This window comes from Rhinichthys klamathensis, unplaced genomic scaffold (genome assembly GCF_029890125.1).
Source record: "Rhinichthys klamathensis goyatoka isolate OS25496 unplaced genomic scaffold, OSU_Roscu_1.1 h1tg000281l_1, whole genome shotgun sequence".
NCBI lineage: Eukaryota > Metazoa > Chordata > Actinopteri > Cypriniformes > Leuciscidae > Rhinichthys > Rhinichthys klamathensis.
The window spans coordinates 2,999,927-3,566,702 of NW_026606800.1; the positions used below are offsets into that span (position 1 = coordinate 2,999,927).

The window sequence follows — 566,776 nt, forward strand, 5'->3', positions numbered from 1 at the left end:
TACAGTTTTGAAATGTATATTTAGTTAAAAAGCTAAATGAGATGTCACTTTGTGCTGTCAATGATTTAGTTCACCCAAAAATTGTTTATTCATTCTCATTCTCATTTTATTCCAAACCCATATGACTTTTTCTTCTGTGGAACACATGAGGAGAAATGATCAAGAATGCATTTCCAATCAAATTGAAGTGAGAGTCTCTCAAGCTCTCAAAAAACGTGGAAAACATTTTTTTTTTTTTAAGCTTCAACATTTCTCTTTTGTGTTCCACAGAAGAGATAAAGTCTGGTTTGGAGTAAATGATGATGGCATTTTCATTTTGAGTGAACTTTCCTTTTAAGCATCCAAAAGATCTGGGAGTTGCTGCTGTTTAGAGGACAATCCTTGTGAAAGATTACTGACAGGTCTTAATTTCTGTGAAATGCTCGATGGTTAATGTTTGATCTGGCCATGCTGGTGAGCTGAAGTGCTTTGCCACTGAGAATCTCAGTTCTGCGTTTGTGCTCGTCTAAACCCTGATTAAAAGCACCAGCATTTTAGTCTGTCCTGTGTTGGTCTTTTGCCTTAAAATATGTGATTGTCTTTTAAAAAATGGGAACAATCAGCACGATTATCTAAGTATTTGGTGAAAGCAGGATGTCTTACAAGAGGTGTCCCAGTGGGAGATTGATCAGGAATGTGACGGTGGGGTGTTAGTTATAGGGCAGCAGCTGATGGTGACCCTGCTGTTTAAATCTACCGTTCAGGCACACTGTATCACATTTCCCACCCAAAGTGTGTAACATTAGTGAATGGCTGGCCCGCCCTACTGGCACAGATGCACATGCAATCAAACAGGTAAAGAGAAGCACTTACCATAATTTTAATTGTTACAGGCTATAAAATGCTATTCATCTGCATGATTACTTGTTAGGCCTACCAAATATTAGAGCCATAAAGTAAAACGGCTTTGTGTTTTGTGTGTGTGTGTGAGGTCTTTGTGGGAAACCGAACTTTGTGTGGGCTGATAGTTCACGCCAGGGTGCGTGATCCGTTAACACCTGCGCGTAAAAAAACGAATCCTGCTAGGTTATGAATATGAATAAGGTCGATATCACGTTACTTTCATTACCTTGCCGAAGCGCCCTGTCATATGTTAATATTAATGAGCCGAGCCTTCGTTAAAAACATGAGCCATTGCGTTGAAAGTGAGAGTTGCGACAACCTTTGATCTCGTGGTCACGTGGTTTAATGGGTTTAAGCCATAGACTGTAAAAAAAAAAAAAAAAAATCATATGTAGGCCTATTTTTGTTGAGTATCATATTTGATACATCAGACTTTTATGGCTCATTTAGTAGCCTAGCCTATGATGTAGGAGAATATGGAGCTCAGCTCATTCTCGAGGAGGAAACTGCATAGGCCTATACATATAACAGTTGTCACTAAATTTTCCAATAATAGGGTAAAATTATAATTAAATGCTTAGTTTTATGAAAGCTCGGTAGTTTTTATTGCGGGCGGGCCTATGCAATGAAACAATGATTGAGAGATACTAATGACCATTCCTCAAAAGCCTGATGTATGATGAGCCTGATGTATGTTTGATGAAACGTGAAACTTTTTCATACATTTTAATATTATTTTCAAAAAAAAAAAATTAATAATCAAGTAAACCCAAGTTTGCAAAATATGATACAGTAGACTTTATGCTGTGAATTTGTTGTCAAGCCGTACTGCCCCCTCATGTTTAAATGAGGTACTGCAACTAATCTGTAATAATATAACGCCCTGTAATCAACACCTCAACAAAACAGTGCTCTGGGCAATTAATTTAAGTTTATTGAAACATTTCACGTAATATATTAACTACATGTGAAACATTTATTCCCAATCTCCTGTGTTTCCGAAACACATTTCCTATGACACTGGAAAAACAGTTAACAGAAAAATAAAAAATAAATCACAAACCAGAAAAAAAAAAGAAAAAAAAAGAATTGGCTAAAAAGAGGGAAAATGTTTCTTCAGGTCAGAGTTACATCTGTACTGTGCCATGCACTGGTAGTGTGGAAAGCATCATCTCCCAGATGAACTAATCAGTAACAAGAAAATGAAGGTAACATGAGTCCACTAAACCAGCCCACATACTGATAAGATTGTCCTGACTGCCCTCATCTGCATAACATCTAGAAACACCTGTGACCATTACAGTTGGGTGATTAATATCGGACTAAATGTGTGATATAAGCAAATACCTTATGAGTATTTCATATTTAACACTCAAGCTATCCTTTCTTGCTGAAAACCAGCCTTTAACCGTGTTAAAACATTTTCTCTTTCAGCAGAGTAAAACATGCGTTTAGGAATTGTTTTATTGCTATGTAGCCCATGTTTCAGTTAAATATATAGTAATCAGTGTGCAGACATTTAGACTGGAGCATTAGATGGCTGAAGCTGAGGATGCTATTGAGATGACAGTATAAGAGAAGAAAAGTGATATGTTAAATAACTCAATGATAGGAAAGCAACACTGATGATTATAGGCCCCTCTTCTAGTCATCTATACAGTAATGATTTGAGGCATTCTGAGACTGAATAGGGCTGAATAGTTGTTCTTGATTTCTGTACCCTTTTATGTTTTTGACAGGATATAAAGATTGCCTTGGATTAAATAACGCTATGCTACATTGCTGTGTAAAAATGCAAGTCCACTTCCCTAACCAGATAATATCAGTATCTTTTCTAAAGACACCGCCAATACAGTAGGTTCCAATGGCACTATCAGGACATTGTTCAGCAAAGACACTCAAAAATACTTCTGCAGATGTGTATATCTCATTAAAAAAAACAATCAAGAAAGGTCCAAGTCATATTTCACTCTAAAATAAAAAATAAAAATATAGGTCATTTTTTTAAATAAAGGAAAAGAGGTTTGATTTTAGGGCAATTCATTAATATTGTTATTATGAGAAATAAACACGTTCACCCTTTTCCCCCAATTGTCAGTAGTTCACAAATGTTTTCACATTACAAAAGTTACTCATATGCAAATATTTAAATATATATATATATATAAAAAATACTCAAGTATGTATATATTAGTGCTGTGAAAGGTATTAATTGTGATAAATCGCATGAAACAAAAGTTTGTAAATATCTGTATGCCTTTATACTGTATATATATATATATATTGAGAGAGAGAATTTAGGACCATTAATTATTATTGTTATTTTGCGTTGACATTATTTTTTAGCACATTATATATATATATGTGCTGTCAATATGCAGTGTATATATATATATAAAATGTATTACATCTATTTATATATATATATATATATAATACTTTATATAAACACATACTTTTATGTTAGATGTGATTAATCATGCTTAATCGATTTGATAGCACTAAATATATAAACAAATAATTTTATTTTTAATTGTAAAAACTGACCTTCTGAACTTAAACGTTGAGGGTAAAGTTTCCCTGAATTAAAAATTAGCATGTTACAGTGATGAGAATTTGGGGGAACTTTTCTATATATGGGGGATGGTAAAATATGAAAATATGACCTGGTTATCTCTTCTACGAAACTCATTCTAGATCAATTAAATGGCACATTTAAACTTGTCCACTGCTGTTCTTGAGCCGTTACGTGTGGAAAGCAAAGAAATGTAATCACACGTGGATGTGTACTGTCATTACGACATGCTGTGTTGTTTCTCTCCCATCCCCTACTGTCCACCCTGTGCGCAAAACAGGAAGTAACATCATCCTGTTCGCCTTTGATTTAGAGCAGGACCAGCTCACACTAGGTTAAAACAGAAAGGTTAAAAACAATGATGTTTTACATGAACGTACACTGAGCAAACAGTAACTCATTGCTATATCCACTACTTCAGTACGAGAGAAGAAACGTGAATCATTAAAGCAGAAGCTCTACATCTGAGCTCAGATTCAGCTCACCTATGCAGGGTCATTAAATGCACAGAGAGGTTGCACAAAAGAGGAAGTCAAGAATCGAAACTCTTATACCATATAATTCCATCCCATCGCTTTAGTCATCTACGTAGATCGTCATTTTGTCCCGTCAAGTGTTTCTTTGCAACTATAAACCAAGATGGTGACGTACATTTGCAAGCAATCCTTTGCGGCCACTGAGTAATATTATGTCCTCTTCTCTCAGTGTTTCTCAGTGGTTCATCCATCTCCAGTGGACGTTGAAGCAGTCTGTTCTCCATACGGCATAAAACAAGAAGAATCTCGTATGTTACATATTATACATGTGCAGTCTTAATCTCTTTCTGCTCTCCGTCCTCGCTCATCTCCAGGGTCCTTCTCGTAGGCTGGAGATCTAAGAGGAACTCTCTGCAGACTCTGCTGTCTTGGAGGTCTTGTCGTCTGAAGGGCTTTCACTGGACAAGCCGGTGTCTCCATTCTCTGTTCTGTTGTTCACTAAGTGCTTCCCTACAGCTGGAAGGATAAAAAAAAAGGACGGCCAGCTTAGATAAACTGCACGATTCTCTTTAAACCATTAACTGAACCTTTGGTTTTAATGATTAACTGCTGCATAGACTGTAACAACATGATTGCATACACTACTGTTCAAACGTTTTTTTTTGTTATTTATATAAAGAAATTCGTACTTTTATTTAGCAAGGACGTTTTCAATTGATCAAAAGTGACAGTACAGACATTTATAATGTTACAAAAGATTTTTATTTCAAATAAATGCTGTTCTTTTAAACTCATTTCATCAGAGAATCCTGGAAATGAATACGAAATCCGCATATTAGAATGATTTCTGAAGGATCATGTGACACTGAAGACTGGAGTAATGATGATGAAAATTCAGCTTTGACATCACAGGATTAAACTGTAACATTACAAAATAAAACAGTTATTTTAAAAATTGAAATAATATTTCACAATTTTTCACATTTATATATATAGCATAAGAGTAATGAAATTAGTTGATTTTACTAATGACTGATTTTACTGTATTTTTGATCAAATAAATAGCCTTGGTGGGCAGAAGACTTCTTTCAAAAACACTATTAAATCTTACCAACCTTAAACTTTTGAACAGTAGTGAATATTTTTATATAATAATTTGATATCATTTTCCCCCTTTCCAATAATAATTTTACAGTATTTATTAATCTATGTTAATATTAACATGAACTATACATTTTAATCTTTAAATTAACTTTATTATTATAGTATCATTTATTTATTCATTTATATAATAATTACTTCTTATTGCCTTATCAGCATCAAAGATAGAAAATATAATTATAAAAAAAAAAATAACAGTACAATATTAATATATTATGAACAAACATGAACTGACAATAAACAATAGTATAAGTTGAGATAGGACAATAGTATATTTATAAATTGACAGATTAAGATATGAATGTATTATAAACAAACATGAACATGGACTTGCCTTGTAGAGAGGCGGGGTCAGCAGTGCCATTGTTGTGATTGGCTCCTGATCCCTCTTCCAGCTCGTCCAGGTACAGACGGTAGCGGTGTCCACTGTCATCTTCATACTCCACGTTCTCGTCATCAGAGTCCACTTCTGGAGCCACGTAAACCACTTCAAACTCGATTTCCCCCCTCTGCAGAGAAAACCCCCCAAATGTGTTAGTGTCTGGAAGTGTGGGTGTCTGTATGCATGTTTCTTAAAGGGATAGTTCACCAAAAAATGTTGTCATCATTTACTCACCCTCAAGTTGTTCCAAACCTGTATGAGATTTTCTTCTGTTGAACACAAAAGAAGATATTTTGAAGAATGTTGGTAACCAAACAGTTGATGGACCCCATTGACTTTCATAGTATGGAGAAAAAAAATACTATAGCAGTCAATGGGGTCCATCAACTGTTTGGTTACCAACATTCTTCAAAATATCTTCCTTTGTGTTCAGCAGAAGAAAGAAATTCGGACCATTTGGAACAACTTGAGGGTGAATAAATGATGACAGAACTTACATTTTTGGGTGAACTATCCCTTTAAGTGAGTAAATATAACCATTGGTTGCTCACACAAAACTATGATTTGACTTCAGAAGACTTGAGTAATATAAATGGTGGATTTTGTCATCATTTTAGAGCTTTACAGACAAAGTCCTCATTCCCTTTCATTGAACTGAAAAGAGTGGCCACCTTTTGTGTTTAACAGAAAAAAGAAAGTCAAATGTGTTTGGAACAATATGATGGTGAGTAAATTATGACAGAATTTTCATTTTTGGGTTGAAATTTTTTAATTTTTCTCTTTAAAGCAGCGTGTTCTCTTCAAATCCTTCATAACACCTCACAAGCCCAATTAAAGAGCATCTTAACCTTTGGGAGGTTCTCTGCAGGTGTAGAGAATGGGATTGAAACATGGTTCTAATAATAAGTTATGCGTCACATAAGCCTGATCTGACAGCCCCCTCGTCGAGCTGCAAACTGAACAGAAAGAGAGTCTGTGTGTGTGTGTGTGTGTCTCACCTGCTGTGAGAGGATGGTGACGGCCTCTTTGTGCTTTGCATCTCTCAGGTTGATGTTGTTGACGGCTAAGATGGCATCTCCCACATGCAGTCCTCCGCAGCGCTCTGCAGGCTGGGTGGGGTGGATTTCGGAAATGAGTATGGGAACACCGTGCTCTTTCCCACCCTGTATAATTCCAGGAATGTAAACATTAAATCAGGACTTTGATTTTTGGAACAAACATGAAATAAAATCATGCCTAGTTCACAATAATAAAAAATGGATGAAGCAGCCTGCATATTAAATCAAAGGTTGAACTCACAGTAATGGAGATGCCAAGTCCTTCATGATCTTCTTTGCTCAGAACCACTTTGCGTATAGGGCCGACTCCTTGAGTCTTTTTCAGAGAATCTGTTTCCTGGAGAGGTAAATATATAGAGCACACACTAAGGGTGAATCACCTGAAAATGGTAATAGTTCATCTCAAAATTAATAAATAAATAATAATAAATACTGTGTATATATATATATATATATACAGTATATATATATAGGATTATTAGGAAAACCATACTAATACTGTGTTTGACCCCCTTTCGCCTTCAGAACTGCTTTAATTCTACGTGGCATTGATTCAACAAGGTGCTGAAAGCATTCTTTAGAAATGTTGGCCCATATTGATATGATAGCATCTTGCAGTTGATGGAGATTTGTGGGATGCACATCCAGGGCACGAAGCTCCCGTTCCACCACATCCCAAAGATGCTCTATTGGGTTGAGATCTTGTGACTGTGGAGGCCATTTTAGTACAGTGAACTCATTGTCATGTTCAAGAAACCAATTTGAAATGATTCGAGCTTTGTGACATGGTGCATTATCCTGCTGGAAGTAGCCATCAGAGGATGGGTACATGGTGGCCATAAAGGGATGGACATGGTCAAAAACAATGCTCAGGTAGGCCGTGGCATTTAAACGATGCCCAATTGGCACTAAGGGGCCTAAAGTGTGCCAAGAAAACATCCCCCACACCATTACACCACCACCACCAGCCTGCACAGTGGTAACAAGGCATGATGGATCCATGTTCTCATTCGGTTTACGCCAAATTCTGACTCTACCATCTGAATGTCTCAACAGAAATCGAGACTCATCAGACCAGGCAACATTTTTCCAGTCTTCAACTGTCCAATTTTGGTGAGCTCTTGCAAATTGTAGCCTCTTTTTCCTATTTGTAGTGAAGATGAGTGGTACCTGGTGGTGTCTTCTGCTGTTGTAGCCCATCCGCCTCAAGGTTGTGCGTGTTGTGGCTTCACAAATGCTTTGCTGCATACCTCGGTTGTAACGAGTGGTTATTTCAGTCAAAGTTGCTCTTCTATCAGCTTGAATCAGTCGGCCCATTCTCCTCTGACCTCTAGCATCAACAAGGCATTTTCGCCCACAGGACTGCCACATACTGGATGTTTTTCCCTTTTCACACCATTCTTTGTAAACCCTAGAAATGGTTGTGTGTGAAAATCCCAGTAACTGAGCAGATTGTGAAATACTCAGACCGGCCCGTCTGGCACCAACAACCATGCCACGCTCAAAATTGCTTAAATCACCTTTCTTTCCCATTCTGACATTCAGTTTGGAGTTCAGGAGATTGTCTTGACCTGGACCACACCCCTAAATGCATTGAAGCAACTGCCATGTGATTGGTTGATTAGATAATTGCATTAATGAGAAATTGAACAGGTGTTCCTAATAATCCTTTAGGTGAGTGTATATTGCATATGGGTAATTAAGCTTATTTCATTGACTTTTAATATTTAAAAATATTTATATATATATATATATATATATATAATACACATTTTATTTCGTATTTTAAAAGATAAAAATAAATACAAGAATAAATAAATAAATAAATAAGAATGTAATTACAATATAAGAAATTACATTATTAACTTCTGATTTTGATTTTAGGTATAAATACACTACAGGCAAATTATTCTCTTGAATATTCACTATTCAAAGTTTACTCTGATATAACTAGTTCGCCTTCTGTATGCAATATCACCAACTTGTAAATTAAATTAATGTACTGTCTTACATGGCCCACAGGTGATGGCAAGGGCTTCTTGGGATCATTGCGCCCCCTGCAGGCTCGGATCACTGTTTTGTGGCGGTGCAGGTGAATCTCCGCTTCAAGCTGGTTCCACAGTTTGTCATGAGCGGGTCCTTTCATGTCTCGCCCGAGCAACTGGATCTGCTGCACCCTAAATAATAAAAAAAGCATTCCTGTTACCAACCACTTCGGCTCTTTGTGTGCAAGATATCGCCACATGAAACCCACACAGTGGTCAGAAGAACAATGCTGTCCCTTACCGCCCAGCCAGCTCCTTGTCCAAGTACTTTGCCGCCAGTCTGGCTCCATACACCTCAGCCTGTAGGACCGCGATGTGCCTGCGGAGGGCCTCGTTCTCTTTCTTCAGCATCTTCACCTCTGCCTCCAACTTAGCCTCCTTCACTTTTTCTTTCTTACTGGCCTCCAGTTCCTTCTCCTGTGAAATGTAATCAAACAAAGACAAGAGGTGAGCAGTTGAGCGCCGAAACTCTGTGGTGTGCTGGCGGTCTGACCATGTGTGTATACTGAGGTAAGTCATCCCAGCAGAGTAACATCAAACCACTGTCATTAAACAGCTCTTCCAACGTGCTGCCCAAGAGGACAAGAAGCAGAAGACCTACGTCACCACAATGACCACAAAAATAATAACTTCACAACAGTACAAATAACACACAGGTGAAGTGAGATCACCAGACAAACACTCTAGTTAAAGGAATAGTTCACCCATAAATGAAAATGATCCCATGATTTACTCACCTTCAAGCCATCCTACGTGTATATGACTTTCTTCTTTCAGCCGAACACAATCAGATTTAAATTAAACAATATCCTGGCTCTTCCCAGATTTGCAATGCATTGAGTTTTTGAAGCTCCAAAAAGCGCATCCATCCATCATAAAAGTAATCCATACGAAACAAGGTTAAAAAATGCCTTGTTTTTGTAAGAAAAATATATTTTTGGGTGAACTATTCCTTTAAAACATACCACTTAATGTGTGCACATACTACAGACTCAGAATTGTAACAAATGTAGATTTAACATCATAGTTACTACAAGTTTGCCAATAGTGACATGAATCCAGCCAATCAGGAAAGCTAATAGAACATGACTTGCATTTGAATGGCACCTTTTCATTTGTTACAACCCATGGAGTAAAACAAAAACATCTAGCAGTAGCTATGCACCTATACTGAAGGTTATGGTTCATAATGATCAGCTTGTACCAATAACTAAAGGCGCGGTCACATTGTTGTCATTATCATGTGACCTTCCAGCGTCAGTTATGACAGCCATTCATAAATCCTCTCCTGTGGCCTCATGGGATAGTAAAGTGTTCACTTCATCGAATGCACACTTCAGAATCTCAGCGGAAGTAGTAGGTCATCCAGGTACTTTTCGCCTACTATTTTATGTATAATGTATTTATGAATACTATGTATTTGGACATACTACTCTGTTGGAGTAGTGTTTTTCGCATACTATCTAGTAGGGAAGTAATTACATTTCGGACGCAGCGCATCTTTGTATCTGCTCTGAGTTTGGGTTGCTTTAACGTGAATTTGGGAATGGCATATGCACCAACCATCTACCGAAACTTGGGAAGCGATTCTTTGGCCAAATCACAAAACTTTGGCCAAATTGTACAGCCCTACAAACAAGCACAGCAAACCTGGATTTTTTATTAGCACAATTTTTATCAGAAAATGTACATTTTAATTTCCCCCCCAAATTGAACAGCCCTAAACCCTAAACCAAACACAATGTAACATGGTGCATAGATGTAGAAATTTGCACAGAAAGACATTACATATTTATTTGGCTAAAATACTTTCTGGATAGGACTTATGTGCGCATTACAAAAAATGTCTTAAGAAAACACATTATCAAATTTTAGGCTGTGATTCTACTAGTTATCAGCGGATAATGTATCGGCCTCAAATATACTGTGCACCTCTAGAAGTTAATCTACTACACAAGGCCGCATTTGCATTACATGGTTCAAGTGACCCAATTCCAATTTTTTCCACCCATGTGGCACAGATATGACCCACGAGCGTGTAAGCAGGAAAGATTTTCATGGATTCTGATGATCTCAGATCAGTTTCAGGCCTCATTCAGGTGATCATTAAACAGATCGGATATTTCCCTTGCCAATTCATGTCATAGGCCTACGTCACTGAAAAAGCAAAGGTGGCGATCACATGACTCTTTTCAAAGCCCAGGCTGCAACAAGGGCTCTCCTCTTTTCTCTCCACCTTAAAGGGTTAGTTCACCCAAAAATGAAAATTCTGTCAGTAATTACTCTCCCTCATGTTGTTCCAACCCCGTAAGACTTTCGTTCATCTTCGGAACACAAATTAAGATATTTTTGATTAAATCTGAGAGCTGGATCACTCCTCCATAGGCTTCTTAAGGGATCGAAACTGACCGGCCCAAAAGTTATGAAAGACATCGTTAAAATAGTCCGAGTGACTACAGTGGCTCAATCTTAAGTTTATCAAGCGACGAAAATACTGACTTTATTCAACTATTCATTTCCTTCTCTGTACGGCCGTGAGATTTCACGTAGTGAAACTACGCAAAGCTTCTAAAAAGCTTCTAGTAATTACTGACAGAATTTTCATTTTTGGGTGAACTATCCCTTTAAGAGACCAATGTTTGCAGACCTTTAAAAATGGTGAAGAAGCTTGTACTATCATTTCGTCTGCATCCATTGCACCGTTTTCACTTCCTTTTCGGCCTAAGCTTTTCTGGGTCAGTATGTCTACCTTAGGTTGTTTCACCAAGTGTATAGTGTAGATGCAGATATCGGATATGGGTCACTTTTAAAAGAAAGACCGGGTTGATTGGGTCTTCAAAAAAAATCGGATATAGTCAACGAATCGGAATTGGGCATCGAGACCTGCAGGGTAAATGCGGCCAAAGAGAACATAGTTCTTCATTAGGGATGGTTGAAACAGACAGCAGAAGCATTAACAGGCAAAAAGAGTGGAGTTAGATGGGACACACAGAGTCAAAACAATGCAAAACTTACCTTGTCCTCCACTGAGGGAACAGGCTTAAGATTGAGAAGAAAAACAGAGGGTCAAAAGTTAGAGGGGTTAAACAGGAAAGCCGGTTGTGAAGCTTCATCATTCATCCTTACATCAGCAGGGTTAAGTCAGGAAGACACAGCAGAGTGCCCACCCAACCAGAGCCTGTTAGTGTTCATTACAGCTGATCATACAATTACACCATCAAATGTCACAGCTACGCTACATAGACAAAAGTATGTGGACATGTGCTAATTAGTGGAATGGGCTATTACAGTCACTACCGTTGTTGACGGCTGGATAAACTGAAGAACACAGCCATAATCTCAACAGACATTCAAGTCGTTTCGTTAGATTTCTGCCCTGGGCTGCTCATGCTGCTGTGAAGTGAAAAAGTCTAGGAACAATGACAGGTCAGTTACAGAACAGGACAGCCGAGTGCTGAAGGATGAAGTGCACAAACACTGTCTGCAGCTTTAATACTCACTGTTGACTGACTTATAAACTGCCGGCGAAAGCTTGAGTTAGAACGTTTATAAAGTAGTGATTTTTTTAATGTATTGGTATTAGTCGATATGCAGTATATTCAGCAAGGACGCATTGAATTGATCAAAAGTGACAGTAAAGACTTTAACAAACAATTCTATTTCAAATAAATCCTATTCTTTTGACCTTTTTTATTCATCATATATAGTACATCATATCATATTTATTTATGGATATTTAATTGTGCAGATTAACTTTCACCTAACACTCTTTTTAAAGTAATTGAATAACACTGTTAAGTGTAATCTTTAGAAAATCTCAATAAATACATGCATTTTTCATTCTGTAAGGCTTAGTTTTAGTGATTTATTTTTCATTTATTTAAATAAAATATTATCGAATATATTAACTGTTGGTTATAACATGTAAATAATCATTGGATCTGCTATTTGCATATTGGGTAACATGTAAAATATGCATATTCATCTAGGCACCATAGTTACAAATTGAATGGAAAACTAAACCTACAGCACAGAGCACACAGTGATAGTCTGTGGTTTGTTTGCCAAATGCTATGACAACATTTCTGTCTGCAAAACAGGCTCCTGGTTCGTCTAGTAATTCTCTTTTGAGATGGGCCTGGAAGAACTCGATTGGCCTGTTCTTAACCCCACTCAACTACTTAGTCTTAATCACCAAACATCACTGCTAGACTCCACTGTTACCCCGATGCAAGCAAATTACTCCATCAGTCAGTCACATCAATAAAACACCTTCCAAAAGAGTGGAGGCCATTATAATGGATTTAATTCCACATTAGGGGCTTTCGCACGAGAGGAACCTTTTCATAGTTCCTAGAACTAATGGCAGAAAGCAGAGTACCTGCTTTTTGGCGTGTTTGCCCCTCAGGAAATAGGAATGATTTTAGTTCGCCTTTTCTTGGGGAACTAAAATAGCTCCTACTTCAGAGTAGGGTCTAACCCAATAGGAACTACCAGTGATATAAATGTACGCTGATTGGCCGAGCACGCATGAAACATCAGCACCCACCATTTAAAAAAAAAAAAAGTTGTGTGCACACATAGTTTATAGCCTACATATATTTACTCCGAGAGCTAACTCTACGAACATGGAAACCAGTGATAGATGGACCGCTCAATCTTTACGCTAAGGAGAAAACCCAATGAGACTGAGGGGACAAAGCGAAGAACAAACATGATTATGTATTTCTGCTCAGCTAGCAACATTGGTCATCAACCACACGGCAAACACTAATACTTTTTCATATACTGTTTACTTTCTTTGTATAAATAACGTATTAGACCGGGCTGTTAAACAGATCATAAACGGATGAAAACGGAGAATGAGAGTGCTGCGTGCATAGGCTCTGGTATTCTCAGCGCCGCCAAATAAAAGTCACAACAACAAGCACGACTTACGTCACTTCAGATTTCCTACTGGCGGTGAGAATGCAACCAGGAAAACAGCCCTAGCCTAGGGGAACATTTAGTTCTCATCCTGGTGGCTAGTTCTTAAACTAAATTCCTATAACTACTTAGTGCGAAAGCTCCTATTAATGCCAATAGTTTTGGAATGAGATGTTCAGTGATCAGGTGTCCACATACTTTTGCAAACATTTTGATTTGAAGATCCAGTTGGCCTTAAAGGGATAGTTCACTCAAAAATGAAAATTCTGTCATCATTTACTCACCCTCTAGTTTTTCCAAACCTGTATGAATTTCTTTCTTCTGCTTAACACAAAATATGATATGTTGAAGAATGTCGGTAACCAAACAGTTGATGGGCCCCATAGACTTCCATAGTATGGGACAAAAAATACTATGAAAGTCAATGGGGCTCATCAACAGTTTGGTTACCCCATATTGTTCAAAATATCTTCTTTTGTGTTCAGCAGAAAAAAAGAAATTCATACAGGTTTGGAAAACCTTGAGGGTACAGTAAATGACAGAATTTAGATTTTTGGGTGAACTATCCTTTTAATGCTAACATATTATATCTATGTGTCTCATAGGGCATTTTTTAAATAAATCATCTATATATAAAACCCAGTCAGTTCTGCTACATTTGTAGTAATGTGAAGCTGTGCCCACCATCCTGTCCTTGATAGAGTCTGAGTCGACCGCCTGGCCGCCTTTGGCTTGGAGTTTGAGCTGCATGGCGTGGAGTTGCAGAAGCTGTTCGTGAACCTCCTGCTCCACCACGACCTTCTCCGCCTGGACATCCGTCAGCTCCGACCGCAAGTCCACCAGCTGAGCCTAAAGCACACACACATAGAGTATTATTAACTAGCCATCCAAGAATCATGAATCATGCTGAGACTTGTGCTGACTCAAATAGTGTCTGCATATGAAGTATTGCACGACCCTTCCCTGATCAGGAAAAGTAGACATACAGATCAACAAAACTGGAGGGAAAAACATGAAAACGAAGACAAATGTTTATCCTAAAAGACTCTAATTCAAAGGAAAACTGCAAATTTAAAACTGTGTGGCTTTTTGAGGGACTAGACAGTGGCCATAGCAATTAGTGCATGCCTTCCTGCATGTTGAGCCATGTTGAACGACTCTAGCATGTAGCTGTAGAGAAGATGGAAAAATTAATACTTTGCCTCTGCATATATCCATAATGATATTTCTTTAACTCATGAGGAATTACACATCACATTCATGCATATGCATTCACTACATAGTAAGTTAATTGAGGCTTTGTGTAAGATGTTACAGTCCTGAATGATAAAAAAAAAAAACTTGAAATCCAATCTGATTCCTCGGATTTCATTAGAAAAATTGGATTTCAAACGTGTATGAATGTTGTTTGGATTAGGTTTGTAAAAACTGTATTTTTTTCTTGTTCAAACCACAAAAATAACTAAATGCATTTGAGTCAGATATGCTAAACAATCTGTACAAAGAACACACGTGACATCATCCTAGGTTCATCCGAAACATAAACAAGCGTTTTTTTCAAAATGGTTAATTCACTCACTCATCCGACACACCCATTAACAACCACAGCCACAGTGAATTATGTGATCCCGTCCCCCATCCGAAGGCACGGCCATGTTTGGTTTTCCACTGTGTAAAAGTTGTACCTGTACCTGCTTTCGGGTACTTTTTTTCGTACCACCTCCGGCGAGGTTCTAAGCGAGCTGAGGCGAGCTAAGCCGATACTAAAATGTGACGTGAAAACAATGCCGACTGCTGATTGGTCACAGAGAATCTGCGTCATCATTGCACGCGCCAGATGGAGTATCCAGAATAACCCCGCCATTTCTAAATAGTTTGGCCAGAGATAGTTAATAAACTTACTACTATTATTATGGCAACTCGGAAGAATACGCCGTGGTCAAACGAGGAGGTGCAGACCAGGGGCGTTGCTAGACATTAAGCTCTACTGGGGCACAGCCCCCCCATTGTTTGTCTGAGACAGCAAGCGTAACTAAGGAGGGCGGGGCTTACCGATAGATAAATTAAATTTGTTTGTTTCAAAAACACCATGCTGGCTATAGAGTAACTTAGGGGGGTTCGGGGGCATGCTCCCCCGAGAAAATTTGGATTTCTCGGACCTACATATGTGCATTTTAAGGTGTTTGAATGCCAACAAATTGGATAACAATAGCTTTAAAATCATGTTACACGAATTTCTTTTTTTTTTGTGCCATAAAAGGCAACACTGTATGAAAATAGAAAACTTTAGAAAATAGAAAACGGAGAGAAAACGTTCTTGCACATTTGCATTCTTCTACATTGCACAATGTTAATAATGAATAATTAGCCTTTATATTTTTCAAGAATTTACAATTAGATCATTTCAATAAATCAATAAAGAGTTAATATATACTATATAAAATAAAGAGCATGTATATTCTAAAAGAAAACAAAGTTCCCCAGCCAAGTCCAAACTAAGTTGATTTATTTGTTGAGCATTAAACTGTAGGCTATACCGCCTATGCTTCATTTTGGCAAAACGGTCAATCACTTGACTCTGACTCAATTTTACTTTTAAGATTATTTGTATTATTTAGAAACTTTTGTTTCGTCATGTTTTCATAGCCTACCTCGCGTGCCAACACCGGACTTCGGTGTGCTCTGATGTGTGCGCGCTGCTGTTGCTAGGAAACACAGACGCGCGCGGATTTCTGTCGCGTGGGTCAGCTTCTGTTTCGGTTAAACTGCGTTGCTTTTACAAGCATTGATTGGTTTATTACTGCGTTGCAAATAGATCATTTCTATTACCCTATAATATAATTTATATTAAATACACTGACAAATAAAATAAATGGTTAAACTCAAACTTCAGATATACTGGGGCACAGCAGATTTATACTGGGGCACGTGCCCCAGTAAAATGGGTCTAGCAACGCCCCTGGTGCAGACATTCCTTTGTTTGGTTGCCGAAGAGAGGATCCGGCGAGAGCTTGATGGGGGAACGAAATGCGTCGCTATGACGACCGGGTACTATTTGTGGCGGTACTTTCTGCAATGGAAAACGGAGCGAAAAGCGAGCCGAGTCGAGGCGAGCCAAGGCGAGTCGAGTCGAGTCGAGCTGGTACTGGTAATGGAAAAGCGCCATTAGAAAGCAGCTCAATCCTCCTGCATTTCAGCCTCTTTAGTAGCGAAGCTGCATCAGGGACAGAAATAAAAGTCCTCTCGTAAAAAATCCACTCATTTATTTATGCGCCTGGTCTCCGCTGGATAGCCAATGTTAGCTGAGGGACTCTCATATTTAGCAGTAATGCATCAGAGAAGATTCATTTATCTGTCAGTACTGTTATACTCAAATCGAGAGCAGCGAGAGTGGTGAATCTGAACCTAATGGCCCTTCAGAATACTTCAGATTCCCACCGCTTCCCTTCCCAATCGATAAGTGAAGAGCAAGACAATATTCTCTGTAACAACATTTCAACTGGCAAAACTGAATATCTTTCCTTTGAATTAAAAATGTAACTGAATATGACTCGAAACGAAGGCACCAAAGTACCTCAAAAGAGTTTGGTGTTTGCGATGCAGCAACTAGAGAAAAATGCCTCATTGTTGTAGACCAAGACCTTTTATACAGTATCAGCCTTCAGAGAGGGTGTTCAGTAAAGATATTTGGGTGGGTCCCTTGGAAAATTACATCACAGGAGTAGTAGCATGAAATCAAAATGGACCCTATTTACTGAATACTGAAAAGTTCTAAATGCATGTTATTGATCTTATCGTAAAGGTCCGTGTACCTTCGGATAATTTGTCGTTTTTGACTTCTAAATCAAAAAACTTATTTATCACATATTCGATTCTTCTCATGAACATAAAAAAATAAATCTCACATCGTTTTTTTCAAATTTTCATTTTTACGGCACACGAGTTTATGTGTAGCCAGTAGCCTACACGGAAGCAAGTTCTGTCTAGGTTCTGTCCAGGTACGGTTTGTGTCGAGCCATTTATTAGTCTGGCTGTTTGATGAGAAAGAGATTAAATATAGTTGCAATAAACTCTGTAATAATCCATACAACTGTATCAGATGACTATTATTCTGTTGCGCGGAGCTGAACTGATGACAACACGGCTTGATCTTTGGTTGACCAATCAGCAGAAAGGGGCGTTTTATTCCCCACCCATGTCGAGATCGAATATTCAAACTGTACAGTCTATGGTTACCTCACACACAGACACACACACACACTGAAGCACGAGTGACGCTCGCGCTGTTTTCAGTCTCTGCTGCCTCACGATATGATGACATGATTCATGATTCCATTAATCTCCGAGAGTCACTTCATATCATGAGCATTTTACCATTTCATTTGAGAAAAACTATCGTCATATCATACACACACAGAAACTCAAAGGTCTTCACGGCAACCCGTCAAAATAAAAGTTTGGTTTAACTAAAAGAAATTGACAGAAATAATTATATTAGGCTACTGTACAATAGATGCAACTACGTCTGCATTAATTAAAAATACTACTACTAATAATAATAATGTGTGGTAGAAGGTTGCTTATTTTTCACTTGATTTTTTTATAAGCAATATTTCTCATTATCATCAATATTTTCGTTTAAACAGCATGTAGCCTTCAATGCTTTCATAAATTTACCATCATAAATAATAAAGTGATTGAATAGAATTTAATATATATATATATATATATATATATATTCAAATAGTTAAATAAAATAGTTCAAACTGATTTTGCTGTGGTACCGAAATTGGTACCGAGAACCGTGACATTTTAATGGTATCGGTACCGACTACTGGAATTTTGGTACCATGACATCCCTAATTGGAATCACTTTCAGAATGATTTCTTTTCCCAGCTGATGAATGTTAAAAACCTTGACAGCCAATCAGAAACCACCAGACTTTAAAGTGTTCGAGCAGCTCACGCTTACAATACACAGAACAATTCAGGGCATTGGTGTGAGGACGCTAATATAGTTATCGTTATCGTTCCAATGCTGAGGTTTTTGGATAAGTAGCATGTTAATACCATGGTATTCTTTGCAGTACTTTGAAGTAGGCTATCTTACCATTTAAATGAATACCATGGAATGGTATAGTCTCGCCTCAGTGCTTTTATAAGCACAGGAAGCTGTGATCTTCACTGTCACATCCAACTCTCCTCTTGTACAGCAGGGTTTTTATCAAGCTGTGTGTTAATCTGCTCTGCTCAGCTCCGCCGGTGAAGAGGTCATGTGCTAAACTACCTTCTCAGAAAGAAATTCAGCCTCCCACACAAATATACCTGAGAGTCACTACCATTAAGAACATGTTATTTTGAATTTTCTATCCTGGACTCAAGGGATGCAAAGACGATTCATTTCCCCTGTGGAAGGTAGCCTAATACTGCTTTTCAAATTGGACTGTGTGAGCTTTGATAAAAAGCCATTAACAGATTTGAAAAGTGGTGGGAAAAGCAGATTACACGATCTGGTCTCTTGAGAAGCCTGAAACCATCAAAATACAGAGAAGACACTAATTATCTAGAGACTGTGTAACAGAAAAATCACAGGACAGCAGAACTCAACAGCAAAAATACTTAATACAAACATGAGCTCGTACATAAATTCATATAATGCTGCAGTTAATGTTGATGGATCTTTTACATTATGTCAATTCAAACACAAGAATGACCAGTCTAGCACTGAGCTAAGCAGGTTTAACAGGTTTTTATATCCGGTCCTAGTTTTATGCAAAGCATTTTCCAGCCAAAATAATTGGCCAGATTTGACCTATTCAACTTTACAACGTTTACTACCCTAAATATGACCAAGATGTTTTGTATGTTTGCCTCTTTTCATTACCATCATGACATCTTGCTTCATGTCGGGTTTACTGTAATGATCAAAAGCCCTGCACTGTAAATTAATTCCATCTCAAATTTAGTGTAATCTTGTACAAAAGATTTCAGTATGCTACATGGAATGAAAAGCTTTTGTTAACACAAAAGGAAATATTGTGTTTACACAAAAGGAAGTATTGTTACACAAAAGGAAGTTTGCCATAATCTATACATCTAAACAGAAAGTACACACACACACACACATTATTGCCTAGTGAATATTTTTATGCCGTGGTATTTAGATGGTAGTAGTTTATAGTAGTAATAGTTTAAAATCCATCTGAAACATGAAGTTACAATTTTAGAGAACATTCAAAACCTATTTATATTCTAATTCAATTTTTTGTAAAATAAATACAAACCAGGTATTAAAGACTAACAGCCATAATTCCAAAATTAGTCACAATTAGTCACTCCCAAACACTCAGATTGAAACATTCAAAACAGAATACATAGCCCAGAGAGAGTTCTATGTCAGTAAATAAAAGAACATCAACTTTGCCTAAAGCCTTTAAAAGATAATATTCATCTCTTTTCCTCACCTCTAGTTTGTGGTTGAGCTGGAAGATGGTTTGGGCTTTATGACACAGCTGAGCAAAACATGAGCTGAGACTGGTCATCTTCTGACGGCCCTCATATGTGATATCAGCCTGGTCCGGGTCGATCTCTCCCAGTAACAGATCCACATCCACAAACGCCTTGTCAAACTCCTTCTCCAGCACCTCCAGCCATCGGAACATGGACATGCCGGGGCCGGGAGCCGCAGCCGAACCGGCGGAGAGGGCCGAGCCCGGGGATCCAGCACCGCCAGCGGACGCAGACATCTTCAACTCGGGTAACGTTACAGGAAGAACACACAGATTACTTCAATTTAGTCCTTTACTCGGCGCGATCACTTGGTCGTTCAAGTTATATTAATAAGAGGCTTCTGGTGTGATAGACAGAGAGAGTGATGCTTTGTTGAGGTGTTTTCCGTGCTCTCATCTGACCAGGAAATCGGAGATCGAACAAGTCAACAACGTGGATCGATTAGTTCGGTCTGCCACACGATGAGGTCCGTCAATGAGGAAGACAGTCGATAGACGAGCGAATCGATTGTCAGATCTGCTTGAAATATTTGCTTCATGGGAATTTACAGCAGATAGACCGTTTGTGCAACAAATACAGTTTTTTTAACTCTATGATATGTTTGCCAATGTTAATTATGCCTATACATGATTTTTTTTCTGTTATTGTTATTGTTTAATATTTGTTAACAAAGTAGCCTACATAACTATATAAGCCTGATCTAGAGAAAATTATGATGAAATAATGGAAAATTAATCATTATTCTGTCATTAAAAATCATTACGAAAAAGCAAAATTACCACTATTAATATAATTGATTGAGTATAATTTTTACACAAATTAACAGACATAAAACTTATAGATGGCATATCTCAAGAAATATGTGCAATAATTACGATTGTGTTGCACAAACCAACCTAAGTATTTATAATTAAATACATATATAAATATATTTTTCATTATTATTATTATTATTTGACTTTATATTTATTTTTTAGGTTATAAAGACACACATTATAGGCCTATATGCAGGGCATTAAGATGCTGAAGCTAAATTAAAGGTTTAAGTTTTACAATGTGTACTTAATAGTTTTGACCAATAGTCTAAAATATAAAAATGTTATGCATGTTTGGTTTTAAAGCTTTGTTTTGTCAAGTTAATATTACTGAATGCAACAATTTATATATAAAAAATGCATGTGTTCAACAGAATAGGATGTAAATAGTTTATCAGCAAGTTTCTTATTTGCAAACAGGCAGGACGATATATTGCTGATATGTCAGTTCCTTGCCGGTGTCAAATTTTGTTTTCTAAGCAAGATAATGATCTCAGCCATTGTTCTAAATAAAGCTTATTCTCACACGGCTCGGATATTTAACCCTTGGATGCTCAAAATGCAGCTTCAGCAGCACAGAGGTTTGTGAAGCTGTTTTCTCATAATGATGATATTCTGCATTATTCTATGTGTCTCCTACAATCAACAAGGAGCAAGCAAACTCAAACAAAGTGAAGAAAACAATACACATGCTGTTCAGAAATAAAATCATCCAACATATACAGTATATATATATATATATATATATATATATATATATATATATATATATATATATATATATATTATAGTTAACCATTTAGAATGCCTTTCGGTAACACTCTATTTTAAGGTGACATAGTTAGGTTACTATGTACTTACTATAATATAGTAATATATACATAATAATACATAATTACAAGTAACTAACCCTAAACCAAACCCTAACCGTAACCCTATAGTAAGTACATGTAGTTAATTAATATTTCCCAGTACTTATTTGAGTAAGTACAATGTAACATCACCCTAAAGGGGTGGTATAATGCCCTTCTCAAGATGTAAAATAAGTATTTGATGTCCCCAGAGTGTGTATGTGTAGTTTTAGCTCAAAATACCACACAGATATTTTTATATAGCATGTTAAAATTGTCACTTTTAGAGGGTGAGCAAAAACGCATCGTTTTTGTGTCTGTCCCTTTAAATGCAAATGAGCTGGTTTGCCAGGCCTTGAAGAAGTAGTTCCGTTGTCTGGTGGGGTCGAGCAGATTGACACCAATGTCTTCAGATCTCTTTAAGAACTGTCAAAAAAAACAAGTTAAGATAGTTTCCCCGTGGCCTGCCCTCTGGTCTGGAGATCCTCCATTTGGGCCACAACAGGATAAATAGCCAAGAGTCGTCCCAGGAGATTGTCCTGGGAAAGAAGCTACGGGTCCTGAAACTCCAGAATAACCAGTTTAGCTTGCACCTTGCAAACACCCTAACACTCCTTGAAAAGCTTGAGTGTCTTTACCTGGATGGAAATAAAATCGAGTCAATGGCATATTCTAAATGCTCCTCAATTTCATCAACATTCTTCTCATCACTGCAGCTCCTAAAAACATTAGATCCACACACTGACATGTCCCGGCCAGCAGCTGCACAACCTCATAAGCCTTTCTGTCCGCTCTAGCAGACTAGTATCAGTGGGGGGTCGCCTCCCAAATCTGTCTGTGCGAGTTTGATGGAAAGCTACGAATACTAACAGGTAGATTGGCCTCTCTTAACTTGAGAAGCTATAGATTGCAGTCACTTTTCAAAAGCTAGCAAAAAAAAAAAACTAAAACTAAAACAACCCTTTTTGGAAAACAACATAATGCCCTGAGAAACTGCATTCAACCAACCTGGCTTATGGACACAATCTGCTCGTAGATTGACCGGTAAATCGAGAGCTTCGGCCTTGCAGCTCAGCTCCTTCTTCGCCACAACTGACCGGTACATCGACCGCATTACTGCAGAAGCTGCACCAATCCGTCTGTCTGTCAATCTCCCGTTCCATCCTTCCCTCACTCCTAAACAAAACCAAGATTGAACTCCACTTGAGGCAGGAACTCTCCACCAACCTGAATGGAATGTAATGGAAATTATTTATTTGAAACAGGGACAATGCACAATAAACATTAAACTTGTTAAACAAGAGAATATGTCTTGGGCCAGGTTGTAGCAACATTTCCACCTGTAGTCCCTGGGCAGGTATAACACATTTAAAATTAAAATTAAAATTGCACATGATTCTGAAAAGAGTGATGTCCATCATAAATACAGGTATACAGGTTAGCAATACAGAAACAGGGAGACCATCAGACTATTTACTCTCGGTTTCACCCCTCCCCAACAAACACATAAACAATATAACAGCATCTTAAACACATTATAGCACAATCCAACTCTAGACACTCATTCATACACAACACACACACACACACAATCTTAACAATGTGTGCAAACTTGCTTACTTAGCAACCAACTCTTTGACAAGCCCGAAAAAGTGTGAAAATCTGTGCATAAAATATGTTCCGTGGGAAAGGTATTCCACTGTCTCATAGCGATACTTGAGAAAGAGGAGCTCCCAAGTTTAGTTTTACGGTGAGGGAGGTTACACTCCCCCTTGTGACACTTCTAGTTGTTCGCTCTGTTTTTTCAGAGCAAAGTGTTACAAACTTTTTCAGAGGGGGAGCAGCACTAGCCTATATATGATTTTATGTATCAAAGACACATTCGAGTGTTTTATTAAATTATCAAGACTAAGAGCTCATATTTGGCCAATATATTACAGTGATGATAATGACGAGTTTTTTGATCATGAATCTTGAGGCAGTCTTCTTTATACAGGGATTCTATGGGTTTAATGACTGTCTTACATGCTTGAGACCAGGATGTAATACAGTACAAGAGGTGGGAAATAATCATCGCATTTAAATATGTACTGGATGCAACAGTGGTGAGAGAATTTCTTATGTATCTATAATTTACTAAGTTAAATTTCAATTTATTGCACATATTTTTAACATGACCTTTAAAACTAAGTGTCGAGTCTAGAGTTACCCCCAGATATTTAAATGTATCTAGATGTTTTACACATTGGCCACTTACTAAAACTTCCGGATAAGTATTAAATTTAGACCGGTTTGTAAAAAACATAGTTACAGTTTTCTCAACATTTAATGTAAGGCATGAGTCATATAACCAGTCACTGACCTTGCTCATAACATTTGATAACTTTTTGGCTACTTCTGTTGCACTTCTCCCATGGGTATATAAAACTGTGTCATCACCATACATAACAATGTTTGTACCCTTACCGATCAAAGGCAGGTCATTAATATATAAGCAAAACAATAGAGGCCCTAAAATTGATCCTTGTGGTACTCCCACAGTGGAGTCAAGAGACGTTGACAAAGTTCCATTTATTTGCACACATTGTTTTCGATTTATCAAGTAAGATTTTATCCAATTTTGGACATTTATTGAAATATCGTATTTGCCCAGCTTGTGTATCGTGGTTCACTGTATCAAAGGCTTTGCGTAAATCTAAGAAGACTGCTCCCACCACTCCCCCTCGATCTAGGCTCATTTTAATTTCCTCAAGGAAGTAACAGCATGCAGTTTCAGTGGAATGTTTTTTCCTGAAACCAAATTGCATCGGATGTAAAAAGGACCTAAAGTTCAGATGTGCTATTAGTTGTTCTGCCACAACCTTTTCGATAACCTTTGACACAGCTGGGAGAATACTGATGGGTCGGTAGTTAGAGACCACTTGGGTATCCCCAGATTTGTGCACAGGGGTGACAATAGCATATTTAAGCACACTGGGAAAGATATTTTCATTAAAAGACTTATTTATAATCATCGCTAGAGGTATCATAATAGATGTCTTGTGCTGTTTTAAAAAAGCTGTATCACATCCATATATGTCTTTAGCTTTACTATTAGATAGAAGTGAGATTACATTTTCCACTTTCTCTGGGATGATTAAAGAGAACTTGAAAGCAGCATCACTACAGGTTAAAGCTTGTGTAAAAGCTTGTGAAGTGGGCAAGCCACCCTTTTCCGACTGAGAACCATATGGCCTCGGATTTGGAGGTGCTGATTCTCATCCCAGCCGCTTCACACTCGGCTGCAAACCGTCCCAGTGCATGCTGAAGGTCCTGGTTTGATGGGGCCAACACGACAACATCATCCGCAAAAAGCAGGGACCAAATCGTGTGGTCCCCAAACCTGACACCCTCCGGCCCCTGGCTACGCCTAGAAATTCTGTTATAGGCTAAATGAAGAGTAAAATTAATTCATCTATAATTAAAAGTTTAATAAAGAAACACAAAATGAACTGGTAAAATCTAATATTTTTAAGTAAAATATAAACACACTCAGAGTATAATATTATTGCCTAAAGATAAGTAAAGTTGATTGACAGATCTCTCTTTGAAAAGACAGGTTGCCAAAAGAGCAGGGGCTCGTCCAAGGTAGGGACTGACCCGTACAGAAAATTATTCTTCCTCTTACGTGGTTTCACACTGTGGAGGGGGGCCGTACACACATTGTCTTGTATACCCCAAATGTGTCAGAAAGTTGTTAATCTTTACACAATACACAAGACAGAACTGCTGCACAACATATCCCTTCTGCAAGATAGATTCGTTTACCACGTTATTCTGTGACATTCGAGCATTTGTGGTCTGTCTATCGGAAACTAATAGACTTTTGCCCTTATCTAAACAGCGAGTATAAATGTTCACAATCAGCTGTGAGGCATAAAGATTAATAAAAGAAAAGCATTAAACATAATTTTTTTCAAATGATAATAATGGTGATCAAATCAAAATGATAATAATGAGAAACACATCAACATGATACTAGCCTAATGATTTCTTAAAATATGATTGATTACATTTGATACAAATATATTTAAAATATAAATGATTAAATGATCAAACATAGCCTAAGCAAATGTTATATTTGTTTATTTTTCTGATTCATCACATTACAATAAAATTAACTGTATTTAGATGGGAAAATATGATTCTCATCTGTTTCATTTCATTAGCCTCCAGATTTGCTTGAAAAAACAGAACCATTAAAGCTTTTTTTGTGACCGTATATATAATATTATAATATTGAAAGTATTGATTTTAGAAATATATTCTTATTACGGATGCATTAACATATTGTGCTTTTTTATATTCATAAATCTAATGACTAGGCTACTTTTAATCCTATTAAAATAATAGGATTTACACATATTCCATTTGCTGGTCCAGCAACCAATCGCATTGCATCTCGCTTAAGGCAAAATCAGTGTTGATCTGAAACCAGACGTTAAGAGTTCTTTTCTTTCCTTAACACTTGTCAGGCAAACGTCATAACTGACCCCAGACCAGTGGTTAGAATGACGTCAGCCGTCCAATCAGAGAGCTCCATGTCACACAGCAGCAGGTTCAGAGTGGAAAGGTTAGCAGGAAGAAGAAATGGCAGCCGGCGCGCTGCGGCGTTGGCAGTGACCAAAATGGCTAATTTCTCGATAGACCATCGCTCACACGTACACATATTACTTTAATATGAGGAACATACTTTAAAATCTGATAGATTTTCAACTAGGAACGCGTTTAAAGACGCATGGCTTTACTGTATGAGATGGTGTGGCGGTTTTTGCACGCGCTGCTCTATGTTCAGCGCGCGCTGCTAGCCTGGTTCCGAGTCCACATCTGGAGATGGAAACGGGCTGTGGTCGGGTTATTACTGCCCCTTGCCCTCGGCTTTCATAATCAGAAAAAGGCTGGACCCATTGGCAAACGGTCTAGCCGCCGGGTTCGCTGGGGAGCCGAAGGCAGGACGTTAGAAAAGCTGCCCATTCATGTGGGGTTATTGATCACTGAGGAGGAGATCCACTATACTGACATTGCCAATCTAGTGGTCTGGTGCATGGCAGTGGGCATCTCATATGTCAGTGTGTATGATAATCAAGGTAAGACTCATCGAGGTTTGCATTGAATAAAGGGAAGTGAATTGCTGTCACATGCATCCAGTCACCTGCCGTTTCTTCAACACTCATGATGACTTGAGCAAAGACTTAAATTGACACATTTAAAGTCTTAGTGATGAACTTTGTGTTCAGATATGATTGCATTAATGCCTTATGTTGAAGTCAAATAGTATGGTTATTGTTGAATGGATTCGTTTATATTACATGCTTAAACTAAAAACTTTTATAATAATTTATAATAGACTTTATAATACCATTATTTGCATTATAATAAGTTTCTTTGAATCCTTTTAGGAGGTTTTGAAATGCATAAGGCCTATTACTCAACTTTTATTCTCATCTTTATAGAGTTACAATGTGTCTGGTCTATTTCAAAACATTCTCTTTCAGCTCAGTATTTCTCAATGAAGCTAGGGGAGTTGGCTATGTGATATGATTTATTTCTTATAAAAACCTTAGACATTTATTTTATGACTGCCAAAAGTGTGGTAAGGGTGAACCGAGATCTGAATCACTGTTAAAAATGACACTCAATTTAAAGGTCAAATTACCTTCTTTTTCATTTATGCCACCGTGGACCAAGAAACCAATTAGCCAGTGTTTCTCAACTAGTTTTGCTTCAAGATCTTTTCTCCCCCCTTTTAAAATGTGATAATCCTATTAATTTTTCTTTATTGATTTGAATGGTCTTTAATATTTTCTTTAATTGCAGTTTATTATTTAGCATGGATTATTCCCTGTCAGAACATACCTGCGTCCCTCCAGTTGAAAGCCACTGATCTATATTGTCAGTAGTGATCAATTTAAAAGACCAGCAAATTTAATTCACTCACGTAATGTCTGACAATATATTGTAAAAATTGTAAGTTGCTGACAATATATTTAGCGCGACTCCAGCATCTGTTATATCAGTGACTTCACAGCATGTTTTTTTATAGTAGTTTCTAATTCTCATGGATGAAGAACATGGAGAGTTTCTCTCTGAAATTGTAGTGTTTATGGGAGTGGGATATCTTAAGGTCATCATCTCTTTGTCACCCTTGTGTCATAGGTGTCTTCAAGAGAAATAACTCCAGACTCATGGAGGAGATCCTGAAAAAGCAGCAGGAGCTTTTGGGAATGGACAGCTCCAAATACTCAGTGGAGTTTTTGAAGAATGGTACAGATAAACAAGAGCATCAAGGTGAGGTTCAAAATATGAGAAAATGACTGTTGCTTTTATTTGAGACACCCACTGTGGGTGGACGCCTGTACAAACCAGTTGGATGACTGCCGGTTTTGTCCCTTTATGTTTCTCAAACACGTCATGTGAATCGTAATGATTACCGGTAGTTGTTTTATCTGTATTCATGACTGGGAATAGGAAACACAAGTTAATACACCACAGGCTTTGTGGAAAAATGCAAACACTTTTATGCTATTTTTATCCAGAAAGATTCATTGTTGCCAAACTCTGTAGGTCAGGAAATTTGTTTTACTTTTCCAAATGTGCCTTAAGCAAGTCATCTTTTGAAGACTATGGAACCTAATCCAGAGTGAGACAGGGATACATGGGAAAACCCACTTTGGTTATTGTTTTACACCTAGGCATAGGCAATATATTTTTTAGAGATCAACAATAAGGACTTTTTCCTGCAGATCCAGTAGGACTAGTAGTTCAGATTTTGCCCTGAAAACATTTATACCAATAAAAAGTTTGGGTCAGTAAGATTTTTTTTTTTTTTTTCAGGAAGAAATAAATACTTCTAATTCAGCAAGGATTAAATTGATCAAACATGACTTAAGTATTACAGCTAACCTTATTTTGTTACAAATACTGTTCTTTTGAACTTCTATCCATCAAAGAATCCTGAATATTAAGCAGCACAACTGTTTTCAACATTTATATAATAATAAATGTTTATTAGCGCTGCTGGAAGTTCAGCTTTGCCATCACACAAATAAATTACATTTTAAAATTATACTAAAATAAAATAATATATGTAATGATATTTCACAGTATTACTGTTTTTACTGTATTTTTGATGAAATAAATGCAACCTTGGTGAGCCTAAGAGACTTTCAAAAACAAACAAATTCTTACTGACCCCAAACTTTTAATTTATATTGTGTTTTATATTCTATTTATTTACTTTTTACCTTTTCTTTGAACCTCTGTCATCTGCATGATCACCAAGGCTTTATGTACATGTACATGTACTAAATACTGCTCTGACTCTAGTTAAAAATCTGTGACTGATCATTTTATCCCTCAGTTTTTCCATCTTGAAACGACATATTAAAATATCTTTGTAACTTTGTATGGGCTTGTTTGAAAGATGTGAAATAATCGCTGCTTTAAGCTCAGTCTCATCACACGTCTGTCTTAAACAGGTAGACTTTGACTTTTAGTCATTTTTTCAATTTCCAAATGAAATAGGGACCATGCCTCACCTGGGTCTTTTAGTGTTTTTACATGTTTTGTCCACACTTCACTTAATTTTGTTTTTTTCTGTCTTTCATTTATAGTTTTATCTTGTCAGTCAGTGGTAAAGGTCTTATCTCCAGACGATGGGCGGCTCAGTATCGTCCAGGCAGCCCAGCAGCTCTGTAGGGCCGTCGAGCAGAAGGAAAGGACATCCAAAGACATTGATGTCAATGTGCTGGACTCATTACTCAGAGGTGAGTAGTTATCAGTCAGCTGACCATCAGCGCAAACTAGCAGTTAAATGAGCATTTAGTCCTGTAATTTGATTCCAGTCAAAAAAACAAACAAACATTAAAGGGGTCATATAATGCCATTTTTGTACAAGCTAATATGATTCTTTAGGGTCTAAATTAAAAGTTTGTAATATACTTTAATTAAAAATTCTCATTAGTATTGTAAGAAAACACTTATTTTACCTGGTCAAAAACAGCTCTGTTTTCAGCACGCCGTTTCAGTGCATATGCCTTTAAATGATAATGAGCTTTGCTCACCCCGCCTCTCTGTTCTGTGCATACACCGTTTGTAACACAATAACCATAACGCGTTGTTCAGTATAAACGTGGAATTATGAATTATATTGAGAACGTCATACATAGAAAACATGCCGTAATGTACCCTGACTGAGTGTAAACCTTAGATGCATTCATTGTGAAGCGTGCAGCTAGCGATTTGCAAAGATTAATATATTAATATAAAGTTTAATAAAGCGTTTCACTCACTTCCGTTCAGCAGGAACACGAATATCTGGTACCGATCCTTTTTAGCAAAGCTTCTTAGCAAATCCAGCTTTATACTGACCCTCGTTTATAAAGCAGTCTGGTGTGTGAAATGATTCGCGCAAACATGAAAGCATTGACGTTGCTCGTGTGGAATATTCCCTTCGAAAACAAACTCAGCCACTGCGTCTTCAGCGGTTCGGATTCAGGAACATTAAAATGACTGTGTTCGTTATTACACCCAAGAACAGAACACCACAATCGCTTAGACGGCATTCTGCTCATAGACAGTGCTCCGGCACATCAACAATGACCGCGCCGGTCCGGTCCGCGCCGCGCAGACTATGATTGACAGCTACCTCATGTGCGAGGGCGGGTCTGTGTTGAAACGCTCCCGTCAATCAACAATCGTGGGAGGGGCGTCCGTTTTATTGACGTCACAAAAACGAACGGCTCGATTTGAGGCAGGGGAAAACATATAAGGAGATTAAAACAAAACCACTGGATGGATTTTTATCATTATATGATGTTTGTGTACAGGCACTGCCAACACACATTTCAGTACAATGAACTTGTAAAAGTGCATGTACCATTATATGACCCCTTTAAGACTACAGTTACAAGCAAATGGGCCGATTCCGATAACGGTTGCCAATTGTTTTCCTTTAAGCAAATGTATTTGTTGTTTATCTGCTTTGTTACAGGCCAAACTGGCCTTAAACAAACAAATAAAAAATCTGTAGCCATTTGAAATTAGAGGTAACCACATTTTCTACTGAGTGAGAGAGGAAATGCTGCAGTAGATTGACTTAGAATGCCCTATTTTACTGTCATGAGTGAATAATGTAGAAAAAATCCAGACTAGTATTAATACAGGTTTACAAGGCTGTTTTCAAATAGGAGCAAGCAGGAGGCGCTTTAGAAGCGGCAGAAATAGCGGTTTCCCCGGTAACGCCTGTACACAAAGCAGCGCAACGCATCAGGAAAGATAAAGAAAGATTCAATCGTAATAACAAAGGAAGTTTTCTAAAGACCGTTAGTTCACTTCAGATACATTCATATAAAAACACCCGTGCTGCGTTTTGACTTTGAAACGTGCAGTGCTCATGTTTATTCAACGATGTCAATGCCAACCACAAATAGATTTTTCCAAAAGGATGTGTTGACATTGTGAACCAATGTATGGGAAACACTGTAATATAATTTGACAGCTATCAATTATAGTTTAACCTATCCATCTTCACAGTCACGCTAAGTAACATGCATCACCACAGAGTGCAAGAGTGAAAAGGGACCCTCTCAAACAGTGTTGCGCCGCGTTCCGATCGTTATTAAAGCGTCATACACCGGTATTGGGGTATATTAAAAATTCATATCATAACAAAAATAAACACCGGTATTCGGTATGAACCGGTATACCGCCCAGCACTAGAGGTAACCACTGCATTTTATCATGATCCAAGCAAAGATGCTGATCACGTGCTGATCGCATGAGGGAAGTGCGCATACTTGTCTTTGCGCAGCTATAACAGACGGTCTTTTGACACAAAGCCTTATTGTGCTTTTGATTTTAGTTTGTTTGACAGCAGTGGCGCAAAACGTGACATTTAAAGACCTTTTGTGTTATTTTAAGAAGTTGAAATATATGTTCAGGCAGCCACAGTCTACTTAATGATTGGGAAGCACTGAAATCTATTTGTGGCGGTCAATGTTGATATTGTGGTGGGCTGCCACAAATAAATCAATGTATGGGAAACACTAAGTATATTTTTAACATTACGTCAGATTCACAATGAAACTGGCCATCAATTACTCTTAATTGTAACGTAGAAATATGCATATTCTGTAAATCTGCTTTGAAACGATGTGTATTGTGAAAAGCACTATACAAATAAATATAAATATTCGCCACCATTCAATTCAATTCATATCACAGATATCACTGCTCTGTTATTGCAGCTCGCTGCACTCATCCTTAGGGTTGAGAATAGTTGGGCACCTCACGATCCAATCCAATTCTGGGAGTCTCGATCGGATTCCAAAACGGCTCTTAATCTACAGTTTTTCTAGTAAATTATTTAGTTTACTGACATTTAAATAAAAAAAAATGTACAAATAAATGTAAGATTCAATTACTTGTGTAGTCATAAGTAGCTATGTTTTAACATAAGTAAAAATTAAATCAAAACAATTGTATAATCATATAGTTTCAAAACATACAAGCAAATACTAAAGAGGAACAACGAAACATATTATCACCAATAAACAGTGCCTTCAATAGCTGAGCAATGAGTGATTTTTCTCAGCTTTACTGCTGTTTACTGATTTACTAATGACATCATTGGCAGCGGGAGATCTAATAGGCTGCTTCATGCTGATGTACAGCTCTATTTTGACGCATCAGATCTTTGTCCTGTCTGTCTAATGACATTTTGTGTTATGACTGTCTAATGACATTACCAACTGTGTTTACAGTCATTTTGCATCATAAAAACATTTTGACATGCATGTGCATTTGACTGGTTACGCGGGGCGCATACAGCACAGCCACTTTTCGCGAGCAGAACCTTTTGTCTGCTGTTTCTATGGTCTCCAAGATCATCTCAGTTACCAAAAGAGCCTGTATTGTTCTCAGTATTCATCTTCAGGCTCACCCTCAAAGAGCTGTTTCTCGTTCCACTGATGCATGTTTTTTCCCATGCAGAGTCGGAAAACATACCTGACCCAGACCTGGTGCTGAAGTTTGGCCCTGTGGAAAGCACACTTGGTTTTCTTCCCTGGCACATCAGACTAACAGAGATTATGTGAGTATGTTTATGTATCAATGTATTTGAGCAAGCACAAACTGTAATTTAATTTAAACCTAGAAATAAACAGTCAATTTAGGATTTTGAAAAACGTACAACAAAGAGATATTAAACATTTTTGTGAGAGGGATATTGTGGGATCGGTAGCATAGTGTGTCCTTGGACATGATTGAGTTCACATGTTGGCGTTTTGCCTGGAGAGTTCACTTAAATCCTTTTGAGAGATTATCAGCACAGATTAACAGCTAAACCTGTCTACACTGGCACAGTTATCTCTGGAAGCTTTCCAAGCACGCGTGATGACGTGCACAGCTCTGTGAGATCACTGCACACATAGACTTGCACTGCATTGCATCATTACCACTGTCACTTTCCACTGTATCTGACATGCTTCATTTTAATCTAGTTTAAACAGCAGGTTTTGTCTAATTAATATGCATGGAGTTTTTGCCACATCAGATTGTCAATGTTGACTGCACTTTAATGTTTTCATTTTTGGATTTGTGAGTTAATTTCAGAAAATGTTGTAAAATAAGTGTTCCATTTAATTTCAGTAGGTCTGTGTACTTATAATGTATATGTTATTTACATTGACATAATACATGCAATAATGCATTATAATTTAATAAAAATAAATATTTTATTAAAAAAGATGCTTACGAAAAAAGTCTGAATCAAGCTAACAAAAATAATGGTGATTTTGCATTGTTCACCACTGTTATTTTTGTTTCACTAGAGGGCAGTGTTTCACTGCTGTTTTTTTGCGGCATTATTAGCAAACTCGATCTGTTTAGTTTCCTTTCCGTGTGTCATGACTGATTCAGTCTTGGACGGTGTTTGTTTGGTGCCTGATAACACTAACCTGACTCCGCCAGATGGATTTGCTCCGCATATCCATCTGGAAACCTTCCGTTGAAGTAGTTTTGGTAAGGAGCGAAAATACTGGTTAGCTGATTGGCCTATGTTGGTGATAGACGGGCCAAATCAACCAATCAGATCAACGAAGCATATGACGTACTAACAGAGCGTATCTTTTCCTCTGAGAAAAGCCTCCAGAGCAGTGTTTTGCTCTTCTTTCAGTGAAGAAATACTCTGTAATTCCGATAAAACTTGCTCGATAGCCACGCTGATGCTAGTTTCATCCGCTGAAGCCGACATGTTCTTTAGACTGAACTGACGCGCTTCTCGTTGCGTCACACCTCAACCCGCCTCAAAGCCAACGCTGATTGGACGTTCGTTTGGTGAACTGCTCCCAAATTTTCTTTAACGGAAAGTATCCAGACTGATCTGCGAGTGAAACCTTGAAAGCTCGCGAGATCAGGATGGTCTCACGAGGCTATGATAACACATCTGTAGACTGTTAATCTGTCAGCTGTTGCACACACAAAAAAATTAAGTGATTACAAGAAATTGATTTACAATTATGCATCTACATTTCAGGTTTATAATTAGCTAAATTTTGATTATCAGCTCCATTATTACCCTGAGGAAACGGATATAGTCCAACCACGTCTGATCATGTTCATTCCACTAAAATTAATTGTGTACATTTGGAAATAACTGAAATTGTGTAATTTACTTAAATGTACACTACCATATAAAGGTTTGGGTTTTAAATGTTTTTTTTTTTAAGAAATTTTTTACTTTTATTCATCGAGTATAGAAATGTGTTATAAATATGTTATAAATTGTTTTACATTTTTATTCAAAATAAATGCTTTTTGTTTTCAACATTGATCATAATAATAATAAATGTTTCTTGAGCAGCAAATCAGCGTATTATAATGATTTCTGAAGGATCATGTGACACTGAAGACTGGAGTAATGATGCTGAAAATTCAGCTTTGATATCACAGAAACAAATTACATTTTAAAACATATTAAAATAGAAAACATATTTGACTATTACTATAATTACTATTTTATTGTGTTTTTGATCAAATAAATTCATCCTTGGTGAGATTTCTTTCAAAAACATTTTAAAAAAATGTACAGAACCCAAACTTATGAATCGTAGTGTACATAAGATTCATATAAAAATATTTTTTTTCCAAACACAAAAAATATTAAACCTTTTTTATTGAAACTAAAATAAAAAAAGCAAAATTTGATTTGGGGCCATTTATTTATTTGACTGGTGTGTTGCTGAAGGATTTATTCTCTCTCCCTTTTTCTGTCCTCTCCACCTGTAGCTCAATGCCTTCCCACATAGACGCCTCTTACGACGACCTATTCGGCGCTCTGCAGTGCTATGCGGTGTGTGAGCAGCGGCTGGGCAAGTGAGGAACAGTCCGCAGAGAGCAGAACTGGGACTGGGTCCGCAGACAAGGAACTGAACGAGCGAGAGGAGGATGGAGGGGGTTCATCCATCCCTCTCTTCATGTTTACAGTACAAGCACTGGAGCCTCTGCGCCAGCAACACGCTCCAGCTGCTCTTCTCCGTCTGGATCATCTCTGCTCCTCTCCGCCAAGCCCTGCTGGGCGTCTCTGTGTATGTGTGTGTCATTATGCTTGTATGTTTGTGTATGTGTGAGTCTCCGTGAGTAACTTCACGCAGAAAAGTACACGAGCGCTGCCCTACGTTATACGTCCACCCGCAAGCCGGTCACAAAGAACATTAAAGAAACGTGGTTATATGGTGTAAATTTACTCTTTTCCTTGGCCGTATCTCTGGACCGTGTCAAATGATGACAGTCTGCGCCAGTGCACTGAACTCTACAGAAGTTGCATACAGTCATCCGTCTTTCATAGCGTGACTTTTGAGCTCTTGGAGAGGGAAGCAGAATAATGTACTGTTGGTGAACTATACGATTAAATGCACTTCTAGTTGCACAGCTGCTTTCAGACAGTGAAAACGTGCGAGGGTTTTCTATTCGACAAATCTTCTGCATGCTTAATCTGTCATATGGCAACTCCATGAAGGCTTTCCAAGCGCGCTGTAAATGGTTGTTTGTAATTGTGTTGTTTGAATGTGCGCGAGCATGCCACAAATGACACCAATTAGCATCAAACCCCGAAGTTTGTCATTTCAAGTGCGTAAATTGATTGCTTTACATTGTCAACCCCCGAAAGCTCTCGTTGTTTGTAATGGCTTGTGGCTCTAATTGTTTTTATTTGATTTTACTTTTTAAGCAGTAAATATTGTTTCATTCAAAAGTCTGTTGTTTTTTTCTCAGTCAAGATCTCTATGGATCAGAAATGTTTCGTATCAATATTTCGTGAGATCCGTAATTTTTCGTTCATAAAATGCTACAGGCTTTTCATCATGCAAGGCCCCTATGAAGAAGTCTTAAATGTGTAAGACTTCCAATGTGTTGCCATTGGAAGGGTTTGCTTGCTAGTGTCCAGCGTGAATGTACAATAAACGTTACTGATATCCTTTTACAGTAGTTGTACTGAGTGGCATTGATTCTTCTGCGGTGGAGTCGACGTCAAAAGAGGAATGATTTTCTGTTGCGGTTTCCTGCTTCTGAATGGTGTACATAATTTTTCTCTTAACTTGAATTTCATCTGACAGTTCTTCATCTGGCTGGCTTTTATCCACAGTGACTTGCATTCAGGCTATATATTTTATCACTGTGCTCCCTGGGAATTGAGCTCATGACATTGGCATTTCGAGCCACATGCTCTACCAGTCACAGGAACTCTGCTGTATTGGCTACTCTATACTAATTCAGCTTTTTGTTCACATACAGTCCTGTTCAAATGTTTGGGCTTGACAAATACAGTAAAAACAGTGATATTGCTAATAATGTTACAATTTAAAATAACTATTTTCTGTTTTAATGTTTTAAAATGTAATTGATTCCTGCGACGGAAAAGCTGAATTTTCAGCATCATTACTCCAGTCTTCAGTGTCACATGATCCTTCAGAAATCATTCTAATTTGGTGATCAAGAAACATTTCTTATCAATGAGGTGTGTGTGTGTATATAAATATGCATATGTATATGTGATAAAAAAAAATTGATACAGGATGCTTTAGAAAAGAACAGCATTTATTTGAAATGGTAATCTTAAACACCTCCATGTCCAAAAATGCAGCTTCTGAAGTAGTTCACACACTTAAGTCAGTGAGGACGGGAGGTGTTATGAACATCTGGGCCACCGATTACATCCCGAGACTTATTCATGGCTTCTGTCAGGTGTCATTTACTGCTTTTTTTTTTTTTTGAGGCAAAAGACTGTGAAAATGGCCATTTTGAGAAGGAAAATGCCAGAACTGCACTTCATTTGATGGTTCAATATCTATTATTTGAATCGACAGCCAACTACAGTTACTAAAATCTGCTTTATATGTTCTCATTGAAGTTTCATTATGCATTGTTGCTGGGATTGAAAATACCTCGTAAATGCATGTTCGCCTCAGGAGGACGGAATAACGCTGTAGATTAACATAAATTTGGCTCCAAGGCTTTAGATTTTCAATGCAGTTTGAAATTTAGTCTACATGTCCCTCATCGTCTTTAATGTATTACAAGCTTTTCCATATTTATTTATTGCTATTTTTCATATCACTTAGATTTCATTTCATATTTTTTTATATGTGGATTTACAACCAGTCAGTGTGTGTGGTTCACAAACCGCAATTGCAAGCAAGATGGGTTTATTACCTCAAGCCTCGTTGAATCTAGTTTTGTCTTTTGTGTCTCTAAAGAGTAGATGAAAGTGAGTGGCTGAACTTGAAAAATACATGACAACTTTTAATTAATGATAGCTGCACTGAGGGAATCTTCTGAGAATAAGTAGCCTATGTGAAGATGTTTGCGAGTATCTGAAGAACAAATTGGTGTGACCTACCTGCGAATGTTGGAAAACAAAAGAGTGTAGCTGGTATACAAGTCATTCTGATGGTTGTTTTGAATAAATTTGAGGTGTCTAATTAATAAATCCATATTACACCTTTGTTTTTAAATGATAATGGAAACTGAGTAGACAAGATGTTCACTGTTTTGCTTGCAGATGTCAGTGTCATAAATTTGAAACCCAGCAAGATGTTTGTGTGATGAAATGCGTTGTTTTTTTTAATCAAATATGTATAATTTTTTATGATGTGTAAATCTGAAATTGTACTGTAAATGTTATACAATTTGTTTGCTTGGAAATTGTATGTAGAGTTTGTATAAAGTTATAAGTTTTATATAGTCATATATTTTGTTTCTGCATGAATAATCATTTTAATGATCAGTATCATATTTTGACCTAAAAGCAGTTGGATGCACATCGTATGGATGGATGGATAGATAGATAGATAGATAGATAGATAGATAGATAGATAGATAGATAGATAGATAGATAGATAGATAGATAGATAGATAGATAGATAGATAGATAGATAGATAGATAGATAGATAGATAGATAGATAGATAGATAGATAGATAGATAGAGCAAAATAGGTAATTGCATCAAATATTGTGTAGGCCTATAATATGATGAAAATATGTCAGAAAGCGTGAATCGTCATGATGTGGTTGAACTTTTCTTTTTGGAAAAAAACTTCATAGACAGTGAAAAAAAGACCTTATACATTCAATAATAGAAAAATGTATTTTAATTAAATTGAATAATTAGTTTAAACAATGACTCTACAGTGTCTAATGAAATGTAAACAATTTGATGGCTTCGTTAAGAAATACAGTATCCATATGGATCTTAAGTCTTGTATCCTTGTGGTCCCATGGTCCCACTTTACTGAAATTGAAGGAGAAGAAAAACTAAATAAAGCAAATTAACTTAAGGCCTACATGACCATAGGCTACGGGCCTTTAATTGATAGTGGATTATGATAGTTTCTGTCAGAATGACCTTCATAGTGTGTTATATGGAGCTTTTTGTTAAATATCCTTCGTTGTTCTTATTGTACGTGTTTCCAATAAAGCAAAAGCCCGCGTGGACCTTCAGTCAGTCAGAGAAGCTCATCGACCGAGCTCCAGTGTTCCTCCCCCCGTGGCTAATAACACAAATATTGCAGCAGCACGCAACACCTTGAATAGAAACAAATCGATTGATCACCAGAGCACATTGAACTGAAGTGCTTAGAAAGAATAATTTAGACCTGTCTACAAAAATAACGTCTTGTGGTGGATTAGCCAAAGTCTAAATTATCATTAGGTTGTTTTAGGGAACACACAACAGTCAGGATGCATTAGCGGACGCATAAATCCACTCAAGGACCTGCTTTATGAGCTCTGCTGTTCCCTCGTTTTTATTGATTTGAATTTGTGCCTATTTATAGCAGACATTGTCAGGTCGTTGTCTTGTTATAGGGTGTTTGTCTTCTGCTGCTCGACAAAGCAGTCATGTTCCAGTCATGTGCCCTCAGCAAAAGGTAAAGATAACGGCTGTTTTATATCAGGATGCTGCAGGCTGCATGAAAGTTTAAATAGATTTGGAACCCAGTCTTTCAGTCAAGAAATTGATTATAAATGATGGCTGTGTTTGGAACAGCATACTAACATACTATTTCTGCAGTATATACTATGTGTAGCACACTGCACACATTTCTGTTTGCATTAACAACTTTTAGCAGTATGCATGCACTCAAGCTGACATTCCATTTCCATTGTGATGATGAATGAACCAAAAGAATTTACGGCCACACGCACGCACGCACGCACGCACACACACAAACTGAATAAAAAAGTATTTTCTTATGCCTAAAATGATAACAGGATGTCACTCCAAAGCAAACCAATGAGGTCATGTGACAAAATAGCATGCTTAAAATGTTTATCTAAATAAACACTGCAGTAGGCCTATACTTTTTAAAAAAGAGTTGGCACTTTCAAGATAAACATGAAGGTGTCCTATATTGTTGACATATGACTTCATCAAGCTTCATGTGTCCAGTTATCATCTTGAAAATAAAATAATGGTATATTTTTTATTTTAAATTGTCAAAATGAAAATGGAAGGTCAATTTGTGCACATTGCGTTGTGTATACGATCGATAGACAGACAGACAGACAGACATATAGATAGATAGATAGATAGATAGATAGATAGATAGATAGATAGATAGATAGATAGATAGATAGATAGATAGATAGATAGATAGATAGATAGATAGATGGATGGATGGATGGATGGATGGATGGATGGATGGATGGTGTAAAGGCTATGAATTCCCATGTGTAATGATCGCACCTGTTGTTAGTATTCTCTCAGTGACCTCTCTCTGTGGTTCAGGCACACAGAATATACTCTACACTGCGGTTTCTCACACAAGCATTATGAGAGTGAATCCTGTTCAGCATGCCGGCCACTGGTTTCCATGACAACAAAGGGGTGATGGATGGTCAAAGCCTGTATGAAAATAGTACTTTCTCAACCTAAACCGGCTGATATTGAACAGACTAATCTATCATTAGTGGATGCTGATTTAAAACTCAAAGCATTTTTAAAAGTGTCAAACCAAATAAAGACAGAGCTTCAAAACAGAGCTTAAACACAAAGATGTGTTGCAAGTAAAGGCAATCCATGTATTGATTTTGAACAAAAACATCCATAACTGTTGGTCTTTTGGCAACACTAACAAGCCTCTCAGCTTAGATGTGTATCCCCCTCAGGAGTGGCTAACTGACCGCGGGCTTCTGCTTTGACATCTTGGTGAACAGGGAATTGACCTTCACACACACACACACACACACACACACACACACACACACACACACACACACACACACACACACACACACACACACACACACACACACACACACACACACACACACACACACACACACACACACACACACACACACACACACACACACACACACACACACACACACACACACAAACTCATGTTGTGTTTTCGTGTTTTATGGGGACTTTCCATAGACATAATGATTTTTATACTGTACAAACTGTATATTCTATCCCCCTACACTAACCATACCCATAATACCCATCACAGAAAACTTTCTGCATTTGTACTTTAAAATAAAAACACCACTATGTGATTTATAGGCTGTTTTCCCCATTGGGACCAAAATGTCTCCACAAGGACAAGGATTTCGGATATTGCCATATGTGGAGACATTTGGTCCCCATAATGTAGGGTTTACCTGGACACACACAGTGCGAACCTTATAAAACATTTTGAATCATCATCTTGAATGCACACTGCGGAAACTGCCAGAGTGGATCAGCCATGTAAGAGGCTATCAGTCCTATTTTTGTTCTCTTTATAAGAGGAATGGAAAAATATATTTGTGCTGTCCCAGACCAGTCATTACTGACAGCCTTTGAACGTCAGCGAGATCTCTGTGCGGTGATTTTTGTTAAAATGAATAAATTAATAAGCCATCTTTGCACACATATGATCAAACAGTGTTGGTGCTTAAGTTTAATATGGTTTGTAGCTCAACAAAACATGAACATGATTTGGATGAAAGTATCTATCTATCTATCAATCTATCTATCTATCTATCTATCTATCTATCTATCTATCTATCTATCTATCTATCTATCTATCTATCTATCTATCTATCTATCTATCTATCTATCTATCTATCTATCTATCTATCTATCTATCTATCTATCTATCTTATATTTACTAAATATCCCTGCATGTATTTATTATAGTACTTATTTTTTTACATTTATTAAATCTACTTGTTATATTTATTTATTACAGCATTTATTAAATCTGCTTATATTTATTTATTACAGCATTTTATTTAATGATGGTCATAAAAAAAAAAAAATCCTTCCCATTGGTTGAAGCGTTCCGTTGGCAGCAGCGGCCTCTAGCGGCCAAACTGTCTGTTTCACTCAAAAACGCACCGCCTCCCAATAATCACGGCAGTCCTGCTCTGGCGTTCAGAAGATGCGCACCGAACCACCGGGAAACATCTGCTCAGAAATCAAACAGACAAACAGGTGCTTCATCTTGCATGAATCTGTAACATCCAACGACCTATAGGAGCCTCCAGCATCCCTCCTCCTCCTCCTCCACCTACTGGAGATACATACACCTGTTTATTCTCACCTGCAATATGGAGAGCTGGAGCTGGTCGGAATAACCAAAGCCTCAGGAATGATCACTGCTTACTGATTGAGCGCTTTAGTTTTCAGCTTTAGAGATGATGCCCGAGCACCAGAACCATGTTGTCACCACTATCGAGACCATTCCACCAGAGACAGTCACTGCATCACCATCGGTGTTTCAGAGGATGAAGAAAGTGTTGAACAGGTAAGAGAAACTACTGGAGATATGGCATCAGGATATGTTTGGGTTTGCCCTTACATCTCAGCAGAAATCAATTCAACTTTGCCATGCTAAGCACATTTATTGAGATGTTTAGGCTATTTTGCATTTGCACCTGGTTTGCTCATCCATGTTAACATCAGAATAAACCGAACCCATCTGTTCTAGTGGCCACATTAGAGTTTATAATAAAGCATCCATATGTAATATTGTTTGTGATAGCTGATCCAAATAATAAACCTGTTTTATATCTTTATTTTAGTGTGTCATCAGCTATAGGTAGGTGAAGCAAGTCCTGTTTTTACGTTCATGAGCAGGGCAGGTTTCTTTTGTCATGTACTGTTGGACAGTGATTTATGAAATATTCATGTTCTAATGGCAAATACTGTAATTGCTTATTGATTCCTACAAAACATCTTTCCAATGTCGTTCCTCTGTCTGCATGCTTGCAGTGAGGAGTACAGATTGTCTTTTTGTAAAAGTCAGGATTCACTTCATCACGGTGACGGAAAGGTCTCGAGGAGAAATGCACACTTTGCCTCTTTTGTCTTGTGATGTGCGCGTCCATCAATCACAAGTGCGCGCAGACGCCAGAGGAGTTCTCTCGACAACGCTTGTTCAGTTGTGGCCACAGAAAACCTGTTGTGTATTTAAACTGAACAAAAGAACAATTCGGCCAAATAAAACTGTTCTGAGCTACTATCTATGTTGAAATCTAAAATCGAATCTTGATGATCGAGTTCTGATGTTGCCAAATAGGCGGGAGCCAATGTCAGAAATTGCCTTTGTTTTTCCAATTGATTCCTTTTTATAGTGTTTTTAACATTTTCCATCCAAAAACCCATCATGCTAGCACACAATGATTCTAGAATATATATATAATCCATTCCAAACAGTGACTTTTTTTTATAAATATATACATAAATATATATTTATAAAAAATAGTCACTGTTTGGAATGGATTTAAATAGGCAAATGCTTACGAGTCTATGATTGGCTCATTATTGCTGTGATTATTGTGTTTCTAGCATGTTATTGGCTACATTTCTTCTAACTCTAATTGATGGAGTTTGTGGCTTTTCATTTCTTAAACAACCATGCAGGAAGACACATTATGCTCATATTCCAGGATGGAATTGCAAGTCTTTGAGATGTTTTTCAGCAGACTTTACATAGTGCTTGCCTCTTACATTGTCAATAGGCCTACAAGATCTTGCCCAAAAATGTATGCACCTCTTAATGGAGATAAATGATGTGATGTTATTTCCATCAAGAGGTGCATACATTTTCAATGAATTTAAGGTCTGGACTCAGAGGTGCCAATTCATGTGAGAAAATAATGTCTTCATGCTCCCTCCCAACCATTCTTTCACAATTTGAACCTGAAGAATCTTGGCATTATCATCCTGACCTTGAATATGGCCATGATGTGTCTTCCTGCATGGTTGTTTAAGAAATGAAAAGCTACACATATAACATTGCAAGAAACATAATAATCACAGCAATAATACACTCTAAAGGTGATGATACACAGGGCAACTTTTTGAGCAATGTTGCTGGGCAATGTCGCCGTCAACGGGCAACCAGATGAGACACAGGGCCCACGACCGATCTAAATTATCCAGATAGAAATTTATTGGCCATTTTCAATGAAAAAAGTACCCAAGGAACAATCGCTCAGCAAGATTGCCCAGCAACATTGCTCAAAAAGTTATGCATTTGCCTATTTAAATACAAACAGTGAGGTTTTTTTTTAACCAGGCTGTGTATAGGCCTATATATACCCCCCTTGAGGCACTTTTGGTGGCATTTCTGCCTCAAGCCATGGTTAATTTCAGATCGTAATTTAGACGTTCCACCTTCAAATGTGTCAAAGTGTTCCTCTGACTTGTTCGAGTTGTTGTGTTTGGTAATTTGCGTGTCTGTGTGTGTGAGGGTATCCGGACGGGAGGTTTCATTGGCTCCAGTTGTGTGTGTGGTTATGCAGAGAGGATGACAGCTGGTAGTCCTAGGTCAGATGAGTCAGGCGGCCCACTCTTTCTCTCTCTTTGCCATCTGCTGGTCCTTTTTATCCCCACAACTTGCCTTTATTTCCCAGAACAATATCCCAGGAGGTGGAATCTGTGCAGGGGCAGATCAGGTTGCACACTGGGTGCTTCTGTGCCCATTGTGAACCTGCCAAAAGTAGAAATTGCTCTTAGGGTGAAAGTAAGGCTGTTCTGACTGAGGAATCTTTTAACCAGTAGGATGCATCATTCCACTGTGTAGAAATTAACATCTTTAGTGCCACATCACTACTGTTATTGCTCATACCCCTAAACGTATGCACAAAAATGTACCATGAAACTTATCCGATACTATTTGTGATACAGATTAGAGTGATGCTTCTAATAAAATGGCTTGTTGAGATAGATTATAGTGTTATTTTGATCAAATCACACTTTATGTTCACTATCTCTATCTGTCTGTCTGTCTGTCTGTCTGTCTGTCTGTCTGTCTGTCTGTCTGTCTGTCTGTCTGTCTGTCTGTCTGTCTGTCTGTCTGTCTGTCTGTCTATCTATCTATCTATCTATCTATCTATCTATCTATCTATCTATCTATCTATCTATCTATCTGTATAGATATAGCTCATAATTTTTGTCAGTATGCAACCACATAGCACTCTGAACACCCTAGCAACCACCTAGCGACGCCTCATTAACCACCTCGAACACGTTAGCAACAACCTAGCAATGCCCTATTACTGTAACCAATAGTGCGATATAAAGCTTAATTGGCCCATGAATGGAGGAAAGATTCAGATTGCATTTATAACCCTCAAGGTTGTTTTACCCTGGTTGATTGTCTTCCATTTAGATTCAATAACCACATAAAGGAACAGTTCACTCAAAAATGTAAACCCTTTATGCTTTTTGGAGGTCTAGAGCGACTAGTAACTGTTGCATGGTAAGAGCAGCATAATGTTTCTTACATTTTTATAATTCCATGGCAAAAAATAACACCCTTTATTTTGTGTGAACTTGTATCAAGGGTAAAACCTGCCATGTTACTGCTTTTCACAGTGTGCAACGGGGTTGCAGAAACAATGTGACATAATAAGATATAAAATATGCAACGTCTATTAATTCCCCATGGCATGTTAGGAGCAGCATTACAGTAAAAAGGAGTTCATCCGCCATTACCTTCGGTAGAGCTGTTTTCCGTCCTCACCTCAAAATGTGTGTGCGTAATGTTCAGCTGAAAAACAGATCCTTTGTTACAGTGATTAATATTGTGCCAGTCCACAGTGATCTCAATCAAAATGTGTGTGTTTTTTGTGGGGGGGGGGGGGGGGGGGGGGTTCTTTTCTCTGACACATGGACAGTGAGGACAGCTAAGCTAAGTCTAATTACATTTAGTCTGTAGAAAAACCCATTTGGCTCACATGGCAAGCAAAGTAAGATTTGCTTAAGATATCTTTCTTGCATTACAGCTAATAATGTTTGCAAATGGATTGAAGTTGTTTAAGGGGGAAATTGATCATGTTTTACAATGGATCATATTCCTCTGAAATTGATCTACCCACGAGTCCCAGTGAGTTCTGTGACATCTGGAGGGGTTGGGCATCTTGGTAAAATGTTAAGTCAAATGTAGCAGTCGTGCTAAATTTTTAACGCTATTCTTAACGTCAGTAATACTGAAATAATAGCTTGTATTAATTTGTTTTCAATTGTAAATGTTAATTATCCCATAATTTACTCACCCCTCAAGCCATCCTAGGTGTAGGCTATATGACTTTCTTATTTTAGCCATAAACCAGTGAAAGGGTGACCTCTGACCCAACGAATGACGTAGCACCTCTTCTCTTATATCGAAATCTTTAAAAATTCTTGTTTTAGGGTGTGTTCATACTTGCCATGTTTGGTTCGATTAAAACGAACCCTGGTGCGATTGCTCTGTTAGTGCGATTCATTAGAATAAGTGTGAATGCTGCCAGTCGAAAAAATGAACAAAAACAAACTCTGGTGGGGTTCGAATAAAATATGAATGCAACACGGGCCAAATACACAAACCAAAAACGAGACAAGTCGTGTAGTGTGAGAAGAACAGCGATCCGACGACTTTTTAAAATCGTGTACTAGTGTGTGCTCAGCATTAGTTCTCCTGAAACAAAGATCCCAGACAGCAATGCTTTCTGCTAGTCTACAGCTTCCACATGGTAGGTTACTTGAAAAATAAATAATCAGAATCCTTGGTGCAGAATGTTTGTTTTTTTAATGAAACAGCCTCTTTGAACCCGACAGATTCTGCTAGTCATACTAGTTTTTCACGTTGTCAGAGTTGTTAAGACGCAATGTAATCCTCGAAGAAACTGTCTCCTTTTCTTAGCAACCGGGGAGATAATGCATGGAATGTGCACGGCTCATTGAGGAGGGGGAGGGATGATGTTATTGTTCTGGTGCAGCCAAGCTATTCACATGGCTTCGTGGACTTCCTGGGTCTAACAGCGCAACTTTGTTCCCATTTCCTGTGGCACCATTACTGCTCACCGAACAGCTGAAATCATGAGAAATGTTAAATGAAATGTGCCATTCATCCCTCCGAGGCGAAGATTTAGATGCTGAATCCTTGCTACAAATGATCTTTTCAATTTGGATCTTCATAAGAAATGATTCTAAATTACAGTTTAGAACAAATTAATCAGATAAGAAGGAATCAGATAAGCTCCAAAATTTCATCACAAACAAGACGTTCTATTTGCGAGCTTTGGAAGACAACCATTTCTTATAGGAATATCGTAATGTTGCTTAAGGCTTAGAACTCACTGATCCAGTATTTCTCCGACGTGAAGTACCCTCTCAGAAAAACTGTGGAGCAGATCTGATGATTTCTGCTCCCAGAATGGCTATTCCGGGGCCTTGTGGCGCGATGTAATTGGCTGTTTAATCATGTGGTGGTAATCAGGTCAGAGAAACTCACATGGCATGACTTGGCAGGAGCTGTTAAAATTGAGTTAACATTCAGTCTTCGTTATGAAATTGTCCCGATAATGAGCCTCATAGTTTTGTACGCAGCTCCTTCCTCCATGCACTTTAATGTCTTTATTTCACTTTTTGGCAAGGAGGATGAAGTGCTGCATTAAAATGTATTTAGTATGATTCTGTACTGATAATTTATGTTTTCATATACAGTATGTGATCATTTACTCACTCTCATTTCTGCCAGGACCACTACCGTCAAATACGATTGACAATTAGCAAACAGTTTGGATTGGCGGTGTGGTTCCGTTCTGGACGAGAAGTCCCTGCGCATCCATGCAGCCTAGCATGGATAAGAGCAGAGAGAGCAGCGATAACCCCCCTTAGGGTAAACAGAACAGAACCAACATGAATGTAGTGCAGATATCATTAATTCAAGATTTTAAAGTACAACATTATTCGAGAATTTATTCTGATTCAAGGGGAATCTGAATGCAATGCTGACTGAAGAGAGGAGGAGCTGGGGATGGAGGAGGGTAATTCGCTCCTGAGAAACACGATAGCTACTGATAATACTGAAGGAGCTTATATATGTATTCAGTGATATTCCTATAGGTGTCGTATTCCTATAGGTAGACTTGGATCAGCTGAGAGTCAGCTGATGCGAGCTTGACTAACATGACCTGCCAGAACTGACGCTACGCTTACTGTAATGTTACAAATCTTATTTTCCTTCTTCCATCGAACACAAATGGAGAAATTTTGAATGATGTAGGCTAGTTATTCTTTTCCATGCTATTATAATGAGGATTGAGGATGTTTAAGTTACAAAAAGGACACAAAAGCACCATAATAGCATCATAAAGGTACAGTATGTGCTGTATTTCAAGATTTGTGAAGCCAAATGTTAGGTTTGTGTGAACATACCTAATATTTTTTATGGATATTTCACAGCATAAATCAAAATGAATGAACACCAAAGCATGATCTACAGTACATCACTTCACTGTTTTTAATATATTGTAATACAATTAGAGCTTTTGATATATTTACAAATTTGAATATGTAATTTTATTTCTGTTAACGTTTCTTAAAATGGTTTTTTAAAAGTCTTACAATGTCTTTAATTACATCCCCTTAACATGTAGATACCGAAGAGGGGGGTCACTGTAATTTTGTAAAAAGTAATATACATGTTCCTGGATCAATATATTTTGTTGACCCTGGAACAACATTCCTGTCTGTAAATTTAGTCCTAACCATATCCCTACCCCTTAAACCTACCCCTACCCATAACTTTTCTCTAAAATCAGAGGGAAATGACAGCTGAATAACACTGATGTAGAAGCACCTAACCCTGGTTGTAAGCCTAAACTTGACAACTGTAAAAACTATAAACTTGCCCCTCAAATCTGATTGGTTGATTGGAATGTTGTTCCAGGATCAACAAAGATGTTGATCAAGGAACATGTTGTATTTGGTGAAATCAAGTTCACCTGAAGAGCATAGATATTTATGGTTTTGTGGGTGGTCTAAGAATAAAGAAATATCACACATGAGCTCAGGAGAGTGGAAAATGTCTGAAAATTGTGCCATTTCCAAACTCCGCAGTTGGTCTCTCCAATAAATCGTTTGGAGCGCTGAAGTTACATGTGAGTGTGTGTCAATGATGAGTGTTAGATACTTTGCCCAGACATGTGGATCATTCTTGGATCTATTCTGATTGTGCGTAGAGGTGTCAGGGAAACTGGCTTTTGACAAAATGGCCAAATTGAAGATAACAGGAAAAAAATAAAAATTAAATAAAAATCTTTTCCCTCAATTAATTGCCCCTCACAGCATTGCAGCAAAGTCAAATATCATCACTCACTTGACGTCTGATTCCCTCCAGTGAAACGTGATTAATCGAGGTGAATTCAGGAGTGACGCCCTGTGTGTCAGTCTACCGGTGAATGAAGGACGGCCAGGATTCAATTTGTCTCCGCATGGGCCACTGGGAAAGCGGGTGCTTTGATAGGGAGGATGGAGAATCTTAGTGTGCTTCATCTTGAAAATTCCACTCATATTCCCCAGCTCAAAAACAATGGCACCCTCAGGCACGCCTTCAAAAGGGATATGTACACTTTTCATAGCAGAACCTGAGTTTATAGTATTTCTTGCTCCTATAAACACAGATTTAGTTTTACATTTCTATTTTTCACCCTCTTTCTGACTGTTTTAGCCACTGTACACTATTTTAAAAGTTTAGGGTCAGTGAGTCAGTCTTTTTTTTATTATAAAGAAATTAATACTTTTATTTAATGATGCACGATATATCGGCCACCATATCGGTATCGGCTGATATATGTTCATTTCTTAATGTTATCAGACCGATAAGATAATTTGGCCGATATCCTAAAGCCGATAAATAATGGATTATTACCTTCAGCTGAGACACTTCAGATGCGCACTGTTCGCCATGATGGTTTTGGATTGCTTGAAATATGACTGAAATCACTTCAAAAAGGAAAATATGGTTAAGTGCAGTGCAAGTATCATATAAGCTACATACAATTATTATGATAACATTATAATTGTGTGCTTTGGTTATGGCTTTTAATGGAGAGACTTTTGTTTTTGTAATCTTAAAAATTATATAAAAATTTGGATTTAGATTTATCGGCCAATATATTGGTTATCGGCATTCAAATACAAAGAACTATTGGTTATCGGTATCGGAATTTTTTTTTTATATCGATATATCCCTCCCTACTTTTATTCACCAAGGATGCATTAAAATGATCAGAAGTGACTGAATTATAACATTACACAAATGTCTTTTTCAAATAAATGTTGTTCTTTTGAACTTTCTATGCATGAATGATTTCTGAAAAATGATGCATCACGTTTTCCACAAAAGTATAAAGCAGCACAACTGTTTTCAACATTGATAATGATAAAATGTTTCTTGAGCATCAAATCAGCGTATTAGAATGATTTCTGAAGGATCATGTGACACTGAAAACTGAAAATTCAGCTTTACATCACAGGAATACATTTTCACAATATATTCTTGCTGTATTTTTGATCAAATGAATGCAGCCTTGAGCATAAGAGACTTCTTTCAAAAACGATTAAAAAAAAATTAACCCAACCCAATTTTTAAAATGGTATCGTACCTTTAATAGTTCTATGAATATGGCCTTTGTTGTGAGTGACGGACCTCTTTGCCAGTTAAATTAATGAAGCACAGTCTCAAGGGCTCATGGATTTTGCTGGTTAAAAAGGCCCCGTTAGCTCTTTTAGCTCTCTGTGACATATCTACAAAAAAGGAAGGAAAAATGTGATTTTTTTTTTCACATGGCTATATTTTCATAAGGGGTCAGTGACAGAGCTGCCGCATCTGTACGCGTCCCGTCAGTTTTAAAAGCTGGTCATAATCTACACTGACAGCCACTTTTCATCACTGTGACTCGAGTGGTACAAAAAGCTTAAATGTTTGTCATGCAACACTTCCTTCTACTAGAAACCACTTGAACTGTCCTGTCTGGTGACTTGAGTTATTTCAGTCAGTGCACTGGAGCTGCATTTTTATGGTGGAGTCTGATACTTTGAGGGGAAATTCTTGGTAAAATTGGGCACCTAAAATTTAGGGATATTTGATTCCTCATATGTCCGCTTTAATCCAAATAAAACTCCAGTGTCCTAGAGCTTAAAGGGAGAGTTCACCCTAAAATTAACATTATTGATTAAGTCATCATTTACTCACTCTGGTGTTGTTGTAAGGCTTTATGGACCACAAAAGAAGAAGTTTTTGCGTTTTTGTTAATCATGATTTCTCACAACTTGTGTGTATTTTCTGGGCAAAACAGAGTGAACCGCGGCGTTAACACAGTCTCACGAACTCGCACGTCGCATAGCCGTGCACAGGTCAGGATTTTCATTAAATAATACATAAAATTTCATATTGTATACCCCCAGAACATAGATGGCATGTGTCACGTGGGATCTTATACTGTGATACTTTCGCTCCTTTTTAAAAAGCTATTCATTTTCTAAAGAATTCTTCTTTTGTGGCCCATAAAAGTAAGAAGGTCAATTTCCATTTTAGGTTGACCTATCCCTTTATCTTTCAGAACTGACAACTCCCCAAGACCACTTATTGAAATGGCATTAGCACATAATCGCCCACATGTCAGTGATAACTGTCTGGTCTGATTTTAGCAGTTTGTGTAGCACAATTTTAGCACAGATTGTTTTGTGAACCTGTCACAATGTACAGCAGGTTTCGCATAGAGGCGGGAAAAGAGTGTTTGCATAGACCTCTTAATGGTACATACACCTGTTATGGTTTTTGGAACAACAAAATTGGACTAACATTATAAACTGACTTAAGTGGAAAACTCAAGGAGTGCCTATTATATATTTTTTACATTTAGGCTACTGTTCGAGTATGAACGCCTTGATTATAGCCTTGTCGCAATATTCCTCATTTAATTCCCGTTAAGGGCACACAAAAAAAACGGGTGAGGCCTGGTTGAGTTGCATTAGTAGTGTGTTGAAACTCGCAGTTATGGTAAGGGGAATGACATTACCGAAAGTAGTGACCAATCACAACACACTGGTCCAACCGACCAATCAGAGCACATTGCACTCTGTGTCCAGAAAATGTTGTTTTTTTATCATAAAAAAAGTAGTTTTGTGGTAATTTCAAGCTTGAATAGCAGAGCCTCAGAAACTACACCTTTAAAAGATTAAAGAGAGAAGGAAAGACTCAGCGATTTATCATGTCTTAGGGGTTAATTAAAGGGCTGGACCATCCCTGTTTGTCTTGATACAAGGATTTCATGTTCATTTCCTACTGCTTAAATGGAACGCAGTCTCCATTTCCTCTCCCCTAGTGTCCAATAAACAGACATTATGACAAAGACATTTCAGTGCCATCAGTCAATATCCGCCACGGACAAAATCTAAGTGTCTATGGCACACTGTCAATGCAATAAGGCATCTGTAAAATATAATTCTGAGTGGTGTACTAATACTCTAATGTGTTAATGCCCAGCTATGAGGATGTTTCTTCAACTACAGGTACTTTTAAGTCCCAGGGTTGATATTTATTTCAGATTATAATTTTTTTTTTACCCTTGTTCTAGACACAGACTTTCAATCTTAATAAATGAAAGTAAGTCATATACAACATTTTGTACATTTTTAAAATATTTTATAAATACAAATTGTGATAAACTAAACAACATTTAAATAATTTATTTATATGATTTGTGTTTATTGTGTGGAAATGATTTGTAAAGGTAAATACCACTTGTGAACTGAATATATTGTGCGTCATTTCCAATCAGACAGTAATATTGTCATATTATGCTTTAAATTATTACTTTAAAAAGTATTATAATATGATTAAATTGTGTTTTAGCATACATACTGTATAATGCTAGCTATGAGCAAGGCAAAAGAGTTGGCCATTTTATTTCAAAAATATTTCAAAATGTAATTTCCACCACAATATGAATATGATACATTTGAGATGTATGTATGTCCACAGTTACACATTGTAAGTGGACAAATGACATAAATTAATGAGAGCTTTTTTTAATGAATGAGAAGATTTCTTTTCTAAAAGGCCAAAAGTGCCCATAGTTGAAGAAACACCCATGCATAGACTGATATATTGGATGAGAATAAAGATTTTTGTGCCAGAAACATTTGAGCATTTCTGTCAGCTTTAAAAACACCCCGTCACGTCCAGTCTGCCAGGAAATTCTGAGATCAGAGTCAAAGGTCATTACAGAGAGGATGTGTCGCTGAAGATGGCAGGAGTCCAGTTTTCCGGCCTTGTTCGTCCATTTAGCGGTGTCTTCATGACTGCCAAGGAGTGATGTAAGGCGAGGAGCATCCGCACATAATCAAGGCATTGATCGCACTGGGGCTGTTTGAACATTTTCTCCACACCTCCAGTGGTCATGCAGACTAGACGATCACACTGGAAGAACAGAAAATGCTTTTCCGCTCCATCTTTTCAATGTCAAATTGAAGCCAATGGAGTGTTTTATTCTGACAAATGACAGTATCTTTTGATAAAATCCTTAGGTCTATTTAATGTCCTTGATTTTTCCGTATATTTTTTAAAAATATACTGTATGCAACGCTGTATGTAATAAAGCATTAAGTATTTTTTTATTTTTAGACTGTATTTTTGCATGCTAGTGTATTAATCTTTCTATTTATACATGATATGCATATTGTTCACAGAATGTAAATGTTCTGTATGCATAGAGTGTCGTATGGCAAATCGTGCAGTATAACCCAGAACACTGCACATAATAATATATCCCACAATGCAATGTGCTTAAACTCCCATTCCCAGTGCAACAAATGAACCAGAAAATTAAAACGCCAACAGCTTTATTTTGACTCATTTGACTGCCAAAAAAAAAAGACATTTTAAATTGAATAAAAAATACTCTTTATTTGGGAAGTAATTTGGCATGTTGTCAATACATAGCGTAATATTATATTTAAATATATTTATTATTTCATATTTAAATTTGATTATAAATAGGAAACACTACAATAAGGTCTCATTTGTTAACATTAGATGTGTTAACTAACATGAACTAACAATGAGCAATACATTTTTTACAGTATTTATTAATTTTGTTAATGCTAGGTAATAAAAATAAAGTTGTACATTTTGTTCATGTTAGTTTACAGTGCAATAACTAATTAACAATACAACTTTTGATTTTCACAATGTATTAGTGAATGTTAACTACAGTAATTAACCTTATTGTAAAGTGTTACCTATATATTTTTGATGTTTTATTCAAAACTATGTTATTAAATATATTTATATTATAAATATATTTGAAATCTATTTTAGAAATCTATTTATATATATTGTCAAATTGCTTGTCGCTGGAAACTTACAGTACTTGTGTTAGTCTCAACAAGTGGCTTGTTTCTAGGGTTAACTAGTTCTCACATGCTTACATCGCTTATATCATGTCATGCACTGAAAGACCTGAGGAACTTTTCTATGCATACTGCTCTTTGTCATTTTTTGATTCTGTATTCTGATGTTTACTCTCAGCCCTGAGTGTTTTCCCAAGATGCACTTAGCATGCGCAGACACCTTTTAGCATGCACGGTGAGCGCTCCAGTCTCTGCTAGCCGCGTCCCAGCAGAGCAGCAAAGCTAAGCTAAGCAGAGCAGGGCCGTGAACGTGGCTTCACTGATGGCAGGAGCAGGGGGTCGGATCATTGACTTGTGGGAACTCATTAGCCCACCTGGCAAACCTTAAACTACATTATTATTCTTCTGTGGTTTTCTCCTTAGCGCTGATTCCTCTGATGGAATGGGTCCATATACTCCCATCACTGGTTAATGTGGTTTAGGCTTGACTAACTGGGTCAGGCTTTAGGAGCCACAACTAAAGACCTTTGTCTGCTCTCAGGAGTAAATGTGAAACAGTCCCTGAAGACACAGATTAGGAGAATAAGACTGAAAACTAGAAAGCATGGGGAAAAGAGAAGAAAAGGGCTGAAGAGAAAGTAAGAGGAAAGATTAAAGAAAACATGAAATGATGTTCGGAACAAAACCTTTTCTGCGGTTCGAGGTGAATTGTGCTTCACCTTGTGGACCAAGCTGTCTTCAAATTTGGCGTATTATACTATAAGTAAGTTTTGTTATTTTGTTAAGTGTCTTTTAAATGATTAAATATATATATATATATTACTATTCATTGGGATTTGAGTGGCTCAGAACAAGGTGAACAGGCTATAAAATGATTAATACTGCCCATGCATCCTTGAATATGTGAGCAGAAAGTTAGAGTTGGAGAAAATATATTTCAATGAAATATTATGACTGTATTATTGAATAATGTGCATCATTATTTTTCATGAATGCAGGTTAGAGACCAGAGACATTTATCAAGAAATGTAATGCGGCCCAAAAATATTTTTAAGCTGAAATATAACTTTTTCAATGTTAAAATACTTTTAACTCCAGCTGAATAGAGTAAAAACTTTCAACTAATAAATATTATACTTCCCTAGTTGATTAATCACAGTAAAACAATTGTTTTGTATTACAAGTTTTCTGAAATGTTATTTTAAGTTATATTTTAATGTTAACTTTTCAAATACAGCACTATCTAATTAAATATGCACTAATTTGCATACATTTCCAGAATAGAAATCTGAACATCGGATAAAACTTGTTTCATTTTCTTGACATAATGATTTCCATTACACGAGAGTAGATGTTAAAACTTCATGCTGATTTGTACTCGGCTTTCGCCAAGATAAGCAACACTAAGACGTAGCTTTACAGTAAACTATGCTTCACCCATTTACGCTTCTTTCCATATGGTGGTGTGACTCCCCTTCTGTCCGGCGTTAACGGCTGCAGTGTACTTGGCGCGTCAGCGCACACGACGGCTGCAACTACAGTGTGGTCTCCCTAGTGGACCAGCACGACAACCGTCTGGATTGAGCCAAGTAGGGGACATCTCTAGGGTCTTCAGTGTTTCGTCGACTAGCCCACGACACCTCAAGAGGGCTCGACAGTGACTCTGGCGTCCCAGAGTCACCCCCCTCCGTCCCCCACTCAACTCAGCCCAGCTTACTGACCTCTACATCCCTCCAGCTGCTGAGACCTAACCACAATCTCACAATCTCTCCGCAACCCAACCATACGCGCCAACCCGTTTGACTAAGGCTGTCGAGCCCCACTGGTGCGTTAATATGCAGTTTCAGTGGCAACGGTTCCGTATGGCATACCACCTACCGCAAAACTCAATATCTGCCCAACCACCCGTTGGGGAAACATAACTTGTTTCATTTTCTTGACATATTACAGTTCAAGGTTTTTACAGAGGGGATTTTGGATATCTCCATAAATCAGAAATGATTGTCAACAGCCAGACAAATGTTTTTAGGAATAAAATGTTATACAAATGTTATAAAATGATATATCATATTTTCATAATACATGTTTGAATATTCATTCGGTCAAAACCTTCAGAATAAAACTGTAAAGTAGAGATTTGTTGCTCAGTGCATGAGAAAAAACTCATTTTGAGGAAACAGCCATTCAAAATATGTATTGTGTTTGAAATATGCAGATGCAAATAGATAAAGTGTAATATAATAAACACTTAAATGTGTATTTTGTATGTTTTCTTTATACTAGTCTGAAAGAAGACATGTTATGGAAGCAAATTTTTTTATTTTTTTTACCTGTGCATGAAATAAACAAACAAAAAACAAACATCTGTTTTGTCTGTATAGTGTGAGTGTCTGGCATTAATATGTAGAGGCGACTATAACTATAAGCCATTCTTTGGTTGATTTGCCTAAACATTGGCTCAGTTCATTGAATTTGTGCTAAATTTCAATTTGACTAATAGTGGGAAACCTGTTTGAAAACAGTCATTATTTTGCAGTTCCATTTGGCAATGCTAAAAAGCACAGAATTTCACACTTGACCTTTAAAGAACGAAATTGTTAAATGAAGCGGAACAAGTGAGCGAGGCTTTCGCCCCTCACCCTCTCAGGCTTGTTCAGTAAGGGCTTGTTCCGTTTAGACATGCTGTGCACATGGTTCATGAATAGACGTGTTTGTGAGGAAGCGATCCTGTGAAATATCAGCCCACTCCTTGTGGGGTCATGAATGTGGGAACAAAGAGAGATTCTGTGTATGTGAGGAAGAGAATGTCATCGCACATAAGACCCATCAGTTATGCATATTTTTAGGCCGGAGAACATTCAGGGATCCCAAACTCACGCTATTGGTTGAATCTAATTGATAAATTAGTTGAAAATAATTGACTTTGCATATTAAGATGGGATAGGAAAAAATCTATGCATTATACCTTTAAAAATTGACGTTATTGATGCAGTTATGTGTATATGTATAAAAATATACAGTATATTAATTATATAAATTGCTATTATCTTAAAAACATTCATTTCATTGACATATAAATTGTGATGTAGTTTGATTATAAAATGCCATCATGATTTGCATAAATCAAAGCAGTGTCAGCTGCTACAGTATATTTCAGCAATATAAATGCAGTTTCCCTGATGTGCCGTTGTGGAATTGTGAGTGTTGTAGCCGCTGAAGGAAATGCTTGTGTTTGGATTAAATATGCAACTGTTGTAGCAGGTAGAGAGATGGAGGTTTCTTCCGGCATAGACGCCTTTTCATATCTGACAGCTCAGTGCCAGATATGGATTGATGGGATATTGAAAGACCGCAGGGTTTGTTTTAGGCTCAAAGCCGGTGTGTTTGGTCTGACAACTGTGTGTTTATCATGCATGGAGTCACTGATCATTGATGCATCCTTTGCCTTGGATTGTAACTTCCTGTTTGATGAAAGTGTTGCTGCTTGTAGGAAATGCTGGCAGATTTCTTTGCTGGAAGACAGTAAGATGAAATGGTTGTCTTTTTTGTTCCTACCTCATAAATTTGCTGCCTTCTTAGGGGGATGATATATGTGTTAACTCGCAGGTTTTCAAAGGTTCTGCTAACTTAGAGCAGGTAAAAAAACATCCTATCAGGAGTTTTTATTAGAGACATTTTCTTGTGTATAGTTGCAGATTCAGTTATTTTGACAAAATGCCAAGGGCTGTGCACCTCTCAGCATGCGTTCCCTCCTTTCTGCTTCATCTTCAATAGTACTCCCGCCAGACCGGAGAACTGCTGGTCGATTCTCCGGCCGTGGCTCCCGCTGGCTGATGCCCCTTTGGAGATGGTAAAGTGGCTGCACTCCAAAGGCTGCTACAGAGATTTTGAAGAATGATTATCCCTGGGCTGCTGGATGACCTGCGGCCGTATAATTCCCATCTGAGCTGACGCAACTCCAGCTTCACCGCCCCCTCTATGGCTTTTTCATTTGTTGGTGTTTTTGATAAATAATGCAACCTCACCTATCAGCATCAGACGTCTGCAAGGCTTTCTTAGAAGAATTGAGCTGCAAGGCTAAATAGGGTGGCTGTCCTGTGGCCTGCTTGATTATGCTGGGTGTTCAATACAGATAAAGTGTGTAATCTATTTTTAATGTTAAAAATCTTCTTCTATCCCAGTTTACCAGATGACTAGTGCTGGTAGTGGCACAAACATTACAAAAACCTATTGTAAAGCTACTGTAGGTTTCGACTGGAATACTTTTATTTGTAAATTTAGCTTTTTTAAATTAATCATTCTCTGTAAGTGATCAGCTAACTTAACTTAAAAAAGTGAGGAAACCCGTTGCCTTAAAATTAAGTAAATAAACTTCATGGGTAATTGAAAAAATTACGTTATGTGGAATAGTTCATGTAACTTAATTTTTTTTTCAATTACACATGAGGTTATTTACTTAAAGGGATAGTTCACCCAAAAATGAAAATTAAGTCATTAATTACTCACCCTCATGCTGTACCAACCCCGTAAGACCTTCGTTCATCTTTGGAACACAAATTAAGATATTTTTGATTAAATCTGAGAGGTGGATCACTCCTCCATAGGCTTCCTAAGGGAGTGAAACTTGACGGCCCAGAAAGTCATTGAAGAAAATGTTTAAATATTGCATGTGCCTACAGTGGCTCCACTGTAAGTTTATCAAGCGACGAGAATACTTTTTGTGCGGAAAAAAACAAAAATAACGACTTTATTCGACTATTCCATTACTTCCTTGTTGTTACGAACTGCTCCGAGACTTGGAGGTGAAGATCCAAATGCAGCTTTAATATAGAATAGTCGTACAGGCAGGGTCAAGAGTCAGCAGACAGGACAATGGAGAATGCACAGAGAGAATCCAAGAAACAGGCAGAGGTCAGGGCAGGCAGCAATAATCAGAGTCCACGAACAATCCAAAGTCTAAAACAGAAAAACAAACACGGGAAAACACTCGGAAATGCAGACACACAGTACAACAAGACTTTGCGGTGAGTGAATGAATGAACATGGTATAAATAGACTGAGACTAGCAGGATGACAAGACACAGGTGAATACAATCAGTGACAATGAGGTACAGGTGAATGTGATCAGTGATGATGAGTCCAGGCAGTGAGTATGGGAAATGTAGTTTGTGAGGAAGTGATCATAGTCTATTGTGGAGCGCCCTCTGGTGGCTCTCGAGGGCACTCCAGCTGGTGATCGTTACACTTGTGGGCCTGAAACGAGAGTTCAAGAGATTTCCAGGATGCATGCGCGAGAACTGACCTTCTTCTTCTACTACACAGCGCGCGTCTTGTCCATAGACAGTATAAGAAATGGACAGAGCCATCTCATTGGAACTCAGTTGAGACAGTTGAAGCCCATTTTTAGCGATTTTTGAGCACTTCCGTTCCTGACGCGCAGACTCAAACCGACTCAAACTAAGCTTGATGACGTGAGCAACCTGTCTGACAGATGTTAATCTTCTAGTAGCTGTGCGTGAAAATTGCCAACGTTAATCTTGCAGAGACGGGGAACTTGAGCAAAGAGTTCTTTGGTGTGAGTGAGCAGGAGTAAGTATTCCGTTGCTTTTATGGACTCATTATCTATGGGCTTCTCCCTTGACGGGACGTCCCCCCGATTGCCTGCGAGCTTCTCCTGCTGTCTGTACGGTAATTTCTGTACAGCGCGACAGAGAGTCGAGTGGTTATGACGCAATCGTTAGCCTATTTTTACTAAATCTGTTTCTACGGGGCCATAATGTAACATAGAAGGTAATGGAGCCCTTCATACATTGTCGTGTTTCTTTAGAAATAAATAATGGACAAATGGAGTCTTTAAACGCCTCAGATGTAAAGTTATTCGCTGTCAAAGTGACGCCAAAATTAATGGGAGTCAATGGAAATGCTAACGCAAGTGAAGTTCTGCTACAACATGGCGGCACCCGGCCGGCTTCAACTTCCGGTCGATGGATTACCCCCTTGGTCTTGTCTTACAAGCAGAGGAAGACGTGCGCTGTACATAGTAGTAGAAGAAGAAGGTCAGTTCTCGCGCATGCGTAACGAATAAAGTCGTTATTTTTGTTTGTTTTTCCGCACAAAAAGTATTCTCGTCGCTTGATAAACTTACAGTGGAGCCACTGTAGGCACATGAAATATTTAAACATTTTCTTCAATGACTTTCTGGGCCGTCAAGTTTCACTCCCTAAGGAAGCCTATGGGGGAGTGATCCACCTCTCAGATTTAATCAAAAATATCTTAATTTGTGTTCCGAAGATGAACGAAGGTCTTACGGGGTTGGTACAGCATGAGGGTGAGTAATTAATGACTTAATTTTCATTTTTGGGTGAACTATCCCTTTAATTTTAAGACAACGGGTTTCCTCACTTTTTTTTTTAAGTTAAGTCAACTGATCCCTTGTGTTTGATTGAATGGTTCATTCATTCATTCATTCATTCAAAAGTTTGGGGTAATTTCTGCTAGGCTACATTTATTCAATCGAAAATGCAGCAAAAACAGTAATAGTGTGCACAGTCATGAGTCCACATGGACTAATTGGTTTGTGTGTGTGCATTGAGACTGCAAAGCGTCGAGGCAGACTGAATGTGTAAGGAGTGTGTGGATCTCCTTATCTCATGACCCTCTCTGGGAAGACTGTTTCACAGAACCACTGAAGCAGGAAATGTGCTGTAACAGAGAACAGTGATTGCAGCCTGTATCCAGTCAGCAATTGTACCTGAATGCAACTTTCTGAAGGCATATCATGTCAGTGTAAGTCGACTTTGAGCCTAGAAAACCAACCCGATCACACTAAATGCGTCTCTATAGCACGCAGTGTGTTTATCGTGTAATTTATACGCGAAAATGAGTTTTTACGTGCATAGGATACGCATGGGTTGGTTAGGGTAGGTTAGTGGTGGGGGGTGCGTGTGTATTATACGTTTGGGTAGAATTAGTGGTGTGGGGTGCGTGTGTATTACACGCAAATGAACTGTGTATCAAATGCACGCGAAAACTGCGTATCATATGCACGTAAAAAGTCATTTTCGCGTATAAATTTCACGATAATACACAATGCGTGCCATAGAGACGCATTTACGTGAGAACAGGCTGAAAAAACAGTACAATCAGGCCACCCTTCTCTTAGATGAGAACTATACGTTTGATTTGAATAATTCATGAGAGCGGTATGCCTGAGTAACTCCTTATTACCTTGTAAGAGCAGATAAATGATTCATAAAATGGACATCTTGGATTATATTTCACAAAAAGATGAAATAAGGTTTGCGATTTAGTGTTCTGTGAAATAGATTTGAGATTAGGATGTACCCATCGTGCTCATCGATATTCTTGTCAGCTAGGAACAGCTACTTTCTCTTTGACGATAAGAAAATAAATGAAGCCGCAGAAATTCTGGAGCATCACTTTTGTTCATTCACGTACAGAGATTCTCAATCTTTCTTTTCAGAAGGGTTGTCTTTATAATAACCAGTGGCTTTTGGGGACTGAGGCGCTGAGGTAATTACTCGTCTTTTAGAGAGGGTTGGAAAGGATGCACCCTACAGAAAGATTGAATTGTATTGAATTCTTGGTTACACTTTATACAATTCTCACTCTCAGCATAACAATTAACTGCTACTTTTGCCCCAATAAACTCCTAATTACTGCTTAATAGTTAAGGTAGTTGTTTAGTTTAGGCATTGGTTAGGATTAAAGGGATGTAGAATATGGTCATGCAGAGTAAGGCATTAATATGTGCTTTATAAGTTCTAATAAACAGCCAATATCCTCATATGCATGTTAAGCAACTAGTTAATAGTGAGAATTGGACTCCAAACTAAAGTGTTACCGAATTCTTTAGTGCCTGACGCTTTGTGACAGCCGATTCGACCCAATTAAGTAATCAAGAAAAGAGTAAATTGTATCATTTTGTATCAATTTTTTTTGCACCACTGTTTTCATTGCTGGACCAAGGCCAATGAGATTTATGCAGTACTCCTCTTGATTTGGATGTGTAGCCTACATTTTATAATTTCTTTTAAATGGAATGTTTATTGGTTTTTAACAGACAATAACATACAAATGAAGACATATCTACATTATATATATAAAAAATAAGCAAACAGTGACATGTTAAACAGCCGCTCACATAGAAGAGAGAATGTGAGAACAAAACAGTGAGGAATTAACTATTTTATTTCATTATATTGTAATTAAAGGGATAGTTCACCCAAAAATTACAATTTTTGTCATAATTTACTCACCCTCATGTTGTTCCAAACCAGTATGACTTTCTTTCTTTCTATCTAAAGAAGATACTTTAAAAAATGTCTAAAAACCAAACAGTTGACTATAACCATTGACTTCCATAGTATTCTTTTCCGTTTTTTTATACTATGTAAGTCAATGGGGCTCATCAACTGTTTGGTTTCAGAAATTCTTCAAAATATCTTCTTTTGTGCTCAACAGAAGAAAGAAAGTCAAACAGGTTTGGAACAACTTGCGGGTGAGTACATTTTTGAAAGAATTTTCATTTTTGGGTGAACTATTCCTTTAATAATCACGGTTACATTATTAAAAGAAAAGAATGTGCAGCTCTTTTTGGCTGATTTTGATAGAACTGTACATTTAGTCAGTCACTGATTTGTCTTTGGATGTTTCTCATTAACCTTTCCATCAAGCCTTATGTGTTTTTAGGGGCATTTATCATTAAGTTTTATTTGCATGATGTTCATTAGTAGTACAGACCTCTACTTCACATGGAGAACCCCGCTGGAGTTTCTGCATTCGCTATGAAAGAATGATGTCACTCACTAATGAACATCTATTTGATTAGTAAATGATAGTATCTGTTGCAGATAGTGAATGTATAATTAATTAGGTCATGATGATGCTAATCTTGAACGTAATTGCTGGGATTTCCATGCTAATTTAGGTAGTAATCATATTCAAACCTAATCAGTATGAACAGACTGAAGAAACGATTCACATAAAAATGAACAATCTGTCATTATTTACACACGCTTATGTCATTCCAAACTCGTATGATTGGAAAAACATTTCACCTTAAAAATGAAAAATGTCATTATTTACTCACACTCATGTAATTCCAAACCGGTATGGTTTGGTTTCTTTGTTGGAGAAGTTTTGAAGAATGTACTTTTGTCACTTTTCACTATCCTGTCTCAAAATCATGAGCACTATGAAAGTTACTTCAGGAGTTTTGTTCCAGTAATGCATAAACTAAAAGTTGATGGAAGTGTCAGCTAATTTACAAGTTTGAATTTGATGATTCTGCATAATGCAACTACTAAACAATTCCTAGTTGTACGATGTCACTTGTATCCATTGGTATGCCATGTGATGGTACCAATTAAGTAGTCGTGCTGCTTGCTGAAGGTTTCTGATTGACAACGAAGCTGTGATCACTAGTCATTTTTTGTGCCATTTGACAGGCATCTCTGCGGGACTTACGTTAATGGTTGAATAAAAGTTTTATGTGCTTGTCTGCTGTCTTCTGCTCTTGGTCATGACACCTCATCTTGGTTCGCAGCCAAGTATTGCTGTCTTTTAGACCTCTAATTAAGTTTGATGAAGCACTGCGGCATCCCATTATACTTCAAGTCTCATGCTTTAACCATCTTTTTCCCATCAGGCTGATATGAACCTCATTATGATTTAACTTCTGTTTTAAGAGTGCCTGCCAATGTCCGTCTTCTTTGAAACAGTGACTGCATTCCAATTTGCAAACTATCTGTATGTTATAGTATGCAAGATAAGGATCATCGTGTCCCAAATCATAGTAAGTTAAAAATAGTATGTCAAAACTGACAAGGAATACTAATTACACTGAATTTTCGAAGCATGTATTCATGCATTATGTTTAGGGTAATATTAGCAGACGCTTTTGTCCTAAGCTCCTTACAATTAAAGAGGCAATAAACACGAGAAGTGCTAGTAATACAAAGTTTCAGGCATCACTCAGGATAATACAAGCTAGAGTAGGGAGAAATAGTGAGAGACAAAGAAATATTAAAGTTAATTCACCCAAAAAAAAAATTCTGTCATCATTTACTCGCCCTCAAGTCGTTCCAAACCGTAAAGACTTTTGTTCATCTTCGAAGCACAAATGAAGATATTTTAATGAAGTCTGAGAGATTTCTGTCACTACATAGACAGCTACACAATTACCACTTTGACGCTTCAAAGAGTTCATAAAGAGATCGTAAAACTAATCCATATGAATCGAGCGGTTTAGTCCAAATTTTCTGAAGAGACTCAATCGCTTTATATGATGAACAGATTTAATTAGGCTTTTATTCACATATAAACATTCATTCTGTTCTGGTCTTATTCAGATCTGGTAAACTGAAGCTTAAGCATGCTTGCTTGACGTTGGGGAACCAGTGAGGTTCATTCTCATGTGTTACGCAGCACGTTTGAACTTCTGCAAGAACAAATGAGGTTTGATCTTGTGGGTTAAGTACGGTTCAGCTATATGTTTGCTAAACACTGTTTGTTTATATGAGACTAAAAACCTAAATTCAATCAAGCCTCTTCAGACAATTTGGACTAAACCGCTCAATTCATATGGATTAGTTTTGCAATCTCTTTATAAACTATTTGATGCGAGAAAAAGTGGTCGTTCTATGGACTATCAATGGAGGGACAGAAATCTCTCAGATTTCATTTAAAATATCTTCATTTTTGTTTTGAAGATGAATGAAAGTCTCTTTTCCCTTCCCAAAAGAAAGGGTTTGGAACCACATGAGGGTGAGTAATTGATGAAAATGTTTTTTAAGTTCAGGTGGAAGAGAAGAGTTTTCAGCTGCTAATCCTTGAAAATTTGTCAGGGTTCGGCTGTCCAAATAGGATTGGGAAGATCATTCCACCAGCAAGGAACAGTAAACAAAAATGTTCTTGACAATGATTTTGTGCATCTCTGTGATGTTACCATGAGGCGCTGATCAGTTATCGACCGCAGGTTCCTGGAGGGCATGTAAACTCGTAAGAGAGAAAGGAGGTAAGAAGGGGGCAGAGCTCGGGGCCGTCCTGTAGGCAAGCCCCAATGTCTTGAACTTAATGTGAGCAGCAACCGGAAGCCCATGCAAAGAGATAAACTGCAGTGTGACATGGGCTCTTTTAGGTTCGTTGAAGACCAGTCAAGCCGCTGGGTTCTGAATCAATCGAGGAGGTTTGATTGCACATGTTGGAAATCCAGCCAGATGGACATTGGTCATTGAACCCCAAGATTCCTGGCCGAACTCGATGGGATCATTGTTGCTGAACTGCTGTGAAATTGTGCTGTACTGACGAAGTGACTGGAAAGACAAGAAGCTATGCCTTTGCTGAGTTGCAGGTGATGTTCTTTCATCCATGTACTGGTGTACAGGTGCTGTGGGGTACTGTGGGGTTGTCTCATAACGTTGAAATGGAAAGTAGAGTTGTGTGTCATCAGCATAATAATGGTTGGATAAACCATGTGCCTGTATAATGAGTCCCGGTCATGTAGTGTATATGGAGAAGAGGAGGGGCCCAATAACTGATCCCTAATATTACCTACAAATAGCGCTATGGAAGATGGTTAGGATTTTCTTTTGTCTTTCATTCACTTGTCACTTATAATAACTATTTAAAAATTTTAACTGTATGGAATAGTAAATCAGTTAACCAATTAACAGGTTTTTGGCAACCAAATTGGCAACCAGTGACTGTTTAAAACATGAGTACTAAACTCAACTTCTTCATTGTATGCAAATTGATTGGCACTTTTACTCTAGAAGAACTACAAAATGGTAGAGAGCAGCTTGTATATTTCAAGAAACATATTTGAAAGCATCCGGTCAGCTTGAGTTCTGACCCTGTGAGTGTGAATGGAGACAGTGGTTATTTGTGTGCTGCAGTATATGATGGATGATTTATTTCGTGACTACAGCTCTGTACTGTGTGAAGTGACCATTGAGTTGTTTTCTGGCTGCATGGTTGGATCTCACAATGGCCCTCTGCTACCCAGTATGCCAACTGAACACAGGCCATGTTGTTTTCTGCTTTCTGAAATGTGGGAGTGTGATTTTGGGAGGGAATGGTCAGGTTTCTTTTGTTGGAAGTGACATATGCCCTATTGTGTTTAAAGTCGGTACGAGGTGAAAATTGACCTATTTTTGTGGTATTGGATAATGCTATTTGGTCATTGTGTTAGCTATCTCTAATTCATTCTGACTCCTTTCTGGTAAGAGACGCACGCCCACTTGTGCCATTTTAACCAGTATCCAATAGATAAAAGTAAGTCCTGTCTTACGTAAAATAAGTCAAATTACAGTAAAATGAGACGCAAAGGTCAGTTTAAATATTTTCACTGTCTTTTAAAGGGTTAATGTTAAAACCTATTGGTGATTCTATTGGTTATTCCCGTATAATCTCAGTGTGAGGTGCTTATGAAAATGCATATTAAAGACTTCAAAAGAACATATTTGCATTTATGTTAAATGTTTTTGTCACTGAAGTTTTATAAATATTTTCGGCTTCACCGAGGTAGTCTATCTGAACCTTAACTAACTGAAATATTTCTAACAGTGTTATTTCTTCTGTATATGATTGGTATCTCACAATAAAGAGCCTCTTGACCTTCTCATGTCCTTGAAAGATATTAGCTGATTTAGAAAAGACAGCATCAGCACAAAAGTCAATCTATCTCAAGTTTGTTTACTTGTAATCAACGTGCTAGATGCAGGACATTCAATTGGAAAAACGTACAAATAATCTGTCAGGAATCGATTGGATCATGAAAAGTAGATATTACTTCCCAGAACATAGGAATGAAAAGTTCAAGTTTGATTTCATGTTGAAATGTTCCATACTCCCTACGGTGGCCGAGAGGTGCAAAACAAATTACAATTCAGAAAACAAAATAACAATTCAGAAAACAAAATAACATTTCAGAAAACACAACGACAATTCAGAAAACAAAATAACAATTCAGAAAAAACAACAACAATTCAGAAAACAAAATAACAATTCAGAAAACACAACGACAATTCAGAAAACACAACGACAATTCAGAAAACACAACGACAATTCAGAAAACAAAATAACAATTCAGAAAACAAAATAACAATTCAGAAAACACAACAACAATTCAGAAAACACAACGACAATTCAGAAAACACAACGACAATTCAGAAAACAAAATAACAATTCAGAAAACAAAATAACAATTCAGAAAAAACAACAACAATTCAGAAAACACAACGACAATTCAGAAAACACAACGACAATTCAGAAAACACAACGACAATTCAGAAAACACAACGACAATTCAGAAAACACAACGACAATTCAGAAAACACAACGACAATTCAGAAAACAAAATAACAATTCAGAAAACACAACGACAATTCATTCAAAACGGAAAAGGTAGGTATATTTTGAGAATGGCATACTTGTCGCTGATTGGACGAGACACTTGTCAATCAAGCCAGAACCGGAATCAAGCGATTACTGGAAGTACCGAGGGTAGAAAAGCGATTCGTTTTTACATTGAAATCTTCACGGTTACTTTTGTACATGGAGCTTTCTCTACCGTGAACGAGATTATAATGTTATTCCCCGATGCTGATGTACAGATCAAACGTTCAATCTGAAGTAGTAGACGTATATTTCTCTCTGTTGTTTTGTTTCCTTAACTTTATATCTCGGCGCTGTGCTGCAGAATTGGGGATTCCCTCAATACGTCATTGTCCAGGATTGATCACCCTGCGGTCAGGACACTTAAAGTAACTCAATGGACAAAACACAGTACAATAAAAGACCTTTACCTCACACCTTATTGGGCATTTAGGCTATATTAATAGGCTACATGTAAGCAGATGGACCAGAATATGAACGTAACGCACAGCGTGCCGTACCATGCAGTGGAAAAGCCCAAAAGTTTCACGCTAAGTGATTCTGTGAAGTAGGATTGGCTAACGTTACTGGCATAAGCTGGCCTAGATATTCGTACATTTAGGGACCGTGACCGTCTCTAAAGTTACATATGACATTGGTACACACGTTTCTAACTTCAATCAATTAGACATTCTCTGCTTCAATAGCATTTTAATGACTTACAGTCATAAAACCATCTGTAAATTGTTCATGATGTAGATGTCAGGCATGATGCACACTTTTTAGATAGTTGATATTAAAATTAATATGAGCTCATGCGGTACTGAAAAAATATGTACACATGATTTGACAGTTTATTTGAGAAAAATACCAAAAACGAATCGCTTTTCTACCCTCGGTACTTCCAGTAATCGCTTGATTCCGGTTCTGGCTTGATTGACAGGTGTTTCGTCCAATCAGCGACAAGTATGCCATTCTCAAAATATACCTACCTTTTCCGTTTTGAATGAATTGTCGTTGTGTTTTCTGAATTGTCGTTGTGTTTTCTGAATTGTTATTTTGTTTTCTGAATTGTCGTTGTGTTTTCTGAATTGTTATTTTGTTTTCTGAATTGTAATTTGTTTTGCACCTCTCGGCCACCGTAATACTCTGATATATTCGATTTGCAAACGATTTGTAGGTTTACATACCATTAACTGATGGAACCCTGAACAAAAAAAAAAAAAAAAAGCATGTAAAGTCAGGCAGCCATCTGTTAAGTGCTTTTGGCTCTGGACCTTTAACCTGCAACAAGTGAGGTGCGTCTTTTGCATTTGCATCCAATTTGAATATCTAAGTGTATCATCAGGTGGTAATAAAGAGTTTGACAGGTTAATTCACACAAAAATAAAGCCAAATCTGTAGTTCCAAAACTGTTTGAAAGTTTTTGATTTCCAGTGAAAATGTACACAGATATCTGGCTTGTCATCATTTAAAGCTATCTTGTAATGAAGACTTGTAATATAGTTCATGACTGGACTACTACTTTTATGACATGTTGGCAGTAAGTCACCATTGTTCAATAAAATATTGAGTTTATCAATAAAAATATTCACAATAAACTAATTTTCCCTTAGATTAATAGTTCATTATAATTGTTGATATTGTGGAACTTTTTAGCGTAGAATCTGTAATGTTGTGGAATCACAGGTACACTACCGTTCAAAAGTGAATTTGATCAAAAGTGACTGTAAAGACTTTGTTACAAAAGTAAATAAATTGTTGTGTTTTTTTACTTTCTTACTAAATACACATTTCTTGAGCATCAAATCAGCATATTAGAATGATTTCTGAAGGATCATGTGACACTGAAGACTGGAGTAATGATGCTGAAAATTCAGCTTTGCCATCACAGCAATAAATACCATTTTAAATATTTTCAAGTAGAAAAGAGTTATTTTAAATTGTAATAATATTTTACAATATTACTGTTTCTATTGTATTTTGCAGCCTTGGTTGAACATAAGAGACTTCTTTCAAAAGGATTTAAAATTCTTTCCGACCCAAACTTTTTATATGGTAGTGTCAGGAGCCAATCAGAACCCTCACAAACCACCACGCAACGATCACTTTCCCCAGAGTACTAATCACCTGCACCTGTTTCCATTCAGCACGCCCTTCACAACCAGCACAAAAGCACCCAATTCACAGTCACTCATTGTCAAGCCTCCAACAGGAAAGGACCACAACCAGTTTCACTTGTCTACCTCCAAGTTATCTCGAGTCTGGAACGTAAAGTATACTTACCTGTATTACTAACCTCTGTGCTCTTGCTCTGATGTTCCCAGGACCCGCTCCGTGGTTCCGTTCTCTGTGCCCTGGATCCTGTATTGAGTCTCGTTCCTTTCTGGATGATCTGAAAAGGAGAAAATAAGCAAGTATCACTGAACTGGTTAATTCGCCATTGCATGCACTGCAAGGAATCTACTCACATCGAGTTTCTCCTTGGATCTGGTCTGCCCACGAGCGATCTGGAAAAGGGAAAAAGGAAACGTCATTGACTTGCCCTTCTATTCACACTATGCTTTATGAAGAGGATTTACTCACCTGGAATTCCTGCCACGAATCCTCTGCACGAGCACCATAGAACACCTGCAAACCTAAGTTCTTCACTCACTTTTAAATAAATAAAAGTCAATGTTCATCACTTACCTTCTTGTCCGCGTCTGAATCCTGACAGAAGGCTTGACCAACAACAGTAAGAGGTGAAGATCATCATGGACTCAAATCAACCAGCGGTTGCTGTCAGTCCCTCACCAGCCCCCGCTCCTTCAGTACAGTCTGTGTTTTCCTCTGCGAGTTCTTCCGGGAACATCACTTCTTCGATCACCTGCTTTGCAAATCCACCGTCGCGTCCAGCGCCATTCTCTGGCCGGGCGGAGGATTGCAATGGGTTCCTGTTACAGTGTTCGCTCGCTCTGGAACAGCAGGCGCAGCTCTATCCCACTGAACGATCAAAGGTAGCATTTATCATCCAACAACTATCTGGAGCGGCTTTGAGGTGGGCTGAGTCTTTGTGGACAAAGGAATCACCTGTGGTTGCAAACAGTCAAGAGTTCGAGCAACATTTCAGAGAAGTTTTCGGTAAACCTGTGGAGGATTCCTCGTTTGGAGAACGACTGTTACAGTTACGGCAAGGGAAAAAGTCATTATCAGAATATTCTGTGGAATTCCGCACTCTAGCATCCAACAGTGGTTGGAATGAACGAGCTCTTATTTCTGTTTTTCGTCGGGGATTGAATCCAGCTCTACGTCTCCAATTGGCCATCTATGACGACACTTTAGGACTCGAGAAATTCTTGCAACAGGCCATGAGAGTGAGTCAAAGATCTCAGAGTTGCTACACCGATCAGTCTTACTATCCTCCTGTTCCTCATCAAAATGCTACGAGCTTCGCGGCCGAGAGTCAAGATGAAGAAATGCAAATCGATACCTTCAAAATCTCCCAGAGTGAACGTTTCCGGAGGAGGGAATTAAAATTATGTATGTACTGCGGTGGCAAGGGACACTTTCGACTTCGCTGCCCCGTCAGACCTGGGAATATGATGGTAAGCTCCGTTTTAGATCACCAGACAGTCTCAGCACCCCTCACGATCCCTGTGAATCTAAAAATTGAAGAAACCTGTATATCTGTCACAGCTATCATCGACTCGGGGTCCGCGGGAAACTTCATCTCGGGAAAACTCTGCAAGAGACTCAAACTGCGAGAAATCAGCACTCCCAAGGCCTACTCCATCTACGCAGTGACCGGTGAGCAGATTAACATGCACGATGTTACTACCCAGATTAATCCCATTAAACTATGTGTGGAAGACACGCACCAAGAATGGTTCGAACCGTTTGTACTCTCGAACAGTCAGGCAGATCTCATACTAGGTCGCCCGTGGCTGATCAATCATCAACCCACAATTGATTGGAAGTCTGGAAAAATCTTGAAATGGGGTTGTCGATGCTCATCTCACAAAATTCACTCACCTTGTCTAGCCAGCAAGTCAAGAAACCACAGTGTCACAGTAAATTCCACGTCCATTGAGAGTCCTGCTGAAAGGATGTCCACGAATATTCCTGCCTGTTACTCCACATTTTCTGATGTATTTGACCCTGTCACTGCATCCCAATTACCACCTCATCGACCATGGGATTGTGCCATAGATCTGGTTCCTGACGCACGACTCCCCAAAGGCCGAATTTACTCTCTCTCCATTCCTGAACAAGAGTCAATGAAGAAATATATCAAGGAGGCTCTAAATCATGGTTACATCCGGCCTTCTACATCTCCTGCAGCAGCCAGTTTCTTCTTTGTGGCAAAAAAGGATGGTGGTTTAAGACCCTGCATCGATTATAGAGCTCTAAATCAAGTCACAGTGAAGTTCAGTTACCCACTCCCTCTCATTCCAGCTGCTCTCGAACAGCTCAGAGAAGCAAAGATGTTCTCCAAGCTTGATTTGCGTAGTGCATACAATCTCATCCGAATTCGAGATGGAGATGAATGGAAGACGGCCTTCATAACACCTGCAGGGCACTACGAATACTTGGTAATGCCGTATGGTTTGGTAAACGCTCCCTCCGTGTTCCAGAGTTTCATGGATGAGATATTCAGAGACTTTCTAGGGAAGTTCGTCCTAGTATATATCGATGATATCTTGATCTACTCCAACGATCCAACGGAGCATCAGCGGCATGTGTCATTAGTCCTCCAAAGACTCAGAGAATACACCTTGTTCGTCAAAGCGGAAAAATGTACTTTTCATCAGACCACTGTCGACTTCCTGGGGTACATCCTTAGTGATCGAGGGGTAGAGATGGATCAACGAAAGACAGAAGCTATCATGTCATGGCCAACTCCAAAATCAGTAAAGGAGCTTCAGAGGTTCCTCGGCTTTGCAAATTTCTACAGGCGGTTTATCAACCAGTATAGTCAGCACACCTCACCGTTAACCTCCTTGCTGAAAGGAAAACCCAAGACCTTGAAATGGACCTCAGAAGCAGAGTGTGCCTTTAATTCCCTGAAGTCTGCTTTCACCAATGCACCGCTGCTTCACCATCCAGATCCTGAAAGACCATTTGTGGTTGAAGTGGATGCATCCACCACCGGGGTCGGAGGGATTCTATCCCAATGTGCTGAGTCCTCCTCTAAACCTTTACCCTGTGCATTCTTCTCAAAAAAGTTCTCTCCAGCTGAAGCCAACTACGACATTGGGAATCGTGAGCTTCTGGCAGTAAAACTTGCCTTAGAAGAATGGCGACATTGGCTAGAGGGAGCGAAACATCCGTTTCTAGTGCTCACCGACCACAAGAATCTTCAGTACTTGAGAGATGCGAAGCGTTTAAATCCTCGCCAAGCCCGATGGGCGTTATTCTTCACACGATTCCACTTCAAGATTGCCTATCGCCCAGGCTCAAAGAATACCCGAGCAGATGCACTGTCTCGTCTCCATGTCTCTGAAATCCCTGTTGAAGAACCCGAAACTATCCTGCCAGAGAGTCTCTTCGTGAACCCCATCCAATGGGAGATAAACGAACAACTCCAGGAACTGTCCCATCAGCAACCCAGAGTTCCTGGATGTCCCGCGGGGAAGATATACGTTCCTGAAGAATTCCGCACCTCCTTGATTTCATCAGCTCATTCCTCGGTAGCCACTGGGCATCCAGGAGTGAACAAGACTCTAGCTACGCTTCAGGTCAAATATTGGTGGTCCAGCATGAGAGCAGATATCACACAGTTCATTCAAGGCTGTATCCCGTGTGCCATCTCGAAGGTCCCCAGAAGTCTGCCTGTGGGTAAACTGGTACCCCTTCCTGTCCCGAATAGACCTTGGTCTCACATCGGTATAGACTTTGTCACTGATCTTCCAAGCTCAGAGGGGAATACCTGCATCTTAGTGGCCATCGATCGCTTCTCTAAGGCCTGCAAGCTAATTCCATTGAAAGGGCTCCCAACAGCTTTTAACACCGCTGAGTTACTCATGGAGCACGTCTTTCGGAATTTCGGTCTTCCTGAGGACATCGTTTCCGATAGGGGGCCCCAGTTCATATCTAGAGTCTGGCGATCATTCTTCACGTTAATGAATGTGACAGTAAGTCTGTCTTCAGGGTACCACCCACAAACCAACGGCCAGACGGAACGAAAGATCCAAGATATCGGGCGGTTCTTGCGGACATTCTGCCACTCCAATCAAAACATCTGGAGTAGATATCTCATTTGGGCCGAATACGCACAAAATTCTCTTAGACAAGCATCCACTCAGTTGACTCCATTCCAATGCATCCTGGGTTATCAGCCTCCGTTATTCCCATGGTCCGGTGAACCCTCAGAGGTCCCCGCAGTTAACAAATGGTTTGAAGAAAGCGAACAGGTCTGGGATCAGACACACCACCACATTCAGCAAGCTGTCAATCGGCAACAACAATTCGCTGATGAACACCGCCGACCCAACCCAGAGTTTCAGCCTGAACAGCTCGTTTGGCTTTCCACTCGAGATATCAGATTTCGCCGGTCATGTAAGAAACTAAACCCCAAGTATATTGGACCATTTCCAGTTGTCAGCCAAATAAATCCAGTTACTTACCAGCTCCGACTTCCTCCAGAATACCGTATCCATCCCACGTTTCACGTTTCCCTCCTGAAGCCTTACCATCCACCAGTATCCCAGTCAGTCACAGAGGTTGAACCAGAGGACAATCCTCCTATACCACCCATAGAACCAGAGCCCATCTATCTAATTAAAGAGATTTTGGACTCTCGACGTCGAGGGAATCAACTCGAGTACCTCATTGACTGGGAGGGATATGGGCCAGAGGAAAGAAGTTGGGTGCATCGGAATGATGTCCTTGATCCCAATATGCTCCTGGAATTCCATGCCCAACATCCCGAGAAACCTGCACCACGACCCAGAGGCAGACCCCCACGACGTCGAGGTCCAGGGTCCGCTGGCGCGGACTCTGGAGGGGGGGGTAATGTCAGGAGCCAATCAGAACCCTCACAAACCACCACGCAACGATCACTTTCCCCAGAGTACTAATCACCTGCACCTGTTTCCATTCAGCACGCCCTTCACAACCAGCACAAAAGCACCCAATTCACAGTCACTCATTGTCAAGCCTCCAACAGGAAAGGACCACAACCAGTTTCACTTGTCTACCTCCAAGTTATCTCGAGTCTGGAACGTAAAGTATACTTACCTGTATTACTAACCTCTGTGCTCTTGCTCTGATGTTCCCAGGACCCGCTCCGTGGTTCCGTTCTCTGTGCCCTGGATCCTGTATTGAGTCTCGTTCCTTTCTGGATGATCTGAAAAGGAGAAAATAAGCAAGTATCACTGAACTGGTTAATTCGCCATTGCATGCACTGCAAGGAATCTACTCACATCGAGTTTCTCCTTGGATCTGGTCTGCCCACGAGCGATCTGGAAAAGGGAAAAAGGAAACGTCATTGACTTGCCCTTCTATTCACACTATGCTTTATGAAGAGGATTTACTCACCTGGAATTCCTGCCACGAATCCTCTGCACGAGCACCATAGAACACCTGCAAACCTAAGTTCTTCACTCACTTTTAAATAAATAAAAGTCAATGTTCATCACTTACCTTCTTGTCCGCGTCTGAATCCTGACAGGTAGTGTATCATCTCATCAACTGCTCATTTATTAAGATTTCAGTGATTTTTCTGAATGAATTATCCGTTTCAAAGAGAATCAGATCATTATAATCTGTTCAGCAGCGGTGTGTGGCAGAATGTTCTGTTGAGAACCACTGATTTGATGTTCCAGGTTGAGAGAGTGTCTCATCCCAGATTTTTCAATGTGGTAATCAAAGTTGTGGTCGCTTTACCTCATGGTGACTAAACCCTTGAGTAAAACCCCTCTGTGAGACCAATCCCAAACCCCAAGCACAGCGAGAGTACTAGATGAAAGAACTTCCCTTCCTTTGAGAAAGAATTCACTTTTGTGCTCTCCCTAATCCCTCTGCGAATTAGTTAAATGAAGCATGGGCTCTCTGATACATATAGCAAAGCGGGGCCAGCCGCGGTTACGGAGACCCCACAGGGAGTCTGTTCTTGAAGGGTTGAAAAATAACATGTGAAACTCTCAAGAAATTGTGTGTAGGGCTGATTTCTAGAAGCAGAACTCGGCCATTCCTTAATTGCATGTTGATTACACTTACAGGTCTAGCATCTGCTTACGGACAGTGGGAATGAATGTAATAGAGTGGAACCTACAGAGCAGGAAAAAATGGCATTACGATGTGGTTTGTAGTTTGTGCTTATCTAAAGCCGATGCCGGTTATGAATGTAATTTGATACAACTGATCATGCCCCAGTCGTGTTTAAAATCTGCTGCAGTCGTTGTAAACGGTCTGTAAGTGTGTTCAGTTCAGTCTTACAATGTTTCAGCTAGTCGTTAAGTGTGTCCCCAGCGTAAAAGTGTGAGTATTCACAATGACTTTGTCTTTTTTGTTATGCAAAATAAATTGCATAAAAAGGCAAACATTTTATACAAATAATTTTACTTGCCCAAACTTTTGAATGGTGTTTCAAATATTCAACTATTTTCATAATGTCTGTCTGATTTGTAAATTCTTCATTTGATGTAATACTTTGTATAAATATAATACTACCATTCAAAAGTTTGAGGTAAGTTTTTTTATGAAAGAAATTAATACTTATATTCTGCAAGAATGCATTATATTGATCAAAAGTGACAGTAAAGAGTAAAGACTTTTACGAAAACATTCTATTTTTCAAAAAAAATCCTGAAAAAAGAATGATCCCACAAACATAGGAAGCAGCACAACTGTTCAACTGTTTTTCAACATTGATAATAATAAGATAATAATACTTTTTTCTTGAGCATCAAATCAGCATATTAGAATGATTTTTCAAGAAGTAATGATGCTGAAAATCCAGCTTTGAATCACAGAAATAAATTGTATTTTAAAATATATTAAATTAGAAAACAGTTATTTAAAATTGTAATAATCTTTTACTGTTTGTTTATTTATTTATTATGAAGAAAACTGTATTTATAATATTGGCCATATTTAATCATGTCCTCTGACCCATTTCTCAGAAAATATTGATATTAATTCCATTTAAATTTGATTACTTAATCAGCATATTACAATTTGATTAAAATCTTTAATTTATTTAATTTTAATCAATTGACATCCTCAATAAAAAAAACTGTGCTACTCTTCCTACTGTAGATATAAATACACTATAATAGCCTACCCAGATGTCCAGCTCAGTTTTGTTTCTATCAGGGCAACATTTATCTGTGCAAATGCGAATAGAGTGATCTCTTTTCTATGGGACATGACCTAGTTCTCATTAAACTATTGTTTATTTAACACCATTAGATCTCTCTTCTCTATTGTGTGTGGCTTCAGTCGAGCACCTGCGAGAAGTATGACAGGACATTAACAGAGACTTCTGATGATTCTCTGTCACATGTGTCAAACTCCGCACCTTGAGCGCCAGCTCCAAAACACCTGTCTAGAAGTTTCTAGGGCTGTGTCCGAAATCGCCCCCTATACCTTCAGGGCACTATTTGAGGGGGCAGCTTTTTGTAGTTGTGTCCGAAACCATAGTGGACGTTATCGAGTGCACACGTTCAATCCCACAATGCACCGCGTAACATTCCAAGCAGGCCCCTGCCCTAGTTGTGGTTTGATAAGCTATATAACTTGATGTTCATAAAAATGTCATTAAACCAAATAATTTCACGTTGGCTGTACAGCAGTCAGCTGGTGCTCAAACCTTTCCGATCAAATACCATGTTTGATCAAATAAGGAGCATCACCTTGAAGTCGACATATAACAGTGTTCGTCATTTCACTTCTGTAATCGGATGTATTTCTGCATTAAATAGGATGATATGCAAAAATATGCAGGGTGGGATATGATTTTATTCATCAGGAGTTCTTTGGTTTGTGAAAAGTGACAGGTGGTTGCACAGGAAGTGTCATTTTGTTGCAATACCAATTTAAAAATGTGTCGTATGAGAAATAGAAAGCAGATTTACTTGGACAGTTGGAGTTACAACCGGAAAAACATGACATTGAAACCAAAAGTGATTTAAATATATTTAAAATGTAGAAATATTTAAAACATTTTTATAGTTTTTAAAAATCTAAAATGGTGTAGCAACTTCAGGCACTCCATGTAATTTACCACTGCATATTTTTTTTGTTTGAGAGCCACTGCAATAGAGAATAAAAAATAGTGCCTCTTTTAAACTAGCAGGGGTCTTATTTCAAGAGGCGAGCTGATGCCTTGAATGGGAATGAAATGAGCTCTTGATGTATATTTACCCCTTGAGGAGAGTCTGTATAGGTCATCCCACTGATCTGTATTGATCTGGACTGAAGTAATTTGAGAGAAAATGATGTTTGATTGGGCTTTCAGAGTTAGTGTGGAGTGTAGATCCTGATGAGGAGATGCTTGAAGATGCAAGTGAGAAAAAGAAAATCAATCTTTAACAATTCTTTCTTTTCTACCAGAGCAGCTCAGTGTAGCTCAGTGAATATGGTGTGTAGTTTTACTTCACTCTTTCAAAGGGTCCGTCAGAAAAGATTACCAGACAGACACCACTTTTGTCGGATTGACTTTGAAGCTTTCTTCCTTCTGTTGTTTCGAGGGAGTTTGCTGATGAGTCTTTGTTGTAAAATGAAGTCTATTGATCTGACAAAGACATCCGTTTGAGTTAACCATCATTTGATCCAAGACATTTGGAAATTAGAGCTTAGAAAGAGGTTGAAGTGGGTCTGAAGAATTAGTTTGGTCATGCATGTAAATCTATCAATATATCAAACTTGTGTTGCTTTGCCTAATTATTTTTGTTTATTAAAATTATATAATAATTCTGTAATTTAATTAGTTACATTGACTAAAATAAGTTTGTATGACATACAAATGAATTTAAAATAATGTGTATAATTGAGGACTTGACAAAATTGTCATTTTGTCAGTTAAATTTAATTGAATATCAAATTTAATGACATTTTTGTTAAAATGGCTTTAACAGAACAAGTGTAAAAATTAACACTAGAAAATAAGTAACATTTACACACACATATGGAATTAAGTTAAGTAAAATTAACAAAGAAAATACGTGCTATAATACAAACTTGGCCAGTTAAAGTTTGTTGAGTAATTTCTACTTAGTTTACGTTACAATACTCTGTTTTAACATTTTACTCAAACAATGTAGCACTGAATTAGGCCATGGTTTTTAAGCATATGCTTTACATCTAAGTAAAAAAATATAGTATATATTGTGCAGACAACATATCAACATATAAGTAATGTGGTACTTACCCGAACACAGTGATCTAAACACTTGGTTCACAATACACAATAACAGTAACATTCGTCAGATGTCACAAAACAGCAAGATACTAAACAACAAAACAAATTAACAACAAAAGCAATGATAAAACCGTGTAAATACAGCTGGAAAACAGTGAAAAATGCAACCTTATTAATTATTCATGCCCCAGTGCATGATGGGAGCACTAGTATCAGAGAGTTGAGTAGGTTTTACTTAATTATATAGCGTTGATATTTACTCTTTTATTTATGTAAGCTTAAATTGAATACGAATTGACTTTGTTTTTTAAATTCTTCTTTTATAGAATTATTTAAATTCTATAACAAACTAACTTATTCAGGTAGAAATTACATTTGTTTTTGCTGTAGTATTTACTTCACCTCAGAATCATTTTTATGCGTGACGCTTGAACCTTTAAACAGATCTCATGTCTTCATTTGAAATTCTGTATCCTCCGATTATCCTCTTCTGATTTATCAGATGGTTAAAAATATTAGTGATGATCATGCATGGCTCTAAAATAAATTCTAGTCATATTTCAGATGAAAATCTAATTTTATTTCCTTTTTCTCAGCAACTGCCCAAGAATGCAGGATGATAGATCCATTTCTTCACATCCCAATTTGTTCCAAAGATTAATAAGCCCGCATGGAAACAGGTGTCAGAAAGCTTTTGATAAATTCCTCTCTTACCAGCCTCTATCTTCCTGCAGACTATCTTGTATTTTTGATCTGAAGTTGTTTATTCCTCCTCACACACCTTTGTCATCTTTTTTTTTTTTTTTATAACACACTTGAGTGCTACAATCCTTCCAATTACCCTGAATTCACAGGCACTCCAAAATATGAAGTTGTGAAGTTGGTAGAACAATTTTTTTTCTGACTCTGGAATAATTCAGTTTAGATCTTCAGTTAGAGATGCCTTGTTTCAGTGCTTGTAATGGTAGTATGGGCTCAAGAGAGGCAGGGCATCATGGGATAGTCTGTGTGAATGTTTAGTGAGTCAGTAATGTATAGTTTGCTTCACACTTGGCTACTGGACTGTGAAATACATTATAAAACATTAGCCTTTATATATAGGGCCCTATCTTGCACCCGGCGCAAATGACTTTGTACACTGACGCATGTATCATTCCTATTTTGCACCCGCGCAAAGCGGACTTTTCCCTCCACAGACGCACGTCGGTTAACTAAGAAATACACTTGCGCTCCCCGGGGTGGTTCAGCGCAAAGAGGAGGCGTGTTCCGGCGCAAACTTTCCCTCATGCTATTTTGCTGTTCTATAAAACAATTGCGCCACTGACCAGAAAAAAACCTAGTCTAAAGTCAGTGGCGCGTTGCGCGTTGTTCATTATGCTATTTTAAGGGCGCATGCTTGGCCATAATTAATGTAGCGTGCACAACGCGCATACACTTTGATTATCTCATCTAAGCAGAAGTTTTCATTTTTGCAAATCATACATTACATAGATAGATAGATAGATAGATAGATAGATAGATAGATAGATAGACAATTTATTATAAAAGCATACGTAGCTTACACATTTACCCAAATTATCATACGCCTGTTTAACAGAAGTTAATTTGGGTGGGTTTCTCCATACCCAAAGTCACTTCTCTGTGTTTTACGGCCCTGACGAGAACGTTGCTCTCTTCGGCTGTGAACCGCTCCTGGCGCGCGCCTGGCAAATCCCCCGATTTAATAGGAATCGGCTTTAGAACAAGCACGCCTGCTCTTAAAGGGAATGTGAGATGATGCTCTGATTGGTTTATTTCACGTTACGCCCAAACCACACCTATGAATAATGAAGCTACTTCAGACCAATCCCTTTTAGATTTGCGCCTGGCGCAAGAGGCATTTATCCCGCCGGGAAAATAGCAACAGCGCTGGGATCCGCCCAAAAAGTTACTTGCGCTTTGTGCTTTGACACTTGCGTTTCAGATTGTTAAAATAGGGCCCATAGTGTTTCTTGAGAGAAAACGCTGTACTTATTCAAAGAGCCAGTTCTTTATTTACCCTTGCATTGCAAACAAGCAGAAGGTGGGGTGGAGTTATGAGGTTTGACCGACAGTTTGAGGATCCAATGGAGTTACAACGTTTAGTCTGAAGATCTTTTGAATGCTTTTCATTGGTTAAATATATGCTAAACTCACAGACAGACGTAAAGGGTGACCAATAGTAATGATTTAAGGGAAAATAATTATGGAGGTACAATGTTTCTGCCAAATATTTCAAAGTTTGTTCATTTAGAAAGTAATTGTCTTACAGAGTTTTAGCATTGAGTAAAATAATAATAATAATGTCAATTATCGTGTTCATCCAAGTCTTCATCACCTATCATCAAGTCACCATCCTTTCACCATCGCCTGGTTCCCGCTGTTGTCCCATCACTCTGCTTTTACTTGAATAAACCATTTCACCTTACCATCTGTCTGTTCCCTTCTGTGAGTGTGACACTGAATCTATTTCCTTTTTCTCTCACACAAATGCTTCAGAAGACAATAGAATTACATTAGAAAATTCTATTATATTGTTGTAATATTTAATAATGTTTATATATACATATATACACTCACCTAAAGGATTATTAGGAACACCATACTAATACTGTGTTTGACCCCCTTTCACCTTCAGAACTGCCTTAATTCTATGTGGAATTGATTCAACAAGGTGCTGAAAGCATTCTTTAGAAATGTTGGCCCATATTGATATGATAGCATCTTGCAGTTGATGGAGATTTGTGGGATGCACATCCAGGGCACGAAGCTCCCGTTCCACCACATCCCAAAGATGCTCTATTGGGTTGAGATGTGGTGACTGTGGGGGCCATTTTAGTACAGTGAACTCATTGTCATGTTCAAGAAACCAATTTGAAATGATTCGAGCTTTGTGACAGGGTGCATTATCCTGCTGGAAGTAGCCATCAGAGGATGGGTACATGGTGGCCATAAAGGGATGGACATGGTCAGAAACAATGCTCAGGTAGGCCGTGGCATTTAAACGATGCCCAATTGGCACTAAGGGGCCTAAAGTGTGCCAAGAAAACATCCCCCACACCATTACACCACCACCACCAGCCTGCACAGTGGTAACAAGGCATGATGGATCCATGTTCTCATTCTGTTTACGCCAAATTCTGACTCTACCATCTGAATGTCTCAACAGAAATCGAGACTCATCAGACCAGGCAACATTTTTCCAGTCTTCAACTGTCCAATTTTGGTGAGCTCTTGCAAATTGTAGCCTCTTTTTCCTATTTGTAGTGGAGATGAGTGGTACCCGGTGGGGTCTTCTGCTGTTGTAGCCCATCCGCCTCAAGGTTGTGCGTGTTGTGGCTTCACAAATGCTTTGCTGCATACCTCGGTTGTAACGAGTGGTTATTTCAGTCAAAGTTGCTCTTCTATCAGCTTGAATCAGTCGGCCCATTCTCCTCTGACCTCTAGCATCAACAAGTTTTCTTTGTAAACCCTAGAAATGGTTTTGCGTGAAAATACCAGTAACTGAGCAGATTGTGAAATACTCAGACCGGCCCGTCTGGCACCAACAACCATGCCACGCTCAAAATTGCTTAAATCACCTTTCTTTCCCATTCTGACATTCAGTTTGGAGTTCAGGAGATTGTCTTGACCAGGACCACACCCCTAAATGCATTGAAGCAACTGCCATGTGATTGGTTGATTAGATAATTGCATTAATGAGAAATTGAACAGGTGTTCCTAATAATCCTTTAGGTGAGTGTATATATATAATATAAAAGAAATACATTTCTTTTTCTCTCTCACACAAACTCTTCAGAAGACAGTACACTTTTAGGACATTAATGCTGTTTTTTCCCCTTTAATTGTTTTAGAACATGACAGACTGAGGTCAGAGGCTATATGCTAATACTAAAATATAATTATTATAAAGATATAAAGATTATAAAGATATTATAAAAGTTTACTTTTTCAAATGACGTTCTTTTGAATTTTCTATTCATTAAAGAATGCTGAAAATAATGTATCACGGTTTCTACAACAATATTAACCTGCACAATTTTTTTTTTCAACATTGATAGTAAGACAAAATATTTCTTGAGCACCAGGGATCGACTATTGAAAGACTATTTAAAGACTTCAACCCCAAATGAGTTTATTTCATGACATTTCTGTTGTCCCTGAAAACTACAGGACACACATTTGTCACACTTTGTCTCAAACAATGTGTTTTATGGCCCAGGAGTGCAACAAAACAGGACACTTTTGTAGCAGAAGCCAGGGCCCATTGTGTCTTGACATCTTTTTTTCTGTTTGCATTAGTAGATAAATAGTTTACTTGTTGTTTTTCTCCCCTGTTTGTCCTCATCACGTCTCTGTCCTTGAGACGAACAGTAACAGAGTTCAACAAATACAATATGTATTCTTTCAATGGTTCAGTGAATGCTGAGAGTCTACAAACACAAAAGCTGCTTCATAGTCTGAACATATCGGCTTCCTAGAGGACTGGAGTGACCAATCATTACATTTCAAACATCATCCATCATTCTGAGCATTTATTGTACAGACGCTTTGCAGCAGACAGCCTGGTTACATTTATATGTTTTGAAGGCAAAGCAGGTACATGTGAAGGACAGTAAAGCATATATGAGCTTAATATCATTTTCTTTTTGTCCTTGTCACTCTTTCTCCTCCGTAATGAAAGAGAGCTCCTAACAGGAGCTATAAAGCAAATTCTATTCAACTCGCGGCCAGATAATTTGTCTTGGGGCAATGTTACATAGACCAAAAAGAGAGAAAAAAAAAATACATATTTCATCTTAAATACAATGGCCTTAGAGAAAAGCGAATTGGTAGGTTTCTATCTAAATGCAAATTTGTACTTCTGTGGAACTGTTGGGTAAAGTGAGCTCATGCATGTGGGTTTTGGACCTTTCTGAAACACACGCAAGGCCTCAATCATGTATGGCATTTCAATATTTAACCTTCAATGACTGACAGGTGAATTCTTAAAAAGTTTCACACGGCAGAGATTTTAAATGGTTCGTTGCTGCATGCATCACTTTGAATACCACAATTTTTTTGTATAAGGCTTCTTTAATATAAGCATGAAGTGATTTGATAATTCAATTTTTTGTAACCATTTTGCATTAATTTACTTTAAGCTCACTTATTGGTTCTTGGCTAGTTGTGAGTAGGACATAACTCAAAGAGACTATTTGTGGTTTGGTGAGTTGTTAAGCGGTTAACCTGTTTTTATTTTTAATTTTCTTGTATTTTATTATTTTGTCTTATTTTTATTTTTAAATCATGTTATTCTCTTATTTTATTTTTATATTATTTTAACAGATTTTTATATTTATTTATTTTTATTTATTTTTATTTAATTATTTTATTTTATTTTATTTTATTTTACTTATTTTATTTTATTTTATTTTTATTTTATTTTCAATCAGAAAAAAAAAATTTGAAGAAAAAAATTGTCACACACTTGATTGATCATTGCTGTCATTTCCGAGTGCTATTACATGGAGCTCAAAGCTTTTGCCTGCAGCCTGACGTTCCTAGCAAAAGCCTGTAGTCTTTGAGAAAATTACAAAATGGCCACAAAAGCCCTGGGGATAGAGATGTGGGATGTTTGATATCTGCTCCATCATTTAATACTGTTATCATGAAATTGGCCATTGCTCAATTATTGGCAGAGCCTGTGAAGTGCTGAAGAGCTAATCGGACATTCATTAGTCTCATTCTCATAACCGAGATCACAATGCTGCATTCCTTCCATTTCACGACAAAGACGTGGTAACACACATTGCTAGTAGACACTATTTAGAGGGACTTCAGCTGTCAGTCCCCCTAAAAAAAATCTGTGATTCTGTGATCTGTCTTCACGTTTGCTGAAGACAGCGGCTTCAGTAAGCTATGTGAGGTTATTGCACTATATAAAATACTTTAAAGTTTCTCATCCTTCTCATTTGAGCGATCTCCGTTCCAGTGAAATCACAAGAGAAATGCAACCAAACAGGCCATGATTACTGAAATACATCTACTGACAAACAGATGGCATTTTAATTTGTTTATTTATTTAACAAATGATCAGTTAAGCAAGATTTGAACTTGTGACCTCTCTCACTTAAAGCAAAACTATTCCTCTGAGCTCCATCAGCTCATGCTCAGATTAAAGGCTGAGCCTCCCTAAGACTGAAATCCTAGAATCGCCTGTGGTAAATGTTCTTGGGTTAACCTCAAGTATTTGATACTTTACTTTGACTGCTTGTTGTTCACTTGAATGCAAGAATTTCACCTGTTCATGGTCTTTGTCTTGGTGTAATTATTCTGCTATAGTTGAATATTCTTCCTTGTTAAATAGAGTTGTTTTTGTCTTTGTGGCTATGAAGGTAGATTTGTGTCTTTATTATTCAATCAAAATAAAGGTTGTTTCAATCAAAAAAAATATGTTCAATTAAAAAAACCTTCACTTCAATGAAAAAAAAACTTTTCAATCAAAGAAAAAAAGTATTTGAATCCAAAAATATATTTGAGACTCAAAAAAATACATTTGAACACTGCTTTTCTTTGATTGAAAATGTTTTCTTTGATAGAAGTCCGTTTTTTTTTTGTTTAAAGCAACCTTTTTAATTAAAGTAACATTGTTTTTTGATTGGACCATATAATGGGTAGGACATTTGTGTCTTTATCATTCAATCAAAAAAGAAGTTGCTTCAAACAAACAAATAACAGAATCAATAAAAAAGTCACTTCAATGAAAAGATAAACATTTTCAAATAAAGAAAATCGTTTTTGAATGCAAATAAAATATTTGAGACTCCAAAAATTGCATTTGAACATTTTTTTTTTTGATTGAAAACGTTCTCTTTGATTGAAGTAATCTTTTTTGTGTTTGGGCCATACATGGGTAGGACATTTGTGTCTTAATCATTCAATTCCAAAAAAGTTGTTTCAATCAAAAAAATATATTTTCAATCAAAGAAAAGACTGTTCAAATGCAAAAAAAAAAAAAAAAAAAAAAAAAAAAAATTACCCCGTGAATAAAAAGGGGAATTAAAGAAAATGTGTTTTTTCAATGTTTTGTTTTTGAATTTTAAGTGAAAAAAAATTTAGAAGTTCAAATTGTTTTGATTGAATCTTTTTTTTTTTTTTTTTTTTTTTTGAAGTGCAAAAAGTTTTGAAGTTCAATTTTTTTTGATTGAATCATTTTGAAACAAACGCTCCGCAGTGGGCGGGTGCTTCTCTATTGGTCAGACATGTTTGATTGACAAGTGTCTACACCAACGACATCTTTCTGACAATGAAGTCATGTTCGCGCGCCACTCGCCAGCAAGCAGCTTTTTGCCAGCAAGTGGAGGGAGCAGCCGTGAAGTTGTCGGTAAGTAGATAAAACAGGTTTAAAATAATGGGTGTCATGTTATTAGCCTAGTCTGTTGATATTTACATTAAATTGTAAGCTTACTAACTTAGTTCACGTTTTGTGATGGTGTTAGGTTAGATATCTAAATATATTCAGACAGGATAGCAAAGTGCGCGAACGGCTAGTTGATAACGTTCGCCGATGCGCTCGGTGAGTCCATCTCTATATGATTTCGCATCTACCACGGGGTTTTTTCTGTTTTTTAGTGTTACAATGTGTTCATTAACAGTGCAATCCATGCCGTTGTTTACATCCGAGTGCCTCCATAATGGCCGCTCATCCGGGTTACCACCGAGAATGTGACGTCGCTGCGTCCCCGTGTCGCTGAAGTGGCAAATATTGCGCGTGCATGTTGCTAACTCGCAACCATAAAAGCTCGCAACAGCTGCGCTTTCACTACAGGTTAACTACGGAAACTGTGGTAGCTCAAACAAGTCGATCTACTCTTGAGCTAGTGTGCAGTGTGCACTGACTGCACTCATTAGACAAACTGATATCAGTTTATGGATGGATGGATGGATAGAATTAATGCACACACATAGACAAAGAAATAAATAACAGATTGTTTAACTTGATGTATGATTGTGTATTTATTGTCATTTTCAGCAATAGACAGCTAAATACTAAACATGGAACAGATTATTCAATTACTGAAAATAATCATGACCACAACTGCGTACATCACATGGTTTTAGGGTGCTGGGTGCAAGATTGACTATAAACCAAAATTACAAATAATTGGAACACTCATTTGATCAAGGCTCACACATAGATCTGTAGCTTCAGGAAAATGCTTCTTTAGTTGAAAGTCCTTCTGACAACAACTAATCTTGTTTGTATTCATTTATTTAGTTTTCTAATATCATATAGCATTGTCCTGTGTCAACCAATCACAAGTCTTGCCTTATTCTGTGTTCTCTTCTTTCCTCTATAGCATAGTCTTTTTGTTTTCACGATTACCTTGGCTGACACACACGTCAAGTCATGTAAGTTAACTGATTTTCATTCTATCAGGATTCTTTTTGGCCACTCAGCCATATACATGAATTTTAAAAAAGCTGCGTTAAAATATTGCTTCTCTTGTTCTGCTAATTTTAATTTGCAGGCATCCAATGGCACAACAGCTGCTACTGAGGTTAAAAGATAGATTGATTTCTGTCATCAATAGAGTACCTATTGATTTTGAGTACCTCCTATTTGTCTCCACCCAAGAGTTGCAGTTTATTCAAGCTGGCACACAATACATGGATATTCCTGCAGAGTTGGTGGATGGTCTGCAAGAGTTGATTTCAGTGCTCAGGTCACATCTGTCACAGAATACAGTTCCTCCTCTATTTAGTGATGTAGCCACCGTTTGTTGGAGTGGGAATGTAGGACGGCCAGAACTTCAAATGAGTTGTGACACACTACAGACATTGCTGGATACCTCTTTACCCCTAGTTCATTTAGCAGAAATGCATGGCATTTCAAGGTCAACTCTTTACAGAAGAATGAAGGACCATAACATTTCAGTGAGGGCATGCTATTCTTTAATTTCTGATGACGAATTAGACCAGAAAGTCAGAGCCATTAAGGGAAGGATGCCGCATGCGGGCTACAGAATGGTCAAAGGAAATCTCCAAGCAATGGGCCTTCGTCTTCAATGGAAAAGAGTGAGGCTGTCTTTGCAACGTGTAGATGGTGCTGGTATCATTTCCAGGATGATTCAGCTTCGTTGCATTGCTCGACGACGGTACTCTGTTCCTGCTCCCCTGTCTCTCGTCCACATTGATACAAATCATAAATTGATAAGGTAAATGAACGTCTTATCTGGCAGAACTTATTTTACATTTGTATGATGTTGCTTGTTGACCAATGCACTGTGTTGTATGATGTGGGAGTTCTACATAAGCCTGTAATAAACAATGAATAATATATTTTTTTCAAATCCATTTTTTTAAAGGTATAACATTGTCGTCTTTGGAGGTGTAGATGGATTCTCCAGGAAGGTAAATGTTTTCTATTCATTCACAAGGTATTTACCCTCATTAATAAGTTCACAACATACATGGTACGCATCTACCTCTTTCATAGATTTTGTATCTGGACACAGCAGCAAACAACAAAGCATCAACTGCTTTTGGATTCTTCATGGAGAGTGTTCAGAGAAATGGATGGCCCTCAAGGTATATATTTAATTGCAGGAGAAATAAAAAAATGAGGTGCTGCTGATTATGAAGTTATGTCATATATGGGGGGAAAAGCATTTGCTTTTCTTGCAGAGTGAGAGCTGATCAAGGGGTGGAAAATGTCGACATTGCCAGGTGTATGTTTACTGTCCGAGGAACAGGCCGTGGAAGCTTTATAGCAGGCAAAAGGTTCCATAACCAGAGGTAACAAAATGAACTTGTCAACATCTACTGTTGGGTTTGCTGAGTAAAGCTTTGAATGTCATATTTGTGGGGAGTGTTGGCCTAGTGGTTAGAGCAGCGCGCTTGCACCCTGAGAAGGATGCAAGTACCCGGTTTGATCCAAACTGCCTGCACTCTGGCTCCCTAAGCAAGACCCTTAAACCCAGATTGCTCCCCAGGTGTCGCACAGTGGCAGCCCACTGCTCCCTGAGGGGATGGGTTAAGATGCAAAAGTGAATTTCTCCATTGTGAGATCAACATGTTCATTGTCTTTTATATATTCACACGTCTCTAAACACTAAAAAAAAAAAAAAAAAAAAACAGAATCAGAGGCATCAGCCCCTCATATACTGAAGAGAACTTACTCTTTAATTCAACATTATTTCACTGTTGGGGCAAAATACAGAATAATAATGACTTAACAGTAGAACCTGAATCGCCCGGCTGCCATATAGGAACATTTGAATATTCTAATCAATTAAGTTTGGGACCTGCTTGAGTGTAAAAACCCTGTATGAATACCAATGTTTAAAACAGATTTTCATATGACAATAAAATACATTATCATCATAGGATCAAATTCTAATAATAATAATAATTAACAATTATTATAGTAACAAACGACTATAACTTCAACACAATTTGTAACACCTCTGACACTTTCTGGAGCGGTCAACACTTAATAGCAAATGCCATACCCATCCTTATCTGGGAAACAAGCAGAAATGCCAAAAAAGGAAATGTTTTTCAATTTTGCTTTGTATAAATTTGAGACTAGTGTATAACACTCATGAGACAAAACAGCTTTTCTGCCTTTCTGTCTGGTCAGCTTTATTGAATTGTATGCTGACACTTATATAAAAACACACACATACGAGAATAATCATTTTTCCATCTGATTCAATGAGTAAGTGTCCACACTTTTGAGTGGTGCTGTGAATATGCTTCAATTTATATCTGATCTCATTAATCGACTACTCACCAGAATAACTGATGACTAGTCGATTATCAAAATAATCAGAAGTGGCAGCCGTAGTTCACACCAGGACATTTCAATCCGGAGTGGAGAGTATAGGAGACAGCAAACTACAATCAGTGCCAAGGTGTGTACACTGTCCAATATAAGCTGTGACTGCCAACTATAACCAGCATGCCATGGAGCATGTTGGAAAGAAGCCATCTTGACAGAGGATAAACCCACATCCGGTCAGACTGACATAATTGACCAACAAAACAACACAAACATAATGTCATTAATGCTTCTTGTCAGTCTTATTAATAAAATAATAGTTTACCTTCAGCTCTGTCAAAGCAGCTGCTATAAAAAAATGGTCTTTTGTTGCACAAAAGCAGAGTATTGCTTACTCCACCAGAATGAGTAGGATTATCAAAAAAGTAGATGTTGACAAGTTCATTTTGTTACCTCTGGTTATGGACACTTTTGCCTGCTATAAAGCTTCCACGGCCTGTTCCTCGGACAGTAAACATACACCTGGCAATGTCGACATTTTCCACCCCTTGATCAGCTCTCACTCTGCAAGAAAAGCAAATGCTTTTCCCCCCATATATGACATAACTTCATAATCAGCAGCACCTCATTTTTTTATTTCTCCTGCAATTAAATATATACCTTGAGGGCCATCCATTTCTCTGAACACTCTCCATGAAGAATCCAAAAGCAGTTGATGCTTTGTTGTTTGCTGCTGTGTCCAGATACAAAATCTATGAAAGAGGTAGATGCGTACCATGTATGTTGTGAACTTATTAATGAGGGTAAATACCTTGTGAATGAATAGAAAACATTTACCTTCCTGGAGAATCCATCTACACCTCCAAAGACGACAATGTTATACCTTTAAAAAAATGGATTTGAAAAAAATATATTATTCATTGTTTATTACAGGCTTATGTAGAACTCCCACATCATACAACACAGTGCATTGGTCAACAAGCAACATCATACAAATGTAAAATAAGTTCTGCCAGATAAGACGTTCATTTACCTTATCAATTTATGATTTGTATCAATGTGGACGAGAGACAGGGGAGCAGGAACAGAGTACCGTCGTCGAGCAATGCAACGAAGCTGAATCATCCATGAAATGATACCAGCACCATCTACACGTTGCAAAGACAGCCTCACTCTTTTCCATTGAAGACGAAGGCCCATTGCTTGGAGATTTCCTTTGACCATTCTGTAGCCCGCATGCGGCATCCTTCCCTTAATGGCTCTGACTTTCTGGTCTAATTCGTCATCAGAAATTAAAGAATAGCATGCCCTCACTGAAATGTTATGGTCCTTCATTCTTCTGTAAAGAGTTGACCTTGAAATGCCATGCATTTCTGCTAAATGAACTAGGGGTAAAGAGGTATCCAGCAATGTCTGTAGTGTGTCACAACTCATTTGAAGTTCTGGCCGTCCTACATTCCCACTCCAACAAACGGTGGCTACATCACTAAATAGAGGAGGAACTGTATTCTGTGACAGATGTGACCTGAGCACTGAAATCAACTCTTGCAGACCATCCACCAACTCTGCAGGAATATCCATGTATTGTGTGCCAGCTTGAATAAACTGCAACTCTTGGGTGGAGACAAATAGGAGGTACTCAAAATCAATAGGTACTCTATTGATGACAGAAATCAATCTATCTTTTAACCTCAGTAGCAGCTGTTGTGCCATTGGATGCCTGCAAATTAAAATTAGCAGAACAAGAGAAGCAATATTTTAACGCAGCTTTTTTAAAATTCATGTATATGGCTGAGTGGCCAAAAAGAATCCTGATAGAATGAAAATCAGTTAACTTACATGACTTGACGTGTGTGTCAGCCAAGGTAATCGTGAAAACAAAAAGACTATGCTATAGAGGAAAGAAGAGAACACAGAATAAGGCAAGACTTGTGATTGGTTGACACAGGACAATGCTATATGATATTAGAAAACTAAATAAATGAATACAAACAAGATTAGTTGTTGTCAGAAGGACTTTCAACTAAAGAAGCATTTTCCTGAAGCTACAGATCTATGTGTGAGCCTTGATCAAATGAGTGTTCCAATTATTTGTAATTTTGGTTTATAGTCAATCTTGCACCCAGCACCCTAAAACCATGTGATGTACGCAGTTGTGGTCATGATTATTTTCAGTAATTGAATAATCTGTTCCATGTTTAGTATTTAGCTGTCTATTGCTGAAAATGACAATAAATACACAATCATACATCAAGTTAAACAATCTGTTATTTATTTCTTTGTCTATGTGTGTGCATTAATTCTATCCATCCATCCATCCATAAACTGATATCAGTTTGTCTAATGAGTGCAGTCAGTGCACACTGCACACTAGCTCAAAAAGAGTAGATCGACTTGTTTGAGCTACCACAGTTTCCGTAGTTAACCTGTAGTGAAAGCGCAGCTGTTGCGAGCTTTTATGGTTGCGAGTTAGCAACATGCACGCGCAATATTTGCCACTTCAGCGACACGGGGACGCAGCGACGTCACATTCTCGGTGGTAACCCGGATGAGCGGCCATTATGGAGGCACTCGGATGTAAACAACGGCATGGATTGCACTGTTAATGAACACATTGTAACACTAAAAAACAGAAAAAACCCCGTGGTAGATGCGAAATCATATAGAGATGGACTCACCGAGCGCATCGGCGAACGTTATCAACTAGCCGTTCGCGCACTTTGCTATCCTGTCTGAATATATTTAGATATCTAACCTAACACCATCACAAAACGTGAACTAAGTTAGTAAGCTTACAATTTAATGTAAATATCAACAGACTAGGCTAATAACATGACACCCATTATTTTAAACCTGTTTTATCTACTTACCGACAACTTCACGGCTGCTCCCTCCACTTGCTGGCAAAAAGCTGCTTGCTGGCGAGTGGCGCGCGAACATGACTTCATTGTCAGAAAGATGTCGTTGGTGTAGACACTTGTCAATCAAACATGTCTGACCAACAGAGAAGCACCCGCCCACTGCGGAGCGTTTGTTTCAAAATGATTCAATCAAAAAAAATTGAACTTCAAAACTTTTTGCACTTCAAAAAAAAAATAAAAAAAAAAAAAGATTCAATCAAAACAATTTGAACTTCTAAATTTTTTTTCACTTAAAATTCAAAAACAAAACATTGAAAAAACACATTTTCTTTAATTCCCCTTTTTATTCACGGGGTAATTTTTTTTTTTTTTTTTTTTTTTTTTGCATTTGAACAGTCTTTTCTTTGATTGAAAATATATTTTTTTGATTGAAACAACTTTTTTGGAATTGAATGATTAAGACACAAATGTCCTACCCATGTATGGCCCAAACACAAAAAAGATTACTTCAATCAAAGAGAACGTTTTCAATCAAAAAAAAAAATGTTCAAATGCAATTTTTGGAGTCTCAAATATTTTATTTGCATTCAAAAACGATTTTCTTTATTTGAAAATGTTTATCTTTTCATTGAAGTGACTTTTTTATTGATTCTGTTATTTGTTTGTTTGAAGCAACTTCTTTTTTGATTGAATGATAAAGACACAAATGTCCTACCCATTATATGGTCCAATCAAAAAACAATGTTACTTTAATTAAAAAGGTTGCTTTAAACAAAAAAAAAACGGACTTCTATCAAAGAAAACATTTTCAATCAAAGAAAAGCAGTGTTCAAATGTATTTTTTTGAGTCTCAAATATATTTTTGGATTCAAATACTTTTTTTCTTTGATTGAAAAGTTTTTTTTTCATTGAAGTGAAGGTTTTTTTAATTGAACATATTTTTTTTGATTGAAACAACCTTTATTTTGATTGAATAATAAAGACACAAATCTACCTTCATATGTGGCAACCACAAATGTGGTACTTTCGTGAGCATCCATCTGAAATAAAATGACAAATAGGAAACTCTACGGTCTCATGCACAGATATTCATACTGAAAGCCACGAGAGTGCAAATCCTCATCAAATGTACCATTTTGGATAGGGTCTTAGGCTGCAGTTAATTGTGTAAAACATACAGTAAGCTTTTGTCTTGTAATGAGGACAGCTTTTTAATGTGACTGTGGATAAAAGTAACCTTTTCAAAGTCTCAAAGCTGTTTTATTGTCGGTAATTGCAGTGTTTGGCTCTGAAATTCTTAAGCACATCTAATTTACCTCTACCATTGTTTTTTGCACTTTTGCAGGCTTCTGAATCTACAGGACCACAGCACGGGAAATTATATTTTACCTGAGTAAATGAGCTTGCAGAGTTACATCTGATTAAGATGAAAAATACTGTGTATCGTAATTAATAATACAATATAAAATGGCATTCGGTTTTATCTTCGCTGGCTGCACACAAAAACAAACACAGCACAAACAGTGCAGTCTGACTCACGAACTAATGACTCTTATGATTTGATTAATATATTAAATTTGATTCATTTAATATACATAAATATATATATATATACAGAGATTTATATATATATATATATATGTACGTATATCTATGTATGTATACAGACAAACATTTTTGATTTCTTGTAATTATGCCGACTTTTATTTTCAGGTAGCCTCTAATCCACTTTTCCATTACCTAACAAAGAGCAACATTTATTTTATTATCTCTGTTGTACGACTAAGAGGATTTTTCTGAAAGGAAGGACAAAAACATTGTTTTTTTCCTGCCCTATTTTCTTTTCCGCCTTGTCGTTAACAGTGTAGGCCTACCAATGCAGCATGTTTTTTTTGATAATGCTCCGTCTCTTTCATCTTCCAGCATGTCGTCTCTGGAACTAACCTGTATGCGTGCTTCATTCGTTACTCGTGCATGTGCATGAGCACTGGCTCATTTAGTATGCACTGTGTTCACTGGGGAGCTGGATGGGGTTTTTGAAGTGAGGGCAAGTCCCCTACATTTAAGGCCAGTTGATTGACAGTTCATTCCCTCACCGGGATCCACACGCCTGCATTTCCTGCGTTCTCTTCGGGGCTCTGATCCCACCAATTGGACTGTCACACACTCAGGCACACAAGCACACACACATACTGCACTAACAATTAAACATGCCCTGTTGCACTGGCAGCTCTGAGGTGGATTTTACTGATCTGTTCACTAACCACCACCTGTAACTGACACCACCCGTAACTGACACCACCCAGAAAATGCCAAAGCTGATGAACTGTGTTGATGAATTACAGGAAGGTGGCAATGCCAATCTCTAGGTGTGGTGAAGGGTGTGTGATAATGTGGGGCTATTTTAATTCAAAAGGCCAAGGGAACTTTATCAGGATGCATAGTATCCTGGATCCACCAAATAACTGGCCTTTAAAAATAAAAATCTACCTGCCTCTATGGGAATTTAACATAGGGGTGTCCTGACTTATGCACCCTGTATTTTAAGGAAGAACATTTATTTATTTACGATACATTATTCATTCACAAAGAAAATTGGTGTCCTTAAAGGTTGGATTTTTCCTCATTTTTTTAATTAAGGCATTAAGATCAATTTCCAAAAGATGATTTTTTATTCCTCTTTTTAGTCAACTTTAGCATGGGTCTGTTCACTTACAGTATGCTAAGCACTGTATGTTTCAAATGATAAGCCGCATTTGATGTCAGTGAATGATAGACAACCATTTGGATTTCCTGCCCGACAAATTGCAATTACCACACGTGAGTCAGACTGCAGCTGCGTTAACGATCTGTCCGTCACGGACTGTGTATATATAAATATATATTTATATATATTATTATAACTACCCCATCATATCATTTTGAGCAGCAGAAGCTAAATATTTTGCTAAAAAATAACGTTATAAAAATATCATCAAATGTGACATATTTATTAAATGTATTTTTAACATTAGTTGCAAGTAATTTTTGTTTTACTTAAATTAGTTTTAGTTTTTTTAATTAATTTTAATATTTTTTAAAGTATTGCGAGTACTTTTTTACCGCAGACATTAAGAATGATTTTTAAAGTGTAGTTAAGGTTAGTGGCGTTGCTACTTATTTACTTTCCAACACTACAAAACTGAATTTTTTTCTGTAGCCTACATAAAATTAGATTGTTCTCTTTGAATATGCTTTCAAAAAGAAATGAAGTGTTTATTGACTGGAAACATTTTAAACATGTTGCGGTGGTATATGTATTGAGTGATTTTATGCTTACAGACTCTGTAAAAGTGTGTCCTCATCTGCACCTGAATATTTTACCTTTAAGAGTGTGGTATCCTCCTTATGGAGAGATACATATTGTGCCCTTAAAGTATTCATACCTTTCACTTTGTTCACATTTTACTGTATTTTTTTAATGGATGAATTGAATTGTCTGCACCTGCACACAATACATACATACGAAACAAAAGGGAATACAATTGTGTATAGTTGCAAAATAAATAAGCTTATCAACTTCTAAAGAAAGGATAACACACTTCTGTATCTTTTGTTCTTGACATTCAATCAAATTCTATGGCAGAAATGATTCTGTCACTTGGTGTAAAGTAGCCATGATTAGACCCTTTTTATGATGGGGTGAGAGGATAAGCAGGATCAGATGTGAGTCGGACTCAAACCCAGTCGCCTGATTAATCTGTCGCTAATTGGTGTCCTTAAAGGTTGGATTGGTGTAATTATGTAATCCACAACTCCGACGTGGATTGTTATGGATATCCATATGAATACCTTAAACCCATTATTCTCCGAGGTTGTTGAGATTTATGCTTGGATTCATTGAATCACTCAATACGCAGCACAGTTATATGTACACTAACCTTCACAATTTAGCTGGTTCTATAATTTGCACTGTTTACATGTGTCCATCTGTCAGAGTTAAAGTCAGCATGAAATGGAAGTTGCGATAGTCTTTTCTTCACTATTGTGACGTATATCTGAGTGGAACAGCTTCATGAACAAGAAAAGATTGTTGGGCAGGATGTGATTTTGTCCATAGGGAATTAATTAGTTGTCTCACCTTCGCACCAGATAACACCATCAGAGAAGAGAAGAGATGCCTCTGCAATAGAGCGATGCAGTACATACTTACAGTACAGTTTCTCTGGATCTGTGTGATATGGGACTGACTTCTGGGTTTCCGTTCACAGAGAACTTCTCCTCACGCTGGCCCTTGGCCAGGTCTTATCGCTGCTCATCTGTGGGATTGGCCTGACCAGCAAATACCTGGCGGATGATTACCACGCCAACACCCCTGTGTTTCAGAGCTTTCTCAACTACATCCTGCTGTTCCTGGTCTACACTACCACGCTTGCAGTCAGGCAAGGTAAGGGGCGGCTCCTCTCTGGTTTCTGTGAAGTTTAATAAAAATACGGTCAAATGGAAACAATAACGTGAGGTTATCTGTAAGAAAAGGCAATGATAAGACCATGGGAACATACATTTTTTATTAAAGACTGTCAGAAAAAGGTTTTTTTTTCCCATTAAATTTCTCTCTGACATCTTCTGGGACTCTGGCAGAAACTTTCAAAACTACTAGCCTGTTTCTATACAAAAATCAGTCAGTCAGGTCCTGGCTTTAATTCTTATATTTTATATTAGTTATATTTTTATATTATTTATTTGATGTTTTTGTTTTAGAATATTTCTCTTTCTAAATAATAAGTTATTTAAAATAATATAGTGATTTTGATTAAAAAGATAAATTCATTGAATTCCACTTTTGTAAAATGTTTCCCTGAAGTAAACATAGAATGTCAGCTTCTATTTATTTGTAAATAAATTGTAAATAAAATGATTTACATATAAATTGTTTGTAAAATGTCAAATTTGTATAGACTGAACTAAGTAAGGTGCCGTTTACACGATGGCGTTTCCAACAAAAAATGGAAAACTTTTTATCCGTTTTGGACATTCATTTACAGAACAATGGCGTTTCGGGGGCCTGAAATTCGCAAACTTTTGAAAACGGGTTTCAAAGCGCGAGGGCGCTATTTTAACGATCTAAGCGCATGGTCTAAAGCGCAGGGCACAAGTGCACAAGTCCGGAACCACTTATATTAACAACGGGAAAAATGGTTGGCACGCCCAGCGCATGGTCTAAAAGGGTTGTCCCTATTCTCTTAATAAGTAATGGGTGTGTTTTGGGCGTAACGTGCAAAAAAACAATCAGAGTGTAATTTCCCATTCCCTTTTCGAAGCCAGTTGCGCTTGCGCCTGCGCCATGGTGGATTCACTATATGTTTCATTAAACAAAGTTCGGGAGGAGCACGTTCAAATAATCAATCCAATCAACTTGTCATCAACAATCATCTTGTCTATCCTATCAGCATGAGAGGAAGCATATATATATATTCACTCAGTCGACTCGCCTACATTTCTCGACAGTTTTTCAGCATCCCTCCACCACCCCGACTCCTCACTCTTGGCTTGTTCCTTCCACAGCCAGGAATACGGGGGGAGTACTCTATGGGTTCGGGCTGAACACCGAGCCCGGAGCCCTCTCCTCAGATAGCACGCCAAATATGCACACCATTTATTCTATCCGACTTATTTGTGTGTGAACTCGTGAACTAGATGGCACAATTTGCAAACGGAAAGACTGAACACGGCGTCTCCAGAGTGCAAAAGGATCTGCTCGTGCGCGAGGTTAAAGCGTGCAAGCAGACCATCTACGGGGCAGGCCGGATTCCACCATATCTTTATGCACACAACATTAATCTTTTACATTGTAATCTTTTTATTTGTAATATTTGGCATGTTTGTGTGCTGCTGCTGCTGCACTGTGTGTGTAATAAGCAGAGTGTACGCGCATTGTGGACCAGCCTATAGGCGCACATTACTAAATAACAAAAAAATACTGCGCCATTGACTTTAGACCAGGTTTTAGTTGGTCTATTTCAGTTCCCTCAAAATAGCAATGTGCCAACAATGCGCCTGAACAATGCGCCCAGCACGCCCATGGGTGCACAAATAGGCGCAAATGCATTTGCTATTTAAACAATGTGGCGCAGGACGTGAAAATGATAACTGTGTCAAGCTGAAACTAGCAAAAAACACTTGCGTCACGGTCACGCTTGGTGCTGCATTGCGCCGGCCGGGTGTATGATAGGGCCCCAAGTTCTTGAAATCAATACCGTTATCGTCTCAGTGTAAACTACAAAAACACGAATTTGTGGAAACTGTGACGTCATGCTCATGCGTATTATGTGTTCAATCTATAAGCGTGTAGTGTTTCTTTACAAAGTGACATCGCCAACTACTGGCCTGGCAGCAGAATACAGCGTTTTTGTTCATTACCGTGAACGGGGATCGTTTTGACAACATTGACGTCTTGTGTAAATGTACCCTAATTGTGGGCAAACACTCTGTCTTTTGTTTATGTAATAGTACTAACCGAAACATGTAGGAGTGCATAATAAGCCTTGTCTTAATGCAGATGTGGTAATTATATGTTTCAAGTTTCTAAACATTTAATGTATAGAAATGTCTAGACAGCAAGTCAGGTTAAAGGTGTCAAGCTCAAGTTTTATTCCTTAATTGATTTCATGTTCAGCCTCTCGTCCACACAGAAAGCTTTGACACAATTGTTTTCTGGCATACTTTCAGCAGGCTAAGAATAGATATGGAAAAGAGTCGTGTTCTGAGCTGAGAAATATGCCAACTCACAGTCTATTTATAATATATCACATGTCTTTAATCTTTTTATACAGAAATGGGGTTGTTTTAATAAGCTCCTTTTCAGACCAATAACGGATAATTCATGTTTTTGAAGACTAAACAGGACCGTTAATGATTTTTGATAACTCTTGGAATCACCATGAGCTTTAATAATTTTATACCAGAATTAATAATAAATATTATTACAGAACTCTCAAATGTTTTTGTATAAACCTATACTGTATAGGTTTATACAAAAACATTTGAGAGTTCAGTATATTTGTCTATTGGAATAGAATATTTCAATGAAAGTGCAAGATTTTATGTCTATTTAACTGGTAAGTAATCATGCCATAAGTGGTATGTCTATGATCAATATTGCAATATAAACTTCAGGATGATTGTCCAAAGACTTTAGATATACAAAGACGTTGCACTCATTTTATTATAAATGGGAGAAAGTGCAACCTGCAATATGGCAGTATAAGTAACGCCTTCTAAAAAAAATAGCCAATCGCTAATTGGTAAAGTCATTGCTTCACTGCAGCTGCCTTTAGCCAGAGGCTGTCAGTGTTCTGAGACGCACGTTTAAGACTGCGCTTGTGCATTGGCTGGTCCAGCCTGAAAAATGCATGTTTTTTTTTGTCATGTTTTAGAAACAAAATTCGAGGCACTTGTTGGCAGATTTCATTGATGATTTCAAATATGAAAATGAATCATTAGTTTGGTGAACAGCTTTGGAGAATTTGATGTTTCTCCATTCAAAGAGATAGGAGCTGCACTTGTATGACTGAAATAGTTTCAAAGATGGCCGCCGAGTGAAATGACTTGCCTGAAAGGGACTTTGGATATCAGACTTTTACTAATTAAAAAGTAAGTAAACAACTCAGCCACTTAGATATCACCACTTTGTGTCACGTCAAAATCAAACTTGAAATGGCCTGAAAACATGATGACTGTGGGTTTATTTTAATGAGCAATCAGCTTGGGGAAATTAAAGGTACATCTTCGTGTCTGTGACAGACTGTGTTTACCAAGAATGATTGATGATACGAAAATAAGTTGACTATTAAAAAAAGAACAGCTGAACATCAATACACAAATAAAATATATTGTTTAAAGTGTTACTGCCTTTAGTTATTATTTTGGAATAAATGTAAAAATGCATAAAACACTAACTTGATGAGATTTCTACTTGGTTTTAATAAATAGTCAAGACAAGTCACCTTTATTTATATAGCGCTTTTTACAATACAGATTGTTTCAAAGCAGCTTTACAGAGATAACAGGAAAATAATGCAACAAAGTTTGTTTCTAGAAGAAAATAGCATCATAATTCAGTTTAAGTAAGTTCAGTGATGGTTCATTTTTGATGTAAAAAAGTTATTAATTTAGTTAATTTATATATATAGCTAGCCGCTCTGGAGAAAACCGTGATGTCATCGTCCAGCTCAGTTCAGTTCTCATGATGGTATCAATGCAGGCAGATCAATAATATTGTTGAATATTAAATGTCCTCAACTAAGCAAGCCAAAAGCCAAAGGTGGAAAAAGGCGACAATGGCAAGGAACTAAAACTCCATCAGGTAACAGAATGGAGAAAAAACCTTGGGAGAAACTAGGGTCAGCCGGGGCCAGTTCTCCTCTGGCCAAAGAACGAACAGTGTGATTATGAATCAGGCAGCACTATAGGTTAGAGATCAGATTGGATTGGAACATTCAGAATATTAGAACGAAAAAAATAGAATAAAAATAGAATTATACATCTTTTTTTCTTTTTTTCTTTTTTTGATGTAATGTAAAGTAATGTTTATTTAATCTGAAAAAATGTGACTATAACTGGGACATGAATTTACATTTGATTTGTTCATTTCAGAACACCACTGACATATGGGCCCCCCCCCCCCCCCCCCCATATAGATAGATATCCCGCCCCCCCCCCCCATTATGCATCATTTTAATTGACAAGCCTAGCGAATCTTTAATTTGAAGCATGCAAACATTGCACACAAAGACTGCGTACAAACTCATTATTTCAAGCTCGCTTCTCTGATTGAGCCGTCGGGTAGACACGTCAAAACTGCCCCTGCCAAATTGGCCCACTCTCTTTGTTCTACTCCAGTGACCAAGGAGTTGTGTCTGCAGCCTCGGTAAACATGGCCACACGCTTCTGAAAGTGGGCAGGGAATGTATGCTTTTAGACTAACGAGAGTGCAACAAAAGCAGCTGCCTGTCAGCCGTCCTGTGTCCACGAGCTCCGGCCAAACAATGACGCTCATCTTGTACAGTCCGACAACGTAGAAGCTGTCATCTTACAATAGCCTTGGTAAAAATGAAACTTGCTTTTCTCATTTCCTTCCTGACGGTCGTCTCTTCTCACCTCTTCTGTGTAGCTGTCATGACCCATGTGCTCCGTTCAAATTGGATTTAAGCCCTGAAACTGCAGAAGTGAAGAAGGACTATGGAGGGATATCAGTCTTCGCTCTCTCTCTTTCCAGTCACAACTACATCACTTTTTACCGGTGCATGCAGGCATAATCTGGTTTCCTGTACTAATGCGGCCAGGCAGATATTAATTACTCGAGGCTAATGCTGATGGCTTACAGAAATGTTTGAAGCGACAGCGTTTTGCTCTGCCGTGCTTTAAGCCTGATTCATATTATGGCAATTCCAGAACATTACTCTCTGCTGATGATCAGAGGACATATTAAATACACCTTCAACATTTAATATTTTAGAAAGCTTTCAGTTGCTGAGGAACCTTTGAAAATGGAACAACTCTATCAATATTTGATCCCGGTGGGTATGTCTTTTGTATTTGAAAAGAATCGTGTTTTTCTGATGCTTCTGTTTGTTTCAGATATAGTTTTCTGTTCAGACACCAATTTCGTTGTATAAATGGCCTTTTGATACTGTATCAAGTGAGCTGCATTAGTATCAAGTTCGCTGATATTGAAAGATAAAATTTAAAGAATAGCTTTTCAAAGCATGAGAGAAGCGGTGTATCAGAATAGCCCATTTACCTGGTGTGAGGATGCAAACCGAGCCAGAATAGCTCTTGTTCCAGTAGGACCGTGTCTGCCCAGCATATGGCTTTCTCTCTCCCATTGTTTCAGGAATAGAGAACAAATACAATTGCATGCCAGAATTCTTCTTACCAATCTGTCGGAGCTGTACCATGGCTGCCAAGTGGACGCTGGCAAAGAGAAACGAGTGCGTGGCAATAATGGTTATAATCACAAAAAGAAGCTGAAAACAGTTTGCTGCGAGGGAAGTGGTAGGAAAATAGAGGAAATTGTGTGTGTGCACTTGTATTTTAGCTGCTTTGCCTCAGATTTAGTGCTGTCCTAAATATCGCCCTAAAACCCATTTTAGTGATAAAATGCAGTATTGACTGATGGGCATTTGATTATTTATATACACTGAACAAAATTATAAATGCAACACTTTTGTTTTTCCCCCCATTTTTCATGAGCTGATCTCAAAGATCTAATACTTTTTCTATGTACACAAAAGGCCTATTTCTCTCAAATATTGTTCACAAATCTGTCTAAATCTGTGTTAGTGAGCACTTCTCCTTTGCCGAGATAATCCATCCACCTCACAGGTGTGGCATATGAAGATGCTGATTAGACAGCATGATTATTGCACAGGTGTGCCTTAGGCTGGCCACAATAAAAGGCTACTCTAAAATGTGCAGTTTTATCACACAGCACAATGCCACAGATGTTGCAAGTTTTGAGGGAGCGTGCAATTGCCATGCTAACTGCAGTAATGTCCACCAGAGCTGTTGCCCGTGAATTGAATGTTCATTTCTCTACCATAAGCCGTCTCCAAAGGCGTTTCAGAGAATTTGGCAGTACATCCAACCGGCCTCACAACCGCAGACCAAGTGTAACCACCCCAGCCCAGGACCTCCACATCCAGCATCTTCACCTCCAAGATCGTCTGAGACCAGCCACCCGGACAGCTGCTGCAACAATCGTTTTGCATAACCAAAGAATTTCTGCACAAACTGTCAGAAACCATCTCAGGGAAGCTCATGTGCACGCTCGTCATCCTCATCGGGGTCTCGACCTGACTGCAGTTCGTTGTCGTAACCGACTTGAGTGGACAAATGCTCACATTCGATGGCGTCTGGCACTTTGGAGAGGTGTTCTCTTCACGGATGAATCCTGGTTTTCTCTGTACAGGGCAGATGGCAGACAGCGTGTATGGCGTCGTGTGGGTGAGTGGTTTGCTGATGTCAACGTTGTGGATCGAGTGTCCCATGGTGGCGGTGGGGTTATGGTATGGGCAGGCGTATGTTATGGACAACCAACACAGGTGCATTTTATTGATGGAATTTTGAATGCACAGAGATACCGTGACGAGATCCTGAGGCCCATTGTTGTGCTATTCATCCACGACCATCACCTCATGTTGCAGCATGATAATGCACGGCCCCATGTTGCAAGGATCTGTACACAATTCCTGGAAGCTGAAAACATCCCAGTTCTTGCATGGCCAGCATAATCACCAGACATGTCACACATTGGGAATTTTTGGGATGCTCTGGATCGGCGTATATAAAACATATATAAAACATATATAGATATATACAGATTTGTGAACAATATTTGAGAGAAATAGGCCTTTTGTGTACATACATAGAAAAAGTTCTTTTGAGTTCAGCTCATGAAAAATGGGGGAAAAAACAAAAGTGTTGCGTTTATAATTTTGTTCTGTGTATATAAATAATCAAATGCCCATCAGTCAATACTGCATTTTATCACCAAAATGGGTTTTAGGGCAGCATTTAGGACAGCACTTGTCTGTACAATTGTTATTATAAATATGTTGTGGATATTTATTTAAATTTATTTGGCTATATACACAACAGAAACATAACCGTTTGCATTGCACATACAGTCACATTGTACATTGTAGTCAGAATGCATAACTCTTGTTGAGAAAACGTCTTTGCCGAAATTATTTACATTCACCCAGTCTAAAACATGAAGATATTTCTGTCATTGTCTGTACAAATGTAAATAGTTATGTTGTATATATGTTGTAGATAAATAAATAAATATTTTCTTGTTTAGTTACTGTCATTTTATTAATTTGATTAACCAGCTATATCCATAACATAACAAAAATTTACAATGTACAGTCACATTGTACTTGGCAGTCAGAATGCATAACTGAATATGCAGTTGCATCCAAAATTATTTACAGTCTCTAAAACATGAAAATGTAGTTAACTATGTGTATTCATTATATACTATTGTTTCAGCTCAGGTTTTTACAAGAGCATTGTTTATATGTTCAGTTGAGATTCTTTGGTTGCTATAATATGGAATATCCGCTATAGTCACTAGTATCTGATTTCACAGATAGTTTGTTTCTGAATATAAAAATGTCTCCAAATGTAAAGTATTTGCTCTGGCTCTTGTTTCAAATGATTGTTGTGTTTGTTATTGTCATCTGTTGCCATTGTACAAGCAGGATGTGGCGGTTGGTCGGTGTGTTAATTGTCCCGCCCCTCCTCCACTGTGATTTGACGGATGGGTAAAAAAAGTGACAGCGATGAGCACTGCGTTTAACCAAAATTCAACTCTAGCCATCCAGAAAAAAACCCAGCAGGTTTCAGCATGGATAGACACTCAGCGCCTTGTCACGCTCCTGGCGTTTTTAAATAAGCTGTGCTCCCATTGAAAACAAATTTTTAAGAATATGCTGACGTTAGGAAAAACCGCTTCGGTGGACACATGGCCTAAGACCACCAGTCTCTGGGATTTAGCACAGAGTCTACTGCAGGTGTAGAGTTTCACTTACTCTGAGCCTTTTGGCCTTGAGCTGTGAAGAGCCACGCCCCCTCACATTCATCACTGCCATAATCTGACATTAGAGGCTTGTACAACTTGTACAGCAATTGTAACTCTCCCCTAGAGCTTCATTCAATAAGCTAATTAATCATTTTGATGCGATACCCCTAGTATTGATTTTACGCTGCTGTGATTTGTTTTTACTCTGGCATCTACATGTCTAGAGATGTGGCATCAGGAACCATTTGAATCGCTGATATTAGGGTGCAATTATTTTTGAGATGTTTCAAAGCTTGATTTCCTGGTGGATTGCAACAGCAAAATCAGTCAATTTGATCTTTTCACAGCTTGTCTCGGAAAAACATCCATTTAAAAAAATAACTTCTGGGTTTATTAGCATTTTGCATCCCAACATGAATCAAGTTTTGCCGGTTATGATGCTTGATGGAATGAATGGTAATGATTTTTTTGGAGTGAGTTCACATTATTCAAACTGTTGGCATTTGCTCTGTGATGACTTTTTGTTTCATGTTTCCTGGTATAATTTAGGGCCCTATGAAATCCATCTTAATTCCCCCCAAATTCTGTTCATTTTTTTCACAAATTAATTTTTTTCTGTTTTAAATTTGGTGGGGTACTGTTTTTTTTGTTGTTGTCTGGATTTATTAAAATATTAATTTTTTTAAATTGAACGATTTATGAAAAGCTTAACAAAATTAGATTTTTAGGGTCCTAACTGTTTTATTTTTTCCCCAAATTCTGTTTAATTCCCCCCCCAAATTCTTTTTCAGAGACGCACATAAAATGCAGACTCATATTTAAATAGCAGTCTTTTTGTGCTTTAATATTCACAAGAACTAGTCCATATCATGATTTGATTAAATGTATATCCTTTTGATTAATTCATCCAAATTTTGTCAAACTCTGTGACATTCCACATTATAGTGAAAATTAATTTTTAATAACTGGATTTGTGATTCGATGCATGTTAAAGCACTACTTACACTGCTTTTAGATGCATTTCAATAGCATAAAATACCTTGTTAAAACTATAGGTTATACAAGTGCAATGCATATTATGCATTGTACGAGGAGAGGTGGCCTCCACTTTGTGTTTGCAGTCAGCCATCACACCGTCTTCATTATCTCCTGTAAAATCGAGTGCTAGGATTGCTGGGTAATGTGTGCGGTCAGTGCTTTCTCCTTTACATTGATGATTACCCCAGAAAGCTTCTTTATTGGTTGTTTAGAGGCCAGCTGAATCCACTCCTTCTCACTGACACAGACTAGAAGTGTTGAGCTGGCAGGAGTGAGGGAAGAGATATATTGTTTGCCTTGACTCTATTCTGTTCTCCCCATGGACAGATAATCAATAAACTGTGTCCACACGATGATGGGGCGTGCATGCATCCTCCTCGGCCAGTGTTGAGTGTGAATGAGCCCTTTATGACCACACACGCATATATCCAATCCAATGCAGCTTTTTGGAGGTTGTGTTGAAGTGATTCTACAATGGCACAGACTCAGTTTGGTGCTGTCTCAGTAATGCCAAGGTCATGGGTTTGATTCCTAGCAAACATCACACATATAGTAAATGTAAATGAATAGGCCTACATTTATATGTATAAATGTTCATGCATCTGGTTAAATTTGGTCTGTTTGACACGTTTGGGTGCAAGTGTCTAAATGTAAATATGCAGATGAAGTCTAAGCACGGTATACAAATTGTCTGTGCACGGATGATGACCTACCTTCTACATTTGCCGAATACAGTACCTCACAATGGATCGTGAGCATCCATTTACAATGTGATGGATAAATGGAAGCAATTTTTAAGAGGTAACATAATACTGCACATTTTGTATACACTGCCAACACATTTTTACAAATAGAATGTAAAACAGTATACAGTATGTTACACTGTTGTCAAAACCTCATTACTTTTTATATTTAATTCAGCAAGTGATATCCAGTTTCATCTGAAAAAAAAAAAGTTAGTTTGTCAATGTTCTTGTTCTTTATTTATTTATATAGCACCATTTAATACATCAGGTGTTGGCCAAAATGATTCACAATTTGCTATCTAAAACAATGAAAAAATAACTTTTTAAGTAAAAATCAAGGTTAAGTAGGATCTTAAGGTCACCATGAAATCAAAATGGACAATTCTTGGTTTTTTTATAGAATATTTATGCGTGCACATTTTTTTTATTCATGTGCCCTCATAATAATCAAAGATTGCAGCAATAGCAAACCACAACGCTCCAATGATTCAATCAATTCCCGATGGACAAAATCAAGTCCCGTCTTACATTTTCTCTTGTTCGAGAGGCCGTTTCACTCAGATATACATCACAATATAGGGAAGAAAAGCATTGCAACTTTTGTTTCATTCCGACTTTAAAATTCTGTCATCATTTGCTCACCCTTATGTCAGTCATGTGCATGTTTTTTTATGCAGAACACACAAGGTAATTATTGAACAACATGCTTTCCTGAAAAGTAGTTTATATATTATTTGTGCAGAATGTTAATTCATTCAATTCAAGTCAGTCTACAATATCTGATGTACATCAACTGACATTTGCAGTTATATTGTTTGTAATGGGAGAACAGATAATGATTCTCTGGAAGGGTCCTTTAGTCTCTGGAGTGATCATATTAGTTCTATAAGGCTTTTAGTAATTGCCAAGGTAAATGTAGCTGGACAGAGGATTTCTGCATTATTTATTAATTTAACGGCTGCTTTTATCATAAGTGCTTCATGTTCTCCTGAGTATAGCTGTTTTTTCTTGACTACTGTATTGCATGTATGCTTTTACCTCAGGGCTTCAGGCTTTTCTTTGAGGTTTACACTGCATCATGGATCACCACTGATTTACACCAAGTTCACACCAAGAATAATACCCATAAAGTTAACTCTAACGATAAATATATTAGTGTCCACATCAACGCACAATAGCATTCTGTTTATTCTAAGCACGTGCTGCAGGTTAGTCGTCCGTGGCTTTAAATGCTTGAGCTCTTAGAGCACGATAGATTCTGACAGGTTGTCTGTGTATTAATCATTCATCAGCTGAAAAATGAAACGTTCAGAAAGTGATTCCAACGATATCGTTCCTCTGTGACACATTGTTATAGTTGTGGTGTAGACTCTGCTATTCTTTTATAATTAGAATGATTTGTATTTATGATTTGCCTTCTCACTTTCCATATGCTCTTAAAAAAAAGGTTCCAAAAGGGGTTTTTTTGCAGAGAAGAACATTTTTTTGGGTTCCTTTTAGTGAACAGCTCAGTAAAAGAACCATTTTTTCTTAGTGTGAAGAACATTTTAATAATCTAAAGAATGGTTCCAATAAAATAACCTTTTGTGCAATGGAAAGATGGAAAATGTTCTTAATGTAATGATGGCTGTAAAGAACCTTTATTTTAAAGAGTGTATATCAGTGATGTATTGTGGTCTTCTGAAAAGGCCAATGTCCCATTTCTGAGTTTGGGTTATTTATTGCAATATAACATCATGTGATTAATTAATGTGTGCGTATCAACACCATTTATTACCACCTTACACTATCAACAAGCAGCCAATATTTTAACCAATATATTGAGTGTTTATATTGTACTTCACATCAATGTCTCCTTAAGTTTCCTCGTAATGTCTCCTTAAACATTTTGTTCATTGCATAAATAATAACTAAAATAGTACAGTCCGAAGCAAATTGTGAATGTTTTATTGCACACTACTTGCTTATTTGGACCATTAGTCACACACACACAAACTCTTTCTACAAATCTGAGACCTACCACAAGCCATTTGCAAATTTGAGGACATATGGGCCTTGCACTGCCAGTGTGAGGATGAGTGGTCTGTCGAGAGATCCATCTTTAGAAACTCTCTGGTAACAGTGGGATTTGTCAGTGCTCTCTGGGAACAGGATTATTATATGGTGTCTCAGAATGACCTGTCTTTAAGAGTAATTTTCTCTTCCTTGTTTGACCAGCACGCTCTCCCCAGTCAGTCCCTTTAACAAGCTCTACGATGACATCTCTATCACAGCTGCTGCCTGTGGTCATCCTGTTAAAGTCAATATAATGGCACACCATTAACATTCTCACGAATGGGAGGTGGGAATAGATAATATGATTTAAAAGAAAAACGATGGAGGCCTCAGAGAACAGTTCAGTGTCATATATCCTTATAAAGCTGAGAGGGACAGAATGTTTGCTCAAATTACTCAATTTTTAATGTCGTTCCAAACCTGTATGGGTTTTTTTCTCCTGTAGAACACAAAAGGTGACGCTTAGCATAGTGTTCAATTAGGACAAGCACAAATGAGATCTATGTCAGAGGGCATGAGTTTAATTTGATAGTAACTTAAATTTAGATCTGCAGCCAGTTGCACAACATTAAGAAAATCCTTTAGAATTATAACTAAGGGTTTTCTTATTTATAATCTTATATTCTTTTTTTTTTTTATATCATGATAAAAAAAGGTTTTAAGTAAGATTGGATTACTTGTGTAACTAAATAGAAAAATGATCTGATATACTAAATAATGTACATATTTTATTATAATAATGAATTGTATCTGCAACAATGTGTGAGCATACCACTCTCTCTTCTAACTGAGAGATTTTCTGCTGCTTCTATCATGTTTCCATTAGGCTACTTGTATGCTCTGTTGTTGTTTTTAGATAAAGCGGATTTAAAGAGATAGTTCACCCAAAAAGGACAATAAAGTCATAAATTACTCACCCTGGTGTTGTTCTAATGCCGTATGCCCTTCTCGCGTGTTCTGGGGGTATACAATATGAAATGTAATGTATTATTTAATGAAAATCCTGACCTTGGCCATTGGTCCTTGCACGGCTACAAGAGTTACATTATTAGGCTATTATATTATAAAAAAAGTGACATGTAATACAATCCATGTACCATGAATATATTGTGTTCATCATAACAAGAAGTGATGCCTTTTCTGGGCGAGACGGAGTGAATAATGCGTTTACACTTGGCATTAATACCAAGCAGATCGGATCATAAGCCAATCAGGACACGGTGCGTTTACACCTGTCCACATCAAGTGGCTTCTGTATCTGGATAACAAATCTGATCTATTCCCGCGAAGAAGAAAAAAAAGGATGGCTCCGGTGCAAAGTCGACCTGAAGTGGTGGGTTTTCTTTTAAAAACAGTTTTCAGCCGGGGGACATTTTACAAATCTTGCAAAATGAGGAGGATGAAGAGGCTGCAAGCACTTATATTGTGCATAGATACCGTAATGAAAACGGTACAGAGAAACATATCCGAGAACGTTGCCAGTTGTGGTGGGAAAAAATGCACGTTCTTTACAGAAAATGAATGGTTCTGCAACTTTAGGGTGCGAAAGCAAACATTTCGGTATATTTGCGATGTACTTTGCACTCGACTGTATCGCAAAACCACACAGCTACGTGCAGTAATTCCTGGGGAGAGGAGGTCGGGGGAACAATGACAGTGGGCGGGTTTTGTGTGACGTCCACCTGTGAATGCAGACACGATGGCTGGATTGCGTTTACATTACACTGAGATCCCGATCACAATGCGTCCTCGACTACCTCCAAACCTGGACACACTGATCGGATAACTTTCCGATCAGAAGCGCGTTTACACTTGTCTTTTCAATGTGTATGTGGACAACATCCGGATACAGGTCGCATGTTAATGCCAAGTGTAAACGCAGCACGAACTCGCATGTCGCGTAGCCATGCACACCAATGGCCAAGATAAGGATTTTCATTAAATAGTACATTAAAGTGCATATCTAATACTCCCAGAACACTTGGAATATAGGCTACGACACGTGTTGTATGGGATCATTCTGATACTTTTGCATCTTTTTAAAAAAGCTTGATGCTGGTCGCCAGATCCGTTAACAAGAGGAACCTGAATCATTCCCTTCCGAATCTTTCAGAGCCGGAGAGCGTGGGTAGGAGCTGTCCATGAGCTAGCAGCAGGATCAACTTTATGACTCTCTATGGGCTTCTCCCTTCACTTTATGCCTCCACGTCTCCCTGATTGCCTGCGAGCTTCTCCTCCTGTCTATACGGTAATTTCTCTACTGTGCAACAGAGAGTCCCGTGGTTATGACGCAATCGTTAGCCTATTTTTACAAAAACGGCTTCTACAGGGCCATAACGTAAGATACAAAGTAATGGAGCCGAGGGGGAGAAAAAAAACCTAAAAAATTGATTTTTTAAAAATATGAATCGATTTGACCTACCAACTCGATTTTTAAATCAAATCGATTTTTTTTCCAGCCCTAACCATCAAATATGTCTGCAAATGTAATTATATTCTCTGCTTAATGTAATATATAGTAAAATGTTTGATTATCTTTGGGGAGACAGGCCTTCTCCTTGTTTGATTGTCATTGATGTTGAATGTATCTGCCCTTGCCTCATTTTACACTTTCTTATGAGAATCTTTTTCGTTCGTTTTATTCTTTGAAACCATTTAACAGTCAGACTTAAAATCTTAATTGCCAGTTGTTAATTCCATTAATGCTGTTTTTTTAGAAACTGAATAGGAAAGAATGAATACAGATCGACAGCCGGTATTGAAACATACAGTATAATGAACATATGCATTATAATGCATTAAGATCTCAGGAAATGTCACCTAATAAATTAAAAGAATACTTAACCCAGAACTTTATTTATTTACTGATTTAGTGATTGATTGTTATTATTAATAATTGTGTGTAAATCAGAGTATTAATACAGAATTATTTCAGGTCACCTTGCAGCTTGTTTGAGATATACTGACTTATACTTCGGTTATCAATAATATTCATCACATATTTGTCACTGTGACACCTGTCTTGGACTTTGTTTTGCCTTCTGTGTTCATGCACCATGTGTTTTCTTGTTAATCAGTTTCACCTGTTACCTTTCATCATCCTCATTAGTCATCATCACTCACCGTGTGCACCTTTTGCCACTCATTTGTCTGTGTATATAGTCTCCCTAGTTTCAGTTCTCCCTGGTCAGGTCTACGTCTTTACTGCTTGCTATGTTTGGTACGTGTCTTGTTCATAAACAATAAATAGTTTGGTAGTTATCCGTCTTCCTGAACGTGCCTCACGCAGCCAAAGCGTGACAATATTTAGCTGTGATGTTCCAATCCAAAGCCCTGAATTTGTTTCTAAAAGTAGTTAATGTATGGTTTTGTGGTTTATCCAGGATGCAGTGATGCTTAATATAATCCATTCCTCCCTTTAATTGCACAATATTTCATGCGTGTGTGTGTGTGTGTGTTTGTGTGTCTGTCACACAATCTCAATGAAAAATGTATTTATCCCCATGCTTAAATTGTTCAATTCTTCAACCGCTTCTCCATTTTTTGTCTTAACGTACAGTCCTTTTAGTTCTCTTACGAGAGGTTCTCTCGTATTGCGTAAGTTTAGCTTACGCTACGGGAAAGATTCATCTTCTCGAGATATTGAAGCCAAAAAAATTATCCTTAATTTTGTATTCATTGTCAACGCAGTGCAGCAGCTAGCAGACCTAGAGCAGGCCATCTCGCGTGCTTATTGGCTGCCCTGCTGCAGCCTACCAGTGAGCCCCGCGTGACGTCACACCCAATGAAGGGCGCTCGCGCCTTCATAGCGTCATAGCCCGCCAGAATGGGCGTGGCTTAGCGTATATAAGAAGGGGCTCATAGGCTGAATTCCCTGATTTTTCGACTCTTCAGCGAGCTCTCCGCATCGCTGGATCTGAGAGAAGCCACCGCCGCCGTCGAACAGCGAACAGCCAGCTTAGGACAGCGCTGAGGAAGCCGGCCGTCTTCGCCACCTTCAGCCATCCGTGCGAGCTACGCTATCCGGCGACGTATCCTTTTACATTGCATTCTAAGGCTGCGTTCACATATCGCGCCTAAAAACGCGTAGAAAACGCTGGGCGCGCCGCATTCTTTTTTTTCAAAACGCTAGGGCGGTTGCGCTCCGGTTGGTTCTTGTCACGTGACCTACTGTGCGCTTATGGTGCGCTTGCGGCATTCTGAAAAGTTGAGATGTTTTTATCTCGATGCGGCGCGGACGCGCCTGGAAAAAACGAGCGCGTCGCACCGCGACCGCGTCGCTTCCATTATGAGCGCGCAAACCGCGCGCCTCCATTTGAAATAATGAACTTGAGCGCGCAAAAGACGCGATATGTGAACGGGCCCTAAAAGAGCTATTTCTAAAAGAGCGCGAGCGTCTTTTTAAAGATGCCTCGCACTTCCTGCGGCTCGTGCAGAGCCCCGCTCAGCGTTGGAGACCGCCACGTGATCTGCGCTCTCTGCCTGGGCCTGGAACATGCAGAGCTCGCCCTCGCGTCCGGGGGCTGCGAGTTCTGCGAAGCGCTTCCGCTGTCGACCCTACGGGCTCGACTCGAAGTCTTTAACCCGGATGCAGCCGCTCCGCCCTCCGGGGGACCGCGCAGGAAGAAGCGCCGTTCCCTGAGGCAGCCGGAGCCCGTGGCCACAGCGACGCGCTCGCCGGAGGATCTCCCTCGAGCCTCGCTTTCGCCCTCCCCGCCTCCCCTCCCCGACGCGCAGCTGCCGCTCACGAGCCTCACTGCCGTCGCGTCTGAGGAGGAGGCCGAGGAACATGCCACGAGAGACTGCTGCTCCATCCTGGCATCGGACAGCGAGGAATGGTCGCTTCACTCCGGCTCCTCGTCGATCCAGGAATCCAGCCGTTCCCGCGTTGGAGCTGACGCGGAGCTTATGCGCCTGCTGACGCAGGCCGTCGACCGCCTCGGGCTCGAGTGGTCGCTGCCGAAGGAACCCGCGCCGAACAAAGAGAGAGAAAAGGCGCGCGTGTCCCGCCGCGGCCGGACCGCCGTCGAAGCTTATTTCCCTGTCAGTCCCCTTCAGTCAGGCTACTGCAGTGGTTCATTTAGCAGCCAACGAGCCGGTTTGTCCACCCTCTCGCCTGCACACAAACGCCGTTTTCACGGCGACCCAGAGAAATCTCAAAAAGAGTATTATGTCTGGTCCGGCTCACGCCGTCAGTGTTCTAAGTGTAGTGAAAGTGCCCACCTCCCAGTGTTCACCCCTACACACAAGCACATCAAATATCGTGTCACCCACAGAGCACACTCTCATAAAGCGCAGAAAAGCCGCTCGAGTGTTGAATGTAAGAAATGTGTCCACAGTGTTGTGCCCACTATCTGCCCGCTCTGTTACACGGTCAAGACAGCAGGTTATGAATGTAAGTCCCGTGCCCGCCAGAGAGCGTTCACGCTTGCTAACACAAACCTCCCCCCGGGCGCCGCCCGCGCGTTTAAGTGTTATCATGAAACGCAGGGCGATAATAAAACGCTCCCCATCCATTTTGATCGGGGCGTCAAATACATGTGTAAGTCTCGTGCCCGCGCAAACGCGCTCACGCTTACAGAACGCTTTTCCGCCCAAAGCGCCGCTCGCGTGTCAAAAAGTGAGGAAAAAAGGTTCCCCATCCCTTATGATTGGGACATCTCACACAAAGCAGCCGGTTTCGGTTTTCAGCGAGCAGCCGTTGCCCAGAACAGAGAGCAGCTCCGGTTCAGTTTCACAAGCCCGCGAATGGCGGCGATCTGACCCTGGAGGCCATTCGCCCCCTAGCGGCTCACATAGTTGCGTGGGAATCTATCCCGGGGATTTCGGAATGGGTGCTGAGTACAATAAAGCAGGGCTATACACTTCAATTCATTCGCCGTCCCCCGCGCTTTCGAGCCCGGACCGCGACGATAGTGAATACGGAAGTAGCACACCTACTTCACGCAGAAATAGCAAAGCTGCTGTGCAAAGGGGCTATAGAAAAGGTGCCGCCTTCTCTGAGCGAGTCAGGCTTTTACAGCCGTTATTTTCTCGTACCCAAGAAGGACGGAACCTTCAGACCGATCCTAGATCTGAGACATTTGAACAGGGTGCTTGTGAAAAGACCGTTCAAAATGCTTACGACCAGGAAAATCCTCGCGCACGTTCGCCCGAGGGACTGGTTTATTTCTCTAGATCTGAAGGATGCCTATTTCCAGATTCAGATAATACCCCGTCACAGGCGATTTTTGAGATTCGCCTTCGACGGTCAGGTATATCAATACACCGTCCTGCCGTTCGGCCTGTCTCTGGCACCCCGTACATTTACGAAGTGCATGGACGCGGCGCTCGCCCCCCTGAGAAGTCAGGGGCTGCGGATAATGAACTATCTGGACGATTGGCTGATTTTGGCACAGTCAGAGACGGAGCTGCTGTCTCACAGAACAGTGCTTCTCAGTCACCTGGAAAGCTTGGGTCTCACGGTCAACTGGACCAAGAGCTCATTACTACCCAGCCAGTCAATTTCCTTTTTAGGAATGGAACTGGACTCGGTGACTATGTCGGCTCGTCTATCGGCACAGCGCGCGCTCCGTGTTCGCCACCTAGCCGCGTCTTTCCAAAGGGACAGCTTTCTCCCTTTGAAAACTTTTCAGAGGATGTTGGGCTGTATGGCGTCAGCTGCAGCGGTGCTTCAGCTGGGCCTACTGCGCATGCGCCCGCTCCAACGCTGGCTGAATGCTCGCGCGTCCCGCCGAGCTTGGGTTTCTGGCGGTCAGAAAATCAGAGTGACTTAGACCTGCATAGCGGCTCTGCAGCCCTGGTTAGTGGCCGACTGGTACCAGCTGGGAGTGACGATGGGAACCGTCTCTTATCGGAAAGTCATTTCGACAGACGCGTCCAACTGGGGTTGGGGCGCGCTGTTCGAGGGCAGACCGGTCTTCGGCCAGTGGTCAGACCAAGAGAGGTGTTTTCACATAAACTGTCTGGAAATGATAGCGGTCGAGAATGCGCTGAAGTGCTTCCTCCCGTTCATACAGGACCAACATGTTCTCGTCCGCTCGGACAACATGTCTGTGGTATCCTATGTAAACCGTCAGGGCGGTGTCAGATCCAGAAATCTCTGCAATCTGACGGAGCGCCTCCTTATTTGGTCCCAGTTGCACCTGCGCTCGCTGAGGGCGGCGCATGTGCCGGGCCATTTGAACGACGGCCCAGACAAACTGTCCAGGGACAACGTTCCCCCAGGGGAATGGTCCCTGCACCCCCAAACGGTCCAGAAACTGTGGCGCCTGTTCGGCAGGGCGGAAGTCGACCTATTTGCGTCAAAAGACAACGCTCAATGCCCAACGTTCTTCTCGAAGGACAAGGACGCGCTGGCCCAGGTTTGGCTCAGCCTCCGGCTATATGCTTTTCCCCCGGTCTCTCTGTTACCACAGGTAATCAAGAGAATCAGGGAAACGCGCCACTCGGTGCTCCTCATAGCCCCCGCGTTGGGAGAATCAGATTTGGTTCCCGGAGCTGGCACGGCTGTCACATACAGCTCCGTGGCCGATTCCGGTGAGGGCAGATCTCCTCTCTCAGGCTCGCGGCACGATCTGGCATCCCCATCCAGAGCGCTGGTCTCTGCACGCATGGTTGATCAACGGGTACTCGTTGCCCTGCCAGAAGGAGTAATGAACACGATCACGCAGTCTAGAGCCCCTTCTACAAGAAGGCTCTACGCGTCTAAATGGTCGGTGTTCTCGGAATGGTGCACCGACAGAGGTCTGGACCCGCGGACATGCGGGGTGGCGCAGCTGCTCTCCTTCCTACAAGAGCTGTTGGATAAGGGGAGGTCCCCATCCACGCTCAAAGTGTATGTGGCGGCCGTGGCAGCGTTCGCAGAATCGACGCACGGCCAGTCATTGGGAAGACATGAGTTGGTCATCCGCTTCCTAAGAGGAGCTAGGAGGATGAACCCGCCGCGCCCCCCGTCGGTTCCCATGTGGGATCTTTCACTGGTCCTGGAGGCCCTGAAAGCTTTTCCCTTCGAACCACTGGATTCTGTGGAGTTGAAATATCTATCACTAAAAACCGTCTTTCTGACTGCACTGTCGTCAGTAAAGCGTGTGGGGGACCTACATGCGCTGTCTGTCAGCGCGTCGTGTCTTGAGTTCGGGCCGAATGACTCTAAAGTCATCCTCAGACCTAGACATGGTTATGTTCCGAAAGTGATGGGCACTCCGTTCAGAGCGCAAGTCATCTCGTTGTCAGCGCTCCCAGCATCTGACAGCGAAAGTGATGTGAACCTCCTCTGCCCTGTCAGAGCGCTGAGGTTTTACATTACGCGCTCCGCCTCATTCAGGCGTTCGGAACAGCTGTTTGTTTCGTTCGGTGGGCGCACCAAAGGTCTCGCCTCCTCGAAACAGAGCCTGTCCAGATGGATAGTGGACGCTATAGCAGCCGCTTACGCGTCAAAAGGTCTGCAATGCCCTCTGGGCATCAGGGCTCATTCCACGAGAGGCGTGGCCTCTTCGTGGGCATGGTCCAGTGGAATTTCTATCCATGACATATGTGTGGCGGCGGGCTGGAGCTCCCCGTCTACCTTTGTCAGGTTTTATAACCTGGAAGTTCCTGCCTTGCAGGCTAAACTGTTGTCGGTTTAGAGGAGAGGTGTATTCTGCCCAGACCTCCTGCTCAGATCACTCTCACATGACCCAGCTCTCCTGGTTGAGCTGCACTAAGTGGGGTATGAGCCATGTGCCTATACAGACCGGCGCGCTGCTCTGTATTCCCTATGTGTGCTTATGTACAAGTGATGGCCCGCGTAGCTGGCCACCTTATTCTCCACCTCATAGGGGTTCCCTGAAAGTTCGGGGCCTCATGGTGGATGCTTGGCGCGCACGGCGTTGACAAAGTGTTCCCGTAGCGTAAGCTAAACTTACGCAATACGAGAGAACCTCTCGTAAGAGAACGATACTCGGTTACTAACGTAACCTCGGTTCTCTCTAGAGAGGGAACGAGTATTGCGTAACCGGCCGTGCTCGCGCCACGAGCGACTTCGCTTCAGTTGTCGAAAAACCAGGGAATTCAGCCTACGAGCCCCTTCTTATATACGCTAAGCCACGCCCATTCTGGCGGGCTATGACGCTATGAAGGCGCGAGCGCCCTTCATTGGGTGTGACGTCACGCGGGGCTCACTGGTAGGCTGCAGCAGATGCATGCAGGGCAGCCAATAAGCACGCGAGATGGCCTGCTCTAGGTCTGCTAGCTGCTGCACTGCGTTGACAATGAATACAAAATTAAGGATAATTTTTTTGGCTTCAATATCTCGAGAAGATGAATCTTTCCCGTAGCGTAAGCTAAACTTACGCAATACTCGTTCCCTCTCTAGAGAGAACCGAGGTTACGTTAGTAACCGAGTATCGTTTTATAGTCACATAATACAGTTGCAAGCGAACACGTGACAAACGCTTTGCTTTATATTCCCGCTGGTCTGCAGCTTTTTCAGAAATCTTTCTTTCTTGGTCTGCAGATTTTCTCTTGACTTTACCAGTTGCTCTTAACTTTCCTAATAACATTTCAGATTGTGGATGGTGCAAGAACAAAACAATTGTTTTATGTTCGATTAGATTAGAGCAATTATCCTTATTTTCTGAGGTTTTGTCTGCTGGAGCCACCCTGAGAGCTTTGAAATGTTGAAGGCCTAATGAATCAATTAACTTTTAAATTTTTGCAGTAAAACACTAGTGGTTTCAAAGGAAGTGCTCGAACTTTGGAAAAAAAAATTGGAACAGAAATAGATCCCCCCCAAACTATAGTCAGGCTGTCCATTAAAAGTTGCTGGAATATGCAGAGAAGTTTGTTCCCTGCAGAAATTGTCTTCACCTTTGTTCATTTATAAAATCAGAACGACTAAGATGGACAGTTCAGTAAAGTGTCGTGGCTAATGCCTCCAAGAGAAAGTGTGTGATCACCTTTCCACTCTACTTCAGCTGAAATAATAAGCATAATGGGGAAACTGAGTTAGAATGTCTGCAAAGACTTTTGTTCCTACAGTAAGTTTCCCTCGTCTTGCTTTATTACCTGCAGTGCTTCTGCTGTTATGATTCTATAGAAAACTCATATTTATTTCAAGAGCAGATTTGCTGTGTCAAGATATTACTGCGGTATTTTAACAAAACCTCTGTGCAGAAAGAGAACTGGTTGTATTTTATTCCTTCAGGGTTGGATCTGCAGGACCCCTTTGCGCCGATCTAAAAATATGTAGACCTGTTTTTGATTATTCTGTAGTTTCTTGAAAATTGACTGATTATATTTATTTTTACCTTTCTTTATTAATCTTGTTTTCGGCTTATTTTTTTGTACCATGTCATATTTCCTGTGGAAAGTGTATTATTATGATACATTTTAAATGTAAATAGATTTTACATTTGAAACAAACATGAGTAAACCCTATGGTTCAAAAGTTTAGGATTTTTCATTTTGAAAGAAGTCTCTTTAACTCAGCAACATTTATTTGATCAAAAATACAATAAAATTATGAAATATTATTAACATTTTAACTAAATGTTTTGTATTTTAATATATTTTAAAACATAATTTATTCATGTGATGGCAAAGCTGATTCTTCAGTGTCACATGATACTTCAGAAATCATTCTAATATGCTGATTTGCTGCTCAAGAAAAACTTCCTATCAATGTTGAAAACAGTTGTGCTGTTTAATATTTTTGAGGAAACTTATTGAGGATTCTTTGATAAATATTAAGGTCAAAAGGACATAATTTGTTTGATATAGAACATTATAAATGTCTTTACTGTTTACTTTATCAATTTAATGTTTTATAATGTAATATAATGTATTCCTTGTTGATTAAAAGTATTAATTTCACAAAAAACTAAAACAAAACAAAAAAACGGTAGTTTTGTATACAAATGATTGGTTTATTCTTTTTGGGGTCATTTTTGATTCATTATATGGTACCATCTACTCCATGCGACCTAATCCATGTATCCCTAATCTATCCTTAAAATCTGAGGTCAATGATTTATAGGAATGCTATTCCAGGACCAGCAGCAAAAGAAGGTTTATCCAGGATTATGTTCATTGTTCTGATCATATTAATATCAGCCTTCAACCTGCTTGACTTCAAACCAATTCAACTAATTGACCGTTTTTCCAAAGAGTTTGTTGTACGTATAAGTTAATATTGATTGTGTGAAATGATTTAAACCACAGCAGACTGTCTATAAGTGAATTCACTGTGTACCTTCATGTTTTCCCACAGGAGAGGAGAATCTACTGGCAATACTGAAAAGAAGATGGTGGAAGTACATGATTCTGGGATTGATTGATATAGAAGCCAATTACCTGGTCATTAAAGCCTACCAATACACCACACTGACCAGCGTTCAGGTAGGTTACACCCCAGCTAATGTTTATGAGTGTGTGTTTGTGCATTGTAAGGGAAAGAAAAGAAAGATTGTGAAACAACCAGTGTCCTAAGAAGCGAAAAAGCCTCTGTTATGCCTGTCCGATTGGCAGTTAAAGCTCGGCTGTTTGCCTCACATTGCGCTTGTCATTTAATCTTCATTAAGGCGCTGTTAGTGCTGAAAGAGCCTTATTCACGTCACTGCTAATGGTGTTTGATTAGTGGCCAGAGGAGGTCTCAATGATTATTAGAGATTCCAACAGAGAAAAGGATTGATTTTTTTCACTTCTCACTCTTCTATTGCCATCATTACAAGAGCCCTTGTGGATGCAAAGACTGTCATCAACTATTTGTTAGAGAATGTGCTGGGATCCAGGCATATATTAGCCTAGTCTAATCTACCATTAGACACTCAATGGGACATTCAGACAGGCTTTTATCAGGTGTGAAGGTGTAGCTGAGAGGATCCGCTCAATCAGGATCAGATCAATAAGGATTTTATAATGTGCACAAAAGAGGACACATCTTAAAACAAGAGTGTGTTGTTGTTATTGATTTCTTTGTGATAAGATCCCACAGCATTATGATAGCATGTGACTACGGGTGAATACAGATGCTGTTTGATATTTATACGCCCCAAAACACAAACAAACACCACAGAGGCATCATTCCCTCTCAAAATTTTGTTGGTATTGATTGCAACTTTTAAAAAAATGTGCAACCTCTAATTGCAGTATCTTTGATCATTTTTATGCTTATTGCTTGAAAAAGGAGTCATGACAGAAATCACACAAGTGGCTAAATTTGGTAACCAGTCCTACTCGACCCACTTTAAGTGGGATTCGACCTGGGGTCTCTGGCGTGGGAGGCGGGCAGGCTAACAAGGACGCTAGAGACCACAGCCTCTAGCGCACCTCTTGAGGCCAGGGGAGTGAGGTTTACACGCACAGCTCTTACTGGCCTACGTCCGTTACACTCACCCCCCTAAACCTAACTCCCATCTGGGTCACGCACCAAATGTAACGGTTCTACTCGACCCGCTCCGAGCGGGATTCACACCGGGGTGTCCTGCGTGGGAGGCGGGCGCGCTAACAAGGACGCTAAAGACCGCAGCCGCTAGCGTCAGTAGCTAGTGCTCTTGAGGCAAGGGGAGTGAGGTTTACACGCACAGCTCTTACTGGCCTACATAAAACAAAAATAAGTATAATGCAAATCTCAAAGCCTCTCTATACAATAAAACTGCATGATCACTGGCTGTCAAATTTAGTTGCTGCTTAGATTTGTTTATTAAACACAGTAATACTGTATATTAGCTCAGTATCTGAATATTCCACTTGTTTTGCACATATATATAATGAACTACTAAGTTGTTTGGGTCATGTCATATCTAGCCAAGGGCACCAGCCAGGACTACATCAAAATAATAGGTGTATGACGTCCCTGCAAACATGCACTTATTGGTTTTCAAGAGTCCTATTTTTTTAACGCGCCCACTGCGACCAATCAGCAGGTACCGCCAGTTCAGCACTTCTCTGGTGCCTGCGCAGCACAACCTGTGCTGCTGACTTTAAAGCGTTATCTGTCTCTGTGTTCTCTGCCCAGCACAAAAGAGAATTAGACGTTCAGTTCATTCTGCTCAGAGCCACTGGAGACTCCAGCGTCTCTGATCAGACAGTGGAACCAGACGCAGATGCTCCTGCTGGTCAATCAAGCGCTGAAACCCCGAAGCATGCCACCAGAGTTCTTAATTATTTCTACTGCACTGGTTTGCAACCAACTTTAGTATAAATACTTTAGATGGGCGATGCTTTGTTGTAAAAAAAACACAAAAAAAAAACAATGTTAGATGAGCAAGCTTGAAGTGCAACAGGGAATGTAGGAAAATGTCTTAATACAGAATTTTAAAACTGTTAGGGAATATGATTAAATGTGTTAATTTTTTATCATAATCACACCAAATTAATGTTAATTTTTTTTTTTTTTTATGATAATTTAAAATAATATCAATTAATTTAAGTGTTCAAATGAACTTGTGAGCTATATTGTATTTTACAATGACATTACATTTTGTCCTGTCTAAAATAGTTCAACTTGAGTGCAAGGTCTCCTGGATTCAAATTGTTTATTTCATTTATTAAACCAAAAATAGGCTGTATATCATTGGATGGAAATGGGCAACATTTGTTTGGAACGGAGTGCTACATGCAGATAAGTGAAACACTTATCAGATTTATAACAGGAACCGCACTGATGACAAACAGCAACACACTCATACACACTCTAATGAACTCTCTAATGAACTGAAACCTCCTGCTTGAAATTTCTTCTGTTAGATGTATTTATTAAATGAACAGATTATTTTATCTAAAGTGACTTACCAGCGAGGAACACTACAACGTTAGTTATTCATCAGGAGACAGGTGACATTAGGTGCTCAAAACAAAGTTTCAAAGTTTGCCAGAAAAGTACAAGCTAATGTTGAGATTACGTTACAAAAATGTACCATAGTACCCATAGTTTCCTCCAAAATACCATTGGCATTTGTGCAATTTAAGCTTAAATATTATTTCACAAATATGTTTCATATCATGTTTTTTTGTTGTCTATAATATGTTCTTTTCCAATTTTATTAAAGTGATATGGAATATATTTAATTTATATATATATATATATATATATATATATATATATATATATATATATATATATAAATTAAGACTTCAGATGCAAAAGCCTCTGTCTAAGTGCCATCTGAAATTTTCTTCTAAAAAGAGCATTTTTATCAGGCTTATATATTTAAGTGCAGTAATTTCACTTTAATGACAATTAATGGGTAATTTTCATTGCCATTAAAGTGAAATAACTGAACATAAACATACAAGCTTGATAAAAATGATAATTCTAGAAGAAAATTTCAGATGGCACTTAGAGGCTTTTGCATCTGAAGTCTTCATATATATATATATATATATATACACTCACCGGCCACTTTATTAGGTACCCCATGCTAGTAACGGGTTGGACCCCCTTTTGCCTTCAGAACTGCCTCAATTCTTCGTGGCATAGATTCAACAAGGTGCTGGAAGCATTCCTCAGGGAGTTTGGTCCATATTGACATGATGGCATCACACAGTTGCCGCAGATTTGTCGGCTGCACATCCATGATGCGAATCTCCCGTTCCACCACATCCCAAAGATGCTCTATTGGGTTGAGATCTGGTGACTGTGGAGGCCATTTTAGTACAGTGAACTCATTGTCATGTTCAAGAAACCAATTTGAAATGATTAGAGCTTTGTGACATGGTGGAAGTAGCCATCAGAGGATGGGTACATGGTGGCCATAAAGGGATGGACATGGTCAGAAACAATGCTCAGGTAGGCCGTGGCATTTAAACGATGCCCAATTGGCACTAAGGGGCCTAAAGTGTGCCAGGAAAACATCCCCCACACCATTACACCACCACCACCAGCCTGCACAGTGGTAACAAGGCATGATGGTTCCATGTTCTCATTCTGTTTACGCCAAATTCTGACTCTAACATCTGAATGTCTCAACAGAAATCGAGACTCATCAGACCAGGCAACATTTTTCCAGTCTTCAACTGTTCAATTTTGGTGAGCTCTTGCAAATTGTAGCCTCTTTTTCCTATTTGTAGTGGAGATGAGTGGTACCCGGTGGAGTCTTCTGCTGTTGTAGCCCATCCGCCTCAAGGTTGTGCGTGTTGTGGCTTCACAAATGCTTTGCTGCATACCTCGGTTGTAACGAGTGGTTATTTCAGTCACTGTTGCCCTTCTATCAGCTCGAACCAGTCTGGCCATTCTCCTCTGACCTCTGGCATCAACAAGGCATTTCCGCCCACAGAACTGCCGCTCACTGGATGTTTTTTCTCTTTCGGACCATTCTCTGTAAACCCTAGAGATGGTTGTGCGTGAAAATCCCAGTAGATTAGCAGTTTCTGAAATACTCAGACCAGCCCTTCTGGCACCAACAATCATGCCACGTTCAAAGTCACTCAAATCAACTTTCTTCCCCATACTGATGCTCGGTTTGAACTGCAGGAGATTGTCTTGACCATGTCTACATGCCTAAATGCACTGAGTTGCCGCCATGTGATTGGCTGCTTAGAAATTAAGTGTTAACGAGCAGTTGGACAGGTGTACCTAATAAAGTGGCCGGTGAGTGTATATATATATATACAGTATATATAAGGCTGGAATACACTACATGACTTTTGCTCAGATTTTTGCCAAGACAGCATCCAAATGTGGTTGGCTCGTTTTTTCTTTTGTGCTTCAAGAAACAGTTACTTTGTTTTTGCTTCACCAACAACAGTGTTTTTAAACACAATACCTAGTTGCTGAATGATTCCGTGTTGGAATGATTCAATTTGAGTCAATGATTCAGTTCCTTTTTGAATCAGCGTTTTTGTACTAATGATTTAATGAACGATTCAATGATTCACTCATTAGGTCACTTGTCGCCAACTACTGTGGCATATTGATGTAACAGTCTTTTCCATCTATCTAATAAAACTGGAAACTTGGTACATTAAAGAGAGATTAAAATGACTGATGTGATCTTAATTTATATAATAATTTAATATAATTTACAGTATTAACAATGGCTGTAGTAATCAGGGTTTTGCTGTTGTCAAAGTACAATATGCAAGTATAACAGACCAACAGTAAATTAGATTAAATGTCAATTTCATATGGTAAATCATATACACACGCAGCCCACCTTTCTCACACCTTACATTGTGTACAAGAGGAATCAAATGAAGTCACAAACAGAGACATAGTAAGTGACTGATAAACAAGCCAGAGGCTTGAGCGGAGCTAATGCATTTTCAGCTCTAAATTGGAAAAAATATTTTCACATTTTCAACATTTTCTATCATGATAGCTTGTTTGATGAGGTCAGTCGGGTTGCTGCTCATCCCACACTGGAGTTCATCACTCTGTGCTCTTCTCCGTGTGAGGAGATGCTTCCCGCCTCCCAAACTTTTGCATGCTGTTTCTCCCTGTGGATCACAACCAGTGTATTTTAACATTTTTATATAGACCGTAATGAGGTTACACAACGGCTCATCAATATTAATATGCAGTCATGCCGAACGATGGAGCCGCTCTTTAAAACATTTGCCTATTAAGAGTAGATGATTACTTGTTATAGATGGTCATGGTGTTGGCTGAGGTCCAGAATACAAATGTCCTTACTAATTCTGCTTATATATGCTCTTCTCCTTCTCCTGTTCTCCCTTTCGTGTTATCTAGAGTTTTAACAAATGTCTCTGATCTTAGTGCATAAATAGAGGCGTTGTATGAATTTTATGACCTCATTATATCTCTTGTGTGTCCTTCAGTCATTGAAAACTCATGAAAAATGTACTTGCACTAAACTTTTTAATACCTTACTAGAGGAATATTATCAGATTGGAGTTGAAAATTGGATCAGTTAACTCAAATAAGCTTTATCTATCTATCGATCTATCGTTCTATCGTTCTATCTATCGTTCTATCAGATTGCCCACACTTCCATAGGAAGCTGGATTGGAATGAAAGGAAGTGTTCTTAAATACTGTATAATGAACAATTCAAAAATTTAGATTAAATATATAAACAAGTCTTTGCGTTTCTAGTCGAAATTACGGTAACACTTTAGTTTAGGTTCCAATTCTCACTATAAACTAGTTGCTTATTAACATATTACTTGGATATTGGCTGTTTATTAGTACTTATAAAGCACATATTAATGCCTTATTCTGCATAACTATATTTTACATCCCTTAATCCTACCCAATACCTAAACTAAACAACTACCTTACTAACTATTATTAAGCAGTAATTAGGAGTTTATTGATGCAAAAGTCGTAGTTAATAGTGAGAATTGTACCCTAATCTAAAGAGTGACCGCAATTACATTTATATGAAGTTTCAATTATATTACATTCAAATTTTGTTCTGCATCCTGTATGTTTTCTCAATTCAAATCCAGGAATTGAATCAGAATTTAAAAGTCACTGTCAGTTGCATTTGTAAGCTATTTTAACATTTTGCATGAACATGTTTCCCTTTGAGGTTTATGTTTTAGATTTTTACTGAATTCTTCAATTCGTTCCCCAGCTGCTGGACTGCTTCGTGATCCCCGTGGTGTTGCTGCTGTCGTGGTTCTTCCTGTTAGTCAGGTATAAAGCGCTGCACTTTGTGGGTGTGGGCGTGTGTCTCCTGGGAATGGGCTGCATGGTGGGCGCAGACGTCCTGGTGGGCCGACAACAAGGCCTCGGTAAGTCCTCATCCCTACACCAGTGTCACGGCACACCCTGAATATTAACCCACACAATAACCCTCTCTCCTTTCCCCTGGGTGGTGTTTTGTTCCTCGAGCAGCCACAGTCCAGACGTTACATCAGTGTAAAGCACTGCCCAATCCTCTCGAGAACCCTGGATCATGCAGATTGATTCAGTTTCAGAGTCAGTTATTAAATATGAATGAACAGGGGCTTGTCGATATATACACACACAGCTTTCCCCAAGGAGCGGTCTAATGAAAAACATACTAATTTGCAGCAATTCTGCAGTTGTTAGAGTTGTCTGAGAATAATTTACCCACCACTGAGTAAGTGTTTACATTTATGCATTTGGCGGATTGCTTTTATCCAAAGCGACTTACAGTGAATTCAAGGTATACGTTTTATAGGTATGTGTGTTCCCTTAAAAATGTAACCCTTGTCTTTGGCTTTTAACACATGCATTGCTTTACCTATTGAGCTACAGAAACTAGAATATTATTTTCATTGTCATTTTTTTTTTTTTTTTGCCTGAAATGTTCTTTTCAGCAAAGAAAAAAGAGAAAAATTTTATGATTATAAAAAATTATTTTACATATACATATTATTAAAATAATGTTTTATTATTTATTTTACAGGAAAATTTGTATTTGAGCACGTTAACTATGGATCTATGATCTAAGAAAAAAATAGTTTCAGAATGAACAAATATTTGCATGCAGCATGTTTAGTTAGGGTTTTAGCATATATTACAAGTGCATGGATTATATGATCTAATATGCGACTCGTGTCTGTTCCATACAGGGGACCATAAGCTCTTAGGGGATCTATTGGTTCTTGCTGGGGCGACGCTCTATGGCATCTCCAATGTTTGTGAGGAGTTCATCGTGAAGAACCTGAGCCGGGTCGAATTCCTGGGAATGATGGGTCTCTTTGGCTCCTTCTTCAGTGGTATCCAACTGTGAGTCTCTTACTCTGAACAGTCCATATCTATAACATTGAAGACCAAATAATTGTTGTTTTGTGGCCTTTAAGACCAATTCGCCTTTGGCTAAGCCCCGCCCCCCTTAGTTACTGTTGCTACGTCCGACAAACAAACTTCATCTGGGCTCTGGTATCAACATGGCTTATGCTGTGACAGCTCTTCCTGCTGAAATTTTATCAAACTTTTATAAAGCAGCAAATAAAGTGTCCGATAGAAGTAGGCAGAAGGGGCTTCAATATACGTTCGAAGGCTATATTCACGACATACAGGCGAAACGCAAGGAACAACAAGGCATCAAAATAGAGGCAAAAGCATACCGGTCACAGTCAAAAAATGAACCACCGCATATCCTACTAATCGAGACGGAGGCTGGGTCTAACAATATCAAGGAGCAACACTGTTCATGCAAAGCTGGGTAGGTCTCTATTCACTTTTATAATCGTTATTACAAAGCAAATGGACTACGCGAGTATAACGTTGTATTTATTAGCAGCGTGTGCTAGACGACACTTGTCAGGATTTTACTTAAAATCGGACGAAAAAAATGGACACCCCCCTGCAACCTCTCTGGGAAACGCGTATCTGTGTTACAAATGCCCCAGGCACAACGTTTAACCATATTTTTGATAAAACTACGACGGTAATAGCCTACCGAGACCAAAAATATGAGACGCCTGTGTTAAAGTCAATGGAGCTGTGAAAAATGTCGGACCACTGTGGGAGCTCGTTCTTGGCTGCGCTGTGATTGGTCAATCTACATTCTAGGGTGTGGCTTAGCCAAAGGCGAATTCATACTGTACCATTCATACATGGTAAAATTGTCATACTGTGCAGACGGCAACAGACACTTCATTGGGTTTTGTCGGATCAGTGTGTTGGCATCTGTCGGAGCAAAGACTTAATCTGGATCGGATTCAGAACTATGATCAAAACATAGGAGTAGATCAAGCCCATTAACACTCAGAAAGCTTCACAGTTGTTTCCTCTTTATGGGTTCAACATTTCATTCAGTAACGTAGGGCAGTTTTGATTTATATGCTGTTTAATGTTGATGATCGCATTATTTTAACATATGAATCTGCGTACATATGCTATCGCTTGTTTCTGCGTCTTCTTCACATGTCTTTTGATCCAGAGATTCAGTACTCTTTCAGAAGATGTGTCATAGCCCTATCGTATAACAGTGAAAACATGGAAAGCTGGAAAATTCCATCAATGGCGGGGAAAGAGTTATATTAAATTGTATAATTTAAAATGACTGATTTTTGTCTATAGTTTTTTATTTAAAAAGCGATTTCTGTAAAAGGAAATATCTCCCTTTGCTTTGAACTTTGAGCATCTTAACTTTGCAGATGTTGGTTATTCTCAAACAGCAACATTACACATTAACTAAAGTTAGAAAAATGAAATCATAATCAACCACCCCTTTAATATTTAACTTTTTATTTATCATTTATTTAGACAAAGTATAGAATTTTAATATCTGCCATTTGACAGTTATTGAAAATAATTATAGTTCAACAGTTCCTAGAATAGTATAGACACAAAATAGCTGCCAAAACCCGAAGAGCGCTGGGCCGCTAGGTCTGGATGCGCCGCCATCTTTAATAGCTAAAGAGCTATTTTGCCACGTGTTGCTTTGTTCGATTCGTTGATTGGTGTAATTTTCTGTACAGCATCATGGGTAATGTAGTTTTTCACTAGGAATTCTGTTAAATACAATTATTTTAAAAATAAGCTGAAATAATGCGAATCAACAGAATTTAACAGTCAAATACCATACATTAACAACCTCGTAGCTCACAGTAGGCCTGTTGTTAAAGGTTTAAAAGTTATCGTTCAAAATCAATTTCCCTATGGAGAAAATGAATAGAGTTTTTACATCCGGAATCCGACTGTAGGCTTATTGGTATCAACCAAAATATCTCTGCATACTATAGTGTCAATGGAATAAAAGCATTTTGGGCCTATATGGGTGTAGTTATGACACTTACCAATGCTTACCAGCCCTTCATTGGTTTCTCCATGCTGCCATTGAATAAGACCCTTTACTCCAAGTTACTCCAGGTAACCTTCACATGGTTTTAACAGAAATGTAATGATTTTTCTAGTAATTGCGAGTTACCTGCTAACCAGCAATCGCCCGCTGGCAGCCGCAGATCCTCCTCACAGTTTGACGTTTACACAGCCTGCATGTCTAATTATCATTTCCACCAGAGCCGTTTGGATCTCCGACACCACATTTCCCAGCTACTTCCAAGCACGAGTCAGCTGGAAGGTTTTCGCCTCCGTTCTTTTTTTATCCATCTGCAAACGAGGCACATTTGGACCGCCTGCGTCCCCCAGCAAGCGTACGGCAGCTCCAGCTGGAGTCCAATTCACCAGCCCCTCTCTCTCATCTAACACCTTTATTTCCCCGGTGCCGAAGCTTCAGTGTGCTTTAACATCTATATTTGCTGCGTATTTACATAAACGCCAACGACACAGTTTATCCATGCCAGCTGGGTGTAATTATGCTGAAAGACATTCATATCTGACAGCAGGCAGGAATTGTGGACGAAGTCCTGCTTCCAGTTGAAGTCTCACTGCTTTATAAAGGGCTCTGGAGGAAGCAGCGTGACAAGCCCACTGGATCTAGAATATTCTCTTTCTTTCTGTGCCTGCATCAGATAGTTTCATCTGCAGGGTTCAGGAGCGTCTCCCATGATGCACCTCTAGACGCTGTCGGCAGATGAGACTGTATCCTTGGCAACAGAGCATCAGACCAGTCAGTGACGATGTCACATGGGGCCAGAGGATTGTTTCCCGCCCGGCTTTAATTGTGCGTGGGGGATGGGGGATGGGGGATGGGGGGTGGGATGACCTGTCATTGTGAGTACATCGGAAAAGCTCATACAGAACCAGGCGTGTGTCACTAGATTCCCTCGGACTGTTCAGGGGAGATTGACCGCTCTTTTCTCAGGCTGGGTGGATTTGTCACTCTTCCCGTTGTCGCTGGGTTCACCCACCTGTCAAAATGAAGCATGCTGTCGAGACTTCGGTGCTGCCGCTGTTTATCTTTTATTGATGTTTTCGTTTTTTTCCCCTAGCTCGGCCGTGTTCACCTGTGGCTGATAGGAATTGTGCTGTGTTTCTGTTTTTCAGGGCCATTATGGAGCACAAGGAACTTCTGAAAGTGCAGTGGGACTGGCAGATCGGTAAGCCTCTGATTTTGACGGTTTTCACACTTGGTTTGATTGCTTGAGCCCAAACCTGAGTTGAATTCAATCACCTTCTCCCTGCACAGTCTCTACCACTGACACTGAAAACTGTTTTACTGCCAAGTAATTTGTCAAATGAAATATCTAAAAAAAATCTTTGAAACAAGATAATTCCACTAAATTAAAAATATTAAGATTTTTTTTTCAGACAATGTCTTTAATATCAATGCATTTCGTTGTATTGGCTTTGGCTGATTGAATAATATTAATTTCTTACTGATCCCAAATTTTTGAGCGGTGGTAAATTAAAAAAAATGCTTCAACAATTAAAAACCCCTTAAGAAGTCGTTTTAGTAATAGACTAAGAAAAGTGGAAATGAAAAATAAAAGCGCAATTTGGATATTTTAAGTGTTTTTATCAGGACTGTTAATTGAATTCATTAATGTAATGCAATTAATTAGGAAAATTTAATAAATTAATGCAATTATTCATGCCTTCTGACCTGTAAAAAAATATTGTTTCCTACCATCAGAACAATCTAAGCTTTTTAATCGATTAACGTGTTGTCTGACTATTACAGGTTCTTTCTAACCTAAGAATTTAATTTACTTTTTCAACAAGTCAGCATTTTCAATTTATCTTGAGAATATTTTTGTGACAGATATAACAAAATATGCATCCTCAATAGCAGTGCATTTCCTGAAATTAGGCTGGATTGCTTTCATTGCAGGTATAAATCACAAAACTCTAATTACATAAACTCTTGTGTGCAACCAAGTTCAGAAAACGGCTTTCATGGCACTAAAGTCAAATGAACACTGGTCTAGCAGAGCGCTCCTCATACGCAACAGCAGACAGCTGTGAACGTTCGGGGATGGTTAAATATTGCTGTGCACATGCTGTTGAGCTCAGGGAGAGATGCTGAAAGGCAACATCACCAGAAGATGTGACTTTCCATTTGACTTGCTCACGAACGATAACAGGCATATTTAAACTGTTGACAAAAGGCAATTAGCAAAATTAATTGCTTATGCAGTCTGTGACATCTCTTACCCCGTCTATAAATAAACACGCCTGCTCATGTCTTCATGAAAGCACAAACACAAATACATTTTTATTAAAGCAATACACCACTTGAGGAGGTGATTTTACTATGGTCAATATTAAATGCATTTGATTAGAAATAATTACAAATATCTTTTGGTTTGTAATCCCATTTAGATGAGACTTGGCAAAACTAGCGTCCTCGAATTCAGTGTATTTTATGATCCAGGAAGTCACTTATGTTTAATCCAGATTGATGCTCCTGTCGCGGGCTGAAGTGTTGAGGGGCCGTGCCAAAGGCAGAATTTGGGTTGGATCCCAGAAGGGTGCTGGCTTGTCATAGGGACATCAGCAAGTTTCGAGTCGCTTGAGGGGCCACGTCATTAACTGTCAGGGCTGTTGCAAGTTACACACTTTATGCCAGAAGAAGGAATCACTCCCGCCAAAACTGTGATGCCCTTGATTAATAACGAGGGCATGTTGATCATAATGCATTAGTTATGTTGCCACTGTCCTTGAAAAAATTCATATTAGTTTGTGTACCATTGCATATTATTAATATACAGTGACTTTAAAAGTATTTGGGTGTTTAAATATGTCTGAATGTTATTGAAACTGGTTTCTACGGAAGCGCATTCACTTAAAGAAAAAAAATCTACTCTGTTTTTCTGAATTAACAAGTTAATTATCTCAGAATTACGAGATAATTTTTCATGGAAACATTTTTTTTGCTTTGTTTTTCTGAATTAACAGGTCAATTATCTCAGATTTACGAGAGAATTTTTCATGAAAAAAAGTTTTTGCTTTGTTTTTCTGAATTAACAAGTCAATTATCTCAGAATTACGAGATAATTTTTCATGGCAAAATTTTTTTGCTTTGTTTTTCTGAATTAACGAGTTAATTATCTCAGAATTACGAGATCATTTTTCATGGAAAAAAGTTTTTGCTCTGTTTTTCTGAATTAACGAGTTAATTATCTCAGAATTACGAGATAATTTTTCATGGAAAAAAGTTTTTGATCTGTTTTTCTGAATTAACAAGTCAATTATCTCAGAATTACGAGATAATTTTTCATGGAAAAAAGTTTTTGCTCTGTTTTTCTGAATTAACGAGTTAATTATCTCAGAATTACGAGATAATTTTTCATGGAAAAAAGTTTTTGCTCTGTTTTTCTGAATTAACGAGTTAATTATCTCAGAATTACGAGATCATTTTTCATGGAAACATTTTTTTGCTTTGTTTTTCTGAATTAACAAGTCAATTATCTCAGGATTACGAGAGAATTTTTCATGAAAAAAAGTTTTCGCTTTGTTTTTCTGAATTAACAAGTCAATTATCTCAGAATTACGAGATAATTTTTCATGGCAAAATTTTTTTGCTTTGTTTTTCTGAATTAACGAGTTAATTATCTCAGAATTACGAGATCATTTTTCATGGAAAAAAGTTTTTGCTCTGTTTTTCTGAATTAACGAGTTAATTATCTCAGAATTACGAGATAATTTTTCATGGAAAAAAAGTTTTTGCTCTGTTTTTCTGAATTAACAAGTCAATTATCTCAGAATTACGAGATAATTTTTCATGGAAAAAAGTTTTTGCTCTGTTTTTCTGAATTAACGAGTTAATTATCTCAGAATTACGAGATAATTTTTCATGGAAAAAAGTTTTTGCTCTGTTTTTCTGAATTAACGAGTTAATTATCTCAGAATTACGAGATAATTTTTCATGGAAACATTTTTTTGCTTTGTTTTTCTGAATTAACGAGTTAATTATCTCAGAATTACGAGATAATTTTTCATGGAAAAAAGTTTTTGCTCTGTTTTTCTGAATTAACGAGTTAATTATCTCAGAATTACGAGATAATTTTTCATGGAAAAAAAGTTTTTGCTCTGTTTTTCTGAATTAACAAGTCAATTATCTCAGAATTACGAGATAATTTTTCATGGAAAAAAGTTTTTGCTCTGTTTTTCTGAATTAACGAGTTAATTATCTCAGAATTACGAGATAATTTTTCATGGAAAAAAAGTTTTTGCTCTGTTTTTCTGAATTAACGAGTTAATTATCTCAGAACTATGAGATACATTTTTCTTGAAAAAATTTTTTTTTCACTCTGTTTTTATGAATTTACTCACAATTTTGAGATAATTAAGTCATTAATTTAGAAAAAACAGAGCAAAAACTTTTTTCCATGAAAAATGATCTCATAATTCTGAGATAATTAACTCGTTAATTCAATACGCTTCAGTAGTTCCCTTTCGAGGGAACTCTCGATGCGTCACTTGACGCTTTGGGAACGCCCCCAGCGTGCATGCGTCTGAGCATCAATGTCAACTAGTCCAATGGAAAGAATGAGCGTCACGGGCGGGTGACGTCATGACCAGGAAGGGATAAAGGCTCACCCGGTGAAACGCGGCATTAGCTTCTGTGTCTCAGCAAGCGATCTGTGTCATTTTGTCTCTGTCTATTTACTGTTGTCTGTTGCGGAAAAGGATGGAAACTAAACAAGTGTACAAACAGTGTGCTTCTCCCTGCCCGCGTTATTTAACGGGTGGGGACACACACGAGCTTTGTGTCGTTTGTTTGGGAGTGGAGCATGCGGTCTCAGCCTTCGAGGGGGCTGAGTGCCAGCATTGTGAGATGTTACCGCTTCGCATGCTCCGCTCTCGCCTGTCACTCTTTGATAAAGAGAGTGGGCAGGCTCGCGATCCGCAGGGATCAGGACCCGCGTCTGCTGAGGCAGCGCGGAGATTGCATTCCTGGGGATCGCAAAAGGAACTTTCGGAGGGGTTGGAGACGGGTCCGAGGGCTCTTTCTCCTTCCTTACCCGAGAGATCCAACGCTCTCCCCCCGGTGTCGGAAGCACGCTCTGCGGTTTCTTCCGCCCGGGGAGAGAGCCCTCCATTACTTTATTGCTCTTCCTCCGAGGAGGTTGATGCGATGAGTTTGGAGAGTGAAAGCACACACATGGGGGAAAGAGATTCACAATTTATTTCCCCAGCATATGATGAGCTGGTGGATGTTATGTCGCGGGCTGTAGAGAAATTAAATATTGAATGGCCATCTGAGAAGAAGGGCGCTCGTCCTAAAAGCAAATTAGATGAGCGCTTTTTATCTTCCACCACATTATCTCCACCACGAGGGCTTCCATTTTTTCCCGATTTGCACAATGAAATATCTAAATCGTGGAATAAACCTTACTCATCACGTCTTTTCAGCCCTCAAGTTAACACTTATTCGAGAATAAGAGGGCTGAAAGAGTATGGTTATGAGGCGATGCCCCAGGCGGAAGAGAATTTAGCCAGTTATCTTTCCCCTGGTCCCGCATCGTCTCTGAAAGCCTCGGCTTTGCCCACTAGACCGCTCAAAGCCACTTCGGTGTTAGTGGGCAAAGCTTATACGGCAGCAGGTCAAGCTGGAGCATGTCTGCATACTATGGCAGTGCTCCAGGCTTATCAAGCTGACCTGCTGGGGGATCTGGATAGTAGTGAGGGAGTCAGTCATGACGATATTCGTGAACTTCGTCGGGCTACCGATCTTTCTCTCAGGGCTACTAAGGAGACCGCCAGAGCAATTGGGCGGTCTATGGCAGCCTTGGTAGCTACGGAGAGACATTTATGGTTAAATCTGTCTGAAATTAAAGAAAAAGATCGAGCTTTTTTATTAGATGCTCCGCTTGAACCTTCTGGTCTCTTCGGCGACGCAGTCCACGCGGTCGTCGAGAGATTTCAGGAGTCAAAGAAACAAGCTGACGTTTTTAAAAAGTTTATCCCTCGCCGGGTCCAGCCCCCTGGGGCTGCTGGGCGTGAGCAGCCCCAGCCGTCGAGCTCATCATATCGTGTGCATCAGAAAGAGAGTGTTGCGTCTCGTGCACCTCCACGTAGAGACTGGAGACGGACGCAACCCTCTCAACCGAAGTCTTCTAAGTCGAAGCCGGATCTGAGGACCGTTCTTCAGGCGAAGAAGACTTCGGTTCAAAAAAAAAAAAAGGTCCTGATGTTCATGCATCAGGCCTGTGAGGACAGCCCCGACCGAAGTGGAGCGGTGTACACCTCATTATACGGTGCCCGTTCCATTTCGGGGTCCTCACGAGACCGTTCTGCCAACCCTGCCACCCTCGGTGCTTCAGGGCGCAGTGGTCTCCAGCGAGTCGCTGATGCTATGCTGCGGCACAGCATCGGTTTCGCGCCCTCTGAGGGGGGCCTTAGAGCGGCCAGTTCAGGTAGTTCCTGCCATTATGTTTCAGGCTCCGGAATTAGCCGTCTCGATAACACCAGAGACCAGCCTCGAGAGGCTGGTTCCCTTAGTAAATTTTCTGGCAGCGTGGAAGCTTCTGCCGAATATTTCTCGTTGGGTCCTGCAGATTGTAGAGAAAGGATACAGAATCCAGTTTGGTTCTCATCCTCCTCGTTACAACGGGGTGCTGCCCACAGTGGTGCATCCCGAGCAGGCTCTGGTAATGGAGCAAGAGGTAAAGGCCCTGTTAGCAAAGGAGGCTATAGAACAGGTGTACTCACCCGACAGAGAGTCGGGTTTTTACAGCCGTTATTTCATTGTTCCAAAAAAGGATGGAGGGTTGCGTCCCATTTTAGATCTTCGTCTGTTAAATCGTTCAGTACAGAAACTCAAGTTCAAGATGCTGACACTCAAGCAGATCGTGACTCAAATCAGATCCGAGGACTGGTTTGTCACGATAGATCTGAAGGACGCTTACTTCCATGTCTCCATCCTCCCTCAGCACAGGAAGTTCCTAAGGTTTTCTTTCGGGGGCAAAGAATACCAATATCGGGTTCTTCCTTTCGGTCTAGCTTTATCACCCCGCACGTTCACGAAATGTGTGGATGCAGCTCTAGCCCCTCTCAGGCTTCAGGGCATACGTATTCTGAACTACATCGACGACTGGCTGATTCTAGCGGAATCAGAGCAGTTGGCGGTTCGGCACCGAGGTGTCGTTCTCGCTCATATGCAGATGTTGGGGTTGAGGCTCAATGCCAAGAAAAGTGTGCTTTCTCCAGTACAGAGAACCACTTTCCTTGGTGTGGTATGGGATTCAGTGACGATGCGGGCCACTCTATCGCCCGTTCGTGTAGCTGCTATCCTGACAGCCACCAAAGAGCTAAAGCTAGGCCAGTCACGCACTGTAAAACAGTTCGAGAGACTGTTGGGTCTTTTGGCGGCAGCGTCCAACGTGATTCCTTTTGGCCTGCTGTACATGAGACCTTTGCAGTGGTGGCTCAGGACCAGAGGGTTCTCCCCGAGGGGAAACCCACTTCGTATGATCAAGATCACGTGGCGATGCCTTCGTGCCTTGGTTATATGGAGAAAACACTGGTTCTTAACCCAGGGTCCGGTGTTGGGAGCTCTCTGCCATCGAGTTACGATCTCGACAGATGCTTCCCTCACCGGCTGGGGAGCGGTAATGGAAGGCCGCCTGGTTCAGGGTCGGTGGAGGAGTCATCATCTTTCTTGGCACATAAATTGCCTGGAGATGATGGCCGTCTTCAATGCGTTGAAGCAATTCCTCCCAGACCTGAGGGGCCATCATGTGCTCGTCCGTACAGACAACACATCGGTGGTCTCTTATCTGAACCGTCAGGGGGTCTGCGGTCGCGTCCGCTTTGCAAGCTGGCGCACCAGATCCTCCTGTGGTCTCTGGGGAAGGTACTCTCCCTGAGGGCAGTGTATATTCCTGGGGACCAGAATATTGGGGCAGACATCCTGTCGAGGCAGGAGCTGAGGCCAGGGGACTGGAGACTCCACCCCGAGGCGGTGGAGAAAATTTGGGAGTTTTACGGCCAAGCAGAGGTGGATCTGTTTGCGTCTCAGCATACGACGCACTGTCCACTTTGATTCTCCCTTACTCACCCAGCCCCCCTGGGGCTGGATGCTATGGTGCAGACGTGGCCGAGGCTACGTCTGTACGCATTTCCCCCTGTTGCTCTGCTCCCAGGAGTTCTGGAACGAGTCCGCCAGTACGGAATAAGCCTACTGCTAGTAGCACCACGCTGGCCGAGTCGGATCTGGTTTGCGGACCTGATCCATCTCTTAGACGGTCCTCCCTTGGAGATCCCGATCAGGAGAGACCTTCTGTCTCAGGCCGGGGGCACAATATTTCACCCTCGACCAGAAATTTGGAACCTGTGGGTTTGGCCTCTGAGGGGGCCCAACTCTTAGAGAGTGGTCTCTCAGCTGAGGCTGCTGAGACCATTCTAAGCTCCAGAGCTCCAGCTACTAGGAAACTATATGCGCTTAAATGGAGAGTTTTTTCTGTATGGTGTCACCGACATCAGTGGGATCCAGTTAACTGTTCTGTGAACACAGTACTCGAGTTCCTGCAGGAGCGCTTTACGTCAGGTCTATGTCCTTCCACGCTCAAGGTCTACGTGGCAGCCATTGCGGCTTACCACGCCCTGGTGGGGGGTACATCGTTGGGTCGAGACCCCCTGATTACACGTTTCCTTCGTGGCACTTTGAGGCTCAGGCCTGCAACTCGCACTAGGGTGCCAGCTTGGGATCTTGCTTTAGTACTAGAAGGCCTGTCTAGGGCTCCATTCGAGCCCTTAGATTCGGTTTCAGAGAAGTTTCTTACCTTTAAGACTATCTTTCTGCTAGCTATTTCGTCCCTTAAGAGAGTTGGAGACCTTCAGGCCCTTTCGGTTTCCCCCACTTGCCTTGAGTTTGCACCGGGGATGGTCAAGGCATTCTTATATCCAAAACAGGGATACGTCCCTAAGGTGCCGACCTTGACTCCGAGGCCTATTGTGCTGCAGGCTTTCTGTCCTCCTCCTTTTACATCTGCGGACCAGGAAAGGCTGAACCTCTTGTGTCCAGTGCGAGCACTGGATACTTATGTTCATCGGACATCGTCAATGAGGAAGTCCGACCAGTTATTTATTTGCTTTGGATCACCTAAGAAGGGTCTTCCTGCTTCTAAACAGACGGTTAGTAAGTGGATAGTTGAGGCTATTTCACTTGCATACGAGTACTCTGACCTGCCGTGTCCTTTGGCGGTCAGAGCTCATTCTACGAGGGGTATGGCGGCCTCTAAAGCCTTACTATTTGGAGTTTCTCTTCAAGACGTTTGTGATGCGGCAGGCTGGTCCTCACCGCTCACATTCGTTAGGTTTTACAGCTTAGACCTGGATGCTGCCCCAGGTTCTCAGGTGCTTAGTGCTTAGTTTCAACAGACTGACACTCAGGTACTTGGAATTCTGGCGTTTTGGGTATTCTCGTTCCCAAAGCGTCAAGTGACGCATCGAGAGTTCCCTCGAAAGGGAACGTCTCAGGTTACGACTGTAACCGTAGTTCCCTGAGAAAGGGAACGAGACGATGCGTCACCCTGCCATACTTCCTGCTTCCCTGTGATCGGCTTGCTTCGACTTTTTGAAGCTAATGCCGCGTTTCACCGGGTGAGCCTTTATCCCTTCCTGGTCATGACGTCACCCGCCCGTGACGCTCATTCTTTCCATTGGACTAGTTGACATTGATGCTCAGACGCATGCACGCTGGGGGCGTTCCCAAAGCGTCAAGTGACGCATCGTCTCGTTCCCTTTCTCAGGGAACTACGGTTACAGTCGTAACCTGAGACGGTTTCCGCCATGGAATAAAAAATGTAAAAATGTAATTGCTGCTTTTTGTCACAATTCAGATTGCGAGGTACAGTATATACTTCACAGTTCTGAGAATTTTTTTTGTAAATTGTGAGAATTGTACACACATAATCTCATCATTCCCAATTGTGACATAAAAGTAGCCATTTTATATCTTACAATTTTTACCTTTATAAACTTGTGAGAAAAAAGACTGAATTGTGATATAAAGGCACAATTGCAATCGCAATAGTGAGGGAAAAAGTCAGAATTGTGTGATTAAAAAGTCACAATTAAAATCACAAGTCTAAATTTTTTTATTCCGTGGCGGAAACAATTGTTTCCATAGAATGTCGTTCCATTAGATTACAAAAATTCAAACAGTAGCTTTTATTTTAAGGAAAAATAGTTTACATTCAGTTTTTTTTAAGCAAAAGTTTTTTAATTATAAAACTGTGATTCAAAAAATTCAAAAAATATATTTTGTGGCATCATTAGTTAGATTTGTCAGATCTGCTCTGAAATGTTTCTAAAATGTTGTCACCTCCAACTAATTATAGTTTAACATTCAGGCTTTTTTTAACAGAGTGACATTAAATCCTTGCCTACAGATAGATATGAACTTCCCCCTGAATAGCAGGTGACAACTTATACTTCTCTGATGTGCTACATCGCCAAACAGTGTTAGCAAGGCATCTGAATAAGTTATGAAGCCTTCTGCTCGGCTCCGAAGCCTCATAGCCTGAGAACAAACTGCGTGTGAACAGCAGTGAGCTCCGAAATATATAGTGTGATATAATCCTGACATTGATTTGTTCTTGCTGGGTATGAGCTGATTATTTGTTTTTACCTCCAGGGTTTCAGACTTGATCCTGTCATTTTCTTTTATAGCTGTAATGTCGTCACTAACAACAACAAAAAATGATATATGTGTATATATATATATATAATACAAATAATTGTATCATGGTAGTACTATTACATTCACTTTGAGCAGGTAAATTACAGTATACTGTTTTATATTTATAATTTTGATGCATTCATTTTTTATTTATATCTGGTTCTGTTGTCCAAACTGAGATAGGAAGACATCTCATAAGATAATTTTTTTTACATAAAAATAAAAAATTGTGGACTTTACCTACAAAAGACTTGTTGGGATGCCAGACAGGAAGCAGATTTTGTTAGTATTGTCTGGTTTTTCATTTCAAAACAAATTATTATTATCCATCTCCATTTCTGCTGGAATAAAAGTTGTCCTTTACAAATGCATTTAGAAATGAATGGCCTGAGAAAACACAAGTGAATAATAATTTTTTTTTGCGCCATCCAAATCCATTATGATTGTGCTGGATGAATTATGACCTGGATTTCACAGCTGCTGTCTCTCTGTCCTCTATGACATAAAAAGCTGATTGCTGGTAACAGAAGAATATTGTGCTAAACTCCACACTGGCTTCATCTGTACGCTTTTCAATCACCTTTACAGCGCAATATGAAGCTGTAATATAATGTTGTACTGTAAAATAATAGAAGCTGTTTATATTTCATATGAATCCTATACATATAATGCATTATTAACAAAATTAACCACAGTTATTATTTGCTTTGTGTTATAATGCATTATATTTTAAGATAGCCATGTAAGCATTATAAATAAGAGATGATGTATTATAAACCAGATCAAGACCCAGATGCAATATAGATTACACGGCTACTTACCAAATGGATATGAAATATTGATTTAAGTTTTGTTATGTGAGCAATAGACTTCAGAGTGATATGAAAGACATGAACTAGCCTTTTAATTTAGCAGTCATTTAGTTGCAGAATTCTATAATTGACCAATCAGAATCAAGTATCCCTGAGAACTTTTTCATAATGTATCATTACCATCATAATTATTCATGAAGTGATCTAACAGTTTATCTTATATTATAGTATATATTTATATATAATATTTATCTTATATATATATAGGCTATATATATATATATATATATATATATATATATTTAAATTAGAGGTGGGCATAGATTAATTTTTTTAATCTAGATTAATCTAGATTAATATTGAAATTAATCTAGATTAATCTAGATTAAAATGGCTCATTTGAATTCTCCCGAAGGCATTCAGAATATGTGTGCTACCCAAATAATGACTAAAGTAAGTCTTTGAGAATAGTTTGCCTCGCGTAGGGATGTGCATTTCTGCCAAAAATGCCATTCGACAATCGAGGAGCAAAAGTCGAATATCGTTAAAAAAAACAAAAACAAAAACGCAATGACAGAAAGGGAGGCCAATTTCATCTTTAGCGATTTGTCATCAAACAAACTGTTTATTGAACAAGTAACATGTTTTCGTCCTTTTTTTTAACATAGTAGGCTAATTGGAAGAAGAAGAAAAACAATACGCACGACAGTCCGTTTTTGCATCGCCAATGCTCGTTAGATCAAAAAATAATGTCATCATATGTCATAAGAATTTTATGTGAAGCTGCCTTGTTACTGCAATAGCCTCATTTTTAAACAAATTAGTTTCAATCAATGTAAACTATTCGTGTGATTATGCCACTGCGCAATACACATGTAACCCAGTAGGTTATAACTGTGTTGTTAATAAGTTACTTCAATTTATTAGCTTGTATTTGTTTAATTAAGAGAGAAAATGTGAATTAACCATTCATCTTTGTTTGTGATCATACGTGTATTTGTGCCTTTAAGAGCGCGCGTGCATGAGATACAAGTTTGATAGAGGTGTACTTGTGGAAAACGTGGCTTTAACCATCAAGTTAGGTGTTTGATTAGTTATTGGTTTATGTGAATTAAGTCCCGCCCTCACTGGTGTTTTGTGTAATGTGAGTGGTTGTTCGGGACATGAGAGTTTTTTGTTGACAAGCGCGAGGGAGAGAGGGAGAGAGACGGAGATTGAGAGAGACGCATTTGCGGGTACAGAGTGATTTGATTGACGATTTTATAAGTTAAACAACCTTTAACTGTAATGTAGATCCAAGATGAATTGCTTGTGTGTGCGTCTTTGACTTTGTAGCCAGTGTTTTTATAGTTTTGTTTTGTGTGGCTAACCTGCCGTGTGGGAGCGAATCCGAGTGTTTTCGTTTAGTTATCACTGCGCATATCTGCGCATCTGAACTGATTACAGCGACAGTTAAACAACCGACTAAAGACTGTTTAACCTGGTTGTTGCCCTTCACAACGAGGGAGACCTTGAGGACCAGATAGCGCCCCAAATACCCGCGTTATTTGGGGTTCCTCTGGCGGCGTGGGAGGTGCATTTCGTCGGCTGACGAGGGAGAGAGAGGACGAGGAGCTGCGTGACGCCTGCTGCAGGATTCCGGAGTTGCGGTATCATTGCACGTGGAATTGAGGTATCTTTGTTTGAATTGTTTTGTGCTCAGGAGAGTGAAGGGGCCATTTGTCAGTTTCCCGGCCACCACGAACACGAGCCACGTTTCAGGCCTGCAACGGGGTGGGGTTGAGTCAATGACTGGTGTGTGTGTGTGTGTGGGCCCACCGCATTAAATATTGGTACATTCTAGTATTATTCAGTGCACTGAACATGTAATTGTTTATATTCAGAGTATATTTGGTATAATTTGTGAGTTATTGTATACATTTATCCCATTGAGGTCATTGGTTTAAGATATACTGATTCTATTGGACCTGTATACTAATTTCAGTAGGTCGGGCATCTGAGAAATTGTCCTTCGAGGATTAAATTGTGTCCCATTTAATGTGAATGTGATTGTGGGAACACTTCACATTCTGAAACTCATTGTTTGAGCCAGTTAACATTTGATCATTCTATTACAATTAAATCCTTTATTTGTTTTGTACTTTTACCAGTGTGTTATTCTTTCAGAAGCGTTTGTTGACTTCATCAGTTTGGGGGCGTAGAGATTTAATTCTGAGTAACTTCGTAAAAGGAAAGTATAGATTATTATTCTAATTTTCTAAAAGAGAATTAATTCATTTAGTGACACCAGAGGGGCCTAACTTCAACATCTGTAGGCATATAGTTAATGAATCTGGAGCGCTGTCCTACTTAATTACAAGAAAGACAGGTAGGGGGCGCTACACACGCGCAATACACACACAGTATTACCTTGAATGAAATGAAATCGAATGTATTGTCCTGTGGAATCATTCATTCACAGACAGCTTACGAAGATGTTCAACTAATAAAGATCTTCAATTCTTCATCGCTGGCAAAAATATGATGCATTTGCAGATTTGCATTCACTAGACTAGATCGGCCACTTCATCCAACGCTCTTGATGCTCTTAAATCTTCCTGTTTCGACTCCGAGTGTGAATTGAAAGCGCTTCAGACGATTCAGTCCGCGAGGAACTGAACAGATCAACTGATTCGCGAACCGATTTAGACAGATCATCTGACAATTAAGTCTTTGAACAGAATCGACTCAAAAGAGTGATTCATTTGTAAATGAGCATCGCTCATGCCCATACAAAGGACACAGCGCGCTTGGTAAAAACTCATTTAACAACGTATTGCATTAAAATAAAGTAACGAGAGGAACGTCGCCCAACGTAACGAAGTAAAAGTACACCTTGTGTCCCTGACAGGAAAATACCCTACTGCGCGATCTGTGACAGTAGGCGCGGCGTCATACTACACATTAGAATTGCGCGAAAATAACGATATTCGAAAAAGCTATTTATGATCCCAACCCAACTTTGATTAACGGCGATATTTTTTTTATCGCACGATAAGAGTCTCACGTTAACGCAGCACGTTAACGCCGATAACGGCCCAGCACTAATTTAAATATATACTTACATTTTTTTTTTATTATATTTCTTTTTTTTTTTTTTACAAATTTATTTATTTATTTATTTAACATGTGTGCATTAAAAGTACCATTTTGAGAACGATGCTGAGCCAAATGAAAATAAAGATGTGTTCTGGTGACTGGCGTGTTTATTGAACCAATCAGATAAGAGTAAATTGAGAGTCAGCGAGAAGCTCCATTGATTGGCTACATGAAGAAGGTGGACCCGCCCTCCTCTTCGCTTGCAAAACTCATTCAGTGAGAGAATCGTGCCAAAACTGTAAGCGCAGGTAAAAGAAAGACGCAACTGTACAAATGGGGGTATTTCGGAAACTTTTTTGCCCCATGCACACAAGTCATTTGCAACAGTTTTTTAACACAAAGGTTAATTTTACACGATCAGTCTGTTTTGCAGTTCCTGACTGTTGTTTTTCGCTTGCAAATTGCTGTTCACAGGCTTGCAGTGCTGTTGGCCTAAAAACGTGCCAAAAGTGTAAGCGCGGAGTCAAAAGAATACAGATTCTATTTATTTTGCATTAGCATGAAGCTGCAGCTTCACAATACATGAATTACACTTACGAATAACAGTAAAATGCTGCAAATATTTTTTTCTTACACTTAAAAAGCGATTTACACCTTTACTCTTCTCTTGCGCAAGCGAAATTTTATTTACGCTTGCAATCTTATGTACTCTTTCACAAATCTTACCCTGCGCATGCGATTCTTTATGGCATCATATTACCTTCATATGTATGAATCTCTCCTCAATGATCATTGACTTAAAAAAAGACAGAAATTGCTGTATGTATTGTTCAGATGTGTTCAGCATTGCAGGTTTGTCCTCTTTACTACTTTAATTGCTCAAACTCTTAAAGCAGGATGGAAACTGATTGGCTGTAAATGTTTTTATCAGATGGAAAAGGTCATTCTGAAAGCGATTCCAACGATACCCTTCTTCTGTGCCGTTATCGTTACAGTTGTGGTGTGGACTCTGCTATTCCTTTATATTTAGAATGATTTTTAGAACTGGCCTTAACTCTTTATGTCCTCTTAGGGCTGCTGTACATTGGATTCAGCGCGTGCATGTTTGGCCTGTACAGCTTCATGCCTGTGGTCATCAGAAGAACCAGCGCCACAGCGGTGAACCTCTCTCTGCTCACAGCCGACCTGTACAGCCTCTTCTGCGGCCTGTTCCTGTTCCAATACAAGGTTACAATACGATCTCTCTCTCTCTCTCTCTCTCTCTCTCTCTCTCTCTCTCTCTCTCTCTCTCTCTCTCTCTCTCTCTCTCTCTCTCTCTCTCTCTCTCTCTCTCTCTCTCTCTCTCTCTCTCTCTCTCTCTCTCTCTCTCTCTCTCTCTCTCTCTCTCTCTCTCTCTCTCTCACCTCCACCATTATACACGTCATTACACCGGCTGTAATTTTGCCCACTTGCCCTTGTCTCTTCCATTTTTATTTCTCATGAATGTCTCCTTCTCAGAGAGAATTCTGCACATCATTTATTCTTTCCCCTTGATTCTACTTATAATATTAGTCTAGACTTCTTTCACCATTTAGTTTTGCATGACCGTTTTCCTGTGGCAGATAGAGTAAGAAAATAAAAGGGTCTACAATGCACTGCAGTGGAGTCTTTGGTTGTGGCAATGCTTACTTGCTAGTATGCTGTTGGGTTCAGTATAGTTGCACTGCTTCAATAATGGACACTTTGAAAAGCTGCATTTATATTGAGACAGATTCACAATACAATCACACAATGCCTTTAAAAGATTGAGCAAGGACTTTTTCCTTTGCCTTTAGGGAAAGATCCAGACACAATGTGAGACTTTATCTTTAAACACCACCATTACAGCGAAAGCCATCAATGAACAAAGCCATTAGTCTTATTGTACAATGAGCACAGTGTTTTAAAATCCCTTTCCTTGTCTAGTAGTGATTACTCTGTCTGGAGGACAAAAAGAGATTCTGCTTCTTTTGAGTTGATTATTATGGAGAGTATCACACTGATTAGTTTGAATGGTTACGGTGCTATTACAGTTTTTTCTGAATTGCTTAAACACGTTTCTTGAAACCGTCACTCACTTTCTCAAAACCTTAAACACAAAACCAAATTTTCAAAGCACATTCACAGAACCTCTGACTCTTCTGGCAAAATCAAACAATTGCCTCAAAACCATCTGTGCTCAAAATCAAACAATGCTCTCAGATCATACACACAGCGAGTCAAAATTATAAACACTACAGATCATTCATTAGACACTACATCAAAAATTGGAGAACATGCATGCAGTTACAGTAAAAAAGTATATTGTGACAAAGCAAACAAATTTTGTAATTACGTGAAAAAGTATAGTAATGACAACTTACAGTAGTAAGGGGAATAAATTCTATACTGTATCCACTGCAAGTATAGTATTGTACTGAATATTGAATAGTAGGCCCATCGAATGTCTGTATATTCATACTGTGAAAATACAGTGACTCAACTGCAAAAGCCAAAAAGGTTACAGTAAAAAAACTCTAAATGAAAAGCATGTTACAGTAAGGTACACTCAGAAGAGTTGTGCATTTTCAAAATCAAAGTCAGTGAGAGAGTGATTCTGCTTCAGCATCATGTCTTCATGTCGGATCGGCCGGAGGAGTTTCTCCACTTCTCAGACACTGTCATCTCTGGAGGCAAAGGGAAAAACCCTAAAGCAGATCCAGCCTTGACAACATTCTCCACACCTGATCTTCCTCGTCCTCATTCTCCTCCTGCTTGTTCACCTCCTCTTACTCATCCTCTTCCTTCTCTCCCTCTTATATTGTTTCCATCCATTGTTGGTATCAACATTTAGTGCAACATTTTGAAGGACTCTGAACTGACTTGTATTATGTACAGTGGTTTGGTCACATCATTAGAAATAAGTGTGAACAATTTTTAGTCGTTGTGTGTAAACGATGACAACTGTGTTGCAGTTGTGTTTAACTTTCGCCTATGTTTAGCATTTTGAAACATAAGTGCATCACAGTGCAAAATGTGTTTTAGCGAGTGAGAATGTGTTTAGAGTTTTGAAAAAAAGAGTGCATGAGATTTTCAAACAGTGTTTTAACTACCTGAACTTGTTTAATGTTTTACAGAAAGAGTGATTTATTCGACAAATTTAGACTATTTAGAGTTTGGTTCAGAGAATGGGGTTTAGTGTTTTAGCAATTCAGAAAAACTGTAAAGTGAAGGGTTTCAAAAGGGAGTTTTTGCAGCGATGCCGTAGAAGAAAATTTTTTTGCTTCCCCAAAAAACCTTTTAGTAAACCGTTCTTAAAATAATGGATGTTTACATTTCTTCTTGGAACCATCAATGCCAATAAAGAACCTTATAAGAGAGAAGTGTGTGTGAAAGGGATGTTTTGCTGGTGGATTTTTTTTTTCCAAGTTGAATGTATTAGGACCATGTTTTTGAACTTCGGGATTCATGAAATACAATTAGAGTGATGGATATGAAACAAGCCTTCATCTCTGTGGCCAAAGGCAGAAAGCTCTGGGTTACTGGATGCTCTCTCTGCTTGTTGGGAAAAGGTAGAAGTGGCTCAACGAAATCAGATTTGGTCTCAGTGGAGCGGCGGTTTTTCTAGTGACAACAAAAGCAGTGATCACATCTAAAGCATCTCTGGCTTTGATTTCGATGTCCTTGTGTAAAGAGGCTCAGCACAGCTGTCATCTCTGACAGAAATCATCATGGATTTCAGCTATTTGATAGACATGTTGTTTTATATTATATATATTTTTTAAATTATGTTTTGTATTATATTATATTGTTTCGTTAATTTCAGCAGTTTATATATACTAGAAACTTATTTGAAAACCAAATGGACAACTTTTGATCAAACTTTAGATAAATTGTTTGTAGGAAAAAAGCCAGATGTTTATCGATATAAATCATTTTCACACAAATAATATATACAGTATATTTGTATGCATACATAAGCTTTTTACTGCAGCTTTGACAATAGCTTTATCAGATTTTAGAGCCTTTTTTTAGAGACTATCTTTTTTTGTATTTAGCATTTAAGCAAGGCTGTCAATTATTTTATTTTTTTTAAATTCAAATTAATTGCATGATATGCTGAATAATTCAATTAGTCATTAATCACAAATTGTATCAATATATGCTAAGAAAAGCCCCCAAATGAAGATATTTGAAGGTGGTTTAGGTTGCTTTTAACTGCGTTTTGCTGGGTCTCAACCCCGTTCCCCCCGCCAATGTTTTCAGTATTTTTTTAAAATGTTTTGCCAAGTTACAAATAGTTAAACTTGGAAATGCACATCCCAAGACCACAGTGTCCCATTTCATTTGATTCCGCTCTAGCGTTGTTTAACGCATTATTTTTTATATAATTACTAATTAAGTTAATGAATGCATTAAATTGACAGTCGTAGTATTTAGTAGTTTTTTTATATTGTCTTAACTATATGATGCTCATGTCTGGTATGATATAAAAAGCATCAGGCATCAGTGTTCCAAAATTTTTCATATTGTTGTTCTCTCTGGTCATTGTGCTGTACACACATAACAAAAGGCAAGGGGTTACACCAGCGTGAGAGAAGCGGCAGACAGGAAGCGCTTTCTAATGAATTCCAGTCCAGCCCTGAACTGAATGCCAGAGCCATTTGTATGGTCATATGTAGCCAGAGCTCTCTCGGATTCTCTGCACGCTGTTGTTATTGTGGGTCTGTAGTCTGCACCTGCAGTCTCATCTCAACCCTGTCCTTTATTTTTGTGTCTGGCTTTCTGTGTTCTGAAACCTGGTTTCTGCTCACGAGGCAAACTCAAGGTCCTTGTGAGTGTTCTGCGGAGCCTATAAGTCTGAGAAAACAAGGAAGATCTAATATCATTAAATGAACAAGAAAAGACATAAAAGATATGAGCAATATTTCAGATTCTGTCGAACTGTGTCATTACTGATAAGCAAATGTATGACATTCATGTGACTCCTATTTACAGACACAGTCATATGGTCTCATTGTTAATACGTAGGTATTAATACGTTCAAAGATAGAAAACGTACTTTTTTTGTATGTTTGGATAGATGCTGAAACGTATAATATGGACGTATCTGCAACATAATGGTTAAAGAAGGTATTTTTAAGGTTTTAAAGTGTATTCTTGTTTAACACCATGCAGGCTAATCCTCCGAAACGAGTTTGCAGCAGAAGGCACGAACAGAGCGAAATGTTAATATGTATGAGTATTATATTAATAAATGCGACTCAAAACTTAATTGATAAGACAGTTGAATGCAATAGAGTCAAAACATTAATGCCACGATTTTAATATACACTCACCTAAAGGATTATTAGGAACACCTGCTCAATTTCTCATTAATGCAAGTATCTAATCAACCAATCACATGGCAGTTGCTTCAATGCATTTAGGGGTGTGGTCCTGGTCAAGACAATCTCCTGAACTCCAAACTGAATGTCAGAATGGGAAAGAAAGGTGATTTAAGCAATTTTGAGCGTGGCATGGTTGTTGGTGCCAGACGGGCCGGTCTGAGTATTTCACAATCTGCTCAGTTACTGGGATTTTCACGCACAACCATTTCTAGGGTTTACAAAGAATGGTGTGAAAAGGGAAAAACATCCAGTATGCGGCAGTCCTGTGGGCGACAATGCCTTGTTGATGCTAGAGGTCAGAGGAGAATGGACCGACTGATTCAAGCTGATAGAAGAGCAACTTTGACTGAAATAACCACTCGTTACAACCGAGGTATGCAGCAAAGCATTTGTGAAGCCACAACACGTACAACCTTGAGGCGGATGGGCTACAACAGCAGAAGACCCCACCGGGTACCACTCATCTCCACTACAAATAGGAAAATGAGGCTACAATTTGCAAGAGCTCACCAAAATTGGACAGTTGAAGACTGGAAAAATGTTGCCTGGTCTGATGAGTCTCGATTTCTGTTGAGACATTCAGATGGTAGAGTCAGAATTTAGCGTAAACAGAATGAGAACATGGATCCATCATGCCTTGTTAACACTGTGCAGGCTGGTGGTGGTGGTGTAATGGTGTGGGGGATGTTTTCTTGGCACACTTTAGGCCCCTTAGTGCCAATTGGGCATCGTTTAAATGCCACGGTCTACCTGAGCATTGTTTCTGACCATGTCCATCCCTTTATGGCCACCATGTACCCATCCTCTGATGGCTACTTCCAGCAGGATAATGCACCATGTCACAAAGCTTGAATCATTTCAAATTGGTTTCTTGAACATGACAATGAGTTCACTGTACTAAAATGGCCCCCACAGTCACCACATCTCAACCCAATAGAGCATCTTTGGGATGTGGTGGAACGGGAGCTTCGTGCCCTGGATGTGCATCCCACAAATCTCCATCAACTGCAAGATGCTATCCTATCAATATGGGCCAACATTTCTAAAGAATGCTTTCAGCACCTTGTTGAATCAATGCCACGTAGAATTAAGGCAGTTCTGAAGGCGAAAGGGGGTCAAACACAGTATTAGTATGGTGTTCCTAATAATCCTTTAGGTGAGTGTACATAAATAGTACAAATTTGTATGTCGGTAGATTTGTTCATACGTAAATAAATTAAGTTTTTGTGCTGTCAATACGTAATGTTTTACGTTTTAGTGCTGTAAATATGTCAGTATTATACGTTTTTCTGCGTGTATAAAACGTAAATAAATGTACGTGTGATAGAACTACACTAAAAATACACACGTATTCTCATGAGATCACGTTGCTTTTTGCTTCCACTAAAGCACAATATGTTCTTTGGATCATCTAAAATCACTGTTATTATAGTTAACTAATACTAAAACCATAAAAATAACTTGAAATGAAGTAACAAAGACTTAGACTTTTGGACCCCACTGTACATGAATCCATATCTGCAGCGGACAGATATTGGCGTATGCCCACTCTTGGCTAAGACCATTTTGAACGTGCTTGCATGTTTTTCACAGTGATTTGCCGCTTGTCAGACAGAAGTAGATGAGAGTGTGTTTGAAATTTGAATCGAGCTGATTCCCACAATAGCCTTTGATGTTCCGTTCAGCCGGACCAATTCAGAAGAAAAATGAGCCGTCAAGATTGAGTTCTTATCTCGACAGGTTGCTCAATTTCCTGAAATCTTGGTTGCTGGTAGATGTGTGACAGAAGCATGTTAACTTCTCACTGCAATTAGTCTTTGATTTTCACTTTGTGGCTTGTTTGGTCCGTTCCATGAGGAAAAGTAGATGGAAGTATTTTCTTATTCGCAGCAGTTATGGGTTGTTTGTCCAGATCAAATAGTTAATGAGAATTTTTACTGGAAGCATTTTGTGGTTACAGAACAAATCATTTGTCTCCAAAATGTAGGGAATACCTGAACCACACACAAACACAAATATCATTGCATACTAGGAATGATTTGTATGGTAAAACAATGTACTGTACTTAATGCATACCACATTTAGCTTGATATCAATGTTGGTTCATTACAGTAATCCTAAACTTTAAGGCTCATGCCGATAATTAAGTCTAGTAGCCTATCTAATCAAACTATTGATTTATTCAAAGATATAGCGTGCTCCAGATGAAGGCTGTTAGCATTGATTTGAGTGTGGCTTGGTGCTTTTACTGTAAGTTCTCTTTTGTCTGCTTTAATGGCTGTGCTATTTCCTTTCACAACAACACGGAGAGCTGCAGTCTCAGCCATTACCTGCAGCACTTCAAGGCTAACGGGGATTTTAAATGCTCCTCTAAACATGCCTCCTTTATTGAGGACAGTTGTTAATAGCGGACTAATTTTATTCCTTGGAATCAATGAAAATTAAATTTGAATGTTGCCGCAAAAGCTTGAATGCTGAACACAGTCTGTTTTTCTGGCTATTTTAGGTCGTTCTAGGCAATTCTAGCAGAATTAGTGGGTCAAGACATGCTTTCCGCACAGCTCACTAGCACAGCCTCAAGTGGTGTGAAGTGAACCACTGATTTTAGATTTTCTGAATTTTTTACATTTACACATATGGAAGCTTGTTTAAAATAAAAAAAGGTAATTGTAACTTGTGATTGTAAGGTACCTTTTTATATCACAATTCTGACTTTTTTTCTTGTAATTATGAGAAATAAAGTAATAATTGGGAGTAATAAACTGAAGTATGCAAAATAGTCATAATTGCGAGATATAAACTTTTTTTCTCACAATTGTGAGTTTATATCTTGCAATTATGACTTCTTTCTCAGAATTGTGAGTTATAAACTCACAATTGTGAGTTATAAAGTCTGAATTATGAGAGAAAAATGTCATGATAAAAAATTTGCAATTACTTTTTTTTAATTATTCCATAGCGGGAACAAGCTTCCATAGAAACATTCAGAATGACAAAAGCAATTAAATATGAGGAAATTAATAGAGTGGCACGTGGGATGGCTTGAAATTGGGGTTCCACGATATCAAGTTAGCACTTTTTAAAATTAGCTATGCAAACGATCTATGAAGCCATATTTGTGTAAGAATAAGTCTTTGCAAACCCTTCTTTAACACATGGCTGTTTGTCTCTGGGACAGTAAAATCTATCTTTGGTTCATAACTTTCATTTTGAAATATGACACTCAGAACACCTTGCATATTACAGTATGATTTATTGCGAGTGGGAGCATCTTTTTTTTTTTTTTTTTTTTTTTTTTTTACAGGTTGTAATTACATCACTGTACCCTTATTGAAAACTCTTTTCTCCTCTAACGCTTGGGAAAAAGGGGGCACCATGTGTCTGGCTTGAAATAGCAGGTGCTTTATCATAGTTATGTTTTCATGTAGCACCACTTGATATATTTAAATGAGCAACCTGACACACCGGCAATTCAAGCAGAATATATTCCTTTCCAGCAGATATTACTCTTGTTGGCTCTAATAGCCTTCCAGTACTGGAAAATCACTCAGGCCGTGTTTGATTTTCCATACGTTTGCCAGAACCATCTGCCTAATTTCTATCCTGTGGTTTTGCACTGAACTCTCAGGTGTGTTAACTTTTAAAAAATCCGCAAAATTAACAAGACTTTGCCATATTTATTCTCCTATTGTTTTCATCTTAGTGTAAAAAAAAGTCTCATATTCTCATATTTGTTACTCACAATATGACTTTGTTTCTTACAATTGCAACATTATATCTCACAATAATAATTCCATTTCTCATAATTAACATGAAATCACGTTTCATTATTTTTTACAATTGCATCTTTATCCCACAATTGCAACTTCATTACTTGTAATTGGATATTTCCCACAAATTTGACTTTACTTCTCACAATGGTAACTTTATAGCTCACAATTATGATTTTATTTCTCACAATATGACGGTATATCGCAAAATTGCAACATTATTCCCCAATTATTATTTCTCCCAATTGCAAATTCATTACTCATAATTGTGATTACATTTCACTATTACAACTTTGTTATTCTTACAATTGTGACTATTTGCCACAATTGTCACTTTATTTTTCCCAATTTTGACGTTCTTTTCTTAATTAATTTCTTAATTTAAACATTCTCACATTTAGGTGGAAGCATGCTTTCATAGATCAGCCCTTCACTCAAAACCTCTGAAAATAAAGGTTCTTTAGCAAACAATATTGTCCTTATCAAGAACCATTTTTGCTGTATTCAGTTCTTGAGTATTTTGATGTTTTAGAAATAAAAGAGTTCTTGAAGTTCTAGATACCATCTGAGGAAGGAAGTAGATATATTCCGAGGCAAAGTAAAGCCCTTCTGGTTCTTTTAAATACTGCTACCTAAAAAGGTGCTCCTATGTCATCAGTCTTTTCTAAACATCTCATCTTTAGTTTATTTATTTTACCTGTGTATTCTCATGCACATGCAAAATATATGTTGGATTTACTTAACTTTTTTATTTCAACAGATTCCACGTAACTGGGTTATGTTGCATTTAATTAACATTGTTTATTTCAGTAAACTTAAGTTTATTACATGAGGTTAATTCAATGCCATTTAGTTGAATCAGGTTAACATTCTTAATTTTGTCCAAAACTATTAAACTCAATTATCCTAAAATTAATATCAAACAAAAATTAAAACAAATAATCCAGTGTAATTGATTTGTTTATTTAGTGAATGCGTTCAATACATTTGTACAACCTTTACAAATGTTATCTAACAAGAAAATCTTTTACAAAATCTTTACTCTGTAAAGACTCTTTTTTTTGCATTTGCTAGAAGACGATTTGTTACATCCAAGGCATGCCCAATGTAGTTGTATATTATTATTAAACCACTTTAATTGTTGTTAGCACATGCTCTACACTTCACCACAACCCCAAAAACACTAACATATCAGAAACTCTTTTAAATATAAACATAAAACAACATTAAACATTAACAAGTCACACATTTTTCATCTTTATGAAAAAACGCATAAAATAACATTTTTTTTTTCAAAATTTACTCTCCCTATCCAGCCCTGTGCAAAGCATGATGGGAAGGGGAAATCCTGTTCCTAGTTTCTATAATGCTATTTTAAAACAACTAAACTCATTTATGTACTCTCAACTCAAATGGATTTTACTTAAGTAAATTGAACAAGCATCAAATGTTATTTTTGGCCTATACTTAACTGAATCATGTCCTTTCAAACGCAACTGTTTCAAGTCAGTTTAGCGCAATGCAATTGTGTATGAATGAGAAAGCTAATACACGCTAATACAATGGGGTTAAATGAAAATGATTTTTTAAATAAACTGAACAGTATCGTATAATCATTTTTTTTTTAGTGCTGACTTATATACTTGATTTTATTAAAAGCAACTCTGGAGATGCACAAAAGCCACACCAGGACAGTGTCACTTATTGATTCATTGGAAATATTTATTCTGCTGTGATGCTTGAGGGGGGAAAGGCAGAAGAGGGCTGCAAACTGTGAGAAACTGTCAAACTCAAAGATTATTTAAAATTCTCTGTGGAGTTTCTCTAGACTTCAAAAGCCTAATGTCTATCACTGCAGGGCTTTGGAGTATGAGTGCTAGCAAATATTTATGAGTGTGTGCATGCATGTAAGTTTTTACACAAGTCGCATCAGCTCAGTCTGGCACACACATGGTCTCACGCTGGTCCTCTCTATAGAGCTTTTAGATGGAATGTGCTAATAACACTAAAAAGCAATTGCATATGAGGCTCATTGAGTCACATATATTTTGATGCTTTGATGCTTTCCTGATCAAACACTTTAATATTGTATTTAGACACTATAAGTGGTGAAGTGATGATATATGAAAATGTCATGTGAGTGTGACTATTGAAGAAATCTGTAATTGCCATTAATTTTATCGGCTGAACAAGAAAAGCTCTTGAGAAATTGTTAAGCATCAGATTTCATGGTATTGATTTATTTCTATATTTTTTCCACAGTGAAAAGACTGTATACTGCTGAATCCTGCTCTTATGTGCCAGAGCTGAAGGCCGTGTGTAATTGGAAGCACTTTGTTAGTCACAGCCTATGAAAAATGACTGATGTGATTTGGAGATTGAGTGACGGCAAATAGTGAAGCGTTAGCATTTCAGTTTTCCAAGTCGTGATTGTTGTTGCTATTTTCAAAGGGCTGACAAGGGTTTTGAGTCCCTACTCGACCATAATGCAGAGCAAAATATAATCATTAATGCAGTGTTCAAAAATGGTTCTTATTGTCAATGGTGTGAATTATTTTTTTACATTCCATTCCAGGGTAATTTAGTAGACACCTTTGGAAATACCAAAGCTATTTTAAGGTTTGGTCTTTAAAAAAAAAAAAGTATCAGCAGTTTAGAAGCTTTCTAAGATAAAAGAAAAAGAAAAAAAAAAAGAGGCAAAATTTAAGATTTTCGCTCCCTTTCATGAGTGTTCATTTCCATCTTCCATAAAAACTATGTAATTTGGCTTCATGCTGAAAACTTTGGGATCAATTTGAAAATTCTGGCAAATTTAAGTTTTCTTCCACCATGATCCATTAATATACACTCTTAAAAATAAAGGTTCCAAATGGATTTTTTAGCATCAATGCCATATCAATGCTATTTTTGGTTCCCTAAAGAACCTTTCAGTCAACAGTTCTTTTGTTGACTGAAACCTTTTTTTTCCCTTAATAGTGTGAAGAACATTCTTAAAATCTGAATTTTGTGAATTTGTGGAATAAAACGTTTACATGGATGTTGAAGGTTCTTCATGGAACCATCGATAAAAATAAAGAACCTTTATTTTTAAGAGTGTAGGCATTCCCGTGACATTAAATCACATGTAATGCATGTATCACAACATGGATTTTGAACCATGATTATTTTATTAATGCCATCCTATCTGTAATTTCAATCACAGACTTCTTGCCTTGAACAGTAGACTGACCCTGAGAGAGAATCATTTCTCCATCTCTAATATTATTCATTAGTTCATTCTCAGTGGAATCTCTCCTATTGGGCCTCCATGTCTGATTCCCTCATGTTTATTAAAGAAATATAACCCTAATGTGACCTTTTTTAAAACGTTGTCTGCAATGGCTGTCATTAGACCGTGGCATCAAGGGATAGTTCACACAAAATGCAAAGTTCTGTCATTATTTACTGTGTGTTGTTATTTTGTTGGGGAAACACAAAAGGAGCATTTTTGGAAGACTTTTTCATACAGACACTTGTGACTGTCAAGTTCTCTCTCTCACTCTCTCTTTAAACCCTCACCGCTTTCATGTTCCATATAACAGATTTGGATTGTTCTGATTTATTATTAATAAATTATGATTTGAAGTTTTAAATTAGCATTCTATTTTGAATTATTAAGTCATGATTTACGAAGTCATTGTTCTTTTATGATTTTACATTTTAAATCAGTGTTCTATTTAGAATTGATAAATCGTGATGTACAGTTTTAAATCAGTGTTCTTTTAACCCTTTAAGACCGACGGGAGCGTAGTAGATTATGATTCAAAGTTTCAAATCAGTGTTCTAGTTCGAAGTCAGTGTACTATTTACAAGTAATAAATGATGATTCAAAGTTTTAAATCAGTGTTCGATTTAGAATGATCATGATGTAGACTTTTTAAATCACTCGATATATGAAGCTGATTATATTGTTTATCTGTCTACAGTTTTCCGGGCTTTACCTGCTGTCCTTCTTCATCATCGTCCTGGGACTGGTCTTCTACTTCTCCTCCTCCACGTACGTGGCACAGGATCCTCGCGTTTATAAACAGTTCCGCAACACGGGAAACGCTCTCACAGACACGCCCACTGTGGGGCCGCTGGAGCCTTCAGTGACCTATACGAGCCTGGGTCAGGAAATAGAGGAGGAGCCTCGTATACGAGTAGCCTGAAGGGGGCGTGGTCTCTCAAAACCAATCATCCACGGCCCGGCCCAGCAGTCTGTAGAAAAGGGAATGGTAACGATCACTGAATGATGTAATCAACCACGTAGCAAATGAGTACACTGTGATCACGAACTGTTTATAGGTAGCAGTGACTTCTGTACATCTGAGTTATCAGATCCATCATGTATAGAGATGATTTCACCTCATTGCCTCTTTCCCCGCGGCAAATTAAGTGTTTAGAAGGATTCGTGCTGACTGTTTTGTCCAAATGCTCACTTGTGAATGTTTTGCTTTCTTATACAAGCACAAAGGGTTCATTGTATCTGAAAGTTTGACAAGGTTCGTCTCACTACAGTTTCATGAATATTTTATGTTTTAAATGATCTATCTGACGACGTCTCTGGAAAACTGCATTCTGAGTTTTAAAATGCTGATTTGAGCCAGTGCCTTGCCATGTAATATTATTGTGGGTTCCATTTAGCCAATGAGAAATCATGACTTCTAAAAACAGTGTCATCAGTATTGGGCATCATGTCATGATTGCATATTGTATTATCTGCTCTAAATGATAAATATTTCCATCTACAAAAAGGGTAAAAAAAAGAAAGTAAAAAAAAAGAGTGATTTTCCACCCTTCTTTAAATGTTATACGATATTCATTTTTTATATTTGTCATCATACTGTTTATTTTGTTTTAATTCTGCCAAGAGAGGGTACATGCATTTGTATTAAATATTAAAGTCTGTGTAATAGCAATTGATTGTAAACTTGTAAACTATTTTACTGCACTTGACTTTGTTTTATATGCAGTTCAGTCTTTAATTATCATCTTATTTGGATAAAATCCAATACATGTGTAAAGTTATTCTGAACTGATATCTACATTTTGTTTTGTTTAAAAAAAATTGTCATTTAAATATTGGAAATTCTTAATGTGTTTGACTTGCTTAAAATAAAGTATATTTGTCTTAAACTCAAAAAACGTGAATGTGCCATGACTGGGAAAATGTTTTTAAGATTGCAAAACAATGTCACATCATAATCAAACTTTTACTTAAAAGGGAAAGTTCACCCAAAAATGAACATTTTGTCATCATTTACTCACCCTCAAGTTGTTCCAAACCTCTCTAGTTTCTTTCTTTCTCCTGTTGAACACAAAAGGAGATGTTTTAAAGAATGTTTGTCACCAGAAAGTTGATGGTAGCCATTGACTTCCATAGTATTTTTTTTCTATGGAAGTCAATGGCTATGTCAATTGTTTGATTACCAACATTATTTAAAAAAATCTTCTTTTATGTTCAACGGAAGAAAGACATGTATACATGTTTGGAACAACTTGAAGGTGAGTAAATGATGACAAAATGTTTATTTTTGGGGGAACTATCCCTTAATGCATCTCAGATGGCATAATGGTACAAACTACAATTTCTCCTTTAATTAAATATATGTGAAGACCCTGAATATGTGATGAAATATTAACCGATTGAATCATGTTTACATATTTTACAAAATCATTCTGTTTACAAAAGACAAACTCTTAATGAAACTGGGTTGCACTATGTTCAATCAGTTCCCATTTTTATTTGATTAACTCTCAGCTCACCAACCAAATAAAAGATACTCAATATAAAGCTATGAAAAGCATAAATAATTCCTACAACTGGAAATATAGACAGACAAGAATACTTTACTGACCCCATGGGGAACCTTATGTGCAGGACAACAGCCACATCAGAAGTAAAATGCACAAAAATTCACCTCTAACACAGAAATAACAATTACAAGACAGACCGCAGAATAAATTAGCATTACAAAAACAACGCAAATAAGAAACGCGTTTTTTTGTCATTGCTGTTGGGAAATTAAGCGCTTATCTTGTGAATATTTATTACGAAACGTTTCCGATTGGCTTGGCGAATGAAAACGCTTGCTCTGTGAATGTTAATTAGATTAAGCACGAATGTTGGCGTGACCTCATTTATATTCATGAGCGACCTCGTCGAGATTCACCACCACCCCATGACCTCTCTCAGGTGGTTTCTTCCTAACCTTTAACACCTGAGAGGTGTCTGCAAGCGGGGCGGTGACACCGGCACAGGTATGGCAGACCTTAGCACGACCTGGGAGTGTGAGTTGCTGGAGCAATTCTCCTGTCTGACTGCCGCCACAGAGGAAGAGCTCCATCTGAATACCTCAGATATTAACGTTACCTCGGAAAGCAGCGACAACACAACGGGCTTATTGCATTTAAGTGATGAAGTTCTCCTGGTAATATTGAGGAACTTGGACCCAGTGTCGCTGCTGAGGCTCGGCAGCACGTGCAGTTTATTGTTCCGAGTTTGTTCGTGCAACTCTCTGTGGACCACACACTTCCAGGTACAATATGCATGGACTTTTATTTTTTATTTATCACAGTAAGTCGATTTCTTTATTAAATTAATCAATTCACCCTTTATGCATAGTACCAGTAGGTGGCGAATAGTCAGTGTGTTTATATAAGTGATAATTGAGTCATGCATCCAATATTCGAGTTTAAATAAATAGCACGTTCTAAATATTTTAAATGTGTGTCGTTTGAATGAAATTCGGACTTGCTACATTCGCCATGTTGTCATTATCATGTGACCTACCAGCAGTTCGTTGTGTCGATTCACTGTCATTCATAAATCCTCTCCTGTGGCCTCATGGGATAGTAAAGTGTCTGTCTTCTGCACACTTCGGAATCTCGCCGGAGGAAGTAGGTCATTCAGGTACGTCTTGCCTACATTTTTTTTTTTTTTTTATGAGTAGCCTACTGTGAATTTGGACATGCTGCTTTTGTTACATATTGTTTTTCGCCTACTATATTAGGGAAGTATGCGATTTCATTTGCATCCATTATGTCCGAATTCACAGTACTCATAAAAGAGTAGGTAAAAAGTACCCGGATGACGTACTACTTCTGGACACATTCTGAAGTGTGTGCATACAATGGATATTTTACTATCCCATGATTTATGAATGGCAGTAAAGCGATATGCAACTGACTCTGATAGGTCACTTGATAAGGAAAACGTGGCAAATGTAGTACGTCAAGACATTCATACTACACACACTCATACTTTATAGAACATACTTATTTTAGCAGCCGTGAAGTAAGTACTTTAAAATGAATACTGCGTATGCGATTTCGGACGCAGACTGTCACACACTGTTTCCGGAAGTATGCAATTTCGTGATTTAGCCCATGACTCTTACCAAGTTACAGAGAAAACAAGAAACTGTTATAATAGCCTAAACAATTTAAGAATTTTAACTGTATTCATGTTGTGAACGAAAATAACACGCATGCCTCTAGTTTGTCAAGTGATCCATCATGCAAGAGCAGGTTGTCTGATTCTTTCATTCACCTCACGAACAAACAAAGTGACTCATTCATGGTGCATTTGTTCAATCACTTCAACCAGCAAAATGCTTTCACACTTCACACTTAAATGATATTTGCTCTTCTATAGTACATATTCAAAGGCAGGGAAGTCTTGCGTAAGAGAACTAAAAATACAGTCGGTTAATGGATGTGATTTAGTCATTCGGTTAAAAGATTTGATCACTATTTAGAGTACTCAGTATTTCTATTAATAAACAATAAATATTCAAACAAAATGAAGGCTAATTTGAAGTGACGTGTAGACCAAGTACTGCAACCCATACTCAGAATTTGTCCTCTGCATTTAACCCATCCAAGTTAGTGCACACACATTAGGAGTAGTGAACACACACACACACACACACACACACACACACACACACACACACACACACACACACACACACACACACACACACACACACACACACACACACACACACACACACACACACACACAAAATCTGCAAGCTGTGGACATGCACACCCGAAGCAGTGGGAATAAATTCACTGCGGGGTCCGGGGAGCGATTGGGGGTTAGTTGCCTTGCTTCCTGCCGTGACCTTTGGGTTACAAGTCCGATTCTCTAACCATTAGGCCACAACTACCCCTTTGTGGTCTTCTTTGGTTTGATTTGAATGTTTTTTTCATTGTACAAATTGGGTCTAAACTATATAGATGCCTTTTAAATGGTAATCATTGTATCCAGTGCATCTTGTATTTATGAAATCTAATAATTTTATTTAAACAATTTTATAGTGTTTTGAAGTGTTTTACAACAACATTACTCCAATTTTCATTACTTCACGAAGTCTGTTTGCAAAGATGTCACCAATAGTTATTTGACCGTACACTAAAATCGAAATTCAGCTTAATAGCAATACAACATGTACTATTACAAGAACATATTATTTAAAATAATAAATCAGTTTTATTCCCATTACATTATGTACATTTTGGGGTTTTTCTTATTTATTTTTGTATGTCGATCCGCAGGCTTCGTAAGTGAATGCAGCAGGCACTCGTGTGCTAATCCTCTCCAAAATGTTTCCCCACAGGATTCGTTTGGGGTCAGTCTGTCATATACCCACGCCAGGTGTCCCGTAACGGCCAAAACCGCCTTCCGCTTGGTATTTATGTGGCGATCCCTCTTCAGAAACATCCACTGTAACCGTGCGTTTCAGGAGAAGCTCTTCGTGGAGATTCCACTCGCGCCACACAAGTACTGGGTCCAGTGGCTCGTGCTGGAGGAAATCGTCCCGTTGCCCTCAGTGAGGCTTCCCTGCAGTGATGTGGAGAAATTGTGGGGCATCACCACAGATTTGTTCCAGGACAAACTCCAAGGTGGTCATATTCTCAGCTGACACCTGAGGTTTCCATGCTTAATTCAAGTTTAACATGCTGATTTATTTTTCTCTTTACCAGAGAAAACTGAAGATTGTGACGCCCTCAAATTTGAATGGAGGGAGCTGTATCATCTTGCACTGAAGCATCATGGTAGTGTCTCACTGGTCTTCCAGCATGTTCTCAGCCAACACCAAAACAAGGGTGAGATATTTGCAAAAATGTTTATGTAACGAGTCAGAAAAGTAGCAGTTTGTAGACAAATCCTTGTCTAGGTTTTTATTTTTTTTAGTGGGGTCTGGGGCTCCCAGGAGTGCTAATGTGCCAGAGGAAATTTTCAGAGAAAGTGTAAAAAAAAAAAAAAGATCTATAAAATTAAACAAACAATCAATATTTGAAGTGGATCAAAGTTATACATGAATTTTGAACAATACCCCATTTTGTCTTAGGACAACTTTGAATAACTTTTTTGATCCACTTCAAATGTTGACTACTGTATATAGATGCCTTTTAAATGGTAATCATTTTACTCCGTGCATGAGTCTTGTATTTATGATTTATGAAATATATAAAATGATCAAACATACCTTAGATAAAATTATTATATTTATCTTCTATTTTAATCTAGTTTTTATTGAATCAGTGTGAACTAGTTTGTTGATATGGCCTGTCAAATAAACTGATTCAATTAAATTAATTTAAAGATTTAAATCAGAGATGCTCCCTTTTAGGTCTACTTGTATGGTCTTCAGGACACTTAATGGCCAAATAAAAGTGCAATAACCAACTAACCTTTGTTAGGCCATTAAACAGTCCATGTTCTCTCAGCCTAACAACCGTTTTATCCTGTGTGAGTGCAACAGTCCCTTGTTTGACAAATTAATTGCAGTCAGTGAAGTTATGATGGCAATTTGGGTCATTAGCATAAGTGAAAGTTCATTCAGTTTCTTTACTTGACTGAATAACTGATAACTGGGGGCTGAGAGTAGTAAATTGACATTGGTACCCAAGAATTCATATTTGGTGTCCATGTTTGTATGGTGTGTGTGGGTTAAAGTATTTTGTATTTTGGCATTAATATTGGTGAAGAAATATAGTATAATATGCAATATATCACCTTATCTTAATGCTCTGAGTGCTGGAGTGGATCCAGTCAACTAGAATTTCTGCAGTGCATTTAGCAAATTGATGGTTGGCTCATGATGGCACCTATACTGTATCGTCGTCTTACCCAAAATAACGTGGGTGTCTGGGTACTGTCGTTGACCTTTTGTCTTTGCTATATATGTTTCCTCTCTCCTACTTCGAATCGATCGAATCAAAAAATGGAATCGTCGATGCTGCCACGCCCCCATGTCACGTCGGGTCGGCGTGCCAAGCGGGAAAAAAAAACCGCGTGTTGAAAAGCTGCGAGTCTATGGTCAACCTCCTCTAACTTCGCTACAGCCATTCAAAAGATAGCATGGCAACTGCAGATGCAGGAGACCCATTGACAGAACTTGAACCCCCTTCTCTTTCATGGAAGTCGCAGGTGTGTAAGTTTTTTGGATTTCCAGTGAGTTATGTTGACAACGTTCGCGCTTCAAAAAAGCCACAGTTTACTTTGCAGACATCCCAAGTCTCACGGGAGTTCCTGGAGTCTCCCGCATATTGATAGCGGCTCCCTGATGCCCGCAAATTAGTTAAAATCTCCCGGAATCTAGAGTGAGCGAGCGAGCAAGAGGGCGCAATCACGCATGCGAGACAGAAAAAACTGTGCTCCAAACCGTATAGCGCGCGCACGGGAGAGAGTGAGAGATCTTGCGTATGTGCCTCATGAAGCGCATGTAAGACAGAGAGCATCCTGATTGGCCGGTTTCGGCTTTAAAAAAATAAATGTAAAAATCGAGAATCGAATCGAACCGTGACCTTAGAATCGAAAATTTAATCGAATCGAGGATTTGGAGAATCGTGACACCCCTAGTAGGTTTGGAGTTCCTTCTGTAAGGTTGCAGAAATGTGTAATTGTGCAGACTTTATAATAATATATAGATAAGCAGAAACACTACTTATGAATGCATAACTAGCTTTTTAATTGGCACTATTGTTGTCATTGACACCCATATCTTGTACTGGTTTTAGAGCATGCAGAGCTGGAGTCCATGTACCATCAATACGTCCAGTGTAGGTTCCAGTGGCTGTTCACATACTGGTTGTTTCGTCAGCCGACTCCGTACAACAAGCAGCTGCGCTCCATTTTCCTGCAGTGGAAGAAGCACAGCAAGAGAAAGGTGGCCACCTGGGGTGAAACACTGTGTGACGTGAGGTACCTGGCCTCCCTGCACCCCATCACCAAAGACTACTGGAGAGGCCGATTGGCCCGGGGAAATGAGAGCCTGGGTGAGTTACTTGGTTAATTAATATTTATATATATATATATATATATATATATATATATATATATTTACTACTACTGTTTATTTTACTGACATTTTATTTCTTTGATAGCATATATTTTGTGTATTTCATTTGTTCTTGTGTATAGATTTATTTAATAGCATGTATTCATTATATCTTTTGTATTCATAGTGTATTTTAATTTTATTGTTTTAGTTTAAAATGTAATAGCATGTTTATTTTTTGTATATAGATTTAACAATGCATGTTATAGCTTTATTTCCATCTAGTGGTGTTTATAGATTTAATAGCATGTATTTATTGTTTATAGATTTATTTATTAGCATGTATGTATTACTATTAATAGCTTCATTTAATAGAATGTATTTCATTTTATTTATAGCTTTATTTAATGGCATTATTATGTTTTATTTTTTTAATCCTCTGGTGTTCCTCACGTGGAGGTCAAATGGCCTTTTTTTCTCAATGAAATGTACTATGTTTTAGATCGATAATGTTTTTTTAAATTTAATATTTTGTATTTTAAGGGGATTTTATGATGACAAATTATATTTATGCAGTAGTTATATTCCATTTATTCACTTTCCGACTTAAACTAGCATAAATCTTGAATGCTTTTGAGCACAAACTTAAGTTTGGTCTCTTTTAAAAGACACATGGCAGATTATTGCTGAAGTGAGACATTTAAAAAAAGTAAACAAACATGCAATTCTATAATTATGAAAGGTGCACAAAAATATTATTACATTTTTATATGAAATGTATATTTTCCAGAACATGTTTTACTCTAAAACTGTGATAAGGTCATAAACCTCAAATTTGAAATAACTTGTTTAGATTTGTCTTTAGAGGAAATTAGCTTTTAGTAAGATTTTATTTTGACGCAGGACCGAACGCTTCCATAAGATGAAATTCATTCAATGCGGCCATTTTTGACCACAAGGAGCACAGGTGGGTTTTGTTTTTTTTAAGGACCATGTACCTTTTTGAATCATGTCTATAATGATTTTTTTAATGATTTTTCACATAGCAAGTTTTGTAGCATTTTAAAGTAAATTTTAAAAAAACAAAACGTAATTTTTTTTCTGTCAAAAAATGCCTGAAGAACACCACAGGGTTAAATAAATGAAACAGTCATTTGTAATATTGCCAGTCATTTGTAAAATTGTTTTCCTGCCTTAGTAATGGCATATTGGTCAAGCTCTGGTGGAGAATTGGCTAGATCTTTAAACCTTTGAGGAGTCAAGCGACCTGCTGTATTTGCTCATGTTTTCTGTTCTCTGTCGGTCTCATGTGGCGCTCTCTCTTGAGGAACTATACCTATACCAGTTCTTTGTCAGGAAAAGAGTCTGTAGATCAAATGTTACTGCTCCAGTCTCGTCGAATATCATCTCATGTTCTGACTGTACTTGTTTCTTTCCATCAGGGATTCAGACTGTTGGAAACTACTTCTCCATGTGTAAGTCTCTCATGGCCTGGATCTTGGGCCGCGACTGGGGCCGACTGAAGCGAAGAAAGGTACGTCTACAGAATACATGCAGGAAGCTCACACAATTTTTTTCTTTTTTCTATGACATGCACTCCTCTCTCCCTGGTGTGCATTGTGAGGTTTGAATAAATTTGACAAGCTGTCTTTCCAGGGACTAACTTTTCTTCACACATGATTGTCCCCGTTCTATTCCAACTGATCTCTCTCTTCCCCATCTTAAACATGGCAAATAAGATTCTCAGAGGAAGTGATCTTAAATATTCCAGCGGTGCTCCTCCTCTGCATTTCATTAGCCAGCGAGAATGATTTCACAGGTCACGGCGTGAGCAGACGCTCCTATCTAATGGCTGCCTAAATGGATTATAGACGAATCGGTGCATGTCTCAGTCAATTACATTGCACGTCTGACCATACAAATTCTCCCAGTATTATACACCGTTTCATAACACGTGACCATTCAAGGACACTGAAAGGATCACATTAAATGTGAATCTTATTTTTACCAACAGAGGTTAACTGCACATTATCATGGTACATGCAAAATCTCTATTCAAGTCTTATTTTAATTTACTCCTTTTTTTTGTTGTGCTTTATGAATATGCAAATGTAGGCCTGTTCCCTTACGCATGCACTTGTTCGGGAGCAAGGTCAGTTAGAATGTTGCACCTGTCATTGGCAGGTTTATGAAGACACCCTGGAGGGTGTATATCTTGTGCTGAGGCGGGACATGCAGGAGACGCTCATCGAGCACGAGCACTTCTGGCAGGTGGCCAAAGTCCAGATGACCCGTGTCTGTGCGCTGGAGGAGACGGCCGCAAATTATGTCAACTGGAAAATGATTGAGACACTCCCCTACTACAAGTCAGTCCTGCTTGAGTCTGCGCTTATGCCTGCTCACTCACCTTCTCTTGAGAATACAGAATTAGTATTGCAATGTTTATAGGAAAGGACTCATGGGCTTTTTTTTGCCTTATACTGACAGCAGGTGTTTCTTTGAATCCTATTTGTTTTGAAAAGTTAGCTTATTTTATTTTTTCATCTAAACATCAATGTATATCATTTGTAAGTATACAATTTTTCTTTTTAAAATATATTTATACATGAAAATTTGCTTTACCTAAAATACATGTCAGCTTATTTTTATTTAAACTTTGTATTTAGATTAAAAAATAAGCTAAAAATTGATCTAAAATGAAAGGCTAACATAAGTTTCTTATTCAGTTAAAAATAAGTTTTATAATTATTTCATAAGTTTATTTAAAATTAAATAAGCCAACTTAAGCCATTTACACAACACTGTTTTCAACTTCAAACCGAAAACTTTTTATTAGTTTTGGCCGTTCATTTACACGACATCTGCGTTTTGGGAGCCTGAAATTACAAACCTTTGAAAGGGTCTTTCAAAGTGCAAGTTTTTGAAAACCATACCAAAAAAAATGTGAATTTGTTGAAACTGTGTCATGCGTATTACGTGGTCAGTCTATAGGCGCGCTTTGTTTCTTTACAAAGTGACATCATTTTTAGTCGCTTTTGTGGATCCATGTGAACAGGGATTGTTTTAACATTGTCGTCTGTTAGCAAAACTTTTCATAGATGCAAAGGAAAAACATTTTTGTTCTTAGTACATCGTTCCCATTGATCACTCTAGGCTGTAAAGTGTTGCTGTCACTCAAATGGCTGTTTCCACTAAACACTAGTGGTGAAGGCATTGAGCTTTACCAGTGGTTGGCTTTCAGACTGGGCTTTGAAGCTTAGAGTGCGCTGGGAGGAGATGGCAGCTTCAAAAAAATACCCTGCAGTGACTTATGGGCAGTCAGTCGATGACATCTTTGAAGTGTATGGCTACTGATCTCAAAAGGCATGGACTGAACTGTCCGGTCCCACAGCGTCAGAGGAAACCAAGAACAGTGTTGTGAAGAGTTAAGTGGGATCATGTTCCTTGAGGGCGATCGTCTTGCGTAAGTAGATGTGAGTGATCGACGTGGTAAAGTGCTCACTTGAAGAAATGAGATGACTGAATGTTATGGTGCTGTTTAGCCATGCAGTGATACTGATACTGGCTGATTAAATATTTTCATGCCATGACACTTAACTCAAAATAAAAACTTTTTTTTTGAGTTTTGTGCAAATAAAATGTTCTAGTTTTGTAGTTGAGCACTTCTCGGCTATCTAATCTCTCCATCTAATTGGTCATTAGCATTCAAACCGTCAGTGCTGCTTGGCTGGTTTTAAATGTAACTAATAATCCACATTTGAAAAATGTTTGAATTTGTACAGCAAACTGAGTTTTCTTAAGCGCTTTTCATCCGGGGTGTTATGTTTGAAGCTGAGACAGTCTCTTGAGATTTCCTTCTGTATAATGACTGTGAAGATGAACGCCTTGTTGTTCAGAAGTGCTTGGAAAAATGACTTTCCCCGCAAAAGCTTTTATATTTGTTTTTGGTTTTTAATTCTCTTTGTGGCTTATTAATAAAGGTTGTCTTATTCCCCAAGCTAATGAAAAAACATAATTAGACTTGTCTATTGCCTTGTGTAGTCTTTCATAATGGTTTTCCAGTTCATGCGTGTAATGTGTGTTTTTTTTTTTTTTTTAAGGCTGTATCTGGTGTCTGGTAATTCCGTGTACCTGGATCATGTGCAAGGTTTCTTGCGTAGAAAGAGGATAATCCGGGATTGGATTTACCTGGAGGAGAACGTCTGGGCTAGACAGTTGCTTCCTGAATCGCTCTACACATTGCTGGAATTTGACACCAAGATATCTCAAGGTGGGTTCAACTGACCTAAAACGACCTTTCCGTTTAAATCATTGGCTCTCACTCAGAGGCTGGAGGCCTCAAACTTCCAAGGGGGCCCCAAGATGACTTAATCATTTAAAATAAGACCAATCAAGCATTAAAACGGCTATATATATAAAAACCAAATAATCTTTCTAGTTATGCAAAACTCAAATAGTTTATCAGGTATAAATTTAGTGTTGTGGTGGGGGGCCTTCAAATATTGTTGTAGAGATGACAATGGGGGTCTTGAAGTCTAAAAAGTTGAGATCCACTGATATGACTACAGGGCAGCTGGAGCTAGAGCTGCACGATTAATCTTTAAAACATCGCCATCTTGATTCTTATTCCTAAATCACAACGTTTCTCCCATGTCTATTAAACCTTTGACAAAAATACACCGGAACATTCAAATGAGTTTGCGCTGCTGGTGACCCAGAGAAAGCAGTTATGTCTAGGTATGAAACTGTCTTTTCAACCACACAGTACTTCTGTAAACATTTGAATATTTATAACACAAATAAAGGCCTGTTCACACCGGAACGAATTTCGCACGGGATATTAGCCGATGTTTAACGCCTCGTGACTAAACAAAGGGCGCCAGTGTGAGTGTGCACACCGACGCGAAAAACGGCACGCGTAAAAGCGTCATTTTTTTAAAAACGCCTCGGGTTCGTTTTTTTGGTACGTCAAAACTATCCGACCAATGAGATTGGCGCTTTTGCTCACGTGTCTGGAGCTTCTGAAGTTACAGTAAAACACAACTTGGGGGCGCTCAAACACAAAACGGTCTTGCTGAGCACACATACGTAACGGCGAAGATGATGCGCCAAGTAGCGTCTACACCATAGATATCCATAATAAAGGCTAGATGTCTGGCCAAATATGGCCTTTATTATGGATATCTATGGTCTACACTGCCGGGAAGAAATAAGACGAGGAAGATGCAAGGCAAGAGGAATGTATAGAGCTGCTGGTCTCGTTGGTGTCGGAACATAAAGAACTATATGACAAACGCGACAGTGACTACAAAATAGGACTATTTCTGTTTTACATTAAGCGCCATCTAATGTCAGGGAATGACTTTGCATGTTCACTCGGCTCATTGTTAGCGAAGATCGCTTGGGTGTGAACACAAAAAACGCGTTGAAAAACGCTGACGAATAACGCGCGCCGATATTTGTCCCGGTGTGTACGGGGCTTAACAATACTGAGATGAGTGTATAGTTCGGATATAAACACTGTCTACGGAAGTGATCAAAATGGAGTATATCACCTTTTGAAAGTAACTTTATACTTAAAGATTGTATCAATTACATCATTACACCTGTTGGTGGTGACGTGTGACTATTAAATGTTTTTGCCATTTGTTTTTGAAAGAATCTCTTGAATGATTCACTGATTCATCCAGGAGTGATTCACTGATTCATCCAGGAGTGATTCACTGATTCATCCAGGAGTGATTCACTGATTCATCCAGGAGTGATTCACTGATTCATCCAGGAGTGATTCACTGATTCATCCAGGAGTGATTCACTGATTCATCCAGGAGTGATTCACTGATTCATCCAGGAGTGATTCACTGATTCATCCAGGAGTGAAACAAGTGAAGTATTCGAGTCAGTGAATTGACATTTTGTTAGCCTAGAAATCTAGACGCACCCTAGCGGCAGCAAAAATCATTTCGCTGCCAGTGTGGTCTAGCAACTCTCCATAGACGTTTTAGCTGGAAAAACCAAAAACTGGTCAGGCCAATCACATCGTGTATAGAGTTGGTGGGCGGGCTTAACACAATGACGGCAGAGTTGCGACGGTCAGAGCAAGCTCGGACATATTCGGTTTGAAGTCATTCATCCTCGGATGCGGCGCCGCGCGCACTGTTACAAAAAAGCTGTGGCGAAACGATCAACTTGTCATTTTTGCCGCACTCGTGCGGACGCGTCGAGTATAAAGGCTTTATTTACTCCGTGTCAGCGCGCGCTCTGATCGGTAAAGGATCCCTTGTAAGCTGATATTAGTATTTAAACATTCTCTATGATATTATTATTTTAATGACAAAAAATGTTTTAATGACTCTTTCTCTCTCTCTCTCTCTCTCACACACACACACACACACACACACACACACACACACACACACACACACACACACACACACACACACACACACACACACACACACACACACACACACACACACACATACTGTCTCTTTCTCTCTCACACATAGGCTAGTTATAAACTCTTTAGACTTTTAATGATTAGTGTTTTATTTTTAAAGTTTGTGGGTCGTGTAAAAAACAAAAAAAATCCCTTATTTTGGGGATGGATTCCTGGAAATCTCCCTTATTTTCAATGTTCAATGTTGACAGCTATGGACTGGATACGGTAAAAGTTTAATATATCAACTTGCTCCGCTGACTACGTCCCCTTCTTCGTTGCTCTGATTGGTTGTAGCGCTATCCAATTGCGTGCTGAGAGAATTTGAAAGACAACCGTTTATCCCGCCCATCAGATTGAGCCCTGTCAATGATGAGTTCCCAGACCTAACATCTTGATGTAGGTCTGGCATGCCAGGCTAACATTTTGTCAGAGCCTCTAGTAAATTACATGTCATTTTATTTAGTTGTCTGTTCAGATCTGTTTGAAACAAAGTTGTGATTATCCAGAATTGTGCAGCTCTAACTGAAACCAGTTATTCATAGTACAGTAACAGATTTATCCCCCATTTTAAATGACTAAGCCTGGTCGATGCTTGTGGGTCTTCTGAGACCCTCGGTCTCATTTTTGCTGTCCTCCTCGTCTCTACTTAACATTAGCTGATGCAGCCTCTCTCAACGCTGCTCGCCAAGTTGGTTCAGCAGATTTGAAGTGTTGGTGTTAATCCTCATTCCTCTGTGTGGTCTCGACCGCTCACAAAGTTCATGACATTTTCATTAGCAGGATCTTTCGTTTCAAAGCATCTTATAGGAATGTGTCTTGTGTAAGTGCCTGTTTAGTGCTTCTCAAATATAAGGATAAGCTGCTCTGGATGATGATTAGTAAATATTGTAATCTTACAAGCCTTAAATGCAGTTATGAGGGTTGGATTAACAGTGCTTAAAGTCGCCATGAAATCTCTTTTTTTTTGGGAATGTGGTAGTATTATTCTTTTTTTCATGTGCCCTGTAATTTAATGATAATAACTTGCATCGACTTCTGACGCATTTATTGGCAGGACGGGGCAACCTGTCACTCACATGACATCACAGCAATAGCAAACCACAACCGTCCAATCAATTCCCAATAGACACTATCAAGTCCCGCCCTTTTTTTCATTTTTTTTTCTCGGAAGCTGTTTCACTCGGAAGTTGAGATGGATGTACATCACAATATGGAAGAAAAGACCATTTCATGCTGACTTTAAGTATGTTGCCTTGTTAAAGTAAAACTACAAAACATTTGTTAAATGAAATGGATTAAAAACAAATGAACAAACTCTTGTTCATTATTGTATAAACCTTAGAACAGACACCGCATTTGATTTGACAAGAATGCTACAATTGCAGACGTCACAAGTACTTTGTTCATTCAGGAAGTACATTGCAGATTTGCTGGTTGGTGTACTAGTGGAACCATAGTAAGGATTCAGTCTGCTTTAATTCACCTCTTCCTGTCTGAGAGAGATCCATCAGGGGTCTGAAGAAGGAATGCTGTAAAATTTGATTAGGATTTATGAGGGAGCCGTTCCATCTCTCCGTGACCCATAGGCATGAGTAATGATGCTCCGTTTATTTGCAGGCTCAGTCTCAAGGCAATTTATCTTGTTTACCATCTTAAAAATAGTTGATGCAGATTCTTCTTGGTCCATTCAAATCTATCGGACTAGAGATTTTTGCAGTCTAATCTTCAATGAGGTGTGAGATGCATTAAGGTTTGTTTGTAGAGCTCTAGATAAGTGGATGTCTACAATGGCCAAGGTTGATGCATATCGAACAGACAATTTATTGAACCCTACAATTTAATGAAAGGTAATGAGACTTGCACAATTTTAAATTGACTGAATTGTTAAAACGTAAACCAACAACTTTGTTATTATGCTTTAAAATAAAGTGCTACCAATGTTAGTATGTACATGGAAAAAATTACTAAATAATATGTACTTATAGTAATTACAATAACTGGGTAATAACCCTGAACCTAACCTTAACCCATGTAAACTTATTACCCAGTCCTTTCTAACATGTGTACACATACTGTAAAAGAAAGTGCAACCAAGTTTCTTTAAAAATACTGTGTATATAATACAAATAAATCTTTTACCCAATTCATTAAATAGAATTGTCATTTAATTTCTTTTTGCACATATTTCCCATCAAATAATATTGTGTACTTCAGCCTCCTTGCTGTCGTATCTGGATTGGCCACTAAAGTGTTTGGTTTGGTTGATGATGGCCATCAGCCTTTCCTAGCATTCATGTCTGTGGCTGTTGTGTTTGAACAGAGAGTTTGCACGGGGACTCTGTGGCGTCCCAGCTGAGTCGACTCATGTGGCTGTACCTGAACTCGGGTCAGGAGCTCTATCTGGAGGCGCTGAAGGGAATGGTGCTGCAGTGCGCTCAGCTCTGTCTCCATCACCTCGGCACGCTTCAAGCGTAGACCTGATACAGACCCAAACATTTTAACTTTTTTAACTGACTTTTTAAATTATTTTTATAACATGGCTACTCTAAGAAGATTGTATTTTTACTTTTTTTTTTTTTTTTTAAGCTTCATGCTTAAGTGCACAAACCCATTCATTCTCAATTTATGTCTGAGTAAATGTAGTGCACATGCACCGTTAGTTGTTTTTATTCTTGTATTGGTTTTAGCAATCCAAATGATCACTAGTCTCCTTTCGAGATGCTTTTTAATGTTACTATCATGTGAATTTTAACTTGTTAATCTTGTCATGATAGACTGCTGGTTAGTTTGCTGACCTTGACTCAAGGTTGCTGACTTATTAAAGCACCTTTACACCACACACTTCAAAGCTTGATGATTTTTTTTATATTAACAAAAGGAAGGGAAAAAAACAAAGTACAGTGCATATAGTTTTGAAAAATGTCTAGTTGAAAAACCGCCTTGCCATGTCAAATTAAGTGAACTGCAGTGACTTTTTTATACTTTAATTTTTTTTCTTTAATTTTCCATTAATTTACCTTAATCGAAAATGTTGATCACTATGCCATAATCTCACCCTTTTTGGTGGCCAGTCACAGCACCTGAAATATGCGCTTTAACTTATAACTTATAACCTTATGAGGTGTCCACTTCCCTTTAATAAAATGTTAATCTACATCAGTGGTTCCCAGTCCCAAAACTAGCACTAGTTTTTATTAATAGTTAAGTTGGTATGAGCCACTACAGTCGTTCAATAATAAATAACACCAAGTGAAAATAGTGGCATTTTGGGGTTACGGAAACAACCGTGACCATGTTGAATACACAATACTAACAGGAACTTACTAAAACACATGGACGCTGATCCTGATGATTAGAATAAACATCCTACATGCATGCGAAGCCTTCCCAGCTAACACACGACTTACCAGATATGTTTTTTATTTTATTTGGTTCTTCACTTTTATTTCATGACTTACTGATTTAAAATGTAACTCTGTTGCATGCTCGTAATTGATAGTTAAGTGATATACAGCATGCGCCTCAGAGTACAGTATAATGTCTGACAGGAAAGTTCACTTTTCTAAGATGAGAGACTTTTTATTATAAATATTAGAATGAGACTGGCATATAGCCTTATCTTATCTGACCAGATACTGAAGAGGGACGCGTTTTAAATTTGTTTTTTTTAGACACTTCAAACTGTCGGAGTCGACAGCGTTCATGCCCATCTTTCAAACTTTTCTTTGACTGCATGATCCACATTTTCTCTGTAGACTTATTGTTAGCAAAAACAAACCAACCAATGTAGAAAAATACTTTATTTAACATTTGTACAAATGAAAAGCATTTTACAAAATGGAAAAATAGTTAATACTTTTGAGGAAAAAATTACATAAATAGACCTTTGGCTTTTGTAAAATCTAGCTGGAAAATTAAAAGCTTAAGATTTAAAAGACTGATGTGAAGTTCAAACATACTGTTGAGCCAACCAGTGGCTTTTAGTGCACAGCGAGTCGGTCATGTCAATCAATGCACACATTGCTTTTATATTCTCATATATATATATATATATATATATATATACACACAATTCAGCATGCTATCAGATATCACACTGTCCTGTAATGCACGATGACGAGCACCACATACATTCTCCATCAGGTTAACATCTCTTTGCCTGAGAATAAATATGCATTGCTTGTGAATATGGCTTAGCTCGCCTGCACCTTTATGACAAAGTTCTCCGAAAAAACTGTCTCTGCCAGTTATGGAAAATACCCTTCGCTTACTGTCGTTCAGCTGCATAGATTCTAAAAGGCACAGAACAATATTAAATATCTGCAGAAATGTGTAATAAATGCTGGTTAATGTGAGGTTGCATAGCACAGTATACTTGTAATATTTAGCTAATCAATTCCTTTACATAAAAAGAAAACTAATTCTAACGCTATGCACATGCACAAGATATTATGAGCACATTATGACAAAACCTCCATTTGAAATTCTAAACATGCTTAATATACGTTTAAATACGATGAGATTAGTCACAATACATGAGCAGTAAATTGACATTTGTACTGTAAATATTTCAAACATTCATCACCTCGATGCAAATACGTGTGCAGAGGTTGACATGACCGCATCTCTGGACTTTACATTATCAACTATAAAAAATATTCAGCTTGGGGTCAAAATGAACTTAAAGAGTTAAATCTCAGAACAACAACGAATGAAAGAAAAGTCTAAAAATACCTGAGTGAACAAGTTTTTGCATTGATTTCATTCATATTCCTAATTGTAACAAGGACTATATGTATTATCTGGAGTATATAAACTGTCAGGAGGTCACAGGAAGTGTGTCATCTGCAGAAACATTCTGTTTCCTGTCTGACTTAGGAACTCAACATGTGCAACTTGTTCTGAACTGAACTGTGCCGCAGCGCTAAAAAAGCAGCTCATATTTTATGCTAATTAAAAAGTTAAACGGTGTCCTTAATAGATTAACCTGGATTCCTTTGCTGTCTTTTATTTTTAAACGAAACATTTCCGCTAGTTTTTATGGAAGCGCAAATGTACTTCAGATGAGATGCAGAGGATCCTGAATGTCGACCTGCGACCTGTAGCTGTAGGGGAGAGGATGGACCAGCTTCTTTGGGTAAAAATGACTGACTTCATGAAGTTTGGAGGTACAGAAACAGGAACACAAGGCACTTTAGGACACCACTTGCTCTACTTTCCCTCAAAGACGACTGACAGGACCAGCAAGGCCTCCAACAGTCTCAATAAATATATTAAAAACGCATTCATTCAAACTCCTTGTCCACAAGAATACAAAAAAATAATGATCGTCTTGTAAAGACATCCTTGTAAACTGGATTCACAGCTTGGTCCAACCTTTAGTAGTCAGAAAGACCTTGTTTGTTTCTATCAGGATGACTTTATTCTCCCTTTACAAGCACTCTGTAGAGATGGAAGCCTCTGGAGTCGGGTGTCATTGCGTCACACAGTTCTCACCCATGTCCTGTGCGTACCGGTCCGAGATGACCGTCCGTAGCTCGTCAATGTCTTTCCTCAGCTGGCACACCTCCACCAGCTTGGCCCGCAAACCGTCCTCCATCAGCGGCTTCTCGCTCTCCTCCGCCGAGCAGCCCATCGCTGGAAAAAACCAATCGGGTATATTCATTCTATTGGCTGAGACTCTTTTTATGTGGGTACTTTATTTTAAATTACATGTCATTTGAACACGTCACATCATGTTTCACATATTACAGAAGCTAAATGAGTCGAATGAAACATTTGATTGATTCCAAAAAAAAAAAAAAAAAAATCTTAATGTTTTTCAAAGAAGTCTCATGCTCACCAACGCTGCATTTAGTTGATGAAAAATACAGTAAAACCTATAATATTAAATAGCAGATTTCTGTTTTAATGTATTTTCAAATGTAATTTATTCCTGTGATATCACAGCTGAATTTCCAGCATCATTACTCCAGTCTTCAGTGTCACATGATCCTTCAGAAATCATTCGTATATGCTGATTTGCTGCTCAAGAAACATTTATGATTATTAATGTTGAAAACGCTTGTGCTGCTTCATATTTTTGCGGAAACCGTAATACTTTTTTTTTAGGGTTCTTTGATGAACAAAGTACATTTATTTGAAATACAAATCTTTTGTAACTAACATATGTCTTTACTGTCCCTTCTGATCAAGTTAATGCATTTTTGCTGAATAAAAGTACTTTCTTTAAAAAAAAACCCCAAAAAACTGACCCTAAACTTTAAAAACAATAGCATTTTTTCATACTGTGCAATATAATGTTGTGATGCACTTTTAGCATTCAAAACGATTTATTTGTGTTCTATTTTAAATATTGAATTTAAAAAAAAGCAAGAAAGAATATGAAATTAAAATTACAAATGCTAAAAGTGACGAGATGCACAGAACTTTAATACCTTAATGTCTAATTTAAAGTCAAACAGGCTTATGCTGGATTACTAATAATGCCAATAAATAGTACTGTAAGAGTTTTATATGTTCTGAATAAGTATTTACATTTGATGCCGAGCAGCAGGGCCAGATTGGGCTCTTTGCCTTGAGCTCTCTGTGTAAGGACACTGCATAGGCCCTTAAGATCCAACAGACACAGGGACATCTCCTTCAACAGGGGCCCGGCCTCCTTCAGACACGGCCCGGGGCTCTCCTCGTCTGCCCGCCTTCCATTCTGTGGAGATAAAAACACAAAAGCTTTACACACTCCTCCCTGTGTCACACAGCAGGGGGAATCAGGACAGAGCCTTTAAAGGGACTTTCATTTTAAATCATGGAAGTACAACGAAGCCCTGGCTCGTCACATTCGCCACTGGAGCTTTGAGAGAATCGCTATTTTCACCTTCAAATGCTATTACGGACACAAAGAAGTGTTATTTCAGCATTTTACGCTCGTCCTCTGTAGTGTGGGAAGAACTTTTCAGAGTTTTGGACCGTAACGTTGATGATTAGGCTTATCCGAAGCAGAGTCCTGATACAGATTACCAGCGGAACACGTTCTTATTTCTCAGAGCACAAGAACGAAATCACAAGCAACTGTTTGTGCAAACTAGCCAAATCATTGAACAGTGAGAGGTGGATTTACACAGCGGGACAAAAGCAAGAGTGGAGGAGAAATGATGCCGTGAGCTATTGGGACGGTGGGATAAAATCTGCTCATTAGGAGGGAACTCATCTAACCTGAAGAGAGATTTTCTGTGCATTGTACATTAGGAGGACCAGTGTTATTGTAGTACCACTGAGAGACTATTACAGTTTTTATTCATATTTTGAATTAGATTTTATGGTCATATTTTTCATTTTATTTTCATTTTAATCTTAGGTAAAGGTTTAGTAATTTTAGTGGTTTTGTTATTTGACTTTTTTTTTATTTTTTATGTTTAAATATGGCTATATAGTTAATTTTTATTTCCGTTTTTAGTTTTACTTTTTTTTTTTTAGCACATCAAGTTAAAATGAATAAAAATGGGAAACTACCTGAAATGTTTTTTTTTAAGTATCTTTTTTTTTAAGTATCTTTTTTTTATGCTTTTAGTTTGTTTCAGTTATAATAATGACCCTGATTAGGACTATTAAAAAAAGGAATATGGACTTCAGAGAGGATGCACTTTTACACGTGGGCTTTAATAATAATCAATCAGCTTTGCAAGTACTAGTAATTTCACATAGCTAATAGTTACTCGACGTTTGGTAGATGTTTGCAACTAATTAGTGTCAGAGCTTCTAGAATTTCCCAAAAAATAAATAAGAAAAAACTGAGTGCACAGTAAAGGTCTATTAATGAGTCACAACAAAATTGCACACACAAATCTAAGAAAGAAATTAGACAAAAGCTACATCTGAACTCACATACTGAGTACCTACACTACTGTTCAATTAGATTATTTTATAAAGAATTTTTTTTTTTTTACTTTTATTAATCAGGAGTTCGTTAAATTGATCAAAAGTGACAGTAAAGACATTTATAATGTTCCATTCTATTTCAAATAAAAAAAAATATTCATCAAAGAACCCTAAAAATGTTTCAGTTTCCACAAATATTTTCACATTTGATAATATTAAGAAATGTTTCTTGAATATATAAAAATACAATATATATTAAAACAGAAAACAGTAATGTTAAATTATAATATTTCACACAAAATGTTTGTATTTTTGAGCAAATAAGTGCAGCCTTGGTGAGAAATCTTACCGCCCGCACTTTTTAACAGTAGCAAAACACATCTGTTAATGCAGATTTGCTTTAATGCAAAATATAAATCTTTGCTAAAATGTAACAAATATGGTGTAAAGCTACTTTTACGTAACAGTTGCTTGGAAAGGACACACTTTTTGTTTAACTTTCCAGGATCTGTGATTTAAAAATGATAGGGAACTACATTTTGAGGGAACCACATTACTGTCCACTGTGTAAGAATATATGCAGTCATCCTTGACATGGGATCTGTTACTGTATGCTGGGTCTCGCACAAGAAACCAAGTCAGACAATCCATGCTAATAATCTGGTGTGTCCCTGTTGCAGCTCTGTATGATGTGCGGCCTCTGTGCTCGGCTCCACTGTTGTCTCTGTGGATCACACATGACTGCGGCTCAGTGAAACTTCCTGTTCTCCCTCACCTTGAGACGGCGCAGAGAAAAATGACGTCCTGAATTCTAATAGCGCGCTGAGGGCCAGTTGGGTTATTCATGACTCGACTGCCACGAAAAGCAGGGCGGAGAATTTAATGACACAAAAATGAGCCTTCAATCAAGCTTCTAACTTGCGCCACAAGGCTCATCTGTATCGTTTAGGATGAAAAAGTCTTAGCAGCACTTTAGAGTCCCTTTGTGGGTGTTTTAGAGTGCCGTACCTGCTGAAGAGTTGTGGAGAGCGTTTCAAGTTCCTCCTCGCGTTCCAAGAGCTGTTTGCGGAGTTCCTGCGTGATCCCCCTCTCCCTCTGCAACTTCTTTTCCAGGGCCTGAAAGACAGCGGTTATGATGTGCATCCTTAACAAGCCTGCTTTGATTACACTATTCAACATAAGCATCAACATGCAAGACACCGTCCCATCATCCTTCCAAGAATAAGAGATAACAATGCAAACCAGTATTATTATCCAAAAGCTTCCAGAACAAAAGGTAGAAAATGACATCTTACCGACATCTCCAGAGTGAGCTTGTCAATTTGCTCCTTATGATTGTCGATCAACTGAAACAAAACCAAGAAATGGCAAATTACACAACTGTGAAGTTTGTATAATTTGAATGCACAGAGAAGGGAAAGCAGCTAATGAGTATCCAACATACCGGTGGAGGCCTTCGATACTGTTTAAAAAGCATCCCAAGACAAAAAGTGACTACTTGCATGAAATAAAAAAATAAAATAAAACTTAACAATTTTTGGTCACTTCCAGGGCTTGACATTAACTTTTTTGCTAAGCAGCCACTGTGGCTAGTGGTTTTCCAAAGTTACTAGCCACTCTGCATTTTCACATCGATACCATGGGGAAACACTGCCATTTAGATATGTTTAATATTATCTCATAATTAGCAGCAGGTATATTAGGCTGCTGTCACTTTAAGACCTGACGCACGGATCCTTTATACTGTTATACATGACCAATGGTATTTTTACATTATTTTGTGTGTATTTGACTGTTTAAGTGCAATAAATTTATAATAATAATAATAATTCATCACATTTATATAGCGCTTTTTTGGACACTCAAAGCGCTTCACATAGAAGGGGGAATCCCCTCAACCACCACCAATGTGCAGCATCCACCTGGATGATGCGACGGCAGCCATATTGCGCCATAACGCTCACCACACACCAGCTTACTGGTGGAGAGGAGACAGAGTGATGAAGCCAATTGGTATATATATACATGGGGATGATATGGAGGCCATGATGGACAGAGGCCACTGGGCAAATTTGGCCAGGATGCCGGGGTTACACCCCTACTCTTTCGAAAGATCTGGGATTTTTTGTGACCACAGAGAGTCAGGACCTCGGCTTAACGTCTCATCCGAAGGACGGTGCTCTTTGACAGTATAGTGTCCCCGTCACTATACTGGGGCGTTAGGACCCACACAGACCACAGGGTGAGCGCCCCCTCCTGGCCTCACTAACACCTCTTCCAGCAGCAACCTGGTTTTCTCAGAAGGTCTCCCATCCAGGTACTAACCAGGCTCAGCCCTGCTTAGCTTCAGTGGGCAGCCAGTCTTGGGCTACAGGGTGATATGGCTGCTGGCCAATTTGTACTTTATGTGTGCGCACAAAATCTGCGGGAATGAGTAAAATTATGCGCAAATGCGCTCAATCCCACGCCGAAATTCAAGACAATATTCATCCGGAGCAAATGAAATGAGTGAGTGAGGGGAGGCAGGTTTGTGTGTCAACTCGCTGTCAGAAAGATGAGAAAGCGAAGCTGGTATTGTGTATCTATTCTGCGGGAAATGAGTATTGGAAGCGTTTCGGTTATTTTAGTATCGATATGTATCAAAAAAGCTATATTTTTGACAACACTACATTGCACTTATTTCCGATGCCTTTTTTTAAGTCTACAATTTAAAAATGTATATATTATATATAAAATGTATCTGCCAAATTGGCTAGTAGGAGTGACTTTGTTACTCGCATTTGGCGGGTTGGAGGGTGTTAACGTTCAAGCCCTGGTCATTTCCATTGGTTTGGTTATTTCATAGTATTTATAACTTGAAATAGGTAGCTTTGACTAGTATGTTTGAACGGTTGAATGTAATCTAGACAGAATTTTTGGGCATCATATGTGGGAATGCGCATATGATGCCAAGTGGTGTCTAGGTAGGCAGCTCACTAGGTTTTAAATAATAAGAGAACAGAAATTCTTATATATATACACTGTCTCTTTATACCTACATGTTTTGTCTTTGGTGTAAAATTTCAATATATCAGTGACTTAAAGATTTATAGTATAATGTATTCTAATGAAATCTGGGCATAAAAGGAATTATGGAAACTGGACTGGTAAGTGTCATTAGGTGCATCATGGGAGATCAGTACCAGGCTGTTCTGGCTCTGTTGTTCTAGTAGCCGAGTGTTTTCCTTCTCCAGCTGCTTCAGGTCCACCATGGGCAGCCGTACTCCATCCTCTAAACACTTCTCCACCTTCTCTTGTAGGCTACAAAAAGATGTTTTACAGTACTCTTATCATTCAGCGAGTAAAGGCAGAGAGAAATCTCGACAGCTCCTTCATATATATCAACGCTGCTGTGGCCTTTCCAAGTTGAGGATTGGCCTGATTTCATCCCCATGTTTACATGTTTTAATAAGAGTACACAGCACTTTGATCTTCAGCTCACTTAACAAGGATTGAGCACTCTATATATAAAAAGTGGCTTTCAGAAAGAAACCAAATCAAAAGCAATGCTTCTGGCTGTGAGGTCGTCTCAATAGAGCGAGCGAGTAAGTGCAGTACCTTTGAACAGCAGCCACAAGCTCTTTCTCCCGCTTGGATTGGGTCTCGATGAGGGCATCTTTCTCCGGCAGCAGGGCTCGGTTCTCCTCCAGGGTTTTCTCCAGATGGGCTACGGTGTCCTCCAACGCCTGCTTCTTCCCCTGCACTTCCTGCAACTGAGTAACGGACGGAGATGAATACAGTAATGCTACTTCACATCAATGCTTTAACACTCTACACACCTTTATAAAGATTGTTTTGTTATGTTTATTCTGCACATAGTTCGTGCAATTTTATTTTGGATGTAATCATTATTTTTGTCTTGCTTTCCAGCAAATTGATGTTTAAATATGTACCATTACTAAATCAAGGTAAATTTAATTGAGAACAAACATTTTGTAAGACACAAATGCATTATTTGAATATTAGTAATTTAATATTTATTAATGATTTTATTTTGTTTATGGGTTTATTTTTCTTATCCAAGAAGCTTTCTTTTTTTTTTTTTTGTATAAACCTTACAAATTTTGTGAGATTTATGCTCAAAACAAGACAAAACTATTTGTCAGTGGGGAAAGAAACATAAAATAAATTAATAAATAAATGTTTTTTAACCATTTTTGGTCACTACATAATTCTCATACTTTCAATTGTGTTAATTCTTCTTTGATATCTTCACTAAGTTAAATTTAATATTGGCCAGAACTTTTTTAAATAAAATAAAATATATTAATTCAAGAGTTTTGCCAAGAGTTTGTCTTATACAAATTTATCTTTTTTTTATTCTGATAATTTTTACTAAAAGATGGAAGACTATTGATTAATAAAATGATTTTTGCAGTTAACTGTAATGTATTTAATCCAATATCACAGAAAATGTCTGGCTCAAAATGACAAGAAGAAAGGTAAGAAAAATATGACTCCAAACAATTGTTGGACTGTCAGATAATATTAATCCTCTTACGGTTGTGCATACTAGTAAACTGCACAAAAATAATGATTTAATAACCCACAAGTAAGATTATTCCCAAACATAATGAAGAGTGCCTGCTGTCACATTAGCAGCTGTTTGCGCGGATCTATTAGCAGAACACCATGGGGAATGGCACTGCTATGTTGGTTTAGGAGACGTTAATTATGCCCTCATTAACTGAACCAAGAACACTTTTGATTTTTGAGGCTGACAATCAGATTTAAAGTTGGATAAGTTTGTGACCAACTTGGAAAAGGTGGCATCTGAGGTGTTGGAATTGTAATCAGAAAAAAAGAAGTAGTAGTAATAAGGCAGTAATTAAGTGTTAAAAATAAGGATTTGATTCTCATTTTGATGAACCATAACGATTCTTAAATCCCAAGAATGGATCTTTTAGTCTGATGTTTTCAGTTGATGAATGAACAAAACTGAACTGATCATCTATACTGCTTTACTACTAGTAACAGCACAAAATAAACATGAATTAACATCAGAAGGTTTGTAATCACTCAATCAATGTTTTAACTGGAGAAAGACATCAACTTGAAAAACAAGGTCATCTAATGTTACATTTAACCCATTAGTCAGCTAGAAAAATTAACTCTAGAGAGGATCATTTTGATAAATATATGCACTATATTGCATATCTATTGTATTTTTACTAACCTGTTCTTCAATATTTAATGTTTTTAAATAAATCCATCATGTTTTTATAACAGGCACCATTTAAATATTTATATTTAGAAGAAATGAGTAGAAACATGTCATTAAAAAGTCATTATAACATTATTATTATATAAACTTTCTTATGTGTAATTTAAAAGTTAGTAGCCTGTACAGATCAGTTAATTTTAACCTTTAATATTATAGTAATGTACCAACTGGGGTTTCCTGTATAGTTTACAGCATTAGCTGAGACAATTTTTTTTTCCATGTACTGTAGCCCAATTAATCGATATCGAATCAAATTGAATCGAAACTGGAATTGAATCGAATCGCAAGCTTGTGAATCGAAATCGAATCAAATGGTGAAATTTGGGTCAATACTAGGGTTGGGTACCGAAACTCGGTGCCAATAGGGAACCGGTTCCGACGTAAACGGTAGTAACCAGACCGAATAAGAACGACAATTTCGGTGCCTGATTTCGGTGCCTGACTTAATTAGGCACACACGCACACACACACGCACAGTCTCTTCTGTCTCGCATGCGCGCTCTTGCTCGCAAGGTTTGGCTGCATTTCACGTGTAAAATTATGCGTCAGAACGGGTGTGCCGATAGTCTGAATCCATATAGAATCAAGCCAATTCATTGGCTGATGGCGCGGGCGCCGCCTTGACGCACTTACGTCGTCATATTATGTTGGCGCGCGCGCGCCATCTGCTCCTCAGATTTCTTTGCCGAAAAAGGAAGCTGGTCGGCAGCGCAAGGAGCTTGGCAGCGTCTCGTTCTCTATTGAGAGAACATATGTTACACCAGTAACCAGAGATGTTCTCTTTCATAGGTTCACTCAACGCTGCGTAGCTAAGAAGCAGTGGATTTGTATTTGTAGGCTGCTGTATCACGTGCCGTTTGAACTGACGCGCTACAGCGATCTGTCACATTTCAAAGAGCCAAAACGTTATTTATTGTGTGAATCTCGTAAAAATATTGACAGAATCTGACAGCTGTGGATTTGTTTCATATCAAAAGTAACCTTCTCTGTCGGTGTCAGTGTCCTCTTTGTCCGCGATTTTTCTCTGCGTGAGAAAATGGATGTGTGGCGTGCGTGAGAGCGTGTGAAAAGGGTCAATTGCGTGAGTCTCACGGTCAATGCGTGAGAGTTGGCAGCTCTGCCTGCTAGTAATCTCTATTAATCTCCAGTATTATTACATTGTTTGATACAATATTGTTTTATTTGATATGTAAATGTGAATTTTTATTTTATATTGGTTTTATTATTATTTGTATTTATATTGTTTAAAGATTTAAGTTAATATTGTGTCCAGTTTGGCCCTGTAAATAAAAGGGTATTATTTTTTGATAAAGTGTGTGCGGTTTCGTTTTCTTAAGTACCGTTTCAAGAACCGTTTAGGCACCGGAACCGTTTAAAAAATACCGAGTAGGTACTGGTATCGGATAAAACCCAACCGATACCCAACCCTAGTCAATACCCAGCGCTAGTGGCAATGATTTTGGAGAATGTAAAACACAATCACTAGTTTTGCAGTTTAGGACTTTTGCACGTACCTGCTGAGCCTGTGTCTGGACCTCGTCCAGCGAGGGCAGGTCTGCCAGGTACTTCTCCAGCGTCTCGATGCGCTGCTGCTTCTCTTGATTCTGCTCCTGTTCACGCTGGCATTTCTTCTTCAGACTGCTGATGTAACGGTCACGTGTTTTCATCTGTTCGGAAGCACAGAGCATATTTGTTCAGCTTCAGTAGGGCATGTGAAACAATTGGTCTTATTTAGTAAGCGTGCGTACGCACTAATTTGAGCGTGAAATCTGTGTACGAACGTTTTCACGAACGAATCATGATTCACCTCATACTAAAATGTATTGTAAATACACAAAAATGTAGGAACAACCGAAACCAGACATACGCAAAAAATCACATATTCAAAATGGCCGTCCGAAAATTACATTTTATCTAGAGATATTTCCTCTTAAATTTATTTAAACAAAAACAGAGAGAAAGAAAAGCTGTGTTATAGCTCGAGCTGTGAGGTTCCTTAGCTTAAAGATGTAGATACGCATATGCACAGCTGGGTAATGACAGGGATGTAATCTGGTTTTAAAAAGCTGTGTTTTATGCAAAAGACCAACCTTGGACAAGCAGTCGCTCATTTAGAAAACAGAAAATTCATTAACATTAGAATAGATGTGCGAATGCACGTGTCGTGTTGTGAATTAGACATCGTTTTTTTCCTTCTGATTGTACAAATACTAAGTAATACATGCAATTATTAGTGAATGAGACCCCAAATTTTCAAACATTTTGGTACCACGGACCTGTAGGACCATTCACATGTCTTGAATTAGAAGTTCTAACCTTCTCCTCTAGTTTCTTGATGTCTTCGGTGTATTTCTGTGTATTTTGTTTGAGAAATTCGCTGAGGTGGATGACCTCCAGCTCTGCCGCAGCTAATTTACGCCCCAGCTCACTGTTCTCACAGCACAGTGGGCTCAGTCGCTCGGGCAGCTGAGACTTCGGACTCTGGCCGGACACTGGACTGTCATATGGAGAATCCTAAAATGGTGGAAAGAAGCACTTTTTTTAACTGCCATTGTAAAAGTATTTTCTCTTATTTAATTCATTTTAATGAGACATACCTTGGCCTTGAGCAGATACGAGTCATCATAGCGCCCCCTCTGGTTTTGGAGGACTTGTTGCGCCCTTATCTCGTTTTCCCTGATCCTGGCATGAAGCTGAAGGATTTGCTGCTTTTGCCTAGAATTCGCAAATCAGTAAGACACTCAGTATTCACTTAGATCATATTGGTGTTCACAGTCTGTTGCACAGCTCTGCTTTAGAGCACTTCTTTGGGGTACCATGCGAAGAATTTGTTTCAAAAACAAGTACGCTGAAAAATTCCTTTTGAGAGTGAAGGACATGCTTGCTGGAGGCAGTCGCTGTGATGTGGGAGGCACAACTGCTTTCATAAGAATGTTTTTACACTTGTAATGACATTTTAAAGTGTGCTTGGTTTGGACATTTTCTGCCTTAGAGCAAAATAATAGAGAGTGTGTGGTTAAACATTCCTAAATCAAGTTCAGCATACTAAATACCAGCAAAATCAGGGAACTGATCGCAACATCATCTTGTGGTACATCATTTTGTATCCATTAAAGGTGCTGTAAGTAAATTTTTTGAAAAATATCCTTTTAACATGATGGATATCACTGAATTCATGGTTCTGAAATAGGACAACTGTCTCTGTGATAAGCCTAGACCAGGGATAGGCAACGTCCATCCTGGAATGCCGCTGTCCTGCAGAGTTTAGCTCCAACCCTGATAAAACTCGCCTGCCTTTAGCATTTGTAATACTGAAGACATTGATTAGCTTGCTCAGGAGTGTTTGATTAGGGTTGGAGCTAAACTCTGCAGGACAGCGACACTCCAGGATCGACGTTGCCTATCCCTGGCCTAGACTATGTGGCCAAATTTTTCAATAATAAACACACACACACACACATTCCTTACAGCAAGTTTAATAAAGTAAACAAAATTGTAAATGAGCGAAATATAAATGGACAGCAAAACTGGATTTAGAAGCCTGACAAAAAGGAGACTGATGCCCAGCTAAAAGCGTGCTCGTTTCCTCATGTGTAATTCTTGGCAGGGATATGCAGGGTGTTTGTGTGTGAGCAGAAACAGCAGACTGAACAGTGGCCGTCTGCTCTGTGGCATGTGTGGCACTGCTCCGTCTGTCAGAGCTAACCTAAAAGCAAAGCAACACTATGGGTGACGGCATGATGCTATAATTACAACTGGCTCAAGGTCACAGCAGTCACTACAGGGTCACAGTCCTGAGCACAGCCGACGTTGTGTTAAATTAATGAAATGCTATTAATGAAACATCTGCCCCTTCCCCAGAAACATGAGCTGATGACAAAGCTACAGAAAAATGGATGAATCCATTACTTTGTTTACGTGGGAGGTCAGGAAAGGTCTTGTTTTGACAGCAGATGCATGACATTTCTTGGCAAGGTTGAGTCACTTTGTAGTTGCATCAGACGGACATCTTTTGCCGTTGCATCACGTATCGTGTTTGCAGCATCTTGCACCATAATCATTGCGTTGCTTTATCGAAGCAACTTTATAAGTGGATTATATTGACAAACAACCGGGAATAATTAGCTATTTTTTTAAAATTCTTCACTCGAAGATCTGGCCCAATTTAAACCCTGATTTCAATAATTTTATACTTTTTGTAATGTCTATTTGATACTTTTCACATTTAACACAATAACTACAATAATGAAATGACCCCTTTTGCCATTTATTAATCACCACATTGTGTAATTAATCTTTTTTTTTTTTTTATAGCTTGACAGCCCTAATAGTATTATATACACGCCCTGATAAATAGTTTATATTCATTGTGTACGATTTTACAGGCACTCAAAAAGTGTCTTTGTTTACTCACCGGTCAATCTCCAGTTCCCTCTGCCTCAGGAGTCCCTCCTTAATCTTTACCAAGGTATTGACAGGGAGAGAAGTTCCACTCAGCATCTGCACAAAACAATAATTATAGCATTAGAACTCCTCATTTGGTAAACACCCAGGGTCAGGCTAGCGTGTACTTATGGTAAGCACACAGTAATTAGCATACTCTGTCATCATAATCACATCGGCAACAAACTGCCACCGAAGCCATGCAGCATTACAGTGAAGAACTCCAGGGGGTTTGTAAAGGTCTCTTCTCGCCTGGAGGATGACAGCGAGTCTTTGCACTACTGAATCTAATTATGAATTTGGTTTTAACTTTACCTGGTTTTTCCAAGGAGGCGCATGACTCAATGGAAGTATGTGATTTGAATGGCAAATAAATGTAATAAAATATATCTATTTATTTAGAATTTATATTAGCTAGTGGAATACCCGTGCAAAATCTGTTTTTAGTAATTGTTGGTTTGGTATGTTGAGTTGGTGAGTTGCTGAATAGCCTATGCTACTATTACACCCAGGAGCATAAACTCTGAGAAAACGATAACGTTAAACGCACCAGAATAAAATATAATATTCCCAATTAAACAGTGTAGCTGACTTACAGATTCAGTTAACATCCACAAATGAATAAGCATGACGATTCAGGGGAGGTTCAGACCTTGGCTGGAGCGGCTACACAGTAAACTCAGAGAAAACGGTACACTTGAGCAAACAGTTGGTGAATAGGCTACTACAAATGATGGTAGTGAATAAAATATAATATTCAGATATTTTTAAACCACAACCCTCTAATGTCAGAATGTTTATTTTGGGGAGTGGCCACTCAGTGTGCAGTGTAGAGGGGGAGTGGCCACTCAGTGTGCAGTGTGAGAGGGGGAGTGGCCACTCAGTGTGCAGTGTGAGAGGGGGAGTGGCCACTCAGTGTGCAGTGTGAGAGGGGGAGTGGCCACTCAGTGTGCAGTGTGAGAGGGGGAGTGGCCACTCAGTGTGCAGTGTGAGAGGGGGAGTGGCCACTCAGTGTGCAGTGTGAGAGGGGGAGTGGCCACTCAGTGTGCAGTGTGAGAGGGGGAGTGGCCACTCAGTGTGCAGTGTGAGAGGGGAAGTGGCCACTCAGTGTGCAGTGTGGAGGGGGAGTGGCCACTCAGTGTGCAGTGTGAGAGGGGTAGTGGCCACTCAGTGTGCAGTGTGAGAGGGGTAGTGGCCACTCAGTGTGCAGTGTGAGAGGGGGAGTGGCCACTCAGTGTGCAGTGTGAGAGGGGGAGTGGCCACTCAGTGTGCAGTGTGAGAGGGGGAGTGGCCACTCAGTGTGCAGTGTGAGAGGGGGAGTGGCCACTCAGTGTGCAGTGTGAGAGGGGGAGTGGCCACACGGGATGAGAGGGGGAGTGGCCACTCAGTGTGCAGTATGAGAGGGGGAGTGGCCACACGGTATGAGAGGGGGAGTGGCCACTCAGTGTGCAGTGTGAGCTAGAGTGGCCAGCGGCTAGAGCGGCAAAAGTCAATGTGTGCTTCTTTTACAGATATATTTAACGATATCTTTTGCATTTCTAATCCAAACAATGTTTGGATTAGACAACTTACTCGTGTAAGTGCAGTGCATCTAGTGTACTCCCTATCTAGTGTACTCCCTATCTAGTGTACTTATTATCTAGTGCACTTTCTAGTGTACAGTGTATCTTTCTAGTGTATGTTTGAGTTGCTTAATAGCCTAGGCTACTATTACACAGGAGCCTAAACGATAACGTTAAGCGCACAAGAATAAAATATAGTATTCAGAATTAAACAGTGTAGCTGACTTACAGATTCAGTTAAATCGCTACTTTTTCAAAAGTAGTGAATCGCTACTTTTTCAAAAATGAATCGCTACTTTTTCGAAAAGAAAAACTACTTTTTAAAAAAGAATCGCTACTTTTTAAAAAAGAATAATGTAACAAAAGAATGTAACAAATGTATAATAATGTAACAAATGTATAATAACACTGTAATAAATTTATAATTACTTTGTAATAAACATATAATAACACAGTAATGTATAATTACATTGTAATAAATGTATAATTACAATGTAATAAATGTATAATAACGCTGTAATAAATGTCGTTACATTGTATTAAACGTATAATTATATTGTAAGAAATGTATAATAAGACTGTAACAAATGTATAATTCCATTTTTTCAAAATGAATCGCTACTTTTTAAAAAAGAATCGCTATTTTTTCAGAAAGAATCGCTACTTTTTAAAAAAGAATTGCTACTTTCTCAAAAAGAATCGCTACTTTAAAAAAAAGAATCGCTACTTTAAAAAAAAGAATCGCTACTTTTTCAACAAGAATAATGTAAAAGAATAATGTAACAAATGTATAATAACACTAAATGTATAATTACATTGTAATAAACTTATAATTACATTGTAATAAATGTATAACACTCTAATAAATATATAGTTACATTGTTTTAAACATATAATTATATTGTAATAAATGTATAATCAGACTAACAGATGTATAATAATAATAATAATAATAATAATGTAACAAATGTATAATAACACTAATAAACGTATAATTACTTTGTAATAAACGTATAATACCACTGTAATGTATAATTACATTGTAAAAACCGTATAATTACATTGTAATAATGTATAATAACACTGTCATAAGTGTATAATTACATTGCAAAAAACAGATAATAACATTGTAATGTATAATTACATTGCAATAAACAGATAATAACACTGTAATCTGTAATGTAATGTGTTAATAAATGTATAATTACATTGTAATTAATGTATAATAACACTGTAATGTATAATTACATTGTAATAAACGTATAATTATATTGTAATAAATGTAAAAGACTGTAACAAATGTATAATTACATTTTTTACAATACTTTTTCAAAAATACCTACTTTTTTCAAAAAGAATAGCTACCTATTCCAAAAAGAATCGCTACTTTTTTCAAAAGGAATCGCTACTTTTCCAAAAAGAATAGCAACTTTTTCAAAAAGAATCGCTACTTTTTCAAAAAGAATCGCTACTTTTTTCAACAAGAATAATGTGACAAAAGAATAATGAAACAAATGTATAATAATAATAATGTAACCAATGTATAATAACACTAATAAATGTATAATTACATTGTAATAAACGTATAATAACACTGTAATGTATAATTACATTGTAATAAACGTATAATTACATTGCAATAAATGTATAATTACACTTATGTACAATTATATTGTAATAAATGTATAAGACTGTAACATGTATAATTAAATTTTTTACACTACTTTTTTAAAAAATCGCTACTTTTTCCAAAAAGAATAGCTACTTTTTTCAAAAAGAATAATGTAACATATGTATAATAATAATGTAACAAATGTATAATGACACTGTAATAAATGTATAATTACTAGTGCTGGGCAAGTTAACGCGTTATTATCGCGTTAACGCATTTATTAATTAATGCCGACAATTTTTTTATCGCGCGTTAACGCAGTTTTTTTTATTATTATTATTTTCAAAGTCCGTTGCTCACTGGCTCTGAATACACATAGGCCTACAGTCAAACCATGATCACAGGAGGGGTGGGATGTTGGTCAGCCAGCAAATAACCCACCCAAACAAGCAGTGGAGAGGCTTTGGCAGGTTCTCTCAGGTGAACAGAAAGGGAGACAGAGCTCCGCGAGTGAATGACAGGCGCTCCATGGATAGTAACCATGCAACGGCTTCTGTGCGCTACGCAGCTGTAGCCTTTTTAACTTAAATTAAAATTATACATAACTTTACCTGATAGGCCTGCGTTTAGTTTAGCGGGGATGCTCTGCCATGTGAATAACTATTTAGATTCTGGAAACTCACAAACAGCGAGCCAAGGATCAGTCTCTCTTCCAATGATTTGTGCTGCGCGTCGTGTACAAAAAGTTAGACAATTCAACTTCGGCAACGCGCGGGCGCGTGCGTGAGGCGAGCATGACCGCAACAGTTTCACAGAAACGCACCCACTTGTCGCTGCACCTGTGCTCGACCACTTCACCTCACTCTAGGCTGATTTATAATTCTGCGTCGGACCTAAGCCGGAGCCTCTACGCTATAGACTACGCGTTGGTTTTCATTTATATATCTGCGTCGTTGTCCGCGTTGACGCGCAATTACACATGCAGAGGGAGAGTGTGAAACCCGGGGAGCGGTTCTAGCAATCACAGCGCTTGCAGTACGCGTAGAATTGACGTTACATTTCTGGAGAGATGCACGTCAGGGTACGCGCGCTACACAGCTGCGGCGTGAGTTCGACGCAGAAGTATAAATTGGGCTTTACCTCTGTTTAATGTAATCTTACGTGGGAAACCATGGCATGCCATGACCAAACCTAAGCTGCTATCAGAGAAGTAACGTTGGTCGACTTATATCTGTAGTAGTGATCATGACCCTTTGACTAGACTGTTTCTGCTGCTCCCTGATACAAGATACCTGTTCAGAAAAAAAAAAAGAAAAGAAAACTGGACTCTTTTTAACAAGCTAGATAAAAGGTAATGCGCTGGCAGTGGCAAATAGCTTTGTTTAAATATTTGATTTGATTACGTTAATGTTTAAGTTGAGATTTACAAGAAATATTGTATTGATACTGTGTATCAAGGGAATACTGCTGGTATAAAAGCACCTTATTTGTTTAAAGTTTTTGCAAACCACATGTTATTGCACTTTTGTAGCAGTACATTTAAATCAAAAGTGCGCAATACACTACTTTAGAATTCATTATTCAATATTGCGCGTAACAATGCGATTAATCGCAAGAAAATCATGCGATTAATCGCGATTCAATTTTTTAATCGTTGCCCAGCACTAATAATTACATTGTAATAAACGTATAATAACACTGTAGTGTATAATTACATTGTAATAAATGTATATTTACATTGTAATAAATGTATAATAACACTGTAATAAGTGTATAATTACATTGCAATAAACATAACACTGTAATGTATAATTACATCGTATTAAACGTATAATTACATTGTAATAAACGTATAATTACATTGTAATAAACGTATAATTACATTGTAATAAACGTATAATTACATTGTAATAAACGTATAATTACATTGTAATAAACGTATAACACTGTAATGTATAATTACATTGTAATAAACGTATAATTATATTGTAATAAATGTATGACTAACAAATGTATAATTCCATTTTTTTACACTACTTTTTCAAAAAGACTCGCTACTTTTTCAAAATTGATCGCTATTTTTTTTCAAAAAGAATAATGTAACAAAAAATAATGCAACAGGCATTGGGCCCCAGGCTCCGGTGCACATCGTCTTATCGCCTAGTGGCCCATTGTAGTGTGTCTTGGCCAAGGGGAGATCAGAGACAGTTAAATTAAATTAACAAATGTTTACAATTTTAGAAATATTTTCAAATGAATTAAATCATTTACAATGAATATTTTAAATTAAATGCATGGGTTTCGACATGCAATATAGGTAAATTGGACAAAGTAAATTGGCCGTAGTGAGTGCGTTTGTGTGTGTGTGTGTGTGTCCTAGCACTGGGATTGCAGAGTTAGTACACTCTCAGTGCTGGGAAAGGCATCCAGCGTAAAACGTGCCAAATCATCTGTGCGGATTATTCTGCTGTGACGACCCCTGACAAAAAGGGAGCAAGCCGAAAGAAAGAGAGAGAGAGAGAGAGATTTGTTTTCATTTATTAAATACAAAAATTATTTGAAAAAATATTTAGTTATTTACTTCATTACATTACATCATTTCATACTGTACACCTTTACTGAATCTTTGTAATCGGAACAGCTGTTAAGAATCAAAATAACTGTTAGGTGTCCTGCACTTGTGCACTGGATACTGGATGGGATATGGTACATTTTATCCATCAGACCAATGACCACCATCCACTGGACTCCTATTCAACTGACGTGGTTGCGCAGGAGCAACCGCAGACAACCAGCTATCAGATGTATTAACCTCATTTACATCAACTGTTTAAAATAGTCCATGTTGTTTCCCTGACCAAACTCTGCAGACTTGACCAGCTGCCAGGCTCACAAATGCCAACCCTATAAATGCGGCACATATCAGTGGCGCACTCGAGCCTGCAAACATGCCTTTATTTGCCTCTGGAGAGATTTTAGTCCCCGCAGCAAACCGAGTGGTGATAAGAAGCAGGTGCCACTTTCATTGCCAGGCCTCCCTCACCACTTCACATAGCTGGGGATATTTTTAACAGTCAGCGTGTGGTAAACAAAACAAACTGGCTCAAATCTCCACAGTATGTGAGCTCAGAGCACCAACCACTCGTAAATGGCGAACTGCGCAGTAGGAGTCCATAACCAGTCGGGTGGTTGGCAGCAGCAACAACAAACAGCCTGGGAAGCAGATGACAGGGAAGGGATAAGGGGAAGTTGAGTAGGCAGTTCCTTCTATTCGCTCTTAAAAGATTAGTTCACACAAAAATGTAAACAAGAACGACTTTTTGTCTCTTTCTACATGAAAAGGCTGCAAAAGCACCATAAAAAGTATAGTAAAAGAGTTTATACGACTTCTGCACTATGTTTATGTGAAAAACAAACAGAAATTTAAGTTGTTATTGACTGAAAATCCTTCGTTCCTTCGTGAATGAATCATTTAGAGTAGTAGTTCTCAACCAGGGGGCCTCAGTAAGTCTTAAAATAATTTAAATTTGGTTATATTGACAATCTTAATAAAAAAAAAAAAAACTTTTAATAAAAGACATTAAACACTAAAAATAAAGATTAAACTGATGTCATATTTTTTTATTTATTCACTTTTATGACACATGAAGTACCAGAGATACATAATAGTCTACATATGACGGCCCTTGAGTATTGTCTTAAGGGGGCCTTGGAGTCCAAAAGGTTGAGAACGTCTGATTTAGTGGTTTTGTGAATCCAATCAACAGATTCATTAAAAATATTAATCTAAAAAGAATGATTCTTTCAAAAATGCGAAAGTTACTTGCAATGTTCTTGAAAGGAGATCTAGGGCGAATTACATGATTTTCAGTCACTAAAGACTTTGATTTCAATATGTTTTTCATACATAATGACCATATAGTGCACAAGTTGTATAGACTGTTTTTATGATGCTTCAGCATACTTTATTTAAGCTTGAAAAATATAAGTCCAGCACACTACTCAAGTTTGCATCACAAAAATATTTTAATGGTAAACCAGGTCATTCGACCTTCCACAGGCTTTTTTTTCTAGTTTATATTAATTTCATCCAACAAACTTGATCGATTATGAAAACGAATATGAAAGCAATCTGACCAGTCTAACAGGGCAATATCTGATGGTTATAAAAACTCCTTAGACATTAATGATCTCATTATGTTTAATAGTATTAATTGGCTTCCTGTGACAGGTGGAAGTAGCTCAACTATTGAACCAAAGGAAAGCCAGCAGTCCTGTGCCGTCTCCAATCTCCATGCATCTGGCCACCCGGCTTTATGTTGAAGAGTGGAGAGCATGTAGGCCAGGCATAGCTGTCATTCCCCACCAGCTTGTCTCCTCGGGAGGTGTTGTTACCACATGCCAAAAGTACCATGCCATTCCTATCAAGACCAGGACTTTAGATACTATATTGACCCTAGGCCTGTAAATCTGTCATAAATGCAGACTGTTATAGGTCTGCTGCACTGATTTATGGCATCAAATCTGTCTCTGTTTTTATGGTAAATGTTCCTTAAAAAACATGCATCAGCCCAAAGAACGCCTGTCCTCTTGGCAAGTGGGCATCTAATGGGAACAAACGTCTGTGTTTACCCTAATTTTATGCCATTACATAAACTAAAAGCTTTATGAGTCAGGAGTTTGTTTAAACTTGTTCCTCCACCTGCTCCTCAAAGTTCCTGACAGCAGTGTTGTGTTTGTCTCTTTCCAGGACACGGCCGTTTAAACCGTCTGAGACAGGAACAGCTGCTTGAGGAAGGAACCTCATTCATTAAAGTAGATGGAGGCATGAAAACGCTAAATGCTGTATCTTTAATTAAACTCCCTTAGGCTCTTGTTCCCCTCGAGTCAGCAACTTTGAATAGGTCTTCATTTGACAATGGAGAAACGTCCGCTGCATATTCTATTATTAACTACTAAACATTAACTCTATGAAAAAGATCCATATTAAAATCACTTGACCAGTGCAGATGAATTCTAATAGTATAGAATTCTAAATACAATTGTATACTATTTTGTGTAAAAAACATATCAAATTATATTATTTATAATGAAAAATATTATATTATAAAAATAATATCAATCAAGCCATATGAAACATTATAAATGATGACTCAAGTAAGCACTAGATGGTAGCAAAGATAATCTGAATGTAAAACCAAGCAGAAATGAGCAATCAAATATCTAATATTGGCTGATAACCAATACCAATATATTGTGTATCCATAAATATAATCTTAAAATAAAATAAAAATAAATACATTTAAATGTTTTTAAGTTAATTGTCAATGTTTAGGAGTAGCATAGAGATGAACTCAAAGCAAACAGACATGGACAAAAAGCTAGAAAAAAGATTTAATAAGGCCTTTAAAATTGAAATATTTAAAGCACTCTTTAAAAATGAAGCATAGCCTGGTAGCCATTAGAAAGAGCGATTCTTTCGCAGAGGACTTATCCTCTTGGTGAACAGAATAAAAGTCAAATCCACTCTCTCAAACATACTAAAGGGCACAGGAAAGGTCTGATGGCTTTCGGCAACAGCACTTGAACAGTTTCACTCTGCCACATTGCACAGCTAATCTGGTGCCGATTCCCTGAACTCTATCACACCCTGCCACTGCGCTCTCTCGAAGGCCCTCCAGACAGCCGTCCATCAACCTCTTGGCATGCTGGGGCAACACAGGGGAGACACGCTGGCTCCTTTCTAGGTGACTGTACTCAGAATTGGCAATAAAGGCAGTGCTGTGGGCCATTTGCGATGCAGTGGAGAGTTTAGTAGTGTGTTATATGAGAATCACCTATCGGAGTTAAGCACATGTAGGTGATCTCTTAAATTGTTTGCTTTAAGCTATTCTAGATTCAAAATACTGCACAAAAACAAAGCAAAAAGATAAAACTGAATATACTGTGTCCCCAAAAAAAAAAAATGTGGACACTTAAGCGACATTTAAAAATGCCATTGCATTAGATTTGGCAACAAAATATCAAACCAAGTGATATTTTTTTCAAACAAGATTTTTCTTTAGGCGTTCAAAATTAAGACTAGAAAAGTATTTGGACACTTAGGCAAATCATTTTTTATATTTTATTAGTTTTATTGGTCCCATTGAGATATAATATCTCTTCTACCATGGAGTCCTGTTAAAATATTGTTCAAAATGAAAAAAACAAAAACAACTTTTGGACACTTTAACATCTGTGTGTGAACTTGAGGAGAAATGACTTCAAATCGCTGTTGCACCAGTTCATTAAAAGTATGTATAAAAGAAAGCTCTTGTTTACAGATGCCACTGGTTGCAATTGCAATGACATTCAGACATTTTAAGTGTCACTTGAGAGTCCAAATACCTTTTTGGGATCACTGTATACACACACACATTGTCATAGCCCAAAGGCACCTCTGTGTTGTGTGGCCTGGTGACAGCTGTTGGATCCAGGGAGCGGGTGTGCTAAGCTGAACAATGAGTTGAGACATGGATGTATTGCACCTAACAAGCTAACTTTCCAGCACTGGCCAGAGGGCATGGCACAGGCGAATGGACAATGTGTATGCATGCGCATGGCAACCAGGCATTAACACGCCATAAACACTCTGTAAACGAGGTACGGAGAGCAAGGTCAACACAGAGGACTGACCTCCGCATTTTAATGAGCTTGTCCATAAAGAACAGCATGTATACCGAACCAAGCAGCACACTCGATGTCCTATTGCATTGGGATTATGGTAGTGAGAACAACTAGTATGCTAACTAATGCACATTCAAAAAGAACTGAGATGCTTTAAACGGAGTTGTTGAGAAAAAAAAAAATCTGTGAAAAAGACTAGTACACGATAAAGCTTTAAATATAGATCATTAGAGTATGTTTTACAAGAAAATACTTTAAATGTAGGCTATAACTTGCCTATAACTGTGAAATTCACAAGCAATTTCTAAAAGAAAATGTTTCTATACCAATTTTTGTAGTGTATGAATTTACAAATGTATTGGTTTATGCTTGTTTAGTCCTGGTTTACAAGCATAGCCATGGTGTTCACCAGAATTTTTTTTTCAAAAAGTCTTTTTGATGAAGCTAGTTGTCCATGGGAGATTAAAGCCTGGTGGAAACACTTATCATTTTTAAACAACAAGACCTTCAAACTAGTGCACCTAGTGTGCATTTGTGCTTTTTAGACATTTTATGGTTTTGGTCAAGTGGTGTTCACCCAGACCTCGTTTTGCATTGGCCGGAGACTACACTGAAATTGGATGCCATCGTAATTACTTTTCCATTCCTCATGTCCTCTTCAATCTCCAAAAGCTTCTCTGTCTATAGCAAACAGAGCTCCTTATAAGGAAGAGAACTTTGGGATGTTTTTTATCTCAAAATAGAACTCAAACAATAATAAAAAAAAGCAAAAATATGCAAGAAAGTTCCCAGAGCCCCCTGAGGATGCTCTTAAACCATAGGTTGAAGATGTTTATAGTCTATTATGATCTCGCAGACAATCTTCTCAATAAAACCGGTCATTTAGAGCACATGCTGTTCTGGCAGCAACATCAAGAGAATATCTGTATTAATCCACCAACTGGAATCTCCGGTGAGACTGAGAGCTGCTGGATACGGTTACAGAGTAAATTCCACGAGGGCTGAACAGTTCAGAGAAGAGAACACATGCAAATGCAAAAAAAACGATATATTAGGCACAATTATGTGCAATTAAATGGCAGTTTATTTGCACACATGCTGTGAACCTAATATGCACATGCAGTAAGAGTAAGATATGTCGACACCTTAATCGAAGTGCACAATTTTTGTCATTTGATGATAAATTTAGGCACTGCCCATTATACACAGCTACCTGTGTTTGAGAGATGCGCATGAGAAAAGCAATAATAATTTTTAATACTAAAAACATATTTGCAGGTCAAAGTTAAAGGGCTAGTTCACCCAAAAATGAAAGAAAAATTCATTAATTACTCACCCTCATGTCATTCCATACCCATAGCCTTTTATTCTTCTTCAAAACTCAAATGAAGATATCTGAAATTAAATCTGAGATTTCTGTTCCTCCACTGACAGTCCACGCAACTATTGACAGCTCCGCAACTACCTCTTTGACGCTTCAAAAAGTTCATAAAGAGATTGTAAAATTAATCCATATGAATCGAGCGGTTTAGTCCAAATTTTCGGAGAAACTCAATCGCTTATGATGAACAGAACAGCAACGGAACATATGGAAGCAAACATGATTGAGCTTCCGTTTACCACAACTGATGTGTGGGTTGATGAATATCAATATATGTAATAATATATGTAATAATTCTTAGAATTCTATATGTAAATAAAAGCCTAAATTCAATCTGTTCATCATATAAAGCGATCGAGTTTCTGTTTCTTCAGAAAATTTGGACTAAACCGCTCGATTCATATGGATTAGTTTTACGATCTCTTTATGAACTTTTTGAAGAGTCAAAGTGATAGTTGCGTAGCTGTCTATGGAGGGACAGAAATCTCTCAGACTTCATTAAAATATCTTCATTTGTGTTTCAAAGATGAACAAAAGTCTTCGGGTTTGGAACAACATGAGGGTGAGTAAATGATGATCATTTTTGGGTGAACTAACCCTTCAACATTCTACATTATTTTGTCCATTCAAAGTTATCCAAGTATAATTAATTAAATAAAATATATCTCATTTATTTTAGACCTGAATGAATTTGCTTTACTTTAATTTTACCTGCAATGTAAAATTTCACCAGCAAAAAATAAGATAATACTCTAGTCTACTCTATCAACTAGTAAACACATACATTTTCTTTAAATAATATTGGCTGCAATGCAAAATCTGATCTGAAAAACAAAACAAAAAATACACCAGTAATAAAACAAATAATAAAATTGAATAAAAAATAAAGACAATAATACGAATACTCTTTCTTTCATCTAATAGTGACAGTGACTCTGCATCCAAATGCAGGACATATAAATACTATCCATTACAACCTAATTTTGGTACGCTGTTTTTATGTGAGGGTAAAAGCTTGTAAAAAGCTTCCCCCCAAAAAAATTGTGAGAAAGAATGAGATAGCTCAGACCCCTCCTACGCATCTCTTTACTTTCCTCTCTCCTCCTATACTCCACCCCTTCACTTTTTCTGCCATAAACTTTCGAACTCCACATTGCTGCCACAGACCCTCCTTTCCTCTAAAAGAAAACCAGAGCAACGGGATTGAACCCCAATACTGTTCATCTACAGATTTAGGTAGGTAACCTTTTCTTGTATACCTTGCATATCAGTTTAAGGATGGACCAGTCATCTAACAGTCCACGATCAGTTTATCTAGATTTTGTCTTTGACTATGATCACATTTGGCTATTGTGTCTATCACTGTTTCACCAAATGCATCCGAGTTCTTTTACATTGCAGAGAAAAATAGAAACACATCTGATTTGGGTCAAGCGAATCCAAAACCAGCCTAAATTCACAGTGCTTTCTTAAGATTGATTTGTTGACAAGGTTATCTTAAAAATTGAATTTTTCAAATCCCCATAGATAGGTCTTTTTCGAGATTGAACGGCGACATGCATAAGTAAGAATGTTATGATAAATAATCGGAGGGTTATTCATCAGTTTTATATTCTTACACAGCAGTGGCTGATGTTTCAGAGATTAATCAGAGTTGTGATGTTTGGGTCTGTCTGCTGGTCTTTGTAAGTACTGCTCTGTGCGCTCACGATAAACAGCGAGCCAGACACATCCTTCTCCGAACACAAATCGGGGAGACGTGACCTAGACTGACTCTGACCTACACACAACACCCCAGATCTGCACTCCACAGGGAGATCTGACAACCCTTCATTTCAGCACAAATGAGCTCGCTGCATTCACTGCGGCCCTGCAGAGTAGGAAAGGTTAACTGCATACAGAAGCCTGTTAAAGCAGGAATCACACCACAGGTTGCACACACACATTTGTGGTTTCTGCAAAGGCCTGAGACAAATATTGAAGCGATAAAGATATTTGTAGCATCTGGTTTATTACACCACAAACACCTTGATGATTATATATGATTACATTTTTTAAAAACATTTATTCTATAATTTCATTTAAATTAGATGAAATATAAAATACATTTTAATATATCTATATATAATTTTTTTTGGTAACACTTCACAATAAGGTTCGATTTAATGCAAGTCAATGTATTAACTAATAATAACTAACAATGAACAGTACATTTTCTACAGTATTTATTAATAAATTAATTAGTAAATGTTGAAATTAACATTAAATAATATTATTAAATGCTTTAGAAGTATTTTTCATCGTTAGTTCACGTTAACTAATGTAAACAAATGGAACCTTATTGACAAGTGTTACATATTTTTTATATAATTTATTTTATAACTGTATAAAATGTGTGTATATATATATATATATATATATATATATATATGCCACAACAGATTCTTAGTTATATATAATTTATATTATATATAAAACTGCTATCTTTTATAAATATATATATATATATATATATATATATATATATATATATATATATATATATATATATATATATATATATATGTTTTTGTGATTAGCAATTTCTGGAAAGATGTTGTGACTTAAACATTTGTGCATTGAACGCTATATATAATATAGTGCAGTACATACATGATAATTCAAACAAGTCGTCACATTTGTTGCATCACAATATCATAACTGTATTGCGATAAGTGAAAGAATCGGTGAGAGAATGAATCTGTGGTATCATTTGCTTTACTTTTGTCCTGTACTGCATTTATAAAAACACTAGTTTCAGATTTTTCATTTTTTTAAATACATTTTTTTTAATTAAACTGTATAAAATTATATCAATACTGTATCAGAAAGATCTAAAGTTTTAAAGAAATATAGTGGCAAAAAAACAATTAAACATCAATATACAACTGTATAGGCACAACCCATAGTGTGCATGGCCAAAAATGTCTGTCCTAATGCCAGTTCAACAGGCACTGTCCTACCTGTTAAGAGTCATGTCCTCAGAGGCATCACCAAGCCACAAAAAATCCCTCTGCATTGCTCTGCAATGCCATCATGGAAAGTTCAGCATTGAGGCCAACTGAGTGCACTCGCTTGGCCTTAAGTGGACTTATTTGTGCAAGGAAGTTGCCAGGAGAGAGTAAAAAAATATGCACATAAACATACTCAGGCTTGGGAAATCTCCGGGCCAGCTTTTCAGATGATTTCCTTTTTTGGTGCGATTCTATCTTATTTTTTGCTCCACTTGTTTTCTCTTTTTCACAACTTTCTTGGCAGTGTCTGTGCATTTTAATGCCGATGAGTTGGCGTTTTTTGCCAAAGGATGGCTTGAGAGAGTTGATACAAATCTGCTCTGAATAACCATTATGAGGAAGGGTAAGCATATGACCTGCTCGATACCCTCCCAAGGAGATTGTTAATGATCTTATCATTCCCAGTGGTGATGGGGGACATGACTCCTGACTAGCTAACTAGGGCGATGGAATGCTGGTGTCCTGTAGTGCTGACAAACATCTCTCGCAAGCCCGTCACCAGCAGCATGTTTATCTCCTCCGTGTCACGTGTTGGGCGCCTGAATGAACTGCTCAACTCCAGGCTTCACTTCAGTCACTCGTCTACTTAACCTCTTTCTACAGTGACACTGGCCAGCTGGATGCAAAGAACACTATGAAAACAATCGGTGAGGAATAGGTTTCGTTGGCTTAATAGGTGAAAATGAGATGAGACCCAACATACTTCTATCCCACTTGCATTTCATTTGCGTCACATTAGATTAGTGCAAGTAAAATACACAAACAAAACCCTCAAATTATCAACATTTCAAACTACTTTTTAAGTGTTTTCTTCAAGTACTCGACAAAAATGGCCAACTAAGTAGAGTTGTGCAAGATGACATTTTAAATATTGTCTTGTTGGTGGGTTGTGTGAACAAGTTGACTAGTCTTAAAGAAGCTCTGTATATAGGGTTCCTAAACTTTCTGACCAACAAATTGCCACAATTTATTATTTTCCATACATTTTTCAGCCATTTATTAAAATGAAGGATTTTTTAAAAAGATTATATAAATAACACTAAAAAGTTGCAAAGCAATTATTAGTCAAATAAATACTTTGATTAACTGTGATAAAAAAAAAAAATTAAAATAGGAATCGCCACAACTTTTTTCCATGACCTTTTAGGATTTTATCAATTCTAGCCATTTATTCCGATTTTAGAAATTCCCTTTATATTTCCAGGTACCGTTGGAAGTGTTTACTTAGGCTGTTTTTAGCTTCACTAGATGCATTCCTTAGGGGACACTTACATGAGATGGATTCTTGTGTTAAAATACAAGTTTTAATTTGACTTTAAACTTAAACGGCAATGCTCAAGGTGTGAGGTGTTCAGAACAGCACAAATTAACTAAATTAAACAGCTAAAGTACTGCAAAAAAGCATGCTAACTGAAGCAGCAGTTAAACATATTAAAAGAAAAAGAGTAAGAAAAGAAGTACATTGTTTTCCTGAAAGGAAGCCTCTGCTGAAGATTTCAAAACCATCTTAAACAACATAAATTGTGGAAATGGAGTTACATGTTGAACGTGCACGCTATATTCAAGGTCTGTTTCATGTCTTTACAAGTTGTTGCAAAGGAACTGGTTTCTGTCAAGTAAGACAAGGCTGCTCAGTGTGAAAACAAGCAAATCTTACACTTCCCAAAAACACTATCCTCCATATAACTGTTTGCCATTAGTCTAAAGTAGTCGCAGCCTACATATCCAACAACAACAACATCCCAGGCCTCCATTACCCTCTTGGTGATAAGTTAGAGTCAGGCTCCTGAGGGATGATTTCAGTGGAATATTGTGGCCACAAAAGGTCATTCCTAAGAATAACCTTATTGCAGCAGATAACGCAATGCAGCGGCCAATGAAAACACAGGCCACAGGTGCTTCCATGTCCATGATGTTACTCAGGATACGATGCTGCCGAATGCCTCTGTAAGACAGAACTCCCTACAGATTCGAGAAGACAGGAATGAGCAGCAGTCTGAAAGAGAGAGATAAGCTTGTCCAAGACGAGAGCTCCGCTAATACGCAAAGATTTATAATCAAGGCCACTTTATCTTTCGCCGAAAACAGGGTTTCATCTAATCTTTCCGGAGGCGAAGTGCTAAATCCCGATTTAGGCTGTTTTGTACACATGTAAAATAACCAATATAAAACATCTTTCTGAAGCCACCTCTTTTTATTCACCCAGAGCCAAGACGGGATAATGAAAAGAAATAAGCTCACTCCTACACAGTTATATAAAGACACACTATGTGCTGCTGAGGTCTCATATTTGGAAGTATTCAATAATAATAAAGTAAGTTAATGACATTGCACTTGATGTAAAATAGAACGAGCCTTTGTACAAGTACATCTTTTGGTGGAAATGCAAGAGTAAGACTGAAAAATCCAGTCTGAATGAAGAATCTAGAGGAACCGAGACCCCTGCGGTTTTAATTTTAGAAACCTGTCAAGCATCTTCCTTTTAGGTGACATATCTGAAAATGAAACTGGTCAGGGCATAGGAATGCGCTATTTGAGGCTAAAAGCAATTTCATTTGACTAACATCAGTTGCAAATTGATTGAACACTATGAAGAGTCAGCGACCTTTCACCTTCCACTGACATTTCAAAGCGCAGCCGATGAGTACTGGACAATTCACATGATAAATGCTTTTAATTTATGAATTTAATGCTTCATAATTTCTATTTTTCATTTTAGCACCTTAGTTCAATTAATTAAAATCATCCCAAGACTTAAAATTTCATGAACCCATGATCATCGAGTTCTCTCTTTCTTTCTGAAATGTATAAAAGCAATTAAGCAAACAACATTTTTCTGTTCCAAACACGGTATAAACTTGACACATTCTTGCTACCATACTACATTGTAAAATCACTCTTCCGTAACATTTGTTATGTGAAAGTCAAAGTGGCCCGTTACATTCTTATCTAAGCCCGAATGCAAATCATGTGAAAAAGGGATAGTTTATCCAAAAAAGAAAACCCACCCTTCTGCAGAACACAAAAGAAGATATTTTGTACATGTTTGTCTATACAATATAGGGTCCAATGTTATTTTTTGGACCCCAAAATTCTTCAAAATATCCTCATCTTGTGTTTTGCAGAATCATACAGGTTTAGAGGGTGAGTAAATGATAGCAGAACTTTGATTTTTGAATGAATACCGCTTTAAGAACATATTACAGTCTTCTAAGACATCTAGCAGGCCTGCATGTCACGTGTGAATATATAGCATGCACATTCACTCTTTCATCTGTCTGCTCCCTCCCCTCAGCCTTGTGTCCACTGGCAACCAGATCACCACAACAACCAGCGCTTCTCGTCCCCAGCTTGGGGTACTGCCGTTCTTCCTTCCTCTCTCTCCTCCGTCCGCACCTCTCCCCTCTCTCTGCACTAATCCATCCCACCCACCCCGCTTCGGCATGGACAAGGTGCAGCACATCACACGGGCGGCCATTCGCCGGGCGTCCACCATGGAGGTTCCCCAGCAGGCCAAGCAAAACATGCAGGAGCTCTTCGTCAACTTCTGCCTCATCCTCATCTGCCTGCTGCTCATCTACATCATTGTCTTGCTAATGTGAGCGGGAGTTTCCCCTGTAGCCAATGAGGGCGAAGGACTGTACATAGGGGGCCAATCGCGTTGAGGGGCGGAGGGTGTGGATGGGCGAAGCTATTTATTATTTTATAGCGGGTTTTGATTAGTTGGGTTGTACATTGCATGATCATCAATGTCATTATAAATAGCAAATTCAGAGTGACACGAGAACGACAATACTGATAGTGGTTGACCAATATGACTTTTTCAGTGGATGTTGCTGCCTGACATCAATAACGAGAGTCAGCTGGTAAAATTCCAATATATTTGAGATAACATCTAACACAATTTAATTTAATTCCATTGCGGGCCAAATACTAAGGCAGCATCACATGTATCCTTTCTATTTTCATAATGCATTGTGCCATTGTGAAAAAACAACAACTCCTAGACGGTGGACGAGGCAAAATTAATAAGACTTATATAAATATTAAGGATAATTGAACAATTTCATTTAATACCAAACAATACCAATAGAAAATAGTAACATTACCTTTCAAAAGTTTGGGGTCAGTATTTTTTTATTTATTAATAGTTTAATATAAATATAAACCCAGCAACAAATAAATAAATGCTGTTCTTCTGAACTTTCTATTCATCAAAAAAAAGCAAACCTTAGAAGTAGCACAACTTTTTTCAACATCGATAATAATAAGAAATGTGTTTTGAGGAGCAAATTTTTGATCAAACAAATGCGAGTATAAGCTAGCCTGGGAAAACCCAGACAACTTCCGGCAAATTTAGATTTGCTCTGAAAGTGAGTCTGGCAAAGAGCTCATTCAAGCCCATTTCCAATCCGCCGAAATCGAGGCACCAATCAGAAACGTTGGGGCGGGCTTTACACGATGACGACAGCGCTGGGATTTTGTAGCCTACATTACAAAGATGGATGCCGCCGTGGAACATCACTCGTTCGAATCAGCTATCGCGTCTGTTTTAAGCAATTTGAACGTTTCCTTTTTTTTTTTAAACCGAGCAAAGAACAACACTCGGAGACGTTTCTCCGCCGCTCTGCATACGTCATCTCCTTCATCGCTCTGATTGGGTTTAGGTCTATCCGCGACGTCCGTTGGTGACGCCCCTCTGGAAATGATTTGTCTATGACGCTTTGCCAGACCATAACTCAGTTACAACTGAGAATGGTCTGGTTTTAACCAGGCTAAGTATAAGCAACTTCTTTCAAAAAATCTTACAGACCCCAAACTTTTAGATGATAGTGTAAGTACTGTATATATAACAGCACAATTCATTAGGTAGCATCCAACTTAAACAGGATTGGAGCTCCATGCTGTGGTGGATTGAGGAACTGACCAGTCTTCACTATGAACTTATGAAGCATGCAACTGTCTTTGTCACTATCCCATCAGTGCATGTCACCTGCGGGCCTGAGAGATGTCATCTGAGTCACGTCTTCCGTTACACACTATGCCAAACTGAAAAACACTTGCTCAATAAAAAAATGACATGATCACGTGTGTGCAATAAAAATGATCACGTGTGTGCAATAAAAAGTGTGCTGCTTCTGTTTTTGACTGATACTCCCACTGTACTAATCACTATTTTAATGATCACGAAGTCACAGAAAGCTTGTTTGAATAATACATAAGAGAACCAGTTATTGTCTGTTTCTATGACTGTGTCTTGTCAGCAAAGCTCATGTCAGTCTGTCAATCATGTTTAGCTCTTTCTACGGCATATGAGAGACCAGCGGCGCGATGTAAGCTGCTCGTCCTCCTGTTCACTGGACAACAAGAAGATCTTCCACCTGGGGCTGAATACCCTTGGGCTACACGGCACCACGGCTGAACCCGAACAACCCTGGAAATCTCCATCCCATCAGTATGGATCTGACCAATAACCGAGGACTAAACCTGCTGCTCAACTTCCTGCTTATTGTAGTGGCTCTACTGCTCATGCTCATTCTGGTCAAGCTCATGTGACCCGAAAATGGCCCGAAACAAGAATAATCGGTATAAGAGACTCCCACTCACTCTACCTCCAAAACCATGTAAAAACGCTGCAAATGATTTCAGACATTAGGCTGACTTCTATCTTTTTCTAAGTTAGACAAACCTGTGCATGATTGATAGGCAGAAAATGTTTCTGATTGGCTAGTTTTCCAAAGTGGGCTTTTTTTGGCTTTAACACATTTTCAGGACACATATTCATATTTGAATTAGTCAATAGGGACACGAGTCTGGCGTTAATTTTCTTTGCTTTACAACACCTTTAACCTACAAAACACACTTTGCAAGAGCTTAATGGAGGGGTAGGTCTACAGTAAATTGATAAAAAACGGTTTACCAACGCATCACTCTCCAGAATCAAATAAAGAAGAAAAAAAAAATCAAAATGGATCAAAAATACTCCATTTTAGTTTAAATATCCTGAGGCTTTAAAACTGACAGGAAGTATGTACAGTAGGTGCATTGCTTCCAGTATCACTGCGCCCTCTAATGGTTGTTGCCTCTAACTGCTCACGAAAACAACAACATAACAAGGATTAAAAATGGGATTTACCTCAAAATGAGATTCTTTTTCTGTGAACAGCAGGTGTGGATTTAAGTACACGGCCAAATAAATTAAACTGAAAATATAGACAAGCTCTCAAATCACATGACACGCCATTGACACTATTCCTAAAAATACTACATGCATTTTTTTTCCTGCTATAAACGCTGTAGATACACACTCCTAATCAGATGTATTTCATAAATAGAAGGACATAGTCATGTTTTTAATAAGAAAACAGACTGGTTTGCCTATAATATAATCAAAGTTGTAACCTTTATACATTATTTATACAATCACAATCACTGTGTTCTTGTGTTCTCTGTGTGAATATATTTATGAAGTAATGATATACATTTTCATAATGCAAGTCTTTGGAGAAATAAGACTGAATGGAAGTAAATGCTGCAAATAAAACCGTTCCACTGATAACAAATGTTTTTGGTTTCTCTTTAGGTTGAATAAAACATTTTGAGCCTCAAGCTGAGAAATTCAAAGACTTTACTACTAAAAATAGACACCCGGCACAGGAGACCATAATCAACATAAAATCAAAAGTGACCTTATTTACTTTCTTAATGCACATTCCTGGTCATATTGTGTATATTCAACAGTGCACATGATTTCAATCATAGCCTTGTTCTGTTTCTGAAATGACTTTCCTTTTCGGCTGACGCCAGGAATCCGTCAAACGTTTCACCCCTTCACTCCACTACTATCTATATTCTGGTATGTAAGATGCAGTTTTCAGAAAAACGCCGGATTTAAAAATTTCACTATGATTCATTATCTGAAAGTTAATTTCAATTCAAGTGCAATACAATATAAACTCTACTGACAGCATCTGAGGCATGAATTACCACAATAATTCGAAATAATAAATTTGACTCATCCCATTATACTCATTTTAAATGTATATATTTTTTATTTTTTTAAATAGAATTTTATATATGTTTTTAATTATTTTTAAAATATCTATATCTATCGATTTATCTATTTTTCCAAATTTACCTTTTTTTTTATTAACAATGTTAGAAGGGCAAGTAGAAATTACTGCCCAAACTTTTTTTCATTAAATTGGAAATTTTGCCTTGGCAACTAACTAAAATAAAATGTCTAAGTTTAAATAAAATAAATTTTATATCAAAATTCCAAAATCGAAATAAAAATAAATTAAAGCAAAATTAGAAATAATTAAAATCCAAACTATAATTAAAAAACTGAATAATTATTAATAAAAACTATAATAGTATATAAATAAAAAAAAACTGAATAATTATGAATAAAAACTTTAATAGTATATAAATAATACTAAAATAACACAATGTAATCTGGAACATCCCTTAAACATGTATTTAAAAAAAAGAAAGAATGTCTGATAAATAAAGCATTTGTATGTCTTGTTCTGTAAAAAGGAGGATAATTCACCCTACCACTGTCTCCAGCAGAGGGCGCTATCAACCAACTTTTACAAGGCATTCTTCAATGGTATCATAAAAACAATTCAGCTTTACTATAGACACAACTAGAGCACCCAGCATATTTTTCTCATCTTCATATTCCCTGTCAAAAACATTGCAAACTGACCTGTGGGAGTTCTGCTTCCTGGCGTAGTCGCTCTCGCTGCTGCTGTTCCTGTTGCCACGAGCCGCCACATCCCTCTGGTCCCGGCCGGTACTCCATCTGCTCACTCAGCCACATCTGCGTCCGCACGGCCGGCTGGATGGGCGACCCCCCCACGGCCTGGTGCCTGAGCGTGGGACCTCTCTGCCCGGGCCCGGCCAGGCCGATCGTGGGGGTCTTGCTCTCCGGTAAGGCACTGTAGGAGAGGTCTAACGTGCTGGGCTTGAGCGGAGACGAGCAAGGCGAGTCTGTTTTACCTAGGGTGTTACTGCTGCCCAGGTCATACTTCGTAAAGTCAGAGTTGGTGGAAAGTTTGTGCAGGCTCTCGGAGAGGAAGCCGTCTGAATAAAGAGGGTCCTGTCGGTAGCCATAGAGCACACCTCGATCCAGGGATCCGTGAGGGTCCGTGCGGTACGACGGTCTCCCGGAAGGACTGGTCTTTTCCTGGCCGGTGAGACGGGTGAGGGAGGACCAGCGGCGCACTGGCCGCGGGTCTTTCATGTCCAGGGGGCTGTCGAGGGGAGAGGGGAGCTGGCAGCTGCTCCAGGGGCTTGTGGGGGCAGAGGGAGTGCTGAGTTTGGAGATGGACGGAGATGGCATGACGTGGGCCGTGGGGATGGGACCTTGCGAGCGCAGATGCTGGAAGGACAACGTGCCGCTGGAGCTGGAGTGGTCTGGAGACAGAGAGAAAGAGAGATTAAATGTAGACATTTTTTAAATGTGTTAATTCCACTGCTAGCATCAGGCGGTACCAGAAAACAGAACTTTCGTTTGAATGTAAACACATTCTGAGTGTCACTGCTATCTGTAGGATGACAGATAACTGGCTTGTTATGGATGAAAAAGAGTGACCTTTACTTACTAGTGTGAGACTTAAGTTATTAATTATGCAGACTTTATTTATTGACCCTTCAGCACAATCCACCTCCCTTGGTTACTGCTGCTCAAACAAGCTTTACAAAACATCCCATAAAAACTCACCACAGATTTCCCTGACCAATATAAAAAAATAAATTGGTGTTAATTATGACTGGATATTATACTTATTTACTATATTTTAAAGAAAACAATAGTGTTATTATTAAGTATTAAAAATTATGGGATATTATTCTTGCGTGGACTGGACTGATGAGTGAAAATAAAAAATAAATCAGTGTTTAAAATGATTCAACATTATTCTTATGGGGAATTAAGAAATAAAAATAAAAGTGTTATAAATAAGTGTTAAAAAAGAGTGATATATATTCTTCTGTGCACACTGGACTGAATGGAATGACTGACATTGCAAAGCATTTTTTATTTGCTATTGAAAATAATGATAAATTAATCAGTAAGGTGGCTTGTGTCACTCTGTGAATCAGAGACAAATGCAGTCCAATGGAGAGACAAATACTTCTCAGTCAACTGAAAAGTGATTAGAAGTGTTCACATTAGGGAAAGTGAACCGTTTTTAACGTCCTTGCCCGAAAGGTATTACAGAGAAAAGTTTAGAGTGACACGCGCCTCTGATGATGATCACAGGAAGTGAGACGTACTAAACATTCTTATTCTTCCTGAGAGACAGCAATGACTGAAAGCAACTGGGCGAAGATGACCTAATACTGACCCTGCCCAGAGTCCTCCAATATCCCATCATGCACTAGGGCTTTCCCCAGATCACATAGCCTCTCTTTCATACTTTAAAAACAGACCACAAACACTGCAAGGCAACACGTCATGATAAACAGTGACTGAACTCATCTGACTGTGAGTCACTGGAGGAGAACAACACACACACACTCTGCTCCAAGCTGAACGCATCCTTAAATCTACCCACAGAAGAGCACCAAACTTCAAACTTGGAAAGTAATATATATTGTTGTTTAAGCAAATTAGTAGAGTTCAATTTATAAGGGTTGCACAAATATGGCTGATGCAAATAGAAAATAATTACAATTTTATAAATCTTATTTTTATTATTTTATAGGTCCAACAATAGTCGCTGGAGGGATTTAATAAATAATGACATTTTTAAATATGTCATGGAATGTTGCAATAGATAAAAGTACATTGAAATGTAATAATAAATAAATAAGGTGTGAAATTGATATATTCGAAAAATATCAAATAAAAAGTAATGTGAAATACCCCTTAAAATGAAAGATGAAATACAAAATAAAATACCTTGAAGTAAAATGTAGTGGACAACATAAATGAAATCAATATCACGAAACGTTGCAATCAATAAATAAGCATAATGAAAAGCCAGTACAAATAAACAAACATGGCAATACATGTATTTATGCATTTATTAAATGTTTTATTTTATAGTACTTTTATTTATTTATTGCAACATCAAGTATTTAATAATTTCAACATATATTTATTTAATTGAGTTAGTCTTTTAAATCCCTCAATGATAGTCAACATGACAGCATATATTATAAATCTACACTGGTTTGTCAACTGGTTTAACTTTTTATTTTTATAATCAGAATTAGAGATGCACCGATTGATCGGCTGGTGACCGGAATCGGCCGATTTTCAAGTGATCGGCCATGATCGGCGACCGGCCGGTCAGTCTGACAATGCCGATTTTATGCCGGTCAAATCTGCACTCGGGCGCCGCATGATTAACATCGCGCAACATCAGCATCACACGTGCACACGGAACACACATCTAGGAAACCTCGTGAATTACGACCGTTACACCGCAAGCGTGAGCAGCGGGGTTTTTTTTCTTCGGCGTGCATGTTAATCAATGAGTGCATTCACACCGGGAGCAGCGCGTGAGCGTCAAGCAGGAGCGTCGCGTGAGCAACAGTGAAGCGCGGGTTTCAGCGCCGAGTCTATTCTGCTCGCGCTCAATTAAAGTGAAAGCATACTTTTGATGGACGAAATAAATAGGATTTCATCCCAAAAGTGCCCAAAATGCACAGAATTTGCACGTCTGGTGTGTTTTAACAAGAACTGAAGTAGCCAGGCTATGTCAGAAAAGAAAATGAAGACTCAAAAATATTTATAAAAAATAACTTGTTTTTATTCCCAATCGTTTCCCTGCGCATGCTCCACTTGTCCTGTTTAGCCTGGCTGGACGTGTCAGAGAGAAAAACTGTTTGAGAAATATAACTTGCCATTGATGTACAAGTGATTGCAATAGGCCTGTGTGTGTGTGTGTGTGTGTTGAGAAATATATACTGCAAGGGTAGGCTATATTTATTTTATTTTTATTTGTTATTTATATATTATTTTATTGCCATTACCTGTTTTCATACAAAAGTTTAGTTTGCTAAATATATCAATTTTTTTTAGTTGGATATTGGATGTGAAAAGGAAATGTTTCTTCCATAACACTGCACTTTAGATGTGTGTGGATGTCCCACACCAGGAGTAGTTTATATAGTCCTATTTTATAGCGATTATCTGTTAAAAAAATGTTCTATGCAAAATGTTCTATTAAAGAGAAGATAGAAAATAAATATTTGTGTGTGCTGTAAAGTGGTTTAAAAAAAGGGAATCGGAATCGGCTAAAATCGGTATCGGCAGGTCAAACTCAAGAAAAATCGGAAATCGGAATCGGCCTAGAAAATTGTAATCGGTGCATCTCTAATCAGAATATTATGTTCAACAGAAAAAAGGATAGCTAAAAAAATGTAATGCTTCAGAATTGGAAAAAAATAACTCCAGATTAGTTGGTGTGATAGTCATATTAAATAAATATTCCTGATTTTAATAAACCCAGTTCATTTAAGATGTTACAATATTAGGTTACCTGACAAACTTTCTTTTCTTTCTTTTTTTTTTACAATGTAAATAAACCAGGCAATAATGAAGCGAACTGCAACAGAAAATGACAGGAAATGTGAATGCTCACATTAGTCCAAACTGAAGTAAAAATACTTGCAAGATCTGGGAAAATTCTAATTCTTGTAATGAGAAATCGAAACCAAGCCACAGACAAAACAAACCAATGGAGGTCTTGCTTTGACATGTTCATGAGGCCAAGGAGAGCATGTGAAGTGTGTGTACTGCAGTATGAGCAGTCATGGCCAGGGTGAAGAGCTCTGACAATCACAGTGAGACGAGCTGACAGGCTTTATCACCGTGTCATGAGGACGGCCATTCAGATGAAGAAGCTCAGCTGTCTGTGATACTCTCATCACATCAGTGCTGTCATGTGTGACCTGACCACTGCCTCGGACACTTCGCCTACACTTCCAGATATAAGCATTCAAGCTTCTTCAAGGAATGTCCAGGAGGCTTATACGCTAATATAAAACAGGACGAGTCACATTGTCAATATTCATTCATTGAATTCTACATTAATGTGCTGTTGCTACATCGTTTGGCAATTGTAATCTGCCTACAACTGGGCTAAAAATATTTTATAGTGATTATTATTATCATTAATTATTAAAACTGTTGTTAATAATACATTTAATTTATAAAACAATAATACAAATATTATTAGGATAGTAGTAATAATAATAAAACTAAATTATAAAATAATACAAATTATTATGACAACACTTAACTTAAAGCAATTATGTACAATCATGCACTATAAAGGTATTCATAATGTATGTTATAATGCATTATATCTTTTCATAAATAAGTGCAACCAAAGTTAAAATGATTTGTACTATTTGCGGAGTCCTTGTTACATCTGAAATTGGTTGTTTATTATGTCTTTGTTTTAATACAATATACGTTCTAAAGGTGTAACAATGAATATATAAGTATTATAACTGGTTACAATTATTCATGAGACCATACAATGCATTATAAGGTGCATTAAAAGGCATAACTAATGCATAAAAAATACTTTAATAATGCATTATATATAAACATTATAAATCTACGCTTTAAGAAAAGTGTTATCATAATAATGATTCAAATTAAAACATAATTATTCATTAAACACTGGTGTATTTTCTCTTCTTTTTTTTAAAATCACCCTGTCTGCTATTTAGCTTTTTTTCCATCCACACCAACGACTCACTTTCTGTGTTAGTTACGAAAGCCACTTGAAAAATTGACCTGTAAATCACAAAGTTGTATTAGAGACACCTGAATGGTTTTCAGTGATCATATCAAAGAATACAGATATCAATATTAAGTTATAATCAGCCTTCTTGACTAACTTCTTAGGCTAAAGTAAACTGGTGCTCAGTTCTCCAGAGGTCTGAATAATGTGGCTCTTTGTTGGCACGAGTGTGTCTGCCAACACCAGACCAGCTGGACACAGAGAAGAACTGAGACGGCAAATTCCACGGAAGAGTCAGTGTATTGTACACACAATACAGTATTGAATACTGCCAAACAGCCAAAAAAAAAAAAAAAAAAAAAAATTACAGCCAGGGAATTACCTGGTTTTCCAGATAACGGCGAGACTACTCTCACTTTTACTTCTGGTGAAACAACCGTGTTGACTACTATGCAATGGGATCACGTGTGTTTCTGACAACCAGTTCACAAAATGTCACATGAGATTGATGTTAAAACCAGGTTTAAATGGGGATTTTGAGGCTTTCTGAACTCGAGCATAATCTTGGTCCTTGTTTAGTCTTCAAATTGTCATTTCAATTCAATGTTAAATGAAAAAGCGGAGACCATAAAAAAGAACACTTTTATGGCATAGTTTCATTACTTCTTCACCATCTCTTGGGAAAGGTAAAATGAAAAGAAAAGAAAAACAAGAAGTGAAAATACTCATGCAATGTATATTTACTCCAATATGAAACCATGACAAACTGCAAGATTACAGCAAAGAAAGGTTATAAAATCAGTTACATTAAGTTTAACACAGCCGCTAAGTTAAAACTGTCTTATAAGAAGTAGTCTGACCAACTAGCAAACAGTTTGAACTAATCAGTCTTTTTGGATTCAAATTAGGCCAATATACCTTTTTATGTAACCGATTTAATAAAATTATGACCAGTCTTGAAGACAAATAAAGAGATGACTAACTTGTAGCTGTAAGAAGTTTATGCAACAGGCTCCTGCTTTATATTAAATGCAAAAGAACAAATGCAGTTCCTTACATTGTTTGCTGATTTCTGAAGAAGCAAATGAGGTGGTGTAAAATACGACAGATTAATTGTTATTTTTTACGTCTTTAAGAGGTTTATGTGTAAAACACACACGCAGCTCTTCAAAACGGAAGAGAACAAGATAAGTCCAACATAATGAAGTGTATTCTATGCCATACCATGATTTCACACTGAAAACTTGTGTTTTCGATATGACTAAAGAATTTAAGAAGCCTCCTTGTATTTGGAGTGCCGTGCCATTCCAGAAAGGTTGGACTAATTCGCCCAGAATAACCTCATCTGGTTCTACTTTACACTGGGGTGGAGGAGAGCGAGGCAGAGGAAACCAGGACTGCTTAAGCCTTGAGCTACGGGTGCTCCATTCCCAGAATTCCCAGCAGAGGGGGGACAACCCACTGACAAGCGTCGGCTATCTATCAGTGCTGAATAAATGTGACAACTAAGTTTGAGATCAGTCTATACAAACCTTAAAGTCTTAAAAAGACTTCAAGTGAATTCAGAAGCAGAGCAATAGAAGCAGTTAAACTAACAATGGGACAACAATATGTAAGTGCTGTGACCCTTCCCAGTTTAATCTACCGCAGTTATTGTGATTTCATGATGGTGGAGGTGAGGAAACATTTGATTGGTCAACGTCTCCCAGGGGCTGAATCGATGCGTTTAGATTGATGAACATACATACTCTTTGCACTTTATGTGATTTGGGTTTCTTGGCGTGTTTCTGTCAGACGCTCTGTGATAAACGTGGTGCCGTGTGTGTTTGTATCTGTAGCAGGTTTTGAAATGTGGGTCACTGAAATCTACAAAGCTCTTGACTTCCTCCTACAGAGATCAAGCCATCTATAAATCAAAAACAATTTTTTTCTTGCAATACCGCCTGCACTTCCTGCATGTTTTCTTACCTGACTGACAGTGTTTGACAGATTTCTTGGATTGAGGAAAGGAAGAGGAAGAAAATGTGGCATGATGGATCAGATAGGGATAGATATGAGTCAAGGATTCCAGACTTTGCAGTGTGAAATGCCAAACACACAAACACAGCGTCCTAACACTCTTCTATCACATCACCACAATAACTGTCAGAAAACATCAGCAATCTGTGTCCAAAGTGTCTTCAAGCTAAACCATTTTCCTGTGCCAGAGTAAGCAGAGGCGTTTTGTTATTGCATCCGCCCTCTCAACCCCTTGCAGCTGGTCACAGCTGGAACACACGTTTATTTTTATTTAGCAATAAGAAAAAAAGTGCTGGCTAACAAGTGAAGGTTCTCAGAATGGTTATGTAACGGCATAAAAGCAACTTTGAGTGGTAAAGCTAAAAAAAGATGAAAAGCAGCACGACAGATCAATGAGAATGAGATCAATGCATTTTTCACAGGATTCCTCTACTGAACATGCTCTTCGTATTCTCCACTGGAGAATATTGTGACGAAATTATAATTGTGGTCATCAATGAATCATTGTTTTGAGGCATTGTTTTTTCAACAAATCGGTTCATTTGGTTCTCGAATAATTCATTTGATTCTGGCTGCAACTTAATGACTCAATTATTCAGTTGCAGAGATTCACAGCTCACTGAAAGGGAAAAATATCAATAGCAGGTTCAATTCTGGTCTGTACTTTTACTCAGTTCTATTTTATGACTTTAGAAGACTTGAAATATACCGTGCAGAAGTCAAATGGACCATTGTTTCATGATACAATAATAGTGCTGTTGCTCATTATGGTCATATATGCACAACATTAATGAGCAATTGTACATGGTTAAAGGGATACTTCACCTCTGGAAAGATGAATTTAAAATGGGTCATTTATGTAGAAGAAATGTGAAATTATTTTAGAATTTGGAGCTTTCTAGACTGAGAAAAGCCAGAAAATGTATTTTTGGCTTATGTGGATGAAAGACAACAACTCCCAGAATGCACTTGCTTTGCTGCCCTAGGAGGCCACGCCTACCGGTAACAGAGCACAGTAGTTAAACCATGGACAGTAAAAGAAATGGACACAGCGACCCCATAGACTTCAACAGAGAAAAGTGAAGTCAAATAGAAGCACTCACTTCCTGATTGCCAAGCGCACTGCGCATGCTCAAACTGAGCTTGAAGAGGTAGTTGTGACGTGGGCAACCTGACTGACAGTTGTACGTCTTCTAGTAGCGGTGCCAAGAGGAATCTGAATCATTCCCTTCTGAATCTTGCAGAGCCGGAGATCGTGAGTATTAGCTGTTCATGAGCTCGCAGCAGGAGCAACTTTATGACTCTCTATGGGCTTCTCCCTTGACTTTATGCCTCCACGTCCCCCCGATTGCCTGTGAGCTTCTACATCTGTCTTTACGGTCATTTCTCTTCTATGCGACAGAGAGTCGCGTGTTATGACGCAATCGCAGTGTTGTTTTTGGCAGCCCTTTTAGTTTTAGTCTTAGTCTTTTGGACGAAAATGCTTTTTAGTTTTAGTCACATTTTAGTCACTTAAAAACTTCATAGTTTTAGTCAAGTTTTAGTCGACGAAAACAAAAAAAGGTTTTAGTCAAGTTTTAGTCGCCGAAAACGCAAAAAGGTTTTAATCAAGTTTTAGTCAATTTTAGTAAAAAAATAAAAAATAAATAGTCTTTAAAAAATAGAGAAAATAAAATGCGGCTGTGTCAAAATTGGTATCAAGTTCAAAAATAGAAAAGAAATAAAAGTGCCACTTTGCAATCTGTTAAAAAAAGAAAAGAATAGAAATCCATTTGGCAAGACAGGTCTATTTATCCCTGCATTAGTGGCAGCAATGAGCCTGTTTTGAATTGCACAATTTCTCAAAAGTCATGCTCAATGTTCAGCTGAGATCTGTACTTTGTTTTCAGTGAAACTGAAACAGCTGAAAAGCCCATCTCACAGAGATATGATGTGGCAAAGGGAAGAAGAAAGCACACAGCTCTCTGCCTTTAGCCTACTTAAAAACGTGATATATATATTAGTGCTGTCAAACGATTAAAATATTTAATCGCGATTAATCGCATTAATGTCATAGTTAACTCGCGATTAATCGCATTTAATCGCACATTTTTATCTATTCTAAATGTCTCTTGATTTCTTTTTGTCCCATTATTTTTTTCTCATTTTAATGCTCTTATCAACATGGAAAAGTGGATCGGCTTGCTTTGTGCAAATGTTTTTTATTGAAAACAATATTTGCATATACTGTTCAATTTCACACTAAAACATTATCACTTGGAGCAAATAATCTCTCACACAATATAACACTGTCCATCAATAAAAGGGTGAAATAAATACTGACGAGGTCCTGATATTGACGAGGGGGCGGAGAATTCGCATCAGCTGTGTGTGTGTGTGTGTGTGTGTGCTGGCCATCATCAAGTGGTATTCAGACTGGACGTGCTGCGATGATGATAGCTCAGTTCACAACGACAAAACACACAGATCACTTTGGTCTTGTCAATGGAACCATTTGGCAACTTTTTAAAAGTAAACTTTCCATTCAGAATCTTATTGGCATCCATTTCGGCGTCTCACGCTCGTCATCCACTCAAAACTGGACGTTTTGAACGTTCCTATAACATTCAGAAATAACGTTTTTATAACTTAATGGGAACGTTATGAAAACATTCTTATAACCTAAAATTGTTAGCTGGGGAAGAGGAGAGATTCGCGATTGCACTGAACACGTTTTAAGTGCAGGCATATTCTCTGAGTGAGCCCAGAGAAAATTCTTAAAGAGCAGTGTGTATCTGAGAGCGCGCGCGACTCGAGCAGAGAGATTCGCGCTCGCGCATCCGGCTCGCAAGCCCAAACAAGTGTGTGCGGCGTGCCTGTTGTTTTGTTTCCGGTCTAGCTAGATCCGCTTGCGCTTTCAAAACGTCCTCGCGCGCCGCAAGCCATTGAAATGAACGGGTTTCATAGCGCAGCGGCCCGCATGCCGTCCTGTTGCAAAAGCATGTGAAAAAAAAACTACAAAGTTTGCTAGGCCAAAAAGACCGTTAATCGCGCGATAAAAAAATTAACGCCGTTAAAACGGGTTTGCGTTAACGCCGTTAATAACGCGTTTAACTGACAGCCCTAATATATATATATATATATATATATATATATAGCCTATATATATATATATTTTAATAGATAAAATAGACATAACATACTGTGTTTGATATGGGATTAAAATGATGGGTAGTGTATGGGCAGTGTATAAGATATGAACTAATGATTAATTACTTTAATATTCCTTTGTTCCGATCAGAGCATGTGAGCGGAGAGCGCATTTCTGAATATTCCGCCCCGCTCGCTCATTCAGCTCAGGCTCGCGCGCTCAACACAGAATGGCCTGCTGGTTCGAGAATATGTGGAATAAGAGCTGCCTCCGACTAAAGTTTGTATTCTAGTCGACTAGTAGTTCTTCATTTAAGCCATAAGTGGACAAATCGGCCCTTTATATTAATTTAATTACTTAAATAGGCTATACGGGATATTTAGCGTTATAGCCGCACTCAAGCGCACGACCGCACGCATAAAGCTTGCCACAAAGAACCGGCAAAAGTAGTGATTATGAATGTGTAAAAAAATAGCAAGGAGACATTTAATTGTTTATTAATAAACTGGTGTTTTCGGTGTCACTGCAAAGATGAATTTGACGATGCGGACTCGCCATGAACGAATAAAGATAAAAAGGCATAAAACGGAAAATTTCCTCCCGTTTTGGAGGAGACCTGTCACGGCAGTGGGGCGCGCCCCACACTTTGAGAACCGCTGGATTATACTGAAACTGAAAGTATGTCCATAAATCATCTCGTCGTTTCCGACCACCAAGCCCGTTTATTGGCTTCGCCGCCATGGTCATTCGAAGATGTGTGGTGAGTGACTAGCCGCAGCCGCAGAACTATTCGCTATGAAGCTGTGTTGTTGTGTGGAATCTGGTGCGCGCGCGGCATGGGTACCCAAAACAATGATAGGAAGCGGCAGCATTGCTGATACTTTTTTAGCTCAAGACAGATTTCACGCAAAATAGGCAGAAATGACATGCATTGTGAACGTCAGACTTATAGTCATTTTCGTTCCGTCTCGTCTTGTCAACGAAAACTCGAAAACGTCTCGTCATGTTTTAGTCACCTTAGAGCCATTTTTAGCTAGTCATCGTCGCGTTATCGTCATAAAAAATAAGTGCGTCAACGAAATCATTTCGTTATCGTCATCGTTGACGAAAACAACATTGCGCAATCGTTAGCCTATTTTTACTAAAACTGCTTCTACGTGGCCACAACGTAAGATACAAGGTAATGGAGCATTTTATACATTGTCGTGTTTCTTTAGAAATAAATAATGGACAAATGGAGTCTTTAAACGTCTCAGATGTAAAGTTATTCGCTGTCAAAGTGACGCAAAAATGAATGGGAGTCAATGGGATGCTAACAGCAGGTGAAGGCTTGTTAGCCAATGGCGGCGCCCGGGGAGACTTCAGTTTCCTGCTGGTGGATTACCCCCTTGAGTTAAACAACAAGTCTAGGCTACTGCTACTAGTGAGTCTCCGTGATGAGTCTCCCCGGGATTTCGAGATCGCCCAAAATGTCCGGGATTCGGCTTTTGCGTTCTACAGTCGCCATTCATTATGTTTACTGTGGACAAACAGGACGAGTGAGGGCCGCGGGAGGACGGCGCGAGGCCGGTGGCGTGATTACCAATGAGCGACACCTGTGAGACGCATCGGTCTCGTATCTCTCACGGAGGAGCGGGAATTTTCTTAGCAATGTTAAAAGGCACATCAACCGATCACTTCTTTAGCGTTCATCTAAACACTAGATTCAGATTCACCAATCGGAATGAATTCAGTAAGACTGAAACAAAAGGTGGGCATGTAAACAATGAATTGCCACTGCAGAAAGCAAAAGCTGAATCCCGGACATTTTGTACGATCTCGACGGCCGGACATGTCCAGGAAAAAGAGGATGAATGGTAACCCCTACTACTCAGCTTTCTCCTACTAAGTTACTCAGCTTTCTCCACAGAACAAGAGCCTGCTAGCTTAGCTTCCAAAAAAAAGATGGCTGACACTATGTGTACATTCTGTGAGTGAGATCCCACCCTATATGGGCGGGTTGAGAACATGCGGGACAGCCCCTACTACTGGCTGTAGTCTTTAGCCTCTGGCCAAAAAATCCTCCGATGACCCAAAATGACGATTTGTGCGTCATCGGAGGATTTTTAACAGACAAAAAATACAGAAATCTCTCGTCTCAGGGGGATATGAGGGTGGAAAGCACGGTAATTTGAAAATACTACAGGTTTTCTACTAATACAAAGCTTAATGCTAAATCCTGAAGTATCCCTTTAAGGGTAAGCGTACATGTGAGTGTGAGTACTCCATATCTAGTGTATCACAACACACTCTGACGTCACTTGTCAAGCGCGTGCCTTCTGCTTGTGGACTTTATAGTCTTAGCACATTAGCACATATTTAGCAACTGCTCTTAGGTTTCACTGCCACGTCCATAACCATTAGCCTGGCGCCAAAAAGACGGTTGCTGGGGACCAACATGGAACTCATGGGCCATTCTCGTAAGGGCCTCGGGCCAAGATAGGTCTAATAAAAGATTAGGCACATTAAAGAGTCAGAACATTACGTGATGGTTGCTTCTTGAAGTAGTGAGGGTTGCTGGTGACAGCAATATGAAGACAAAAAAGGCAAGTTTAAATCAGGCACAGTAAAAATTACTTGTTCACAACATATATGGGCACTGTACAAATCGTGACATCATCAATGTAGGTAAATTAGTCAATCACAATCACAGCTGATAGGCTCAAACACTTCACAGATTCCTCAGAGAGGGGTCACTTGCGCTTCAGCCTAGTTCGTGCTCACGGAGCAGGACACCGAAATCTAAGAAAAAAGACCCAAGGTCTAGCTAGGACCAAGGAACAGGACCGGAGCACAGAACGCTTTAAATTATCTTTGCTTCACAGATTCCTATTAGATGGAACGACTGAATGATAGAACGATATAGATAGACAGATTTTGGGTCACATCGTCCATATGACTGATGAAATATTGACTGACAGAAAGACAGACAGACAGGCAGATAGTTAGATATACAGACAGACAAAATGAACAAAACAACTGATTTAAAGATAGACAGAGAGAATGAATGATAAAATGGCAAATAAAACGAATGGCAGTCAGAAAGAACAAACGATGGATAGATAGATAGGACTAATGTCTGTTTGGAGACATCCTTACTCAGCCAAGGCTCTAGAAAACTCTTCCTGACGTGCCAGTTCTGTCAGCAGTCAGTATTTCCGGCTCGCTGTTGCATCACCAGCTGCTCAGAATTCCACAGTGACACAAGAGGAGTTGATGTAACGGCTCCGAGAGGAGGTCACAGTCAAGCCTCCAGAAACATGAGCGGCACACTGCAGCAATGGCGCTACATGTCATATGAGCCTAACTGCTCTAGACAGCCAATTACTGATATAAACCCCTCCAATTCTGGAATCTGTATTCGATTTAAAGTGCTAAATCATCCAAAAAGGAAAATTGTGTCATCATATACTCTCCCTCATGTTTATGTACGATTTTCTTTCTTTCACGGAACGCAAAAGGAGATGCTTAGCAAAACATTCACGCTGCAAATACATTCGCTCTTCTTTCATACACTAAAAGTAGATGGAGACCAAAGGCTGTATACTAGCTTGTTAACATTGCTGATGGTGACCAGACAGACAGATGGCAATGTGTAATCTCCTCCAGCCATTAGAATTAATGCAATACATAGTAAGGATGGTCACAATGAGTGGCAGCCGGGGTGGACCAGGAGCACTAAGCTGAAAAAAACACAAGCCTCAGCAGAGTTTAATGAGGGCCGAGATGACGCAAAGTGTGTTTTCAAACTGGTGAGGCTAATTATCAGCTAGGGGAATAGAAATGCTGAGCCATAACAAGGTGTCTGTGTGCATGCATTTGTGTGTACTCGAGGGAACCTGGAGTGCTAACATGCGACTTGATCTCGTTATGAAAAGAAATGGCGAATGTGCACAGACTACTGTAATACAGGGCTTGACGAATACCTTTTTCCCCACGGAGCACATGGGGTCCTGATTTGCAAAACTTTAGAACTTCAGGGGCACAATGAAAATTTATTCAAATTTTATTCAATTTATTTAAATACAAAAAGTAAACAAGACTTTTTTTTCAGCTTCAAACTTAATTTAATAATTATGGAATTATTTATATTTGCAGGGCTCGAATTTCGGCGCGGGATTGCGGGTATTGCGCATAATTCTAATCATTCCCGCAGGTCTCCCATTTATAATGCGGGATATTCCCGCAATCGTAATCCACACAGATTATAAAATCAAATCATTATTTTAACAACTCTCTGTCAGACGCAATTTCACAAACAGCGTGAGTGTTCAGCGGTGCCGCGTCTTCTATCTCTTCTCTCATAATGCGTTGCGCAAGGCAAGCATCAAGCGCTGCGACGATAATACACACTCGCGTTTAGGAGTCGGGACATGACGGAATATTCACTTGCACAATCGAGCCAGCAGTGCATCGTGACTGAAGTTTACCATTTGCACGTCTTTAAGTCTTACCAGTTTAAACATTCAAGCGATTTTAAACTAATCAGTGCTCGCGCGCTCTCTGAGAGATTATTTTCTATGCGCACATTCATAGAAAATCCGCCTCAAAAACAGCTGGCCAGTAACAAAAGTTATTTTTCGCGGATTATATTGCGGTCTTCGTGAGTATACTCTAAACATAGTCGCTTTTGTCTTTAATAAGCATAAAACGCATGCCAGTATAATGAACACACTTCACAGGATCCGTGCACTAGCTCTTAAAGTGACGGCAGCCATATGTGTGTGTCATTAATTTTGTTGTCAAAACAACAAAAGACAGCTTTAAGTTAAAGGAATCAGGATTAATAGCCTATGTATTTAATTTATTCAGGACTGAAATACTACCCAGTGTTATTTTCCAACAAAAATATTTCCATTTGAAAATATTATTGTTGGAAAAACAACAATAATAATAACCAGAAAAAAATATGTTCTGCAAAACAAGGGACTTTCAATAATAAACAAGCCCGAAATGCACAGGGACTCTTATTTTGAAATTACTTTTCTACTTCCAGCTGCTCATTCAAACATATGAGGGAGATGAACAGAAATGCACTCTTATAACCATCTAAAACATATTACAATACAGTGTTCCCCCTGGGATTTTTTTTTTTCAGGGGGGTGGCGGGGGGGGGGGGGGGGGGGGGACTGCTAGTGTTGCGGAGCGGGCATGTTACGGATACGTGGTGTAATTTTTTTTTTGCAATAAAAAAAAGCATGTCTAATTAATTGAAATAATGTATTATGAATCATTAAACTTATAAATGTTTTTTTACATATATGAAAAAAAAAAATCACACTAATTCTATGTTGTGTTTTTTCTGGTAATAAAATGAAGACATAAAACACAAATTGTATCATTTGTCATCAATTTTAATCATATGAAATTAAATAAACTTTTTGTCAAATTACTTGCTGCACAATGAGCTTTAGCCTACTGTTAAAGTTTTGATGATAATTTATTGGGATTAGTGTTAGTGTATTATTACATTGGGACATATTCTAATATACAACAGTTATTTGACAAATATATAATATATTTCTGTCAAGTTAAACCGAACTTTTATTTTGACGGGTTGCCGTGAAGACATTTTGAGTTTCTGTGTGTTTATGTCATGATGATAGTTTTTCTTAAATGAAGCGGTGAAATGATCACGAAGTGACTTTCAGAGTGGATCTAGAGCCTGGAGAGGAAGTTCATGCATTTGTGTCTTCATATAGGCCAAAAAACAGCGCAAGCGTCACACGTGCTTCAGTGTGTGTGTGTGGTAAATAAAAACTGCGCGTCGGCGGCACCATTCATTCAGAACATACAGGATTCGTATTTAAATAGTCTTTGTGTTTTAATATTCACACACACTAGTCTACATCGCGATTTGATTTCAAGGGTACTGAACTGCTTTCTATTTTTTCCTCAAATTTACAAATTCCGTGTTATACACTAAATTCCTTTTTTATGACTGGATTTCGTCAGCATTTTAGGGGGGGCGGGTGGTCTTTTGGGGGGGCGTGCCGCCCCCCCAAAACAATGGTAGGGGAAACACTGCAATATAAACACCATAAAGTAAACATTGTCATACTTCATCAACAGTTGTTGGTAACCAAACAGTTGATGGGCCCCATTGACTTCCGTAGTATTATTTCCCCCATGGTTTGGTTACCGATATTCTTCAAAATATCTTCTTTTGTGTTCAGCAGAAGAAAGAAATTCATACAGGTTTGGAACAACTTGAGGGTGAGGAAATGATGACAGCATGTTCATTTTTGGATGAACTATCGCTTTTAGTTTAATAATCATATAAAACCATATCGCAATTCCTATTTTCTGTCCCCAATTGTAATGATAATTAAGTCTTTTGATATACCATTTAAGCTATTTAAGACTTTTTATAACCTTAAATTCAATAATTAATAATAATAAGATTGGGCGTGGGGACCTACTTTTTATTTGCACACATTCTCCTAAATGCCTTTTCACAGCTTGCACACATCACTGTCGAGCCCTGTAATAGTGCATCATACTTAACTTCAAGTATTACCAGTAGAGGTTGAAGGACCACATGTCTTAACATATATCATAAAACAACATGAATGACTACAGCTCCTGTTCATCAAACACGCTCTGTATTATCTCTGGTCCTCCATTTACATGGTGAACCGATCAATCTCCTCCTCTCATCAATCGCATAAATTATACACTCCTTTCCTGTGTGGTTTTTCCACATCCTTCCATCAGCAGCTTGTTTTAAAGCAAAGGCAGCACTATGGCTGCATGCATATTGATCTATATCCATATCCAGTAGACATATGTCTAACTGGGCTGCCTCCTGCTCCTGTGTGATTAGTTTACCTCCTTCCTGTGAGATAAAGTATGTAATACAGTACTAGCACACGGCGGTTTCTCATTCATCATACATGTTCGTTCATACCCTCTCTCCTTGCACAGCGTGTCCCGTTTCATTCACGAGTTTGAGGCCATGCGACTGGGACAGCCCTTTTTATACAGGGTGAAGAAAATAAGACAAGTATGTCTTTTCATTGTGCCACCTCAAGTGAATACATTTAAATAAAAATACATTAAATTAAAAACTATATATATATATATATGTAATTTGTTAATTGTTATTTTTATGAAAAAAAAAAAAAAACATAATAATTTACTTTTAAATTAATAAAAATTCATATTATATATATATATTTTAAATAAATAATTTTTAATATAATGTCTGGATATAAATATGCCAACAGCAGGATAAAAGTGTACCTTTATAGTTTAGATAAACAATAGTAGCTTTGAAAAAGAAAACATGATGATATTTCTACAAATACCCTTAAATCAGTTCAACGGAACTATACAAAAAAATAAAATACAAAAATACTACACAAAATCACACTATAAGTGTTGACATTTAAGCTTATCCCCAACCGACAAACAACAAAACTTAAGATAAACTGATAAAAAGAGAAAATGTAAGGACCTTTCACAATGTCAGGGCTTCAACGGTACGTACCGCTCAACACAAGCATCATGCGCCGCTTTGACCTTCACATGAAAAACGTTGCAAATCACGGAAGAGCGATTTTTCAAAAATCCTGAAACTAACAAAAGCAAATGTGAATTTATTGTCTCTAAATGTCAAGATATGTCTTTGACGTTGGGTAGTGTACTTTTGTGCTGAAAATTGTCCGGGTTTTATTGGCTAGAGCTGAAATTAAAGAGAATTATCATACAGGTCTTTGTGACAGTTTTCACACAAACATCTCTCCAGACCTCATACTCAAACGCACTGCAGCTGGAGCATGATGACAGACGTCCCAGCCCTCAGGGGCCACAATAACAGAGACCTAATGCACAGGATCACATTTACCACAAAAGGGCCATCATCACAGCCATAATGGCTAACATGCGATTCCCAAACAGATGAAAGAAGGTCAATATAAAGGAAGTTCTATGTACAAGGTCCCTTTATGGCTCAGCTGTGCAAAAAAACATATGGAACAGTTTGGGATAAAATGCTAAAATAGCCCTTCCTGATGCTGATAGGATAAATAGAGAGAATAAACCAGTCTGGTGTTGAGATGAGAGAGCATTAGCCGGTGACCTCATTCATCACAAGAGAAGCCGCTCTCCTTTTCTACAGTTAAAGTCTTTCATGAATTAAATTAAAATCCATTGAATTTAAGAGCTACAAATTTTACAGACTAACCAAGCTTAAAACTATTATAGGTCTACTGTGTTTAGACAGATATTTTACAAATATACACTTACAACATTCAACAATTTGGGGTCAGTAAGATTTGTATTGTTTTTAGGAAACTTTATTCGCCAAGGGTGCAATTAATTGATCAAAAGTGACAGTAAAGACTTTTAATATGTTACAAAAGATTTTAATTTCAAATAAACGCTGTTCTTTTGAACTTTCCATTCGTTGATGAATCATAAAAAAATGGATCACAGCTTCCAAAACAAATATTAGCAGCACAACTGTTTTCAATATTGATAATAATAAGAAATATTTCTTGAGCTGCAAATCAGCGTATTAGAATGATTTCTGAATGTCATCATGTGACAGAAGACTGCAATGATGCTGAAAAAAAATTCAGCTTTGCCATCATAAGAATAAATTACATTTTCAAATATATTAAAATAGTTTTGAACGACAGTGTATTGAGCAGAAACGTAACATATTTTGTCATAATTCATTTCCAAGTCAAACTATGTTGACGACGCAACCAACTGTCTGCTGTATCTAGCACACTTGAGCTACAACAACTACAAACGCTGAGTTTAGTAGTGTGAAATGTGACTTAGAAAAGCCAAAATCAGCAAAACACACATTACATAAAATAACTGAGACCTGATCTTTCCCTTTTCAACAAATTCCATTATGGAAAAGTCAAGAGAAGCTTGGTTCCGGATTTGTGGAAACTGAAAGAGTCACTTAAGTCCAAATAGTTTCCTTCCTGTGGTGGAGCACCAGATATGGAGAATTTAACATGAATCGTTCTGCATGTGTGGCCTTTGAAAGCATAGGTGAAGCTGCATATGATTATGTGAATATGAGTGAAGTTAACCTGATAAAATGCACTGGTCATTCCATGTATCAAGTCAAAAACGGTATGTTCTTTAGTTATAAAACACTTTATTCAACAAGAGGTGCTAACCTACTTTTGTCAGCATGCCCCTTAGTTCATAATTAGAGAAATTACTCGGTCTCAGCGGGGAGGTTTTGCACAGGACTACATCTTGCAGTGTTTGAAGGACTGAAAGCTCTTATCTAGTTCCTCTAAGGCAAGAGGATTATCTCTTTTGCAAAGCAACACAGGATTTCATTCTATTTTCTATGGGTGGTGATATGACTCATGTTTCAATGCAGCACAAGTAAACAAAAGTCCTGCTTTCACATCCATGATTATGTGCAAAACTACATATCCTGAAAATCAATTAGTCTGCGTTCTCTCTGTACAATCAGTCAGCTTGTTGGTCAGAAAGAAGCCCCTGTAAAATTTCAAATACATTTTTTACAAAATCGCACAACACAAAGGCCCAGAACATTCATTTGAACAGACCAAAAATTAAAAATATTTGGACTGACAGTATATTTCTTAAAATATTAAAAATTGCTGAGTGAGGATGGTGAATTTGATACCAAAGCACTATGGTGGGCGCCCTGGAGGCTGACGAGGGCGTGGCCTGTAGGAGTCCAACGCCTCCAGGGCGGAGCAGGAAGTGCAGGCGGCCAGGGCGGAGCTGTCGGACCCTCGGGCGTCCAGGGTGGTGGTGACCCTTCGGGTGGCCATGGTGGTGAGGACCCTTCGGGCGGCCATGGTGGTGAGGACCCTTCGGGCGGCCATGGTGGTGAGGACCCTTCGGGCGGCCATGGCGGTGAGGACCCTTCGGGTGGCCATGGCGGAGGCCTATAGCCCCCCCCCCAAAAAATTCTTGGGGAGAGTGACAGGCTCTGGGACAGACGGGACATGAACAGTCTCTGGCTGGGCAGACGGAACGTGAACAGTCTCTGGCTGGGCAGACGGGGCGTGAACAGTCTCTGGCTGGGCCGGCGTGACGTGAAACTCTGGCTCGGCAGGCGTGACGTGAAGGTCTGGCTCGGCAGGCGTGACGTGAAGAGTGGGCTCTGGACTGGACAGAACCAGTGATGAAGGTGGTTCTGTACTGGACTGGACCAATGGCGAAGAAAGCTTTGAGCTGGGCAGGTCCAGCGGCGAAGAGGGTTCTGAGCTGGACAGGACCAGCGGCGAAGACGGCTCTGGGCTGGACAGGACCAGCGGCGAAGAGGGCTTTGAGCTGGACAGGACCAGCGGCGAAGAGGGCTCTGGACTGGACAGGACCAGCAGCGAAGAGGGCTCTGGACTGGACAGGACCAGCGGCGAAGAGGGCTTTGAGCTGGACAGGACCAGCGGCGAAGAGGGCTCTGAGCTGGGCAGGACCAGCGTTGAAGAGGGCTTTGAGCTGGGTAGGACCAGCGTTGAAGAGGGCTTTGAGCTGGGTGGAACCAGCGGTGAAGTGGGCTTTGAGCTGGGCGGAACCAGCGGTGAAGAGAGCTCTGAGCTGGGTAGGACCAGCGACGAAAAGGGCTCTGAGCTGGACAGGACCAGCGGCGAAGGCTTGATGCAGGACGGATCTGTCTCAGGCTGGGCAGGCATGACGTGAATCGTCTCTGGCTGGGCAGGCTGGATGTGAATAGTCTCTGGCTGGGCAGGCTTCCTGGGAACGAGGATGAGACGAGGCCGCCTACTCGGCTGGAGATTCCCCAGAAGTGTTGCGGGGTTCATGTTGTTTGGGTCGGTTCTTCTGTTACGGTTGGGTGTAGGCAGGAAGCACGAGGAGATCAGGATTTCCAAAAACAATATACTTTACTAATAAATCAAACTCAAACTGATACAGGCAGGCAAAGGATGCACAGGTAACATACACACACCTTTCACAAACGAGAACCGACAAGGAGTGAAGGAGAACACAGGGTTTACATACACAGAGAACAGATAGGGGAACAAGACACAGCTGGGGAAATGAACTAGACACAGGTGAATAAACTAAACACTAACGAGGAGCGGGAAACTGGAAACAGGACTGAACCAAATACACAAAGAACGGGGGAAACACAGGACATACATGTAACAATAACGTTAGTCAGATTTTTACATTAAAAATGGTCATAATCTAGACTTCAATGTAAAAGCCGAATGCTGTGATTGGTTAACATATTTGCATATGAAAAAAGTATTACACATGTAGCTCTCGAAATCTTTTACTACATTTTTACTATTACAGCTGTCGAGATGAACTAATCGTGAAAAGTGTTGATTATAGCATTATATTTAGGGCTGTAGTCAACCAAAGAAATCCTTAGTCGACCAAAGTCCTGTCCTGCGCAACAATCAGTCGACAAAAAAAAAAAGACGCGATGTTTTGCATTTTGATTGAACATTTATTAAACAATTGTCATAGTGCATTTATAAAACAACAACAAAAAAACATCAATAATACATAAAACTATAATACAATTCTTTGAAAATAAAGTGTTTTTTTTAACTGCAAAGTGAGGAGCTCTGTCCTAGGTCTATAGTGACAGTCACAATCGCGCACCTGACCACACCACACGCTACAAAATAAAACTGCCAAATAATGACAAATCCTAACAAAAGCTCTCGTTTATACTGGCTGTATGTTCTTCTTTACTTTCAAAGCTATGGGTTAACTTTTGTCCAGCCGATCTAAGCGTTTTAAAACAAACACACAAAAAACCCAAATAGCCTAAAAAACAATCCTAATAATAATAGGCTGTATAGTAGGAACGCATATAGGTTTATTTTCGTTTTGTTACATTATTTAGGCTATTTTCAAACGCGTCGAGTGTACAAATAAAAACAAAAACATAAGAAAACACAATCTATTGAGTCAGCATAATAAAGCCGTCAAAGGGCCTGCTCACATATCGCGTCTTTTGCGCGCTCAAGTTCGTTATTTCAAATGTAGCCGCGCGGTATGCGCCCTCATAATGGAAGCTCGTTTTTTCCAAGCGTGTCCGCGGCGCAGCAGCAGTGCAGCCAGCCACAGGTGCGGTTCCCGAGTGTTCTACGTGGTGTGCTAAACTGTGGCGCTGTTACAAAATAGCCTAAATTACAACATTTAAAGTTGGGGATAAAACATAGGCTAATTATATTTAGAATACAGTAATATATAACTGCGTATAAAGGAACAAATATCAAGGAGTAAATCAATGAAAATTTCTTTCTATTGGTAAAAAAAAAAAAAAAAAATGCAACTGGTCGACCAATGAGCATGTCAGTCGACCAAGACGTCATCGACCGATTAGTCGACTAAACGACTAAAGTTGACAGCCCTAATTATATTTAGATCTACTCCCATAGCATTATGAAAGGTTGCAGCGATAAGCATTAGCCGATGACAGGACTGTTTAAGCGCATGAATGCAGTGATCTTGTCATTGCAACTCGATTTCTGCACTCTCACAAATGCTTTCATCTTAAGTTACTAACAGTGCGAACATGATGTAAATAAGGGATTCATTGTGCAGTGTAGACAGCCAGAAAGTGAATGATGTGTCCATGTGATATCGTCATGCTCTTACATAGCTTCCTGTTTACCAGATAACTCCACAATGAACTGAAACCAATGGAACAGTCAATACTGGCTTATAACTATGGCAGAGAATGTAGGTCACCAACATGGGGAGCTTGGAGGCTTCAAAGCCGCATCATTTGTCTATTAAACAACATTATCAGCAAAATTTGGTCTCAGACATACAAAAATCCTCATTCAATATCCCAAATCACTTAGAAATACAACTATTTGAGTTGTGTAATAGATGTGATGGATGTGAATGTCGTTTCTTGTTTACTTTAATGATGTAGCATTTTTGCTAACTCATCCTTCAGGCATTTTCCAGCACCACGTAATTCCTAATACTGTTTTTTTTTTTGACTTAACTAGTCTTAACAAAACTAGTTAAACTTATTTTCAGCTGGAAATCCTTACCTTCCCCTGTCCTCCATAATACTATCAATATATGCTGGATACTAAACAGATCTGTTTTCAACACACAAAAAACGCGAGTTAGCCTGTCATGGTGTGCGGTTAAAACTCAGAGAGATTATTAATTAAAAAGGGCAGGGCAGAAGCTTCCAAGTGCGAGCATGGCTGCACTCCAACTGTAATTAGACAGCCTCACACAGACATACTTCCATCCTTTCACGCTGCCCTCATCCATAAAAAAAAACAAGGCGTCTTATTAACTGTCCACATACTACACAAACTGGTTATGGAGTTGTGATAGAAAATCCTATTTGGGTGAGATTTAATCAACGCTCAGCTTGACCCTTAATTCAGAATTGATTAAGTTGGTGTTCACATGCACAGAAAATCCTTACACCTCTGCCAAAGGGTGAAACGGTGCGATATTTCTGGACGACCCTGAACTGGCAGGCTTTTCAACACCATTGAGCTTTTAACACAACACAATATGTCAGATGAGTAAATGAACATGCCAGCTGTGTCAAAGAACTGTCCCAGAGAACAATTATACTGGAAATCAGGTAGCCCAATAATATGTCTCCTACAACAGGTTTACATTCATCCAAGGTAAAAAAACGATTTTCTCATAATATACATTGCACATCAAATAATCTCTCAAAGAGTTTGTTTGAAGATTCGATCTCTCTAAACCCCTTCTTTCTGAGAGCCTACTCTTCTCTGATTGGTCAGATGCCCCAGTCTGTTGTGATTGGTCAACCGCTTACAGAGCATGTTGGAAATGAAATGCCATATACCATATCTGAATTTCAGCTCCGGAGGCTTCCTAAAGCTCAGCGACTGTACACACTGCAAAGACAGTAACGAATAAAGATTGCCTCGATTTTATATATGATTGAAATAATTAATTGTAAATTACAATTGTAAGTATACATCATAATAGCATAGAATACATCATAAGGACCAAACCTTATATTTTGTATTTAGAGGTCTGACTATGCGAGGCCAAGTGATATCCAGCATGAAACTTCCAAAAAACAAAACATCTTACCATGACTACTCAAAGAAGTCCAAGCTATTCAAAGAATGGCTAGCCAAAGCTGAGAAGTACAATCCTTACAAAGCTTATTTATTTAAAGAGGGTGAGGACTCTTAGCGAAAGGCTGCCTTTAGTAGCAGTATTTGGCTGGACTGTTAATGATATAAAAAGTGATTGTTTTTGGCTTTGGGAGGATGTGCTATTAGGCTAACTGCCATGAAGCAAAGCACACCCATGTGCTGGGGACATATCTGCAAGGCAAAATTAACAAATTCGTCTTGCATGCATCAGCTGATATAAGCAATTAACAAATTTAATAAAGTCTACCATATACCTCATTAGATTTTCATGGTTGGAAATACCTCATACATTAACAAACGGCCATAAATCTAGCAGTTACTTGAGCAAAGTGGTTTTGGCTCTCATGTAAACTAAGAAGAACATGTTAACTCGGTGTTGTGTCAAACTCATTCCTCATTCAGGGTCTAAGCCATCATTAGAGCGATGAGTTCGGAGCAGCTGGCATATAAAAATGATTTGGGGTGGGGCTATGGGGTATAAGGCACAGAAGGCCATGAGCAAACAATACCCCCCTTAATTATACTAACTGCATTACCCAACTCTCAGTCAAACGCTAATCCCAACTGGCTAATCAGACAATGCCAGGAGCTAATCTAGCCCAAATCTAATAGAGAGTAACATTTTGACCTGGAATTCGCTTGGGACTAGGATGTTCGGAGAAGATCAGACAGATTTGAAGAAAGAGATTTGGTTAATACCACTGGATTGATAGTACCGTACTATTTTTTTTAAACAGAGTAGCAACTTAAAATGGCAAATGTAAGACTGTTTACCTGTTTATAAAACTGATAAAGATCATTAAAGCTCCAGTCCGTAACTTTTTTAAGTTAAAAATAATCCAAAATAATTATATTAAAAAAAACTTATTCTGCCAGTGGTCAAAACTATCTGCTTGCCATAGCTAGATTCAAAACGGTTAGCTTGTAATAATGATTTTAATTCCAGTGGTACTGGTGGGTTTCCGCGGGAAATTCGAGCATGTCTTTGCGTCATGACGTCACACCCGTACACATAAAGAAGGAGTTTCGGCTAGCCGGCTATACTGCGCGTGACGAGATGTTTAGATGTATAGGCTTTTCTCGCAGCACTTTACATGATTAAACTTATGGCATCCAGAAAGATCCAAACAACAATCATCAGTGTCAACTGGAGATTCAGCAGTTATAAAACCCAAAAGACTTCGTACTTCGGATTTAAGGTGGCTAGAGAAAGAGAAAGAAACCGTCTCATGCGAACACAAGGATTTAAACATCGGCGGGGCTTTTGAAAAGTGTGTGAACTCCGTGTTTTGAAGGGGTTCAAAACGGAAAAAGAGACGGCTTTTTTCTGCTGAACAAGTAAGACATTTCAATAGTTCAATCGTGTAACAGTACGTTTTCTTAATTCACACAGTTATGGAGTTTCCTTTGTTGTGCCTTTCTCATTTTGCTATTATGGAGAATATGAATTCTGAACTACACAGGTAACCATAAAACACATTAAATTTAACATTAGTCACGCTATGCTGATGTGATGTTGTTACCATGAATTTGAGAACAAAGTAGGCTATAATTTGCACGGTTGCTGTAAATCGCGTTGATTAAATCTAACGAAGCTTATCATGTCGAATGCTTTTTCCCCCTTAGTTGGTCAGAACAAAAATGGATGTTACTTACTTGTTCAGAAGACATTTTCTTATGAAAATTCTTATGTTGGTCAAACTTTCAAAAAGTGAATCTGTGATTCTGTATGACAGTATCCACACAGCGCGGTGACTGACAGCAGCACTCGCCTCAAAGCACTGTGTTCATCCGCGCCGTTTCATGCCGATTTACAACCCACGTAAAGATGATAATTCCGCGAATCACTGCAGTTACAGATTTCGAACAGACAGATGGCGACAAAGAGGAAAAGTTATGGACTGGAGCTTTAATTTGTCAAAAACACAACACATCTCCAACCAACCGAAGACAAACTGAGACCCATGTGAAAACCGACAATAAAGTAACCAATATTACTAGGGATGGTCCCAAAGCCGACAATGTTTCGAAAGAGGACACACTCCTTTGCAGGCTCCGCTTCACACACACATTTGATTTGGCACACATTTTACAAAGAATGCCTTACTAATAATAGTGAATAATAATATATCTATTTTTCCAACTTTATTTTACATAAAGATTGCAATAAAAAAGAATTAGGGGTGACCCCGAATAGTCGAAGATTCGATGCTTCGATAGGAGGAGCCTGATTCGACTACCAATCTCACGGTCGAATCTTCGCAGATGTGTTAATAAACAAGGATTAGGCCTATGTCATTTTGGCTATATGAGTGTGCTCAATGTCTGATTTCACATAGAACTACTGGTTTTCTGTCAATACGTTAATATACAGCCTATTATGATAATGCTGTCAATAAAAATGTGCAAAGAAAGAAGCTTTTAATAAATATTTTTTAACGTGATTGCAGCGTGAATAAATCCAAACACCCCGTGACAGATTTAAGTTTCACTTTCGATCCGTGACCGACAGAGGAGCGTCTTGTCGGCAGGGATTTAAATCTTTAAAAATGTCTGGGATAAGAAAATCTAAAGATGCACACCTAAAGGATATTCTCCAAGGCTGGATTTAGCATCAGGAAAGCCATGATCGCACTTCTGCCGGCCAACGTTAACAGGTTGGTTTTCCTCGGGACGTTCTAAAACGCTTAACGTGAAAAAAGCTTTTAAAACGCTTAAATGGCACTTTTACGTGCTTAATGTATGTACACAGTATAGGCTACACCTTAAGAAACCATTCTATGTGCAGATAAGCAGATGAACCCAGAATATGAACGCAACGGGTTTCTCCTATAGAAAGTCACATAAAGCTTTTTCTTTAACGGTTTTCTATGGGAGGAAAATGCTTAACGTATAGCCTATAATAAAACGCGTTGCGTTCATATTCTGGGCTCATCTGCTTTTCTGTAGGCTATATAGGCTATGCTTTATTAATAAGGTGTGTACAGAATAGATCTTTTAATATAACAGTTTTAGGACAAAGCCGTTATGCGTTTTAGAATGTATTTTATCCGCGCACACAATTTGAAAAGACTCAAACGGACACAGGTCGAGTGAAAGACTGGATTTTGTTTTTTCGATCAGGTATGGGTATGCCTACAACAAGTGATTTCAAAACATTTCAGCCGGTTCTAATTTGATTTTTGGATACTGTGAACACGTTTAGCTAAAAAGACTGCCGCTCCAGTTTAGCGTTTATTGTTGTTTCTGCAGTTAAAAAGGCAAAGTTGACAATCCTGGCCATACTTTCGTTATTTTAATAATTTCTTTATTTTTATTTTATTAATTGATCACTCAGGGTGATATAATTTAACTATTTGTGACTTGTGTTTTGAATATTTGTTCCCCTGCACTTTAGGCATTTTGCACACATTTGATCTGCTTCTTTGTGACTTGATTCTTAGGCCTACTTATTTCGTTTTGTAATTTTATTTATTATAAATGTATATTGTGTTCTTAATTGTTGATTATTTTTCAGAGCATCGATGTTGCGTTGTAGGCCTACTTAGAGCATGCTCGTACAGGCAATTCAGCCGATTTAATTTGATTTGCATGTGAAATGCAAATCCTTTCTGCAGTGTGGCCTTTCTGCAGTTATTTATGTTATTTCTTAGTTTTATTGATCCAAAATGTTTTTATACATTTTCTTCTATATCTTTGTGTGATGTTCTGTACATCGCAGCTTTAAAATGTTAAAGCCCCGCCCCCTCCCCAACACCACACACATGATTCGACTATTAGTCGACTATAGGCAGGACTTGACGAATCTGATTCGACTATGAAAATCCTTAGTCGGGGACACCCCTAAAAAGAATAAATCATTTTTATGAAACACATTATGCATCTTTGCTATGCTGAAACTATAAATGTAATAGAGCTACATCTAAAAACATGACGTTTATTGAGTTTTGACACAATTGTTCCCAGTGCTCACCACAGCATTTGCAATTTGCAATTTACAATGTGTTTTACAGCGTTGAGCAATGTAGCTAATCACAGACATATCGGTTGATTTCTTGAACGCAATGGCCAATCAGAGGCGTTTAAGTTAATCATAATCCAATCATCGCTCAAAGCGCAGTTTTTGTCCAGTGCTGAACAGGTTTGTAGTGATTATAAAGGGAGGGCTCTTTGCATATTTTTTAGGCTATATAATCCATTTAGAATTTGAATAAAAGTTTCGCTCTTCATGCTGCTGAGGACCAACGGCCACTTACACAGCAGCAAAGTGAGATAGATGGATAGATAGACAGACATTGTTAAAAACAATGCAAACTCACAGATATACTGGAATACACATCACTTTGTTGAGATTGCTCCTCCTTGTGTATTTCTGGATGCTTCATTGGCATCCAAGGCATCTTTTCCAGCTAGTCTTAGGGCACCTCTGTGTTTATTCTTGGCTGATAAGTCATGCGATTCGGGTTTCCTTTCGACACAGCTGATCCTCACACAGAAAGATGACACCTACCGTCCTAAACTACATTGCGTAAATGCTCCATGGAAATGCATGTGCCAGGAGTGCCTGGCAAACATTCAAGGACAAATATGTTAAGGACTCCGGACAGAAGACTTTCATCCGATTACTGACAAATAATCATTACTCAGACAGATCGGAAGTATGGCAAGTGGGCCAATAAATGTGATTCTGGTCTAAAAAAGTCCAGCTATGTCATTACCTTATCATTAATCCCATGCAAGAGTTGTTGAAACAAGAATGAAGCTTCCGATAGGAGCCATCAACCCCCCCAGGAGTAATTATGAAGCTGCTGCCCATAATAAGGTATAATTAGTGACTCAGGTCATGAGGCGTCCTGGTTCAAGACAAAAGGAATTTCCTGTGCCTTGTTTTAGGTCATCCACCGGCAGCTCATTTGGAGAGAGGGAATTCTGATTCTCAAGGTGGATGAAAGTAGGTAAATTAATCTTCAAGAGGACACATCTCTGGCACGATTCTCAAGGTTAAACATGTGTCACAGGAAAGCCTGACACTATAGACTAAAGAAGACGTCTTACAAGGAAAACTTACTCTGTCATGAGACCTTCAGAGGGCCAAAGGGCAAGATCACAACTGATAACCGTTGAGCAACCTCAAGACTTAACAACTTAATTCAGACCGGTTACAATTATTTTATTCGATCTACAAAATTACTTTCAATATTTTTGTATACAGATACACTAATCACTAACATTCACCAAATTAATTTATATGGTACCAATTTTTGCCAATTCACCAGTCAGGATAACCAAATTTCCTTCAATTGTATCTAATGCTTTGAATTTGAATCCATAAGTCTTATTAAGCGTGTTTAAGATGGCTTGAGGCATGGTGACTATGCATCTGTCTCTATGCATCTGAGGTCACATGTGCTCAAAAGTGACTGAGTACAATATGACAGGATGTCCTAAATGCAGGACATGTCCCCAGGGCCAGGCTCACAGATATGCAGCACCGTAATGAGGCCGTCTGCTAATTATGAAATCCACGTGAGGAGAGCAAACCCACACCATAAAAACACAGAAAAAGCACCTTTGACTAGCAATTAGCAATAGCATAAAAAAAGAGAAACTAGATCAGTGATTCCCAAACATTACCAGGGGAGACACTTGTGATTAACTGTATTTTTAATATTTAGGTAGGCTAATGCATATACTGTATTTATGTATGCATGCATGTATATATACACACACACAGTGCAAACGCACAGTGGCCACAGATACACTATGTATATATAAATAAAACAAAATAACAGATTCTAAACAGATTTCTAAAGCTTCAGAAAAGATTAGGAAACACTGAAACCACTTAAATCTTGAGACAGTAGCTATTAAATTATAGGGTGCTGCTTTCTTAATGAAGGAAAGATTTGGGAGAGAGGGATTTCAGGCCAGCATAAAACCATCCTTGAGCACAGCACAACATGGCGAGATTTAAACAAAGTGAATCCCAAACCCATCGCAGCTTAATATTTAGGATGATTCCCCAAAAAATTAGTAAACACATTGTTCTTTTTGTTTGAGTATCCTGACAAGACCAACACACCAACTTTAAGTCGACACCGTCAATAGCAGATGTTAGAGTGTTCAGAAAACCTATATGAGAACCATTATTTTTGCAATAGTATATCCATCCGCTAAATTATATCCATCTGCTAAATTATATCCATTATAATTATTGAAAACATCATTAAAGTAGCCAAAGTATTTAAAAAAGCCAAACACGCCACAGAAACTTCAATATTGACAATGACAAGCATTAATATTCAGCTTTGACATTGAAGTTCTCCATGCATGGATTTAGTCATCATGTCTAGCAGTGCAGGGGAGGTCATAGTTATTTTCTCTACCATGTGGTGATATCACGGCTCTCATCCTACACAGTGATTATTACAGATGTTTCCATGGCAGATCTGCCCTACTTCTGGAGCCAACTCATACTGGCTGCGTGCATCTAAATCGGCACAGAGACAAAGCCCTGAGATCATTCTTGACTGAAACAAGTGTGTTTGGACTCTTGCACCAGTACCACTTGGGGCATTTTGATTAAGTCACAAGTTTTCGCAAAAGCCAAAATTCACAACCCAACAGAACAGAACAGATTGTATGAACAGCCAGTGACTCTGTGCTTGACCTTGATTTGAGCCCTGAGCGGAGGCGTATTTACTGCACTAATGATAAAGAGATCAATTTAAGCAGGGAGTTGTGATCAATACGAGCATGACCACGGTCAGCCTGACGGCCCGTCTTCCTGGGGCACTGAGCCAGGCAACTGTCAGCTCCCTTTAGACAGCAGTGGGACAGGAAGTACCGTGAGATAATAACCAACATGGCCATTGCATGGAAATATAGGGCAGGATGGTACGCCTCCAGCTAGGAGCTCACACTGAAAAAGACATGATATACCATTGGATAAATAAATACATCATAGCCCTAGGCATCAATTATGATGACAAATCAGGGGAGAATAAAACCCATAGATTTACATTGAAGGAGGGAGCACAAAATGTATCCAGCGAGCGACCACAAAATCATAGAGACTTGGGGGTTGACCACCTACCAACCACCCAGAACGCCCTAAAGGCCTGTTCACACCAAGGAGATAGCAATAAAGATATAGTTCTCTAACAATTGTTCTCAATTTAAAGAACAGCAGAGTTCACACTTCACACAACACAGCTATAACGATAATGGCACAGAGAAACTATATCGTTGGAATCACTGATCAGAACGATTTTATCCAGCTGATGAACAATAACAACACTGACAGCCAATCAGAATTCAGCCGGCTGTAACGACCTCGAGCATTTAAAGTGACAGACAATCACACGCTTAGAATAAACAACGATATCGTCTGCTGGTGTGGATGCTAATATAGTTATCTTTATTGTTGCAACCATATAGAACACCCTACAACTGCATCTGAACTTGTAAAAAAGTAGTGCTCTTTTAGTATTATTTATATATAATTATTATTGTTTATAACATTATTTATACATTGTGTGTTGTAATTGAACCCATCACCTTGGCACTGCTAGCATTATGCTCTACCAGATGAGACACAGGAACTCTACTGACATTGAGAGTCTGGATAGTAAATAATGCTCATTAGTGCCACTAAATTTAAGTGCCATTCAATTTGTATTTGTAAATGTATTGCATGGGTTTCTTTTAAACTTAATTGTAAATGAACTGCCTTCCACTGAAATCCCCTGCATAATGCATGAAGAGTAAAGTGCTACTTTTTTGACTGAGCTGCCTTGTGGGTGATTATAGCTGCTAAGTTGTAGGTAGTTATTTACACTAAAATATGTATGACCATATCAGAAATCCCATGGAAGTGAAAAGACGAAGTGCATCTGCCGTGACTGTTTTGACAATCACTATTGTAACTAGTGGAAAAAAACAAACATTATATATATATTTCACCAAACAAATGCAGCCTTGTTGAGCATAAGAGACTTTTAAAAAATCGACTGACGGAGTATAATTGTTCTCAATTTTTTTTTTCTGCTTTTAAATTATTCCAATGCAGGCATTCTTAACAGGCACGAAACTCTAGGTCTAGATTCAAATCGTATGTTGTTGGCCTTATAATTACTATGTTGTCTAAAAAAAAAGTTTGGCTCAATGTGAAGGATCAGCTTGAGGCACCAATAAACATACATGTGATTTGGAGTGTTTGGATGCAAACAGTCATTTGGCAAAAGAGAAAACTCTACTATTTCACATTACTCATCTTATAATCTCTACCCATAAGCCACTGCACACATTGGCCTACATACATTTAAGAGACATTGAAGCGTGACCCATTTCTAGAGGCTTTTACAAAACGTTGCTCGCTCAGGATAACTTCCCAAAAATCAAAGTGGCAGACAAAAACCAGCCCTAGTTTGCCCTCGCTAAAGCATTAAAATCTCTGTATTTGTTGGTCACGGGGAAACTGGAGCTGATGTTCAAAGATCCTAAGTTTTTGTCTGACTAAAGCGATGCATAAGGACATGGGTCAAGACTTCGGGCTGATTTTGTAATGAGCTTGCTAGAAAAAGTCTGACTGCGAAAACCAGCCGTGAATTACAACAGCCGGTCAATAATACGTTTCACACCACACAAAACAGATTTAGGCTAGTCAACCAAGCCACCCATGATTTGTTCGAAAGTAAGCTGCGCCATATATATTTCGTACCTTCTACGCTGTCAGAACACGAGGTTCCAATGCCGGTATCGCCACTGTCCGAGGCAGCGCTGTGACGTCGCCCGCGGCTGCTAATGCCAGTGGCGGAAGAGGAAGCTTGCCATGCTGAGTCGCAGCCTGGGACCCATCCAGGAGAGGACGTGCTCGAACCTAGGAAACAAACAGAACAGGGTTACCATGGAAGAGGAGGAGACAAACAGAGGGATGTCATGTCCAACAAACACATGATTTCAAACTGTTCCACCATTTAACTGTCTATTCACAATGAAAGACTTTTAGTTAAGTCAAGTGAGCATTCAATAACGACAGGGAAGTGCAATTCTCAGGTACAGAAATTGAATAATCAAATGCAAAATAACACTGCATAATCTTCACTGTATAAATTAAATATAGCCTAATCAATCTTTGTTAAAGCTACTAGGGATAATTGCCGAGACAGGCGGTTTGACATAATTTTGGGTGTATGTGTCTGTTCAAGCAAAGGGAACGGAATTCAGCGTTCGCATGCTGACTGCGCGGCTCTGTGTGTGCGCACAGAAAACAGTGCAAGAGTTCAGAATTGGGTTCTCTTTCCTTAAAACCTTAAAACATGCGTCTACTTACATTAAAATGGTTTAAAACTACTTGAATGTTTAAACTGACTCTTCATCATGACTCTATGATGGTTAAACTTTGCAATTAATCCGAGAATCATGTGCGTTTCGTGTGCCTGGTCCGAACGGATCACGTATAAACTACGATCCCTATACTTGACATCACACATCCTGCGATTTGACTATCGTGGATGCGCACATCACGATATCAATACTAAAACGATTTATCGTGCAGCCCTAGTTAGGAATAAAGAAGCAGTGCTCATTTAGAATCAGTTCTATTTACTCAAAAATGTATCAAAAAGAATTGCTACGCTAAGACAACGACACACCATGGAAAAATTATGTTGTACTACATAAAGGTTTGTGAGACTTATACATATGACTCATATGACAAAGAACAGTTTTGTTGTCTTAAAATTAATTCTGTTAGAAATATTTATAGTTTTGTTTATTTGGTACACTATCACTCATACGTTTTTAAGTTTTTTTTAATAAATTAATACTTTTATTCAGCAAGGACACATTAAATTGATCAAAAGTGACAGTAAATACATTTATAATGTTACAAATGATTTATACTTTAAATCAGGTGTGCCCAACCCTGCTCCTGCCGATCGACTGTCCTGCACAGTTCATCTCCAACCCTAATTAAACACACCTGAAGCAACCAATTAAGGTCTTCAGGCTCACTTGAAAATTAAAGGCAGGTGTGTTTAATTAGGGTTGGAGATAAACTGTGCAGGACAGTCGATCGGCAGGAGCAGGGTTGGGCACCCCTGCTTTAAATAAATGCTGTTTTTTTAACTTTCTACTCATTTAAGAATCCTGAAAAAAAATTATAACAGTTACCACAAAAATATTAAGCTGTTTTCTTGACCAGCAAATCAGCATAATATTAGAATGATTTCTGAAGGATCATGTGACACTGAAGACTGCATGGAGTAATGAATATGATGCTGGAAATTCAGCTTTGCCGTCAAAGGAATGAGTTACATTTTAAAATATATTCAAACAGAAAACAGTTCTTTTAAATTTTAATAATATTTCACAATATTAGAGTTTTGGCACCTTTTTTACCAAATAAATGCAGCGATGGTGAGCATAAAATACTTCTAAAAAAAATGAAAAAACTTAAAATCTTACCGACCCCAAACTTTTGAACAGTTTTTATCTGGGCCAAAAGTACTAGCTAAACCACTAAAACAAGGTGAAGTTCAGTGAACCAAATGGTCAGTCTTGTGCTAGAGGGCTTGTCCCAAATATCTGCTGGCCTAATCTAGTCTGAGGTGTAATCCGTTTAGACACCACCATTTAGGCTGTCCTCCGTAACGCCTGCCAGGAAAAAAATGGAATATGAAATCTCTTTTGCTCGTTGATTTGCTTCCAAAGAGAACAAAAATGACTGATTCATAGTACAAAGTTTTGATGAAAAATTATTATGGAGTAGATTACAACATTATTAAAAAATGTAAAGAAAAAACAACACCATCCTTTTCATTACAGGTAGGCCTACTATAAGGAAATCTACAACTCCTGACGTATATGCAGTTTTATTGTGCCATACATCTTAGAAAAGTCACAAACTTGGAGCAATTTTCCTGATATAGCCTAGTAGCTAAGACAGAAAAACAAACAATACTTCAGATGCTTATATGAATCTTAAACCTACAAGAGTTTAAGACCAACAGGAGGCCAAGACCCAGCTGAAATAACCAGAACCAAAAATAGGTCTCCATAATTCCTGGGTGGAAAAACCTCAAGTTCATACCAGTTCATATTAAAGTGATCGACATTAGCCATCGTGACAGAGTATCAGATGAGTAAATTTCCCGGGTAAACATAGGGCTTGTTGTTGACGGGACACCAGCCGTTCTTCAAGACCACCAACAGTTACGCAACGTGATATGAATAATTAAGCATACTGGCAGAGAGACTAGTTAGAATCTGTTGCATCACTGTTCAATATTTAGACAACTTTAAACACACAAACTGTAAAAGCACAAACTACTAAATAACCTAACACTGAATGTGTATTTTACTTTCACCACTGAGCAATTTGCATGCAAGCGATTTCAATATTTGAGTGGGAAAAAATTTATTAAGTAAATTAATGCAATAATTTAAAACACTGACAGTTTCTAACAGTAAAAAATAAAAAAATCTGTTTTAAACATCTAACATTAATAGTAGCTACAAGCATAAAACTATGTAAAATGAAATACTTTACTTTAGAATAACACAAAAATTAATTATTAGATAGTGTTTTATATAAATTATTTCTATTTTAAGGAAAAACATGTCTTCACAAGATTTCACTATTAACTAACTATTAACTATGACATTTGCCTCAGAAAACTCCTAATTACTGCTTATTAGTAAGGAAGTTGTTTAGTTTAGGTATTGGGTAGGATTAAAGGGATGTAGAATATGGTCATACAGAATAAGGCATTAATATGTGCTTTATAAGTAGGCTACTAATAAACACCCAATATCCTAGTAATATGCATGCTAATACGCAACTAGTTAAAAGTGAGAATTGGACCCTAAACTAAAGTGTTACCATATTAATAACCTAATATATACACACAAGCTAAAAAAAATAGGACGTGTGCCACGGCATTGCATATATTAAAGAGACCCCACTGTTAGGGACCCTTGTGTGTCCATATCTGTCCCTTGACCCAAACAAAGACCGCCTGAAGGTGACACGAGTGATGGTCAACATCATAATGCTCATAACGGAACATCACGTATCTAATACATCACAGCCTGAGCGCGCGGAACAACAATACACGAGCCGTTACACGCGCCAGTCTGAAGATCAAACATGGCTGTTCTTATGAACATACTATCTGGCTTGCGGTGTCATTACACAAGCGGTAGGCTCTTACCTATCTTATAAGTGTCGAATCCGTCCTCAAAATCGTTCCTGGCCCACATTGCGTTCGGTTTCACACCGATAGATCCAACAACGAGCCGAGACAAAATGCACGAGCCCACCAAGAACAGGAGGGAGGGAGGAGGTATTTAAGTGAAACCGCATTCCATAGTCCCGAATGACTGGAAGAACCTGGCTGCGTATATAATCTAAAATCAACGCGTTTATATGTTGCTACAATAGTTCTGAAATGGTATGCGTATGTCGCAGATTTGAGCTAGTTCAGCTATAAACTAGAATTCTCTTTCTGACTCGCTGGCAGCTGCATCGCGAGGATGTGATCTCACTGGCTGCAGCTCCTCCAGAGACCCGCGCACAAGCGCAATCACAGTTCCAGCGACACTGGCTCCTCCCACCGAACACAGAAGTGCAGAAAGAGCCCGGGGCTAGTTGTCACACACAGGTCCTAACCCTTAAACGAGCATGAATGTCTCTCTGAAATAAGTCTGAAAATTAAATAATTGCTATTTTATCAACACGACACAACTCATAAAACATTTTTTTAATGGGCTATGAAATGTTTTTATTTTATTTTACACTAAATGGCCATCCTGGGAAAAACAGACTCTACAGTTGAAAATAAAAGCAATATTTTGAAATGAATAAAAGCAAAAGGAAAAGCATTTGTGTCAAAAATTATTTGGTGTCGGTGTTACACCTCAGGGTACAGTAAATTATACATTTAAGTGCTGAGTAATAATAATTAACTAGGCTTCATGTACATGAGTAAGTGTTGGTTTAGTTGCATAATTTATAGTTATTATGTAACATGTAACAAGGACACTGTAAACTAGAATTTTACCACATAAAAACTCTTTCTCCACAGGGAAATTAGTCACATTTAATTTATAAAATACAATTTGTAAGCCAAAATTGTTTAATTTTTTGTATGCCTTTTATGTATTTTTTTTTTTTTGTGCAGTTTCCTGAATTGTTTCAATTGTTATAGGCTTACTGTTTAAATTTTACTTAAAATTCTACAAAAGGCTTTTAGAGGTAGCTTTTTAAGACTTTAGGTATGTGCCTGACTGAATTAAAAATAAATATACTGGAGTAAACAGAGAGACGCAACAAGCCGCTCTCCCCTAGTATGGGAATTATATAAATGTAAGCAAATGTAAGTTAATGTTATTTCAAAAGTCCATTTTCATATATTAATACTTAAAACAGATTTCCATTCAGTATTTTTTGAATATAGTAAAGTGCTGCCTGTATACTGGTGTTTTGTTAGGTCTTTCTTGAGTGGATATTGTGCAGAATCAACAAATACACTCACCCTCATTTAGACTGCACATTCTTTCACAGGAAACACAACACTATTTATATTTAAGGGTGTTTGAGGCTGTTTCCACTCCACACCTGTTTGACAGACTAGGGTAATTGTCCAAGCTGCCCAAATGGGGCATTCCTTTCTTAACATTCCTTTGTAGCCTTCATGTCCATTTGCCCTGCTGTCTCATTACACTGAGAACTTCAGTTTACAAGAGTCTCTTGCACAATATACAAATGTACAAAACATAAGGACTGATGCTACCCTCATTTTTCACAACATCCGTATTGCATTACACATGGCATAACATTACGATTCCTGCGGAAACAACTGCAATGTATATTTACGTCCCCCCAATAGTGTTTTAGGCTATACGTTTTTATTGTATCAATACAATATATAATAAGCCTGTGATAATAGATAATATATAAAAGTTAAAACGATAAAGCTCAAATGATTTTCAGAAAGCTTTGTCCAAACATACAAGCACAATGGTTGCATAATCTCCTGTTCTCAGGGTCTATTCATCAGATTTATTATGCTGTTCCATGTCGCTAATTTGACAAAGCAGTTCTGTCAGCACAGAAAAGAGCTGGACCTGACCTGCACTTCATTTAAAATGTATGTAATGTTTCTCAAAGGAATAGTTCACCTCAAAAAGACAATGCATTTATTTATTTACCCACCCTTATGTTAGCTTTATGACACTCTTATTTTGTGGAAGACAAACTTCTGAAGAATTGTGCTGGTTCGTCCTTTCCATGCAATTACAATGAAGGGGCACTAAGAGACATTAAAATAAATAAAATAAAATAATCTTTGTGATTGAAAAAGCCAAATTCTGATAATCTTCCACTTCAGAGAGTCATCACCAAATCAGTCTGATTGATGAACAAACCATTCAGACTAGCTTTGTGAACTGAATCAACCAATTCATTGAAAAGGGCCAACTCAACTCACTTTTTTGAAGCTTGAAAGCTTTAGCCCTCATTCATTGCATCTGTATGGAAAACAACAACCAGTAGTATTCCTCCAAAGAAAGAAAGTAAAAAAGAAAAGCCTCTGCTACATGTTAAGTCTTGCTAGACCGCCACCTGTGTATATGGAAACCGTATTGAGGAAGTGAACAAAGACACCGAGCAGACATTCCTGCAGACTATACAGAGCCGTGGTACTGGATGACACTGAGGCCTGTCTCCAAAACAACTGAAGCTCTGAGCCACAGTTCTGGCCCACTCACTCCACACACACAGAGCAGCTACACTTCACAACACAAAGAGCGCTCACACTCCACTGTGAACAGCTGAGGTCTGTTATACTCCCAACATGCAGTGAACGTATCTCTGCTAAGGCAAGCATCGCTTTTACAAGTGCTCATTAAACTTCAGCGCATGAATGACAGTGCAACTTATTGAGAAGAGATGTGCTATTACTTACCCAAGTGATCTAACTCATGGTTTTTGCCTGGTGGATAATAAAATGGGAGAAAAATACTTGCATTGAAGACACGACCTGAGCATTCTAGAGACCAAATATCATCGAGATTTGAGGGTGGACTCTTTTTTACTTTGGCCAGTAAGTAACCTGGCAACCACATAACAACACACTAACATACTCAAAACACCACAGAACACTTCAGCAACACCCTGACAACAACCTAGAAAAACCTAGAATTGTGGGATCATTATGCAACCAGTGTACAACCACGCATAACACCTTAGCATCCGCATATCAACACCCTGACAACGCCAAGAAAACACTTGCATTGTGAGCTCTTTTAACCCTGGCCATTACTCAAACACCGTAGAAGAACTTAGCAAACACATATCAATGGCCTAGCATTAGAAAAATTAAGATCTTAACGTTACCAGAATGCAACCACCCAGAACATCCTAGCAACCACATAGCAACACATCAACATCAATGCATTCTCATCCCAAGGCGTCACTAAAATGACAATTTTGACCATGCGGATTAGATAGCGTCATCTAACTGACGTTAAAGGTAAAGCGTCAGTAAGATGACGCCCTAGGATCGCGTCATGTAACTGACGCTAAAGGGTGCCTAAAGTGTCGAATATTGAAGCATGGTCAAAATGATTCCCAAGGCATCAGTTTCATGACGCCTAGGGATGAGAATGGGCTGTCAACATACTCAGAACCAGTGTTGTGGGTAACGCATTACAAGTAACGTGAGTAATCAGATTACCTTTTTCAAGTAACTAAAGTAATGCATTACGTTTCAATTTACAATAAAACATCTCAGTAACTTTTTCAAATAAGTAACCCAAGTTACTTTGTTTGGCCATTTATTGACAGACAGCTCTCCTGTCCCTCGTGTTGAGAGAAATCGTGAGTAAGTGCAGAGGCGTTGTGTGAACATGATGCTTATTGTAGTTCTAGACTTTTATGGAAGGGCCCTTCGTGAAGGGGTCCATTTGTTCCCTTTAGTTTGGAACACCCCTACAAATGGAAGAAACCCCTTCCTGAAGTGCCCTTCAAGGGTGCAAAAATGCCGTCTGAAATTTGCCCAGTGTTGAACTTTCTTCACCCGTGTCCTATTCTTCTGAGATCCAGAATGGCAGCACATAAGAGGTTTATTAGAGCTGCACCCTCTACTGTACAGGCGTGGATTTGCATATCCTTCAGTCTGAGGCTTATTCATTTCACTTTTGTGTGAAAGAGCCTTTACATTTACCAAATAATAGAACTTTTGTGGGATTTTTTGTGTTTATTTTTTATCAAAAAACAAGCAAACAAGGCTAGCCCACATAAAAAAGTAGCCTAATGCAAAAGTAATGTAACGGATTTTAAAAGTAATGATTTCGGATCTTTACTTTATTAGGGAGTAAAGCAATATTGTAATGCATTACAAAACAACACATAGCAACACCTTAGCGATCACTCACAACAGTGACTTTTGCAAGGGAATAAACAACTTACATTTATTCAGAAATTTCCCCCCCAAAAATGTTTTTATTATTATTTTGTAGATAAGCGGTTTTATTTTAGAAGCATTTGTGGAAAATATTCTGCATGTGAAACAAAACAATATTACAGAATCATTTGGCACCGATTAAAATCAACACTGGCACAGAGTGAGATAACATTTCTACTATATTTTACATAAACACCAGCCTCATTTATCTAACCAGCGATCGTGTTTTTAAAGAAAAAAGGTCTTTGACCTTCTTGAAGATGAATGAACGCCGTTGCTACCCGACCAAAACAACACATTTCCTCTCAGAGGACTGATAGACCTGTACACCATGCCACCAATGTTCACAACTTCACTCCTGTATTTTGCCACCAGATCGGCTGGTTTGGGAAAGAACCACCAGATGAATAATTCCCTGAGGTTTGGAGCGTGTGGGACGTACAAACCAGGGCATCAAGAATCAGTGTTTTTGTGCATGTTATCGAACTAGTGCAGACTACACCCAACCCCCACTTCCTGTCTCGCTGCCAGGAAACCAGTGGCTGCATTATAACACAGTGGACCTGCACATGCATATACTATCCATAATAACATACCAGCCTGCAGCCAAGCCAAAGTAGGACTAGCCAATATTTAATATGAAATATATTATACTTAAAATATATAAAGTTGACTTCCTGCTTAAAATACCTGGATGAACACAATACACAAATTAACCATAATTCAATATAAAATAAGGATCACTCACATCCAGTATAACATGATTCTTGCATTCTCATTCTTATGACATGATCTTTATCTCCAAAAGCAAAGCATGAAAGGTCAACAGCGTTCATTACTAAGAGTCTCAAAGCCCATTTTCAAATTTAATTCAGTTCAAGTGTCGACATAAATAGCAATGCCCCATATTACTCGGCCTGGAAAGGAGAGAATTACAAGCAGTTCCAATAAAAAGAAAAATATAGTTGTACAAATGCAAAACTTACAGTTGTTGGTCGACATGGGAAATGCACATTATGCAGAAGTAGCGGGAGGAAGTGGTGTTTGCTAAGCATACGTTACCTCGTGGAGAACCACAGCCAATGAGAACACGTAAAACATCACAGACACTTTTGAATAGGTGTGACAAAAGGACTTGCTTTCAAGTGTCACTAAAATTCACAATTATTTGGATCTTGGGTTTTGATGCTTCCACACATTAATTGTGGTAAACCAAAAATAAAACATTGGCAAAAGAGTCTTTGTTGGATGCCCATTAGCTCCTGTTTGAACTGCAAAGGTCAGGACTTCTGACTTTGTAGCTTTCCAGAGACACAGTAGTGGGACTCTTGTTAAACACATCACAGCAGGAGACGTCCGGTCTCAGCAGTCATGCTAGAAACCATAGACAAAGATCAATACCAGTCTAGGTCAGAGGGACCTTTATGAAGTGTTTGTGGAACAACAGCAGACTTCGATTCGCTTGAATCGCCACTCGGCTCTTGGCAACCAACAGCAGTTTATAGTGACTACATATGACAAGCTCTAAAAAGTTTTTTTTATGGACTAATTTTATGAGCTTGACAATCCCTGGCTTTTGAAAGTTTGGGGGGGAAATAACTGCATACAGGTTTGGAACAACATGAGGTGAGTAACTAATAACAGAACTTTCATTTGTGAATATTTCCTTTTAACGTTGTTGAAACACCCAGAAGGATGTTGCACATTTCACCAACTTTCTAACGTGTGTGAGTCACTGTTTCTTGATCAGCAACTTTCTTTCCAGCAAACAGGCGATGGCTGACCATACAGAGGATGTGTTGCACAACTTTACACGCATTTAATGTGTCACATGCCTGCCTGTCATGTCAAAAACGTATTATTTATCAGAAAAATAGTACAAACTAGCTTTTTCTAAAGCAGAATAGAGCTTGCTCCATTACTCCCATAATCCTGCCATTCCCAGTAGTGATTGATGTTTTTTCCCCCTGCAGCGTTCCAGGTGAAGAGCTGCACAAACAACATTCATATTACACCTCTGGGTTTATGCAATCTAGCTACACCCCAACTGTCAGAGCAACACGTTTAGTTCTGTCCCGTTCATGTGATCATGTATGCAACTGAAGTAGATCAGAACGCCTTGCGCATAGGATTACCTGTACCAAATAACTTACCATAAAAGAAGAGTGTTCAGCACGGGCCTAAAAGTAAAATGCCGGGTCCTGCCAAACAAAACTCTTTGCTGAATGGAACAGAATATGGTTTAAAGAAAGGTGTTCAGTTGTTTACTTAAGACACCAAACCCATTCAGACATGTGTTTTTGACATGAGCCAACACATTCAAGGCTTTCAAAACGATCAAACCTGACGGGAAATTGAAAGCTTCAAGTCTTCTTACCCGAAGAGCAAAAGGCTCTTAGCCAATCTTTTCATTTACAATCTTACATTTTTTTGAAAATTTGTAAGGAGTAGCCTATGTAAACGAGTCCCGCTCAGGGGTGCGTTTCCCGAAAGCATCGTTAGCCAACTATGGTCGCAAGTTCCGTCGTTATAGAGTTCAATGGAAATTGCGATCATAGTTGGATAACGATGCTTTCGGGAAACGCACTCCATGGCGGTTAGGACCGGTAACATATATAAACTGACAAAATACCTTTTAAAAATACATAACAAAATACCTTTTAAAAATACATAAAAAATTTGTAGGTAGTATGTAAAGTCGCATGTAACTATTTAAACTGTATCCATCTGTCATTCTATCTATCTATTAAACAGGCCAGACTAAAATTACATATATTTTGCGCCAAAATGTATTCAAAAATGACAAAGTCCCAAAACGAAATCCTCTAAGACCGTGTAAGATGCCAGAGGAATGATGTAGCCTAATGGTGAGTTTGGGGGCTTTGGGTATCTTTGGTGGCACATTCAGAGACATTAAATCAATAATGCTTCATTATTGATAAGGCCAGTGATCCATCTGCAGGAAGTTAAGGATCCATTAACGTCTCATCTTACCTTCAGCCTCTCTGTACCGCAGCTCTGAAAGGAATACTGAAGCTGTACAGACCTTGACCCTCTCCAACAGAAGGTTAGACTTCACTAGTAGTAACTCAGCCAGTCAATGGAAATGATCTCACAACTGGTTCAAAAAACAAAACAGAAGCCTATTACAGTCACATATTAACAGTGTATCAATAAAAGCACATCCTTGTTTATACAGAAAATGGTCAAATATAGCAATATTACAAATACCAGGAAGGCGTTTAACATACGTACATTCTAATAAAGGGGATTAACCTTAAAAATTGCTTAAAAAGAAGAGTAATTTACTTTGTTTTGTACAAAACTGCAAAAAAACAAAAGGGGTGAACTTGATTTCTTGCTATTGAAGCGGTTTGAATGATAAGCAAGCAAAATGTAATTGAGACCTGTCCATGATTTTGACCTTGGGAATGGCAGATCCTGTATGATCCTATTATCACCTACTGCAGTACCTTCATCCCTAAGCTCCCGATGGAATGCAATCCATCTCCATGACGATAGACAACATCTCCTCACCAAGGTGTCATTCACTGTTCCCATGGGGTGAATTGTTCAAGCCTGACTGAAAACATCTCTTACAGAGTCCGCTAAGCATCCAAGAATCTGTTTTGATGGTTATTTGACTTTACATGAGCTGGAAGACACCATTAGTCTGGCTTTATTTTTGCTGGCCGCTATTGTTGAACAATAAATCACTGCACGTCAATGAGACATTCGCTGTTGTTAACTGTAGCTGGCCTGATTCTTGAATTGTTTTACTATAAATTTAGAATTGGTTATTCACTTAAGGGGGAAAAAATTATTATTCTTGCTTTTCTGAAATAAAACATTTAGGCCTCCTTAGTCCACCCAGACCCAAAAATGGATAATTCATAAACCATCATGATTATGATGTCAAAACCACCAGTTAACAGCCTATTTAGTATTCAGCAGGAACAGTGGCAATGCACTCAAAAAAGAAAAAAATATTGCTTATATTTTTATATTTATAAAAACCTTTGAAAATATAAACATAACTTAATGAAAACTTTTGCAAGGGGTAGGCAAACTTCAATGGAAAAAATAAAATAAAAATCTAAGTATTTAAAGCTGCTTTTTTTGTGTTCAACATTTACTACATTTATATACAATGAGCAAGTACATCATGAATCCATTTTCCAAACCGTGTTTTTGTCTTATCCTGAATCACTACGGTACACTTATAATAAGTGTTTATATTCTGACTATTTTAGACTGGTACGAGTCGTACCACTGGAGAGTAGCCCAGTACCTGAGTGACTCGTCATCATAGACATAAACAGAGAGAAGTAGTTCCGGCAACAATGTTCTTCCGCAAGACGCATGCAGTTCTGTTTAATAACCGCTAGAGTGCCAAAAACTACGGACTGCAGCTTTAACTATATTAACTGCACGTAACTGCATAAACTGAATTTTTGAGAAAACAATACCAGACAAAAATGTAATTGATATTTACTGAAACAAAAACAAAAATGCATTTACATTTAAACGCAAAAAAAAAAAGAAGTATATACGTATATATAAATGATATATACTTGTATTACACACAACAAACGTCTCTTGCTGGATCAGTTCCAGTCAGCGTCTAGATCTTCATCATCTATGACAGACGAGCTGAACAGTGAAAAACCTTTAAGGAGTCCTGCGGATCCTCCGGAGCTCAACTCAAAACATCTCCTCTTCTTTGAAGCATTCTCTCTGAATTCTTCCTGTCTGTCGGAGGGTTCTGTCCTCGTGTTGCCCGTCTGCAGTGCGCTGCTCTTCACACCTGTGGTTATACTTTTCCTGATCTGTGTGCTTGTGATATCCTGGTCTTCGAAAACTGTGCTTGTTGCCACTTTGTTTGTACTGCCATTTATGGCTTCTTGTGGCTCCGGTGGAGCTGGGATTGTTTCATCTCCAGTCTTTTCCTCAGCTAAGCCCGTAAAAGAGAATCTGGAAAGTTTGTCCAGAGTGGAGCTGGCCACCTTAGTCTTTGGGTGGTCTGTCTTTGGTAAGGATTGTGGGTGTTTATTAGTGTTACCATTATTCTCACCTGAAGAGAGACTGTTCAGTCTCGGCAGCAGCTGTTGTTGATGTTCAGTGTCCTCAAACGTCCCTTTCTGAGCTGTGAAAGTCATACTCTCATCATTCAAGACCTCTGAGGAAACGTCCTTGTTTTTATTGCGAGTTCCCAGTCGGAGCATGTTATTAGCTCTGCTGCCCTCTGCTGGAGGAAGTGAGCTCGACTGGTTCTCCCTCTCGGCCTGTTTATCTCGCATCTGAGGTGAGCTAGGCTTCGCCCCCTCTTGCACCGCCACTTTGGCACTTGTGTTAGAGTTCACAACCGACTGATCGGCATGACACATTCTCTCTCTCGGCTTGAATGTGAAGTTTGTGAGTCTCCTGCGTAAATCCTCTCCACTCTTGGCTCTGAAATCAGCCTCCTGGTCTATGTCAGGAAGACTGATGGTTGTGTTTTTCCTTTTTGAGGGTTTCTTCCCTGTCATGGGTGTACTGTGGGAGAACACATCATCATCAGTTCCTCCTAAAACTGTTTCTTCGTTCAGCAGGAGGGCCGCTTTCATCTCTTTCAGTCGTTTGCCTCTGAGCTTTTTGGAGCCCCTTTCCACTACAGCTTCAACCGTGGATTTATCCTCATCCTTCTCCCACGCAGAACCCTTGCGGCGTTTGGAACGGCTGTTGCTAGGCAACACTGAACGGCGGAGTGTGGTCGTAGTGTTCTGTGTGGAGGTGTGAATGATGGAGCCGGAACCAGTCGGGCTGGATAAGGAGTGGAACCAGTCCAGGTCAGCGTCCGAATTAGACGTCACATCACGGTTACCGTGATTCTCAACAGCTGCACGCTCAATGGTGAGGTCACTATGTGGTTCGGTACCTTTAGGGGAGTCCAGTCTTCTGCTCTGTAGACTATAAGAACATAAAAGCCTTTATTGCTTTGATTTAGTCTGAGCTATGAATAATAATAAAAAGAGAATTAATATTTTCTCTTTTTATTTGTCTTATCTTATCATTTTAGTGTAGAATGAGTAAAGCTGCTTGTTGTCAGGATGATACAAAGTTTCACAAGTGTTTGTTGTATGAAATTTTTAGGCTGTTCTGCCTCAGCGGTCTAACAGTATTTGTCAATATCAAAATGATCGAGATGGCCAATCAAATCAAAGGCGGCGGGTCTTACTGTCACTGTCACAACGCAACGAGGGTTCGCAGAAAGATGTAAGTAAATGTAAGTATTAGACAACTGTTTTACGATAGAAATGTTCAGTGACCGGCAGTAATAGCCTAGTGATGCAAACTACTCAACTTTTTATTCAATTTCGCCATTTTGATTTGAAAATATGCCCTTCTGCTGGTAGGACACATACTAAATGAATTTGAGGCCTACTATTAAACGTATAATTAAAGCTGCAGTCCGGCATTTTTCCTCTTTGTCGCCATCTCTGTTCGAAATCTGCAATTGCAGTCATTCGCGGAATTATCAACTTTACGTTAGTTGTAGTTCAACACCCTCGACACGGCACAGCGCGGATGAACACAGTGTTTGAGGAGAGTGTGCAGCTGTCAGTCACCGCGCCGATGTGGATATTGTCATTCAGAATCACAGATTATTCTTTTTGGAAGTATGACCAACATAAGAATTTTCACCGGGAAATGTCATCTGAACTAGTAAGAAACATTCACTTTTGTTCTGGTTCTGACATTGCAGTAAATCGCGCTGATTAAATCTAACAATTGCTTATAAGTTATCATTTCACGCAAAACCGTGCAAAGTAGCTATACTATGTTCTCAAATTGTTAATGTTAACAACGTCAGCAAGCATTGCGTGACTACATCATGTAATGTCCTTCCGATATTATCCCTGTTTTCGCATGGGTCCGGTTGCAGTCTCTTTTTTTCTGTAGCCACTCCGAAGACCGAACGAAGTCTTTCGCATTTTACAGCGGGTGAGTCTCTAGTTGTCACTGATGATGATCGTCGTTTGAACCTTTCTGGATCCGCCATCAAATTGATAAGTTTAATTATATCAAGTGCTGTGAGAAAAGGCTATAAATCTCTACCTCCAACATCCTCACACGCAATATAGCTTATACTAACCGAGACTCCTTCTTTATGTGTACAGATGTGACGTAATGACGCAAAGACATGCTCGAATCTCCCGCGGAAATCCACCAGTACCACTAAAATTAAAAACATTATTACAAGCTTACCGTTTTGCATCGAGCTAAGGCAAGCAGATAGTTTTGAACACTGGCTGGTTATGTATTTTATCAAATATGTATTTTGGATAATTTTGAACCCAAAAAAAGCTACGGACAGCAGCTTTAAACGCAAATAATTTATGTAATATAATACATTTACCATTTAACTGATTCATACTACTAATGAAATATTAAATAAAATAAATAAAAATAATGCTATGCTAACTGATTTACTACATAAGTAATATATGTATTATTGAATATTTTGATATAATCACATAAACATTTATGCAATGCTAATTTAAAATCACAATTTAATTTATTCATACTGCTAATTAAATTTCATCAATTTAATATTTGAAAAAAAACATAACCAGTAATGAAATTAAACTTGCAATTAAATATTATTTTGAAGGAAGTCTCTTATGCTCACAAAGGCTGCATTTATTTGATCAAAATACAGTAAAAACAGTAATATTGTGAACTATTATTACAATTAAAATGTACTGTTTTCTATTTGAATATAATTTAAAATGTAATTTATTCTTGACGTTTCAGCAGCATTTACTCCAGTCCCACATGATCCTTCAGAAATCTTAATATTAAATATTTTTTTAGTTCATATTTTTGTGAAAACAATGATGCATTTTAGGATTCTTTGCTCAAAGTTCAAATCAACAGCATTTTTTGTAACTCATTTTTTAAATCAAATTTAATTCATCCTCGCTTAAAAAAAGCAAAGATTAATTTATTTTTTAAAAACAACTTTTGAATGGTAGTGTGTGTATGTATGATTCACTTTACCTCGAGAGTCTTAGCAGTTCTTTGTGTAAGATCTCAGTCAATCCCAGCCTCTCGAGCACAACCTCACACTGTGTTTTATACTGTTCACAGGGGTTGTCAGGAAAAGAGGTGTGTAGAGCATTCACATTTCCAAGTAGAGCGCCTCCCTGAGGTAAAGAAAAAAAATGCTTTTCCACTACTCAAAAATGTAATATCGCTTCAGGAATATAGAGTAGCATCAGCATTGCTAATAAAACTACCTGCATGGAGCACTCCATAACAGACACCACAACAACAGCGTCCTCTACAGTCACCGTCTCTCTGAACATCAGCCTGGCATGAGCTGAAACACAGACACACAGTCAGATACGTTTATGAATATGGCTTCTAGCAAATAACAACTTATTGGGGAAAAGTAGAGTGAATAAGATCAGATAATATGCTAGATGTTAGCATCTGACCTTCTGCTAGGCGGCTGAGACTCTCCAACATGCGGATGGTTGTCCTCGCAGCATTTCGGCTGTCACTCTGTCTCTGCAGCTGATAGTAGCGGCTCAGGATGGCGTTTGCTTCCTGTGTTATGCAAGGTTTAAGAGTCTTGATCAGGCAGAAATAGGCCCTCATCTTCTCCATACTCCATAAACATGAAGACTCGCTTGGAGCTCCTGTGGGGAAATCACGAAGGAAGTTGAGATAAAGAGAGAGATGCTAAGATGAATATTTTATAAATACGCAACAAATGGCAAGGCTTCGCCATTAACTTCTAACTCAGTATCAAAGAAATTCTAAGCCAAATGAGGGGTGATCCAGCCCTCGAGGGAACAAGCTTTCCTATCAAAGTGGCATCACTTGAGAAAATAACGAAGACCGAACAAGCAACAAATCCCACAAGAGAGGCACGAACCAGCAATCGGGCTGGATAGAGGTGCGTTTGATCCAATAACACTTTAGATGATGCCTTACAAACTACATTTTCTTGTATGCCATGTAAACAAAAACATGTAAAATACCAAGTTAAACATGTAAAAGGTACCAAGTTAAAAATGTGTAAAAAAACATTTCATAAGAATGGTCTTGAAATGCAAAGGCATTTATATATAAAGACCCACTTTTACTGTGAAAAATTTAAATATTATAAATGTGTCAAATATTACATTTACAATTTGATTTATATTATTAATTAAATTAAATGTAGTATTTAAAATAAAATAAAATGTATATTTACTTCATAAATATATTATTATTATTAAAAATAATAATATCATATACCGGTATATATATATACTGTATATATATATATATATATATAAAGTTACCATTTATTAAAATATTATTAATTTATAAAATTTTATGTCAATCCAAATATATACTTAAGTCCAAAATAAATATACAAACCTGAATAAATAAAATATTAATTGTAAATATATATATGTGTAAATCTGAATATTCAGTTATAGGTCTGAATATATAAATGTACATCCTAATGTATAATTGTAACTATATATTTGGATTATTTAACTTTCTTTATTTTCAGGATATATAAATATATATTGAGATTTCATATAATTATTTCCAGTTTGTCCCTTCATATTATTATAACATAACATAACATTAATATTATATTAGTCTGATATTACAAAACAAAGCTCTTCTCTGGGACAAACCTTTGTTCTGTAGGATGAAAGAGGAGATTATTTTGTCCCATTCTGGATTTTTAGTGTCCAGCAGAACCAGCACAAGGTCAAAGCGGCTCAGGAGGGGGCTAGCGAGAGCCACGTTCACGGAAACAGACACATTAGGGTCATAATGCCCCTTTGGGTTAGTAGCTGCCAGGATGGTGGTCCTTGTGTCCAGTTTGCACACCATTCTACAAAAGAGGAAAGTGGGAGATTTAATGTGATGCTCACAAGCTTTTGGATAATAAAAATGCAAGAAATGCATCAGTGAAAATTGGTATTCCCCCTCTAGACTCGTGCGTGTGACCTTATCTCCTCACCCAACACTCACCCAGCTTTAGCCACACTGATGGTTTGTTGCTCCATGGCCTCATGGATGCTGGTGCGGTCGTGCTCTTTGATGCTGTTGAACTCATCGATGCAGCACAGACCTCCATCAGAGAGAACGAGTGCTCCCGCCTCCAGGTGCCACTCTCCTGAGTCCTTGACAGCCGCCACTGTCAGACCTGACCAGAATTTCACAATCATGCAAACGATGATGCAACGGCACTAATTTAACTGCTTACTGCACAATAGAAATTGAATATTGCCTAGTATTTTTCTAAATAAATAAATACAATGTATGTGTATACAGTAATGTAGCAAACTTTGTTGCAAACAAATGTGCAACAATATTTAACTTCATAGGAAGTGGGAGGGAAAATTTACCCATCAGACATTGCAAACCACTTCAGTACAATACAAAGTTTGGCTCTGGCATTTTTTGTTTGTTTAATTCATCTCAGGACTGTTACAAGTCAACTATGTAACAGTAACAGTAAAGAAACCAAATCATATTTTTCTTTATATTAAACACCTATTTATCACTTATTTTAATCACAAATTTTAGGGGTCCTGAGTATGAAGAATTGAACAATTCATATTAATTACATATACACTAAGTTTTTTAAAATGATTTTGATAGAAGTCTAAGTTATTGAAAATGTATACTTTTTTAAAATACATTTTACATAATTGTTTTCTTTCAAAATATAATTTAAAACATTTATTATTATCAATGTTTAAAACAGTTGTTCTGCTTAATATTTTTGTGGAAACTTACATTTTTTTAGGAATCTTTGATGAATAAAATGTGGAAATATACATATAATATAAATAGAATATATATATACATTTCTTCACAAAAGTATATTATGTCATTTAAAACCACTAATCTGTGCATATCAAGGTGTTGCAGGGAGAACTAATGAATTGTGTCAGGTAAAGTGAACTTCTGCTTCCTCAGTGATTATCCTGCACATTTTGAATATATATACAGAAATTCTGCATACTGTGCACAGTAGAAATACCACAAGCTTAAAAAAATAGTGAAGTACTTCAAAAAGCGAAGTATATATACAATTATTCTATTAACCCCCCCATGTGGAACCTGCGTTAGTAGATCCGATTCCTGCAGTGAGCACGGAGCGTGGTGTAATCTTAGCGGCGTACTTCAGAAACTGAGACTTCCCAGTGCCTGGATCGCCCACGAGCAACAGATGAGACTCTCCTACACAGAGCGCATAGTTTGAGTCAGAGCTATTCAGATTTATTCACAAGAGTAATACACTTTTCAAGCACACCTCTCAGATTTTTTCATGATAAGGCCAAATGTCAGACTATCCATTATGTGGAGTGTGAACACATACCTCTCACCTTAGTTCCAGACGCATCTATTCTCTGTACCCCACCTGCCAAAACCATAGCAACAGCCAGCTTGACGACGTACATGCCAAACACCTGAGGGCAAAGACTCATCAAGATCTCATTCCTGCCTTCAGAATGTCAAGAGAGAGAGAGAGAGAGAGAGAGAGAGAGAATGAGAAAGAGAGATTATGATTAATAAAACCACACTGAATCCCATGAGCTGTCCCACATTATGAGTGGTTGCTAGGGTTTTCTGGGAGGTTGCTAAGATGCTTTGAGCAGTTGCTTGAGTGTTCTAGGAGGTTGCTGAGGGGGTTGATGGGTATTCTAGTATGCTTAGGTGATTTAAGCAGTTTCTAATCCATCACCAGGTGGTTCCCTACTCACCCTCCCAACTTTTTGTAACATGCACCTTGTGAAAATCATTCATTTGTATGGAAGCTTGTTTCGCCACATAATAAAAAATTAAAAAGGTAATTGTGACTTTTTATCTCACAATTCTGACTTTTTTTTTTCTCAGAATTGCGTGAGTTTCAAAGTCCGAATTGTGAGATATAAACTTGCAATTCTGAGAAAAAAAATGTTTTCCCCCTCAGAATTAGACTTTATAACTCTCAATTGCGAGTTTATATCACAATTCAGAACTGCGAGATATAAACTTGCAAATTGTGAGAAAAAAGTTATATCTCGCAATTGTGAGCTAAAAAGTCGCAATTATCTTTTAAATTGTTTTATTCAATGGTGGAATCAAGCTTCCATACATTTGACTGTGTAGAAAAGTAATAAAACACTTTTCCTAAAAAAAAAATACATGGTTTGAAGTATCATTCATGTGCTCAGCAGCACAAACGACACAGTATGAGTTACATGCCAACATTTAATACTTACTTTCAGTCAGAGATTTGTTCAAATCCCTAATCCAATAACCCTATGAGCAATAGTAGCCTAATAGAGATGTTGTGCCTCAGCAAACACCACTGGAAACAGATTACAACACTGTTTCATGGTCCTCATCAACTCAACTTCCTCTACAAGGACTGTAATTGAGTTTGGATAGCAATAAGAAAAAGAAAGGAATCTTTTAAATGCCGAGGAGACATGGAATTGAAAATGCTGTACTGTTTATTTGTACTACTAGACTGGGTTTCCCAGATTCAATATTTAAAGAGACACCAACTGTGTACCGGCAATGGGGTCATGTTTGTGACTGTCCCAGAATTCTTCAAATTCCTTCTGAATGTCTTCCAGCACCAGTGCTGTGGTGAACTGCTCATTATTGACCTCGATATAGTTTGCTTTCAGCACAATCTCCACATCACAGCGGCAATCCTGAAACATCGGCTTCCAGCGCTGATACACAACCCCATACACTGTGATGTCATCGCCTGCGAGAAACACATGACAGCATCATGAGGGAAACAGACACATGATGTTGCCCTAAGGGATGTTACTATTATTATATCAGTAGAAAAAAGTAAATATAAACAGCAAGCAAACACAGTGTTTAAAAAATGAACCGCATGAACTGTCCAGTATAATATAATGTTATAAGCTGTATAGGAAAAATGTTCTCCATTCATTTTATTGTTATTGCACTAAAGCACATAATTGAAACCAACAGAAAGTTTAATTCTGAATTAATTCCTAAGGAAATCTAATAAAGCCAGTCATGTACACTGTATTACCGGTGAGCAGGACTGAGCAAAGATCTCATTCCTGCACTGTCAAGTTGTAAAAGCCAGTAAATACATGAAATAAACTGGACTCGATTTCCACCAATACTCTGCAGTTACCTGATTTGCATCTGTCCACAAGATCATCCTCCAGGATGATAAGCATGGATCGAGGGATACTGCCCACCGACAGTTTCTGTACCTGTAAGTGAAAATGCACTGAACAGGACATTTACTTTGACATGTAGAAATAAACACAAATTCTTTTTTCTTAGATGGGTAAATGAGTTTACCCCACATCTACATTTATGCATATTTTAATTATAATTTTTTTAAATTATAATTTTAATTTATTTTACTTATTCAACGTAAAAATAAAAATAAAATCCCTTGAGCTGCATATCAAGACCTTTTATTCTGTCATTTGGCAGCAAAAGACTTATAGTATATAGAGTGTACAAGTTGTATGGACTACATTTAAAATGTCATTTTAGAGCTCAGGTAATATGAAAAAGAGTGGTCAATAGATTTGTCATTTTTGTGTGAACTATTTCTTCAGCAGCAGGTTGCTCCAGGGTGCCTGTCCCTGAATAAAGAACACCCCTGGTGCCTCACCTGCTCTTGGATTTTGATCTCCTGGTAGTCCTTGCAGGCGGCCGGAGGGGCGTCACTCCCTGACAGGCAGGTGAGTTTGAAAGAATTACATCCATCCTCATTGGGGCAGCTGGTGGGTGGAGTGAAGGTGTAAAACTGCTCAAAAGAAGCCTGCACGGAGAACACGTGCCTGCATTTATTGCACATGTAGTCTCTCTCATACTCCAGGACTTTGGTCACACTGGTGCGGATGACTGTGCCTGTGACGGACAGGAAGTGGCCCACATCTCTAGCTTTAGGAATGTGATCTCTGGTCAGCTCGGGACACATAGGTAAACCTGCATATATGTAGTCCATCAGTTATTAGGAGAGAAAGATATATGTATATTCAGTTGATGACAGTTTACATTATTGGGCGGACTATTTCTCTTTAAGGAATAAGCAAGCATTATATTAAGCACTAGGTGTCAGTGTTATTCCACGACAGTCTTTTAGGGCTCCCGTTTCAGCAGTTATGGTCTCCAAATGCTAGAGGGCACTGCATATTCATTAATGAAAAGTTCAAAAGCGGAGTTACAGTCTCTTGCACTTTCTTGCATAATAAATCAACTCGGAGCACATTCAATATTTGAATATGGCCTGGCCCAGCATGGTTGCATCATAGAAAAACATAAAAGAAAGAAGAATCCAATGTCAAAGTTACTTAGGAAATAAACTTCCATTAATTTTTTTCCTCTCCCCTCTAACCACAGATACAGACTGTAGTAGCTGCAGAGAAAATGGGTTTGAGTTAAGTGTGTTTATTCGGAGTGTGAGTCACGTCTGCAGGGCTACAGATGAAGAGCGTGTAATTACAGGTGACGGCAATCATCTCTACAGGACGTGAGAGAAAAGCACTTGGCTTCGCCACAATGCAATGCAATCCATCCCACATACCTCAGGGATCAAACACAAACCTCCCTTCTCTGCCTACACGTCATCTAAAACAATCTTCATACTCTTCCTGTGCACGTCATTCTGCAGTTTTTAGATAAGCAGATTACGACCGCAGAAATACTGAATATTCATGATATATTCCTGATCATGGTTTTGATTCAAATACGCACCTTTGTGAATTTTTTTATTATTTTAATGATTTTGACCATTAGATTTCCTAAAAAGACTGTCATTAGACATTTACATGAATCAGTTCAAACAGTACAAACGTTTATTAATTGATTCAACGATTCAAAAATGTTCAAAGGCTCCCAGTTTTCATGTATTATAAATTTTCATTATTTGTAGGTAAAATAATATTTAACTACATATTAAAATATAAGTTAAATATATTATACATTACACACATTGTTCAAACGTTCAGGCTCAGTCAGATTTCTGAAAGGAAATAATACTTTTATTCAGCAAGGATGAATCATTTTTTCTCAAAAGTGACAGTAAATCATCTATGATGTTACAAAAGAAACAACTAAACAAAAAAATGAATAGCTTTTGAACTTTCTTTTTATCAAGGAATTCTAAAAAATCCCCCCCCCCCCAGGACTGCAGAGACACCACCTGGATACACTATTTTTCTCTCTAATGACCTTCACCAAAGCATGAAAGCATTCAGACACATGACGTGGTTGTTCATCGCGATATGGCCAACGGTCTATGTGCTTTTTATGGCTGCGTGTCCTATTTTCAGACCCCCTTTTATATTCACAGCACGCTGGATCTATGAGTGGAGTCTGCACTCAGGCTATTTATAACTCTCCCATTGTCCACAAAACAGGATAAAACATCCAGGGAACAGGAAAGGTCAGTCAGCTGATTATTGCTGACACACTCCCTACAGCAGTCTTCTTGGCTGAATCCATCTTCTAGACACAGATAACAATTACATGGGTTTAAATGAGTGCTGCTGGCCCATGACACAACGTTAGGGTGTTGCTATGTGTTTGCAATGTGTTTTAAATAGTTTTTAGTGAATTGCTACGTGGTTGCTTAGCTCAAGTCAAATAGCCCACCTAAAATCTCTATATGACTTGCGTGCCTCCATACTCAAAGCAAGAACATTTGCCTATGAAAAGTTTCTTCAAAAATGATCCTTTTACGTTCCACAGAAAATATAACAGCATATGATTCGGAACAACATACCAAGCAAAAACTGACAGAATTTCCCTGAACTATTCCTTTGAAGCCTCATTCAGCTGTTCTTTTCTCAGAAAGCATGTGCCTGTCCGACCTCTCACATGACACATCCTCCCTCTCCTCAGATCCGGATCTATACCCTTCCCGCAGAGCCGCTGCTCATCTTGTTGTTACATCATGCAGTGTTTGCGCTCACACCTGACCACCTTCTAAAAGCTTCATCTGATCTCTCTCCAGCTCCTGCACACCGCGAGCCAACATAACGAGACTGTTGTTACAGAGAAGAATACATCAGCATATCATGCAGGTTATATGACACTAGATCAGAGGAAGCAACCATGATAACAGATAACAGTTCACGGCAGGACAAATGAGCTGTCTGCCACGGTGTGCACGGTCTAATTGCCTGTAGTGGGAAACAGCCTCTGTGTTGCATTGACAAACTAATAGGCTGCAAGCCTTCAAGAGCAAATGAAGCAGACAGTTGGAGGCTTTATGGCAGCAGATCTACCAGTTACACAAAGAGAACAGTCAGCCATATACAAGCCACTTATGATCACTGGAGGTACTGTTTACTGTTGTGCACAAACAGGCCTAATAGCTGTAACATTTATAGCATATTCTCTGGAGTTTACAGTATATAGAGTACATTACTGTCGGGCCAAACACACTTTAGTACCTCCTATTATATGTGGATACACCTGAGAACAATTTTCATTAATGAATCAATGCCAACACTTTCATGCTTAACTGATCTCTCTTTCTCACTCTCTCCCTGAAATGAAGTATAAAATATGAATTTAAAACATTTTTCATTTAATATTTTAAAATGTGAATATGAATATGAATATACAACATTAATATTTATTGATATTATACAATAATAATATTTGGTGCAAGGAAATAGTTCATGTTATCATGTTTTGAAAATACTTAATGAAAAATAAGGACCAAGCTTTACAGGTACGAGATTAGTTGAAATTAAAAATGAATATACACAGAAACAAAATATTCACTTAAATTCTATGTATTAATCATTACATAAAAATATATAATATAATGTTTTATAAATAAATAAATGTAATATAAAAACTTTTTATATATTATATAATATTTAATAATGATCAAATAATAATGCACAATAATATTTTTATCTAAGGTAATAATTATATACAAATGTAATCAAGTTATGAAAATACTTAAAGATATGATTCAATCTTTACTGTACAGCTAAAACAAGATTAGTTAAGATTAGAAATAAATATACAGAGAAAAACATTATTTACTTAAATTCTAAATAACTAATGTTTTATAAAAATCACTAATAATTAAATAAAAAATATTTTAATATAAAAATATAACATTATGTATTCATTATTACATTATAATAATATGTTGCATAAGGTATTAATTATATATAAATGTAATAATATTTTGAAAATATTCAAGATAAGATTCGAGCTTTATTGTACAGGTAAAATGAGAATAGCTGAGATTAGAAATCACTTTACTTACAATTAAAACAAACAAATATAATACATTTATAAAATTGAATAATACAATTATTTGTTATAGTCAGTGTAAAGCGTTACTGATTATTGTCCTATTGTTATTTCATTCAATTTTTCCTCTTTATTGATTGATTTGGATTTTTTTTTTTACACATAATATTTTTTCTTATATTTTCCCCTGATAATAAAGGTGAATAAAGGTGGAATGTGCAATTACTGCATCACTAGCTTTACCAAACAAAAACACCATAATAAAGCTATTTTCCCAACAGTTTTCTAAAAACACTCCTCAAAACTCATGTTATTGGTGGTTGTGTCAGGCTGGTCAGGAAGTTGCACAAATATACAGAGCAAATGTATAAAATCCTCGTTGTCGAGCCCTGATACAGGTGTCAGTGTAAAAGAGTGGATGTTCTCACACTTGCTTACCTGATATACGAACATGTAGATTGTGTTTGAGGCTGAAAGTCCCCTGCAGTGAGGAAGAAGTTTGAGATATGGTCTGAGCCGCTCTGTGCAGGGCATTGTCAAATATAGGCAGGACCTGGCTGGGGAACGCATTGAAACACTCTCCAACCTCCATATTGTCCTCGAATAAGGTCATGGCATTCACTACAACAGGATAGTGAGTATCTTCACTGGCCTCCTGGAAGATCTGTAGGACATCATTCTTGTGGTGCTCCATCACATAAGTCTCAAACACCAGCCCTATCAAGGACACCTGATCCGGACTGAGCATCATGAGCCGGATCACTTAGACAAAGTATTCTGGAAGAGAGCAGCGGATGATGGGTATGTGTCTGTATATAACTTACTACAGTTCATCTTTACAAACCCTTTCACACTCTTGTCTCATGGTAGCTGATACATATACAAATTTATTAAGGAACATTTTTAAATTTGATAGAAATTCCTATGACAAAAATTATCCTTAATATTTCTAGGTTTTTAATGATGATGAATGGCCAATTTTAAATAATTATCAATTGATCTGTAGTTCATATTAATGCAAAAGTATGAATTAAATGTTGCACAATATTTCCCTAACCCCGCCCATGGTATATGGTGGGGTCCGGATAACAGGAAAGTACCCAAATTCCATATAAAACATGTATTATTTCGTTTCTTTTTATTTAATATTTAAAAAATGACAAATATGTATATATTTGAATACATATTCCTCTGTTAAATAGTATTTTTATAAAAAAATATAAAGGTTTCATGCTGTTTCTTAACTAATTTGAGGTCATAAAATTGCATTAATAAAAGTGTATAAACAATTATACAAAAGTGATGATTAAAAAGCTGTTACTGCCTGACATGTAGCTACTTTATTAGTTCAGAATACCATGCATTTAACAAACATTCAAACCATTTCCGTTGTCCTTATGCTCTCTTGAGCAAACTTCTACAAACAATAGAAACCTACAAGAATAATAAAGAGCACTGTTAATATTTAATTCCCTACAGTGCTGTATTTGACATACCTGGGTCAGGGTGGACGAGCAGCAGTTATGTACATTAATTAACAACATTCACACATGGGTGTTTCTTCCTGTCCGTGTTTTCAGATTTGGCGGTTTATTCTTCCTCTTTCTGGATTGTAGGGGAGCACGTGATAACAAACTATTACTTTTAGCACGAGATATTTCATTCTAATCCCGTTATAATACTGTAAAAGTAGTTTACCTTTCATATGCTTTGTTTTTTTATGTCTATATTGGCGCTGATAAATGATATGGTATGTAATAAATAATAACCCCCCCGTTTTTGGACTTGGTATAAACCAGTAAACGGATAACGGATGTCGACGACGTATCGCATCTCCCTCTGACCGCCAGTATAAAAGTCCCTTTAGTTTTATGGAAATTACACTGATAATGGACTTTTAATCGCGATTTTTGTGTATTTTATTTATTTAAATAATCATAAGGGAAAATGTATTCAATTATATTCTAAATAACTTTAGAATGTTATACATAATGTACACTATTTAAATTCATTAAATGGAATTATTAACATACTGCAAAATTAATAATTATATATTTAAATTATTACATTACATTTTAATGCAACAAACTCATTAAATAAAAAAAAATCTTATTATGCTTGTAAATGACAAGCACATTTAATTTTATTGAAAATTTACAGCTAGGGAATGTATCACTTTTGGTTTCTCTTATGTCCCATTCTGCAGGTCATAAACACTTTTTTATAATGAAAAATAAATTAAAGCTACACTTAAAGCTACACATAAACTTACCTCTCATCTCTGATTATGGATTCGCCGTTGCAAGGGTAATTGTTCTTATATCAAGAAAAAGCCAAATGACAATAAAAGTGTTTATTGTTTCTTCTTTCAGGGCAATATGTGTTGATGTATATGAAAATACAGGCATTTTAAATCATATGTTCTTTGCTTTTGGTTCCTTGAATGGTAAAAGTTCACTCACATAACAGACACACTTTATTAAATGTCACAATAATTATTTATTCTTACGCATACACCAGTAATATAAATATAAAATATGCATTTATTTTAAAATTAGTGAGACATCATTATATCTGTGTTGAGACATCCATACAAACAGTTTAATCCTACCAAAATTGATAATGCAGCTGTAACAAAGTCAGTACGGTGGCATTCTAAAATTAGATACAGAGGAGACAATACTGTTTTTTTCTCTCTTTTAACAAATAGTAATTAGCAGCGTATGCACCAATCTATAGAAACTGCGGTAAATGAAATGTCAAACATACCTATCATCACTGTAAAAACAAGAAATCCATTCACAGTGGGAAGAAAAAAAGAACAAATGAAAGGATGAGTCGTTAAATAATGTATTACTTTTTTGTCTTTTTTGTTTGGTTTGGTCGACATGCTCTTTAATTGCAAAAGTCAGAAGGAGAAGTACTGAGCGAACCACTCTTGTCTCTGGGGGTCTGGAGAGGTTACGGGTGATTCTTCTCCTTCAGGAGGGCTGAGGACAAAAACAGAGAGAGACAGAGATAAAGACAAAGAAACAGAAAGAAAGACAGTCAGAGACATGGAGAGAATCACAAAACCACTGTAAACTGCAGTCTGAGTTTCAGTACTGATAGCATAGCAACCACTGGATTGTTGTGTGTTCATGTGTTTTTAATGTACATACGTGTTTGTGTGTGTGTGTGTGTGTGTGTGTGTGTGTGTGTGTGTGTGTTTCCCAGGAACCGAGTGATATCAATAGGCCATTGCACTTGCAAAAAAGTACTGGATTTATATGATGTATCATGTAAATACCATGGTTATGAATATGGTTATCATTTAGTAACAAATTATGGCATCACTACTAAAAAAAGAACATATCTATTATTTGTTAAAGTGTTTATCCCGTCAGATAAAATAATAATACAAATTAAAAATTAATACTTTTATTCAGCAATTAAGCATTAAATTGATCAAAAGTGACAGTAAAGACATTAATAATGTAACAACATGTCTATTTAAAATATTTTTTTTATTCATGAAAGAATACTATAAAAACATGTATCACTATTTCCACAAAAATATTAAGCAACACAACTTTGTCCAACATTAATAATAATCAGAAATGTTTCTTGAACATGAAATCATCATAATTATTAGAATGATTTCAGAAGGATCATGTGACTAAAGACTGGAGTAATGATGATGAAAATTCAACTATGACAGGAATAAATTATATTTAAATATATATTAAAATAGAAGTAATTTTAAAATGTACAAATATTTCACAATTGTATTTTTGATACAAAAAATATATGATATATGCTTCTTTTTTTTTAGTAGATAAAACGTTTCTTTAACAAGTTCTCTGCAAAAAAAAAAAAAAAATCAATTTCTCTCAAGGTGAAGTCTGCTGTGTGCGTCACACTTCACCTTCCGGACCAGAACCCGCTTTCAATCCTGATTAATTTAGCCCTCATGTCAACGTTTATAGAGACTTTTTTATTTATTTCTCCCTCACAACTCTGCTCTTTTAAAGCATAAACACACCTCTAGAATATTACATTGTTTAGTCAGAAGAAAGAGTTCCTCTAAGCTGAACGGTTTCTTTCAGTGTGCTTGAAATGCTGACTGACTGATGTCTGGGCTTCTAACATTGACTCAGAAAGTACTCGAGTTTCACGTCTGGAAGTTTGGAGATTCAGAGGTCCTGTTTACACCTGGTATTTAAATTCGTCTCTTTTGTCCACTTCCAGAAAACAGAAAACATATGGAGAGCATCATCTTTCGTTTCTGCTCTGACAGCCACAAGACCGCGCCGAACGCTGTGAGTGCGTTAGAAATCAGGAATGGCGAGAAAATATTCTGCTTGGTACGTTTTTCGCCTTCAAACCAAACTTGGGTCACTACGAAAGGAATCCGGTCGAATGTGTTTTTTGAATACCTCTGGAAGTGTTTGAAAGTGGACAAGCTCAAAATGATTTAGACCCCGTTTACACAGCATTTAGCGTCATCCACTTGTGATCCGGTCGACCAAAACGCTTCTTAATACCAGGTGTAAACAGAGAGAAGAAGGCAAGAGAGATGGTTGGAGCTCTTCAAACTGAATTGTCTGTCTTTCTGTATCAATCCATGCATCCATCCATCCATCCATACATCCATCCATGCATCCATCTATACATCCATCCATGCATCCATCTATACATCCATCCATCCATCCATGCATCCATCCGTGCATTCATCCATCCATCCATGCATGCATCCATCCATCCATCCATCCATCCATCCATCCATCCATCCATCCATCCATCCATCCATCCATCCATCCATCCATCCATCCATGCATCCATGCATCCATCTATACATCCATCCATGCATCCATCCATCCGTGCATTCATCCATCCATCCATCCATCCATGCATCCATCCGTGCATTCATCCATCCATCCATCCATGCATCCATCCATCCATCCATGCATGCATCCATCCATCCATCCATGCATCCATCCATCCATCCATCCGTGCATTCATCTATCCGTGCATTCATCCATCCGTGCATTCATCCATCCATCCATGCATTCATCCATCCATCCATCCATCCGTGCATTCATCCATCCAACCGTGCATTCATCCATCCATCCATCCGTGCATTCATCCATCCATCCATCCGTGCATCCATCCATCCATCCATCCGTGCATTCATCCATCCATTCATCCATGCATCCATCCGTGCATTCATCCATCCATCCATCCATGCATGCATCCATCCATCCATCCATGCATGCATCCATCCGTGCATTCATCCATCCATCCATCCATCCATGCATCTATACATCCATCCATGCATCCATCCATCCATCCATCCATCCATCCATCCATCCATCCATCCATCCATCCATCCATCCATCCATCCGTGCATTCATCCATCCGTCCATCCATCCATCCATCCATGCATCCATCCATCCATCCATCCATCCATCCGTGCATTCATCCATCCGTCCATCCATCCATGCATCCATCCATCCATCCATCCATCCATCCATCCATCCATCCATCCATCCATCCATCCATCCATCCGTGCATTCATCCATCCATCCATCCATCCATCCATCCATGCATCCATCCGTGCATTCATCCATCCATCCATCCATCCATCCATCCATCCATCCATGCATCCATCCATCCATCCATGCATCCATCCATCCATCCATCCATCCATCCGTGCATTCATCCATCCGTGCATTCATCCATCCGTGCATTCATCCATCCATCCGTGCATTCATCCATCCATGCATCCGTACATTCATCCATCCATCCATGCATTCATCCATCCATCCATCCATCCATCCGTGTATTCATCCATCCAACCGTGCATTCATCCATCCATCCATCCGTGCATTCATCCATCTATCCATCCGTGCATCCATCCATCCATCCATCCATCCATCCATCCATCCATCCGTGCATTCATCCATCCATCCATCCGTGCATTCATCCATCCATCCATCCATCCGTGCATTCATCCATCCATCCGTGCATTCATCCATCCGTGCATTCATCCATCCATGCATTCATCCATCCATCCATCCATCCATCCGTGCATTCATCCATCCATCCATGCATCCATCCATCCATCCGTGCATTTATGCATCCATCCATCCGTGCATTCATGCATCCATCCATTCATCCATCTGTGCATTCATCCATCCATCCGTGCATTCATCCATCCATCCATCCTTCCGTGCATTCATCCATCCATCCGTGCATCCATCCATCCATCCATCCGTGCATTCATCCATCCATCCATCCAAACTTTTTTTATTGGAAATTACAGTAACATGGATTTCTTTGAACTTTCTTTGAACATTTATTTGAATCTCCTCACATTCAAATTAGAATTATTTTGCATCCTGTTCAAACTCAATTAAAATTCAGGAAGTGAATTGTAGACAAAAAGATCAAAACCTGTGCCAGTTGACTTCCGGAAATCTGTAAAAGTCAGCCAATCAGATTGAAGCTTGACATTTTGAGACATTGATGCATCTGATGTTTCATGACTGTGATCTAATGCAGAGACTATGGACGGATAAATACGGCATGTTTTACTCTAATGTGAAAGTAGTTTGCAAAGTTGAGTCAGCCTCCAGACTAAAAAAAAAAAAAAAAAAAAAAATCCACAGTATTTTCATACACATAAATTCAGAGTTTCGATCAGTGCTGATATCTTCAGTCAACCTGCTCTTGTGTATTCAAACTTCTGAATCTTTGGAATTGTTGGCTTGAAATCTAATCTCTATTCTTTCATATCTGCAATAAAATCAATGTGCTTTGGTCCCTTAAGCCTGATCTGCAGCAAACTCAATTTAACGCTCAATTGAGCATTTGCATCAGCCTGTTCAGCACTAATGTAACTTCTACCTGCACTGAGACACACGATCATGAGAGTTAAACACCTTCAAAGCAGCACTGCTGAAGCAGAGTCATTCGACTCATTTAGAAGGTGGTATGCATATTGGCATCTATGCAAAATTATTGTTATTTTAAATTATTATTATTATAATGCATTCTGATGGCTGGACACACAGCATTCTTGCACTATTTTTTTTTAACCAATTTTGGGGTTTTTTGCTACACAGACGTATTTGACCATTGTGATGCATCTAGCATTTTTTTCTTTTTTTCCTTCATGCCTTGAAAATGACATTTTTTTAAAACCCAAATGAAATTGCCGTTGACATATTTCCTATTAAACAGGAAGTAGACTTTACAATAAGGTTTCATTAGTTAACAATAGCTACAGTACTTTAGTTAACATGAATTACAAATGAACAATACTTCTACAGCACTTATTGATATAAGTTAATATTAATTGTAACATTTACTATGGAAGCTTGTTTCCACCACAGAATGAAAAAATAAAAAAGGTAATTGCGACTTTTATCTCACAATTCTGACTTTTTTTCTCACAATTGCGAGTTTACATCTCACAATTCTGACTTGATTTCTCAGAATTGCGAGATATAAAGTCAGAATTGCGTGACATAAAATCGCAATTGTGTGTTATAAAGTCAGAATTGCGAGATATAAAGTCAGAATTGCATGATATAAAGTCGAATTTGCGTGTTGTAAAATCAGAATTGTGAGATATAAACTATTCTGAGGGGAAAAAGGTTAGTCTTTTTTCCCCCTTAGAATTGGCCTGATAACTCGCAATTGCGAGTTTATATCTCACAATTCTGAGAAAAGATGTCAGAATTTCGAGATGTAAACTCGCAATTGTAAGAAAAAAAGTCAGAATTGTGAGATAAAAAGTCGCAATTCTGTCTTTTTTTCTCGCAATTGCGACTTTATTTCTCATAATTGCGACTTTATATCTCGTAATTGCTACTTTATTTCTCAGAATTGCGACTTTATATCTCGCAATTGCGACTTTATATCTCGCAATTGCGACTTTATTTCTCACAATTCTGACTTCAGAACTCGCAATTGTGAGATAAAAAGTCGCAATATTTTTTTTTATTTTTTTTATTCAGTGGCGTAAACAAGCTTCCACAATTTACTCATACATTATTACAATCAAAAGTTTTATTTGTTAACATTAGTTAATGCACAGTGAACATGAAGAAACAACGAACTATTTTTATTAACTAATAATAATAAAAATTGATTTGCCCATTATTAGTTCATGTAAGTTAATACATTAAAGGGTTAGTTCACCCAAAAATGAAAATTCTCTCATTTATTACTCACCCTCATGTCATTCCAAACCTGTAAGACCTTTGTTCATCTTCAGAACACAAATGAAGATATGTTTGATGAAATCCGAGAGCTTTTACGGCTCAGTATCGGCCGGCTCCAGTGTCAGCATCACACGCATGCCTCGTGGTGTTCACGTGAACAGCATCAGCCAATACTGAGCAGGCTGAGAAAAGCTCTGAGAAAGCTCTCGGATTTCATTAAACATATCTTCATTTGTGTTCTGAAAATGAACAAAAGTCTTACAGGTTTGGAACGACATGAGGGTGAGTAATTAATGACAGAATTTTCATTTTTGGGTGAACTATCCCTTTAACTAATGTTAACGCATGAGACCTTGGGCCGGTTTCACAAAGATAGACTTTGACTATGGCTTAGATAGTCAGACTTCAGATAAACATCTAAATCAGACCGTTACACAAAGCACTTAAGACTCTGACTATCTTAAGTAGGACTACACTGCAATGCATTGACACCACAAAAAACATGGCAGATCGAGTAAGCGCATTCAACCGCTCAGTGCAGTTTACCCCAGTGGAAAATATGTGTTTGTTGGAGGAGTATAACAGTTACAAGGACATTTTACTTGGGAAATTTAGCGGAGAATGTAGTAACAAGAAGAAATGTTTAATTTGGAAAAAGATTGCTACGACAGTGTGGCGAGCAGGATGAGGCCGAGGAACGTGAGAGCGGCGCGAGGCCGGTGGCGTGATTGATAATCAGCGAAACCTGCGAGACGCACCGGTCTCGTATCTTCACAGTTGTCGCTCCTCCTTTATGCTTCCGCTCCTCCGTGAGAGATACGAGACCGGTGCGTCTCGCAGGTGTCACTCATTATCAATCACGCCACCAGCCTCGCGCCGCTCTCACATCCCTCGGCCTCATCCTGCTCGCCACAGACAGTTAACACCGTTAATCCGACCGTTGAGCGGAGCGTTAAAGACGTACAGAAAAGATTAAAAAAAAAATATTTCCAGTAGGTTACTGCGGTCCCTAATAACCCTTTCCCTTCTCATATCTCTCTCCATAACGTCGTCAGCAAACCACAAATTATGAGCCATTTTCCCTTTTCTTTAGGCTGTTTGTAATTTAACTGATTGTTACTGCTAGTTGCCAAGGTAACAGAGTCTTAGACCTAAGTTAGCCTGGGGGTGTCTAATTTTTTTGGTCTAAATTAAGTCAGTCTTTATTTTTGTGAAACAGTCTAACTTGCATTAGACTAGTCTATGAGCTAATGTTAGACTTGTCTAACACTATAGACCGGTCTAAAATAGCTTTGTGAAACCGGCCCCTTATTGTAAAGTGTTACCGATTATCCCTAAAAAAATCATTTTTACTCTAGAGAGCAATTGACTGGGAAATGTGTAAAAAAATAATAACAGTCTTTCCCTCATTTTCTCAGACTTTTCATTTTATAATGTGCCTATCTGCTAAAATATAATTTTGCCAACAAAGTGATTTAGCATATAAATGGCCTCAAATTAAACAAATATTGACATCAAATAAAAAATATAGCACTTTTAAATCATTAGTTTATGTAAACATGTGTTGACCACTGTGATGCATCTAGTTATTTATTTCTTTGCATTTTTAAACCCCCCATTGAAATGGGCATTGATGTATTTCCTATTAGAACATGACTTTGGATAGGATTTATATATATATATATATATATATATATATATATATATATATAAAAAGGTCCATTTTTAAATAATAACCCAATTATCATTCTAGAGAGCATTCAACTGGACAAAAATCTAAAAAAATTCTTTATTTTCCCAGACGGTACAGTTTAAATGTGCATATCTACTAAAAGTGATTTTTGTCACCTTTTAGGAGTACATTAGCATATAAATGGCCTTAATGCGAACACATATCGACTAAAAGCCACAAAACCCAAGTGTCAAATTACAAATAGCACTTTAAAAAATTGATCTTGAGACCAAAGCTCAAGTGCAAGCATTCAGTGCGAATGGCCCCTAAATCATAATACTCATAAAAAGTCAACAAAGTTCTGATTATGAAAATTGGACCCCACTTGAATCTTAAAAATGACTCTAGTTCAGTTGCTAAGTGGACCAATGACATGAACTGAACCGGATAGACTGTGAGAGCCATATGAGTGTCACATGACAAAACAGGACAAGTCTACCTTGCTGCATCACTTGCACCTCATTTACATTCACACCAGCATGCAAGGAAGAACACCCAATGGTGCTTCAGATGAGACAGTGACTCAGCAAAACATGCATGACACAACCACCGCTTACAACATGCCAACTGCAAAAGCAGAGCCATAGGTTTATTGTAGAAAAAATAAAGAGCAGGAATATTATAATGAATGAGTATATAAAGCCCAAAACAGTGTTATTTACATGTTCACACAGATGCAAGAGTATATATCTCCCCCCCCCCCTCTCCCCTCTCCCCTCTCCCATGTAATGTGGTCTTTAAGGACAGTAAAAGACAGTTACATAACAGATGAGTATAACTTCCATCACAAACAGAAAACACAACACAGAGACAGACACCAACTTCCAGCATGCACTGCGACAGTGGGGACACATGCTCCCATTTGCATTCCAATGCCATTTCCAAAGCTCATGTATGGGACTTCAGAAAGTAACATTATGCATTCATGTACATCAATGTTAGGAAAAAGCTCAAGTATCCCTTTTATTTGGCTGACGTGAATGCACTGGCTGCGTTCGGAATGGAATACTAGCTTCTTGCATATCGCCTCCTGTTTTATACAGTATATAGTATGCTATATGCAGTGAGAATGTTTCAAAAAGTAGCATGCTATATTGTTAGCATGACTGCATTAGGCTGCACGTTTAATTCAGCAAGCGGCATGCAGTAAGCATCTAAGAAATGAATATGAAGAATAACAAATATATATATATATATATATATATATATAAAATATATATATATATATATATAAATCACATACTTTAGTGCAGTGTTATTATAATATATAAATATTAAACGAGAAAATTTAATTAAAAAATCAAAAAAGTAGAACTGCTGCTTTTGCAAATAACTGAAATAAATAACTTTAAGCTACAGTATTATAATTCCTAAAACTAAAATAAAAATAAATTAAAGCGAAAATATATAATAATGTGGCGAAAGCACATAACAAAAAATAAATTAAAAATAAAATAAAATAAAATAAAAGACCATTCAAAATATGAATAAATACTATACAAGTATACTAATAATATTAAAATAACATTGATTTTATGTAAAATGTCATAACCTTTAGCAGTCCGATCAATAATGAAATTAATAAGAAAACAATGTATAAAAAGATGTTTAGGTTCATTCATCACTGGATGAAATGAAAGGCCAAACAGAAAGCATTGCATTATGGGATACAGTACCCAACATACTCTGTTGTATACTGCAAAATATAGTAGGGTATTCCATGCATACAGTATATTTTAAGAAATGTGTACAGTATGGTAGTATTCCATTCCGAACAAGTGTACCGACTACAAAAGTACAATAAAAAAAATAAAATAATAATAATAAATGTGAATGTTTTTTGCTTGGCAACTTAAATCCTTCAATGTATTCCCCTCAAAAAGCAGCAATCCAAACTGGAATTCTAACACGACCCCAGTCCGAGACCAGGGCGGCGCACTCATTATTCAAGTTAATTAAGGAGATCGGAGCCGTAATTCTGGATTTCACGCTCTCTGTTAGGCAGAGAGGAGCCTGGGAGACGCAAACACAAAGCAAACCATCAGAAGTTTCCGTGTGCATTTGCGTGGCACATAAAAGGGATACCACAGCTGCCCGGGCGGTACATTTTCAGTGTGCTGATGTGTTTGTCCGCTGGCCCGTGGTGCAGAGAGAGAGGCGTCTGCCGGGATGAGGTGCGCCTCACCTCGTCAATTTCTTGGGTTCGGTGAGAGGGGTCGGTGGGGGCAGGGGTTTGCTCGTGTTAGGCTCCAGCTGGTGAATGGGGGAGTTGGGGATTGGTTCGAGGCGGTTGGGCTGGGGCTGTCCGCTCCCTGTCCCCGTAGCCTCCACATTGGCCCTAAGATTGGCCGAGCTGCTGAATCGGGTGGCTGACTTGTCGTTCTTTCGCTTTTGCTACATAGGACGACAAGAAAAGCAAACAAAAAAGGAAGTTGGGAGAGCTTGATGCTCCATTTCTAAGAAGTTCTCTTGATCTCCTAATGATTGCTTCCTAACAAACGTCCCACTGAAAGTCAAGCTCGCAACACTCAGCAGAGGAAGCATCAGTCGCTCTCAGCCAATCAAATCAAAATGAGTCGAAAGAGATGTGTCAGAGGAAGAGGCTGTTGAAAATTTTCAGACTGAAAAAAAGAATGGCTTGGAAAGCAAAGAAGAACTGGATGTCTAAACAGGAAGAGAACGCGGAGTAACGAGAGACACTGACACTCACACGTCAACACACACACACACATATATGCACATGTAATCACTGACACTTGGAAGTTATAGAACACAGATGAGGGCAACAGTGAAATATCTGGTGAAACAGAATGACATTGTTTAGACTGGGTCAGGAACTGCTGTGATGTATGGAACAAACATCATTTCCTCTTAAGCTCTGGAGAAACATGAAGTTATAAAGGGATGGTTCACTCAAAAATGAAAATTCAGTCATCATTTCCTCACCCTCATGTTGTTTCAAACCCTTGTATAATGTAGTGGTCTCTCTTTTTTATGCAATAGCAAGTTTTTAAGCTTCAAAATGTGCCCATAAAAGAATCATAAAAGAAGTCCATAGAACTCGTGTGAACTCATACGACAGATTTGAGTGAAGAACAGACGAACAGACAGATAATAATGTCATGAATCAGAACGATTCAAAAACAAAATATTCAGATTCAATGAAAATATCAGAAACTAAATCTAAAAGTATTCAAATATTTTTTTTGTTAATTGAAATAAAGCTGAAATAAAATAAACTAAATATTAGATGTAAAACTTAAATATAAACAAAAATGGAAAAAAAGAAATGTTGCCTTGGCTACTTAATCAAATACATAAAAGTTAAGTGTTAATTTAAGTACTAAAATTTCTACAACTGTAATTAAGGTAAATAAAAATATTTTTTTTAAATGAACACAAATGACAAAATTACATAACAAAATGACTAAGACTTAAACTAATTCAAAATATTAATAAGTATTACAACAGTATATAAATAATACTAAAATAAACACACAAATATTTTAGCATGGGTAGTACTGGTAGTATTCCAGTCTACTAAATCAAAGTAAAAAGAACATTTCATTCAAAAATAAGAATAAAATAGATATCATATGGCTTCAGAAGTATTTAAATATAGCGTACATGCCGAAAGGACTATTTTTATGATACTTTCTATGTGTGTTTTCAGTCCTTTTTAAAGCTTGAAAGCTTCAGTCCCCATTCATTGCAATTGCATGTAAGAAACCAACCAGTTTGGAATCACATGAGGGTGAGTAAATCATGTCAGAATATAAATTTTTGGGAGAACAAACCGTTTAATAAACAAGTGTGTGTGTGTGTGTGTGTGTGTGTGTGTGTGCGTGCGCTTGATAAGAGCTCCAGCATGCTCTTGGTGAACAGTGTTTCCAATGAACTCCAGTCTGGCATGTCAGTTGTATTGCCTTTGCACCACAGTAACACTGCATCCTAACCAGGTACAACACTTCTGCTTAAGTCATTTTCACAGTAATCAAAGTCTTTTTGATGTTTAATATACTTTGAACCAATGAGATTTCACTGTGGAAGCAATTAACCACTAGTTGGGAACTCAGATTTGCAATGTACACATGTAATTTATCGCTTTCTGTGTCATGCCTGGCTAGGTTACAGTGTAAAAAAAAAAAAGGACATTCAAGAAGAACTATCAAGCCCCACTGAGAAATGCATTGATCCTACAACACTCCTGTCATTTCCAAAACTTAGTGAGCTGCCTCAATGTCTACACTCTATACATTAGAAACCATGTAGAGAGAATGTATGCACCTATAAACATGCAATTTGTTTAATTTCTTTGTGCTCTGACAAGCTTTTTTTTTATCAAAAGTGTGTGTCCCATGCAAACAGCCAACATCCAAACTAAAATGGAGCCTAATCAGATCACTAGGTTTTGGAACAGCAACTATGTCTTACTCAAGCTAAATAGTTACCAGCTCCACACACAAGGGCATAGCAGAGTACGAAAAAGAAATCCTACCTTGACAAGAGGGTTAATGACACCAACATTGGGGTTTGTGTTGAAGATTTTGTTGAAGTTGGTCTCTCTGTTTACAAGCTCCAGCTGGTAGAACTTCTTGTCATCCTGTAAAGAAAAGTAGATGCTCTCACGATTTTCATGGAATACCATTTGTCTACAGAACATGAAGGGCACTAACACAACAAATGTTTTGCAAGCTTAAATACATTAATAAAAAAATATGATTAGCTTCTATTAAAAATACTAGTTCATGTGATGATACAAATGGTAAAATGCATGCATTTTATATGACAGTCAGTTATAGAAATGATATTTTAATTTTAAAAAATGGTTTAAACATCAAAACCTTGCCATGAAAAAATGTGAATTGGTTTTCACGTTTAACATTATAATATAAAATATAAATTCATAAATGTAAATATGAACAATATGGTGTATGTTCTCCCTATCACTTATGTTCCTCAAAATAATTATAAACTCTCATTACATTAATTACATAATGACGTGACATCATCATTTAACTCACATTTGACATTGATACTGTTTTTTTTCTTTCTTGACTTTCATCAAATATCACATTTCCACTCTGTCACATAAAACAAAGAAAAATATAACTATAAAAGTCATATATTCAATATCAAATCATATCCATGTTATTTTCATTTCAGCTTTGGTTCAGTTCAGCTAATTAATTAAAGCGCATTCAACTTTATTTGTGATAATGCATCAGTGAATTAAAACGTCTTTAATTTCAATGTATACGGTAAATTCTCTGTTGAAAAGACCAGCACAGCTGCTGTAATTATAGCAGGTGCTAGTGTGATTTTATTGCAGTCTAAATCGGAAAGATACAAGAAACAAGGATGTAAAACGTCTAACAACATTGTTTCATGAAAGCATTTAGAGAATGCGGTTGTCCCTGTGTATAGAGCAGGATTAAGCTGGTCTTTTCAGCAGGTTTGTATCCTGTAATAGATCCATCCCTCTAGTCTTGTGAGACTCTGCTAATCTCAGCAGGATGTAGCAGGACCATGCACCCGTGGGATACCTCGTCTTGTGTAACAAGATTCACAGCTGAGGAATTTCACAATAAGATACTGAGATACTGTGAATGAGCATGTCACACTTCTTAAAGTGCTCTTACCACCAGTTTCTTGACCAAAGATTCTCTCTCGGCCACCATGTCCTTCAGTTCGGCTATTGTCTGCAGATCTTCAGGCCTGCTTTCTCTGTTCCGGAATTTGTCTTCTGTCCCCTCCAACCTGAGGAGCAAAGACATGTCTTTAAGATGAGGATTTCTCTTCAACCTTGAAATGAGTGGTTAACAATGTCTAAATGCATAGTTGCAGTATATTATTAGCATTTAACCTTTATTTTCTCCAGTTCAAGATGGTGGACGGAGCGAGAGAAATGTAGATTATATCAACTCATAAAAAATATAAATAATCGACTATTTTACACAATTATTTGTGTGTTTTATGTGTTTTTATGCTTATTACAGTATTGCAGCATTAGCTTAGCAACAAGCTAAGCTGTTGCTTAGCTTAGCAACTGAAATAGCAGGCAGGGTGCTATTTGTGTGGCTGTGGAGTTGCTAACTATGTAGAGCACTTCAAATCGGTCACTTGGCAGCAAGACAACTCACGTTTAGGAACTGAGCTACCAACCCTCTCTGCAGTCTGTTTACAATCTGTCTGTCATCTGTTTGAGCTTGTGACTCATTACTGAGAGTGAAATTGGACTATTCTGACACTTTCAGCTCAGTTAGAAAGCAAAGCTGATGGCGTTGCGCTTTGAACACAGAATTAATTAAACACCATTGATCAGATCCTCATGATGATATGGGCATCTACACTTCATTTTCTCTACTTCTCATTGGATTAGTGTGATAGTTAAAATCATCAGAACTTTTGAATACCCGTCGCTCAATCATTCTTTCATCAGGAATTCTTTGATTATAAGTGTCGTTGAGAATCAATATCTCCGTGTTTCTGCATCTTTGGATGTTTCAAAATGTTTGCTGAATCTTCAATGAGCAAGCAATGTGACTCTTCCCAGAGGTATACGGTGTTAAGATATACGGCTGATTTCATATGAAACCTTCCCTGAGGACTTTACAACTACTTGTAATGATGACTTTACAACTTAACAAATCAGTCCATCAGTCTATCCATCCATCCATCCATCCATCCTATCTATCCATTTATATCATCCTTCCATCTATCTGTATATCATCCATCCATCAGTCTATCCATTCATCTGTCCATCAGTTCATTTGTCACTCAGTTCATCCATCCATCTATCCATCAGGTCGTCCATTCATCTGTCCATCAGTTTATCCATCTACCCTAGTGAAAAATAAATATATATATTGAAATATTTATTTTATGCTAAGTATACAGCAAATACATTTACATATTTATGTACTTAATATAAATACCCTGAGTGATATTACAACACATTTTAGGGTTAATATTAAGGAATGTGCATTGTGCAATAAAGTAGTATGCCAAATAAAGTTTATATCAGTAAGTCTCAATAAGCGATATAAATACAAATTGATATAGGTTTTTTTTTTCACTAGGGTATCTATCTGCTTATCAATACATAACAAAATAACTAAAACTTTATCAAATTAACACTATATATTTACTGTATACAGACTCATAATAGCAGTTCACTGAATGGGCCTTTCTGAGTAAAAAAAGTTATCATCAAGCCTATTTTTCCATTTAAAATGACAGCAGCAAAGCCTGCACTCGAGCGGTTAGAGTAGTAAAGCCCATGCGCCGCACATGAGGATGACTGCACACACTAAATATTCATGAGGCTTAAATAGGTTGAAATTTAAAACTAGTTGGAGGACTCTGTTTAGGGAAACTCAGCTGTCATAATAATTAATTGCACAGAGGACAGAACTGTCATTTCAATAGGTTATGTTTAATTAGCTGGCAGTGTATCTGCTCTTCAGGGACACCTGGAGATGGCAAGCTTAGGAAACGCTGAGGGATACAAGTTCTGACTGCTTCACACGAGACCCCATTCTGTTCAGTCACAGATTGACTGCTTCTCACACTAAAAATACTTGCACCAGGCAAATGTTCAAAACCTCATTTAAAGGAATAGTTCGCCTTGAAATCCTTCACTTAGTCATGTCATTAGAAAACCTGTATGAGTGATTTTCTTTTAAGGAACCCAAAAGGAGATCTTTTGTACACAATGCAAGTGAACAGAGCAGTCAAGCTCCAAAAATGACAAAAAGAGAGAGAGAGAGAGAGAGAGAGAGAGAGAGAGAGAGAGAGAGAGAGAGAGAGAGAGAGAGAGAGAGAGAGAGAGAGAGAGAGAGAGAGAGAGAGAGAGAGAGAGAGAGACAAAAATAAACCATTAAAATAGCATAAAAGTAGTCAAAATGATCTGTGCAAAATATATCCAAGTCTTCTAAAGTCATCTGATAGATATAAATATTCAGCCACCAGTCTAGTAAGACTTTTCATTCAAACATTTTTCTTCTGGTTTTAACCATAAATCTCACTATATCATATTCAACTATTTGCCAATTAAATGTTTTTTTTTTAAAGATGTTTAAAACAGTTTGGAGGAATAGTTTGAAAAAATATCTTTTGCTATGCAAGTAATTCCCTCAAAAAAATAAAGTTACTGTCTTTTATCCGATTTTCAAATATTTTTCCCCCTCAAAGGTTGTAATATTGCAGTTCATCTCAGAGCTGGTCGGTTTGATTCAAGGCTTAGAGCTCTTTATTAAAGAATTTCTTGAAATCTCTATGAACAAAATGAATAAGAAAAATGGAAGCAAGGCCACTGAAAAAGTATGCGGTCAGAGTTGTGATTTATTGGCACATCATGGATCACTTCTTTTGATTCCTCTGTTATATTAAACTTTCATCTAGCTCAGAGTTTATTTCTTTGCTCTAACACAAATGTTTAGTCTGTGAAAGCAGCAGCCATTTTCAAAAGACAACACATTTCCTGCTATGTACTACTGATTTTTATTTAGGACATGCTCATTTCTGAATAAATGACTCTAATGAATTGTTTTTTTTTAGTCAATCAAGCCAGCAAAAAAAAAAAAAAAAGATTTTAAAATGACTTATTCAAATTATCTGGCTGTGAAATTGAATTGTGTTTTCCCAAATATTTATTCTATTAATATTTTATTTATTTATTAAGTACCAAAAGAATCGCTAAGAGGATTCAATACCACTAGGAATGGGAATCATACAGATTTGAACAATTTTGATTCTGAAGATCAGAAATTTACTAATTTGTGCTTCAACATATTCTAACTTGGTACATCAGGATCAGAAACCAAATAGACAGATGCCAACTAATGACATTTGGCATTTAATAATGGCTTAAATCTGTTGAAATCTCACATATAATTTCAGAATATCTGGAATACGGCTCATCTGGACAACTTTTATGGTGTTATGGCGCGGCTTGACAGCATGTGTCTGCATTCAAATAGCAGCAAATAGGGAAAAATAATCAATGATAGAATCTTCCTTTTTGGTGAACTATTTCTTTAAGATCAGTATAGCCTTTGTCTCACAAACATGAATTATCAATAAAAAACACTAGGATTTAAATGAACCTCAGATATTTTGCATGAGGAATGTTGCCTTTGTTGAATTCAAATCTATGTGTTTCCCTTGTATTTTGTATGGTGTAGGGCCTTTCCATGTCATTAAACACATTTCCAGAATCGAAATTATTCATTATAATTCGTAATTGATAACACTGAGCGCATTCAGGGAGTCAGATGAACTATTTTTACCACAAGGCTAGCTGTTAATAGCTGGATTTGATGGTGTTCTTGTCTTGTTCAAGTACACCTAAATTAGGTCAACTCTGACAACAATATCTACAGTCAAAGAGTTCTCCTACAACCCTGACAACTTTCTATATTTATACACACACATAGGGGTGGGAATCTTTTACCATCTCACGATTAAATTCGATTCCGATTCTTGAGGCCACGATTCGATTCAAAATCGATTTTCGATTCAAAAAGATTTTCGATTTAAAACGATTCGATTTTATCCATAATGATTTCTAATCGGGTTTCTGATCATGATCTACTCTCATCTGCTTTGCTATACAGAATGACAAACGGAGACCAGTGTTTCCTCTAGGATTTTTTCCAGCTCTGGTGGCAGGCCCATTTCGCCAGGGGGAGGGGGCGTGGCCCATGAGTGATTGCCATTGGCCACGCCCCCTTACCCCAGGTGTTTAAACCTCCCCTAAGTATTATAACATTATAACATGAAAGGCTCGAATAAGAGCGGCAAAGCGATTATGCGCATCCCGTGTGCAGAATGATGCACTTGAAGCAACGCGAAGTCACAGCGCGCAGCGCTCCGGATTGAAAAGTTCAAAGCACAGAGCGAAGAGATTATATCTGTCTATCTATGCTTAATGTATTATTTGCAACAGTTTATTGAGCATTTAATTTCAGTTACAGTGCGGATGAAGAACAATTCATAGCGCTCTCCAGTGCTGTAATCTTCCCAACTCAACCATCACATGTTACAGCACAACCTCTACGAGCCTTTTCAATCTGGTTTCAGGACACATCATAGCACAGAAACTGCCCTCATCAAAATCACGAATGACCTTCTCATGGCAGCTGACTCTGGCCATGTCAGCATTCTAATACTTCTTGACCTCTCTGCAGCCTTCGATACAGTCTCCCATTCCATTCTTCTCACACGTCTCTCTGAACTCATCGGCCTTACTGATACAGTGTATTCCTGGTTTAAATCCTATCTCACCGACAGGCAACAATATGTCACCTTCAAGGGGACTTGCTCTAAATTGGCGCCAGTCCTGCATGGCGTGCCACAAGGATCTGTACTTGGCCCACTGCTATTTAATATTTACATGTTGCCACTTGGGATGATTGTCCGGAAGCATGGATTACACTTCCACTGCTATGCTGACGACACTCAGCTCTACATCAGTACCAAGCCTTCTACTTCTCTTCCACCAGTGCCACTTATCAACTGCCTGAAGGACATAAAGCACTGGTTGGACAGTAACCTTCTCAAACTGAACAAAGACAAAACAGAACTCATGGTGTTTGCCCCGCTGTCACTTCTTAAAAAAGTTGATGACATCATACTGGATGTGGATGGCTGCTCAATCTCTGCATCTCCTCAAGTACGCAACCTGGGCGTCATCATGGACTCCACTCTCTCCTTCCAACAACACATCAAAAACGTCACTAAAATTGCTTTCTATCATCTCAAGAACATCTCCAGACTCCGACAGTGCCTCTCCAACTCTGTAGCTGAGGCCCTCATCCACTCATTCATCACCTCCCGACTTGACTATTGCAATGGCATCCTGTTCGGTCTACCCAGCAAAGCCACTGACAGACTACAGTATGTGCAGAACTCTGCGGCTAGGATGCTCACACACACAAAACTTGGTCTTCACATTGCTCCCATCCTGATGAAGCTTCATTGGCTGCCAGTTAAGTCCCGCATCAAATATAAAATCCTCCTCCTGACGTACAAGTCCCTTCATGGACTTGCACCCCAGTACATTACTGATCTTCTCCATCCCTACACTCAGTCACGGTCCCTGCGTTCCTCTGACAAGGACCTGCTTGCTGTTCCTAAGTCCAGGCTTAAGACATTTGGTGATAGAGCTTTCTGTGTTGGTGCTCCTTCACTTTGGAACAAGCTTCCCCATGAGATCCGCTCTGCCTCCTCACTTTTAACCTTTAAATGCCAGCTCAAAACACACCTTTTCAATGAGGCCTATGGACTCTAGCTCCCCTGGCCTTTGCCCTTATCTTAATTCTACCCTTCCCTTTCTCATGTTGATTGTTAAGCGTCCTTGGGTACTTTGAAAGGCGCTATATAAATTGAAGTTATTATTATTATTATTATTAATCTAACAGACACCCGGGAGAAAGGATTATGATTTAGAAAACGCTATAACGCGACGCGCTGTGTGAGTGCCGAATGGAGAATGACTGAGGAGAGATGAGTTTCCATTAACTTTAACTAACGACTTAAATATTCATTTTTACCTCACATTATGCTATTATGACTTTAGAAGTCTTGGAATATAGTGCGAACACTTTATGGTGCTTTACAATGTTTTTTATGCCTTTAGCTTAACAATAACACAATATGCACATTAATATCGGACCTCACTGAGAAGCTGCAGCCGTGGCGGGATTATTTTAGGTGTGGCGGCCCGCCACGGCAGAATGAATGTAGAAGCATCATATTTAGAAGCATCAGAAGCTCTATAAAAGCATCCATATTTGCTTCCTCTGATTTGCCGCTCACGTTCAAAAACCGGCTGCGTGCATGACGTCCGGACGTCCCGTATAGGCTATAGTTACAAAAATGGAGGCGAACAGCCAGCTGATTTTATTTATTTATTAAATCGATTCTTGGACATTTCAGATCGATTCTGAATCGTTGCAAATGAGAATCTAGATTCTTCTGTGAATCGATTTTTTGGCACACCCCTACCACACACGCGCATATACACCTACTGTTCATATACGGCTGTCTTTGAGACTCAAATTCATAAAATCGTTTTTATCATTTAAACTTTGTATCCGATATCATTGTCATTCTTAGTGCAAACAATGGAATCAAAGTGGCAATAATTCATCAAATGATACACAGATATTGACAATTCAGGTGCCTGAACTAACATCTATGGATTCTTTCCACTGCACAAAGGGCTCTTTAGAAGTTCTTTAAAATGTTCTTCACACAAATAAAAAAATGGTTCTTTTAAAGGCAAATATGTAAGATTCTTTGATTAAAATATCCAAAAACCAAGAGAACAATGTATATTTTGATGACTTGTGTACTTACATTATCCTAAATGTGTCTAATATGAAAAATTAGCTATTTTAACCAGTGTGACAGCCTGTGTCATTGCGTCACCTGTAAATGAGGTCATATCCGCGTCACCCTCGATTTCCACTTTTACTTCCGTAGAAACCATGGAAACACCAAAAGATGCTTTAATATTATGTATTTTATTAGACAGGTGAGCAACTGTTTGGACACCTTTATCGGGTTAGTCTTATTGTTAGAATCTTTTGGTTTCTAGATTTACTGCGAGTAACGTTTTTTACTATGCTATTTTGTCAAGTGGCTAACATAGCTAAATCAGAAAGAGCTTTATTTGTAGTAACAGTAATACAGCATTTTCTCCACCATTCAATATATTTTAAAAGTAACTGCATGCCATTTAGCAACACAAGTCATACAGCTTTTATTATTATGATATTCTGATATCGATCTAGCGTACTGCGGTGTGCAACAAGTGAGCGATACTACCAGCGAGTGAAGCGAACACACAGAGTAACGTTAGTATGATTGTTTTGACCAAGTAAAACACTGCTGCTTTACCCCACATTTTTAATTCGTCAAATACAGTGACCAGTATGGGTAGTAATTCAGCACTTGCGGCTATTTCATTATAATGAAATAAAATAATGTGAATTTAAGTGATCAAACGAAACTGTAACAACCTTCAAGTTCAGACAAGAAGGAGGCAGACATTAAACGTAACTATAATCGTAAAATAAACATACGCATAATAAAAAGAGCAACGTAAAATATCCCAGGCTCTCTGCCCTGCCTGCTTCATACCACAGAAACGTTAATTAAACTTTAAAAATTAGCTCATAAATGAACATTATTTCTGCCAGTCAGATTGCTTTCCATTGGTTGTGGAGGTGAAGACAACAACTCCCATGATTCCATGCTCCTTCACAGTGTCATCAAACTACGTCTTTGTTATTATTTTGAACAAGCGACCTCTAGTGACGAAACTTATATACTGTTCATTTAAAGGAGCTGTTTGTAAGATTGTGGCCAAAACTGGTACTGCAATCACTTTCAAATTACTGTAGAGCGGTGTATCCCCTCCCCCTCCCCCCTGACTCGAGGTTGCCAGATAGGTAGCAGGATCCAGCAGGAACCTGACGAGCTGCAGCTGTGGTAACTAGAGCAGAGCTGACAACCCGGATGCCGCAACACTACTGACTTCGTGATTGGTAGATAGGTGGAGGGAGGAGCATCAGACCAAAACACAACATGACAACATCAACATCAGTTGAGGGCTGCAACTTCACTTTTTAAAGGACAATATCCTGGCCGGACTACTGTTGTCAGTGATATAAGTATTTGAAATGTACATGATTTCTTAATGTCTAGTGACATATTAGGGCCATTTTATGATTAATTGAAATAAATTTCTTACATACAGCTCCTTTAAGAACTGATCACTGAATGGTTCTTTGGGGAACCAAAAATTTTTCTTCTATGACATCGCTGCAAAAATGTCCATTGGAACCTTTATTTTTTAAGAGTGCGGACCGTTTCTCCATATGCACTGTGACCCCTCTCAGATCACAAGATAAAACTTGTTTTAAAAAGCATGTTTTGTAGCTAAAGGCATTAGCTTGTCTTATCTGAACTGTCTTGACAGGGTCATCTGTTCTGCTCTCCGTTCTCGCTAGATATATTTCGAGATATCTTGTCTTTCTCCCTTCTAGTATCTCTTCAGAAACACTGTCCTCGTCTTCTCTTTGAGTCCACATCATAGTCTGGTGTCCTTTAGTTAGCATTTTAGCTGTTTCATAGAATCTGTCACCAAACAACCAGTCAAAACAGAAGTTACAGAACTTCCATCCCCCAAAATACACATACTGTATATTACATACAAACATCCACTCACAGGATCTGCAGGGCTTGGATCTTGTCCTTCAGCAGTTCCTGGGCCTTGTTGAAGTCCGACAGCATGTTCTGTGTTTCTCTGTGGTGGAGAGCGTTCAGCTCGGCCATCTCCCGCTCATGTTTCTTACACAGGTCCTGCTCATGAGCTCTGAGAACACACACATATACACACATGACACTCTCAATGATCCTTCGAAACTCACTCTAACCCCACAGCGCTGCAGCTGCAGGCCTGAATTACAGAACTTTTATGCACAATAAAGCACAACAGGAAGGTTTGGAAGTAAAACACCTTTTTTTTTAAAACCTTTTAGACTGAGTCTTTGTCTGAAAGAGTCTCATTATGAAACTAGTAAAGACAACAATACATTATATTGTAAATTAAATACATTTGATTGTCACTGATAAGAAGTCTAAAACATAGTTTGAATTTGTACCATTGTTGCAGACTAGATTCAGATTCATAATAGTTTATTGTATGACTACATTATAAAAAAACAACAAACAAAACTTTTCTTAATCTATAATTCTATATTTGCATATCTAAACATCCATAAAACAAGACACATTTACTATTAAATATAAATTACATTTTTAAAAATGTATTTACATTACAGCTTCAAATTTTAAGGTTGCTCACCAAGACAAGATCAAAAATACAGTAAAACAGTTATATTGCAAATAATTATAATAAGCTGATTTGGTGCTTTAAGAAATATTTCTTATTATTATCAGTGTTGCCTATGATGTTTTTTGGGGAAACCGTGATACCGCAATTTTCTTTTTTAGAATTCTGATGCATTAATTAATCAATTAGAATTGATGTGTACAAAAACAACAGCATTTATTTGAAATAGAAATATTCTGTAACATTATAAAGGTCTTTACAGTCACTTTTTATCAATTTAATGCATCCTTGATGAATTCAAGTATTAATACTGTGCTGTATATTCAATTTATATAAAGATATTAAGACTTCTTTCAGTGAGAACATATCTTCAATTGCGGTTATTTTTCATAACCCATTCATATTTTTTCTTTTTTTAAACATAAATCTCACTTGCCAGTGGGAAGAAAAATAAACTTAATTCAATATATATTCTTGTCTTAAACTCTATTTAAAGGATGTTTAAAACTGTTTGGAGGACTTGTTTGAGAAAATATATTTTGCAGTGTAATGCATTCCCTCAAAAGATAAAGTATACTGTCTTTTATCCGATTTTCAAATATTTTTCCCCCTTTAAATCAAAGGTTGTAATATTGTCGTTCATCTCAGAGCTGGTCGGTTTGATTCAAGGCTTAGAGCTCTTTATTAAAGAAAAATGGAAGCAATGCCGCTGAAAACGTGCACAGTCACGGTTGTGATTTATTGCCATACGGATCACTTGCTTTGATTCCTCTGTTATATTAAACTTTCATCCAGCCCAGAGTTTATTTCTTTTCTCTGATACAAATGTTCAGTATGAGTAAATATAATTTACACAGCACTGTGAAAGCAGCAGCCATTTTCAAAAGACAACACACTTCCTGCTACGTACTATTGATTTTTATTTAGGACATGCTCATTTTCCATATTGCAATTTCTTTGCCATATAACTTTTTCCAAAACATTCTCTACATATACAGTCACACACTGTTAAGGCTTCACATGAAGAGCAATAAAGCAGGATCTCCTCTCGGTAAATGATACGCCCTTGGGAAACGGCGCTGCAATTTATTTGCCGCTTTTATCTCAGGACCTGGATATGTCAGTGTTACATAATTAAAAGTGTAATGAGATCGGCACCCCGTCTTGCATTATGTTGTGAGTTACTAAACAATCACATCATCTCAAAACAGCTGCTACTGTATGTATAATGAAATGCCCTTTTAACTTATTAACAAAAGAGTGAAATATTAGCATCACCCCTTGAATAAAATGGCTGTGATGAGTTCAGGTTTTCTAATCCACTTGATTTCTCTTTTTAAAAATCTGTGTTTTTTTCTTCTTTGAACAACAAAAGACTAAACACCATCAAAAAGAGCCTGACAACAACAAAAGAACTGTGAGTAAAATGACAGACAAATCCTGACTTTCTAGTCGAGAACCTGGTGTGCTTTTTTTCTTTCATTCTGGTTGAAAATAATTGAATTTCAATCTCTTTCATCATCACCAATGACTCTTGTCACATACAACCAAATGAGAATGTAATATTAGTTGTTTCAAGATTACAATGGTCTCCTCTCTTAAAAATAAAGGTTCCATAATTTTTTTTTTTTTTTGCAGCAATGCCATAGAAAAAGCATTTTTTGGTTCCCTAAAGAACCTTTCAGAGAACAGTTCTTAAAAGAACCATTTTAATAAATAATCTAAAGAAAATTTTTCCACTATAAAGAACCTTTAGTGGAATGGTAAGGCTCCATTAATATTAATGGTTCTTCATGGAACCAGATGCCAATAAAGAACCTTTATTTTTAAAGACCCTGTGGTGAAAATCAAGTTTTTAATGTTGTTTATATGTATATGTGGTGTTTTAATATGCTTTAAGACAAACCATGTGCAAGTTCAGAAGTCAACACCATTGCTGAGTATTTTCTCCTTAAAACTGCAGTGAACCAAAGACGGTCTCAAAAACACGGATTGAAATCGCTGGTGTTTCTGACGCCACAAACCAGAGATGGGCACTCGAGTCACATTTTAATAGACTTCAGACTTGACTCGGACTCGACCTGAAATGATTTCAGACTTGACTCGGACTCAAGTTTTAAAAACGACTCAAGTCTTTAATCCTTAACTACTGATATAATAATAAAAAAGAATTGGTGTTTTATTTGAATGGTTTTATAATATCTGCGTCACATATATTTCCCTACGTGTCGCGGTAGTTCGGACTTAAAAAATATATTTTTATTAATTTTATTGACAAATAATTCCAATTACAGAATTCAGCATACAACAAGAATGCTTCACATGACAAATATCACATGTCCTGAAACAAGTTAAACAAAACAAAACAAAAAGGAACCGGTAGTTCGGACTTCGGACCTTTGTCATAGAATTTGATTACGTATGTCCGTATATTGCGCGTAAACTCTAAAATGTCATAATGAAAGTCCAATGAAACATGATGGGAGAAATCGTGCCATATGTTCTTTCATTTGGGTTTATTAGCATGTCAAATCGGCTAGATGCAAAGAATGTGGGAAAACAATTAAAGAACCTTTAACGACAACATCACATTTTCCGAAAAATCACATCCACAAAGGTTAGTCTGTGGTGTCTCTGCATGGCTCCTTTGGATTGCAAGCCTGTTAAAACATTAACAAATAAAATCTAGCCTTTAAACCTATAGAACTATGTTTTAATTTGAATTGTTTCGAAGTATATGCAGCTTTTCTCTCTCTTAATGTATGTTTATGAGAGAGAGGAGAGAGGATGTTAATCCATTTATTACTTAAAGCGCATATCTTAACATATCGCAATCAGCATGCGTACAGTTTTCTATTGACGTAAACATTCCGAGGTTTGATATTTTCAGATAATGACTGTCGTCAAAAATAACGCAGCTGTATAACAAACTACTGTATTAACAAACCATGACTGGCACCATCTTGAGTCCACTTAGCGATTGTATTGAAAATAACTAGCCTACTTGTCTTGTTGCCAGGACGATTTTTTTATACATTGTAATGGATTATAAAGTAACAAGCTGGATTTACATTATCCCTTAAATCTTAGGACCTTTATGACAAACAAAACAGATAATGAAAAGATCATATATTTTGTCTATATAATACAAATAATAGGATTTTTGAGTTTGAGAATTTTTTTATTTGTAAGGCATGAAATGACTCGAGACTCGACTCGGACTCGTGACAAAAGACTCCAGACTTGACTCTGAGTCAAGTCTGAAGTCTTTATCAGTGGAGTCTGAGTCAAGTCTGAAGTCTTTATCAGTGGAGTCTGAGTCAAGTCTGAAGTCTTTATCACTGGAGTCTGAGTCATGTCTGAAGTCTTTATCACTGGAGTCTGAGTCATGTCTGAAGTCTTTATCACTGGAGTCTGAGTCAAGTCTGAAGTCTTTATCACTGGAGTCTGAGTCAAGTCTGAAGTCTTTATCACTGGAGTCTGAGTCATGTCTGAAGTCTTTATCACTGGAGTCTGAGTCATGTCTGAAGTCTTTATCACTGGAGTCTGAGTCAAGTCTGAAGTCTTTATCACTGGAGTCTGAGTCAAGTCTGAAGTCTTTATCACTGGAGTCTGAGTCAAGTCTGAAGTCTTTATCACTGTCTGAAGTCTTTATCACTGGAGTCTGAGTCAAGTCTGAAGTCTTTATCACTGGAGTCTGAGTCATGTCTGAAGTCTTTATCACTGGAGTCTGAGTCAAGTCTGAAGTCTTTATCACTGGAGTCTGAGTCAAGTCTGAAATCTTTATCACTGAAGTCTGACTCCAGCTTAAAGACTTCAGACTTGACTCGGACTCCAGAGAGTTGTGAACAACTCTGTCACAAACTACCTTGTAACCAATCAGGTCAACGTGTGATAGTCAACGAGTGGATCTCTGAGCTGGTGTGATTGAGTGGAGGCGGGGCTAATTTGCATATTCATAGAAACCCGTATACTAAATGAGGCAAGGGTGTAGAGTTACATTCATATCTTTTTTAAAATATGTCATTTTGGTGATCAAAGATGAGTTTCAAGGGATAAAATGATTGACTACAGGGGGACTTTAATATGCATGGGGTCGTCCTTCACTCTTAGAGACGTGAGGTGAAATGTACTCATCCCTAATCAAAGACTCACCTGATATTTTTAGATAATGACTGTCGTCAATAATAACGCAGCTGTATAACAAACTACTGTATTAACAAACCATGACTGGCACCATCTTGAGTCCACTTAGCGATTGTATTGAAAATAACTAGCCTACTTGTCTTGTTGCCAGGACGATTTTTTTATACATTGTAATGGATTATAAAGTAACAAGCTGGATTTACATTATCCCTTAAATCTTAGGACCTTTATTACAAACAAAACAGATAATGAAAAGATCATATATTTTGTCTATATAATACAAATAATACGATTTTTGAGTTTGAGAATTTTTTTAATTGTAAGGCATGAAATGACTCGAGACTCGACTCGGACTCGTGACAAAAGACTCCAGACTTGACTCTGAGTCAAGTCTGAAGTCTTTATCAGTGGAGTCTGAGTCAAGTCTGAAGTCTTTATCAGTGGAGTCTGAGTCAAGTCTGAAGTCTTTATCACTGGAGTCTGAGTCATGTCTGAAGTCTTTATCACTGGAGTCTGAGTCATGTCTGAAGTCTTTATCACTGGAGTCTGAGTCAAGTCTGAAGTCTTTATCACTGGAGTCTGAGTCATGTCTGAAGTCTTTATCACTGGAGTCTGAGTCAAGTCTGAAGTCTTTATCACTGGAGTCTGAGTCAAGTCTGAAGTCTTTATCACTGGAGTCTGAGTCATGTCTGAAGTCTTTATCACTGGAGTCTGAGTCATGTCTGAAGTCTTTATCACTGGAGTCTGAGTCAAGTCTGAAGTCTTTATCACTGGAGTCTGAGTCAAGTCTGAAGTCTTTATCACTGGAGTCTGAGTCATGTCTAAAGTCTTTATCACTGGAGTCTGAGTCAAGTCTGAAGTCTTTATCACTGGAGTCTGAGTCATGTCTGAAGTCTTTATCACTGTCTGAAGTCTTTATCACTGGAGTCTGAGTCATGTCTGAAGTCTTTATCACTGGAGTCTGAGTCAAGTCTGAAGTCTTTATCACTGGAGTCTGAGTCATGTCTGAAGTCTTTATCACTGGAGTCTGAGTCAAGTCTGAAGTCTTTATCACTGGAGTCTGAGTCAAGTCTGAAGTCTTTATCACTGGAGTATGAGTCATGTCTGAAGTCTTTATCACTGGAGTCTGAGTCAAGTCTGAAGTCTTTATCACTGGAGTCTGAGTCATGTCTGAAGTCTTTATCACTGGAGTCTGAGTCAAGTCTGAAGTCTTTATCACTGGAGTCTGAGTTATGTCTAAAGTCTTTATCACTGGAGTCTGAGTCAAGTCTGAAGTCTTTATCACTGGAGTCTGAGTCATATCTGAAGTCTTTATCACTGTCTGAAGTCTTTATCACTGGAGTCTGAGTCATGTCTGAAGTCTTTATCACTGGAGTCTGAGCCAAGTCTGAAGTCTTTATCACTGGAGTCTGAGTCATGTCTGAAGTCTTTATCACTGGAGTCTGAGTCAAGTCTGAAGTCTTTATCACTGGAGTCTGAGTAAAGTCTGAAGTCTTTATCACTGGAGTCTGAGTCATGTCTGAAGTCTTTATCACTGGAGTCTGAGTCAAGTCTGAAGTCTTTATCACTGGAGTCTGAGTCATGTCTGAAGTCTTTATCACTGTCTGAAGTCTTTATCACTGGAGTCTGAGTCATGTCTGAAGTCTTTATCACTGGAGTCTGAGTCAAGTCTGAAGTCTTTATCACTGGAGTCTGAGTCATGTCTGAAGTCTTTATCACTGTCTGAAGTCTTTATCACTGGAGTCTGAGTCATGTCTGAAGTCTTTATCACTGGAGTCTGAGTCATGTCTGAAGTCTTTATCACTGGAGTTTGAGTCAAGTCTGAAGTCTTTATCACTGTCTGAAGTCTTTATCACTGGAGTCTGAGTCATGTCTGAAGTCTTTATCACTGGAGTTTGAGTCAAGTCTGAAGTCTTTATCACTGGAGTCTGAGTCATGTCTGGAGTCTGAGTCAAGTCTGAAGTCTTTATCACTGGAGTCTGAATCAAGTCTGAAGTCTTTATCACTGGAGTCTGAGTCAAGTCTGAAGTCTTTATCACTGGAGTCTGAGTCATGTCTGAAGTCTGAGTCAAGTCTGAAGTCTTTATCACTGGAGTCTGAATCAAGTCTGAAGTCTTTATCACTGGAGTCTGAGTCAAGTCTGAAGTCTTTATCACTGGAGTCTGAGTCATGTCTGAAGTCTTTATCACTGGAGTCTGAGTCATGTCTGAAGTCTTTATCACTGGAGTCTGAGTCAAGTCTGAAGTCTTTATCACTGTCTGAAGTCTTTATCACTGGAGTCTGAGTCAAGTCTGAAGTCTTTATCACTGGAGTCTGAGTCATGTCTGAAGTCTTTATCACTGGAGTCTGAGTCAAGTATGAAGTCTTTATCACTGGAGTCTGAGTCATGTCTGAAGTCTTTATCACTGGAGTCTGAGTCAAGTCTGAAATCTTTATCACTGGAGTCTGAGTCAAGTCTGAAATCTTTATCACTGAAGTCTGACTCCAGCTTAAAGACTTCAGACTTGACTCGGACTCCAGATGAAAGAGTTGTGAACAACTCTGTCACAAACTACCTTGTAACCAATCAGGTCAACGTGTGATAGTCAACGAGTGGATCTCTGAGCTGGTGTGAGTGAGTGGAGGCGGGGCTAATTTGCATATTCATAGAAACCCGTATACTAAATGAGGCAAGGGTGTAGAGTTACATTCATATCTTTTTTTAAATATGTCATTTTGGTGATCAAAGATGAGTTTCAAGGGATAAAATGATTGACTACAGGGGGACTTTAATATGCATGGGGTCGTCCTTCACTCTTAGAGACGTGAGGTGAAATGTACTCATCCCTAAACAAAGACTCACCTGATCTGCTGATTGGCCTCGCTACGGATCTTCAAAACCTCTTTGCCCTTGAGTTCCAGCTCCTTGGTCAAAGTGCTGATGTTCTCGTTCAGGGTGTGGATCTCGTGGTCCAGATCCGCAATGTGCTTCTTCCTGCGACTGACCTCATCCTGCAGATCTGAGATGCGACTCAGTAGCTCACGTTCCTGAAAAACACGAGCATTCAAGGTCAACCGAGGCCACGATAAAAGCCAGACTGTCCTTACTTGAGAATGCCATGATGTGTTATGTTATGTAAGAGTGTGGATTGTGTGATGGGTTCATCTGTGGTGAAGGCTCTTCCAGAAACATCTGAATTCAGACACACATGGGGGGTTCCCGCGGATGCTATTTTCACTTCGCACTTGAGACTATGTGGGGATCTAATATTGATGGCACCTCTCTCGGTTTCTCCTTCCTTATCCAATACATGAATAGTTTTGTTATGAATAAATAAAAGGTGGGAGCCGCCAGTAGATCTACAGCATTACATGGAGGTTTTAGCAGTACAGTTTCATCTCTTGAGGGACGCCAGAAGCTAATGGGCCTTGAGTTCTGAAGTTACTGAAAAACAACTTTCGTCAACTTTAAGTATTTAGTTACTTTTTTTTTCTTTTGAAATGGCAAAAAAAATAATGTTTCTGGTGACATGCTCTGTAAGAATTGAGTAATCTGTTTTAAAATGAGTGAGGAAACTCTTGCAGAAATACATCTCAGAGCACTGAAAAGATTTATGACTTTGAATAAGACACTAAATATAACAAAATACCACTAGTCTTAGCACTCATCATTTCAAAGTAAGAAAACAAACAAACAAATAAATAAATAATTTTCAAATAAGTTTTTTTTCAAAGTTCATAGTTTAATTCCACATGACCATTTTTTGCCCTCTTTTTGACCTTTACAATTAAACACAGGGTGTTTTGTTACTTACTGTTAAGGTTTCTATATGCAAATGACATATGTCAGGATTGGCTAAACATTCTGTAGGCAAAATGACTAATATATTCAACCTGATTTTACCGAATACTAAAAAGGTGTTTTCCACGATATGGCATCCATTATAAGCAATTGTTTTTGATTGCACCAACAAACCAAGACACTAACCACATACATGCATGAACCTAACTTTATATACAGCACTTTCCAAAAATTTCCAAAGAGCTCGGAACTCTTTAAAATGAACAGTTTAAAACACAGATTTGTGCTATTATTTTCAAGAAATAAATTGTAAAATAAACACAAAAAAAGTAATAAAAAAGATGATATTAAATAAATACATAAAATAAAATTAATTATTAAATAATAATAATAATAAAAATAATAATAACAATTAAAAAAAAAAAAAAAAAAAAAAAAGTCAAGACCTCTGATATAGGACAGGTAAAAATCCATTTTAAAGACATAGTTCAGCAAAAAATAATAATTTTGTCATCATTTACTCACCCTCAAGTTGTTCCAAACATGTACGAGTTTCTTGATTCTGTTAAACACAAAATAAGATATTTTAAATAATTTTGGTAATCAAACAGTTGACGGTAGCCATTGACTTTCATAGAAAAATATACTGGAAGTCAATGGCTACCATCAACTGTCTGGTTTCCTGGTTTTCCATTCTTTAAAATTTCTTCTTTTGTGTTCAACAGAAGAAAAAAAAAACTCATACAGGTTTGGAACAACAGGTTTGGAACAACATTAAATAGGAGTAAATGATGACAAATTTTTATTTTTGGGTGAACTATCCCTTTAGGACAAAGACATTTGCATTTAAACCTAGCTATGCTAATGTTCTGTAACAAATTATCAAACTTATTTAATGGTCATCACTTCACAAAACATTACATTTGTGACTCTAATGCTTTAAGCAATTTTAAAAGCAGTTACAACGAAATGTACTGTATTCATAAAGATTGCAACATAGGCCGTCTCTACACTGTAGTGTTGATACACAGCCGTATACATCAGACTCCAGTACAACCCGGGTTAGATTAATTAGATGCCGCTTGTCTCAGGCAATTTTCCACTCCACTGACACTTTGACTTCTAAATGCCTTATTCACAGGAAGTAGAAGAAATCGTCCTGGATAATACAACTGAGCCAATTTCCGTTTTAATGTGGTTAATGGCTCTTGCTTAATCAAATTACAATCTGCTCATCCAACTTTGAATGTCTGTAAATATCATTTCACACAACAATTAGCTTACTAACGGTATCAGTGTGTGTGGCAAAAAAAACCTGTGGTCCAGAGGGGCTTCCTCCGGGTCATATTATATGATAAAGGATGCCAATGTCAGCAGAAAATGTAATAAATGGCAAAGATTTGTGTGTATCCCCGGCTTAAAAACTATGTCTAACGTATACTCACTTACATAATTACAAATATATCACAACCATTCCAGATGACTGTGAAATACCCTGAAAGAGCATGTTATCTCCAAACCACAACAGATGGTTCATCTTGAGAATGAAGCATAAAACAGCACGTACACTTCTAAGAAAATCTGTCCAAATAGTAAAACTCTTGAGTCTTTGCCAAGCTCTGTTTCTCTCACTCTGCCCATGTCTCCCTCATCAATGATATTGTGCTTCAGAGCAGTCCAATATCCATAAATTCACAGACAAGGAAAGTGCATTGTACATACTTGGCCTTCTCTGATCAGATTCACAAGGTAGTCTTACAATGAACATGTTAAGATCTGGACAATCTGGCCCCTAAAAGAAAGAAGATACTGAGCCCTGCTGTACACCAACAGCATGTCAACAAAACATCTCCTCTTCCTGCTGTCATTGTAGGCTATTAGCTCAGTAAGTCTCTATCAATCTCGGAACTATAACCAGGGGTGCACATAACTGGTGCGCAGATGCGCATGCGTGGTAAATAATAAACGATGCAAATGTGGAGGGAAGCGCTTTTGAGTACCAACATTTTTGGGGACAAGGACACGTTTACTTACTGGAGTAGGATATTTCTCCATGTCTGGTAAGATAGCTATCATGATGTGCGTTAATTAATTATTAGTTGTTAATAGGGGTGCAAAAGATCACAGTTGATCCGTGATCCGTATGGACCACGGATCAACCATCCATCATGGTTCGGCAGGCATGTTGTTTCGTGGATTAACTGCTAAGTTTAACCATCATAGAGTAAAAGTTTATCATTTGGACGTGTTTTGTCCTGCCAATTTACGCATTCAAACGATTTTAAACGCGAAAGAAGAGGCGAAAATCGTGACTTGCGCACTGTTATCTATCAGCCGCACGCAAAGAGAGAGAGAGAGAGAGATAGAGAGGTGTTTCAGACAGCGCTCAAACACCGAATTGATTCCTCTTTGGCGTTTACTTGCACTTGAACAGACACACACTCAAAATGATGTCAAAATACCCGTCTCGGCAAGTATTCTCTCGGTTATGTCATAAGTGAACAGTTGAGAAAGAAACCGGATGTGTGTCAGTATATAAAGTCCGTGCATTCGGTCTTAGACAACAGCAGGAATATTAGGCTGCTGTCACTGTGTCAATGTTAATAAATAAAAAAATACAGCCTAAAACAAAGATGAACCTATATTTAATTTCTACAGTGAATAAATAGTGTTATAGTGAGGAGAGCAGAGAGGAGGAAAGTGATGATGACAGCTTAGACTAAGAGGATAAGTGTGCCGCGTAAAGTGTGAGTACCGAGCAGCATCTCCAGGTGCTCCCTTGAGAACCAAACCAAAAAAGTTATGTGCAGTGCACCACTGACTATAACACTCATGTGCTGAGGCTCAGGTGTGTGTTGGGGAAAAACAAAGCCGTCTTTATTCCGTGACCGCTAACTGTATGGATGTGTGACGTTAATGTGCTGGAGCAGAGCTGTCAGGGGGTCTGCTCCTGACATTTCCATTTACACTAACTCAAGACTGGGACTCCAGCAGACCACAGGAGCAGCGCCTGGAGAACACAGCGGTCCGGTTCTCCTCGTGCTCATGCTCTCAGACCGACACTCTCTCACACTTGACTTGAGGGTAGAATCTTTTCAACTTTGGTCACCTAACAACCATCCAGACACCTTATCAATGCCCTGACAAGGAAATTTTCACAAAAACACAGTCTTAAGGACTCTTCACACCAAGAACAAAAACTTTAAAGATAACTATACTAGCATCCACACCAGAGGACGATACAGTTCTGTTTATTCTGAGCACAAGCTGCAGTTTTGTCGTCTGCTGCTTTAAATGCTCCAGCTCTTAGAGCAGAATGGATTCTGATTGGCTGTCAATGTTTTTATCGTTCATCAGCTGGAACAAATCATTTTGAAAGTGATTCCAATGATATAGTTTCTCTGTTCTCTATTCTGCTTTAATATAAGCAACAAAATCAAAATGCAAATTACATATATGCTTTGTCATTATGGTAACAACCTGCTTTTGTAATACAAAAATTTTGATTTTGATTGGCAAATTTGCCTGGACTGAGGGCGAAACACATGGATAAAGGCAGGGTATTGTTACATAATCTGACTTCATATGAAACCAGCTTTAGCTGAATAATTGATTGTCGATTTTGAACGCACATACTCACACAGTGTTTGAAGAGTGCAAGGAAGAACCCAAGCATCAGGTCAAAATTTAAGCTCTGGAAAGACCCTCAGAAAATGTCACACCTGTCATGACAGAGATAAACCTGGACAAACAGTCATTTGACATCAGCAGGTGTCCCTTTTCCTAAAGAGACGTGTGTTACGGGTGTGGTGCAGGTTGAAGGAGAGGCAGCAGTCAGCAGATCAAATTCAATACTCTTTACTAATATAACTCAAAACAGGAATCCAGGAAACATAACCATACCAAATACAAACGTACCATACACAAACGAGAACCGACAAGGAGTGAGGGAGAACACAGGGTTACATACACAGAGAACGGATAAAGGGAACAAGACACAGCTGGGGCAAATTAACTAGACACAGGTGAAGGAACTGAACACAAACGAGGAGCGGGAAAACTAACACAGGACTAAACCAAATCACAATGACGGGGGGAAAAACAGGACACACATGTAACATAACGCCCCCTCCAAAAAGGCGCGTCCTCGCGCCGTATAATTTCAAAAGGGGTGGGGGGGCGGGCGCCCTGGAGGCTGACGAGGGCGTGGCCTACCCTGAGCAGGAAGCCTCCAGGGCGGAGCAGGACGTGCAGGAGGCCAGGGCGGAGCAGGATGTGCAGGAGGCCAGGGCGGAGACTTTCCCTCGGGCGGCCAGGGTGGAGACTTTCCCTCGGGCGGCCAGGGTGGAGAGGCCACTTCAGGTGGCCAGGGTGGAGAGGCCACTTCAGGTGGCCAGGGTGGAGAGGCCACTTCAGGTGGCCAGGGTGGAGACTGTCCCTCGGGTGGCCATGGTGGAGAGGCCACTTCAGGTGGCCATGGTGGAGAGGCCACTTCAGGTGGCCATGGTGGAGACGCACCTTCGGGAGGCCATGGCGGAGACGCACCTTCAGGTGGCCTATATCCCCCCCCCAAAACTTTCTTGGGGGGAATCACAGGCTCTGGGACAGGCTCTGGGACGTGGACAGTCTCTGGGTGGGCAGACGGGACGTGGAAAGTCTCTGGCTGGGCTAGCAGTGAAGGCCCGGCTATGCTGGATGGAACCAGCGGTGAAGGCTCAGAAGGGCTGGACGGGACCAGCGGAGAAGGCTCTGAAGGGCTGGACGGGACCAGCGGAGAAGGCTCTGAAGGGCTGGACGGGACCAGCGGAGAAGGCTCTGAAGGGCTGGACGGGACCAGCGGAGAAGGCTCTGGCTCGGCCGGCGTGACGCGAAGCTCCAGCCCGGCAGGCGTGACGCGAAACTCCGGCTCGGCAGGCGTGCAGGAAAGCCCAGGCTCGGCAGGCGTGCAGGGAAGCCCAGGCTCGGCAGGCGTGCAGGGAAGCTCAGGCTCGGCAGGCGTGCAGGGAAGCTCAGGCTCGGCAGGCGTGCTGGGAAGCTCAGGCTCGGCAGGCGTGCTGGGAAGCTCAGGCTCGGCAGGCGTGCAGGGAAGCTCAGGCTCGGCAGGCGTGCAGGGAAGCTCAGGCTCGACAGGGCTGCAGGGAAGCTCAGGCTCGGCAGGGCTGCAGGAAAGCTCAGGCTCGGCAGGGCTGCAGGGAAGCTCAGGCTCGGCAGGGCTGCAGGGAAGCTCAGGCTCGGCAGGGCTGGACGTGACCAGCTGTGAAGGCTCGGCTGGGCTGGACGGGACTAGCTGTGAAGGCTCGGCTGGGCTGGACGGAACTAGCTGTGAAGGCTCGGCTGGGCTGGACGGAACCAGCGGTGAGGGCTTGGCTGGGCTGGACGGAACCAGCGGTGAGGGCTTGGCTGGGCTGGACGGAACCAGCGGTGAGGGCTTGGCTGGGCTGGACGGAACCAGCGGTGCGGGCTTGGCTGGGCTGGACGGACCCAGCGGTGAGGGCTTGGCTGGGCTGGACGGAACCAGCGGTGCGGGCTTGGGTGGGCTGGACGGAACCAGCGGTGAAGGCTCTGTGGGACAAGACCCAGGCATGATGGTCTTCTTGGCCCTCCGCGTCGACATGAGCGGTGGGTCCATCACACTGGACATTAGTCTTGGGCGCCCCGAGACCGATCCGGTGATAGGCCTGATGGCTGGCGTGACTTGAAGCTCTGGCTGGACGTGGCTGACCTGAAGCTCTGGCTGGACGTGGCTGACGTGAAGCTCTGGCTGGACGCGGCTGACGTGAAGCTCTGGCTGGACGGTCTCAGGCTGGACGGTCTCTGGCTCGGTGGGGCCCACTGTGAGCGGCGATCCACAAGCCACCAGCACCCACTCTATGTACGCCGCAAAGTTCCCTCGAGGCCCATCTCCGGGCAGGCATGCTTTGGTCTCAGCGTTTAGGCCTGCCCGGAAGAACACACAGAGGCTGGTGTCATCATAATGAACTAGAGGTACCAAGTCCAAATACCTCTGTGTGTGGGCCTCGAGGGACTGATCCTCCTGGGACAGGAGAAGGATTTGGACTGCTGCATCCATCGATGTTAAGGTCGGTTCTTCTGTTACGGGTGTGGTGCAGGTTGAAGGAGAGGCAGCAGTCAGCAGATCAAATTCAATACTCTTTACTAATATAACTCAAAACAGGAATCCAGGAAACATAACCATACCAAATACAAACGTACCATACACAAACGAGAACCGACAAGGAGTGAGGGAGAACACAGGGTTACATACACAGAGAACGGATAAAGGGAACAAGACACAGCTGGGGCAAATTAACTAGACACAGGTGAAGGAACTGAACACAAACGAGGAGCGGGAAAACTAACACAGGACTAAACCAAATCACAATGACGGGGGGAAAAACAGGACACACATGTAACAACGTGGCTTTAAAAGTCCAGTGCTCATTCTACCGTACAAAAAGAGCTCTTTCAGCTCTTATTCCTGAAGTTGAAAGGGTATAATTTGCGAGGGCTGAAGTTAACATCTATAACCTTTTCCATCAAAGACAGAGGCACCTATAAATGACTCCCTGGAGGAGTACTTCAACGCGTAGGATAATATAAGCATCATTAATGTTGGCCCAAGCCAAGAGGCATGCAGACAGTTGAGAGGAGGCTGATTAGCAGGTGTCTGGGAGGATGTGTGGAGTTGTGCTCTCCTGGGCATAGCACCCAAAAAAAAGCCCTGAGAGAGGCTGGATTTCAGTGTTATGCTGATCAAAAGCTTCTCGACCGAGGGGGAACAGCACAGGTCATATTAGAGAGACAGGTGGGGGAGGGGTTGGTTGATGAGAGCTCATGGGGGCACAAGGTAGTAGAGTTATTCAACCACTCACATGATTGAATTAGAGAAGAGTTATTTATGTTATGTAAGAGACACCTTTATATAGTAACCTGTTTCAATCTAAAACACATATTGTGAGATATTAAATCACTTCATGAAATAAAAATAACCACTATTACAAGAAAAATAGACAAAACTGTGAGACATTAAGTCACTCTGGGAGATAAAAAGTCATAATTATGAGAAAGTGATATATAATTGTGAAACAATATTAAGTTATATTGTGAAATATTAAATCACTTCATGAGATAAAAAGTCACTATTGTAAGACAAAACAGTGATATATTAAGTCACCCTGGAACATAAAAAGTCACAATTATGAGAAATATCATAATTAGATAATAGGTCACTTTTGGAGATAACGTTTCAATTATGAGAAATATTAAGTTAAATTCTGAGAGAAAAATATCATATTATTGTAAAAGATTATTATCACTTCATGAGATTAAAAACTATTATGAGAATAAGACACAAAACAGTGAGATAATAAGTCACTCTAGGTAAAAAAAAAAGTCATAATTATGAGAAATAATATCATAATTGTTTAATATTAAGTCACACTGGAGGATATAAAGTCATGCTGTGAGATATTAAATCAATTCATGCCATATAAATTTGAATTTACATAAAATAAAGTTGCAATTGTAAGACAATTATTGAAAATTATGCAACCTAACCTTTTTATTCTTTTTATTACTTTACTTTTTTAGGTGGAAACATACTTCTATTCAAAATGACTTGGTGCATTTTTAGTCAATGACAGTTCTAATAGAGTAAATGTTGTTAAGTGCCTTGTAATCTTAAAAAAAAATTTTTTTAGGACTGTCAATTGATTAAAAGTTGTAATCAAATGAATTACATGGAATTTGATTAAATAAATTGCAAAGAATAATAATTAAAAAAAAAAACTCAAATGAAGATAATTCAAATACATTCCATTATTGTGCCAGGCAAAAGCAATGTGTCTGCCTAGGTGCCTTGCCGGAGAGCGTTTGATTCCTCTTTCTCTCATTCCTCATACGCGCATGTTTATTACTGAGTGCAAATCAGCACTGTCAAAAAAGTGGCGACCTGTGTAAGAGAGCGTTAATGGTTATCCATCGGCCAAGAGATTCACGCTGTAGAAGCACTGAGCAGCACAGGCTTTAATAAATACTGTGTCTTGTGAACGCAGGCACTCGTTCAGAGGAACCAGACCCCTGGGAGCCGTTGCGCCACTTGCAGAGCTGCCAAACGACCATGCGGATGAAATGATTAGGTTTGTACTACTCACCTTTAATGCATATGAACAAAACTATTTATAATGCTGTCATAAAGCATGAGAGCTCCCACACCACGCACTAGGTATATATGACCTTGGTGCTCACTGTAAGATTCAGAATAGAGTTATGAAACTCGAATGTTAATGGCCAAGGGAAGGGTTAAAACTGATCTCAAGCCAGTAGCCGAACACACAAGAGTCTGCCAGGAGACAATGAGGTGTGAAGCAGCCGTGCCGATCGCTATCGTGGTAAAACTCAATTCTTTGTATTGTGGCTTTGGCCAGCTAATCCTACACAGCTCATTAAACCAGGCATGGAAGCTGGACTCTCACTGGGAAACAATTAACGATAAGACAAAAATGGAGAGTGTTTGGGAGAAGAGCATTTCTGTTATGCAGTATGAGCAAAGTGATTCTTGAAAACCCCCAGAGTCTCTGTTACCAACTTCAAACTTTTAACACCTATTTATCTATCTATCTATCTATCTATCTATCTATCTATCTATCTATCTATCTATCTATCTATCTATCTATCTATCTATCTATCTATCTATCTATCTATCTATCTATCTATCTATCTATCTATCTATCTATCTATCTATCTATCTATCTATATGCTATTCACTGGTGCATCAAAATAAAAAATAAAAAATATTTTTTAAAACTAAAATAAATGAAAATCCCTTTGTCTGACTGAAAGTCCATAAAATAAAATAACCAGTTTATTTAGATGCTATCACATCCAGTACATATTTTAAAAGAACTGACAAAGCAATGTTTACACCTTATGTTATAATGAATGATTTCAACTAGAAAACATAAACCCATGTTTCTCACGGCTCTTTCATGACACATCTGCCTCTGCTGTCATAACTAGTGGGATCGGCAGGAGTCTTGGGGGAAGGTTAAGCATTTTTTCCCCAGCCTTATGATGTCAGGGATGTTACTGAGTGTACGTGAGGGCATTACAGAAACATGAACACAACAAAGTCAATTGTGTCCATGAGACAGATGCACAGTTTGATTGTAGATGCACATGAAACTATTCTAATCTCACAAGACACAAATATTCACCGTTTGACCCTAGAAACGTGCATCTGTGTTTTCCATGTACGCTCATTTGTTATCCCTGGATGATGTATGAAGCACTGTGGCTAGAAACGCTTAGTGAATGCTTAGCAAAAATAGATTCCTTCCCGACGGCAGCAGTGCAGAGTTTGTTCAACTCATGAGAGAGCTCAACAGCACTGATGCTGTTTTCTCGGAGTTTGCAGCCTCTCTTTAGCAAAGATCACACTGAATTTGCCCTTTGACCTCTGTTATTGTCTGAGGGACATTAGGCAAGTTCTCACGATACAGATTTGAGCCCCAGGAGCAGGAGAATTAAACCTGTTGTAGTAGACCTCCAAAACAAAACTGGGAACCTTTAAAATCGCTTAATAGGGGTACTGAGTGATTTTAAAGGTTGCTAGTTTTGTTTTAGAGGTCTACTACAACAGGTTTACATGCATCCGAGGTCAAAAAACACTTTCATTTTATTATAATATACATTGCACATCACCTCATTTATCTGTTGTCTGTTGTGATTGGTCTACCGCTTACAGCGCGTGCCGGAAACGAAACTGCCAGTACCATATCTGAATTTCAGCTCTGAAGGTTTCCTCTGAAGGTAACAAGGCATCGGTTTTACTGTATCAATTCGAGCCGAGTCTTCATCCTTTGCAAAGTGGGCTTGTTTTCGCAGCGCAGAAATAGTTCAAATGTCGACAACACGAACCAAACTCTTCCAGGCCTCAGCTACAATTTCAGTGTTATATTCGAAAATATTCAAAAAAGTATAATAGGGGCAGTCTGTTTAATTAGTATTGATATGGTGCTACTAAAATAAAGGCCTGGGTCTGGGACATTAGTTATGTTTCCATCCAAAGTTGCGAATTTAATGTGCAAAATTGGAATATTGCATAAAACATTTGCAAATAAAGCACCATATCCATCCAATGTGTTCCAACAAAATCGACACTTCCTGTGAAATTGGCACAAAATATATGTCATAAGAATGGAAGTTGGTGCAATCGGGGATGCCACTGAGGCTAGTTTTTCTTCCATCATAAAGCAGACAAAGCGTAATAAACGCTGTTATATATCTTACATTTAGATGCCTGGTGTTTGGGAACGCAATCATGTGAGATGCTTCTGGGAGGTCAATATACTAAATCATTTTGATGACAGACTTTGGCCTAGGCATTTCAGAATGACCAAACCAACATCTAAGATGCTGTGCGATGTGATTGGTCCACTGGTTAGTCCAGTTATCCAATCAAATCCTCGGTTGAGGAAAAGTCAAGAGTTTTTTGTTGCACATTTTTTAGTACTTGTGCATCTTGGCGTTTCCATCGAGTGTTTTTTTTTATGCAATATCCCAAAATGTGCATAAAAACAGGTGGATGGAAACATAGCTACTGTCATGCTTACAAAATTCACCTGGGGACACATTGAATTAAACGTGAAATTATTATGTAGAAAGAACGAAATAGTACTTTTTTGGGGTAAAACTATTTTTTGTTGTCTTTGGCATTTACTCTAATCATGGGCCATCACAGAGATGCAAAAGCACATTGTAGTTTGATTCTGTGTGTATGTGCGTTTCATGGGACACTTTTTCCCATGAGGCTTGCATTTAAGACTCAAGCTGCACAACCTTTCAGTTGCTTGGCCAACAATTCTGTCAGCGTTTCTTTTGTTTAACTGTCCTCTTATACATGAGGCCAGATCACAAGAAGATTTATTAAGGCCTTTTCTTTCATAGCAGCCAACTGTTGGCAGAAAGATATTTATTTGTCCTTTCTTGGAAAGGCATTCACAAGCTGAACTCTCCATTAGGAAACAATAGGACTGTAGGAGACAGTAGGAAGTATACTAATACCAATGTACTAGAAGTATACTTGTAAGTGTAATGTTTCAATACTACTTGGGACAAAATTGGCCCACTTTTTAGTATACTTTCAGTGTAACAGTAGTAAACTGAGTATACAATTAAGTTTTTCATTTGTACTGCAACTATGCTACAAGTGAACTTATACATATACTGAGAGTTCCCTAGTCAAATACTTTTAGCACATTTTTTGGTAACGCTTCCTTTTACAGTAAGAAAGTACTGGCTAATATAAGTTAAGTACATGGGTTAGGGGTAGGTTCAGGGTTAGTACCTTAATACCCAGTAATTTTATAATAAGTACATAGTATGTACATGGGTAACAGGACTGTAAAAGGAAGCGTTACCCATTTTTTTGTTTATGAAACTTTGAAGTGTACTCTTAGTAAACTATTAGTAGTTTTATACTGCAAGTATAATTGTAAGTTTTCATTAAGTGAACATAACATCATACTTATTATAGTTAACTATTTATATATTATTATTGCACTTTACGTATACTATTATGTTCCTATTAAGGTATTATTTGTTTTTACTTGAAATATGCCTTTAACTGTACTGTAATAATTTCCATTTTAAAAACAATTATTCTAGCTTCATGCATCCTTTTTATCAAAGCTTGAAGGTGGTGAGTTTAATAAAAAAAAGCAACATTTTAAACAAAAAGCTGAGAAAATCTAATTTTTTGTCAAAGACTACTTCCGGATCGGGTTCAGAACGATGATCAAAACATAGATGGAGTAGATGGAGTTCATAAACACCCCCAAAGCTTCACAGTCATTAACCCTTCCTGGGTCGACATTTCATTCAGTAATGTTAGGCAGTTTTGATTTGTATGCTGTTTAATGTTTGATTTGAAGCAATGCTTCTTTTTCTGCTTCTTCCTCACCTGTGTTTTGATCCAGAGATTCTGTACTATTTCAGAAGATGCGTAATAGCGTCGCCTTACCGTATAACAGTGAAATCATGGATTGCCAGAACATTCTGTCATTGGCGGGGAAAGAGTAAAGTAGATTTCAAGCAAATTACATTACCAGTGGACTAGACTACACAAAAATTCAGATACTCAGAATAAGGGAAATATCGGTTCTCTTACGAGAGGTTCTCTCGTATTGCGTAAGCTAGCTTACGCTGCGGGAAAGATTCATCTTTGCTGAGATATTGAAGCCAAAAAATTATTTCATAATTTGTATCCATACACAACGCAGTTCCTCTGCGGCAGACCTAGACCAGGCTAGCTAGCAGCTCATTGGTTCGCTCAGAGAGAACTGCTTAAGCCTATGGGAGAGCGGGGCTGAACCCGCTTCCAATGAGAGGCGCCCGCGCGCTCATTGCGTCATAGCCCGCCAGAATGGGCGTGGCTATGGTGTATATAACAGTCTCTCCCAGGCTTATATGTTGAATCATTTCATCTTCAGCAAGCTGCACGCTTCTGCTGTCCTGAGAAAAGCTGTCGCCGTCGAGAAGGCATCACTCTAGCGAGCTCCCGGACCCTGAAGAAGCCGGCCGTCTTCGCCACCTTCAGCCGCCCTGCAAGCTAGCGCCATCCGACGACTGTATCCTTCTCTTTTCTCTATTTATATCTAAAAGAGCCGAGCGTCTTTTTAAAGATGTCTCGTTTTTCCTGCGGCTCTTGCCGCGCTCGTCTCGAGGACGGAGACCGCCATGTCATCTGCGCTCTCTGCCTGGGACTCGAGCACGCAGAACTCGCCCTCGCGGATGGAGGATGCGACTTCTGTGAGAGCCTGCCGTTGTCGTCCCTGCGGGCACGACTTCTGGCAGCAAAATCTGCTCCCGCGCCGCCTTCCTCTTCGCCGCGTAAGAAGAAACGCCGCTCCCAGAGGCCGCCGGAGCCCCCAGCGGAACCATGCGGGCCGCCGCCGCCGCTTCCCGCTTCCCGCTCTCCCTCCCCGCCCCTGCTGGACATACAGTTGCCGCCGAGTGGCCGCTCTGTCGCTTCCGATGACGCCGCGGAGGAGAAGTACTCCTGTTCACTGCTCGCATCAGACAGTGAAGATTGGTCATCTCTCGGATCCACGAGAGAGTCGGGGGGGATCCGCGCCGGGATAGAGGAGGAACTAATGTGCCTCCTCTCACAGGCCGTCGAACCGGATGGACGGCAGCTTTTTTCATCGGCGCTCGACCCCCGCGTGTAACCGGGCCGCCCCATTCCTGCCTGAACTTCACACAGAGCTGACGAAGTCCTGGAATGCCCCGCTCTCGGCTAGAAACCGCTCCGATATATCCGCCTCGCTGCGCTCGGTGGACGGAGCCGCCGAAAAAGGTTACTCAGCCATGCCGCCCGTCGAGGACTTGGTCGCCGCACACCTCTGCCCGCCCTCTGCTAGATGGCGCTCTTCCCCCACGCTTCCTTCGAAAGCTTGCAGAGCGACCTCGAGCTTTCATGCTCGCGCCTACGCCGCCGCCGGTCAGGCCGCCGCAGCGCTGCATTCTATGTCTGTCCTCCAAGTATTACAGAGCGATATTCTCCGTGAGTGGGCCGAAAGCGGTAGAAACCCCTCCCCCGCTGTCACGGATCTGAGAAGTGCTACGGACCTCGCCCTTCGCGCCACTAAAGCCGCCGCACAAGCTCTGGGGAGATGCATGGCCAGCCTTTGTGTTGCCGAGAGACACTTATGGCTCACGCTCTCCGACATGGGAGATTCTGAGCGCGCCGCGTTTCTTAACGCGCCCCTCTCCCCGACGGGCCTTTTTGGATCTGCTGTCACGGGAATCGTCGATCGCTTTTCTGAGGTCCAGAAAGCTACTCAGGCGATGAATTTGTTTCTGCCCCGCCGCGCTAGCTCTTCCGCGGGCCGCTCTCGCGAGCCTCCTGCCAGAGCTCCACCACAGCGCCCCCCTCCGCAGACTCAAACAGCCCAGCGCAGACAGGGCGGCCGCCCTCGCTCTCGCTCTGACAGCCGCCGCAGACCGCCGCCCCCTCGAGGCCCGCGACCTAAGATCACGCTGAAGCCTGATCATCAGAAGTCTGCCTAGCAAAGTCAAGAAAACGACGGTGCTCTCCCGCTGCGGCCGGACCGCCGTCAAAGCTTCGCCCTCTGCCAGTCCCCGTTATTTCGCCGACTGCTGTAGTGTTGACCGCCACAAACAAGCCGGTGTCCCAGCCCGCTTGCGAGCGACAAAAAGCCGTTTTTACGGCTACCCAGAGAATTCTCAAAAAGAGAAAATTTGCCAGTTGTGTAGAAAATGTGCCCACAATCATGTGCTCACCCATACACACAAGCATAACATATCCCGTGTCTCTATCAGAGCCCCATCACATGAAACGGGCACAGCCCGCTCTAATATCAGAGAACATAAACACGCCCACGAGCTCGTGCGCGTGTCCCCTCTCTGCTCGCTCTGTTTCACGGCCCATAGACTCCTCTCTGAGTGCAAATCCCGTTGCCACACACATTCAAAGCGCGCCCACACACTGTGTCCAGCCCGCTATGTGCAGCAATCAGGGCGATATAGCCATTCGGCCACTAGCCGCATGCTCCAAAGCGTGGGAAGCCATTCCAGGCATTTCCCCGTGGGTACTAAGCATTATAAAGAACGGCTATCTGCTACAGTTTCGCCGCCGCCCGCCTCGTGCGCGCGCGCGGCTCGAATCTACTGTCAGCCCGCTGGCCGCCGGCACGCTCCGCTCAGAAATTGCGACGCTGTTGCAAAAGGGCGCCATAGAGAGAGTCCCACCATCTATGACCGAGTCGGGGTTTTACGGCCGTTATTTTCTGGTTCCCAAGAAAGACGGCGGCCTCAGACCGATTTTAGATCTCAGGTCTTTGAACAAAGTGCTCATGAAGAGACCGTTCAAGATGCTCACTACCAGGAAACTCCTCGCGCAGGTGCGCCAGGGGGACTGGTTCATCTCTCTAGACCTGAAAGACGCCTATTTTCAGATCCAGATAAATCCCCGTCACAGGCCATTCTTACGTTTCGCCTTCGAGGGTCATGTTTATCAATACGCCGTTCTCCCGTTCGGCTTATCCCTGGCGCCCCGCACATTTACGAAGTGCATGGATACGGCGCTCGCCCCCCTGCGGAGCCAGGGGCTGCGCATATTGAATTATCTGGACGACTGGCTGATTTTGGCCCAATCACAGACGGAGCTTCTGTCGCACCGCGCAGTTCTCCTCGACCATCTGAAAACGCTGGGCCTCTCTGTCAACTGGACAAAGAGCTCCCTTCAACCCAGTCAATCAATTTCCTTTCTAGGAATAGATTTGAACTCGGTCACGATAACGGCTCGCCTGTCTACACAGCGCGCGCGCAGTGTACAGCGACTGGCCGCCTCGTTTCAGATGGGCACCCGCTCACCTCTGAAAAATTTTCAGAGGATGCTGGGTTACATGGCCTCAGCCTCCGCTGTGCTTCAGCTGGGCCTTCTGCACATGCGTCCGCTTCAGCTTTGGTTAAACAGCCGTGTACCCCACCGCGCGTGGAACACGGGCCGCCAGCTGATCAGAGTTACGCGGACATGTCTCACGGCGCTGCAGCCATGGACAGTAGCAGAATGGTTTCGACAGGGCGTCACGATGGGGACCTTTTCCCGCCGAAAAGTCATCTCGACAGATGCATCCAACACGGGTTGGGGTGCAGTCTGCGAGGGCTCACCGGCCTTCGGCCATTGGTCGACACAGGAAAGCCCCTTACACATAAACTGTCTGGAAATGCTTGCGGTCGAGAACGCGCTTTCGTGCTTCCTCCCGCTCATTCGGGGACACCACGTCCTGATCCGTTCGGACAACATGGCTGTGGTCTCCTATCTCAACCGTCAGGGCGGTGTCAGGTCCAGGAATCTCTTCCTACTGACACACCGCATTTTAGTTTGGTCTCAGAGCCGCCTGCTCTCGCTCAGAGCGACGCATGTGCCGGGCCATCTGAACGACGGTCCAGACATACTGTCCAGGAACCTCATCTCCTCAGGAGAATGGTCCCTGAACACACAAACGGTCCAAATACTGTGGCGGCTATTCGGCAGAGCAGAGGTGGACCTCTTCGCGTCAGAAGAGAACGCTCACTGCCCAATATTTTTCTCAAGGAGCGAGGACGCGCTAGCCCAGGAATGGCCTCGCCGCCCGCTCTATACATTCCCTCCGATCGCTCTGCTACCACAGGTAATTCAGAGGATCAGGGACACACGCCACTCGGTGCTCCTCATAGCCCCGCGTTGGGAGAGTCAGAATTGGGTTCCGGAGCTCACTCAGCTGTCGCAGACAGCCCCGTGGCCCATCCCAGTCAGAGCAGATCTCCTCTCTCAAGCTCGCGGCACGATCTGGCACCCCCATCCACGGCGCTGGGCGCTACATGCATGGGTGATCAACGACTATTCGTCGATTTGCCAGAAGGAGTAAGAAACACTATCATACAGGCTAGAGCACCTTCCACGAGAAGGCTCTATGCGTCTAAATGGTCTGTGTTCTCAAAATGGTGCACCGACAAACATCTGGACCCACGGTCATGCGAGGTGCCGTCTTTGCCGGTTTACCTTCAAGAGATGCTGGACAAGGGCAGGTCCCCCTCCACTCTCAAGGTTTACGTGGCAGCCGTCGCGGCGTTCTCTGAACCCCGACGCGCTCAGTCCCTGGGCAAAGACGAGTTAGTCATCCGCTTCCTCAGGGGAGCTAAGAGGTTGAACCCTCCGCGCCCCGCTTCGGTTCCTATCTGGGATCTTTCTATAGTTCTCGAAGCTATGAAAGCACCCCCGTTCGAACCGCTCGAGTCTGTGGACCTAAAATACCTCTCGCTCAAAACCGTTTTTCTGACGGCTCTGTCCTCAGTAAAACGTGTGGGGGATCTTCACGCGCTATCATCCAGCGCCGCGTGTCTCGAGTTTGGCCCGAATGATTCTGTTGTCATTCTCAAACCTAGACATGGCTATGTCCCGAAGGCGATTGGTACCCCGTTCAGGGCTCAGATTATTTCCCTATCGGCTCTGCCTTCATCCGATAGTGAGCGCGACGCCAATCTCCTCTGCCCGGTGCGGGCTCTGAGATTGTACACTACGCGCGCTGCCGCGTTCAGACGCGCTGAGCAGCTTTTCGTGTCGTTTGGGGGGCGCACCAAAGGTCTGGCCGCCTCTAAACAGACACTGTCTAGATGGATAGTAGACGCTATCGCCTCTGCTTATGCATCTAAATGCCTGCCCTGCCCTCTGGGCATCAGGGCGCACTCCACTAGAGGCATGGCCTCATCGTGGGCATGGTCCTGTGGAATTTCCATTCATGACATTTGTGTGGCCGCGGGATGGGCCTCCCCGTCCACTTTTGTCAGATTTTACAACTTGGAAGTTCCCGCCTTGCAGGCAAAATTACTAGCTGTCTAACGACCAGCTCCCTAAGAAGCTGCATTACTGGGAGTCCCTCACACAACCGGTTCGCCCCTTGTGCTCTCCTTAAATGCTTATACACTTCATGTGCCCGCTCTGCCGGCCTCATACATGCTTATGTATACACTTCATGTGCCCGCTCTGCCGGCCTCATATTACATTCACTCCACGTTAAAAATCCCCCGGTAACACCCTGGGATTCATGAGTGGATTCATAGCGCGCACGGCGTTGACCAGGTGTTCCCGCAGCGTAAGCTAGCTTACGCAATACAAGAGAACCTCTCGTAAGAGAACGAATCGGTTACTTAACGTAATCTCGGTTCTCTCTAGAAGAGGGAACGAGTATTGCGTTCCCGACCGACCGTGCTTGCGCTACTAGCGTTTCGCTTCACGCTGAAATAAATCAACATATAAGCCTGGGAGAGACTGTTATATACACCATAGCCACGCCCATTCTGGTGGGCTATGACGCAATGAGCGCGCGGGCGCCTCTCATTGGAAGCGGGTTCAGCCCCGCTCTCCCATAGGCTTAAGCAGTTCTCTCTGAGCGAACCAATGAGCTGCTAGCTAGCCTGCTCTAGGTCTGCCGCAGAGGAACTGCGTTGTGTATGGATACAAATTATGAAATAATTTTTTGGCTTCAATATCTCAGCAAAGACGAATCTTTCCCGCAGCGTAAGCTAGCTTACGCAATACTCGTTCCCTCTTCTAGAGAGAACCGAGGTTACGTTAGGTAACCGATTCGTTTTCTTTATAAATCACTATTTTCAAACAATGTGAGTTTATAAGACAGCATGTAAAACTATGTGAAAAAAGTTTTTAATAGGCATTGAACACAACTACAAGCCAAGTATACTTAGAATACTCAATAATCTTTTGATCGAGATAAGCTTAAAAGACAGTATAGAGTAAAAGTATAGGCCAAATATACTTTGCTGTCAGTGTAGGTCAAGTATTCTTGAGTGCAATTTTAAGTACATTTCTGAGAAGTACATAAAAAGTAGACTGAAAGTGCAGTTTCTTATTTTTAGTATAAAAGAAGTAGAGAGGGGCATTTGACCGACATGTAAAACAACCAAATGAAGCTTTTAGTATGTGACATTTATGGGCATGTAAATCTAAAATTGATGACACCGCAATAATAAACCGTGTGGAAAAAAAATATCAAAGTAAACTTATATGAAATATAATAACCCTGCTGTGGTGGAGGTTTACCTGTACTCTGCTCTGCTCCAAAGCTTTCTCCAGTTCCTGTTTGGCAACCGCTGTTTCCTGTTGATGGGTCTGACGCATGTGTTCAATGGCTGATGCGTGGAGATGGTTCAGCTCTGAACGCAGTGATGCTGAGAGGAGAACAAGAGAAAGAGAGAGAGGCACAGGGAATGAAAAACAAGACTATTCCAGGGAGATGAACTGCTGTCTGGAGCTGAATTAAACATCATTCATCTCCAACTTTCCCTAAAGCACAGGTGGAAATGGAAGTGACACTCATTCCCCCACCTGCAATTTCCTTTCTGCACTGTCTCATTACGCTGCTTTCCAGTTTCTTCCAATTATATCGTATTTCAATGAGATTGAGCTATAATTAGAGCTGTAGATCTCTTCAGAACTCAGATTTTATATTGGACATCTAGTTCCAACACTGCTTAGTGTACAAAGCAAATACAAATGTACTTTAAATAAAAAAATTATTAACATTATCAACAAAATGCTAAATTATGAACATACATGGCACAGGGTGAATAATTGTCTCTTGATTCTGCAGCCAAAAAGTCTTCTGACAAAATGATGCAAAATGATATTTACTAAACTATTTCTTATTTTAGTTTTCCCAGCTTCCAGAAACTCAATCATGACAGATATATGGCATATATGTGTGGCATATTTTTGTGAGTTTTTGAGCTGATTGCAAGATGAGCATAAATTGCAGCAACTTTAATGCAGTTTAATTTAATAAATTAAATTTTAATTTGAACTTTGGAAATCATGCAATGTTGGACCTCATCATATCTCCAATTTGCCATTTGAGTTGGTCACAGAAAACTTTGAACATATTTTTAATTTCCTAAAATTTTAGACAAACCAAGTCTCCCACAATGCATTTTCTTTTGGTCTATCTGACTCAAATCAGTTTAGTTATTTCTAGCTTGAACAGTGAAAAAATAAAATAAAAGAATAAAGTGAGAAAAAAACACCTTAAACCATCCAATGTTGTTGTTCTTTATAAACAGGTTTTTAAAATAATAGTTCTCTTGTGAAAATTTCTATAAGAATTGAATTATTAAGCAGTAGGAAAATATTCAGCTTTTTGCACTTTTGTTTTCATCGTGCGAGCTACTCTTTCTGACAGGCAAGTCATTACTATGGTATATTACAGATATTGACTCCACTGTCTCTGCAAATGGATCTGATTTCATCACTTGCAAAGTTACAGTACAGACATTGCTAAAGATTGCATTCGAACTAGAATAAATAATAAAACAGGTTCTGTAGAGTTTTTACAGCAGGTGTGTAAAAGAATGTGTGTGAATTAGTGGCTGTTCTACCCAGCATGGCCTTGCCCTCGTCCTCCAGTTCGAAGCGAAGGGTCTGCAGTTCTTGCTCTGACTGCTGTTTCAGAGTCTCAATGTTCTGCCTGTGAGCCTCCCGCAGAGTCTGAAGCTCCATGTGATGCTGCTGCCGGAGACGCTCCTCCAGCTCCTACACACACACACACACACACACACACACACATCAGTTCATCAGATCAGTTTATTTCTCCATGCACCATTTGGTTCATATCAACACAAGTTACAATAGGAAAAATAGTAGTGCTGTCAAATGGATTAATCGTGATTAATTGCATCTAACATAAATGTTTTTATACTGCAACTATATTATCTTATGTATATGTAAATTACATACAAACATACATGCGCACACGCACACACACACACACACACACACACACACACACACACACACTACTTTTAGTAGTATATATAAACTAATATATATATATATCAGAGTTTCCGCTAGAAAAAAATGGTGCCGGTCAAAGTGACCGACAGAGGTTTCGTTTAACGGACATTTTGATGAAATGCCGGTCAAATATCGCCTCTTAATTAGTCAAGTTGAGGAAAACTCGAGGCAGGCTATGTTACTTAAAAAAATGACATAATCAGGCCGTATAGAATGCAACATGTTATTATTAGCCTAACTTTCAAATAGACGGAAAAAACCATGAACGTCCGATTGGCGTCAATTAACACCAATTGTTTTTTACTATGGTTTCACACACATTCACTTTTTAAAACATTGAGGCACGGATGTACCTAATACAAATAAATAAAACATATCCAGTTAACTAGCAGATCATTCATTTAGTTCGCTATTAAATAAGAGATCTAGCGCTAAAATCAGTTGTTTTTTAAATCAAGCTTCTTGCGCAATCTTCACTCGGACGCGCGTTTCAATCTATCGCTGTTGCGGAGACTCTGCACAGGCGAAGCACTGTTATTGGGCGCAGAGATATCACGCAACACCTGAAATAAAGCTTGCCACAAATAACCGGCGAAAGTAATAATTATGCATGAAACATTTAAATTGTTGATAAATTGATAAAGTTGACGATGCAGACTCGCCATCTTCGCAGTAGTGAACGCGCCTAGAGAGAGAAATGCTCACTTCATATGAATAAATTCTTATTTATTAATCCAGGCAAATTTGTTGATGAAACATTCATTAAAATGAAGATACAATTTATACAAAACGAAATAAACTTTAAAGAAAGGCTTTCTACAAAACAAAACTAAATAAGTGGTCAAAATCATGTCTGACCAATTCAAAATGTTTTCCGATATATAGGCCTGTTGGTCATCTTATGATCCTATCTTACTCATCTCATGCGGTTCCCTTTTCATATAGCCTAATCAACATAGATGAAAAAAAAATAAATAACATTATATTATTTATAAATATGAAACGTATATTTAAGTTTTTTAACTTATAATAAGCGTCACACCGCTCCGCTTTGCTCATGCTCTGGTGTGTAGTCTAATGCATGTGTGCGTGCATGTGGTGGAGGGCTGCGATTTTCGAATAATAATCAACCCAGTGATCTTCGAATATTATTTTTGCTTGAAATTTCGTTTTGTATAAATTGTATATTAATTTTAATCAATGTTTCATCAACAAATTTGCCTGGATTAATAAATAAGAAGCAATAGTGGACAATATAGGCTAATCAGGACCCGGAGGCGCCGGCGCGTGCACACTTCTCTCTATAGGCGCGTTCACTACTGCGAAGATGGCGAGTCTGCATCGTCAACTTTATCAAATTATCAACTTTATCAATAATATCAATGGGCCTGGCCATATCTGAAACGTCTCACTCAATCATTCGTTGTTTAGGTCTATATTACAGCCGTTCTAGGCGTGCGCTTTATTTGAAATGCAGCATGCGATGTTGTTTTATAACTTTCAAACCCTAGAGCCTGTTCCTTTATAACATAGCCAAAGGTCGGTGTATTTTTGCTTTATACATTTTAGAATTATTGTCAAATTCATATTGTGTTAGGGGGGCGGGATTATTACGCAATTTTAATCGGACAATTTGACCGGAGAGATTTAATTTTGTCGGACATTTCATTTTTTTCCCGGCCAATGTCCGGTAATTACCGGACAACGGAAACCCTGATATATATATATCCATCTTAAACATAATATCTTATGCACTACTTTTAGTGTGTGTGTGTGTGTGTGTATGCATGTATGTATGTTTGTATATAGTTTATATATACATAAGATATTATGTTTAAGGTTGATATATATATATATACACTCACCGGCCACTTTATTAGGTACACCTGTCCAACTGCTCGTTAACACTTAATTTCTAAGCAGCCAATCACATGGCGGCAACTCAGTGCATTTAGGCATGTAGACATGGTCAAGACAATCTCCTGCAGTTCAAACCGAGCATCAGTATGGGGAAGAAAGTTGATTTGAGTGACTTTGAACGTGGCATGATTGTTGGTGCCAGAAGGGCTGGTCTGAGTATTTCAGAAACTGCTAATCTACTGGGATTTTCACGCACAACCATCTCTAGGGTTTACAGAGAATGGTCCGAAAAAGAAAAAACATCCAGTGAGCGGCAGTTCTGTGGGCGGAAATGCCTTGTTGATGCCAGAGGTCAGAGGAGAATGGCCAGACTGGTTCGAGCTGATAGAAGGGCAACAGTGACTGAAATAACCACTCGTTACAACCGAGGTATGCAGCAAAGCATTTGTGAAGCCACAACACGCACAACCTTGAGGCGGATGGGCTACAACAGCAGAAGACTCCACCAGGTACCACTCATCTCCACTACAAATAGGAAAAAGAGGCTACAATTTGCAAGAGCTCACCAAAATTGAACAGTTGAAGACTGGAAAAATGTTGCCTGGTCTGATGAGTCTCGATTTCTGTTGAGACATTCAGATGTTAGAGTCAGAATTTGGCGTAAACAGAATGAGAACATGGAACCATCATGCCTTGTTACCACTGTGCAGGCTGGTGGTGGTGGTGTAATGGTGTGGGGGATGTTTTCCTGGCACACTTTAGGCCCCTTAGTGCCAATTGGGCATCGTTTAAATGCCACGGCCTACCTGAGCATTGTTTCTGACCATGTCCATCCCTTTATGGCCACCATGTACCCATCCTCTGATGGCTACTTCCACCATGTCACAAAGCTCTAATCATTTCAAATTGGTTTCTTGAACATGACAATGAGTTCACTGTACTAAAATGGCCTCCACAGTCACCAGATCTCAACCCAATAGAGCATCTTTGGGATGTGGTGGAACGGGAGATTCGCATCATGGATGTGCAGCCGACAAATCTGCGGCAACTGTGTGATGCCATCATGTCAATATGGACCAAACTCCCTGAGGAATGCTTCCAGCACCTTGTTGAATCTATGCCACGAAGAATTGAGGCAGTTCTGAAGGCAAAAGGGGGTCCAACCCGTTACTAGCATGGGGTACCTAATAAAGTGGCCGGTGAGTGTATATATGCACCTAAAGGATTATTAGGAACACCATACTAATACTGTGTTTGCCCCCCTTTTCGCCTTCAGAACTGCCTTAATTCTACGTGGCATTGATTCAACAAGGTGCTGAAAGCATTCTTTAGAAATGTTGGCCCATATTGATAGGATAGCATCTTGCAGTTGATGGAGATTTTTGGGATGCACATCCAGGGCACGAAGCTCCCGTTCCACCACATCCCAAAGATGCTCTATTGGGTTGAGATCTGGTGACTGTGGGGGCCATTTTAGTACAGTGAACTCATTGTCATGTTCAAGAAACCAATTTGAAATGATTCAAGCTTTGTGACATGGTGCATTATCCTGCTGGAAGTAGCCATCAGAGGATGGGTACATGGTGGCCATAAAGGGATGGACATGGTCAGAAACAATGCTCAGGTAGGCCGTGGCATTTAAACGATGCCCAATTGGCACTAAGGGGCCTAAAGTGTGCCAAGAAAACATCCCCCACACCATTACACCACCACCACCAGCCTGCACAGTGGTAACAAGGCATGATGGATCCATGTTCTCATTCTGCTTACGCCAAATTCTGACTCTACCATCTGAATGTCTCAACAGAAATCGAGACTCATCAGACCAGGCAACATTTTTCCAGTCTTCAACTGTCCAATTTTGGTGAGCTCTTGCAAATTGTAGCATCTTTTTCCTATTTGTAGTGGAGATGAGTGGTACCCGGTGGGGTCTTCTGCTGTAGTAGCCCACCCGCCTCAAGGTTGTGGGTGTTGTGGCATCACAAATGCGTTGCTGCATACCTCGGTTGTAACGAGTAGTTATTTCAGTCAAAGTTGCTCTTCTATCAGCTTGAATCAGTCGGCCCATTCTCCTCTGACCTCTAGCATCAACAAGGCATTTTCGCCCACAGGACTGCCACATACTGGATGTTTTTCCCTTTTCACACCATTCTTTGTAAACCCTAGAAATGGTTGTGCGTAAAAATCCCAGTAACTGAGCAGATTGTGAATTACTCAGACTGGCCCGTCTGGCACCAACAACCATGCCACGCTCAAAATTGCTTAAATCACCTTTCTTTCCCATTCTGACATTCAATTTGGAGTTTAGGAGATTGTCTTGACCAGGACCACACCCCTAAATGCATTGAAGCAACTGCCATGTGATTGGTTGATTAGATAATTGCATTAATGAGAAATTGAACAGGTGTTCCTAATAATCCTTTAGGTGAGTGTATATATATATACACACACATACACACAAACAAATATATTATATTTACTAACTTTTATGTTAGATCCAATTAATTGATTTGACAGCACTAAAGAAAATCAATAAATTTTGTTTTTATCTGTTGCCCTTCCAGGACAGCTTGAGTATGCAGGGAAAAATGTACAAAGTAAATGAGAAATCATTAAATTACCACGCGACCTTGGTGTTTGTCAAAAAACAGTAGGTAATTCGGCCAGGAATTTTTAAGCTGGTGGTGGGAGAAAACCATGACATTCTGGATTCGGGCGGCAATAAAATCACAGACTAGCCCCTGTAAATGTTGAAAATACCTTATGTCCCCAAGAGAAACAATTACCTTCCGAATAGGGCTTAAGATGGTCTTTTTTAACAAGGTGAATGAAGAATTGTGACAGGTGCACCTGCAAAAATATGCATCACAAGAAAAGCAGCACTCAGCCAGAAACACGAGCATAAATCTAACGTGTTTTTCAAACAACTGCGAATCACAGGAATTATTACTCTATCAGAAGGCACTTATGCATCTCTGCAAACTTATTAAGGATCTTGGATGGCTGCCGTCTCGTGTCTAGCCAGAGCAATGCAAATTAAAGCACCCTGAATTAGATTAAGAGAATGAAGCTGTTTGAGTGCTGGAGATACACTGGCATAATGGCGGGTAATGCAGGGCACCTGCCTCCACTGAAACACACTTTGGAGTCAGTGATTTCCAGCAGAGTGGGTGCGGATGGGAGAGGAAGTGGGTTAGGGAATGACAGGGGAAGCAAATTAGACCAACTGCTTCAGTAAACACTGACTGCACCAAGTTGGCAGGACTGTTCTGGAAACTGAGCAGTTTTAATGCTGAGATCACAATAAAACAACTGATGGGAAAGATCAATGGAGCTGAACGGAGACATGTAAAAACATACCGACATGGTCTTTAACAGCTTTGTCAAAGATGGCTTTTTAAAATCAATACAGCCTTGAGAGGATTGAAAACAAATAATGGTACACTTAAAAAAAAACATTTAATCAATATTTTGTCTGGTTTTCAAGTAAAAATATCTAAACATCCATAAAAGAATATATATTTACTTGAGAAGAAAAATTGTGTTAGATATTTTGACATGTTTTTGTATATTTTTCTCACAATATTGTAAACTTATAATCATTAAATATATATATAATTTATTTCTACATCATTTTTTAAATTAATGACAAAGAAAATTGCCTAAATAAGATAAACAAAAAAGGCATTTCTGAAACTTTGAGATGTCATATTGCCAAAAGGTGAAGTGAAAAGCACTATTTAATGCTTATTTTTGTGGCATTTTCACAAGTACATATAAAGGAGATGAGAGACGACAAGAAAGTATGGTCGTGAAGGAGGAGGAATACAATAGGGGAATGTTGCGAGTGGGATTTGTCAAACTAAACGCTATGCTATTCAAGGTATTTTTTTTCCAACCTCTGTTCCTATAAACAAAGTGAGCTGCTTACTTCGGCAGCATTTTAAAAGGGGTCATATAATGCCATTTTTGTACAAGCTAATATAATTCTTTAGGGTCTAAATTAAAAGTTTGTAATATACTTTAATTAAAAATTCTCATTAGTATTGTAAGAAAACACTTATTTTACCTGGTCAAAAACAGCTCTGTTTTCAGCACGCCGTTTCAGTGCATATGACTTTAAATGATCATGAGCTTTGCTCACTCCGCCCCTCTGTTCTGTGCGTACACGTTTGTAACACAATACCATAACGTGTTGTTCATTATAAACGTGGGATTATGAATTATATGGAGAACGTCGTACATAGAAAACATGCAGTAATGTACCCTGAGTGTAAACCTTAGACTCATTCATCGTGAAGCGATATGCAAAGATATAAATATTAATATAAAGTTTAATAAAACGTTACACTCACTTCAGTTGTTCTAGAGGTTCAGCAGGAACACGAATATCTGGTACCGATTCTTTATTCAGGAGCAGCTGCTTAGCAAAACCAGCTTTATACTGATCCTCGTTTATAAAGCAGTCTGCTGAGAAATGATTTGCGCAAACATGAGAGCATTGACGTTGCTCGTGGGGAATATTCCCTTCGAAAACAAACTCAACCACTGCGTCTTCAGCGGTTCGGATTTAGGAACATTAAAATGACTGTGTTCGTTATTACACCCAAGAACAGAACACCACAATCGCTTAGACGCCATTCTGCTCATAGACAGTGCTCCAGCATATCAACAATGACCGCGCCGGTCCGCGCAGACTATGATTGACAGCTCTCACGAGCGAGGGCGGGTCTGTGTTGAAACGCGCCTATCAATCAACAATCGCGGGAGGGGCGTCCGACCGTGTGACGTCACACGGTCGAACGGCTCGATTTGAGGCAGGGGAAAACATATAAGGAGATTAAAACAAAACCACTGGATGGATTTTTATCATTATATGATGGTTGTGTACAGGCACTGCCAACACACATTTCAGTACAATCAACTTGAAAAAGTGCATGTACCATTATATGACCCCTTTAAGGCATTGATTTGACTCAAATATCTGTGTGTGCTAGTATCTCACTGTTAGCTTAGCTACATATGCTAACATCAGCTAACGTCATGCTAGGCAGCAGTCAGAAAGGTAGTTTCAGCTAGTCTTAGCTAATATTACCCAAAAATATTCAAAAACAATTTTGCTTATACTCATTAACTAATGAATCAGTCAGGCAGCATATTGTGTCAAGTGTGTTACCGACACATTTTTTGCTAGCAAAAAACATCATGCATCAAACTGCTAGTGTCAGTTTTCTCTAGAGTAAGCCGACTCGATGCATCCCGATGGCTCTGTAAATCTGAAAAGGTCAGGTCATTTCCGTCATTCAGACAACTGTCATGGACACGGCAGCCTGAGCAGAACAACAACACACTTATGAGAAAAAACATCTACAGAAGGATGCTTTTCATCTGAATGACTACGGCAGTCACACATAAACATGCAGAGTTGTGATGTTTTTCATATACATCTCTTCCCACTCTAATGTCATAGTGCCATTTTCACCTTCCCGAGTGCTACGAGAGTGATGCCACATTCCAAATGTGGAAATGAATCTAGAGTGGTAAAAATTACACTTCGCTTCTTTCCCTGCCAATAAATCTTGTGCATGAATTAGTGAGTTATTTTGGGATTCAACACACTTACAATGTTCCCAGATAAGTGAGAGAATCCCACTCAAACAGTGAAATACAGAAAACAACCCACTAAATGCAAACCTTTTATAGTGATAACTATATTAAAGCAAAAAGCCAATTGAGGCCATTTGAGCTAGTGCATTACAGCAGTGTTTATTTCCTAAACTAAATTTGAAACATTGCCTTGGCACCTAACTGAAATCAGTTTTTAAAGGTGAAGTATATAAGATTTTTATATGTTAAAATACATTCTCTCAACTCAGTTTACTGTTCACTGACTACTATTGGTATGCCATTCACGGGTTTATCTCCCCCAAACGTAAAAACATTGACCCACTCAGACACCATCTAAACATTGAGAGTGGTCTGCTCAGATCTGTCAATCTCTTTCCAGCTCAGCCAATAGCGTGAGTTTGGCTACTGTAGCAGGCGGAGCCAGAGGGTGTTTAGCTGGAATGGGACCATTACTGACGCGTTACATGGGAAAAATACATCCAGCTTGGGGTGCAGAAGTGCAAGCCAAATCTTGCTGCATTTAGACCTTCAAAGATTAAACAGGTCATGGACACGTCAAAGGGAACGTGGCATTGCAAATTATTATTGATATTACTATTAATAACAACAAAAACACAAACAAAATAAATTAACATATAAATAAATATTATTGTCGAAGAAGTAATCTAGTAAGTTCTCTAGAATTTCACTATTTTTACTATAGTATATATATTTTTTAAATCTCAAATACCTAAAGGATGAAAAACAAAAAAATGGTTTGAGAAACCCTATTGAAAGGTATAAACTAGGGCAACTAAACTAAACTAAACTAGGGAAACTGTGTGATCAATACGAGTGAAAGCTGGATATAACCCAATATAAGATCTTTGAAATGTCTCACCACTGGCCTTATGGCCAGGGGAGGCAGGATATAAAACGTCTCTCTGGTGTCTTCTGAAACTAGATTGATTTAGCTTTGGTATGCACTTAATGTAGTTTACACCCTCATAAAAGTTCTGGAGACTTGCTATTTGTTTTCATTTCACTGAAAGCAATTTTTATGATGCTTTAGGTCAGGACTACTGAAAGCTCAGGGGCCATAAAACAGGCGACTCAATAGGCCACACACCTAATTTTCACAGAGATTGTTATAGTAGTAGACTTCACCACTTTTGAAAAAGAAACAATATCAAGTCTATAAAAGTCGCCAAAACTCCGCGAATCACAACAAGCGTATCGGTGAGAACACTCGTTTAAACGGCACACACACACCCGAACTTGACTGCACATCTCGTTTGTGACATTACTGATACTGCTTTCAATTGTAATGCAACGGCTGTTTACAGTGTCATATACAATAAAAGAGCCTGCACACAGAAATAGAAATGAACACAAAAAACCTGCCTACGTGTCGTGCCTACCTTACACAACACTGACGGTGGACTTGCGGTCAGGAGTAGAGCGGCTGCGGACGATTTTTTTTTTTTTGAGCGGCTGCGGACGAATTCTTTCTACACACACACACACAATATGACGTCACACTCTGCGTGTATGTTTTAAAATACTTAATTTAACATATAAACAACACTTTTTAAATAGCCCACTTAAAGTGTTTATAACAAATAAATTACTAAATGCTACAAATGAATAAATGTAAATGAACTTCCTGCGCCCTTGCATGGATCCGCGCAAATGACTACATTTACATTTACATTTAGCAGAATATGCATAATACAGCATAATACAGTAGCCTACAGCAGAACATGCATAATACAGTGCACTAAATGCACTGTATTATGCATGCCATGCCAGTAGTTGCGATGTCACTTTGTAAAGAAACTGTGTGCCTATAGACTGAACACGTAATACACAGAGACGATAATGGTATCGTTTTTTTTTTTTTTTACTTGTACTTTGCAACCTGTTCTCAAAAGCTTGCATATTCAGGCCCCCAAAACGCATTGCCGTGTAAATGAACGGCCACAAAGCATAAAAAGTTTTCAGTTTTTAGTCATGTAAACGGCCCCTTAATATATTTATTTTAGTCTGTCAACAATCAACACAGTTTTTGAGGAGTACGCGTGTACATAAATAAAGAGAACCCCGGTGTATGACGTATAAGGGAACCTGCGATGAATCAATCATTACATAAAGCAAAAACGACAGGGAAACATAAAAAGTGAAGTAGTCCTCGTCCTTCGTTACAGCAGCATGTCAGAATAAATACATTGTGGAAAAAGCTGCTGACTTAATGAACCGCATACTTATGCATAAGAGTATGCAAAATACTGCATGTTAACGTGAATACAAATTTTAACAGATTTCTGTTATGCAAATGAACTATAATAATGTGAAATACATTAATTGCAATCTCGAATCGATTAATTGACAGAAGTTATTATTGCTCCAACACCTGCAGCACATGACATCATTAACGACAGTCCTATATTGTTGAACTAAAGGTGTTCAAACAACAAAGGTTTGACCGGTTTAGGGAAACAGTCGTGACTAGCTGGTTAGTTTCTACCACGATGCATCATACTATGGTGGTTAAGCAGCGAGTCACGTCATTGTATGGGAAAAGCACCCCAGGGTGTTACTGACAGACTGGGAAGAGAGGTGCTGCAACAATTTTTTTTTTTTTTTTACATTGAAGCATGAAACCTATTCTAGTAGACCCCAAATACAAAATCAAGACTTTGTAAAAGGGCATAATAGGTCCTCTTTAAATACAAAAGACTTACAAATAGTAATAGATTATAAATATGTTTGGATGAGCCATGTTTGAAGCTGTTTTAATATCTGAAAAAAGAAAAAGGAAGGCCGGAAAGGGCAGCTCTGAAATTCCCAGGTATCTTCACAGTGAGTCATCAGGTCCATATGCTCCCGGCCGGTGTGCTGTCGAGGATTGGCGCACACAGGCCTTTTACCTACTGTGGCAGCTACGGGATTTTCGCCTGTTCTTTCCGGCTGGGTAAAAAGCAGTGCTTGATATCAGCAAAAAGCTACAGGAGGGAGCTGAGGTGGATCTTTTTGCCTGTTGGAGCGAGATATCAGATGGAGGAATCGCACATTCATTTTAGTCTCTGAGGACGGAACGGCGAGTGCTAAGACTGACGCTGTCTTTCTCCTCCGCAGTGCTGTCGAGCCTATTAGCAGCAGAGAAGCGTTTGTCAGCCTGACTTCAAAAGAGCCCTGCTCAATATTGACATGCTGGTGAGCAGAGAGAGAGAGAGATGGTAATGCAGTTGGTGTGAGATTATCACAGGGTGCCGCATCACACTGAACCACTGATGATAATTAAACACAAGTCAATAAATCGGCTCCTGGAGTCTGCACGTCTACCTCGAACATGGTGCTCTGGAGCAGAAAGTTATTAAATGAGATTTCATAACCATTCTGTTGGATCTCCACTCATTACACGAATGAAACAAGGACAAGAGGGCTTATTTTAATGGCAGGGCAACTGGGTAAAACTCAGACTCTACAACAATTACAATTGCTCTTGAATCTTTTCAAGTTAGAAGTTAAGTTGTTAATGTGTCAAGTTAGTGATTTTTAATCAGTTAGCTTGCAGCTCCATTTAAATCAAACAAATTGATTTCATTTAAGCATTACTTTTGACACTTTTCATAGTGATACAATTAAGTTAAATCCCCTCTGTGGTGAAAATCAAGTTTTTAATGTTGTTTATATGTGTATGTGGTGTTTTTAATATGCTTTGAGACAAACCATGCGCAAATTCATGAGTCAACACCATTGCTGAGTATTTTTTTCTCTTTAAAACTGCAGCGAACCAAAGACGGTCTCAAAAACACGGTTTGAAATCGCTGGTGTTTCTGACATCACAAACTACCTTGTATCCAATCACGTATAGCATATCAGTAACTCCTGCGAAGCATGGCAGTCTCAAGAGAAGCCAGGTTATCCCGGTATATTTTTCTGTTGATATGAAAAATCATAAACCATGACTAATTATAATCAAAACATTAACAGGTCGTAATAATAATATATGTAACCATAATTAATATTCATGAGCTAAGCCTTTGCCATTTCTTGGCATCACAACAAGCCAGCCTGTGCCGCCCCAAACTGTTTCCACTAGTTCTTAAACAAGGGAAGTGAAGCCTGTCATTCTGACTGACGCTGCATTTGGCGAATCAATCTCGACCTATCACCAGTTATTCAAGCAGTATATCCCCGCTGTCCCCCGCTCGCAGCCTTCATCTTCAGGCCTGTGGTGTGGAGCCACTTCAGCCCAGCTCAAGGCAATCATTTCCAGTCAGACTGAGCGTTTCTCTCCCCTGGAGTCATCAGGGGTAAGGTACTGGATAAAGCAGACATTACAGCCTGTGACAGCAAGCGCTCAGCCATTACTAACCCACAGACAGGAGAGCTGAGAGTGAGCAGGTTATTGCAGGATCTGGGAAAGGAAGGACCTGAGAGATGTGCTGTGGGCAGCGCTGGATCTGTGGCAGATCTGCCTTACCACATCAAATCTATTGGGGGACAGAAAGAGGCTCTTGCATGAGGGCAAACGGGGGCTAAAGGACCATTTTACCAGTGGACAAATAGGCTGAAAGGATTAGAGTCAGAAATCGCTTGGTTGCCTCTGTATAAGAGCTTCATCAGCAACTGAAGGTTGGAGTCGATGTGGTCTCATAAAGTCTCATCCAAAATCCACAAAGACTGAAAACTGATACTCGCTAAACACCAGATGCACATAAAAATGAAATGGCGGGCAAATAAAACAAGTTACTCATCGGTGGCAAGTGATTTCACAAAGAAACTGCAACATGATACATGGTTTAAGTCAAACTGTAACAATATAGTCTAATGCTTGCTGATGTAAGAAACACAAACAATTAAATTCAAAGCCATACAAACAGTCTACTACAGTATAGACAACTTGTGATCGGACCAACAGAAACAGATTTTTATACCACAGGTGTAAAAGTTAATCCTTTTGTCATAATGACAAAAATACAAAGGTAAAACTGTAATGAGAAACAGTGTTGGGGAAAGTTACTTTTTAAAGTAATGCATTACAATATTGCCTTACTCCTTAAAAAAATAGCTAATTGGCTTACTTCTTAAAAAAATAACTAATTGGGTGGGGAAGAAATTTCAACACTCTTACTAATAAATAAATAAACAAATTTGATGTTTATCTGAAGTGCTTTTTGCTAATTAGAATGGATCATCAAAGGTCAGCAGCAAAGACATTGGCTAATAAAGTGAGATCTATCTATCTATCTATCTATCTATCTATCTATCTATCTATCTATCTATCTATCTATCTATCTATCTATCTATCTATCTATCTATCTATCTATCTATCTATCTATCTATCTATCTTAGATTTTTTTCCTTGTTCAAAAAGCTGTTAAACTCGTATGTCACAATAGACAATAGGGTAGAAAAAATTATTGCAACTTGCCACCTTTAAAGAAGTGTAAAATACAGTTTCTTGGTCAGTGAGAAATATTTATATTAAGTAATATTAAGTTACATCTGGCCCCTTGTGCACAATGCCATTTCAAAACATAAACTAAAAATATATCAATAAACAAAAAAAAGTGTAAAAAATAGCATAGATCAGACAGTCCGTGGGGAGAGTTGTCTGAAGCTGAGATAAGAGTGTATGTGGAACAGAGGGGAACGGAGCTATCAAAACTTAAATAACAGAGAGCCAAGAGGTGAAAGGAAAAGATAAGAGTGCACACATACAGGTCAGAGGGGGAGACAGGTGGCAGAATATGTTACCTTGAGGTCATGCTGGCGGGTCTCCTGCATGTCCTGTACAGCACAGCAGTGAGCCTCCCTCAGCCGCTGCTCCCTGCGCTGATGCTCCAGCTCCATCTCCTGCAGCTGCTGGCCCAGGTGCTCTCGCTCCTGACTGAACTGGGCCTGCAGCTGCTGCAGGGAATGCTGGGACTGGGAAAGCTGCATCTCCAGGCTCTGTTTCAGCAAGGAAATCTGCACATAGAGAAAAAAAAAAGAATCAAGACACTTTGCAGTTAAATGATATAGGCTATGACCCTGGACCACAAAACCAATCACATGGATCATTTTTTTTAAACTGAGATTTTTACATCACATGAATAAGCTTTCCATCCATTTATAAGGAAAGGACAATATTTGGCCGAGATACAACTATTTGAAAATCTGGAATCTGAGGGTGAAAATATTGAGAAAATGGCATTTAAATTTGTCCGTTTATGTTCGCGATTGTGCTGCATTCACTCACTAATATAAATGTTTTATATATTTACAATAGAAAATCTGCAAAATATCTTCATGAAACATGATCTTTACTTAATATCCTGATGATTTTTGGCATAAAAGAAAAATCGATAATTTTGCCCCATACTATGTATAGTTGGCTATTGCCTAAATATACCCGTGCTACTTGTGACTGGTTTTGTGATCCAGGGTCACATTTATAAAAAAATAATAAGAAAATGACAAACGCACATAAAAAAAAAAAAAAAAAAAAAAGGAAATTAAAGAAAATGGAAAATATAAAAACAAAAGCTAAATAAAAATATTATTTAAAAAATATAAATGATACTATAATGACACTGATGAAAACCAACTGACCCTAAACCATAAAAAATAATGATTTAAACAGTTTTACAGATAAAATAATATACATTGAAACAAAAAAATAATATTAGTGCTTGTATAAAATTGTAATCTTCTCATTTATGCTTTTTAAATTCTCCAAAAATTGGCCCCATTCACTTCCATTGTAAGTTTCTTCACCATACAGTAACCTTAAAATGAGGGATGAGTCTAAATTATTTTGGTGGTAATCAAAATAATGCCACAAATGCTGTTGATTAAGCTTAACGCATATTGAACCTGGAATATTCCTTCAAGTATAAGCAATAGTAACCGTGAAGCTTCACTTAGCAAGCACTAATAATTGGCTAAACTGCAAAACATGCTCCTTGTAAAGACTAAGAAGAGATAGCAGCATTAGGAATCTTCATTCATTTTTACAGTCACACCATTTCTATTTCCACACACTGTTAGCAGGCTTGTGTGTGCAAACACACATTAGCTGTAGTTTCCCTCAGCAGATAGAGCTGTGAGTGTGAACTTGTGTCTAGCAGCCATGTCTACAAGGACTGAATCAGGACTCAGTCTGGGACGAGTTGAGAAGTCAGACATCGGCACCAATAGATATGTTAGAGCTGGAGACTTCAGTCGCTCCGGCCCACTTGTTGACCTGCTAGCTAGTCGCTGCTTATGACAGGAAGAGTTTTACCTCGTCTTTCCCGCCAACACTTGTGGAAAGAATAAACCGATACTGCGCTTGTCGTCGCATCAGCTAATAATTTCATTTTCAAGCCGGCTGGAAGCGGTTCCAATATGACCGGGATATCACTGCTCATATCACAGCTGTTGTGCTGCTGACACTGACAAAAAGATGAATGTTGTTGTAATGTGAAAACTAACTTTTCACATTTGAGGAAATGAAAGGTGCTTGCAAGTGCAAAACAACTTTGCACAATTCTGCTGACAAAAAGCCCCCCACTATGTCTCAATTATTTTCTAGTGCTTAGACATGTTGATGGCCCCCAGGGGCCCCAACATGGAAACTTTCTACTGTACATTGATGAAAATTAAAAAAAGAGCTCTTAGAAGTTCAAGCTCAAGATACAATCCTTCTGGCCTCTTTACAATTCAAGCTGTTGGAATTTTTCAATCTCAGTTTTCGGTCCAACAGGTCCAAAAGTCAGAAAGAAATGAAAATTTCAAAAATTTCTATGATCTATTTTCTAAATGCATGTTATTGATCTTTTTGTAAATGATTCATCTGTGTGTATGTTTCATTGTTTAATATTTTTCCAGACCTCATACTGTAATTCCGTTGAAACGACAGACTTCTCTATGGTAACAAATGTTCGACTTCACTTCTCCAATCATATAGTCCGCATAAACCCCGCCTCTTTCTTTCAATACACCACAAAATGTTGCCTTGGCAACTAACTGAAATGGCTAAAATTACTAATTGGAAATAAACAAAAATAATAAAATGAAATAAAAATAAATTAATAATAAATAGTAATATTTGTAAAGTAAAAATTAAAATGACAAAATCACATTAAATTACTAAAAAATTAACAATTTAAAAAGAAGACTCGAAATAACAAAAGCTAATTTTAAATATGAATAAAAATTATACATAATACATATATATAATAATAACAAACTGCCATAAGAAATAAAACTACTGTAAAAATTATGATTTAAACAGCTCGAATAAAACACGTTTTAACAAAAAAAATTGTATGCAAATGCTTTTATAAAAATGTAAGCTTCATATTTATGCTTTTCAAATACTCCAAAAACTGGCTTCTATTATAACCTCCATTTCAAGTTGCCTCACCGTATAGTAACCTCTCTTTTTTTTTTTAAAGAAAATTAAGGAGTGAAAATGAGTCTAAACAGTTTTTGAGTTATTTAAATCGGATCTTCCGGTGAAACGTCAGACTTGTCTCTGGTGATGCATGTTAGATTTCTCCAATCATATAGTCTGCATAAACCCCGCCCCTTTCTTACAATCCACCACAAGCTCGCATTCAGATCTGCCTCCATCCAATCAACATCCGATGAACAGAACCCACACTTTCTTCTTTTAAGATAATCGGTTTCGCTTGGATGTTAGTAACAATATGGAAGAAAAGATTAGTTGCTACTTCCGTTTCATCACGACCTCAAGATAGGTAGAACAATATTAACACCCCACACCTCAATAAGCTGCACAATTTGAGGCATCATTCACATCTGTAGCATTCATTTTGGATGAGGTATGCCAAAATGTTGTCCAGATAACTAACACATATAATTGTATGTGATTGATTGTCCTCAGCAAGCACCACTAACAATAATGTGAACAGATAAGCGGTGCATGGAGGTCTGGTGCTTCACTTTGATGCATCTAGTGCACTAGAGAGAGCTGATGGGTGAGGCTGAGGACATGTCTGTAGTGGTGGTAATCGCTTCTCCAATAAGCTCTACAGATCTTGCCACTGCAGCAAGACTTGCTCTGACACATTTAGAGCTCTGAGAAAGAAAGAGGTCTCGGTTGCCAGCAAAACACTCTGCACACATGCACAAGTAAATAAAACAATGAAGTTCAGCATGATGAAAGGAGACAAATTATACAATGAAGCTGAAAATAAAAAAAGGGGCTTTAGAAAAGTAGTCGTCTCAAGGGTAACAACGTGTTGCGAGTAATGTTTTATTTTCAGCTGACCTGAGATGTGTTTTAAAAATGTCAAAATACAGCTGGTAAGCAAAACTAAATCTGAATGAATTATATCCGACTGTAGTAAATATTTGTAGTGGGCAAAAAAACAACTGAATATGAGAGCTGACTCTAAGTGTCATAAATCGCTCATCAGTGTCTCGCTCTGGTCATCGAAGAACTCCCTCTCCTGAATATTGAACTACATATCCCATCTGTCCCATTGTCTGTCTGAACCTCTCTCCTAATCATCTGCACAGGTGCAGCCACTTCTCCCCTCTATGTAAGCTGCTCTCTCTCTATGCTCGGTGCGAGGTCTTGCATCTGCCACGTCTAACTTCACTGTGTATTCTACGTTCCCTGGATTTCCCTGGTTTATCGATCCTAGCCTGCCCTCCTGGTCTCCGTGTATCTGCTGCCTGCCCCGACCCCAGCCTGGTATCGTTTCTGAGTTTGGATTGCCCCTTATACCTGTTATTCTCCGTGTTCTCTCTGTGTGCTTCTCAGTTTAATAAATTCACTGCAAATGGATCTGCGCGACTCAGCCTCTTCCTCACACTAAGTAGCAATGGGTTTTCTCTGTTGTTGAGCTCACATGTATGGCCGCCAGAAAAAATAAATGAAAAATAAAAAGATACTTTTTTGTAACATTTGGGTGCGTGAAAATCTTGCAAAAAGAGTGTTCACCCTAAGTTGGGACTAACTAACTACTAACTAACTAAACATGTATGTATAGTTAGGTAGTTAGTTAAAATGGTTGGCAAGCCAAGTATCACATTCCCAAAGAAGAGGGCCAGCTGATGTGTTCATTTACCTAAAAAAGTACTGAGAAACACAATATTGTAACATTGATATATTAAAATGAATTAATTAAAATAAAGATAAAAAAAAATGTGTGAACAGAGGCATGTTATCTCTCATAATAATGGGCTAACATGAAACAATCAAATCTACATCAAACTATATTTGTAAAAGAAACGGTGCTTGTCTATACAAAACTTGCTACATATTGCTAAGAAGATGTGGGTGGTTGTTACTGGCTCAAAAGAGCCCACCGCCAAGTCTCTGATATTCTCCTTTCTAGATGTCCTCGGGGTCTCTCCTTCAAGCGATGCAAAAACCGCAAGACTGAATGCTTAGAAACCTAACAGCACTCCTCTTCTCAATACACCTCACGATTTATGGCATCAATAACTTCCATAGCTTGAATGGTGGGGAAGACTTGTGCTCTATGCTCTAAAAAAACGATAACCGTGCTTGCCTGAGGATCCTGCGCTTTTAAGTGGATTCTGAAACTGAGGTCTCAAATGTTTTCATCGCCGTGCCATTTTTCAGCCCGTTTTCTTTTTCCCATAGACGAGGACAAATAGACCATGGAAAAATAATTAGCTATAAAACAAAGTGCAGACACCAGGAGGATCAGTGAACGGAGCTAATGAATATCTGCTGGATTCCATCATAATCTTGTGATTAAAGCTGAATATTATTAATTATTATAGGCATCTAGAGAATATCTGATCGGCGAGCACTGTATATCACATAACCCTGCAGTTTAATCGACTAATTTGCCAGTTATAATGTGTCCTTGATTATTGTGTAACCACCACAAACCTGAAATAAAGAATATAAGAGATACATTAAACGGTGTAATATCCATAGACGCAGTAGCAGAAGCAATATAATTCTAGACACAGTACTAGACTAGTCGTAGGAATGATTATGACAAGGGCTAAATCCCAGTTTGCATATTGCTTTCCATTAAAAGACCAATGACAATAGCCATAAATACCTGTTTGACATACTAATTCCATTGGATTTTCAAAGTAATGTTCAATAAATGCTCTGTGTATAACTAAAGAGCCCCTAAAGGGACATGGTGATGGAAATTTTTTTTAGATGGGATGAAAAAAAATATCTCAATGGTTTCGCGTTCTCTCGCAAATGTTTTGCATTCCCCCACAGAGAACACAGAGTGCTTAGCAAGCAAGCACAAATGTTTTGCATTCCCCCACAGAGAACACAGAGTGCTTAGCAAGCAAGCACAAATGTTTTGCATTCCCCCACAGAGAACACAGAGTGCTTAGCAAGCAAGCACAAATGTTTTGTGAGGGAATGCAATGCGGGGAAATGCAAAACTGTTGCGAGAGAACGCAAAAGCATTGAAATATATTTGTTTCCTCCCATCTCATATTTTGTCCATTTAGCAGCTCTGTACATACAGTAATGCATATAGCTCCTCTCAAAATAACAGCCAGCTTCAAGAATGAAAAACAGTTTGGTAAAACTACTTTCTTGGGCAATTTTTGGTTTCAGGGCCATTCTTTTATTTAGAATAAATCAAATCATACATTGTTGAAAACAGTTATCTCTCTTCAACAGCTGCATATGATTTTGGATCGTTTGGGGCCTGATTTGATTGCAAAAATAAAATGAACTCAGTGTACTTCCTGTCTGTACAGTATAAATGCAGTAGTGAGCCAGCAGAAATGAGTGTTCAGCATATGAAAACTGCACAGGGTAACCCAAGGATATATTATCTGCAATAACTCTTAATATTAAAGTGTGGATGAGGGGGAGATATTCAACTGCTGTTGTATTTCACTGATGCTTTTATCCATTTAAAAAGTGTCGTTGGGGTTTGCAGTTTATTAAAACATGTATTCCCCATATTGACTTGTTTGTCTGGCTTACAGTAGGTTTACATGTAGTCTTTTGTCACTATTAAGATGAACTGTGCAATTTCTCTGCCCCAGGCTTCAACAACAGAACTGCAAAAAACAATATGAAATATTTTCTGTACACTCCCTTCATCTGCCATTGGTCAAATAAACACATAGTGCCACACCAGATTTAAATAACTGGTTAAGCCAAAGTTGCTGTGTTAGTCTGGACAGGATGCTCAAACAAACAGAGGATTGTTGAATAATCTTGCTTAAAAGTACACTGAATATTTGATCAATATTACAATTTAAAATACCTGTTTTTCTTTTGAATATATTGTAAAATGTAATTTATTCCTGTGATGTCAACGTTGAATTTTCAACATCATTACTTTAATATAGTCTTCAATGTCACATGATCCATCATAAATCATTCAAGAAGCATTTATTATTATTATCAATGTTGAAAACAGTTGTGTCGTTTAATATTGTTGTGGAAACCATGACACAATATATTTGTTTCAAGATTATTTGATGAATATAAAGTTCAAAAGAACAGCATTGTCTTGAAATATAAATCTTTTGTAACATTATAAATGTCTTTACTGTCACTTTTGATCAATTAACTGAGTCCATTCTGAATAAAAGTATTAATTTCATTAAAATAAGTCTTACTGACCACACTTTTCTATACTTTGTAGAAGTATGCACATTGAGATTCTATGGGGTCCACTCAATATTAATTTGCAATATTGATAAATCAATTGAGAAAATCAACAATGAAATGCCTAAACTTGGTTAAATATATAAAATCAATGAACAATGATATAATTTAATCATGAGGATAAATTAACAAATTACAACACAATAAAAAAATAAAACAAATTCTAACTAAAATAAAAATGTAACGTAACACTGATGAAAAAATTTAACAAAACATGGATAATTAAATTGATAAATATATATAGAATAGAAAAAGTAGAAATAAACTGAAAATGCAATAATTAAGCACTTGATTATCACATATTTAAGATGTAAATTAGATTATTATTTCTAAAAATATATATTTTTTTCACTATCTTGACTTTTTGCAGGGTGTGTGTGTTTATGTATTTACATTAATATAAATTAGCTGCTCAATTGATTTAAATCAAATTAAAATGCATTTCTTGAGTAGCACAAAAGTGGTGGTACTGGCCTCAACGTCCATATATACCTAAACCTACCCATCTCCGCCCCCTGATCCCTAAACCCACCCCTAATCCTACCCATCTCCACCCCTTGGATCTTGATCCGACTCCTCCCCGTGGATCTCATGTACTGCATTGAGGTGCAACTGGAAATGTGTGCAGTGTTAGCAGTTGCACTGGTGAGTCTCTGACCTGCTCTAGAAGGTCCTCCACCTTCCTCTGCCAGCTCTCTCTGGCGGAGCACATCTCCTGATCTTTATTCTGTGCCAGCTGGGAGAGCGCTGACCTTTTATTCTCCTCATGCTCTTCACGCAGTTCCTCACGGAGTTTCTTACACTCTTGCCTGTGGACACACACACACACACACACACACACACACACACACACAAAGATACACACTAATGATGATCATACTGTTTAGTGCTTGCTTACATTACCAAAAATGTTTTGCTGAGATCTTTTGAAATAAATCGGATAAAAACAGGACAGATTTGGTTTCTGGTGGTGCATACTGTACATTTAAATATAAAAACACATAAATAAAGCTCTCTACTGGGTCAGTGGTCCGTTGATCATTAATGGCTGCTAAATGGGCCGGCCCCCGTTCGCACGCTCCGCAGACCTTTTTAAAGCACGTACATTTCTCTGAGGTCACAGAAGAGGTTAACCGCCACATTATGTGCTGTAATTGCAGGACGTCATGGGAGTGTGCTGGGCTTAAATCCATGATTATTAAGTCTGTGCTACAGACTGTTCTAAAAATGCCCAAATAACAGTCAACGCGGAGTACCTCACACACTCTGAGACACTGCGGAAACCTTTTAAAGGTGTGAAATTAGTCTTAATTGCTGCTTAAGAGGAAAGGGAAGCTGTAATGGGGGTTTGGGCACCTTGAAAGCCGCCCGAGACCACAGCAAGAAGCACTGAGACGTGAATGGATTTAACTCGTGCTGAATTATCTGATCATTTCTGGTGGCAAAAATCTCTAATTGATAATATACTGTAGAGAATATTTATTCACTGTAAAGCATCATTGGGTTTTGCAAGGTGCTATATAAATATAAAAATATGTATATTTACTATGTATTTAATCAGGGTGCAGTCAGCATGAACAATGTAAATCTAAATGACAAATTTCTACAATTGCGGAATTTGCATATTTTCAAAAACGCATAGCTTCTTTTACATTTTCATATTTTCCCCATAAAAAAAAAAAAATATATATATATATATAATTTAATATAATATAATGCATTCATGAATGATTGTGAAAAAGATTATGAAATTCAGTATGAACAAGTCAACCTGAACAATGAAACTATTAATGATACATTTATGTAAATGTAATGGTGATTATGCATATCTTTGAATATGCATAATTTCTTTTACATTTTTCAAAATTTTAAATCATATTTTTGCCTTCACTTCATTTAAAACAGTAAAAGTTCATTTTAAATTTTTACAAATACAAAAAGTCTCTCAAATATTATAATATATAGTATAATATACCATAATATTAATTACGAAAAACAATTAGCAAAATACAGCATGTAACACTGAAAAATTATTCTAAGTATGCATTAATAGACCAATTAGAGTATGGTAGCAAGAGGTTTTTCAGACATCTAAGGAATTTTTAATGCAGTTTTGCCTCCAAAATTATAGCCAAGAACACACACACACAGCAACTGACTCATCCAGTCATGTGGTGCATTACAAGAGGTGGTGGTGAATTAACCAGAACTTCTGCTCAGTAGACGTTGCTGTACGTGGCTTTATAACCTTTATGTACCTTTACGAAGAGTCCATTTGTCTTCATAAATGATCTCATGGCAAAGCTGTCAGTCCAGCAAATAAAAACGGCATAAACAGTTTTAATTTGTTGCACTTCGGCACACGCATGCTTGCGATATATCCAGACGGCGCTGCCTCGAAGGGGAGGATCCATCTGGAGTTTTTATGAACTTCATTGTGCGGTGCAGCTGTGAGCGTAATTGCAAAACGCAAACTCGAGTGTTGATGAAGAAGTCAGTGATTGTTTAAGAGTGTACAAACGCAAGTGCCGGTGTCTGACAGATTGGCCCGATGATGAACGAACCCTCTTGCAACTCTGGCAACACAAAGTCGGACAAACATTTGTCCTCTGACAGTGCTTGAATATCTTTTCCTGCATATCTCTCCATGCATCCTGCATGTTAAGGCGAACTTCATATTCTCTAAAACATTTCTTTCTTACATATTTTCCTTCCCTTCATATCTCAGTAAGAACATAGCTAGTTCTTACCTAACCTTTAACAGACAGTTTCCTCCCTAATTACAAGGTTTAATTCAGTGTAATTAACTAAAAGTAAAACTATTAAAACTAGTCTTCATACATTGAAATAATGCTGAAATAGATTAAAATATAACTATTAGAAAAGCTTAAAGTCCCCCTGTAGTCAATAATTTTATCCCTTAAAAAAAAATCTTTGATCACCAAAATTACATATATTTTTTAAAAAAATTGTTTAAGTACTAAAACTGAAATAAAAGTTAAATAGAAATATTAAAAAACATTAAAAACTAATAAAAATGAAGAAAGGCACATAAAATTAAATGAAAACATAAAAATAAAAGATAATTCAAAATATTATTAACATACTATATAAATAATTGCATTAAATTGCACTAAAATAATACTAAAATAACACTGGTTTAATTTGATTTAAAACCAAGGAAGTCTATAATTCCAGCAGAAATTAGTCTGTTAGCATCATTAGCAACCCGTTAGCATTTCATTCCTTGTCACATTTCTACTGTAAAATTCCTATTGTAAAGCCAATTAGGGTTTTCAGTATTAATAGGTCATCAGCGCCATAAACGCTATTAATTGAGATAATTTCCAAAGTCATGGAAGCTCCTAGAAATTCATAACAGGGGTCTCATGGAATATGAAGCTCTCGACCTGGATCCAACATATTTACCAGCACTTATTTTGAGCAATAATGAGCTCTACATTGTTCTGCATTCCCAAAATAACAAGTTTAAGTCCAAATATCATGCTCCAGGGCACCACAGCACCATCCTGAACAAATGTTGTGGAAAATGAGCTACCGAGGATGAAATCCAATAAAAGCCTTGTTGATTTGTCATTAAAGCATGTTGAATGCCTGCTTAGGGCCTATTCAACTTCAACCTTCCCTGTTAGCTCATTTTTATCACTTTCGGGGGATGTTATAGTGGTGAATTGGTAACTTTGCAAAACTATGAGCACACAAAGTAGCTCAAATGTTCTTAATGGCCTTTGTTTTAGAACAATTCAGACTTATATTCTAATGACCTATTTGTCTTTTTTGAAGGCACATGCTATTAAACACTGCTTGTAAGCATGGCTGATAATGAATCAGGCAGGCAGTGCTTTCGGAGGCAATGCCAAAACACTTTCAGCTGTTGGGAACTTTACAGGGTATATCAGTCATCTATTAGCTTGGCAAGGAAGGAGAGAACGTGAAAGAACGAGAAGTGCCTTGCTTGTTGACAAACCATTTATACGGATAGTTCAACCACAAATGAAACAAATCTGTCATCGTTTACCCTCCCTCATGTCATGGGAAAAAAATTGTCTGGATTGATTTCATGACTTGCATAACTATTCTTACTCTGAACATTGGTCTTGGAAATACCCGTTCACAACTTTTTTATTTCCAAAATACTAGTTTTAACACCGATAACACCAATGACAAATACATTATTACAAAAATACTTAATATAATGTGTGAATATTATTATTGTTATTAATTATTTATATTAATAATATTATTACTTTTGCGTAATTGTTGGACCATGAACTATTACTTAACCCATAAAACAAACGTGCATAACAATCAAACAAAAAAAGCAAACAAACAAATAAATAATGGATTTTTAATTATTATTATTTATCTTACGTTATAAATCATTTTATAAATTATTATTTAGAATACAACATATTTTTAATTACCATTTTATTAAATTTTTTGCACAATTGTTGGACCTTGCACTAATGCTTAAAACATACTGTAATTATTGAAAATAAACAAATAAGTCAAGCAAACAAACAATTGTTGGACCTTGCACTAATGTCAAATAAATGTTTAATTATTATTATCTATTTTACATTATAAATTATAATTAATTATTTAGATACAAAAACTAAATTATTTATATTATGCATTATTATTATTAATTTACTTTTTTATCTTTTTTTTTTTTTGCACAATTGTTGGACCTTGCACTAAGGTTAAGGTGTAATTTATTGTCCCAAAGGGAAATTTGTCAAATGGATGGATTTAATTAACTATTATGTTAGAGAAAGATGCCTTTTATATGGAGTTTTATAAGTCTTTTTAATGGGCAGGTTTGTCCCCATATTTTGACGAAGACATGGTAAGTAAATATTTCTGAAGGGACGCTTCCAAGAACTCCCACTCATGTAACATTGAAACATGTGCTCTTACCTGAGCGTCTCGGTCCACTTCAGCTCCAGCTCCAGGGCCATCTTATCCATTTTGAGCTTCTCTTCCTCTTTGGTGGAGATGAGTTTGGCATCATGCTGTTGTTTCTGAGTCTCCATCTCTCCCTGAGGAAAAGAACAAGAGCGAACATTAGCTCTGATGAGCCATTAAGCACATGACCTGTAATTGTGAGGTCTAACACGCGGCACTCAGGACAAGAGGGAGGGCTCTTCTTCACAGCTATCAATCATACTGGGGTCAGGAGATGGAAATCCATTTTCATTTCTCAACTCACTCAGTTCTTTTCTCACGTACACACAGGTACGATTCATTATGCATGGCCACTCAGGTAACCTGTGTTTCAGGTCAAGGACAGAGGAAGACGAACCATGAAGAGGCCTCTCTAATGAAGTGTCACACAGGGGCCAAAAACGCAGGTGGGTGTAATTCAACAGGAGCACCTATTACGCATCTCAAAATGATGAACTCACTGCAGGTGTTTTTAGAAGCTATTCATGGAAACTGAGAGCAAAAGCAGTAGAAAATTACCCACATCATCTTTAATAATAAAAAAAAGCCTGGAAAACTGGCCGCACTGGCAGAGTTACGTGACTTTGAAGTATGAAGTCTCATTCTCAGTTTTTTTTTTTTAGAGTAATAGCTTTTGGTAATAGACCTGAAGGGCCGTTAGGAGGTTGCTGGTCTCTCGGAGTCTGGCTCGCGTGGCATCCAGCTCTTCTAGAAGATTTTTCTGGGCGTCCTTCAGATTGGAGATGTGTCCCTCAGCAGAACCGAGTCCCGTCTCTCCCTGCTTCACCAGCTCCTGGAGTCGACTCACCTGAGGAACAGTAAAAGTTACTTGCTTTTGAGCAGATCCTTGTTCTCTGTGTTGACTTTAAGGACACTGTAAGAATGAGGCAAGGCAATGCAATGCAATAAAATTTTATATTTTTTTAGTCTTATTTCTCTATATTTTTAGTATTATCAATAATTATGGTAACACTTTACAATACGGTTCATTAGTTAACATTGGTTAAGTACGTTAGTTAACATGAACTAAGAATGAACAATACTTCTACAGCGTTAATTAATCTTAGTTAATATTAATTTCAACATTTACTAATACATTATTAAAATCAAAGGTTGTATTTGTTAACATTAGTTAATGCTCTGTGAAGTAACATGAACAAACAATGAACAGCTGGATTTGTATTATCTAACATTAACAAAGATTAATAAATACTGTAACTAATGTATTGCTCATTGTTAGTTCATGTTAGTTAATATATTAACTAATGTTAACTAATGAACCTTATTGTATAGTGTTACCATAATTATTAAATATTAAATAAATATATATAAAAAATTTGAATAACATTTAATTATTTATATAATTAATTCATAATTATATATGTACCTTGTTATACAGGTTTCACATATAAAAAAATCCCCTCTATAGTCTCTATAGCTGCCTTCCAATTATTAAAAAATATATAATGTAGAAATTATTTTAGTAGTATATAAATATACAGTGTGTTATATAGAATAAAAGTATTTAAATATTTATATTATTAATTACTTTTTGTTTGCTTTTTGCACATTTGTTAAACCTTGTACTAATGATAAACACATTAAACAAAATTATAATAAATAAATAACTGTAAATGTCATACCCTAATGAGCAACATAAGCAGTTACTCTGCTGAAAACAGCTTAAACCAGCTATTTAACAGGTCCCAGTGGGTCTGTTGACTGGGTTTAAGAGGGGTTTTACTTTTCACCCAGCTAAAACAGATGAAGACCATCATAGGTCAGCTGAGAAACCAGCAAGACCCAGAAAATCAGCAGGGTAACTTCTAAAGACGGCATTCTAACCGAAATGTAACCTCTTACGTGACTGGTTAAAGATGCTTTTCATTAACCATTAAAGGTCTCTCACATTCTTAAAGTTCAATCCAATACAGATGTAGATGTTAGCATGTTTCTAAATCAACACCTAAATCCTGAGCATAAACATAATGTACACAACACACAAATAGTCAATGATACAGTGCTTTTTAAGACTCACCTCAGCTATTTTGAAACAGCCTTCAAGTGGGAAGCATGGCTAAATACGTAGCCTAGGTGGATAATTGGTTTCTAGATGGTGGTCATTAGCTGGTCATCATCTTCGACCAGCAACAAACCAGCTACCAGCTGGTCATAACCAGCTAATGTGGTCAGGCTGGACTTTGAAACATACAGTCCTCGATGATTAATGAGCTAATGACCAGCTTAGATCAGCTAGAAACCACAGCTACCATTTTTTAAAACACAGATACCATCTTAAGATGAATCTTCCAGAAAGTTCAGAGTTTAATGTGCTCATCAAGCATGACTCAAAGTAAATGAAACATGGCTAAATTGAATGATCAGTGATGCTGCCTATTTGCAGCTATGGGACACAGCCAGATTGGTGTACCGGAAGCCCATTAAAACACATCGAGACTAATGAGATGGTAAACACATGACACTGAAATTAATCACCACCTCCCTCTGCTTCCGTGCCTTCCTTTCTACCTGCTAAATCACTTTCACAGAGACAGCACAGGGTTTTGAAAAGAATGGACAATACTAAGCAATGCAGAGTTCCTTACAATGACTACATGCATTTACATGCACCCTCATAATACGATTATAATGAGATTTAGGCAATATTGCGATTCTTTACTTCGATCAAATTGATGAACCGTAGTAGCCATAATTATAGTAAAATATGTGGCACATGCGGATTTGAATTGCTATGAACAGGCATGTAAACACTGTAACCACATCTATTCCAATCTGACAAACTGCACATGTCTTTGTGATGTTCACGGATGATGCTGTCATGTAGCGGTAAAGGCAACATCATATTTTTGGGCCGCTGAAGAAACTGAGGCTGTGTTTAACTCCACTTTATAAAACGGATAGTTCCGGTCCTTGATTCTGATTAGTTGAGCCGCGTTTGAAGCCGTTGTAAATTACTCAACAAACATACACCTGTGAACGCATTACAATAGTATTACTGCGCAACTGCCGTTTGTGATTCTTTTTTGCTGCATGTGTTGCTTGACAACCTCTTTGGAACTACATTGCTTGGCGGAGGAATACATGTGTTATAACGTTATTTTTTTGTTGCTGGTGTTTATTTTATTAATAAAATAAATATTTTATGCACTCCGGTCCGCGTCGTGCCTAACAACGCCCCTTAGCTGTTCTAAATGCACTGTAAAACAGGGCTTCAAGGGGCTTATCGCTTTATTTAGACATACACTCTCGAACTTCTAAGCACTTCCTCTCGGGGGAATCCCTGCCACCATTTTGAAGTGCGTTTAACTTCAAGTGGATGCGGGAAGTTTATTTGAAAAGACCCTCGACCTCTTGATTTTTGACAGAGGGAGCTAGTCTGCTCATATGTACACTTCAAGCAGATCCATATACCACAAAGCAACACGATTGTGACGTCACAAAACAACTGCTTACAGGGCGTTCCATTTAAACCCACATTGCAAGGGTTCCACCAGTAGTGGGCACTCGTGCAATGTAAGCAATAACGTACATCCGAGTGAACGAGATGGAGGGAAGTTAGCGAGGGACGGCATAAAAAGTGGAGTCTGACCAAGTTTCTTTTGCTGGGTAGTTCTTTTCCGCCAAATGTCAACCCGGGTGTCGAAATACTATTGGGTAAATTGGCAGTGGGTGGGAACACACAGTCCAAAACAAAAATTAGACATTCCGACATGGAACGCACATTTCAAAGAAGAACAACTGGCTGAAACAAGTATGTGAACTTAGCATTTTTTCCTAAATATCTGTAAACATATGGTATTTTTATGCTTTAGTGCAGTCAAAATAAATACATACAGCACCTTTAAATGCAGAGTTCATGTTGACAAGTATATTGATCGTCGAAAACACCGAAATGAAGACATGGAAAATGAATATTAGAAATATTCACTATTAGAAATCCATAGAAATGTTTTGCAATTTATATAAGTAGATTAAAACAGTGGCCAGTAACACATCTACTATGTGTGAGGTCATCCTTTGTGCTGTGTATTGAGGTATGTGAATAAACCACAATTCTTAGCGAATAATCAAAATAATGAAAACTGCATGCGAACAGGAGTGAACAGGTTTACTTGTGTCACGTAAACATCTTACTGTGATTAAGTCCTTACTCTGATTATTGGGGGAAAAAAAATCATATTATTGGTGTAGGTCTAAACGTAGTCAATGATCAGTGTTTTATTGATTATAAATGGCCTAAATGAAGGTTTCAGCACACACATTACCGTACCTCACTGTTGGCCATGTTGAGTTTGGCACTGAGCTCCTCTCGTATATTGTCCAGTTCCTCTCGCAAAAGGCTCTTCTGTTCCTCTAGAGAGTTACGTTCCTTCTCGAACTGATCCTCCATCTCCTATAAGTCCAACAGAACATGCTGATTAAAAATGACGACTGCTTACAAACGTGTGAAACAATTTATGTTACTGGAGATAAGACAGCCATGTGTTAGACCATTACTTCTCATTTTGAAGTTATAGTTCATCAAAAAGTGAACGTTCTGTCATTTACTCAACCTCATGTCGCTCCAAATTCATACGAGGAAAGAAACTCATACAGGATTGAAACAACACGAGGATGAGTAAATAACGCCAGAAGTTTCATTACTGGATGAACTATTCCTTTAATCATGATAAAATTCTTTTTTAGGCTGTGGCATTTTGAAGGCATAACCGTCTGAAAACTTAATTTCAAACATGTCAGGGTAGTGCCTTAGGAAATCCACTTAATATCTGTCTCAGGGAGTAGGAAGAAATAAGATGACAAGATTTGCAATGCAAAAACAAAGCATGAGAAGAAATGAATAACTATATATTATTCATAATAAGATTCTTCAGCTTTCTAGACCTCTCATCGAAAATAATAATACAGAAACTAATCATAGTCATCCTGTGACATTTACAGAATAAAATGCAATTTTTGATTGTTTCCTGCCCACCACAGTCAGAGCAGAGGAAACAATGGGTCTTATTATTGCGCTTTCAAGGTAGTACTGAATTAATATTCCTCAAATATTCTGGTTATACATCCTAACTCAAAGAATTAAAAATATGTAATTAATTAAGCCTGAGCAGCTTAATGTAGACACTTTATTAAACTTTGTTTTGCAGATATTTAAAATTGAAATTAGAATATCTCCTATTGACTTGTGAAAAAATTACTGTTTTATATTTTAATATTTTAATTCCTATGATGACAAAGCTGCATTTTCAGCATCATTACTTCAGAAATCATTCTAATATGCTGATTTGCTTCTCAAGAAACATTTCTTATCATGAAGCTGAAAGAAGTTGTAATGTTTAATTTCGTGAAACATAATTTTCAGGATACTTAGAAATATAGAAACATTTATTTCAAATAAAATTGTGCACAATTGTCAACAATGCTTTCTTGCTGAATATATGAAATATATATGGGTATATATTATATATAGGATACTTTGAAATATATATACAGTATTTGCAAGGCTATCGTCAAATTAAAGTCTAAAACTGTCAATCTTGTTTCCTTTCTGAACAATGCATAATTATATCCTAACATATATTAAAAGAAGCAAAAGAAGCAAGTGGATGATATGAAAGAGCAGAGCGATAGATGTTGACAAATGAAAGATGACAGAGACGAGATAATCTCTCCCGCTCATTATAAAGAGCAGCAGCGAGCTCCTTGCACATGTTGATTAAAGTCCACAACGAATCAAACCCACGTCACTTCATTTCTGTGCATATTCATATACACATCACCTAAAAGAACAAGCAGTGAAAATCCTGTGCGTGTGTGGGCGCGTGGGCCTTTGAGGAGAAAGAGGTCTTAAGTACGCCAATGTTTAAAAAATTGATGGTTAGCACAGACGAGCAAATGGGCTGAGCGCTCAGTATAGCCGGCAGGTGTGCATAATTCACTCCATCCCCAATTCAAGGCACACAAATATGCAAATGGCACCTCTTGAGGGTCCCGGTCGTGCCTCAGTGACATGCGTTAAGATGGTAAAAATGAATCCATGCTGTGATCCATGTCAAATTAAGTAGAATCCAGTTGTGATCTCCCTCCCAGAAAATATAAAATACATCGCACACATGGGGCTCTATTCTGTGGAGGTTTCCAAAATAAAGGTTCTTCTAATGCCACAAGGTCTGTCATCAGAGTAGTGAGTCACCAAACAAACACACTATGGACGCACACTAGAAACCGAATGCGCTCTGGAAAAGAAAGATAAAGAAGAGAAAGAGAGAGGGCCCTAGGCTTCTTCTAAAATAGGATGTCATGCTGCTCCTGTACAAGACTGTGAGTCAGCGGCACACTCTAACAGAGGCCACTCTCATTGATTATTCATCTGCGCCTCAATTTTTCAAACTACATTTCCATTTCTGAGAGTAGCGGGCGCTACGGCGTCGGTGAGATAAGCCCAAAGCAGTAATGTGATTAACCGGTTGCTGCTGCGGCATCACGGGCGATGTCCACCGGCACAAAGGTTCGCTGAAGGGTTGTACAGGTTTGACAGCAGGTGATAAAGGCGGAGCAGGCCGGCTTTGGGCAGGCGTAATCTCTGGAAGCGTGAAGGGAACTTTTCAGAAGTGAGAAAATTAGATCCATTACATTAGCATGCATGCTACATTCTAAAGGTACGGGAAATGTAAATACGACTGAGTATGTAGAAACTATATGCATTATTAGGATACCACACTAAATGGTAAATGGACTGCATTTATATAGCGCTTTCACAGACGCAATGGCCACCAAAGCGCTTTACAGTTTGCCTCACATTCACCCATTCATACACTCATTCATACACCGACGGCGGTGTATGAATGAGTGCTTGCATTTGGATGCTAGTGTAAGCATCTAGCCTGAAAGGTTCAATAGTAAGAAAGCTACCTGTTAGCATTTCTAACATTTGTTTGTTTTGGCATTAGACACCCTGATGAAGGCTTACTGGCCACAATGCGTAAGTGTGCCGTTGCTTGTCACCTGTTTTTAAAATGTATGCCATGAAATAATAAAGGTTTTTTTTATATCTTTCTAAAAACTAATATTCGAGTGCCTTGGATTGTTTTTTCTTATGAAACAAAAACACTAGTCAACATCCTCATTAGACTTCAGTGAGCTGAACATTTACGCACACTCTGGGACAATCTCTGAAAGAGAAATAACTCGCTGCTCTGCTAAGTTTAGCTAACAATCTGTTGTGTGTGATTTATAATTACAAAAAGATTAAGTAGTTGTGAACTGTATGGATATGGACGTGCCGGGCTGCTGGCAGCTGCCTATTTTGAGGGAGGGTGACAGATTGCGCTCTGACTGAGTCAATTCAGTGCCGCTTTCTAGGCTTTCATTTCATATGCTATCGGGCTAGAGAAATCAAAACAGACGGTTTAGTCATTACGTTTGATATTTACGAACCTGTCTCCGTTGATGAGTGAAATAACAGTTATGCCTTTCATTGTTAAAATCAATGAAGATCGAGTGCGTCTTGCCTGGGACACTTTGAGCAGGGTGGAGAGGGTGAGATGGAGGCAGGACGGAGGTGAGAGTGTGTGTGAGATGAATTTGCACTGTTGTGCCAAACGAGGCAAGGAAGCAGGGCTGGGTACTGCACTATTCCTCCTGGAGCTGAGGCACCTGCGCTTTCCCTTTCTGTTTCTCTATTGGATTAGTGTTGCTGCACTCACACACTAAAATCAGTAGAGAAAAGCTAGGGATTATGATTATTGGTCGATCTACATATCGCCAAGTCCGTTATATATAATGTATGTGTTAAGTGTTATATGTGAAGCACCATGACAGTTTAAACTAATTGATTAATAAAGGCCTAAAGTTAACTTTATAGCGGCTGATATTTGCCATTTTTTAAACATCCGTATCGGCCGATAAGTTTACTGATGTGTCGGATTCTCCATCTTCATTAGTTTACGGTCTCTGTTTAATAGTCCTATTTAGTTAGAACAGTTAAACTAAGAAAGCAAATGGTATATGAAAAAGTATTATAGCGTTTGCTTTTCTATTATTAATAGGCTACTAAAAAGGCAAACACTATGGCCTGGTTTCACAGACAAGGCTTAGATTAAATCAGGATAAGGCCTTAGTTTAATTAGGACATTTAAGTACATTTTATAAACGTGCCTTAGAAAAAACATTACTGGTGTGCATCTTGAGACCAAACAATGGCACTGACATATTTTGAGATATGTCAGTGCAAGTTGCTTTCAGTTAAAACAGCTCAAACTTGCATTTTAGTCTAGGACTATGTTTAAGCCTTGTCTGTGATTTAAATAAGAATTCAGATTTTTAAAAGGTTTAATTTAGTAAACCTTTTAAAAGGTTTAATAAAGTAAACTTAATATTAATTATAAATATATTAGCCATTGGCCATCCTGCTCTCTAAGATATCAGCACCGGTCATTAATATCAGTCGACCACTAAAAACAGCCTGTTGACATTGGAGAACCTCCTAAAGTTCCACAAACTACATTTATTCTCTAGTTCTTTAGAAAATGATCTGGTCCTTTCAGAGGCATCATGCACCTGCTTTTTTTTTATTTGAAGTGGCAGTTCTGGTTCACTTAAATGCCCTATAGGCAAAATAAGACATGACCAAAAAGAAGCATTTTTTTAAACAACTTTAGTAGTTATTTATTTAAGTGTAAGATATGTTAAGATGCATTCACACTGTCACAAAAAATCCCAGATCCGACTTTTTAGCATCCGTTCTGAGCCACTTTCAAATGAGGTTTTAAATCAGATACATATCCGATATCTGGACATCTGACCTACGTCTAAACACGCATATCCGATTCCCCTTTGAATTCCAAGCCACCATAAGACGAGGACGACACGTTTGGCCACACATGTAGCTTTTTAATGTCGTATCATGAAGCAGACTTGCCTTGTGTTCTCACTAAAATTGAGGTTCACTAAAAACCAGGCCCCCCGACTGAGCCTGGTTTCTCCCAAGGTTTTTTTCTCCATTCTGTCACCTGATGGAGTTTTGGTTCCTTGCCACTGTTGCTTTGGCTTTTGGCTTGCTTAGTTGGGGACATTTAATATTCAATAATATTATTGATCTGCCTTACTTAAGGTGGACGTTGACGCAATTTCTTTTAGAAACAAACTTTGTTATATTGTTTTCATGTTATCACTGTGAAGCGCTTTGATACAATCTGTATTGTAAAAAGCGCTATATAAATAAAGGTGACTTGACTTGACTTGACTTAAAATTCAAAAAAAAATTTACTGGGGTGGAAACTTTATAGTTAAGAAATTACCCGCGAACAGACACATTCAGGGGCATAGAAACTGGGTTTCAAACTCCACCCTTTTTTTAATAAAACAGCTTTGCTACTGAAAGCTACATTATAGGCTATTTCTCAGCACAGGGTAATTCACACTCACAATCTCGCTCTCATTAATTCCTTCGAATTCATTCAAATAAATGAAATCTTACCGCACTAATAAAATAACAATAGAAAATTACCAATATTTTCCGGTCTATATCCATTCTGCCAGATTTTGCGCTGCAAACATCCTTGACAGCTTTTAATAAATCATGGCACCTGATGCGAAATATGAAATCATTTTAGTATGGCCATTCAAGACCAGATAAGAGGGTCAACCATGTCGCATAGTAAAGCAATCACCAACAGAATAATTTGGGCGGGGATTATTGTAAACACAGATATCAGATACCAGATGTGTCTAAAGGGAATGTAAACAGGAGGGACACAATATCGGATATGGTCAAAAGATCAGGTCTGTGCATTAAGACTTGCAGTGTAAATTCAGCAGTATTAGTGTTGCAGTTGGTATTTAAGATGCGTGGAGCAACATAGTTTGGATACTAAAATAAAACTTTTATAAAGCAAGAAAATACACTTCCCTATCTTTTGTTGCTGATCAAACTCTGAAGCATTTCGCAGCAAATTTGTGTTTACAAAAAAAAATTTTTTTTTAAATGTTTAAATAAGTTTAGCCAGTGTTATTTTCATACTATTTATATAATATTATAGTATTTATTAACATTTTGAATGAGCTTTTATTGTCATATTTTCTGTTTTTATTTTAATTTTAGGTTACAGTAAGTTAAAGTGTTTTTGTAAAAAAAAATTATGTATGTAGCTTCAATTTATTGTATTTCGATTTTAGCACTTCAAATTCAACTTATTTTATTTTATGTTTATTTTCAATTTATTTCAGTTATTTTATTTGTATTTTTTTTTACATTGAAGATTTTAATCTAATATTTATATTTGATTTCAATTTCCGAATTCTTTTTTTAGCAATTCTAGATTAACAATAACACTGAAAACTATCTAAATAATGAACAAACAAACAAACAAAATAAAATATCTGTTTATAAAACATAGTTTTGTATCACAACATCTAAAACAGTATTTTGGCTCAACGTTCATCTATCTCTGTACCTGATTATTATCTCAGCAGACAGACTGGATCCTTGTGTGCTTGTAAATAAATACTAATAATTGTGTGTTTTTTCAAAACTCAATGATTTGACAAACCAGATTAAAAATGCATAAGCTCTCCAATGCCGAACCTGTTACAATTGTTCTCTCTGATCTTCCACTTGCACTCAAAGGTGCTTCCTGTTCTTTCTCAAGGTGACACCTCCTGACTGATGCTAGACAGCGAGTTACATCTTCCGTATGAACCTAACGTCTGAAGTGCAGTCATGCTGATATTTCGGCAGGACAGCTGAGAGCGTTTAAATAGTTGTATGTGGGCACAGCTGACAGCGATGTAACAGAGTTCACTCACAGACAGGAGGCGGTTCTTCTCTTTCTCGGAGATGCTCTGTGTGTTCTCCAGAGCGGCCCGGTGCTTCCTGGAGAGCTCCTCCACTGCCCGACTGTGGGTATCCTTAAAGTGAGCGGTATCCTCTTCATATCTGACACGCAAGTTTATGAGCTCCTTCTCATAGATCTGCTTTTCCTCTCGAAGTGACTGTTGAGAAAAATTAAAAGACAAATGTATTTAAAACATGGTCTGATGCTTATATATATATATATATATATATATATATATATAGAGAGAGAGAGAGAGAGAGAGAGAGAGAGAGAGAGAGAGAGAGAGAGAGAGAGAGAGATAGAGTATATTTGTATATACATTTAAAAGCATCTAAACACACAAATTTCATTACTGTCCATCTGTTGCATTTGTATTTGTTTATTAGCACTTTTAAAATTGTGATACAGTTTCTGAATATTTATTATTTCCATTTATTATATTAAATATTATATACCAAGGCTGCATTTATTTGATCAAAATACAGTAAAAACAGTTATGGTGTGAAATATTATATATATTTTTTCAATTTTAATATTTGTAACATATAATATATATAAAAAAAGCGATGTATTCCTGTGATGTCAAAGCTGAATTTTCAGCATCATTATTCCAGTCTTAGGTGTCACATGATCTTTCAGAAATCATTCTAATATGCTGATTTGTCTTATTATCAATGTTGGAAAACATGTATTCTTGCATTTATTTGGGATTGAAATCTTCTGTGATATTATAAATATTTTTACTGCCACTTTTGATCTATTTAATGCGTCCTTGTCTAATAAAAGTATTAATTTAATAATAGTTACATGAGGTAAAAGTTTGAAACATAAACAGCAAAAAGATAGATTGAAATGCATAGCCTTTAATGACAATTAGTTTTTTAATGCAAGTTGCTTCTTTATTCAACATTGGGAAACATATAATGCTACTGTACTGTGTTGATGTTTTTGATTTTTTGAGTTGTTTTTGCTGTTTGGTTTCAATAAATGTAAGGAACCTTTGAGTTCTCAAAGGAAATGTTGATTCCTCATGAAACTGCATTTATAAGTGATGACATTAGATAAACACTTCTCATTATATATTATGTAAAGTATAATGTACATCCAGCCGGTTGTTATTGCAGAATAAGCCTCAAAAGGATGATCAGGACTACGACGCGAACCGGCTGGATGTACATTATCCCGCTTATTACATGGCTACTTGCCACATAAGTAAATAATTAGACATGAAATATTGATCTGTGTAAATATAATACGCAAAGCTTCCTTGGAGTGAGCAGTTGCTAGGAAGCGGCAAGTTCAAACTAGAAGGACATTTAATGGATACAGTCCTACCACGTACACTACAGTATACATGGTATTTCACCACATACATAATTATGGGGATAAGATATATTGATTAGATATGACATTATTTTAAAATCGTACCTGTTTGTTATCTTATAAATTATCCATTACATTGTACAAAACAATCGTTGCAAAATGGCAGCAGCTGCGTTTGTATGAAACAACAAAGAGAAAGACCTCGATACCAGTTAACATAATTAAAGCTCCAGTCCGTAACTTTTTTAAGTTAAAAATAATCCAAAATAATTATATTAAAAAAAACTTATTCTGCCAGTGGTCAAAACTATCTGCTTGCCATAGCTAGATTCAAAACGGTTAGCTTGTAATAATGATTTTAATTCCAGTGGTACTGGTGGGTTTCCGCGGGAAATTCGAGCATGTCTTTGCGTCATTACGTCACACCCGTACACATAAAGAAGGAGTTTCGGCTAGCCGGCTATACTGCGCGTGACGAGATGTTTAGATGTATAGGCTTTTCTCGCAGCACTTTACATGATTAAACTTATGGCATCCAGAAAGATCCAAACAACAATCATCAGTGTCAACTGGAGATTCAGCAGTTATAAAACCCAAAAGACTTCGTACTTCGGATTTAAGGTGGCTAGAGAAAGAGAAAGAAACCGTCTCATGCGAACACAAGGATTTAAACATCGGCGGGGCTTTTGAAAAGTGCGTGAACTCCGTGTTTTGAAGGGGTTCAAAACGGAAGAAGAGACGGCTTTTTTCTGCTGAACAAGTAAGACATTTCAATAGTTCAATCGTGTAACAGTACGTTTTCTTAATTCACACAGTTATGGAGTTTCCTTTGTTGTGCCTTTCTCGTTTTGCTATTATGGAGAATATGAATTCTGAACTACACAGGTAACCATAAAACACATTAAATTTAACATTAGTCACGCTATGCTGATGTGATGTTGTTAACATGAATTTGAGAACAAAGTAGGCTATAATTTGCACGGTTGCTGTAAATCGCGTTGATTAAATCTAACGAAGCTTATCATGTCGAATGCTTTTTCCCCCTTAGTTGGCCAGAACAAAAATGGATGTTACTTACTTGTTCAGAAGACATTTTCTTATGAAAATTCTTTTGTTGGTCAAACTTTCAAAAAGTGAATCTGTGATTCTGTATGACAGTATCCACACAGCGCGGTGACTGACAGCAGCACTCGCCTCAAAGCACTGTGTTCATCCGCGCTGTTTCATGCCGATTTACAACCCACGTAAAGATGATAATTCCGCGAATCACTGCAGTTACAGATTTCGAACAGACAGATGGCGACAAAGAGGAAGTTACAGACTGGAGCTTTAAATAACTGTTCATAAAATATTGATTTGAGTTTTAATATTTTATTAGCTCACCAAACGCAAAACTTCCACGAAGAAAAACCATTCCTAGCAAGCGTAAAGCGGCGACTTCAATAACCCGGATGAGACTGTGTTATCTGTTTTTACTGGTTGTTATCGGGGAACAACATACCGCTGGATGGCGCGATTGACCAATCAGAATCAAGTATTGCACAGAGCCGCGTAATAAAAAAAAAAATCAGTACACATCAGTACTATAAGGCTCTTTTCACATTAATAAGAATAAACAGGATACAAATACTACAGGACAGTCTGTGAAAGTTCGAGTACGGTTTATGAAAAGGGAACAAGTGGTCTCAATAAGAGACACTCAGACTGCCTCTTGTTCAGAAATGTCATGAATCCAATCTAAAAGTATAACAGTGAAAACTGAAAAAGCCCACACTGACACTGTGAGGCAACTGCCTGCAAGAAAATAAACTTCCTATTATAAGACCAGCAGAAGTGTTGGCAAAGGGAATCACTCCACAATGCTTTCCCGCTCTATTTAGTGAGTGTTGTCATAGTAACACCTAACTCAAGGCCGTGCTGCAAACAAACTGTGATGTGGGCGACAGAAAGTAACTGAGAGAAAGATTGATGAAACCTTTTCAAAGAGGAATTATCCTGAAATTCAAGCACACAGCAGCAGACCGATAAGACATGATGCTTCCAACGCATTCTTCATATATTCTACATATACATATTTGCAAATTTGACCAGTTGGTCTTACGGAAGAGCTGAAATTAGACCCTGATCTGAAGTGTTTATGAGGCTAATGTTCACACATTCCCACGTTTCCAAAACAGCTAGAAGGAAGGAACAGAGTGAACGGAACGGAGTGAAACGGGGGATGGGAGTCTTTATTAAAGATTTATGTTGACCTCAAGATTTAATAATGATAATAATTTGTTACATTTATATAGTGCTTTTCTGGGAACTCAAAGTGCTTTACATGGAAGGGGGAATCTCCTCAACCACCACCAGGATGATGCGCCAGAACGCCCACCACACACCAGCTTACTGGTGGAGAGGAGACAGTGATGAAGCCAATCAGTATATGGGGATGATTAGGAGGCCATGATGGACAGAGGCCATTGGGCAAATTTGGCCAGGATGCCGGGGTTACACCCCTACTCGTTTCAAAAGACATCCAGGGATTTTTAATGACCACAGAGAGTCAGGACCTCGGTGTAACGTCTCATCCGAAGGACTTTTTTTTTTTTCTTTTTTTTTTTTGTATTTTAATTGCATATAACATTTCTTTCCATTTTGGATGACATAGTTATAACATTAACAAACTTAATGTGATGCATATTTGTCAGTCATACCTAAATAAAACATGAAACTGATCATAATTTAATAGTTCTAATAAACTGAATGCCTTCTAAATACACTAATCAGGTTTATATATTTATTATCAATAAATCAAATTTATTTCAATCAATACATTTTAACAACTGAATATTATATATATCATTTTTATATTGTGAATAAAAGCCTAAATTAAATCTGTTCATCAAATAAAGCGATCGAGTCTCTTCAGACAATTTGGACTAAACTGCTCAATTCATATGGATTAGTATCTCTTTATGAACTTTTTGAAGCGTCAAATTGGAAGTGGAGGGACAGAAATTTCTCAAGTCAGATTTCATCAAAAAGATCTTTATTTGTGTTCCGAAGATTAACGAAAGTCTTACGGATTTGGAACTATATTGGAATATTGGTAATTCATGACAGAATTTTCTTTTTCGGGTGAACTATCTCTTTAATGTAAAACAACAACAACAACATTAAAAAAATCTTACCAAACCCCAAATCTTGAAGAGTAGTGTAACAAGACATTTAGACGTATTACAGGGTTGCACACTGATGGTGAAACACGCCAATTAGGAATTAAGTCATAATAAGTGTAAGTTAAATGTACAGTGTACGACATGTAAAAAAGACAAGAGGCTAACAATGTCAAGATCAATATTTGTGTTGACCGTCTGCCCTTCGAAATGAGTATGACATAGGGAAGCTCACGAGCAATAAGCACGTCCCAGCCGGGTTCGTCACTTATTTGGTTCCCCTGGAAACATTTCCGTTGTGGTATGTGTTATTTGCAGCGCAATTCTGTATTTGGTTGTGTTGTGAACTTTTGCAGCACGTTTCTGTATTTGGAGCACACGTGTGTTGTGAAACTGATTGATGATGTTTTTTTAATTTGCACGCATTTTTTTCCATTTGCATGTGTTCAGTTGCTTCAGTTGCAGCGCGTTGAGCTCTCTCGGCCACCGTAGTACGCAGACTAAGACCACTATTCATCAGCATGCATTGATTAATCCCATGGCATGTAGCAAAAAAAAAAAAGGTGCGACCAAATCCTATGCTGGTGCGACCAACTGAGAAAGTTGGTAGCACCAGTGCAACCAGTGGAAAAGTTAGTCTGGAGCCCTGTATTACCTTTTGTGAAGTTGTTTATTCTTAATTTCATTGTTCATTCTCAGACAAAATGGTACAAAAGCTCTCACTAGGACGATACCCTTTAAAAAGCTTCTAATATGTACACTTTTGGTACCAAATTTGCACCTTTGAGGTATTAATATGCACTCTTTAGGTACAAAGGTGTACCTTCCAAAAGAGTACCGCCCCAGTGACAGTTTTTGTATCTTTTTTTTCTGAGAAACTTTCATTTAATAGACAAAAATAAGGGAGAATGACCGTAAGCTATGGGAAGAGAGAAGGGGGATGTAATTGCAACGCGTCACACGAGGAACTGCACCATGGCTCTTTTAAAAGTTTCCCAAAGTCTATTTCTAAAACTGCTGAGAGGGATATTTCAGGAGCAAAAACAAGCCCACATTCCCACAATCTGTTTATTGGGGCTCTCAACGTATTAATAATGAATCAAAACCCAAATACGACAGGACAGCCAAAAAGCCAAACTGCTAGAGCAGATTGTTGCGTGAAAACAGCACGAAATGCCATACTGTAGCGAGTCAAATAAATAGCCATGCTGTCTCCGCAAAAGAAAAATGATTGCAGGGCTGAGTAAAACCACTGAGAAATAAGAATTCCCATTCAATCAAACCAACCGTCCACAAAGAGACATATTTTCTGAAGTCTTGCAGTGAATTTTGAATTAAATATGGAGGTCTGGATTTAGCTGTGATAAAGCAGCTAGTGTTTAACACGAGAGATGGGCTTGTATATGCTTTAAACATAAAACTAATGATGTCTCAGAGGAACTCATGTGAAATAAATGTTACTGCAGAAGATTGATGTTTGAGCTACTTACAGACAGATTCTGCAAACTTGAGCTGTTTTTCCTCCTACACACACCAACTACGCTTCAAGATCTTGTGGTGCAACACAAATCATGCCCTCAAAACATATTTGGACACTTAAAAATGTCATTGCATTAGATATAAAACATCAAACCAAGTGGCATCTGCATAAAATGCTGCAAGAGCTTTTCTTGACTTCCCTTTTCTGAGCCATTTTTTGCTGTATAAATCCAGCTAGTATCATGCTTGTGATGTCTGACAACCAGAAAGTGTCCAAACACTCTAAGCGGGTCTAAACGAATCCATATTCAGCAAACTGCATCGAATTGATCCGTACCTTCTCCAGGGAGACGACCTGCTGTCTCTGCCTCTCGTCCAGCGTCTGACATTTGTTCAGCAATGCCCCTCTTTCCTCCTCCAGACGTAACACCTTGTCCTTCAGACGAGACTTTTCCGATTCCAGATCCCGAATGACCGCCTCGTGAGTCATCTGAGTGGCCTGCAGGCTTCCGATCTGACCTGGACAGCAGAGAGAAAGCTGGAGATAGAGCTGTACAAGAGGGTCAATGCTTTGAATGTCATCTAACGCAGATGGGAGAAATACCCCTTAGAGGGCAGACAGTCAAAGATCCTTTCTAACTGCCAATACTGTGAATCTGAACACAGCACATAGACTTTAACTATCACCAGTGATGTTTGCTTACTCTGCAATGGCTTGATGGTTCGTCTATGGCAGGGGTGCAAAACTCCACAGCCCTGCAGAGTTTAGTTCCAACCCTAGTTAAAGGGGCTATGAGTAGGTTTTTACTTCAAAAAATCTTTAAGATAGAGTCTTCATTTGTACATTTATGAGCAAACCATAATGTAATAGAAAGAATGACACCTTGACTGTCCACCACGGTTGCCTCTATCAGCCTGTAGGCTCAATTGTGTGTGGAGGAGTCGGATCCGAATTGGCGTGAAAATTCACAAAATGTGACGTCATGCGCGTTCTCGTCTACTTGGGCGGCAATCGCTAGCAGTAGTGTTTCAAATGGACTCTGCGGACGGAAAGAAGCGACCAGCCTCCAGCACAATCCAGACACTCACGGAAACTCCTCGTAAGTAAAAAAAAAAAAAAAAAGAGCCTTATCTAGTGCAGCCAACGAGCGTGTGCACCGAGAACGAGCATGAGACTGGCTGCAGTTTCTCTAACGGCCACTGGTGTCAGTAACGGTAAGAAATTTCAGAACTTCCGCAATGCTCCTTTAAAGAGGTGTTCACACTTGGCATGTTTGCTTGGATTAAAACAAACCCTGGTGCGATTGGTCTGTTAGTGCGGTTCATTTAAATAAGCGTGACTGCTGCCATTCGAATCCTGCGGACTGAAACTGCTGAAAAAATGGGTCTCGGTCCGCTTCCAAACAAACTCTGTTGTGGTTCGAATGAAATATGAATGCAACACAGACCAAAGGCAAGTAAATGAACCAAAAGGGGGACATGATCTCACAAGATGTGACCCTAAAATGGGACAGAATGCTCAAGCGCACCTGTTTTTTCACGTCGTAGTCGCAATGTTGCCCATCGCAGTTCAGTACAGGATCAGAACCGCGTCTCCTCGCAGCAGATCTTCATTTGTGTGTGACGGAGAGATTCCTTCCGCTGTTTCGACTTCTTTACACATTTTATAAGCTCTTCACGAGTTCTCAACTGGTCAAAATGCCATCATATGTAGGCTACGCACATACAACCAGCCCATTTAGCCCAGCACACAGCATTGTTTTGGATGTTCGGTGAGTTCCGTCACGAAATTTACGTAAGAAAAGCAGACCAATCAGGCTGTGAACAAATCCCTATGCCTTTAAGTTTGGTATCTTTAGGTTCGGTGTTAAAATGCCAATGTGAACTCTTAAGTGGACCAGGACTAAATGTTTTTTTTTTGGTCTAGACCAAACGAACCAAGCGAACCGAACTACAAGTGTGAACACACCCTCTAATGCACCTGATCCGGCAAATCAAGTCATTCAGGCTTATTTGAAAACTACAGGTACAGTACCGGTATGTGTGTTGGAACTAATCTGTGGCCCTCCAGGAACTAAAGGTGCGTTCACACGTCATGCCGTAATTAACGTAAACTGAACTGTAAATAGCCTTCACATGTTTGTTGAACTTACAACGTCAAATCATGTAATTTTCTGAGAGCTACGACTAGTACCATGTGGCCGCTGTAGCACCTGACCACTGCAGATTCATGGTGTGTTTGACTTGAAGAGGCGGTGTGCAGACTGATCGGTGTATGACATCAAAGTACCGCGAGAACGATTCATAAGCATACAGAGCTTTATTTATAGTAATTACGACATGCCGTAAACACAGCATGAGTTTTGCACCCCTGGTCTATGAAATACTAGTGTGCTGCTTACTGCACAGTATATGTTACATATTGCTAGTATTTATTAAATATAGTATGTTAAACAGCATGGAACAGTAAATATGGTACATTATACTACATGTTTAATTTAGCAATTTCAATTATCAGCATTCAATAAAAATGGTTATTTAGCATTTTAAACTCCAATTTTGTGTACAAATGTGTTAGCTTTTGGCAACCAAAGATGAATAAAAAAAGCAGTGTTGTTATTTTCTAAAACGATTAAAAAAAATGTTTATTAATTGAAATAAGGCTGAAAAAAATAAATATTCGATGAAAAAAAGCAGTGTTGTTATTTTCTAAATCTTTTAGTTTTAAAACGTGTTTCTGTTAATTGAAATAAAGCGAAAATAAAATAAAATATAAATATTTGATCAAAACTAAAGCATTTTAGCAAAGATTAGATTAAATAAAAATAAAGAAACATTTATTTCAGCAAGTTTCCAAGGCAACATTTCTCATTTTTGTTTAGGTTTAAGTACTAAGATTACTAAAACTGAAATAAAAAAAAAATATTAAAAGCTGAATATAAATATGTAAAAAAAGAAAAAAAAGAAGAAAATCACATAACAAAATTACTAAATCTAAAATGAAAACTAAAAGCATAAAAATAAAATATAAATAATTAAAAATATAAATACTATAAAAGTTTCTAAATAATACTATGCTATTATATATAAAATAACACTGCAAGAAAGAGTAAAACTTGAGGATGTTTTTGCTTTCAGTTCATTTGTCAAACTGGAAATGGACGGTCAAGTTTGGTGCATTGCATTGGGGGATTGGGGGATATCTGCACTTTATTTCACCATTTAAAAAGAAATGCACTTGATAGTGATATGGCCTGGTGGTCAATGCATACCCGAGTTCACGCCTGGATAAAGATCTCAGAAAACGGCTTCTTCTTCATGTTAAATCCATTAATGGCATGCAGAAAGCACATTCTCACTGTAATTACACTAAACACAAATACAGAGTGCGAGTTGAGCGATTCAAACCCTATTGTTTCTCTCAGATAGAGGATCAGAAGTCTGTTTGGCATTTAGGTGTGACAGGCCCAGCTGGGTTCTGCCTCCCTCAGGGAACATTCCAGAATGTGGGTGATGAACACAGGACACACATCTGTTGTTGCCAGGATACCAGGGGCTGATCCGTAACCCCGAACTTTTCTGTCAACAACAACAGCTAATGGAGCAGTGGGACTAATTTGACACGTTGATGACTAAATCCAGTTAAGCTTTTACTCAAAAATATATTATGATAATTAGTTTAGGCTTTTCTTCTTACTTAGCCAATCAACTGTTTAGGTTTGAATATAGCAAATTATAAAGATAAATAGATAAATACAAATAAAATCAGAATCAGGTCTTATTTGTGAAGTTACAATAGATTTTGACTTCAAAAAATAGTTTTACTACTACTAATAATAATAATTATAATTACTATTAATATTACAAAACATTTTTTGAAATGCATGGGCTAAAATAATTGTAAATATTGTATGAATCTAAAATCTAAGTTCTGAAATACAAAAATTATAAAATAAATATATATATATATATATATATATATATATAAACTGAATCAGGTCTTAATAGTTTTTAACCTAAAAAGTGAATTATTGTAATAATTGTAATTATTATTATTATTATTAATAATAATAATACAAATAATTTTTTAGAAATGCAAGGGTTAAAATAACTAGGTTAAAATCTATTAATAATAATAAGATTTGAACCTCAAAATAATTATTTTAACATAATTTTTTAGAATTTAGAAAGTAATTAGTAATGAAGTAATGCAGTAATCAAATTACTCTGTTGAAGATGTAATTAGTAGCTAGTAATTAATTCCTTTTTTTAGAGCAACTTACCCAACACTGCCAATAACAATAGTAATGGTTACAAAATACATGCATAAAAAATGCATGTGTTAAGAAAAAATATACAAACAACAGCTAACCTATATGAATTTCATTTAATTATACTTCAAATGACTTTCATTTTTTAATTTGAATTACAATATTCTGTATCCTGTTTGCTTCCCTTAATTCAAATTTAATTCACACCGAGGAGTTTAGTTTGAACTTGAAGGCACTTCATTGCATTTCATTCTGAATGGAGCACAGGCCTGCTGTGCATGTTGCTGGTAATGGATTAGTAGCCTGAAGCAATATAGAAGGATGAATCAATGAAGCCGAGTGGAGTGCGATTAAACAGTGGACTGTGAGGTGATGGGAGAGCGTGCTCATATATCTCACTGGCTTTGAGCAGGATCTCGGTGGCCTGCTGTTGCACTCGGTCTCTGGACGCCTCCAGCTCACACTCCGCCTCCCTCTGCCTGATTTCCACAATCTCCGTGTCCTTGGTCACCTCCTCCAACTGTTTATGCAGATCCTGCAGAGAAGCACACACACAAATCAATCAGTATAACGACCAATCACCTCACATAAACCTCTCCAGCTCTCTGTTCATTACTGAGCTGCCTCTATATTTAACCAACGTGTGCTTTCTTTCCTTTGTCTCTCGCTTTCTCATGTGTCACTTTTTCCATTTTTGCTCCTCTCACAGTGTCTCCTCTGATCTCAAATTCCTCCTCATTAATTGTGCATGTACACATTAGCTCTTTCTGCCTTTCATCTCTGCTCTCGCTGTCAACTTCCTGCATCGCTTTCTGGTGCCATCGCTCTCTGTCTTTCAAACTTTTCCCTTCACTTCCACCATTGCGGAGCTCACGTGCAAGTCTTCGACTTTTCCACTGAATTAATTTAGAACATTTATTTTGTCCGTTATATACCAAGACACGTTTCTTTGGTATAACAAGAACAAAAAGAAATGGGGGAAATAAAGGATAACTTGAAGGAAAATGCATGCCTTTTTCTTGATAACGATTACAACTTGAATGGTCATGTTCTGCAGTACAGAAAAAATCAGACGCTCTTTTACTCCTAAGGACTATATATTTTTTCAATATTTATTTAATAATGCATATTTAGGTTCATGGTTCATCCATCCATCCATTTATTACTAACTTTCAAAAGTTTGGGGTTAGTATAGTTTTTGATAAAGAAATTAATACTTTTATTCAGCAACGATGCATTAAACTGATCAATAGTGACAGTCAGTTAAGTTAAAATATTTTTATTTCATCATCAAAGAATCCTGAAAAAACAAGCAGTTTCCTGAGCAGCAAATCATCATATTAAAATGATTTCTGATGGATCGTGTGACACTGAAGACTGGAGTAATGATGCTGAAAATTCAGCTTTGCATCACATTTAAAATTGTCAAATATATTCAATAGAAAACACTTATTTTAAATTGTTATCTGTTTTCACAGCATTTTTAAAGAAATGTCTGGTGCCACAATAAAAATGCCCTTCTAAAATGACCTGTGGAAATCTTTTAATAAGGTGACCGAGTCTCATCTGGAAAACCGCACCATGTAATTTGCTGAAAACCTCCAGCAGGGGAATCGAAAAGCTCTTTGATTGATGCGCGTCTGATTTGCGAAACTGTGACTGCAGGCTATTTGAATCCAATGATTTCACCTGTCAATGCCGTATTTTCTTTACACGAAATACTCCAAGTGACGTGGACGCTACAAACACGTCGTACTTGAGCAATTCAGCATTTGATCAGCATAGATTAACAAAAACTAGCACAGACCCCAGGGAGTCGGATCATTATGAGCGTCGGTCTGAAAATGCCACAGTGACTAAAGATCGATTCCATTAAAGATCTGCTCAGCACACTGGCATTAACACAGGCCCAACACACTGCCATTAAATAGCCATTATAATGTGTCATAAAAGCAAGGATTTACGTAAAACAAACACAATATTAATCCATCATTGTTCTTTTGAACGACTGTATTATAATTCAAGCCAAGCATGTATCTTCTGATGACACCCATAAATTACACTCAGTCAGTTGCTCCATTCAGAAACAAGTCCAAGAAATGCCTTGGAGGGACGTGGTGGATGATTGTGTTTTTCTTTCAAAGATATCTGAAGGAAAATTCAGAGCTCAGGATGTGTGCCACTGCATTTGAAGTCTCTTTGCTAAATGTGCCTGAAACATCTGACTGAAACCAAAGCGCTAGTTTGACTTTCACTGCTTATGTTCTGTGTATGTCTTTAATTATTCAAAACACGCTGCAGAGTGTTTAGGAAATACTTCATTTGTTCCAACATGTGTTGATAAGGGACTTCTGAAAGGTTTAAATCAACATCAAAAAAGCATTTGTAACCCATTTTACTATCATAATGTGATGCATTTAAACAAGATATTCAACAAGAAAATACAGTCGTTTACAATGTGACCAGGTACGTGTATAAGGAAAAAACTATGAGTTTAGTCAAGTCAAGTCAAGTCATCTTCATTTATATAGCGCTTTTAACAATGGATTGTTTCAAAGCAGCTTTACAGAGAAAAACATATAATTTAAGGTAACAGATTGTTTAGCTGTCATTTGAACTATTAAAGGGTTAGTTCACCCCAAAATGAAAATTTTGTCAGTAATTACTCACGCTCATGTTGTTCCAACCCCGTAAGACTTTCGTTCATCTTCGGAACACAAATTAAGATATTTCTGATTAAATCTGAGAGCTGGATCACTCCTCCATAGGCTTCTAAAGGGATCGAAACTGGCCGGCCCAGAAAAGTTATGAAAGACATTGTTAAAATAGTCCAAGTGACTACAGTGGCTCAATCTTAAGTTTATCAAGCGACGAGAATACTTTTTGTGCGCAAAAAAACAAACCAAAATAACGACTTTATTCAACTATTCCTTTCCTTCTCTGTGGGCCTCCAGATTTCACGTAGTGAAACTGCGCAGTGCTTCTAGGTTGTACGTACATTACACATGACCAGCGTCGGCCAATAGTGAGCCTACGTGTGACGTGCAAAACACAAAAGCACTGCGCATTTACACTACGTGAAATCTCACGGCCCACAGAGAAGGAAAGTAATAGTTGAATAAAGTCGTTATTTTTGTTTGTTTTTTGCGCACAAAAAGTATTCTCGTCGCTTGATAAATTTAAGATTGAGCCACTGTAGTCACTCGGACTATTTTAACAATGCCTTTAACTTTTCTGGGCCGGCCAGTTTCGATCCCTTTAGAAGCCTATGGAGGAGTGATCCAGCTCTCAGATTTAATAAAAAATATCTTCATTTGTGTTCCGAAGATGAACGAAAGTCTTATGGGGTTGGAAAAACATGAGGGTGAGTAATTACTGACATAATTTTCATTTTGGGGTGAACTAACCCTTTAAGATTAGATTATTCTTAATAGATAAATTAGAAAATGAGATGAAACATGCAACATAAGTTTTAATCTTCAAGTTATTTTCAAAGCAGCTTTACTGCAATACAAAAATAAAGGACATAAAGGGAAAAGTCATAAAGTGCTTGTGTTGTGTTGTATCTAACCCCTATCATTTAATTTCAGAAAATAAGGACATGTGATGTATCCGGTGGCCTTTACCTTGATGTTGTTCTCCGCAGAAATGAGGGAGGACTGCAGTTTGTGGGATTTCTCCCTGCTCTCCCTGGCCTCCTCCTGCACTCTCTTCAGTTCACTGCGCAGCTTCCCCATAGTCTTCTGGAGCGCCGCTTCCTGCGCCTGGAACTCCTTCCTCAGCTCCGCCTCGGTCTTCTTCCAGGCCAGCAGGTTCTCTGCGGTCATCTGCTGCGTGCGCTTCATGGCCTCTAGTTCGCGTTCGTAGAAGGCCTGGGCTTTATTTAGCTTGGCCTCGTACTCCTCCACCAGACGCTTCTTGTCCTGTTTCAGTTCCTCAACCCTTTCGGTCAGTGAATCCACCTCCGCTTTATGAAGCTGCCCCAGTTTCTCCTGGTCTTTGCTGTAGTTGGCGTTCTGGCTTTGGTGTGAACGAAGCAGGTCTTGGACCTGTAAAAGCAACATTTATTTGAGGCAAAGTACAAAAAACACAACAGCAAAAACAGATAAACTATTGAGTAATTATTAGGCTGCTTGATTAATCGAAATAAAACCGAAATCAGGATATGGCTTGTAGCGATTATCAAATCGGCTGCGATTTAATTAAATAAATATATGCGCTGCGTGTTTCAGAACGAAGTGTGTCATTGTTTTACTAAAAACAGCTCATTATCTGCCAGTGTCGACAGCGTCTCAGAGCGGTTTAGTTGGCAGGAATGCTGCTCCACCCTGCATCTACTCGGAGATTGGGTTGTTTTAACATGCATTTGGGAATGTAACATGCACCAACCATCTTCCCACAAACTTTATTTATATAGCGCTTTTTACAATACAGATTGTTTCAAAGCAGCTTTACAGAGATAACAGGAAAATAATGCAACAAAGTTTGTTTCTAGAAGAAAGTTACGTCATCGTCCACCTTAAGTAAGGCAGATCAATAATATTGTTGAATATTAAATGTCCCCAACTAAGCAAGCCAACTTAAGAAAGTTTTGCCTGCTTATAAGTTAAGTCTCTACTGCCTCCTCGTCGTCATTACTTACATTTAAGTTATGGTTCATTTTTGTTGTTAAAAAAGTTATTCATTTAGTTCCTTTATATATATATATACACTACCGTTCAAAAGTTTGGGGTCGGTACGATTTTAAATACTTTTAAAAGAATTCTCTTCTGCTAACCATGGCTGCGCTTATTTGATTAAAAATACAACAAAAATCAGTTATAGTATTAAATATTATTCCAGTGTAAATCAGCTGTTTCCTGTGTGAATATATAGTAAAGTGTAATTTATTCCTGTGATCAAAGCTGAATTTTCAGCATCACCAGTGTCAGTGTCTTCAGTGTCAAATGATCCTTCACAAATCAGTATAATATGAGGATTTGATGCTCAAGAAACATTTATTATTATTATCAATGTTGAAACAGTTGTTGGTCTGTCAGTTGTACAGTTTTTTTTTTTTTTGGATTCTTTGATGAATAGGAAGTTCAAAAGAACAGCATTTGTTTGAAATAGAATCTTTTGTAACATTATAAATGTCTTTACTGTCCTTGATAAATAAAAGTATTGATTTCTTTCCTCCAAAAAATAAAAATAAAATTCTCACTGACCCCAAACTTTTGAACGGTAGTGTATATATCCGCTCTGGAGAAAACCGTGATGTGATCGTCCAGCTCAGTTGAGTCAGTTCAGTTCTCATATAATGGTGTCAATGCAGGCAGATCAATAATATTGTTGAATCTTAAATACTAAGTTCTAAGAGGAACTTATCAACAAAAGAGAAGCTTTAAGGACTTCCTGCAGTTGCCAGTCAAAATAAGAGTTAAATACTTTAAAAAAGTAAAAAATACTCATGTTTTTATTTTACAGTGAAATACTACTATTTGCAGTGTAGTACTCCTATTTTAATTTTATTTAGCATTTTTTATATTGTTATTTAGTAATAATATTTATTTATTTATTATTATTATTATTTATTGATAGCCGTTTAAGCATATTTTTTAATTATTATTATTACCTTTCTAATCTGGAATTATTTTAAATCACATTTTAAATCGAGGTCAGATTTATCAGAAAAACCACAAATAGATCTTTTCCCCAAATCGCGCAGCCCTAAGACAGACCTTTTCAAATGTAACCACAGGTAGAAAGCACTAAAAACACTCCACACACCTCATGCCGATGTGAGGAACGTAGCTCCTCGAGAGCCTGCCGTTTCTCCTGCTCAAACTGGGCCTGTAACTGTCCGAAGGAGCGGAGCTTCTCCTCGAAAGAGCGGCGCATGTCCTCCACCTCGCGGGACATGGTGACCACACGCTGCGTGTGCTGCGCCTCTGTGCACAGCTGCATGTCCTCCACCCGCTGACGGTACGTCTCGAACTCCGTCAGGGCCTGGCGCTTCATCCGCTCGTGCAGCTCCATGGACTCCTCCAGGGACTGAATGCGTCGCTTCAAGTCCATCTCGTCGCTGATCTTGCTTTTGTACTGCATGATCTTCTCCCGTGTTTCCGAGAGGATCTGCTGCACCTCTTCCTCGTGGGCCTCCTTCAGGGTCTGGATGGCCGCTTCGTGCTCGTCGTTCTTGGTGTTAAGGGCGTAGATCACCTAGAGAGGCGAGAAGATGGAAAACTGAGAGATCTGCACTGGAAACCATAAACGAGACTCGAATGATGTAATCCAATCCAATGTTAGATAGAATGGAAGTTGCATCATCTTCTAGAACATTCTAGGCAACAGAAACTGTGTTTGTTCATAGAAAGCAAGACGTCCATGACAGATTAAAAGGATGATGGTCTGTGCAGACCGAGCATTGTGGCAAAGGTTAAGTAAGCACTGTTTTGCTGATCTAGAGCATTTGTGCTTAATGCATTACACATGTAAAGCCACACAAGGGACCGACACACTTTAGCAAGCTTTCATTGACTGACCTTTAAATCCAGAAGATTTATGTCCAGCTTAAATATGGGAAAATGTGACTATAAAAGCTTTTTCATCATACATTTATAGGTTAATTCCTTATTTACAACAAAACTTTCTGTCCCTTACTAAACTTTTTCTGTAGTGGTTCTAAAGTGTACAGACATCAAGTGACAACAAAATGCTGCACATAATTGGACAAACATAACAATTGTTGTGTATATATGCAAAAAAAAAAAATATATATTAGCATTACATAGGCTGTATAAAAAAATAGCAATTTTTATTGTGTCATATTTTCATTTACCTTGCATAGTTTTTGAAGACCTGACACATTTGGCTGCTTTTACAAAGTTACAGACGAATTTGCACCAAAATACTGTAGATTGTAGTTGGATGTTCTATCTTTGACATCAGCAACTAAATAAGAAAAGGGTTTCTCCCCTTTCTAAAATAATAATACAAAAAGTTAAAAAAAAAAATATTATATAATTATATTGTTAGTTGCAATTTATCATTTTAATTATTTTGCAGCTTCCCGTTTTGTGACCCTATTAAAAAAGGAATGTGTCCCATTTTTGTGTTGCAACCAGCCAGCTGAGAGCCGCCACAGACTACTAGTCCACAAAGATTAATTATTAAATAGATTAATTATTTAGTTTTTTATAGCATGAATGTGTTGGCTAATGCATCATTTCTTTAAGAACGCTAATAATAAAGTCAAAACTGTACACAAAAACATTTTTAATCCCCTCAATTCTTATGAGAGAGCATGAAAGTCTCCAAAAATGGGTCTGAGATTGCCTTCACAAAATAAAACTTTCGGGTTGCTCACAAACACTTATTATTTGTTATTTTATTAAAATAGAGTGTTTAAAATGACAGAAACTAAATCTTACCTCGGTTACGCACAATTAATTTAACATGATCTTTTACTGTTTTGACAAGTATTACACAGAGATTAGGAGATGATTAATTAATTCCAACATCCACCATTTTAAAATGCACATAAACAACATTTAAAAAGCCTGATTAAACCGCTTCTATTTCTTCTCGGCCTTCCCCTGCGTGATTATTTGGAAACAAAGTGACCTTCAACTGCAATTCTCATGCTTTGTGTGTCCGGCTCCCACTTCATTTCCATAATTGTCTAGACATCTGATTAGGTGAGAGCAGTTCGGCCACCTGAAAGCGGCACAATAGAGTTATCTCCTTTACAAATCCTGCTCTGTGAGAAACTGTGACTCAGTCGAAGACGTATGTGCTTCTCTCATCACATCTATAGCGGACTCTCTCCCAGGATTGACCACGGAGGATTCCATTATTCTCCAGTTTTCTTTCACCACACTATTCACACAGTTCATTCTCTCAGCCAGACAAAATTGAGCTGATAAGGGCACCAGTGGACATAGAAGAAAAGGTGGTTCGGTTACTTTGACTGTGTTTGCTCTCTATCAGTCAATGTCGATGTCTAGAGCCTATCCCAAGCGACATGCAAAAACTATCTGTTGTGTTATCTGCTCCTTTACAGTGTGAATGGGAAAATCTTTACAACCTGTTTAAGCGGTCTCGTTTGGTTTCCACCTTATCGGAACCAAACAATAATAGGCCCGTTTTATAATACCGATGCAACTGCCTTACTGACTCGTGAAGCGTTATTTATGCATATTATCTAATAAATAATTGGAAACACTTTGCAATAAGTTTTCAATGCATTTTTAATTCGGTAACGCATTAGATGTGACCTAATAATGAACAAATTCAAATTGAATTATTATTTTGTATTTTATTTAATGTAGATTAAAGTATGTCGTTTCTGTGACACTAGTGGCACCTATAGTGGAATTTGCAAAAGCCCTTTTTGCGTATCGTGCCTTCCCTAACTCAAACATCACAAATGCAGCTCTTACGGGAGCTCTTAAGGCATGTCTCAACAAGTAAATGTAGGCTACTTTCAAAAAAAGGTGCAACATATTAGGAATACTTTTAGCTGTGTTGCTATGTGTCATGAGTAAGCAACTTAATAAGCTAACACTTACTTAAAATAAACTCTTTCGACGTATCTGCACCGGGCGCATTATGACGTGTCAATTGTTTGAGGCGGTCTACAATGGACACATCAAAATAAACATTATAAACTGGTATATTTGTCTTTCTGAATCGATGCATGATGATGTAACTGTAACTGAAGTTGAACGTCTTTTCCAATAGCACGGCAGTCGTGGTCCCATACCAGCTAAACACCCTCTGGCTCCGCAAGCTACAGTAGCCACGCCCCAAACTCACAGTATTGGTTGAGCTGGAAAGAGATTGACAGATCTGAGTAAGAAATGTGCTTTGGAGGAGGAGTGGCTTTAGACGCTCTGAAGGGAGGGTGGGATCTCATGCTCTCAAAGCTAACTTGCTATTGCTAGCCTCTCCGAAATTGCCTAAACTACCGTTAAGTCTTACCAAATAATTAATTTGCATAAAACAAACTATGAAGTGTGAGTTATTAGTTTTCACTGGTTGAGTAAAAGCTTCTGAAATGTTCTTGCTTTCCACCATCTTTCACATAGACACACAATTTAGGTAGCACTGAGAAATTTGAATTTCTTATTGCTAAATAGGACTTTGTTTGGTCAGTTATGTGCATTTACAGTACCGCTCAAAAGTTTGGGGTCGGGAAGATTCTCAATTTTTTTTTTAAATAAGTCTTTTATGTTCATCAACACTGCATTTCTTTGTTCAAAAATACAGTAAAACAGTAATACTGCACCGGTTGCTCAGCGTTATTTAGCTGAATTTTTAGCATCATTACTCCAGTTTTCAGTCTCACATGATCCTTCAGAAATCATTATAATATGTTAATTTGCTGCTCTAGCAACATTCTTATTATAATCAATGTAGAAAACATTTTTTTCAGGATTCTTTGATGAACAGAAAGTAAAAAAAAAATATATATATATATATATATATATATAATGCATCCTTGCTGAATACAAGTAATAATTTTTTTTTTTTTAAACTGACTCCAAATTATTGAACAGTATTCTAACTCATACTTATCATATTTTTGACTCCGAATGCAATGCTATTTCTATGAAGGACAATTCATAATGTATCCCCTGTAGAACCCCCTTGTGGAACATTTCATGAGAGGACGTGTAATGAATAACACTAGACATCTATCTGTGCAACAGTCAACAGTGAAAGGCAAAACACAGTCCTGAGAGGTTGCTCATGAAATGAAAGTGGCAGCCATCCTGTATAGGACTATATTAAAATTTAGTAGGCAGTCAGAGTGCCAGCATTCATTTTAAATCTCAGAATACCGTGGAATACACTCGACCTGATGCACACTGACTGACAGTGAGAAAAATACTGCTGGAACGCTCTAGCTATTTCACTTGCAAAGAGAGTAAATTTGACTGATTTTTGGGCAATTATGTTTAAGTCTAGTCATATTTCTCTGAAAATGTTCAATTGGTACACAGCCAGTACAGTGCAAAAATTGCTACTATGCTGTAAATAAAAAAGCCAAAGCCATGAGCTCTGTGCGTATAGCCAGCCAGATCTCACGGCAATTCGTACGAATTTTACGAGGTGCAAATTCGTAAGATTTTTGCTAATTCGTACGAATTCATACGAATTTGGTAACTCGTAAAATATGTACGAATTAGCAAAAATCTTACGAATTTGTACGAGTGAGGTCGTATGAATTAGTACGAATTAGCCACCTCGTAAAATTCGTACGAATTGCCGTGAGATCTGGCTGGCTATACGCACAGAGCTCATGGCTCTACCCTACCCCTGAATGACCTACCCCTGACCCCGCCCCTAAACCTACCCATCACGTGGGTTTAGACAAATCGTACGAATTCGTACGAGTGAGGTCGTATGAATTAGTACGAATTAGCCACCTTTTAATCACTCGTACGAATTCATACGAACTGGTCGTGAGATAGCGTTGGTATAGCTAATCAAAGGAGCTAGCCATCTAGACAAGATTTAAAGACATTATTACACTTCCGACCTGGCGTCTCTTCTAAACAATTTTTGACCAGGTTCATCTATTCAAAGGTTGACTAGATTATGCTTGATGTGTGTTTTGAATTGAGTTCTGACAAATAGTTGAGCTAGCATAGTTAGAAATGTTTGGATTACATAAAATACAAGATTTGTTTTAACGCCTGCCTATGTAGATAATAGCCATCAAGGCAGCTCTCAATGTTTTAGAACAGCCTTTGGGGTTTCACACAATTATTGGTCTTTTTTGATTAGCCACATTGGCTTAATCTTTAGTCCAGTAAATTTGGCAGTCAATGAGTTTTTGGCCCACTCAGAACTGGAATATGAGAAAACCCATTAACTCCCAAAACACTGGGAAGTCTTAATCACTTTCTACTTGAATCTGAAAGTCATTACAACTGTTCCAACATCAGTCAACAAGACCAGACTATGATAATGATAATTACAGTCATTTGCAATGGTGCAGAGTGAATACCATATTGTTCAGTGTATAAAGGCTGTCTGTAAATTGGTCCAGATAACTTTTGGGTGACAAAGGGTTAGTAATTGTGCGGCTTCAATCACAGTCTGTTTCACAAGATGTGGCTCGGTTGGAGATTAAAACGGGTCTATAATGTGCAATGAGAGCTTTCCTCACAGCTATCGACTTGGCTTCAAGCTTCAGCCTGTTATATATATAAAATATTCTGTGTTTTAAAGAATGATGGACCATGTAAAATAACTATATATCCATTCACTCCAGCTCTTATAGATTCTGCATTCTCTGGGATGGGATTGTAATTGGCAGGCTTATGAATATTCATTAAGTGAGTGAATGGGTTATAATGAAGTTGAGAGATAGTGCTAATCAGTGTAATTATATGGATGGTATCCACTAAACTGCAAGGCACACCTTCAACGAAGAGGTAATTAAAGAAGTTGAAAAAGAACAGTTTGCTCTAACAGGAAAAACTTAAGAGACAAAAACAACTTGGTGCAGACGACTTGCCTTAATACTGTGGGCATTAATCATGATTAAAAGGATCATAAAGGGTTTTGTAGCTCTAATTTCTTGCTAAGCAAATGGGCACTGGCTGCAGAGAACCTGGAGGTGTAAAATACATTTATGTTTGGTCCCTTTGGTTTCATAGCAAAGTGTTTTCAAAATGTCAGCTTCCTTTTCATTATGCAAAAGATTAGAGGGAAGTCTACAGTTCTGAAAGTCTGTAGACTTTCTGAACTGTAGGCTTTCTGAAAGTCTACAGTTGAAGAAACACCCAGAGAGTTTGGAAGGTCTTCCAATCATTAGTCATGACTCATGAGGGTATGGACTGTATTACTTGCACTATCGTTCAAAAGTTTGTGGTCAGTACATTTTTTTTTAATGAAAGAAATTAATTTCATTCAGCATCATGCATTATCTAGCATTCAGCAAGTAAATATTGATCAAAAGTGACAGTAAAGAAATGTATAATGTTACAAAAGATTTCTATTTGAAATAAATGCTGTTCTTTTTTTCTTAGAAAAGCATATTAGAATGATTTCTGAAGGATCATGTGACACTGAAGACTGGTGTAATGATCACCATCGCATGAATACATTACTTTTTAATATATATCATTTTTAAAAACAGTTATTTTATAATAATATATAATATAATAATATATTTTACAGTATTACTGTTTTGTTCCTGTATTTTTGTACAAATGCAGCTTTGGGGAGCTTTAGAGACTTTTTTTTTTTACTTACTGACCCCAAATTTTTTAACAGTAGTGTCCATTACATACGTATGTGATATCTGTGTGAAAAATGACAGTAAATTTAATTGACAAGTAATAAGAGTGCAGAATGTTTCCAACACATTTGCATATATTTAACTTTTGAAAGTGACTTAGAATGTTAAACAGTGATAAATCATATGGAGTCAGTAATATTAACATTCTTAAAATATACAATGTGGTTTAACTCTTTAATAGGCGGGTAAATCCTACCTTTACATAACAGCTAAACTGTTGTAAAAAATCTGTAACATATATCTGACTACATCTAATAATATATTCAAAAGCTAAACATCATGCATTATCTAGCATATATATGCTAAATGATCAGAATGCAGCAATGTGTAGGTTGGAAAAAGCTGAATACATGCAAATAAACAAATGACTGACTTTTGAGTTGAATTTTGTCACCTGCCATACATACTACATGCTGCAATGAAAAGACGTGAAACATAACAGGGAAAACCAGTTATGGTAAAGTATTGTGATGTTCTCAATATAGATTCAGAGAATCTGCAAGCAATCTTACCACAGTCAAAAAATGCTTAAAAACATCCCAGTTTATTAGAAAACTTGGATTATCACAAGGAAAAATAATAATTATATCTTACCGTTATCTAAGTATGGAAAACATCTCTCAATAATCTCTCTCTTCCATTTGCATGTAAGCATAAGGAGAGATTCTGACACATTATCAGGATGCTTACAGTATGTGCATCACAGTCACGCTTGAGAGCAGCTCCACCAAAACAAGCAGGATAAGGCAGGGTACAATCAGGGAAAATCATGTTTTTTTTTCTAGTCTCAGAGTGTATGAAGATTTAATTTTTTTATTCAATGCAGAATATCTCTTGAAATAGGGGAAAATATGACTAATCTTGTGAATGCAAAGATAGAAGAGATGGATGGCTGTGATGAAATACGCCTGCCCGGATGAGGTCAGTTCATGAAAATATTTATACGCTATGAAAATGAAATTCTGCATGCAGACTCAGAATATCTTTGACATTTACAGTGTTGTTTCACACATTCAATGAAGGGGTCATACAACAAGGTCTCAAGCTACACATCCTTTGCCACTGGCATTGAAAAATAAGCTCCCTTTAAATTTTGTGCTGCCTTTGCCTCGGGTGCTACAGCCAATAGCGAAAGCTGTCAGGCCTGTTTACAGAGCCAGTTCAAAATCAATTCTACAGGGTGTGAGATCACTTGCGGAATCTCAGAAGAAAATCTCTTCTCAAGTCAAATCCCTCAAAAGTTTAAAAGGATCTCCAAAAGATACGCTGCATCTTATTTTGAAAGTCTAAAAAATGCCCTATAGAATTGAACCAATGCCATACAGTCTAAAAAGTTATAGCGAATCTACTCCTTATTACGGAATCTATACAATAATCTCAAAAAGCTATATTTTAAATTCTATTATAATTTTTGTACTTTGATTATTATATACCGTTCAGACGTGTTTTTTTTGTTCTTTAAAGAAGTGTGGTGGCAATTTTAATGATATTCATTGATCTTTAGTTAAATATAGATGATTCAAAGAATGTCACATGTTTGTCTCTCACTTGTAGTGAGAGAGGATTCTGTTTATGTACCTGGGGAGGCAGAAGAGGGAGACACTCCAGAGAACAGACGAACAAGGACCTCTGACCTAGATGTCAGAAGGCCACTTAGTGCAGGGGAGCTTAGTGGGCCAACTAGTGACGTCTATGGAAAACTACTGGGAGGAAGGCTCTGGGGGGAAGAAGGCCTTGAAACTAAGATAAATGCTAGTTCAGTCTGTCTGGGGGTGTGTCACTCTTCTGCACAGGGTAACAACTGTGTATTAGACTGCTCCTATTCTTGCAAGAATAAATACTTCTATTTTATATAATTTGACTCTGAGTGTCTCTTACGCAGTGATGTTTGTTTGAGATGAATTTTTGCCACAACAGAAGTCTCTTATGCTCACCAATATAGTAAAAAACAGTAATATTGTGAAATATTATTACAATTTAAAATAACTGTTTTCCGTTTAAATTTATTTTCAAATGTAATTTATTCTTGTGATGCCAAAGTTGAATTTTCAGCATCATTGCTCCAGTCTTCAGTGTCACGTGATCCTTCAGAAATCATTCTAATATGCTGATTTGCTGCTCAAGAAACATTTCTGATTATCATCTAAACAGTTGTGCTTTTTGTCTTTCACAAAAAGACCTGCATTATATGACTGACAGACAAGAACGGTTTGACCTAAAAATATAAAAATTGAAACTACTGTGGAAACAAAGACACCTACATCTTGGATGCCCTTGAGGTAAGCTAAAACATACCAAAAATTAATTTCAAAGTGAACTATCCCGTTAGTACCAATTTCTTTACAAAAAAAAAAATTACTGACCACAAACGTATGTATTGTTTCGTCTCATTAAGACAGGCCTGTTGAATCTAATAAAGTGCAACGTACTCTACCACAACGTAAAAGCAGATTAATGGTACAAATGCTGGAGGAGAATCATTACCTTATGTGTAAATCTGATTCGAATCTGAAATCTGACAGAATCTAATCACAAAATCCAATCCGAACACAAAGCCAATGATCCACTTTTAAGGTAACACTTGCCTTCTCTGCTCATTTTGTCTTTGAGGGCGGAAAAGGGGTCAATATGCAGTTTTGGAATAACAAATGGATTTTGTTACTTGTATGGAAAATAGGGTCACTCCAAAGTTTCCAAGCTGTTATCTAGAGACAAAAGTTTTCTGCACAACAGCCGATTTGGTGCATACTACTCCTGAGGACAAAAGGATATAGAGTGTTTAGAAAAGGTGGCAGTGCTTGTTCAATGCCCTGGAAAGTTTGCTGCACCAAGCAGCTTTGGGTTAAGCTAAAGCAGGCACCGAAGTTACAGACATTGGCCGAGTCTATACTGTAAATATCAATGGGATTATTGAGCAAGATAATAAATAAAAAAGACATGGTTATTTGAAAGCAAGTCAGGAATAAACATGAGACTACGGTAGATTCAATAATCAGCAACCCAATGGCCCAGGTTATGGAATCATTTCCACCTCAAAGTAAATGCTACTTCATTTCTCGTAAATGCTGTATCTACCAATTTTGACTTAATATCTCACAAATACTTAATTAATTTTATCTCACAATGTAATTTTATATATTGCAAAGTGACTGTTTCTCATAATGTGAATGTGTATCTTGCTATTTGACTTTTTATCTTGAATAGTGCCTTTGTAACTCCCAGTATGACTTTTTTACTTTAAGGCGAAACATGCTTCATGTATAGTCTGGGGCTGGAAAACCGTAGGCTGAGATGCCTCCTACCTGAGCTGTCATTGTCCTTAGTTTTTTCATAGTTCTTATATATCTTTTCCACTCCTTCACCAGCAATCAAACCACAGATACCAGAGGGTGTTATGCAATACTACTGACACCATTCCTCTAGAGCAGGGGTCTCAAACTCAACTTAACTGGGGGCCGCTGGAGGTAGAGTCGGGGTCAGGCGGGGCCGCATCAAGTATTCCACAAAAAAATAGTATTCAAGTATTCCAAAAAAGGAGCACAACTGATCCAATCTTCTCAATATTTATTATTAACGTTTCTTCTGAACTGTTCCTCTGAATTTGAACATTCCTTTCTGTACATGATTGGTTCTTTATGAGCTGTCCTTCTGACAGTTGAAGTTCATTTTACAAACTTTCTTTGTCTATAACACATATTTGTGATATTTATATTTGCTTATGTCCTTTTTATTTTCTTTATACAACACATTAATGATATTGAATGTTTTTTTGTTTTTTTGAAGGCACATTTCCTTTTATTATACTTAGAAAAACAATTATTGCTTTTGAAATACAAATATTTGCAGTCATGTCTGCCCGTCTTATTGAATTCTTTCACATGTATAGTGTCTCAAATTACTGCACAAATCAAAGCAAACCTTCTTATGAACCTGTTGGACACATATTACAAGCTCAAAATGATTATTCTCACATTGTTTTAGAGCAGGGTCTCTCTCCAACACGTCGCTCGCGAGCTGCCAGTAGCTCGTGGTCTGATTGGTGGTAGCTCGCCAAGGGGCCTGTTCACATATCGCGCTCACATATTTTGCGCGCTCAAGTTCGTTATTTCAAATGTAGGCGCGCGGCAAGCGCGCTCATAATTTAAGCGACGCGCTCATTTTTTCCAGGCGCAATATGTTTGTACTTCGCGGTTGTCTATGACAACTATTGACAACAAACCCACCGTGTCACGAGACTATCTATGGTAGCCCTTTAAGGGATAAAAAAAAAATATATTTTTTTTAAAACGCGGCACACGCAACGACGGGCCGCACTAACATTAAACTTTAATGTCAAGTAGGGGGCCACAAAATATCACCCTGCGGGCCGCAAATGGCCCGCGGGCCGCGAGTTTGAGACCACTGCTCTAGAGAGTGAAGATTACAGCAACTAATTAGTCTAAGTTACAGAATCTGAGCAAAAAAAAAAGCACCACCTAGTGAATAAGGAAAAAGTATAATGTGAGGAAAAGGTGCCATCGAAAGTTTCCTTCTAAGAAAAAGCAAAATACTAAATGAGGGCATAAGAGAAGTTCAAGCAAGCCAACTCTGACAGCTGAGCAAGTGGGGTCAGAGCTTTGATGGGCAGTTACGGCAGAAAAAAAAAAAAAATCAAGGCGAAAAGAACTATTTGTAGGCTGAGATTTACACCCAGTGGAATTTAAACCTGCAGGAGATGTTTTAAATCAGACTTCAGAGCACTTAAAAATCCACATCTCCATCTCAAAAACGCTTTTTGAGAACTAGTGAGCCGCTCACATCACAGGCATAACAGTGTGAGCTTGAACTTGAAACTCGGATATGGGTTTGAAAAAATGAGAAAAATCTTCACTGTTCAATGTATGGCTCCCTAGCGGGGTTGTGCATCATGTAGAATTAAATTAATATTGAATTAAATTGAGGTATAGCAAACAGGATGCAAAATTGCAGTTTGAATGTGTATGATTTGTATAATTTGTATTTGAAATGTAAAATGTACAACTGAAAAAAAAACTATTTGTTTTGAATGTTGGCTAGACAGACAGGCATAGATAGACAAAAATATAAAATGATAAAACAAAAGAACGACAGACAGACCAACATATAGACAGACAGACCGAAATAAATCAATCCCAAGAATCTTAGCCTGTCTGTGGCGATTCAACTTCATTCCTTTAACTTCCTGATAGGATTTTCTATATGTTCCATAGAGACTGGTAACACCTGGATAAGACTGGCTTGATGGATCAGATGTTTTTTGAATTCTCCACTGACTACAAAACCATCCCGCCAATCTGTCTTTGAGAGGAAGCTCAAGGCAATGCATGTGGACACCAGCAAAAACGTCCACATTTTGGTTCTACCCCAACAAGTATGCCTACATAGCAGTTGGTTAACACTACAACACGGAGAAGGTGTTGAGTAGCCCAGAGGTACCCAAGGGAACAGTTCACAACACAGCCGTGCTGTGAAAGAAAGGCCAGAGCAGACTGAACTGTCTGACGTGGCTCAGATCTCTCAGTGCAGAAAGCTGTTAGCGATGTGCAAGTGTAATGGCTTCTCTTTCAATGCTGTCATCTGCTAAGGGAACAATAGCAGTTCAGATGATTCCAAAGGCCCGAACAAACCAATCAGGAAGGCCACCTTTGGTACCCACTTTGAACTCACTGGAGACAGAGCAGGGAACAGGACGGTGGCCAAATTGGAGTCCACAATGAACAGTGTGGCATCTTAGAGGACCTTTAGCCAGGGTTTATTCCAGCATGGTGCTCTAAGAAGCGCTACTGGGGATTCTTCTTGCCTGGTGCCAACAGGCTGTATACTGCCATCTGTCCACCTGCACGGTCCCACTGGCAATGAGGAGGAATGACATTGGACAAGGTTACTTACTTCAATTCACTGACCCAATAACGATTTCATACTTTTTGCTTAGCAATTACTGTATTACATTGGCTGACGGCACTGTATATAGTGAGAATTCAAGAACATATGTCTACCAATCTCTCTACAGATAGGGCTGATAAGAGATAAGATTTTTCCAATTCTTTATTTGAATGATGTCGGTATCAATTCTTAAAGCCCCATGATCGATCTTGTACTCTATGCCAATCTTTCGTGCTGAATCAAATCATATTTTACCTGAACTTGCAGTAGCAATTGAATGTGATGAGATAAAAAGGACATGTACTGCAAAATTATTACTTAATAACTCTATTACGCTGTCCTTGTGGGACGCAAGCAATGACATGAGTCATGAACAGTAGTCAGGACTACATTGGCCATCAGTGGTCTGACTCATGAAGAAATGAAGCTTATGAACCAGGTCTTTTTAGGGAAATCAATGCATAGGCTATAGCAAAAACAGTGTGGTCTGATTTATGCAAATGACTCTTATGAACCGGTTCCTTTAAAAAATATATACTATTTATTTTTATTTAATGGACAATCTAAGTAGCTTACCAGGTTTGTATTTTACTGTAACTTTTATCCTGTATATAAAAGTGTGACAATTAAAATATTTGAGTGAATCAAAAAACATACAGTGCAACCAGTGTAGCCCAATTCACATACAAATTATTCCTTTGATTTGGTCCTTTCAATTAATCATTTAAAAAGACTCGCAAACTCAAGAGTTTTCATTTGACTCCTTTAAAGCATTTACTGAATCAATATCAATTTATCATCACTTCCAGTGATGGGATATTTTATTGGTTGGATGCATTATAATAGAGAATGTCTTATAAAATAGGTACCCAAATGAATCAGAATCAATTAATTGGGAAATGTGAATTGAACCCCACTCCTATCAGATTTACCAAACACAATTTGATTATTGATATCGGTCTTGTCACTGCAGGAATCCTTGCTTTTTTTGCTCTCAAGAGGAGAAAAACTTTGTATCCAAAGATGTATGTGGCAACGACAGCCTGACAAACCAAGCACAAAATGATGACACATATTTGCTCTGGTGCCTCCCAAAGCCCAGAACAATCTGAAATGCAGGAGGTATGAAGGCCACGTCCCAAAGTACAGCAACAGGTGCATCTCCAGGCCTGTCCATCTGTTTGCCAGCCATGACTCTCTCTAAACCCCCAGGACTCGCAAATGACTGAATCTCATTACAAAACCCTGCAAACACGGTGAATGGAAGAGACACAGAATCATTTTAGCAATTAAACGGGACTATAAATTTCATGAACCAGTCACAAAGTTATACGGTTATTTCACAACATCTTTGGGCGTTTGATTGGAACATTGATGTTAAAAATAGATTCAATCTTTCATGGTTTATGAGCTACATTAGAGGACACAGTCTCAGTGTTTCTGAAAAGAATCAAATGTGCTGCTGGGCATTCAAAGGAAAAACCTTAGAGTTGCACATCATCAATGTTTCTGACAGGGTAGTTATTTTAACTGGGTTATAGGAACTAGCCACCAGGTGTCATAATGTGGGTCTTGTGTCCTGTCATGTTTAGTGTCATTAGTGTCTTGTCATTAGTTATCCCAGGTGTTTCTTGTTATCCACGCCCCCTTGTTATCCTGTCTGCTCGTTTGTCTCTGATTATTTAAGCCCTGTGTTTCTGCCCTGTCTTTGTCAGTTATTGAATGAATGTATTTACGTACCACGAGTGTCTTGTCTGTTCTGAGTTTAGTCTGCATTATTAAAGTCTACTGCTGCATTTAGATCCGACTACCGCCTTTGCTTCCACGCAATTCATGACAGAATAACTGACCTCCCAGGATCTAGCAGTTAGGAGAAGAACTCACCGCAAAATGGATCCAGCAGTCGCTCCAGCAGTCTCTCCCATAGTCGTCAGCAACCGGGCCCTGAGAGAATATCTCTCTGTAATGTTTCAAGAGAACCAGTCCGTCCGAAGCTACGCTAATGACTTCCTCTCCATTTGCCATCTAGGAACGCTCGATGAAATCCAGCTCATAAGCCTGTTTCGGAGCGGGCTGGATTACCGAATCGCTCGATGGATGCCGAGTGACATTACCGATTGGACTCTGGACCGGTACATTGCAGAGGCTTGCTTCGTGGACGGCTCCATATCCACGTTCCCGTCCTACCCAGTCGCGCCCGCGCTCCACAAGCCTGCAATGCTTTTCACGACATGCCTGAGCTTCTTCCCGCCGAGACTGACATGCCTGAGTTTCTGTCTTCCAAGCCCGCGACTAACGTCTGCCCAGCCGAACCCGCGGTTCACGAGTCAAGTCCCGAGTCAAGTGAGTCAAGTCCCGAGTCAAGTGAGTCAAGTCCCGAGTCAAGTCCCGAGTCAAGTGAGTCAACTCCCGAGTCAAGTCCCGAGTCAAGTGAGTCAAGTGAGTCAAGTCCCGAGTCAAGTGAGTCAAGTCCCGAGTCAAGTGAGTCAAGTGAGTCAAGTGAGCCGAGTGCCGAGTCAAGTCCCGAGTCAAGTGAGTCAAGTCCCGAGTCAAGTGAGCCGAGTGCCGAGTCAAGTGAGTCAAGTGAGCCGAGTGCCGAATCTAGTGAATCAAGTGAGTCAAGTGCCAAGTCAAGTGAATCAAGTGCAGTGTCAAGTGAATCAAGTGAATCGAGTGAGTCAAGTGCCAAGTCAAGTGAGTCAAGTGCTGAATCTAGCCAAGTGAGAGTATCTAGACCAGTGACTCGCCGACGCAGGAGGAGAAGGAGGACTCGTTTGGTTCGTCAGGCTCCGGTGGGTGTTCCCAGACGCCTCGCCCTGCCGGCCCCACCTCTGCGCCTCGCCCTGCCGGCCCCGCCTCTGCGCCTCGCCCTGCCGGCCCCGCCTCTGCTCTTCGCTCGGCCAATGTCTATGAAGCTCCATGAGACTGTCCCAGAGCCCGTTGCCAGCCCGGAGGTTGTCCCCCTAGGTTTTCCCAAGTATTTTTTTTGGGGGGGGGGGGCCAAGAGAAGAAGAAGAGAGTGAAGAGACCATGAAGGCTGCGCTGCCATGGTCGTCTGCAGGGGCTTCACCACCCTGGCCTTCGCCTCGTCCTGCTCCGCCCTGGCCTTCGCCTCGTCCTGCTCCGCCCTGGCCTTCGCCTCGTCCTGCTCCGCCCTGGCCTTCGCCTCGTCCGGCTCCGCCCTGGTCACCGGCCCAGTCTGGTCCGCCCACGCTCTGCGGCCCAGGCCCGCCTTGCCTTGGTCCTGGTACCGTTCCCCTGCACGGGCCTGGCCCTCCATCCCTCCCCCAAGACCGCCTGTGCTTCACCGCCCTCCTGAACTTTTTTTTTTTGGGGGGGTTTTGTTGGGCGTCAGGAGCCGCCCTTAAGGGGGGGGTTATGTCATAATGTGGGTCTTGTGTCCTGTCATGTTTAGTGTCATTAGTGTCTTGTCATTAGTTATCCCAGGTGTTTCTTGTTATCCACGCCCCCTTGTTATCCTGTCTGCTCGTTTGTCTCTGATTATTTAAGCCCTGTGTTTCTGCCCTGTCTTTGTCAGTTATTGAATGAATGTATTTACGTACCACGAGTGTCTTGTCTGTTCTGAGTTTAGTCTGCATTATTAAAGTCTACTGCTGCATTTAGATCCGACTACCGCCTTTGCTTCCACGCAATTCATGACACCAGGGTGATCCCCTGAGAACTAAATGCTCCATAGGGCCATTCCTGGTTGCATTCACACCACCAGTAAGAACTCTGAAGTGACGTAAGCTGACCAACGTCGACATCAATTACAGTAAGTGCGGCACTCTGATTGTATTTGTCTGAAAGAAGAAACTAGGATGGCTTGAGGGTGAGTAAATCATGGGGTAATTTTCATTTTAAATTGAACTACTCCTTTAACACAGTGTCCTAACTAGACACGAAGCGATACGATTCCAGATCTGACGCGACTACGAGACGCAACAAAATCAATTAAAAAACACAGCAAATCAGAAGAGCATGTGGGCCGAATCTCTGCAAGCAAGCTGCCCAGGGGGCCCCACAAAAATCCAGCAGTTATACTATTTAGGCCCCTGTTGTATGAATAATTCTAATATTTATATTAGTTGTATGCCTGAAATTTAAATGAAAACCACAAAAAAGTGCAATTTGGTTAAATATTTTTCCAAATATCTGCTTCTCTCACCTCCATAAAAATGGTTTAGTCCGATCTAAAGTATTTATTAATTATTCAGTCAGTGACAAACATCAGATGGACTCAATAAAATTGTAAGTCCCACCCCAGCTCGTGAACAGAACCAATCAGAGTTGAGGTGGCAGAGCCTGAAGTTAACGATGAACTTGGTGGAAGAGCAGGAGACTAACTGATTGAAAAATGTCGGGGAAAAGAAAACATAAATCAGGGAACCAGAAACGCCATGGAAAGAAGGAGAGGGAGGCCAGGAGAGTTGTTGGATCCATTCCCAGTCGATCAAGATGTTCTTAAAGACAGGTTGTATTGTTATTTCGCTGGGAATAAGAAAACTTCCATCTACAGCCTGCCGGGTACTGTCACTTTTCATTTTCGGTGCGCGCCACAATCGACCGAATGATTATGTGGTCAAAATTCCTGTCTTACACTATTGTAAATAGAGTTTAAAAAAAATATGACACGAGTCACGACGCATTGCATTATGCATCTGACCTGCCGGCTGATGATGTACGCTATTTAATACATCAAGAAAACACAAATACAACACACTGCACTTGGATGAATAAATGTATTCGCTTGATTTAATAATATTACCAGTTCCATATTATCTTTATAAAAAAAAAAAAAATTTTTTTAAATTTGACTCCATTCTTGTCAATTTCTAAACGTTTACTTTTTGATTTATGAATTATAACAGACTGATGGGAAAAAAATATTATTTTGCTGTTACTTTTTTAAAATTGGTTTTATTATTATTTTAACAATTTCTTGCTTTTTGTTGGTTTTTATTAATTGTAATTTTTCTATAAACATTTAACTTTTAAAATAAAGGTTTTACAACAACATCACCATCTTCTGTTATATGTGGGCCTCCATGCTCATCTATTGTACAGTATATGATATTGGTGGTGGGGGCCCACATCAATATTTTTTCAGGGGGCCCCGAATCCTCTAGCTACGGCCCTCTAAGAGCATAATCAAATTCATAAATATTACACCATTTTAACCGTAGTAAAAATGCACACTGAGTTACTGAAACAATCTGTTTCAGTAACTCACATTGAGTTGACAGTTTGTATGTGCTTGTTTTTTTCATTTTCAAGATCTGAAGTGAATTATGCATTCTCGCTTTTTTTATGGATATAAAGGGCACGCAAAACAATAATCAAGCTCACATTAGACACTTTAAACATGTTGCATCTGCTTAGGACACGGTGTAAAATGTTGTTGCTGACCCCACTGAAAGTCATTTTTATAACTCATACACTAAAACAACAGGAACAAATAAAGCTTATTTGAGTTTTTCAAAAATACGAATTATATTTGCATATTTTTTGCCTAGTAACTGCTGTTCATACTTTCATCTACAGTAGCAATGCACCACCCTGCAGTTAAATCCTCTGAAAACTCATACATATCAACTGATCCGTTCCCTGACCAACAGTAATTATCTCTCAGTGCAGAACCAGCCCACTCAAAACTGAAACTTCTCCCTACCCTAACCAATGAGCCTAGCAGAATCTATCCCTTCAGGAGTCACTGAACGGCACCATCACATGAAGAAGCACTGTGACCGTCCTTCATCACCATGGCAACTACAGTACATGATCACAGTCTTTCAAAAGATTCACGATATAGTGGGCTGCAAGCAGGGCAGATTGGCTTTTCTTATAGAGGGTGCAATTGCTAAAATGGTTCTAAAGCAAACGTCGAGACTGTCTGGGTTGCTGCTGGGGATCTTTTGACTGGGCTGACATCACAAGAGACATCGTCTCCTGGTGGTTTACTTAGGCCAGTTATTTATGAGGCCCAGAGCTCATGATCTAGCATTTGTCTTTGAAGTGAACCTCTTTGTTCAGATCGGGGGTTAAAACATCTGTGGGTCCTGCTTCCTCTGATGGACAAAGATTTAATAAATATCATATTTATTCAAATGTTTATCTCTTCATCCAAAAATGTATCTCTTTTCATCTAGGTAATATAATGTGAAAAGAACATTCAGCCTTGGAGAACTTAAAGGGATAGTTCACTTCAAAAATGAAAATTCTGTGTACTCACCCTCATGTCGTTCTAAAACTGTATTTAGGGTTCATACACATACTGTGAAATGAAAATCCAGGACTTTCAAGGACTTTAAGCACTACTTTTGTGTGACACTAAAGACTGGAGTAATGATGCTGAAAATTCAGCTTTGCCATCACAGGAATACTAACCTGGGAAAACCCAGACAACTTCCGGCAAATTTAGATTTGCTCTGAAAGTTAGTCTGGCAAAGAGCTCATTCAAGCCCATTTCCAATCCGTCGAAATCGAGGCACCAATCAGAAACGTTGGGGCGGGCTTTACACGATGACTACAGCGCTGGGATTTTGAAGCAGATTTTGTAGCCTACATTACTAGGGTTGGGTATCGGTTGGGTTTTATCCGATTCCAGTACCTACTCGGTATTTTTTAAACGGTTCCGGTGCTTAAACGGTTCTTAAATCGGTACTTAAGAAAATGAAACCGCACACACTTTATCAAAAAATAATACCCTTTAATTTACAGGGCCAAACTGGACACAATATTAACTTAAATCTTTAAACAATATAAATACAAGTAACATATGGTAATAATAAAACCAATATAAAATAAAAATTCATATTTACATAATATCAAATGAAACAATATTGTATCAAACAATGTAATAATACTGGAGATTGCAGAGCTGCCAACTCTCACGCATTGACCGTGAGACTCACGCAAATGACCCTTTTCACACAGAAAAATCGCGGACAAAGAGGACACTGACACCGACAGACAAGACAGAGAAGGTTACTTTTGATATGGAACAAATCCACAGCTGTCAGATTCTGTCAATATTTTTACGAGATTCACACAATAAATAACGTTTTGGCTCTTTGAAATGTGACAGATCGCTGTAGCGCGTCAGTTCAAACGGCACGTGATACAGCAGCCTACAAATACAAATCCACTGCTTCTTAGCTACGCAGTGTTGAGTGAACCTATGAAAGAGAACATCTCTGGTTACTGGTGTAACATATCTCTCAATAGGGAACGGGACGCTGCCAAGCTCCTCGCGCTGCCGACCAGCTTCCTTTTTCGGCAGAGAAATCTGAGGAGCAGATGGCGGCGCGCGCGCGCCAACATAATATGACGACGTAAGTGCGTCGATGCGGCGCCCGCGCCATCAGCCAATGGATTGGCTTGATTCTATTTGGGATTCAGACTATCGGCACACCCAGAGGGCGTTCTGACACGTAATTTTACACGTGAAATGCAGCTAAACCTTGCGAGAAAGAGCGCGCATGCGAGACAGAAGAAACTGTGCTCCAAACTGTGTAGCACACGCACGGGCACGGCGGAGAGGGAGAGAGCGAGAGACCTTGCGTGTGTGTGTGCGTGTGTGCCTAATGAAGTTAGGCACCGAAATCAGGCACCGAAATTTTCGTTCTTATTCGGTCTGGTTACTACCGTTTACGTCGGAACCGGTTCCCTATTGGCACCGAGTTTCGGTACCCAACCCTATACATTACAAAGATGGATGCCGCCGTCGAACATCACTCGTTCGAATCAGCTATCACGTCTGTTTTAAGCGATTTGACTGTTTCCTTTTTGATAAAAACCGAGCAAAGAACAACACTCGGAGATGTTTCTCCGCCGCTCTGCATACGTCATCTCCTTCATCGCTCTGATTGGGTTTAGGTCTATCCGCGACGTCCATTGGTGACGCCCCTCTGGAAATGATTTGTCTATGACGCTTTGCCAGACCATAACTCAGTTACAACTGAGAATGGTCTGGTTTTAACCAGGCTACAGAAATACATTATTTTTAGAAAATTACAGAACAGTTACATTTAATTGTAACAACATTTCACAAAATCACAATATCACTGTTTTACTGTATTTGTTGATCAAACTAATACAGCCTTAGTGAGAATAAGAGATTTTATTTTTAAAATACAAAAAATATATATATTAAAATTTTACCAAACCCAAACTTTTGAACGGTAGAAAGCCTTTTTAGAGAAAACAAACCAAAATATCGATAATTCACAAATTCTTCACAGGGATGTATGCAAATTTGTCAAATAAAACTATCTAGAATGAATTAAATTCTCTGTGCCACCTGAAACCGACTTTTTCACATCATAGTTTGCCAGGCTGGAAAGTCAACTAAAAGCATTTTCTATGAAGAAAAAAATGCAAGCAAATTGTTAGTCATTTCATGGGGTTTCTGAGTGTCATTAGTGGAAAAAAAACAAGCTAGGGGAATGGATATTTCTGATGCACTGAATCAAAGCTCAGTGCCCAATTAAATGTATTTTGCATGGTCAAGAAGAGAAGATGTACAAAGGGAATAGAATATTTACAAAATATTAATCTCCACGAGAGCACCATGACGCATGCGTGTCGTTTTGACGTGAGAGCAGATGTTGTTGATTAATAATTTGTAAATAAAGTGGTAAATTATGTTGTTTTGTTTTTTTGCACAAACAAAGCACTCACGTCACTTCATAAAACTGAGGTTAAACCACTCGAGTAACATGGATTACTTTAATGATTTCTTTACTACTTTTCTGGGGCTTGAAATTAGTTGCGTAGGCTGTCAATGGCGGGACATAAAACTCTCAAATTTCATTAAAAAGATCTTCATTTGTGTTCCGAACGTGAAGATTAACGAATGTCTCACGGGTTTGGAATGACATGAGGGTTAGTAATTAATGAATGACAGAGTTTTCATTTTTTGGTTAACCAAGGCAATAATCAAACACACAGTGAACATAAATGTGTAGAGCTGGGAATTCCAATTCATTTTAGTGAACAATTCATTTAAATGAACCACTTCACCTAATCAATAAAAAATAATGTCTAGTATAAAAAAAAAAATTCCAAGCACATTTAATTACATTTTTAAGCTATAATGAAAATACAGTAAAATTGCTGGATAAGTTCACGTCCCATTGAGTATTTATGTTATATTTAGCCCGGCTAATTGCACAAAACAGCATGTGAAATGAGGAGATTTGTGTACTTTGTTTCCTTTCTGATTGGCAGTGCTAACTTGAAAATAACAAGAGTTACCATGGCAACTAGGCACATCTGCTTCTGCGATAGAAAATGTTGTGTACAAACAGAGCCACTAGTCTTGCTCCCCCACTGTAATTTACCTCACTTGCTTTTTTACATATGAGCTTTGATTACAGTTATATAATTTTGCAGCTGATAATTACACATTTGCTAAAAGAAAATACTGATTGGATGCATATTAGACATACTACGTCAGTTACTTAATGCAATGATTAAATGTATCCCAAAGAGCTTTCCTGCATTACGCTGCAAAACATAAGACATGGAAACTGTTATCATAGTTATAGCAATGATAACAAAATAGTTATAGGGAGTCAAGAAATAGTTTATGTCTAAGGGCACTAAATTACAACTTACACACTACTAAATGTTTTTGCATTGCACAATTATGTAGGTGAAATGTAAAACTGAATATTTACATAATCCTCCAACCAGGAGTAACAGTTGGAAGATGAATTGAATCAATAAACTAATTTTACCTGACAGACTTCAATCCTTTAGACATAAATTCTAATGTTGACATGTACACTTGTTTACACTTTAAGTGAGAGAACAACTCAATCTAAACAGCGCACCTCTTGTGTCCGTGTTGTGCATGTCAAATAAAATCAATCATAATAAATAAATGTAAATTGTAAATGTAAATAACTTTCTTATGATTTTTGGTATAAGTATTTATTTACTAATCCATTAATTTCAAATATAGTTTCTGAATGTTATTTGCATATAAAAATACCTATTATGTTACTCCTGATTAAGAAGTATTGTATTTCAGTGGGAACTGTCAAGTTGGTTTAGGTTTTGGTTCATTAATGTTTTCATGTCTTTTAATTTGTAATTTTGCCTTAGTCATGTTCCCTGCTTCCTGTTTGTCATGATTCCCTGTTCCCTTCAAGTGATCCTGTCATGTGCTTCTCTTGGGCCCTGTCCCAAATGGCACACTTCATGTGCACTTTCGGTCTTGTGGACTTACAATGGCTGCCGCGTGCGCGTGTCCGTTAAGTCCGTGAGACCGCAGTGTGTCCCATTTGTCATTTTTAGATCTCAGAAGGGTGCTCGCGAGCGCCCCCTCTGCGGTCGATTTGCGCCCTTGATGCGCACTTTTGCCGAGCCCGCGCTGATGCGGACTCCACAGCAGACTTCTTCCCGACATTCAAAGCGGCGTTACGTCGCGAAAGTGCGGACTCAGAGGAAGACCGCGAGTGCTTAGGGTTCCATTTGGGACAGGGCCTTGTTCATGTGTCTTGTTCTTATAGGTTCCCTTATGTGTCACATTCTCATTGGTTCATTGTTGAATATTCACAGGTGTGTCTTATTAAGCCATTAGTCTTTGTGCGTATAGGCCTCATGCTACCATTGTAGTCAAGTCAAGTCATGCCAAGCCAAGCCAAGTCTTTGGTTTTGCTCAAGTTTGGATATAAATAAACTGCACTTGGGTTCGCCTCCATTGGACTAGTTTACAGGAATTTTCTTTTGATTATTAAAAATGTTCTTTGCACTAAGAAAAAAATGGTTCTTTTAAGAACTGTTCAGTCAAAGTTTCTTTGGGGAACCAGAAATGGTTCTTCTATGGCACTGCTGTGTGAAAACCTCCTTTTGGAACCTTTTTGAAACTTATTTTTAAGTGTATGTTGCTGTAAAAAAACAGAGAGGATTAAAAATTATTAGCATAATTTATACGGGTAATTATATACATCGCAACTGGTTTTGAACCCAGAACATTCCTTAAAAATTAATCAGAACACAGTTTTCTAATTACCTGGTACAATATGGCCACATCTTTCCATCTGTTGTGCTATCCGAGGTGTAAACATCATTATCTGATGTGATATGACACTTTCATTTCTGTCTGGCAGGTTTGTGATGTCACTCATTCATCACAAGGCATAATACGACTGGCTGATGCTCAGGGGTTGCGTCTGCAACACAATCATACACGCAGTCGCAATGAGAAGATGTGATGGATGGCCCCTTTCATCACTCGTCGCTGGCCGACAGCTTGTGAAATTGTGCGCAAGACAAGATCCTGCTCCAGGCACGAGGGGCAGCTGTTCGCATAGCATTAATCAGCACTATATAATCTAGTACGAATAATCCGAAGGATAGAGGAGGCATGCTAGAGATGGTGGAGAGGATTTCGTCGCAACGAGGATTCACATAAATCCAACATTCATATGGCAACAAAAAGACAAATCAAGCAGAGTACAGGCAAACAAGTAATATACAGCCTTAAAAAAGACTGAACAGAGGGGAAGACGCTCGATCAAATCACCTCTTGAGATTTATGTAGGCCACAGCGGAGTGTTCTCAATATTTCTTCAACTCTACACCCTCTCACTTCGGGCTCCGTCAGACAGACGCATTATTCAGCATCTCAAAGTGAATCCTCCATCAAATGCAAAGACCTTTATTTAGTGAATCCTGTTTCTAACTTTAGTTCCTAATTCAGCACAAAGCAAAAAGGATTCAGGAGAACTAGAGAGAAGTGCCCAGACATCATTCAGAAGGAAGTAGAGTAGTTTGGGCTGGTGACTGAGTAAGTTAGAATTTTACAAGCTATCATACAAGCATGATTTATCCATGTAGGAAATGTTCCTGGATCAATGTTCTTGTTGGTCTGGGTTTAATGCAATGATACGATGTCCTGCCTGTCAACAAATATATTTCCATACTTCCGCGCGCCCTGTTCAAGCAGACATCATACGCCATCAATGCTTTCTGTTAGGCTGCAGATTTGTAGACTGTCATCGAGTGCCATAAACAAACAGCAGCCGCCTTTTACGGTTCCTCCTTAACCAAAACAACGAGCTTACTTATTGTAACAGTTCAAGCCATGTCATAACCATAATTACAAGATGGCAACCCGTGACGTTCTACCCGGAGCTGTTCATGTCCTCAGACTCAGATTTATGCATTTCTATGTCAACACTATCAACGGTGAAATGAATCTGCAGCAGTCAGGTGGTATAAGTAAGAACTCTGTAAAGCCTAGTTCACACTACATGATTTTAAGCCCGATTTAAGCCCGATTGGCAAATCGTTGAGCTCGCCGACAGGTCAGGGTGTTATCGCGTGCAAATCACGTGGGATTAGCGGGCGATGAACGCTCGCCAATATGTTAGTATGAAAGAGCCAACAACGCATCAAAGACGCTCGCAGACGCGTCGCCGAGCCCAGAAAAATATCTAGCATGCTAGATATCCAGACCTGTCGCACGACTCAACCTCACGTGATGTTATGAGCTACAGCCAATCAGAGCAAGGCATGGGTTGAGATCAGTATTCTTCGCTGGGTATTGGCGCGTGTGCTGTTTCACATCATTTCCGGTTCGTTTTATCGCGTGATTTTTCGTGACAAAACGTGGTTTGTAGACAAGATAGAATCGTTGGGTTGTCAACTCGTGTAGTGCGTTACCTCCTGTTGCGGATCAATTACGTTGTGTCGTGTGGTGTGAACAGCTCAACAACTTGAACACTCCTGATTTCACAGAGACCAAGTCATGTAGTGTGAACCGCACAGTTCAGCCCGACGTTTTAAAATCATGTCGTGTGGACTAGGCTTAAGTTGTTTACGTTCATTATTATTGTAATGTTTTGTGCTTTGAGACATCAGGTAATTTAACGCAGTCTCTCATGACTCTGCTGTGCGCGTTCATGTGTTTTGAAAGACGCGTGGTTTTGGAGATGCTCTGAAGGGAGGACGAGATATCATGCTTTCAAAGCTAACTTGCTATTGCTAGCCTCTCCGAAATTGACTACCCCACATTTAAAAGGCAAACTAAATTCAAATCTGAATGCCGCACAAACCTGCTCGGCAAAATCACAATGACCAAGCAAAACTGTCCAACCGTTTAACATGATTTAGCTAAGTAGGACACTTTCCTGGATCAGCATCATTGTTCATCCCGGCACAGCAATCTAACTTGGCTAAATTACATGAAATTTATATTATGTGAAACTTAATCCCAGATTGCTACACTGTCTCTGTAATAATACTGTATTTTATTTGACATAAAATCGTCTGCTAAATGACTAGATTTTTCATTGGGAATGCATTTTCATGAGTGTAGAAACTCTTCTCAACACTGGTACTGGTCTAAGATTTCCAAAAATTACCATGTAGGATTGTGCTACTCCCACTTTTTCAATTAAATGTGTCTGCTGCACTACAGCAAAACAGTCAGAAATCTGGCCGACTAGTCTTCTAAAAATTACTCTCAGTCTTCTTTAATTGTTATCTTGTAAAAAAAAAAAAAAAAAAAAAAAAAAAGAGTACAAATTAAACTTAAATTTACTTAACCAACACTGAATGAGATATTAAGACTGATTTTCATAGATTGTATCTTAAATAGTGAAAAAGTGAATTCTCTTGTTTTTAATTTGTTTATATTGAAAATAAGTCCAGTAAGACACTTTTGTATTAAAGATACATTCACTGAAAACAAGTTTTTATATCTATTTTAAATAAAAAGATTTACTAACTGTAAAATAAGACAATAAGCTTGTTGCATAGAAAGATACACCAAACGTCTCCCCACATCTCTCAAAACATTGTCTCATCCATATGTCTCTATTTATTTTTCCTGTTTTGCTCAAATCATTGTAAAAACAGCCCTAGGCCATTCCTCCATGATATGTGTTGGCATGTTGTCAAGATTAAACCATCTTGTTGATATGCGTGTAACTACAGTCGGGGAGGAGAAGGATATTGTAAGTGATGCAACTATAGTCTGCGAGATCACTTCTGCATACCAACACAACAAAAAACAGCAAAGGTGTGCAAAGGACGACAGGCTTCTGTCTTTTTAGTGTGCGCTTAGTTTAAAGGGCACAATGGGATCACAGCCAACTAGTCAATTAGCAAGGTTAACTCATCTATTTAGACTTTTGTTTATTTTTAGATTGATATTATAGTTTAAATTGTGTGCCAATATCTATTTAACACATTCAGATCAGGTCATTGGCCACTGCATCATGTCTTGTTGTTTCTTGAGCATCCCTCCACAAGCATTGCCTTTTTAAGACAGAAAAAGAAAACAGTCCAACTTAAATAAAAAGTAAAAAATGTTTCTTAAAATCCCTGAATTTTGTTCCTTTGCACTCCATCCAGCTGTTGGAACACAAGAACGCTTTTTAAATAAAGGAATTCTTAAATTGTTAAACATTACATCAATAATAATAAATAGCAGAATACAAATTTAAGTCATAAAGATCAGTGGTAATTTTTCACATACAGTACTGTATACTGTTCCAAAGTTTGGGTAAGGAAGTTTCTTATGCTCACTAAGGCCACATTTATTGGATTAAAAATACAGTAAAAACTGTAATATTATGAAATAAGCTATTATTACAATTTAAAATAACTATTTTATATTTGAATTTATTTTAAAATGTTATTTATTCCTGTCATGGCAAAGCTGAATTTTCAGTGTCACATAATCCTGAAATCATTCTAATATGCTGATTTGCCGCTCAAGAAACATTTATTATTATTATCAATGTTGGAAACAGTTGTACTGTGTAATATTTTTGTGGAAACTGGGATACTTTTATTATTCAAGATTATTTGATGAACAGAAAGAACTGCATTTACAGTATTTGCACGCATTCAAAATCTCTTTTAAAATTATAAATGTCTTTACTGTCACCTTTGATCAATTTAAAGAATCTTTGCTGAGTAAAATAATTTTTTTTTTTTTTTTTTTTTTTTTTTTATCAAACTGACCCCAAACTTTTGATTACCAGCCCTGATAACTGTGCAACCCTTTCCAGAATCTCTTCTCAAATAGAGAATCACCTCCACACAGGTGATACAAAAACAAATTACCTTGCTTTCCACTGCAATGTCAGTGGATACAGAATCTTGTGCGGCCCTTCTCCAGAAAAAAAACACCTATATGCCAACAGCTGAATTGGGTGTCACCTGCAAATGGAATCCTGGGCACCTCAGACATGGGGTGATGCTCCTCTATTGTGGCTAGCTGGATGCTGAGAAGAGGGGTGAAAATTCATTAAAGAAATAAAGAGTTGATAATAGCATGACTCAACACCCCGAGGGACGCGCACAGACACACCCGTACGAGAGTGGAGATGGATCACAGCGACATTGAGAATTGCCCACACATTTCTTTAACCTCATATTCACTTGTGGAAGCAATGGATCTTCATTTAAGCAGAGCCTACACAGCACTGAAACTTTCACCTGCTGCTCCTCTCTGGTCAGCCTCATTACGCTCTGCCTCAAAACACCTGAGGAAAGCAAAAATAATCTTTAACGCTCCACTGATAAGATGCAATTTATATAAAAAAGGGACTTAGTCCTGCAGAAAGGATAACAATATATCCTGCACATCATGGACTTCTGCTTATAAAATGACATCAGCTAAATGTGAATGGTCATAAGCAATAGATGTAACCAAAACATGGTAATTATTATGTCAATGCCCTTGTTCATTATTTGCCAAAATTCCCTGGAATACAAATGTTTCATGATTAGACAGAAGCGATTAGCTTGGGATTAAATCAACAAAGGTGTTTTTTTAATATAAAAAATATAAAATATGCAGACTAATCAAATGTCTCCTCAAATTAGTGTGGTCTCCTATAGCAGTACTTCTCAAAGTCCGGACTCCGGTCCGGATCGGGACCCGGAGGGAATTCAATCCGGACCGGCCTCCATTTCGTATCAAGAGCACTAATTGTGTGTAATGGATTAAAAGTGTGGATTTCCTACTTTGATAAACGCATGTTAAAATCATTTGTTTCGTTTTGTTATGTCTTTTTTGAGATGGTCCGAAATTAAAGCGAAGGCGAGATATTTAAAGTTTTCCTCCGTGATTTAGTTGCCATGACATCCAGTGAGCGTATGATTTTTGACGTAATCGGGCGCGACGCGACACTTCAAGTTCACCGCAGTAAGCGTTTGAATGGGTGTGAGGATGGCATCGTCCAAGAAAAGAAAAGTTGACGGAGAAAATAGAGTTTTTAAAGATGATTGGACCGAGAGGTATGCGTTCATTTTGCCCCAATCCAGCACAAAGCCATTCTGTTTAATTTGTAATGAGACAGTTGGAGTTGTGAAGAGTGGAAATGTCAAACGACATTATGAAACAAAACACAGACATTTTGAACAGCAATATCCACAAAATACAGAGGTACGGACAGCAAAACTACGACAGCTAAAGTCTTCGAATCAACAAATAAGTTGCTTGTGAGAGCTGTGACACAGCAAGAGAGAGCTACAGAAGCATCTTTCCGAGTGGCCTGGGTACTAGGCAAAAACAAGAAGCCGTTCTCTGATGCAGAGATAGTTAAGGAGTGTTTAGTGGAGATAGCAGATGCTTTGTTTGAGGGAAAGGAGAGACAGGAGATGTCAGAGAAATTAAAGAAAATCCCACTGTCCAATGACACTTCAACCAGGAGGACAGAGGTACTTGCCCATGACTTAGTTAAGCAGTTAACTGATGATATCAAAGATGCACCCTGCGTTTCACTTGCGGTGGATGAGTCAACAGATGGCACAGACCAAGCCCAGCTATGTGTGTTTGTCAGATACTTCAGCAAGGCAAAGGGGACATTCTGTGAAGACTTACTGGGCCTTACTCCACTCTGTCACACTAGAGGAGAGGACATCTATGAAGCTATCATGCAGATGCTTAATGAACGGGGAATTGATGTCAAGAATATTGTGTCCATCACTACTGATGGTGCTCCAGCCATGATAGGGAAGGAGAAGGGAGCTGTTCAACGTCTGAAAGAGGAGCACTCCGACCTGCTGACATACCACTGTATTTATACACCAGTCCGTGCTGTGTGCGCGCCTTGGAAAAGAATATTCAGACGTCATGGAAACTATTATGAAGCTTGTGAACTACCTGAGAGCATCCTCTGCCCTTCAGCACCGTCTTCTGCGGGCATTCCTGACTGAGGTGAGAATTAATTTGACTTTTTCTACTGTGTTTTTGTGTGTGTGGGTCAATAGGGGATTATTAAGTGATGATCACACACACACACACACACACACACACACACACACACACACACACACACACACACACACACACACACACACACACACACACACACACACACACACACACACACATACACATACACATACACATACACATACACATACACATACACATACACACACACACACACACACACACTGCTGCAGAGCCAAAGCATTTAAATCTTTAACAATTTTAATCAATGGGAAACTAAAGCATAATTAATGCAGGAAATGCTGAATATCTCCCCACTGACTAATGTTAAGTCAACCCTTATTTCACAAATGTTTTTTTATTTATATAATAATTTTTAATTGTGAATAAAATGTAGGAGAAAATGTAATTATATGCATTTGGAAGTATTAAAGGTTGTCATCAAAATCTACTTACAACAGACTTAAACCATTTAAATTTACAGAATTTACAAAGATCATGTATTTATTTATTTTTATCTTTTTTCTTTCTCTTATCAGGTAAATGCTGCTTATGACGACTTACTCCTCCATAACAATGTTAGGTGGAACATTGGGTCTTGGAAAGTTTTTGGGCCATCAGAAAAGATTTGGAAATGTTTTTGTCCCAGCAGAAGAATGTCAAAGCCAGGCATTACTTGGATTTTCTGATGGATGATGACAGCATGGAGCTTGTGGCCTTTTTAGTGGACATAACATCTCATCTAAATGAACTGAATCTGAAGCTCCAGGGCCAAGGCAACACAGTGTGTGATCTGATGGCAGCAGTACGCTCCTTTGAAAGGCGGCTGGAGATCTTTAAGAGTGACATCACAGGGCCACATATCCACTTTCCAACTCTTCTCCAGCAGACTAATGGCAATCACCATCGTCACCATCTTTCCTTTTTGGAGAAGCTAGCTGAAAATTTCAGGATGCGCTTTGAGGGGTTCAATATAGGCAGACAAGTGCTGCTCTGCATTCCATCTCCATTCCTGGTCAAGAATGTTGAGGAGTTTTCAAAAGAAACCAAGAGCATCTTCCCATGGGCAAGCATGGCATCTCTGCAGACTGAACTCATTGACTTACAGGAAAATGTGGCTTTGCAGGAAGTGGACTGTGACACTCTTACCTTTTGGACTAAAATGGTCACAGCTGAAAATTTCCCCAATCTGCAGAAAGTAGCCATCTGTGTTCTTACCATGTTTGGGTCGACCTATCGGTGTGAGTCTGCATTCTCAGCAATGAATGCTGTAAAGAACTCATACCGCAGCAGCTTGACTAATGAACATTTAGGCCAGTGTCTCCGTCTGGCAACCACACCTTTTGTGCCACGTTTTCGGCAGCTGATGGGAGACAGACAGTGCCATTTCTCACATTAGACTGTTCTGTATTTTGCACCATGTTACTTTGGGCCTACCTCTTGTTGTGTTTTGTTAAGAATTTTTTTTGAATTTTTTCAAAAACACCTTATTTTTTAAATAAAATGAATGTTGATTTTTTTATGCATGTTTATTAAAAATAAGTTTTGAAATAACCAATAGTTCCGGACCTTTGACATTGATGAAAATTCAGATTTGGACCTTTGAATGTAGACTTTGAGAACCCCTGTCCTATAGAGATGAACTGCTGGACGCCTCTTCCAATCACATATTCAGGGCTAATCACCTCATTAGCATTCCTAACCGTGTCTCATGTAACTCCAGCGGGCTACTTAAAGAGTTTTTCACCATTTTTCAGCTCGGACCATTAGCAAACAAAATGAGTTCAAGCTGAAGGTCAGTCAGACAAGGTACGGTCTTTGAGAACTCCAAGGCACTGGAGGTGTGCACACAAATGGCAAGTAGCCTACACTCATTATGCATCTAACTGCAGTGAGAAAGGTTTTCATCAGTAACACCTTTGGTTGGGAATGGAGAACTTCTCATTTTTTTTAGAAACACCTGAACCCATTTACCATTAGTTAATGGTTCTGGCACATGTTCTTTCTCTCTACGGCACGCTGTATACACATAGGCTGCGTCCGAAAGCTTAGGCTGCTGACTTGTTGCTTGCCCTTATCAGGCAATGACTTAGCAGGCAGCGTTTCGTGACTCACAAAACTGATTTCGGACAGACTCCTGAGGCAGCAAACAACAGCAAAATAACTTGAGCTTTAAAGGTCCTCTAAGCGATGTCACAAGTTTTTTAGGCCAAAACTTTTTTTTGTCACATACAGCAAACATCTCCTCACTATCCGCTAGCTGCCTGTCCCCTGAACACACTGTAAAAAAACGCGGTCTCTGCAGACACCCCAGGCTCCACAAACGGCAACAAAAACAAACTGGGCTTACCCGCACCACGAAACATAACAAACTGTTCCAGCCAATGACCGACAAGAAGGGTTTAGGGGTGTGGTTTGGGGGGTTAGTGTGCGGATGAGGAGTCTAGCTAGCCTCCGTTTTGTTTGACAATAGTTCGAACGTCAACAAGAAGTGACGTCACCCAGGATCGCTTAGAGAACCTTTAAGTAAATATTTAATAACTACAATAGAAAATTTCTTGCTAGAAATGACATCAAAAGTGGAAAACTGTATGTTAAAAAACATACATTTACACACAATGGGTCTCATTCATGAAACATTCGTAAATATACGAGTAAATATGCGAGTGATTTGCGCGTAAAGAGACCTTCCCGAAAACTCTTCTCCTGATTCACAAATACTTCGTAAACGTCAGATGTGATAGTGAAATGTGTGTGTGTGTGTTAATGAATTCCAATCAGTCGTAAATGGGATACGCGTGCACGTTCATTCTCAATTACCATAAATCCCGCCCATTAAATCTGACTGACAACTATATATGGGCATCATATTATGACATGAATGCGAATGAAAAAAAAAATTTCTCAGATGCAGAAATTGAAGTTTTATTATCAGAAGTTCATTCAAAACGCCACATTTTATTTTCAAGCGTACATAGTGGCATATCGGGTCCTAAAAAAAAAAGGAAGATTGGCAGCATATTACAGATGCAGTTAATGGAGTTTCATCTGTTAATCGAACATTCCCAGAAGTGAGAAGAAAATGGTTCGACATTAAGCTTGAGAGCAAAAAACGAATCGGTTACCTAACGTAACCTCGGTTCTCTCTAGATGAGGGAACGAGTATTGCGTAAGCTAGCTTACGCTACGGGAAAGATTCATCTTTTCTGAGAAATTGAAGCCAAAAATTATCCTATAATTTTGTATCTATTCACAACGCAGTTCAGCTGCAGCAGAGCATGAGCAGGCTAGCTAGCAGCTCATTGGCTCGCTCACAGGGAACTGCTTAAGCCTATGAGGAGACACGAATGAACTCTCGGCCAATGAGAGTCTGACCTGCTCTCATTGCGTCAGAGCCCGCCGAAACGGGCGTGGCCAGAGAGTATAAATTCGCCTCTCAGGCTGTAAATTCTGGTTTTCATAGAATGAAGCGAGAACGCTAGTAGCACAAGCACGGCCAGGAACGCAATACTCGTTCCCTCATCTAGAGAGAACCGAGGTTACGTTAGGTAACCGATTCGTTCTCTTACGAGAGGTTCTCTCGTATTGCGTAAGCTAGCTTACACTACGGGAACACCTGGTCAACGCCGTGCGTGCTAAGCATCCACTATGAGTCCCAGGGGGGACCCCGGGGAACCCTTATGAGTGGGAATAAAATATGTACATGTGACAAAGGCCAGCGGAGCGGGCCGGGGATTTGTGAAGTACATAAGCACATAATAAGGAGGGACAGAACGAGACCGGTCTGCGTGAATAACTCCCTATAGTGCAGCTCAACCAGAAGAGCTGTAACATACTAGACTGCTAGTAGTTTAGCCTGCAAGGCGGGAACTTCCAGATAGTAAAATCTGATAAAGGTGGAGGGGGAAGCCCATCCCGCTGCCACACAAATATCATGAATGGAAATTCCGCTGGACCAAGCCCACGATGAGGCCATGCCTCTAGTGGAATGGGCCCTGATGCCCAGAGGGCATGGCAGGTCTTTTGACGCGTATGCGGCTGCAATGGCATCAACTATCCATCTGGACAGAGTCTGTTTCGAGGCGGCCAACCCCTTGGTGCGCCCACCGAACGAAACAAAAAGCTGCTCAGCTCGTCTGACCGGAGCAGTGCGAGTAAAGTATAATCTCAGGGCCCTGACCGGACACAGGAGATTAGAGTCAGATTCGCTATCGGATGCAGGCAGAGCCGATAGAGAAATAACTTGTGCCCTGAATGGGGTACCAATCGCTTTTGGGACATAACCATGTCTAGGTTTGAGAACGACTAAGGAGTCATTGGGCCCAAACTCCAGACAGGAAGCGCTGCTGGACAGCGCGTGAAGGTCCCCCACACGCTTCACTGACGCGAGCGCGAGCAGGAAGATAGTCTTGAGCGAAAGGTATTTGAGCTCCACGGTGTTTAACGGTTCGAATGGGGGGGCTTTCATAGCTTCGAGAACTATGGAAAGGTCCCAAATCGGCACCGACGGGGGGCGTGAGGGGTTCATCCTTCTAGCTCCCCTGAGGAAGCGGATGACTAAGCCATCTTTGCCCAGTGACTGGCCACGCCGGGGTTCAGCGAACGCCGCGACGGCTGCCACATACACCTTGAGAGTGGAAGGGGACCTGCCCTTATCCAGCATCTCTTGGAGAAAAACTAGCAAGGAAGGAACCTCGCATGACCGTGGGTCCAAGTTTCTGTCGGTGCACCACTTAGAGAACACAGACCATTTAGACGCATAGAGCCTTCTAGTAGAAGCCGCTCTAGCCTGCATGATCGTGTTTAACACTCCTTCTGGCAAAGCAACGGGTAGTCGTTGATCACCCACGCATGAAGCGCCCAGCGCTCTGGGTGGGGATGCCAGAGCGGGGCTATGAGGAGCACCGAGTGGCGTGTTTCCCTGATTCTCTGAAGCACCTGTGGTAGCAGAGACACCGGAGGGAATGCATAAAGCGGGCGGCTGGGCCAGGTCTGGGCTAGCGCGTCCTCGCGTTTTGAGAAAAATATTGGGCAGTGGGTGTTTTCTTCTGAGGCGAAGAGGTCCACCTCTGCTCTGCCGAATATTCGCCACAGCTTTTGGACTGTAAGAGTGTGCAGGGACCATTCGCCAGGGGGAATGGGGTTCCTGGACAGACTGTCTGGACCGTCGTTCAGATGGCCCGGCACGTGCGTCGCTCTGAGCGAGAGCAGGTGACACTGGGACCAAACTAGGATGCGTTCTGTCAGCCGGAAGAGAATTCTGGATCTGACGCCGCCCTGACGGTTTTAGATAGGAGACCACAGCCATATTGTCCGAACGGATCAGCACATGGTGACCGTGAATGCGCGGCAGAAAGCGCGTGAGCGCGTTCTCGACCGCCAGCATCTCCAAACAGTTTATGTGGAGGAGACTCTCCTGAGCTGACCAGGGGCCGAAGGCCGGTGAGCCCTCGCAGACCGCACCCCAACCCATGTTGGATGCGTCTGTCGAAAATGACTTTTCGGCGAGAAAAGGTCCCCAAGGAAACGCCCCGCTGAAACCATTCTGTCATGGTCCATGGCTGCAGAGCTGTGATACAGGTCTGCGTTACCTTTATCAGCTGGCGGCCCGTGGTCCACGCGCGGTGAGACACACGGCTCTTCAACCAGAACTGAAGCGGGCGCATGCGCAGTAACCCCAGCTGGAGCACTGCGGAGGCTGAGGCCATGTAACCCAGAGCCTTCTGAAAAGTTTTCAGAGGTGTGAGTCTGTTCATCTGAAAAGATGCGGCGAGACGCTGCACACGGCGCGCGCGCTGTGTAGACAGACGAGCCGTCATTGAGACCGAGTCTAGCTCTATACCCAAGAAGGAGATAGTCTGACTGGGTTGAAGTGCGCTCTTTGTCCAGTTGACAGAGAGGCCCAAACTTTTCAGATGGTCGAGGAGAACTGTACGATGAGACAGTAGCTCCCTCTGTGATTGTGCCAAAATCAGCCAGTCGTCCAAATAGTTCAGTATTCGCAGCCCCTGACTCCGCTGGGGGGCGAGCGCCGCATCCATGCACCTCGTAAACGTGCGGGGTGCTAGGGATAGGCCGAACGGGAGGACGGTGTATTGATAAACCTGGCCTTCGAAGGCGAAACGTATGAATGGCCTGTGAAGGGGATTTATCTGAATCTGAAAGTAGGCATCTTTCAGATCTAGTGAAATGAACCAGTCCCCCTGGCGCACATGCGCGAGGAGTTTTCTGATAGTGAGCATTTTGAACGGTCTCTTCATGAGAACTCTGTTCAGAAATCTGAGGTCTAAGATTGGTCTGAGGCCGCCGTCTTTCTTTGGAACCAGAAAATAACGGCCGTAAAACCCAGACTCGCTCATAGATAGAGGAACTCTCTCTATAGCCCTTTTGCACAATAGTTTTGCTATCTCTGAACGGAGCAGAGTCACTGCTTCTGGGTTCACAATAGTTTCTAGCCGCGCTCGGAAACCTGGAGGGCGGCGGTGGAACTGTAAGCGATAGCCTAGCCTTATTGTGTTTAGCACCCACTGGGAAATTCCCGGAATAGCTTCCCACGCTTGAAGCGTAACGCTAAGGGGTGAATGGCTACATGGTCCCCGTTGCTGCACACAGCGGGCCGCGCGGGCGCGCTCATAGTGTTTATGACAGCGGGACTTACACTCAGAGAGGAGTTTAAGGGCCGTGTAACAGAGTGAGCAGAGGTGGGACGCGCACACGGGCTCGTGGGCGCGCTTATGCACTCTGAAACTCGAGCGGGTTGGAACCGCTTTATGAGAGTGGGCTCTGTGAGACACACGGGAACTGAAAAGCTTTTGTGTATGAGTGAACACAGTGTTGTGGGCACATTTTCTACACGTGAGGCTTTTATGCTCTTTTTGAGATATCTCTGGGTCGCCGTGAAAACGGTGTTTGTGCACATGCAGTGCTTTGTGTATGAGTGAACACAGTGTTGTGGGCACATTTTCTACACAATAGGTTTTTATGCTCTTTTTGAGAGATCTCTGGGTCGCCGTGAAAACGGTGTTTGTGCACATGCAGTCTTTTGTGTATGAGTGAACACAGTGTTGTGGGCACATTTTCTACACAAGAGGCTTTTATGCACTTTTTTTTTCTTTTTTTTTTTTTTGGATTTCTCTGGGCCGCGGTGAAAACGGCGTTTGTGCACATGCAAGCGGGAAAAGAGACCGGCTTGTTGATGGCGGTGTACACTGCTGCAGTAGCCGTGTGAACGGGGACTGACAGAGGGCGAAACCTTGATGGCGGTTCAGCCATGGTGAGAAATAGCCGTCCTTTTCTCAGCTGAGGCTGGTCACGTGAGCGGCCTGCAGCGGGATATATATATAGCCTGAAATCGGCTGCACTTGTGACGCGCGTCGCGTGCAAGTGCGTGTTAGAAACGTGAGCGCTGCAAGCGGGCACGAGACTATTTTTAGCCTGCAGAGGCTGGACTTGTGACGGCATAAAAATTATCTGCGAGAGCCGGAATCGAACGCGGGTCTCTGGCGCGAAAAGCTTTGTGATACACCACTGAGCCACAGGGGTAATGACACAAGCACAGTAGCGCGAGCAGATAAGAGGGCGTGATAGCAGTAACAGGTTCGGCCTCAGCGGAACTAACACACTATAACCCATTTGTCCAGCTTTATGCTCGGAAATGAGAACGTTTCTCATGAGCGCTGGAGAGCGCGGCCGCTTTCTGTCACGTAAGAGAGCTGGGCGCGAGCTCAGAGCTGCATAAAGATTATCTGCGAGAGCCGGAATCGAACACGGATCTCTGGCGCGAAAAGCTTTGTGTTCCACCACTGAGCCAGGGGTAAAGACACAAACATAACAGCGCGAGCAGATAAGAGGGCGTGATAGCAGAAACAGGTTCGGCCTCAGCGGAACTGATACACTATAAACGCTTTATGTAGCGGCGTTATATGCAGGCGGGAGAGCGCGGCCGCTTTCTGTAACGTAAGAAAGCTAGCCGAGAGCTCAGAGCTGCATAAAAAATTATCTGCGAGAGCCGGAATCGAACACGGGTCTCTGGCGCGAAAAGCTTTGTGTTCCACCACTGAGCTAGGGGGAAGACACAGGCTTAATAGCGCGAGCAGATAAGACGGTGTGATAGCAGCGACTAGTTCGGCCTCGATGGAACTTAACGCACTATAAACCCACTTGCCGGTGACGCGTATGCATGGGGCCGGGCTAGCTCTCTTGTAAAGTAAAGAAAGCTAGCCGCGGTTGGCACAGCTGTAAGCGGCTCGTCCCCCATTCAGCGCTCGTAGGCGGTGAGAGGGGGAGGCGGCGTAACGCTTCGAGTCGAGCCCGCAGGGTCAACAACAGAAGCCCAATCGCAGAGGAAACATCCGCCGTTGGCGAGAGAAAGCTCTGCGTGTCCCAGTCCCAGGCAGAGAGCGCAGAAGAAGGCGGGCTCTGGCGCTGAGAGGGACGCGGCATGAGCCGCAGGTGTGCGAGGCATCTTAAAAAAGACGCTCGCTGCTCTTTTAGATACACACACACAATACAAGAAGCTTTTTGGTAAAGGATATGAATCCGTCGGATGGCGCTAGCTTGCAGGACGGCTGAAGGTGGCGATGACGGCCGGCTTCCTCAGACTCCCAGATGCTCGCTAGAAGGTGCCTTTTCCACGACGGCGGCTTCTCTCAGGATCAGCAGATGCGTGTAGCCTCGCTGAAGATATGAAAAATCAGAATTTACAGCCTGAGAGGCGAATTTATACTCTCTGGCCACGCCCGTTTCGGCGGGCTCTGACGCAATGAGAGCAGGTCAGACTCTCATTGGCCGAGAGTTCATTCGTGTCTCCTCATAGGCTTAAGCAGTTCCCTGTGAGCGAGCCAATGAGCTGCTAGCTAGCCTGCTCATGCTCTGCTGCAGCTGAACTGCGTTGTGAATAGATACAAAATTATAGGATAATTTTTGGCTTCAATTTCTCAGAAAAGATGAATCTTTCCCGTAGCGTAAGCTAGCTTACGCAATACGAGAGAACCTCTCGTAAGAGAACGAATTAGTTCACTTCGGAAAAATAGTATTCAAACTGGAGAAGGACCACCATCACAGATGCTATTACTGGCTCTCATAATAAGAAAAACCGTATGTAATTACTATATATAATATTTTTTCAAAATGTTGTGCAAATATGTACCCGATTAAGGTGAATTAAAATGATGCAGCCTTATTAATGAGCAAAACGTTCGGGTGTTAAGCGCACTATTTACGCGTGGCTGGGAGCAGGTGTAGATAACATTTAGAAAATACGAACATTTTAATGAATCCGAAAATTTACGCCAGAACCACTTTACACACGATTTACACAAAAATTCGTTCTGCTCGTGTTTCATGAATGAGACCCAATGTGACCACCAACCACAACTTTCAGACACCATCTTTATTTGTTTAGCCTAAAGTCCCCATGAAATCAAAATAGAAAGTTTTTTGGCTTTTAGTATGAATATGTTCTTGTTAGCCTTACTGTTATTTATAAGCTACTGTATAGTGTGCTCCAAAACAATAACAAAATTTGCATTAAGAAGATATTCAAAACTTACAGTCTCTCACTTCCGCCAATATGGATCAATGATTTTGATGACATCACTCTGCACTTCAGCTTCTCACCAGATTTTCTGTCCAATCAAATGCTCTCTAGAATCTAAAGCGTCCCGCCCCCTACATTATATATAGACACTGAAGCTGCGGCTGAAATCGTTCACTTGTTCACACAATTACTATTTTCTACATGGTGAATGGCACATATTGCACATATAGGGGATAGGGAACGATTCAGATTTCAATTGCTTTCTATTGGGGCTAATGAAATCTGGTTTTACATTAGTGTCACACGAACCGCTGTAGCGCGCACATCTGCTCCGGTCCAGAGACACGGTAGCACAGAGCGGATCATATTTGCGAGTCGGTGCAAACCACAAAACGTATAATGGGACCCATTTGAATTCTGCACAGAATGCTATATTTTAAAGCAATATGGAGGAGATTAGGAGGAAACTGCAGCTTTACAGAGCTCAACGGCTCTGGCTGATCTGTGATATAAACTAAACGATATTGGCTATTTTAAAAAAGGAGAGGAGCTGGTCAATATGTTTCACCCTATCTTCCTGTTTCAGTGGAAATTATGTCAACACATTAAATGCTTTGCGTTTCAAGACAATTCAGTGGGCCTTTAACTGTCACAGAATGGAACGCACAGGATTGTGGGATATCAAAGACAACGAAGGATACATCTATGAAGGTATCTCAGGAGTAGGGCTGCACGATTAAATCACAATTAACATGAAATCTCGCTTAAACGATTTGGCTTATTGCGATTATGGAATCGCAAAGGCTGCGCTCATTTCTTATGCGCATTTTTGTTTTATTAATCAGTAAGGGAACCATTAGGAAACAGAATCTTTAACAGGTAACAGATCTGGAATAGTTACATTTTTGCAATTCCCTAAATGACAACACAATGCCATTTACCAGACTTCAACTAGACATCTGGCTAAAAATAGCTCTTATCCTAGCCTCAATTCATCAGAGCCTATCAGATAAAAATGTGTGAGGGGGCTTCACTGAAGAAAGCTGAATGAGCTTCTTATCACTGATTGCGCGTTTACCTTGAAGGCTTAGCCGATTCAGAAACACGATAGCACTGGAACGTTGATTGCCTGCTAGAAGCTGATTCGAGAGAATGGGAAGAAGTCATATCAGAGGCCAAATTAAATAATAGCGAGTTGGAGAGCTTTACCTATAGACCAGAGCCAGAGTTTGCTAATATTCTTTGCTTCAGTTAACACGGGTATGAACTTTCCTCAGCTGGCCACGGGAGAAAGTGACGGGAGACAAGGTCTAGGTCTGCACTCGGCTGACCCACGGTATGCATGAACGGGTGCAACTGTGTGTCGTCTACAGTAGCAGTGCGGAGGTAGACTTAAAAACTTGCCCTAGGTCAAAACGGCTGAAACTCACATTCAATAATGAGCTCAGGATATGAACTCTGCAGGAAACCGTGGGCTGAATCTCAATTTGCAACTTTATACTATGCACAAAATCATTGTACTGCTGATTTGGGACACACTAATCATACTCTTGCATACTACAGTACATAGCCGTCACTAGAGGGTAGAAAGGTGGTGATTCTCGGGGCCCCTGGCTGTTGGCTGTTGGCTATTGGGTGGGGGAGGGAGAAGGGTGTTTGGGAGGAGACAACATTTTTACAAAACCTAAACTGGGGTGTGTTTCCCAAAAGCATCGTAAGCCAACTATGGTCGCAAGTTCCGTCGTTATCAGCATAGTTCAACGAGTCGGTGTTTCCCAAAACCATCGTTTCCAAACAGCATCGCAAAGTTGTGTGGTTGGAACGACAGCTCTCGACCTGTTGTTAGAAGCATAGTTTCTTGTTTGCATGACATGTGGACTCAATAAATCCTTATCTTTAGCAAAATAAACAAGCTGACATTCAGTACAATCTATATCTTTAATTTAGAATACAAATGCCATTTTTACGTCTTTTAGTTTGTCAAGAGATTTAAAGCACCTTTTTTGAAGAGTGCGCATTGACCGCATTAACGTTCGTGCTCTAGAGCGTAAGAGCGAGCCTATGGTTGAATCTGGAAAGAAAGAAAAATAACTGAGAAAAATTCAGATGCCATGTCCGTAATTTATAGCAAAACATCTAGCATTAATTCGATCTCAAACAGATTCATTAAAAGTAGTTATTACTCCACCACCTGCGTGACATCATTAACCAACGTGGTTGACGACCAATTTGCGACAGTAAGGTTTCGGGAAACAGTCGTGACTAGCTACAGTATAGTTGATTTCTTCAACGATGCATCATACTATGGTAGTGAAGCAGCGAGTTACGCCGTTGTACGGGGAAACGCATCCCTGAACAGTAGTGTATGTGGCTATTGATAAAAAGACAGCGCAAGAGATAGAAAGATGGGAGGCGGTTAATAATCTGAGAGCGTGAGGTCCAGAAGTCAACAATTTTTAGCACCTTCTGATGTGAAAGGAAAATACATATTGGGTCCCTCACATCCCATAACTGGGAAATTTCTACCACTGCCAACACTTGCGCACAGAAGAAAAGAAGTCTATGTGTAAAATTAAAAGAGAGGAAATCGGCCAGACAGCTCAGATGAATGAAAACTGAAGTTTTCAGTCCACTGAGCCTTGCCGATCAGTCGGTGGTCTGACTGAGGTGAAAGAACCTTCAAAGAACTCTCAACAAAACTCGGCACAACAACATGCAATTTCTTTATTTCTATGGTATAAAGAACTCGAAACAAAATTGCTGCCAGGAGTGAAAAGATGAAAACATTCTTTTATCTCCAGTTTTCCCCACCCTCCTCGACTGTTTTGGGTGGCTGTTTATCCCAATGAGGGGGATGACAGAAGGGGCAGGGCAGAGAAGACTGCAGGGCGCCAACAGCGCAGGGCTTTAGGGAACATAGCCTTCCTCTCCTGTCAGCACTGACCTGCTACAATAATGCATACACTGCATCTTTATTCCCCAGACCTTTTCCAGCACAGAAATAAAACCCAGAGAGTCTACTGCTCTGGTGGAAATATAGACTTTTTTGATATCATCTTGCTGCCCACACTAATGCCTTTTTTTATGTTGTACAAGTGGGACAATGTCACATATGAATGTGCTGCTGATTACTTATTTTAATAAAAAGTGAGTGGTGTATCTGTGTGTATGTGCATGCATTGGCTTTCATCATGTGGTTTTCTATTGTGCCACCTCTATTATTGTGGTATTTATCAATACATTTTAAGGAAAAATGGCAGATTTTGGTAGTTAAAGTATGTATATTAACATTATATCACAATGAAATATATGGTTATAAGTTGTAAATTATACAGGCATTCTGTAAAACTGGAAACATTGTCACTGTTTTTTTTACAGTGAATTCTGGCAACCACAGCTGCCAGTTTTTTTTATTGTAAATTTAATGGGATATTTCTAACTCTAATATATATACACACACACACTTCAGAGCCAGACTGAGAAAAAAACCCACTAATTTCATGACCTTTTGAAGTGAATCACAGCTGCCATGTAGGCTATATGACCACATGAAAACAATCATGTACTTACATAAAAAAAGAGGGAATTTTAATATTGCAATGAGGTCACTAAATTATGCAGAGGCAGGTTAAAAGATGCATGCTTTTAGAGGATTATCTCCAATGATTATATCGCCTGACATGAATGGAAGTGTGTGAGGGAGGGAATTGTGTTATCACACGTGAGTGAACATGGCTTTGATGTTCTGTGTGTTCTAACCTGCACTGTGACCACATGATGAGTCTGAGTTCTCATCAAAGAAGTGTGAAAAACACATTTTCAAACTGTACCTATGTATTTGAGTGTGTCTAATTCTCACACATCATCTCTAGTTATTCTGATGACACAATCGATGCTTTGCATAATACTAAACATTTTCAACTAAAGCACCGGTCTTAATAACAGCAGATTATTATCTATATCAATTTAAATATAGCCTCCTGGGACCCAAGAATGGACTTTTGTCCACTGTAGTGGACATTATATTTTAGTGAATTTCTCTGACATCATACATGTCACATGACACAACCTGGGTGTCCTGTAAAGAGCACATTCAGGACTTTTCAGAGATACCAAATGTTTGGAGGTTTCACCATGAAAACAACTTCTCCTTGGTCTTTAAAAATGTCTGACATTAATTTAGTGATCAAATGTAGCATTCTTATGGAAATATGATAATATATTTTAATTATATTTAAATTGGACTACTTTTTCAAATTGTATTTCATAAAACAACATCTCAGGAAAATGTTAAGGGGTTTCAAATAAAAAAAAATACTTTCTGTTACAGAACAGGGCATTGATTTCAAACGTGTCCACTGTATAGGACATCAGGACTAAAATCATGTTTATCAGGCATTCTGGGAGACACAACAAGTGAATATGGAGATAAATTATACATCAATATTCCTATGAAATATTAGATGATATTATTAAAATGTTGCCAATAATTACTCCAATTGTTACACTTCTTTTTTCATTAAATGTTGCTCCAAGAACACATTAATGTGCAAATTAGATACAGTGTATAGATACATTGCATTGAATGGGAATATTAATTTATGGCCATTTTACCCACATATTGCAAAAAGTAAAATGGTGTATCAATTCATTCCATTATTTCTTTCATAACATAGTTGAGAATAATTTTTATACAAATTTTGGTTGAAAAAATCCTGAAACCCCAAAATTTATTGGTGATTGAAAAAAAATCCCATTGTTTTTGCCTATACATATAATTTCATGTCATTTTATTTTTTAAACAACTTAGTCCTGGCGTCCACTACAGAGGACATAGCATAACGTATGAATAAAATATTATTTTATATATGTGTTTTTTTACCATTTGTTTATTGTGCTCTAAACAGTGTGATGACATGGAAAAAAACTAAATTCAAAAAACTTTTTTTTTCTGGGTCTCAGGAGGATATTTTTCTGAATTGCAGTGGCAGAATGTGTCCATTCGGCATGTTTGAAAACATGAGTAATTCATTCTGGTGGAGAAAATCTTGATGAGGTAAGACCAGACATTGTGGAAATCCAAAAAGTATTCTGCAGTGAAAGTTAATAACATTTGCTGAATTAAAGTTGGCTCATTTGACTTAATTTCCTCCTCAAATTGGATATAACAATCTAGTAGAAGAATGATATTCTACAACTAAAGGTTAAACTTTCAGGATATGGGATTCAGAGTATATCTTTTTAGGGCAAATTGGCATGTTAAATGGTCATTCGTCATTCCATGTACAAATTCCTTCCTCAAACACAATGCATTCTGTGTGAACAGCCCCTAACAGAGTAATTAAGTTACAATTTCGCAACACGGCTGCTTAGTGCTTTTATAAGCTACTGTTAGTGTGTAATGCCATTTCTCTGTGTTATCAGAGTAAGCAAGCTGTTCCCTTTAGGTAAAATTGTTATAGTCCTTACATTCACTATTGCACCTAAGCCCCTTGTGCCCTGGGCTTCCACCATCTGCTGTGCGGCAGGCGGCCTGCGCAAGAATCATATTAACCCCTGGATTATGACACACGCACATCCTCCTCACACGCCATGATTCAAACACAGAGGTTACAACTGACTTCACATGTCAGGCCACATGGAACGGAAGCACCTGCCGCTATGACCCCCAACAATCGAATGCTAATGCTGTCAACTGAAGAAACTAAAGTTTAAGAGGAACATTATCTCTCAAGACATGGTGAAATGCATCATTATAGGAAATCAAAACAGAAACACTCGGTAAATTAAAAGAGAATGACGTATTTATGCACCCCTATGGCAACTCAGTCATACTTTTTAGACTATACAACGCGGCCTTCAATCTTGCATAAGCTTCAGAGTGAAAGTGAATATAATGTATTTATGTTACATAACATACAAGAATGCATCTCCGTAATGGGTTTGACGCAATATATATGCAGAGGAGAAAGCCTAGCTTGTACTACTTTTGTCTCAACTGGCAAATCATAGCTGTTTTATGTATTTCTTATAAGATTTATTGAATTTCAATGGCTGCATAATGCTGTAATAATACAGAAAATTCTCTAAAAGCCTGCATAGCTTGATTAAAAATCCTCACTTAGGGCAACATTTTCACTGCTAGTTTCATTAGAAAATGGTACTGGTTTGACAGTTGTGTAGTAGTTTATCTTCCAAGTACTAGTATAGTCACATTTGATGGTAGCAGTGAATCCTTATATTTTTCATATTGCCCATCTATATAAATATATGCCGTTAAAATTCAATACATACACACATACATACATACAGTACATACATACAGTACCAGGGTTTTTCCTGGCTCAAAACAAGGCGGAAAAATCGTGATATCCTAATAATAAGGTAATTCAATTTGTATTTTTCGTAGACCATCATATAGCCTGTGTTTCCCACAGTATATTTGTGGGTGGAGCTCGGTACCTCGAGGGGGATCCAGGGGCATGCCCCCCGGAGGAAGATTTTATATCTGATATCTTTGAAAAAAGTGTATCTGAGCTATGACTGTCTGTCCGAGTTTTGTCGAGAGCCAGAGGCGGCACGAAATTTGACTCGTAATTCTCTATAATAACCAAAATGGAATTTTTAGGATACCTCTATAATGATAAACATCTTGAAGATTCACTTAAGTGTATTCTGTATATGGGCCATTAAAATCTCATTTTAAAGTATGACAAAAATGCCAACTTTTGTAAAAAAAAGACCAGCGGGTAATTTACAATCTCCTAAAGTGTCGAACGAAAAGATTGAACAGCCAGTAAGAAAGACAGTAAAGACTGACATAGATTGCTTCAACAGCTCAGTAAAGATGATAATTAGATATAAAAAGCTCAGAAGGCCAGCTACTGAACAAGCATTTCTGTGAGAAGCATCAAATGTTTTTGCACAAATGACCTACGTGACGTAATTAAATTGCAATGTGAAGCTTCTGGAGTTTATTGATACCCATCAGGAGGCTGTGAGACCCAGACTGGGCCCATCTGGAGACTGGGAGATGTGGAGGCCAAGTTAAGCCACAAGCGAAGAGACAGAGGCAATAGAGTCCAGACCGGTATCAAATTGATTGAAATGTTCAACATCAGCGCTACATGAGGAAGGGCATTGCATTCAAGAATGCATTCAACTGTGAAAGGCAAAAAAACACAGTCAGGATCTTGGGATCTCATTACAGCTCTGATCAAACCAACTGCATAAAACTTCAGCAAGACATTTGCCGTTATGCCAAAATCACACAAATATGCAAAAAGGTTATATATCCAGTAGAATAATAGTGTAAACTATGCAAAGTTTTGTACCAAACAGTAAAGAAATAGTTCACTTAAAATTTAAAAAAATAAAATACTAAAAAATAAATTACTAAAACTGAAATAAAAATAAAAAATAACTATAGACAAAAAATATATAGACAAACACAACAAAATTACTAAAACTGTCAAATTAAAATTTAAAATGTTTTTAAAAAATCTAATTCGAAATGTTGTTAAAAACGATAATACTAGTACCCCAATGATACTAAAATAACTGATTTGACATACTTTCTTACTCAGAACACAAAAGAAGATGTTTTGTCCAAACAAACATTGAACCCTTTTGACTTTTATTGTACAGGCAAAAAAATATTTTAAGAAAGAAAGAAAGAAAGAAAGAAAGAAAGAAAGAAAGAAAGAAAGAAAGAAAGAAAGAAAGAAAGAAAGAAAGAAAGAAAGAAAGAAAGAAAGAAAGAAAGAAAGAAAGAAAGAAAGAAAGAAAGAAAGAAACGAAGGCAAAGTTTCTTGGGGGAACGCAAACATTTTGTGAGGAAACGCAAAAGCATTAGGCCTAACATATTTCCTTTTTATCCATACAGTTTGATTTAAATTGAAAATTTATAATCAGGTTTAAATGTGCTAAATTTTCAGTACAAAGCACAAAGAATAGTAATGTGATGCAAATATAAATTACAAAATCCTTTGCACACTTTTTTGATGACACATCAATTCCTCGTGCTTGGGATATCCTTTAAAAGCAATGACCCAGGTGTCCATGTTTAATGATAGTCTGACAGGTACATCAATACTCAGCCAAAGCAATGTAATCTCATTTATGAGGCGCAGCCCGAGCTCCCTAAGGACGAATGAACTTCACTGTGCATGCGCAAGAACAGCAATCATAAACCAACAGATCTGCTGGTGGCTGTGGCTGAGACTGAGTTAAATCATTTCATGGATTATGGAATATGAATAGTTGCACACATTAATGTTAAGGCTCAGGTTCAATAAAATATGCGTTTCGTTGCTCACTTTACAGTATTCCTGATCCAGTTTCTTTACAAACGGTTAGCTTTACAAACAACAAGCACAGATCAAGGACTGACAGAATCTTGTTTTTTTACAAGTATATTACAAGGCAAAATAAAATTGCCAACCTTTTACAAAATAGAGGCTTTGGGTACATGAAGATATTACATTTCTCTTCAATCTTCCAAGCAAACACCTATAGGAGAACCAGTCAGACTCATTACACTAACAAATAATTCAACACAGATTCACTAAGGAATCATGTTAATTCTGTTTGACCATTCATTTCAAAGAAACCAACTCAAAAGAGCAACTGGCTCATGATTAAAAATCATGAACTTTTCACTGAATAGCGGCATTTGGGTATGTGAAGATATTTGATTTGATTTATCAAAAATACTATTCTTTAAAGCAGACACTTAGAGGTCTAGTCATTATCAAAAAAAAAAAAAAAAAGCGATTAAACACAGATTCGCTAAGGAATCACAGCAATATTAAAACCGCTTTTACCAATTCAATAAAAAAAGAACTGGCTCACAAATCGAACGTATACAGTACGACTTTCAAGCAAGTTTAACTCTACACATCATCAATATAGCTGAAGAGATATTTAGAGAAAATGCATATTCACTATATGATTGCAATACATTTTCCAGGGCTGCAAAACCCAACCATCTGATATTTCCAGGTTGTCCTTGACTTTGGGAACTCTGGCTCTAATACCTGAAAATTAATAGCTGAAGCAGGCTTGGGAAACATGCCATTCCCATATCCCAGTTAGGGCTAAGAGGATCATATCAGCAGGTGTTGATAATATTCATTCACAGATTAAACCACATATACAAATGTTAATGTAAGTGAACGTATCAGGATGATCTCCCACCAACCCTACCAAAAAATAAATACGATATCATATATGGATTCATTTCTCACTACACCAGCAGAGAAAGTACACTTAGTATTCTTCAATTTACTCAATATTTCAACTTCGACCAACCTGAGGATGGAGGATGATCAGTGTTAGAGGCCAGAATTTTAGATGACAAATTATAAGCACTGAATGACATGCTATGATGGCATTAAGCGTACAAAAACCAGATGTAAGCAAGCTTTAACCCAATGCATGTCCCAAAAACCATATGAATGCATAAAGGGGGTCAAAATGAGCCGTACTGGAATCAGCTTAATTAAATAATTATAGAATGTATATGCACAAAATATTTCAATCATGTACATACAGTAAAACATAATATCAGCTATGCCAGAAATACAAATGTGCCTAGCAGGCTTTGCAGATTATGTAGATATGATCCTTACAGACAGGACCAGCACATCTCTCACAAGAGAGCTTTTGGGCAGATGTTGCTCTGCTTCCTTTTGAGGGAATGAGACCAATACCAGCTGGAAATTTGGACACACCCACACATTCATTATTAATATTATTAATACTTTCAATCCCATTCCACAAAGTCAACCTATAAAATGGGAATTATCCAAAAAAAATATTAACAAATCAAAATATCTTTTCAAGTCACTCTGCAAACTCTGGGACGTGTTTCTCTTTTTCCAATCTCGGGGATGCTGCACACTTGTTGGATGGTTTCCTACACGCTCCGGCCCATAGGCAACAATATATGTTTGCCTTTAAAACTAATTAAAAAAAAAAAACATTTAAGCATAAGGTTTTTTGGATGATGAGAAATGGTCAGATGTGTCCAAACTTTTGACTGGTACTGTACTTTACATATTAAAGAGGCAAGTGTTTGAATCTTTTCTTTTCTTTTAAACCATAATAAGGAAGAAAAAAAAACTGAGTAAATAGTGTTCATTTTAAAAACACTAGTAGTATTAAAACATAAAACATTAATTTGACAGTCACAAACACCATTTTTGAGTAATCTTTCGTAATTAAATATGATTATTGATATTTGATATTATCGACAAAATAGTTTTTATATAGTTTCTGAACCTTTAAAAACTATAACTTAAAAATATGATGATTTTGGGGAGACTTCCATTCTACAGTTTTGAGAAAAACATGGAATATCATGAAGAAATGAAATGTTCCATTAATAAAATATTCCACCTCATCTGGTCATTTTTGCCCCATTTACGCATTCTATGGTTAATTCGGACTGAAGGCCAGCCTGGTGTCCTTTGGATGATGGGGTCTCCGGCATTTCCAATGCGCATCGCTCAACCTGCAAGCAACACACATGGCATTACGCATCCCCAAAAGGCGCACAAAATTACCTTGGTCAGCTGTGCGATCTTCTTGCTCATCTTCAGGTGGAGGTCCTGCGTGTATTCGAGGGTTAAACCGGACGGGAAGGACGTGCTGGTGGATGTTGAAGTGGAGGTGCTGTTATATTTCCCCGTCGAAGCGCTGCCAGCGGGGTTGTAGTAATGCTGCCAGCCCGCTCCAGTCGCCATCTTCACGATATTATATTACTAGCAGCTATGGCTGTAATATAAAGACTGTAATGGCAAATGGTAAAGGCAGAGATGATCCTTCGATCCCGATAGAGCAAAATAATAGAGTGACAGTGAAGGCGTTAATCCACAAGAGTCATTATTTCATCCGGATTAAAATCATCTGCTCCTATTGTAGTCTGTTAGATGAGAGAGTTTAACCACACATTTCGTTGGTTTCCTCGCTTCTTGTGAATTGACAGTAGATGTATAGGAGGAATACATTAAATGTTTTGGATTCCTGGCAGGTGCGTCGCGTTTAAAAGGCCGACGGCGCGTCTGAAACGAGTCCAAACGCCGCTCGTCTGTAGGATGTAAGAGCCGGTACAGGTGCGATCCAGGTTCGAGGCATTTCTGTCGGTTCCCGTGCGTGTGTCTGTGCGAGCGGTTGCTGCACTGAGTCTGTTACCATGGATCATCTCAACAGTTTACATTATGCCAGTGACGTCAGTTCCGTTGGTCACGGTTCTCTTTGATCTCCGCCTCCTGTCTCTCCTTCACTCTGCTCTTTTCACTTTTAGATGTGATGTAATGCAAAAGTCGTTGGGGGAATAAAAGTGATTTTGAAAACGTCCGGGTAGGTGGACAGGAGCTAAAAATAAAACATTAGGCTATTCTATTTTTGTTTCAGATCGTGTTTGAAAATAGGTTTGCTTTAGGCACATGTAAACTCTTGGTTTACTGAGGATCAATTAAAATGTATGAAAATATAAATAGGGGCCTACGGTTAATTATCTTTCTTTTTTTTATATATATATATATATATATATATATATATATATATATATATATATTTAATATGTTTAATGCAAACAACACGGGCTAGTTGTCACAATCCAGTTATTTCAAAAGGTTTATTTTTAATTACTTTTCTGACACACATTGTGACAACATGCCCCAAATGCATATTGAATCTGTCAAACTGTATATGCATTTCAGCAACATTTAAACAGTAAAACAATTACGCAAACAAGAAATTATGAAAAATGACCAGTTCAACAACATCAACATCTCATTTGAAATAATGACCCTTTTCAGACTGTTGTCTTCATTTTATATTTTCCTTTTTAAAACATTTAATACATATTTATAATGCTATACATTGTGTAATATTATAGTAAAAAGAAAAAAAGATTGGTTACTCCCAAGGTTTTTTTTCCTCTCTATTCTGTCACCTGATGGAGTTTGGCCTCTGGCTTGCTTAGTTGGGGACACTTAACAATATTATTGATCTGACTGAGCTGGATGATGACATCACTGTTTTCTGAAATTAACTAATTCAATAATTGATGATATTTGCAACGGATCTGAATCAACACTGAACTGACTTCAGCTGAACAACAGCCAAAATGTATAATTTTTTCTGTTTATCAATCTGTATTGTATAAAGTGCTATTTAAATAAAGGTGACTTGACTTGAGGATGACACAAAAAAACAATTAAAGTAGCAGCGAGGGTGTTTCTAATACAACGGTGAGGGCAAATTTGACATAATATATTTTTCCTTTTTTTGTAAAGTCATGAAAACTCTATCATGGCTTTTTCTTTTGCTATTAGTGCAAATGGAAATACAAAAAATATATTTGTTGTCGTCTCCCGTTCACCGCTATAAAAGTTTAGTTTAGTTTATGACGACTTATGTTTCTGAGAACCCCTGTAAATGTGAAAATCTTCTCATGCATTCCTTTACAATCCACCAATTACACCTATTAAAAAATCTATACTCTGCTGGATATTAAAAATGTCTGCATGCATCCTTGAGGCATCTGAAATTCACGAGCCAATGATTACGCTTTGAAATTTAAAATGGGCCTTTAGTAGAACTGTGAATGTGCATTGTGCACGTATGCTGATGCGTATGCTGGCTAATAACTTGGTTTTCTATAAGGATATTTTGCAGCACACAAAAACAAATATTGCAAGCATTTTTCAACATGCAAACAGTGGCATGAGTGCCATTTTAAGACAGTCTGTACAACCGATATTGCACATGGACTGCAACTTTGTAGAAATATGAAGGAAACACAATCATTCTCTACCACTTTCTCCTCTGGTTATGGTTGAGATGGCTGAAAAATATGGTCCAATGAATGAATCACCTGGGAGAGCAGGTACTGTCACAAAAGACAAGTGATAAATGGACTGCTATTGTTATTCTCCAAATAGCCTTGCATGGCACAGCCCATGGAGAGAGCTGCATTTCCGCACACATAATACCAATGCATTGTTTTGGTTGGGTTGCTGGTGTTGATTTTGCATCTATTGGAGTTAGCAAGTCTCACAGGAAGCCAAGATTATCATTTAGAATGCTAAATGAACCAACCTCAAAGGCACCACAAGTGTTGCATTTGTACTGATAGTAAACTATTATGAGCAAAATCTCTCTAGAAATAATTGATTTACAAAAACTTTATGCAAATGTTTGACAAAAACAGCAAATGGAAATGCTCTTATACAGTCCAACTTCCTCCAGGGCTTGATTAAATATGACTGCACGTCACTGGCAAAAACGTTGCCCAGCCACACTTTAGTTTCTCTTTTGCATTGAGATAGGAACCACACTGAGAAAAGCATAATCTAAAAGAAAATGAGAAATGCAAAAGTAATACTGAAAATTAGAACCAGTTCACAAATAATATTTTCTTTTACAGTTCATGAAACACAGAGCTTATTTGACTGCAGGGTGCTGGATGCAAATATGAATAATCAATCATTTAAGGGTTCACATAAATCACTATTACACCGTTTTTTGGTTACTAAATTTCAAACTTTTTTCTTTTTGAAAAAAGGCATGCTGCATTTATGTAAAAGTGCCTTCAAATGTTAACATCTAACAAAATGATATTTACCGTGAACATAGTTCATATGTTCATAGTTCATAGAGTACAAATTATTCTGGAACTACCAATTTACAATAACATGTCACAACCCTCTAAATCATGGGTTTTCAAACTGTGGGTCGCAGAGTGGGAAAAGGCTGTTTTCAGTGAATGACCCACACACACACACACACACACACACACACACAAACAGTTTAGTCAAGGGCTGCACCTGCACGATATACTGACATTAAACAGAAATCGCGATATTGCTTAGCCGTAGTGCGATTCTTTAATCGTAAAGGCTGTGACTTAATTGTATAAATATATGCGCTGCCTGTTTCAATTATAAGCGCAAGCGTTTGACTTGTAATAACGGTGTTTTTAACCATGTATTACATCCACTTCAACTTCTATAAATTAAGAAATTAAAACGTAAATATTAGTATTGAAATTTTAAAGTTGTAGCCTACTATAAAATAAAATATTATTTTATGAAAAACTCAATTTCTGTCATATCAAACTTTTCATTAAAGGGTTAGTTCACCCAAAAATGAAAATTATGTCATTAATTGCTCACCATCAAGTCGTTTCAAGCCCGTAAGACTTTCGTTCATCTTCAGAACACAAATGAAGATCTTTTTAATGAAATCTGACAGCTTTCTGTCCCTGTTAAATGTGAATAAAAGCCTAAATTCAATCTGTTCAACATATAAAGTGATCGAGCTAAACTGCTCAATTCATATGGATTAGTTTTAAGGTCTCTTTATAAACTTTTTGAAGCATCAGATTTTCAGTTGAGTAGCTGTCAGTGGAGGGACAGAAAGCTCTTAGATGTCAATATAATATCTTAATTTGTGTTTCGAAGATGAACGAAAGACTTACAAGTTTGGAACGACATGAGGATGAGTAATTTTTGGGTGTAGGCATACTAACCCTTTAAGTTTATATGCGGTACTTCACCGGCGGTCTGATACAATTTCCTAGTGTTTACCTTTGACTAGCAGGGGTTTTCAATCTTTTAGATGTCATGGAATTCCAAACATGATCTTCCTCAGGTGAGGGACCAGCACCATTCAAAATTTAAAAGGCGACTATATATTTGTTATGCATAAAGACCTAATTTTTACTGTGAAAAATTAACATTATCAATATGTGTAAACTAAATCTCCCCTGATAACAGTTTGAAAACCCCTATAGAAAACCTGCTTGGGTAACTGAAAACGGTGCTATGGTCGTATAATAACCCTGACCTATTGTTGGTTTCTTGATTCCTTTGTACATTGTAATGGATTTCTTTCTTAGTAGAATAGTGTGACTAAATACTGATTTGTTCACAAACAATTACATTATTTTTCTTTAAAAATGTCTACTTTATAATACAAATGAGTTTTAAAAGCACAGTCCTTGGTACAGAGGACATTGCATTCAGCTGAGTTGAGTTGCTAGGCAATGACTTGCTAAAGCTCTTAGCCTGTCCATGAAAGATTGAAATGTAAGCAGAAAGAGATAAGTAAGAGAAGCCAATAACAATTTTGCTGGGGCTTTTTTTCACAGGTTTCTGGAAAAGACATCACTCTCTGTCCTTTTGAACACTGTAAAAAGAACACTGTGAAATGTACAGTAACTTGCTGTCAGCAATTAGCAAGTTAGTTGCTGTGGTCATTTCACAGTGTGCTTACTGTCAATTTAAAGAACATTAGAATAGTAACACATCTTATAGGCTACTAGAATTGTCATCAGAATGTCATAGGATGCTGTATTTTTTATCACAGAAAATATACTGTTAACAGGCTGCATTAATTTAGTGTCTGAGCGATCGGAGAGCCATGCAACTACCACTTTGTCACTTTAAAAAGTTCATAAAGAGATCAAAATTACTCCATATGAATTGAGTGGTTTAGTCCAAATTTTCTGAATGATGAACAGATTTAATGGTGACACTTTACAATAAGGTTCATTAGTTAAGATTAGAACTACATGCTGCTAACAATGAACAAAACAGCATTATTAATCTTAGTAATTTCAACATTTACTAATAGCAACATTAATAAAATCAAAGGTTGTATTTGTTAACATTAGTTTTATGGGTTTGGAATGACGTGAGGGTGAGGGAAATGAGTCTAACAACAGTTTGCCCTGCGATGAAAAACATGATCCTATGAAAAATGTTTAATGTTTAAAAGTCTTACCTGTTGCTGCGTTTTCTGTCGGTATATGATTCCTCACTCCATATAGCAAGGGAAAGCGAGAAACAGCTAGCGCACTTTGCTAACACACACATATACGCACAAACAAAATTCCAATTAAATTTTTATCCAACTCCTTTAACAAACTGATGACGTTATTGATTAAATGTTACCAGATGGGAAAATCGATCAAAATTAGTGCAAATAGTTTATTTTTGTAATAATATGCATGGCTTAGACTAATTAAGAAGGTGCCGCTCTCTCCCAGTGCACACAGGTAAATGGGGTAAATTAATGTAACATTGCAAAACAATGAACAAAGTTACCTTCAATTTATGAAAAAAAAGTGGAATCTCGTCGGTTTCTACTGCTGAAAAAAAATCTTGCTCATAATTACTGTATTGTAGTTGGCTAATTCACAGTACACAATATAATTACTGAGTTTACCCACCATAGAAATTTGACCATGATACTTGCATATACAGCAACATGCTGTAGCTTATAGTTCTACAGTAAGCATTTGTTCATTTTACATTAATAATGCTGTAAAAAAAAAAAAAAGCTGCCCTCCACACTCCTGTGATCATGCAGAGTGGCTATTTCCCTGTCATCTACAAAGCTGCATGAGAAGAAAATTATACATAGACTACAAGTACCAGATAAGCAGGATTCCTGGAGTCCTGTCAGGGCAGGTTACCCTTCAGTTGTGGCATTCTCACTCAGGTGGTCTGTGAAGTGGATGTCTGCTTTTAAATGATGCAGATGCATGCTCATCCCAATGCTCATCAAGGTTTAGTTTGAGAAAACTGGAAACGTTGTTGTGTAAACTCTTACGGTCTTAGGCTATATTATGCACTTAGCCAAAAGTAGTTAAAAATAAAGGTTCCAAAAAAGGGGGTGATGCCATAGAAGTTGAATTCACAGAACTCCACTTTTGCTGTAGCCTAATGGAGATGCATTGTCAATTTCAGAAGTTTACTTTAATCCTAAAGCCTACTGTATCATATTTGATGCGCAAATTTCTAAGGTATCTAAATCATCAACATGATCTAATCTTTGTTTAAAAATCTACAACATGCCTTCTGTTGTCAGATTGATAGTTAAAGCCTAAGTATAATTCTAAAAAATGTCCCCCTTCAGGTCATGGTACACATGTTTGTTTCGCACAATCTATACAGATTTGTAAGAATCACATTTATATTGTAGTTATATTTCAAGATAAACACTGGACTGAAGCACTGAGGGACGTTTATTTGAAGATTAATCAATCACCATTATTGCATTGCATTCTATGTTTTGCTCCCCGCAATAAAAACTAAGCATTTAAATCATCTAAGACATTATCGGGAGATGTGACAATCAATATTAAGACCTGATGAATTTTATTTAAGTAGTCTGCTGTACACATTGATTTACATAATATTTCAATCAAAATTTCAACTTCTTGGCCATATCAATATCAGTAGCTGCACCAAATTCCATATTTTTGCTCAGTTTGTGCCCCTAATTGCAGGTGTTTTATGAGCCATCAAAGCCTGGTGTATGAAATATGATATGAAAAAACCTCCATCATATAAAAAAAATTATTTGTATAAGATTCAATAAACCATTCTATTTCAAACAATCTGATTTTTATTATTTCATATGTCAGGCTCTAGGTTTAAGTTGCTTTTGCTTGTTAACTTTCTGCTTGCTTGAAAAACACTCCCTGATGACTTGCAATGATTTTTTTTTTCAACATTTGAATTTCTGCACAACTAAACATGCAAAAAGTTTATTTGCAATAGGAAGTATTAGTGTTTATTCTAGTGGCTTTTGAATACTTTTAGAATCACATGATATGTTTTGTTGGGCTTTAGGATTTATAAAAGTGAAACAGCAGGAGAAGAGAGAGGGGTTAGTCTCATGAGAGGCTTAAGCTGTATACTTTATAATGCTGATTTAAAGTACACATCATGCATGATGTCAGTGCTGTCAGTGTGCAGCGCGGTGCAGCATTTCTCTCTTTATACTCAAGTAATGTGCATGGTAAAAAGAAATCCAATATGAAGTCCAGTTTCAGTTAGAATGTGGCGCTGAAGGCTGACCAGGGCATGGCCTATCCAGGGCAGGAAACCTCCAGGGTGGAGCAGGATGAGCAGGCGGCCATGGCGGAGACGCCTCTTCGGGTGGCCATGGCGGAGATGCCCCTTCGGGTGGCCATGGCAGAGACGCCTCTTCAGGTGGCCATGGCGGAGATGCCCCTTCGGGTGGCCATGGCGGAGATGCCCCTTCGGGTGGCCATGGCGGAGAGGACCCTTCGGGTGGCCATGGCGGAGAGGACCCTTCGGGTGGCCATGGCGGAGAAGACCCTTCGGGTGGCCATGGCGGAGAAGACCCTTCGGGTGGCCATGGCGGAGAGGACCCTTCGGGTGGCCATGGCGGAGAAGACCCTTCGGGTGGCCATGGCGGAGATGCCCCTTCGGGTGGCCATGGCGGAGAAGACCCTTTGGGTGGCCATGGCGGAGATGCCCCTTCGGGTAGCCATGGCGGAGCTGATTTTTGGCCCCTTGGGTGGCCACGGCGAGGACCTATGGCCCCCCCCAAAGAAATTCTTGGGGAGAGTGACAGAGTTAGGAACAGCCTCTGGGACAGGGACTGGCTGGGCAGACGGGACGTGAAGCGCTGACATGACAGTGAGTTCACTTTACTCAAATGGCCTCCACAGTCACCAGATCTCAATCCAGTAGAGCACCTTTGGGATGTGCTGGAACAGGAGATTCACATCATGAATGTGCAGACAACAAATCTACAGCAACTGCATGATGCCATCATGACAATATGGACCAAAATCTCAGAGGAATGTTTCCAGCACCTTGTTGAATTGAAGAATTAAGGCAGTTCTGAAGGCAAAAGTGGGTCCAACCCGGTACTAGCAAGATGTACCTAAGTGTCCAGTATACAAACATAATATGCAAATTTAATATTACAGTAAGCAAGAGGTGATTGGCTACAAGGGTAAAGAACTTTATATTCCTTCACACATATGCACAGACATGCAGTGGTTGGATTAAGTCATACATATTTATGTTTCATTTGCGCTTGCCGTTCTGTCCACGTGATTCCTCTTGGCACAGCATCAAACAGTGGGGGGAGGAGGTGACAGGCTCTCTTCTGCTTAAAGGCAAGTGTTGGAGCTTTGCTCTGCATCCCAATGTAACTCTGATGAGTCTCCAGAGACAAAAAAGCATTAAGTCAGCATCTAAGAACTACAAAACAAGAAACAAATTTGAAAAATGCAAAGTTTCTTTTTCAAAGAAAGAGTTTCGCCAGTATTTAAAGTTCAAAGGGAGGTTTGAAATCTGTTTATGTTGTCCAATTATGAATGGCATATAAAGAGACGTTCCTACCGTGCAGTACATGGTCTTATTCCCATAATATGTGTTGGATAAATATTAAACGCATAATATTAAACTTATTGTATTAAATCAAATATGACATTTACAATCAAAAATATTAAATTAATTTAAAGTTGATATCCTAAAGTAAGATATAATTCTTTAAAAAAAGATTCTTTATTGGCATTTGGTTCCATGAAAAACTTTTAACATCCATGGACCCTTTTCATTGCAAAAAAAAAAGAAAAAGAAAAAAAGAGGGTTCCTTTAAGTGGAAATGGTTTCTTACGATTATTAAAATATCTTTACAGTCACACTAAGAAAAAATGGTTATTTTAAGAACTGAAAGGTTTTTTTTCATAAAAAAAAAGAACTCAAAGGTTCTTTGGGGAACCCAAAATGGTCCTTCTATGGTATCACTGTGAAAACTTGTGGAACTGTGCAGATTGAGAGTTTTCCATCCCGTTTGTGTGTGTATAGACAGTGTTAATAATGAATAGAAAATGAAAATATAATATAATTAATATAAAAAGTGTCTGATATTGAACAGAACATATTATTGAAAGTCTAATGTACCCTTTTTATTAAATGCCTCCTTTATATTACAAGCATATAATATTTCTTCTTCATTTTTTCTTTTGTTTTTCTACATTGCAAAGTAATAGAATAGCCTGAAATGTACCTAGGGGTTCATTGCATTGGAATTAATTCACTGGATGTTCTTCTGTTTTGTTAAAAGCGGTAAAATTATCCAAAGAGCTGATCTTGGCCCTTCAGCAATAACAATGATTTGAACCCTCATCCGGCGAACGGCCGAGAATGACCATCATTGAGCACCTCTCTCCCTAAGGCACAAGAGAAATTGCACTATTCATTTCAGTCTCTGCTGAGATCTCACATTGGCTCTGACATTAGTCCATTCAATTAGTCCTGTCCTGTCCTCATGACCACCCTCTGGCAGAAGTCTGCAATTTCAAATACACTGTTTTAACAGCTGAATGTGGGCATTAACAAATAATGTGGATGAGAACTTTTAGTTAATTGAATTTATATAATTATTTATATATTCTGAGGCTGTTGAATGCTTGAATCTGATTGGTTGACGAACGTTCTAAGGCATGCACTGTGCGTGTGCAATTATTTTCAGGGAAACGCACAGCTAGTTCCAGGCAGGTCTTGACCGCATTACATTTCCATATCACTTCGCCAGTTATTTCAAAGGTCCTTACAGCTTACAACAGCAAAACAACCAAAACCCAAATTACACTGTCTGGCGAAGCAAATAAATATAGTAGCCTAAACAATAGGATAAAAACAATAAAATACAAATTATTTCCATGTTTTTTTGCCACAAAATTAGGTTTTATTTTACAGAAAGCACATACTCTCTTTCTCCCGCTCTCTCTCACACTCAAACGCACATACAGTGCAGACACACACACACACACTTGTTCAGAAACGTGTTGTCAGCGCTGCTTTATTTTATCAAATATTTTAGCAACTTAAAAGCTACATGACATTTCTCACTAGCGACTAATAACGGCGCTGTTCTTGAAGCAGAAACTTAAAGTTTCACTATTAGTAGAGACACAGCTGCCGAACACTGTTGTGAGACGCTATAAGACTGCTATAAATGGCTCAAGCCTCCGTTACTAGCACTAAAAACAGGATGAGATGCACAAGAAATTAGTCCTACACAAGAAACTTTTAAGGACAAAAACCCACCCAATGTCTTGAAATACAACATCTGAACAATGTCTTGAGGTAAGCGGAATAACTGACACCGATCCGTTGGATTATTAAAAAATAATGCACACCAGAAGTGGTAATGATGAGGCCATTGTATACAGTATGTAATTCCTTACAGATACAATAGTTCAAAAGTTCACTTCTATTTCGCATTTGTCTAATACATCTGTATAATAAATAGTTTGAGTAAAAAGTTGAATTTAAAAATGTCCTTACATTGTTGGTTATTCCTTTTGTACAAAGGAGTTCACATCTATGGCTTTAAAGGTGACATATTATGCCCCTTTTCAAAAGATGTAATATAAATATAAATATATGGTGTCCCCAGAATGTGTCAGCTTGAAATTTTAGCTCAAAATACCCTTGAGATCATTTATTATAGCTTGTCAAATTTGCCCCTTTTTGGGAGTGAGGAAAAACGCTCTGTTTTTGTTTGTGTCCCTTTAAATGCAAATGAGCTGCTGCTCCCCGCCTCCATTCAGAAGAGGGTCAATCCTTTACATGAGCTTCCAATACAATAGAAAAACACGCGAATAATTTCACTCGACCAAAATATCAGAAATAACCAGTAGAGGAGTGCAGCCTTACAGAGAGACTCAGGAAGAGGTTGCCACTTTTAGACGCACCTGGCCGTTTCTGAATGGTTAGTGGATACATTTATGTAGTTGTTGTGGAGTTAGGCTACATTGATTCATCTGTTTATGGGGGTTTTCCATTGAAAATAAAAATTAATCCACTGCTCTCGTCTCATCTGAGCCTGGGACTCAGCTGTTGGGGACAATGACAGTGTTCTGTGCTCGTCTGTGCAGCCAACGACAGAACAGTTTGCATGCTTTGCTCAAACTTGTGCCATTGCATACAAGAACTGGTTACACTGTTGTAAACCAAATGGTGGCTCCGTGGGTGGAAACGTGCAGATTAAGATGCGGTAATATTATAATAAGATCCCCTTCCTAAATCAGAAGGGGAGCGAAATCTGATCGGCTTATTTTTTACATGCTTGCAGAGAAAGGCTTACCAAAACAAAGTTACTGGGTTGTCACTTTTCATGTTTTCTGGGTTGGTAGATGCACCGGGGACCAAATTATAGCATTTAAACACGGAAAAAGTATTTTATATCTTTATATCATAAAGATTTTTATGATATGTCACCTTTAATAATAACCATAAATGGGCTTTTTTTTCTCTTGAAATAGCAGAAACATTAATGTATTCCCTCTGAAGGTTTAAGGTTATGACTGGCTGAGCATGACCTGAAAAGATAAGAAAAAAAAAAATCAGTCACATTGGCCCTGAGGTGGTGCACTTCTTGACAGGACTGTGTACAGAAGCGTTCGGCTTCTTTGGACACGTGCACGTCCCAGACTGCTGTAGGACATTTGCAGTAGAAGAGTGAATGAGTAATCACCAGTCATAGTGTAAGAGAAAAGAGGGCTGTTATAATGAATTAATTGTGATCTGATCACAAATGGTTAACCACACATTACTGATTAAACCTGTTATTTAACATTAATTTCTTATAAGTGGTTGACCACTTGTGATTATATCTGAAGTTGAAGTTCTCTGATTGCTTCATACGTATCTACAGTACACTAAACCGTTCAAAAGTTTCAGTACGATTTTTTTCTGAAAGAAATTATTACAAAGATCCATTAATTCGTGACAGTAAAGAAATTCATAATGTTAAATATTTTTTCAAAATTTCAAATAAATGCTGTTTGGAATTTCTAGTCATCAAAGCATCCCGGTTTACAAAAAAGAAAAAGAAAAATAATATTAATACATGTTTAATCTAGAGCAGTGGTTCTCAACCTCTCCTGCAGGGACCCCCTGACACACCATGTTTCTGTTTTAACCCTGAAATGGCACACCTGATTCAATTAATTAAAGGCTTAATGAGTCATTATTAGAGTAGGAAGTAGGAATTAGTTAATTGATCAATTAGTCAACTACTCATTAAGCCTTCAATTAATTGAATCAGGTGTGCCATTTCAGGGTTAAAACAGAAACATGGTGTGTCAGGGGGTCCCTGCAGGAGAGGTTGAGAACCACTGATCTAGAGCAACAAATCAGCATATTAAAAATTATTTCTGAAGGATCATGTGACACTGAAGACTGGAGTAATGATGATGAAAATTCAACTTTGCATCACAGAAATAAATTTCCTTTTAAAATATTTTCAAATAGAAAACAGTTATTTTAAATTGTAATAATAAGTCACAATATTAATGTTTTTGCTGTATTTTTGATCAAATAAATGCAGCCTGGTTGAGCATAAAATACTTCTTTCAGAACATTTGAAAAATCTTACTGAACCAAACTTTTAAGTAGTGTGTGGATTATTTTTTTTCCGACTGAGGACCATGGCCTCGGATTTGGAGGTGCTGATTCTCATCCCAGCCGCTTCACACTCGGCTGCAAACTGTCCAAGTGCATGCTGAAGGTCCTGGTCTGAAGGGGCCAACACGACAACATCATCCGCAAATAGCAGAGACGAAATTGTGTGGTCCCCAAAGGGCAGCCCTGCCGGAGTCCAACATGCACCGGGAAGAAGTCTGACTTATTGCCGGCAATGCGAACCAAGCTCCTGCTTCGGTCGTACAGGGACCGGACAGCCCTTAGCAAAGGACCCCGGACCCCATACTCCCGGAGCACCCTCCACGGGACACAGTCGAATGCCTTCTCCAAATCCTCAAAGCACATGTGGATTGGTTGGGCAAACTCCCATGAACCCTCCAGCACCCTGTAGAGGGTATAGAGCTGGTCCAGTGTTCCACGGCCTGGACGAAAACCGCACTGTTCCTCCTGAATCCGAGGTTCCACTATCGGCCGTATTCTCCTCTCCAGTACCCTGACATAGACTTTCCCAGGGAGGCTGAGAAGTGTGATCCCCCTGTAGTTGGAACACACCCTCCGGTCCACCTTCTTAAAAAGAGCGACCACCACCCCGGTCTGCCATCCCAGAGGCACTGTCCCCGACCGCCACGCGATGCTACAGAGGCGTGTCAGCCAAGACAGCCCCGCAACATCCAGAGACTTGAGGTACTCAGGGCGGATCTCATCCACCCCCGGTGCCTTGCCACCGAGGAGTTTCTTGACTACCTTCAGTCGGAAAAGGGTGGCTTGCCCACTTCAAGTTGGTGGAGAGTTCCTGCCTCAAGTGGAGGAGTTTAAGTATCTTGGGGTTTTGTTCACGAGTGAGGGAAGGATGGAACGGGAGATTGACAGACGGATCGGTGTACCGGTCTGTTGTGGTGAAGAAGGAGCTGAGCCGCAAGGCGAAGCTCTCAATTTACCGGTCAATCTACGTTCCTACTCTCACCTATGGTCATAAACTTTGGGTCAGGACCGAAAGGACAAGATCCCGGATACAGGCGGCCGAAATGAGCTTTCTCCGCAGGGTGGCTGGGCGATCCCTTAGAGATAGGGTGATAAGCTCGGTCACTCGGGAGGAGCTCAGTGTAGAGCCGCTGCTCCTCCACATCGAGAGGGGTCAGCTGAGGTGGCTCGGGCATCTGTTCCGGATGCCTCCTGGACGCCTTCCCGGGAAGGTGTTCCGGGCACGTCCCACTGGGAGGAGACCCCGGGGAAGACCTAGGACACGCTGGAGGGACTATGTCTCCCGGCTGGCCTGGGAACGCCTCGGTGTCCCCCCGGAAGAGCTGGAGGAAGTGTGTAGGGAGAGGGAAGTCTGGGCATCTCTGCTTAGACTGCTGCCCCCGCGACCCGGCCCCGGATAAGCGGAAGAAGATGGATGGATGGATGGATGGTATGTGGATTTATTTAAATGCTATAATAATAATAATAATAACAGTAACAATGATATTAAATAATAATAATAATAATAGCAAAATGATTGATTGACAGGTGAGGAAACTTTCATTTCTGAACACTTCATTTTCTGTTGTCCAAGATTAGAATGAATTAGCATTTACACTACATATGTGTTGCCACATGCTTTTACCTCCGATATCGGACCATACAACATTTTGCTCCCCATTAATTTAGCACTCTATACTTCACCCAAGGCCAGATGACATCTCAATTGCATATGCAACCCTCGTTCCCTGAAGGAGGGAACGGAGACGTAGTCGACGTTGACTAAATGGGATCACGCTTAGGGAGCCTGTTATCTTCGAGTACTGTTAAAACGAGCCAATGCACATTGGCGAGCGAGATTTGGATCTCACACTCCGCCCCTCGGCGCGGGTGTAAATGCAGAAGTGGATGCACGCACCAGTTGTTTTTCGCTGAGGAGCCGAGCAGAGCCCGGAGTCAGCGGTGGTCCAGCAATAGTGGCAAAGGGACTGCGTCTCCACTCCCTCCTTTAGGGAACGAGGGTTGCATACGCAACCGAGACGTTCCCTTTCAGTCATTTACGTTCAACGTAGTTGACATCAACTGAATGGATCACCATTGAAAATGCCACTAGTGCTGCCACTTTCCAGTGCATAGACAAAAGCCTTCTGACCCCCCTGCATTATTTGAGGCGGAGATGAGACAGGGCTGTATGGATACTCGGGATACTCCTATTAGCTCAGATACAGGGAATATAATTTTAATAACAAATCATGAAACATGATCGGGAATCACCTACAAATTATAAAATTACCCGTAAGGGAATAAGTTGCCAATGTTCTGCATGAACAACTGAATACAATGAACAATTGTACTATCAATAATCAATCACAATGAATTATGATTAAATATTAATATGTCAATTGTCTAAAATAGATTCTAAGGACAATTCCCCATTGGATTAATTTAGTACCGACTAATCTGTTTTGTCCAGCAAACTGATCATCCGATCTTTAGCACCCATAAAAAATTATCCCTCTGATAGACTTTCAGGAGACGCTATTCCTCTGGCCACGAGGAATAACTTTCCTGTTCTATAGCAATACTATTTAAGTATCAATAAATTTGTAAAGCACGTAGCTTGATCGCAACATTAAAGGGCCTTTGAAATGTGCACGAGACAGTCAATCAAATGAATATAATGTATTTAATAAAGGAAAACTACGTATACAGGTGAACTAATATTACACGGAATACATGTATATACAACAGACTAAAGCAACAAAACACTGACAGAAAATGAAAGTGAAAGAAAAAAGGGAGAGAGTGAGAGAGAGATCCCGAAGGAGTGTTAAATTACAGACCGTAAACCCTTGAGAGACAACACGGAAAACACAATCTTAATGCTCTGAAAGCTCGATAAACGGATACTTGCACAATTGCTCTTTGTGGTGCTGAGTCGAGAAAGCGTGTGTGTGTGTGGCGTTCCGTCGGAGCGTCACGTGGTCTGCGGATGGGTCCGGAGCACGCACTTTAATGAAGGTTTAAAGGTCCTTGATGTAAAGTTACCAAAGAAATAATTCAGTTTAAGTTCATTTCACTCATCTGTGGAAATTAACAAAGTAGACTACGAAAAGTAAAAACAAAACTTAACAAAAGAAAACAACACACTAAGACTAAAAGGAAAGGACAAACTGGAGACGTCCAACACAGGAAGAGAGCCGAAGAAGAGAGAGCGAGCAGATGCTCGGACCGTCATCTTTAAGGAAAACAGTCCACACCTCTTTCGGAGCAACCTGCCCAATGACATTTAACAAAACCTTGGAGAATTTCCTTTGTCTTGTCAGGACGGTCATTTGTATGTTTTATGACCGCGTCAGAATTTGGTCAGAATTACTCCATAGATGGTACCACATAGTAAAATACATTTTGCCATAACCTAATACATATATTTAGCTAAGGCAAACGATAGGTTTACATCGATACTAAGAAAGATGTGTTTGGCACACGCCAAAACAGAGATATATTCTTAAGCTTGAATATAGGCCTATAGAGTTCCACTAACAACGCTATAAGTCCTGACTATGCTACAATGAAAGGAGAAACATACAGGCATACATGAATATATCGTATTCTTTCCAGAATTATTCAAATAATAAATTTTAATAGAAATGTTCGTGTATGTGTGTGTGTGTGTGTGTGTGTGTGTGTGTGTGTGGTGTCTTCAGGAGAAAGTTACGTTATCTCTCTGGCTGAGAGGGGGAGGATTGGAATTCTTTTGAAGCTTGAGCGGGGTGTGCGGATGTTCTCTGGCGAGGATCGCAAAGCCATAAAAGTGTCGGAAAGTTCCTCTAAGTCCCAGACATGTTGGCACCATTTTAGACTTAGATTGTCACGAGTCCTGATCTACATTCACTGGTTTAATCCTTAGGGTGTTGGAATGCATGATTCACTCTGGTGCGGCCCAGATACACTACAGGGCTTGGGCCAGGGAAGTCACTGCTGTTCCACAAGACCACTGGGAAAGCGTGCCCTTTCGATGGAAGGAGGGATGCTACGGAAGCCACATCCAGCCCGCAGGGAGGTAACTTATGGAGGATACACATATGGACTGGGCGTTACCGGGCAGTACAACATATGGATTGTCACTGAGGTGGCTCCAGCCTATAACAGGGGGAGACTCAACCGGTCAGCGACGGCAGAGCAAGCTCTGCCAAGGAAAGACACGGGCTCGCCGCAGGGAGCCATACCGTGGAAGAATTCACATATGGGATCGCTGTAGGGATCACAACATATGGATACAACAATGCCTTGGCAGGAGCTACACTCTCTCTTTGGAGGAGCTCACTACCCAGGGAGTACGTGCACCTTGGGATAACACACCAAGATGCTTGGCACCCACTACGCAGTGGGCCAACCTCTGCTTGGAAACAGGCTTCCCTTTCTGATGGTCTCCGTAACAGACAAGAGCTGGTCTGAGGTCCTGAGGATTTGCTTTCTGTCCAGTTATAACCGCAAGGAGCGGAAAGGACAGAGAAAAACCAGGGCTGGGTCTGCCTTTTCAAGGGAGAGGTAGGAACCTTGGGCACACATCCAGGCCGGGGTCTCAGGATATCGTGAGAGTTGGCCGGCCCGAATTCCAGGCATGATTCATTGACCGAAAATGCGGGCAGGTCCCCTACCCTCTTGATAGAGGCCAAACAAGCAGGATAACTGTTCTTTTACAAACAGGTTTTTAACTCAGCTGCCTGAAGTGGAGGTCTCTGCAGTGCAGTAGCACCAGAGATAAGTCCCAAGAGGGTAAAGAGGGGGCGCAAGGTGATTTAGTTACCTTGCTCCCCTTGGGAAACATGACGACCAAGTCGTGCTTTCCCAATGATTTGTATCCACTGCATCATGATGTGCGACAATGTAGAGGCAACAAACATTTTGAGGGTGGAGGGAGACAGCCAATAAGGGGCAACTAGTAAGACCTGCTCCTTCTCCTCCCTGACTTAGCACAGTGCTGTGCAAGAAGGCTCACTGGGGAACATATTTCTGCGGGGGCCCCCAGGGCCAGCTGTGAGCCAGTGTCTCCGTGCCGAGGGTTGTCAGCTTGGACAGGGAGTAAAAACAACTGGCAAACAGATGTAACTGTGCGGCTCCGAAGTGGTCCCTGACTAGCTGGGCTGCCCGGGGATGGAGTCTCCACTCTCCCTGGGCCATAGCCTGCCGTGAGGCTCGTCAGCATTGAGCAGGCTGGAAGAAAATAAGTGGAATGAAGCAACCTCAGAAGCTTCTGACTCCAAGGAGGAGGTGGCGGGCGAGTTGCGACATACGAGGGAAGCTTAGTGCAACGATCGCAGTGTTTGTCTATTCAGACCAGTACAGGCTCGCTGAGCAGCAGTGTCTCAAAGCGAGGTGAACTACAAGCAACTCGAGGCAATGGATGCCAATGCAGTCGGAGGCCCGCCCAGACCGCCGTTACTGCATGCCCTTTGTACGTGGCCCCTCAGCCTGTGTTGGTGGACACTCGTTCTAGGAGCGGTTGGCCCGGAGAAACAAAGGTCTGATCACAGGCTGAGGGTTTGGCGGCAGGCCAGGGTGATTGTTACACAGAGCGTGCTGCTCTGCCATTGGGTACAATGAAGTACGGGCTAGAAGCCGGCCTTCATATCGCCTCGGGGCGGAGTGTTAGATTCAATTCTTGCACACCAATGTGCATTGGCTCGTTTTAACAGTACTCGACGATGACAGGCTCCCTAAGCGTGATCCCATTCAGTCGAACCCATTCAGTTCGAGTACATCGAATGTAAACGACTGAAAGGGAACCCAAATTATCTTTATACAAGGTGTAAACAGTGTCAGCTGTAAAGTGCTGTGTAAGGTCCTTGTAAACTGCTCTATAAGCCCAGCAGTTAAAATGCCACTTTCATAACTGATTTAAACTGAACAGCCCTCAAGATGGTCATGAACATTATCCCTAAAATGAAGTGAGATACTGATTACAGAAACACCTTATTGGCATAAAACAAGACCTCAGGCTGAACTTGCAGGTTTTACAGTATCTTCTTTTTATCCCCTCAAAGAGTCATGAATTCACAGAAAAACTTTACAGCAGACACTGCAGCAGGGTCTTGCTCTACCACAGGATGCTTTGCAGGATGAAGCTATACGGTGCTGAGTAATAACAGAGAGGTTAATGTGAGGCACAGACCAATCATAATTGGGATTCTGGGACCAGGAAGTGATTAATGTGGTTAGAGGAATGTTTTATCAGAGACACAAGACAAATTTAGCAAGCTGTGGACTGTGTTAAGGGCACTCTCACTTTGTAATGCCTGAAAATTAAGACACTTATTTAAGTGCATTAGGTGGTGAGTGGTTTAAGTGCATTTCTATATGGTTGCTAAGGTGTTCTGGATGGTTGGTAGGTGACTTCTACAGGCCCAAGTCAAAAAAGATTACCTGAAATGCTCCCTATGGCTTGAATCTCTTTCTTCAAAGTCTCAGTGTTGTTATTGTTAACTAAACTATTAAAATGATTGATTTTGATATTTTAATTAAGCTGATCGCTTAGAAAAGTAATAGCACAATTATGCTCAGCACTGAATTGTAATATTCATGGTTAGTGATTTGTTTAAATCATGCACTCAATAAAACATCACAATAATAATGATTGCCTTGGCAAACTCCATTAATGATTCAAAAACATTAATTTCTCTCTTTATAATGGACAAAGAATTACTGTTTCTCTAAATAGCTGAGCTAATCAAACACTGAATATTAACACAGACATCTGAAAAGCTTTCACAGGTTTCAAATTATCAACACAATGAACAAAGCCTTCATGAGAGAACAAAGCCAGGAATAAATTGCTATTGTCAAAAATATTATCAGGCAAACCCATTCTAAAGGCCTTTTAAGAGGAATGGAATGGCAAATACCAACAAACACCCTGCATATGAATGCAAACACAACCATGACTCTATTGCACCTACAGTTTTCCTTTTATAGCAACCCGTGCTGCTGTAGCCTACTGCAAATGTGAAGTACAGATTGTAAATAAAGCACGAGATTGTTTAATTCAAAGATGAGCTTTGGATTAAGCCTGAGTAGGTATATTATGTTTGCAACCCCCTTCCAGCCCCGACTCACATCTGGTCTCTCAAACTCAAAACCACTCTAAATTACTCTCAAGTCAGCTGATTAACCAGATGACGTGTAAATGACGGCTCTACCACAATCCCAAATCATCACGGTAAATCCACTTTAATTCCCCAAGCAATCTATGTAACCGTTGCAGCAGCTGTTTGCGTGTTTTCTGATTGGAGTTCTGCATTAATCACTGATAATCTAAGCAATGATTCACTGTTCAAATATACAGAGCGGAGTGAAAGCATATTTCTAAAAGTCTGATATATCTATTTTATACAAATAGCCTACTTCCTTAAATTACAACACAAGAATATTAATTTGCTCACTAAGTAATTTGTTTCAAAAGACAAGCAAAATGTAATTCTAATATAGCCAGGATAACAACACAATGGGTAATCATTCAGATAGATGTTGGACTCATATGTATTGCATTAATAAACACATGCAATTAGAAACTATAGTGAACTCTTTGGTGAAAAAACAAGAGAAGATAAGGTTTTACATAAATTAAAACGACAAATAAATCACAATCATATTGTGATAAAAGATTAAATGGACACTTGACAATAAGGTCAGATTAATGCATTATAACATTAATGAGCAATACAGTGTTTATTGTTAGCTCAGGTCCATTAAATAATATGAAGACAACTTTTGATTTTAACAATGTATTAGCAAATGTTGAAATTACCATCAGCTAAGATTAAGAATGCTTAAAAAGTATTTTTCAAAATTGGAATCTTATTGTAAAGTGTTACCAATTAAATAAATATTTTCAATTCACAGAAACCCCTCTGGACTCCCCAAATGTCAATACAGAAGGTCACTCTCCTACTGCATTGCTCCATTATGATTTCAAAACTGAAATTATGACGTATGCCAAGCACTGCCTTGCCATTTTGTGGAAATTTGCTGCCATCTAGTGAACTAAGTTTGTAGCCTATAGTGTATATTCCTTATATTTGGGCTTGATATGGCCAAACTAAAAAGAGTCCACTCCTGATCAGTGTTGGGTCTAACACCTAACAAGTAATGAGAGTTATGTAATCAGATTACTTTTAACAAGTAAAGTAATGCATTGCTTTTATATTTACAAAAATATAACAGAGTATATTTTCAAAGTAACAGAGCTGCCAACTTTTGAGTTTAGCTTGAATTGAGATTTATGGAAGGATGGGGGAATAAAAATAAAGTTGTTATAAAAAAACTGCATTAGGACTATATTTAATTTGAGTAGTTATTTTTAACTTTGAATAATACCAGCAGACAGGGCTCTCACAGCATTAGGTGAGATTTTGTTTCTTGATAAAAATTAACATCTACTGTAGCCTACCTAATATGTATCCAAATTGAATCAAGATAAACGGAATAAAACCACAAGAATTAAATTGAAATTGTAAAATTTGTATCAAGCAATAATAAAAGCAGTACCCTATATCAATTGTTGCACCATGCTGTCACTTGATAAAATTATGTGTAGTTAGGCTACCAAATATTTTGACAACCATAATAGCCTACACTTATTGTGATTTTCAAGTTTTTCATGCAACAAAAATTAGCTTTTTTGGCAGCAAACACTTAATATGGGTTTGGTTCATACAGGGATAAAAAGTACCCCATGTGTAAAATGATATACTCTGCTGTATCTTTAATACTGTGAGCCTAATTTTCTGCCAGAGGTCCTGGACATCTTGTTCAGATACACGGCATCATAGATTCGATTCGATCAAATGGCTTTAAATCTAAACCTGACAGCCTGTGCTAGAAATCTTTTAATGGGCCATGTTTGGATCTTCCAATAAGACAGTGATCCAAAAACAAACATCAAAATCAAAACAAAAATGGGTCACTGAGCACAAAACCAATCTGCAATGGCCATCCCAGTCCCTGACCTGAACCCTATAGAAAATGAGTGGGCTGAACTGAAGAGAAGCAGTGCCAACATGGACCTGGGAATCTGAAGGATCTGGAGAGATTCTGTATAAAGGAATGGTCTCTGATCTCTTGTCAGGTGTTCTCCAAACTCATCAGGCATTATAGGAGAAGACTCAGAGCTGTTATCTTGGAAAAAGGAGGTTGCAAAAAGTATTTAATAAAAGGGGGGAAATAATTGTTCCCAACGTGTTTTGTTTACCATGGTGTCTGTGGAAGAGAAACAACATCTCCACAAAGATCAAGATCCGCCTCTTTCGAACGCTGATCCTACCAATTCTTCTCTATGAATCTGAAACTTTGACCTTGCTAAAGATGGATTTGACCAAACTTGAAGTTTTCCAAATGCGATGCCTATACGCCAGATCCTGGGAATTTTGATTTGTGACTGCATCACCAACAACGCAATCCGAGCCAGATTGCCAACAACAACCAGGCATCGAAGAGCAGATACAACAACGACGGCTGAGATGGTTTCGACACGTGTGCAGAATGGATGCAAATTGAATAACACACCAACTCCTCTGGAGGAAACGACCAACCCAGTGGAGAGTCCAGCGCACTGCACCCAAGAAAATATGGATCAAGAAAATCGAAGAAGATCTGAGGAACCAACGGCTTTACCCACAGCAGGCAAGATTAGTCGCCACAGATCGAAAAGCATGGAGACAAGTGATCGAACGAGTTGGAAATCCTACGGCACCCACAGCAGCAAACTGGTTGCGAGGTCGTCCTCCCCAAGATGCCAGCTAGGGATTAAAGAGGAAGAAAAGAACGTGTTTTGGAGAAAAAAATGTATTTCATAATGTGATTTCCCCCTCACTTTCAATTCTTTTACTTCAATGAAAGATTAGATTTTTGCTTTAAAAAAAAAATATATATATATATATCAAAAGGATTAACAATGCAGATTAATTTTTTTACAGCCACCTTTGATCATATTTACCAAGGGGGCAAATAATTCTGATCAGCACTGTATGTTCTATTAGCCATTAACACTTATTAACACTAAAATTATTCTGACTGCCAAATGAGATGACTTCGCATCTGCAGTTTCTATAGAGCATGCATAAGAATTCAAAGTATAAAGTCTGCATTAGAATGACCCAGTTTTGCACAAATAAGCAGATAATGCTGTTCATCACATAGGGCTTAGTGGCCACATACGTGGACAGCACATTTTTGCTCTTATGTCCACAATTGTGTTCACTGCTGAATTGGTGGTGTTATGGACACGTATGGGGGTACTTATACTGCCGTCTGGTAGTGTCAGAAATTTATAACACACTATGGTCAAAATTCAAAATGGCGGCAAACACAAGGAAAGATTCAAGTGGTAGCTCCATACACAAACGTCGACCAGTTAAGAAGTTCTGTCATATTTCATGGCTTATTCTGATTTAGATATTTATAAAAGCCTTGTATCTTTGTCATGACATGCACATTTGAAAAAAAAGTGCAAAACTACCAACTTTGTAGGTCGCTAAACATGAAGTACACGTATGTGTACTTATGGACTGAAGCTCCTCGAAACAGCTAATATGCTAGTAAACATGCACACACATAAAATGGGAAAAAAGCTAGCTCTGATGCAGCTAAAAAGGTGCACATGGTCCCAATGACATAAATAACAATTAAATCACTAAATACATACGTACATACTTAAATTAGTTGGGTTGAAAATGTTAGTAAAAATGTAATATGCTAGTAAAAATGTGCACATGTAAATTAGCTTGTATATTATCCCATTGGAATAAATAACAAATAAATAATGCAAACCTACATAAATTAAATTAATTTGTATTTGATTTTATCATGTTTTTATTTCCAGAGCGTTTTTCTGTGCAAAGAGCATTGGAGCTACTTTGGGTTAATTGATGGAGATAACAAAGATTTGGATGTGTTTGATAACGATGATCCCTTAGAGATGTCTTATTGATCACAAGTTCAGTATGGTGTACCACAAGGCAGAAGGCTCAGTACTAGGACCGTTGCTGTTCACTCTATACATGCTCCCCTTGGGAGATATCATTAGGAACTTGGAAGCATGGCATTAGTTTTCACTGTTATGCTGATGATACTCAGCTCTATATTTCTTCACGCCCCGACGAAACTTGCCAATACAAAAAAACCTAATGCATTGCTGATATAAAAACTGGATGACTAGCAATTACCAACTTTAAAACTAAAAAATCTAAATTACGTCATGTGCTTTCAATGAAAAATGTGGAACAGTTAGTTCATTACATCAAGGCTAGATCATTGTAATGCTCTACTGGGTGGTTGCCCTGCACGCTTAATAAACAAACCTCAGCTGGTTCAAAACGCAGCCACTAGAGTTCTTACCAGAACCAGGAAGTATGACCATATTGCCCGGTTATGTCAACATTGCATTGGCTCCCTATTAACCATCGTATACATTTTTAAATATTGCAATGTTTCCATGTTGTTTTTACTCTCTGATAGTCAAAACATGTTAAAAAATATGTGTGTATGTGTTATTAATACATTAAAAAACAGTCAGGAAAAAAACTGCTGTGTTCAAGGCAGAAATAAAGGGTTTTTCATTCTATTACACAAAGGTGACTTTATTGTGTTTTATGGAAATTCGGACCATGAGTCCACATATGTGGACATCATTTTTCTCTAAAAGTACATCATATCAAAAGATGATTCTTAGTTTTTATTCTAATTAGGTTCCAATAAGCCCAAATAGCAAAGAGAATTAAAAAATGCATGTAAAAAATCAGCTTGGGCCTTAAGAGGTTTTAATGTAGCTCTTGACTTGCCCAAGGGCCTCAACAATGATCTAACTTGCCATAAATGATTCCTATGTAATTAAAAAAGCTTTTAAATGTGCAATACATCATGTGGTTTGTGAGAAAAATGCCTGAGGTTTGTTTCAGTGACGTTCTGCTCTCAAGTCAGTAGGAAGAGCAAATATGGTTAGATGTTTACTTTAATATTCTGGTATTATTCCGGTTTTAAAATAAAATAGCATTTATATTTGTAAATGCACATAAAGAAAATGCAGCTTAAGCACAGTTTTTTTCATTCAATTTCCATGATCATTAAACAAACTCCCCCCAAATACTAATTTTTACCTTCCAAATAAAAATATGCCTATGTCAAGTCAAGTCACATTTATTTATATAGCGCTTTTTACAATAGATTTCAAAGCAGCTTTACAGAGATTTGTTTCCAGAAGAAAGTAGCGCCACAGTCCAGCTTTAGTAAGTTCAGTGATGTTTCATTTTTGAAATAAAAAAGTTATTAATTTAGTTCATTTGTACATATAACCGCCCTGGAAAAAAAGGTGATGTCATCGTCCATGTCACGGGTGGTGTATGGCAGGAAGCACGAGGAGATCAGGATTTCCAAAAACAATATACTTTACTAATAAATCAAACTGGTACAGGCAGAAAAACAGACAGAGGACGGCCATGGCGGAGAATCCCCTTCGGGCGGCCATGGCGGAGAATCCCCTTCGGGCGGCCATGGCGGAGAAGCACCTTCGGGCGGCCATGGCGGAGAAGCACCTTCGGGCGGCCATGGCGGAGAAGCACCTTCGGGCGGCCATGGCGGAGAAGCACCTTCGGGCGGCCATGGCGGAGACGCACCTTCGGGCGGCCATGGCGGAGACGCACCTTCGGGCGGCCATGGCGGAGACGCACCTTCGGGCGGCCATGGCGGAGACGCACCTTCGGGCGGCCATGGCGGAGAATCCCCTTGGGGCGGCCATGGCGGAGACGCACCTTCGGGCGGCCATGGCGGAGAATCCCCTTGGGGCGGCCATGGCGGAGACGCACCTTCAGGTGGCCTATTTCCCCCCCCAAAACTTTATTGGGGGGAATCACAGGCTCTGGGACATGGATAGTCTCTGGGTGGGCAGACGGGACGTGGAAAGTCTCTGGCTGGGCTAGCGGTGAAGGCCCGGCTATGCTGGATGGAACCAGCGGTGAAGGCTCAGAAGGGCTGGACAGGACCAGCGGTGAAGGCCCAGAAGGGATGGACGGGACCAGCGGAGAAGGCTCAGAAGGGCTGGACGGGACCAGCGGAGAAGGCTCAGAAGGGCTGGACGGGACCAGCGGAGAAGCCTCAGAAGGGCTGGACGGGACCAGCGGAGAAGGCTCGGGAGGACCGGATGCAAGGGCCAGAACTGATGTGTGTGTAGCCCACACACACAAAATCGCCGCAGACATCACCATCAATGCAGTGTCCTCTTGAGTGGACTTACGTGTGGTGTGCTTAGTCTCTGGCGGGTAGGCGTGCACCAGCAGTGAAGGCGGCTCAGGCTCTGGCGGGCAGGCGACGGGCTCAGGCTCTGGCGGGCAGGCGACGGGCTCAGGCTCTGGCGGGCAGGCGACGGGCTCAGGCTCTGGCGGGCAGGCGACGGGCTCAGGCTCTGGCGGGCAGGCGACGGGCTCAGGCTCTGGCGGGCAGGCGACGGGCTCAGGCTCTGGCGGGCAGGCGACGGGCTCAGGCTCTGGCGGGCAGGCGACGGGCTCAGGCTCTGGCGGGCAGGCGACGGGCTCAGGCTCTGGCGGGCAGGCGACGGGCTCAGGCTCTGGCGGGCAGGCGACGGGCTCAGGCTCTGGCGGGCAGGCGACGGGCTCAGGCTCTGGCGGGCAGGCGACGGGCTCAGGCTCTGGCGGGCAGGCGACGGGCTCAGGCTCTGGCGGGCAGGCGACGGGCTCAGGCTCTGGCGGGCAGGCGACGGGCTCAGGCTCTGGCGGGCAGGCGACGGGCTCAGGCTCTGGCGGGCAGGCGACGGGCTCAGGCTCTGGCGGGCAGGCGACGGGCTCAGGCTCTGGCGGGCAGGCGACGGGCTCAGGCTCTGGCGGGCAGGCGACGGGCTCAGGCTCTGGCGACAGGCTCAGGCTCTGGCGGGCAGGCGACGGGCTCACTGCTGGACGGGATCGGCAGAGAAGGCTGGATCAGCGATGGCGGCTCTGGGCTGGTTGGGATCAATGGTGGAAGCTTTGTGTCCCAGTCAGCAAGCTCGTTCTCCTCAAACGTTACCAAGACCCCCACTGGTTTGGTGGGTATGGAGCGATGCATAGACTCGGGACTGGGCGGGACCAGCGGCGCAGAGGGCTTGGTGCTGGACGGAACCAGCGGCGAAGAGGGCTCGGTGCTGGACGGAACCAGCGGCGAAGAGGGCCCGGCGCTGGACGGAACCAGCGGCGAAGAGGGCCTGGTGCTGGATGGAACCAGCGGCGAAGGCTTGGCTGGACTGGACACCACCAACCAAGGATCGAAGAGAGGCCAGAGTGGAGAGTGGTGTCGGGACTCCTCTCGACCACCGCCTCTACTACGGCCTCCACGGGTCCCACGGAACACAGCTTGGCGGGTTCCCACAAAGGCTTGTTTCCAGATCTCCATCTTCCCTCTTTTCTTTTCTTTAAGGTCGGTTCTTCTGTCACGGTGTGGTGTATGGCAGGAAGCACGAGGAGATCAGGATTTCCAAAAACAATATACTTTACTAATAGATCAAACTGGTACAGGCAGAAAAACAGACAGAGGATACACACATCTTACATAAACGAGAACCGACCAGGAGTGAGGGAGAACACAGGGTTTACATACACAGAGAACAGATAGGGGAACAAGACACAGCTGGGGCAAATTAACTAGACACAGGTGAAGGAACTGAGAACTAACGAGGAGCGGGAAAACTGAGACACAGGAATAAACCAAATACACAGTGACGGGGGGAAACTCAGGACACACATGTAACAGTCCAGCTCAGTTCAGTTCTCATATGATGGTGTCAATGCAGGCAGATCAATAATATCGTTGAATATTAAATTAAATGTTAAATTAAATGTCCCCAACTAAGCAAGCCAAAAGCCAATGGCAACAAAGGTGAAAAAGGCGACCTATGCATAATTTATTTCAAGGTAAAAAATTACATTATTCATATTTTAAGTTTGATATATTTATGACATGAACTGGAAGGAGGAATATCACTGATGCAGTTACTCCACTAAAGCATTTAATGACACTGGAAAATGACGATTGGAGAATGGTTGAGCAGGTGATTTGACATCACCTCAGGGTCCGCCGAAGGTCAGTGGATAGGGGCAAAAAGGTTTAGTGTCACTACTATTTGGAAAGTATAGGAATAAACAGTTTATACTGCACATCATTATATGTTTTGCTAATTAAAATTAGTTAATTTTTTCCCCTGACCATAGATGGCAGAAAATCTCATCTCAGCACATTTCATGAATGGCTACGCTGTATGTTTAATTTAATCATTTCATATGAATATCAACATTTGTGAGATTTAGTCGGTCGAAACAGTTTTGGGGGTTTAATTGGTCTAATTTTGTGTGATTGGAAAAACATTGATATTATTAGATATATCTATGACATTGACATTGTATTACAGTATGTTGAATATCAAAGATTTTTTTTGTGTCGATTTGTTAAGGAGGGACTTGTGGACACATCACAGTTTTGGGATTTCCTGGTGCCTTTTGATGGAAATAAATGTTATGATGTTATTTCCATCAATAGATGCATCAATTTTTGATCAAGATCTTGTATCGAGACTCCAGCACATTCCAAAGACTTTCAATGAACTCAGAGGTGCCAATCCATGTGTGAAAATGATTCTTCATGCTCCCTCTCAACCATTCTTTCACAATTTGAGCATTGTCATACTGGAATATAGCCATGATGTGTCTTCCTATAGATGGTTGTTTAAGAAATGAAAAGCTACACACTTCATCAATTAGGGTTAGAAGAACTGTTGCCAAACACATAACATGCTAACAAAATAATCACTGCAATAATGATCCAATCAATGACTCTTACCTATGACTCTAGCGATTTTGTTTTATTTATTTTTTGGCCGGGTAGTATGTTTTACCAGAAGAAGAAAAAGTGATAGGCTATGTACATTTATGTGAATTGTATATGCAGTTCCAACAATGACCACCAGGGGACACACACTCACCATAATCCAACTGCACCTGTGGAAAAGCTGTCTAAAGTTTGGGTAGTTCAGTTTCTTCTGTCTTTAATGCAAAATGCAAAGCGACACACAACAGGCAGACCTAAACGTTTGTCGTGTCAGTCTCACTCTCTGCTCTGCCAGTAAATGCAAAGGAGGAGCGCAAAAAAGCGACAGAGGCTTCTTTCAGAGGCTTACCATCTGATTAGCCTTTAGCTCCATTTCTTCGCTGCTTTACCGATCAATGGGAGATTGATTGAGCTTTTTGTGCTCTTCGTGTTACAATTATCTGGAATTTGAGCCAGACAGGTTAATACCAGGATATAAAAGACTTCAGACAGTTCGGGGATTGAAAATGGACCTTTTTTTACCCTAATCTCAACATTACAGCTTCTTACCATTGTTTAGAACTTTTCATTTACTTTGCATATAGCCTACATTATCAGATAGTAGATTGCATTCAGTTTACTGCAGACCGAGACCAAAAGCTCCATATACAACTATAATTGTTTTAGTACTTTACAATAAATGTAGAAATTAAACTGAATTGTGATTAATAAATGCTGTAGCCATATAATATTGTTCATTGGGAGTTCATGTTATATGTAGTTAACTAATATTAACAAATGAAACCTTATTGAAATGTGTTCCCTTTACATTGATAAAATTATATTAATATAATTTGCTATTTACACATTGACACGGTCTACACATTGTGAAAGACAATTATATTAGCCTCCTAACCATTTCGCTTCAGGTCTCAGTTCAGTTCTAACCACCACAGGCCCTCAGTAGCAGTAAATCTGAGATGCAGTGGGCCCTATGCTGGTTCTGCCTCACTGGGAATCTGATGGATCACCTCCACCCTGCATATAAGCCATGATCAAGAACGCTATAGCCCACACAACTCCCTGGAATACTGATAGGATTACATTCAGATTTAAAAACTTTAGCTTCTGCAAAACTTCTTCTTACACTTTATTCACTTCCAAAAAGCACCAAAACATGGTACTATGGTAAACTTGCATGCATAATAATATACCAAAAAGTTGTTTCAAACCATTTTAGAATACTGTAAGACTGTTTAGACGACATGACATGTAAAGGGTTGGAATCTGATAATGTCTGGTTCTTTTTGTGTTGTAACAAAATATTGTATTAGCCTATTTCTATTTGTATACAAAATTGTATATACACTGCCTGGCAAAAAAGAAAAAAAAAGTCACTTTTTAGATTTAAATAGGCACATGCTTAAGAGTCTACTGGATCATTATTGCAATGATTATTATGTTTCTATCATGTCATAGGCTATGTTCGGCAACAGTTCTTCTAACCCTAATTGATGGAGTTTGTAGCTTTTCATTTCTTAATCAACCATGTAGGAAGACACATTATGCTCATATTCCAAGATGATAATGTCAAGATTCATCAGGCTCAAATTGTGAAAGAATGGTTGGGAGGGAGCATGAAGAATAATTTTCACACGTCACCAGACCTTAAACTCATTGAAAGTCTTTGGGATGTGGTGGAGAAAACGTTATATAGAGTGCTTGACTCTTGCATTGTCAATACATGACTTGGTACCTCTGAGTCCAGACCTTAAACTCATTGAAAGTCTTTGGGATGTGCTCGAGTAGACTATTCATAATCAAAAAATCAGTTTGTATGTCCGCTGAGGAAAGGAATATCTTTGTCTTTGTCCTTTAAACAGTTAAGGGCATTTCCAATGACAGCGCTTTTCAATGCATTTGTAAATTGCAAACTTATTGTTTACAAGTCCCCCTTGTTTCAGTCCCTTTCAATATAAAAGTCTTTGTTACTTACTCACTCATAAAGACAGTCTTTGCTGCCATCTAACGGTGTAATAATGTAGCTAACTTTCACTGAAGTCGAAATCACAATCACTAACCAACCAATACCAATTACTCACTACCAAATGAAATGATGATACTGTGGTGATACTGGTAAATTATCGCATGGCTGGAAAAGGCTGTCAGCCAATCAGATTCGAGAACCAGAAATAACTGTTGTATTATGCATATATATATAAATGCATATATATATATATATCAATTATTAAACAAATGTAAGTGAGTCAAAAAAGTGAAAAGGATGGACATTGAGCGAGTGGAGGAGTGTGTGTGTGTGTGTGTGTGTTGGCATGGTTAGTGGGAGGATGGGAATCCAAGGCTATTTTGCGAGTGGAGAGATTCTGTATTAATAATGCAATATTGTGATTGGATGCACTCAAGCCCCATTACTCATCGCTGAGCTGATATAGCTCACCAATAGTGTGAAGGTCACTTCACATAATGTGCTGGCTGCTTTTAGCGATAAAATGTGCTGTTGTGTCACCTATGGCCAAACTGCATCTTCTTTTTCTCCTGGGGCCTATACCATGAAGCCGGTGTAGGTGGACGATAGCTAGCTATGTGTCATGTTTAGTTTGCGCCATCCCTGGTTTTTATGTACCAGGAAAGTGGCTTAGCTTTTAGCAGTGTTCATCGCCATAGTAACTTATAATCCACGGCTAACCTGCTCCGGGGCAGGTTATGTTCTGTGTAAAAGATCTCAAACCCAAATTGAACCAATCAGCTGTGAGGAAAGTGACACATCTCAGATGCAATAAAGTCACTCCCCCAGATACTCTTGCTCCAAATTAATTATGTTGGGTTTTCATGTTTTATGGGCTTTCCATAGACAATGATTTTTATACTGTACAAACTATATATTCTATTCCCTAACCCTACCCGTCACAGAAAACTTTCAGAATTTTTCCACATGGGAACCAAAAAATGTCATCACAAGCTCAAAGATTTCTCATATTGCCATCTTTGTGGGCTTTGTGACATTTTGTCCCCATAACATACCGTTTACCAGGACAATACGCGCACGCGCACACACACACACACACACCTGATTTTTAAATCTCATAACTGGCAATAAAATTGGTCATTTGTGTTTAGAAGGAAGCACTATATTCAGTCACGTAATATATGCAATGACTCCTAGATAGAATCATGGCATATTAAAACTACGACAAATAATTTTCTCACATGCAGGTTCAAATAAGTTGGGAGTGGAAACTGAAATGTGTAAGAGCTGAAGTGTTTTATGACACTTTTTTTTTTTTAAATGGATGAAAATGCTTCAGGCCTCCTTTTTAAGAGACTCCAATACTGTATATAAAATTATTTTATAGACTTGCAGTCCTAGAATATGTTCAGCTCCGGAGATAAAGTAGAATATTTTTGAATTACTTACACAGTAGCGTTTTATCATCTTCAGATATGCATTGTAGATCAAGGCTCTTTTTTGACATATGCAGATACGCATAAACTTTGATTTGAATTATACAATAGAAACATGTATATAAAAATAACTGTATATATTACAATGGTGACATTAGTCACCATGAAATCAAAATGGGCAATTCTTTTTTTTTATGGAATATTGCAGTATTTATTATAAGTGACTTATCCCTGCACATCATTATTATTATTTTTAATTCATATGCCTTTGTAATCTTTAATCAAAAGAACTTCCCCTCCCTCTTGCAGTATTGGTTTCAGACATCTCTTCTCTGATGAGGTGTTTACTGGCGCGAGGGCGGGACAACCTGTCACTCACATGACATCACAGCAATAGGATCTAATCAATTCCTGATGGACAAAATCAAGTCCCACCCTACATTTTTTCTTCTTCCATCACAATAGGAACTAAAAGACTATCACAACTTCCGTTTAATGCCCAACTTTGGAGTGTCTCTATTCCTGTATCACAATCAGCTGAGAATATATTTATTTTCCTTACCTGCACACATTTACATTCAATTTATTGATTTAGCAGACACTTTTATCCAAAGCGACTTAGAAATGAGAACAATAGAAGCAGTTAAACGAACAATAGGACAACAATATGCAAGTGCAATGACCCTTCCCAGTTTAATCTAACGCACTACGTGTGAAGACGGCGTTCACTTGCAGAGCGCAAGTTTCTGGTTGGCACGTAAGTCTGAAGTAATGAGTTTAGGTAGAAGGGAGCAGAGCCAGTGGTTGTTCTGTACGCAAAAGTCAGTACCTTGAATTTAATGCGAGCGGCAACTGGCAACCAGTGCAATTTTGTGGAGAGAGGAGTAACGTGTGCTCACTTCGGCTTGTTAAAGACCACTCTAGCTGCAGCATTTTGGATCAGTTGCAGAGGTTTGACAGTGCAAGCTGGAAGACCTGCTCAGAGAGCATTACAATAGTCCAGTCTGGATAGAACAAGTGCTTGGAAAAGGAGTTGTGTAGCATGCTCTGATAGGAAGGGCCTGATCCTCCTAATGTTGTATAAGGCAAATTTGCAGGATCGGGCAGTTTTAGCAATGTGGTCTGTAAAGTTCAATTGATCATCAATCACAACTCCAAAGTTCCTGGCTGAGCTTGATGGAGTTATGGATGACGAACCTAGCTGAATTGAGAAGTTGTGGTGTAGTGTTGGGTCGCCTGGGACCACAAGCAACTCTGTCTTCATAAGGTTGAGTTGAAGGTGGTGGCCCTTCATCCTGCCAGAAATGTCTGTCAGGCAGCCTGAGATGTGAGCAGCTACCATCGGATCATCAGGCTGGAATGAGAGGTAGAGTTGTGTGTCGTCAGCGTAGCAGTGATAGGAAAAGCCATGTTTCTGAATCACAGATCCTAGTGATGTCATGTAGATGGAGAAGAGAAGTGGTCCAAGCACTGAGGCCTGAGGCACCCCAGTAGCTAGATGTTGGGTCTTGGACACCTCACCTCACATCTCCACGACACCCTGAAGGACCTACCAGAGAGGTAAGACTTGAACCATTGTAGTGCGGTTCCCGAGATGCCCTTCGTCTTTAAAATTGACAGGAGGATCTGGTGGTTAACTGTGTCAAAGGCAGCAGACAGATCCAGCAGGATGAGAACTGAGGATTTGGAAGCTGCTCTTGCCAGTCTCAGAGCTTCAATTACAGAGAGCAGGGCAGTCTCAGTTGAGTGTTCACTCTTGAAACCAGACTGGTTGTTGTCCAGGAGGTTGTTCTGTGTGAGAAAGGAAGAGATCTGGTTGAAAACAACTCGTTCAAGTGTTTTTGCGACGAATGGAAAGGATACCAGTCTGTAATTTTCAAGATGTGCTGGATTTAGAGTGGGTTTCTTAAGCAGTGGGGTTACCAGAGCCTGCTTAAATGCTGTGGGAAAAGTACCAGTGTGAAGAGAGGTGTTAATGATGTCGTGAGTGCGGGTACAACTGAGGAAGAAATGGCTTGAAGTAGATTAGTGGGAATAGGATCAAGCGGACAGGTAGTAGGGCGATTGGAAAGGAGGAGTTTGGAGACTTCTGCCTCTGAAAAAGGGTGGAATGTGTGTGTTAGCTGGTAAGATGTGTGTGTCAGTTTGTGGTTTGGTAAATTGACCGCTGATGGTGGTTGTTTTATTTATGAAGAATGTGGCAAAATAGTCAGCTGTTAGGGTTGATGAAGGAGGAGGAGGAGGGTTGAGAAGAGAGGAGAAGAGAGGAGAAGGTTTTGAAAAGGATGCGAGAGTCAGAAGAATTATTAATTTTCTTGTGATAGTAAGTCATATTAGCAGTAGAGATGTTAGCAAAGAAGGAAGAGAGGAGGGATTGATAAAAACCAAGGTCAGTAGGATCTTTCGATTTGCGCCCCTGAGTTTAGAACGATGTTCACGGAGAACATCAGATAACCAAGTGGCAGAGGGGGTGGCGCGGGCCGGCCTGGAGGAAAGGGGGCAGAAGTTGTCCAAGCAGGATGTTAAAGTGGAGAAAAGAGTATCAGTTGCACTGTTAGTATCTTGAGAGCTGATCAGGTGGAGGAAGTGTGGATGAGACCAAAGAGGATAGGCGAGAAGGTGAGAGTGAGCGTAGGTTTCACTGAAAGGTGACCTGTGGAAAAGTTTCTGTTGTGTTCTGAGGCAGGTTGAAGTTGAGAGTGAGGAGGAAGTAAGCTGAGGTGTGGAGCGGAGTGACCAGTGTATGGTCAGTGGAGCAGTAGCGCGTGTAAATAAGATCTAATTGGTTACCTGATTTGTGAGTAGCCGCAGTAGATACTCGTTTGAGGTAGAATAAGGCAAGCAGAGTGTGGAAATCAGCAGTCGGAGGCTTTTCTAGGTGGATGTTGAAGTCTCCAAGAACTACGAGAGGAGTACCATCCTCAGGGAAGGATGAGAGTAACACAGCAAGCTCCTCCAAGAAACTGACAAGTTGATCTGGTGGACGATAGACAACTACAAAATGGATTTTAATAGGCCTAGTGATGGCAATTGAATGCGATTCAAATGAGCTGTTGTCACACAGAGGTGATAAAGGATAACATTTTCAATCGTTTGAGATGAGAGAACCAGTACCTCCACACCTTCCGGTCAGACGAAGGGTGTGTGAGAAAGTGAAGTTAGTGGAGAGGGCAGCAGGTGTGGCAGTGTCCTCTGGTTTGATCCAGGTCTCAGTCAGGGCCAATAGGCTGAGACCTGAATGACTAGAAATAGATGTAATGAAATCAGCTTTGTTTACAGCGGACTGGCAATTCCAAAGACCGATGGGAAAAGAGAAAAAAGTACTAGAACGCACCAGAAAGTTACGCAGGTTGCTAGGATTGTGCTGCCTCCTACGTGTGACATTTGAGTTTGAAAATTTAATTGAAACACCTACAAGTATACTTCACTGAATACATCACAGACTCTGAAAGTATGATGATAACTTATGTGTACTATTTAGACATAGTCCCCTTTGAGATTGCAGCTGTGCAGAGCAGTGTCTCTCTCCCATCCCCTCCATTCAGCTGCTTTGAATCACATCATTAGAAACCATTAGAGAGGAAAATCTGTGTCACCTCACCATTTCAGCAGTTCAGTCCCTCTGGCTTCTCCAGAACTGATATGCATCACTATACTGTTCTCCACTCATACAGAATATCCTCATCTCTTCAGTCCACTGCAGGATTTCATGATTTATTACTCTCACAGCTTCAATGCTAATTTCCCTGGTGCTTGGCCACTGAAGCTCTTCATTTTCTTCTTCCATACACATCCCTTGTAGCAGCTCTGGTCCTCTGTGTTTTATGATGATAAGCCAGACTTCGACTGCAGTAATAAAAGATAAGTTTTGAATGAATCTGATGAAAGAAATACTTATCTACAGGATCTAAATGTCTGAGACCACATCGAAAATCTGGGATGCAAAATCGATTTTAAAACTTAAAAATTTTACACAATTTAAGCAAAGAACATGAAATAAAATTATTAAGAATTTAGTTAGATTCTGCAGTATTACATGGTCTCTAAGTTACATTTACACTCTTAGTTTTTGGGATCGACAACCGCATTTACTTAAAGGTGTGAGTCTCGGAATGTCCTGTTCACACAGCAACTTAAAGTAGTGTCTTGAATAGCCTACTGTCTGTACAGGAGTCAAGCCTGTATTCTTTTATTCTTTTCAAGGGCGCTTAACAAGAGTTCATCTTTCAAATATTGAGTCATGCATAGAACACTAAACTGAGGGGAGCAGCTCTGGTGGAAGACAGCGAAAGTGACTGGATTTAAAACCTTCAGATGTTCACAGCTCATATCTCCATCTCTGTAAGTTACCGAAACCGCTCACATGAAAACACGCTACACACGGTAGACGTGTTTGTGCAGCGCACAGCGGCTCTCTCACACTGTGTGACGTGACAGACAACTAGTTCTGTTCACAGAGCACAAGTTTTTCAAGAATGCGGTTTCAAGAAACTGTTCGGTTCGTGAGTTGGGTTATAAAATGTGGTTGTCGCTCCTGTAAATAACCGAATTGCGTGTGAACGTAATCGTATTAAGGATTAAATCCAGGACTGACAACCGTATTCTGTTGCTGTGTGAATGTGGCCTTAAAACAAGTTAAAGTGTGATGTTCGATGTTCTTGCTTCCACTGAAGCAGAAGATTCTCTTTGGGACATTCTCAGATCATGCTGGAGAATATGATCATCATTTTGTTTATGAAGCTGAAGTGCTGTTGTTATTAAGTAAAATGGGGACAAAATAAATACTAAAACATTTTAAAATTCATGTTAATTTTCCAAAACAAATTTTCACTCAAATTGTTATGCTGATAATATAATCAGAAATTATGTTTTATTAACAAAGGTCAGGAGGAACACGTTCCAATGATCTATCCAATCAGCAACAATATGCAGCCTTGGTGAGACTTTAAATTTAAAAAGCCACACATTTTTTATCTTTTTTTTTTCATTTCTGGGTGAATTTCTTTCAGGTCCAAAATAAACCATATTTGAATGCATAATGTAGCTATAACAATACCACCTTTACACAAACAATTAGACATTTACCTCAACAGAAAGACATTTTAGTTGCTCAAGGGAAGAGAGTAAGATTGAATGGGCCTCATTCACAAAACATCACATTAAATAAGCGTAATGTGAAAGATTTAGACTGAAATCCATTCAGTTCGTGACAAATTAACATAAAAAGTCCCACAAAACTTAATGGCCCACATGCAGGGTTTTCAAACAAGGGTCTGTGGAGGTACATAAAATAGAATTGTCTTAAACTTTCATGAAATTTGTATCTGTTTGAATGAACATTATCTAATGTACCAATAAACATTATTTAATGCAATAATTTTAGTTTGTGTTTTTATGAACATTATAACATGCAACAGTGAAAATATAGATTTTTAAATATTATATAATAAAGGTTGAAAACCCCAGCTCACATCATTGCATCTATATGAGAATGTAAGTCAGTACTGTGATGCATCAGAAATCATCATCATCATCATCATCATCTCTACACTTATTTTCTATCATCTTTTCTCATTTTATGCTGCCATGCAGATGTGACAGTGCAAAAGCTACAGTTTTCAAAGCATCTAGATTTCAGAGTTCTGTTCATTTATTCATCAGCACTGCTGGGACTCACTTCACAGAAGCAAATCACTGCTGGAGAAGGACATGTGAAGACTATTTTTCAAAGTGTACCGATCGGGTGCACCAATGGTCCTATCTTAGATGCTTTTTAAAAGAGATTCTGAACTTTCTTTATGAATTTTTTTTTCTTGAGAAGCTTAGGTTGGGTCATGGCATGCCATGGTTTCCCACGTAAGATTACATTAAACAGAGGTAAAGCCCAATTTATACTTCTGCATCGAACTCACGCCGTAGCTGTGTAGCGCGCGTACCCTGACGTGCATCTCTCCAAAAATGTAACGTCAATTCTACGCGTACCGCAAGCGCTGTGATTGCTAGAACCGCTCCCCGGGTTTCACACTCTCCCTCATGTGTAATTGCGCGTCAACGCGGACAACGACGCAGATATATAAATGAAAACCAACGCGTAGTCTATAGCGTAGAGAGGCTCCGGTGTAGGTCCGACGCAGAAGTATAAAGCAGCCTAGGGTGAGGTGAAGTGGTCGAGCACAGGTGCAGCGACAAGCGGGTGCGTTCCTGTGAAACTGTTGCAGTCATGCTCGCCTCACGCACGCGCCCGCGCGTTGCCGAAGTTGAATTGTCTAACTTTTTTGTACACGACGCGCAGCACAAATCATTGGAAGAGAGACTGATCCTCGGCTCGCTGTTTGTGAGTTTCCAGAATCTAATATCAGGACATCAACAGGAGGGAATTCACATGGCAGAGCATCCCCGCTAAACTAAACGCAGGCCTATCAGGTAAAGTTATGTATAATTTTAATTTAAGTTAAAAAGGCTACAGCTGCGTAGCGCACAGAAGCCGGTGCCATGGTTACTATCCATAGAGCGCCTGTCATTCACTCGCGGAGCGCTGTCTCCCTTTCTGTTCACCTGAGAGAACCTGCCAAAGCCTCTCCACTGCTTGTTTGGGTGGGTTATTTGCTGGCTGACCAACATCCCACCCCTCCTGTGATCATGGTTTGACGGTAGGCCTATGTGTATTCAGAGGCAGTGAGCAACGGACTTTCAAAATAATAATAAAAAAAACCTCTGCGTTAATAACGCGTTAACTTGCCCAGGCCAGCACTAATATATACATTTTATAAATACACCTATGCAAAGCTGACATGACTTTGTCTCCTCACAAACATCTTCCAAGCGATAAAGAGAAAGGTGTGTGGGCGTTACAGCAGCAGACAACTGTGACAACTGACTTACATTATGGAGTTTTATGTGAGCATATGCGTGTTCCTTTGAAATATTATAATCAAAATAATTCTTCCAATAAAATACTTAAGTACTTTGAAATTGAAAACTGAGAGAGAGACAGATCTCAGAGGAGGTTTGTGGAAATCTGAGCAACAGAGAAAGAGCAAATGAGAGCTGATTCTCTGTCTCATTCTGTTTTGAAGTTGTATTCCTTCTATAATTGTTCATTCCTCCTCCTCATCCACGTTTGACATTGCTTTTAACTCGTCTCTTATGTAGTATTTTTTTTATATATATAGTGTATATCTCCACTGAACAAACCCATCCCTCTTCCAGCTATTACTTATTTTATGGAAAAAAAAGCACTTTTCATTTTAGTCAAATTATATGGTATCAAATGGGGAGTTTGAGCTGTGGGAAAGTTTAGAAGGCGTGTAAGAAGGCTTTTGACATCGAATATGTTTTAGTGAGGGGAAAGATAGCAATTAGTTTCTTAGATATGCTTGATTGAATCTTAAAAATGGATTAATAGTGAAATAAATGGAATTTCCCTTCACTATAATGAAACTAAAATCTTTGCTGTGCAGTAAAATTATTTTTTAATGGACCAAAGGTGGGAAAAAAACCCCTGAATATTGAAGACCTTGGGAAGTGGTACATTCTCTAAGCGATATTTTTTATTTTATGGGATATAAATGTTGTGGAGTGATGTCAAGATGTCATTCCCCCGTACAGTGTTGAATTAAATGTTGCACCTGCGCACCTGTTACCGTTGCCATGAGCAATGACATTTAGCCAATCACGAATGCAAGCGTTGAAGAAGCGAAAACACCTGCAAGTGATTAAAAATAATCAGGGTGAATACAAAAGGGCGATGGCACCTAAGAAAAATGCTTGCTTAGGCAGGTGATTGTCAATCGGCAAAGTCATGACATCATTTTATTGTAATCATGGCATTTACAGCTCAGGTCTAATTGTGTTGAGAACATGAACAAAGCTGAATATGCTCACAGCTTACCCTGGGTACTAGTTCCAAATCCACCAGCACTTTCTCTTTTACATTAGGAATATCTAACAAGAGTGCTGCACTTCCCGATCAGCATATGCAGAAACAACAACAGCATGACTGTGATATTGAGTTCAATAAACAAGATGTTAACATTGAGTAACCTACATTTTAGACATAATTAGCTTATTTGGTCTCTTCTTGCTCTGTCAGCAAAAAAAAACCACAGCAGAACCAAGCTTAAACAGTAGAGCATGGTGCTAACGGCTAACCAGATGCCAGATCTGCATAACAAAACTTGTCTAGTTACCAATTGACTAACTCAAACCAAAGAACGTATATTGACAAGAAGTGAAAGCCAATAGAACGTTCCATTGCAACACCAGCGCCCAGCAGCAGCCCTACGCATCCGCCATTTTGGGGTGAAAGGGACTCGGCAGTCATATATTATACATATATTTAGCCCAGTGCAGAGGTCATTTTTAGGTTGAAATAATTAGGTGATTATTTTAACTCACAACAGTTAACGTTATAGCAGTTAAAAAGAAGTTGCTACTTAAAGTCCATGGAGGTCAGATTGGTGACTCCACTTCTGAGATCAGCTTTAACAGCTTATGTCGACAAATTGACGAGGGCCTACAAGAACATTTTAGCGAGAGTGAAATTATTAGAGGGGTCCTGAAAATCACTAAACCTGGCCATTTCAAGGAGATGTTAATGGAAAAAGAAGATTTGACAGTACAAGAGTTAAGAAGACTATTACAGTCTCACTTAGGTGATAAGAGTAGCACTGAGCTGTTTCAAAATTTGATGTGTGCACGCCAAGGAGAAAACGAAAATCCACAGCAATTTCTTTATCGCGTCATTGGCCTTAAACAAAAGATTCAGTTTGCTTCCAAGCACAGCACAGCTGATATTAAGTATGATGCCACGACCATTCAAGAAGTGTTTCTCCATACAGTTTGCCAGGGTTTGGGGCCCAAGTACAGTGGGATTCGTCGTGAGTTTAAACAACTTGTCGCTGCCGGATACGTAACTGATGACATGCTTCTCAGACAGCTTGTAAAGGTTACAAGTGAGGAAGAGGAAAGACAGCGACGGCTGCATTCACTGCCAAGACATAAAGTCACTCATGCTCGTAGTGCTCAGGTTGAAGAAGATCCAGGAATTAAGGCAGCAGCTGTCACTACAGAACATACTGATAAAGAGATTCGCAAACTAATAACCCAAGTGGAAGCGCTGACGAATGTTGTCAATTCACTGCAGCAGACAAAAATGACAGAACAGCCGTGTCAGTGCACGGATAAAGCACCTGAAAAGAGGAGAAGACTAGGTTGTCCCAACTGCACTAAGCACGGGAAAGTAGAGACATGCAATCACTGTTTTTTGTGTGGCGAAGAGGGTCACAGGGCTGTTGGCTGCCTGAACAGACAAAACAGATCAGCACCCAGCACCAGACCAAAGAGCACACCACAGACTGCAGTCACCAAACAAGGGTCACCCTGCCGTAACTATACAGTTAATGTTGGGTCGTGGAATCACAGAGGCTGCGCTGCAAGGGAACCATACACAAGACAGCCTCAGAACTCAGAAGAGAAGATTGTTCAGTTTGTCGGGAAGAAGTGTCTACTGGAAGGGGAAATTGCAGGCCATAAAATGAGCATGCTTCTTGACACTGGAGCACAGGTTTGCATTATCGATCAAAATTGGAGGGAAAAGTACCTACCAACACATGATGTTCGCCCCTTATCTGAAATAGTGGGACCCAGTGCTGGTCTGGAGGTATTCGCCATCAGTGGGGATATAATTCCATTTAGTGGGTGGGTTGAAGTAACAGTAAGCTTACCTGGACATGACGGGACTCGTTACTCCATCCAAGTTCCCTTTCTGGTCAGTCAGCTGCAATTGGAGAGGCCTCTTTTGGGGTTTAATGTGATCTCAGAGTTAATTACAGGGCCAAAAGATAGTACAGATATTCTTACCACCTTGCATTCCCTTATGAGTAACACTGGAAGTCCCCAAGATGATCCGGTTGAGGTGTCAGTTGGCTTCATCCGTGCAGACAAAGTATGTGCAGACACAGCTCGGGTGAGGGTAGGACTGCGGAGTTTCACTATTCGTCCTGGGCAGGTCGCTAATGTGAAATGTAGGGTACCTTATAACTTCAACACTTCCGACCCTGCAGTTCTGTTTGAGCCAAGTGATGAGGTCTCAACTGTAGGACATCTCGACCTTGGAGAAGGGCTGATTGAGATTCGCAAAGGGGGGCAGTCATATGTAAATGTTCCAGTTGGAAATCACACAAAGCGGGATGTGACCATTCCAAAAAGAGCTATACTTGGGGAAATAGCCACCATTAGCAAGATTATCCAGACTGATCAAGTTGAACCATGGAGTGAGGGGGAAATGGGTTCATCTCAGCCAGTGCAGCCGGATGACAGTGGCACACTGTGGCATCCTCCCGTAGATCTGAGTCATTTGAAATCAAGCAGTCAAGCAGTTGTGAAACAACTACTTTATGAAGAGTCTGCTGTGTTTGCCCGTGATGAAAATGACATTGGGGACATCAGATGACCCTGAACGTAAAGGACGATATTCCGGTGCAAAAGGCCTACACATCAATACCCAAGCCACTCTTGAAGGAAGTAAAAGAGTATGTTCAGGACTTGATTGCCAAGGGTTGGATCGTAAAATCCCGATCACCCTATGCTGCCCCGGTAGTGTGTGTCCGAAAAAAAGATGGTACACTACGGTTGTGTATTGACTACCGACAGCTTAACAAGAAAACCGTGCCCGATCGCCATCCTCTGCCACGAATCCAGGATCTCATGAACACCTTGGGTGGCTACCGTTGGTTCTCCATACTCGACCAGGGTAAGGCTTACCACCAGGGATTTATGGCTGAAGGGTCAAGGCACTTGACCGCATTTGTGACCCCTTGGGGCCTATTTGAATGGGTAAGGATACCCTTTGGTCTATCAAATGCCCCAGCCGCTTTTCAGCGGAGTATGGAAGAGATGTTAGATTCCTTCCGTGATGAGTGTTGTCTGCCCTACCTTGATGATGTACTGTGTTTTGCCAAATCCTTTGAAGAGCATGTGGAGAAGCTGCGAGTTGTGTTCAGAGCTCTTCGGCAGCATGGAGTCAAGCTAAGGCCAGCTAAGTGCGAGTTGTTTAAGCAGGAGGTCCGGTACCTTGGTCGTCTGGTGTCTGCAGATGGAGTAAGAGTGGATCCAAAAGATCTGGAGGCTGTGAGGGTTCTCCGTGACAAAACACCTCAAAATGTTGGAGAAGTCCGCCGCCTTGTAGGCTTCCTGAGCTATTATCGAAGCAACATTCAAGATTTTGCTAGGTTGGCGAAACCCATTTATGAGCTGCTTCAGGCTACCACATCAGAAACTCCACCACAAGTAGGACATAAGAAGGAAAAGAAGAGAAGTCCACAGATGCCATCTCGACATCCAGTTGTGTGGGAAGACAAGCACCAGCACAGCTTGGACACACTCATTGACATGCTGACCAGTCCGACTGTACTTGCATACCCTGACTTTGATACCCCCTTTGTATTACACACAGATGCGTCTGAGCAAGGACTGGGGGCAGTACTTTATCAGAGGCAAGAAGGAAAATTACGGGTCCTCTATTATGGCTCAAGAACATTGTCCCCTGCTGAGAAAAACTACAGGCTCCATTCAGGCAAGCTGGAGTTTCTCGCACTTAAGTGGGCAGTGTGCGAAAAGTTCTGCGACTACCTCTTCTATGCCCCGTATTTCACTATTTATACTGATAATAACCCTCTCACTTATGTGTTGAGTTCTGCAAAGTTAAATGCAGCTGGTTATCGTTGGGTGGGAGAACTCGCGGACTTTCGATTTGAGATCAAATACAGACCGGGCAAGAGCAACAACGATGCAGACCTGTTGTCACGTTGTCCCTTGGACATGGACCAATACATCAGTGAGTGCACTGAGGGCCTGTCACAAAATGCCATCCAAGCAACCTGGGAGGGCAACATGATGTCCAAAAATAAAGATGTGGCCTGGGTGGCAGCTCTAAATTTGACAGCGCCAGACAATGTCACACTCCATAATCAGTTCTCACCAGCCATCAGTGCTGATGAATTAAGTAAAGCCCAATGGGAGGACATGGTGATTGGACCAGTTTTCAAACTGAAGGAAGCTGGTAAGACTCTGACCCCTGATGTTCGGTGTACAGTGGCTAGCGATACAAGGAAGCTGTTAAGAGAATGGCAACGGTTGGTCCTAGAAAACAGCATCTTGTATAGGAAGACAACACAAAGACGACAACTGGTATTGCCCGCAAAGTATCGCCAGATGGTTCTTCAGCAGCTGCATAACCACATGAGTCATGTTGGGTCAGAGAAGGTGTTACAGCTAACTCGAGAGAGGTTCTACTGGCCTGGAATGAGGAGGAGTGTGAAAGAATATGTGACCCGCCAGTGTCCATGCATAACACAGAAACAGCCAGTAATGCATGTGCGTGCACCAATGGGAGGAATCACATCAAGCGCACCCCTTGAGTTAGTATGTATTGATTACTTGCACCTCGAGGCCAGTCGCGGGGGGTATGAATACATCCTTATGGTGATTGACCACTTTACCAGATTTGCCCAGGCCTATCCTACCAGGAACAAATCTGGGAAAACCACAGCTGAGAAAATATTCAATGACTTCATACCTCGTTTCGGATTCCCGGCAAAACTACATCATGATCAGGGGCGTGAGTTTGAAAATTCTCTCTTCCATAACCTACAGAAGCTCTCTGGAGTTGGTCGCTCTAGGACTACACCATACCACCCCCAAGGTAATCCTGTAGAGAGACTAAACAGAACCTTGCTCCAGATGCTGCGGACACTGACCGATAAGGACAAACAGAGTTGGAGGGAACATTTGCAGAAGTCAATCCATGCTTACAACTGCACCAAACATGAGTCTACGGGATATTCTCCGTTTTACCTTATGTATGGTCGTCATCCCCGACTCCCCGTTGACTTATTGTTTGGGCTGGTGCAGGAAGATGGATTCACCACCCCCCACGGGTATGCGGAACGCTGGGCAGATCGGATGGCTGAAGCCTATAGGATTGCAGCACAAAACAGCAAACAGATGAGTCTTCGCAATAAGGAGTACTATGATCAGAAAGCCAGCTGTGTCATTCTAAGACCTGGAGATCGTGTCCTGGTAAGGAATTTGAGTCAGAGAGGTGGCCCAGGAAAGTTGCGTTCTTATTGGGAGTCTAACGTTTACATTGTAAAGGAGCAATTAGGTGACAACTTTGTATACAAAGTGCATCCTGAAAATGATGGGCGCAAGATCAGAACACTGCACCGAAACCTCCTTCTGCTTGTGAATGACTTACCAACACCAGAGAGCCTGGACCCAAAGAGACAGGAAGTGCCTAAAAAAGGAAATGTTGAGACAAGGGGACAGCAGAACAGAAAGGTGACACAGAAAGAGGAGACAGGAGAAGATGGAGGATCTAGCTCTGAAGAGGAGGAAGGTTACTGTTGGAGGAGGGCCAGCATTCCAGAATACTCAAGATCTAGAACAGAAGAATCAGAAAGTATACTGACTCAGCGAAGATTGAATGGACCCTACATCATGGAAGGAGATGATTCACCAATGACTTGCACAAGAGGGACTTTGGAACAAGTACCAACAGAACCAGAGTACATGCCTAGTGATACTTACCTACAAGCTGACACTTACCTACCTTCTGAGAATCCAGAGCCAGAACAAGGCGTGGAGCCAGAATATGGAGACACCCGAGAGGAGCAGATGACTGAGGACCAAGAGGGAGGCTCACCGCAACAGGAACCCTGTGGAGCAATCAGACGGTCACTCAGAAATAGAAAACCTGCCCAAAGAATGACTTACCCATACCTTGGACAACCCACATTCCAAACATTACCTACACTAAACACAGTAGTAGCAAAACCATTTCAGTCACTACCATTGGTACCCACAACTGCACACACATGGTTAGGCTATGCCAATGATCCATACAGAGTAGTGCCAATTACTTTTATGGTTCCAACTTATTAAAGTTACGCTTAAAGACATTAAGTAAAAGTTTAGGGGTTCACTTTCTGTGTTGGGGAGAGTGTGATGCCCCAATTGTTGGTTCGTCACAATTGATGAACGTGGTATTGTCGCTGTATATAAAAAAATACATTGAGTGGATGGTGGTTCTGCCAGACCAGTGGAGGGCGCTATGTGAGTGCAGTGTGTTGCGAAGTGTCTGCTGCGTTGCTCGTCATAACCCAGCAAGAACGGAGCTGATCACACGCATATGGTTGTCCTGTGTTTATTCCACCATTCCACAGATTGCTGGGAACGCTTAACTGTCAGCTGATACGGAGATCCTGTACCCGCTACATAAGCAATGTACATTATGCGTCAATACTTACCGATAATTGCTGCAATAATAGCTGCTGCTCTCTGTCCCGTTTGTCAACGCGATTTGTTTGGAACTATTGAGAGCTACACGAATAACGTGACCGCGCGGCGGCGAGATCACTGTCACAACCATCTATGTTCGCAACTCTCATATTTAACGGCTCTGGTTCGCGCTTAGTAGATACCGCCAAGGCAAGTTCAAAACAAAGCGCGCGCTGTACTGTGATTAGTGGCTCGTTTGACCAGTTACGTTTTTATCCACTCATAAATAAAAAGGAACGACTGATTTTGAAAATGTAGTAGAGTAAAAAGTAAGATATTTGACCTTGAAATGTAGTGGAGTTAAAGTAAAAGTCTCCCAAAATTTAAATACTTGAGTAAAGTACAGATACGCAAAAAAGCTACTTAAGTACAGTAACGAATTACATTTACTTCGTTACTGTCCACCACTGATAATAAGACAGAATGTGAGATGTAGCATCCAGGCATCCACAGTCCCATTATACTTTTAATTTTAAAGAATCGTAAAATATTAAGAAGCACAAGGCAGTGGAATAAAAAACCCTGAAGTTTTTGCAAGGACTTTAAGCTACAAATTCATATTTGATGGTTCATATTATTTGACTTATGATGCAATAAAGCAGTATGTAATGAATATTCACAAAGACATTTCATGAAACATCTTTTTAAAGGAATAGTTCACCTAAAAAAAGAATATTTTGACGTTCTTTTTTCTGTGAAGCACAAAATTAGCTGTTCTTTTCACCTCACCTGAGGCCTCAAGATCCAACATTATAGTTTTATATCAGTTTAACTGCCATGTTTGTATGTCTGTATGGTTTCCAACAACCGATCTGTCCTCGTGTTATTCTGTTAAGGCTTGTCACCATCAATCTCGTCCCTGAGAAGGACTCGCATCTAGAGGCGCTCAGCCATGACTAAGAGGAGGTCTGTCCTCTTCAGCTTATATGCAATGTGACATTGTGATTAAAGTTTAACACTTGTGCCTTGGTGAGATTATCACAGGGTCCCAGAGTTTGAGTTCTGATGCATGCAGGGCTCTGAGCGTGAACCGGTTTGCCTGGCAGTATGGCACTGAACAAGTCTCTAGTGTCCTCTTCAAACAGGAAGCCAGTGGAGTGTCTGTTTTTGCATTTTTATCTTCCAGTCAGAAGTCTAGCTATTTCACATGTTAGTTATTTCACACTATTTTATTGTTGTTGTTTATTATGTTTCCCCTTAGTCTTATTTAAATGTTCTTTCTGTTCTTGTGTCATATACGTATAGCTCCTGAAAAACCACAACAAATTCCTCGAGTGTTTGCGCACACTTGGCAGATAAAGCGCATTTTGATTCTGATTAATATGTTGAGCATTAGCATTTTTACCAGTTTGTGCAGCTTTTGTTAAATTTGTCAGCATGATAGATTTCAGTGTTTACTTGACCACACACACACACACACACACACACACACACACACACACACACACACACACACACACACACACACACACACACACACACACACACACACACACACACACACATATATATATATACCGACATACTGTAATTTAAGTACCATTTTGAATTTGGAGTTGTTCAGTTTGTAGAAGATCGCACTAACAACAAGTATGAAACCTAAATAAATAAATAAATATTATGTATTAATTATTTGTTATTTTATTTTTTTAAATACGTTTTTGAAAAAAAAAATTTTTTTGAAAAAAAAATACAGTAAAACTGATATTGATCCTTCAGAAAATCTAATGTGCTGATTTGGAGCTCAAGAAACATTTATTATTGTTATTATTATTAGTAGTATTATCAATGTTGTGCTGCTTAATATTTGTGTGGAAACTGTTATACGTTTTTTTCAGGTTTGATGAATGGAAAGCATTTAAAAATATATTTACTGTTACTTTTGATTAATTTAATGCATCCTTGCTGTATGTAGTATATGGTTAGGGACGGGTATTTGGTATACAGTTGTTTCTGTAGCAGTTGTAATTGGCTTACAAGAGCAGTGTTTTGGCAGGTTTAAATGCTAAATAGTAACCATGAGTTTGCATGTGTGTAAGAGAGAGTAAGGTAGTGTTAGGTGGAAAAAAAAGGAGAGACAGAACTAAAATACGCACACGTACAAACTTTTTAAAGGGGGTGCAATAGGAAACATACCAATGGCTATTAATGTGGTATCGATCCAGTCTGCTCCACTCCAGCATAAGCACACAGGGTCAGAGTCAGTGTCACACATCACTGCAGAACATAGAAAACACACTCACCTCACTTACACTGCTGGGATTATTTCAAATGAGCAGTGACCGGATGAGATGGAAAAGAGCCTTCATGCATTATATTACTTACCTTCATAGTCTGTCATTATTCTCTCTCTCTCTCTCTCTCTCTCTCTCTCTCTCTCTCTCTCTCTCTCTCTCTCTCTCTATCTCTCTCTCTCTCTCTCTCTCTCTCTCTCTCTCTCTCTCTCTCTCTCTTCCTCTCTCTCGTCTCTCTCTCTCTCTCTCTCTCTCTCTCTCTCTTCTCTCTCTCTCTCTCTCTCTCTCTCTCTCTCACTCTCTCTCTCTCTCTCTCTCTCTCTCTCTCTCTCTCTCTCTCTCTCTCTCTCTCTCTATTGTGGTTAGTGAACGTCGTTTTTTATTTTATTTTTATTTTTTTATTTTTTAGTTTCGGTAAGTTAAGAGTGGTTGTTTTAGGGAGGGTTGTTGTTAACTCCCAGTCTGTGTACCTGGGAGGATGGGCTGCTCCAGGTGCGGAGAGTTTAGAGTGTTTGACATATATGGAGGAATTTCCATGGCACGCAGAGGCAATACACTTGGGTTCATGCTTTTAATAACAGCTTTCAATGGCAAGGCTTGATAGATTTTATGGTTTCAAGCATCAACTAAGGCTGCGTCCCAATACCTCCCCCTTACCCTAGATTTCTGCCCTAACCCTTGTTTTTGCGCGTTTCTCGTGTAGGGGTAGGGTGTACCCAATACTCCAAAGAGCAAGGGGGAGTGCTATTCTCCCCTTAAAATCAACCCTCAAAACATAGTGCGGTCCGATGCAGGCTTAAAACGAAGTGGAAGATGAATATTCCCAGGATAACCTTGCGAACTCAGCGAGCCGGTCAAATTTTTCAACTAAGATGGCGGACACCGCTGGAAAGGAACAATTTTCTTTTAAGTATATTTTCGCAAATACGCATGTTAAATGTCGAAATATGTTGGAATATGTTAGTTGATGCACTTCCAATGGACTGTTGAGTTTTCAACACAATGTTAGAAAATATTTCACGAAGCTATCTGACGATGTTCATATGATATCTGCCGAGTGCTTCAAAAGCAAATCAATTATACATCTGATCTGGGTAAGTTAGTTAATCTAATTTATTTCGATTTTGGCTTCCAAGGATTATAAAAAGAAGATATGTGAGGTAAAATTATTCAAAACTAGCCGCGTTCGTCTAGCGCATCATCTTCCCTTCACAGCGCGCTGTCATTTCTCTCTAAACCCAAACCTAACGTCAGATCAGCACTGAGCACAATCGGTGATTGTTGTAAAGTGCAGTGTCTGCGGTTTTCTAAATTGCGGGACGTTGGTGGTAAAAACAGCTACTAAAAGCACAATGATCCGCGCAAGAGACGTTGCCCCGGTTCCCATGGCGGCGCGCGCAGCGTTACGGAAACGGATTGCAACTAACGTTAGACAAGCAAACTTTGGGTTTTGTTGCGCTTCTAAACGATCAGATACAAACAAATATATGGCAAAATTACCGGAAATGCGTCTTCTATATTCCACATGTCTTCTCTGTTGATTCATCAGATGTAGATAAACGAAACAGCCCCACACAACAGGCAACACAACAACTGGAACCAGGCTAATTTTATGAATGAAAATAGTAGTAGAAGTAGTAGACACTTTGACGCTGCGCGTGACGTATTGAGGATTGCCGTGCTAATTTGCATATAGTGGTGTCCCATTCATAGGGAAAGATCTTCAACTCACTTCCCTCGTTGAGGGGGGACTTTACTTTCGAGGGCACTCAAACCAAGTGGAAGTTTTAAGGGGGGAGAAATGGGACAGGGCCTAAGTATGTTAAGGGAATGCTCAATAGTCCCAGTAAGTTTCTCTGACCATAGTTTGGTTAAATGCATTGTTGCAAAAAACCATGTTAAATCTAAAAGTGCATATTGGCATTTTAATAATAATTTATTGGGTGATTCTTGTTTTAGAGATATTTTTAAAGAGTATTGGAAAAACGCCAAAGCTTCGAAATCATCTTTCGTGTCATTGCATAATTGGTGGGATTTTACAAAGGTTCAAATAAAACAGTTGTGTCAACAATACACTCGCAACGCTACAAGAGATATAAATAAGTCAATGAGGGTTTTAGAAGAAGATTTAATGAGGTTGCAAGGGCTTGCAGACTCCACAAAAGATGTCACTTTGTTGGAATGCATCAAAAAGAAAAATAATCTTTTACTGATATTTTAGGTTTGACGACGCAAGGTGCAATAACTAGATCTCGGTTTCAGAGTGCCAATTTAATGGATGCTCCCTCAAAATTCTTTTTTAATTTGGAAAAGAAGAATGGGCAGAAAAAGCTCATTCACAGTTTGAAGTCTGAAACTGGAGTCTTATTGTCAAACCCTATAGATATCAGAGAAGAGCAGTCAAATTCTTATAAAGACTTGTATAAAAGTGAAATTTTAGAGTTAAATGATGATATTTTTTTTTTTTTTTGATAATTTGCCCCAAGTTACTAGAAATGCCAATAAAGAAATTGGCAGAGCTTTGAGTTTAGGAGAACTTGAGGATGCACTTAAAAGAATGGAGAGTGGGAAAGTACCAGGCATTGATGGGATCTCAATAGATTTTTACAAATCTTTTTGGTTCGAGGTGGGTCCAGAATTGCTAGCAGTTTTTAATGAGAGCTTAGAAAAGGACAACTGCCACGAAGCTGTGGTAGAGCAATAATTACTCTGCTACCAAAGAAAGGGGATCTAAATGATATAAAAAACTGGAGGCCTGTAAGTCTTTTATGTAATGACTATAAACTCTCCAAAGCCCTTAGCAATTAGACTTGGGAAGTGATTGAGTCCATAATTCACCCTGACCAGTCGTATTGTGTGCCAGTCGGAGGATTTTGATAATGTTTCTTTATAAGAGACATTTTAGACTGTGGAAAACTCTTTGATTTGGATTTGGAATGATATCAATTGACCAAGAAAAAGCTTTCGACAGAGTAGAACATAGTTATTTGTGGAGTGTTCTAGAAGCTTTTGGTTTTAATTCGGATTTTATTTCTATGATAAAAGTTATGTATTGTGGTGTTGAGAGTGTATTGAAGCTAAATGGTGATTTATGCTCTCCATTTAAGGTGATAGGGGTGTAAGACAGGGGCTGTGCACTCTCAGGCATGCTGTATACCCTTGCCATAGAACCTTTGTGAATAAGCTAAGAGCTAATGTATAAGGACTGTGTATTCCCAACTGTGCTAATATTTTAAATTTCAGCTTATGCTGATGATGTCATTGTTTTAATCAGTGATTGTAAAGATATCAGTGTGATGTTGAAGATTTTAAATGATTTTAAGTCTCTGTCTTCTGCAAAGGTAAATTGGGGAAAAAGTGAAGCCATTTTAGTCGGAAAATGGGCAGAGTTTGAACCAAGGCTTCCTGATGGATTGAATTGGACCAGAAATGGTTTCAAATATTTGGGATTTTTTCTGGGTGATGACAATTATGTGAAAAAGAATTTTGAAGGTGTCATTGAAAAAGTCAAAGGGCGACTAGATAAGTGGAGGTTTCTACTCCCTAAAATGTCCTATAAAGGACGTATCTTGATAATAAATAATCTGGTCGCCTCTGCACTTTGGCATCGTTTGGCCTGTATAGACCCCCCAGCTGAAGTTTTAATAAAAATTCAGTCCATTTTAATTGACTTTTTCTGGGACAGAATGCATTGGATACCAAAAAGTGTGTTGTACCTGTCTAAAGACGAAGGGGGGCTTGGGTTAATACACCTGCAGAGCAGAACAGCAGCCTTTCGCCTGCAGTTTGTACAAAGACTCTTAAAGTACTCCGATGATTCAAGTTGGACTGGTGCTGCCTGTGCAATCCTTCGGAATATTGATGGACTGGGACTGGATAAAGCTTTATTCTGGTCGGATCCTCAGAGACTTAAACTGCGTGATTCTCCAATCTTCTACCGCAACCTTTTCAAAGTATGGTCTCTATTTCAAATAAGCAGGGAAAACAACTCATCCTCCTTGTTTTGGCTATTACAGGAGCCTTTGGTCATTGGCTCACGACTGGACCTAACGCGTGAGATGTCTTTTGCCATTCCTGAAAGGACTTTGTGTAATGCAAAGGTGGTACAAATTGAACACTTGCATCAAATAACGGGCCCTGCGTTTGAAAATGTGACTGACATCGCTGAGCGTCTCGGTATTAAATCACACCGAACAGTTACAAGAGCAGTTGAGAAATGGAGATCAGCCCTCACTGGAGAGGAAACAGAACTCTTGGACTTATACTCTAAGGGATCTATTCAGCCTGATTGTAAAGATGCTTTTCCTAATCTGAGTCTGTCCCCTAGTTTAGGGGAGTGCAGTGGTGTACTGTTAGAGTGTGAAGAGTTCATAGTTGTGGGTCCAAACTCTGCACTGGGTAAGGACATGTACAAATGTTGTGTGAAGGCTTTTAACAAAACATCTTTGAATAACAAATGTGACACTCCATGGCGTAAGGTTCTTAATCTTGAGGTTAATGAAAAACCTGAATGGAGAGCATTATATAAATCACCATTAGTCAAGAAAACTGGAGATTTACAGTGGAGATTGCTACATGGTGCTATTGCTGTTAATGCCTTTATTTCTTTGATTAATGATGATGTTACTGAAGCTTGTCCTTTTTGTGTACAAAAAGAGACGATTTTTCATGCGTTTTTGCACTGTGACCGGTTACAACCTCTCTTTAATATTTTGGATACGTTTTTTATTTCTTTTAATGTAATTTTTTCAATGAAAGTGTTTATCTGTGGTGTTAAGTATGTTAAAAAACACAGTCAGAAGTCTTGTTTGTTGAATTTCCTGTTGGGTCAAGCTAAAATGGCAATTTATATTACAAGGAAGGAAAAGGTGGAGCAGAATGTTATTAGTAGTATAGAAGCTGTTTTTACTAAATTAGTCAAATCAAGGGTTTTGATTGACTATCATTACTACAGATTAATGCATGATCTCTTAACTTTTGAAGCAATTTGGTGTTTAAACGGGGTCATTTGTGAAGTTGTTGAAGAAGAGTTATATTTCCTTGTTTAGTTTTTTTTTTTTTTTTTTATTGTTCAGTGTTGTATTTATTTATTTTGTTTGGTTTGTGATATGTGAATATTTGTAATAAAAATGGTATTTTAAAAATCTACAAAAAAACTCTCTCTCTCTCTCTCTCTCTCTCTCTCTCTCTCTCTCTCTCTCTCTCTCTCTCTCTCTCTCTCTCTCTCTCTCTCTCTCTCTCTCTCTCTCTCTCTCTCTCTCTCTCTCTCTCTCTCTCTCTCTCTCTCTCTCTCTCTCTCTCTCTCTCTCTCTCTCTCTCTCTCTCTCTCTCTCTCTCTCTCTCTCTATATATATATATATATATGGTAACACTTTATTTTAAGGTGCTTGTAATAAGCAGTAATTAACAGTTAATAAGACACATATATATATATATATATATATATATCATCCAAAAAATCAAGTGATTGGGTTAATAAATTCATACAGGCACCATTTTCACAGTTCAAACGTTTGGGTATTGAGTTAATCAAAAGTGACAGTAAAGACATGTACACTCACCGGCCACTTTATTAGGTACACCTGTCCAACTGCTCGTTAACACTTAATTTCTAAGCAGCCAATCACATGGCGGCAACTCAGTGCATTTAGGCATGTAGACATGGTCAAGACAATCTCCTGCAGTTCAAACCGAGCATCAGTATGGGGAAGAAAGGTGATTTGAGTGACTTTGAACGTGGCATGATTGTTGGTGCCAGAAGGGCTGGTCTGAGTATTTCAGAAACTGCTAATCTACTGGGATTTTCACGCACAACCATCTCTAGGGTTTACAGAGAATGGTCCGAAAAAGAAAAAACATCCAGTGAGCGGCAGTTCTGTGGGCGGAAATGCCTTGTTGATGCCAGAGGTCAGAGGAGAATGGCCAGACTGGTTCGAGCTGATAGAAGGGCAACAGTGACTGAAATAACCACTCGTTACAACCGAGGTATGCAGCAAAGCATTTGTGAAGCCACAACACGCACAACCTTGAGGCGGATGGGCTACAACAGCAGAAGACTCCACCGGGTACCACTCATCTCCACTACAAATAGGAAAAAGAGGCTACAATTTGCAAGAGCTCACCAAAATTGAACAGTTGAAGACTGGAAAAATGTTGCCTGGTCTGATGAGTCTCGATTTCTGTTGAGACATTCAGATGTTAGAGTCAGAATTTGGCGTAAACAGAATGAGAACATGGAACCATCATGCCTTGTTACCACTGTGCAGGCTGGTGGTGGTGGTGTAATGGTGTGGGGGATGTTTTCCTGGCACACTTTAGGCCCCTTAGTGCCAATTGGGCATCGTTTAAATGCCACGGCCTACCTGAGCATTGTTTCTGACCATGTCCATCCCTTTATGGCCACCATGTACCCATCCTCTGATGGCTACTTCCACCATGTCACAAAGCTCTAAACATTTCAAATTGGTTTCTTGAACATGACAATGAGTTCACTGTACTAAAATGGCCTCCACAGTCACCAGATCTCAACCCAATAGAGCATCTTTGGGATGTGGTGGAACGGGAGATTCGCATCATGGATGTGCAGCCGACAAATCTGCGGCAACTGTGTGATGCCATCATGTCAATATGGACCAAACTCCCTGAGGAATGCTTCCAGCACCTTGTTGAATCTATGCCACGAAGAATTGAGGCAGTTCTGAAGGCAAAAGGGGGTCCAACCCGTTACTAGCATGGGGTACCTAATAAAGTGGCCGGTGAGTGTATAATGCAATCAAGGATTTCAAACAAATGCTGTTCTTTTGATTTTTCTATTCATCAAAGAATACTGTAAAAAAACAAAAAACATTTTCCACCAAAAAATAAATAAAACAGAAATGACACCGAAGACTGGAGTAATGATGCTGAAAATTCAGCTTTATCGTTACAGAAATAAATAACATTTCAAAACATATAATGGAAAACAGTTATTTTCAATTGTAATTATATTTCACAATATTACTGTTTTTCTTCTTTCAAAAGCATTTAAAAAAAATCTTACCAACCCCAAACTTTCATTATGAAGCATTCAAGTATGAAGCATTAGGGTCTGCTCACATATCACGTCTTTTGCACGCTCAAGTTCGTTATTTCAAATGTAGGCGCGCGGTATGCGCAAATATCATAATGGGAGTGACGCGGACGCGGTGTGACGCGCTCGTTTTTTCCAAGCGCGTCCGCGCCGCATCGAGATAAAGGCCCTGTCCCAAATGGCGCACTTCATGCGGACTTTCGGTCTTGTGGACTTAAATTGCTCGTGCTCGCCGAGTCTACGAGTCCGTAGGCCGTCCCATTTAGCATTTTAACGCTCTGAAGTGTGCTCAGCAGCGCCCCCTCCTTTGTACCCTTGAAGCGGTCTTCCGCGAAGCCCGCATAGATGCAGGCTCCACGCACTTTAACTACCCAGGAACCCTTGCGAAAGGCCAATCAGACAACGGATGGGAGGAGATTTTGCTCACGGACAATTGTTAACATGGCTGAGAAGAAAATATTTAAGTGTAATTAACATTATGATCATCGACCAGTGGTTAATGTCTCAAACATAGGCTAATAATAGCGAGCTAAATAATACGATCGCATTATGATTCATTAAATAAATAGAACAGAATGTCAGGCCTTTATTGAGTCATATGTAAACACAACAACAATAGGCAGCATATTTCCCCGAACCTGTAGCTCCTGTCCATAACAACAACCAGACCGTCTTCCTGTTTCCATAAAAACATCTCAACTTTTCAGAATGCCGCAAGCGCACCGTAGGTCACGTGACAAGAACCAACCGGAGCGCAACCGCCTTAGCGCTTTGGAAAAAGAAGAACGCAGCGCGCCTAGCATTTTCTACGCGTTTTTAGGCGCTATATGTGAATGGCGCCTTAAGCTTTAGATAAGAAGATTTTGAAGAACCTTGAGAAATATGTTTATTAGGAGCAATAATCGATTCCTTCCAGCTCATCCAACTGCTGGAGAAACTGGCAGTCTGGCTTTTGTCGATGCTATTGGGCTTTCAGTTAGTGGACAGAGTTAAAGTCTTGCATTCTAATCGCAGTCTATAATCAGTCCCGATTAGAATGGATACAGCGTGTGGACAACATCTTCTCTGAAGATGACGGTAACAGCTGGTCGTCTCTGACTTTGAAAGGCAACAGATGTAGAGACATGGTGAGATACCACAACAACAGTCAGGACTGAATAGCAAAGCAACATAATGAGAAGTCAAAGGGCATTCGAGAAGTTTACTTTTTTACTACTATTTAACTAATTTACTAAAGCATACATCCTGATATTCATTCTCATATTTAGCCTCCAGAGAAAACTGTAACAATTCCATTTTCTGTATCATTCTTGTCAGAATGTTAAAAAAAAAGTAATTCACATTATTTTCACATTGCTGTTGCATCCAAGCCACAGTTACTATAAGATACCGGTCACAAGTCCAAATACAACCTGATTGATTCTATCCATAAGCACCCAAAGCAATACAGGAGGGCCTGGATCTTTACTTATTGGTTGCTGTAGCTGACCTACAAGTTAGAAAAAACCTTTCCATTGTGTTAAAAAAAAAGGCAAGATAAAGAGAAAAGTCTCTAGGAGAGAGCTAAATAACTTGACTTTCTCTATTAGCGATACTATTTCACCCCTATAGCTAGCAAATCTCTCCCCCTATAATAATATGCCTGAAATAAGGTATGAAATATGGTTAAATACCTTATTTCAGGCATTCAGGACGATGGAAGCAGAAGTGCTAATATGCTAACTCGTTCCCGGGTTTTGGCCTACAAAAATACATCATCACTGGGGCACTCTAAACATACGTGTTTCTGTGATGTCACTGTTTATGAGGGGGGCTTGTCTAATGGTTCACAGGGGGAGAGATTTGCTCTAAGTCACTAGCTTATTGGTTCCAAATCAGAACATATGGAACCTAGTCAAGAGAAGATCAGAGGCACTGACATATTAATGTAAAATAGTCCAGGAGAGCAGCTACTGTAGTTCAGTGTGTAAGAGCAGCACTCCGTGTGTAAGAACACGCCTCCAAACAAGCTTGAAGCACCTCTTCTGAATGCTACTGATGTGTCTTTGATCAAAGGGAGAATCATATTCATTTGGAATGCTATTTCAAAAAGCTCAGACTTTTGAAGAAAGAATATGGCACTAATTAAAGTGTGATGGGTGCTCTATCACAGGTTTACAAACTTGTTGATTCCAGCAACCCTCAAAATATTCTTTAAAAATCTTTTTTTTTTTTTTAAATCAAACCAACCTCAAAATTTTGAACAGTACTGCACTTTCGTGTAAAAAGACACATTTACTGTCTATGTAAAATAAGTGCGTTTCATTATTAAAAACCAGATAACTTTGAGCAAACGTTCTATTAACGTTACTGGAATAATGTTTGTTCATAAATCTCAGCCACAGTTCTGAGAAATGTCCCTGTTAGCTGCGTGTGTGTTCAGCACATTTCAACTCACTGTTAAATGTATGCACATAGCTAAACAAAATGGCAATCTTCTAGAAACAAAGGCCTGTGTGGAGCATTAGCATTTCCCTCACATACTCTTAATGGATTTCTGTTAACTAAACTGTGTTTACCATTTTCTCAGTGCTCTAAATAAGAAAGTGGTGAAAAACAATTTCCCTGTTTCATTTTTGCCATGACAATCAATCAGATTAGCCTCTCTACACACTGACATTGATTACTTCAAATATACATGAAATGCATTCATTTATTGCCTTGCCAACAGCCTTGCCATTATTTTAACACAATAGAAACAGACACCTGTCAAATATCTCATAAATATGTTTACCTACTAACACTTCTCTGTGTCCTCAGTCATCAGGCTGCGTGTGAATGGAAGGGATGAGAGAGAGGGATGAAGATGCAGATCCGAGCAGCTCATGATTGATTTTTTTCAGGTGTCTGGGGCGTTGCAGGTTTGTTTTGTGTGTCTTCCTTCCTATTGAGTTATGCCTGTTACGACATGGATCTGATAAACTTGGGTACAACATGTATAGACTGTACGATGATGACACCTATTGAATCGTAGGCCATGACGCAAGTTAGTATAGAGGAATAAAATTAGCACTTTGGCAATTGTGGTTTTTATGTACGCTGAAAAAAGGGACGAAACGAAAGGGGAGAAAATGGACGTTGTCATTTCTAGAGAAAAGAGGCCAACTTGACATGCCAATTTTGCAAATGAAGCTTGAGAGAAGTAGTTTTAAGTTTTAGTGCCATGTCGCGTTGATCATTACGCCATTTCATGTTGCCTTTTTATTGGCTAGTCAGGCGACGTAGGTCTTAGCAGCACTGTGAGATGATAAAGCTTCATTTCTGATACATCAGAGGCTAGCTTTGGTCATAAGACAGTGACAACAGCCATCTTTGAACCTCTCTCACTGTATGACGTAAGACCATGTGTTTAGGAGCCATGACCACAGAAATCACCACCAAAAATCATCCAAAATTTATACTCTGTGTTTGAGTTGAGTGTTTGTCAGATCGTCTTGCTTTGTGGATTGTATGTTCCTGCAGCTCACTTGTGTTTCTAGTAGGATTTGCCCTTATTCCTGTTTTTTTGGCTCCTGTATACTCCTGCCTGTGTTTGAGGATTTTTTTTCTGCTCAAGATGATCTGAACTATCTTTTACAGACCTTCTCATTGCAATAGTGGGGACTTCCAATTAGCTTTATTTTGCCTCGTCTGTGCTAGTGATTTAGTCAGATTCATTTTTGCAAACTGGTTCTTTCAGACAGTTCGTTTCGATGAATCGGTAAAAAAAAAAAAAAACGATTCATCGGTTCCTTACGTCATCACGCAATGATGTCACTTCGCACTTTTCTAAAAAATCAATGTCATCAATGAAACATTCAAATGAAGTAATTTGTGTCAACAAATATTGAAACGTTCAAATAATAATTTGTGTGAATGCATATTGCCTTGCATTCACTTAGTTAAGGGTGTTTGTGGTCCCAGTTTCATTCGCGGATCCTTTATGTCGGATACGACTAGACAATCCTACATCTTGGATAACATTACTAAAAGTTTCGCACCTACAGCACACATTAAAGACATTGATGCACAAACATGGATATGTTCTCCATGTCTAAAGTATATAGAAAGAATAACTCCTTGATTTTGCTTAACAACTTATATAATCAAAAATATAATCTGAATGTGCAATAAACTAGTAAAAATGTATTTATCTCTCGACAGAAAGGTTTTTAATCAAATGTTATTTAATAACAGTAGTCATAAGCATATTTCCAGTACATGCCTCAGGTTTCGTCAACTCACTCATCAGACTCCTTGGTAATCCTCGGCAAACTTCGACAGTTGGTTGAACCGGCTCATTCTGTTCTTTTTGAAATGGACGTGTTACTCCCGCTGTGCGTCTTGAGTCATCAACCCCCCAAACTAAAGTTCGAATTAGTTTGATTAGTGAACCGGCTTGACTTGTTACTTCCCGAGAACCGCCTCAAAAGAATAATTCGTTTAAGAATTGGACATCACTGGTCTGTGCTACTGCTGTCATCCCTGTTTTGCTTCTGATGTGATTAAGTGCCATTAAACATCATTGTATTCTCACCTGCTCTTGGGTCTTCGTGTTGATCCTGACGTGGCAGTATTAGCATGCAGAGGAGCTGTATGGTTTCAGCGTGTCCTGAACCACGCATGAGAGAAGAGGCTGGAGACACATCTAAAGGTCAGACTGACCTCTGAACTGCCTATGATTCTCTGTAGATTGCTCTGTTTACATGGCAGGCAGGATTTTTAAGTGAAGAACCTTTGCACCAACCTTGTTAGAAAGTACAGAGTAATTCCTTTGTGTTTTAAAGTATTGTGTTTGATTTTATTCTGAAAGTTGAACTGGCTTTGTCTGAATACTAAAAATGCTTAAAAAAGGCAGTATAGAGACGTACTGTAAGACAGCAGCTGCGTCCCAATTCAGAGGCTGCATCCTTTGAAGGCTGATTGTGTCACAGCGATGCGGCGAAGGCTGTCCCAACTCGAAGGCTCCTTCAAATGCGGATTCCAAATGCGTCCTTCGTTTCCCGTGCAATGAAAGATACAACAGATGGATCCTTCACGTCCTTGCCTACCACAGAATTCCTTGCGTGCCAGTGACGACAGGATTTTTTCAGCTTACTCAAATTTCTAATGATACAAATGTAAAAAAAAAAAAAAAAAAAAAATGAATTCAAGCCATTTAAATGTTGACATATCTTAAAGCTACACTGTGTGATTTTTACTCCCATCTAGCCGTGAAAAGGTATATGACCATCCAGTGAATATTAGTTTCTGTTCCTCTCAATTCCGATTTCGTTTTAACTCCTACGGTGGCCAATGTAGTCCAAGATTAACATGGCTTCCAATTCGACCTCGTCCATGAGTGTTCCTTCAAGTGATGAGGTTATTCTAGAAAACTATTATAATTTGCAGTAATTTAATTTGTCAGGTAACATAGAGGTTATGACATCTATGTAAAATGAATAATAGTTTTATGTTTTCGTTAATTTTTTACCATTTCATTGCTAACATCAGTTATCAGGTTCCCAGACGAATGCAAGCTAATCTTAGTAAAGTAACTTTTATCAGTGCTATCGTTATTCTGTATGTTGTACGACATCACTAGCGTAAGGCAAAGTTTATATTGTAGGCTATATTATACTTTCAAAAAGGCTTTCAGGTTTTTATAAATCAGTCTCAAGCAATCCCCCTCTTGACATTCGACACGGTGCCATCGAGTGTTAAAACGTATAACATATTTAGTGATCACATTTTGTGAACCCTGTTTTGTTTTCATACAGTTTAATATAACTTTCAAAAAAGTCCAGTACAAACGTTACTGCCACTTATCAACGGAAGCTGTTACAGTTGCTAGGCTACAAGAACAGTCCTCCGTAGGCTAGACCGTCCCATTTAACCATGCTCAGTCCGACCTTTACGGCCTTCGAAGGATGCAGCCTCTGAAGTCCGAATCCTTCGAAGGATGCAGCATCTGAATAGGGACACAGCTAGCATGCCCAAATTATTTTTTTGAAGGCAGCAAAAAAAATAAGTTATTCGCTGCTATTTCAATTTACTTAATTGAAATGATTTGATGTAACACAATTATAAAAGTTTTTCCCACAACTTGATTTAATTGTGCAATCCACTTTGTAAAATCTGTAAAATGGAGTTTTACTTATAATTGCATTGGCAGTATGAATAGTTTTTGTTGGCAGTAACAGAAGCTGGGTAGGGGATTTCTATAGCTTCCAGCATGCTTTGCATGGGACTGGATGAGAAGGGTAAATGGTAAAATTATGTTCTATTTTACACTACCGGTGAAAAGTTTGGAATCATTGCTATTTTTAAATGTTTTTGAAGTTTTTAATCAAAATACAGTACAACAGTAATATTGTGAAATAATATTACAATATAAAATAACAGTTTTCTATTTGAATATATTATAAAATGTATGTAATTTATTAACAGCATCATTACTCCAGTCTTAATGTCACATGACCAAGAAATATTTTTTCTTATCAGTAAAGTTTTTGCTGATTTATATACAGTATTTATATATATATCACATCAATGTGAGTGTGTGTGCATAGGTATATATAGGCCTACTGCATATATACATACATTATTACTGATATACTTCTGGAAATCACAGGCTAAAGTTAGAAGTCGACCACAAGCGCACAAGAGTGCATCTCCTGATTGAACTCTTACAGGCAGGAGAAAGCAATTAATTGGGTTTATCATGGTCATGGGTTCATCCATTCTCTTCAAGTGCCAAAGAAAGTCAGCTGATTACAGCCATGCACACTCTCTGAAAACGAACTCTTATCTTCAGCACAGACTGACAAACACCTTAATTCTCTTTATAGGAAAAGATTCCTTGTTTTTCTTGGGAAGAAAGTGCTGCTAATGACAGTTTGTTCAGGTCCTCAAAGAGGCAAACTTAGGGTGTATTCACACCTGCCTTGTTTGGTTTGATTGAATCGAACTCTAGTTCGTTTCCCCCCTTGGTGCGGACCTTTTGGGCAGGTGTGAATACAGCAATCGAACTCGGGTGCGGACCAAACAACCGAACCGAGACCCAGCTGAAGAGGTGGTCTCGGTACGGTTCCAAACGAACTCTGGTGCGGTTCGTTTACGGTGTGAACATGAACCGACCCAATTGCAAGAAAGCACTGCGCCTTTGAGTTAACAGGCTTCCGTAGTCGGAGATTTTGGCATAATGGTTTGTGTTATTGTTGTTCAAGTGCGAAAGAAAATTCCATTCCGGCGCGCTGTCTGGCCACACGATACTGTTGCGCGTCTTTCTGGGCGTCGTGTGTGCATCATTGGTATGGAATGAATGAATGAGTGTGTGCATCAGGACATTCACATACAGAGCGTTCTCTTTAGTCTAATCGCGCATAGATGCAAAACAAGCTTTTGCAGTTCATATAATGTAACGATAGTTACAATACAAGGATGATGCTGTGTTAAACTGGACAAACTTAATCGCAAGTGTTAACATTGACAGCACTTGTTAGCAGTATACAATAAGAATCTCATTATTTGAATGTGTGAACATAGCCCCTCTCTGAATGAAAACTTTATACCTTATCCGTCTTCTGCGCAGTTTCTTCATATTGCGTTTGTACAGAATAACACAAAATTAGTAAAATAACAAATATTGCAGTACGAAATATCTCCATGCTGAGCCTTTTTTGCACTTCCTGATTTCCCTACTTGAGAATCCTTGTCCAATGAATGGACGACCTTAGCACACGTGTGGTTTTGTTTACAAATTTTGGTTCACTTGCAAAAAGAGCAGTGTGAAAGCGAACCGTACCAAAAAAATAAATAAATAATAATTTGGTCCGGACCAAAGCAAGTGAACTATCGGACTTTCCTGGTGTGAATACACACTAAGAGTGCTGATATACAGTACACTGGGACTTTTCACAATGTGTATCAGTGACAGTCTGTGTTTGTGTGTTACAGACAGACTGTAAGTCTGTGTATTAGCGGTCTGGATTTTTCAGTGACTTATTGAATTGTTACTCTATTAAGTGATGACAAGCAACTGTCTTTATGAGTAAGACACTGAATCTTTAATTTGTTCAGAAACACTATTTATGAACAAAACAAATGTGAGTCATTGAATCATTCACTCAACAGAATTGTTCAAAGACGCTGATTCATTCAGCAACACCACTACTGCATATTGTTTAGAGACATTTTGCATTCACACATTTGGCAGGTATGCTTTATCCAAAGTGACTTATATTGCATTCAAGGTATAGCCTACTTTTTATTCGTTCATGCATTCCTTGGGAATCGACCCCATGTGAATGCTGTTATTCCAGGGAATTGGCTACTTCTGCCACAGGTTGGTAGATTTCTTTTCCACACAGGTTAGAGGTTTGACATATTGCATACATTTTATTTGAAATATACTTCTATTGAATTACCTGACCCTATTTATATTCTATAAATAATAAAATAAAATTGGATTATGAAATAATTGGAAGATTATTGGGTTTGAGCAAAGAGTATAGAGAAGAACAAGAGGCGAAACTCTGATGCTTTTTTGGTAACAGCCACTAGGTGGCGCTTCGGTAGCGCGGCTGCCATTTTGGGGTGAAAATTCCAACTGGAGTTACTGAACAACGTCAGCACAGATAACAGTTTTTTGAGGTAGTTTTTTCTTGCATTAGTGAGTATTTCCATTTTATGCAACTTTACACATTTACTACTATTATTAGTTACCAACTCCACTAGGCCTGAAATATATTTTGTACGTTTTAATCCCCTGAATCATGCTACAAACATGATGATCTTATAGAATATGATGCTGCTGCATTGCTGTGTCCGTTATCCTATAACATGCCACTTTGGACAGTGGCTGTGTTTTTTTGTTTACATAGTCTTGCTTTAACGGTCATTAAAGGAGCTGTATGTAAGATTGTGGCCAAAACTGGAACTGCAATCACTTTCAAATTACTGTAGAGCGGTGTATCCCCTCCCCCTCCTCCCTGACTCAAGGTTGCCAGATAGGCTGCAGGATCCCGCAGGAACGTGACGAGCTGCAGCTGTGGTAACTAGAGCAGAGCTGGCAACCCGGATGCCGCAACACTACTGACTTCGTGATTGGTGGAGGGTGGAGCATCAGACCAAAACACAACATGACAACATCAACATCAGTTGAGGGCTGCAACTGCACTTTTTAAATGACAATATGCTGGCCTGACTACTGTTGTCAGTGATTTAAGTATTTGAAATGTACATGATTTCTTAATGTCTAGTGACATATCAGGACCATTTTATGATTAATTGAAATACATTTCTTACATACATCTCCTTTAATATAAGATAGTACTGCAAAAGAAAAAAAACACCGGTTTACTGTAAAGCTATTCTGTTATTTCTTTATTGTCCAACATTTACATTTTAGACAAATCTATTTGCTGAATTCATTTATTTCATTGATAACTTATTTTTGTATGTAACATGTGTACCTCCTGGGAAACGGTCTAACGTTATTATAACTTTATAAACTGAGATCACTTTATTCTTACCTGTCACACTTAATATGGAGAGTAATAACGTTAATTAATTAAATCCTTGAACTTCCCTGTCTCAAGTTATGTGGGGGGAAAGCCTGGTTAAACTCTCTACGTGAGATATATGGGAGTTCTCTTCGGAACACTTGGTCATCGATAATTGGAGGAGAAGGGTAAGTCTGAAAAGGGAGCTGGAAAGAGCTGGGCTGTGGAGGTATAGCATAAGGACCCTTGGCTTTAATCTTTCGGCCAAGGTCCCCATACATTTTCAACATCTGCTGATATTCAGTGTCTACACTGAATATCAGCAGATGGACCCTTGGCTTTAATCTTGGCTTTAATTGTGGCTTTAATCACAGGGCTGTTATATACACACATGTCGACATGTGTGTATGTGTGGGTGTGACTAGTATTTGTGTTTGTGTCAGATGCTGTGTGATCAGAATAAACCTGAGCTGGAGCTGTACTTGTGACATGCGTTTTGTCTTTTTGTGTTGCTATGTGCTGGGACTGAGTAATTTGTGTAATTTTGTCTCTTAGGTCAAGTAACACAGCCATCCCCTCATCTTCCCTTCTCAACAGGCTTTTACCACACAAAAACCCACTAACAAAATCAAAACAACCCTCTTCATCCCCCAGTTCTACTTGTGATTCTTCCCTCTCGTCAATTTGTTCAATGTTTTCAGCGATAAAGAAGAGTTCATCAGCAGACAGTTCACAGAGTGCTTTCCTGATTTCTCTCACCAGGCTTCTTCTCTCGTTTGTCATCGTACTGACCTCCATACCACTGTTAACAACAGTCAAACAATAGCAGGCCTTCCATTCAGGAATTCACAGCAAGCTGGTCTTCGGATTCTTTTGGATAAGCTCCACTTCTCCAGCAGGTGGCGCTATCCCGGACGAGCCCCCAAGAACTGTAGCGGGTACAGGATCTCCGTATCAGCTGACAGTTAAGCGTTCCCAGCAATCTGTGGAATGGTGGAATAAACACAGGACAACCATATGCGTGTGATCAGCTCCGGTCTTGCTGGGTTATCTCTTTACTTCAAAATATTCACATTAGAACAAACACAAATGTCCAAAACAATATACATTGTCACAATAAATTGTTTATGCAAAATTTCACTGTTTCAGTCTCTTTCTTGCAATTACACAATGTTTTCACGAAGATCTGTCCATCAGCCAATCACTGTATTTCTCATTTGCATATTCACAATGTTGTTCAGTGTTCAATGAAAACACATATTCAAACAAGGCATTCCTGTGTATTTTTCCCATTTTAGACCACTCACATGCATTTTCTAAAGTAAAATACATATATTATTAACTGATATAACAACACCTTTAAACATGTTCACCTTCAATTGACTGTAATGCAGCATACTTAGGCCTACTATCCAATCGCGGGTGGTAATCGCGATTTCATTTTGTGATTAACTATGTAAAACTTTATCAAAACAAATCAATTTGCAACCATTAATATGCATTAACATGTATTCTTCAAACATCCATAAAGATTGACATTTAAAACAATCAACTAACCTGTGGAATGGTGGAATAAACGCAGGACAACCATATGCGTGTGATCAGCTCCGGTTTTGCTGGGTTATGACGAGCAACGCAGCAGACACTTCGCAACACACTGCACTCACATAGCGCCCTCCACTGGTCTGGCAGAACCACCATCCACTCAATGTATTTTTTTATATACAGCGACAATACCACGTTCATCAATTGTGACGAACCAACAATTGGGGCATCACACTTACGTTGCCACTAAAATTACTTGCATATAATAGCTTTTTTTTCTGGGGAGTAGCCTAGCAGAAACACTGCATTAATACATTTTTGTGTTTAATTTTGGAGGGAAATTGGCTGCTCCCATAATATAAAATATATGTGTGTGTGTGTGTGTGTGTGTGTGTGTGTGTGTGTGCGTGCGCGCTTGAATATGTGTGTGTGTATGTATATGTGTATATATATATATATATAATAGGCATATATATATATATATATATATATATATATATATATATATTTAATGGCGTTGTGCAGGTTTATGTGAATGTATCATAACATTAAGATGTTAATAATTATGACCATAGGCGCTGGAGAAAAATATATACAGTAAATACTGTAAATGTTTTGTACCTTATGGGAACAGTCCCCTTCCCTCCAAATTAAACACACAAAAAATTAATTCAATTGAAATATATATATATTTTATACATATCTATATATTTATATATATGGTATATATATATCAGACTAATTAATGTCATTTCATTAATAGATTGGTGTGCCAAGAGTGACATTAGTCTTCACTTAGTCTGAGTTAACCAAGAGTCTTGTGACAAATTATAATAGGACATTATAGCCATAAAAAAATCAAAGTACTTGGATACTTAAGTACATTTAAAGGCAAATACTTTTGTACTTTTACTCAAGTGAATGTTTAAAGGCAGCACTTCTACTTTCACTTGAGTAATATTTTACCTTGAGTATCTTTACTTTTACTCAAGTATAATGGTATGTGTACTCCAAAACATTCCCGGGTTTGCGTAGGGTTTACAAAGATCACGTCCCCTTGTTGCCTTCATCCATGGCTATTTAATTTGACAGTTTTTTGCCTATTCTCAAACTGTTTCACTGTTGAAATATGACCACTCATCAGGATGGATACAATCTCCCATCCATCTGTTAGTATAGCTGAATCTGATGGTAAAAGTTGCATCCATCACCATGGGTAAAAAAGTCAACTTAATTTCTGTAGAATCATATTAGAAACCAATCTCAATTGAAAAATAGAAATCTGAACCAGACTTTTCCAGGCATAAAGGTCATGTTTTTAAAAACAATCTTCTTTAACTTGTATCAAGGTCAGATGCCGGCAATGGCTTGTACATTAATGTAAATTGTGGGTATTACAAAATAAATTAACCGAATATTCAATGACAACAGTTACTTAATACCCATACCAAATATCAAGATTAATGAATCAAGAATAGAGAAAATAAAGTTTAATGAAACATGGCAAGGCACAAACAATTAAGTTAACTAAAATGTGGATATCTCCTTGTGAGAGAATTTTTTGAAGTCACATTATACATTTGCAATACAATGCATTTAGGCCGAATGAACTATTTTAATTTAAATGTATTATTTTTCCAATTCTGAAAAGGACTTGAAAAAAAATAAATGTTTTTTTCTGAATATGTACTCAGTGGTATCAATTTATATAAAAAATCGACCAGCTTAAACCAGCTAAGGCCATCTTTGGGTGTTTGTTGTTGTTTGTTTTCTTACAGCAGACAGGCATGTTCAAACCAAAACACCATGGCAAATCCATCTCTCTCATCTTTAATCCAGAGTCCATCCACCCCGCCGATCCATGAGTTATCCATGAGAACATGCTTACTGAACCGAAGACTCCACTTCACTCTGTATTTACCGCAGCGGTCAGAGCTCAATTAAACAAGCTGGCCTGTTCATGAAGACATCATCACTGACCGGAGCAGTGTACAATGACTCAATGTTTGTGCCTTATGAAGCAGGAAAGCTTTGGAAGTGTTTACCTTCACACTCTCAAATCGATCTGACTTACAATGACCTTATCATCACCTGCAATCATTCTCAGCCCTGAGTGGTAATATGCCTCCTGCCCGGCCCTGGTTTGTTTTCACAGACAAATCACCTCACTTCCGACTCCACAATGCTGGTGTGTGTGTGTGTGTGTGTGTGTGTGTGTGTGTGTGTGTGTGTGTGTGTGTGTGTGTGTGTGTGTGTGTGTGTGTGTGTGTGTGTGTGTGTGTGTGTGTGTGTGTGTGTGTGTGTGTGTGTGTGTGTGTGTGTGTGTGTGTGTGTGTGTGTGTGTGTGTGTGTGTGTGTGTGTGTGTGTGTGTGTGTGTGTGTGCAGTCATGCCTGTCAGTAGAATTAGATGGTCCAATGGTGAAGGCTGCACTTCCTGTGATGGATGCGAGTCTTATTTTCTGATCAGTCGTTACGGAGGTGAAACTGCAGGTCTTTATATTACGCTGAGAGAGTAGGTCAGGGCCGCCCGCTCAAGCTGTGGTGGTATATCACTGCACTGTTTTTTTTTTTTTTTTTTTTTTACTGTACTCTAGCAACATTGTAGGACTTACCATTTCTATTTTCGATTTTATGTTCTTAGTGATGCAACAGTAATGCCTAAATGTATTTAAACATTTTAGCCACAGTTGCATTGCAAGATATCACACCTATTGCATGTATTTATTTATTTTGGACTATTTTGTATTATACAAAATTATTTGTATTTACATTTAAATTAAAATTATAAAAAAATTTTTTTAGATATCATCATTTATTTCTGTTTTTAATTCGAAAGCAAATAGTTCCCAATTTAAATTTAACTAAATCCAGTTAGCCTAATGAAATGTATGAATTGCAAATCTAGTGGCATGTTTTTTTAAACTATTTTTCATCATGCTAATTCATTTTTTAAATTTACTATTTCATTTTATTTATTTATTTTCGATATTTTTTAAAACTTTATTAATTGATTTTTGTTTATTTTTTGTTTGAACTTTTAACTAAATATTCAGTTAGCTTAATTAAATTAACCCTCTGGGGTCCAAGGTGTTTTTGGGGTCCTTGAGATGTTTTGACATACTCTGACATTTGTGCTTTTTTCAGTTGCTTATAAACATATTACTGGCAAAGGTGTAATTACACTCTATTTAGCACACACAGGGCTACCATAATGTGTTATCAACATGTATGTACATTTTTGTATTTTTGAGAGAATATTGTTTATGCGTGGTTATTGAAAAAACTAAAACTTAAAGTTTCTGAAATAAGGCCACAAAACACATACTAAATATCTGTCCACAAGACTTTTGACTAATGGATGTTGTCGCCTAGAGTTTTTTCTTCAAAATGATCTGAAAATCATCCTGCCTTATCATTCACATAGGAGACCGGGGATGGTTGTAACAATTTTGACCTTTCTGTCTATATCTTGTAGTACTTTGAAATCAGTGTGTTCAAAATGTGATCCAAACTATTTACAAGTGTCTGCTATTAAATGACATAGCTATCTTTGCAACACAAACAGAAAATGCATGGTTTAGTTTCAAACACGAGGAGTAAAATGTTACAATTCACCCCATAGTCTGGGTTAGTTGTAACATACCCTGGGGTGAGATGTAACATTATGATATCCACCGGGGTGATATGTAACATAATGAAATAAGGATTTTGACAAAAAAAATATTTTGAAAGGTTTTTATTCAACACTGACTTTTCAATATAACTGATGTGTGTGTGTCACTCTTAGTCTCAGTGTGTTTGTCACTCTCAGTCATATTAATTGACCATTATAAATTGAACTTGAACACAAACATTGTTTGTAAGCATGTTTGTTACTGCCAATGTTAGTATTGGCCATAATAAAATTGAACACTTGAACATTGTGTGTGTGTGTGTGTGTGTGTGTGTGTGTGTGTGTGTGTGTGTGACTCTGTTGTTACTCTGTCATAGTAATTGACCATAATAAATTGAACTTTTTAATACATTTTAATTCATTGTTGTTACAACTAACCCAGAGTCTTGTTGTTACAACTAACCCAGAGTCATGTAGCCATGAACTAGCTCACCTTACAGCTAACAGGCAAAAAATTAGCACTAACAACTTGCATGGAAAATATCTACACAGACACACAATAAACATAATAAAAGTTTGATGAGTTTAACTACAAAGCAGAAATTCCCACAGCAAAAACAAAAAAAGTAAAAAAAAGTTACTTTCTTACCTCAAAATTGTTTTTTCCACTTTAACATGTGCTGTGTCTGCCACAGGGCTCTACTTTATCACATGTGGAATAAGAACTAAACTAAGCATGTGTGAAGTGAATCAGGTGATTTGTAAATAGTTCCTGATTGGACAGATTGGAATTGTTACAACTGACCCCTGTTACAACCATCCCCGGTCTCCCCAAACAATAGATTGGTTTAAATTTAAAAATGACACTTTTTGTTTGGAAAGGCAATATGCGCAGGGGTGTGACCTGCTGTGATTCACACCTGAGAAGACAATGGGCCCGCATCCCGCATAATGAGCGCTTAATGGGGCTGCATACTAATGACCCTTTCATTCAGGTGTGTCACTGAGCCACAAGAATGCAATGACAATATATATATATATATATATATATATATATATATATATATATATATATATATGCCTATATAATACAATATTGGTTCACAGTTCCAATTATTTATTTATTTTTCAAATTGTGCTTGCAAATTGTATAATATCAAATGTAAAAATTTCTAGTAATTGTGCAGTTAATTATCATACTGTTTTTACAGAAAGTTTGGGAATGTATCCCAAATGTGTCACTAATAAAACACAATACAAATAATTTAAAGAGGAGGCTTATATTGAGCTTTTAAGATTTACCTAAGATTTATTTATATGTAGCCTACATATATTTTTGCTATTTTAATAAAAAGATTACAATTACAACAACAATTAAAATTTTAACTATTTCAAATGTAATCTTTCTTTGTATTATATACTAAAGTATACATTTTATCATACATATTTCACAGTTGCGGATTAATTAGTTTGAATATAGCTTACAATCGAACAAACACTATAATAACATCTTAGCAAACAAGCTTATTTGATGTGGCAGTATTTTACAGTAAAAAAGACATTGTCTTTCATATGTAACATATCGTTTTTATGATTAGCACATATAAATGTTAATTTGCAGTTTAATACGTTGCTTATACAAAAATATTTTATTTCAACATATTTCAGTCGATTTTTACTCATCTCAGTATTGGAATATAGTTAGGTAAAAGCTGTTCATTCATTCACACACAAAAACGCAATTCAAACAGTCTTTTTGTTTACAGACACTATTCCATATCGCGATTAGCACAAAGCACTTGAAAATAAAGAATGTAGGCCTAGCCTATACCTATTCCTCAGCTGGATCCGTTGCTCCTCCAAATGAAACTACCTGTAGCCTACTTCTGAGGTAATTTTTTCCAGGATTATTATTAAGATAGTACTATTATTCCTCACAGCGTCGTAAATATGAGTCTCTTTCGGTGGTTATCCAGCTGATGTGGGCGTGGATCGCCTCAGAGCATTTGTGTTTGAATAGAGCGCGCGCTCCGTGGGCGTGGTCAAATTAACTTTAATGAGCTGAGACGAGAACGACTATCATCTCTCTCTTTTCGTACAGATTACATAAAATGAGAATTTTTTTTTTAATATAAATTACTTCATTTAAAAGAAGATAATTCATGCCTGTGTGCCTGTATACCTGTTTGACTGAGTATTTGCAAAGTTACAGATGATTTTTCGGACGCGTTTCAGAATGGACTTCACTGACAGAGAGAACGCAGAACGCGCATCATGTTTATTTTTCTTTATTAGGCGAAAAGCACAACACTTTGTTTTTATTATGAGGTTCCACAAAAAAAATACAAACTTAACAGGATCGAATGATGTACAACACTTATATGTAAGATCAAAATTAACAGAGTAATTTGAGTCTCTTTTGCACTGATAAGGAAAAAAGTGAGCTGGTATCGCCGGCGAGACCGCCGACCCCAGAGAGTTAAATTAATTCCAATCATCTTAATGAACTATATACAGTAACTTGGTTACAAATCATAAAATAGCTTATTCTCATTATGTTTCAGCAGTCTTTTACTGTTTACTGCCATGAGCCACTTCAAGCAGAGCATTACAGAGATGTTTACCATGTTTTAATACTCTCAACCGAAGCTACACTCTTAAAAATAAAGGTTCTGTATTGGAATCGATGGTTCCATGAAGAACCTTTAATATCAATGCAATATTTCCATTGCTCAAAAAGGTTCTTTATAGTGGAAAAAAAAACAATTTCTTTAAAGTTATTAAAATGCTCTTCACATTAAGAAAAAAAAAGGTTCTTTTAAGAAAATTCTTCGGAGAACCCTTCTGTGGCATCACTCGTGTGAAAACCCTTATAAGTGTAAAATCACTTTTGCACCTTCAAAAGTACCTGCAAAAATAACTCCAAAAAGTTAACTTATAGTTCATAACTGTCCAAATACTTTTTGGGGCCACTGTACTGTATAGACTGTATTTATGCACAAGTGTTACATAAAGAAATCAAAACTTTTTTTGATGACTTTGGCTGTCTGGATGTAAAATAAAGTATGTGTTAGACAGCTGTGACATGCACAGTATCTCTCTGCCTGCTATAATTGCTTTGGTGGGAGGAGAAAGCTCCATTATTTCCACTTATCAGCCAGACACTGTAACGCCAATAAAAGAACAGAGGTGTGAACGGAGTGACAGGTGAACTCCAGTCGACGGTGCTTCTACTGACACCAGAGACTCCTCACATGTGCCTTCTACCTGCTGTGAAGAACAAGTCTTTATAGATAGCTATCATCACGGCAGCGTAACGTCCCTCTTGTGCCGTGAGCTCAGTTTGTCTTAGTCTCAGAAACCAATACTGTAATCCACAACATCATTAATGTTTATGTCCACAAGGGAAGAATAGAGTTTTATGTTTACTTGGATCTTAGTATTATTGGCTTGGTGTATAAGGCTCTGTCAAGCAAATGACAAATCTGAAAACAAACTGACCCAAAAACAAAGGCTTTATCCTGAAGAGATGCTTTACATTTCCTGTAAATATATAGCCAGTGGAAGTTTGGGGTTTTCAGCATAAACAACATCTGATTGCCTGTCATCTGTCTGCCTGTAGACTTCAACACAGGTGAGAAAAGACACAAAAATAGCAGGTGGAAATCATTTCTCACTTGCACAATCACATCTTTTTAAACGGCGAGATCTCCGTCGAGTATCTCTGCGTTCTTTCCCGTTATCAGAAAGAAGATCCAGAGACACACTTTCTGACTTCAATTTGCAGCTCTACCATAATCAGACCTTCTCCATCGAATGGTTTATGAGAGCCACAGAAACTTGACTGAAACATATTTGTTATTCTGGAGGAGTTGTGTATGTGTGATGTACATGTTAAGGACCCTTAAACCAACAAATAGCAAAGCTTTTTCACTAAAACCAACGTTCGCTTCTATGAAATGCCTGAAATAATGATTCAAAAACTCACTTAAAGCTGCAGTCCGTAGCTTTTTTAAGTTAAAAATAATCCAAAAGAATTATATAAAAAAAAAACGTATTCTGCCAGTGGTCAAAACTATCTGCTTGCCATAGCTAGATTCAAAACGGTTAGCTTGTAATAATGATTTTAATTCCAGTGGTACTGGTGGGTTTCCGCAGGAAATTCGAGCATGTCTTTGCGCCATTACGTCACACCCGTACACATAAAGAAGGAGTTTCGGCTAGCCGGCTTTACTGCGCGTGACGAGATGTTTAGATGTATAGGCTTTTCTCGCAGCACTTTACATGATTAAACTTATGGCATCCAGAAAGATCCAAACAACAATCATCAGTGTCAACTGGAAATTCAGCAGTTATAAAACCCAAAAGACTTCGTACTTCGGATTTAACCCTTTAAGTGTCACCCCCCTTTTTTTGAATATACATGAAAATGAAAATTTCGAACTTAAATGGTTGGAATTCAAGAATGCTTTGGAATATAGACGTAATATTGGTCTTGTTTTAAAGAAGACATTTGGCAGATTTTTGTAGAAGTGAAATAAATTAAGAAAGTGAAACAGACAAAAAGTTATAGAAGTTTGAGTTTATGAAAATGTACAATGTAAAAAATTTAATTATTCATATTTTATATAAAATATATATTTTCAAAACCTGGGCGACTGTAAAACTGCAAAAAATCAAAGCCAAAAATCTGAACAAGCTGTGTTTCAAATTTTAGGTTGATATCTCAAAAAATGAGCTTTCAGTAAGATTTTGTTTGGGCGCAGTACCAAACTTTTTCACTAGATGACAACCAGACTCCATCACTGCCCATATAAGGGCGCCTCCATTTCCAAATGTGTTTTGAATTATCTGAACCATTATTTCCACAATTGTCATACAATTTATGAAGTAGACATCCTATTCAGAAGTAATATGAGAAGTTTGGCAGATTTTGATATGAATTCAACCTCTAAGAAACACAAAAAGAACACGCATGTGTGTTTTAGCTTCCTGCCACATCATATAATTTTTTTCTTTATATTTAAAAAAAAATTCAGACCTTTTTTTCTAAAATAATTGAATGGATGCTATCTTTTGAACTCTTGGCATGAAAACAAACTGAGGTTTCTACCCTTCTTTCATGATTTTTCATGTTCATCACTATTTCAAAATAAAGGTCTAATCACGACTTAGGAGTATAAAAATATTCTTGTTGCAAATTGATAAATTACGGCTCCTCTGTAATTTATTTTGAAAATCAATCACCAAATATAAAAACTAGAGATTGTAAGCTTTCAAATGATATATAGTTTGTCAAGATTAGTTTAGGTTTAGTATAGGATATTACTGTTTTAAAAATGTAATGGATTTGGGCCCACCGGTGGGCCCGTGACACTTTTAAGGTGGCTGGAGAAAGAGAAAGAAGCCGTCTCATGCGAACACAAGGATTTAAACATCGGCAGGGCTTTTGAAAAGTGCGTGAACTCCGTGTTTTGAAGGGGTTCAAAACGAAAGAAGAGACGGCTTTTTTCTGCTGAACAAGTAAGACATTTCAATAGCAGGGTTCTCAAGTCTCACGCATTGGCCGTGAGACACACGCAATTCAACCAGTACACACGCTCACACGCCACACCGTGTATTTCTCACGCTGAAAAGGCAATGCCAACCAAGTTGTCCTGCAAGCTTTATATATAACGTTGTATACGAGGCGCATGCACACAAAGATAAGTTTCCTGCCGCCAGCGCGTCCGCATCTCGGCCAGATTGCGTTCGTTACTAGGCAACTTATAGACGCGCGAAGTCCGCGAACACACACGGAAGTTCGGCCACCGCGACATCGCGCGAACACACGTCGTGATGGTGAAAGTAAGTTGGAAGAAAGCTCGCCTAACATTTTTAGACTAGAAGTTCTTGAACATTTAATATATAGCCCATCGTATACATTATTGATGCAGTCAAAAACTCTACAACTGCTTTGCAACCAGGCCAAAAGCTTTGGCTCAGTTTGGCTAAGGAAATGTTATTGGGTATGGGAAGGAATGAAGATGTATTTCTTCAGTTTATTTTAAATTCTATATTATACTGAATTAATAGTATTTCTAGTTAGGCTACATTAAGGCTAAAGCAGAGTGCTCTTGGTAATATTGTATATCCTGTCAAAACATACATTAGCCTAATCATTGCCATTGTGTATTGAATGCTGTAGTATGCACTGATTGCTATTACGGTTCTAAATCACCTTTAGAGGATTATTTACCAATTAATGTCCAGTAACTAAGAGAGGAGTAAAGAAGCCAGAGTCATGGATCCAATTCACTCCGTGTATTAGTTAGTTAAATGAAAGAATGAATTATTTTCCACAATATCAACAAAATGTAAATATGTCACAATAAAACAACGTAGGCATACGTAAAATAACCAAACAATAAAAACAATGTGTCTTGATTCAAAATAATATATAAAGGCAATGAAAAATGATGTTAATAAAAGTACTCAGTCTTAAGAAGGCCCAAGTATTTCAAAGGAAGTTCACTCGATGGCAAAAAAAGGGTACAGATGTCCTCAGACGTCGATCATCCGATTCGGTACAATCCCAGTGAAAGTCGAACAGGCAGTTACATGTCGGCAAGAATCCCGGTCTAGTCCGGATAGAGTTAACGTGATGAAACTCCAACCGGCCCGTAGCTTCGCGCGCTGCAAGGCTCAGTGTGCGATGGGTTTGTGTGATAGGGTTCAGCTGGATAATCGTGGATAACTTGTATGTCGTTGTGTAAATGTGTGGTTCTACAATAAACAAACATGCTCAATTAGTTTTCTGTGACAATTTGTACAACAAAACTGTGTTATATCACTTCACGTGACTGAACGAGAGACATCGCAAATATATAATAATAGCATAATATGTCAGCAATTCTCTTATAACTGAGGAAATATCTTAGCGATGCATTCAACAGAATATCAAACAATGATTATTAGATTAAATAATGTCAGATAAACACTTACAATCTGCAATGACGCACACGATGATATTCGCCAGATAATACCAACGACCTCTGTAAATGATCACACAATTTCGACCGCCCATCACATCTGAAATGCAAACTGGTCACCACCTACGTGCTATATTGTCGATCGATCGCTTTATAATCTTCATCCACCTCACCTTATTGACTCATGATATAACATGTACTACATTTCTTCTTTCTTTTCTATTGCCTCATATCTGATCTCACCTCACTACCGAACTCGCGAGACTTCCAAATATGATCTCGCCTCACTTCACTGAACTCGCGAGACTTCCAAATAAACTCTGCCTACACAGCAGACACAACACTTGAACAGAGCACTATACAACCACAACTACGAGTCAAATTCAACATGACCATGGCCTTTTGCACAGCCGCCCCCAAATTTGGTATGCAAATTTGCCCTATAAGGAACTCTCTGGATCTGGGGGTAAAGATGGCAATTCAATCAACTTCGCTACTGGTCTTGTGTATGTCTGATCTTTCACTTTGACCACTGCTGTTCTGATTCTCCCATCTGAACTAGGAATGACAGCAGAGACAGTACCAACTCTCCAGAGCGCTCTTGGAATCTGCTCATCAACGATGAGTACTACAGTACCAACTGCAATATTCTCTTTCTCTCTGTGCCATTTCTGCCTTGACTGCAATGTGGGTAGGAAGTCATGAATAAAATGCTTTCAAAAATGATCACTCAGAACCTGACTATGTCTCCATCTTTTTCTACTGAGTAATTCTGGGTCTGAATAGACAACTTGGGGCAAGGAGGAGTCAGGCCGCCCCATTAGCAAGGAATTGGGCGTTACTGGGTCTGGATCTGCTATGTCGCTAGAGACATAACCCAAGGGTCTAGAATTAAGGATGTTCTCAACCTCGATCAGGATGGTTCTTAATACCTCCTCGGTAACTGTCTGAGCACCTAAGGTGGTTCTTAAGGCTGTCTTTACAGACCTCACTTCTCTTTCCCACGAGCCGCCGAAATGAGGTGCACTGGGTGGATTGAACCGGAATCTGATTTGTTCTTTTGCTAGCTGGTCTCTGATGCTGGGCTGAATCTGAGAGAAGGTGTCCTCCAGCTCTCTGCATCCACCTCGGAAATTTGTTCCCTGATCGGAGAGAAGCTCATAGGGTTTCCCTCTTCGGGCAATGAAACGCCTGAGAGACAGCAGGAATGAATCTCCATCCATGTGATCCAACAGATCAAGATGTACGGCTCGAGTAGTGAGGCACTTGTATACGATACCCCACCTTTTCTCAGTGCGGCGGCCCGCCTTCACTATCAGTGGTCCAAAACAATCTACTCCGGTGGAGTAAAAAGGAGGTTTACATAGCCTCAGACTTGATATAGGTAAGTCTGCCATTCTAGGAATCATTGGCTTGCCTCTCCACTTGTTACAGTCAAGACAGTGGTGCTGATGTCTTCTAATCGCCTCTCTTCCTCGCAAAATCCAAAATTTACGCCGCAGCTCAGCATACACCCTGCCAGCTCCCGGGTGGCGCAATTGGTCATCGTAATGCTTAATTATGAGCTTCACTACGGGATGATTCTGTGACAGAACAATAGGGTGCAGAACTGCATCACTCAATCCATGGCACCTACGAAGTCGTCCTCCTACTCTAATCAAGTCTAGTTCTTTGTCATATTCAGGAGCAAGCTTAATGAGTCGGCTATGTGCAGAAATGTCTTTCCCTCCCTTGAGTAAAGCAAATTCGTCAGGAAAGTCTTGCATCTGACATTGTCTAAAGATAGACAATTCTGCCTTCTGAAACGTATCTGCACTCGGTGAATCTGTGTTGCCAGCCGCCCCATGAAGGACTCGCGCTGTAGCTTCTAGTAACTCAGTATAGCTACTAAATTGACTGGGATCAGGTTCAACTTGCAGTTTATGTTCAGTCAAGGAGCCGCAAAACACAGATTTCTTAAGTTCCTGAACTTCTGCAGGGGCCTGTCCTTCTGGGGCCTTAGGCCAACAGCTGCTAGACTGCATCAAGAAGACCGGTCCTTGTTTCCATCGTGTTTCTTTAGCTAGCTGAGCCAATGACAACCCACGTGTGATATCATCAGCAGGATTGGCTGCTGAATCGACATAGCGCCAAGATCCAGGGTCAGACAACTCTTGAATTTCGGTGACTCTAACTCCAACGAACACTCGGTATCTGCACGAATCAGACTGCAGCCAAGCAAGAACTGTAGTCGAGTCAGACCAATAGACGAATTTGGAGATATCTAGAGTTAGCTCTTTCTTCAAGACGTCTCCTAGCTGTGCTCCTGTCAATGCAGCACAAAGCTCTAAACGAGCAATGGATATCTGTTTCCTTGGAGCGACTCGCGACCTTGCGGCCATGAATGCAACTTGCATATTGCCCTCATCGTCTTCAGAACACAAGTAAGCTACAGAGCCGTACGCCTTTTCAGACGCATCACAAAACACATGCACACTGCGGCTCTTGACAGGATGCTGAAGGCTGGCACTGTAGCATCTTGGTAGGTTGGTCTGAGACAATTGTGGAAGCTCACTCTCCCACTGATGCCAAATGTCTAATAGGCCTAATGGTAGATTAGGATCATCCCATTCACGTTTCTTGTCCCACAACATCTGCACGACAATCTTGGCTCTTGTGGTATAAGGAACGAGATATCCAAGGGGGTCGTAAAGCTTGGCTAAAGTGCGATAGATGCTCCGCATGGTATTTTCACCATCATCTCTCTGGTGAGGTTTGTATATCAATGTGTCTGATCTACATTGCCATATCAATCCAAGAGCATTCTCCTGAGGGTTAGCCATCTCTTGACTGAGCTGAATCTCCCCACTCTTCGACTTTAACTCAGCAGGAAGGTGGTGAATGACCTTGGGGATGTTACTGGCCCATTGCCTCAATTCGAATCCACCCTCCATAAGATGGAACTGCAATCGGTTTACCAGCTGTACAGCTTGAGCTTCAGTAGAGACACTCTTGAGACAATTGTCAACATAGAAGCTACGCTCCACTGTCTGACGTACTTCATCAGTAGCTTCGATATCCACCTTTGCATGTGACTGAAGTGCATAAGTAGCACAACAAGGGCTACATGCCGTGCCAAATGGCAGAACTTCCCACTGGTACACGATGGCCGGTTCAGAGGTCTTTCCATGACGCCACAGAAAGCGGAGGAAGGGTTTATCTTCATCAAGGAGACGGATTTGATGGAACATACCCTTCACGTCGCTGCTGATGGCCACAGAATGTTCCCGAAAACGTAGGAGAACTCCCAACAAGCTGGCACTTAAGGTAGGACCGGGTAAAAGCTGTTCATTCAAAGACTGACCCTGGTACTCAAAAGAACAATTGAAGACAATACGGTTCTTCGCATTGTGATGAACCATATGATGTGGTATGTACCACGACTTGGAACTCGGATCACATTCTGCAGATGTCAAAGGGGTGACGTAACCCTCCTTGAGCAGTTTCTGAATCTCTGATTCGTAAGACGCAGCTTTACTAGGCTCTCTAGCTAGTTTCCGCTCTGTGCTGCATAACAGGGCCATGACTGCCTCTTTGGGTGCGTTCAGAGGTGGAGGTGACTCTTTCCAGAGTAAAGGTGTGGCGTACCTTCTGATACCATTCACATCAATCCTGATGGTTTTCTCCTCTAGGAGGCGAATAGCTTGTGCATCCTGTCGTGATCGACTGACTACTTTCTCAGATTGATAAGGAAGAGTATCTAGCTGCCAAAGTTTTTCGACTTGACGGAAGAGCTCAGCTTCAGGAGAAACACAAGAAATGAATAAACATTCTTGAGGCTGCAAGTGAGGCTTAATAAGCCTTGAGGGACCTTGCAATGTCCAGCCAAGCATCGTATGAACCGCCGCTGGACCTCCAGGAGGACCCAATCTCACTGGCTCCACAGGGGTTATCAAGTGAGGATAATCTGAGCCGATAAGTACCAAAGGCTGCGCTTCGTGGATGTCATGCAAAGGTAAGTCACGGAGATGGCGATATCTTCTTTGCAAGTCAGAGATGGGGTAAGTATGCTGAACCAAAGCTAGCTCTTTTGCTGTGAATGCACCTTTGACCGGGTAGGATCTGTCAGGGTGTGAAACAGGTGCTATGGAAAAGGATACAGATCTACCATGAATGGTATGGACATCCTGTCTCACTGTGCGCAGAGCCAAATCTTCAATTTCACCTTGAAGGTCTAGACGTCGAGCAGCTTCGTTTAACAATATAGTGCGCTCAGATCCGTCGTCTAGCACAGCGTAGGTTTCTAGTGACTTATCACCATTCCGAATGATTACCCGACTTAACTTCAGTAGCACTTGCTTGCCACTCGTAGGTCGATCCAAATATAGGGTCTGAGAAGCAGGGCTAACTGGACTTTTCTCCGATATCCGGTTATTACCTTTACTCATCCCATCAGCGTTGGCATTGACTTCATGAAGAACATCAAGATGCCTCCGTTCACACTGCTTGCATTTCGCCTTTAACGTACATTTAGATGAAGCATGCCCTCGTCCGCAACGCCAACATCTATGCCCCGTTCTGATCCAACTCTCAATCTGCTCCTTAGTTAAGAGTTTGAAGTTGGAGCACTGATTCATGTAGTGCTGAATTGTCTCACAGAACGGACAATACTTCTTCGGCTTCTCCTGTGGTCTTTCTGAGTCCATGTATTCAGTCTTTGGGAGCTCTACTGATCCTACTTTCTGCTCTCTACCATGTAAAACAGTGGTCAGCTTCCGGGGAACAAAACCAGTTCGCTTGTCTTTGTGAACATTGTGTTTCACATGATCAGGATAGGACCCATACTGTGTTCCTTCTACCTGCACACGGACCTCATATTCCAGCCAGTCTGCGAAATCAATCAGCGTTGGAATAGGAGTCTGAAGGGGGTTAATGAATCTCTTGAAGTTAGCTCTTAGGTCGTACGGCAACTTGGCTAAGAGACGAGAAACATGAGAGCCACATTTCAGTTCAGTCCAACCTGTGCTACCTAACTGGTTTAACATTCCAACCAGTGCTCGGACACGAAGGGCAAATGCCTTGAAAGACTTCACATCCCCGCTCCTAATATTGGGCCCATCCATCAGATCAGTGATCCTTTGCAGTGCCAATTGATGTGGCTGCCCATACATATCAGTGAGCGCTCTCATAGTATCACTGAACGGAGTACGACTGTGACTATACGAGTCAGCGACAAGTAAAGCATCTTCCAACTTAAGGTGGTCCATAAGTATTTGGAACTTAAAAGATTCAGAAGCGTCTTCAGGAAGAACGTTATTTAAAGCAAGCTTAAGACGAGCAAATTCTCTAGGGTCATCTCTAATGAAATGGGGAATTGTAGGAGTTGGCCCTCGATATTGCGTTGGTGGTGGATGCACAGGACGATGAATCTCAGAGTGTCCAAACGAATGATGAGAACGGTCAGCGGTATGTAACGGTACATTATCTTGACTGTACTCTTGCCTCCAACCGATTGGAGAATGATCGAAATGATCCATAGAGGCATCCTTAAACTGACGCCCTCTGTCCCTTAAACGACGATAAGAGTCCGTAGCTGGCCTATAGGCGTCATGATACGGCATACTGGACCGCAACATTGGTGGATCATCTGGACATTGCTGACGAACATCAGGTGAAGGAGGTGGGCGCAGGGCAACATTGGCATCATGATGGTGATCACACCATTGCAAGTCATTCTTACTACTATGTGGATCATTATACGAAGGGGTCGACATACCTGAATTGTGCGGGCTATCACTAAGCCGGCCTGCTCTCTTTAGACTGTCTGTAAGCTCCTCAATGAGATCTCGCTCACAACTGCGAACTGTAAGGAGGGATTCATCTCTAGGTGGCACCAAAGGAGTATGTCCTGTATGGCCAGAGTTTCCATCACTCTGCACTGCCTCCTGCATCCTAGTAGACTTTGGTGTGGATGACACCACAGCTCCTTCACTCATAAACTGTTGCTCAGCTAATGAAACCTGGGAAGCTAACACAGGAGAGTTAATGATCATATCAGATATACGTTGCATGTCTTGCCTCATTCGCCTGTTTTCCTCCCTCAATTCACGCATACAACTGAGCATATCAGACTGCTCATCTGCAAATGCAAGCTGTTTCTGAGGATAACTAACTTCATAATCACCCAAATGTGCTGGCCGTCTTGTTACTCTACGTGGGCGTTCGACCTCTGGCTCCATAGCTCCCTCACTAGTTCTGGACATCATCGCTAAGATGGTTATATAATCCGGCTCGAAGGACCATTTAATGTATTGAATGCTGTAGTATGCACTGATTGCTATTACGGTTCTAAATCACCTTTAGAGGATTATTTACCAATTAATGTCCAGTAACTAAGAGAGGAGTAAAGAAGCCAGAGTCATGGATCCAATTCACTCCGTGTATTAGTTAGTTAAATGAAAGAATGAATTATTTTCCACGATATCAACAAAATGTAAATATGTCACAATAAAACAACGTAGGCATACGTAAAATAACCAAACAATAAAAACAATGTGTCTTGATTCAAAATAATATATAAAGGCAATGAAAAATGATGTTAATAAAAGTACTCAGTCTTAAGAAGGCCCAAGTATTTCAAAGGAAGTTCACTCGATGGCAAAAAAAGGGTACAGATGTCCTCAGACGTCGATCATCCGATTCGGTACAATCCCAGTGAAAGTCGAACAGGCAGTTACATGTCGGCAAGAATCCCGGTCTAGTCCGGATAGAGTTAACGTGATGAAACTCCAACCGGCCCGTAGCTTCGCGCGCTGCAAGGCTCAGTGTGCGATGGGTTTGTGTGATAGGGTTCAGCTGGATAATCGTGGATAACTTGTATGTCGTTGTGTAAATGTGTGGTTCTACAATAAACAAACATGCTCAATTAGTTTTCTGTGACAATTTGTACAACAAAACTGTGTTATATCACTTCACGTGACTGAACGAGAGACATCGCAAATATATAATAATAGCATAATATGTCAGCAATTCTCTTATAACTGAGGAAATATCTTAGCGATGCATTCAACAGAATATCAAACAATGATTATTAGATTAAATAATGTCAGATAAACACTTACAATCTGCAATGACGCACACGATGATATTCGCCAGATAATACCAACGACCTCTGTAAATGATCACACAATTTCGACCGCCCATCACATCTGAAATGCAAACTGGTCACCACCTACGTGCTATATTGTCGATCGATCGCTTTATAATCTTCATCCACCTCACCTTATTGACTCATGATATAACATGTACTACATTTCTTCTTTCTTTTCTATTGCCTCATATCTGATCTCACCTCACTACCGAACTCGCGAGACTTCCAAATATGATCTCGCCTCACTTCACTGAACTCGCGAGACTTCCAAATAAACTCTGCCTACACAGCAGACACAACACTTGAACAGAGCACTATACAACCACAACTACGAGTCAAATTCAACATGACCATGGCCTTTTGCACACATTGCATTTGTATTTTTCAAAGATGTCAGGGAAAAATGCAAAAATATTTGTTTTTCCAAACATTTTGGAGCAATTTGTTATATATTTGTAGCCTAATTTTGAAATATAACATTAAAGAGTAGGCCTATATTTGATGTGATGAATTGCTCTGTCATTTATCAGATTTACCAATTGTTATAATTTCAATTTTTGCTGGTTAATTATGAACAATGGGTAAAATTGGGGGCGGGGCTAGGCGGGGGCGGGGCTCCATTTAGGCTCCTCCCCTAACCGCATGTGATCTCACTCCAAGCTTTTGATAAAACTTGAGAACCCTGCAATAGTTCAATCGTGTAACAGTACATTTTCTTAATTCACACAGTTATGGAGTTTCCTTTGTTGTGCCTTTCTCGTTTTGCTATTATGGAGAATATGAATTCTGAACTACACAGGTAACCATAAAACACATTAAATTTAACATTAGTCACGCAATGCTGATGTGATGTTGTTAACATGAACAATTTGAGAAAACAAAGTAGGCTATAATTTGCACGGTTGCTGTAAATCACGTTGATTAAATCTAACGAAGCTTATCATGTCGAATGCTTTTTCCCCCTTGGTTGGTCAGAACAAAAATGGATGTTACTTACTTGTTCAGAAGACATTTTCTTATGAAAATTCTTATGTTGGTCAAACTTTCAAAAAGTGAATCTGTGATTCTGTATGACAGTATCCACACAGCGCGGTGACTGACAGCACCACTCGCCTCAAAGCACTGTGTTCATCCGCGCTGTTTCATGCCGATTTACAACCCATAAAGATGATAATTCCGCGAATCACTGCAGTTACAGATTTCGAACAGAGAGATGGCGACAAAGAGGAAAAGGTACGGACTGCAGCTTTAATAAAATGGTCACTTGTTTAGTTCCTGAATGAATCTGTGTTTTTTTTAACAAATTGTTTGAAAAAATGAATCATCTACATGTGACGCTTTGGACATTTCGTCGAAATCTTACGCACATGGCATCCTTTAGCGTCAATATGAGACGCAGATCCCAAGGCGTCATAACCGTAACCCTACCCCAGATCTAAACCTACCCATAACAGTGCGTGTTATATTGACGCTAAAGGATGCCATGTGCGTAAGATTTCGACGAAATGTCATATGGCGTCACCTATATGACGCCAAAGGATGAGAATGTGTTGGACCTGCAGAATGAGCTTTTTTCAGCATTTAGATGTAATATCACAGTGGGATTTTATCAAACAGCAATAAATACAATTCTGAAGGAATCATTGTCATTCCTTTATTTGTCAGATGCTGAAACGTTAATTGTATGTAGCAAAAGAACCAATGAACTCATGTTGATAGTGCCATTTTCTACAGCATAAAGAAGCCATATTGTCAAATTGTAATTGTCATGCAGCAGAAAAAAAAACAAGTCAACTTTTACAGTAAGCAGAGGCCAATCAGGCTGTGACTTGAAACCCTGTGACTTGACACGATTGAAGACGGTTATGTTTTATAAATGGGGTGAGGACAGGACCTCTATAAGACAGATATTATTATCACAGGTTTTCATATGTAATACAATAAGGCCATGAAACATTTATCAAAGTCTCCTGCTTTAATTCAGCAGCTCATCATATGGCTCTCGTCTTTATGCGTGTCTCTTCCTCCATTTCTTCTGCGTAAAGAGGATTCAGTCTACGTGTGGAAACCCGCGAGTTTCACTACATACATCATTTCACTTCAACCCTGATAAACCCACACACCAGGGATATCAACACACATATTCTCAGTTTAATTACATCGCTATCACTGCTGGTGTTTATTAAAGGTCATTGCCTCCTCACACTACAATACAAACAAAATCGAGATTAATGAGACCTTTGTGTATAATATGTATTCCTCTGCTCTGCCTGGTAAAAGTGTCGTTATTTTTAATATGATGCTGCTGGGGTTCTCTGCGTGGTTGTTTAATTGATTGTCTTGTTTGAGTTTTTGGACAGCTGGAAGTCCTGAAGGCACTGAACCGTCTGTGTGCTGCGAGAAAACTGGCGTCACCCTCCGCTTTTATGTGCGTTCACAAAGGCCTCATTTAGATCTGTTATTGACAACCGACTCAAGTGACGCAATCATTACAAAGCTATGTTTAACTATATTTCTCAGTAGCAAAGTGGTAGCATTTCTTTTGTTGAATCATGAATAGCTTTTCAATATTTCAGCAATCATGTCCTGTACTTTTTTGTCAGCTGTTAATCAGAAATAACAGTGTCTGCTGAATGAATGTTTTGAGTCGGTTCTTTTCAAAGAATCAATAGCGTTTACAATACTTGGGTTTTGGGAGAGACAATTGCTTCCAATGGTTTCTTGGCTTACAATGATTTTTTTTGGTTAGCAAAACTGAATCGGTCTGGTTCGTTCGGATGGCTCACTCCAACACCAAATCATTTATCTCATTTTCTCACTCAGGATACTATAGGGCTAAACAGCATTTTGAATGACTTGAACATTCAAGCCAAATTGAAAAGTAATCAAAAATGCATGTGACAACATTGTATTTTTAGTGTAGCTAAATGCTTACGTCATGTCAACATGCAGCACATAGTAAACGATGTATGGAGTCATAAAATCAAAGATCCTCATCACAAGTGGTCACAAGAGACAAATCTGTGATGCAAGTTACTACAGATGTAAACAGCAATCTGTCCCAGCTGTCCACTTGCGATTGGATCACCGAGATGGATGATAATTCCATGTGGCTCAACGGGCTCAAAGATATTAAATTAAGAGCTTCCTTATTTTTCTAAGGTTGGAAGGCTTCTCATGGGAAATATTATATGCATATTCTTTGTGGGTGGATTTTGGAAATATATTTTAAGGATTTATTTTAAAACCGGTTTTCATCTGGCCACTTGTGAAACCAATTGCATCTATATTAACAAAAAGATTGAAGAACCCTCAAACAGTAATTGTGTTCTGCATGACGCCGAACTCCACAGGCTACACTGGTGCATTTCAAAAGAGCAGAATAATGGAATTTTCTGTAACATGATGTGGAGGGAGAGGAGTCAGACACAGTGGGATTAGTGATGACATGCAGAAGAAAGGCTTTTATTTCAAATAGAAATGTGAAATATAAAGTTGATGCACAGGAGAAACGTGCCCTGGGGTGATTAAATCTACGGGGTATAAGAAAAAGAGCCATGGTGTCTTCTAATAAATCTGACTTTTTGTGTTTCGGGCTGTGTGCGCAAAACGAGAAACTGCCATTGAGATGGATGAGAGCGTTGACAGATTTCTCCAGGTATATTAGACCTTCTTGGTAGGCAGAAGGTGAGCTCATCACACACACACACACACACACACACACACACACACACACACACACACACACACACACACACACACACACACACACACACACACACACACACACACAGACAGCACAATGTTCTGATATGCAGAACTAGACTGATGGTCATTGGAAAGAGGAGGTATTTCCTTTTCAAAAGCTGAATAGTATTATATGCCATGGCTTAAATATACAGGTGGCCCGCTGTATAACTTCAGGCTACTATTGCAAATTTCCATTTAATAAAAAAATTAAATAAACAGTTGTATTATTATTATATTAAAATATTATTCTCTTTTTAAAGGAAAATAGCATTTGACAACACTTGAAAAATATGTGTGTAAAAATACTAAATTGTAAAATCAATATTTATCAATATTTTCATTCATTTTTGGGATAAGTAAAAACAATTTTAAGCATATTATATTATATTATATTATATTATATTATATTATAATCAAAGTTTGGGGTCAATACAATTGTATAAAGTTTTTGGAAGAAGTCTCTCATGCTCACCAAGCCTGCAGTAGTATTAAAATATAAAATAACTTTTAATATATTTTAAAATGTAATTTATTCTTGTGATGGCAAAGCTGATTTTTCAGCATCATTACTTCAGTCTTCAGTGTCACATGATCCTGTAGAAATCATTCTGAATTCCTGCTAAAATAGAAATCTTTTGTCACACACACACACACACACACACACACACACACACACACACACACACACACACACACACACACACACACACGCATGCACGCACACACGCACGCACACACACACACACACACACACACACACACACAAACCTGTGAGATTGCATGTGCATTGTCATCTTTGCTGTATTCTTGCCTGTCTTTGGGAAAAATCCAATGGGAATCGAGGCAGGTTGTGCATGCGTACTAGCATTCTGGTAGCGTACATTAGTGCGTATTCGCCTCAGACTGTAAATCAATTAACAGGAAACAAAGGCCTGCTGTCAGATGCTGTGATGAAACGTTCATGCAAAGATGCCCATGGCCTGTAGTAGCGCTTCGCAGATGAACTCCATTAAAGTTTCTAAATGGTTTTTCAGGGTGTGCAATGAAGCCTGTTCCCAGGTTTTACATAAAACAGGTGAGAGAGTTATGAAAACAAAAGAGGTAAACAATGAACTGTTACATCCCATGAGTAGCCTGATGACAGATGCCTCGAGGGAGAATGGAGAAATGCAGCCTCCCCGCAGGACTCGCTTTTTCTCTCTCTCACTCTCCCCAGGTCTCTGTCTCTCTAAAACATTCATACACAAACACAGTGGTTCAGGCAGACACCTGCTGGTAGTTTTCTAGCTGACTGCTCTCAGAGTCTGTCGAGGCATACATCTGGAGAAGCGGGCCGTTGTGCTCTACAGAGCTCAGCAATGTGATAATTTGCAACCGTGAGCTCAGCTACATTCTACAGGGCATCAGGGCTCTAATGAAAATCACAAGTCTACAATGAAAACAGGCCCAAAGGGGGATGTAAATGGCTCCCATCATGCATATCAGAAATTCTGAAGACAGATGTTCTTTTTTGACATGGGTCACATGGCTCTGCCATTCACTACAAAGTTCTGTTAGCTTGGCTTGCCACAGCGTTTCAAATAGCCTACTGAATGTAATTTTTTACTGTTGTTTTTTTAATCTCATATTATTGTGCAGCAACAACTATAAGTAAATAATTCATGAATTTATTTCCTTTTTTGTTGTTGTTGAGTGGCAAATTTAGATTTGCTCTGAAAGTTAGTCTGGCAAAGAGCTCATTCAAGCCCATTTCCAATCCGCCGAAATCGAGGCACCAATCAGCAACGTTGGGGCGGGCTTTACACGATGACGACAGCGCTGGGATTTTGAAGCAGATTTTGTAGCCTACATTACAAAGATGGATGCCGCCGTCGAACATCACTCGTTCAAATCAGCTATTGCCTCTGTTTTAAGCGATTTGAACGTTTCCTTTTTGTTAAAAACCGAGCAAAGAACAACACTTGGAGATGTTTCTCCGCCGCTCTGCATACGTCATCTCCTTCATCGCTCTGATTGGTTTTAGTTCTATCCGCAACGTCCGTTGGTGACGCCCCTCTGGAAATGATTTGTCTATGACGCTTTGCCAGACCATAACTCAGTTACAACTGAGAATGGTCTGGTTTTAACCAGGCTACATTATTTACCCTTTTTTTTCAATTCCATTTAGTGCTGCTAATGGCACAGTGAACATAGTCTTAAATTCAGATTGCAACAGCATTCACAGCACATTTTGCTTCCATAATCAAACGCATTTCCGATTGAAACATACTGCATGTAGCCTATACTGACTGAGAACAAAAAAGCCAATAGGACTTCTAGAATATCTTATGCATTACATTTTGAAAAAAAAGATTTTGTTTTTCCCCTTTGGAATAACTTGCACCAATGAATCATACCTAAATAAGACCAGGAACATGCATTTAAGGGATATAGGCTACTCCCAAAAATGAACATTCATTTACATCAACAAACCTGCATGAGTTGATTTCTTTAGTGGAACACAAAATGAGATGTTAGGCAAAATGTTAGACTGACAGCCTCAGTTACCAACATGAGGTTGAGTAAATGATAACAGAGTTTCCATTTTTGGGTGTATTATCCCTTTAAAAAAGTATGCTTGCTTTAACAACCTATTTGCCAAGCAACTTTTTGTTGGTAAACAAACTTCAGCTTCTGTCCCTAGAGCAATATGAGGTTTAACACAGGCTGCCCTCTTGGAATCCCACCTGCAGTGTTTGTGCTACATGAACTCGTTGGCTTCTATCCACCAACCAATAATTGATCCATAACAATTCTACCCATTCAGCAAGAGCTGAGGATGTCACATGTCTCTTGTTCAATACCAATTAGTTGAACAAACCAGCAAGAGTATATCATTGATAGGTTTAGACGTTTATATTCATGCATGAACAGATTTAAAAAATTTTTTTTTTAATTAATTCTTTAATTAATGCATCACCTGCAGATTGGAGATTGAAGGATTGCACTGCCAGAACAGTTCTTATGTGTGGAGATCAGTCAATTCAGTTCAGGCCTTTTGTCAGCCACCTTGGGATTTCAGACGTCTCTTTTTAGGCCGACTGACATTGCAAGGGCTAATATTCATAATTATCGGAGTAGTCTATTTAATAAATAACCGTGACATAAATTCCTGGGCTACTTTCATTTTATGGAAATAAATGTAATTACTTAGGCTTTTAATGGTTTTTCCTTCATTAAAAGTTTTACCCCTTGAAAAATTAGTAATACCTTTGAAATCAACATGACGATACATCCACAATGCTATACAAACAGACTGTTACAAACATACTGCACCTTAAAGAAAAAAAGATGCCATTATAGGATGAGTTTAAACAAGGTACAAAATGCTGCATACTCTTTTAGAAAGGGCTATAGAGTTTTCGCAGTTAATTAGAGCTGAAAAACCCCTGACACCAACCAGCTCCTTCAGAAGTCAATGATCACCCAGCTTACACTGTAAGCTTTTAGTGCAAGGAATCATTCCCGTATTGATTTGACCATCCAGAGAGAGGGTTAATTACCCTTCAACTTAATTGTCCTCTAGGTCTGATTTAGCATTCATAACTGATGTTAATTGATTTATTTTTTGTCTTTGTTTCATGTTTATCTTGTCATGGGTTCTTACAGAATAAGATTGAACTGATTAGAAGAGCTCCTCTAAAATGTACTGTAGAAATTCTTAATGAAATGCTTTTAAACTATCACGCATTATCGATGGAGCAAATAAATAAAGAAATGTCTGCAATTAATGAAAATATACATCTGGACCAACTTGAGCACTGTTCCCATTCCTATAATTTATTTAGGGGAAAGGCCACTTTCAACTCCCAACAACCTTTGTATCAAATTGCTAATCAAGCTGTACAAGATCAGAGAAAGTAGCAGAGAATAGATCCACATCGAATGGGAAAATCATAAAAATCCAGCAGACAAAACTAAAAGATCAACCAGAGAGTCAACACAAACCAACAAACAAATCCAAATCAAAAGTTAAAGGTAGATCAAGACAAGGTAATAAGGTTCAGGGAATGAGGAAAACACTAGAGTTGCTGAATGGGGGTTTTGCGCAACAAACTTTGGTATTCTGTAAAACAGGTTGCATCTCTTCCGGTTCAGGTCTTTTGTGTGTGCTCTACCATAGATATCGTCGTCAGTTCGTACTGCCGTTAACACTTTCTCTGACAAGCGGATCCAATGCGACCTGTTTTCCTGTTTGTTTATGTTACGTTCCACATAAAGCCTACTGTCAAATCAAATAACAAAACCTGTATTCATACCAACAGGAACTGGTGAACAGGTGAGTTGAGTGCTGTTGTCTCTGGTGGTGGGGAGGCTTTACTGCAGCCGTTAATTTATGCCCCGGATAGCAAATGACATCTGGCCCAGTTGTGGCCCACATCTTCCACATTCTTCTGGACCACATACAGCATGGAATCACAGCGATGAGTCATCCTGAGTGTGGCTGGCAATAGCATACATATCCAGGCCTCATCTGGGCCAACTATGGCACACATGGCTCAGTTCTGGCAGCGGCAAAGGTCACATGGGCCACATCTGGGCCACACACAGCAAGCCACAACTCACACTAAAACCAATTTGATGTATGTGGGCCAGATACTGCCCATATGACCTTTGCCGCTGCCAGAACTGAGCCATATGTGCCATAGTTGGCCTAGATGACGCCCGGGTATGTATATTATATGGAGCTTTTGTATTCAAAGTTACTTAAAGAGCATTTTTATTAGTTACCTTCCTGAGAGATGAACCTACCATCTTTGGTTACATTATGTTAAATCACATAACCAACCACCTCTTAGCATTAGGATTCTTTTACAGGGTTGAGGTCAATATTTTTGGAGTCAAAAGGGTTGTGTTTATGCATAAGAAAATTAAACTAAGAAGCAAATCTCCACAATTCCTTTAAATACACTGAAATTATTCACATGCGAAAAGATTATTCTGAATTAATGAAATGATGTTGCCATAGTTACAATACTGCTGAAAATGTTGAACAACAGCAAGATGGAAATATATGCATATGCAATTTGCTCCTTAGAAAACATATCACTGCATTCGAGTTGTCTGGAATAATCACACTCTGATTTGAAATGTAAAACAGAAGTGCCACATACCAAAGTTTTCCCTGTGTTCAGACTGATCTCATGAAATGGCGTATGTATGACACGCCAATTCGTATTTCCATTTTTGGCGTGCCATCAACACGCATAATCGCTTTTCAGCGTGTTTATCAACGCCGTTGACTTAACGTTACATTACTGTATATATAAATACACTCACCGGCCACTTTATTAGGTACCCCATGCTAGTAACGGGTTGGACCCCCTTTTGCCTTCAGAACTGCCTCAATTCTTCGTGGCATAGATTCAAGAAGGTGCTGGAAGCATTCCTCGGGGAGTTTGGTCCATATTGACATGATGGCATCACACAGTTGCCGCAGATTTGTCGGCTGCACATCCATGATGCGAATCTCCCGTTCCACCACATCCCAAAGATGCTCTATTGGGTTGAGATCTGGTGACTGTGGAGGCCATTTTAGTACAGTGAACTCATTGTCATGTTCAAGAAACCAATTTGAAATGATTAGAGCTTTGTGACATGGTGGAAGTAGCCATCAGAGGATGGGTACATGGTGGCCATAAAGGGATGGACATGGTCAGAAACAATGCTCAGGTAGGCCGTGGCATTTAAACGATGCCCAATTGGCACTAAGGGGCCTAAAGTGTGCCAGGAAAACATCCCCCACACCATTACACCACCACCACCAGCCTGCACAGTGGTAACAAGGCATGATGGTTCCATGTTCTCATTCTGTTTACGCCAAATTCTGACTCTAACATCTGAATGTCTCAACAGAAATCGAGACTAATCAGACCAGGCAACATTTTTCCAGTCTTCAACTGTTCAATTTTGGTGAGCTCTTGCAAATTGTAGCCTCTTTTTCCTATTTGTAGTGGAGATGAGTGGTACCCGGTGGAGTCTTCTGCTGTTGTAGCCCATCCGCCTCAAGGTTGTGCGTGTTGTGGCTTCACAAATGCTTTGCTGCATACCTCGGTTGTAACGAGTGGTTATTTCAGTCACTGTTGCCCTTCTATCAGCTCGAACCAGTCTGGCCATTCTCCTTTGACCTCTGGCATCAACAAGGCATTTCCGCCCACAGAACTGCCGCTCACTGGATGTTTTTTCTTTTTCGGACCATTCTCTGTAAACCCTAGAGATGGTTGTGCGTGAAAATCCCAGTAGATTAGCAGTTTCTGAAATACTCAGACCAGCCCTTCTGGCACCAACAATCATGCCACGTTCAAAGTCACTCAAATCACCTTTCTTCCCCATACTGATGCTCGGTTTGAACTGCAGGAGATTGTCTTGACCATGTCTACATGCCTAAATGCACTGAGTTGCCGCCATGTGATTGGCTGCTTAGAAATTAAGTGTTAACGAGCAGTTGGACAGGTGTACCTAATAAAGTGGCCGGTGAGTGTATATGACCTACCCCAACCCCGTCCCTAAACCTACCCGTCACTGGGGTTAATACTATTTATGAGTCTTCCCCTACCATCCCCCTACCATCTACAAAAAAAATATCGCTCCCCAGATGTAGATCTACATTTTGCTTCGTTTCGCTCGGACATTTAACGGCGTACACATACACGCGGAATCACTCTGACGTTTAACGGCGTAGACATACACGCAAAAGATGACGGTTCGTTTCGGCGTGGACATACACGCGGATAGCTCAAAATGCGTATAGATAACATGCCACTTGACTTGAAAGTGGCGTGTATGTTTACGCAAAGTCATGATGCCATGTTGCAGTGTTTGACAAGATAATGTTCTTTTTTTTGTATCCTTCCTACAGTCAGATGCTCTGGCACTCGAGTTACAAAAATAAACACATACATTCATTTGAATCATTTTGAATATAAAACTGAAGAAAAGAAAGAAAGAAATGTTTTTATCAAACCTGATAAGCATACAAAATAACCATATACTTGTTGGCATCAGATTATGAAGACAGACAACACTTTTCTTTCAAGCGTTTAAGGTTTTACATTAAAATGCAGCTGGAATTCATCAACAACATCACTGTGATGGCAATAATGCATCTTCGTTATAGACGTTAAATATATGCTTTCCCCACATTTTTTTATTAAAAACAAACAGATATATGTATATACATAACAATTTCCACATTACAGGCATAAAACTTTCCATCACCACTATGCTAGCAATACAAGCTTCTATTCTTATGGCATTCAGACATTAAATTAACATAATAAAGATAAATGCAGAACACACAGTACATAAATGAACAAAAACAAAACAAAAGGAAGTATCTTTTTTTTTTTTACTTCTAAAAACCTGCATAATAAACGTTTGCAAGATTGTTTCCCTTTTCATGCACATGAAAGATATGAAAGGAAGGTAAGATAATTCTCTTTCATGCTTTTACACTTGTGTTGTTGATTTGATAGCCTTAAAGAGTTCACTAAAAATGAACTTTCAGCATCTTCTGAGCACCATGAGAAGACATAGCTTGAGAAGGAAAAGAAGAAATTAATATGAGGGAAATCAGTGTCTGCTGATTAGACCTTCAGTGAATCTCTGGTGCAAAACATAAGACCCGAACAGCTGGACAACAACAGCTCCAATCCTGAGCTGTCCATATCTATCATCTGCCAGCGGTTCCTGCCATCTGTTCTGGTGTATATGGGTCACTTTAATCCCGTGTCAAGAGGACATGACAGTGAATGCAGCATGCAAGACATCTAAAAATTGCCAACAACCCAGTTTCATCCATGCAGAGCATAACTCTTGCATGACTTACGCTGGAGAAACCGTGTGTTGGGTTTCAGCCAGCTCATATCATGGCAGCTTCACTCAAACAACCTGCTGATTTATGCCTGAATTTAATTAGCCTGATTTCACCTCATCAGTCAAGATGGATTGTGATATCAAATCTGCTGTCACGTCGATTCCTGGAGGGTTAGCACTCTCATATCAAATGCATCACTCCATTTTATCATTTGAATAGGTCTGGTTTGGTTTCCTTCATTTGCATTCTCCATCAAAGCTGTGGCAGTATCTGAATATACTCACACACTTTCCTACTATATAGTAGGGAAAAACAAGAGTATATAGAGTATAATTGAGTATAATCGCATATAGTACTTACGTACAAAAAACAAGAGTATATGTGACAAGAGTATATGTCCGAATTAACAGTCATAAAAAAAGTCAGCAAAAAGTACCCGGATGACCTCTACTTCTTCCAGAGAGATACTGAACCCAGACAGTAACATAGTGTCACCACAGATCAGGCCCACATTTGGCACACGTGGATTCCACACGTACTAGATGTGGGGCGGATCTGGGAAGACACTATGCTGCTGTCTGGGAAGTGCGTATTCGATGGACACTTTGCTATCCCATAAGGCCACGGGAGAGGATTTGTGAATGGCAGTGAAGCGACACAGCTGACTGTGACATGACAGTGACAACATGGCAGATGTAGTACGTACAGATTCACGAGTTTCTTTGCCCATATAATCTTTAAGCTAATAAGGTTAAGCTTATTTGGCTTGCTGTCCCCAGTGGAGGGGCTCGAGGAAGCAGCTTCAACTCGAGCTTATATTTACCCCCCAGTGGGACTACTAATGCTTGGATGATGAGTATGGTAGCAGGATGCCTAAATTATATTGGTGGAGTTGGGGAGGTGGAGGGATGCCAAAACAGCTGATGCTAGAGCAAGGTGAGCGGCTGCTTATATGCTTCGGCAGTTAATTGAAAGATTAGATGGGTTCACTCCTCTCGAAATTACGTTGTGAACTTCACTTACAATCATACACACATTCATACTATATAGAACATGCTTTTTTAGTGGTAGTGAAGTATTTCAAAAGTGATTGCGGATTCACCCTGAGATTGTGCATGTCTGTGTTGTGAATGTACTGTCATTATTCATTCAGCATTAACACACAAGCTTTTTTCACCAAAATTCAACATGAAGAATTACAATACCAATGAATACCAAGGAAGAAGAACATCCACCAATCAGAGTATTGTGGCAGATCAGCAGCAAAGAACAAACTCCCATGAAGTATTGTGAATGATATAATCAAGTTTAATAAAGTTCTTAGAAATTCATTATAACAATGTAGAATAATATACTTTTTTTGGGAGACTGACTCACACACGCATGATACTCTTATAGCAAAAGACAAAAAAAAAAAACCTTGAGTATAAGATAAGCACCATATAATCTGGTGACAGTGATATAATCTCTCATCAAGACCCCCTGCAATTATCACATGTGCCTCTAATGAATCTGGGCTCGAGTCCAGATAGATCTGAGAAATGGATTGCCTTTTATTTGTGCCCCCTGCAGAGATTCCCATCAGTCTTTGTCCAATCATCAGTCACAGACAGTAATGTCGTAAAACCAATTAACCAATTAATGGCTGTGTTTATCGCTCCACCCGTTGCTCCAAGAGCCCCCAAAAGCCCAGTGGATCAACAGAGAACACAAAACTCCTTTCAACCACATTGTTTATGTTCTCAATTCAGTTTCAGCAAACATCCGATATTACTCCCATCAGTAGTCCTGAGAGGTCTAAATAACCAAGGATGACTTGTCACGTATCTCCCCTCAAAATATATGTGTGCAATGGACATAATCTTTATGTTGTGGGTGGTGGCCTTGCGGCCAGAGAAACGTCTCTCTGGAGAGTAACTGGCTCTTTTCCCAGATAGCTAACGCCTAGGCTTCTGTTGTTGGATTCTCTTGGTGTAATGTCTTTGAGAGAGCTTTAAAGACCCTATAAAGTTTTGTGTGTTAGCTTTGCAGCCATCTATGCTAGTGCTCTAAACAAAATTCACTCCCAGCAGATTTTCACAATCAAAATTTGCTACCAGAATAAGAATGTCCCAGCATATTTTTATTTGATAACATTACAAAGTGGTCAGTCGTTTTTTTTTCAGCAAGGATGTATTAAATAGAGCAGAAGTGATAATAAAAAATATATCAAGTTTTCCAAAAAAAAAGAACATTTTGTTAGTCTGAACAGAAATGTTTCTTGATGTTTCTATGTATGAACATTTTATATCTTACTGCTGACAAATGTTAGTAGAGTACATGATGAGAGAGAAAGAGGGAGATTTGAAGAAAGACTGTAGAAAGAGAGATGGCTGAGAGACATTACAAAAGGGAAAAGGTCAGAGGAATATCACTGGGGAAAAAGAGGTTATGATCAGGCAAGAGCTTTAGGACCCGTGTTAATATTAGAAAAGCTTTCCAGCACTGGAGAGACCTAAGCGGGAAGGCCTGAAAATGGATGCAGAGTTTGCGGTGTTTCTGCTCCATACTTGAGTAACATTGGTTTTACTGTTTCACAGAACCAAGATATGCTGTTGTATGCTGATGTACCAACTCTTGCTTGTATACTGTATGTTCAGTTCCCTTTCGTAGTCACTCCGAGTTACGTCGGATGACGGAGAATGGGGGTTTCGCCAGAAAGCCTATCATCTTCGAGTATTATAAAACGAGCCAATGGCGATGAAATGCCATGGGTCTGCGGAATTTGCATAGCGTATCTCCGCCCCAACCTCTCACTAAAGAGCTGCACGCGGCACGTCTTTTTGAAGACGCGTCTTTCTAAAGACGATCTGCCCGTGTATTTCTGAGTGCGGTATTCTAAAAGATTCAGCTGATGGGCGTGAGCGCTGTTTTGAGTGTTTGGGCTTTGACCGCGCTCAGACAGCGCTCGTGGGAGTGTCACGTTCTCTCAGTGGGAACGTGACCATTGCAATGTAACGGTCGAGACTCGATGAGCTCAATAGAGTGAGAGTCCCCTCATCCACACCCCGATCTATTTTTCTCCACGTGAGATAATACTTCGGCTGGTGGCCAGGGTGACCTAAGACGGCAGGTCTGGAACTAAACCGACGAAAATTCCTCGGTCCACACCCCGTCTTTCACAAGGTGAGCTGGAGTCCTCTAGAGATGATGGCTCGTCTGTGCTGCCGTCCTCGGATGTGCTAGCATAACGAGTTTGATCCAGAGTTCACAGCTATGCTTTCCCGGGCTGCCGCGAGTATCGGGCTTGTGTGGAACCTTCTGCCATGTCCCGAGCACTTAAGGCTGATGATTGGTTTTTGGGGGTGGCGAACCCAAATCCTTTCTACCCGGACGTGCATGAAGAGATCATGAGATCGTGGAAGTCTCCTTTGACTTTTCGCGACTGCTCAGTGGCCTCTTCCGCCTTCTCTGCCCTTGTAGAGGCCGCGGCCTAGGGTGCACTGGGGTTCCCCCTGTGGAGTGTTCTGTGGCGACACTTATGTGTCCCCACAGCGCCTCCGCCTGGTGTGGCGACCCTAAGCACCCCTCCAATGCCTGTAGGTTCTTGTCTACTCCGGTGGCGGGGACCTATAGAGCTGCGGGGCAGGCTGCCACCTCACTGCGTGTTATTGCCATCCTTCTGGGTGTTCAGTGACATGCACGAGGGTAGGGCTGATTCAGGGCTCATCCTTGAGCTGCCTGCCGTCACCGACCTTGCTCTACGAGCGACGAAGGTGACCGCACGCTCCCTGAGTCAGGTGATGTCCACATAGGTGGTCAGACATCTCTGATAACCTGGTTGATGTGCGCGAGTCTGAGTGAATACGTTTCCTCAACTCCCCCATATCCCAGGCTGGCCTCTTCGGCGGCACGGTCGAGGACTCTGCCCAACAGTTCTCGACCGCCCAGAAGTGGACTGTGGCTATTTTGTCTGACCCCACGGCTATCTGCTGCCTCCAGCCGCCGGCTCAGACGCCTCAGTCCGCTTGCTGCCGAATTGCGCCTTCCTGCGACTTCCACCCCCTCCCGCCCGGCCCCCAGCAGCACCGGGCCTGGCCGTGGAGGTGGTCGCAAGAAGGCGCCCCTGCCCGTACCAGCCCCGCAGCCCCGCTGAATGCCAGGCTTTGCGGCGCTCCCGTTACGGGCAGCTCAGATGTGGGTTGCAGTTCTTCAGGGAGTGGTTGCAGGGCCACTCCTTCCCCCGGTGGAGGGTTGGGGGAGAATCTTTTCTAAACCAAAGAGCTGCATCCCATCTCTGAGCCCCCAGAGGGCCGGACGACAGTGCGCGACGGTCCCGGGCCTTGCCGCTCTCGTCCCCCTCTGTCCCAGAGGGCGCGGATGACAGTGTGTGCCGTCTGCGGACCTCACCACTCTCGTCCCCCTCTGTCGCCAGACCCCTGGCAGAGCAGACCCCCGTGGAACGCTGGTCCTTCCCTGGTCTCCTCCTTCAGGACGCGGAGCATGACCATGCCCCCACACCGGGCCGCTATGCCACCCACGTCCTGGCCGGTCACTCCGCTTTGCTGCCCCTCCGGGGGGACGTCTGTGGTTCGCATGACCCCGCTGGTTCAGTTCTTGGGAGCCTGGCTAGAGCTTCCCAACCTGTCCCGCTCGGTCGGCCGAACTATCAGGCTCGGCTATGCGTTCAGTTTGCACGGTCTCCTCCCTGCTTCAGGGGAGTCCGCTTCACTATGGTCGGTGGCTATGACCCCTTCATGAGAGCGGAGGTTGCCACCCTGCTGGCGAAGGGTGCAATCGAGACTGTCCCTCCAGCCGAGATGAAGTCCGGGTTTTCAGCCCTTACTTCATTGTCCCCAAGAAAACCGGTGGGTTACGGCCGATCCTGGACCTGCGTGTCTTGAACCGCTCCCTTCACAGGCTGCCATTCAAGATGCTCACGGCCAAACGCATTTTCGAATGTGTTCGGCCCCAGGATTGGTTTGCAGCGATAGACCTGAAGGACGCCTACTTTCATGTCTCCTTTTTACCTCGACACAGACCGTTTCTTCGGTTTGCTTTCGAGGGGTAGGCATACCAGTACGCGGTTCTCCCATTCGGGCTGGCTCTGTCTCCTCGCGTCTTCACGAAGATTGTCGAGGCAGCCCTTGTTCCCCTACGCGAACACGGGGTTCGCATCTTGAATTATCTCGACGACTGGCTAATATTAGCTCACTCTCGAGATCAGGTTTGTGAACACAGAGACCTAGTGCTCCGGCACCTAGCCCGTCTGGGCCTTCGGGTCAACTGGGAGAAGAGCAAACTCTACACCCTTGCAGAGGATCTCTTTTCTCGGTATGGAGATCAACTCGGTCGCCATATGTGCGCAGCTTACGAGCAAGCGCGCACACTCACTGCTGACTTGTCTTCGACAGTTCGAGGACAAGAGTGCGGTCCCACTGAAATTATTTCAGAGGCTCCTGGGGCATATGGCATCTGCAGCCGCGGCAACGCCGCTCGGATTGCTTCATATGAGACCACTTGAGCTGTGGCTTCGCGATCGAGTCCTGAGGTGGGCATGGCATCATGGCACATTCCGAGTTCCAGTAACTCCGACCTGCCGCCAGACCTTCACCCCGTGGCGGAACCTCAGTTTTCTACGGGCCGGAGTTCCCCTAGAATGAGTTTCCAGGCATGTTGTTGTCTCCACAGATGCCTCTGCCACGGGCTGGGGCGCCATGTGCAATGGACATGCTGCCGCGGGCTCCTGGACAGGACCCCAGCACCTTCTGCATGTCAATTGCCTCGAGTTGCTGGCAGTACGCCTTGCCCTGCACCGTTTTCGAACGTTGCTCAAGGGTAAACACATACTAGTCCGTTCAGACAATACCGCGACAGTAGCGTACATCACCGTCAAGGTGGTCTACGCTCCCGCCGTATGTTGCAACTCGCACGCCACCTCCTCTTATGGAGTCAGAAGCACCTGAGGTCCCTTCGTGCAATTTACATTCCGGGAGATCGGAACTTGCAGCCGACGAGCTGTCACGGTTTCGGCCCATCTCCGGCGAATGGCGACTCCATCCCCAGTCGGTCCAGCTGATTTGGGACCAGTTCGGGGACGCACAGGTAGACCTGTTTGCCTCCCACGACTCATCCCACCGCGCCCTGTATTACTCCCTGACCGAGGGCACGCTCGGCACGGACGCACTGGCGCACAGCTGGCCGCAGGGCCTCCGCTTATATGCGTTTCCCCCAGTGAGCCTTCTTGCACGGACCCTGTGCAAGATCAAGGAGGACGAGGAGCAGGTCATTCTGGTTGCGCTGTACTGGCCCACCCGGACCTGGTTCTCCGAACTGATACTCCTCGCGACAGCACCTCCTTGGCCAATTCCTCTGAGGAAGGACCTCCTTTCTCAGAGACGGGGCACCCTATGGCACCCTGCGGTGGCGGGTACCATCACTTCCGCTAGAGCATTGTCCACGAGACATGCCTATGCGTTGAGGTAGAACCTCTTCGTCAACTGGTGCTCTTCTCACCGAGAAGACCCCAGGAGATGCCCGATCAGTGTCGTGCTTTCCTTCCTGCAAGACGGGTTGGAGCGAAGGCTGTCTCCCTCCACCCTGAAGGTGTATGTGGCCGCTATCGCCGCATATCACAAAGCAGTTGAAGGTAAGTCTCTTGGAAAGCCCGACCTGATCATAAGGTTCCTGAGAGGAGCGAGGAGACTGAATCCAAGCCACCTTGCCACTCCTGGAGTTGAAAGTTGCCGCCCCACGGGCTGGTCACTCCAGTGTTCCTCCATATGAAGCCCCCCTCGGGCCATATGTGTATTCTTAAGTCCTCCCTACGGGTAGGCGTGCTGCGGCATATTTCCCCTGAGATATGCTTTCCAGTGTACCTTGGTATTCCTGTGTTAAGTAGGACTCCTTCGTCCATGCCTATATCACGACAGGGAGATCAGAATTCCGCAGGGCACTGGAAGACAGCTGTGAAGGTGGCGTGATTTTACGGATGTAACCCTCGTTCCCTGAGTAGGGAACGGAGACGTTACGTCTCCCTGCCACTTCCGCTGTACCGCTGGGTAGACGCCTGAGTTCAGTCTCGGCTCCTCAGCGAAGACATGATCTGCCTTTGCCGGTGTCTCTCCTTATATACCCACGCGGTGGGGCGGAGATACGCTATGCAAATTCCGCCATTGGTTCGTTTTATAATACTCGAAGATGATAGGCTTTCTGGCGAAACCCCCATTCTCCGTCATCCGACGTAACGTCTCCGTTTCCTACTCAGGGAACGAGGGTTACATCCGTAACCGAGACGTTTTTGTTCTTTCTTGATCGACATTCTCGCTTTATCTTTCGCAAAGCTTTATTTTACATTTCACTAAAGCTATGATAAAGAGACATCCACTCCTGCATTGCGTGTTCATGTGTTTTGGGGGCGGAGCAATGAAGGGAGGGGTGTGTTTGTTTGGGTTGATTTCAAATATCAAATAAAATTCTGAGAGTTTCTCAGAAATCGCTTACTGCTCCTTTAATGACATTTTAAAATTTGCCTAATGAAAACTTTTTTCATACAAGGTATGGAGACTTCAATTAGTCCTAAGAGGGAAACCTGGCATTTTAACAGCTTGTACTGTATGCCTTCATGCAGCTTAAAGTGTTCAGGTTTATGTAACTGTAATCTTCCTGTTGCATTCAGTCTAATCTTTTCCATTTCAGGCAGTGGTAAAAACATATGAGCTATTTTAAATTTAGTTTCGGCTATTTTACTCATTTTATTTCTAAACATTGTTGGCAGTTCCATTGCCTTATCTCATTCTACAATGCCCACAGGATCTGTTTTTCCACCAATATAAGCATTTGCCTTCACTTGTGAGAACATGTCAGCCATAACAGCTCTGTACCTGCGACCTCCTGGAATCCGCGTTGCTCTAAATACCTCTGTCTGGATGACTGTGAAGTGTGAACTGCACGGCGTGTAAATAGGGGTTGTGTCATAGTGCAGGGGGCAGCTCACAGCAGCTAACTGCATGAAAACAGAGGTTCACATTAGCATGTTGAATAAATGCTAGAGCCATTTGCTTCTGATTATGAAAGATTGTGTGTGAAAAGGACATTACCAGCTCGGTATGTGTGTGTGTGTGTAGCTTATCCATGATGAGCTGTATTCAGATTAGCTCTAGGGCCTATGTAAGCTTTATCACCACAGAGTTATTGAGCATGCTGCTGGAAGTGGCTCTCAATATCCCTCGTAAAACAGTATTTATGTACCAGTCTTTTAGGATTGCACTTTCTTTGTGGTGGATTTAAAGGATGAGTTGTACCAAATGCATCTTACTGCCAGTAGGAAAAGTGAGAATCAATGGCTGACAAGTTGAAGACTTTATATTTGAATAATTTCATTTGCAATTGATTACTTTCACTCTCATATTTGTCACATATAACAGCAGCAGAAATCATTCAAAATGTACGCTATTCAGAGCTGTTCAACCTTATTTATTTATTTTACAGGCTATCAATGTTATGTTTGGCAGTGGTTGCTAAAGCAAGCATCATTATTTGTGTTGGTCATATATAGTCGCATCATTTGCTAGAGTTATGAATGATAACTCCAATTGTGTGTGTTTTTTAGCAGAGATGTGCCACTGCTTTTCTAAAAGATTCGGCATATGATTTTTACCTGACAAACAATAAAATGTAAAAAACAAATCCCAAGAACTTAAAATGGTGGAACGCATTCAATACATTATAGCAACATCCTAGCAACCAACCAGAACACTCTAGCAACCACATAGCAACACTCTAGCAACCACTCACATCAATCTAGCAATCACCCAGAACACCCAAGCAACAACATACAACACTCTAGCAACCACACACAACATCAAACCATCGGAATGCTCTAGCAACCACCCAGAACACCCTAGCACCCAAATAGCAAAACTCTAGCAACCACCCACAACACCCTAGCAACCCCATAGCAACACTCTATCAACCTTTTCTTTACTGACAAAACAATAACCATCAGCAGTCAGTTCTCAGCTCCACACACAGGAACTCAGACCAACCACATCCACAGCCAACATTCTCCTGGATCTATCTGCTGCATTTGGCACTGTGAATCATCAGATTGTTCTGTCCACCCTCTTATCGCTGGCCATCACAGGAACTCCACTTGACTGGTTTGAATCCTGTCTCACAGGTAGGTCTTTTAGGGTTGCATGGAGAAGGGAGGTATCCAAAGCACAGCAACTGACCACCGGGGTTCCTCAGGGTTCAGTTCTTGGACCCCTCCTCTTCTCCATATACACTATCACTGGGACCCATCCCACAGGCACACGATTTCTCCTACCATTGCTATGCTGATGACACACAACTCATACCTTTCATTTCAACCAGATGATCCCACAGTAGCTGCACGAATCTCAAGCTGTCCCTACCAATCCAACTCTACAGCACGATTTAACCATCCAGCTAGGTTCATCATCAATTACCCCATCAAGGTCGGCCAGAAATCTTGAAATCATCTATTGGAATTCCAGGTAATCTTTGAGGACCAGCTGACCTTCAAAGACTACATTGCAAAGACAGCTTGGCCATGCAGGTTTGCACTACACAACATCAGGAAGATCAGACCTTTCCTAAATGAGCATGCATCACAACTTCTCATCCAGGCCCTGGTCATTTCCAGGCTTGATTACGGCAATGCTCTTCTGGCTGGACTTCCATCATGTGCAATCAGACCTCGACAGAACGCTGCAGCATATATTGTCTTCAACGAACCCAAAAGGGCCCACGTCACACCTCTCTTTATCTCTCTGCACTGGCTACCACTTGCTGCTCGCATCAAGTTCAAGGCATTGAAGCTTGCTTACAGATCTACCACAGGCTCAGCGCCCTCCTACACTGTAAAAAGTGAATATGGGTGTAAGTTGGATTACTAGAACTATTTGAGTCTATGTACTTCTTGTTTCTGCTTTCCTAATCGTAATTGATTATTGTACACTCATTCAACTTGAACGCATAGAAATTCACTGACACTCAAATATCTCACTTTCACCCAAAGTATAATTTCCCTTTAAGGACCCCTGCGTCAGACGTTTTTTTTCTGACGTCATGACGCACGAGCCTGTCTGGAACTTCTGCTCAACCGCCATTTTCTTTTTCTCTCGCACTCGGATGAATAAGGTTGGAAGTTTGTTTTAATTAATATACTCGAATATGCAACTTTTGGACGTGTGTATTAGTTGTTTATGAGTTAATTAATGTTGTTTGTGAACATGAATACTAACGAAATCGTAATTAACCGAATTTTTGAACGTACGTTTGCAAAATAGCGTTACTGAATAATGTTCTATGGATACAGGATGTTGTATTTACTCGTTTGTTTTATAAAAATGTGTTCAGTTTGGATCTTGGGAGTATGTGTATAACATAATTTTAAAATTGATGCCTCCTTAACCGTCTGTGCCGCCCAAGATATTGAAAATGCTTTGGGCGGGAAGTGCTCGGGGAGCGGGACGAAATGCACGAATTTGAATTTCTGCAGTAGCCTATTGAGTTTGATTTTCAAGTAATGTTTGTCTGTTCTTTTATTTGTCTTTGAAACGGTAGCTCTGATTTATTCATCGACTTTTTTTTCGCCCAAAATGATTGAAAGTCTGTGATAAAAGTCATTGGGTGCATCTCAATCAGCTATGGAAGTCAATGGGTGCCGTCAACTGTCTGGTTACCAACATTCTTCAACACATCATCTTTTGTGTTCAGCAGAAGAAAGAAACTCATGCAGGTTTGGAACAACTTGAGCCATTTTTGGGTGAACTATCCCTTTAATTGTTTTTAGGGCATAGGGCATAACCACTATGTTTTTATATTTATTTTTTATAAATGTATTAGTGGCTCAGTTTTGAGCATAATGCTGTGCAAAGACAACTTTGCAAAAAGACTGTTAATGGAATGGATGTTAAGTGTGTCAGTAAATTAAATTTCATTGGCACAACAAATATGAACAGTTTGTAATGATTTCTCAAAGTTTGTAATTTGAAAAATACTGATGGCGTATAAAATGAATTAATGTTAATAAATATTTATAAAGCAATTTGAGTCTTGTGTGATTGACCTGGTGAAATTAAGTTGAGAAAATATAAATTTAAGTTGAGAAAACGTATTTTTAGGTGTTACCAATTGAAGTAATTTTTTTAAGTTGATCCAACTGTAGGAAAACTTAATACATTTAAGTTGGAATGCAGTGAAATTAAGTCAGACCTATGTAAATAATAGGATTGAATGAACTCAAATAATTTAAGTGTGATTGACCTAGTGAAATGAAGTTGATAAAACGTGATAATTTAAGTTGAGAAAACTTAATTTTTTTAGGTGTTACCAATTGAAGTAATTTTTTTAGTTTGATCCAACTACCACCAACCTCCGCTCATTTGCTGATCGTAGGCTTCTGGTGGGGATGTAGACTCGTAAGAGTGGGTGGAAGATCCCCACCAGAAGCCTACGATCAGTAAATGAGCGGAGGCTGGTGGTACCATCACAGAGAGGCACAAAATCACTCTTTAGAACATTTTTGCTCACGGTTCCTTGCTGTTGGAATGATCTCCCCGCTTTCATCCAGAATGCAGAATCCCTGACAATATTCAAAAGACAGCTGAAAGCTCATCTCTTCCGGGAGCACCTAACCTCACCATAAAAAAAAACTATGCGTTTAATTTCCTTTAATCCCTTCCTATTCTAGCTTATGCTACTCTGATCAATGTCTAAAACTTTGTATTTTGAGCACTTCCTGTGTTTATTTGCCTCTTTAAGATGAATCGCTTGCTGTAATTCCTGAGTTTTGGATAAAGACGTCTGGCAAATTAATAAATGCAAATATAACAATCTAGCAATCACCCAAAACACCCTATCAACAACATATAGCAACACTCTAGCAACCACCCACAACACCCAACCACCAGACTGCTGTAGCAATCACCCAGAACACCCTAGAAACAACATAGCAACACCCTAGCAACCACCCTGGATGATCTAACAAACGCCCAAAACACCCTAGCAACCACAAAGCAACACTCTAGCAACCACCCAGGATGCCTTAGCAATCTCATTGCAATACCCTATCAAAAACACCCTTAGATTTTTAGATGGTTGCTGTCCAAACCAACATATTCTCATCCCAAGGCGTCATCTAACTGACACTTTTGACCATGCGTCATCATGCCGACGCACATGGTACCCCTTAAGCGTCAATATGAGACGCTCATCCTCGGGCGTCATCTAACTGACGCTTTTGACCATGCGTCTAAATCCGACGCACATGGCACCCTTTAGCGTCAGTTAGATGACGCTTCCGTTATGGGTAGGTTTAGGTCTGGGGTAGGGTTAGTGTTAGACCACTAGGAGGCGCGTCTCATATTGACACTTAAGGGGTACCATGTGCGTCGGCATGTTGACGCATGGTCGGCATGATGACGCCTTGGGATCAGTGGTGGAATGTAACGAAGTACAAATACTTCGTTACTTTACTTAAGTACATTTTTCACGTATCTGTACTTTACTTAAGTAGAATCAATAGTGCATACTTTTTACTTTTACTTCGTTACATTTTGCAGCAATTATTATACTTTCTACTCCACTACCCAGATAGCATGTATAATCGGCCCGAGCTCGGCTGCCCCGCGGCGCCTGCGGCTCAGACTCGGCATCGGCGTGTGTTAACCGGGCCGAGTGTGGCCCGCAGCTCGCTCTGGCACATGCATTTTTGTTACGGCTGTAAAGCACTGGGCCGATTCATGTTCACCATAACTGGTAACCCGGCTCTGCCTGTATGATCTGGACCACTTCTGGAAATGACTCAGATTAAATCAATGATGGTTTTAATGAAGCAATAATTAACATAAAAATTATTTTAAAATTGACGTAAATTCCTGACCGTATCTGATGCTTGTCCAAAACAAAATATTAATATTTTTTGCAGTAATAATAATAATAATAGTGTCGTTTTACACAGAGCATTCTTTAATATTTATAACCATAGCAAAAATATGTAGTTGTCATGAAGATCATTCTTTACTTTATGTATTTTAAACATGCATGCGCGCTAGGTGACATCATTAGCACAGCAGTCATGGTGATCGCAGTCGCGGCATTGGCTGAGTAGTGTAGTGGCAACCGCAATTAGGCAAAGTCACTTCATTTTATTGCCTATTTCAAATATTTACCACCATTGACAGCGGTCGACGGCTGTAAACTCTGGGCGCTCGGTCGGCTCAGACCCGTTTACCAGTATGAAGCCGATTTCAACAGTTACTGCAGCAAGCGCCAGCACGCATGCTCAGCTCATCACTGGAGTGACGTGTGCACAACTTTGGGTGAAATAAAACTCCACGCCTGACTTGGAATCATCCCTTCTCGATTCTGCGCCATTACGGTGAACTTGAGGTAAGTCTTGTGTTCAATTTCAAGCATCAACATTTCACGCCGAGCATAGGTTCAATCGAGTTCCCTTAACTTCTTATATTAACTCTACATTTCGAACTGTTGCTGATTAAATGTTGATTATTATCGATCCGTTTAAACTTTGTTCGTGGTCCTTTGACATGCTTCCCTCCAGATGAAACGAAAAGAAAGAATTCAGAATTTAGTTAAGAATTATTAATTAGGACAATAATTGTTTATCATGTCTAAGTAGTGCAAGTTAGGTTAATATGAAAGTGGCTCTGATTTTTATGGCGCGAACGAAGCTAACATTGACTAACGCAGTGGTTCTCAACCTCTCCTGCAGGGACCCCCTGACAGGCCATGTTTTTGTTTTAACTCTGAAATGGCACACCTGATTCAAGTAATTAAAGGCTTAATGAGTAATTAGAGTAGGAATAGTTCAATTAATCAATTAGTCAACTACTCATTAAGCCTTTAATGACTTGAATCAGGTGTGCCATTTCAGGGTTAAAACAGAAACATGGCCTGTCAGGGGGTCCCTGCAGGAGAGGTTGAGAAACACTGGACTAACGTTAGCTGGGCTGTTAGCTCTTCTTTGCAGCCAGAATTAGTACATTAGACGCCATTTTTATTGAATGCAATTTACGTGAATAATATTTACGAGCACAGTCTTTGATCTGTGGAAGAAAATAAAGTGGAACAAAATTTTAGCTGGATTAAGGCCCACCGCACAGACTGGCAACAAACATTGTCAAAAAGTATACACATTTTGATCCTGTAAGAAAATGTTTATTTTACTTATGTAAATTGTAATAGAGGAATGATGTGAGACTTTGGTATAAGTCATGCTGAAAGCTGGGTCATTGTCTGTTGCTGAGTGAGATCGGGACTCTTATTATGAAAATGAACTGAGGACTCTTATAGAGGAGCAGTATTGCGCCGGCGCCCTCGCAGTATGATTACTCTGACACGTTTGCTCCTGTTTTTACAGGTATGATAACAACTTAATATGCAGACGAGTCCTGTAATTCCGATGTATGTTCATGCTGCAAATATTTTGTGTATTAATGTGCTGGGTTGTGAAGATATTGAATATGTGCAGACCGTCCGCCATTTTGTGAACGCTGTGACATGACGTGGTCGTGAAATGCATTTAATGGCCTTTTGCGCAGGGCCTGTAACAGATGCACTTTCGACATTTAACAATATCGAGAAGAAAGTCGTGTCTGAAAGCTGCAATCTTTTACTTGTATTGGTTAAAATGAATGGGCAATATCTCGTGTTTTTCCGTGGGTGCTCGAATTTGTCGGTGGCTGTTGGCTTATTTTTCATAACATGTTTGCTGGCGTTTGTCTGTGCGGTGTGAATTGGCCTATAGTTGTAGTTTTATGGTGCAAACTGAAGTAACGTATGCACTATAGTAACATTTAACCTGTCCTTCCAGAAAAATGCAGAGTTTTTTTGTGATTTGTTGCGGGCAAAAATCCTTAATTATGCGGCACGTTTTCTTAAAAAATGCGACGGAAAATGTGGAATATTTATACAATTGTATGCGATGAAAAAAAGTGATAACCCAAACACCCTGTTCTCACTTAATCTCCCTTAATGTAAAGAGTAATTTCTTATTACTTCCTATGCTAAGCAAGCATACTACATCACAGAAAGTGCTGGGAATATTTATTTCAGTTTTATTTCAGACCTTAATAAACACATGGCTCAAACTTACAAAACATTGATGAATCAAACATGTTCTGTAGCTTTACAAAAGGAATATGCTAACGTTACAACTTCTGTAAAAATGAATAATATATATATATATATATATATATATATATATATATATATATATATATATATATATATATATATATAAATAAAAGTTTGCTTTCTGTTTTACAGAGTTAGCTATACAAAACAGACATCTGTTAAAATAAGTGCTTCCAATGCACAACGTGCAATATCTTACTGTAATGTAAATTTACATATCTTGTAACATATTTGTGGCTTTTTTATTTTAGAACACCCCACAAGTACATGACACACAGAACAGGTCTTCTCGAGAGGCTGTGCCTACAGGTAGGAATTCTACAAAGTGATCTTTCTCGGTTTACTCTGACATATCTACATATAATGTTTTGCTACTAATCTGCTATGCCTGCTTTTTCTTGTCTTACATCAATTGCCAAGGAGATCCTCATTCAGCTCCATTCTATCAGAGCAGCAGTTGCTCATCCTGGTGCATTTCCAAAAAATCTCCAGCAGTCAAGCAGTTCCAGACTTCACGCCAGACCCAACACATTTTGGGCTCCCGCCACTTTCAACTATTGAGGAGCTACAATGTTTGGAGGAGACATTAAAGAATCCAGAGGAGAGGAAAAATCTGGTGAGTTAATTTATACATTAATCAGATCATTCCTAAAAGTCAGTCCCCACTCTCACTCATGCTATATTCCTTAAATAACTAACAGGGTTCTCGCGGGGCCTTAAAAGCCTTAAAAGCATTGAATTTATTAATTTGGAAATAATACCTTAAAAAGACTTTAAAAGGTCTTGAATTTTGATGTTTGTTTCTTAAAAATTGTGCTGTATGTAACATCTCCGTATTGTATTTTTCCTCAAAGTTTCATTTGTCAACCATCATCGTTCTCAGCCACTCCCTCTGTTCGCTGATTGGTCCTACAAAAAATTGATTTCTGGAAACCTAAGAATATACAGCAGTCCCAGACGTAGTACTGAAGGAAAATGAAATTGAGCGGAAGTGCGTAGGAGGGCGCAGCCAGGCTAAGTTCCCATGCCTGACAGCGCTGGTCAATGGATTGATCTCTATGAAGTGAAACATCAGATACCATATGTAATTTGAGTAAAAAAATAAAATAAATAAAAATAAGATATTGTTTGATAAGTCCTGATTGAAGTCCGTGAAATCCAAAAAAGTAGTGCTTTACGTCCTTGAAAGTCCTGGAATTTCATAATGACAGAGTCTGTACGAACCCGTCAAATATAAATCACCTTATAATGGGAAGGTTAATTTGTCATTTTTCAGATCAGGTCACATCAGGTGCTCCTAAATGTTTGACTGTGCTCCTAAACTTTTTAAATTAAAAAGAAATGTAAGTGTAGAGGAGAGCCTTGCATCCAAATTAAGTTTTGGTGGTTGCAGAGTAACATCACATGGTCATGCTGCCCTCTTCTATCTTGTGTTTTTCTCAGATGCAGTCCGCCGAATGCCCTGACCAAAGACTCTACAGAAAAGGAAATAGAGCTCCTCATCACCAGGTGGCTGCAGCCTCTGATAGGGATGGTGGCCGAAGCCAGAGGGCGAACAGGCAGACAACATAGACCTCAAAAACGCAGTGGGATTAAATGTTTTAAAGTTACAAATTTGATATTGGAAATTAGTATTTTGAACTCCTTGATTTTACATTAATGCTGTGATATTTCAATATCTGTTATTAATGTGTGTGTGCCCTTGTTTATATTACATGGGGACCAAATGTCCCCACAAGTATAGTAAAACCTGAGATCACCTACATTGTGGGGACCAGCCAGTGGTCCCCATGAGGAAAACAGCTTTTAAATCATACTAAGTAATGTTTTTTTGAAAATGTAAAAATGCAGAATGTCTCCTGTGATGGGTTGGTTTAGGGGTAGGGTTAGTGTAAGGGGACAGAATATACATTTTGTACAGTATAAAAATCATTATGCCTATGGAGAGTCCCCACAAAGATAGCGAACCAGACGTGTGTGTGATGAGCTGACTTTGTTAATTTAAGTAGTGTCCATTCATCAGAGGGGAGAGAAGTGTGGTCCAATAAAAAAATGCATTAAACTTGAAACCTGTCTTCCTTGTGCTGTTTTATTTAAGTTTATCTTGCATAAAAAACGGCTGCTCAGCTATTTTAGTATTAACCTGACATGAATGAAAAATCAATAGTTTAAATAAGCCAAAACAAGGAACGGGATTGGAGGGGAGCGTTACGTCCTCTCACTCGGGGTTCCGCAATCGGGCCGCATTAAAACCGAGCGCTCGGCCGAGTGTTCAAGCCTTAATCGGACCGCGTTAAAACCGAGTGCTCGCAGAGCAATCGGACCTAGATTCATGCCGAGGATCGGCCGAGTGTTTTAGCCTTAATCGGGCCGCTCTCGGCCCGCACAATTTTTGCTAGCTGGGTACATTTCTACAACGTTCTGTTACATTTTCGTTAAATTTTCTGATCAGTTTTCCCCTGCCAAAACGTCATCCTGACCGTCCGTTCATCGCACGTCTCACCAGTGAAGTTCGGTTGCCATAGATATATCAACCCGGTCACACTAAATGCGTCTCTATATGCGTCTTTGTCGTGCAATTTATACGCGAAAATTTGTTTTTACATGCATAGGAAACGCATTGGTAGGTTTAGTAGTGATGTGGGGTGCGTGTGTATTATACGTTTGGTTAGGATTAGTATGGCAAGCCAAGAGGTTCAGAATTACGCCATAAATGAATCGCGTTTACAGCCAAACGCCGTCATATACGGCGTTTTAACATAATATGTGTGTTTATATATATATATATATATATATATACCGTATATAGTAAGGGTATAGTAAGTTTGATGTGTATATTGACTAATTGCAAGCTTGTTCAGAAATGGTGACAAAAACTTAAAATATAACTGCTTTTCCATCATATTGAACATCATTATATGAGTATTAGGTTGAATGAGTTAGAATTAACTGTTTTATTAATCATTAGAATATAGACATTAAAAGAATAAATTGTTATGCAAGTACTTTTACTTTTAATACTTAAAGTACATTTAAAGTCAGGTACTTTTTACTTTTTACTTAAGTAGGGTTGTCATTGTGGTACTTCTACTTTTACTAAAGTAAATATGTCTCTGGTTATTTGTACTTTTACTTAAGTACTGAGATTCAGTACTTCCTCCACCACTGCTTGGGATGAGAATGGGCTGTCCAAACAATATATTTATGGACAGCACATAAGAAAATCAATCTGATATAAAGACAGTAATATTAAGCCAATCATAGAAGTTAAAAGGTAAAATGAATCTGCAAAGAACAAGAAAAACAATTATAATTGCAAATACAGCTCTAATTATCTGTGTGACTATAAGGGGGAAAATAATAGAAACTCTGAGGATTTGTCTCTGAAATAATAATGTCATAAAGCTTCAGTAACAAAACATTGGAGTGCTTTGTGGCACTAGGGTTCGGCTTTAATTGTAGACTTTTGACAGCAGGTCTAATTGTAGTCTCCTCTTATGTAACTTGGCTTTTGCCTGCTTTAGTTTGAGGTGATGTTAATTACTATGACTAATTGCCTCAGGCTCGTTTCCCACGTGAGACACTAACAGGTGTGCTGATGCTAACATCCCCCCCTCTTCCTCCACCAATCTCACTCTCATGTGCTGGAAAAGGAAGAGATTACATTCGTGTTCCACATGTTGATGGAGAGTTGATGTCAATGGACAGCCACAATTAATGCAAGAATAAATTAATAGGCAAGGGAAAATGAGGGCATGAGAGAAAAAAGCTGATTACATGGAGAGCAAAGTTAGGGTACATTTAGACGACAAGAATGTACTAAAACGGACATTTTTTTCCTTTGCGTTTTTTGAGTACAGACGACAACATTGTCAAATGATTCCCATTCACACAGATCTGTGAAAGCAATTAAAAACGCTCTATTATGCTTCCAGGCCAGTAGTTAGCGATGTCACTTTGTGATCAAAAGAATTAACAATAACATAATTATTTTCACAAGGGTGACAATAAATCTGACCACTTTATGTGTGTCTATAGTATAATATATATATATAATCTCACCTGTTCATAAAGGAATTCATAAGGAATAATAAGGAACATAATAACCCATAATAAGGAATTTTTCTACCAATTAAAGCTTGAAATATCACCTTCATGTTTTTGTGAATCCACAGGACTGCATTCAAAGACGGGATAAACTGAAAGAATCAGAATGTCTTTTAACTTCACACAGTTTCTTAAAAATGCAATTACGCAAAAAAAAAAAAAAAAATCCCAAACAAACATCAATCTGCATGTTTACTGTCACCGTTATGTTCTATTTAGTTCAGTTCATTGACTTCTTGTTTGTTTTCATCCATCACAAGTGTTTCTTTGTTTTCCAGCCACTGATCAGTCATGGACACTGGCACTAATCATCACAGCTGTTCATCTTTTAGTTGATCATCACTGTGTATTTAGGTTCCTCCCTTTGTGATGTTCATTGTTGGTTTGTGCAGCACACTGTCTCGCATGTTGGCTTTGAGTTGGCAATAAATCTCATGTTATTTTATAATCATCTTCATCTTCTGTGGATCTGAGTGTTACATTTACATGTTGACCAGTATTCAACATTCAGCAGAATATAGCAAACATTGTAAAGTCAGACAGATTGAGAAACTTGACTGCAAAATGGATTGCTTTGGACTGCAGGCCAGTGATGGTATTATGGTCAATGATATGTATATATAATATATATATATATATATATATATATATATATATATATATATACACTACCGTTCAAAAGTTTGGGGTCGGTACGATTTTAAATACTTTTAAAAGAATTCTCTTCTGCTAACCATGGCTGCGCTTATTTGATTAAAAATACAACAAAAATCAGTTATAGTATTAAATATTATTCCAGTGTAAATCAGCTGTTTTCTGTGTGAATATATAGTAAAGTGTAATTTATTCCTGTGATCAAAGCTGAATTTTCAGCATCACCAGTGTCAGTGTCTTCAGTGTCAAATGATCCTTCACAAATCAGTATAATATGAGGATTTGATCCTCAAGAAATATTTATTATTATTATCAATGTTGAAACAGTTGTTGGTCTGTCAGTTGTACAGTTTTTTTTTTTTTTTGGATTCTTTGATGAATAGGAAGTTCAAAAGAACAGCATTTGTTTGAAATAGAATCTTTTGTAACATTATAAATGTCTTTACTGTCCTTGATAAATAAAAGTATTGATTTCTTTCCTCCAAAAAATAAAAATAAAATTCTCACTGACCCCAAACTTTTGAACGGTAGTGTATATAAAGAAAAACATTGTAATCTAAAGCCACTTTTAAAATGATGTCTATTCAATGATTTACCCATTGGCCACAATAATGTCTTAACTATCATCATGTCAGTTGATACTTCGATGAAACATAACCGATACCTTCATTAAGGACCTTGAGCAATAACAATTTCTTTTAAAATGTGTTTTATTGATTTCTGGTTACTGTCTTCATAACCCAGTAGGCCATGAGGAGTGATTTAAATGATTAGCTTCAGCTCCCATTCTGCATGGATTCAATCTAAAATAAAAAGAAAGCCAGAAAAAAATCATCCATGCTAATCCAAGCACAGTAGTACATGAGAGCAAGCTGTCATTGTTATTGTCACAAAGAGCAACAAACTAAGGACTAATAACTCATTCCTCTCCACAATTCCAGATGCAGACTCGACGGGGTCCCTCGGTGGCCCGCTGCTGTCCCACCAATTTTGGGAACATGTTAGCATCTCTTTTACTTCCTGCACAGATTTGCATCGCACCCGCAAGAGCACTGTCACTCCACCCCATTGCTTTTCCCTGTAAAGTCTTTAATAAATGCACTGATGGGCTAAAATTTTGTTCGCCTCATTGTTTTTGCTACGAATGGCACATACTAATGTGGCTGATTTATATTATGCCTAATTAATTATACATAAAAGCATTGTGTGTAGAGTGAGCAGCACACGCTAATTGATTTCTTAACTACATATCGCTCGCCCAACATTAGAGATAGAATTACAGGAAATTATATTTTGATTGGCTAATCAGAAAAGTGGATGTGTTTACAGGGTGTGTTGATAAAATGAATTACTTGTCTTTTCTAGAATGGAGAAGTTTGTTGAAGTCAATATGTTGACGGGGACCTTGTGCCGTTTTTGCTGACTAAGATCCTGGACGGTTTCTCTTTGTACACGTTTATTGAGTGAACCCTGCTGAGTGTGCTTTATTCTTCTATTAAGAGCATGCAGCTGGCATATGGAGTCTCCTCTTGTGTTTACTTTCAAAACTAAAAAACTAGACACTGCTGTTTTGATGGCATCTTCTCATCTTCCAGTCGTTTAACCGAGCCTCACTACACTAAACAATGCAAATGAAAGTATCTTTTTTTATTTTTTATTTCTTAAAGTAACAAAAGGTCGTTTTTTGCTCTCGGGCTCCCCCTACAGTTGGGAAACAGTATTGTCCTCTACTACTGTCGTAAACTGTCATCCTACATGCACGTGCATTTGTTGACAACCATGATAGCCCTGAACACTGTAGGAGGAGGTCACATGCAGGTGTTCTCGCGTGTGTGAAATGTCTTCATCCCAGGTACAGTGGCATATATTTCAGCATGTCATATGAATATAATTTCATGTGTTTTATTTTTTTTATAACGACAAATGATCGCGTTTACAAGCCAGCGTCATTATAGTAGCCTAGTCTATTGGTTACCGTTTTACTGGATCTATATGATACTGCAATGCAATGTTTGAGTGGTTGATAATAACCATATATCGTCAATATTATAATATCAAGCTACCATAAATGAATCTGCAAATTTTACAAATCGATTTGCATTATAGCTTGAGGCAAGACAAATAAACAAATATCACAGACATGTTAGGTATCCTAAAATATGATTTTATTAATAATCTTCCTCCTTTCTTTGTACATGTTGAGTAGACTACACTTTTTAGGTCAAACATTTGCTATTGGCATTTCATCGATTGCAAAGTTCAAATCAGAACGAGAATACTATCGCGATAGCTAACCATCAAAAACTAGAATATCGTTTACTAGCTACCAGATTGATAATTCGCTACTACTCTAGCGAATTAGAGAGGTTAGAGAGAGGCATTCTTTTTTCGATGGGGGGTTCGATGCTCCCTGCACACGCAAGGTCTCTCGCTCGCTTTCTCTCTCTGGCGTCCGCGCGCGTTGCAGCACAGTCTCTGTCTCGCGTGCGCGCTCGCTCTAGATTCCGGGAGATTTGAACTAATTTGCGGTATAACTTGTCGATCACGAGTGGCTCAACAGGTAGAGATCTATAGATAAACTCATCTTTCAGGCATTTGACCGACCGGGTTGACAATTTAGCGTGAGAAACCGGGGGTGTGGCGTGTGAGCGTGTGAAACCAATCAAATGCGGGTGTCTCACGGCCAATGCGTGAGAGTTGGCAGCTCTGCAATGTTGATCCTCGTTCTGCCTTTGACGCGATCACTTTCTCTTTTTCTCTTTTTGCTTTGCTCCGATAAAACCTTTGCTTTCTTGTTTTTCTGTGCTGCTTCGGCCATGACTATAACATTTGGCTCGCAAGTCCGATTTTAAGGAAGTGGGGGTGGTGGTGGAAGTGACGTATATGCCGTAAAGCAGTCGAATTTTGTAGTTCTCTTTGTTCGCCGGTTACTACCCGAAACCCGAAGTTTAAAAGTACGATTAAAAACGCTACAGACCCCGTCAGGCTATGGCAGACGTGTCATTCAACCTATTGTAAGTCGATGTACCATCACAAGAGACTTGGAAATATATTATGAAGGCTGAAAAGTTACCTGTTGTTACTTTAAAAGTTTGGGGTTGGTAAGATTTTTTTTAATGTTTTTGAAAGAAGTCTCTTATTCTCACCAGGACTGCATTTAAATGATTGAAAATACAGTAAAAAAATTATGACATTGTGAAATGTTATTACCATTTAAAATAACTATTTTCAATTTTAATGTATTTTAATTTATTCCTGTGATGGCAAATCTTAATTTTCAGCATCATTACTCCAGTCTTGATCCTTGATCCTGTCACATGATCCTTCAGAAATCATTTGCTGCTCATTATTATTAATGTTTAAAATAGTGGTGCTGCTTCATGTTTTTGTGGAAATTATGAAATATGTTTTCAGGATTCTTTGATGAATAGAATGTTTAAAAGACCAGAATATATTTGAACGTTTTTGTAACTGTAACTGTAAATGTCTTTACTGTCAGTTTTGATCAATGTATTGCTTCCTTGCATAAATTACACATTTTATTTTTGAACATGCCGTTCTAAATACCTAACAGTAACAGTTTCCACTTCGAAACGGACATAATAAAAAAAAAATCAGGGAATCAGTTCAGTGAGGGAATCAGTTGTGAATTCAGTAATGGCTATGAACGATTCACTGAGTATCCATCAAATGCACACTTCAGAAGTAATAGGTCATCTGAGGACTTTTCTCCTTCTGTTTTTCGAATACTATGTATTCAGACATACTACTCTTTTGGTATGCTGTTCTTCGCATACTAGAGAAGTATTTGATTTCGGACTCAGCGAATGACTTAATTGAAATATTTATGACATAGAACTATGGCTTACACTCCTGGTTTAACTGGATTGCAGGTGGTTTATAAATAACATACAGATTTTTGTTGTTGAAATACATCTTTTACTTAATAACCAGAGTATTTCCATTGGCCTTTTGTTCTGAGTCATATTTTCATATCAACCTTATTCGTTTTTTTGCAAAAGTTCTATTAATACTCCTCTATTTCCAGCCCCATGACAACCATGAATGCAATGTCCATTTAATACACATAGAATACATTTGCTGTTTAGTGCAGAATAAATGTACTGTCAGCATCACAAACACATATTCTGCCCAGGGCTGCTGATGCGACAAGGATTATATGATTATTTGTCTTTTTGTTTGTTGCTATGATTATTTGTTATATGCCATTGCTTGTGTTGTGCTCTACAAGTTAAGCTTCAGGAACATTTGAAAGGCTCTATGTGGAACCTAAAGTGCTCAAATAACCTTAAAAGTATATCTTTATTTTGTTTAAAGAGATTCTTTTCCAGAACTGGCACATTTCCACTTGATCGCAAGAGGACTGTGAATCAATGCTTGTTTGGATATCCCATTAACATTTCTAGACTAATTAACAAATTAAATAGATAAATAAATAAATGCAATAGCAATGAGGTGAAAAGTGTAAAGTGCGATCGAAGGGCTCTGGAGACCTGACTGCTAGAAGTTTGGAAAACAGCAGATGGAATGTTGCAGCAGGTACTGAGCGTTGGCAAACAGAGCAAACAGCTCAGTGTAAAGCCTCTCAATCTACATCAAAAGACAGAAAAGATCTACTATCTTTAGTATAGTTGCTGTGTTTATATGGGTCTATACCACTATATTTTTCTAGAATACATGAAAATACTAGTGAGAGAACTTCATTTGACTTACACATGCAAAAGATGCTTTTACCTCCTGTCAAGTGTGGGACAATTAAAGCTATGTAACTTTTGGCCTTCTAGTGGTTAAAAAAACATTGGTTGTGCTTAAATATGGTTATCTGCATTCACTGCATACACATCCACTACTAGGCTTAAGAGATATAACCAGTTTAGATGGAAATTATCTTAAAGCTGACTAGTAGTTACTGTAGCTGTAGCCATCAATATATACGGTTATTCCTGCAAAGTGTTACAACAACCATGATGAAATGACCTTTCACAATCAATAATGCTTAACTATGAACTCTGTTAGAGAGCTACACATGGCAATTCATCTGTTCAATAAAATACCTTACTCACCTGTAGAGTAATAAAAGCGACATCTCCGCGTTGCTTTTACAACATTTCAAATCCCTCAGATCTCGCCATCTCTGAAAAGCCAAGCCTATGTTGATTCTTGTTTTATTACGAGTTCTGTCGCTTTCTCTTTTTGCCAGCAGACTCTCCTCTGTTCGCCGATTTAGCGTTTTCCATGTCAACCTTTCTCGCTCGTTGTTTGACAACTAACCTGGCACACCATACACTTGTCAAAACCAGAGCAACTTTTCTCTATTTACGGACATGACGAGACACGCACAGTTGAGTGACGTACTGTATGTGCGCAATTTCCCACAAAAAACGTCCCGTCAGGTCTAAAATATAAACACAGGTCTACCATGGTTAATCAGGGTAAGACCAAAAAAAAAAAACGTTTTTGAAGGATTGATTATGTATTGATTTTGAAGTTTGCATGCTTACTGAGATAAAAAAAAAAAATACTGCCAGAAACTTTCTAATTATTAGTTTGCTTTCCTGTTGACAATGTCCTACTGTTGTTTCTTCTGAGGGAGGCTTTTAAGAAAGTTCACAGATTGCACTCATTTTAAGAAAGTTCACAGATTGCACTCACTGGGGCAAAACAAAGATGCTAAGGCCTCTGAACATGGCAATTAAATCCCTCTCAGGCTTTAGTGCTCTTGTCCATTAACATTTACCTTCGTTTTTTTACAGAAACAAAACGAATGTGGAGAAACTTATAAAGCAGTTTAACACACCTTTCAGTACTTTCCAGTGCAAGACAAACAAAAGGTCCACTCACCCACATAAGATCCCCAAGTGCTCTGCTTCACTGTTATTTTTGCATAGTATGCCAATTATTATCCTGCATTTGTGGCATGTGAGCATTTTAGTAGCGTGAAAGCAGGCTTGCGTTTTTAGACATTTACATCTAAATGCTAATGAATATACACAGATTGCAACCCAAACACAATGGCATAGCTTTAAACTGCTTAAATGTAGAGAGATTTACTGAATAAATAGTGTTGTTTGTGTGTTAGCTGACAGACGTATTTATTTCAGATTCAAGATTCTGTTGGTTTATAGTGCACAGCAAAAAAATAGGCTCATTGGACATATTCTACTCTCGGTTGTGTTTTTGGGAAGGCGCACACTGCAATCTGTTCAAATAAATACACACCACAGACAGAGGATGTGTGAAACAGGCCCAATTCCAGATGCTACATGACCAAACAATCCATAAACAAAATTTCTAGTTACCCAACCCGTTGGATGGATGGCACTGGCGTTGTGTTAATGCCCATAAACTGCACTATGTGGCTGCCAAACTCCATCCAGATCACTGAATACACATTGGTGGCAGGATCTAATCCCACTAATCAGAAGCAAGACAGGAACAAACAGCCGCTGTGGGACGTACCTCTCCCTTGGCACCAATGACAAGACGCAGGTCTATCATCCTTGATTTCCCTGTTCTTTAGGGGTGATTTTTCTTAGAGTGATGTCTAGACAGGAAGCTTGAAAATGTGTCCATGGCTTGGGAACACAGAAATTAAATGAGTCTGTGTGTCATGAATTATGATTATGGTCAGTCTGACCTCAGGACTCCATTTAGCATGAATATCTCCTATTTAATATTGTTCAGGCTGTTTAGTCACCAAAGTAAGCAAAATAAGTCACATTAAGAGAAAAAATGATGAGAGGTTATGTCAAATACTGAGAAATTAGATACAAAAATTTATTAAAAAGTCACATTTATTATAAATAAGGCTACTGTTCAAAAGTCTGGGGACTGGGGTCAATATATTTTAAGTCAAAATGTATTATTATTGACAATGTTGATAATAATGCTGCTTCATATTTTTGTGGAAACTGATGCATTTTATTTGTATGCAGGATTCTTTGATAAACTTAAAAAGAGCAACATTTATTTGAAATAGAAATCTTTTGTAACATTGTCAATTTTGATTATATCAATTATTAAATTCTTTCTTTTGTTTAAAAAATGTGTACCTTTTAAGTTTTCCACTTCTACTTTTTTGGCCATTCTGATGGGAAGTATAATCTTGTTCAACGTTGGTCTCAGGCTAGCGTTACCTTGTCTTTCTGAGTCCACTTCAAATGGTTGGAAACAAATGGGCATGCATTTATATAACTTATTTTACACCGGAACGAAACAACGTGAATTAATCTGTTCAACATAAACATTGCCAATTCAATTCTGTCTATAGCACTTTCAAAACAGCAAAATGATTGATTACCCAGGTGATCTGGTGTATGTATCTTAAAGAAATGCTGTATAATTTAATGCATGAGATGCAGTTCAAATTGCCCTGCTAGATACTACACAACCCCTTCATTTTGCTTAGAGTGTTTTGCACTATTTTTTTCAATCCCTGTACCACTAATTGAAATGTGTGTTGTGTTTTTTAATGCTTCAGCTCAGGCTACATATGGCAGCCATTGCGATTTACCTCTATTTATTTGAGAAATATGGTGCAGACTCACTCAGTAATTCAGCTGTAGTTCTCCAATCTCCTAAATAAGACACATATGGAATCAAGGAGCTATAGCAAAGAAGGACATTTTTCTCATTCTAAAAAGCTCTTCCGCTCTAAACAAACATCTCTACATCTTAACTCATAACCATATCTTTTTTATATCTAAGATCATGCCAGTAATCCCATATGGGCAATAATGACAGCCCCAGTTGTAGCAGCTAAATTGACACTAATAGAATTGAAAGAATCCCCATGAGAATGGGGTTAGTGGTCTGTAAATTTCTGTTTGCTCTCTTGGGTCCAAAATTGATTAAATATCTCCAATAACTACAGGAAAACAGATTACTGTGAAAAAGCCATAAAATCAATTGTATCAGACTAGCATCAGTTAAACAGAGTACTGACTAGTTACATACATCAGTGGTTGAAATAATCATCTATTGGTCTTTGGGGGTCTTAATGAGTTCAGAAAGTGGATTTTCAATTGCGTTTTATGTGTCAATTTTGATACTGGTGGACTGAAACAAATTCAGATTATTGTCTTGGGAAACTAGAGAATATAGTGAACCTGCTCCACTTAATGCTTGATTATCTCCTTATCATTCAAGAGGGAATTCACTAAGAATTCAATAGGAATTGCACCCGCTGTTATCGACGTTTATTTAATTTCAGGCAGGTTACTGTGGAGTCGACTACCTCAATCTAACATATTAATGCTGGGACTGACCACCACTGCGATCCAGGCATCTGAATCTCTTGAAAATGCCCAAAGTGTATAATAACATTCTTCTACATCATTTGATGAATAACTGCTATACCACAATCAATACAACATGCAAACAAACATCTTTCTTAAAATTACATTTACCACCTGCTTTCTACGGGAGTTAATAGTGCAAACAGATAACAGAGAAAACAGGAAATAAAGGCTGTTGTCATCCCTTTTGCCAAATAGGTATGATAATGTTGCCTTTGAAGGTCACTCCCATCAGTGTTGGATACGCTTGCCCAGAGTCAAATAGCATAACACAGTCTCATCCCAAGATGTCATATGACTGACGCTTTTGATACGTCAACATCCGACGTTTTAGGGTACCCTTTAACGTCAGTTAGATGACGATCCTAGGGCGTCATATGTCTGACGCTTTACCTTTAGCGTCAGTTAGATGACGCGGGTAGGTTTAGGTCTGGGGTAGGGTTAGGATTTCATAGCGTCATATACTGACGTTAAAGGGTACCCTAAAACGTCGGATGTTGACGTATGGTCAAAAGCGTCAGACATATGACGTCTTGGGATGAGACTGGGCTGAATAGCACCTTGCTTTAGTAGGAAATACCTCTTAGCAAACTTTTAGTCATAATGGTGTCGACTTGTATTGTTCTTGGATGCAAGAATTCAAAGATTAAATGTTTAGCGGAGGTGAGTTATTTTCAATTTAGTGAAGGATCCAGTGCATTGTAAGCAGTGGCTATAGGCTGCCAAGTATTGTAAATATGGAGAAAACGCCAAACAACCGTCGCTTGTACAACAACCGTAAACAACAGCAAGATCCGTCGTTATCAGCATAGTTCAACGAGTCGGTGTTTCCCGAAACCATCGTTCCAACGAACATTCGCAAACAGCATCGCAAAGTTAGGTGGTTGGAACGACAGCTCTCGAGCTGTGGTTAGAAGCATAGTTTCTAGATTGCATGACATGTGGACTTAATAAATCCGTATCTTGAGCAAAATAAGCAAGCTGACATTCAGTACAACCTGTGTATTTTATTTAGAATACATACAAATGTCATTTACATCTTTGAGTTTGTCAAGATATTTAAAGCACCGTTTTTGAAGACTGCGCATGTGCGAACATGTAAGAACGAGCCTATGATTGAATCTGGAAGTAAAGCGAAATAACTGAGAAAATTGAGAAATAGTCTTCAAATGCCATATCTGTAATTTATAGCAAAACATCTAGCATTAATTCGATCTCAAACAGTTTCATTAAAATAAGTTATTACTCCACCACGTGCGTGGCGTTATAAACCAACGTGGTTGAAGACCACTCTGCGACAATATGGTTTTGGGAAACAGTAGTGACTAGCTAGTTGATTTATTCAATGATGCATCGTACTATGATAGTGAAGCATCGAGTTACGTCGTTGTACGGGAAACGCACCCCTGGATGACAAAAACGAACAGTGTTTTAGGCCAAATGGAGGTAAAAAACTGAAAGAAACTGCTATTCTATCAGCTCCACCCTAAACCTAAACTAAAGTGCAGTGGCAGAACTTTTGTAACTTGTCAACAACAGAGAGATTTTATCGAGATTTCACAACCCAGATTTATTTTCTAAATAATGATACTTGAGCTCTGCTTAATTTTATTCTATTTTCAGTGCAAGCACCAAAAGGAAAGATCTCTAGTGAAGATCTAAAAAAAAAAAAAAAAATTGTGAGTGAAACTCTGAAATAAGTTCTGTGAATGTTTTTCCTGTTCAGCAATACATAAATAATAGAAGCTGCAGTATACTTTCACTTTGATCATACTACGCGCCTCTGCGATGCTCATTACTAAAGCTTACAATGATGAGGGTCACTAATTGCACCGTCTGCTGGCAAGTAAAAGGATGTTCCTTTGCATTCAAAATTGGACTGCAGATCTGAGCAGTTTTTTTGCTTCAATAATGATGCATGTGCCGTTAAATCCACAATAAAGCTCATATTCGGAGGCCTCTTCCTAGACTTCTGATACTGAATGTACTATTTCCACATGTGATACAGATACGGCAAAGATTATCATCTGGCTTTGATTTTTCTAAAATGAACTGAGCAAAGCTTTACACGTACACCAAAGTGGGCTTTCAAAGCTTCTCGCAAACAAGTTATTTTCTCCTGCATCACACACTGTTGTGCAATCAATAACAAGTGGTCTGTTGTTGATTGGACTGAGAGGAGTTTAAAAAGAGTGCTTATTAATTTTAAGTTCAGACATCCCCTGAGCCGACGTTTCCACCTTGTTGGCATCAAAAACACCAGCATTCATTTCAGGTGGACAACTGTCATCTTTTATTCATGAAGCTTTTGTAGGTAAAGACATCTCAATATATTTGAATAATTACAAGACTGTAAAGCTGCATGTCTACTTAATATACAACCCCAAGTTGGGACATTTTGTAAAATGCAATAAAATCAAGAATCAGTGATTTGTTGATTCTCTTTTGTGTAAATATACACAAATGTTGATTTTGATGGCTAGAACACACTCAAAAAATGTTGGGGACAGAGACATGTTTACCACTGTAGCCCCTTTCACACAGCGCGTTGATACCGGGAAATCAGTGGCGGATGCAGAACGTGACAGATGGGTGGGCCTGGATTAAGTCGAGGTGGGCCTGATTCTAGGGTTTCTAGATTTTGTATTAGCTACTAGATAGTTATGGCGATGAGAAATAAAAACCGCACTGTACAGCTATGATCAGCTGTTTGGCCGAGCTTTCGAAGTTGTTACAGAAACTGAATACGGCCAAAGCTGAACGGTTGTTTTTTGTCACATGACATGCTTGCGGCACTCTCTGAAAAGTTGAGATGTTTTCATCTGGTCGCGGCATAGAAAAACGAGTGCGCTGCAGCCTGCACCACTTGCGCATGGCAAGCAAAAGTATTCATAAACGCCTGGTCAGGCGTCTGATTGCAAACTGACCCGTCAAAAGCAAGCGGGACGCGCGATTTGTCATAAAAGCGCGCGTTCTTAACGTGCACTTTGTGGTCACGGAAAACGCGCGTCAGAATCTCGTGGTTTTTGCATAAAAAAATAATAAAAAATAACGTATGAAACCTTATTGTAAAGTGTTACCAGAGTTACAACTGGAAAATTTGCGAGATGTGTCTCGAACGAAGCGATTAGGGGTCTGTCCGAGGTGCTGAAATAAAAAAACAGTGAACGTGAAACCGAGAGTTGTTTTTCTTTTCTTGTTACAAAAACACTTCTGATGCATAAAACACCTGCAGACAGAAACAATCTAATTTAAATAGCAGATCACACGTCCAGGACGCACGTTTTGATGCAAAAACCGCGTGTTTCTGACGCGTGTTTTCCGTGACCAGCGCACATTAAGAACGCACGCTTTTAATGCAAATCGTGCGTCCCTTGGCTGTCGAAACGCACGCGTTTGACGAGTCAATCAGACGCCTGACCACGTCGCTTCCATTATGAATGGAAATAACATTTATACATTTGTAACATTTGTAGGCCTACATTTGAAATTACAAACTTGAGCGCGCAAAAGACGCGATATGTGAACGGGCCCCATAGTCTTTGTCTTTCCAAGACATGGTCTTCATGTGAACAATGAGCCTCGTCGCCTCTCCTTGCAAGGGTTTCAAAGTCTGGACAAAATACAGTAGGCTACAGTGAAATTACATAACTGCCAGATTCAAACTGTGCGTTCGCGGGTTGGCTGGCGCTGAGCCAGAGATGGACGCGCTCAGCGCTTGTCATATATCATATAAAGTGTTTGGCGGGTCGTATATGGCCAAACTTAATTCATTAATAGGCCTATTATTAAAATTAATTGTTTTTATGAATCTGATTGGGTGGGCCACCTGTCAATCTGGGTGGGCACGTGCCCACCCAGGCCCGCCCATAAATCCGCGCCTGCGGGAAATTGCCGGGAAATTGCCAGAACGTCTTCTGTGTGAACGCAAACACGACCCGGGATTGATGCCGGGATCGATGCCGGGTTGGGGACCTAGTAACATTGCCGTGTTCAGTCCCGGAACGCGCGCTGTGTGAACAAAAGCCGTAATCAATTCCGTGTCGTATATGATGACGCTGAAGCCGGGATCGTCAAATCCCGGGTCACTTTATCCGTATATTTTCCAGAATCTCTGTGTGAAAGGGGCTTAAGTCACATCACTTTTCCTTTTAATTACACTTAAATGTTTGGGAATTGAGGATACTAATTGTTGAAGTTTTGCAAGTGGAATTTTTGCCCAGTCTCGCCTGATACAAGACAGCTGCTCAACAGTCTGTGGCCATCGTTGTCTAATTCTCCTTTTCATGATGGGCCATAATATTTCAATGAGAGAAGCAGGCAGGCACACTGTAAAAAGTAATACCTAGATCTAACTTATAAAAAGTGAGGCAAGTGGCTGCATTGGATGTTTTATGTTGATTCAACTTGCAGCCTTTTTTAAGTATATTGAACACTTTAACATTACTTTATACAAACGCAATAAAATCAAGTTGAGTTAACTAATAGTACTAGTATTACTCCGTTAGATAAACCTACTTTTCTTGGTACAGGTAACTTATTTATGGGTTGCTACAAGTAACCTGTACTCATTTTAATTAGGTTTTATGAACTTTATTTTCTTAGTAAAATTAAATTAATCATATGTGAATAAACATTTTAATATATATTTTTTAATTGTCAATAACAATTACAAATTCAATTGAACAAGAAAAAGATGAGAAGATAGATTGAAGACAATATTCAATTTATTCAATGTCAACCAGTGTCACTTTTAACAGTGACTACAAAACAGCAGATAAATGTGGCCGCACATGTACACTCTAATATAAAACAAACACTGTAGAAGTGTATTTTCAACCTGTTCTGAACAGTACAGTGAAATATCCAAACTGCCCAATCTGAAATGTTTGGATCAAGGTAAATGTGAGCCATAACATCACATTGTATCACACTGGAACTGCAATGTCAAAAATGACATGATGATGGTTTAGGACGCACAGGGTCCAATCCTACAAAAAGCCTCTGATATATCTCAAGTATACACCAGTTTTGAGGGATACTTGAAGTCGAGAGCATAGGTAAGTTCAAACAGGAGGCAGCATGCTTTCGACAGGTTTGGCACACCTCTGACCACGGGCTGTCCTTATATGATAATCCCAATCGTGTCGGGGTGATGGCACATGTACATTTTCAGTGGGCAACTCCCAAGCTCAGCGTGCACCTCTGTTTCAGCCCGACTCTATTGGTGGAGACAAAAAAGAAACAAGAGTTTGGTCAGACAAATAGGAAATGAGATGAATATAGCAGACAGGTAGAAGAGATAAGACACAAAGTCCAAATTGTACTTTTGTTGCTAAAGGTGGTGGATACAAGATGGATACTGTGACTAGAACATGTGACCAGAGTGAAGTCTACCATGACAATGCCATAGAGTGTGGGTACTAAAATATCATGATCTACTCTAGCATTAGTGTTGTATTTTTCTGGTTCAAAGCATTCATTACAATAAAACAAATGCAATTGTCCTTGCCTGTACCTGATTGGTCATCACATTACTGTTAATTAAGCTACAGAGTTTAAATATCTTTCAAGAGCAAACGTAATCACCCCATATCATCACAATATTAATAAACCCACTAAGCAAAATTATGTCCAAAAGACATCTTTTCAACGTCTTTGTCACAATGACGTACATTGAAAAGACGTCCACTGAGGAGCCAGAATGAAAGTTTTTACGACTTTTTTTGAGGTGTTCTGTAATGAAACTAGTTCAGATGTGGACAATGTGGACAATTTTCAACATCATTTAAGGTCTCATTTGGACAATTTATACTTATTCTAGACCAAATAAACACTCTCAGGATATATTAAATTAAAACTCACATTTATTTCAATGTAATTTCCATGTGTAATTGCAAAGCAATTCACAGACAGTGAAGTTTCTTTTCATGATTTTTGGACAAACACGCACTGACACCTTTAGACAGCTTAGCATCTGTAGTTTATATATTTGGATCGTGAGAGAAATCAGATTCGAACCAGGGACCTTAAGCTGCCTGCCCTAAGTAGACAGTAATGATTTCATGATTTTTGGACAAACACACACTGTCTGTGAGTTGCTTTGCAATTAGAAATTACGTTGAAATAAACATGAGTTTTAATTTAATGCATCCTGAAAGTGTTTATTTGGTCCAGAAACAGTTTAAATTGTCTAAATGAGACATTAAATTACATAAAATATGTCCACATCTGAACTAGTTTTTAACCTTGTATGGAGGTTCCCTGAACGTCTATTGGACTTACAGAACACGTATAATCTGATCAAATTGTAATTGAATCTATTCTGAAGTTTGTCTTACCTGGATGTGAAGCTCGAAGACCCCAGGTAACAAAAGTGCTTGGGTATCTAAAGACCAGGAAAATGTTAGATGTTAGAAATAAGGTTAAAAAATCAGTTGTAAATGTAACTTCTTTAAGTAATAGGTTAGAAATAGTTTAAAAATCTAGACCAAAAATCTGTCATTAATTGACTATGCAGCATTAAAATAACGTGGATCAAATCTCTAAAATCAGACAGACTACTAAACATACATCTCTACAGTCTAATCTGTGCATCTGCTTTAGTAATGCAAAAGTATAATAACATAATCTCGGAGTCCTGTCAAAGACACACAACACACAAAACAAAGTGTTGTCCATAAAACACCACATCTTACTTTCCCTTATTTGCCCGCACAACTATTGCCTGAAGGCTCGAAATTGCGACCGTTTCGATCGCATATGATCCCAAAATTTAATCTGTGCAATCTAAAAATATAACTGAGGACATTTGTGCAACTAATTATTACATACGTAACTTGTATGTGTTTTTAAACACTGCTGTTGTCTGCCGATCGACCACACTGTGCAGCCATCTTAGCTTACCATGTGTGCAGGATAGCTAGCTATACAATTAGCAAACCTAACCTCAGCTCCCTAGTGGAGTAAGCGATTTTGCGTGACTTTAGTTTACATCACCAGTCATTCGGCTAAATTTGCTCAACTTACCGTGTTAATCAGACCCTGAAATTCAGATCCGCTGCAGCGACCAAACAGTTGAAGTGCCGAGGAAGATATTGCATCTGCCTGGAGTCCCCGCCAGTGAAAAAGGGATAATGCCAACTAATAAAATTTAAAATATTTACGTTTGATGAACACACCTGTCACATCGACAGCTGCTCAAATAAATTGTGCATTGTCAACTCACTTTTATAACATTTATTGTACACAACAACCACATACAAATAACTACCCAAATAAATTGCATGGGTTTTATTTAAAATATATTATTATATAAAAACTGATATATTTTAAGTAAAGAGGAAGTATTTTGATACTTTTTTGTATAAAACCAATAAAATAAACTAGATTACAAATATTTAAAATATATAAAACCTACTTTGTGGGTGTAGCACTTTTTACAGTGCAGTCAAACACGTCGCTTCTATGGAGTAGAGTGTCAAAATACTCTGTTTTAGCATGGGCAAAATGAGGCCTGTCATTGTCTTGCTTCCCAGGAAAGATGTCATCTTGATGGCAGTATGTCTCTATACAATCCCAATATACAGTACGCCTCCACATCAATGGTACTTTCACATATATGCAAGTTGCCCATACCCATAGTTGCCCATAGTTCACCCAAAAATTAAAATTATCTAACTAACCCACTGATGTCACATGGACTACTTTGATGATGTCTCTATTTCCTTTCTGGACAAGGACAGTATACCGTACATACATTTTCAATGGAGGGACAGAAAACTCTCGGACTAAATCTAAAATATCTTAAACTGTGTTCCGAAGATGAACAGAGGTCTTACAGGTTTGGAACGACATGAGGGTGAGTCATTAATGACACAATATTCATTTTTGGGTGAACTAACCCTTTAAAGATGTTTGCTTTTGTACCTGTCACTGAAGAAAGTCTGGATGGTCCTTTTCATCTTTGGACTGAGAACTCAAAGTCAGTTTTTCCCAAATACAAGCTGAAATGTGGATTCATCTGATCACATCACATATTTCCGCTTTGTTTTGGACCATGAGATGAGCTCGGGCCCAGAGAACTCAGCAGCATCTCTGCATTGAACAGATGTATAGCTTTCTCATTGAGTAACAGAGATTCAAGTTGCATTTCTTGATGCAGCGGCAGACTGTGTTATGTGACAATCATTTTCCAAAGTTCTCCCGAGTCCATGTGGCTATATTTAACACAGTAGCATGGTGGTTTCTCATGCAATGCCATCTGAGGGCTCAGAGGTTTGCCGTGCCCACACAGACTGAGATTTCTCTGGATTCCCTGAATCTTTTCACAATATTATGTATGGTAGTTGGCAAAAGAACTAAATAATTTGCAATCTTGCATTGAGAAATGTGATTTTTGAATTGTTTGACAATTCTGTCATGAAATTTGGCACAAAGTGGTGAGCCATGACCCATCTTTGCTTGCAAAGACCGAGTCTTTGGTGGATGCTCCTTTTATCCCTCAACTATTACCAGTTCACCTATTACAAAACAGTTTAACTTGGATATTATAGTCTTTTCACTTTTATTTTGCCTCTGTCCCAATCTTTTTTTTTTTTTTTTTTGGAGTGTTACAGCCATCAAAATCAACATTTCTTTACATTTACAAAATACTATTAATTAGGTTAGTGTAAACATTGGAATTTTTTTCTTTATACTTTTGTCAGATAAATAAAGGTTAAAGAGAATGAACAAATCACATATTCTTGATTTTATTACATTTTACAAAATGTCCCAACTTTTCTGGATTTGGGGTCGTAATTTGGCTTGAACATTCTGGTTGAACAAGCTGGACTTGATTTCTAACACATTCTCATCCTTTGGCGTCATATAGGTGACGCCATATGACATTTCGTCATGGCATCCTTTAGCGTCAATATAACACGCACTGTTATGGGTAGGTTTAGGTCTGGCGTAGGGTTACGGTTATGACGCCTTGGGATCTGCGTCTCATATTGACGCTAAAGGATGCCATGTGCGTCGGATTTAGACGAGCGTCACCTGTATGACGCCTTGGGTTCTGCGTCTCATATTGACACTAAAGGATGCCATGCGTGTAAGATTTCGACGAAATGTCAAAAGCGTCACATGTATGACGCCTTGGGATGAGAACGGGCTTCCCACATCATCTTTCTCAGTTTAGTTCGCTCTGAGGTGCTAAATAATTTAGCGCAAGGCAAGTGGCGCTACGAAAAAAGCGCCCCCGATTTACTTCGGTCCACTGTGGTTTACCAAATCAGCTCAGTTCTTTCCTTTAAAGATCTAAATATAGTCCTCAGGGACATCAGAACATCTACTGATGAAAAAAAGTTCAGTGACTTCTCTATTCAAGTATTTTAACACCGGCCGCCCCATATTTTGTAGTCGGTGAATTAAATATAGCCACAAATGGCCTTGTCAGTTACACCGTACAGCATTTGATCAAAGCTAAAATGCACTAAGACCTGGTTATGGCTGGTTTTGAGTTTAAAGAGAATCTCACAGCAGCGCCTGACCCAGATTTACCGAACGGGAGACTGCAGAAGTCCTTTATCCTGCTTGTCAGTCAGTCAGTCAACCTCTCTTCTTTAGTCATGTGGTGATCCCTTTTCTGATTGATCCCTGATCCCTTTTCTGATGTGAAATCATTAAACCAATGATTCCATTATCTGGGTTTCAGGAAATTGATTTATAAAGAAATGGTGGAAATGACACTCTTACAGCATTTTATGATTCTAGTTTGGACAAAAATGATTGGGAACACTTTTTATGAAGCTTTTATACATAAATGTGCAGCAAGACCGTGCACCATTCAGAATAGGGAATATATTGAATTTGAAACAGGTTTGATATCAAACAGGAACTAGAACTAAAATTTGAATTTAAAGAAGTAGAATTAAAATTAAACTACAATTAAAAAATATATAAACCCCAATAACTACTTTGTAACAAGAAAAAGCAAATAAATAAATAATAATAATAACATTTGGCTTTCAACATTAGCTTGACAGTCCTTTTTTAAAAGTTTGAAAGTTCCTTTTATATGTACAGTATATCATTGTATTAGGATTGTCACGGTACCAGAATTTCAGTATTCCTTGCCAATTTTAGTACCAGAGCAAAAACTGTTTAATAAAGTATGGACAAAATACTACATTTTGTCCTGTTTTGTTTCATCTGTTGGTTATCACTGTTGTACAATGAATCTCTTATTTGCATTGTGTTAACACTTTGTTGGTTATAATAAAAGGATTCAAAACAAACAAAACTTTCTGACTTTCTAGCACTTCTGATAGGCCATTGCATTCATGCGCTCAACAGATATGCTTGTGATTGGCTACAATGCTCAACATTGTAAAAACAAGCTGTAAATAGGAACTTTGGGTGCGTTTCAATCATCTCCCTAGTTCAGTCAGGGGACTGATCAGGACTGTCTCAATCGCAAAATCCTTCCAATTGATTCTCAATTTGAAGTTTGTTATTAGTATGGTCTAGACTCTAGCGTCTGCCTGATGCGTATACGGGACAAACTGGAACGCTTCTTTGATGCCTTAAATACGGGACGATTCCATATGATACGAAACGGTTGGTTGGCAACCCTACTACCGGTAATGCAGAAATGCTGGTGCAATCTTCTTTCTTTTTTTAGTACTACTGACTGGTACCGGTGCCGGTACGTTTGACAACACCACATTGTATATTATTGAAAATAAAAGTTCGACCAAATTATCCGAAGATTAAATTTAACAGCTTGGTAGCATAGACACGCAGCATTTTAACTCCGTTTAGCACACAGTGCAAAAAAACTTTGATTATGTACCGAAACCTTTATGGAGACAGAAAAGGCTCCTACGTCTTGAGGTTGCAGAGCTGCATTAATTATAGCACAGCGCCTGGGGTTCTCTGGAAGTCCACGTGGTCGAATCCACTCGGAAAAATAGATGATTTCAAATATTTATGCTCTAATTAAATTCCCATTTTCAAGCTCTGTTTTCATGCAACATTAATAGTAGTGAACAATGAGTAACAAAATAAAGCACTATGAGAATATACCTCTCCAGACGAACCACAAAAGGGAGACCAGGGATTATTGTCCTACCGTTAACTGCATTGTTTATTTTTTAAAGTTAATTTGCAGTCTTGACTTAAAAAAAAAAAAAAACGGAAATTGTTCACGGAAAAAGATAGTGTTTAACACACAAATAATGGGGCATGTTGTCAATTAATTTTTTAAAGATAAAGCCAGCTTTTTTAGATGAAAGCTAGTAAAGTGACAACTAACCCAGTTCTCCCTTATTTCACATTCTTTCCACGCTGTAATTCTGCATATTAACATAAAATTATTGAAACCACCAAATCTTAATTGGTGCTAAACACACAAAATTCTGCAGACCTTATGGGACGAATTTACAATCATGCAAATCATATGCAGGAAGTGTGCACAGAAGCATAATTGGACTGCCGAAGCTAATGAAACAGGTTCCAAACTTCATATTCATATTATTCTCACATGGTTTTCTGCTCTTCCATCCAGGAAAATGAGCAGAGCGAAAATCCTTCTCCGCGGAAAATCCATAGACCTATACATATAAAGCTTGTGATTTAATTTCAACCAGTTACTGATGCTCATTAATGACATTTGCCGTGCTGTCTTCATGGAAAATAACCTGAATGCAGATTTGTCATTCATTCGAAAAAGGGGTTGTTTCTGAACAGATGATAGTTTTCTAAAATCCATTTTCATGAGGCCACAAACAACATCAGGATTCTGTTCAGAGGTTTTTCCGATCCACCCTCCTCGCCCCCTTGTTTTCGCCTCAAGTGCTTTGTTCTCCTGAATCTCATTATCATGCACTCTGTTGTTTTTTCACGGACACTCACACAGTCCCTTTGTTTTCCGCACAAAGAACTTTCTCGAGACCTGAATCAAACAGGTGTTATTTGTTCGCTAACCCTGCTAATTACCCTCCTTGTAAACATGCAACAGTGAAAGCATCATTTTCTTCCATTCTGCCTTTGAGCTTCAACGATCAGCTATTTCGTAATGTTTGCTTGTTTATGCACAGCGCTGACGAGACTAACTCAGTGAGTTTACAACAGTGTTGCATAATTTAATATGGAACCTGAGCTGTTTGCCACTGCCTTGAACCAGAGGGAAATAAAAACCAGAGAGCTTCCTCATGCAATGAGCATTTCAGTCCGGGAAAGAAAATGATCTTCATAACTTTTACCTTTTGCTCCATGCACGGTTTCTAATGCATGTTTTTTTTTTACGTCCACCACAGGTAACATGGCATTTCTGGCCCCTCTTCTGCAGTTTAAGCCAGTGTCAGAAAAATGATTAATTTATGAGTTGTCCTTCTCTCTCCTGCTCTGGGCCTCTGCTATTCATTTGCATGTAGATGCAGGTGATAGAACGAGCCACTGCTGAGTACCGAACGACAAGAGCAGCATGAAAGATGGTAGTCATATGGTGCATCACACCTCTGTTCATGCTTTCTTGTGCCTGTTGCCACGTGCGTTTCACTATTCTGCCAGCAGGGGGAGACTTAACATACTTAACTAAAGGAATATCCCAGTTTCAGTATACATTAAAGGTGCTCTCAGCGATGTCACACGTTTTTAAGGCCAAAACATTTTTTGTCACATACAGCAAACATCTCCTCACTAACCGCTGGCTGCCTGTCCCCTGAACACACTGTAAAGAAACGCGATCTCTGTAGACAGCCCAGGCTCCACAAACAGCAACAAAAACAAACTGGGCTAACCCGCTCCACGAAACATGACAAACAGTTCCAGCCAATCACCGACAAGAAGGACTTGGGGGCGGGGTTTGGGGGGTTAGTGCGCAGATGAGGAGGAGGGAGGGTCTAGCTAGCCTCCGTTTTGTTTGACAATACTTTAAACGTCAACAAGAAGTGACGTCACCCGACATCGCTTAGAGAACCTTTAAGCCTAATCAACAGCATTTGAAAAAACAAAAAACAAAAAAATCAGCATTTGGTATAATGGTGCTTACCACACAACTCCCTTTTTCTTTAAAAAAAAGCAAAAATCTGGGTTACAGTAAGGGACTTACAATAAAAGTTAAAGGGGTAATCGGTAAATGTTTTAATACTCACTGTTTCAAAAGTATAGCAGCAACATGTAAACAATATCGTCCGGTTTCACAGACAAGGTTTAAGCCTTGTCCTGGACTGAAATGCCCGTTTGAGCTGTTTTAACTGAAATCAACCTTAAGTGCCATTGTTTTGTCTTAAGATGCACACCTGTAATGTTTTTATTCTAGGGCTACGATTATAAAAGCTGTTAAATGTCCTAATTAAAATAAGGCCTAATCTTGGCTTAATCTAAGCCCTGTCTGTGAAACCGGGTGTATGAGTGTTAACAATATGGAAAAAAAATCACTTACATTTTTTACCTTTCCTCTGTTTATAGTGCTTTATAGACCTTATGTAGCCACGCCCCTTTTCCGCGCTGCAGTGGCGTAGGTTTGATTTTGAAATTGGTGGGGACGGGGACATCAGTGCATAAATATATATTAAGTTTTGATCGAAATTATTGCTACGGATATATCAGTGTCACTGGATATTGGTAGGGACACGTCCCTAGCGTCCCTACTAAATTCTACGCCCCTACCGCGCTGAGCTCATTGTCTTTTGACTTCCGGTCTGTATTTTCACAGCGATCTTGCGAAGTTATGAATGAACGGCTCGTTAAAAAAATTCCCAAGGTTCATTTGTTAAGACATATGCTTTACAATGCTTATCATTCAATGCTCATGATAACTTCCGTTAACTCTACAATAAGTAAATCAACTTCATCAGCTAATTACTCCTGGACAGCGATGCCATAGAGATATACAGAGCGACCGCAAAAACGGAAGTTCAAAGACAATATTCTAAAGATGGCGGCGCCCTCGTTTCTCTGGTGCATAAGGTCTATACAATTCAATATACAACCAATGATGCAAACGTCTTCAAATTCAAATTCTGCTATGAAGCAGCTCTAAAAAGACAATACTGTCATTATTCAGCTCAAGTCCGTTCAGTTCAATAGCAATAAAGTTCAGCAATGAAACAAGTTCAATTCAGCTATAAGCAGCTCTACAGAAGACATGGCATTATTCAGTTCTATGTTGATTCAGTTAAGTTACTTTTCTGTGTCATTTTATATTCAATTTTACACTTCAATTTTTAACTTTTTCGCCACAATAACGTATCTACTCATATGATGAGGACAGCTTTACAGCTTAACAAGAGAATTATTTTACTTTTGAATAAAATTATATACCTCCAAATTTCAGCTTTTACAGTTTTTACCAACTGCTTACACACAAAATCTTTTCATGTCACACGATTTTTGAAACCTCTCACTCAAAGTGCAAAACTACATGCCAAATCTTCAAAACCATAAGCTATTTCTCAGCCTTTGACTCAGTTTTCAATTGCATAAAACACTTTTTTCAAAACACTACACACAATTCTCTACCTAAAACACAAAGATCTATCAGGAAGTGACTTGCTTTCCTTTTCCAAACACAACCAATCAAAATGCTACACTTATTCACCAGGTCACACAGACACACTCATCACATGTGCAAACACTAATTGCTTAACTGATCACTAACCAATCACTGCTTTACTTTAGTATAGATAGGCCTATAAATAGGTCAAAGGTCAGAATACCTGTTTTGAACAATGGATGCTAACAATGAACAGAGAGCAAGAGGAGGAGGAGGAAGAGGCAGAGGAAGAGGAGGAGGAGGAGGAAGAGGAGGAAGAAGAAGAGGCAGGGGACAACGAGGAGGAGGAGAAGGAAGAGGCAGGGGACAACGAGGAGGAGGAGGGGGAGGAGGAGGAGGAGGAGGGGGAGGAGGAGGAGGAGGAGGGGGAGGAGGAGGAGGAGGAGGGGGGGGAGGAGGAGGAGGAGGGGGAAGAGGTGGAGGGGGAAGAGGAAGGGGAAGAGGAAGAGGAGGAAGAGGACGAGGGCAAATAAGAGAAGGAAGGAGAGCCATCTCTGATGAGATTAGGGCAACACTTGTTGATCATGTAACCATGGTTTGACCATGAGAGAGGCTGGACTGAGAGTCCAGCCCAACTTGAGTCGATTTACAGTGGCGTCCATAATTCGAACCTTCAGAAATGAGAACAGGTATGCAACTATCTAATGACTATTTTAGCATTATAGTAATGTACTGTAAAATACGTATGACTGCATAGTATTGCATAAACATGTGTAACTCTAAGCCATCCATTTACTGCACTGCATTGAATGAATGAGGATGGTTATCATGCTGTACTACTTTTTTTTTGTAAATGGTTTACAGTTCCTATGCTGAACACATACTGTATTTGAATTCTGTACAGAGTGGAAAGGCAAAGACATCATGGAGGACGAGGACACTTGTTTACAGATGTACAAGAGACTGCAATTATAAATATGGTTTTGGCCAACAATGCAATTAGGATTCGAGAGATAAGAGAGCATATCTTGAATAATGACACCATATTCAACAACATCAATGCTGTAAGCCTGTCGACCATACAACGCATCCTCCAACGGCACCAAGTGACGATGAAACAACTTTACAAGGTGCCATTTGAGAGAAACTCTGACAGAGTCAAGAATCTGCGACATGACTTTGTAGAGGTATGTATGCAACACTACTTCCAGTACTTCAGACATACCATATTTACTCATCTGTATATAATTTTGTCTGTTACAGAGAGTATTGGAGATGGATGCCCATGTAATTCGCCACGAATTTATTTATGTGGATGAGGTTGGCTTCAACCTCACCAAAACCAGGCACCGTGGACGAAATGTAATAGGACAGAGGGCAATTACCAATGTCCCTGGACAGCGTGGGGGTAATATAACCATGTGTGCTGCCATCACTCATAACGGGGTCCTCCATCACAATGCCACACTGGGTCCATACAACACCGGCCATATACTCACTTTTCTGGATGCAATTCACACAATGCTTGTCCCTGATCCAGATCAGGAGGCTGCTAGATTTGTGGTTGTGTGGGACAATGTTAGTTTTCACCGGGCTGTTCTGGTCCAAAACTGGTTTGCCATCCATCCACAATTTGTAGTTTTGTACCTACCCCCATATTCACCTTTTCTAAATCCCATAGAGGAATTCTTCTCAGCCTGGCGCTGGAAAGTGTATGATCGCCAACCCTATGCCCGCATGCCGCTTCTCCAGGCAATGGAGGACGCATGTGGGGACATAGAGGTTGCCTCTGTCCAAGGTTGGATACGCCATGCCATGCTAGGAGATACTTCCCTCGATGTTTGGCAAGAGAAAACGTACCTTGTGATGTGGACGAAGTATTGTGGCCAGACCCAGCTCGGAGAAGAGATGAAGCTTAGCACTGGGGACTGCACCCCCCTCCCCCCCTGCCAATTCCTGGACCGGGACCCCACACACAATTTACTGTATTCTACTGTAAAGAATATACTTTTGGTTTACGTAAATGTTTATAGTTCTGTTGTATGCTAATGTATACAACAGTAATGTTTGGCCTAATAAATATTTTCTGTTTCTACATTGCATTGGCGTTTCCGGTGTACTTGTTACCACTCTCAGCAGATTACTTTCACTGTAGAACATTATATTAAAATGTAGATATAAGCCTATGAAAGACCAAAGAGCTTTAGATTTAGAACAGCAGTGTTTACATGGTATATCCCAAAAAAAAATATTATGAAAGAAGTGTTTGCCATTTGATGCAAATGCTTCATTCTGACATGTGTTTATGGCATTTTGAATGCAGTGTTGCATTTTGAAGGAGATGTGAGGAATTTTGCATTTTGTGTGTGCAGTTTTGAGAATTGTGTGTAGAGTTTTGAAAAAAGGAGACTTGGTTTTGAAAACGTGTGTAAGCAGTTGGTAAAAACCAGGCGCGGATTTATGGGCGGGCCTGGGTGGGCACGTGCCCACCCAGATTGACAGGTGGCCCACCCAATCAGATTCATAAAAACAATTAATTTTAATAATAGGCCTATTAATGAATTAAGTTTGGCCATATACGACCCGCCGAACACTTTATATGATATATGACAAGCGCTGAGCGCGTCCATCTCTGGCTCAGCGCCAGCCAACCCGCGAACGCACAGTTTGAATCTGGCAGTTATGTCATTACACTGTAGCCTACTGTATTTTGTCCAGACTTTGAAACCCTTGCAAGGAGAGGCGACGAGGCTCATTGTTCACATGAAGACCATGTCTTGGAAAGACAAAGACTATGGGGCCCGTTCACATATCGCGTCTTTTGCGCGCTCAAGTTTGTTATTTCAAATGTAGGCCTACAAATGTTACAAATGTATAAATGTTATTTCCATTCATTATGGAAGCGACGTGGTCAGGCGTCTGATTGACTCGTCAAACGCGTGCGTTTCGACAGCCAAGGGACGCACGATTTGCATTAAAAGCGTGCGTTCTTAATGTGCGCTTTGTGGTCACGGAAAACACGCGTCAGAAACACGCGTTTTTTGCATCAAAACGTGCGTCCTGGACGTGTGATCTGCTATTTAAATGAGATTGTTTCTGTCTGCAGGTGTTTTATGCATCAGAAGTGTTTTTGTAACAAGAAAAGAAAAACAACTCTCGGTTTCACGTTCACTGTTTTTTTATTTCAGCACCTCGGACAGACCCCTAATCGCTTCGTTCGAGACACATCTCGCAAATTTTCCAGTTGTAATTCTGGTAACACTTTACAATACGGTTTCATACGTTATTTTTTAATGCAAAAACCACGAGATTCTGACGCGCGTTTTCCGTGACCACAAAGTGCACGTTAAGAACGCGCGCTTTTATGACAAATCGCGCGTCCCGCTTGCTTTTGACGGGTCAGTTTGCAATCAGACGCCTGACCAGGCGTTTATGAATACTTTAGCTTGCCATACGCAAGTGGTGCAGGCTGCAGCGCACTAGTTTTTCTATGCCGCGACCAGATGAAAACATCTCAACTTTTCAGAGAGTGCCGCAAGCATGTCATGTGACAAAAACCAACCGTTCAGCTTTGGCCGTATTCAGTTTCCGTAACAACTTCGAAAGCTCGGCCAAACAGCTGATCATAGCTGTACAGTGCGGTTTTTATTTCTCATCGCCATAACTATCTAGTAGCTAATACAAAATCTAGAAACCCTAGAATCAGGCCCACCTCGACTTAATCCAGGCCCACCCATCTGTCACGTTCTGCATCCGCCACTGGTAAAAACTGTAAATTCTCCTAAAATTGTCCCCATTCACTTTCATTCTAAGTGCCTCACTGTAACCTGAAAAACCATTTCTGTGTTTTTTAAAAGGGTGTTGGGTCAAAATAGCTCATCGGGGGCTTTGAAACTACAAGCTTTACACACTACGCCATAGTACAACTGCCATTTGTAGTTTTGAGCAGATACAGAAGCATCTGTCCCAGCATGCATAATGCAACACACCGCACTGGAACAAGACAGCAACGTCAGTTCCAGCCTAACACTGAGCTTACAGTTCAGCTTGAACATTAAGCTCACAGTTAACTGTAAGTTGAAATGGAAAGGAGACCATGCTGGGAACAGATTGCGTATGTTGCAGAAGGAGCTTAAAGAACCTTAAGCTGCTTAAGATGCTATGGCGGTAGAAAGAAAACTACAACCAAGAGAAGGGGAAAAGGGCTTTGATATCTCCTTTGATACTCTTTTCAGAGTTGTGCCCCTAAATTAAACTCAACAGAACAGCCACAAAACAGCACAGTTGCATGAGATTAGATTTAATGCTAGTAAATACCTGGAAAGCTATCCGTTATCAGTGGCGGCTCTCTGATGGGGCTAGTATGGAAGCTTGTTTTCGCCATGGAATAAAAAAAATGTAAAAGATAATTGTGACTTTTTATCTCACAATTCTGACTTTTTTTTTCCTCACAATTGCGAGTTTATATCTCACAATTTGGACTTTTTGTCTCACAATTGTAAGCTTATATCTCGAAAAAAAAAAAATCTTGCAATTGAGCGTTTATATCTCGCAATTCTAGTGTTTATATGATGCAATGCTGAGAAAAAAGTAATAATTAAAAAAAAGATTTGCGAGATAAAAAGTCGTAATTTCCTTTTTATTCCGTGGCAGAAACAAGCCTCCATATGCAGGAAACAGCTAAGATAAATAAATAAACAAACAAACAAATAAAATGTAGCATCTGTGATACATTATATTTCATATACAGTAGGCCTATATATATATATATATATATG

General features: G+C 39.1%; 7 protein-coding genes across 14 annotated transcripts; 3 read left to right on the forward strand and 4 right to left on the reverse strand.

Annotated features, from left to right (window-relative positions):
• Nucleotides 1–3,989: 3,989 nt before the first annotated feature.
• gopc (golgi-associated PDZ and coiled-coil motif containing) lies at nt 3,990–20,472 on the reverse strand. 2 transcript variants are annotated; one of them, XM_056269129.1, is made up of 9 exons: nt 19,970–20,472; nt 14,190–14,354; nt 11,595–11,618; nt 8,821–8,996; nt 8,546–8,711; nt 6,776–6,871; nt 6,475–6,639; nt 5,429–5,603; nt 3,990–4,449 (listed from the first exon to the last, which is right to left on the reverse strand). In XM_056269129.1, exons 1-9 carry the CDS (start codon nt 20,249–20,251, stop codon nt 4,331–4,333), a joined length of 1,368 nt encoding a protein of 455 aa, XP_056125104.1. In that variant the 5' UTR covers nt 20,252–20,472; the 3' UTR covers nt 3,990–4,330. The 2 variants fall into 2 exon arrangements, with proteins under 2 accessions (XP_056125104.1, XP_056125105.1); XM_056269130.1 differs by lacking the exon at nt 11,595–11,618.
• A 5,799-nt stretch (nt 20,473–26,271) lies between these two features.
• nus1 (NUS1 dehydrodolichyl diphosphate synthase subunit) lies at nt 26,272–35,971 on the forward strand. The gene is made up of 5 exons (XM_056269132.1): nt 26,272–26,807; nt 27,877–28,008; nt 29,334–29,486; nt 32,713–32,812; nt 35,008–35,971. Exons 1-5 carry the CDS (start codon nt 26,459–26,461, stop codon nt 35,096–35,098), a joined length of 825 nt encoding a protein of 274 aa, XP_056125107.1. The 5' UTR covers nt 26,272–26,458; the 3' UTR covers nt 35,099–35,971.
• A 5,639-nt stretch (nt 35,972–41,610) lies between these two features.
• slc35f1 (solute carrier family 35 member F1) lies at nt 41,611–158,299 on the forward strand. The gene is made up of 8 exons (XM_056269131.1): nt 41,611–42,015; nt 96,540–96,715; nt 119,948–120,075; nt 126,218–126,377; nt 127,185–127,341; nt 130,510–130,562; nt 145,058–145,212; nt 157,108–158,299. The coding sequence occupies exons 1-8, from the start codon at nt 41,906–41,908 to the stop codon at nt 157,330–157,332; spliced, it is 1,164 nt and encodes a 387-aa protein (XP_056125106.1). The 5' UTR covers nt 41,611–41,905; the 3' UTR covers nt 157,333–158,299.
• A 341-nt stretch (nt 158,300–158,640) lies between these two features.
• si:dkeyp-114g9.1 (uncharacterized protein LOC555399 homolog) lies at nt 158,641–173,403 on the forward strand. Its single transcript, XM_056269218.1, has 9 exons — nt 158,641–158,668; nt 159,392–159,702; nt 161,791–162,076; nt 162,158–162,280; nt 164,198–164,455; nt 165,900–165,991; nt 166,642–166,823; nt 168,558–168,727; nt 173,220–173,403. Exons 1-9 carry the CDS (start codon nt 158,641–158,643, stop codon nt 173,372–173,374), a joined length of 1,605 nt encoding a protein of 534 aa, XP_056125193.1. The 3' UTR covers nt 173,375–173,403.
• Nucleotides 173,404–176,205: 2,802 nt separating this feature from the next.
• Nucleotides 176,206–252,322, reverse strand: cep85l (centrosomal protein 85, like). 3 transcript variants are annotated; one of them, XM_056269128.1, is made up of 13 exons: nt 252,231–252,322; nt 243,495–243,653; nt 210,469–211,178; nt 188,452–188,537; nt 186,635–186,752; nt 186,354–186,551; nt 185,552–185,704; nt 182,372–182,526; nt 181,957–182,074; nt 180,070–180,120; nt 179,783–179,890; nt 177,437–177,605; nt 176,206–176,536 (listed from the first exon to the last, which is right to left on the reverse strand). In XM_056269128.1, the coding sequence occupies exons 1-13, from the start codon at nt 252,244–252,246 to the stop codon at nt 176,373–176,375; spliced, it is 2,205 nt and encodes a 734-aa protein (XP_056125103.1). In that variant the 5' UTR covers nt 252,247–252,322; the 3' UTR covers nt 176,206–176,372. The 3 variants fall into 3 exon arrangements, with proteins under 3 accessions (XP_056125103.1, XP_056125102.1, XP_056125101.1); XM_056269127.1 differs by lacking the exon at nt 252,231–252,322 and adding an exon at nt 246,991–247,342 and having other exon boundaries at nt 188,452–188,539; nt 210,477–211,178; XM_056269126.1 differs by lacking the exon at nt 252,231–252,322 and adding an exon at nt 246,991–247,342.
• Nucleotides 252,323–255,825: 3,503 nt separating this feature from the next.
• Nucleotides 255,826–269,302, reverse strand: mcm9 (minichromosome maintenance 9 homologous recombination repair factor). The gene is made up of 12 exons (XM_056269125.1): nt 268,966–269,302; nt 264,917–265,233; nt 264,422–264,503; nt 263,813–264,013; nt 262,631–262,756; nt 262,372–262,491; nt 261,274–261,448; nt 260,931–261,133; nt 259,728–259,931; nt 259,527–259,609; nt 259,288–259,433; nt 255,826–257,193 (listed from the first exon to the last, which is right to left on the reverse strand). Exons 1-12 carry the CDS (start codon nt 269,276–269,278, stop codon nt 255,852–255,854), a joined length of 3,312 nt encoding a protein of 1,103 aa, XP_056125100.1. The 5' UTR covers nt 269,279–269,302; the 3' UTR covers nt 255,826–255,851.
• Nucleotides 269,303–270,865: 1,563 nt separating this feature from the next.
• On the reverse strand, nt 270,866–434,844 carry fam184ab (family with sequence similarity 184 member Ab). Of its 5 annotated transcripts, none has more exons than XM_056269123.1 (20): nt 434,827–434,844; nt 373,577–374,008; nt 371,434–371,856; nt 368,207–368,342; nt 363,874–364,055; nt 357,545–357,730; nt 351,009–351,131; nt 347,364–347,525; nt 346,691–346,812; nt 342,408–342,558; nt 334,870–335,082; nt 321,222–321,375; nt 319,891–320,018; nt 300,330–300,514; nt 292,715–292,861; nt 284,115–284,232; nt 283,497–283,556; nt 282,971–283,075; nt 280,658–280,866; nt 270,866–271,517 (listed from the first exon to the last, which is right to left on the reverse strand). In XM_056269123.1, the coding sequence occupies exons 2-20, from the start codon at nt 373,892–373,894 to the stop codon at nt 271,436–271,438; spliced, it is 3,204 nt and encodes a 1,067-aa protein (XP_056125098.1). In that variant the 5' UTR covers nt 373,895–374,008; nt 434,827–434,844; the 3' UTR covers nt 270,866–271,435. The 5 variants fall into 5 exon arrangements, with proteins under 5 accessions (XP_056125098.1, XP_056125095.1, XP_056125096.1 ...); XM_056269120.1 differs by lacking the exon at nt 434,827–434,844 and adding an exon at nt 423,322–423,999; XM_056269121.1 differs by lacking the exons at nt 283,497–283,556; nt 434,827–434,844 and adding an exon at nt 423,322–423,995.
• Between the last annotated feature and the right edge of the window lie 131,932 nt (nt 434,845–566,776).

Bases quoted from the DNA above. Each gene is read 5' to 3' on its own strand.
- mcm9 (XM_056269125.1), bottom strand. From the start codon at position 269,278: ATGATGCTCAGTCCGGATCAGGTGTCCTTGATAGGGCTGGTGTTTGAG. The intron at 261,449-262,371 runs GTTCCACATGGG...AATTCTGGTCAG, and splicing joins AATCGGATCTACTAACGCAG to GTCTGACAGTGGCGGCTGTC. The intron at 259,610-259,727 runs GTCAGATGCTAA...TCTGTGTTTCAG, and splicing joins TCTCAGCCGCCTAGCAGAAG to CTCATGCCAGGCTGATGTTC.
- si:dkeyp-114g9.1 (XM_056269218.1), top strand. From the start codon at position 158,641: ATGTATACATGTTTGGAACAACTTGAAG. The intron at 158,669-159,391 runs GTGAGTAAATGA...AACACCTGAGAG, and splicing joins ATGTTTGGAACAACTTGAAG to GTGTCTGCAAGCGGGGCGGT. The intron at 159,703-161,790 runs GTACAATATGCA...GTTTCCCCACAG, and splicing joins TGTGGACCACACACTTCCAG to GATTCGTTTGGGGTCAGTCT.
- nus1 (XM_056269132.1), top strand. From the start codon at position 26,459: ATGGCTTTACTGTATGAGATGGTGTGGCGGTTTTTGCACGCGCTGCTC. The intron at 29,487-32,712 runs GTGAGTAGTTAT...TTTCCCATGCAG, and splicing joins GCTGGACTCATTACTCAGAG to AGTCGGAAAACATACCTGAC. The intron at 32,813-35,007 runs GTGAGTATGTTT...CTCCACCTGTAG, and splicing joins ATCAGACTAACAGAGATTAT to CTCAATGCCTTCCCACATAG.
- fam184ab (XM_056269120.1), bottom strand. From the start codon at position 423,501: ATGGCGACTGGAGCGGGCTGGCAGCATTACTACAACCCCGCTGGCAGC. The intron at 374,009-423,321 runs GTAATTTTGTGC...TCGCCTCTCTAG, and splicing joins AGATCGCACAGCTGACCAAG to GTGATCTACGCCCTTAACAC. The intron at 368,343-371,433 runs GTAAAGGCCACC...GCTTCTCTGCAG, and splicing joins CTGCGGAGAACAACATCAAG to GATCTGCATAAACAGTTGGA.
- slc35f1 (XM_056269131.1), top strand. From the start codon at position 41,906: ATGATGCCCGAGCACCAGAACCATGTTGTCACCACTATCGAGACCATT. The intron at 120,076-126,217 runs GTAGGTTACACC...TTCGTTCCCCAG, and splicing joins CCACACTGACCAGCGTTCAG to CTGCTGGACTGCTTCGTGAT. The intron at 130,563-145,057 runs GTAAGCCTCTGA...ATGTCCTCTTAG, and splicing joins GCAGTGGGACTGGCAGATCG to GGCTGCTGTACATTGGATTC.
- cep85l (XM_056269126.1), bottom strand. From the start codon at position 247,039: ATGTGGGCCAGGAACGATTTTGAGGACGGATTCGACACTTATAAGATA. The intron at 188,538-210,468 runs GTCAGTTTGCAA...TGTTTTGTGCAG, and splicing joins AGGAAGCAGAACTCCCACAG to ATGCTGAGTGGAACTTCTCT. The intron at 186,552-186,634 runs GTATGTCTCATT...CCACCATTTTAG, and splicing joins CGTATCTGCTCAAGGCCAAG to GATTCTCCATATGACAGTCC.
- gopc (XM_056269129.1), bottom strand. From the start codon at position 20,251: ATGTCTGCGTCCGCTGGCGGTGCTGGATCCCCGGGCTCGGCCCTCTCC. The intron at 8,712-8,820 runs GTAAGGGACAGC...TTTATTATTTAG, and splicing joins GACAAGGAGCTGGCTGGGCG to GGTGCAGCAGATCCAGTTGC. The intron at 4,450-5,428 runs GCAAGTCCATGT...TTATCCTTCCAG, and splicing joins TGACCCCGCCTCTCTACAAG to CTGTAGGGAAGCACTTAGTG.